Source organism: Aulonocara stuartgranti, assembly GCF_965226115.1.
Source record: "Aulonocara stuartgranti genome assembly, chromosome: 3".
NCBI classification, from domain to species: Eukaryota; Metazoa; Chordata; class Actinopteri; order Cichliformes; family Cichlidae; genus Aulonocara; species Aulonocara stuartgranti.
The window spans coordinates 30492029-30951154 of NC_138941.1; the positions used below are offsets into that span (position 1 = coordinate 30492029).

Sequence of the window (459126 nt, forward strand, 5' to 3'; positions counted from 1 at the left end):
GTTCAAAAAAGTCAAATGGAACTAAGGAGTGAGCGGCGCCGTCTCTAATCGAGCTTGATTAAGCCCACACTGTGCGTGTCCCATCTTTAAGCGGCCAATGAATTTCGAATGACTAAACATTGGACAGCATCACAATGGATGTCTTCATCGGAGACTGTTGCAGTGACCATTGGAGGTGAAGGCATTATTTTTTTTACAAAGGCCCACCCTTGACTTTTGGGGTGGTCGGCATATTTATCAATGTCATTTTGGGGGTTCAGATCCACGTCTAGTGTCAGTCACTGTTTAGACTGAATTCAGTCCAGCTGGTGGTGAGATTGTTGCCTTTGTCCTTACTCAAATGTCCCAGAGATTAGCTGCTGCCCCCTTCTGGACAGGTGAGGCAAATGCAAAAACAAAATACAGTACTGATTACCCAGAGCCTTGTATATGGATTGGACTGAACGAAATAGAGCAGAGATTTAAGAAAAAATAACGTTTTACTGAGAATCAGCTAACAGAATGGGGTGAGACACAAAGACAGAGCAAGATTGCACAGACACTGTGAGCTTGATTGAGTCCTTCATATCACTCAGCACGCACTGGTTCAAACAGAACCACAACATTTGCATAAACCGGGCGTACAGATTGGCATAAATTAAGCACAGGCACCAACCAGAGAGGAGTATGACCCTTAAAGGGATTGCCATGGCTGCTTATCTGTCGCCACGCATTAATAGTCAGGTCCTGATGTAAGGACACTGCAATCCGTGACCCTGCACTCCTTTGGCTAATGTGTGTGTCGCTGTGCATGACTGTTTATGCATTGTCACTTGTCTGTTAATGTGCATTCCCAGTGTGCACGCTTCTCCTGCATGTGTGCCAGCCAAAACTAGACACTAGCTTATGCAGGCCAAAGGTTGTCACTGGTCTGCAGGAGTGTGTGTGTGTGTGTGTGTGTGACTAATAGTGGAAGCTGGAGGGACTGTTATGGGGAAGAGGATGACAGAAAAGAAAATCAGACAGAGGAAAGATAGAGAGAGACACACAAGCCATCTCCTCCAGCAAATGTAATTATATGGCTGGGAATCAGGGAGCTGATTCTTGGTCAGCTTTAGGCTGGGCGTACACACACATGATGTTGACCTTGTCCTCGTCCCTTTACATCATGGCAGACAGAGAAGCAGTGACTTGGTTAAAACGACAAAGAAAAAAATATCTTTGTCTGAAATCCATGCACTAAATCTAGCAAAACTGTGGCCAATCTAATTGCTGTGTAAGTAATGCGTGCACTCAAGGATATTAATTCTGTTCCAGTTAAAATTCACTAACAGCATGTGTGTGTGTGTGTGTGTGTGTGTGTGTGTGTGTGTGTGTGTGTGTGTGTGTGTGTGTGTGTGTGTGTGAGGGGGAGGGAGGGGTCACAGTAAGGCGAGGGGCTTCTGCCCCGAGGAACAGTGGGCCCACATGCACAGAAACAGTCGTTTAGTTAACAGCTTTCATTTTCCTAATTAAGATTTAGTGAATCCTGGTTTTCCATCTCTTTTTCTTTCCCCTCATACCTCCCTCACCCCAGCATCCCTGCTCCCCATTACGTTTTCCGCTTCTTGCGCTGCATCTGCACACATTCGCCCCGACACACGTCTCTTCCATATAAATATATCATTCACGCTATCAGTCTAACTGAACCATTGAAAATCATTGCAGAAATGTGCTGAATGCGTGTATTTCACCCAGAATGTCTGGCTAAACAAGATTACAAGAAGAGCGAGGGGTCAATCCTTACCCTCTGTGATATCCACTACTTGGTGTTTGTGTCGCAGCTGGCTGGTTGCCAACCGATTTACCCCCCCATGCCTCACCTCTGCTGAGGAGGAAATGGAACAAACAGCTTAAAACCTTTTCTACTAATCCCCCAACAATGGAATCTGCTGTTTTTATCGAGGGCGGAGATGGAAAAGATTTTAGGCAGTGGGGCTGAACCGCAGTTCTGAGCCCAGGTAAGCCTGGAGATTTGGTTCAATGGTCCAGTTAAAGCATTCGATTAGCTTCATTCCACCACACTGCTCCATGACCGGGTGGATTTTTGTCCAGGTTACGTAGAAGCCAAGTGTGAAATCTTAACCTACAAATAATAAGGGGAAGGTTTCCAGCTGCTCTTTTGCAACTGGAAATCATTTGAAGCAATGTCTGAAGCCGACTTTGTTTCTTTGCACAGAATTGTCCTCTGCAAAAGATCCTGCCATCCAAATGTTGGAAGGTAGTCAAAAATTACCTCTTGCTTGAAGTGCTTCCTTGAAGCGAGTTTAGCACCTGACCTGTGGACAAGGTTGGAATAATTAAGCCTGGGTATTGTCTGAAGTTATCCTCTCTCACGCTTTTGGTCCTACTTCTGGAAACACTCCATTTGGTTCTTTCGTGCTCAACCGGATAATAGCGAGAACAGTTCAGGGCTGCTGCGCACATGTGAGAGCAGATTTGTTCACTCTGAGTCTAAATCATCTGAAGATGAGATTGCAGCTATGTTACAAGCACAGGAAAGTAAAGTACTGAGTGCACTTGCTTGAAGAATCTCACAATTGTGTAGTATTCAGCTGGAACTCATTAAAACTCTGCATTAAGCAACAATTTCTCAGAAAAGTGACAAGCTATCAACCACTATCACTCTCCAAATAAAGGTCAGACATAAAACAATCGGATGCTTCCTGTTGAGAGGATGTAACACAGTAGTCAGATCTTCACTGAGGTTTTATTGCCAGTGCGTCCACCCGTAGCCTTACAGAATCTTGCTATGATACGACATCAACTGTTGTGGCTACTTGAAAAACCTTGTACTTAATCCAAGGTGAAAGATTTCACCATCCTTTATCCAACTTTCCTCCTCAAACTTAACTTCTCTGTCATGTACACAGCAGCCAGAGGGGTTGCACGAACCTGACGAACTTTGAGCAATGTCAGCGTCTCACAATCTTTGAGCAAAGAGTCAGGTTGAGATAATACAAGGAAATCAAACACGACTTAACTGGTTGCAGTGATTAAGTGATAAGAGCTCATCAAAAATATGCAGTTGCGAGTCAGAAAACACATTTTCCAAAGCAGATTTCCAATGGAATTGGTTTTGCATGCATTTTTGTCAACAGGAAGAGCGAGAAGAGATTTGCTTCCATACAGAGAAGACTTATCTCAGAATGCAGTGATTACGCACCTCATCTTGCTTTCAACTGTTATTAATCAGGTATGCCACATGCATGTCACATTGGATATAATGTAATTAGGTGTAACTCTCAGCTGTCTGGTGTCCTTAAATTTCTGCGTGAAATGCTCTCAGCGTTCACGTATTATAGCGTCAATCTTTCACCCCGTTCCTTTATTTCTTTCCAGGGTGTCATAAACACAACATGCATGATGCTTCCGAGAAACATAAACACATGTCGAGATGGTTCTCCTGTGGCTGCAGCTGAGGTGTTGCAACACAATGCTTGGCAGAGAAATCAAAGCTGCCTTGCACCATCACAAACATGGTGGATGTGCTTGTTTTCAGCATTAATAAAAGCGTCTTAATCAGTGAAGCATTAGCACATGTTAGCAGGTTTGGGGGTTTTGTGTGTGTGTGTGTGTGTGTGTGTGTGAGTGTGTGTGTGTGTGTGTGTGTGTGTGTGTGTGTGTGTGCTGGGAGAACTGTGCGCTAACCTTCGCTGTGTTGTGGGTCGAAGATGTTCAAACAATGCTAACACACCATCCTAAATCTTAGGATTAAAGGGATAATGTCAGCTATTCAGTGAGTGTCCAGTATGTAGGTAGCATAACCATTGAGCTGAAATAAAATCATTTACCTCGTCCTTGAAATAACCATAAGCTCTCTGTAAATGAAACATGCAGCTGTTCATCTGATGTCTTAGATTTAATGCCAAGATGTCTAATCAGTGAACGCAATGGTTGCTAATCAGGCAGCGATGGCCCAGTATGCCTACTGCATTAGCCACTGAGTCAACTGTGACCCCCGGACATGTTTCCTCAAATAGTGACCTGAGTCTTTATTTCCCCAAAGTGAGTGTAACAGGCCTGTATTTGAAGCAGACTTTTTTTCTATAATAAATTCAGCTATCTCAGTATATGAGATCATCTTAGAGATGATCTTGTTCTGATGTCCCGTTACTGAGGCTGTTATTACTGTCTGATTAATGACACAGTTTAGGCATTATATGTCATTACTTAAGCAAGGTAGCATTAAACCCTCTGTGTACACTGATATGTGCATTAAACACAGCATAGAATTCTAAATGCTGATTAGCACTGTCTCCACCACTGACAGAGCATTACAGCAATCTGTGGTTTTTATTCGTGCAATGGAGTTAAAAATATAACTTTGATATATGTATATTCATCAAACACCAGTATTTAGATCAGTGATTACTTCACTGTGAAACTGATCACTGGTCATTCCAGAACAGAGCTCTGGCAGGAAAATTGTTCACAGTGCTAAAACAGCTACCCACTGCACTCATGGTGTCACAGCTTAGCCAGTCTAATATAAAGATAAATATAGACAAAACCTGATCAATTGACCAGAAAAGAAAATTGCACAAACATAGAACATCCAAACACATCATTTCAGTTAACTCAAACCCTCCATTTCTTAGCATTTGAAGCGTTAGCACCTGAAACATTCGCAGGATGGGATTGCTTTCTGCTCTGAACTGGAGCTTTTATTTTCCAATCAAGCAATACCTGACTAGTAGCTAAAAAAATGAATAAATGGTTAGCTTAATGTTATGTAAAAAGAGATTAATTATTTGTAAAATATAACGTTCTCCATTAAATTTAGTTCTGTGGGGAAAAAATAACAATGATTAAATTAAATGAAATTAAAAATTTGTAACATGTTATACTACTTTATGAGTTCATGTGATCTGCTCGGGAACAGGTACATCAATCAACCCAAAGAACTGTTTTTGCGCATTCATTTTACTGAGAGTATGATGAAAGAACATTTTGAAATATAATTATACAGTATCATTTCCCTGATGGGAAAGATAAAGTATAATTACCCTGCACTGCACTAACCTAATTCCATACATATGATATTGTGGTAGATTGATTCAACAGCAGATGGTGCTATCAATTATTGAGCCTGTGAAGATGACTCAACCCCCAGTCGGATTAAGTAGATTACCCCAACATCAACTCCCTTATGTACACAGCATTATGCTGATCTAAAGATGAATAGCCCCTGACAGAACCGCCTCAGTCTATCTATCTATCTATCTATCTAGCTAGCTAGCTAGCTAGCTACCTACCTACCTAGCTACCTACCTAGCCTGCTATCACTCGGTCTTAAGACTTTATTGTCCCCAGGGAGTATTGTGTATGTTTAATGTATACATTCTTTTGAATCTGACCTAAATATGCTACATGATGATTTCTCTGAGCATTGTCCCACTGCATACCATGATGGAGGCACTTCCAGTATATTCAGCGCTCCACCCAACACGATGCACGTCCCCTTAATCCTGTTAACCCACTCCAACTGTGTGGAGAGAGGAGAGACTAGAAGAGAGCCCGGGGCGAAGACGACATTGTACCCCTCCACCCCGCTGAGATCCAATTGAAGAAACAAGTGCTTGGTACAAAGTGAAGCTCCTTGGCTCGCTGGGACATTAATACATGACTAGTGTAAAAAAAAGGGGGGGGGAAAAGAAGTCTCTGTGATCCATAGCGTATAAATGTGAAATACAAGATTTTGAATCCGGGGGTGCAGAGGAGGAACCAAACGTTTGTGTAGGTGTTTATAGCTGCTCATGTTGTGAAACATCTAATCTACAGGTGAAGCAGCCAACAGATGTCTTTATAAATAATTTTATTATTTAGCAATGCCTGTATCTGTCTCTAGAATTACTTGCAAGTTGTAAGAATCTATTAACAGCATTAACTACAATAACTTCTTATTCACTATGAGCTACAAAACAGCCATTTTCCATTGATGTTGTTACATTTTCTGCTACTTTCATAACAAGCACCACTGTTGCACTTCTTGTAGTACTCTACAAACTACTTTTGCTAATGTTCGTAGTCAACTTCCACATGACTGCTTTGAATTGTATCCAAAGCTTTTTAAAAATCAAACGCTAACCTTACCACCACCCCTTGCTTCAGAATTTCATCACAAAATGAGTGTGAAGTTTGTGTTTTTGTCATTTGTTTACTTGTAGAATGTACTGGGGTCATTGTTTGTTAGTGGTAAAAAAGTGACCTCTAGAACGGTAAGACAGAGCCTTTGTGCGCTAAGCTGTTCTCAACAACATGTTTTGATTCTCACCCAGCCCGATAAAGTAGTCTTAACCCAAAAGAGTGAGGGTGTGGGTGCACTGGGCATTGTTAGCTGCAGTTATAATGTCTACACATTTTACAGTATGAATAAATGTGCATCTTAAAGAGGAATGACATTCAAGTTATGTCACTATGGTAGATTTCACAGTAGATTTTTTTTTATTGCAGAAGCACCCTTGTAAGTGGAGTCCCCAGTGCCGGAAGATAAACTGCTGTGGGTGGCTGATAGCGCAGAGATTTTAAATCCTTTACAGTAAACATTGCCGCAGCTTTTGACTGGCTCTGGTTGCCTCTGTCGGCTTTATAACTGCGCTGCAATGTGGGCCATAGCAGATGTGGAATATTCCCATTTCAGAGTTGCATTGCTCAAGTCCTTTCTGTGTCAAAGCATTCATTGTTTGAGGAAAGCTCTGGCTGTGCTGGAGTCAGATCTATAAAACTGTACAGAGTCCAGCTTTAGTACTGAGCCTATTTTTATACTGTACCCAGAACTCAGCGCATTACACACTCTGTACAACATTCCTAATGCATTCAGCTCTAGGTACAGTGTAAAATGTTAAGTAAGGTAACAAAATCATTAAAGCAGCTAAAATGAGCAGTAGCTGGCTGCAGCATTTGACTTAATTACCGTCCTCCTTATGCACAGCTACACAGAGCTGCCACATGGCTGCTTGTTTACATTCGGGAATAGGTGGAAAATTTCTGTTTCCACCTTAATCTTAAGTGCATTCACATGGTGTTGGAGTCATCGTAAGAAATTAGTTCCTGAAATTTCACATCAAGGTGGAACAATCACTTGGAAAGCTGATGAAATATAAGGAAGTTTGGTTAGAGGTAGAAAAATGTTGACCGTTGGTGCAAATTTACATACTGCAGGTAATAGGGAAGAGGGGCTGAGCGGGGGAATCCAATGACGATGTTAATGCACTTATTCTAAATATGGCAACTTAAAAGATAAAAGAGTCTGACTTTCAGTTTATACAACTTTCTTGTGCCAAATTAGATCTGCTTAAAAACTGCCTGGGAAATAAAAAGAACCTCTTCTTTGGCTCAATTCACTTAAATCCATCGTCTGCAAGTATGCTGAAAAGTAAGATGACTGCATTATAAGCTTTTCAACCTCATTTACAGGAAAAATTACATTTCTGTCAGACTGTGTAAGATCACATTCAAATAATTACACCGCAGCCAGGACTGAAAGGATGAGAGATGGTGATTATGTAGTGGAAGCAGATTATTTCATTCAGCTGATTCAGTGGCTGATTACACAGTTTATAGTGCAGTGTGGATCGCTGATGAAATAATTCTTTGGCTTTATGTGTCTGCAGTTATATAAATCCTCAGTGTGATATGTTGAACATCATGTTAAAGGTTTATGTCGCATATCGCTCATATCTGCGATTCTTTTGGGGCCAAATGACTGATTTTTAAATGAAGTGTCATTACTAGCAGGAAAAAACACGCCGCTCGCTTTAAATAGGCTTTTTCATGCTGAATGAATGAGTGATGAGTGAGTCTCCATTTACTGTAACATTCAAATTCATTTAACTGTAACAGCCTTCAAATGTGAGCTGGAAAATGAAGCACATGCGCTGCACTCAAATAGTATATTTGATCACGATGCCGTAAAATTGACTCTAACTGCGTTTTTTTCTCATTTAACTTTTAAAACATGGAAAGACTTACAAAATTGTTGCAGATATTACCTTTTCAGTGACTCCACACTCAAATACAGAACCAAACATATCACTTTAAAGCAGAATGCTATCTTCTGTCAAACACTTAAACGTGTCCAGTGATATTTTTGACCACTGGCAGAGCTGTGATCAAGTGCGTCAACATCTTATCTGCACTCTGCAGATCCACACGAATTTGCATGCTTGTTTTAAGGCTTTTCTTCTGATTTACTGTTGGTGGCTGTAATGTGCACTGTGTGCATGGTAATGAGCCATCAAGAAGACTGTAAATACAAGAAATGTCAGTTTGAAATACTGAAAGACTTAAAACACAATGTGTTTTAGTGAAGCTTGCTTAGTTTAAACCAGCCTCTCTCTCACACACTCTGACATCAATACCATAGCATGCAGAGGGGGATGTAGCTCAGTGGTAGAGCACGTGCTTCGCATGTATGAGGTCCTGGGTTCAATCCCCAGCATCTCCATATCTTATCTATGTCAGCCTATATAACAACAAATGGCACAAAGTGTTTACCAGAATAGGCAATAATTCCTGATGAAGGGGTGAATGACAAAGCAGCAGTAGCAGCGGCTCTCCTCAACTAAATAAAACCTCTTTTGTTTGAAATATATCAGCATTTAATTGACTTACCTGTCCTTTCATCTGAAATTTGTGATAAATGAGTGTGAAACATGGGTCACATGCAAAGTCCTCTCATCATATTCTCTGATTATGTTATCTGTCTCTATCTGCTGATCTCTATTGTCCATGCCAAATTTGCAAAATGAGAATAAGAGCGCAAAGAGAGTGAGGGTGGAACAAGGAGCAGGAACAAAGAGAAGGAGTAAATTGATCCTTGGCTGATGGAAATTGAAAACGCTTCGATGAAGAATGCCGTCTTAGCGTGCGAACACGATGCCATCGTGTCTATTAAACAAAGGACACGGTTCAATAATCAGCACACGAGCAAGTTTTATTAATTTCATCAGGAAAGATGAACAGGTTTGTGCAGGGAAGGCGGGAGGGATGAATCCAGCTGGGTGTCTGCTCACATGACAACAGCTCCTTCATTTTAAAGATTTTGCAAGCCAAGACTGAAAGAAATTCAGAGGGGATTAAAAAGGGGGAGAGGAGGAGTGACAGGAGGACAGGAGGGAGGAGAAAGAGAGTGGCATCTGTCCCTCCCAAACATCTGCTCGTTGATTAGCAGGAGAGGAGAGGGGAGCAGAGGAGGACAGGAGAGGAGAAGAGGGTTTAAAGTTGGTTTGAGCACTTAAAATAGCCATGGTGGAGTGGAGCACAGGAAATAAATCACACGTTCTTTAAATACTGCATGAGATTAGAAAATATATTATTGAAATGTGAGTCCATTTTATGAAAAAAGTGCTCGTCTCTCATGGTGAGTAAAATACAGAGTGCAGCGTCTCATCCATGGCTAATGTCTTTCCTCCTACTGTACGTGTACACTAAAGGGAAAGCAGCCTGATGTGTGCGTACGTGTGGACCAAAATCTATTCATTGTCTCTGAATTGTTATGAAGTATCTTTTAAAAATGAGTCCTCTTGGCTACTCTTCAGCACAGAGAAGCTATCATTGCAGTGGAACCAAAATAAAATATCGGTGCTGTGATAAAATTAATCTTAGTGCATTACAGCGGGCTGGATTTTGACCTTTCTAACAAACGGCATCTTGGGACACGTTGACACGCTGCTTTAATGGTCTAATATTAGATTTCTCCTTTAAAAACTGGCTGTATCCACAAATTTAGCTCCACTTACCTGCTGTCACACTGATAAATAACAGTTCCCCCCCCCCCCAAGAGCTGCACTTAATTGAATTGTGAAGACTCCATAAAGTGCACTGAAGTGTAGGGATGGGTACCGGTATCTGGTGCCATTATGGCACCGGTTCTGACATAAACGGTAGTAACCAGACCGAAAAGCCGTGCACATTTCAGTGCTTTGTTTTCCTGAGATGTCATACACTTTGGATTCCAGCCAATCATTTTACCTTTGCAAGCGTAGTAGGCGGGCCCAGGTACGTGCTTTCTTTTAGAGCAAAGCTACAGATTAAAAATGCCGAAAGCAAAGCAGTCAAAGTCCGGCTGTACTTCACAGCAAAAGATGCAAACTCAGCAGCCTGCAACAAGTGCTTTAAGGTGATACTGTGCAAAGGAGGTAACTCCTCGAATCTGATGAAACACCTGGCGACGTATAGCATTTTGTTAAAAGCCGAGAAATGCGCTGTATTTGATAGGTTGCTGCGAGACCTCACACCGTGCACATCTACTGCGGTTCCCTGCAGTGTTGGGAAGGTTACTTTTAAAATGTATTCCATTACAGAATACAGAATACATGCCCCAAAATGTATTCTGTAACGTATTCCGTTACGTTACTCAATGACAGTAACGTATTCTGAATACTTTGGATTACTTAATATATTATCATGCTGTTTACAACTACGTGAATGTACTATTGCTGTGATTTAATACTGTTACTGAAGGTCCGCGGCTCCGAACCGTAGTAAAGGGACCTCTGGCTAATATGGTGGGTTCTGTGTCGGGCTCGTAGCCGAAAAATAGCTTTACTTTGTTGTCTGGGTCAACTTTGCTTGCGAGAGACAGAGAGAGGCGTTGAAAGACTGCTCCAACTGAACTTATTGTTCCCCAACACTGGTTGCCTGTTATCTGACCCGGAGTTAGCAACATCCCCCAAAAACCCGAAGAGGAGAGTCCTGGCCCCTAGCCCTGCCAGTGTAGCAGAAATGATGACGAATGATGACGGCAGCAGCAGCCGTTCTTCTCGGCATGAGTAGCTTAATGTTGTTCGTGTGTAATTTACGTTGAGTAGGCTAACCACGTTATGACATTAATGCATGTGAGGTGAACTAGCAAACATCATCATAGCTACATGCGGCTGTCTTCTTGTTTGATGGCAGATACTCCCTTCACCCTGGCCAAAAAGGCTAAAATGACCAAAGAAAAAGTGGAAAACAGCTGAACATGAGAGGTTTTTGGACAAAGTTTGTGTTTTTTCCATTGTTTAAGCACTGCTTCCAGCCAAGAGTGATGCCATAAATCCCCTATAGCTGCAGAAAAGGCTAACATTGTTATCTTTTTACAAAAAAACAGCTGAACATGAGAGGTTTTTGGACCAATTTTGTGTTCTCCATTCTTTAAGCACCGTTTTGAGCACCGTTTAAGCACCGGCACCGTTTCAAAAGTACCGGTTTGGTACTGGTATCGGATAAAACCTAAACGATACCCATCCCTACTCAAGTGAATGATGTTATAAGTGTACTTCAGTTGTAACGCTGAATACAGCTTCCACTAACTGCTGATGTTCAATATAATTGCTACAACTGCATTGTGATCACAGTTTATGTACCAGGAGATCAAGAACGAAAACATTTTTTAGACAATGTCAGAAAAACCCGCCCCCACCCCAACTGATTCTGTAAACAGGTAGTTCTCAGGGGTAAATTTAAGTCGACAGGGAGTTGAATACCTTTCTGCTCGGGGGGCGAATTGTGGAGAAACATGCAGAATAATCACGCAAAAATGTCAGAAAGGATTACATCAGCTTAGGCTCGCTCCTTTGAACACGTCCATCACAAAGACATCTCATCCCAAAGTTGGTTTCTTTGGAAATTAATTAAGAAGAAATCATCCATAAATAAACAGATGTTTTCCCACACCTTTTGCTGTTATTTGACAGCAGAGTGACGAGTGTTAGAGAAGCTAGAAGACTACAATAAACCTATTATAGTGGTGTCGTTGCTGCGGCTTAATAAACCAAATTGTCTCACTCTACTGTTTCATAGATTTTAACATTACTGCTCTGATACTGACCTTATTTAAAAGTAGGTTTTTTAAGTAGTGTGTAAAAACGCTACAGCCTGTTCTTCATCTGCTTAGTGAATGGATGATTCCTTAATGGAAATTAGAATATATCTCCACTTCCGAAACTTCGACCTAGCTGGAATCAAAACAAGCTGCAGCACAAACTAACATGTGTTGGATGCTCCTGATCCACGCTAAAGCTCACGTTCACCTGTTTATTTCCAGCCTGGTTTCTGCCTCGTGCGCTCCTCTTTCACTCTAAATTACTTCGTTCTCATCCCAGGAGCATTAATTAGTGGTGTTATGTCATAGCCACTGGAGTGGCTCATGTACGCACAAGGTGTCCTTTTGCATCTGTGTCCTGACTCAACGGGTTATTGCGTTAGCGAGACAGAACTTCACCAACGAGGGAAAGCAAAATTAAGAAGTGAGCGAATGAAGAACAAAAAAAAAACAAAAGACGTTGTCAAGCGCAAAGATCCCAACTGAACACAAATGTACATCACAAATGATGATGTGACAGACAAACCAAAACACAAAAAATGTGTCTGTCTGTGTACGCGTTTCCATTTGGAGAGTAAACAGAGACGGTTTCTAATCCACTGCAGTCTTCTAAAATCCTATGTACATCATTGGATGTGAATGATGTAATCGTCTGCCCACTGAGTGACTGACATGTGGGTTGGAATAGGGAAGTGAGCAGCGGCGGAGTTCACAGAAAACAAACATTAAAGAATCATAAATTCCAGCATGAAAGCACAGACTGGCTGAAGTGGACACTTCACTTCATTGTTTTCAACACTCGGTTCTAATTCAGCTCTTTGCATGTTATAACTTTGCTCTTCTCAGCAGCTGGCTGATGGACCAACAACAGGACAGGCAATACTGGCTCACAGTCTACCATATATGTACCACATATTTTTGATACCACCCCCATTAACAGTAACCACTCTGTTCTACCCCTGCTCAAGCGCAAAACAAGTCTTGGCATCATATAAATCCTGTAGCTTGTTCATCAAGGTACCAACAGTAAAGAAAACCTTTTGCCCAACAGGAAGACCCAGGTGGCATCTTACAAAAAATGATTATACAGAATCTAAACTCTCTTTTCATTCAGATAAACATGGCATCAGCACCAACATGCTGCCCAAAAGTGTTTTCTTTCACAAAAGCCTCCCTGCGCACAGTCTGCACCTGCTGCACGGTCGTAATGACTGAACTCAAAAGGGTCACAGGTTCTGACTTTGTTACCTTGAGTAAACTCATCAAGGAGCAAAAAAAGAAACTATTCTTGATGTGTTCTTACATAAGCTCATCTATTAATGATGCTTGTCATGGCTACAAGACAATGCTGCGCTTTTTATTCTTCCTCTTTTTTTTGTTCAGTCCTCATTTATTTAGTGTGGCAGCCGATTTGCTCTATCGTTCAGTTCCTCTTTCATCGGCTCACTCTCCTCTGTTTTCCTCTATGTCCTCGACCCTTCCTCCAGCTCTCCTCCACTCTGGTGCGTCTCCTTTGAGCTCCGTCAGCTCCCTGAAGACAGAAGGGAAAGCCGGCTTTGGGGGAAGGGGCGATAAGGTGGTGGTGGTGCTGATGGGGGATGAGGAGAAGGGTGTGAAGAATGGTGTTCCCAGAATGTCAACACCCACACATGTGCACATTTAACCTACATATATCTACACACACATATGTGCACACACACACACACACTGGAGATCTAGCTCTGTAGCTGCCACTGTGCCCACTGGCGCACACACAAAAATGTAGATACAACTGCTGCCAGTCGTTCCACACTAACACCCCCCCCCCCCCCCCCCCCCCCGGAGGCCCCTATATGCATTAATTGGTGTAATTATATTTGCATAAGGGTGTCCTGTTTCAGCTAACGACATGCACCACACACACTGCAAGTTTTAATAGGCAGGATAATTGAATATGGTTCTCCCGCTACTGCCCCGAAGGCTCTTTCCACGTGTACTGCAGAGGGTCGCGCTTTACATTTGCTTAGATAAATAGATACACATTTGCCTGCGGTGCAAATTCTAATCATAAACTTCAAAGGTTAATCATCATATAGCTGATCAAGAGCGGTAACGTCCTGTGTCCAAAAAATTGAAAACAGAGAAGATAACCTTAAAAAAAACACAAACACACACAGCATTGAAAACAAATCTGCATATTTGTCAAGGGCTTGAAGTGGAAATCAACTTGACATTTTCCCGAGTGTAATGCTTTTTTACCCCCCTTCTAATCATTACTGGGTTACGTTTAATAAGTGAGACTGAAGAATGCGCGCTACTTGTTTACAACGGCCGCAACATAATTACCACCCAAGCCATGCAGTCGGAGACGCTGATTAAAGGAGTTACAAGAGACAATTAGTTGTTTTCATTATCGCTGGAGTAATTGGAAGAAACCTTGAGTTGGCCTGGATGGATTTACTGTACGGGTAATTATATCTCGTATTATACAGTACATTTTAATTTCAACTAGACAACATTAGGCATCGTACCAAATCCCAAAACATTAATTACTTGAATGTTGCCGCTACAGTAAAAGTTTCCAGTTTTGCCCACTCAAAGACTGTGACCGTGACCTTTAAGGCCACAGTCACACCAACATAACCAAGGAACTTTAGCCAGGTTCACTTCTGGCCAGAGCCCAGAGTGCAACAGTATCTCCCAAAGCATTACCACCACTGGCCAGATTAACGCTGTGCACATCCCTGCTGGATTATTTTCTAGCAAGTACACCTCATTTCTGCTGATATCCTCACCAATATTGCAGCAAAAGATTAGTCCCATTAATGCCTTCATGATAAATTGTTGGACTCTGGCGATGTATTGATCTGAAAATCTCTTGGACTGAGACTTTCCAATTTCTATCAGGCAGTTGAATGCACCCTTGGAGACAACTAATCCCTGCTTACAGTCGTTTTGTGCTCAGCTTCCATACGTCAGCTACCTTTTCTCCAGTAACATGGCGCCAGTGCTGGAGTGGAGCACACTGATAACCAGCCAACATTTACTGCTCCCTCTGAGCTTTTTAGAAGCAACACCGGTGTGTTTTGGTCTGGATTGAACACCAGCAGAGGAACAGGGGCGCTTCATCTAAACTCTGAGTGATTGGATATCATGGAGGCCTAAAAACAAAGGTGTTTCTGGGATTCACAAGTATCTAAGTAAACAATAAAACTATATTAATCGATATTCTCACCTGACAAGCTCTTACATTTTGCCTGAATGCAATGGTAATGGGTTTCACTGCTCAAGCAGACACCCAGCTGGAGATACTGGCAGCATTAAACATGCTCATTGAAGAAAAATATAATTCCTCAGAAATCACTGTGAGTGTGATTTCCTCTTACTGACATGCATCATCTACATTACATCCTACTGTACTATACATTGCTACTGTACTGAATGACATGTTAAAGTATAGAAAAGGTATAGCTTTACAATAACAACCAGGCTTTACTGTCAGAAATCTCAGAGATGTTATGGAAAAAATGAAAAGAAATAAAAAAGAAAGCTGACTTATTCACACAGGTGACGTTCAAGACGATTAAATACGTTAGGAATGAGAAGAAACTGAAAGTGAATGGAAATGCTCTGTAACTGTGGCCGCTGCCGGTCATAATGCAATGTTGCATTTTTTAGGCTTTTCTTTTACAGTCACTGAATACATTTTTCTTTTCTTGCTTTGTTAACCACATCTCCCTTCCCCCTTTCTGTCTCTCTTTTTCATTTACGAACTCACCTCACCTACGCTATCCATCGCTCCCCTCTCCTCCTCCTCCTCCTCCTCATTTTCTACACTCACCAAGCCCCTTGCCTAAAAATGAAATTTGATTTTCCTTCTTTCCCTCTCACTCTTTCTCTCTCTCTCTCTCTCTCTCTCTCTGTGTATGAGGGTCTCTGGGTCTTTTGTTCATCCACCCGCTCATGTGGCCTCCTCTGGTTGCCACGGCAACCGGGTGTATACATACAGTTGCTCCAGGAGAGGAAAAAAATTGAGATGGAAAAGAGAATGGGATGCAGAGAGATGCGTGAGAGGGAGAGGGAGGCTGAGATGGTGTCAGGGGAGACGGAAAGAGAAAGGGTTAAAAAAATGGTAGAGATATGGAAAAAAATGAGAACAGGACTTAGAGGAATATGAGAAAAAAATGTAAGGGATGACAAAAGGATACAGAAAATGCTGGAATGAGAAAGAAACTGATATTTATTTACCTCCTGCAACAGCAGTACTTTTTTCCCCAGCTGAGATTTTTCTCTTCTGAATGAAATAAGTCTCCAAAACCCCTCGAACAAATTTATAATTTGTAATTCAGCTCTCAGCACACAGCAGTTGGATCCATTTGCTTGGCAGATGATTTTTTTTTTTAAAGCACAGCAAAGTTATAATCTAATCTTCTGCCCTGTGTCTTTCCTATCAGCAGCTAATATTAGCAGAATATAATTAAAATGGAAAATGTTCTGCAGAACTAACAAAAAAATGCATAGAAACAAACCAGCTATAAATCCTTTCTTTCTAAACCATAGAGATTAATAAGGAAAAAAAGATTTTAAAGTTGTCACGGTTTCTTACCCATAATCCCATTATTACACATTTGAAATTAATTTCATAGTTTTACCAAAAATATGTCATCTAATAAAGAAAAAATGAGGCAGAAATATCATTAATTCAAATTCTTTATAAATATTTTTGCTCCTTTTTTATGTTATCTGTTCCTTAAGTATAACATAAAAGAGAATTTTTCTTTTTTCTTTAAGAGCATAAGAAGGAGAAGCTAAATGAAGCTAAATCAGGCAGACGTGAACCAAAGGTAAGAAAAAAAACATGAAACCAGTTCAGAGAGACACAGAGAGAAACAATAAATATCTGTGTCCGGGCAGCATTTTTCTCCACCCAGTTGTCTGTGTTTGTTGTATTAGAAGCCCTGTAGGAATCCAAACCCTGCAGACAAGCAGCCATCTGCCATGCTGGCTCCAGTCCAGCGATGCTCTGCAGAGCCAAGATGGCATCCAGTCACACGCACGCAGAAGAACTGCATCCAAAAATTCACAGTCCAACGAGACACGTCTTAGATATGTTTTAAAACACATGAAGTCATACATGTAGAGAGATGGTCGATTCATTTCTATACTGGATTATGGAGTGTGGAAATAAACTCATTTAGTTGCTGCTTTTCAAGAAAAGATTTATAAAAACGGATTTGCTGTAAACGTCTGGCAACATAATAACAGTGCAGAGATGAAAAAAGTCGAGACATAATAATGGTTAGTTGTGTGCGCGTGTGTGAAATGTCCTTCTCAAATATTATTTGACATACTGTAAAATTCAATTCAAGGCAAACAGAAGCAAACACTTGATACAGAATTATTTTTAATTAGATCAAATGAAGACATTTTGGAGTAAAATACATAAAACGCAATCAAAAAGGAAAGAAGTCTTTAAGATCGTCCTGCTGCTATATTTGGATCTCTCAGTGACAGCCCCGTTCTGTCCCCATGCGCTTGTGCCTCTCTGTGCCTCTCTGATGCACGCTGGTTCCCCTCCAGCGTGTCAAATTATAGATAAATCAACCTGATTTTAATTTGATGGAAGTAGAAGAACTCGCCTAGGAGAGCTGGAGGTGAGTGAAGGTTGTTTTGGTGCAGCCAAAAGACTCCTCGGGATGTTAAAGAGGAACACAGACAGTCTCACCCTGTGGGACAATTTCACGATGCACAACCTCATCAATGTCAAACCCCCCCAACAACAACGATATGCTCCTGCTAGTGTTTCTTACACAAAGCCACGACACTGTGGGCTCTTTGAAATATAAGATAATGGACAAATTTGAGACTTATGGTGAAATTTCATAAATACATTTTATACTGGGACTTTCAGGAAGCAATTTAACACAGCATCTGCACTGAAAGAAGTGATTGTGATGGAGAGATTTGGCATCTTTCTAGTCATGCCAGAAATGAATCAGCCAGAAATGATGTGTCCCCCAGTCATTTTATCATGAATAAAGATTTTAGCTTAATAAAATTCACAAATTCATAAATCAAAATTACATCTAGTTCTTCCAACTTCCAGCTTGTAATTACAGTTCAAATTAGGCTACAGGAACTGCAGAGAGTACTGTGGAGACTGGATTATCAGCAGAACTGTGAAGGAAATTCTTTAATCACTTGAAGGATCTAAATTTGAAAAGTACAAAAGCATACTTTTTTTTGGATATGGTATTTGAAAGCATAATTTACAAAAAGGGCTTCACCATTTCTTTTTTAAAAAAAGGAAAAAGCAAGAGGAAAAGTGACAGGAGAAAAGGAGATAACTTCAGCTACAGCCAACTTTTTCTCTAGCTTGCCACCAGAGACGCAGCCTGAACATTAACACTAAGTGACATCTCGTTGGTGCTGCCACGTGAACTGCTTTGAAGAGTTGGTGGCCGCCTGCATGCGTGGCTGGTGACCTGCTTATATGAAGACTGACTGAGTTGGAAGCTGATAAAGAAACGACAAATGGAGCAGAAAGGAGAGACGGAGGGAGGCAGACGAGCTATCAGCTTCATAGTGATTAACCATCCAAACACACTAACCCAGAGCTGTAGAAGGATCATGATATGATACTCTGATCTCCCACTAATGCAGACACATTGGCATCACTCCATCTCACCCAACACACACTCTTCTGGCAGCTCTTCATTATAATCTCTACTCTTTCTCATGCACACATATAGACTCACATGCTGGCTGCCAGAATGCTACAACACCCAAATCTAAGAATCTGTATAGAAGTTTATCCTGTTATTTAGAGACTCTCATTCGTGTTTAATTTATTCATCTCATTCTTCTCTTTGAACCAACACCTTTGTAACCCATGATGGGTGTAACATGCTCCAAAAGTAACACATTACTGTAAACACGTTACATTTTTCAGTAATGCGATGATGTTATGCATCACTCTGCTAAAATGAGGAATTCAATTGCATTTACAATTGCACCATTACTTGCATTAGAAAGGTTTCTTAGTTTTCTGCACATGGGGTGGGGCTAGAAAGGATTAAAAATGTCAAACAAACATGTTTTTTCTTCCTTCACATTTGCGTTACGATTAGCTGATTTTAATATGTGTGCATAAAATGGGGAGGAGCGGAGATACTACTTTTATTTTTATTGTATGAAAGGGCAAGAGTGTGATGGTAAACTGTAAACAGCATCCATAACAGAAACAGCTGCATCACAGTGCTAATTCAACATCGGCTCTTTGCTAGCATCTGCACAGATAGCATGCTAACACAAACCTAGCAAAGACGCAGTGATGTTCTCAGCCCAGCAGCCGGAGTCTGAACTTCAGCAGGTAACAAAGCACTGATGGAACCTCATTTTCTACCTGTAACTAATGTTTCTACAGTAGAGTCAATGTGGCAATCACTTTGAAGTCTCTTTGGAGGGTTTTCACCGCCCTTGTGTTGTCAGCCATGTTTAGATGTAAACACTAATAGAAAGATCTGTGTGTGCCCTCATTAAGACAGGGATTTGTGTTGGTGTGTGGGACTGTAGCCGCGGGTTTGTATAGTTAACTGGTAATTACGCGACAGTATGTTTCAAGTCATTTTACAGAGTAACAAAGGTAATTTAACACATAGTGTTACATGTTTACTTTTTCTGGTGAGTAATTAGGTAATGTACTACATTACTTTTAAGAGAAATAATGAGTCTTTGAATAACAACCCTAGCACTGTTTGTACCTTGAGAACATCACTGGGAAAGTTTCAAAGGAAGGGACAGCTAAGAATGTAAGAAAAGAAGGAACACTTCCAAGTCTTACAAGCAGCATGTAGCCTAAAGGAAAGATAGATGAAAGAAAAGCAGACTAAAAATGAAGTGGAGAGAACTGAAAGGCACTAAAACGAAGGGGTTAAACTTTGAATAAAAAAGTACAATAAGCACTTTAAATGAGTAGAATCTTTTGGGTTGCAAAGGCGCTTCTATTTTATTGCTAGCAGTTACAAGGTTGGCACCAAGTGGGTTCTCTCTTTATTTAAATATTAACTTCTATGTTAAAATCAGTGTATAATGAATGGATATGTGTCTGTACGGCACACAATTTTTATGCATCATTACTCTGTTCTGTAACAAGGACAAGCTTGTTCATTAGTGAAGACGCTCATAAGGGCGAAGAAATTGCAAAAATCTGTTATATGAAGTTTAACTTCTGTGAAGTTTGGCCTAGAAGTCAGTAGCAAGCTGTCTAGACAGCACTGACCTTTGAGGGGACAGACAGCCAAAGAGTAGAACAAAGTATCAATGCGTATTAGCTGGGTTGCAACACTCCTGTTTTCCTATATATTTTTTCTTCCTCTCCTGATCTACAAAATATCAATGGTTTGCAGACAGTTATGCAATGAATCGTTTATCTTTTTAAAACATTGCAAACTTTTGATTAGCGAGCTAAGTCAACACGCTAACAACTCTGATAACTGGCCATTAGCAAACTTGTTAGCTTCGAGAACATTAAGATTTCTCTTCAGTAGAAAAAAACATGGACTCCATATTCCAAGCTGGCTTTCAGCATTATGTTTCAAGTTAATACTCATATTTAATACTTACATTTCTAACTTCGTTTCAGAGCTTGGAAGAAATTAACTGGACTTCAAATTTAGAGGTGGTTCTAGGGTTTGTTGACCCACTATTGATTATCTGAGTCATCACATGAGCCAAAGTGTGAAAAAAGGCATTGGTCATTACTATGACTGGGGGTCAAGGGTGAAATCACTGAGACCTTGCCCGACCCTATTATTACTTATTGAGGTCACACGAGACAAGAGGACATAGATGGCCTGTAGTTACCATTCACCAGTGGACATATACTGATCAGGCATAACATAATTACCACTGACAGGTAAAGTGAATAACACTGATATTCTTTTTGTCATGGCACCTGTGCATGGGTGGGACATATCAGGGAGGGATTCAACATTTTGTCATCAAAGTTGATGTGTTAGAAGCAGAAAAATGGATAAGCATAATGATTTGAGAGTCTGACAAGGACCAAAATGTGATAACTAGACAACTGGGCCAGAGCATCTTTAAAACTCCTGCTCCTGTGCGGTGTTCCCAATCTGCAGTGGTCAGGATCTATCAAAAGTGGTGAACCAGCGAGAGGGTCAAGGGCTGCTAAGGCTCACTCAGGGACCTGGGGAGTAAAGGCTGGCTCATGTGGTCCAATCCAACAGATGAGCTATTGCAGCTCAAATTATTGAAAAAGTTGATGCTGGTTTTGATAGAAGAAGGTGTCAGAATACACAGTACATCACAGTTTTTTGGGTATGGGGCTGCATAGAGCCACCAACAGACCAGTCAGGGTCCATATGGAGCAAGGAAAGAAAGTGGCCTGGTCAAATGAGTCACATTTTCTTTTACAGTACATCACAGGATGGCTGGGTGCATTAGTGTCGCTTACAGGCAATGTAATGTTTTGAGCAATGTTCTGCAGGAAACCTTGGGTCCTGCCATCCACATGGATGATAGACATATACCACCTACCTAAGCATTGCTGCCGACCACATACACCCTTTTATGGAAACAGTATTCCCTGGTGGCTGTGGCCTCTTTCAGCAGGATAGTGCGCTCTGCCACAAAGCAAAAATGCTTCAAGAATGGTTTGAAGAGCACAACAGTGAGTCGGCTTTGTTGATTTGGACCCCAAACTCTTCAGGTCTCTCCAGTGCTGGACAAGCAAGTCATGGAGGCCACACATCCCACCTTAAAGGATTTGTTGTTAACATCTTTGCGCCAGATACCACAGGACACCTTCAGGGAGTCCATGCCTCAATGGCTCATGGCTGCTTTGGCAGCAAACAGGGAACCAACATAGTCAGGTAGGTGGTTATAATGTTATGTCGGATTGGTGTACTTGGCCTCTATTTTAAAAATCATCTGACTTTCAGTGGAAAATGTGAACATTTGTATCCTTCAAACAGTGTCCTTTGTCCTTTAAGTGCACGTGTACAGCTGAAACTTCTTTCAAATTATCAGTTAAATGACACTTTTGCTTTTGGCATTGTATTGCCTCATTTGTAAGCGCATAAGTGAGGAGAAAGTGTAGTTGGTGATCTTCGAACAAAGCCAACATGGGAGTGCCAGAAACTGCAGGCTAAACCCCAATGAACTCCTGTGCCAAAATGTCCAACTACAGAGCATTAAAAGTTCATGTTTATAGTCTGTACAGTAACTCTGTAACTTCACAAAGACAAATTAGTTTCACTATAAAGTATTAAACATAGAAACCTAAATTTCTCCTAAAAAAGTGTTTCCCCGCCTCCCTTCATCCCAGCATCATGTAGATTTTATCTAAGATATTAAGATGATGTTAATCCTCCTCATCTGATTTTTCCCCATTAATATGGCCTTCAGCTACATTTTTGGGCCTATCTGTGTCCTCTCCAGGTCGGAGGGATTATATGTGTCGCTCATGTCCAGTATCTGTATAATAACAGATTACAAGTGATTACACAGCACACAGACATATCTGTATAATCCTGACATCATTTATCTGACATGTGGTGAAAGTCAGCATATTTTAGCTGTTTTTCTAATGGCTGACACCAAGACAGATTAAAGCGAGCACTTAATCAACTTATTAATTTGCAAATCGGTGTGTGGCTGCAATATAGCTTCCATCCATCTAAAAGCAACAATATATTGAAAGTGTGATTATGCATCTGCATGTGTATAACCATACGGTAATGTATGGATATGCAGCATTGTCATACATGTGTGTGTTTATATGAGTCCACCATCTCTGTTGGGGTTATCCAGGCAAACACTGACGAGACGCTAACCCTTGTGTCCGATATATTTAAAAATGCTGTTATGTTCTGTGGTTGGTGTTCAGCACAGTTGAGGGTATATAATCTGCAAGGATTATTGCCTGTGGATTGAGACAGATTAAATTCACCAATCAGGGAGTCGTACTGCAGAAAGACAGATTAATTTGGGTGTTTATGAGGTCATGTGCTTTTATTGATGGCACGTTCAAAACCCAGGACAGACACTACATGATCGGGGTAAAAGGGTTCTTATGGATAGTATTAAATGTGTGAAAAAGGTTTTGGTCGTTTTAGGTATTCAGTGATTACAGTTAATAGTTAATAGTAGTTAATACTTTTTTTTTTAATGACACTCACTTCCGCATCAGTTACAGCTTGATAGTACCAGGCCGGAGCCCCTTTTGTTTTCAGAAATCCCCCAATTCCAAACATCCAAATGGTGCTCTTGAGATCTGATGATTTAGTAGACCATCTGAGTGCAGTGAAATCCTTTCCAGAAAAACCTTTTAACATGATTTGAGTTTTGTGACATGGTGTGTTATCCTGCTGGAAGCAGCCAGCGGGATAGGGGTGCACTGTGGCCATTAAGTGATGGACATGGCCAACAACAACCATACTGAGGTAGGCTGTGGTGTTTCATTGAGAAACCTAAATAGTTGATACAGGTTAGGATGGATCCACGGTTTCATGTATATGTGTGTGTAAGTGTATATATACAGAAATGCCCATTCTTCCCAGTCCAGCCTTGGCTATAACACATAGTTATTTGAGTTGCTGTTGCCTTCCTACCAGCTTGAACCCATCTGCACATTTTCCTCTGACATCCAGCAGAAAAATGCTGCTCACTGGATATTTTCTCCTTTTTGCTCCATTCATTCCATTTAAATAGCCACATATTTCCAAAAAATCATGTTTTTCTCTCATTTTAAATTATTTGCCTGCTCTGTGTGAAAAAAAAAACAGGTCAACAAACATTTATTTTCTCTTGTTTCCCCTATTTATCCATTTTGCTTTGACACACACACACAAAATACACCCACTGTCCCTCCATTCTTCTTTTGACCTTTAAATACGCTGTCAGGTTTTTTTATATATATATCTTTGTTGAGAGACAAACAAAATCTTAAATTGCTCCTAGGCTCCTGTTCACAAACTTACAATCAATGCTTTCTGACATTTAGAGGGGGAGGGGTATATATGTGTGTGTGAGCATGTACAAGAGGATGCGCATGCATCTTATTGCATGAACGAGCAACCCAGCAGCAGATACAGTACACCTGTTCTAATCAGCCCCTGCTCACATCCATCAAAAGTGACAAAGCCTCGCAGTCTTTGTAGTATATTTAAAATTTTCCAAAAGGGTAAAAAAATGACTTCCACTCGCTAATTTTGGGATTACAAGGTTTTGGAATTTAGAAAGTTATTTTTCAACCATTAAAAAAAACTCTTCATGACTTCAAAAACACCTGTACTGTGTGTATGTATTAGTAAGTGTAGTTTGAAACAGAGAAACGCTGTGATTACACGTAATAAAAGCGCCGCATGTCCACTGCCAAAATCAATACAAATCTATCGCAACATACTGAGGACAAAGTGCTGACAGCATTTTTACAGTGAAGGCTATCATCTTAAACCATACAAAATTCAATTGCAAAAAAACAAAGAGATACTCTGTGTGGGTACGTGCAATGAAAGAGCATAACACTTGACTCTGAAACGTTTTACCATAAATGACCTATTGGAAAATTGAGCAGGCCTTTCCAAATAATCAATACATTGTAACAGTGTAGAGGCAACACTATCAACATGAACACTGAGTTGTTTTCTAATTAACACTTTCACAGAAGTGCACAAATTGACCAGCTTGTGACATTGTGTGGCATCCTGTGGATCAAGTGACTCTGACCGGGCATATCCTGGAAGGTCATTTAAAATGTTTGGACCAAACACGCCCTCCCGTTTCCTTCTTTTTGTCTCGCTTTGGTAGCACGCAAACAACGTGTTTCCACCACCAAAGACAAATTATAGAGCAGCATGATTGAATATCTGTCTAACTGCAGCACTGTAAAAGCCACTTCTGTCATCAGTCAAGATCATTAATGCTGTCACGGTGGGCTCTGAGAAGATGCTCTTTCAAGTGCCACAGTGACAGCTGGCAGTATGTTTCCATGGGCTTTATTGCAAATGTTCTCCAGTTTATAGCACGAAACAAAGGATATTTATTGTGCTTTTGGGGTGGTTTAAATTAATCAGTGATCGCTTTAACTTTGTGCCAAGTGATCGATTAATCATTAATGCCACAGATATTTTTATCTGTGACATGTAAATGAAACTGACATAACGGGGAATATCGAATGTTATGGCAAAAATCAAAAAGGGAAAAGAGCACACCTTCCACAGCTTGACTGACATTTACATTTTTTACTGTACAGACCTGCTTGAATGCTCTTACAAGGAGTCTTCCACTTGCCAAAGGGTAATCACACACTCTTAGAAGACTGTCCGGTAAAAGGTTAGGATGTGCTCTGGGGTTGAGTGCACTAATCAGAGGGACGTCAGAGTGCAGAGTCCATCTGAGGCAGTTTACATCAAGCCTTTTTCCCTTCTAGCCATGCACACCCTCCTCGAAGTGAACTTATTTACAACTGATTTGCAACAACAAATACATTTTGAATTGAAATGAAGATAAAATGAGTTACGTTTACAATTAACCTCACACGGAGATGCTTTTTATTCATTTCTGTGCTAGTTTCTTGAATCAGATTATATACCTCCAATATTTATGTGACAGTTTTTTGGTGTTTTTCCTTAGGACATCATGATTCTTGTTTAGGATTAAGTATCATCATAGAATACAGTGAAAGTCATCAGTGAAATGAAATACACTGCAACTATAAAGATGTTATCAAAACCATATTATTTTCTAGCTTTCTTGCCTTCTGTCTACAATCACGCAGGCCTAGTGATCAGTCAGTGACCCCGTGGCAACCCCAGGTTCCTTGGAAAAAGTGTGCTCTCCACAGCCAGATGGTGAGTGGTAGCTGAAGGTTGCAGGCAGTAACGAAGTGAAACTGGTACATGCATATGGTGCTGCACCAAAAACCTGCCCCTAGAAACTGCTTTGGTTGCTAGGTGCAGGTTGAAAGGTAAATTGCACAAAAGATGTTTCTCACGAAGTTGCAGTGCAGGTTGAAAAAGTGCGATACAAATTAGAAACAGAGAATGTTCACCTTGAAAAAAAACTTTTGAATGGTTTAGTCTTACTACAGCCTGGAGAGTAAATTTTAAAGAGCGTGAAGAATGTAAATTGATTGTAGACCACTCAGCTCAAACTAGGTCAGGGCAAATACAGCAATCTTCTAGGGACCAAAGCAACCACCAAGATGTTTTTGCTGCAGAGCCTTCTGGCAATAGCCAGCAACCACTCTCCAACCGACTGGGGAATGCAAATTTCTCCTAGCAACTGCAGGATCCCAGGGGGTCACTAGGCCTGCGTGACTGAGGCCTTTATAAGTCATCAAGCAAACCCTGGACTCTGATGTTAAAGCCCATTTTCAATCCCATGGTGCCCAGTCCAGTCTCACGGCAAGATGTGTGTATAAATGTATAAACAGTCAGCATATTTGGGGCGATCGTGGCTGAAGAGTTGGGTGTTCGTCTTGTAATTGGAAGGTTGCCGGTTCGAGCCCCGGCTCGGACGGTCTCTGTCGTTGTGACCTTGGGCAAGACACCTCACCTGCCGCCTACTGGTGATGGCCAGAGGGGCCGATGGCACAATATGGCAGCCTCGCCTCTGTCAGTCTGCCCCAGGGCAGCTGTGGCTACAACTGTAGCTTGCCTTCACTAGTGTATGAGAGTGAATGAATAGTGGAATTGTAAAGCGCTTTGAGGGGTCCCGAAAAGCGTTATATAAATGCAATCCATTATTATTTTAGCCAAAATGATTTTTTTCCAAACCCAAATAAGCAGTTATTTTGTTGCCTAAATCTAACAAAGTAGGTAGGTTTGACTTAAAACATGTCGTGCTTTATTATGCTTTCACATCATCACAGGCATTATAATTTACAAAATGAAACCATTTTCTATACAGTAAGATGTGGAGCTAATAATTGAGACCACGAACTCATCAACAAAGTGTCTACTGAGGTCATAGATCAAGTGAATAGAAGAGTAATTTTCTTCTTCTTTTTGTAACCCCAAAGCTTCCATCTTTTATGTGTATTCTAGCTGTGAAGACACACAAAGAAAATGTCATGTTTATTTTGTTAACAGCCCTCAGAGTGTTTAGCAGAGATTTATTCAGTGTACACTGTACATGAAAAAAAGAAGTTTGTGTCTACGAACTTAAAACAATGGATTAAATCAAACTGCTGTAAGACTGCTGGCGGGTCAAAGTGCAGCTTGGTCAAAGGGAAATGCACAAGATGTCTTATATGAGCTTTGTTGTGCTTGCAAACAGGACAGTTAGCTCTGGGTGTAGAATATTACTATCCGGTCGTTAAGTCTGACGTCACTGGCCGTGTCTGGGCCTAAACTCCGCTGCAGGTCCATATATCAAACGATCACTATGGCATTACTGAGAGTTGAAAATCTGTCTAAAGTCTTTCATCTTTAATAAAATGATCAGCGTTCTGCTCTACCAGGTGTAACAATTGAGTTTAACATCCAGGCATCCATGAAAACGGAATTTATGACATTTAACGGAGTTAGAAGTTAGCAGGGAGTTAGCTCGCTAGCTTCTATCTAAATACAATATAGCATGTCCTGACTGCGGGGTTTTGGAAACAAATTAAAACGTACAGCTCTGTTATCACTTCCAACATAAATGAAGACAGAAAACTAAACAGCAGTGACGTTTGTAGGGTTACTGAAGTTTGGCTAGCTGGTATATATATATATATATGACCGCTAGCGACACAGCTATGTTAGCATAATATAAACAAGCTAACTTTTTTTCCACTCGATAAAAGTTGACGTGAGTGTTCTCGGTGGTCAGGAACAAATGTAATCGCATGGCAGGATGCTGTAAAAGGACCAAACTTCAGCCAGGAGAACAACTGAGATAATCCATCCACAATGCGAGGTTAGTCATTCATATACTGCTGCATGGGCTGGGCTGTAGTTACATCCTAAGGTTTTAAAAACTGAGCTTAAATAAATGATTAGCGGTAATAAAAGCCGAGGGAGGTCAACAGTGACTGTTTTAGGAGCTTTTTGAGATTAAATAGAAGAAAATACAAAACATTAAACATGTTAACAACACAAAAGCCATATTAAACGCAGACTACTTTAGGCCCGGAAGTAGGATTCGTCACATCATCACTTAACGACCGGATAGCACCACCGGATGCTAAAGGATATCCCTCCTGATAGTATTTAATGACAGCCTTGATTTTGCTGCATAGCCCATTCACCTGAACTACCACCAGCAATGATGAACTTGAAATGAATTAGAAAGAAAAAGAAATGTTGGACTGGAAAGTCTTAAAAACTTTGTTTGAACATTGATTCTATCAGGAGAAGAAAAATTCATTCACTGAATGAAGGAGACAAATTCTCCAGGCAGACTGGAACGAATAAAATGTAATTGGAATAGGCTCGGGAAATGAAAAGACTATTAAAATGTAAACAAGGTAACCGCACACATCTTCTTCCTGTCTCAAAGACATAACAACTGACTTTGGGGTATTAGATCATTTGACACAAATAAACATATTGCAGCAAATGTCATCTGTCTAGACGGTCGCAGGATTACACCAAAACACAGCGACACGCCAGAACCAGCCAACTGAAGAACACCAATGCCTTAAAGCCTCGTCGTCTCACAACAGTGGGATTGGAACAGGATAATACCCGTGTTCAAAAACAGCCTTCCAACCCTTCTATCCCTTTGTATAATCCTCTTCATCTATTCACCCCCAAAACACTTCCCAAATAATCAGCTTAAGTCACAAGACTGGGGCTCTTAATTAAAGTTCACTATTAAAAATGTGTGTGCTCCTTTAAAGAAAATAAAATCTATGAGAGTTAGGAATGAAAGGTGGATCAGCGCTATTGTTTATTATTCAGCGCGTGCACCTGATCTTCTTTAAGGAAGATTTCAATGCGCTTGCAGAATTTACAATACTCTCCTAATTTCATTATTCAAGCACTGGCTGTGTAATCCATCTGAGCCTATTACTTTTTGTTTAGACATTGAATCATCCCCCTCAAGTCCCAGTTGTATCTGTCGTGGCTCAGATCGGATCAATGGGGCTGATTTAATTCTCAGTCAGGGCACTCAATATTTGTAACTGATGCTAATTTAGATGTTAATGATACCATCCAAATAACACATTCGAAGCCAAGGTCATGTAAGGATGAGGGGTGGGAGGAAACAGGATGCTCAAAGAACAACAATAAAATCAAAGGTACAGAAGATTACACGGTGTAGGCTGAATCATGGAGCTGACATCCAAATTGACAAAAGACACTGCTTTGTGTCTCACCCTGCAACATGTTAGTGGCTTAAATAAATAGCGTTGTTGGCTTTTTATTTACAAAAAGGACTGAGGAATATCTGTGCTTTTGTTTTTTTTACCATTTAGACCCAAACAGAAATCGGACTTTAAAAAGACCTGTGTGAATATCACATTTTAACGAGATGTACTGCTGCAGAAGGTTCAGTCATAAATTGAGCTCCGAGGAAGCAGAATTACAGCTTTGGTGTGGATAGAGGACTCATATCTTGAAAAGACAAAAACATTCAACAATTTACTTTCCAGCCTTATGGTTCCCATCACACCTTCACGCTCTTAGGAGAGACTAAACAGGATACAGCAGCTGAACAGCTGCTCTGAAAGACCTTCAGTCTGCAGTAGTCTGGACTTTATGAGTATTAATGTTGAATCTTTTGGTTTCTTGTAACAGGCAGTGTGATTTATGCTACTTATCTGGAAAAATATAATTTCAGCTTTGTCCAACATTAAAGCAAAACTAATATAGTTTTATTTTCTGGCTGTGCCATTAAGGTCAGAGTAGAGGTGCGATCAGGCCAAGGTTTAATGAGCAAGTGTTTCCCATAGAATTAGACTGTGTTTGTAGTGGTAGCGGAGCCCACACATGCATGTGTGAATATGCTTGTACATGCAAAAGGAGGCGGGCCCAAGCTTTCTGAAACAAATGACTAATTAATAATATATTTTGTATAAACTTTCTGACAATAAAGAATGGAGTGATAATCGCCTGCCTCTCCAGTCAGTCCCTCTCCCACCAACACCACCACCTGCAGGTATATCAACAGCACATAAATCACCTGCTGCAGCTTCGCTCATAGCAAATTTCCACTGCAGAGCACCATCATGCAGTCCATGATGGTGGGTTTGGAGTCTGAATGACTCTGCTGAACTCCAGATGGATCAACGTGTAGGTGAGGAAACACAACTTAGCTAGTTAGCAGTGACCAAACTTTCAAACTCCTTTCTACCCAAATATAAAAACTAAAAATGAAAAATGTTAAAATAGATCTCATAATATACTTCGAGTTAGTAAACCTGGTTTCATGGCCCAGGTGAGTGGCGGTGTTTTTCCATAAAACTGCCTCATTCCTAACACGATCTGTACCTGTGGGCAATATGGGCTATAGGCCAGTATATGAGACCAGCGCTCTCAATGGGTCCCCACAAGATCTGCTGTTAACCTAGCATTAGTGTGAGGCCACCAGGTTGTTCTTGTGTGTCACAGCTTACTGCTTATGCTTACCTGGTGTTTTCTCCGTGTGATTTCTAGGCATCCTCTGGTTCCTCATCTCACTCTAGGTAATAATCACTCCTCTCTGGATGTTGGTCTTCTCTGGAATCACAGTCACAGCCCAAGCTCAGTTTAATTGTCTGTTTACCTGCCTGCCTCCCTGCCTCTGGAAACTCACCTAGACCACTTTGACTGCTTTCCCCTCCACACCGGCTTCCACCTGCAAAGACTGTAAGACACTCAAAGTAACTCACCTGTCTCTACCTGACGAATCGTGGGCACCTCTGACATTTCTCTCTTTGTGTTCTCGTATCTCTGACCTCCACTTCCTAAGCCACGACCCTCTCCCTGAGACTCCCTTTTGCTCCTGCACAGCCCAGTCTGACATTTCAGTTCATAGTTCATGTTTTGATCTTGTTATTCATGTTTGCAACACTTCAGTTCACAGTTGCTTTTCGTTAATAAAGTTTTTAACCTCGCCTTCGTGCTGTGTCTGCTTGGGTCCATTTACCTGGTTCTGGCTGCCCTGCCATAACACCTGGGAGGTCTGGGAAACCATACACTCAAAGCTCACATAGATATTGATATAGTTCTCTAGATAATTGGACAGCAGTAATTGGTTGTTGATGATCGTGCAAAAGTGTAACAATCCAGCAAAGGACAAGAGATGGCAGAGAGAAAAACAACTCATAATCAAGAACGAAAGAAAACAAACAAGGAAATATAAGTCAGTGAATTTCAAAATTCAACAGGAAGAAATAAAATGATTAGTACAAAAATACCGAAAAGATTAAAAAGTGATCATACTATTATGATACTATTTAATACTATTTAAAAACAGAGGAAAGAGAAGCCCTGTACAATATGGAGCATGAGCATCCATCCAATAGTCACAGCTAACCTAACCATTTATGCACTGGAAAATATTTACGGTAAACAATTATGTTCTTGATTTTAAATAACTACACTACTTTAAGAAATAAAAAGGTGATATCAAATCCAGGTGAATACCAGTAAGGGTATCAAACACAAAGAGTGAGCTTCACGCTTTAGTGAACCTTCTTTGCGCCACAGACCGGTTTATGCTGACAATATTTTCACAGACCGGTCTTTAAGGTGTCACGAATAAATACAACAAAATAAAACCAGTACTGGTACTGGAAAAAAAAAAAAAAGATTTATTCCTAACACACGGGAAACTGAGTTAACGCTAAAAACAATTAAATAATAATGATAAAAAGCGATAAAAACCCTGAAAACCATAAATTTCACACCCCAGCCTCAACTCTCGCGGCCCGGTACCAAACAACTCACGGATCGGTACCGGTCTGTGGCCCGAGGGTTGGGGACCGCTGCTTTAGACATGTCAAAATCAACTGTTTGACTACAAAGTTATTTAAAAACTCACATTAGTACAACAGCTGACACTCTTGAATGACAGATGCTTCTTAGTGGAAGCCATGTGGTCACTTCACTGTGAGAATATTAGCTTACACACACACACCATATTGCTTCTAAAATCAGCTAATTTGATTTATTGGACATTTGATTTCGGATAAGTCTGTCCCGAGGTCACTCTCTGACCTCAAAACTGACATTTAATCCCCAGAGGGAGCCCCTGGTGTCCCGATAAACACTCCAATACACACAAGCTAGTCACAGGACACACTCCCCACAGCGTGGGAACAAGCGCTCCTGACAGCAGACAGGAGAGTGCTAAGGAGGATATGTGAGGCTGAATGTTTTTATGTGTGTGTGTCCTTCTGTGGCTTGCTCAGTCACCTGCATGCGTTTGATCCCTCATTATTTCTGCTTGCATGTGTGTGTGTCTATGTTTCAAAGGGAAGCTCAGAAGACAAGCACTAACAATGATATCACTTCAGCCTCTATAAATCTCTTTCTACCTCCCACAGGGCGAGCAGTGGTGGGAGCACAGAGAAGAAAGCAGGAGTGTCAGAAATGAAAGACAAGTGTGTTTGCGCCTGTTGGGCGATGAGTATGTGAGGGTACAGAAAAGGGGGGGATGAAGAAAAAAAGAAGTGGTTTGTTGGCATGATGCAAGCTGTCTCAAAGGAAAAGTGGATCAGAGAAGTGTCCCTGTGATCTGTGCTCACTCTAAGGATCTCTGGATTTTCTTGTATTTATTACGTGTGTTTCACGAGGTCATGTTGTGTTTACTAGAGATGGACGTTGATAAGAATTTAGCGAGTCTAACTCCATTATCGATATCACTTATCGAGTCGATTCCTTCTTAATTCTCTTATGGAATATCATTGGGTTTTCATTGGCTGGGAGAGTCATCACCATCCAACCCAGTATCACGCATAAGCGTGGAATAGACACGCCAGTCCACCGTGTCCATTTCACGCTTTGGAGAGGCTAAGCGTGAAATGCAGTAAATTCAGTACAAGCAGGGGGCGGTAATATATTTAAAGCCAAGAAGTCGCTTTTGACCAGGGAAGGTATGAAGTACATTCGAGGCTCCTTCTATGCCCGAAATGATTAAGCTAGGTGGATAATATGTATTTACATGCAAATGTCTTTTCTGTGATAATTTTCATGTTGGCTGAAATAAAATATCTCCCTTTGCTGGTACCACAGCTTACTGCAATGTCTACATGAATATCTGAGGCAAAGGATGATTTGCACACAGTGGACCGGTCTGTCTGTTTTATGCTTTGATATCAGGTTGCAACATCACTATTATCTTTCTCTTAGTATTTAGGTATGAAAACAAAGCCGACAACACGACAACACAAAGCAAACATGAAAACCAGAATAGAGAGACTTCAAAGTCTCTTTGTTCGGTCGCCACAGTGATTCTACTTTAGAAACATTAACAGGTAGACACAGAGGCTACAGCCTGACTGCTCATCACTCCCGTTGTTGCCTGTTGAAGTTCAGGGTCTGGCTGCTCGGCTGGGGTCAGCATTAACACAGCAAGCATCACTCTGGATTCTTGGCTAGCTTAGCATTAGCATGCTACCCATGCAAGTGCTTGCAAAGAGGCAAAGTTATGTTAGCAGCATAACGCAGCTGTTTCTGTCCTGGATGCAGTTTGCACTTTACCATCGCGCTCTCTTCCTTTTGTGCAATAAAAATAAAAGTAACATCGATATCCACGCTGTAGAGTGTAGCACTACTTTCCTCCTCTGCCACACAAACTGAAAACAGCTGAAGTGCAAAGGGAAGTGAAGTGCAACTGATACTGATACAAGAAATTGAACCAATGAGAACAGGTTGTCTACAAGAACTGTCTCTCGATTCCATCTCTAGTGTTGATCTCTGAGGATCTCTGGTTTATAGATGTGTAATATTATCATTATTTGCGTTTTAGTGACCTTAGTTCAACAGACAGTACGTCACGATTTTTTCCTCAAAATTACACAAAGCCTCTTTCACTAATTAATTAAAGTATTATAATAAAGAGGAGACCATGGAGGTTATTTTGATAGTGATTTTTTAATCATGTAAAAGTGAAGTTGCTGCATAATTTTGTTGTCAACTTTTTTTTTCTTTTTTTTTTTTGGTATTACACTTCACTTTGCATTCATTTCACAGCTGGGTGCACAAAAGTGTTAATTATCCTTGGCTTGTTTTGATGAAAACTAGGTTGTAGTTCATTGCAGTGTTTCCCAACCTTTTGGAGTCACGGCACATATTTCACATTAGAAAAATCACACGGCACACCACCAAACAAAAATGTCACAAAAAGCATGTTGATCAATATGGTGTGTGGGTCGGTTTGTTCCTAGTATACCATGTTTGCTTTCGTCTGACCACTACTCATGCTAGGGCCTTCATCTGGGTCCGAATTTTCTCCAGGACCCGGGTCAGATTGACTACTTTTTCTTTTCAAATATTTATGTATTGCTATTACGCGCTGTGTCGTCTCACAGCATGATTATTACGTAATTTCTTCTTTTTCTTATTCTATTTTACTAGCAGTTGGTAGCCGATTTAATTAGAGCAGGTAGTAGTACTGCCCTCTAGTGGAAGAGAATGTAAATGTTCTGCCTGTTACTCCAATCAGGTGGAACGAGATAATCTTCCACAGCACACTTGATCATTTCTCGTGGCACAGTGGTTGGGAAACACTGGTTTATTGTGTATTTTAGTACACAATAAGTGTTCTAAAGTCAGTTAGAAAGAAGCATCAAATGTGTAACAGCATCTTGGTTATGAGTTATCGATCTTGAAAGTTGTAACCATGTAAGATTACGTTTACTGAAGTTTGCAGCTATGTACAGGGGTGTGTCTACAAAAGCCTCAAGAAGTGGCACCAACATTCTCACTGTTGCCATTAGACTCAATTACTGTCGGTATTACAGTGCACAATATCATAAGACGAGAGGACGAGTAACTCAAGTACTTTACTGAATACAGTTTTATTCTAGTATTTTAGTTTTACGTTCTACCTGTATGCTGCTAACTTTTGAATATTAAAGTTCTAGTTACTATATCTACTAATATATGATCTTGTATTATTTTAGGCAAAGCTACCCAGAAGTGTAGAAGTAATTAAAATACCTCCAACATTAAAGCCACATTAAAGTCATGTACATATTAACAAACTGGTCATTACCAGTAATCCAATTTTTGAGTGAGGGCACTATACACTATACGCTATATTAAGATTTCTGGCCTTTTATTCTGATATTCTGGGTTATTTTGCATTTATGTCGCCTGATACATGATGCAGTTTATTTATTTGCTCGTACTAAATAACTAATACACAGCCAAAAAAAATTGCTACTCAGTGGATCATTTGATAGAAAAGACTCAGGTTTGACGAAAAGCAAAGCAGCAAAAGGGAGAGGAAAATATGACACTTTCCAAAAACAACGCTACAAATAATTGGCAATATCGCTCCATGTCTGTGAGGTATTTAACTGTAATAACAGTTTGCTAAAAGTTTGGGACATACATTTTTTTGAAAGATTTTCTGTTTTCATTTATTTTGGAGGACCTGCTGCTTTCATTGAAATGAATGAATTGAATGAATGCAAGGCCTAGTCATTTTTGTCCTCGACAAAGTGCCACACGGAGCTCCACAGGAAGTGGAAAAATGGCATTTTCAATGGAGAGACCACACTCGTCCTCGAATCTCTCATTTCTACATTGTTCTTCTTTCTTTTTGCCCCCTCTCTACTCTCCACCTTCTCTTTCTCCCTCTCTCTTTCTTGCACCGAGTCTTTCATGTTCAGATCAGAAGAGCCCGCCACTTATCACGGGAGTCTAGAGAGGCTCTCCTATAAAAGCTGGCGTCACATGCCTGATTTAACAGGGCACACACAAAGAGTCCTCTATCTCTCCTTCCTTCCCCTTCTGTAGGATATCCCTCTCTCTTCCTTTATCAAACACATTTTCTCCATACAGGAATAATGTCGCTCACACTTGGACTCTCACACACACATATTGGACTGCCTCGCCTCTTGTTCTGTCACAATGGGATTAGTGGTGTGATTCTTCCACTCCTTTTAAGTGGGCACACCACCAATCCACTTACGATAGACTCGGCTGAATACTGAAAAGACTGAAAAGGGGGGAACGAGGAGGGAAGAAGTGGACTCGAGAAGACATGGACAAGAACGAAGGAGTGAGCAAAAAAAAAGGAAAGTGGATATGAGTTAAGGAGGAAAGTTAGAGAAGATGAATTGTGCTTTGTGTTTTAAAGGGCGCACACACTTTTTAGGGGATAAAACCCAACTTTACTTCAGAAGAAAAGAATAAAGGGAGGGCATCGAGAAAGACGGGAAGGGGAGACTGAAAGAGAACTGGCAGCACACTTATTGGCAGAAGTGAATTAGTGACTGCATAACTCTTAACAAGCGCGCGCACACAGACACACAAATGAACCTGTTGCCAAGGTGACAGGAGGCAGCAGAGGCCTCCCCGCAGTGTTTCATACAGTGATGTCATCGGTTGCCGCCAGCACCGGGTGGGCTCTTAGCCAATAGGACAAAGGCACCAGAGGGCGCAGACTGTCCTTGTGTGTGTATATGTGTGTTTTTTTTCTTCTACTTCTTTTTACGAGATCGTTGTGTCCTTTCATCAGGTGCTCCCTCACCCGCCCTCTCATTTTCCGCACCTCTTTTTTTTTTTGACTTGTTCAACTCGGTCAGCGGGCGGCTGCAGAAGTTGAAGCTTTAGGTCTTTCAACCTCTGATGAAAGTGAAGCTGATTAGTCTGGCCGGGAGAATATTTCACAGCGGGAGGAGGCTGCAGTGATTGTTCCACTCGAGTTAGGGAAAGGCTCGAGATGCAAGTTTGTTTGTTTCTTTAGTTACCTGCTCATTAAAGCATTTTTTTTCTTTTTTCAAATCAGGCTTCACTGTGAGGCTGGAACACTCAAGGAAAACAAGACTGTTGCACACATAAATTACAGCAAAAGTCTGACGCATTTATGGCTCCAGATAAGAAGTGATCCCACCAATTTTCAAAGAACTATTTGTCAGCCCTGAGCCTCATCGAACCAACAGTTGTTCATGTATTTTGTTCTGAAAGTCGACACTCGAAGGAGCTACTAAATGTATCGCATATCTATTTAATGGTTGTTCTTGCTGTTCTTTTCTTACTTATTGATCGCACTGTATTGCAGGCTTGATGTTCACTGCATAAAGGAAGCAGAATTCAAAATGATTTCCCAGCACATGCAAGATGAAAGAGACCTTCTCCAATTCCGAGCCTTACTTTTCATTACCTGGCTGAACTGTATTTGAGATTGCACATATCTGGCTGGGTTAATCTGACATTTAACAGTTATTAACCTGCAAACTCCCTGGGACCAAGTCTGAGTAATCTCAGTTGCACATATTTAAGAGTTGGAAAGATAACTGGCAGGTAAATTCTTAGTAAGCCACTGAGTTTCATGTGTCCTGCTTTAAATCTGCATGCCCTACACAACCTGCCTCTTGGCCTAGTTGTTTGAATGTTGTGTGCTGTGTTTGAGGACTGTTGTTGACCTGACACTGTCTGGGGTTCAGGTGCGAAAGAAGTTGCAAAAGTACAAAGGAGTTCATTGTTCCTGTTGACTACTTTTTTTTTCCTGCTCTGGTGGCGTGATTGTCTTTCTTCCACTACATTCGAGTCTGCAAGAGCTGCTCACTTTCTGCTGTCAGAATCCTAAAAGCTCACTTGTCAGGAGATATTTCCCTTTTCTTAGCTGATCTTCCCCAAAGAAGTAAAGTAGTCGGATGCTCTTTCTTTTTCCACTGCAGCACAAGAATATCATTTTTTTGGTGATAACACTTTAATGGCTCTGGTGTTTCTTCGTTTTGATGCATCCAAATGAGACGGAAAGCTGATTATAATGCAAATGAACCTATTGCTAAAAGTATCTCTTTATTTGGTATTATCTTTGGAGATTTTCTTGAACAAGTACGTGCCCTACTCATCCATTATCCTGTTTCATTTCAATATGTTTTTGCTTTAACCTTGTTTTATTCTTTGTCTTTATACTGTCTGACCCTCTTTCCATGTGCTCTTGCTTTCTGTAATCTAATTTCATTTGTGATGACTCTCTCCTCTTTGTAATTATCTTGCGTCTCTACTGTGCTTTTTGTCACAAGGGAGAAGAACAGCTAGTGCTGTTTTGCCTTCCTGCCTCAAAGCTGCAGCCTACAAGGACTCGACAAAGTAGATAAAAACATTCTGCAGACACAAGTAGATAAGAAACCTTTGCTATAACGAGGCTGTCCATTAAGCAAGCTAGTGTGTGTGTGCGTGTGTGTATGTGTGTGTGTGTACCAGGTCAGTGAATGGAACTGTTGGGGCGAGACTGATTGCTAATTATTGCGTTGGATGTTGGCGGCATGTGGAGAGAGGAGAAGATAACAGGTGGAACAAACAGCAGAGAACTCTGTCGACGTCGTTTCCTGACACATGCACACAAGCCATGAAATTCAACATGTCCTCCGATGACATGATCTCATCAAAAGAAAAAACACGTGAGCTCTGCTCCGGAGTGTTTCTTATTTAAAGGAATAAAACTTACTTGCAACCAGAAGGTTGGAATTCAAGTTTCTTCTGCGACCCGGTTTATCTTTGTTTTTACTTGCTAGCTTGTTCGGTACAGACAAAAAAAGTTTGGTTATTACTGAGCAATTATGTTTGAACGGTATAAAAAAGTGTGACACAGTTATCTCTCATTTGTTTGTGCAAAATCATTTAAGGTCTGGAATTTGAAGTATTTTAGCCATTGCCATTTAGGCTTTTTTGTTTCTTGTTTGGTTTTTTTTCTTTTCAGTTATTAGCTTTAACTTAACACTGGAATGCTAAGTTAGCATTAATAATAATAATAATACTAATAATACATTTTATTTATAGGCGCCTTTCAGACCCTCAAGGTCACCTTACAGTAGCATGTAAACAATACCATAAAAAATGGCCTAAGACAGATCAAGTGTATGCAACAGATGGGCTTTGAGTAGTGATTTAAAAGTGGTGAGACAGTGTGTGGTCCGGAGAGCAAGTAGAAGTGAATTCTAAAGTCTTGGGGCAGAACAACTAAAGGCTCTGAGTCCCGTGGTAGTCAGGCGAGCAGGTGGAACTGACAGAAGGGAAGCTGAAGAAGAGCAGAGTGTACGAAGGGGTGAGTATGTATGGAGAAGATCAGATAGATATGGAGGAGCAAAGTTATGAAGCGCTTTGAAAGTGAGAAGCAGGATCTTGAAATTGACACGGAGGTGAATTGGGAGCCCATGGAGCTGTTTAAGAACAGGTGTTATATGTTCACTGGATCTAGTTCTGGAAATAATACGAGCAGCTGTATTTTGAACCAACTGCAGTTTATGGAGGGATTTATGAGGTAAACCATAGAGAAGAGAATTACAGTAATCCAGACGAGATGTGACAAGAGCATTGACAAGTATGGCGGTACTGTGTGGTGTGAGTGAGGGACGAAGACGGTTAATATTACGGAGATGAAAGTAGGAAGACCGAGTGATATTATTTATATGTGCTGTGAAGGAGAGAGTGCTATCGAGGATGACACCAAAACTCTTAACCTGAGGGGAGGGTGTGACAACAGAGTTATCAATGGATAACGAAAGACTGGTTGGAACTGTAGTCAGTTTTGATCTGGTGCCTATTAAAATTAATTCTGTTTTATTGCCATTAAGTTTAAGAAAGTTGTGAGTAAACCAGACCTTGATTTCACTTAATCAGTCAGAAATGGATGTGGGTGGGAGAGTAGCTGTGGGTTTGGAGGATAGGTAGAGCTGGGTGTCATCTGCGTAGCAGTGAAACTGGATGTTATGCTTCCTAAAAATATTACCTAGGGGTAGGAGATAGATGATAAAAAGTAAAGGACCCAGGACAGAGCCTTGGGGTACACCGGAATTAACTGGAGTAGATACTGATCTGTGAGGAGTAATTGAACAAACTGTGAGCGGCCAGAGAGATAAGAAGTAAACCAGGCGAGTACTGTACCATTGATGCCAATAGATGCTAATCTGTGAAGGGAGATGCAGTGGGAGATAGTATCGAAAGCTGCTGTAAGGTCAAGGAGAATGAGGATGGATATACTGTAAGTCCAGAATCAGCTGCAAGCAAAAGATCATTGGTGATTTTTACTAGGGCTGTTTCTGTACTGTGACATGAACGGAAGCCGGACTGAAACTGTTCGTACAAGTTATTTCCAATGAGATGATGATGAACCTGTGCAGCCACTATCTTTTCAGGAATTTTTGCTAGGAAAGGGAGATTTGAAATTGGCCTGAAATTATTTAGATTGGAGGGATCTGAACCATTCTTTTTCAGTATTGGGGTTATTATTGCAGTTTTAAGAGAAGGAACAGAACCAGATATAAGAGAGGAGTGTACGATATTAGCAATCAGTGGGGCAAGCGACGGGAATGAGAGTTTGACAAGATTTGTCGGCAGTGGATCAAGTTTACATGATGATGACTTTAAGTTAGTAATTATGGAAGATAGCTGAGTTATTGTGGGAAGTTCAAAACTTGATAGAGAGGATGACAGCTGAGAAGGACAAAAAAATGCAGATAGAACAATTGACCATTTCACAGGACGAGGGCAATTGTTGATGAACATTCTCATTCTTGGAGTAAAAAAAATCCATAAATTTGTTGCAAACTGTGGCAGAGTGTGTATGTATGGCAAAGGTATCTGGGGGTTTAACAATATTATGCAATGTAGAAAACAAAGTGCGAGTGTTTCCTTCAGCAGATTCAATAACAGAGGTGTAGTAAGCAGATTTAGCATGATGAATAGCTTCTTTATAGTGTTGTATATGACTGAGATACATGTCCTTGTGAATAGTAAGTCCTGTTTTCCTGGTGAGACGTTCTAGGCGGCGTCCAGTAGCTTTAAGTTGGCGAAGTTCAGATGAGTACCATGGCGCAGAGCGAGAGAAAGAAACAGTTCGAGTTTTTTGGGGAGCCAAGGTATCTAAGAGGTTGATAAGTTCATTGTTATAGTGAGATACCAGGTCGTCTATGGAAGCTGAGGTATCAATGGTAGGTAAGTTATTAATGCCATGGGAAAGAGCTGATAGATCAATGCTCCTAATATTTCTAAAAGTAATTGAGTGGTTTTATTTACTTTTGTATAGTGGGAGACTGAATAAAACTAATTTAAAGCTAATGCTAGCTATTTTGCTAGATTTTATATGTACAGTACACAAAGCTAATTACCACTTATTATCTGTTAATTTGTGCGAATAAATAATTAAAATGGTGCTATAATTTCATCAAAAGGAAAACTGGGCCACAGACTTCTTTAATGCTTACTCCAGTTAGCTGAGTCGATACCTAGCTATGTGCCAAAAGTGGCTGTTCCCTCAATTGTTCTCTCCCTTAGGTACAGACTGGAACTGTTATTTGTATCGGTTTGCAAAAAATTTTATAACTCATTTTAAGAGACAGAGTCTACTTTTGATTTCATTTCATTCTTTTTTTCATTTTCAGTTGTTATTTGGTTTAGCACGTTTCATCACAGAAAAGTTTTTTAACTTTAAAACACAGTTGAGCCAGAATAAACACTTTCACAAATGACCTATGGGGTTGTTTTCACTGGGAAGACGGCATTGTCAAAACACACTTTCAAAGACTATTCTAATCCACTCTCACGCATTACAAACATTTGCAGTTTGTGGCTCTTGGATTTTCAGGCCTTGACTGTTTTTACAGATTTACTCAGTGAAATCCAGATTGGATATGTTTTCGTTAATGGCTTTTTCAAGGGCTGTCACCTCCAGCAAACTGTATCAAAGCAAACTTTCTTAATCTGGTACGACATCAGCTTGAAAGACACAAACATGAACTTGCTTTTTAAAGACTCATTTGTACATGTGCAGTTGATACTTGTTGTTAGCTTTCTCTAACATAAAGTTTTTTTGTTGACCTCTCTGGCAACTCCCAATAATATTTCCCTCTTTGCTAAGCAGAGACTGGAGAGGCAGGTGCTTCTTCATTTTTCAGTGTTAAAATAGGGTGAGCTGAAGTTGATTAATTCACTTTGCTTGCTTCCCTGATACCTACTGTAGCCATAACAGTTACTTTAGAAAATCTCAAAACTGACAGCAGATCATGGTCAACCTGAACCTACAAGTTTATCTATTTAGAAATAAAAGTACTGTTTTCAAACCCTGTTTGGTCTTTGTTGATTTTATTTGCCTACTGAAGGAAATATACATTTGCAGATCTCTCATTTAATGTCATTGCAGGGTGTTTCACTACCATGATTTTGATGTGCGTACAATTAGGCCTACACTACATAACTATTATGTTAAACCTTTGTTGGGGCACAGGCTCCACATTACCCAGATCACACTTTTTTTTTCTTGAATCCTTAATTTTTTAAGCAGTAAAATATTACCCTCAACTCCTCTTTTGGCATCCAAGTCTGTGAGTTGATTGTAGCTCAACCGTCACATCTTGCAATCATATCTCGCTTCTGATTCCTGTTTTGCACAGAAACCCTGTCAATGGAAAACTACATGACTGCAGGTTTGTACAAGACACACTTCTAACCTTGTATTTTGGGTTGAATAGTGTTGCTTTGAAATTGAAAGGTTTCATAAAACTCAAATGCATGATTTTACTGATGATTTTCACACATAACAGATCACTACTGTGCCTGAGTAAATAGGGTTTAAATTTTAACAACCATTAGAACTAATTAGCTAACTACATGGCAACATCTCAGTGCATTTAGAGATGCAGACATGGTCGAGACGAGCCGCAGAAGTTCAAACTAAGCAGATCATAAAGGTGATTTAAGTTCTTTGAATGTGTCATGGTTGTTGGAGCTGGTATTACAGAAACTGGTGATCCACTGGGACTTTTCCTCACAACCATCTGTAAGGGTTTACAGAGGATGATCCAAAAAAGAGAAAATATCCACTGAGCAGCAGTTCTCTGGGTGAAAATACCTATAATGATGCCAGAGGTCAAAGGAGAATGGCCAGGCTGTTTTAAGCTGATAGGAGGGCAACAGTAACTCAAATAACCATTCAACAAAATCATGCAGAAGAGCATCTCTGAATGCACAACACGTTTAACCTTGAAGCATGAAGAGACCATAGGAGTGCCACTCCTGTCAGCTAAGAACAAGAAACTGAGGCTACAATTGATTATTTTATTTTTTTTCATTGAAACTGCAAGAAGGAAACTGGAAAAATAATACCTGGTCTGGTGAGTCTTGATTTCTACTGTGACATTCAGATGCTAGGGTCAGAAATTTGGCATAACAACATGAAAACATGGGTCCATCCTGCCGCGTTTGGTGGAAGGTGGTGGTCTTATAATGTGGAGGATATTGCCACACTTGATCCCCTTAGTACCAATTAAGCATTGTTTAAACACTACAGCCTACTGAGCATTCCTGCTGACCGTGTCCATCCCTATATGACACATGTGTCCAACTCCAGGCCTCGAGGGTCGGTGTCCTGCAGGTTTTAGATGTGTCCTTGATCCAACACAGCTGATTTAAATGGCTAAATGACCTCCTCAACATGTCCTGCAGTTCTCCAGAAGCCTGGTAATGAACTAATCATTTGATTCAGGTGTGTTGACCCAGGGTGATACAGTGGGGCAAAAAAGTATTTAGTCAGCCACCGATTGTGCAAGTTCCCCCACTTAAAATGATGACAGAGGTCAGTAATTTGCACCAGAGGTACACTTCAACTGTGAGAGACAGAATGTGAAAAAAAAATCCATGAATCCACATGGTAGGATTTGTAAAGAATTTATTCGTAAATCAGGGTGGAAAATAAGTATTTGGTCACCTCAAACAAGGAAAATCTCTGGCTCTCACAGACCTGTAACGTCTTCTGTAAGAAGCTTTTCTGTCCCCCACTCGTTACCTGTATGAATGGCACCTGTTTGAACTCATCATCTGTATAAAAGACACCTGTCCACAGCCTCAAACAGTTAGACTCCAAACTCCGCCATGGCCAAGACCAAAGAGCTTTCGAAGGACACCAGGAAAAGTATTGTAGACCTGCACCAGACTGGGAAGAGTGAATCTACAATAGGCAAGCAGCTTGGTGTGAAAAAATCAACTGTGGGAGCAATCATCAGAAAATGGAAGACATACAAGACCACTGATAATCTCCCTCGATCTGGGGCTCCACGCAAGATCTCATCCCGTGGGGTCAAAATGATCATGAGAACGGTGAGCAAAGATCCCAGAACCACACGGGGGGACCTGGTGAATGACCTGCAGAGAGCTGGGACCAAAGTAACAAAGGTCACCATCAGTAACACACTACAACGGCAGGGAATCAAATCCCGCAGTGCCAGACGTGTTCCGCTGCTGAAGCCAGTGCATGTCCAGGCCCGTCTGAAGTTTGCCAGAGAGCACATGGATGATACAGCAGAGGATTGGGAGAATGTCATGTGGTCAGATGAAACCAAAGTAGAACTTTTTGGTATAAACTCAACTCGTCGTGTTTGGAGGAAGAAGAATACTGAGTTGCATCCCAAGAACACCATACCTACTGTGAAGCATGGGGGTGGAAACATCATGCTATGGGGCTGTTATTCTGCCAAGGGGACAGGACGACTGATCCGTGTTAAGGACAGAATGAATGGGGCCATGTATCGTGAGATTTTGAGCCAAAACCTCCTTCCATCAGTGAGAACTTTGAAGATGAAACGAGGCTGGGTCTTCCAACATGACAATGATCCAAAACACACCGCCCGGGCAACAAAGGAGTGGCTCCGTAAGAAGCATTTGAAAGTCCTGGAGTGGCCTAGCCAGTCTCCAAACCTCAACCCCATAGAAAATCTGTGGCGGGAGTTGAAAGTCCGTGTTGCTCGGCGACAGCCCCAAAACATCACTGCTCTCGAGAAGATCTGCATGGAGGAATGGGCCAAAATACCAGCTACTGTGTGTGCAAACCTGGTAAAGACCTATAGTAAACGTTTGACCTCTGTTATTGCCAACAAAGGTTATGTTACAAAGTATTGAGTTGTATTTTTGTTATTGACAAAATACTTATTTTCCACCCTGATTTACGAATAAATTCTTTACAAATCCTACCATGTGGATTCATGGATTTTTTTTTCACATTCTGTCTCTCACAGTTGAAGTGTACCTCTGGTGCAAATTACTGACCTCTGTCATCATTTTAGGTGGGGGAACTTGCACAATCGGTGGCTGACTAAATACTTTTTTGCCCCACTGTATCTAAAACCTGCAGGACACCGGCCCTCGAGGCCCGGAGTTGCCCACCCCTCTTCTAATGGGTACATTGTGGGTACAGCCTTATCTGGTCCAGTATAACCAGTATCTTATATTACCAAACCTTGATATTCTGTTTTATTATTCACTGACATCCATTATTCTTGTTTTAGTCCATAATGTTTTATTCATATTTCTTAAAAGCGCAGTTCCACATCACACACTAAATAAAACAAGACTCATTAAATAAGTTAATGAAGCTTTATTCGTAGCTTGTAAATGACATGAAAACAAACATTTAACCTCCGGTTTTCTGTTACAAGAATCCAACACAATTATGGTATTTGTCTGGCAATCATCTACTTGGACGATGGATCTGCTTCAAAATTCAATAGAAGACATGAGTTCATCTTTTGTGCTCATTCCAGAAATCCGTGCATTTTGCCAATGCAGCAGATCACATAAGTGAGGAGAAACTGAAGTGGATTCTTATTTCCTGATGTTATCAGGTAATGAATGTTGAGATGTAAAACTGCAGCTGACAGACTTGCTTCAGCCATTAAACACTGGTAAGGGCGAGCACAGGCAGCATGCTCCCTGTCATGAGGTGGAAGATCATTTGATGAACAGGAAACTGGAAAGTTCGGCGTGTTCTTAAGACGCATGAGAACTTTTATATAATCCAGTTTTTTTAACACGCACAAAAAAGTCAGAATCTAAATCACACGTTTGTCATATGATAACTCCAAGTCTTTGCAACCCACAAACAAACAGAGATGGAGTAAAGCTTCTGGCACAACAGATGATGTTTCATGAAGTTAAAAGGGAACACAGGGTTCACTGAACGGTAATTAGAACAGCCTCCTCTTGACAGAAATCAAAGGCACCATGAAAGAAAACAACATCATATGACAGGGAACACAGCTGCAATAATATTTGAGCTGCATCAGCAGGACCACAGTTCACCGGAGATAGCATGATTCACAGGGACAGGCCTTCTTTTTTCAACACACAGGAAGAAGATAAATATTGATTAAGATACTTTGCAGTCGATGTCACTGTTAGTCTTTTTGCTGGCAAGTCATTTTAAATTAATTTTACTGCATTCTTCACAATACTCTAGTGTCTCATGCTTAAATTTAACGTTCAATTTAACTAAAGAGCCGCATACTGCATTTGACTGCAGATTCGGGCTTACAGACACATCAGCTTTATAGAAGAAACTCTTTAAGAGCTCTGAAGTTCCAAATGAATGTTGGTCCCCTCACTGACTGCATGGTGAAGACTCAAAGTTACATTTTAATCATAACATATAGAAATTAGCATATAAATGGTAAATGGCCTGTATTTATATAGCGCTTTACTAGTCCCTAAGGACCCCAAAGCGCTTTACATATCCAGTCATCCACCCATTCACACACTGGTGATGGCAATATAAATGCAAGCTACATTGTAGCCACAGCCACCCTGGGGCGCACTGACAGAGGAGAGGCTGCTGGACACTGGCGCCACAGGGCCCTCTGACCACCACCAGTAGGCAACGGGTGAAGTGTCTTGCCCAAGGACACAACGACCGAGACTGTCCAAGCCGGGGCTCGAACCGGCAACCTTCCGATTACAAGGCGAACTCCCAACTCTTGAGCCACGATCGCCCTATATAAAGATTGCAAGTATGACATCACATTTGACCTCTGACTTCTCCTTCAAGGTCAATAGATTGATCTTAATGTAAAAGTGATAATAATGCAATCCAGAGCTATTTAAATTAACAACAGGTTTTCAAACTGACAAGATGTCGGGATGGAATTCACAGGCGATTAAATTTGTGATCAAAACCATTTTTAACTTGATCTTTATTATTAAAATTGAAACAAATTTTACCAAACAATGAAAAGAATGCCACACTCATGCGTCAACATCAACAGAAATAATGATAAAAGTAATAACATTCAAATTTATGTATATTAAATCGTAAATTAACATTTTAATAATTAAAGTTTATTAAAATGAGTTTCAAGCAGCCTTCACTACTTGCTGATTGAGATCACAGTCATTGTGTGTGTTGTAATTATCCGTGGTACTAATGATTCAATGGCTGTATGACTTTGTAATTAATTTGTGAGTAAAATGCACGACTGCGAAATAGAATGTGTCACAGTAATTGTTTTATCTCAGTTAAGTTGTGTTTATAATGAAATCGCAAGCAAAAGTAAATCAGAGTGTATTTCCCAGCTTTACAGATGTTACAGATGTTGGGAAGGAGCAATATCAGTGATGCCTGCAGCTGTAATTTTGTATGCACTGCGCTTTTTAAAAAAAAATCTTAATAGAAATTTTACAACAACTTCTCAGTTTGCTTGATATGCATTTTTGACTCTATTTTCTTTTATAACACATTCAAGAAACAAGAAGAAACACTGAACACAAAGTTGAAATGTAGGTTGATGGTGCTGATTGAAAAATTACAGGACTGTGTATCAGCCAACCCACACATACACACACACAGAGGCCCACACACATACACACTCACTCAAACTTGACACACTCATTTCCATGTTCCTGTAATTAAGACAAAGTGCCCTATTAGTTTTCCATTAATGGCTGGAACAACTATATGTCCAACCAACTGATTGGGTCTATTCATTTTTTGTTTCTATGGTAACAGACCTACTGAACCTCATTCAACATTTGATTAACAGAGAAGACTGCTCCATAATGACGTCCACTATGACCTGCCTCTTCCACTGCTAATCAGAGCAAAATGAGCACTCTAACGATTTAATAAACACAAAAAATTATCCGAAATATTCAAGCCACCTTTCTGCCGCTCTCTGGCACTCTTTCAGTTGAGTGTGCATTTTTGACATGAGCTGTCACAAGTTGTTACATGCACAGAACTGTCCTAAATAGCCAACCTTGAGATATTTTTTAAATTTTTAGTGATGAAAACATGCAACAAATTAGCCTGTTCAACAGGTGCATGAATAAAATCTGTTATTAGTGAGACGTGTTTGCATTAGTCTCAAAAATATGACATCTGCAACGGCATATTACAGCTTATTGAACCATAGTGGAGCTGCTGCCTGTGACAACCATCCATCCACCAATTATGTTGTCAGACTTAGGGTCACAGTGTCTGGGACCTTTCCCAGCTGGCACTGGGCCAGATGTGGGTGGGGTACATCCTGGACAGATCACATTTATTGTCTTTACATAGTACTTTATATATATTCACAATGCACACCACATTTATGAGAACTGTTTAAAGAAAAGAAAAGTTGGGCTTTTTGTCAGTTTTCCAGCTATAAATCATTCAGTTGACCTCAAAGACCCTGGTGGGTGTAAGCCACATTTCAATGGCTTGTTAACATGACCCAACTTTAGACCCCCACCAAGTTTTTAGCAGAATTCATTTGAAACTCTTCCAGCTGTTGTGTTTACACACAGAATGACACACACGCAAATGTTACCAAAAACATAACGTTTTTGGCTGAGGTAATTTTTTTATATTAAGTATTCGACTTACTGTGGCAAGGGTGGTGCTGTGAAGAAGGTAAAATAGCAGTTAGCCTGTTGTACTGATTCTACTCTGTATGACTGCAAGAGAAAAAGTCAAAACATGAGAATATCAGATAAGTTAGTGTATTTTTTGTATTTTTTAAAAGACAGAGAAAAGACAGATAATTGCGATTGCAGTGTGTACGTTTTAACCTTATTTAGTCCAAAATTCATAATTTTATTCAATAAACATTGCATTGACAGTAGCAATAAATATTTAATAGACTAACAGGCATCATAGTCTATACCCTCCCTCTGATTTATTCTCCGTCTGTGTGTGTGTGTGTGGCAAATAATAATATAATACTATTTAATAATACTGTTTTAGAACTGTTCCCCTCTATAAATAAGATAATAAAAATCATCAGAAAACACAGCAAGAACAGAAACATTAAAGAATAAATAAATGAAACATAGAATATAATAAAAAATGACTTGAAGTGAAGGAAAGTGAATCTAGTACATCATGTGTGGAGGAATTCGAAAGCATAAATCAGCTGAATCAGTCTTATCGCTGCACACTCACTCACCATATTTCAGTCAGAAGGGTTATTAAAACTGGGCAATTCACATCAGCACCAATCAGACTCAGGCATTCAGCTCTATCTATCTTGAAGCGCCTAGCCTAGTTTTTCTTTGTGGACTGAGCAGTTTTGAGCCCAGAGCAATTAAACAAACCCACTAGCTCTGTCAGCGAATGCAATGAATGCAGTGAATGAATAAGAAAAAAAAACAGCACTGAGGAGATTTTTTTTTTTTACCTTCCGGCCTCCATTCACTGCATCGTTTGCTTCTTCTTCTTTACCCCTCTTGTCAAGAAATGACTGAAAGAGTGATTAACTGCTGAAATCCGTCCACTGGCCTCCCCTCGCGCACATTCAGGGACACACACACGCACACAAAACTTCAAATTCATCATTCATGTTTTATGTGAGAGGGGGTTGAATGTGACGGGGTGCTATTTGGAGAGCCCAATTTCCATGACAACAGGTCTGAGGATTAGGGTGAAAAACTGTCATGCCAGAGCAATTGTCAGAGCACCTTGAATCAGAGGAGCACTTAAGAGTGAAGGGAAGGAGGAGAGGACGGGGGTGGAGATGGGAGAATTTGGGTCGGCTGGAAGGATCAAGGGAAGAACGAGGGAATGGGTAATGATCCTGGCAAATATCGCTTCACCCCCACATCTTCTCTCACTGTAAGTCACTATGGAAAACAGGTAAAGCCCTATAATGCCGATGTAAATGTATGCAGCGGTATGGTATAAACAAAGTGAAGAAAGATAAACAGCAGTCAGCGAAAACAGAAGAGGGAAGATGGGCAGGAAGAGGGGGAAAGGGTAGAGGAGAAAATTGTAAAATGTGAAGCAACTCTTTGTCGGTTAAGAACCCTAAAATAAAGAGCAAATGACATTAACCTCACACTGGTGTGCACTGTTCACTGGCCTCTGTGTCTTCGGTTTCAGTGCAATTTAATAATGCTGCTGGCTCATTTCCTGTGTCTTGATTGTTTTCGGTGTTAAAATGCTTTTTAGATATGACCAGAAATGTTTGGACGGTGACACAACTTTCATAATCTACCCTCCGTGTGACACCAAAAGAAGATTTCAAAAAGAAAAGAAAACAATCACACCGGTCCCTTTTCTCTTTTAAATTTAATTGGAAAATGATTTAAAAGCTGTTTCACGGCTACATGTTTTTTTATTCTTTCAACACGTGAGTGGTTAGGAAGGGCTGCCAGGAAAAAGACTCTTTTCCTTAAGAAGAACTGCACAGCTTCAGGTTTGCAAAGTTGCGTCTAAACAAGCTGCCTTTGCACAAACGAGACCTCAGTGGAGATTTTTTTGCCATAATGCACCACATTTGGCAAAAACCAAACAGCATATCAGCACCTCCTACCAGCTGTGAAGTACAGTGGTGGAGTGGTGATGATGTGGGCTTGTTTTGCAGCCTGATAACCTCAGAACAACAAACTCCTCTGAATACCAAGGTATTCCAGAGTGAGTGAGGACATATGTCTAACAGCTAAAGCTGAAATTGGGTCCAACAGGACAATGATCCCATGCACAGCAGCACAGATTGAACCACTGTTTTGAACTGTGCATTAAAAGAATTCCTGCAAACCTCAATGAACTGAAGCAAGGCTATGAAGAAGAGTGGGCCAAAATTCTTTCACAACAATGTGCGAGGCCAATAAAGCCGTACAAAATACCAGTCTTTGCTGCTAAAAGTAGTTCTATAAGCAACTCAGTCATGAGGTGTTTTAATTTTTTCAAGACTGCATAGAGAAAGTCATCTTTTTCACATGTTCAATTCAATTCAATTTTATTTATATACCACCAAATCAAAGTCGCCTCAAGGCGCTTCATAGATACAGAGAAAAACCCAACAATCATATGACCCCCTATGAGCAAGCACTTTGGCGACAGTGGGAAGGAAAAACTCCCTTTTAACAGGAAGAAACCTCCGGCAGAACCAGGCTCAGGGAGGGGCGGGGCCACCTGCTGCGAGAGCTGCAGGGGTGAGAGAAGGAAAACAGGATAAAGACATGCTGTGGAAGAGAGACAGAGGTTAATAACAGATATGATTCAATGCAGAGAGGTCTGTTAATACATAGTGAGTGAGAAAGGTGACTGGAAAGGAAAAACTCAATGCATCATGGGAATCCCCCGGCAGCCTACGTCTATTGCAGCATAACTAAGGGAGGATTCAGGGTCACCTGGTCCAGCCCTAACTATATGCTTTAGCAAAAAGGAAAGTTTTAAGCCTAATCTTGAAAGTAGAGATAGTGTCTGTCTCCTGAATCCAAACTGGAAGCTGGTTCCACAGAAGAGGGGCCTGAAAACTGAAGGCTCTCCCTCCCATTCTACTTTTAAATACTCTAGGAACAACAAGTAGGCCTGCAGAGCGAGAGCAAAGTGCTCTAATAGGGTGATATGGTACTACAAGGTCATTAAGATAAGATGGGGCCTGATTATTTAAGACCTTGTATGTGAGGAGCAGGATTTTGAATTCAATTCTGGATTAAACAGGAAGCCAATGAAGGGAAGCCAAAACAGGAGAAATATGCTCTCTCTTTCTAGTCCCTGTCAGAAAGAGAGAGCATATTGTGCAATGTTTGTGCAATATAAATACTATGAGCACTCTAGACAGAGTTACAGTGAATTGTTGTGCTAATCCAGCAGTCCTCAACCCCCGGGGCAACCCCACGAGTCATTTGGTACCGGGCTCAAGTACGAATTTATGTTTTTCAGGGTTTTTATCAGTTTTTATCATTATTTTTTTAATTGTTTTTATCGTAAACTTGGTTAGCCTGGGTCTTTTCCTGTGTGATATGAATGAATCTTCTTTTTTAGGTATCGGTACTGATTTTATTTTGTTGTATTTATCCGCAGCATCTTACAGGCCGGTCCGTGAAAATATTGTCGGTGGCGCGAAAAAGGTTGGGGACCGCTGACATGGCCGAATACTAACAAGTGGACAAATCGCAGTATCATGCAGTCTACCCACAACATGCAGCTTTTTTTGTGTGTTACAGAATAGGGTACACTACACTACACTGCTACACTGTAGACCTAATGCCGTGCATTAAATCATCAAGCTCGAGGGCTCAAAAACCAATCTATTAGAGGAATAGCAGGAGCATTCGGAGCGCATGAACAGTTTTGCTATGGCACTTTATTGCGCATGCTGACAATGACCCGAAACATCTTGGCAAAGCGACCCACAGCGACTGAGTCAGTCCCCTGAAGTCAATCCAGTATCGAGTCGCATTTCGTGAGCCACTGAAAAAACGTAAAAGCAGAAAGACCCACAAGCAAACAACAGAAGACAGCTCCGGTAACAGCCTAGGAAAGCATTACAAAGGAGTAAACCCTTTTTTTTTTAAACAATTTTCATGGCTTCAGGCAGACAAAGTATAAAAAAAAATTAACATTTCATTTTGTTCATGGTAATTTTGTCTGCTCCCTTGAAAATAAGTGACTGTGCATGAAAACGGCAGTAATTGTTCAATGGTTATTGCAATATTTTGTGCTCAGAACCTTGAATTAATGTGAGGAGTCTGCGCTTTGATTGCATCCTGATTGCTCTTTGATTTTAGTTCTAATGTAAGAAGAAGAAAATAAGACTATTAACATGCATAGCCAGAATTATGAAAATTGTGAAATGATCCAACAATAAAAGAGGGATAAAATGAATAAAAATGGCAAAGATTGTTTTTCAGTTGGGGAAAAAAATCAAAAGCACTACATCCACACATTTATTCTCATCACACTACATTATAAGTGACATAAATCTGCGTATTAGTTTATGAATTTCATGTGATACAGTTGCTGGCTTCCCTCTTTAGCAGATGAATGTGAAGACAGTGTGATTTGGCTTTAATTATCTTTTTATTTTCCACTTTCATGACTAAAATATCCAGATTAATATGGTGTATTTACATGTGAGCATGAGTCTTCGTGCAACATGTACCGTTGCCACATGTGTGCTGAAAGGAATGATTCCAGGTGGGTGGGAGATGGAAGAAAAACATGTTTCTTGCCTCAAACACGAACACGACCATGAAGAATTCTCAGCTGCAAAAAGTAATTTTATGGATGCTTCGTGAACCTGGAGGAGACTGGAGGCAGGTTATAGAAACACCTTGACATTCAAAATTTGTTTCCTTTGCTTCGCCTAATCTTGCGACGACAGAAGAATCGCCTCCTACTTTCATAGCCGCTTTTCAAAGCTGAGCCAGAGAGCAGAATCGCTTTGTGTGAGCACGTTGCATGCGGTTTTCTCCAGGGCAAATTGTCAGTCACTCCTCATAAAGTGTATAACTAGTTTTGTGTTAATTTTATTTTTACATTTGCAAAAACACTTCTCTTACCTTTGACGTGGTTCTTTCATGACACCGAACCTGCAGATTAAGAAGATGTGAAGTGTGTCATTCACACCGGGGTCTTCTGAGCTGATCAGTTTTGTTTGCCACCAGGCTGCAGCTGCTCTTCAATTAGCTGTATTTGAGCAGATTTTGAAGATAGCAAGCGGGTTATGTTCATCTTAAAACATCTGTGTTTTTCTTTTAAGTGTATCCAACCTGTAGACACTTTTTCATAGGAAATATTTCTATGTCAGTACATCCTGTAACTTCCACCTTAGACTTAACGTTAGACAGTGACTTAAAATGCACATCTATCACTGAAACAGTGACTAAGGGAAACTTCTTGCTCCCTTGAGTAGTGCGTTGACATTTTTGAATACAGTGCATCGGTTCATTGCTCCGGGAAAAGAAAACAGGAAACAATCATTCATTTGTGTAAAATAGGAGAATTTAAGACGAAGACTGTTGCATGTTTGCAATATGCATGCGTACAACATGAATCATCAAATTATGGCCATCAGAGGAACAAGATTCATGATCGTGTTAACAAAGAAACCTCCTCAGGGCACTATGGATGCATCCATCTAAACGGACAATGACCTGATGAAACACAGAAAGCAGCGACATCGCCGCCATGATGCACTCAGCTCCAGTATCAACCTTTAGCTCGCACACGAGAGAGAGCAGGCAAACACTGATGGGAAATTAAACAAGGCCTTGTGCCATCAGATTAACAAGTTGTGCTTTTAATTAAAAAGAAACCCACTTTACACTTAGTGGCTCATCTCACATTTGCTAATAAATCTCATAAGTGTCCTTTTTTATTTTTTTAATCTCCTTTCTAACTTAGTAATCACCAAGTCTTGCATTGATCAACAAATGCATTGATCAGCAGTGCAGTCAATAATGTAATGTGTGACCCTTAAAAAGTAAATGCAGAAAGCAAATCCATTAGTTTTAATGTATTTGCACGTCACACTAGCACAGCTGGGCCTGTCTATGCTGCTGCTGCTGCTGCTTCCCGTTCTGAGTGTGTAAAACAGAGTTAAGAGCAACAACAGAGTGGATTGTTCCAGAGTCACATGACCCATCAGGAGATTAAAAGGGAAGATGCGGTGCTGTTACTGTTACTGTACAGAGCTATACTGTACATACTGTCCCTCTGCAGAGATGAGATGGAAGTGTTTCCGGACATCTCAACATTACACGCGAGACACAAAGAAGATCAGCGTGCATTTGTTGCCTACATCAACAACAGAGAGGACGGTGTGCTCTGATTGTTGTCATTTCACCACATGCAACAGATTTCTATTACAAATCGTGCATCTATAAACTTCTGTGGTGAATTTTTGCAGATCCCGTGACGTAACCTACGTATGCGGCTGATGTAGTTGGCGAAAGTTATTGGTGTATCCATGCATTACATGTTAATTACTGTGTGGTCATGTCCCCGTGTTTTATATATGGTCACAGCCAATAGAAAGAAAATAAAACGCTGGCACTTTTTTCCTTTGTTTTTCGTGGATACATATTTTTGTTTTTTGACTATTCCAATATTTCCCCTCCAAGGAATATCTTGGTCCTTATATTGGGAGGACGATTGTTATTCTGTCACAGATACGTAAGGAGGATTTGGTGACACTGAACAGGCCCAATGTGTAGTTACATTTCTAGGCAGGTGTACGTTGTAGGTTACGTCAGTTTCAGTGGGTTTTGCGGTTACAACATAGCTATGATGTAGATTTCCTACTGAAGTATAAACCCCTAGTTTGTCACTTCCAACACAAATCTTAGCATCTTTAGCTCAGTTGTCTATACTTATGCACCCATTTAATGTAATTGTACTCACTAACATGTTGAAAACCTCGTCCTTTACTCTTACTGGTCTCACTTACTGGTGAAGTACCAACCATTCTCTTTCTGACTTTCATTACTATTCTTTCCAGGCTCTCCTAAACCTGTTTCCTACTCACTCTACCGATCATTAAAACAAACATTATAATCCACAGAGATTCTTGGCTGACTTCAACCTGTCTATCACCCTGGCAAACAGAGAGGGCTTACAGGCAACCCCCCGTGTAATCCCCCCTCCACCTTGAACCCATCTGTCACTCCTACTGCACACCTCACCACTGTCTCACTGCCTTCGTCCATATCCTGCAGCGCTCTTATCTGCTTCTCTGTCAGCTGAATTCTTTTCTGTGATACTGCGCCTCGTCTCTCTGCACTCTGTCATGTGCTCTCTCTAAGCCCACAACAACAGACCAACTCCTTCTGGCCTTTTCTATCCTCCTGTAGAGTTCTCCCATTAGTGCTATTTTTTCACCTTGGACAGATTACCAGTCTTTTGCAGGGCTAACACACAGAGACACACAACCACTCACACTCACATTCGCTTCTATGGGCAATTTAGATGAATCAATTAACCTATCCCCACAAACTGCATGTCTTTGGACGGTGGGAGGAAGCCGGAGTACCCCGAGGGAACCCACGCAAACACGGGGAGAACATGCAAACTCCACACAGAAAGACCCCGGCCTGATGGTGGAATTGAACTCAGGATCTTCTTGCTGTGCGGCAACAGTGCTAACCACTGTGCAAATGTGCTGCAAAAGGAAAACTTTTCTACTTTAAATGTTTGAAACCCAGTGGGCAGGAGGTCAGAAGATCAGCAATATATCTTGAAGCTGTATCAAAAGTAAGCAATACAATTTTAAAGTCAGCTCCACAATAATCTGGGATCTATAGTGAAGTGACTTTAAAACCACTCAGATGTTTTCTCTCCTGCTGGACTTGCTTATGAGTTTCTACATCTGAGGCTTAGTGAGGCTTTGCTGCATAATGCACAAGAGCACTCCAGTGATGTAACAAAGATTAAATGAATGTATGAATTGCTATTTTTAAATTGTAGCAAGTACATTATTTTTTTACAACAGATTTTTGAACCACTTTTTTCTTCAGGGGAAATATGATTGGACAAAAAGTTAAAGGTCCAGACTGAGGTGTTTTTCAAAGATAGGGGACCCCAATGGGAGAAATGTGATAGGGAAATAGCCCTTGTTAGCTTAGAAGTCCAAACTTTGATATAATGGTTATGTTAGAAGTAATGTGGTAATAATACACTTAAAGCGAATAGAACTGAGAAAGATGACCTGATAAGAATAACGTCATCTAACTCACGTCATCTAACTCACGTCATCAGCCCTGGAGATGTTTATGTTCAGTCAAAGATGAGTCATCCATGTTGAACTCACTCAGGAGTTTTCCTCCAGAGAGCATCACTCCTGTTCATGTGGTACATTAGGAACACTAACTTATTGATGAGGCTCCAGTCACAGGATCATCAGGAGCTCCCTGTATTCAGCAGACAGCCTGTTTCCCCGCCATCTTTTCACAGCGCTGACACAATGCCCTTTGAAATGAGCTCCTGCCATTGGAAACAGACGTCATGAATCTGTTCCAGTACAGCCCAGAGGACGACAAGCAAGTTGTTAAAATAAAAACAATAACGGGAAAGAAAAGGCTGTAAAAACAGCTTTTATCATTACCAGCCTCTGGTAGCAGATCAGCTAAAGCTCTCCATCCATCATCCCATTAGAGGTGGGGGAGTGTCCCCTGATTTTCAAGAACAAATTAGATTGCTGCTTGATATGTAATGGATAATTGCATTTAGCAGCGATTTTAATGGTATCAGTTACATGCTGAAGAAGCAGGTGGAGAGCTGCAGAATTCACTGCTCCAGCCTTTTTAGTATTTTACCAACCAAAGTACACATTAAGTCCATTATGCACAAGAAGGAGAGAAAGTGACAAAGGTTTAAACACTGGTTTAATCAGCCAACATTAAACCTAATTTAAACATGGGAAAATAATATTGTTTGTCCACTTAGAGTCAAGCACACTATCTGTATCGGCAGCACTGATCCTTACCTTTTAAGTCACGTGTCTCCGATTTGCATAAAAATTTTACAGTCCTGCATTGGGACTGGGATCCCATAGTACTCAAATCTCACAGGAGCAGTCGGTTTCAAGCACGAGTGGGCGGCTAAAAATAGACAAAGTGTACCACGAGCCGTTTTATTAAGTTGTGATTTTCAACAAGTTTGAATGTATTTCTTTGAAATGTGGCTCAGGGTTTTCTTCTGTTTTAAAGCTGCTATTATTTACAATATTATGACATTTCCATGTTTGTTTGCACACGTATTTGCACTTTTGATTGATTGTCGGCCTCAGTGTATTTGCGATTCAAAGCTGCGGCACACTACTACTCTTGCAAGGCTGAAACGACCTTGTAATTTCCCAAAATTAGAATATTCCTGAAACTCCAGAATTTTGTTCTAAGCTGATATTTTTGTTTTAGTGATGAACAAAACTTGATGAAAAAATTGCATTTGCTTCATTTTTTGATTTAAAATTTCATGGTAAAATATTTTCCATATTTTGTAGTATTGTGAAATTGAACTGTGTACTATTCAGACATACTCACTGGTTGTCTTTTGCCATATGAGGGCTGAAATGTGGGCCTTTTTTTTAACCATCCAATACTCATTTTTTCTATATATATGTGTCCCAAATTACAGATCACGATTCATGTTGATAATGAGAAAAATCAGTGAAAATTTCAGGCTTTATGTTTAAAAGTGCTCAAGTTACTCAAGTTCACACCTGAAACTTGGTCGATGGATGAGTTTTCTAAAGAATATATGTTGAAAGCTTGCTAAATTTCACAGCACTCAGTATATATGTTCAAACTTTGGATCATAAATTGCAGCAGAAAATATTCTAAAGATTTGCTGACTCGAGATGGAATGACTCTAGAGTCTTTTAATCGCAGCAGCTGTTTCTGAGGAGGTCTGGGATTTGTGCCCTTTGACCTCTGTATAGCCACCACTGTCATAACTCTTAAAGCCTTCAGGTTATGTAAAGCTCTGGAAAGAGTGCTGAAGGCAGCACTTGGTAGCACTTACAAAGACATTAGTAGTCCATGGTGACCTACTGGTAACATAAACTGTGCTCTGAGATTGCTCATGCTTTTGTCTTCTGTTGAAAACATCTGAGCTCGTTTGTTTCGGACTAAACTAGAGAACAACTGTCTCCCACATTTGATAATGGCCCTCTCCTCCTCAAAGAAAGCTGAATTTCCATTAGCCCTTTTCGAAAACATTCCCATCCAGGTAGTTATGCACCACTTTAGCTTATCCAGAGACCATATACAGTCAGAGCTAACCACAGTTACAAAAACACACACACAGTAAGCAGCTCTGGCTTTGTGCTCCACACACGGCCAAGAAGGATACCAAATGAACTTGCTTTCCCACTGAGATTAGTGCAAATGCTCAAAGAATTAAAGCTTACCATCTCTAAGCTCCAAGCACGCACACACACATATACCAGAACAGCAATTCCAATAATGCTTGTCAAGTAACAATAGGACTGGATTGGCTCCAAAACAGTACTCATGCAAATAAAAGAGCAGCTTGACTTGTCCTTAGTGGTACTTCTGAGAAAAAGCAGGAGATTGGTATATTAATGATTCCCTCAAAACGCCCAGTGATATATTTCTTTCTTTCTGATATATGATATATTTTATGACCTGAAAGACTTACAGAGGGAATACCGTCATCCTGAGTTAACGTTAATGTAAGAATGCTATTCTTTTGCAAGTCAGTCCCAGTTTCTTCTGAGGGCAAATGGCTGTAGGTGCTTTATGTAAATTCCTTCCACAATTATGCTTCCATACTCATACGTCTACACACATGTGCTCTACATGTCAGGTAGCATTTTGTTGCTCTTACTGTAAATGGCATCCCACGCGACCCTGCCGTGCATTTGAGCGCACGTCTTTATATTCTCAGGAAATATTCTGACGAAATCCTTCAGAATTATGATTACCTCCCTCTTATGTCTTTTGTGCCCTCGAGGAAGACAATCTAGTTTCAACAAAACAAAATCAAATCTGTGAAGTCCCACTGTGAGATTATATCGCCTGAGTCTACAAGAAAATACCTGCAGTAGTTCAGTGGAAGTCTGTCTTGTGCAATCAAGGATGCATGATCGATATGCTGTTCTAATAATATAAACAAGCAGATTTCACAGTTCCTGATTACTTGTTTTTCTTTAATGCAAAGCATAACATGCTGAAGCATGCATTTGATTTGTACACTGAAATCTTTCAATGTAATAATTGCGGTGGCTGAGGGTTTTTGAAATATAGTTGTTTAAGAAAGAAGAAGAAGAAGAAGAAGTAGAGTGCAAAAATGGCTTCCCTGGCTTAATCCAAAGGGAATATAATCCAATAAGTATATAATAGGTATAGAAGGTGGATTATACAACCTTATATGATTATTCTGTGCACATTTTTCTTCTTCAGTTTTCATCCTGATTCATTCTTTCACCCAATAAGGCTGTGCCCTTTTTGATGATATCATTGTTTTGGGCAACTATTTTTCTCCTCCTGACATGACATGCAGCTGTTAGTCATCCAAATCACACCTGTTGGCAGACGTTAATTATTGCACGACAGACCACTCTCTGCTCAAGATAGAACATGCCTGAAACATCTTGCCCAGGAGGTGCCTAGGAAGCAAGCCTAATCAAATGCCTGAAACACTTTAGTTGGCTCCTTTGGATGTGGAGGAGTCAACGGGTCTATTTCGAGTCCTACCTGGATGACTGAACATCTCACCCTATCTCTAAGGCTGAACCCAGGAACCCTTCAGAGAAAGCTCATCAGATGTCATTCTTTCGATCATTACCCAGAGTTCATAGCCATCGATAAGGGTATGGACGTAGATAGACCAATAAAACGAGGAAAAAGTTAAAAACTTCATGACGGACCAGTACAACATCTGCATCGCTGTAGATCAGGGGTGCCCAATCCCAGTCCTTGAGAGCTAGATGCATCCCTACTCCAACACAGCTGAATCAAATGGTTTGATTACCTCTTCAGCATGCCATCAAGGTCGTGTCCAAATTCATGGGCTACATTCTCCCGAGGACCCGGCCTTCGCGGTCTACGTGGGCCGGGTCCTCAGAAGATCGGGTAGGCCGGAAGTAAACGGCCGTGAAATTGGACGGTCTAGCCTTCTGATTAGCGTCACCGCTGTCTCGGTGGAGTTTAATAAACTCAGCCGTCTGCTCCTTGCTGTCTAAAATATAACAGGACACTGGAGTAAACTCTCGGCCATCTCACACTTCTGTTTAATCAGTTTTCTGTTTGACGTTTAGTCAGCTGTGTAAAAACCAAGGAGGAACCCACCCGGGGGATTAATAAAGTTTTATTTTATCTAATCTAATAACTTTAATCTCAGCCAAACCGATTTACTCACGAACAAACAAAACACTGAAAAAAAGCCCAACAATAACATTTTTAGGTTGTCTAAGTGACTTATATATTACGTTTGTCACGGCCGGGCGGGTTACACACAGTAATTCGGCGTGCCCGTGTGGCGTGTTGGCTAGACCCAAGCACGGCGAAGGCTAGCGGTGGGTTTGGAGCAGGCACGCAGTTATTCTAGTAACGATCAGTGCACGAAGCGTGGCTTCGGAACGGTCGTTACCGACAGAGAGCGAGCGGAGCCGGGAAGAGAAAAAGGATTGAAGGGATAATCACTCACGGTTGCTGAATCAGGCGGAGACTGACGTCGGCAGAGTTTCGGAGCTCCTGACACGAAGAGAATGATGTCTGGCGTCTCTCTTTTAACCCTGGCCCCGTGATCAGCTGATCACAGCTGATCACCGGCTGACAACGTTTAACCCGAGCAGCGAAAGTCCGCGGTGATCTGAAAATGATGTGCCGGGAGTTGTGCCATTCTCGGCCGCATCAGTAACCCTCGAGCTCCCGGCTAGCTATCGAGCTGGTGGGAAGCAGACGTCTCCGAAAACGTCGAAGCACTTTAGCAAAGATGCGATATCTTGATAAACCGAGCAGATATTTGATGTTTACACAGCTACTTTCTCGCCTGAAAATATGTTAAAAGTTTATTTTGTGACCCAGAAAGATTAATAAGAGTAATTTTAAAACTTAGTAGCGGCCGCCATTAGCCGGAAACTGGAGCTTGGCTGGGCCGCGCTATGAATTCTGGGATATGGTGGGCCACGAAGGACTCACCCGACCCATCCTTCAAATTCGGAAAAAGGAGCACGCATTTGTCGGCTGCATTCGGAGGGGTCTACGAATTTGGACAGCCTTCGGCGCGTCGCTGTGACGTAATCGGTCTACAAATGCGGCCTCAGGAGAATGCAGCCCATGAATTTGGACACGACACAAGTTTGGCAAAGGCCTGATAACAAGCCATTCATTTGATTCAGGTGTGTTGTGCCATTCTCGGCCGCATCAGTAACCCTCGAGCTCCCGGCTAGCTATCGAGCTGGTGGGAAGCAGACGTCTCCGAAAACGTCGAAGCACTTTAGCAAAGATGCGATATCTTGATAAACCGAGCAGATATTTGATGTTTACACAGCTACTTTCTCGCCTGAAAATATGTTAAAAGTTTATTTTGTGACCCAGAAAGATTAATAAGAGTAATTTTAAAACTTAGTAGCGGCCGCCATTAGCCGGAACAAGGATGCATCTAAAAGCTGTAGGACGGTAGCTCTCGAGGACTGGGATTGGGAACCTCTGCTGTAGATACTGCAGCAATCTATCTGTCAATCTTCACCTTTTATTTTTTGGTTACAAATTAAATGTGTTTATATCGTACATTTAATTTTTAGCTTATATACTTACTTCACTACGTAGATGAAGTGGTTCAGCTAGCTATAATTGAAGAAAGACTGTGGCTGAGCTTGTGGCTAGGGAGCCCCCTAGTGGATGTTACATAAAAAAAATTACATTACAATAAAAAAGGCAGAATCCCTTGGATTCTCTGTCAGACCCACCTATTGCTCATCACATCTAAATTCACATCTGAAAACACTTCAGACTTCACTAGTGCATGATACCACAGGGCTACATCCATCTTTTATTTACAGTCTACAAGCCTTTATGCTCTGCTGACTTTAGCTTTATATTTAGTGCACAGACATCATACAAATATAAATATCCTCATCTGAGTCTAGGCAAACTGATACTTCCGTAAATATATGTATGCAGCCATATTTTGAAGAGTATAATATAAATGGGCTAAACATTGATAGGGGTGTGGAACTAAAACAGGTATAATTTAAGCTGTTTCCAAAAATAATGTGATTTGTCCCAGTGCCTTTTTTCAGATAATTAAAAACCTAAGTTATGAAAATAGCTTCTGTCAACAGCTTCCATCTGACCCCCTTCCGCCAAAACTGCTAGGATGTAGAGGATTTTCTAATTTCATGCTCTTGTTCCCATCTTAGGGAATTTAACTAAAACCTCTCAAGGAAGCAAACAACTTAGCAGAACCGACTTAATGTTCATTTAACCTCAGTTGCTCAGTGAATAAAACTAAGACGGAAGTGAAATTCAAAACTGGGCAAAAACGAGCGAAAAGAGCAACTAGTGTGCACGAAAAGTGCTAAAAACCACCGGGCAAACTTTGCCTGATCCCCAGGAGTAAATCAAAAAGACACAGCGGATTAGTATGTTGGTGCAAAGCTCCTATTGACCTAGAAGTGTGTGCGTTCATCACAACAAAATTGGGAAGCAAATTCATGTGTGCATTTTGTGCACATGTGTGTGTGTGTGTGTGCTCTCTTTGTGTAAGACTGATTAAGCTCCAATCATATCAGTGCACCTAATCCCTTTACACAGACCCTCATAGTTCAGACTGACTGCTCAACATCCATCCCAGTCAAGCTCCTCACAGTGAAGTCCCTGCAACAGGATGCACAACATATACATTTAGGATAAAAATAGAGCTTTGAGCAAGGGCAGGCAAGTGGGATGTTGACAGGAGGTATAAAGAGTGACTGGAAAAAAAAACCTGGAAGATGGTGCAGGTGCGTGGGATATGAAAAGTTTAGCCAAAAAAGAAAAAGGCAAGATGGAGAACTGCCAGTGCCTTCAAGAAGCCACCGCCCAATGGGTGACATTAAGCCCTAATCAGCTGCTGACACGCAAACACACACATAGATATACGCACAGAAAGACAGAGTGTGTTTTCACATCAGGACTACATATTTATCCCCAAATGGTTTTGCCAGGTGCAGTGGGTTGGCAGAAGTTAAGTTTATTTTATTTTTTTCCTTTTTTCCACCAAAAAACACACATACCTCTTATCTCCCTTAAACAGATGTGCATGTTCCAGTTTCTTCATGACAAACTCATATACCCTGGCAGTGACATGTTTCACTGGGAGCATTTGTGTGTGCCTGAGAGAGAGTGACGGGGAGCGAGAGAGAGACGGCGAGTATGACTGTGCACGATTGCAGCAGCTCTCATTTCACGACAGAGCTCTCACCAAAGCCTTTTATGCAGACCCCTTTACAAAGCCCCTTCATCCACGCATACACACACATTCATCAAAAACCTTGTATTCCATTTTCCAAGACTGCAGCTCCCTTCACATCTTGATTGCACCTTCACAGCTCGGACCGTCTGGCTCACATATAAACAGCCACAAAGTCCAAGAAAGCACTTGAATCAAGCAAACCAGCAATCAGGAACACATTTCCATGCCCTTTATTCTGTCCCTGCACTTTGCCTCTCATTGATCTTTTTCTGTATTCATCTACAAATGATGAATAGAAATAAACACAGAAGCGGGGCAGAACAAGATGCAAATGGGGTTTTTGAGTTAACATTTCGAAAAACTTTATGGGGATTTTTTTATTCTTTAATATAAACTTAGCTCAACAGGTAAGGAAATTTGTATTTGGTTGTGTATTTCATTTCTGTAACAATGCTTCTTTGATATAAATCTTTTACCATTGGAAAGCCTGTTTATGTCCTCTTAAGTGGTACTGCATTTGTAAGAAAAATACAACTGTGGGTTGAGCTGCATAGTTGCATATGTAAGATGCCTGTGAAAAACTTGCCAAATCTTCTCTGTCAATGCCAAACAGGTTATTCTGATACTGACTCTTGTTTTGAGCTTCTGGTACCCCTGGAGCTAACAATCAAGTGCCTGACTGGTACCTGATTAACAGTACCTGCTACAAGCATGCCATATTTGACTGATCTGGATAGGGCTTGTGCACAGAGAAACTTCAAGCATTTGTTCTGCAAAACCAAGTTGTAGCGTCGTTTGGAGTGAGCCATAGTACATCTCCAAATTGAAGGCCAGTTTCCATACAACAGAGGATGTCAGAGGCAGACCGCAAAGTGGTTGTTCTGAGAAGATAATACCACAATGTATTTAAGGAGTAATAACAATCAGTTGGGTAGATGAAACATTGAAATTGCTGCTTACTAAGATTAAAGAAATTTAACACAACAACTGAAAATAATAACGTCTCAGCAACTTAATAAAAATCTGTTTGTCTTGAATTTAAAAAAAAAAAAACAACTCTCTACCATCTATTACAGATGTTTAATTCAAATAATATTAAAATGTAGATGAAATTCTCTAAAAATGAATTATCAGTTTTATATACCTGCAAAATTCCCCACATATGTCAGTTTTATTCAGCATTAATAAATTAGCAGAGTAAACTAGAAATTGTTTCAAAGTAAGTTTAGTTAACTCCCAGTGTAACATTATTGGTGCTGTGTCTCTATTATGTTATTTATGCCCTTTTGTATTGAAGCTGTTCTGGATTCAGGTTACAGGCCTACTGTTAGCTAGCTAACGTTAGCATGCTAACCGACTAACTCTCAGGTCTAGGTTAGCTATTTTGTTGATAAGAAGCAGAGCCTGTGCATGTTGTATCGCAAAAGTTTGTTGGTTTTCTCTTTTCTATATACTTTTATTAACCTGTCTACTTGACATAACAGACCGTCCAGCAGAAGCTATTTTGAGAGAAGTTGGAACTTAAACTCAGCAAGGTAATGTTAGCTAAACTTTGCAAGGTATAAATTGCTAATCCTAGCTAAAATTAATATAACAGCTTTCTAATCTAAGAATAATCTAATTTACATGTGTTTAGTTTTTAAATACTAATAAATTAATGTTTCTTGCCACCTATTATTTGTGTCAAAATCATTTAATTAAAGACATGACCACAGGCAGTATGGACTGCTTGGCTTATTAAAGCTGCACAAAAAGAGCTGTGTTTGTGTCACTGTAGTGTGATGTTAAATTCACACCACTAAGTAATGCCTGAAATATTTTTTAGGTCAGTGAATAACCAACCCAAAACCCCTGTGGCAAAAGGATTCATTTTTTTAGCTACTGGGTTGAATCTGATTACATTTATTTGTCTTTGAACAGTAGTCTTAGAGGTGATGCAAGATCAAGGTGTGAAGGTGAAAGATATTTGATCTGGGTGGTGGGAAGCACAGAATTTGGCTTAGAAGAGGAGAACTGAGTCAGAGGTAGATGAAAAGGGCACACAATCAAACAATGCACATATTTACACAATGTGCCCTTTATATTGAAGACAACAATAGAGCAGGGCCTGGGGATACAGGATTAAAAGACCTGGGATGATAAAGAGTGCTTGGAGCTCAGCCTTTGAGGGATTATTTCTGTCAATGGTTTTGCCCTGATAAGTCCACTCCAAGCTCTCTAGTAATGGCTCTAAATCTGTTGTATTTGCTTCTGTTTTTAGCCTTGAGTCAGGCCTATGACTTGCCTTTACTATTTCAGGTTTTTAAGTGTGTTTTACATAGACATGATCTATCCTATGTCTCAGAGTAATTTCATTTTGTAACATATCAGTCAAATAGTGTGCTAATTTGCACATCCCAGTCAAAGCTTAATTACTATAACAATCAGTCCCATACCAAAGGATATTCTGTTTACAATGAATTGAAAAAATGATCAAATCTTCATATTTGACAAACAGCAATTAATTCAGCAATTTAATCAGTTATTTGCTTAAAATGAAATTCACGTCACAGTCCCTTATGTGTAAACTACACAACAAAATGCCATCAGCTGCACTCAACAAGCTGTGGAAATTAAACAACCAGCTGAGTAGCTGTGTGTCAGTAAAGGGAGACAACGATGCTGCAGATATATATTCCATAATGACGGGTTTCTGATGGAGTAACTGTTTATAGAAAGATTAGGGGGTTTCCCTCTTTAACCCTTTGGGCACATCCTGTGTGATGGATGACTGATTGCTTCCTTTTGACAGCCACACAGATGGCCCTTCTTACAAAATATATATGTTCAGACTGTTCAGTCATCTACCCCTCTGAAATCTACAGGAAATATTGCAAGGATATGTTTGGGGGTTTTCCCCGAATGCGGATGCAAAAGGAAAAAATGAGGTACTGATATTTTTCAAATGTGTTGTAGTCCCTTTTTTAAGTGGGTTTTATTTTCTCAAGCATGGAATTGTGCTTATGTGCATAGTCACCCTCACAAAGACCCATTTCCCAGCTGTCAATTACTACATTTCATATTATAATGGGGGGGTTTTTTTGCGTTTTGGATTGCTGGTTATGCAAAACAGATAATTTAAAGGTTCTAAAATATTAAACATGTTGCCGGTATCATATCTTTAAAACAGCAGTGATAAAATTGATCAGTATTTGGAGCATTCGACACATTAGCGTTGCTTACTTTAGTCTTCTTTATATGCTCCATTTTGTCCATTTTGGTTTTACATATTTTCATTTATGATTTATTCCAGCATAGTAACATGATTCTGATTAAGTGAACATTTGAGAGCAGCAGAGCTGGCTGTGTTATCATTTCAGATTATATTCTTATGTTTTCAGTGTTCAACTACTTCTTTTCCCACCATCCTCCTCAGATCTAAAGGAAAGCCCTGAGTTATGTAAGAATGGACTGATTTATAACCTAGTTTCTCGCTACATATTTTCATATGCAGCATAACTCATTTATTCTGCTTATTTTGTTCTGTTCTAGTTTCCCTACTGATGATTAGGACTGCAGATAATGTACTTATTTAATGAATCTTGTTAATTCCTAAGGGTGATTGTCATTACAGGGGAAGAGACCTTACATTTTTCTTTTGTTGTCTTTGTGTACTTTATGTGTTCCTTCAGCATTGTGTTTGTGGTTTGCAGGCTATCATGGAGAGCAGAAAGAGGGCAGCAGCTTCTTCCAACTCTCCAAGTTTGGTTTTCTGGTCCTCGTCGTTCCCACGGCAACCAGCCAGGGTCCTAATTGTGGAGGCGCTGCCGCCCCGATGGTCAGAGACCCGCACAGTTCTTTGCGATGCTCTCGACAACTTCTTGTCTCTGGCCTCTAGTCTGGATGGGCCCTGTAGGATACCTCTACTGAGCCTGTATGCCGTCAGCAGGCAGCGGGAATGTCTATTGCCACTTGTGGTAAGATGGATAAAAGTGTAATATTCCTGAAAGCAGTGCAAAACACATTATTTCTCTCCTATAATTGCTTTTTCTTTCATACATAAATATCAGCCCTTTTCCTGCTTTGCATTCTGTCATCCACATTATCTCCCATTTTTATCCATTTTTCATTCCCTGTCACTTTTGTTATTTTAGCAAGTTCGTGGTAACTTCGCCAGGCTGCATTCCTGTGTTGAAGAGCTGAGGTCTATTCCAAGTGAAGGTTGTATCAGAGGAGCAGCCGCGGGAGCTGATCTGCTGCGACAGGCAGTGCTGGACAGTCTGCAGCAGTTTAAACAGTACATCAGACACACCAGCGCTGGCAGTCAGGCCGGCAGCAACATCTCTGTGGAGGTGAGAAGCGACACTTCACAGCAAGAAATGAATTTCTATGTAAAACTGCACATTTGTACAAGTCACAGGGACTGGGTAGCGAGCTCCTCTCAGAGACCACTCTTACCATTGACTTAGGAATCAGCCCCACAGTACAAAGCAGAGAGCAACTATCCTGATCATCTTCCAAAGAAACACACATGTGTGAAAGCTCTGTCTTTATAGTGAAAGAAGACACAAACACCGTACACACTTCTGTAACTTTTAGTGAATCATTTAACTTTGGTTTTCATTTACAGTTGGCAAACAGCTTTTAGAAAGGGTGTCACACACAGCCTGTTTAACTTTGCTGATGGTTAGTGGAGTAATAAACACATATAAAGCCTCTAACTATCTGCACAAAGAGGTTAACAGGCTCTTTCAGTTACTATTTTCAAAAAATTGCTTAGTAGGTTTGTAAGTGCTGATCGATTATACTGAACACACACTGCTAGAGAGCCAGTTAGATCTGTGGTATAAGAGTACCCTGGTAACTGTTACAGTAAATACAAAGCATTAAACCATAATCGTGTTTCTTGTCCTCAAATTCCACTTTGTAGCACAGAAATCTGAGTCTAAATAGTTCTAAATGGCAACAGAAGTGGAGATGCTGGGGATTGAACCCAGGACCTCATACATGCAAAGCATGCGCTCTACCACTGAGCTACATCCCCTATGAGGCACAGGGAGCATGTTGATCATAAAAGCTTTATGAGATTCATCAGCGCTTTCTAAGTAGGAGAACACATTGAGAAATTTCCATCGAAACCGAAGCATTACCTGCGGCAGGTAAATTACTTCTTTCCATCCCCTGAACTGTCAATTAGATCTGTGAGGAGAATAATAGGCACAGTTTTTCATGTTTTTTCATTTACATATTTTTCTTTCTCTGCAGTTGTTGTCACTGGATTTCTTTTTTTTTAAACTTTATCTTCATTTTCATTATCAAGGATAATCTTTTCAGCTGCAGACCAGCTCACGCTAAATAGATCCCCTTTGGATATTCAAGATAGAGGTTCCACTCATACCTATTAAATGAGCTGTCCTCAGGTCCAATTCAGTGTATTAAGCAGCTGCAAAAAACAGACTGAACAAGGCAATCTCATTAGCATGTCTCTGTTAACAACCCTCTGCTAATGGCTCTTCATGTTTTATATGAAACAGTGCACTTAAAATAAGCCTGTCCACATATGAAATGGAGCAAAAGAGCTACTATTTATCTGCTTGTGAACCATCTCTGTAGAAAGAGGACATCGCAAAAAGCTTTAGTAGTTTCAGTGTTTCCCCATTTGAAGGGGAAATCGGATCAGGTACTTAACGCCAGTGTACGAAATAGTGAAGCCAGTTTCCTTAGTGAGCTTCGTGCAGTCAGTTTCAAAAAGTAAATCCTCTTGTATCCTGTTGTATTGACTCATTATTGAACAGTTAAGTGTAACATTACAAGTTTCACTAAAAGCTCATATCTGCTGCTGAAGTTCATAGATCCGTTCAATTCTATTAATGTTGTGTAATGTTTTTTGCTAATGGTATGCAAAAACATGCAGGCTCATAACGCACCGCAGAAAACATTTTTGGTGTCACCAAGTGATAGTTTATGGCATGTGTTCACTCTCACTTTAACAAATTAGATGCTTTCAGCTCACTGAAAACATCTAATTTGTTAAATGTACGGGTCAGGCCGGCAGTCAGCCAGTAAGAACTGTGGTAGCTGCTGAACATTGTGTCCTCTGGACACCAGGCTGTAGGTTGTTGACGAGATTTTGTAAATTCCAGCCAGCTTTTTATGAGGCACTGGACAGATGATTGCACTAAGACCCACTGCTTCCAAGGGTAGGAGATATGAATAACGCTGTTAGGAGACAGTGGAGGAAAAAACAGAAGCATGGCCCTTTGCATGTGTGTCTGTGTGTGCCTTGCTAGCCCACCAATACAATGCATGTTTTCATTCAGATACATGACGCTTAATGCATGCATGTGTTCTCCTTGAGCAGCAGTTTCCATCCACTTTTTCTAAACAGCCGGAAGCCGAGAGCAGCTCTCATCAATAACCGAAATACAATCATCATTTCCTGCTACTGTTAATGTGATTCAGTAGAATGCTAAATGTCAGCCTAGCATTATTTTATCTTTTTTCCCCCATTAGGCATGTAAATGACACAGAAAACTAATTTCATCTCTTCCCATGATCACATTTTTCTGCTTATTTTAAGTTGCTGTCTTTAGTCCAAATGTTCAGCCGAAATCTTCATTATTAAAAAGATAACGGATGAGTAAAAACATTTTTAAAACGTATTACCAGTAGTTTTGTTCATTTACAGATAATGAGAGCTCAGTTAGAGAAAAAAAATAAATTAAAGGGATAGCTCGCTCCCAAATCGAGTTGACATGTTTTCCCTCTTGGGCTGTGATGCTGTTTATCTGTTTAGATTGTTTTGTTGTGTTTTCCAGTTTTATCTGCTGTAGAATACCGCCTTCCCTTGAATATAACAGGACCTGAAGGCATCTGCTTTGGTGCTCAAATACATTTGAAAATCTCAGCAGTAATGTCTCTCTCTAGAAATCTTGAGTAACCCAGTTACTCACAAAGACCCTCAAACCTTGTTCCATACAGAACCCAACATTACAGGTCATTCAGAGGGGGAACCATTAATCTTCACATCATCTTCAAATGAAAAGCCATTAATAAACTCAGATGAGTGACTAGCTCAGGATTTCTGCAAAGAGACAGTTTTTAAAATATTTTTTGTCAAGGTGCAGTATTGTGCAAAAATGTTGAACTGCCCTCACTTCTTTGTGTTTTTGTAAAACAAATGCGAGGTAGTTTACTGAAACATGCAAATAGAGATACAGAAATGCAACTCTAACAACTTGAAAGTCAGTGTGTGATGTGACCATCTTTGTTCTATAACACAGTGTGAACTGTCTCAGACAAGTGTTATTGCAGTTTCTTGAAGTAGTCTTCAGGAATACTTTTCCAAGGTTTTTAAAGGACATTCAAAAGTCTTCTTTTAATGTTGGCTGACTTTTGTTCTGTTCTTTCCGGCACTACCTCAATAATGTTGAGGTTCAGGCTCTGTGTATGCTAATCCATCACTGATAGTAGTCCATAGTAGTAGTTTTATGTTTTTCCATCAAGGTATGTTTTTACCTATAATGTAGGCACTATTCTATCATTATCCTTCTTCTGAAATATTGACGATAGTTTGAACCAAACATGTGGATTTATCAGCTGTTGCTTCTGATTTTCAAACCAGTTTATGTGTAATTTAGCATATCTAAGTCTTTTCTAGTTGTTTCCCTTCCTTAAATTGGGATTGGCTTCTTGACAGCCACTCTTCCACTGAAATTAGTTCGTATGAGGCTTCAGTGAATTGTAGATCGAATAACACAAGGACCAGCTGTATCTCTTAGGTCGTTTATCAGGTTCAGCTCTTGAGTTAGTTGCCTTTATATGCTTGAATGAGTGTTAAGAGGCTTAACACATAACAAAAACTTAGAGATACAGTACATACAGTCATACACCTTTAGAGTGTCTTTAAATGTAGAGTTGAGTATGCATGTACCACTATCCTTTTGGGCTGACATTGTTTTGTATCTAGTGGTTGTGACATCACATGTTCATTTTAGTAACTGTAATTTACTGCATGTCATGTCCCCAAACTCCCAACAGACACAGCACTGTCAGACATAAAGAATGCTTTGTTGTGGTGTTGCTGTGTCCTGTGACTCTGATATAATCCTTCATAAAACCAGCTGGAACACTTCAAATACAGAAAGGTTTTGGAAAAGAGTTGTGGCAAAGAACATCAATGTGGCTTGCTAATGAAAAGTGATAGTGTTTGTGTAGTGTGGTTGTGGAAGAGCAGCGAATGGGTTACATCATCGCAAGACATCACAGATTAATTGCAGCACACTTGAGTTGAAGTAGTGTGAATGGCATGGATGTCATTCTCATCAGTCGGCGCATAAAACAAGTAGTGGCCAGAATATTGTGCAGTGTGGTTTAAAGAAGCATTAAGAGGGCACCTCTCAGTTCTTTTTGAGCCTGATGACTTTTTTGCACTGTGTTGCATTGAGGTCAGCTTGCCCCTTGACATTGGAAACCTAATGAAATGTCTATGTCTGTGCTCCTGGGAGCAATATTTGTGCTGCTTCCCCAGGTTACTCTGGTGACCAGCCAGCCAGGCCGTAGCATTGTTCATCAGCTGGAGATGGGGCTCAAAGATGCTGACCTGGTTTCACTGAAGCGACTCCTGGTAGTGCAGATCTACAGTACAGGAGACTGGGGCCAAGACACTCTCTCACCTGAGGCCGCCGCACCCTCAGAGACTGAAGGTAGGAAATACAAATACACACACAAAACACAAGACTGGAACATGCACACACACTCAGACCCACACAAATTGAGACTGTAGGGTCATTAAAGAGGAGACAGGCTGTCAGCTGTTACTGCAGGCTAACCAGGAGTGCATGTAACTCAGTTTAAAACAACAAGCAAAAAGCATTAACAAACACTCAGTCCTCATGAAGTCTGTTATCTATTTCCAAAGCAGACTTGACTCCTCCGCACTTTCCACATATCTCCCCCCCCCCCGTGCTTTCTTAATCATGCTCTGCGAAGCTGTGTAGCACTGACCCATTTATAACACCCTATTTTTACTATTTTTTTTACTGTTTTCAGCATATCTGCGCGCCACACTCATCACATATGTCACGGTTTGTATAACTTGGCTACAATCCAAACATTTGCCAGTCCTCTCTTAGAGAGCCTGATTTCATAATCACATGTCATGTTTTTTAATTACACGAAGGTTCAAGTGATGTGGTTTGGTTTGAGTAAGTAGAGGGTGCAATGAGGGCTGCGTAGGAATAAAGGGGTGAAAAGGGAGAAGAACAGAAAGTGAGAAAGAAACATCCAAGTGGGAGCAAATAATGAGGACTGAGGCGTTTCATATAAAACTATTTGTGCATCGTCTGTTTATTCCTTGATCATAAATAGTTATTTGTATCTGTGGAGAAAATGACTTAGCAGACTTTAAGATTGGGTTGTTTTTTTCTCAGAAGTGTGTGTGCGTGTGTGTGTGTGTGTGTGTGTGTGTGTGTGTGTGTGTGTATGAGAGAGCGATGCTGGAAACATTATACTAATGATGTTTCAGAGGAGACAAACTGTATTATGCAAAATCCACTCTCATTGTTCTTGAACATAATTAAGTGTCCCCACTGTGTCTAGAGGCCCAGAAGTCATGAGAAAGTTTCTTTGCTTTCTCCATAGATCAGAATATGTGTCTCTGAATGAGCCATTCGGATTTTGAGCGGCTTTTAACGTTAAAAGGGGATAACCACAGCTCCTGACTGCCAAAGAGAGCTCTTAAATCATAAATAAACAGATGCAGTTCGCCATTGTTATTTTCTTGCTGGAGTAGTGTTCTGTTAACTTTGTTGAACATACAGCCTGCAGGTCTGAACTAACCCATCAAAGAGTAGAGTCTGGCCCTCTGGATGGATTTGCAGAGTGTGAAGATTGGAGAAGGAAGGTGTAATTTTGGACTTTCAACTGTAATTTGCACCAGAAAGCATGTTCCAAGGTGTTAAGAATGGATAGCATAGAAAACATCATGTTGCCAATCATCTGTCTGAATCATAATCAGTTTTATAGCCTTAAATTACCTATAATACCACAAGATAAAAAACTTGCACGGTATGTACCACCGACAGTTAGAGGAAGTGGCTGACATCCAGAAATCCTACCAGTGGCTGGACAAAGCTGGACTGAAAGACAGTACAGGCACTAATCATGCCAGCACAGGAACAAGCTCTGAGCACAAGATCCATAGAAGCTGGGGTCTACCACACCTGGCAAGACCCCAGGTGCAGGCTGTGTAAAGATGCCCCTGAGACAATCCAGCACATAACAACAGGGTGCAAGATGCTAGCAGGCAGGGCATACATGGATCGCCATAACCAAGTGTTCAGCATAGTATACAGAAACATCTCCCGAGGTCAAAATGGGAGACGCCCCCTAGGGTGGTTGAGAATAATTGAGCTAAGATCATGTGAGACTTCAAGATACAGACGGACAAAATGGGGATGGCTAACCAACCGGACATAGCGGTGTTAGGCAAACAGAAGAAGACAGCCATAGTGATAGATGTAGCCATACTGAATGACAGCAACATCATGAAGAAGGAACACAAGAAGCTCGTGAAGTACCAAGGGCTCGGAGAAGAGCTTGAGAAGATGTGGAGGGTGAAGGTAACAGTGGTCCCAGTGGGAAGCGGAGCACTAGGACTCCCAGAGATCTCTGTTCAGAAGAGCGCAGTCCTAAGAACAGCTGAGATACTGCACAGGATCCTCAAGCTAGAGGATAGAGAGAAATTCAACCTTCATATTTTTAACATTTTCAGAGTTCCTCATGGTATACAGGGCTGAAACAAAATTCTGTACTTCCTATTTTATTCTTACTTTCAATTTCATACATTAAATTTGTACTTGATAATTGCTTCTAATTGCTGATAATGGACGCTCTGCGGTCCTAGTTTTATTGGATTTATCCTCGGCCTTCGATATGGTAGATCACAACATCTTATTAGCGAGGCTTGAGCATACTGTAGGCATTAAAGGTGTTGCCCTTGATTGGTTTAAATCATACCTCTCCAATAGGTTCTTCTCTGTCAACCTGGGCACTTGCTCTTCCTCCGCTGCACCTGTCTGCTGTGGTGTGCCTCAAGGATCTGTGTTAGGCCCTATTCTTTTCTCACTGTATATGCTCCCTCTAAGTGCAATCTTTGAGAAATACCGCACCGCTTTCCACTGCTATGCTGACGATATACAGATCTACTTTGAACTAAATGATGATCTTGCTTTGTCCTTCCATTGTTTCCAAGAGTGCATGCGCGAGGTCAAAGAATGGCTCCTAGCAAACTCTCTTATCCTAAATGATAAGAAAACTGAAATCGTGGTATTTGGCAGCAACGTTCCTCGTGGCCAACTTCGTGAAGCCTTTGGTTCCCTTACCAGCTCCCTTTCTGACACTGTTAGCAATCTGGGCGTGTTGCTTGACAGCTCGTTCAAACTCGATAAACAAGTGTCAGCTGTAGTCAGATCTAGTTTCTACCAACTCCGTCTCATCTCTAAGGCTAGGCAGTATGTTCTGCATAAGGACCTGGAAAAGCTCATCCACGCCTTTGTGACCTCAAGGCTGGATTACTGCAACTCACTTTATTTTGGTCTTCCTTCTGCCCTCCTTCATAGACTGCAGACAGTCCAAAATGCTGCGGCACGCATTCTGACCAGAACTGGGAAGTTTGCCTGTATCACTCCTGTTCTAGCTGACCTGCATTGGCTACTCATAAAATACCGCATCCAATTTAAAATACTGCTGCTTACGTTTAAAATGACCAACAACACAGCACCGAGCCACCTCAAGGAACTCCTTAAATCGTATGTTCCTGCCAGAGCATTAAGATCATCTACTCAGTTACTCTTGGTGCAGCCTAGATCTCGGCTGAAGTCTAGAGGTGACCGGGCGTTTGCCCTGGCTGCACCAGAGTTGTGGAATAACCTTCCGATTGTGATCCGGACGTCCGATTCTATCCAATCTTTTAAATCACGGTTAAAAACCTATTTGTTTAATCTCGCCTGTCCTGCTTGTTAATGCTCGCACCTGACTCTTAGACTTACTCTATTTTTTCTTATACATATTTTTTATGGCTTGTGCTTTTATTATGTTTTTATTTTGATATGCATTTTATATTACCCCTGTGTATTAGTGGCATTGACCTGTGAGTATATTTGATACTTTGCTAAGGCCTTATAATACTCGTGTTACTTCTCTGTCTCTTATGTTAAGCACTTTGGTATACCGCTGGTTTTTAAATGTGCTCTATAAATAAAGATTGTTGTTGTTGTTGTTGATGATATTCAAAACTAGGATATATCCCATGATATTGATGGAAGTTGGATATAGAAAAAAATCTTGTTTACCAAAAACAAGATTTTGACTTATACATGTTATACTAGCATTTGAAATGTAACTTCTTGTAAACGTGTACAGTGTTATACATACCCTTTAACTCATTCGAGACAGTTGTATCAGTTATGCAATGCTGCCTGCAAAACTGCTCTTATACCTGATCCCCTGCTACAGCTTTTATATAATATCTAAGGAAAAACGTTGTTGCTTTGTTCCATTAGTCCTCGTGAGGCCTTTGCTCCCCATGGAGTCAATGTTAGCGTGAAGCGGCCTTTAAAAAAACAGAGGTACTTAGTCCTTGCACAGGCAGTCAGGTGAAAGAGAGGATAGTGTGTTACATGTGCGTTTTTTAGAACTAAAAGTATTTAGAATAAAATATTGAGGAACCACAAAATAAGTGTCCCTGAATCAGTGCCTCAAGTACACATTTTTTTGTGTTTTTGTGTTATTGTATTTGTAGATCAATATGCGGGGGCACTCATTCCGATCTCTCCCCTGTATCTAATCAAACAGCAATGCCATTCAACATAGAGATGTTTGGAAAGAGCCTTGGAGATGTGGTTTTGTAGTTACTGCAGTCTGATGATTGACTTTGATGAGGATGCCACTGGGAATACATCACTGTGTTCCTCCGCAGTGTTGTTGAAGTGTTTATAGCACAGAGTGTTTGAAACATGACAGTCACTCTAACTTGATGATACTACGGCTTCCATCATCAGAGATATATCAGTAACAGTGGTCCTCCTAGACCTTTGATGTCCCACAAAAAGCTGTTAGCATTCATTCTTTCCATAGTAGAGTGGGCAGGATTGTTGAAACCCTAATGTCTGCACAGAGTTATTGGTTCCACTAGTTCGTAGTGGTTCCACTCTTCTGTGCATTTTGATTGTTGTGCAATCACGCTTAAAGACCTTGTTTGACTTATTTTATTTGTTTTAATTAAAGAACTTGAAAGGGGCTTGTAATTCCCAGCTCATTCAACAGTTCCATATCTTTATTCTTAGACTCGACTAGAGTAGCTTTCCATGATTCATTTAGAAATAATCTTTATATATCTTATACTGTGCCTTGGTGCATCCTCTTACTTCATCCTCTGTCTTAAATAAGTTGTTTCAACACCCTTCAGCTGCCTTTTAGACCAGAATTCTTTTGATTGGCTGCTCGTCATAAACAAGAAGATTAGAACAGCGGGTGGAGCTTATGTACCTGACGCGACCATATTAGGGATATGTGCTGTAAATGACATCATATTGATCCAGTAGGAGAAAACCACAGATTTTTGAGCCTGACCTCATTATTTGAGACTCCGGCCAAATTTAATATGAACATCTATTGTAACAGAACATACAGTACAATAATTTATTTAAATAAAGCAAGAGAGAGATTATAATACATCACATGCTCTATTTGTATGATAAACTTTGACATGAATGTGTTACATTTTAGTATCTTACTAACAGGAAAACCTCAAATGTTTTGGATAAGAGTCAGCCAGTACAGAAAAGGGAATGGGGTCAGTGCTTCATCCAAGAGCTACACTGACCTCAGAGTTCATCTGGCTGAAAAACCAAAGCAGGGTTTAATCAAGACATAAGAAGTCTGGGTGTCTAGCCAGTATGAATTCAACTCACATTCACTGGATGCTCTAAGAGGTCCAAATTGTGTTTAGTCAGTCTGTTGAACACCCTAGTGGAAGCGTGACAGGTTGATTGCTGCTCTGACACCTTTGATGGGGTCTAACCCGCAGTAGTAAATGCAGAGCTGCTCAGATGTGACACACAGAGAGATACTGCTGCTGTACCTTTTCAGTTATTAGTCGATTTCTTTTGTCATTTCTCCATTTTCAGTTACAAAAAGCAGTGTGCGGCTAGACACCGGCCCCGCTTCACAAACATTTTTGGAAGCCGTGTTGATACTCTTGAATCTGGGCGCATCATTCAACACCAGACAATTTGGTTTAGCTCTGTTTGTGTGTGTGTGTGTGTGTGTGTGTGTGTGTGTGTGTGTGTGTGTGTGTGTGTGTGTGTGTGTGTGTGTGTGTGTCAGTTATTTATTCCACAGAGTGAGGCATAGTGCAGGAAATGGGTGGGATATCCATTTTTCTTTTGTACAAAGTAAAACAAAAACCATAACTATTTTTTTCCCTCTGTCTCTGTTTCGCTTGTCATTCTAACTTGTTGTCTTATATCATGTCTGAAAGGGCATGCGGCAGATTTATACTGTCATTTTCTGTCTGTGTGCATTTGTGCCTGAGAAGCAGTATTTGTTATTATTATATCTGACCTTACAGATGAAAAATCAGCTCTTAATGGAGTTGTTAAGATTTCTCACCTTGACACTCAATTTCAAACATAATTTTTAAGTGTTCCAGATTTTGTTTGAATCTCTCTTACGAGCACTTTTTAATTTGGTTTTACAGTCAAGGTTAGGAGAGGGCCGAGTTAACGGTCCTCACAAAAATGAAAGTATAGATATGTGAGTGTCTGTAAGCCAACGCCTTGACGAGCATCCGGTTTTTGTTGAAACTCCACCGATGTGTCCTTAAATGTTAGGTCTGTTCTGTAATTTTACAGCTGAGCATCAGGGAGACGATACAGAAATGGGTCACGGAGTGAGACAGAGACAGGGATGATTATGGCACCAGTGGTTTTGGTTTCCTCTTCACAGCTAAACAGCAACATTGTTGACTGAAACAGAGTCAACAAGCTGTCCCACTCTGAATGCAGCTGCTCCTAAGGGATAGTCAGAGATAGTCAGGCGTGAAAACTAATTATTTCTGTGCTGATTGATGAGCGAAAAATTATATGGCATTGTTTAGCTGTATTCAAACACATCTCATCCTTTGTCATTCGTCTCTGCAAAATAGTGCATCAATCTGATGCACTATTTTGTGATGTCAGATGTCAGTTTATTATAAATGTTATGCATTACATTAAAATCTAGTGAAGTGTGTGTTTTAGATTGAGACATTAAAAGGTGTTTATCATTGGCAGTATCAATCTGATTTTTATTAAATATGATTGTAATTGTAAACTTGACATTTAAGTTGACATTTTCTGCAAACCATATTTCCAGCTGCATTTTCAAAGTACACACACAGGATAATGAAAGCAAAATCAGATGGTTGTTTCCTTTGTGAAAGGCTGCTTTTTTTTTTTAATCATTTCATTCACTCATAAACAGTCTAAAAGGGCCTTTGTGTTATAATTCATTATAATACTGATGTCAGAATTTGATGAAAGTATCCTAATTTATGTCACTCATCAATTTAACCTCCATTCAACAATTTAAAACTACAACTGTGCTCACTGAAGCTGTACCTGAGCGAAATGGTGCATTGACAATATAGTGTAGCTTGACAGTATTGTCCATTCAATCCAATTTCCACAGGTGTAAATCGAGTACCTAGCCTTTACAAGCATCTGTGAAAGAATGGGTTGTTGTTCACTGAATTTGAGCTGCGATGCTGTCAGGTCGTGAAATTTCTTGTAGGAGAAGGAAACCCCCGACTGAGACAGCGTGTAATATACGTGCAGGAGTTGCAGTACCAGCAGGGGGAGATGATATATTTAAAGCCACGAAGGTCTGAAGTACATTCCAGGATCCTTAATCACCAGAAATGATTAAGCTAGATGACTAATATGTATTTACACATAAATGTGTTCTTAATGTCTGTTTAAAGCTTTCCTGTGGTTATTTTAATTTTGGCTTGAAATAAAATATTTTTTCCTTTACTGTTACTGCAGCTTACTGCAACTTCTGCACGCGTGTCCATTTCATGTTTTAGAAAGGCAAAGCGTGAAAAGAACACGGTGGACCGGTGTGTCTATTACATGTTTTGCTGTCATACTGGGTTGAAAGCACACTGCTGTTTGTGTCTTATCTCTGTTTTCTAGTTACTAGCATTAGCGCTACTCTGCTAGCCTGCGACACTGTCTCATTTATATGCATTACGCTTTTTTCCTCTACTGTCTGTCTTTGAAATATGAAAGATTGTCATTTTTTTCCATTGAAGTTTCTATCTATAAAAGACCTGGACACATGCCTGGCTACATACTCTTCCTGCAATTGATTCTTATAGTTGGATTTTTGATCAAACGACAACTGTTGCTAAGCTGCATGCTAGGCGTGGACAGATTGATCCAAATGTCAGTAATATCGATGCCAACATTGGTATTGGTGTCGAATCAGTACTAAAGTGACCAGCTTGATGATTTAGTTTGTTTCAATGTTTCAATACATTGTTTGCGTTTCATGAAAAAGTAGCTCTGTCTGTGCAAACACAGCTCCTCTCATGCTGGCACTTTATGCTCCGCCCCCTCCTTCCGGCTCCGATGTGTTTTGCTGATGTGCGGTCGCTCAGCTGCACTGACAAAACACATGTGGGCTGCAGAGTGAGAAAGAGGAGCATTGTGTAGAGAGACTTTACAGCTGTTAATGAAAACAGTGCAAACAGCAATATATGTATGAAAGAAATTTCATACTTTGTCAACACTACTGATTTATTAAATACATTTTTATTTTCCCCAAAACAGGCCACAAAAGAAACAAAGGAAGAGGGAAATCCTTTAGACACACCTAGACCTCCACACAGAGGTCAGAGGTCACTGACAGAGTCCTGTCAGAGATACACAGAATATCCAGGTAGCTCATTTAGTGGCAAAAGTAATGTTTCAATCATGACTCTTCAACATTAGTTAAGGTTAGTTACCACAGTGTTATTGGTCATCATAACTGTTACTTTACCAGACTGACTACCTATAAAAAAAACTGCAGTCAGACATTAAAATAATATATTCAACCCATATGAAACATACTACATAAATTATTTTAATGAAATTGAATAAAAAAGAAAAATACTTCAAACTTGAAGTATGAATATGTCTGAATATAATACCCTTTTATGGTGACTGTCAAGTTATTTTTATTTATGTAGCACATTAGAAGTTGATCTAAAGTGCTTTTCATGCAAACACATTAATACAGCAAAACACACTCACAGTAGAAAACGAAATTCAGACATCTAGTTGTCATTAAAATATATCCACATGAAGTATATTGATGATGCAGACTTCATAAATCATGGCCCACTGCTCTCCCCTGCATACACTGCTTTTATAACTTACAAGTAGGAGTATCTGTGATAACCAAATTGTATTTTTTGCAGTATCATACACCACTGCAACTACACAGAGAGAGAAGCAGAATGGTGGTATCTTGTAGAATATGGGTTACAACTGACCATTCAAAGAGGTTTCAATAGAGGGAGAGTCTGATGAGGAGGCTGAAGTCTGCCAAAATAATATAGTATGTGACATGTTTTTAAAAACATGTTTGCTAGTACAGTATTGTACAGGACTCCCTCTACCAAGACTCAAGCATGTATTTTGGTTGGGTGTCCAGATGCCAGTTAATCTAAATGCCTCTTTGGCAGCAGAGCAAATATCCTCCAGTTTGGCTGAGCTGAAATTGTCATTTTCACATTATGAATTATTAGAGGCACTAACAGACAGATGCTCTGCTCCTTTGCAGAGGAGAAATGGTATGTAAATCCATTTCAGTTTCAAGTGTAAGGTCTTCACACACCTACCACAACAAATCCCTGTGAATATTTTGTGTGTTTAAAGGATTTTTCGCACTCACCTTTCTTAATGTAGTAGTTCGAACTGACCATTTATTTTTATTGCACGAATTAGCAGCATTTAGTTTTGCGAACCAAGCCGGATTTTAATGATTTTTTAGATCCGAATCCAATCAGATCACTGCATTTAGCTCATAACTCAAATCGCTTACCAGGCGTGAATATACGGTGAGATGAAACTAGTAAAAAAAAACATACTATTTTATCTAAACTACTTTTTAGAGCATGCAAAGCTCATGTGAACACACAACAAGTAACAACCAATTACAAGAGAGAAGATTCAAATCAACCAATTAGATGTAAAGATTAAATGAATTGGCAGCTAAAGTTAACAAATTGATTGCATTCTGTGTAACTGACAGCAAAATCTTGGTAAATTGCTTCAGCACCACCCGCAAGATACTGATTGTAAAGTTAGAGGAGCAAGTTGTATCTACAAAAACTGTCCTGAGAAAGTTGCTCTATAGACCTGTGGGGTGTTTCTGTTTGTGTTCCTAGCTTTAAAAACATGTCACAGATGCAAGGTAAAAGCTAAAAAGCCTTGATCAAATTATAATGGGTCTACATAAAGCTGTTAGATGGCACTCCTCTCACTCAAGTGCCTGCAGAGCAAAAGGCTCAGGATGTTGGCTTTGTGAACAACGTTGTTTAAGAGAAAACACATTTTTGTTTAGTAAAAAAATCATCATGTCATCCACGATAATACCAGAATAATTTTTTACGTACTATATAAATGTTACATCGTAATACCATTGCTATAGCAACACCATCTATGTTCCCGAATGTGTGCAGGAACGAGAAGAGCCTGCGCTTGTCTCCAATGACGTTTAGTACCTAAAAAGGAGGCTACTTAAAAACCTTCTAAAAGCACAATACTTTGGTAACAACAAACTTTGCACCACTTAAGGCAAAAACACATCGCTGAGTCATCCAGGCCACGAAGCATGTGACAGTACTGTGCAGCTCCTGACAAGTAATTCGTAAAGAAGGCTGGAAAATAGCCTTCATTTACTTATGCGTATAAATGCAAGCTGCAAGCACTGAAAAAAACAGTTTTCTGTATTGTTAGAAATGTCGTTTTCACTGTTATTAGTATTTTGATTAAATTGAATTTTGAGGCTATATCACCCATCCCTAATGGCAGTCCATCTTAATACCAAGGATGCTGATTTGGTACGAGAAAAATTTTACAGATTTTTAGCGAACACAACAATTAGTGAGAATGTTTTCTTTGCAGCAATCCCACCAAAAATAATAAACACATTTCCATACAGCAACACATAATTGGATTTTTGCTTTGCAATAGTTCCACCAATAAGAGGGGAAGAGGCGATGGTATATATAGAAGTACAGAGAAAGGGTGATAAAGACCTGATTCCAGAAAAAAGAAGAAGAAGAAGAAGGAAACAGGAAAAAAAGACCACATTTTGACTGACAGGTGTTGATAATGGTATCAGTAGGTAGGCAGATAGCCTCTTGCTTTTTACCTGATTGAAGTCAATACATTGGGGTCACTGGAGGCTGACTGACTATAATCCAAATAGCCATTTGCAGTTTATACTACATCCTTTGTGTGAGAAGCAGGAGAGACCAGTCAAAGATTCCTCTGGAAAAAAGAAACTCCAACCAAGGTAGAGGTGGAACCCTCACCTTATGCTTACTTAATAATTATTTCATGTAATTATTTCACGTAACAGATATCACACAGGATAACTTGACCTGTAAATTGTATGTGTTTCTCTGTTATTTCCATAGCCTGGAAATGCTAAGGAAATACATCTATACATCATATATGCAAAGCTTTCTTTACCTCAAAACTCCTATTGTTAGCACGCCTATTTAAACTCCTATAGATAGATAGTAGATGTATATGTGACTGGTTCACACCATCTGGGGCTCAATAATATAAAGAGATTGTCACCAAAAAAAGAGACTATGAGATAAAAAATCCCTGTGTTCAGGAAATGAAGTTAATTTTTGAGTCTGTTTGCTTTTCTACACCAGTCTGGGATTTTTTTCGTTGTTGTTTTGTTTTGCCATTAAGCTGGTCGTAGATGAGCAAAGCAGGGTAATCCGTTACTAAACAGCTGCAATTAGTAGTTTTATAATGAAATACAAATGTCCCCAGTAGTTTAAAAATACTGATTATCTTAAGGGTTTGTGGCAGACAAAAGCAAAGACAATTGGGATGTGCTTGCTAAAAGTTAGGAGTAGATAATATGATGGACTGGATCCAAGATGAATTCAGCATGCCAAATCATGTTTCTGCCAGCCTTAACAGGGTAACACTTTCCTCCCTTCAGACTGGAGAAATATGAACTCTTCTGCAGCTCTCAGACTTCATCCATCTGCTGCTGTCTCTTAGTTCCTTAGAAAAAGAACGTGCAGGTGCATGTTCAGTCTGTTACATACAGCCCATTCAACAGTTTCTATTCACACTTTAATATTAGGTGTTGTTTTCAGCGCAGTGCAGCTTCTATACACGAGTCTTGATCGTGATTGGGATTCATGAGAAAAGTAAAATGCTTTAGTGTTTTTTGCAAAGTCACTGTTGGCACTGGAGGCCACCGCTGTGATAGAAACCCATAGTCACTCAAAAACACCATCTGGAGCAGCTAGACTGACAGATTATTACCATCTGTCTCTTATGAACACCTGGACCTTTGTGATCTGAGCTCGATCTTTCTCTCTCTCTTTCTGTTTCTGGGCCTGTTTAATCACAAACAGTATGATTGCATAGAGGATTTAATCTCCCGCATTTAGTTGGTTACCCAAAGACTATTATCACTAGTTGTAAAGTGCCTATGTGTTGTCATCTGTTCACACTGCTACTGCTTGCATAGCGTGCATGTTATCATGCAGTGCTTAGACAACAGGCATAAAAGCACCGGCTATAAACAGACATATTATAAGAGAGAGAAATGGCACTTTAAGATTCCTGCATGTAAATTTATTGGAGAATTCCACAAGAGAAAAATGTAAGTGTTGCTGTCAGATTTCAGTGGTAATTATATACATGCATTCTTTATTTGACCACTGAGATTAAGTCAATACATACATATTAGATCAAAATAACTGCTTTGCGATGCTGCAGGCTTGTTTCTATAAATACTGTAAGATATTGAAGGGAAGTTTGTGTGGCTTCTGTGTCGTAGACACAATGCAAGAGTTAAATTACAGGAACACTAATCGAGAGTGCCAAGATGAAGTATCATGAAACACTTTAAATTGTAAATAGTATGAGATCCTGCTCTGTCCTTAACAATATAGTTGTTTTTTGACTAGAAAATTTCAGTACAACTTCTCTACCTTACCTCTTCTATATGTTTGTGTATGTGTATAACAGAATATCTGGGATAGGCTGCCAGGTCACCAACAGTCGATCTAGACTGGAAAGATTCAATTTTCTTTTTTTTATAAGTAAATCAATTTTCCATTTCTCAACTACCTTGAGACTCTGTTGGATTTAACTTAGTCCCCAAAAGACTTAATGAGACACTATAAGCCTCCAGCTTCAGATTTAAAGAATATATTTACTTCATAGCAGTAGTGAAGGTAATAGCCTATTACACCTGTGCGATCTAGGGAATCCAGCACTAAGAGGGTCTTCAAAGCACAGCTTTATAAATGACTCTAACTTAACTCAGCAAAATCATTGGCAACTACATCAGGGTGATTCTGTACACAGATTAATAAAAAGTAAAGTAAAAAATCTGATTTTTTTGTCAGTCAGCTTTACACCAAACCTGAATATAATATCAGCCAAATGTTCCCTCCGTCTCTCTTCTGCTGCATTCGGTGCCAGGTGCGGTTTTGAGTGGCCCTGTGCAAATAACCTAAATGCAAATGCAGTGGGACTAGAACAAATAACAGGCTTCAAAACTTGATGTGTTGTGCTGTATCTTACTAATATCTCAGTCTGTGTTTTTCTCGCTGTTTTTCTACGGGGTGCATAAAATCTTGATTGGAGCGGCTGTTGACATAACTTAGCATATCTTTGATTCTGGTACACTTTTAGTTATGTCTAAACTAAAGTCTGTATGCATCATTACATAAAATATATGTATATCTGAAACTAAAAACTAAGCTGAATAGCACAAATCAACTGACTGGAGCAGTCTTAGCTTTATAGGAAAAGGAGTTTGCTGCTGTTCTGCTGATTTTTGGCTTTACGAAACTGTAACAGTGTTACGGGTCTGTTATGTAATGGTGATTTGCTGTGAGACACAGTATGACTTCTTTACAGCATTTCAGAGCTGTGCTGAGTCTGTCTTCTGAAGCATAAAGACACTGTGAGTAAAAGAATTCAGCCCAGATAAAAAATAAAAAAATAAATTGCACCTCTCTGTGAATCGTGGAGTTAGCTGGCACATGAATGGCTTGACTCAAAAATAGACATTTCCAATTGTATAGTTTTCTTTGGAAAAAAAAAAACGCACCTGACAAACAGTTTGTACTTCTACTGAGTTTCTTCTCCTATCTGAAGTATCTCTATGCAATAGCTTGCAGCTATTGGCTTGTTAAACTAAATACACTTTAAAACTCCCTTAATGGAATGTGACACCTTTTCCCCACTGAAAATGTCATCATTTGGTATTTTATAGTCTCACATAATGATTCTGAACAGCTCATCTCCTGCTGTTCCTCAGGGAATCCCAGCAGAGCCTTTTTACTTTATAAGATTCTCACTGGAGAGAGCTTTTTGCTAACTGTGCTCAGCAAGACACTACATTCAGAGAGTGAACACGGACTTATTATTACATATACATGCATTTCTTAATTCTGCAATTATAGCCACATACATAAGCTTCTGTCAGCCTCTGATTGTGTGACAGCACCCTGATGAAGGGCTGCCATTACACATGCACAGTGATTAATTATGCTTTTGTTTTTTAAGTGTTTTTAGTTCGGCGTTGGTGAGGTGATTAAAGCCTGTTTTTAAATGTGTGATTAAAGGAAATGGAGATGCTGGAGATTGTTCCCCATGCCTCATACAACAAGCACACACTGTCACTGCTGCCCCCTTGTGCCACATGCCTTTGCTGGGTAGTGTTTCCTTCCCTCGTCTGCAAAACAGACCAAAGAGAAGACAATAAATTCAAGCTTGATATGCTGGAGACTGATTCAACTAATTGTGTAATTAATTTAACTTAAGAGATGCTGAAAGCTTTAAATATTAGTGGACAGCAGGGTGAATTTCACTGTTTTCCTTGCTGATTATATATATATATATATATTAGATTTGTAGTCAAGACCGCCTAAACCAAGACCGAGACAATACCAAGACCAGAGGGTATCGAGACCCAGACAAGACCAAGACAGACTGAGTCAAGACCAAGACAAAATCGAGACGAGACCAAGACCAAGACCAAAAAGTCTTTAAACTGCAGCCTGACACCCGTAAACTGCTTCGTTTACGGGTGTCAGGCATATTTATGTGTTTTTGCGATGCACTCGCGCAGCCCTCCTCACCGCTGCCTACTGTCTCACTCACTTACTGAGAGGACAGACGCTCGCTCCACTTGACTGTCGCGTCGCTCACCCTCTCTGTTTTTCACATAATGATATTGTCCTATATGCTCGCATGTGATTGGCCACAATATAGAGGGATTGGAGCATAGCTGAGCCACTGTGTGAGAGCTGAGCAGCGAAAGGAAATTAAGTGAGGAGCCGGCTCTCGCTGAATGGGAGTCGACTCTTCTGATTCACTACAAAGCACTCTCTAAGCACGGCTCTTGGAGCTGATGCTTTTGCGCATGACACATTATCAAACGTTACGTTGTGTGTCAGGATACTGTTGACTCCAAATCTCCCGACCACTATGTCGATCTGAGACAGCAAGACCGAAACAGCGAGACCAAGACAAGACCGAGGGATCCGAGATCAAGACAAGACCAAGACCGTGTAAAAGACCGGTCTCGAGACATCCAACTCTAATATGTATGTCTCTTTTTCCAACCTGTCTATTGAGTTAGTGACATTATCATTTGTGATATTTATTTTACTGAGTTGTTAATCCCATGAGTAGTTTCTCGCCTTTTTAATTGCAAATCAAAGATGCTCGACAAGTGTGCTCTTCCTAGAGCTTGACAGATGTGTCTCTATCAGCGCAGCAGGATGTTTAATGCAAGAACACGTATGTTGCGATCCTTTTTCCAGCAACATTTTGCTCTTTTGCAGGGCAGAGCCATTCAGCTATCGCTAAAAACATCTGAATTACAATGCAGTGCTGATTTTTAGACCTTAAAATGCCATTGCAGCATATACAACAGCAGAGACTGATTGGGTCATTGTTAATGCCTCTGTTGTATATTAGTGAATTATCTGGAAAGTGACGAGGGCACCATACACTTACCAGCCACTTCATAACTTAGAATTTACCAGTTCCAGGTTGTTCATCTTTTCTTTGTTTTAATTCTTCACAGATTCAACAAGGTGCTGGAAACATGCCTGAAAGATTTTGGCTCATATTGACATGATAGCATCACACAGTTGCTGCAGATTTGGCAGCTGCAATCATGATACAAATCTCTCGCTCCACCACATCCCAGATTTGCTCGATTGGATTGAGATCTGCTTACTATGGAGGCCGTTTGAGTACAGTGAATTCACTGTAGAAAGCAGTTTCAGACTGAGTTTTGTGAAGTGGTGGATCGAGCAGCAGTTTCTTAAAATACTCAGATGAGCCCCTCTGGCACTAACAACCATACCATATTCAAAATCAACATTTTCTTTCCCATTCTGATACTCAGTTTGAGCTTCAGCAGGTTTTCTTGAGCATGTCTACCTGCACTAAGCTGCTGCCAACCTCTTCTGTTCACATTAAAAAGCAATGAGGTTGGAGACCGAACCCAGGACCTCATACATGCAAAGAAGGCGCTCTACCACTGAGCTACATCCCCAACTCTGCTCAGACTCAATGTCTCTTTGTCCTGAGCTTCACTTTTTAGCTTACAGAAACGTTGCAAAAGCGTTTGACAAGCTATTTTCCAGTGGCCACGATACTCACTTGTGCAGTAACTGGCCTAAATTTTTTCAGGCACACTTGTCTGTGTTCACCACGCTAGTTACCACCAAGTTGGCAGCACTGAGAGGCACTGTGCTTTCAGCGAAGAAGGTGAAGTGTGGAGCTGAAAATTGTTTTGAAAGATACTAGATAAACACTGACACAAGCACTCCTCCTTCACCTCCACTCTACACTTTTTATTGGATGCCACAGTCGTAGTAAATTAGCACATACCAGGGAATAGCTGTGTTTTAACCATAAAAGCAGTATTTTATTTTTGTAGCCTGTTTTTTGAACTTTTTGAAGTTTTAACCTTCACATTTATTTCTGAGCTAAGAACTGTGGCTGATAAATGCTCTACATAAAGGTAATGCATTCACACAAATATTGTGTAGCTGTTTTGTTTATGTGACTGAACACAACTTTTGTGTTGCTTTTACACTAGTCATTTAAATCGGCATGCCAAACTGTGCTTGTGTATGTGTCAGATTTTAACATCTTTTCTCATTTACAATTTGCCTGATGATAGAGTTAAGTCCTATGAAAATCCATGTGACGCAGGCTTCTTGAGCTTCTCTGAAAATCCCTTTCAAATGGCTGACAAAATGCGTTTCCTTATCGTCATATTTTGACAAAATACTCATTCAAACAGTTCTAGTCTTTTGCACATCACTTCTGAGCTTTGTCAGAGCATTTATCTTATTCAAATATAGAATTTTCAAATGCTTCTCGAAGTGACAAAACAACCATTTCACCCACATTTAGTCCCAAAATCCAGCTTTCAAGTGACAGCCTTTATTCAACTAAAACACCATCCACAGTGTGTTTGTTATGGATTGTGGAGGTTGTGTATTATCCCGTCATTGATCTATCCTCCATTCCTCCATGCATTAGTCTCACATCAATAAGCCTCTTTATTGCTTCTCTGCTGTAGCTTGGAGGAAAACCTATTTTCTCACACAGACTCCCAGGCCTGCACCCAGGTTCAGCAAGGAGCACATAACCCTATCACTTTAAAAATATATAGTTATGGTGTCAGTGAGGGAAAAAATGTCAACATTGTATAAATTAACATTATTTTATGAGTTTTTACAGCCTTTATTCCTGATTATAACTGTTCAGATGCTTCAGAATTTTAACCATTTACTTATTAGTTTTTATTATGCTGTTAATGTTTTTTGTTGTTTTTGTTATTTTCATTTTTTAATGAAAAAAAACCAAAAATGCATTATTTTATGTATATCAAGTATTACAGAGAAATCTATACATATATATAAAAAAAACATCAGCCTGGTAAAGAATGCCCAGCAGCAGCACTTCCTCCGTGTCCGTGTCCTGAGGAAGAACAACTTGGACCAGACGCTCTCCTACTTCCTGGTTTGCAGGGGCCACAACTGAGAACAGGAAGGCTGTGCAGAGGGTAATTAACACCACCCAAAAAATCATGGGCTGCCCTCTGCCACACCTGAAGGTCATTGCCAGATCCTCCTGTCTCAGAAAAAACACACACAAGGGTTGTTTTTTTTTTATCTTTGCTTTGTGCGGTCAGCTTTGTATTCTTCTAGGAGAAAGATCTTAGATTTGTGTCCTCATTAGGGATTTGTGTTGGTGTATGGGCTTGTAGCCTCAGGTTTATATTGTTAAATGGTGATAATGAGACTGTGTTTCAGCTATTTTAATGAGTAACGTGAAAGTAATACATCGAGTAGTATAACAAATTACTTTTTCCCGGGAGTAATTAAGAAACATACTACATTACTTTGAAGTAATGTGTAATATGTGTAATATATGTAATAAGGCCGGGGTCTTTCTGTGTGGAGTTTGCATGTTCTCCCCGTGTTTGCGTGGGTTCTCTCCGGGTACTCCGGCTTCCTCCCACCGTCCAAAGACATGCAGCTTGTGGGGATAGGTTAATTGGATAATCCAAATTGTCACTAGGTGTGAATGTGCGGATGAATGTGAGTGCGAATGGTTGTCTGTCCCTGTGTGTTGGCCCTGCGACAGACTGGCGACCTGTCCAGGGTGTACCCCGCCTCTCGCCCTATGACAGCTGGGATAGGCTCCAGCGCCCCCCGCGACCCTGAAAAGGACAAGCGGAAGCGAATGGATGGATGGATATGTAATAATGACTTTTGAGTGAAGACTGATCACAACTAAGGGAGGAAATAAATTTGTAATTTATTTATTGCTGCTTAGCAAAGGTGGTGACTCACAACAGAGCCAATGAGAACCCAATGACAATCGATAAGGAATCGAATCAATGAGGATAATGGAATCAAAATCGCTAAATTCTTATCAATTCCTATCCCTAGATATAACAGTGGTGACAATAAGATTCAAAATTGATACTTTGTTATTATTTTTGTAGGGGGTTCACTTAAAAAAAATCAAAGTCAGGATGTGAGAAGACAAAATGTCTTTGACATAAAAGCTGTCATAACAAAAGCAAGGCGAAGGGGATGTAGCTCAGTGGTAGAGTGCATGCTTCGCATGTATGAGGCCCTGGGTTCAACCCCCAGCATCTCCAGTTTTTCAGTCCTTTAATCAGCTTTAGACTGTCAAAATATATACAATTTTCATATTCACCGGGGTTAAAGTAATACAACATGAATCGTCATCATAACTACCAAATATAAGTTGATTCTCTTATAGTATGACCTGAGGCTGAGGTCCAATAAATTACAATAATTTGTGAGACCCAAATGTTAAGGCAGTCACTACCTAAGTACCTTTTAACAACAGTTCTTTTTAATAAAATGCAGAATTAAGAAATAGAGAAAACCAACTTCATTAGCATGTCATGCCAATCAGTATACTGTGTTGGTGACCTATATTACTACAAAGCAGGCCTAACATATAGTTTATCACAGCAATGTCAATCCAAAGCTACTTACAGCATTAAAAAGTTGGAGATGCTGGGGATTGAACCCAGGACCTCATACATGCAAAGCATGCGCTCTACCACTGAGCTGCATCCCCTTGTAGCAGGTACCTGATCCCATAATATTATCCCGCTGTTTAGCCTTTGCTTTGCTTGCTTGTGAGATGGTCATACAAGAGGTTAAACTGTCTTTTATTCTTTGGACTACAAATGACTAGTCTGGATGTCCAGTAACTGAAGATGAACAGGTGATACATATTTTGTATTTTTGACTGTTCTTCTAAAAGTCCTAGCTCAAAGTCTCCGCACTAATTCATCCAAAAGGTGTTCTAGATGGTTGAGGTAAGGACTCTGTGCAGGCCAGTCGAGTTTTTCCACACCAGATTCGTTCATCCATGTCTTTATGGGCCTTGCTTTATGCATTTGCTGTGCAGTTGAGTTGGAATAGGAACGAGCCATCCCCAAACTGTTCCCACTAATCTGGGAGCATGAAATTGTCCAAAACACCTTGGTATGCTTAAACATTAAAGAGTTCTTTTCACTGGAACAAAGGGGCTGAGCCCAGCTCCTAACAAGCAACCCAAAACCATAATCCCACAAAAGCAACCGCCAAACCCAGAATCGTCTATCCGATTGCCAGATGAAGAAGCGTGATTCATCACTTCAAAGAACACATCTCCACTGCTCTAGAGTCCAGTAGCTTTTATCACTGGATCAAACACTTTGCAATGAACGTGGTGATGTAAGGCTTGGATGCAGCTGCTTGGCCATGGAAACACATTCCATGAAGCTCTCTATGCACTGTTCTTGAGCTAATCTGAAGGCCATGTGAAATTTGGACATCTGTAGTAATTGACTCTGCAGAAAGTTGGCGACCTATGCGCACTATGCACCTCAGGTGGCCTACCATCTTGTGGCACTTTGTTATTAAAATACCATTAACTGACTATGGAATATTCATAACAAGGAAATTTTACAGCTGGACTAGTGGCATCCTACCATAGTACCACCCTGCAATTAACTGAGCTCCTGAGAAGGACCCATTCTTTGATAAACCATTGTAGAAGCAGTCTTCTGGAACAAACAACTGTATACCCACATAGTTTTCATGACTGTCTACTGTGCAGTGATGCAAGAGATAAATTCTTCTCAATAAATCATTTTCATGTCATTCTCAAAGAGACTATTAGTACGACCATTACCAACTCACCACTGAGGAGCAGAAACTCATTAAGAAAATGGTCACTAATATTTTTTTATCATTAGCCCTGGTATTATTATGTTAGGTGATAACTTTAACCCTAACCTTTTTTCTAACCCAAGGCAATCAGAATATGTCATTTTTGTTTTTGCTCCCCCATGTCTTGACAGTCACGGATCAGAGAAAAGAAAAATCATTCTGACTGACGCACATTAAAAATATATTTTTTTGCCTTTCTCTAAAATGTAAGAAAACCATTTCACACCAGACTTTTCCATCTCCCTGTTAGTACAGGGAGTCTTGAGTTGTAGCGATAAAAAGCCTGTTACATGGCTGGGGATTTTCTTCACCTTGTCAAATCATCCCATAACTACATGTAATTTTACATCTATAGTGTTGACAGCTTACTGATCATAAGCAAAATAAATTAGACTTTGTTTCAATGTTTGAATTTCCTATAGTTCTTTCTTAAAAACACTAATATGACTATTACTAATGTATATGTTCGATTATAGTAATGAAAATTATTACTAAATTAAAACAATTCATTTAAAAAGCATTAAGTGAAATAGATTGGTCTCTTTGTGCTTTTGTGTTTTGGGGTTGTTGGTTTTTTTTTCCCTAAGACCTCAGAGCTGAAGGTAGAAGCAGTCTAAAAGCAGTCTCATATCTTGGGCAAATAGCTCTTTCAAACTGACACCCTGTCAGCGGTTCTGGGATCCATCTCTCAATAGAAAAGGATTATAGCCCATTATATCTCCCCTAATCCTCTCTCTCCTTTTCTTACCATCTCTCACTCCCCTGTCCTTTTCATATCTTTCTCACTGTTCACAAAACCACAGTGCTACAGCTCAGTCTTTTCCCCTCCAGATTTTTGTTTTCTTTTGCTGTCTGTCCAGTTTGTACAAGTGATAAGAAGCTTTTATGGGGGACAGATGACAGGTCTTGTTTTTAGGCCTAAAGGAACACAGAACTGTGTGCGTTTGTAATTCTGTTTATATGTCTCCGTTTTTGCAGGTTGTGTTGTTGCTTGTGTATTTTTAGATTTGCTTATGAATCATCATACACTTTTGTGTGTCCTATGTGCAAATATGTCTAAATGACTCATGAGTCTTTCTTTGAACCTTTCTCCAGTCTGTGTGTGTGTATGTGTGCACATATTTATATATATTACAAGCATGTGTGGTCCTTCCCAGTGTTAATTTTCACTTTTCTTTTAATCATACCCTTCTGCCTTGCTCTGTCAAAGCGTAACAGAAAGATGATAGGACTTTTTACCTCATTTCTTCTCTTCTTTCTCCAACTACCTATTTACTTTCTGCTCCTTACCACCTCCCTTTTCCTCTTTCCCGTTCTTTTTTGGAGAAGAAAGTTTTGTCTCTAACTGTTGCCCCTCCCTCATACTTCTTGCTTTCTGTGAAATGGGATACTTCTGTGAAGTATTCCATTTCTTCTTTCTTTTTATCTTTTTATCTCTCTTGTATTACCATAGATTTACGATGTATTAACCTAGATTTATTGTGCCTCTCTGCCTTAACCATCTGTGATTTTTCAAAAAGTGGGTCTGCTCAGATTAAAACTAAACTCCTTTCAGCAAAACGCTACTTTCAGTCTATAACTGTGGAAGATAAGCTGCAAGGGAATTCTGCACTTTGTGCATGACAGGATGAAATGATCAGCATATTAATGCTACAAAAAGAGAAGTATGGCAGCATGTATACAGTCAAGGAATCCTGTCCACAGTCTATACATTCTGCATCAGATTACAATTATATAATGTCCTTGTACTTGACCGTTTTCAGAGGAATGTTTTTTTAAATTTCTAAGCCACTTAACACTGAACTATAAATCATTCAAACATAAAAAAAGAGACCTAACTCCAGGGATCTACATAAGACAGACAACTTAGCAAAGAACCAATTTTAAATTTTATCTTTAGGCACTTTGTTACTAGTAGTCGGTTGCAAAAGCATATCATTTTTTTCCCATTTTGTTAGTTGCATCTATGAAAAATACTAAAGAAAACACAGTTTGACAGCAATAAGAGAATATTTTTTGCGCCAACGAGGTAATTCCCAAAGAGTTATTAGCTGAAAGTCACATATCTCAACAGGAAGGAATGCTGGTTTGAGCGGTCCCACTCGTGGGACTAATAAAGGTATATCTTGTCTTATCTTGAGTCAAGGGGAAAGACCATCTCTGAGTCGAGGAGGGGGCCTAAGGGTACATCTAAGGGTACATCTTTCACCATCTTACAATGCTGTGCTTACAGCTTTTCTCTAACTATCTGTGAATGGTACTCACGGCCATTGATCAAATGCTCACAATAAAAGGCACCAGATGAATCATCAACTTTCGTACTGAAGTGTAAGACTTCAGTCGAAACCTACATACACTGTGTTTGGTCATGCCAAAATAATTAATCCGATTGGATAGATATTTTGCAGGATATGGAAAGAATACTTGAAAGTGGACACTGTATCTCTGCTGTTGGGACATCCGAGTCGGGATAATATTACTGATGGCATCTTTAATAGACTTTACGATATCCCTGCATATGCTATAAGGAAAACATTTTTTCTATCTTGGATAAATGACAAACCCCCAGCAAAACAATCTGGTACATAATTCTTATGGAATACTTTCCTATTGAATATCTGACCTGCCTGCTCCATTCCTCAAGGAAACTCTTTAGAAGAATTTGGGTTCCATATCTTCGTTTCACGAACTGTGGTGGGTGTTCTGTATTGTGTAATCACATTAACTGTTACAGTGCCTGGAGTATGTGCTGTATGCCTTGTTATCGTTGTGGCTGCCACCTCGGATAAGAAATGCTCTTTTTGTTTAGAAGTGTTTTCCTTCTCCTTATTTGCCTCCTTCAGAACACTTAAGCCATTTCCACACCCCACACAGTTGCACTTGGATCAGCACACATCCCACAAATCCATTTCGAGTCGCAAGAATAATAACTGTGAAAATTTTTGTCCCTTGAGAGGAGGATTATAATCCACTGGCCCACAGTCAAGAATTATAAAAAGAGTAAGGCAAGACTTCATCCTCAGGGCTCACAATGAGTCATATTTCTTGTATTACATTACAATGATAATATGAAACTTCATCGATCCCCAGAGGCGACTACTCCCCTCAGTTGGCTTCCTCTGTACAAGAAGTTAATACTAATATAAAAGAAACCTGTGAGCTTTTCTATCGATGCCTTAGCAAAATCGATGCTTGGAGATGCTTTGCCAGAAATGATGCTTGGAGATGAGGCTATGTTAACTCTGGTCATTTGGAGTTGTGAAGAATGTTGTCCCTTCATCCTGATGCTATATGTTAGGTCACATGAAGGAGTTCTAGTTGGGCAGGTAGCCAGAATTATTTTTTTTTAATGAAAACATAATTTGGTATTCCGTCACTGACAGACGCTAGGGCACTGTTAGCATTTTGTCATTATGTATAAAGGTGGTTAGGAAGTTGACTAGGGATCTAAACGTCATTCAGAAAGCTTCAGATGTTCTCTGCAGAGACAGCAAAGTTAGGAGCTCAATGTTAATGAAACCTTAGGCTACAGTCCCATACACTGGCTGGCACAAATCCGTATCCTAATGAAGGAAAACATACAGTCTTTCTTTTAGTGTTTAACTTTGAAAAAAAAGTAATATTCATATTTCTATTTCTCAAAAGTTGTAGGCTGCGACACCATTACTGGGTTGTACTGTAACTGTACTTATTCAAGAGGTCGAAAGTTGGAAATTTGCAACTGGAAGCTCCCAATGAGAAATGTATAGCCCACTTATAAAGAGCAGACCAATATAAAACAATCCAAGATGGCGGAACTGAATGTAAACAGTAGTAAAACTTCACATCTGCACTGCCACTGTTGTGTATTTTTGACTCATTAAAAAGTTTAATATGTGCATTGAAGGACATATCCTGGTCAAAAATGACTCCAAGGTTCCTCACCGTGTTACTGGAGGCCAAGGTAATGCCATCCAGAGTAAGAATCTGCTTAGATACCATATTTCTAAGCTTTTCAGGGCCGAGTACAATAACCTCAGTTTTGTCTGAATTAAGAAGCAGAAAGTTAGCGGCCATCCAGGTCTTTATGTCTTTAAGACATTCCTGCAGTTTAGCTAATTGGTGTGTGTTATCTGGCTTCATGGACAGATAGAGCTGGGTGTCATCTGTATAGCAGTGAAAATGTATGCTATGTCTTCTAATAATACTTCCTAGGAGAAGCATGTATAATGTAAACAGAATTAACCTCAGTGTGTGAAGAGGACTCTCCATTTACATGCACAAATTGGAGTCTATTAGATAGATATGATACAAACCACTGCAGTGCAGTACCTGTAATACCTACAGCATGTTCTAATCGCTCTAATAGGATATTATGGTCGACAGTATCGAACGCTGCACTGAGGTCTAGCAGGACAAGCACAGAGATGAGTCCACTGTCAGAGGCCATAAGAAGATCATTTGTAACCTTCACTAAAGCTGTTTCTGTGCTGTGATGAGCTCTGAAACCTGACTGAAACTCTTCAAATAAGCCATTCCTCTGCAGATGATCTGTTAGCTGTTTGACAACTACTCTTTCAAGGATTTTTGATATGAAAGGAAGGTTGGAGATTGGCCTATAATTAGCTAAGACTGCTGGGTCTAGAGATGCTTTTTGAGGTTTAACTACAGCCAGCTTGAAGGCCTGTGGTACATAGCAGATTATTAGAGATAGGTTGATCATATTTAAGATCGAAGCATTGATTAATGGCAGGACTTCTTTGAGCAGTTTTGTAGGAATGGGGTCTAAAAGACACGTTGATGAATTACAGATACAACTCCACTTGAGACATACAAACCACGCCACTCAGTTCTATTTAATGCTGCACTACAGAGTCAAATGTGAGAGTCTGGTATAAATTAATTTTTTCCACCAAAGCACCTCAACAAGGAAACTGAACAGTGAAGGTATTTCTGATCGGGTCACTTCTTGAACCTCATACAGCTCACTCCAACTCAACTCTGAGCTGTTAATAAACACCATTTCTACACTTTTGTGTAGTTGGCTCTGTGTAAAAACAACTTTCCACCAAACCGTTTCCTTCTCAGCTACTATTTCAACATACCTGCAGTCTTTCACCCGAGGGTCTTTTCTCCCTCACAAACTTTTTTCTTCAGTTTCTCCCCGTCTCTCCCATTCAGTTCATTTTCCATCATAGTCAGCTAGTTCAGTTTAGTGCATTGTGGCTAAATGTGCACAGAGGTCCTCCAAAGGAAACCCCACCCAGACCTCCTGAGAGACGCACACACTGTAGCCATCGCAAAGCTTTCACCAAGAGAGAAAGCACATGCTTAGATAATTGTGTCTTTAAATGCGTACAGAGGACAGAAGGAGAGAGAAACCTTTTTTTTATTGTCTGAAAATCAGAATCCGTATTTTTCTTTTCACTACACACAGACATCGGCAAGGTCAGGCGGTTCACACCACTGTATTAGCAGAGTAGCAGGTGGCCTCACAGATGGAGACTGGTATCACCGTTCACACCAGTATATGGTGTCTATTAGTATCTTGCTGAGATTGGCTGGTTGCTCAGGTTCATGGTCACGCTAAAATACAAAAAATCATTTATCTAATCTCTCCTAACACTTCTGTCTTCATTCTTCTAGATCTTTTTAAATCATTTTAGCCCCACCTGTTTGAGAAAATAAATCTACAGTTTCTATTCATGAAAGGAAGCCTCTGGTAAAACATAGGGTGGGGTCCCACATCGTTTTCCTGTAGTTGTGGTTTGCAGACACGTGCAGTATTTTGGCAGCCAAAAGAAGCAGTTTCAGTTATCTTTTTTCTTTCTTTCTTTCTTTCTTTCTTTCTTTCTTTCTTTCTTTCTTTCTTGGGTTCACACAAAGTTGGAAAAGAGAATGTCAAAAGAGTGAGCAGAGAAAGAAAAAAACAAGGTTATTCAAAGTGGTTCACAGCAATTAAACACCATCCTCTATCTACCTGCCACTGTCTGTCACTGTCCTGCTCCATCAGTCACATCTCGCCTCTGCCATCAGCTCCATCAGGACTGGAGGCAGAAGGGTGCATAACCAGACTTAAAATTCTGATTGTGGTGGAAAATATAAGGCAAAGTAAAGGATCGTGTTGTTTTCTTCTTTTTTTAGCATCTGCTCTCATTTCTTTGCTATACCCTGTTGTGTAGGTCTGTTCTGTCGCCCCATATTTTTTCCTGCCTGTTTTCTTTCACATGAAGCCACATGTGCTTATGGTCCTCTATGGTTTGAGGACAGAAGTGTGTGGGTGTCACTGAGCCTCTTTCAGACATGCATTCATGCAATCTAAACGGGCTGGTTTCATGTCTGAATGAGCACCCTGGTCATTTTTCTGTACAAGTCACAACAGCAGGCACGCACAAGATTACCACTGCACATGTCTCTCAAGCTGTTTGTGAGTAGCTCACTGAGAAACTGGAGAATTCCCTAAACAGAAATACCATCTACATAATAACATTTATCCTGACCAATTTGTTTCTAATTTGCAGTAATATTAATAGATGGTTGTTTCCAACATTCACGCCTGAGTTTTCTGAGACATTACCCAGCATAAATTGTGCCAGATTGGACATTAAGCAGTGATAATCCTTCCAAGTCCCATGGACAGAGTCAGTTTAATATCAGTTGGAATCCATATAACAATATTTGCAGTCATATATCCCGCCCCCTGCACACTCCATCCAAAGAACACCCTCGCCTGAACCAAACAAAGTATTTCCAGTAATGAAAAAGCATCTCTAAGGGTCAGCTTCCTGTTGTGTGCTGTGTGTATAAAAGGGCAGCTTCGGACAAAAGTGAGGTCTCTGTCTCTCAGCTTGTGTGCAAGGGTAAGCACAGCTCTCTCACACCCTGCAGCACTGTGCAGCACATACACAGGCTGACCTTTCTTGTTGTTCCTATGCATAATTGTATATGAGAACACAAATAGCAGCTTCTTGTCTGAGATCAAGTTTTTTTTGTAGTGAAAATATTTCTGTTGTCTTCTGCATGCTGCACTCTATTTGACATTGCCCAGATTTTCTATATGAATACAGGGTGAGATGCACAAACTAAATGTTCGTGTGGTTGTACTTATTTGGGGTCAATGCTATGGGTTCCACAAGGTTCATCAGTCTTTAGCCCCTATGGTAAATGTTGTGCATGCACTTTTACTCCCTCAATCACTGTCAGGTGCATCTCACCAAAACCAGCAAGGAACAGAATGACAGAATGACATCACTTTGACACATGCACACAAAAAACAAAAGCAGTTTTTTGATTCCTGGAGCTTTTTAGTGTTTTTTTACTCGTTATTAGCTGTTGTCATTTTTAGGTCTTATAAAAAGTATGCTTTGAAGGAGATTATTTGGTGCATCATCTTTTCTGGTTTCCTTTCATTTCCTCTAACCCTCTTCTCTCTTATGTGCCTCCATGAAGTGCAGTCTGCAGAGTGCTTCCTCTCCTCTGTCCTCTTGTCTTTTTCAAGTGCTTCAAAGAAGTCACCCAGCTGCCATCCTCTCTGGCTTTCTGTGTCTTTCTCTTCCAACTAACCACCTGCTATTTCCAGATTCTGCTTGTAGTGAGGCAGTTGATCTTTTGCCGTCACTTTATTTCCATCCATTGGCCATCTTCAGTGTACCATGGCTGGTTTGGAAATAAAACCAAAGTTTGTAGTTTTCTATGTCATTCATATACGTATCCCCTGGTTTACATAGCTGTGAATAATATCCTTGGTTTCAATTTGAATCTGGTTCTCAGATTTATTGAACTGGGATGGGAACAAATCTCTTAAGAGACCTTATAGTCATGGTAAAAACAAATTGCACCCTTTTTCAATTATAAGGTTTTGTGTATCAGGACTTAATAAAAAATAATCTGGTCCTGAGCATGGCTTAAAATTAAGTAAATACAACATCAGATAGCACACCGCATGGAATATGACACTGTCGATATTTATTCAACACAAACTAAGCCTATATCGTCAAAGTATTTACTTTATAGTAAGTGAGCAGTTGGGGTGTTTTCTCATAGACTTCTATACAGTCTGATGTTTTTGCAACCTGACAAGTCTCCCTCTGGTTGCCAGTGGAAAGATTGCAAGCTTTAACACTTGACTGCTAAGATTCATAGGCTAAGTTTTTTTCTGTGGTAGCTCCATCTGACTTAAGTATATCTTGGTGCTAATTAATGTAGCATGTTGTGTTCAAATATTTTTCACGTTACATCCACTTGCAAATAAATTCTCCAGAATCCTGTAACACACCCAATCAGCCATCAAATATTAATAGTCCTATTATTCAACCAGCTCTGTAGTATTTCTTGTTCTGGCGCTCCCTTTTCTCTCTCCCTTTGTTCTTCCTCTTAAGATGACAGCTAGATAACAGGGCTGTTCTTCCCCCTCATCCGCTTGTACTCTTCAAGTGTCTGTCTTCCTTAATTGTCCCCATGACCGCATGGCTTTAACACAAATGTCTGTGAGGCAACTGGGTCACACAGCGGCTGGTTTGTTGAGTGCCCGTGTTTCAGACCATATGATCAATGTCCTATTTGTCACAGTCTCAAAGTACATCAGTGAAGTATTCATCATTAACGCTCACACAGACGTACTGACAGAGGACAGAGTGGGTGCTGAAACAAGGATGTCAGAGGGAAATTCCACAGACAGACGTTCATCGACCCTTCCTTTATGTTTATGTACATTTATCAGAGTTCATTTCAGGTTGTTGCTCATAGCTGTAATGCCTCCTCTCTATATTAATTTGATAAGAGTTCAAACAAAACATACTTTTGAGTTAAATGAAAATTATTGCTTACTTAATATCATTTTGAAGGAAACAAATTAATAGAGGTAACTCTGTGATAACTATGTTACTGTTATTTGTATGTAACTGTTAAACGAATGAAATTACTTATTCAAAGCTTATTACTTATTAAAAGTAGTGGCTGTGGCTCAGGAGGTAGAGCAGGTAATCTACCAATCACTGCTGCTCAGTCTGCATGCCAAAGTATCCTTCGGCAAGATATTGAACCACACGTTGCTCTTGATGCATTTGCTGGAGTGTGAATGTTAGAAATAGAAATAGTATTCACAAAGAAATAAAAAGCAGAAGGCACGACTTTAAAGATAAAAGCAGTTCAAAGTAGATTGGTACAGATTGGTACATTGTGCTCATAATATGAAGGAGATGGTCAGCACCAACACTCAGCTAGCCTGTGGTGTTTAAATGATGTTTAGTTGGTACTGAAGTGTTACTCCCGCCAGTCACCATGCGGACAAGTTCTTTGTTTACAGATGGCTTATTCCAAGCTCACCAACAGGATCACTCAGCATTGTCATCGTGAGAACTATTAAAATAAAGCAATTGTATTTAGAAACATCAGTTTCTTAAACATAAAATGATAATTCTCTTTTAGCTTGTCTCATATATCCAGTGAAAATGAAATAATTTAAACCATTATGTGTGACAGGGTTTCCAAAAAACACTGATGGCAAGATAAATCCAGCAAATATAAATGTACATGTTTTACATGGAAACTCAAATTAACAGAGACACATTGAACGCACCTCATTGACTGATGTAGCCAAACAGGAAAGCATGTTCATCTTGGAAGCTGCACTTCATACCTCACAATAAGCGGCTCATTCAAAATCACAAAAATGTTTCCAACAAATATAAAACAAAGAACGTGAAATTAAATCACTGTCAGTTACACTAAATGGCCCAAAATGTGCCAAGATTTCTTTAGCTAACAGGTGCTGATGTAGCCTTCTGCTGCTGTAGCTTCTGCTTCATTCCTATTGTGGGTTCAGAGATGCTCTTTTGCATACCTAGCTGTAGCATATAGCTTTGAGTTATCGTTTCCTTCCTATCAGTCCAAAGCAATCTGGCCATTCACTCAATCAGTTGACATTTTCTCCCTTTTGGACCATTTCAGACCGTTCTCTCTGGACTGTAGAGATGGTTTTTGTTGGAAAATCCCTGTAGATCAGCACTTTCTGAAATACTCAGCCCAGCCTAGCTGACACCAACAACCATACCACATTTAAAGTTATTTAAATCTTCTTTCTTCCCCATTCTGATGCTCGGCTGAAAAAAGCAGACATTTTATTCACTTAATTAACAGCTATTAACCACAGTAGAATACACTACACATAATTTATGTCACCCACATGCATCAGGTAATTATCTGGTAAATGATTAAGTTTAAAAAAAACCCTCTCAACTTGACTCCAGAGATGATATCTCTGTGTTGGTTATTTTGCTGCAGTCATTGTTTTTGAAGCAAAGAATTGTCTATGTTTGGGAATATGGGATAATAATTTTGATAAATGTACTTTAAGTGATAGAACCATATCTAACAGATGACTAAGACTTCTAAAATTATAGACCACATCTACAAAATTAAGATCCAGGTTAGAACATTTGTGTCCTGTTCTTCAGTGGTGGGGAAGTTAAATGGCTTGTTTTGCATAAAATTTAAAATGTTGCATATAAATGTTCATATATATGTTGTGATTGCATTAAAGGAATTTAAATGGCTAAATATACAGGACATAATTCCAAACTATTGATGTGCATAGTAGCATACTTTAAAACCCCCCATTTGCATGAGCTCTCTGGAATTAGAAAATGACTGTCAGAAGCTTTCATGGCATTACAGGCCACAGTGTCCATCATGCTGATCCATATCTCTATGAAGGGGTAAAAACAGGGCTCCATGGAAGAGCTCAGCTTTCTCTTCTAATTGAGCATTAGTGTCATTAATTTGAACTCACAAGCTAATGTTGCACTGGTCAGCGGTCATGACAATGATGTGCTCTTCCTAATGCACAGAGTAAAAGGACGTTTTACTGGACGTGGAATGGAGATTTAGAAGACGCGCACACATAGAGTCAGCAGGGTAGTAATCTCGTACATGACCAAGGTGAAAAGCAAAAGGAAATAGTTGCATTAGTGCATTAGTAAAGATACACCAATGTGTTTGGTGTTGCAGGTGGCCAAATCCCTTGGCATCTTGCAAAAAAACTGTCGGTCAAACTCAAAATGATTTCTCCTCCCGCCCTTTTCTGAAAACAGTCTTGTGGGAAATTTCAGCAAATTCTGAATTCATTTCATTTTCATCGGCTGAATTATTCGACTCTTTTTGTTTGTGTATATATATGTGTGTTTGTGTGATCATTTTTTTTAAAAATTACGTCCCTCTGAGATGTCATCGGAAGCAACTTAGTTGCATCTATTTGGTATTTAATCACATATGAGTCAGGAGGATATGGTATCAGAGAACTGGATCAATGGAGACAGACGAGGAACACTAATGTAAAAGGAAACCATCTTGCACTTGACTGCGTTTGATAAGTCAGCATCAGATTCATCAGCTAATGTGCGACTTATCTTAAGGAACCCGAGTTTCTGCTATTTGTGCAATCTTATTTAACAAATGCATAGAGACTACAAGACTGAGAGGGATACAGCTGCTATGGGATGCTGCTCAGTATAAAGTAGAGACACTTTTAATGTTTGTTTTGGACTTTACCAGGGAAAATAAGTGGCTGTTTGTCTGTCTGGTATTTGGTGCAAGGAGCAAGTGTGCAATGGGCTTAAAGCACCTTTTTCAGTCACATCAGCTTTCTGTAGCTGCTGGGAACTGGTTAGTGAGTATATACCCAAAGTTTTAATACCATAATAATGAGTTGAGAAAGAATTATACTTGTTGATGTGCAAAAGCGTCTGATTGAAGAGCAACTTGCTATGGGACAGTTGGCCAAATAGAAGTGGAGGTGTAGGTATACTTTTGACCCTGTGTGGATTAGTTGTGTGCCCATTAAAGATGTCTGCTGTGCAATCATTCCACCCTGGAGAAAAGAACAGTTCAAAGAAGTGATTAAAAGCCCAAAGTTACCATTAAAGTGATGTCCATGATGAGTGGATATAACTGTGCCTTTATTAAACTTAGATTCGGAGTGTTTTTGTATATTTTTGTAAGAGAATCTACAGTTATTATCATTTAAAAGCACAGAAATGATGTGTGCTAATGTAAAAACACATGACGGGCTCTTTGGAAGAGAAACCACACCCTAACTAGATACGCATTTCTCATACTAAAGCAGGTTGTAAACGTTAATGAAAATGTGAGTATGGATGCTGTTTTATTGTGTTTCTTAAATAGAGCTTCATAATTCTGTCTTTAAGTACCACATTTTGAAATGTGATCTCATCCATATGTAGTATTGAGGTTTATTCAACACACAATTGTGTGTTATGCTTTTGCAAAAAAATAGTTTTGTGTTAAAAATGAGCATGATCTGCAAATATATAAAGTTGCAGTGCACTGAAAAGTCAAATGAACGTTTAAATTTCCTGTTCATGAATTTTACAGCTGACACAGAAACTGTTTATTTTGACATCTTCACATCACTTACTGTAGATCTCACTCATTTATTAGTCACATTTTTAGTCTTTTTGCTGGATTTAAACACCACGGTTACAGTGCAGTGCTTAGTGTAAGAGGGGAGCAATCATAAATCCCTTCGTGACCACCCTGACTTTCTGACATCTGATAGAGACACACACACACTTAATGAGATTCGACTGCCACCCTGCATGCTTACCTCAGCATGCATGTCATGGTTTATCTTCTCAGGTACACACACACACAAGCAAATGCTAATGAAATTCAGGAGCACTATTAGACTTGTAGATCAGCGGGATGGGTCACTTGCTCTGACTCACAATTTAATGGCGTCTTGGTGTCTCATACCACCAGATCACAGAGAACAGAAACAGAGGGAGCGAGAAGAGATAGCGATAGGAGGATTTAACGATAACACATAATTGATTTTTTTGATCTTGCACACTTGCAGTAAACACACACACTTGGTGAACCGAGCAGAGGGAGATCTGTGTGAGGATTTAGCAGTGTAAACACATTCTTCATGAGCGCTGATAATCCTGCCAAAGAGAAACAGAGAGCATCATTACTTCAGCTCATTGCCATCTCTCCAAACACACAGACACATATATCAGGGTTAACTACTTTCACCTATTCTCTTCGGTCTTCAGTGTATTGCTCAGCAAAGAGCAGACACAAAGGGTGCATCTCGAATTATTTATGCCGCAGTGAAAAGGAATACACCTCATTTTCTCTTTCCTTTTTCCTTCTGGATGGACCACACAGCTAGAGTGTGGTCCACCATCCATCACCCACCACACCCACCCGTCTCTTCCCTAACTCATCTTGTCTTCATCTGCCTCCTCCTCCTTCCTCCTCCTGGTCTTGGTCTTTCTGTATTTATACTTTCTCCCCTGTCTCTTCTGTATACACCATTCTTTCTCTCTATTTGTCTCTTTGTTCTTTTAGACTCTTTCTCTGCAGTCGCTGGGTTTTTGCTCAGTAACATTGCAGTGTTGTAAAGTGAGATGCACTGCTCGCCCCGAGTACCAGAGAATTTCCAAAACTTCTTTATCCGTGTTCAGAGCAAGAGCAACATAGCATGTGTCAGGACAGTGTGCTTTCCCTGACACATAAAAGGCAACTTGTAAAGCTAAAGTGTCATTAGTGCATGTTTTGTTATCCTCTAAATCCTCCCTCTCAGCCTTCATCCTTCTCGGCTTCACACAGCAGGAATCCTACCGCAAGTGTCCATCAGCAAAAAAAGTAGCAAACCTAATCTCCCCCTCCTCCCCCACCCTCAGAGGATGTACTTATTTCTAGATAAGGCACTTTTGCAAACTTTGGCCAAGAACCAAAAATATCTTCTGTGCTGTAGTTCCATCTGACAGATGAAAGAAGCATCGGCATATTTTAGTCTAGGAATTTCAACTTTCTTACTTTCTCCGCAGTGCTCCTCACAGGATGAGATTAAGCACTTTGCCTACTCTTCTCCATCCTCCCTTCTGTCAACCTTCTCCTCCGTCCTTCCTGATCTCCTGCTCTCCCTTTAGTCCCATTAGTCATGTCCTGATGGCTCATTAACTATTAAAGAGCAGAATGAGGGAAAGAGAGGAGAGGGGCATTCTGCAAGGCTTGCCTATAGTCATTTGGTAATGGATATCAGGGGGTGAGATAAGCGAGAAAGCAGGAGATGAGGGTGGAGCAAGTCCGTGGGGTCTCTTTTGCTCGTCTGATGATGAGTGGGAGTCATCAGGCAAAAAAGGAAGACAAGTTAGGCCTTTTAGTATGTTGCGTCCTTTGGGATGAGGGAAAAGCTCAGAAGCAGAACAGAAGCACATTTGTTTGCATAAAAAGCTTCAAAATATAACCATCTTCAGTCTTGGAGGCTTTTATTCATTCTTAATCAGACAGGCTGAAGAAGGCTTTCAGATAATCCACAAACACTGAACCCTTGTACTGATAAGTTCACCGAGGCCATTTGCTACTGTACTTTGGATTTATCATATGTTGCTGCCATCTAGTGGCTAAAAAAATCCTTCTTTGAAAGTTGGGGAGTTGTTGAACAAGTTTATAAAAATGTTAAAAATGTCAAAATACAGGTCAAAGAGAATGTTAGTGTCAGTTTGTTCTAATTGACATTGTTTAATTAACATATGTCAAACTAATGAAAGAGGTTAAAATCTTTAGAACAATGCACTTATCACATACAGAGCCTCAGACAGTCTGATACAGCTTTTTAACACTATGTGTGTGCATGTGTGTTTGCAGACTCTCTGATGCTGGGGACAGAGGTCGACCTGCAGCAGGTGGAGAACACTGTGTTTGCCATAGAGACTGTGTTCAAGGCATGGCTTCAAGAACAGGGTGGAGACAGAGAGCACCTTCACCTCTTGCTACCAAGCCCCATGGATAACCTGATTCCAGGTTAAAATCTACAGCCACACACAGAACTTGAACACACTGATGTTTTAGGAAGTCAGAAATGCATTACAGTTTATGACTTTAACAAATACATGAAAGAAAGAAAGGTTTTTAATGCACATAAATACAGCCACATGACAAATACAGTTTTCACATGACTCTGTGTAGTCGTGAAAAAGTACAAATTTACAGCTTCCATAGAAATTAAGAGGGTAAGTTGCAGCCAGATGCTGCTAATCAAATGCACTTCATTACCTGATCATAAGCAAGTGTGAGCATCTCATTAGGAGCAGAGGTTTTGGCAGCAGAAGCAATTGTTTCTTCTGTTGAAAACCCTTCCCAGTAGTAGATATCCCAGCATCTCCAAAGTGCTCAGAAGAACTCAGACTCTACAGACCTCAGTTAGTGTGTTAAATGTTAAAGTTCATGGCAGTACAATTAGAGAAAGCCTAAAAAACTGGGTTGCCTGGAGAAAGCCTCTTCTTTCTAAAAAGAACATGGCAGCATGGCTTAGGTTTGTAAAGCTACATCTGAACAGTGTGACTCTTGGAACAGTGTCCTTTGGACAAATGAGACTAAAGTTGAGATGTCTGGGCACCTTATAGTTACTGGGTTGACCACGAACTCCTCTGAATACAGAAGTATTCTAGAGTCCGATATGATCTACAGCAGAATAGCTGAAAAAGACAAGATTTAAAGTTTTTAAAGGCCTCAACCCGACCCGAGAGCAGTTTAGAAACAAATATCCATAAACCTCAATGAACTGAAGCAACATTATAAAGAAGAGTTGGCCATTCATCAACAAACACCCTAGACTGGTCACCAGTCTGTCACACAGAGACAAACCATTTGGACTCACTTTCTCACCTATGGGGAACTTAGAATTTCTACAGTTCTAAGTTCTACAAACTACTGAATCATGGCGTGTACTTTGTTTTTAACATGACTGCATGTTTCTGTTGCATGTGCAGTGTGCGTGAAGTGTGACATGCAGGAGCGCATGATAAGCCCGGCGCTCATCCCGCTGACCCCGAACCTGGGAGTGAAGACTGAGAGCATTCGGGACTTCCTGCCTGGCCCTAAGGGCTTGGCCAATCAAAGCCCAGCACCGCAGACACTGAAAGTGATCAAGTAAGCGTGGGCATCGATGCTGAGGGCCTTCGAACTATAAGCACAAATAAAAGTTTTTAGGATCAGCTCACAATCACTTTGTTAGGAGAAAGGAAGACTTGTGTGTGCAAGATCCAATAACACGCGTTCTCTGAATGCACAGCTCCTTTGTTTGACTTGGGAGCATCTGAGTGCACTTTGTTCTGCTGGAGTTAGTGCTCCGAGGCTGTAAAAGCAATATGAGCACAAAGTTCAGTCGCTTTTGTAAGGAATTTTGTTGGCCTCGTAAATGTACAATCAGCATGATGGACGAGGAAACCAGAAGATAAAATATATTCCAGAGGACAGGAAAATGCTCATCGTAAAAGTCTGACAAATGAATAAAATCTTTCATACCAATCACAAAACAAATATGGAGAGTTTTACAAGCTTGTAGGTCAAAAATAGCCTCTGTGGACAGTGTCATACAAAAAATTAGCTACATTTGCTTCCTACAAAACAAACTCGTCATGTTATTTTAAACCTCACAGGGATTGTGGACACATGAACTGAATGTAGCGCAGTACATTTTCACTTTCTTCTCTTTCCTACCTGTCAGTAGAGGAATGTGTACGTGCCATTTTTTTCTCACAAACTCATGCAGTGCACTGAAGATTGTTTCATGGGCCAGCGCAAGGCCAGTTGCAGACACACTGGTGGTCCTGTGCTGGCCCATGTGTGGGCCACCTCTGACAATCCTGATCTGGACCACCAAAGGGCCGTCACTCTTTCCGGTATGTAATCCATGTGTAGGTTGTGTGCAGCCACGGGCCAGTTGCAGACACACTGCTGGCCCTGTGCTGGCCCATATGTCAGCCTAATGTGTACCTTAATCAAGCCATGTAATAACAACATGTGCCGGAACATAATAGTGCAAAAGTAACATGAAAAACCCTGTTTAGACAAGGAATGTACTGACTCTTTCATAGTGCTTTTCTACTCTCCCAGATTACTTAAAGTGCTCTATACAACATTCACACACTTTCTCTAAACTGAGCGCTTCCTAACTGCATTCATACTCTTGACATGCGGACTGGAGAAGCCAGGGATCAAACTACTAACCTTCCGATCAGTAGGTGACCTGCTCTACCTCCCGAGCTACAGCCACCCACTGGCAAAGATGAGTGTCATGGTCCTGGGTCGTGCGACCCAGTGTTTTGTGTTTAGTCTATTTTGATGTTTATTGTTTGTTTAGGTTCATTAAGTTATTCCAGCTCATTTGTAATTATATGACCCTTGTATTAAGCCTCCCTTGCCCTTCATGTGTTTATGTCTGTGTGTCTTGTGTTGTCAAGTTCATGCTGTCGCTTCTGTCATCTTCCCCTGTACTCCGTCTCCCTGGTTCGTGCGTCTACCTGTCATGAGTCATGTCTGCGTGGTTATGTTTAGTTCATGTCATGTCTAATCTCCATGTTTCCTGTTTTACTTTGAAAGTCTGTATTCAAGGTCAGTGTATTTAGTTTCACCTCTCCTGTCCTGTCGTTAGGTTCATGTGTGTCAGCTGTGCTCCCATGTGTGGCCACTTCCCCTGATCATCCCTCATGTGTATTTAGTCTCTGTGTTTCATGTAGTCTGTGTCGCGTCGTCTGTGTTCCCACCCTCCGTGTTTCCATGCCCAGTCTTTTGTATTCCAAGCCATAGCCTTACCATAGTTTGTTCCCAGTTTAGGTTTCTGTTTAGTTACTGCTCTTGTGCTGCCCTCATTCTTGTTTGTTTCTTTTGTGTTCATCAGCCACAATAAAAGGCTCGCTTTTGTTTAAAGTTCACTCCCGTATCCTCACTTGTGTCTGCACCTGAGTCCTCCTCACACTCTCCACACGGTCTGCCACTGTGGACCGTGACAGATGAGTAAACCGTCACTAGGTTTTGGATAAAGTGTACAGTCACAAACCTGTCAAACCTTATTTTGAAACGTTGGCTACTATAGCAGTATTGCAACATGGCATTTGGTTCTTCTAATTAAAATAGGAAAATAGGAACATAAATAGTGCAATCATTGCCAGACCTGGCCCACATCTGGATTGACATACACCCTGCTGTGACACCAGTTAGTCAGAAGTGCCAGCTTGTTGCCAAGTCTGGCCCAGACTTGTTTTCTATGAGCCTGGGCCACATAAACCAAACCACAATCGAGCCACATATGGCATGCCATCACATAGACATTGCCATCTATGCCGGGCCTGGCCCATATCTGGATGACATACGTCTTATCATGCCAGAAGTCAACCAGCAGTGCCGGCTTGATACCAGATCCGGGCCAGACCTGCCTGCTGTGTGGGGTGGTAATGTTTTCATGCAGTTGAGGTAATGCTGAATTTATTTCCAACTCGGTGAACAGCTGATGTAATTTTTCCCTAAATGCGCACACGCATGCTACACACACGCTAATGATAGAAAGCAGGCGCTGAGGTAGAAACTTGATTTGCATTTGTTTTACATTTTCAGGACCTACAGTAGGAAGTAATGTGCGTTTGTGTGAACGAATGGGCATTCGTTTTGCATACCAGACGGTTGGAAAATTGTGCTGTTTATGTACTTGAGTTAGAAAATGGGTCACACTGCAAACGCACCTCAGCAGGGATGATGTCATTCTCTCTGCTCATGATGTTTTCCATATATTTGCATACTTACAGTTTTCTGCTGGAGCTCATTTCAGAAATGAAAAGGATTTCATTGTTTTTTCCATTGTTGGCGTGTGTGTGTGTGTGTCTTTCAGAGTTCTGCGTGCAGACGGAGTGTGTGAGAGTGTGTTGTACGGCCTTCCGCTGGTGATCCGCCCAACCACCTGCTGGCAGCTGGACTGGGATGAAATGGAGAACAACCAGAACTTGTTCCATGCCCTCTGCCACACACTCAGGGTGTAGTTTCTGTTTTTTCATCTTGTGACAATTGTCTTTATTAAGAGAAACTGACATTTTATGGCCGCATGTGATGCAGAAGTAAAACCCATTTGACCAGTCTACATGAAAGAATTTGCATAATGCAAATCTGGTTCCCGTTTTAGCGAATGTGGGAACGTGGGAGTCATGGTAGAATAGAGCAATCATATTCATGTTTGTGCTTTTGTTTGACGGTTGTGATTCTCAACTCATACAAACCAACACCAAAAACACTGGAAAGTTGTGCGAATTCAAGTACAAATAAAATGCAGTGGTTTGTAAATTTCATAAATCCATATTTTGTTTACAGCAGAACATAGTAAACATATCAAACAGAGAAAATGTGCCAGTTTAAGAACAGTATTAAATAATCTTGTGGTTTATGGTAGTAACACATCTCAACAAATTGGGACAGCTCCATGTTCAGCACTAAAAAGCATCGCCTATTTGTTTAACAACAGGTTTTTTTACCCCTCGGCTATAAAGGGCTGATGGAGTATTGACATCAGTCTGCTGGGGGGGGTGTGCAGAGGTCAATGTGATTGATTGATCATACTTTATTCATCCTGAGGGAAATTGGGTTAAGGCTGCCAGCCGTGCCAGCGCCGTCTTACTTAAGAACGAGGTGACAGAGGACTTTCAAATTGATAGCTCAGGTGGATCTACTTAAAAATCTCAGACATGTTAGAGGTCAGAGGTCAACTTTTCTGAAAATCATCTAGAATTTTTAATTGTTACCAAAGGTGCATCTAGGGTTAGAGGTGGCGGGTATTTTTAACTGTCTGCAAGCTGCAGAGACCGGTTGCTTCACATTCGAGAGAGGAATGTTGTCCCGTTCTTGTCTGATAAAGGATTCTAGCTACTCAGCAGTCCCACGTCTTCTTGTTGTATTTTCATTTCATGTTTTCAACTGGTGAAAGGTCTGGACTGGTGGCAAGGCAGTTCAGCACCCAGACTCTTCTGCTGCGAAGCCATGCTGTTGGATTAGCTGCAGCATGTGATTTAACATTGGCTGAAAATATGACTGAAATATGCAAGACTTTTTAAAATGATAATGATGATAACAAGCTGTCAGGTCTCTGCTCTTTAGTCTGGATGATGTAGCTTTTTTTCCCCAAAGGAATTTCACAATAAATTCATCTGACCACACAACAGTTGTCCATTTTAGCTTTAACCCAGAGAAGAGGTTTCTGGATCATGTTCACATACTGCGCAACTTCTTCTCTGCATGATAGAGACAGGAAGGGAATTTGTGGACGACTCAGTGAACTTTCTGGAAGTGTCCCTAAGCCCATGTAGTCAAACATAATCATAAAGAGCTGGTACCGGTATGTCCTAATGCATAAAAGCTCAGAAATGAAACTGTGTACTTTATATTTACATGATTCTGAGTATCTGTAAATAAGAGCCACATTGAGCCTTTTTCTGTATTTGGATTCCAACTTTACCTCAGATATAATGGCTTATATCCCTCAACTTTAATACTTCTTTGGTTCCCTATATTAATGTAACTGGTGCTAATACACTACTGAAGTTAATGTATCTGCTTCTGCTTCTGTTTTTAACACAGTGCTGCCCGAGAGCCCAAAGATCACAGGCATACAATGTGGATTTTCAGCCTTGTCACTTGCACACAGAGATTTCTCCAGATTCTCCGAATCATTTGATGATATAATGTACTGTATATTATTGATGAGATGTTCAAAGACTTCCCAATTTTAATGTTGAGGCTTGTTATTCTGAAAGCAATCCCCGCTTTGTAGATGCAGTTTTTTTGCAGAAAGGCGAACGTTTGTCCATCTTTACATCTAAGAAACTCGGGCTCTCTAACGTGCTCTTTCTCTGTTTCCAGTTAATATAAATAGTTCCAAAATGTTCCTCCAGCTGTTTTTCAGTAACACTTTTCCAGTCTTTTTGTTGCCCTGTTTTTGAGATGTGTTGCTGCCATTAAATTCAAATGTTCTCTGTTGTTTTTTTCATGAAATAGTCAAATGTCCCAATTTGAACATTTGCTGTGTTTAAGATATGTTTACATTTTACACAGCATCCCAGTGTTTCTGCAGTAATAACATAGCATAAAATTGTTTGGACCGTTTGATCGTCTTTTCATTTTAGCTTGTCAGCCTTGCAAGATTCTGCATATCCCTCCACGGTTCGAAAAGTTTTTGATTTCTCTCTTTCAGAGTCGTGACCTGTTCCTGCTGCTGCAGGTGGAGCCGGCTCAGAAGTCTGCAGCTGGAGCCTCAGGTCCATGTGTGTATTTGTGTTTATGTTTATGTGTGAGAGAGATGACTGTTTATCAAGGTCATTCGTGAACAATCATAGGCCGCGTGTATGTGTCCAACACAGGTGTGTATTCCCACTACATCCTCCAGCCATCTCCATCTCTGTCCCTGCTGCTGAAGCCTGTGGTCTCCAGAGAGTTGCTGCTGCCGTGCTCACAGCTGGTCTCGGCTCAGGACCCTGCACATCACGCCATGCAGACTATACAGGTTAGATGAGCTCCGGTTGCTCTAAACAATTTAGAGAAGTAGATAGAGACACTGAGAACCTCAAAGCAGAAGTTGATGATTCAACTTCAGTAATCTATCAGCACTGGTTACCTTTACATTAATACAAGGCAAGCTGTGAGCCAAGTTAGACAGACATCCTCACATCTGAATCTACAATACTTTGGCATACAGAGGTGTTCATGGTCAACTCTGTGATTGCAAGCTGCCCGGGTCTTGTGCCTGCAAAGCGAGCCTAAATCATCACGCCTCCATCTCCATGGTGAAAGCTGATATGAGGGGACACTGTGCATTGTGGCCAAACATCTCCACTTGGTTCTCACCTGTCCAAAGCTGTGCTGTTCTTTTTAGGGAGAAAATGCCTTCTTATGACAGCCTTTACAAATAAGCCGCACTTGTTCAGTCTTTTCTAATTGTACTATCATGAACTTTAACATTTATCATGCTAACTCAGGCCCATAGATTCTGATGCAGCTCTAAGAGTTACATCTTCTTCAGGTGGATTTGCTGCAACGTCCCCTCAATGGAGGATTTCGGTATCATGTTAACACTCGCCTGAATGACCAGTTAACCTTTTAAAGACTGAACCATGGAATCATCATACAATTCTATTTGTATATACCTGGAACTAAGGACCACACCATTTGTTTATATGTCTTCTTCTTTCACCTGTTGGATCACATACCCATCAATCACCTTCTCTAGCATCCTCATGTGTCACTCCAACCTTCTTCATTTCCTCCTGCCGGGCAGCTCCATCCACATCAGCATTGTCTCACTGTCCTCATGTCGCACCCTCACCATTGCCATTTCTTGCTTCCTTCTCTCCAAAATTCTAAAAATTTTGTACCCTAAAAATCATGTTAAACAATCTGGTTAAAAAGTGCCCTGCTCTCTTTCATAGACATCTCCACCTTGACAGGTAGGTCTTCTGGACCAACCACCTTTCCACTCATTCTCTTCATAGCTGCCCTCACTTCCTCCTTTCTAATCTGCACTTTGTGACCAACTGTCTTCCATCTGTCTTCCTCTCTCTTACATTTCCTACACCCATCAGTTCCTCAAAATTACTTCTTCCATCTTGTCAACACACTCTCTTCACTCATTAGCACATTTCCATCTTTATCTTTATTCCACCTCGGTCTCTCTATAACCAACTGACAAAAGGCCCTCTTTTTTTTCCTTCTTTTAGCATCTAGTCTCACAAACAACTCACTGTAAGCATTTTCCTTTGCCACCTTTCTCTTTGCCGTATACTCCCACTATTCCTGTCTACTTTCTTCCTTTCCCTGTTCCTTCGAACACTTTCCTCACATTATCACTTGCGCCCTGATATTAAAGAATTATTATGTTGGCTCTCAGGTGACTGTTTCCTCGCGGCTGCGTGCAGCGGGGCTAGGGGAGGGTCTGTGCTGACGGACGTGGGTTACTGACCTGGTAGCCTGGCTGCCCCTGGGTGGGTCCGGGATGGGCGTGAGGTTCTGGGGGCGCTCCGTCTCTGGGCTGGGACCCGGACCGGGCCTCGGGGGCTTGGGTCCTGGTTGGTGTGTTGCCGGGGTTGTGGGCGGGTGGGTGCATGGGGGCCCAGCCCTGGAGCAGGGTGCCGCCGGTGCGTCGAGCCACCTGGGGGGCTCTTCAACTGGTGGGGGAGGTTGTCACATCTTGCAGGAGCTTTCCTCTCCTCAGGAGCTCCCTCTGCAGGAGGGGGAGATACAGGAGAGGTGGAGGAAGATCTCAGCCTGGGTGTTTATTGTCTTATGTAGTCTGGAAGATGAGTGGATGGTGGGGTGGGTGCAGTTTTCTCTGTGGTGGGGTTGGGTGGACTGTCCCGGGCTCTGTGGGGCCGGGCGGCGCTGCTGCACTGGGCCCGGTCTGGATGGGCCTGGGCCCCCTTTCCCTGGTGGGTCGCGGAGTATGGGGGTGCCTACTGGGGTCAGCGGGGGAGCTGGCCCCAGGGAGGGGTCACTTGCCCCTCCCTTCCTTCCCTCCCCATCTCCAGCTGCCTCCCTCTTCCCGCTCCACCACAACCACCCACACATGCAGGGCCTTGGAGTAGGGGTATGTCACCAGGGTGCAGAGGAGGCTACCCCCCCCCCCCCCCCCTGTCCCCTCTGTCCCCTTCTGGCTGCCTCTGCCTCAATTTTATCTCACAACTTAGACATTCACATTACTCACACTCTCATTACACATACATATAGGATCTTGGGGGTGGGCACGATAGAAAGTACCATCAGGGTGTACACCCCACCCCTGGCGTCGTTGCCCACCTCTCAATTTTAAATACACGTAGACATTGAGGGCTAGCAGGAGGGACCATGCGCTTACCTGCTGCTCTCTGGCAGGTAGCTCCATGCCCTCCTGGGTTTTAAATGCACCTTAGAACACACATGCATCAACATTACAATGAGCGGGTGGAGGGAGGTTTGGAGTCTTCTCTCACCCCCATTCTCTGCGACCTGCTGGAGCAGGGGGGCTAGGACTAGGAGGAGGAGTTGGCCGTCCGACTGCGGTCTGGAGTGTGGAGCCTTCCTGCTGCTGCGGAGTCGGGGTGGTCTGCCTCCCCCCACCGCAGGGAAAAGGGTAACACCACCTGGGTCTGGGTGCAGTTCCCCCCTCCAGGGACGGGGGCACCTAGACCCGGTTTGTAGAGTACGCTTGGGGAGTGTGATCGTGTGTACAACGTCTCTTTATGTCTGTCTCCACGTTGGTTGAGTGTGGAGTAAGTGCATATGAGAGCATGAGGGTGGGAATGGATGTTTGTGTCTGTGTGTGCCTGTATGTCTGTGTCTATATGTCAGATTGGGTGTCAGGCGCCACCTCTCTGGGGACATCTCAGGCCCTCCAAGGTTTGGAGGCCTATCTCCCCCTACCACCACTTCCCCTGCCAGTGGCGGACTCCCTCAGACATCGGTGCGTTGGTGGTTCTTTGTGTCCGGGGATGGGCGTCCAGGTACACACCGGCTCACTCCTTGGCGGCCGCTTATCGGGGCCTGGAGCCTGGGGCTCGCTCGGGCCACTTCGGAGGTGGGGTGCCCCCGGCCTCTCGGCCTGGGGCTCAGTCACTCAGGCGCAGCTGGCTGCCGGCAGAGCTCACGGGCGCGTCACTGCAACTCCCCCTGGCTTCTGCTCCGCGGCTGCTGAGTGAGCCCTCATCTGGGACTCTCCTCAGCTCTTTCCGGGACAGTGGCGCGGCTGCCCCTCTGTTGGTCTTCCTTGGTCTCTTGTGTTCTGGGGGCCTCTGGATGTCTGGAGTTTTGATCTCCTCCACACCTGCTTCACGCCCTGGAGGACGGGGCTGTGGCCCCCCCACACCCTCTAGCAGATTATTACATGAAGGAACCTTTTAAAAAACAAAAAACAAGCGCGTCCATGCTCACAGGTGTACACACGGGTGATCACACCCACAAACTACACCCTTTTTGGCTCCTACCTCAAAGCACACTGTGTTCTGTTGATCTTATGTGCTGCACAATAATGTTTAACATTTAGTATTTACTGACATATTCCCATATATCATTGTGATGCTGTTTATTCTATTACTCTTGTTCTCTTCTGCTTGCTTTCTTTTTTCTTTCTCAGCAGGTGATCCAGGTGATCGATATATGCATTTTTTTTTCTCTGCCCGTTCTGTTGGTTTTTGTTTTTTGCCCTTCTCCCCCGTCCCTCTTCTCAGCTGTTTCTCTTTCCCTCTTTCTTTCTCCCCTTCTTTCCCCCAGTCAAGTCTGTCCCGTATTCAGTAAGTGAAAATAAAATAAACAATAAAAGGTGAATCAAATGGACCATTACGGCAAGGCTGGGATGGTCAGTTTGGTAAAGTAAATCCGTTGGGCATCTTTCTTTGCCTTTAGACAACAATTCTGAGGGCAAAAGAGCCAAACGGGACAGGCCAAAAAAAAAAAAAAAAAAAAAAGAATTATAATAGTAATTTCATATTATGACCTTTACTTAAACTGCACACTCATCATCGCGAAGGCGAAGCACGCAAAGTTTCGATGACGTCTCAGGATGACGCTTCTGTGAATGTGATGATGACAGTATTAGACGTCATGTGTATTTTTGACAGGACATTACAGGACACGGTGCCTCGTCATTTACTGTGACTCACTTTTTTATTCTGAGTACTCGCTAAAGGTCGAAACAGGTCGCAGTTGAAATATTCAAATGATACTCGTGTGCCTTCTGTCTCTGTCAGAGCTGTCTCACTCAGCTGGATGAGGAGTTTGTTTTAAACCCTCTCACCCTGAGCAGTAACCTCTACCAGCACCTCAGGAGCCGAGGCCTGCTCTCCCAGCCACGATACCCATACAGGTCAGCAACACGGGAGGATCATGATGAGTCTGTGATGATATTTATAGAGATGATCAAAGCTCTAATTTAAAGAATGACGTGATCAGTGCCGTTAGTGAAGATGTAGCTAAGTGAAGGTGATTGTAACCACAAGCTGTTGCCAATGATAAAGAAGCTTATTAAGAAGATTATGTTCAGGTTACAGATATATGTTAAGGAGATGATACTGAGGAGCTAAGCTGTTTGTGTTCCCAGGATTCAGCCACCACAGGAGGGCCCTAAAAGCACAGGCAGCAGACAGCCACGGCAGGTAAACACAGCAGCTTTATGACAGTCTGAAGGTCACTCTGCGATGCTTATATATAAGATGGGGGAAGTTTATGGTTCAAGAGCCATTTGACCGCATTCTGATTAACCACATTAAACATCTTTCTATGGAGCGTGTGCTTTAGTAATGCCCTTCAGCCTCACGTCCTCATTTGATCACTAGATGGCAGCACTCGCTGCAGTCAGACACAAACAAGCCTTTTGGACAAAAACGTGAAAATAAACATGAGAATGAAAAATGTGAAGTAAAGCAACATAATCCAATAAAACAACCACATTGTTGTTTGGAGGCAGCGGTTGAGGACGAGCAGATGTCCGAGTTAAAGCAAACAGATAAAGGTGTTGTGTAAGCGTGCCCTCCGGAGGCAGTTTAGATAATCGGGCATTATTGGTGCACTCGGTTGAGCTGGAACTAGTTTTAACTGCTCAGTTTGTAGCCAGGTAGTCGTAAACTAGAGGTCAGCCAGTCTCAAACACTCTGAGGGTATTGTTTTTGTAAACTGTTGTGTGATGTCAGCAGTTTTGTTTGAATGGGAGCATCTGAGAGATGTATGAAAGCTGTCAGATAATGTGAGAATGCTAAGTAAAAACAATCACAGGTTTTTAAAGGAGGCCACAAAGTGAACTTGTGGTTAATGTTTAATGGTGCTTTGTGTTTTATAATCTTATCATGTCCTGGAAAGAAACTAGAAACTAAAAGTGCCAGATAAAAGTTTGCGAAATAAACATTTAAGCAGCTTCAGTGCCTAAAGTATCACAAGAATAATTTTGGATGCATATGAAGTCAGAAGTTTAGTTAAAACCTAAAAGTTAAATTTTATTTCAGGAAGTGGTTAAGTTACCTCATTGAGTCTGAGGATTACTGCGTTTCTGATGTGAAACAACGATAGTGTAGTGAATCATTCTTCAGTTTTATTTTAGAGTTTTCAAAGTGAGTCATAAACTCTGATTAAACGAGCACACAGTCTGTGCTGTGGTGCTTTCTGATACTCTACAATGTTGTCAAAGATAGCACTTTTGAGATGAAGTGGTTTTATATCACAGGGCTTCTTCTAAAAGGTTCAGACTTTCCAGAAGATCATTCGACTCGAGGTTTGTCTGGTGTTTTGAATGTATCGCTGCTGTGGTGGCATCCTATTGGTTTTTTTTACTGTAATTCCAGACCAATATTCAGTGCTTCAGAGTATATTCCGAGTATTTTCTAGTAGAGTGTAGTATTTCCTGTGGATTTCACAGGCAGTGTATCGCTCGTGAACTTTCACCCTAATGTTTTTTTTTATGTATTCCCATCAACTGAGGCCTGCTGTGTCCTGAGGGTGTATAGCTGTTGGCAGGGTGACTCATCGGGGCTGATAAGGCTGCTCACATGCAAATAGTTCACTTCAGTGGGAAAACGCAGGGAAAGTGTTTATTCGCTCTGTTCTGTGGCGAGCTGTCACTCCAGCTGACCTCAGACTTAAAGTCCAAACATAATGTTCCTTTTTGCTGCGTTCACATGTCCTTCCTCCCAACTCCTTCACATCCTCCTCTTCCACTCTTTCATCTCCCGTTTTCTACAAGAAAGTGATCTTGAGTTTGAAATTCAGAATGTGTGTGTGTGTGTGTGTGTGTGTGTGTGTGTGTGTGTGTGTGTGTGTGTGTGTGTGTGTGTGTGTGTGTGTGTGTGTCGCCTCCATTCAGCTACAAAACTACAGTCGCCAACTGGGAATGAACAACAAGGTCAGGGCCACCGTTGCTCCGCTACCCTCCTCCTCCGCCGCCTCCTCTTCCTCCTCGCTGGGACCTCCTCCCAGCAAGGCCTCCCGCCCAGCTCTGAACTTCCTCAGCAGCAGCAGCAGTGGCAGCAGTCGGGCCCCTACCCGGCAAGAGGGAAACGATGATGATGATGATGATAACTCTGTGCTAATACAGTAAGAGTGCTGCAGGGTTAGTAGCAGAAAGTGAGGAAAAGTCCATTGTTGCACACTTCAAAGGGGTTCCAGTGGAATTAGCGCACCTGCAAATATATAGGCCCTCACACACACACACACACACACACACACACACATTATTGGCTAATTGGTCTCCACTGTAAAGCTGGTGAGCAATCAGGCAGCTCATAAAGGCTTTAAAGAAAGGAAGAGACAAGCTAATTTGCACGTAAATGCACACAGGAGGCCGTGCAACACGCTGCGAGCACACTTACTCTGCACTGCACTCTGGGTGGTTCTTCTGACACTTTCTTTCATCTCTATTTATTCTCACCGCTCGCTCGAACAATATTAGTTAGATCTGAATTTAACAAGCCTCCGTCGCTGCATTTGCAAGCATGTGCGTGTATGTGTGCGAGCGTGAATGTGAGAAAGGAAAGTTTCAGCTCGCTGCCATGTGCAGATTGCTGAGTTAGCAAAACGTCAAAATCACACACCGTAAACAATGAAAAAGAAAAAAGCAGGATAAAAGATGAAAAGAAGGGAAGCGGCAGGACAATGAAAGCCTTAAACAGTCACCCAAAAAAAAAAATGGGGGGAAGTAATAAGAAGTTGCAAAAAAAAAGAACAAACGTGGGTGGTGTGTGGGAGATCAGAGGAAGATTAAAAGCTGATGGATGTATAAAAAGCAGTGTCTGCGCGCTACAGCACGCACGCTGGCACGCACAGCTTTAAGTCAAAAGGAAACTAGCTACAAAACTACAATTGATGCATAATAAACGAGACGTGCTGCATAAAGACTTATAGCGCGCACACATGCACATTCCATCTTGAGCTCCCGTTCGAACACAGCTTCACTGTTTCAACGAGCCAGAGACAGAGAGGCCTCTCTGCTCGCCTTTACCCCCGCCGCCAGCTCTCTCTCAGAGGGTTTAAAGGCAGCGTGAGGGGGAGGAGGGTGGATGGAAGAAAACTGATAAAATCTCCAGTGTGTTCTGTGAAAACGTGAATATGGCAACTTTGCATTGGAAAAAAACACTCCGTTGTGTCTGCGAGTGAGTGTGTGTGAGGCGATTTGAAGTTATTACATCACTGCTGGTTTGTGCACAGTTTTATATTTACACCCCGACAGTGATTCACATTCACACATTAGTTACGTTTGTCCGTCGTCACTGTTATGAATTCCTTTCCCGTGAATGAGCCTTGTCACACATAAGTTTAATGAGTCTCCCGCCATTCCACCCCCTTACTGAACCTTATAACATTTGGCACATCCCAGTGGCCAGTGACTTCATGACGTTGTGATGTCACACTACTTCCGCATTCACGACGACAACGATGCTTTTGTCTCTGAGAAGAATTCACCCGGACCTTCAAAACTAGCCACTAACATTTTCCCCACTTCCCCCCCTCTCTCTCTCTCTCTCTCCCCCGTCGCTTCTTCACTCTCGCTCTTCACTTTCTTTTTGATTCTCACGAGCGCTGGAGAGCTGAGTCAACTGGTGTGAATTTCATAAATTTGTTCAGATGCAACGACAGCAGTCCCTCTGTCCCCGGAGAGGTCAGAAGGCTAGAGCCGGAGCTCTTCTGCGTGACCTGCACACTGTTAGACACACTCCTCATTAAATGTCACAACTGTTACAGATAAATGTGATATTACCAGAAACTGACAAAAGTTCAATTGTTTTTGAAATTGCAGGAAGTTTAACAGTGTCCCGCTTGTCAGGTGACTTTTTCGATTCTTCGCTCTAAAGCAAAAGGTCTTCTCTGAAAAATGTTTTGCATTTCTCGTTGTTCTTTTTTTCCTCATCTCACAGTGTTAATTCAATCGTGTTCCTGTTCAGCTTTCTTTCATATATATGAGGTGTATATATATATATATATATATATATATATATATATATATACACACACACACATGTATAAACCTGTATCTGATCTGTTCATCTGCTGTGGAATAATAAAATGCCAGTTTGTGGGCGGATGATTGCGGTAACATTTCTGTAACATAAGGTGCTGATAGTAGAAGAAGGGCACCTAACCGCCTTTAACCTTTTACCTCCCACAGGTTTCCCTGCACATTAATAACATTATTGAGTTTCCCAAGGATGAGAGCAGAATGAAAAGGCGTATAAATATGAAACTGTTGCATTTATTATTATTTAATGATTGATTGTCTTTGTCATCTTCATCATTATCGCTTAAAAAACTCCACCGCACAATTAAGTGCATCCAGTGTGTAACTAAAACCCTAAAAACGCTTTTCGTTTTAAGCCATTCACCTATTGAAATTAACCTTTTTAAAAGTGCAGTATGCACCTTATCCTTACTCATGAGCTCTGGGTCTTAACTGGTGCTACTTTTGTTTTGTCATCGATATTTCTTTCATTTCTGTGGTATGTGACAAAGGAAGCAGCTGGGTTTTTTGTCTACTATCACCAGACATCACTAGTAGGTGAGGACAGGACATTGAAAATAGTGTGCTAAGCAATAAACCAATCCTGCCCAAATCCTGCTCTCAAGTGGTCTGTTGTCAGGAGCTTTACCCATCGTTACATATAATGTTTCTTTCACCACCTTTTCTCCAACACAAAACACACAGTGGAATGTAACCTGACACGCTCCTCGACTTGTCCAAAAAGGAGGGGGGGGGGGATAGAGGTAGAATATTATATATATAACATATACCTTAGGTGAATGTGCAGTAGTAGCATCTATGCTGTAGTAGCAGTAGCATGTGGTGATAGTGGGAAGGAAAAACTCCTTTTTAAAAGGAAAAACCTCCAGCAGAACCAGGCTCAAGGAGGGGCCGCCATGACCGGGTGGAGGTAAAGGAGACAGGTGAAAACTAAATGCTGAGTGGTGTATAAACAGGTGCGTGAAGAAGAAATACTAATGGGTGTGTCATGGGAAGCAGCCTAGGCCTATTGCAGTGTACCTAAGGGAGGATACAGTATCACCTAATGTTGTATGGTGATATGGTACTGTGAGGTCTTTAGGATAAGATCTGGCCTGATTGTTCAAGACCTTGTAAAACACTTTTAGCTACAAACTAGCATTACATGTGGTTAGTTACTGGAGTTAACTGGTTAGCATATTTATTTCAACACACACACAAACGTCTTTAGACCTAAGCTGTTAACGCTCCACACAAAGAATGAACTTTGGTCTGCAGAGAATATTTGTTGGGTTTGGTGGTTAATTCCCACATTCTGTTATTTTCTTCAGACTAATAATCATACACGCTGACATCTCTCACAGACTGTTACTGTTAACAGAAAAGATAGTGATTATATAGGAACCGACAAACATTCAGCAAGGGTGCTTCACAGTAAAACTTCTCTATTTGTTACCGAGCACGAAGTGATATTTTGAGAAGCGATGGTGTGTGCAAGTCTCTGTGTTGCTTTTGTAAGCTTAATTTACTTTATTTATTTGTTTGTTTTTTTAAGCGTAGGAAGCTACTTTCTGCCACTGTTATTTTTAGTAGTGTCTATTTAACCTTTTTGGTAACGCTTATTGCTCAAGAACAGACTAAATCATTGTTTTTAGCAAGATGAATATAGACAAGATTAAATTCTCCAGAAGTATTGGTTAAAGTTATAAAATAAAATAAAATGTTAGCTTTTATTTGTTTTCACGTCAAAGCTGCACCATCAATAGTGTCATTAGCAATGCATCGTCACCTTGCAGAAACCATATTGGAAAACTTCATGTCCAAGTTATTCATTCTAATAACTTCTAAAAGGGTGGTGTTTTGTTTTGGTTTGGGGTTTTTTGGGGGACGTAATTCGCAGACGTGTCTGTGCATCGAACTAAACTCGATAATTCTGAGCCGCGTAAAAAGGCTTTTGTGGTTCAGCTGTCTAAAAATGCGGTTGTATTCTTTTTTGTGCCATCTATATCTGAGTCAGGATAATATTAGTGCTTTGACTTCCTGCTTTATGCTCAATGTTCCATTTCCTTTTTTGCTGCAATCTGCAGAGCACAAAAAAAAACATGCATCAGACTCTCTGTCTGTCCCACAGACTGTAACGCATTGTCTCTTTCCTGCGATTGTCCTGACTTGCCACAGGACTCTGATACTATACACATGGAAGAATAAGCACAGGAGTCACAGTTCATACACAGGCAGAGAATAATTATCTGTCTTACCAGCAACGCTGAGTGAGAATTGAAAGAGGAAGTTCATCTCTGTGAGGAGGAAGTGAGGAGGTGAAGTCAGAAGGTTACAGAACCTTAATTGGAAACCCGTAAGAGAAATCTTGAAAGGTCTCTACTCCTACATGTCTGAAATGCATGCACATGTGCACATGTGTGACATAAAGTCAGGAGCACAATTCTCTGAAGAGTATGCGTCCCAGTAATTATCATCATGAAAAGCACAGAAACTAGAGAACCTGAACCTGAAGTGTGGTCCACTGAAGCTCGCTGAGAAAAATCACTTCTTCACCACACATAACCTCTGTGCAGATAATCATTGAGGTTTTGCAAATGAAGCAGCATGAATGAGAAACTGACATTTCCTTTAGGTAGCACTGAAAGAGAGCGAGAGTGAATGAACCTCTATTTCAGACACACATGACTGAATTGGTTTGCCCACGCAAAGCCAAAAATAGAGCGCTGGTGGTCGACCAAGTCAAACACGAGAGGAAACCGGACAGTTTCATGTGTGTCCCGTGTCAGAAAGCACTAACGTCTTGTCAGATGCCCACGACAGGAGTGTGTCATATGCTACGCATCGCAAAGTTGAAACAGAATGAGGAAACGATGCTCAAAGTCGTTTTTATATTAAGAGGTGCAGCTGACAGGTGTCAAGTTTTCACAAGACCAAAATAACCCAGCCATGTTTGACATAAAAAATGGCATTTGCACAGATCTTAACATTTGAAGCCATAGCCTGACAATACTGTTGTTATTCCTTTATTCAGTAGAGTAACTACATCATTAAGAGGCTATTGGGATTCCTGACCTGATGAATCTCTCGGATGAAGTTTCCTCTGATTACATCAAAGCTGCACCATCAATAGTGTCATTAGCTATGCATCAGTAAATCTTTCGGCTCATTATTTTCCTTTTAGAGCCTCATTTGATGCAGTTGAGTCAGTTAACAGGCACTAACACAGAGTAGAGACCATATGTAGACCTTTGTATATTGTGTTTTGTGCGTTTTAGCAAATTAGGTAAACTTTAAGTACTAATGCATGGAGGTGGTGAGATAATCTGTAACCACAACTGTCCACAATCACACAGTTTTATGCAATTTGCAGATAGCCAAGCAATTGACTAATAATGAAGTGGACAGATATTTCAGAAGCAATGAGCTAGGCTAGCAGCTTCAGTCTGGAAGGCCTTGTTCAGCAGCTCATGGGCCTTTGAGAATAGATGACAAGTGGATGGGGAATGAAAACAAGAACTAACTGGTGTGTAGGGCAGGAAAGACTTTATATCATAGTTTGAAATCTAAAAAAAATTAACAAGACAAGGGAAGCACCACAGCAGGGAATCCAACAAAGACTACAGACACAACAGGACCATTTATACAAAGAAGGGTAATCAGGGAAAGAAATACGAGGGTCATGGCAAAGCATAATCAGGGACATTGCATAAAAAGCAAAAGCCTGTCTTATTTTGGTAGTTCATTGTTCACACTGTCTTGTGTTTTCCCTCCCTGCTCTGATTCTCTTAATATGACCCCCTGTGTGCCTTTATCGCCAGTCGTTCCCACTTCCCTCGTTACCCAGAACCCAAAAGGATCACAAGCCCCTGGAACAATCATGAATGCAACTAGAAATAAAACCCATCCACCCATTAAATAAGAATACACAATTCTAAATTAGGCACAGAACCCAGGGGCTACGTCAATTTGAGGTTACTATACCGACTTCCTGACTTTGTGTCCTAACTGCAAACATGCTAGCTGTGCGCTAGCTAACTAGCTAAACTATGGATGGACGGATTTCTGTTTTGTTTCTCAGACATCAGGGACAGATGTTTTCCTCTGCTCATAGTTTTCCTCTCATCTTTGGAAAGCTAGGATAATATGAGTGCAGCAGTTTCGTTTCTTTTTGCTGGTTTGTGTTCTGTCGTACAGGAACAGAGAAAAACCATTACAGTGAGCTATGTATATATTATCTATTACATATTTTTATGATTCATTTGGTTGCACATTTGCGTATCATAGGGCACTGCCCTGTTGGCCAAGCACCTACTGCCCTTCAATATGAAGCCTTCTGGAAAGGAGTTTTGTTTTCCTTCTCTCTTTCCACAGAAGCACGTGTTTGCGAAAAAAAAACAACAAGTTTCAGTGCCTCATGTTGTTGGGCTGGTCCTTTTCTCTTTCCGAAACTAAACTCTGACGTGACCTTTGACTAAAGAGGACGAGCAGGAGACCTTGGTGGGAAGAAGACAGTCACGCAGTGTTGAGAATAGACAGTGAAAAGAACAGGAAGGCTGTGACTGACATGATAATAGTTAATATAGTACGTGTGAGTGTGTGTGTTTGTGTAGACATGCAGTAAGTAACACATAGACCTCAAAGCTGCAGATAAAACTGTCTGGCCAGAGAGACTCATGTGTCTAGAAATGGTGCAAACACACCCACACACATACACAACTGGTGTCATGTCTGGTAGAGTAAAGCCTCTATATGTTTCTGCTGTCTGTTGATCATTCACAGCATCTTAACTTCGATGCTTTTGGTGTCACATAACCTGCAGCAGAGCGCTCACTGTTGAACTTGTCATTTTTCTCCATCTTACGGTGAGAAAACTCACAGAAGTTGATCTGAAACTGTGAAGTGAAGTCTGATAAAGCCTTTCAGTATGAGGCTACCACACACACACACACATACAAGACAACAATGTACACAACAAGGGACAAATGGTGGAATCCATGCAGATGCAAATAACACCCTGATACACATCAGTATCGAGTTGTTCATACGTGTTCGTGCACCTTGCCCGTTGCAGATGTGTGAAAGGTCAAACAGATGAAGAGCAAAGTGTGAAGAACAAAAATGAAGAGGAGGTGACAGAAAGAGCGGGGTGCTTTCTGTAACGTCGAAATAAGATCTGAATCTTAGCTGGTGATAACGGATAAATCCATCGGTTTGTTGTTGAGCATATGTTGACGGGATACATGCAGATTTAGTTGTGACGGCCTAGCCCTCTTCTGCATACCTGTTAAGAGGCAGTTTAGCTTTACAGCCTGTCGTGGAGTTCATTGCGAGGCTGCGCTGCAACTGCTTCACACTTCAGGAAATGCACATGACCAAAACAGGCTTGATAGCCCAGCACATAAAAACCTGTAAAACCACAAGCTGATATTTTAGCGCACTGCTTTTTAAACACATTGAGCATTTAAGTGCGTCACTGGGCGAGCTTCAAAAGTGACGGTAGCTCAAAGTTGTTAACTGGCTGCCGGTTGTAGCAGCATTTGAAAGGGAGATATATGCATGAAATCGTGCTTTCATGCATAAGGCACACATCTATGCAAGAAAGCTGCTATACAAGTACAGTGCTAACCCTAACCCTCCATTTTTTATATTTTGCTTAAAGATTTTTTTAATTAAGTGGTCTTGAACAATAGTTCTCCAGGCTTTCTGAAGGTCTGGACATTTGTACCTGACATTTTCAGAGGTTTCTTTCTGTTTGTTTTTTTTCTGTTAATGATTGACCTTTGAATCAGTAAAGCATAAAAAGTACAGCTAATGATTTGCCATGATTTGGGGCTAAAATTCAGCCAGTGGTGTTGAGGATCTCATAAAAACTGGAAATATGAATACACAAAAGTACAATCAGATATTCATCCATCGCGCAATACCATCTGGAAAGTGTAGGATTAAAAAAGGCTTCATTGACAGCATGCATGACAGTAATCCCAACTACACCACCAGTGCAGTAAAAGTATTCATGAATAGAACAACATGCAGTGGAGCACTAGCATTCATTGGATGGCTTTCCCCCAAATTTCTGCACCAATTTGCCATTTTCATGGCAAAATATAAAGAGGGTGGCTCAAGACTTTTGAGATACGACAGCATGGCTGACATCTCCATAGGGCCAGAGCCATGTGACATATGGGTCACCTGCTCAACCCAGTGAGCTATACCAGCGTAAGTTTATCAACTTGCACTGAATTATGTTGATTTTCTTCACTAACTTTAAATAGTCTAAATACTATTAATATAGTTGCTCTTTTCCAGTTTTACTGACCAAAACGCTTAAACAGACACATTCATTGAGGACTTTTATTGTGCAGAGCTTTTCCCTTTACACATTGTGTTGCTTTCCATCTGTATTAGTTTTCCCACCGTATAGATTTATCGTCAGGCAACATAAAGCGATACTAAACTATACTAATCAGCCAGTCTGTTGCCAGCTGCAGCACTTATCCGTGATTGGCCAGATGCCGCTAACACCATCCTTTTCCTGTGAATACACAGGGGAAACTCTGAGTTGATTTAGTGAGTTGATAACCAGCTTTGTGTGACTGCTGAATCCCTGAATGAATCCAGATAACGGATGGATATCCTGCATTTATTGAAGTTGTTTCAAAGTACCGGGCCCGGATGTTTGGATTGCGCATTTATCCAGCACAGAGTTATCCACGCTCATAACTCTGTGCTCAGTAACACTGATGTTGTTGTTGTTGTTATACTGAAACAGAGAAAACGGAGAAAGATGGTCTTTGTTTAGGCGTAACTGAAAGGATTAGCTCGGATTACATGAAAAAGTCCAGTGTCTTATGTTTTAAACAAAGAATGAATGAATACATAGTGTGACTGGATTTTCTTAATCTGGTCACACTAACATCTTCTTCACATTTCTTTGCTTACCACATAATCGTTCTCATTTAGCTCCGGGGACTTTTTATGCGACCGTTTTTAAAAATGAGCCTAAAATTGCAACACACACCCGCTCTCACTGACAATGACATGAAAGAAATAAAATGTGTGTCACTTTATTACCCAAGACACTGCAAAGAGAGAGAAACAAAACTTTTTATGTCACTCGTGGTCTGCACATTTACACAGACAAAAAAATTAAATCACAGTTCCTGTTTTGGTAAATGATACTCAGGCAACCGTGTCAAAGTATTTCAAAAAAGTAAAAAGAGTCAGTTGCGCGTCTAAAATGCTAAACTGAACAGCTGAAATGTGCAAAACTGTAGCTTTTTTTAAAGCTCGAACAAGTGGAGTCACATGAGATAAAGAACGCATTGAAACCGAACTCAGCATGAAAGTTTGCGCAGTTTGCTTTATGGCCAGAATTTGGGCAAAGTCTTCTCTGGAAACAGACACTGTAAATGTGTAAACAGCTTGTTTTGGATATTCCAAAGAGGAAGTGCTGAACCGAATAAAAGAAAATGTTGACTGCATGAAAACGGTGCCGTAATGTGTGTGTGTTGTGCCCTTTCCCCAGCATTTTTTTTTCTCGCAATTGGTTCACTGAGAGTTTAATGAGAAAGACAGAAGCTCACTGCCGCTCTTGTACTTTGTTTTTCTTCCCTCGTTCTGTCTGAAAGAAGAAGGAGTGTTAGAGAAGTTGGGAAATTTACTTTCAATATGTAATCCAATTACTCCAGCAGCAGGTGAGGGAATAAAAAAAGAGGGATAAAGAGGGATGAAGGGGATAAATAGCAGCAGTGGCTGCAAAGAGAACAGCCTGTACCTGTTTGCAAGCCAACCAGACACAACTTGGCTCATCCAAGCCAGCATTCATCATGTCAGCGTTTCTTTTTTTCCCCCCTCCGTCTTTAAATCTCTTTGTTCCGACTGTTTTGTCACCCTCAGCTCAGAAGAAACCCTCACATCTTCCCATCTCGTGTGCCCGCCGTCCTCTTACGGTATCTCTCAGGAGTTAAAATGCACAGCGTGTCTGACACAAACCAGCCACCGTTTTAACTGTCACCAGAGCAACCGGACAACAGAATTAAAGCAGAGATGGAGAAAGGAAGGAAGAAAGTAAGAAAGGATGTCTTTGTGCTTCTCTTACTTTTTTTTTTTTTTGAGGCTGGGCTTTAATGGTGTGATTAAGTGGCTGGAAACCGACAGAAACAACAAAAACAGAGCGTGGCAGCAGGAGAGAAGCGGAGGATGAGGTCAGACTGCGTCGCTGTCCTGTTTTGGTCCAGAACAGAAAAGTCTTTTAAGCGTCTGATTGGCTCCTGGCAGGACAAGGAGAGCGGGGTGGTAATCGAGAAACTTGTTTAAAGAAGTGACTTTGAAGAAATCGTTTAAATTTGTAGAGCCACTTTTATTATTAGTTATATTTACAGAGAGCACAGCTTTTTTGGACACATACACACACATACTTATTACACTGCGGAGGACTGATTAGTTTCATATTTAGTTTGTGAAAACACAGAAATATACAGGATTTTACCAAATGTTAAACTTGTGCAGGAAGTTGTGATTTAACGGCCACAAGATTGTTTCTGATTCTGAAGCCGTCTTAACAGTTCCACTTTTCAGGCTTCACTAAATCAGCTGCTTTTTTTTGTCCTTTTTTTTTTTTTTTTAAACAGCAGCTCTTCCAGTGCGACCACATCTCATATTAGTGTCCTGGCCTGAAAAAATTCATCTTCCCACTTTGGTGAGATTTGAGAGAATATATCAGCCCGGAAAACACAAACAGAAAATGACTGGTTCCTTTTGGTGTGTCCCTCGTCTCACTGTCAAACAATGACTTGTGTCCGTCACGCATTTCAAAGAAACGGAGAAAGCAGCAGTGCAAAAAAACATGTTCTTCGGTCACTTCGCAGCCACAGCGGATGAGAAAAGAAGAGCCAAGCCACTCTCCCAGCGTCTTCAAGTCAAGCCCGTAAGCAGAGACTCTTGTTGGCACATCCATTCTGGCTTTGACCACACTGTGGCTTGGGTACGCCAATTATGGGTTTGACCAGGCAAACACTCACTCTCTCTTTCTGGAACACACACAAGCGCAGGGTGGCCCTGCTATAGCTGCACAGCATGTTTCAAAAAATACAGCCATGTTGTGGTTTTCTCGTGACTGTGAGCTAATCCGCTGTCTCAAATCATTATTCCAGTCTGCCGCTGGAAGAAATGCGAAATGCACTCAGTCCTTTGGAAAAGCCCGCAGGCGCTGACCAAAAATTTGTCTTTCAGCGTCATCTTACCTCTTTGAAAAAAGCGATTCGTGTCAAATATCTCCCAGGTTGTCATAAATGATATCGGGTGCTCTCAGCCGTGCTTGTTGGTGCTGGCTGTACCACATAGCAGTAGCTGGAGCCTTAGATTTTGATACTTTGCTGTACACCACTTTCCCCCTGTCTCCACTATCACCACCACCCCAAATGTTGTTGTTGTTGTTCACGTTATTGGCGGGACCTCCATGTTTTCCAGGGGGCAGAGGAACTGGCTCCTTACGAGTGAAACCACCCCTGCCTGGCTTGGGAGCGGTAAGAGGCTTGGGGAACCGCGGCGTCGGAGGCTGTGGCGTGCCACGGCCCTGGCCAAACTGGGGAGGGGATTGTCTCTGAGGCTGCTTCCCCTCCTGTCCTGATGGGGTCACCGTCTCCTCTTGTCTCCTCTGGCTGTGAGGCTCCGCGTGAGCTTTGTCATAAAAAAGCATTCCTAAGCTAGCGGGTATGCTTCCTTTTGCACGACCCTCTGGTTCGTCATATATGTGCTCCTGGGAAGAGGCGGGAGGTGACGGAGCTCCTTCTGCGTTACCTCCCGGGGGTCGCCTGCTATTGTTCACCGCCCGTCCTCCCCCTCGTCCTTTCCCTACACCCCCGTTTAGACTCAGTGCGTTCAGATCCATAGTGATCTGATCGTACACATGCGAGTACAGATCTGGGTGCTTCCTGTGGTTACTGCCTGACGGGTGATCCCCTTGGACGCCCGCTCCCACGGAATCGTCGCCTACTGGTCGTTGGCGTGGAGTGGGCACTGGAGCGGTGGCTGTGGATGGGCTGCTGGTTTGGTTCTGAGCCTTGATGCTGTCCACCGGGTCAGAATAGAGACAATCAGCGATTTGCAGAGGCAAACGGACTGAATCAGCTGGTTCAGAATAAAGGCCTGCGCTTTCATCAGATAAGGACACACCTTTGCCCACATGTCCTTTGGGAGACCGCGGAGGTGTCCCTGCACCTCCCAACATCCCTGGAGGCTCTGGTAAACTCCTCCCTTTAAGTCCCGTTCCACCTCCTTGCACCCGTCCTCCGTCTCCTCCGTCTCTCTTTCCGAGCACGCCGTCAGCCGAGCCTGGTTTGCTCCCGCCCGAATCCCCGTCGGCCTCGCGACTGCTGCTGCTGCTGCTGTCGCCGCTTCCCGTCGCCATGCTGGCAGAAATGGTATTGCGGAGATGTTGAAGCGATGCTGAGCAGTCTGATTCAGAGTTCAAAGGGCTGCTGAGGCGGCGCTCTTCAGCTAGAGCTTTCTGTGACTGGATCGCCTGGTCGACCAGTATGAAGATCTCGTTCCCTTGTTTGGTCTCAAAGGTGAAGGTGCCAGGGCCTGAGTCGCACCGTCGGCCCGCCTCGAATGAAAACATGACCTGGAAAAAGAAGAGAAAAAAAAAAGGTTAATTGGGTTTCATCCAAAATTTAGAGTTAAGTGTGTCTGTTACAGAAGGGATTGAACAAATTTCAAAATGAAACAGAAGCAACAGAAGCTAGTCGCACAAGTCCCAGCACTTCCTTTTTCCAGTGAACTTCGCTTCATTTTCAAGTTTTCTGATTAGATCTGAATAATAAATTTACTTCCAAATTCTAACTGAGGCAGAAAGTTGAAAGTCATTATCTGTTTCCCTTCCAACCTGCACCAGCGATGGCATCAATACTTAAACATAAACATCATGAGTAGACAAACTAAACAGCCTCTTTTAAAGGTCATCTGCTAATTTTAAGTCCTGATCTTGAGCTTTAAAGCATCTAAGTGACACAAAACAACCACAGAGAGTCGGACCTTAAATATATTTAGTAACGCTGAGGCTCAAACCACATATATACGCGCTGTCATTGTTTTCACTTCCTACGTATAATCAGTCGTGCGCCGTGCGTTTAAACTTAGGACAACACACATCCTTTCCAAGTTTGTCAGAGATCAACACGTTTTGATGACCTGAGGAGATTTTAGCCATTTCTCTGTTGCTCTGATCGTTTTTCTGCCTATCAGAGACATATCTCACTCACCCTGTCCCTGCCGTATCTCCTCAGCAGCTTGTAGGGCCACACCAGAACCTGCCTCTTGGTCTTTGGCTCCTTCAAGATCAAAACATCGCTTTCAGCTTTCAGCCAGTAGTTGCCCGCGAGCCCACAACGCTCTGAGGCCTCGGTCCGTTGAATGGTTACCCAGAACTCGTTCACTGCAACAAAATGAGAGCAATTTTTTTCATAAATCTTCTAGAAAATATCTGGCTGGATTAGATTAACCCCTGAGCCCAAAAGACTGGACTGCTTTGTGACTTACCCTCCTCTCTGGAGTAGTAGATGAGGTTCTCGGCCATCTGCAGGTCCTGGGGTCCTCCATTAGAGTCTACAGCACCGCTGGTACTGCTGCCACTTCCGCCCTGTTGGTCACATAAACACAACAGACAACCAGACACTGAATTAGGATACTCACAGCATGTACACATAAACATATGTAAGCTATGTGTTGCAGAGGGTTTCTTCCCTTTTAAAAGGGAGTTTTTTCTTCCTATTGTCGCCAAGTGCTTGGTCATAGTGAGTTGCTTGACTGTCTGGTTTTTCTCGTCTTATTGCAGGGTTTTTACCCAACAATGTAAAGCACCTTGAGGCGGCTATTGTTGTGATTTGGTGCTATATAAATAAAACGGAATTTCATAAAAACACAGCAGACGTGAAGGACCAAGTAAAAAGAGTGAGAAGAGAAAAGAGTAAAGCGTTAGAGAGGCTGAGTGTGCAGTCTTCCTCCTGGAAACTCCCTCTGGCTTCCTTTCTGCAAATATCTGCTACGTTCATGTTTGTGTATATGTGTGTAGGCGCTCACATGGTGCAAGCTGCGGCCTACATAGACACTCCAAGGGCATGTGGGAAAATCTGGAAGACTCACGCACAAACAAAAAGAAAAGTCCACATTGCAGTCGATACTGAATTGCACTAAATCCGCTTTTTCATTAAATTTGTGCAAATATTTGTCGTCACGTTTAGGCTTGTACACTACAGAGCAGAGAAGCTAGGTGCAAAGAAACATATTGTAGATACAACAAGAGATAAAGACATTAAACACACACACAGGAAGCCTTAAAAAACACACACACATCCACCCTGGTATTAGTCACACACTGCAAACTCTGCTTCCTATAGCAAACCGAGCATCAGCCTACGGCGCTGAAAAATAAAGCCGGCGGAGAAGTGCGAAAATCGACAACTTTCTAACGTCCACATGAGGCTGGTTACTAAAGTGAGTCGGTCCCCCATAGGCGCCCATGCTAAAATGACCAAGTTCATTTAAGACAAATGAAACGTTTGAGGCCTGCAACAAAAAGGTGTTGGAGGCTAGGTGACTTCAAAGCCGCTTATAGGAATGACTGAGCTTTTGACTATAACACCTGTATGGTTAGTCAAGTCCAGTATTTTATTTGTATATTACTTAGTACTAATTAGCAGGTGTACAAGTCTTTAAAAACTATAAAAAATACCTGAAATGCAATGTCACACATGGTATCCATCCAATCCTTGGCAACGGCCTTTTCTGCTGAAAACACGTGCATCTTATCGTTTGTTTCCACACAAAACGCTGCCATGTTGTCTTTGGGGCAGCTCTCTGTCAGTGCAGGCAGGATGGAAATGCACTCGGACAAGCGAATGATCTTCTTGTCCAGCTTCCTGGTCTTCTCATTGGACCCGCCTACGGAGCCTCCGCCACCTCCACCTCCACCACCAGGAGCGTCGAAGAACTCGAGGCGGGCGATGCCATTTTGGCTGGCAGGGTAGAGGACGAACCAGTTCTTCTTCCATTTCTGTGGAAGTAACGAGAAAAATCATTAAACATTATTGTAGCTAAAACCGAGAGAAGCGTTTTAGCACCTTTCACCTGCTTATTTGCAGTGACAAAGAGGGAAGCTGCAGAGTACCCTCTGATAGAGTATGTCACAAAAAACTTGGTTGAAGGGTGTTTCTCACTTTTTTTTAATTTTCATTTACTGATGGTTATAAATGCTGACACAGAGACTGGGAAATATGGGTCTAAAATACTGACCCACTAATAAATCAGGTCAGCCAAAGAGCTGATTAGGCTGCTGTACACTCTGACCATGCATTTCTTGCATTAGTTGTGAAGACCAAATCAGTAGTAACAGGAAACTTTGACAAATATTGCCATGTGGACAGAAGCATGACTCCAAATGCAAATTGTCATCACTGCAAAACATGTGAGGAGGTTACACATTCTTAGGTTAGGTCATATTTCAAGTACAGGGTGTGTAATATTTACTTTCTTCTGAACATTTCTGTCGTAGTTTTTATTTTTTAAGTTTTCCTGACATTGTTCACTTTAAAGTACAAGTCTTTAGAAACACAAGTTTGTTCCCACCCCCATTCTCTGCGGCCTGCTGGAGCGGGAGGGCTAGGTGGAGTTGGCCGTCCGACTGCGGTCTGGAGTGTGGGGCCTCCCTGCTGCTACGGAGTCGGGGTGGTCTGCCTCTCCCCACCGCAGGGAAAAGGGTAACACCACCTGGGTCTGGGTGCAGTTCCCCCCTCCAGGAGCAAGGGTACCTAGACCCGGTTCGTAGAGTACGCTTGGGGAGTGTGATCGTGTGTACAACGTCTCTTTATGTCTGTCTCCACGTCGGTTGAGTGTGGAGTGAGTGCATATGAGAGCATGAGGGTGGGAATGGATGTTTGTGTCTGTGTGTGCCTGTATGTCTGTGTCTATATGTCAGGTTGGGTATCAGACGCCACCTCTCTGGGGACATCTCAGGCCCTCCAAGGTTTGGAGGCCTATCTCCACCTACCACCACTTCCCCTGCCGGTGGTGGACTCCCTCAGGTGTCGGTGCGTTGGTGGTTCTTTGTGTCTGGGGGTGGGCGTCCAGGTACACACCGGCTCACTCCTTGGCGGCCGCTTATCGGGGCCTGGAGCCTGGGGCTCGCTCGGGCCCCTTCGGGGGTGGGGTGCCCCCGGCCTCTCGGCCTGGGGCTCGGTCACTCAGGCACAGCTGGCGGCCGGCGGAGCTCACGGGCGCGTCACTGCAACTCCCCCTGGCTTCTGCTCCGCGGCTGCTGAGTGAACCCTCATCTGGGACTCTCCTCAGCTCTTACTGGAACAGTGGCGCGGCTGCCCCTCTGTTGGTCTTCCATGGTTTCTTGTGTTCTGGGGGCCTCTGGATGTCTGGAGTTTTGATCTCCTCCATACCCGCTTCACACCCTGGAGGACGGGGCTGTGGCCCCCCCACACTCCCTAGCAGATCGTTACATGGAGAAACCTTTGGAATACAAGCGCGCTGATCCACACAGGTATGCACACGGGTGTTCACTGCTCGTAGACCCAAATTACACCTTTCTTGGCTACTACTTCGAAGCACATCTGTCCTGCGTGCTGCACAACAACATTGAATATTTAGTATTTACTGCTGTTTACACTTAGCTAGATTAATGCAATGGTGTTGTGTTTAGTATGTTGCTTTGTTTTTTGTTTTTTTTGTCTTTTTTTGCTTGTTTTCTATTCTTCTCTCAACAGGTGATCCAGGAGATTTTTATTTTTTTTCTCCCCCCCTTTCTCACTGTCCCTCTCCCCTTCTGTTTTTCCTTTCCTTCCTCTTTCTTTCTCCCTTTCCTATCTCTCACTCATGTCTGTCCCATCTGTAACATCTGAAAATAAAATATAATAAATAATAAAAACAAAGATCGACCAAATGGACCAATACGGCAATGCCACGATGATCCATTTGGCAAAGTAAATCCATTGGGTATCCTTGTTGGTCTTCAGACAACAATTCTGATGGCTAAAGAACCAAATGGGACAGGCGAAAAAAAGAAAAGAAACACAAGTTTGTTTTTCATGTAGCGATCAGACAAGTAGGCTGAGTTTAAACTAAATCTGAAAGCTGCCTAAGTGGGTGGGACAGGCTGAAAGGATAGAAAAAGGTGAATTTGAATTGAAACACAAGATATGATTTACATTATGCTGTTAATGTCTGTCGAACGAGCTAAAAGTGTGTGGTTTGATCTGATAGCAGTAGAGGGGAACGCAAAATTGTCCACAAATGATTAAAAACTGATGAAGAGTAAAGTTAAGGTTCAGAAATTCTGAGTCAAAATGAGATTTCCAGGCTGTTCTGTTACTCTACCGCTCTGCTGTCTGAGGCTTAATGTAGGAGGCATGTGGTGATGACTCCAGTGCAGTTTAACTCAAATCTGTTGCACAAGCCATTGTTTCCTTTACATTCAATCAGCAGCAGTTGCAGACCTCAGCATTAGTCATCATTGCTCATACAGAAAAATTATCTTAAAAGCATTTACTCATCTTGAGTTTACACATAGATTAATTTAGTATATTAAGATTAATTTAGTATATTAAAATAATTCTATGAGTTTTTGAGGTTTAACAGTTAGTTCATTTTAATCTAACTACTCCAGCTCTGACTGCATCTGTACATCACTTTAGTTTAAAAATTAACTAAAAATATCTCATTGAGGAGGTTTTGGGTTTACGTGTCTTCTGTGTAAAGAAATGTGCCTGCTTTATCTTTTATCTCCCGGGATAAAAAAAATGACCCGGACAAAATTTGGCGACAGGTTTATCATTTCTACCCCGAGGCCAGCGGTGAGGAAGCAACAGCTAACAATGATCTCTTCCTCCACAAACAAGGACAGCAGCAAACAACGTGGCACGCGATCCGACGCTGAACAATGAGAAGCTCGGCAGGTGTAAAAGAGCCCCGGCGTTCACTGCTGAAAATAGACATGAAGACATGTACGGCTGCATGTAGTCAATGCAGTGTAGACTAAAGTAGTGTTTGTCATGAAGCTGATAACTTATTTTATTTAGAAAATTCCTCCAAGCTTTTTACTCTTAAGTCATATGTGGACATTTCTCCTGAAAAAGATGTGTTTCCCCTTCAATCACTCAGCGAGGCCTGACAGCCAGACAGCTGAGTTTGTAACAGGAAGGTCAGGGGTAAAGTCCTTCGACCAGCAGGGAAAATCCAGCGAACAGAAGTAAATGAGAAATATGAATATTACAACGGCAGGAAAGGTTCTACTTCACTGATAAGAAGCGAAAACATTATTTAGTACGTCAGAAAATTAAAGCCCAAAGAACCTGAAAGCTGAGTGGAACAGCAGCCACAGCCCAGTGTGTGACTTTTGACATCGATTTAAAGGGTTAAAGCTTTTTAAAGAAAAGTGGTATTATGACATGATATATACAACTTAACAAAAATACTTTATCACGGCACATTCATTTGTCATGTTGGGAGACACACAAGGGTTAAAACCATTTACAGTGGCTTCATGCCATTCAGCTGTCTTCCATAGAAGTGTGAGAGTGAGTCAACGGGAATTATAACAGGATCCAGAAGCTAAAGAGATTCGAAGGAATTCAGCCAGCTTCTATTTTACTTACACCTGCTTTTCCTACTGACACATTAAAGACCTTTAAAGCTAAATCGCTATAGCTAGTTATTATTTATCGTTTCTCTTTCTAGTCTTCTCATATTCTGAGTGTCTTGACCAAGCAGCAAGTAGGAAAAACATAGTTTCCATTTGCCAAATATGTAATCAGCTCTATTCTGACGATAATTTAGCTTTATTTTGAACTTGTGTGGATTAGCAAACAAAGAAAAGGACTTGTTGGCTTGGACATCTCCTAGCTATCCAAAACCTGCTAAAACAGTTGGTATAGCATATCATATTGTCTTGAAATGAAACCAGTATAGTTTTACATGATATAAGTTTACGTTTATGTAGCATGCACAGATATGTCTGACACTAAGGGTAATAAAGGAGCTACTTTAACTAACTTCAACAAGAAAACTGCTTCAGCTGAAGGCGGAAACAACAAATTGAGGCAAAAAGTCACCATCAAGCACAAACAGGCTACGGAGGCATGCAAGGAGGAGATATAGAGCCAGCTGATGTGTGGGCCGAAGTAATTAACTCAACTGAACATCGCTGGAGCGCTTGCTAGCTGCACTCTATACGACAGGAAAAGCAAACGATGGATGGAAACTCCTGATGTGGTCACAGTGAGGAAAAGGAAGACTTAAATCAGCAGGTTAAAAAACTCGACCCGAGATATTTTTATTTTACTCTACATTTGACTTCTGTTGTGTCACTACTGTTGCTCCCCAACGCTGAAGCTTCTGTTACCTTGTTACAATAGATTCACGCTTTGAATTAGTTAGACAGCAGCTCACACAAGCTGGATGCCGTCCTTCACTTGATTTTGCTGCCTGCAAGCTGGGAACATCAATAAAACACTGTTAAATATTATTTTTCTTTATCGTCAGAAACATTTTAGTAAATTCCATTTAAATATTGTTATTTTATTATATTGTTATCATTTTGACTCTACAGAGCCCAGGCCAGCAGACTAGCCCAGCAGTCAGATTGATGTAAATCATGAAATACTCATTTGCATGTCAGCTAAGAAATTTGTCAACTCCAGCTTGTGGATTCTTTGGGATTCGTTGATTAGACTGTAATAGACAGTCTTTGGATGCTATACTTAAGGAAATGTAGTGGAAATGCTTGTTAGGACCAGTAAAAGCTCTCAAAGCGGTAGGTGCTGCATCTAAATATTTGTATATAACATACTGGCGAAGTACACTTAACTGTAACTGACAAATAAAGGACTAATAGGATAAAGAAGAAGAAATAAAATAGAGCACCTCATGTAAAATGAAGTACTTCCTAACTGTACGTCAGTAAATGCTCTGCCCGTATTTACTGTCAACCATCAGTACTGCCGTACTGAATAAGCCCTAACAGCTTTTTCATTATCATCCGCTGCATGAAAATCATCAACGTGTGACTCAGTATGTAAAGGTGGAATTATGATATTTGCATGATGCTTCAGATACAGCTATAGCAACAGGGTTTGTGTATATCTACAACCTACAGGGTCCTTAGTTGGTCTTTCTGAGGTTTCCTGTAAAAGCTGAGCTGGATAACCTCTGAAGGTCTTGAGGTAAATGTGTTCATAATAAATGTCTTAATATCCCTGTCAAATGCAGCCATAAAAGAGGTCCCCGCATTAAATAAGACAGCTTTACCAAAGTCCTTCACGCACACACACCGACACACACTGCAGCCTTTAAAATGAACTGCCAAAACAGACAGGAAATGTGTGGGATTGTCATTACTGAGGATCCTCTTTGCTTCCTTCATCTGAATCCTGGTCTGTGTCAGTGTATATATGTTTGCTTGTGTGTGTGGGTCTGTGTGAGAATGCCCAACTGTTTGCCGTGGACCATACAAGCGAATGCACGCACGCAGACCGCGATCAGCCCTTCTTACAATGTGATGTAATTCAGTGGTATACATGAAAAGGATGTGAGACTTTAAAGCATGTGCGGGTGTGCGACTGTGGGTGCATTATGTCTGTCTGTGAAACAGCTGCTCCATATAAGGCAACCGGCCGTTATCAGCCGCTATTACACAGAGTGGAAATTATGCAAAAGAGATGTATTTGAGCGAAGGAGCGAAACTTCCTCAGTGATGTCCTGTCTGTTTGCAAGAGCTGGAAGAATCGAAGAGAAGCACATGGCCCATACTTCATGACTGACTACCACTTTAGGGTAGTATAAGAAATATAATAATATATAATATATAATAATAATAATATAATTCTTCTTCTTTCCTTCAGGTAGCTGTGCACTGAACATAATGGTGAAAAAAATAATGAATTTTGCACTTCTTACACATATTCAACTCTTTGTTTGTTTATATGCCACAGATTCCACTGTGTTTCCAGTCAGGATTACAAAACTTTGGGTTTCATTTGCTTGTCCTTCCAACTGTCATTACAATAAGTGTTTGCATACAGACAGATGCTTTCAGGCAGGTAGATATACATTTAACCAGTCTGTCGCTGCGTGAACACGTGATGCTCTTTGTCTGTAATAAACCAGTGTAATAACCCACTCCACCATCCTCTTACTGGCCACAGACAGACCTCAGTGGCACATGCAAGGCCAGTGTGTGTGTGTGTGTGTGTGTGTGTGTGTGTGTGTGTGTGTGTGTGTGTGTGTGTGTTTCTTTAAGCATAAAAGTTTGTCTGTATCATGCCGTGTGTTGTTGGTAATATGCACTAAAAGGAATCTGGTGGAAAACAGAGGGCTCTCTGTTTATGTGTGACTTTATGTAAAAGGTAGACAAACGAGGAGGACGTTTTATAAGAGAAAAGGAGATGGCCAACTGCTCTGACCACAGGTCTGCTGCCCTAACCTCAGTCCTCTGTGGTGTCTATAAACTCAAGCTTTTCTCAACTGTTTGCAGATTCTCTCGACCCAAAAACCAAACGTGAATCACAATGAGCTCAGATTTGAGTGAAACTAATGTGAGACAATAACATTTGAGCAAACCGCAATAACTGCCTGTTCGGTTCATTTACGCTTTCCGTTACTCGCTCCCAAACGATCTGCTGATTTGACTCAAATTATATTTGCGCTACTACACGGTGAGGCTGGTACCATTGTGCACACGCCGTATGGAAAAACAGCTATGTGTGGAGTGGAGATTTTAAGGGCAATAGTAATGTCTGTGAAATCAGGTAACACAGGTAAGAGGTCGCTCTCAGCGCCAACGCGGTTTTCAACAATGACGTCGTCGCAAAATGTGGAAGTTGAGGTCTAAGTTTAGCCAAATCGACCAGCAGATCCAATAGGAACAGGCACTCTGGCTACCGATTAATCCTCAGAGAAATTTTATGATCATCATTTGGTCTGTAAATGTCAAGAAATATTACAAGCAGTTAAAAAGATCAAACAGAAAATCTAAAGATCCTGGAACCAGTGGATTTGTTGGAATTGCTGCATAAAAAAGGACTTATTATTAACAAATTTCTGGTGACCCGTTAACTCATCATTATCTTAGCATTAACTATCAGATAAAACAACAACTCTCAAATACTTTCACTTCAAACCAACAAGTATTCCCTGGAAAGCTGGAAACATTGGATTTTTTGGTCTGTGCTTCAATCCTTCGCATCAGCGATGACATGTTACTCAAGTCGCTCCTGACAGGGATGGCTACCAGCTTTCATGACAGCTCAACCATCACCAACGTGTGCAAACATGCGAATGAGGTCCTTATTAAGACGCTGAATGTTCAGTTCTGTTTCAGCGAGCACGTGCAGCATCGGCTTTACATTAACAAATGACAAATTCTGCGAAATGTGAAGACTTTCTGAAATCTATGTCTCGGAGGAAGTCTGTCAAATATGATAAATCATTTCCAGCCGCAAGAGTACCGAATTTCTGATGCGCAGAGTCAGAAAGTTAGACTGTTAGTAAACGCTAGCTTGAACTGGCCAAATATGTGCCACATTTGTGCGTGCCTAAATGTTCATACAGTAAACTGTTTAGCTTACTTTTATTACAAAATTAAAAAGCTTTACTGTAATATCGTAGTCCATGACAAAGTTCATTTATATGGTAGTTTTAGTCAAAAGACAAAAAGGGTAGTTCTGTTTTCAAGTATTCGTATTTTTAGGTGTGGTAACAATTCTGAAAACGTCACTGTGCTGTAACACGATACCTGTACAGAAGTATTAATGCTTACTGAAGCATGATGACCTGTTGACTAAAGGCGACAAAGGGGGGGAAAGTGCACCGGAAATAAATCAGTATAATGACGTTGAGCTTTTCTCTGTGTTCTAACCGAGTGATCGGGAGAGTGACAAAAGATTTTAGTTTGGGGGGGTTTTATGCCAAGATATGAACCAAACTCCCTGAAGTACTGTTGTGCCTGTAGATGTTGAATGGGAACGAGGACTTGATAAGAACAGGGAACGATAAGCACAATGACCCTACCCCAACATTAAAATGTACGCAAAGAAATTGCTCCCACTGTCTTCCAGTGTAAAGTGCAGTAAATGTTTTGTAAATTTCTCTAAAATTTACAGAACTAACACTTTAAAATACTCACAGTTACAGAGTTCGGTCCAAACATATCAGGTATTTGTAAAACCAGGAGGACATGAAAGTAAATCATTATGCAAAGAGGGGAAAATATCAAATCTAATGCATCGATGGGGATTTTCAATACTGCCATCATGATCCTTTGTACTATTCTTGCAGACTATTCAAGGAAAACTGCACACCTTCCTGTATGCTACTTCCACAAACTACAAATGATTTGTTGTTTCTTTTCCGAGAAATGTGATGTAGCTACTGAGGTGCTACCTGCAAATACAGACAATCTGACACACAAACCCATTAATCCACCGCGAGGACCTTCAGACATGAATCACTGTTGGATAAATGTAGTTGCCTCCGGGCATGTAATTCCACTTCATTCTGACACACCCCGTCTGTTCAAGTGGCAGCTAGCTCCTGGCTTTAGAGCTGCACCGTCATGCCCACACCTGCACTCTTTAAACTCAAAGCTTTGTGCAGCTCCAGCATGAAAGTGGACTGCAATCTGCAGGTCCAAGATTTATAAATCCAAATATTTATCTCAAACATGGTTTTCCAATAAACCATATTTACAGTGTACATAAAGGTGCATCACCCCAAATATTTGCCCTGTTTTACACCTCTGCATTGCTCAAATGTGCTTCTGATTGGTTAAAACAGAGCAATATGCCATATTTTGGATCCTATGAATACCGCTGTGACACAGAGTGGCATCAAAGGAAAAGCAGAAATATTTGTCTCGTGGGTAAGTTATAGAAGGATGATGCGCATTCTGGTTATCTTGCGGATGTGGGCTACTTCTGGTAAAGACTTGGCACTGATGATAAAATGAATGAATACCAAACAAAAATCATTGTGTGACCTATTTTGTTTCAACCAGATCAGCAAATGGGGCGCCATCGCAGTGCCATCACAGCATCTACAACACTGGTCAAACAAAAGTGCCCACAGTGGGCCAGATCTGCAGAGTTATCTCTAATTTAATTTTACCCATCACAAGGAGCCAGCCTGTGGAAGCAGCTGTTCTCTGTGAAGACGTTTTTTTCTGAAGTTGACAGAAAAAACCCCTCAGATGATAACAGGGGCTATCAGCATCTTTCAGCTTCAAACAAAATACTTTTGTTTGTTTGTTTGTTTCAATCCTTTATCTCTAGCACGTATTTACCATATAGGACAAAAACATTAACAAGTTAATTTAATCAGTGAAATAAACAGCTGATTAGATAATAGCTAAATATAAAATGCGGTCTACGGTCTACTTAATGTTTGACAAGAAGAACAGAGCGAAACAGAAACTTGGGTTGGACGCTGCCACTTCACTCTTAAGTCACATTTTCCGACCATACACGTGGGAACGTCCTACCCTGTCCACTGACAGCTCGAACGATTGCATAATTCACCCACCAAACCTCGCACTAGTTTCAACACTTTCAGATCAGCCAGCATTTTGCTTCCTGTTCTATTCTGCTCAATTTTGATACTTTCTTTATACCCTTCAGGGTACTTCTGGTCTTCGGTCCTCGACACTGTAAAAGACAACGCCTCACTTTTGAAAATGGAAAGATTTAGGTCTGATCACGCTCTATTGAAAACAGCCTATAAAAAGGCATTGAAACTATGTTTTGGGCGTATGAATATGCATTGTGAAGTGTTGATTCCAGGGCAGGAAATGGAGCCAGAATGTTTTGTTGGTCCATGTCATATGACCACAGAGAAACGGAGAGACAAAGACCCTCTTACAAATCTTAAAGAGTAACCCAGCTCCTATGCAGTGGTGCTCTGAGGCCGAGCGCTGACACCAGCATGCACACAAAAACACACAGGTAGCTGTGCTGCTTGTGTGTGGCTGCGAGATGACACAAAGTCTGCATGCTGACAGCGAGTTTAAATGGTGTAAACAGCAAGTACAGACAGCTGAGCTGAAGTGAAAGTAAAGACTGCCGTCTTTGTAGAAAATAGATTTGGTTTCCGACTCTACTTTAATGGTTTAACACACTTTTATCATGAGTTGTTGTGGAAAGTCACATAAAGCTTGTCACTAACACGCACACACAACCAAACTTCCCTTCCTGACAGTACTCGGGGAGCTTGAGTTCACTTTAGTTTCATGTGTTCTTGCATTTAGCCCAGAGATGAATTTGCATGCACACAGATGCACATCACCTTTACTCTAAACCACCACACCAAAAAAAGGCCAGATCACTGAAGGCACAGCCACTGACTTCCTCCTTCTGCAGGTACAGTAGCATTATCTTTGAAGCCACTGGCCTGTAATTGCACCAGTGCTCTGTTTACTTGCCACGAGGTACAAAAAAAAAACCATCTGTCTGGTGGAGGTACAAAGTTAACATCACTTAGTTGTGATTTTTTAAAAATCAAAATATGACAACATAATGCTGTCACGAGCAGTTTTAGTGCCTCTTTCTTCCCCTAAAAGGCTTTATTTGCTTCTCAATAATGAGCAGCAGCTATCCACAAAACTGGCTGAGTATAGAGTGGAGTTTGTGTGGTTGCACGGATCTGTCATTCTTTTTAGTGACCCTGAATAAATTACATGGAATATTATCTGCTGAGATAAGAGAGAGAAGTTATGGCTTGTTTATTACAGGCTCTTATTAAAGTACCACCACTTCGTTTCATTTGCCTGTAATATAACACTGGCTGTGGCTACACGCACTTCCTTTATTTCTGTGAACGCAACATTTTATCAATAAAAGCAGCGTTTTTTCTTTTCTTTTCTATTCCTGGGTCTTACCTTTCCAAACTTTTGGTGTTGCACATAAAGCTGTCCCTCCTTAACGTGGGTGTCCATGCCCCCCAAAAACGCTAAAGCCCGCCGTCCTCCACAAAGATGAAACTGGACTTGAACTTGACAGAAGAAAATCACCTTTTTTTTTCTTCTTTCACCCCCTCAACAACTTCTCTCTTCTCTCACTTCCGCTCCACAGGCCTTAAACCGTGTTTATCGCGACGCTCGCGCGCATGTAACAGTGTCATGGTGATACTAGAAGAAGAAAAAGTTCCAAACTGTCACCGAGAAGTCCTCACAAACTTAATGTCCAAATGTTGTCGGCTGCTTTGACTATCTGTCGCTTCTCACTCCTCCTGTAGAAATGGACCAATGAAAAGCCGCGCTTATACGACAACGCGTCACTTCCGGGTATCGGTTTCACAATAAAAGCGCTGAATAATGTCTTTTGACTTCATGCGTATGGTTGCAAAAACCACAAGAGAAGTTTGCTGTAGTTGTGTGTAGCTTCTCCAGCGGGTGGAAAATGTTCCAAAGATATTTAGATAATTAAATATAGACAATTTATGTTGGTGGTGGGGGGAATTTTTTGTATTTGTTTTTTTTGTATTTGTTTGTTTTTGCTCGTAAAACAAACGAGCTGAACTCCTATGACAGTAGGCTTTACTGAAAATCTTGCTGTCATATCAGTTCACAATGTGCTTTATGTTGATCGTGAATTTGAAACCGACGAGTCTCCGGAATGGGGAAATGTTTATTCTAGGATCCTCTAAAAGTGATATCCACCAGCCCCCCAAAAAAGAAACTCTAGTCAGGAAATTTCACTTCTCAATTTATGAGCTTTCTCTGTAAAACATGGAAGATCAACATTACCCATGAAGAATCATTATTCATGGAAGTGTGAAAAACACGGGGAATATTTATACATGCTTTCTTACTTGGGGGAAAAAATGAGTTTTACTGTTAAACTGAGTTTTTTCGCCCGTAGCGCACGTTTATTTTGAAATAATAAGTAACAACCGGTATTGTATTAAATGTGTTATACTTGTCGCAACTCACTCCCTTCATCTGAAGGAGTGAGCAGCGTGGTACGCGCACGGAGCCGCTCATCTCCTTCTCTCCTCCCACCTCCTCAACCTTGTGTAACATGTGTGATAGAAAGCTTTAGTGGCTCATTAAAAATATGATGAACTCATATGGTGATTGATTAGTTTGGGATGAGTATTTTTGGCAATTACACAAATTTGGGTTTTGGTTCAAAATTAAATCCCATAAAAAGTTCATAAATACATTTACAAGCGACTGTTACTGTTCATTTCAAACCACCCAGCTTTCTGAGAGCTCAAGATTAGCACTTAAAATACTTAAATTACATAAACATCACAGGAATTGTGAGTGATGCAGGCTATGCTGGCAGGAGAAGCTGGCCCCCAAAATTAATGCTTTGCAGATGCCTCCTGCTGGCTTGCAGCGCCCCAGTTTTCAGCCAAATGGCGCTAAATCGCTCAATCGTGATGTTTAAACTATGACTCAGACGCAAAATGGGTTTTTTTGCTGGCTCGTGTTCCTTCACAGGTCAAAAAAAACCCCTGTACTCCTGCATTGCATCTTATTATTTAAACTTCAGCAGACTGCCTCACATGCTGGCGGAGTGCATATTTTCTTTATGCACTCATTACAGAGGCATGATGCCACTATCAGGCCAATGCAGCTTCTCTCTAATAGTACCGTCCTGTAAGTTATTGCAGGATGCAAACACTCGCGTGTAACTGTTAAAGGGAGATAAGAGCTGTTGCTAAATGTTATTTTTAACGTCTCTGTAGGGAATCTAATTGTAGCGTACATCACGTGTTTGTTCGTGTTCTACCTGATATTGTTTTCGCATCTGTCTCCTTGAAGGCCCCTGGTTTGTTTCATGATTGTAGCCCTAGGCTGCTGCTGAATTTCTCAAATAGAAAGACATTGCTGCCATCTACTGGTCATTAGTCATAATTACAGGTTGGAGGGCGTTCACCCTCTGCTCTCGCGATATCTGCGCAGTTGCCCGGACCAAAACAGGAATTGAGACATGGAGCGAGTGTTCGGCGGAGTTGAGGGGTGAGAATCAATTAAAATAAGCAGTAAAACTCTTCTAAGTTTATTGTGATGAAGTGTCACGTAAGGCTTGTGTGTATTACAGGCATTTATTCAAGTTTTTAGGTCAATTAGAAAGTGAAGAGTTTTCTTAACGGCTGTGCGCGAGTATGTGTGTCTCGTGATCACTTCTCTTTTGTGGGCTGTTTCTGTCAGTTAAAATGTCATCATTTATTTTTTTTAAAAGTATGCTATAAATACGTATTTGTCTAAATGAGGTTTGTGGGGCCTTTTTTGTGGATCTATTTAAATTGTGTGTGTGTTTCTATCAGGGAAGATGCATACAATGGTCTTGTATAGTGATGTCTAGTTGCTTTGGTGGTTAGCAGCTCCGTTCATGTATTTGTCAATTCCTTATTAGGGGAGGAACGCACTCCAAAGCAGTGTTGTTGTCAGGGGATGGGAAGGTGTTGGCAGAGACGGCGGGACCATCCACCAACCACTGGGTGAGCGGAAGTGCTGATGGAGGCAGGTGGAGAAATTTGGAAAGGGGAAAGAGGGGGCAGATGGTGGCCGGATGAGGGGTTTGCACATTAAATAGACTGTCTTTATACTTGTCTTCTGAGTGAATACATTGTTACATTGTGTTATACTGTAGCAAGTTCCATTTATTTTGCAACACTTTTTGTCTCTCACAGCTGGTCGGCGTGGACAAGTGTATCTCAACCATCGACGACATGGTCCAAAGAGCCAAGGTCGAGGCGGGGCTGGATCCAGGCACGCCGTTATACTCCCTGGTCAGTCTGGCTGTGTGCCGGTGCAGGTTGCTGATTGAAATAATGTGAGCCCTAACATCTGATTTGTGTGCATCTGCGTACGCAGGGCATGTCTCTGAGCGGAGGCGAGCAGAAGGATGCCATCGACAGACTCATCGCTCTCATGAAGGAGCGGTTCCCCAGCCTCAGCGAACGTTACTTCATCACCACAGACGCCATCGGTGCCATGGCCACGGCCAGCAATCGAGGTAAGCTGCCATTTTCTGTTCTCGCTTCATACAGCAGCCAGTCCTCAGCAGGAAGACAGAGCTGCCCCAACCATAAATGTGTTCATGTAACAAACACAATGACACTGTCCTACGGTATGATTGTTAAATATTTGACATAACTTGTGTTTAAGAGCTGCTCTTAGCCTAAAATGTTACAGCAGGTCGCAGTTTAATACTTTACTGTTTTAGGTGTGGCTCTATGTATCATCTTTACTGTCTGACCCTGAGCTTTATGGCTTGATGGTATCAGCATATCAGCGTTATCATCAAGATCTTTGTCTTCAGGGGGCATAGTCCTGATATCAGGGACCGGATCAAACTGCAAACTAGTCAATCCTGATGGCTCGCAGATCGGCTGTGGGGGCTGGGGTCACATGATGGGCGATGAGGGATCAGGTAACTATGTCGGAATATATGAATTATTCATATCTTTATAGATCAGACTGAGCTATCTGTCCATCTTCCCAGCCTTCTGGATAGCTCACCTGGCTGTGAAGACGGTGTTCGACGGCAAAGACAAACTGGTCGCTCCTCCTCACGACACCACGCATGTTAGAAAAGCCATGGAGGAGTACTTCCAGGTCAGAGTCCCAAAAGTTCGGAGAGATGTGTCGACATACACAGCGATACCGTCTAATGGGTAAAACTCTGTTTATCGTAGGTGTCAGATCTGATGGGCATGCTGCCACATCTCTACAGAAACTTCCAGAAGTCTCATTTTGCAGGGTTCTGCAAGAAGGTGGCTGAAGGTAGGAGGGTGTAACTCCCTGGTCTGCTTTGAAATGTGAAAGATTAAGCGGTAAGGTAGAAGTCAGACTTTGTGTGTGTGTGTGTGTGTGTTAAAGGTGCCGAGGCAGGGGACGCTCTCTGTCGGCATGTGTTTGCTGAAGCTGGACGAGTCCTGGCAAAACATGTAGAAGCAGTCTTACCTGCAGCGCAGGAGGTAACACACCCACACAGTCACGTGCTGTCACCTGTTTGTGATCACGTTTCTCTGAGTCGCGTCTTCTTTTATTTTCCTGACAGCCACTATTGAGCGGCGACCTCGGCCTGCCAATCCTGTGTGTGGGCTCGGTGTGGAAGAGCTGGGAGCTCCTGAAGCCAGGTCAGTGTCTCCATGGACCCTCATCATGAAACCCTTCAACTTATCCACTTCCTCTGCCTGAGTAGCTTCTATCCTGAAGAAGTCTGAGATTCTCCGTCTCTCCCCAGGTTTCACTGAAGTCTTGGATAAACTGGCATCATCTGACAAGCACAAGGGTCATTTCTGCAGCTACAGCCTTCTGATTTTGCAGCGGTCCTCGGCGCTCGGTGGCGCCGGCCTCGGAGCGCAGCATTCAGGTGCTACCATAGCCATGGATTATGCCGCCAATGCCAAAGTCTTCTATCAACACACCTTCAGCAGCAGCGCATGAGAATGAGTTGCAGGAAGACTTGCCGGCCAGTTTTTTAATTTTTAACGTGATTGTTTTGCACTTGATTTTGACACTAAAGAGTCAGATCTCAGTATGCTCATGTTAATTTTATCGTACTGTGCAAAGACTTTTTAATGCTCGTTTGCATTTGTGATTTATAATAAAAATGAGGTTGAATTTATAGAAGATCTTTGCATTGTTGTGGATCATTTTAGACTGATTGATGTGGGCTTTCCATCATCGTGTTTACCTAAATTTCATCTAGTTTAGTGTCACATTTAGAACACTGAGGCGGGTCACACTTAGAGGCAAACAGCCACACTCACATTCTCACCTACAGCCAATCTAGCATCAACCAACAGCCCAACGGTGTCTTTGGAAGAGAATCTGACTACCCAAGAGAACCCATGCAGACACTGGGAGACCATGCAAGCTCCGCAGAGAGGCCTCTGCACTCTGCACTTCGATGCCAGTGTGTAATTTGAAACTGTTACTATAAACCCAAAACTGAAACTACCACAATGAAAGTGGAACAGGCCAACAAATAACAAACATTTTTTGTGACAGTGCAGATGCAAAACAGCAACCTAGAAGATTTTTTAATATAAAGGTGGAGCATTCCACTTTTTAGGGAGCCGTAGATTTGATCACCTTAACCAGCTCCAACTGCATTTCAACTCCTGAGGACAAATATGTAGCAATAGAAGAAGAAAAGTAAAAAAAAAAAAAAAAAAAGTACCTAAAACATGACAATAAGTATTAAAAAAAATCATTTCTTACAGTCACATACATTCACATTTGAGCCCCTGAAGCAGGGAGCTGTTTGTACCAATTGGCTGTAATTCCACAGTAGAATTCAGTGGAATAAACAAATTCAATTAAAAACATTTGGCTTTCACTCAGAGACACGCTGGACAGTCTCTAGTCTTCAGTTTGGCTTTAATACAGCGATGAAGCACTAAGATTACTCGAGGAGGAACCAAAAAAACCATCAAGCATGCTTACATCGGAGCACCGGAAGGTAAATATGTAGCTTGATGGGGAGTTGGAGTGCAGCAGCAACATGTTGTTGTTCAACTGAAATTCACAGGTTTAAAAAGTCCAACAGAAAAGGAGAATTAAACTAAAACTTTTATTTCAATTTGAAATAAGATCCGATCTTAATTGTCTAACCTAACAGTGGGAAACAACAGACAAACAAATTGTTATTTTTCTTTTAAATAATGTGGCAAGACCCCACCAAGGCTTTGTCCTTGTTTTTTAATTCATAACATTGAGAAACGCGTATTGAAATCCTCACTTGCAGTCCTGTTATTTGGCCACCAGGGGGCAGCACAAACAAGCTGTGAAAACAAAACAAGTTGGCATAAGGTCTATGAGATATATAAGCACAACTACAATTATTATCTTTATCTTTTGGCGAATTTGGAGTGTTGCATCCAGAGTTATGATTTAAAACAAACGATAAAAATCAGCATCTACCTACATTAGTGCATCAGTGGTTATCAGTGCAATACTATAAAAATACCACATCAAGTTCAGGACATCATGGTGATGTAAGTAAATATGAAGCGTGCATACTGTGGCTGAACAAGCTCTTGTTTCTGTCAGGATGTCAGGTTTGTTCACATTATACACTCAGACTGACTATCACAACAAGCTAAACTCCTATTTAAACCCCCCAAAATGCCCGTTTGTGTTTTGTTTTGTTTTTTTTCCCCTGACCAGACTCATGGTTTCAACAGTGCAGGGAGATTTCTCACCACTTACAAGAAGGACTATGGACCCGTCAGGGAGCGCTACCCACATCTGAACTCCAGAGATGAGGTGAGCGAGCTCCTTTATTACAGGTTGGATGAATTTGTGCACGTATGAAGACACGACAGGTCCATTTTATTTTGTTTGTTGTTTTGAAAGAATAACCTTGAAGCCACGTGGGCCGGCTGTTGGTTTTAAAACTCCTTCCATTAGCAGTAGCACCACCACAGGCCCTCACATGCTGTGCTTTGTCCCCCAGCCTCCTCCTTCTTCTGCCTTCATGTCTTCATTTGGCATCCTCACACCTTCCGTTTCCGTGGCAAATCAGGGCGTTGGCTCCGCCCTGGCGGTACACTGGATGCAGGAGTTGCCAGGGGGACAGAGCTCTTCCTTGGTCAAGAGGATGAAAGTCAGCAGCGCGGTGTTTTGTGATGGATGTGGTGGAAAAGGTAAGGACTGTTTGTGTGTTTCTCTCTGAGGCAGGCATGCATACTCAACATGTAGCCGGCAGGTGTAGAGACACTCAGCTTTCTTCTGTTGGCAGCAAACATGTTGCAGCAGCAGGAGGCAAACGATACCAAGACTGAGATTGTCTACAAGGGAGGTTAGATTGCTTCTTTTTTGTTGTTGTTTGATTTGATTCGTGTGGTGTTTGTGTGCTTGAGCTCCAGGTAACAAACCCGTCAAACCAAAGCCTTTGTTGTTCTGGTTTCTAAAATAGCACTCGTGTTCGTGTTTCGTAGAGTTTTCAAACTGCAGCCGAATCCGTGGCTGAATGTAGTGAAACCCACTTTTCGCTGTTTGTGCACATTCAGGTGTGGTTGTGCTGTCTTCCACCGATGGTCCGTCCAGCTGTAATGATTTTCTAAGAAATCTACTGAGAGAAAGTGGACTGCAGCACCTGCTCAGCCCTCCTCAAGGCTGGTCTGCTGTTGACACAAACAAAGGTAGAACAGATTTTTATGACCATAAATCAGGGATGTGAAACTCACCTTGATCTTATGTGTGCCAGGCCAGTCAAACTGCGCTTTGTGTCAGTGTACAGAAGCTTAACTACACATTTAATCTCTGAGGTTTCGATATAAGTAAAGAAGTGCAATTTCAACTTCATGCCCCCGTTTTTTGAAGTGATAAAGAATTTCTTGTGTAGCAAATGAGAGAAATTTGTAACCACGACTTTTTAGGCTCAAATTGTAACTATTAAATGTGCAAAATTACAGAAATCTATTACTGTATCTGTAGCAAAAGCTCGAAAATGCATGAAAATACAGTTAAAAGTCCAAAACTTATGTTCTCCTCTACATTTTCCAAAGCCATCCAGTGGGCCGAACTGGAGTATTTGCCGGCCCGATTCAGGCTCCCGTGCCTTATATTTAAGTCATTTAATATGGACCATGGGCTAGATGCTTTTAGGAAAGCTTGTGAGTATAACCCACTTAGTTTGTGGGCTTAAGTGTACAAGCAAAATTCAATAAAAAAAATAAAAAAAATTAGCCTACTAGGTTATTTTCCATCACCACTACTAATGATCATTCTTTATGCTACGATGGACTTGATGTAACCTCTCAGTTCATCTACTGTGTGAAACAGGAAGGTTTATCTCCCTTCACCCTCGCTTTTAGCCAGCTTTCTTCTAATTGGCTGCCCCTCCCAAACAGGTCATTTGGCTGAGACGACCAAATCAGGGCTATATGACACCATGCACACCCAAGGGTAAAAAAAACCTGTTTAAAATAGTATTTTAAACCAGTCTAAAACCAGAGATTTACATATATGCTATTATAGTTAGACTGGTAAACGATATATATGCAGACAATAAGACAAAATCGAAGTACATTGTTGTTACTGTTGTTGAGTCATGGTGTGAAATATAGTCTCTAAATTGCAGAGGAAGCTGTATTTGAATGAATGTGCTTTGAAACTTCCCATTTAGATGACCAGCACTGGGATAAGAGTGCCTTCTTGTGGGGTTTGAGCGCTTCCTCCCTCCAGAACTCTTTAGGTCAGGGCAGCCGGTGAGGCACAGACACAAATTCCACCTTTTCATCGTGTCCTCTCACGCTCTCTGTGCTATTTTCAGACACTTTCTCCCCTTTCTTCTTACTCCCAGCTGTGCAAGGGGACCTGAGTGCTTTGAGCTGAAAACCATCTGTCAGAGCAGCGCCCTGCCTCAGGCCCACGTACAGCCAGCAACTTACTGCACAGAGACTAGGAGGAAGCTGCCGCAAACAAGAGTACCAGTTCAACTATGGCCCTAAGATACAGAGTGGCCAAAGGAAGCTCTGTGTGAGTAGCCTGACACTTGCAGGCTTTTGCCCTGTGCTTATTCTGTTTATGTTCTCATGTCTGTCCCTTTATCTTGTGTATTTCCACCTAGACTCAGCAGGATGCCTTCTCTGATCGCCCACCTTGTCACTGGTCTACAGTCTGAATCTTGACTCAATACAGATCATTCAGAAAAAAATGTATTTTTTGTATTTTGATTTAGACTTAAAGTGCAGCATGTTAGTATGAAATGTTGTAGAGCTGCTTTGTCCAAATACCTCCGCAGAAAAGGGAGATAGCGGTCATGGCTTTTGTGCGTGAGTCTCGGTTATCTCGCCGAGTCACAACGTAGCAGTAAACCATCTGCTGGCAGGAAGACGGTGAGCTGTGAACTTGCTGGCATCCTCGTGCTGGGCAGAGGCTTACGTGTCCACACAGCTGTGGTGGATGATTTACTTAGTTTTTGGGTTTTTTTTAAGTTAAATAAATGTTAACAAATGCCACAAAAATTCGAACCATCATTCCCCATGCTAACTTCAGTGTCTCTGCTGAGATGAATAAGATTTAATGATTCTGATTGGAGCTCCTGGGGTTCCTAAGGCAACCATTCCCAACTGAAAGAAACCTGAAAACCTGTGGCCCACCTGTAGAGCTGGAAGGCTGCTCAGCATCACAGTAATATCATTTCATGAGTAAATTATCGTAGCAATATTGTGGGGTGTCTAGTGATTCCCATCTCTGCTGTGTGAGCGTGTAAAAATGGACAGTTGTGAAGAAAATAGCTCCTTTCACTGGTCGCACTTTATTAAAGCAGAGGGGCTTCAAGTGGTCTGGAGAGGAGGATTTGTTAGGTTAGGTTAGGTGAAGTGCAAAACTAGCTGCACAGTCCAATTAAGCTCTTTTTCATTCTTATGATCCATCCTCATAGTGCTGCACACAGTAGTGTCCCTGTGCAATGACCTTGGTTCCACCTGGGTGCTGTATGTAGAGGGTGTGGTGACTTCAGGGGTCATATATCTCTGCTCCTTCATATCAGCACACAAATCGAGGGATTTGCAGTCTTTGCCGTTCACATTCCTGGATTTCAGGCTCCTCTAGTCTGTTAACATTTCGATCGTCTTCCTTTTGTTCCTGTTTCGCTTTGGAAATGAGCACCGACACAGTCATGAGCTCATTTTCAGGATAGTCACCAAAAACCAATCCTTCATCTCTTTTTCTGCAGACGTAATCCTGATGTCACTCCTCCAGTCTGCTTTCAGATCCACACTGTGAACTTCAGTTGAATTAACCCTTTATTCAAAGATGAAATGTAGCACCATCCTATGCATCTATATATTTTTTATTTACTTGGATATCACTGTTCTGTGCTGCTCTTTAGTTGCAAACCTACCTAACGCCTGCAGGGCTCAGAGTGACTTGAGATGGTTTTGCCCACCAAAGGTCAGCATCAAGCATTCTCCACGTCCTCATGTTTATAAGTGAAAGGTTATCTCCGGGTGATCTCAGACAGTCTGCTTCAAGGGCAGCAGATCAGGTTCTCCAGTGAGGCCAAATGGCATGCACAGCTTTACGCAACAATCAGATGACCGTTTATCAAGCTGATGCTAAACAGACTGATGGTGCGCCGCCTCCTCGAATGCGAAAACAAAACAAATATATTCTTAGACAAGGTACTTTGTGCAAAAAATAAAAGACAAGCTTAAACGACAGAGTAAGTGACAGTGAAACATATTCTGGAGTTGAGCGTCACGCTGTTTAAGCAGTCGCAGCTTTAGTAGAAAGGTTTGCGCTTATGTAACCAAAAACTGGCCATTTGTTAGCAAACAGTCAGTCTAGATAGATGATCATTTTTAAGCAATTAAAAGCTAATAGTGGCTGACCAAGCAACCGCTGCACATTTGGGAGCTGCTCATTTTCAGCGGTATCCATCTACAGCTGGACTTATAAACAGAAATATAATGAAAACCACACGCTGAAAAAGATCCCGTGATATGATCCAAAGCTCCAGAGGGAATGAATACGAATACTCATAAATATCTTGGACGATAGCTCACACGGAGCAGTCCCGAGGAAGTTCACAGTAAGAGCAAAGCGGACATTTGAAGCGATAACTATCTGTGAATTCCCACTGAAATGTTATTCTAACTTTAATAATCTTGATTTTATTCAGTATTCCCTGTAGCTCCGACTTCTCGAGTGTTTAGTTCATCGGCACATTCCCATTAACTTGGCCACGTACGTTAACCTCACTTATCGATCCGTGTTATGATCCAACTTCCACGCTCTCAGACTTGAAAGAAAGTTTGGCTCAGGCAATTAGAGGATCATTAGGGGGTCCTTTTGTCCCTCTGTGGGGGGTCACTCCCACTAGGTTTATATCTGGGACTCTCCACCATTTGACCTTAGAACTGAAGAAGCTTCTCGGATGAGAGGTGAAACGTCTTCAAGCAACTTAAAGAAGTCCAGACGCTTTTCTTTGCAAGCTCCTTTGACTACGATGACCTGGATGACTGAGAACCTTCACAGACAAAGAAAGTGAATATCGTCCTGAACCTTTGAAATAAGAACCTTTACAATGAACTCAGCTGTGAAACATTTTCGATATGATTTTCTTGGACTGTTCAGAATTATCACAGGAAAAGTCACGTGTGTGTACAGATTAAGAGAAAAGGGGGAAAGAAAAAGAAAAGCAAACAAAACATTTGTCTTTAGCTGCTTTATTCAACTTTTTTCATCATTTTTGTTTATCTTGAAATTCATACACTTTTATTTATTTTCTTTTTTTTTTTTTTTTTTTTAACGGCTTCTATCACACAACTCAAAAAAAAAAAAAGAAAAGAAAATGAAAATCACCAAAAATGATTTCATGTTGTACAATCCACCTGGCGGACATTCCTAACGGCGTCACCAGGGTGTCATTTGACATCTGTGGTCCAACACTGAGGAAGTTCCCCTTTAAACCCACGCTTCACCGTCTCTCACAGAAACCTCGGAAAGCAGCATGAGTGGACAGAAGCACTACCTGTCAGATACTTTGAAACACAATGTAAATAATCTCTGCTTACCACAAAAATACACGAGATCTTACTTTTCCTGGGACAATACTACGTCCACGTTCAAGCCAAAATGGCTGAGATTCAGAGAAAGAAAAGAAAAAAAGAAACAATTCAGGATTACTGGTGATAGGAATCTGGATTTCCTGAAGAGTATTGTCACATGTAACTTTTTCCTACTGGCTCACGATTTAATGGATATTATACTCGCATCAGGGAGAGACACTTTGAACTCTAGACCGCAAAGATTTAAAGTAGAACTTCCTCAAAACAAAAAGTCAGATTCCTAGGGTAGGACAAGACCGGCAAGGATTAAATACTGACCGCCACATCCTCCATACTGCCATCCCCATGGCGATACAATCACCTCTCCCTACTTGCTTCCTCCTACCAACAGGACTAAATGGACACCACAGGCTACTATACCCAGTAGAGAGCCTCATCCTCAAAAACAAAAAATGTGAAGGAAAAATAAGGGGAAGGATGAGATGCTATTTGAAAAACCCGATTTGGATATGGACACTTTATCTGATCCTAAACAAACCAAGCTGACAGAAAGAGGCAGTGGCTGCGTTCCAGACCAAGTACCCCCCGCCCCCGTAAGAAGGATGAACACCTTACAAAAACTGAGCCGTGAACTAAAGCTGTGCACACACACAAAAAGATGACTGAGTTTTTAAAAGATTTAAAAAAAAAAAAAAAAAAAAAAAAAAAGTTTGATGTTTGACAATTTTATTCAACTCCTTTATTTAACTCATGATTGGGATACTTGATGAAAAATAAGCATGGATGTCAACACAAATTGGGAAAACAAGTTCTTCTCCATGATGCCACCCATCCATGAGCGTTCGGATCGATTCAACCGGCAGGGAGAGAGGGCTGAGGGGTTTGCACGTGGTTTGGAACAGAGCCGCTGCAGATACAAATAACCATCCATCGTTTAGATAAACATGAGCCGTGATGTCACAGGACATCGTAGGAGCAAACGCTAACGGGTTACTGTGATGGCTTTACAGAGCAACGGCAGAAGCCCGCTGCAGTCCCCTGAAATGTTCATCCTTCTGACCTCAGCAACATAGTAACCTTCAACCTGCTGGAAATGTGTTTTTTGTTTGTTTTGTTCACCCAATTAGACACAAATTAACACTGAAACAAAAAAAAGACTAAACTTTTGGAATTTAGACTTTGTCTTGGCATCACTCCCAAGTAGCTGCCTATTTTTCAAGGGACTTGCTGAGATCTGCATGCTCTGTAAACATCAACAGCGTGGTGTGAAATACAATGATGAGCTAGCGCCCACAGAAGGGCAGAGCTGGTACTACACCCCCTCTCCCACCCATCCCCAATGTCCCTCAGTTTACAAGAAACAAACAGGAAATAAAAAGATTGAAGAAAAAAAAAAAAAGAAAACCCCCCACCCCCCAATCGGGCCTGGCAGCACGCCACTGACTTCAAGTGTGTGCGTGTGCATGCTTGCGTGTGAGGATCAGCGTGTGTGCGGCCGTGGCCGCCAGAGTCTCTGAGAATATGAGAGGACTGGTGCATGTGTCTGAGTGTGTTTGTGTATGCATGTGTGTGCGTGCGTGCTGAGGCTCCATGGGGGTGAGGGGGACTCCTAGTATTTCTTCCCCGGGACAAACTCCTTTGCTTCAGGATTCAAGATGCTCTTCCTCTGCAGAGAGAAGGAAACAGAATAAAATTACTCATTTTATCAAGAACCGACAAAGTGAGCGCAGCGCAATCAGACGCATCTGACTCACCGCCACTTCCTCCAGGTTGTTGTGGTGATCGCTGACCGACAGGCCGTTGAGCTGCTGCTGCAGCTGCCCCACCCCCTGGTTGTTGAGGTCGCGCGAAGGGATGAACCAATCCTGGTCCTCCTCCTCCAACATCTCCTGGAAGCAGCGCTCCAAGAATTCCTGCTCCAACAGCTCCTCCTCTACCTGCAAGACAATGACACAGGAAAGGAAATGATAAATAATAAGATAAGCAGTAAAGTGGAACAATAAGTGAAGGCGTGGAAACGTTCAGACGTTACAAATTCACGCTTAAGTCACAAGCTGACAAAAATGCTCAACTCTCGGTAAGAAACCTTGTATCTGATGCAGCATAGGCATCAGAGTTCATTAGTGGCAGGGGAGAGGGGTACGAGTCTGCCAAGAATTAACCATTAAATTAATCTTTAATAACTCTTTTTATTAGCATATCATCCAAAAACATTGTTTTTCAAGTACTGTTGACAAATAAATGAGCAATAAATCCACCTGTTCTCAGGTGAGCCTCTCATCCTGAGGGTGAATAAAGCATTATGTTATCTCAACAGCAACTTCACCAGCAGCTCAGGGCAGAATCAAACTTTCAAATTAAGAGTGGAGGGATTGCAGGATGGTGAGGTTTAAAAAAAAAACAACAACAACAACAAAACAGGATGGACTGAAAAGAAGAAGAAAAAAAAAAAAGAGTGAGTTGGACCTTCAGGAGTTAAAGTATCCATTTTTGTCACATGTACCTGTCTGTTATACTCCTCCTCATTCTCCATCCACATGTATTCAGCAAACGGGTTGGCGTCATTGTTTTCTCCCGCATGGCCATTGGCAACCGGCTCTTTCCCTTCCTTTTCTGGAGCTCCGCCTCCTGGTGTCTTAGCCACCTCTGGACCGCTCATCTCAGCTGGCTCTGTGTGAAACAAGAAGGCACAGGTGTGACTGTCAGCGAACAGTCTGGATCATCCTGCTACAGTATGCACGCAATCAGACAACCGAAGAGCAAAGCTGCGCAACTCCCGTTCGCTAGCCCACAGCTGGGTCTCATTCTTGTTAGTTTACATTATCATATTTAAAATCAAGGCTCCATTATTTAAGCCTGGGATTCCAAATCGAATTGACCATCAGCATCTCAATCAGCATTGTCGGAGCAGTTTTCCAGCTGTAACTAAAGACGCTCTGCTTATAAAGGAGGAAAAGACAAAAAAAGCCATTGAACAGTAATTCTGCATCTCTCAGGTTATGAGTAGGAAACAGACTGAAAGGCAACACCTGCCTGGACTAATCCTACTCGGTGATGTCTAAAACATTCTTCTGCAACACCCAAATGAGCCTGAAGACTTAATAGAGTCTTTGACATTTTATGACGTTGATCAATAGTTATTTTCCAGGTGGGTGAATTACAGCGCTGCAGTGAAAGGCCACAGAAACACACACACACACACACACACAACGGGTCCAGAGAGACATCAGTAAGACATACAGCACTATCACAAGCCAAACAAACACCCAGTTTTAAATCAGGTTTGTGTAGACCAATGAAAGAGAAAATACAGCCAAATGTTAAAGTCAATCCTATTTCCCCACTAAATACAGCTGTTCACCAAAACGTCTAGCCACATAGGGTTTACATCTAAAGTTTGAAACTCAACGTTACTTTAAAAAAAAAAAAAAAAAGAGTTAAATAAACACTGAGACATGAAGCAGAGTACTCAGCTGTGTGCCAACATGTAAACCTTACTCAGAGATGCTGATGCATGTCTTTTTAACTTCGCAGTAATGACATGAGACTAAACTATCATTTAACCCCCAGCCTTACACCCAGTCAACACCAAAGTAGCAACAGTGACAACAGTTCACAACAATTGTGGAAAACTAAAACAGACTTGCATTTGTGGGCTAAAAAGAAAGATAAACGCACTGTTACAGTGATGGATGATTAGATAAGCCCCTTCCCCCACCACCTGGATGGAACCAGTACACAACTTTGCTCTTAACACTTCTTTTTTTCTTAAATTTTATCATTAAAAAACAGCAAATATGGAAAATAATGAATACAAAAATAAACAGTGCAAGTATTGTCCCATCAAATCCACAGAAGAGAGGACTTTATAAACCGCTATCTCAGCGTATCTAAGGAAGTCCCATATAAACAAGGCAAAGCCAAACCCAAGTGACGTGATCGGTGAAGAAGCGCAAACGTGTGTGTGGTTATTTTTCTGCAGTCAGCAAAGGCCTACGCATGATTCAATCAAGCCAAACGCAGCGAGTCATCACATGTAACAGGGCCGCATCTTGCAATGTAAAAATACAGCCGTGCTGCTGCTTTAAGAGTCATTAGAAAGACAACAGCTAACATCTGTGTTCAGTACACACCTTTGGCAATAAGTAAAGATACTTTTTTTTTTTATTATTATCGATCATCACATCCCAATGGGTTAGAATAATTTACCAATACTCTGCAATAAAACTATTCCCTGAACACGTACTAGCATCCAGCTACATCTTTAGCAGATGATTACTTCCACCTGCACTGTGGAAGTGAAAGTAAAAACTGTGACATCACATCAGGTTTTCCCCCTCCATCCAAATACCTACTTCTCCTTCAAAAAGGGGCAGCCCCTGGATAACCACGCAATTTCCATCTAAAGCTCGAGACTGGACACGGCATCCACACCTGGCCTGAATTTTATCAGAATAAAACAATTCTCATTACAACAACTGAGTACAATGCTAAATTTGTGTCCACACCAATTGGCAACACCCGGGGCTTAAAAATGAAGCCAATGAAGATGTGCCGAAAACAGCAGTTCCTCTAGTGGCCACTTAAGGATGGCTTTAACCCTTGTGTGGTGTTCGTATTTTTGTTACTCAGCCAGTGTTCATGGGTCTGGTGGACCCGCTAGAGTTTTGGCTTTCCAAATTAACACTAAACAATTTTATGTTAAATTACTCAACAGATGTTTACTTCATCCCAATTACAAGACATATGAACAGCAAACATGGTTAATTTTTTCCCTTTACCTTTGTTAGATCACATTTATGAATTAATGTGCTTCTCGTTTTTCTTTTATATAAAATGTTATAAATAAATCAGTTATAATCAAGTGGAGTGAGTGGAAAGACACAACACATTTACACGTGAAAAAATAATTAATTGTTTAATTTTTCTTTTGAAAAAAACTGAACACGGGTCTCACAGACCCGAACACCATACAAGGGTTAAAAGCACAATGTGGCTTTAAAAGCACAATGTCTCAATATTTACAGTCAGGAACCAAAACAACTCTATTAATACTCTGTCCTTTCATAAAGACTGTACCATTTAAATAAATAAAATAAATAGGGGTTAATGGGTGTGACCACTTTGACAGTTTTCCCAAAACACTATCTTTCAGGCCTCAGCGCTGCTAAATCTAGTCACTGAATTGGGAGTTTTTCTCTAGTCCATAATGGACTCTCTCTAGTATTTTATTTCCATGTTACTTGGCTACTACAGAGATCTGTATCTGTGCATGGCACTTGTGCAGTCAAAGCACAGAGCTCGTCAATCCTGCTTAAACAGTGAAAATGTATGTAGTCTGTGGTTCAGACGTGCAGCTTCACCTTTATGCTGTAAAACAGGCATCTAAAACAACAGGGGTGTCTGAGTGTAGCCTCTTTCACACGGGATACTTAAAACAGATGATTAAATTCATTAATTAAGCCTAATATTCTGCAGTCATAAGCACTGTTTAAGCTTGAAGCCAGTGGCGAGATCACAAGTATCCAATAATCTATTAAGAAAAGACAGTGAGTTGATGAGATTTGTGCGATTGCTTCTACGCACACAGGATTGCCACTATGATGAGACATGCCCAATCATGACATAATCCTCAGAGTGCCAGCCAGATGCAACAGACTTGTCATGACTCAACTGCAGCCTTGCAGCGGGGGGAGGGGGGATAGAAAAATGATGATCTCAACCGAGCTCTGCTCACAGCTCCGGAGGTCATCCTGATGAAGACTCACTCACTCATTGCAATGTGTTGTGACTTCAAAGAAACTTCACCCATTTCAAAATTCAGCCCATAATATTTCTGCGACACCCGCGCCTGCAGTCCCCGTCTCCCTCAGCACAACAAAACAAACATGTTTAAGCAGAGTGTGACCCGCAGCAGCCGGCCGTTCGACGAACGCAGCGACAGAACGGACACGCTGTTCCTCAGAAGAGCACACACAAACAAGCATAATCTAAGTAGGTCAGTAGACTAAGAAGAAGAGGTGTGTCTGTTTCTGCCCAACCGTGGGCGACGATAAAGACGTCTAACGATGCAGAGCAGGGACTTGAACAAGGTGAAGAAAAAACAAAACAAAACAAACAAAACACAAAGGGAAAAATTTACAAGACAGAGGTTGCAGAACATTTGAAGCCTGTGCGCTAACATTCACTTTTACTGCAGTCGATAAAGTGTTGTGTAATGAATCGGACTTACCATCAGCCAAAGCTTTAAAATAACAGTTGAGACGCTGAAGGGGTGTGAGTATGCAAGCAGACAGCTAAAAGCAGGTAAAAGCCATGAGGTTAGAGCTCAGGTGATATTTTTTCCCACACAATCAAACGAAAGTTATGTTTCCAGCTTCTCAGATTAAACGCCAAATGGTTATAAAAGTATACTGAATGCATGATCTAAACTTCCAAAAAGTTCAATTTGTAAGAACACCTCTAAGATTAATTTCCAAAAGTTGCCAAGTCACTGACATCATCCCACCCCCACTGAAGTATAACTAACAAGAGTGCAAAGACCTCGCCAGCATGTGATGCACATAGCACTTAACATGTTCACATTGCATAACCATGTGGTGGTTACCATGTAATATTTAGTTAGGCAAGCCTAGATCAGTGTAGAAATGTAAAATGCTGTTCTGCAATCCGGCCACACGGGAGGGGTCAAAAACAAAAATGTACAGAAAGTTTGAGGGGACAGAGTTCAACTTCTGAATCCAAGCAGCTTTATCTTGGAACAGCAATCATCATCAGCTGCAATAGAAGTTTTTGGACTGGATGATAAACTCAATGTCATATTTCTAAGTTGTTGTTGTTTGTTTTGTTTTTTAAGGGAGGGGGGTTGACTCTTCTATGAGCTAAAAACAACAAAACAAAAACCATTTTGCTGGCTTGTTTGTTGTGATAGTGAGAACTTAAGTCTGAAAACTGTATGTACTTTGTGTTGAGTGGGTGGAAATATGCAAAATTAATGACCATTTGACATTTTCAAAGCAAATTTTGTTCTGTGTCAGAGGGGGAAAATGTCATCAAAAAAAGAAGAAAAAAAAAAGGAGAAGATTATTACTGAATTTGATTTTTTTTTTTGTCCTGATCTGTAAAACTGGGATATTTTAAGGAAAGAAGGGCTTTGGGAAATTCTATTAACGCAATAGCTACTGGTTCCACATATTTAAAATACTTTTAGTAGTTTTCCCCCTTGAGGCAAGGAACGAACTGGAAACAAACTGCAAAAGTATAAGTTTAGTTACTAATTTTTACATTTTTCAAAGTGGTTTAAAATCAAGCTGAAACAGCCGTTCAAATTCACCTTCAGATCCCTGGAACTGCAACTAAATAACCACTGAAACCTTTCAAATGTCCAAATGTCGGCTTAATAGTCCTCTTGACTCCGTTTGTAATGGATACTTTGTGTACCTGCAAGTGTAAAAATAAACTCTGAATGTCAAGCAGAGACATCCAACCTGCGGGGAGACAAATGCGGGGGGAGCCCCTACAGCCATGTCCAGTTCCAACTGTGCACAATGAAGACTTTGATATGCAAAAACAACCCGCTTCATAGCGGTCCGTGTAGCCTGACAGTCCGTGTGTGTAACAGGAGCTGTGCCGCGGTGGCTTACAGCCTGCTAACGGCTCTAAACCAGGTGTCCGGGCATACCTGGGAAGTTGGTTTAAAGGATTTGGTAGTTTCAGTCGAGGTAATGCGAAGTGGCTAGTTCCCAGCGGCTGCAAACAGACAGAAACGCACAGCTGCGCTGTCAGTGAACGGGCCTAAGGTGAAAGCTACCCCACCAACAACAAAGGGTAGAGGCTGGGTGAAAGAAAAGCTCTTTTTTTCCTTTTAAAGTCATTAAGTGGGTTTCTTAAAACGGCTTAAATGCGAACCACGTATTAAACGAAAATATACAATAAGCTACTAGAACAGGTAAAGCACGCATCTGGGGCAAACCCCGTCTCTATTTGAATGCTAGAGGCCAAACAAAGTGTGCTCCGCTATGAGCTAGCACGCAGCTACAGCATGGCAGCATCACTGAAGCAGGTCAACAAAACAAGGCTGAGCTCCGGGAACAACAGCAGCGGCAAACACGCACACACGACGAAGCTCTAACGTGTAACCGTTCCGCGGGTCGCCGTTACCTGGCATTGTGCTCCTGCTGTGTGTCTCAACGCGTAGGGTAACACAAAGTTACTGTCAGTAAACTGCGAGCTCGTCGTGTCTTCTGTGGGGATTTCTCCGCGCTGCGATGCAACGTAGCTCCAGTCAGCTAAATCCTGTTAGCCACCTCGCTAACGTTAGAAAGCTGGGTCGGTTATGTGGTCTGATGAGGCGTTCATCTACTGCCAGGAATGTGGGAATTTGTACCTCACACCAGACAAACTATTAGATAAAAGCAGAGGCGGGGTAAATAATGTAAATCCCATCACCACCAACGCTATTGGAGTCGACTACTGTTAATCTTACAATCTTCTTTACCACTTGATGAGATCACAGATAGGATCAGTAGGAATGTAACAATGAGTACATTTGCTCATTTACTTTAATCAGCTTTAATGTACTTGTACTTTAAGTATTTCAATGCACTCTATATTGTGAGTGCAATTATTGCACTTCATACCCCATATACTATTTAATTTAGAAGCTTTAGTTGCTTATTATTTTGAAAATGATTTGCATTATTACAGCTCAAGCTACTGAGTAATAGAAATCTAATTAAAATAATCAACAGCTTTTAACATTAAAGAGATATACACATAAACAAATCAATAACTATAACCCAATAATTTCATGTATATGATTCTAAATGGTGCCGTTTGACATGAGTTAATTTGCTTAGGTGCAGCCTGTGTACTATTAAGCTTCTTAAATAGGAATATAAATCTTACTTAAGTTAAAGGTCTATAAATACTTTTTTTCCCACTTTGAAAAACAACTAATCATCACAAGATTATGTTTAAATTCTTATGCAGCTCCACTTTTCACTTTTCAACATAATAAATCTGCAAATGCAATAAATCTGTTGCACATGAGCTTGAAAATTGTGATTTTGTAGTTGTATAAGTTATGTTAAAAAGAGAGAAAAGGAATTGCATTGGTTCCCTCCAATCCATAACACATGAATACAGCTGACTGCTTTCAACAAAACCTATAATGATGCTAGTAAATATATCTTTTAATACCATGGTAATGACTTCAGCTAAACTTTAGAGGTCTGAGTGCTGACGTCAGTGAGCAAACTGCGACATTCAGCACACATTGATCTCCATTTAAAACCAGTAACAAATGTAAGCAGGGATGCGGAGAGAAAAACAAAGCACCACCATAAAAACTGGTGTTTGTTTATCGTCCAAAAAACTATTTGCAGAAATGCAATAAAACAGATTGCTCCGCCTATCCAAGCAGCTACAACATCTGGTTAAATTCCACCACAGCGTTTCCATTCCTTTTCCCCCCAGAGGTTAATGGTGTGTGTGATTAGAGGATGAATGCCAAGACTGAACAGAATCCAGCTCGGATTCAGTCTGAAATACACAGTAAATCATGGAGCCTCTCTGCTCTGCTGTCAATCCTGAGAATGAAACAAGCAAATGTGAAGGGCGACTTGTTTTCAGCACATCGTACTGAGTGAACTGCCAGTGTCACGACAAGCTCTGGCATCTTTTCTTCTTTGGCCTGCTGTTCGTTATGCTAATTGAGTGACAGCAGCTGACAACAGTTAAAAAATGGTTCCAAAAATAAAATAAAAAATGCATGTGGCTTTTTTAAATAAAAGTAAAATGGTAAATGGCCTGTATTTGTATAGCGCTTTACTAATCCCTAAGGACCCCAAAGCACTTTACACATCCAGTCATCCACACACTGGTGATGGCAAGCTACATTGTAGCCACAGCCACCCTGGGGCGCACTGACAGAGGCGAGGCTGCTGGACACTGGCGCCACCGGGCCCTCTGACCACCACCAGTAGGCAACGGGTGAAGTGTCTTGCCCAAGGACACAACGACCGAGACTGTCCAAGCCAGGACTCGAACCAGCAACCTTCCGATTACAAGGCGAACTCCCAACTCTTGAGCCACGATCGCCCTGATGTATAAACCACTTAGCCTGCCAATGAACAGGACATTAACAGGCATGCTGTAAAAGCAATTTAAATCCTTTATTATCAACAAATTCAATTCACGTTTTTGTTTAATAAAATTTTGTCAGGAAGCAGTGAAAAAAGGTACAAGTGTCACCACTGGGAAGATCTTTGCAGCAGCCAGAGGATATATGTAAAAATGAAGTCAGCTTCCCCGAAATTATACATTTAAGGAGTAACAATTTAAATGAGAGGTGAACAGGTGAGAAAAGCGGTAAACTAAATGGAATGATATTTTGTAATGATTGTGAAGGCACATGTTTGAAATGTTTGAAATAAAAATAAACTGAACTGAACTGAAAAGTGCCCAAGGAGTAGAGACACGAGGACAACAGGAATTCAGAGTGAATAAATGGCTGAAACAAAAGTTTGGCTCAAACTGCTAACAGTGTGGACAGCAGTAAAATATCTAATCAAATAAAAACAGATTAAATTTAGTAAAGGGAATGTGGGAGATGTTATATTTGTAAGCACCCACTTAAAATAAATTAGCCTGATGTAAGTGTGAAGAGTAGGAGATATAGGGAGCAGTTGAAAGTAGTCTATAAATGGGATAAGTAACTGACAGTGTGTGAGATTACAAGTAACTGATACACAGCTTTAAGTAATGAGTACTGTATATGCAAATGCAGTTTACACTCGTTAAAAAAAATCTAAACATTAACAGTCTGATTGGGGGAGACAGTTTTAACAATATCTGCTGTAATTTAATCAAGTTAAACAGCATAAAGAAGAAGCTACTGATTGTTTTAACCCCGGATGCCCTTCCAGATACAACCCAAAAAGGGATTCGCGTTTTCTCCTGGGAAAGACAGTACACTTGTTAGGGAAATGTATAAACCCTACATGGAATTAGTTCCATTAAACATGAAAGGTGGTGTTGCTGCAGAGGTACGTGAGTCTTTGTGACATGATAGAGGAGCTACATAAAAAAAAAAGCACCACAACACTGAGATTCTACCTGCTAGTTCTATTTTGCTAGTCAGCATTGAGAGCTACAGTATAGATGGCAATCAAAAATCGGGCAGCACTTGAATGCAGCATGTGCACAAACATCTCGAGCTCCGTCACACAGCACCTCTGTCTGTACTCCTGACTAACCCCAGAGACAAATGCCTGCGTGGCTCCGGAGAGAAACGCGCGTCTGGCGCTTCACTCTGGGAAGACACGCTTTAACTGATTTTATGCGGCTCAAAATACTCTAATAATGGACAACATGAGGCCTTTTGTGTCAATTAGCGTGATTTAAAAAGAGAATTATTTGAAAACTGCATATGTTCATAAACTTGGCTGCCCTACATTGTAGTTAGGCCACTGTTACTACTGTGGAAGTTTGTTTTTACCACCTTCACAACAGCCCCCTCACTCCTTTTTAGACTAAGCTCATGAAGGCAGGAAGTGCCAGCCTAGTGAGAATTTAGCGTAAAAAAAATTAACCACGTAAGGTTAATATTGTTTCATGTTTAGCTTTCTTTTTATATTTCTTGATATGAAGCAAACAGGTAGCTTCCCCTTTATCGCACCAACACTCACCACTCAACTTCAAGCGCAAATCGGTGCGGGGGGGCCGCAAGCCAGCTGTCTTGAGGGGTAAAATGCTCTTTTCCGGTCCTGGGTGTGAGAAGAAAACCACACAGTGAAGAAAATCTTCCTATAAACTCCAACTCGGTAAACCAGCGGTTGTCCCCTTGCTCGGTTTGGTTGCGTTATTAACCAAAAAAAGAAAAAAAATTCCCGTTAAATCCACAAATTTTCTGCTAACACGTTGAGAGAAAAAAACAAACAGTAGTCGCGCTCGTCCAGCTGCCCGCTTCAACCATTGGTTGAGGTTTACGTCAACCAAGGCCTCCTGACGACGCTATTGGCTAAAAGTGTAGAAACGCCCGCCCCTACCTCGCCATTCACGCGACTAAAGAAAATACATTACAGCTTTTTTTTTCTTTCCACCATTGTTTTTGTAATTAACATTTCCTAATATTGAATGAAGCTCGCTGTATTTATAATATATATTCTATAATGTATAATGTATAAAATAAAGAAATTACCGGTTTTCCACGTGTAATTCTGACTTTATGTTATTTAATAGATCCAGTCCTGTTTGTCCGTTTAAAATATCTTTATAAAACTGTTATGTTATTTTTTTTGCGATTTCGGCTGCACTCTCGGCCACAGCTCTCTTAAAAAGGTCATTGTTAATGTCAGTTACATTTTGTGCACCGTGTTGTAATCGTTACACTTTGCGACACCTCGCACAGGGCAAAGGTATCAGGGCCAACTCGGCCTTCCCAGTTCAACTCAGACTGCCTGCTGCGCACAGAGCTGAGAGTGAAGCAGAGTTTCAGTGTGCTCAGCGGGCTCTCCATTGACTGTGACACCCTCCTATGAAGGTCAGTGTAGCTGATGTAACATATATATAAACATAGTGATATTGCATAGACGTTCTCTGTGTTATATATATATATATATATATATATATATATATATATATATATATATATATATATAGTTCTCCAGATCATATTGCGTGATATTAACATATGTAATGAGATTAACTGGGAATTGTCCACTCCCGTGTAAAACTGGAGTGAACTGAGGGAACTCTGAAAACCAAGAAAAGTTTTAGGGCTCAAAATGCGGCCTTGTGGAGATAACATTTAACAACGTGGCTGCTGTTTCATCCCTTTACAAACATAAACTTGAACTTTGTCTGAACACGAGCTTTGTCTCATAAACATGTGCAGGACTAGAGATCAATCACAGAGCGACTGTGTTTTTCAGGGGAGAGGACAACCAACGACCTCATTCGTGTTTCTGCAGGGGTCAACGTTTAAGGGACGAAATGATGTCAGAGCAGTAAACTGTATTTTGTGTGGAAAAAGAAAATAGTGAACGCAATACATTGATCAGTGACTGTCGTGAGTCAGAAAACGCTGTGAGAAATTGTTTTTAAATGTCACTTGCTTGCGTCAATCTACACATGCGCAGCAACATTGTTCCTTTGTGTGATATTACTGAATACACCGCTTATTTATTCAAATGTAAACACTATAATACCCTGTCTATAGTCTATAATAAATATGGACTTTCTAAAAAAAAACTTTTTTTTTTCCCCTGAGTGCACTTACAGTATAACTGAGGTAAACAGTGCTGCTTCAATGAATGTTTTATCCATTTGGATTATTCAGAGCAGCCACCGCATTTGCATCCGAGCCCATTTCATCTATTTTTGGTCAAAGTCAATGACTCGTGTTCACCCGTTTCCCCCTCGTGCAGTTCTGGAGAGCTGGAAATGGTGTTGGTGAGAGCAGCTGTTGTGAATCAGAAACACTGGTGTCACTAATGACAGTGACATGAACATAAGTGACTTCTCACGGCGTGGTGTGTGCTGAAAACAGAAAATGAGCACTGCCATAGCGTGTCCAAAGGGTTTGAACATTTTCTGTATTATCATCTGCCTACTTATACATAATGCACATAAAATCTTAAGTGTTTGGTTGATTGTTATTTATTGTTTTCCTGATTTTCAACTTAGTATTTTTCTTCTTGCACTTTACTGGAATAGCTGCATATTTCCCAGTTTTTAAAAAAAAACGTATTTACCCAATACTGGGCCTTAGGTAGCAGCCATGGTGGCCTAATACAGCCTTCGTAAGCCAGGGTGTGGGTTTGAATCCCATCTAAGTGAAAGCAGAGTGGTGCAGCCAGAGCATGCTGGGCCAATTAGCCAGAAGGCGATGCGCTGAATCCATCTTCTGCTAGTGTGATTTTTCTGCAGTTAGCCCTCAGGGATTAATAACTAACTTTGCATGACTAGTTTAAAATAAGCTGATTTTGCTTTTTTCCCACTCACAAATAGAATTTGATCAGGTGGGCGGGGCTTCTGCACTCACAGCCACAGCTGTGTGCCTGAGATGACCATAATGTGGATATCAAGTCTCAGAGACATCATACACAAACACTGAAATAGCAACTTCAGGTCAAAGGGATCACTTTTCCACACGTAGTGGGAGGAGTCATCTGCTTCTGAACACGAATAAGACCGGGAAATTGGCGATCGACTTCTGAAGGAGGAGGACGGCTACATGGCCGGTGTCTGTCCTGCGACAGGATGTTGATGTGGTCGAGGAGTACAAGCACCTGAGCGTCCACAGCAACAGTGGGCTCAACTGAGAGATCAGCAGAGAAGCTCTGTCTCCAAAGGAAACTGAGATCCTTCATAAAAGTGTTTTTGTCGTTCTCTCTTTTATTCTTTGAAACTACATTATAGAAAATAAGGAGTCAGTGTTGTCATTCACAGGTTATTTTTAGACACATTTTTGGTTAGCAGCATTGTTTCAACACTTAGGTTTTTGGCACTCTTAACACCTTGCTGAGGCTGAAAGCAAAGCCTTTTAACAGAATAACATTCAGCCTCCGTGCTCTGCCAACATTTCTTAATCCTGGCAACTTTCAGTAGGAAGGGTGCATTACTCTGACATCACAGCGGAGGGCGACTGTTGCACACAGGGTGGCTGTTGGCCTGTATGACGTGCCCTCGGACAGGAACATTATCATTATTATGAAGTAAGTTTGGATCCAAGTAGAGCAGAACAAAGGGAATATGAGCCTCCCGCAATTATTGAAGGAAGCGGACACAGCTTTAGTCACAAAAATGTGCCAGATGACAGAATGAGCAAAGTCATAAAAACGTAACAGTCCATCATTCAGGTTATGACTTTTGAAAACAGTGCAGTGCTCATGATTTGTGTTCTTTTACACACATTGCCCGAGTTCAAAGTCAGGGTCTGGTTTAGGTCTGATTTCTCTGGCACAGACAGGCCAGGTTTATACACCACATCACTGCTTTTGACTGTAATCACAGAGAAACAGGACTTCACCATAAATCCTAACTTTAACAGATCCCAAACCTGCTACATTATTTCTGCATTTCAGCTTTATGAAAATACATGCATGTGTGTGTGTGTGTTTAAGTGTGTATTCATATCTTTGTGGGGACCAACATTTGGAAGTTTACTATACTTGTGGGGACTAAAATCCTGGTCCCCACGAGTTTGAAGGCATTTTTGAGACTCAAAATGTGGTTTTAGTGTGAGGGTTACAATTGGGTTATGGTTAGGTTTAGGGTAAAGGTTAGGGTTAGTCATTCACTTTTCATGGTTAGGGTTGGGGTAAGGGGTTAGGGAAAGCATTATGTCAATTAGATGCCCCCATAAGATATGAATACCCGACGTGTGTGTGTGTGTGTGTGTGTGTGTGTGTGTGTGTGTGTGTGTGTGTGTGTGTGTGTGTGCTCAGAAGGAGATGCTAGACATAAAATGAGCATTCAAGCGCACCAGATGTTCCCTATAGTGTCAGCTTAAACGCATGTGTGTGCATGTATCTGTCTGCAGCCGCAGCGATCTCTCCTGTGGGAAACATGCAAAGGGTTAAAGAAATGGTTCATGTCCTTGTGATTAAAGACTAAAACTACAACTAAAACTGCATCCAAACAGCACGCAAAACGAGTTCTAGTTTTTGACTAAAAGAAGACATGCGCTTCAGTTATTTTAAAGGATGGCTTGACAGTTTTCAAGATCTAAAGAAAAAAAAACATCTTAATGCTCTTCCACTAGTTTGATTTAATCAAATCAGCTGGACATCTTCCAGAAGATTTTTTTTCTTAGGATCAGTTCCCTTCTGTGTGTTGTGCACACGCCTTTCTATGAATAGCAGTTGAGGTAAAGTAACACAAAAGAAGCTGTAACTTTTAAACATACCACTTTTTGTTTGACTAACTCAAACTTCTAAGTTTCAGCTAAACTTTGCAACTCAGAACAAGGAATGCAGGTTTAGTCCCCATCGGGAAACAATCTTTTAATGGCTGCTATGAAACGAATGATTACATCCAACAAAAACGGTCTCAGTGGTCACATGGGTACCAGAGTGTTGCTTCAAGACGGACTTGGAAAACTGAGCATAGATGCACACCACATACATCCACACATATATTGTTATAGGAGTTTGTGGTAAAATAACGAGGTACGCACACATTTGCAGAAATGTTCCCCTCTGACTTTTCCCCCTTTTTCCCCCTCTTCATTGCTGCTGCACCACATCCCCCTCCCTCTTCCCCCTTTCCCTCACTTCCCTCTGCTATAAATTTCATCCCTTGTCTTTTGCTATTGAATCATAAATCATACACACACATCCTGTAACACCCCCACCCCCCCATCCCCTGCTCCCTATACTTTTTATTACACAATAGCGCAGACTTTATGTCAGAGGGCAGACATGCTTAATGTGTTTGTGTGTGTGTGTGGGGGGGGGGGGGGGGGGGGGGGTGTCTTCCACTCCATCTACTTCAGGCTTTCCTGTGCTCTTGGTCCCCACCCCAGGCTGCACCGGTGACTTAGTCCGATGTAGCTCGCACACAGAAACACATTTGCATGTACAGTTTGTGCACACACTGTGGAACATCAGACACACCCTCACACACAGACAAACAGGACATGACTCGTTAATGCACACACACGCAAAGCACCCAAAACTCTAATACTGGCCTTTATTTTTCTGCAGAAACTCAGAATTCTTGCAATATTCCTGCATGCAGGTGCTTATGATCCAAGGTTCTGTTAGCACTGCAATGAACAACAGGCATGCACTGTGTTTAATTTAAGCATGACTAAAAAAAATCCTCATGTTGTACATTTGTTCCTGAAAGTTTGAAAGAATGAGAAACGGCGTTGCCAATACTGCTGCTTCACTCCCCCTCCAGTTCCCCCCGTGTGTTCTACACTGTGGGCCTCAAGTGTTCAGATTCGGGGGCCTCTTGGTTGCTGAATATACTTTGGCTCACATTTATTATGATTTCCATAGTTTATGTATTGTGCCATTGTTATTTACAATCCTGGAAGCTCATATACACACTGCTAAAGTGTCAAATAATGAGGTTAAAGCTTCATTGCTCTAGATGTTGGCAGAGTAGCCCCACCCACCTGCTTTTTTAAACCTTCTGTTTACAAGGGGCAGCCAGTCAGCAGGAACTTGGCTTTAATAGCAGAGAAACAGCCTGTTTTAGACAGTTAAGGAACTGTTGGCTGCACAAAGGTATATGATAAATAAGGATCAGTAAAGTTACTAGCTTTGAAGCTGGAAATGAGTAGAATATGTTCTCTTTAAATGGAAAGGTCTTGCATGTTCATGCTGCACAATCAGTTTGATCAAAGACACTGATAAGACTGAAGCCAGTAATGCCATCAGCAGTGACTTAGTTTATCATAAAACTTAGTATGCTAATTAGCAACATTAAGAAGAGCTAATAAGATAAGATATAAGACTGATTTAATTTATCCCAGATTTAGAAAATTATTTTCTTCTAACAGTTAAAAAAATAGAAGTTGAGATGATCTGGACTTTCTGGCACGGTAAGTTATCCCATGGAAGCAGACGTCTAAAGATGGCTTTAATACAATACTTGTTTGATACTAAGTACTTGTTTTTTAAATATTCTGATGTGTCTGGCACCAACAGCCATACCATGTTCAAAATCACCTTTCTTCACTATTTTGATGCACAGTTTGAACTTCAGCAGGTTGTCTTGACCATGACTGCATGGTTAAATGCAATGAGCTGTTGTGTTCAGCTGATTAGAAAGGTGCTATAAAAGTGTATCATTTACAGAACACAGCGACCTTGATAAAGGTCATAAGCGAAAGTGAAACACATTAGTTAAAAAATAATGTTGTTATTTATACATCGGGTATTACTGGAGTTTTAACTACTGCTTTCTTCCTGCTGTCATCGGTAACCTGAGTTAGCTGGGTGCTGTGACCAAGAAGGAAAGGAACTGTTGTTACGTGGCTCTTCTGCATCAACATTATATGGTCTGATGTTATCTTGGGAGGGAACAGGTTCTCATTCAGGCCGCGTCTGTGACCGTGAGCTATTTAGAGGAGCTGTCTTAGAATTTGTGTTATGGGTGTGTTTCCTTTGCTCGAGGACTTCCAGGGTTCCAGAGATAATGTGGAATTCATGAGAGGAATGCCACGCAGGGGTTCCTTCCTGTCACCTGACTCCATCACTTCCCGCGCTCAGTTTCCGCCGTCTGAATCTCGGAGGAGAATGGTGAGGCTGACGAAAGGGGCAGCGGAACCCGAGCGAGGCCCCTCTCGTAGATTTGATGATGATCGGGATGAAGCCGACTGCTAAACACAATCGAAATGATGAAAAGCGCAGATCTGAAATGTTACCGCTGATGTAAACGATTAGAAAATTTGCAGGAGCAAATGAACGTGGGCAAGAGATCAAATGAAAGGGATTAAACAAAGAAAGAGTTTGCTTTAAATGTGTGTGTGTGTGTGGGGGGGGGGGGGGGGGGGGGGACATGTGCATGAAAAAAGGCAATAAAGAGAAAGAGAGAGGTGATGGCAGGATCTGTATGGGGCCTCTTGGTTTTTGGGCAGCAAAGGGGAGGCGTGCCAGGTAATGGTTTCCAGACACACACACACTTGCACACTAGTAAGACTACACTCTAATTTGATTTGGAAATCTGACGGGATAAGGGGCGTATATGTGGATGTGTGCGTATGTACCTGGGGCCATTTTTTCCTTCTCACTTCTTGCTTTTTCTGTGCATCTGTGTATCTGTATGATCTGCACGCCTGTGTGAAGAGGTTAAGAAGGCCAGCTGCAATATCAGTGAAAGTGCAAAGATATGAGATTGAGAATGAAAATAGTAAAAAGAAAAAACAGAGAAAAAGATGAAAAGAAGAGCAAAAAGGGAGACAGGAAGAGCTAATTAAACTGTGGAAGGATAGATGTGGAGGAGCGGGTGGGAGGCGAGAGGGCGAGATGACTTAACTGTTCAAAACGACTCCACCCTCAGTCGCCAACGCAAACGGCAATTTCCCATTGGGGTAAATCCCCCACCGTGCCCTGTCATAGCCCTCCTACTTCTGCAACTGGTGTATGCGTGTCTGTGTTTGCATGTGTGTGTGTGTCACCACTTTTCTCTGACATTCCTGTGCAGAGCAGGGAGACGGTGAGCTGAGCTGCAGAGAGGCTGAGCTGCAAACCCAATTCAGAAATCCACTTGAAAGCAACTAAGGATTTTCTTTGTTTTCCTGTCATTTTTCTTGCACAAGCCATTGTTTTCTTCCGATTCTTTCAGAGAATCTGCCTGCAAGTCAGCTGGGAAGAAGTCTTGCATTCTTAACACGGGATTCCTAGAAAAGCATCCTCTCGTTTCCTCCTCTTCCCTTTTTCTCTCCATCGCAAACCCCTGGAGATAGATTCCAAGTTTGCCAAGTTCCAGAGTTTGGGAATATTTTTGTGCTGCAGCCAGGAGCGGCTGAAACAACAGGGGGCACAGAGGAGAAAGCAGCACTTAAAGGGTGAGTTAACTTAAAAGATCAGGCTTTTTTGTGGAGTCCAGCTCTTGTTGGCATAATGAGGTTGGTTACTCTCTGAAGAGGAATGCAATAATCCTTCTATTCCGAGCTAAAAAACTTTTGTCTAAGATGGCAAAATCCTGTTTGTGCAGTCTAGAAACTGATAGAGCTTATTGTTAATGGTGCACAAAAGTGGAGCGTTTTGCAAAATCTGTCACTCAGGAGTTTTAGTTGCATGTTCTGCTGATCCACGGCTGGGACTCGGGTGGGTGTGAAGCATCCACCGCACATTAGGCTTAGGAGATGATGAGACGACAGAGAGAAAAAGAATGACATTACTTAGGGGGCAGGTATATGCAAAACGAAAAGGCAGGGAGTAGCTGGGGAGTTTCATCCTCTTTCTGTTTTTAACATCAAATAGTGAGGACAGCTGCTGGGAAAGGAAGCGAGCGATGCACACACACATTATATTCCAGTGTCCCAGGCACAGGCTCGGATAAATGCGCGCAGATGTTGCATGCATGTATGCAAAGAAAGGATGTCAAGATAACTTATGGTTGCTTTATTCTCTCTCTCTCTCTCTCTTACGCACACACACTCACAAGAAAGAGATTTAAACAAACACATCTTTGTTTCATTGCACTCATCTGTTTAGTTTACTCCTGGCTCAGATCACAGTATAATCCCAGAGCTGTAATCAATACTCATACACACATACACACATAGACACACATAGAGACACACACACACACTGGCCATAGGAAAAAACACACACACACACACATACAGTACTTGCTTTTTTTAGGAGAAATAAGTCAGTTCAGCAGATGCAGCATATGTACAGAGCATGGAGCAGATATACTCCAGCAACAACATAATAACAACATATCTTACTATTTTAATCAACTCTCATTTACTTATATCATGTTATAATCTTTGCTGTGCAGCTCTAACAGCTTTAAGTTTGATGCTGATGTTAGCTGTGAATGATGGTTTGCGTGTGCTTTGTTCACCTCCCCTCCTTCGCTGATTAATGTCACTTTTCTTCGTCCAAAACAACTCCCCATTTTCTTCCTATATCTATTTTTCCAACATGTTTATGCAGCACGTAGCGCCTTCCAAAGAAGTGTCTGCGTCATGCTGTTTGGTGAACAGACCTCGTAATGTGATGCTTTGACTCTGGCACGTTGGTTTTTGTGATGGCACAAAGATCAGGAGTGTTATTACTAATAATAATCCTGACAATGACTTCCAAAAGTATCCCTGAAGGCCATAAAAGTGCACCTGCTAGTGAATTGATGGAGCCATGATATCCGTGTGCTGTTATGTTGAAACATGTGAATAAAAAGGTCAGGTTTTAATCATTGTATCTGCAGCAGATGATAAACTACATGGACAAAAGTACAGGAGCTGCTATGCTGTCTAAACCCATGTCTGCTGCACAGTTTTTGTGCAAGAGGAGGTTTGGAACGGACTTTTACGCACTACGCGGCTCAGCACTCAGCAACCTCACTCTGCAACTAATTTGGAATCACAAAATAACCAAACATTTATATGTTTGGACTGTGGGAGGCGAGAACCCACGCTGGCACAGGGGAAGTATGCAAACCCCCCACACAAAGATCTCTGCTGCCCAGTGTACTCAAATCCAGGACCTTCTTCTTTTTCTGAGGCAACAGTGTTGCCAGTGCGCCTGCCAGATAAGACTTGCTTTAAAAAAAGCTAATGTATCCTATAAATATATCATGAAACTTGGGTAAAGTCCTTTTTCTTTGTGTTAAGAGTCAAATAGGTGATAATATGTATTACAGCAGTGTTTTCCACAGACATCGTTTTCCATTCATCATGTTATCATCGGTTTGTTTCTCTGCAGACCCTGGCTCCTGTAAAGATGGCTGACGTATTGCAGCCAGACTCCAACAGCCTGCAGATACCAAGTGAGATACACACTCAAACACTGACACGCACGCACACACACATCAACACTAGTTTGCTATTGCAGTCCTGTCCAAATGACTTCTCCTTCTTTATCTGTTGGACCGTGGACATGCTGACCTTTCCATGTCCCTCTCCCACTTGGGTATACTACGCACTTCACATTCCAGTGGCATTCCCACGATTCCATTTCATTACGATTATCACTTTTTGATCTAGAGAGGTCAAGTGTGTTTACATTTGACCTAATCTTCTAACATCCACGGTGAAAAATGAGGTGTTTTCTGCAGTTACTCAGCAAATGCACTTTCAGCATGTTAGTATCAGTAGCTGAGGACAGTTCAGAACCACCTCCTTTCTTATGATAATAGTGTTCCCATAACTGCATATCTCCTTAAACAGACAGGATGACCTTTATGTTTGTTCTCAGGGAGTGCATGTGGTGCTTTTCCAATATTAAGACTTAAAGAAACTTTCATATTTGAGAGGGGATTCACCTTCACTTCCCTCATTAGCCACATCCCCTGTTAGCACCACTGCATATTCACACATTTCATCTCCTCCCTTGTCTTCCAGGTGAAAACGTATCCACTCCATCTTCGCCTGCCACAGCCAGAAATGACTGCAGCATCACTCCCCTCACACCCTCACCCTCACCGGTAGCTACTGCACGCGCACACACACACACACACACACACACACACACACACACACACACACACACACACACACACACGGCCACTCACCACAGGCACGCCTACACACTCATTCCTCTCTTACTACTCATTTAACTTTATATAAAGTCCTTAAACGAGGCCTGCAATGCCACATCCACTTCTAACTGCTCTTAGTGGTTTACCATAACATTTATCTTACAGTATAAAACTTATGGAGAGACTGAAATTAGTGGCAAAGAAACACACCAACTTGGCGCCAATGTATGCAAGTAGAGGTCCATCAAAAATAGCTTCTGATTTCTAAGCCTGCTTATTAATTCTGTTCTGACTCTGTCCACTAATGTTAGCAATGTCAGTTTAAAAACACCACCAGGTTTACTGATAGAAACCGTATCCATTCTTACCTCTCTGTCTCTCATCGCTCTCTAAGAGGGTGGAGGTCAGGCCCCGGATGGCTTGTCCATTCTCCGTTGTCATAGCTATAGACTTTGGGACGACCTCCAGCGGCTACGCTTTCAGCTTCACACAGGACTCGGAAGCCATACACATGATGAAGTAAGAGCCTGTGTGTATTCTCATCAATTATATACTCTGTATTTTTATTTTGAAGTTTTGACAGTGGTTCTTCACTAAATGCAGGCGGTGGGAGGGTGGCGACCCTGGAGTGGCCAACCAGAAGAGCCCAACGTGTCTGCTGCTCACTCCAGATTTGCGGTTCCACAGTTTTGGGTTTGCCGCTCGAGACTTCTACCATGACTTGGATCCAGAAGAGGCCCGGCACTGGCTTTACTTTGACAAATTCAAAATGAGGATCCACAGCACAAGTGTAAGAAACAGATGTGAAAATAGGGACATCTCGTACCCGGTGTTAAAGGACATTATGGTGCACTGACATGTGCAAGAGTGGGAGATTTTTATATCACTGCCCACAGCTGAGAAGTAAAACTGTGGTTGAAAGTAACAAGCTTTAACTGGTGCTGCAGACTTCCTGGTGCGGCGTTTTGTTTTTTTCAGCAGTTGTGATTGTGTTTGCTGCAGGACCTCACTATGGAGACGGAACTGGAGGCGGTGAACGGTCAAAAGGTCAGGGCCATAGACGTGTTTGCTCATGCCCTTCGCTTCTTCAGGGAACACGCGCTGAAGGTACACCTCAGATCACTTCATTCACCACTGCAGTACACTGAATACTTTCTCATATTCTAGGATAGGACGTGAATGTGTATTTGGTGTACCTTTGTTTAGCACTTTTAAATGAAACCCCTTGGGAGATCACTTCACTCTGTGTGGTTCACTTCAGAGTACAAGAAGAAAATGATTTTTTTGTGGGGGGGGTGGGGGCTCCTGTTTTAGGAGGTGAAAGACCAGTCTTCATCAGTGCTGGAGGGAGATGAGATCAGATGGGTGATTACTGTTCCTGCTGTGTGGAGACAACCTGCCAAACAGTTCATGAGAGAAGCAGCATACCTGGTATGAAAACACATTGTTGTTTTGTTGATTTTTAAAAATTATTTTTATTTTTTACAGTGTATCACGGTGTTGTGCACATGTGGATACACAGGGAATCACTGTGGAGTGTGTGTGTGTGTGTGTGTGTGTGTGTGTGTGTGTGTGTGTGAGAGAATCGGAAGAATAGGAAGAACAACGGGCCAGTGGAAAGAAAGATAGTGAATAAAGCATGAGATAAGGACTGATGTTCTCACAGAGGATTATTTACAATCTCTTTCACACACACACACACGCACACTGCTCTTTTCCTCTTTGCACATCTTCCCACCCATGCACACACCGTCCTCTATGAACTGTACATAGAAGATGTAGGAAGTGTACGTACAAGCCCAAGAATGCAAGAGGTCCTATCCCAGTATAAATCAATGGGAAAGGACCAGCCTGGGAAAGACTCAACAACCTTTTACTCTTAATGCCACCCTTTCTTTACTGACGCAATGTCACGGATTGCCAAGGCAAGCCGTGTGGAATGTAGAAAAGGACCCAAAGGGCAGCAGCTCTGGAGCAGGTGAGTGTTTATTAACAAAAGAAAATACAAACAGCAATGGCGTGGGTGAAGGTGAAACAGGAAAACCTAAACTGGGTAAAACTAACAAAAACAAACCAGAAACGAAGATGCAGAGGTCCGGGGAAATACATACGGAGAGACGCAGGGAGACCGAGGGGAAACAACACAGACGAACCAGCAATTACTAAGACAGAAAATACAATTTAAATATACTCAGAGAACACAGGGAGATTACACACAGGTGGGAGACACAGCTGGGAGTGATAAACATGACGAGACTAGGGAGGCAAACTGAAAACACTCACATAAGACGCAGACCTTCACAATAAAACAGGAACTTGCACATGAAAGGACACAAACTAAGAAACGCGGACTGGATACTGGAACACACGGGCAGAACAGAGTAAACACTAACCAGAGGAAGAACAGAACCAAAATCGAAGAGAAAACACAAAACGCTGGGTCAAAAGGACCCAGGATCATGACACGCAACAAACACTGTGATTATTTATTTACTTTTATCTGCCATCTACCATTTAGTCACTTTAGTACAGACATGAATAGTCGAATCCATACACTTTTTGATATTAACACTGATACATACACACACACACACACACACACACACTTACCCTGAGCTGGCTCCTGGCTTGATTCTTGGGGCGTGTGCACTTCCTGCTGGTGATGATGTCATCATGGCTAAACAATGAGGGAGACCGGCGTACAAACACAGGAAGTTTAAACTAGACCCCCGCCCTGCACGCACACACACACACACACACACACACATTGACACTCAACTTTACCCCCAATATATCATGAGTTATGCTTATACACCTCTCCTACTCTATTCAGCGTTTTATCCCAACTGTCAGTGAATTTGCTCCCATTGCTGTCATTCACCATGTGTGTTTGTTTCTATTTATTTGTATCCACTGTAATTCAGTGTGTGTGTGTGTGTGTGTGTGTGTGTGTGTGTGTGTGTGTGTTAAATAACATTGACATTTGAGTTATAAATATATGAATGGCTCCTTTAATTATCTCTATTATTACAACATGCATTCATGCATTCACTTTATAATATTTCACTTTATAATATTTTTCTTTTTCTCCCTACATTAGCTATATTTTTAAAATTCATAATACATTCATGATTTCATATTCTAGTTTTCTTGATCAAAATATTAGGGAAATAGTGAATGAACTTGCTTTTAGCAGACAATACCTCCTCCAGAACCAGGCTCGGCAACGGGCAGCCATCTGCTGCGGCTGGTTGGGGGTGAGGGGAGGATGGCAGGATAGAAGACACTCTGTGGAAGACAGCCAGAGATTAATAATAGCTAAGGATTAAAATGCACAGTGGTGTGTAAACACATAGAGAGTGAAAAAAGGTGAGTGAAGAAAAAACATTCAGTGTATCACAGGAAGCTCCCAGCAACTTGCCAGACCTATTGCAGCAAAATTAAGGGAGGATTCAGGGTCACCTGATCCAGCCCTAACTATACGCTTTATCAAAAAGGAAAGTTTTAAGCCTAATCTTAAAACTGTCTCCCAAATCCAAGCTGGGAAGCTGAAAGCTGAAGACTATGCCTCCCATTCTACTCTAGGAACCACAAGCAGGCCAGAAGTCTGAAAGCAAAGTGCTATGTGCAAAACTAGGATCAAGAGATATGTTCATGGATGTAAATACAAGGTGCAAACCACTGGTTACACTAAAGAACTTAAAGGCCAAATTAAAATTTGCCAGAAATATTGTAAAAGAGGGGGATCCTTTGGACAATGAAACAAAGAAAGATGGGAAGAAAAACGTATGGAGACGTAAAAGAACAGCTCTTGATGTGAAACATACCACATCATATAGTGGAGACAATGTTACAGGACGGGCATCTAATGCTGCCAGTGGAATCAGTCTTCAATGATGTTGTGACTGCTAAAAGAAGTATCAGGGTGAATTCAGCCAAATGCTGTAAAACTACTCATACAACACTTCACAGTGCAAATGGATAATACCAGAGAAAGACCAAGTCAACCACCTGATCCTTAACCTACAGTTATTAAATCACTTACTAAAACAAAACTGAGGACGCAAAGATTCACAAACAAGCAACAGCTGAAGGTGGATTTTCATCCAGGTACTAAAAAGTGTTGCCTGTCAGTCAACAATATGGGTAAAGCTTCTGCTGTGTCCTTTATAGGCTGGTCTGGTGTCTCCTGACTGTCCTGAGCAGCTCCTCATTGCTCTTGAACCCGAGGCTGCATCCATTTATTGTCGGAAGCTCCGCCTCCACCAGGTGATTGACCTGAGCATGCAGCCAATCACAAACGGCCTGGAATTGGATGTCTCGCGGCCCTTTGATTCCAGCTTCAGACAAGGTAGAGAACAGAGAGCATGTGTGCATGTAATTTCTGTTGAGCAGGGGTCTTGTTGTTGACTTTGCCATTAGCATGAGCGTGAAACCGCGCTGTGTTCCTGGAAATGCTGCTTTTTGATTTCACTTGGGGGTTGTGGGGTCTTTTTTTCAAAGGCTAAATGCGCCTCTGTCAAAGACAAAGAAAGAGAGCGCACTAAGCACAGCGATCTGAAGGCAGATACTACTCATGGCTCAGATGACTTTGCAGTTGTGTGTGCGATGAAGTGTTTGGATAGACCATAGGGTCTGATCGGAAACAGACCACAGAAATCCCATGAAGAGGATGCAAGGAACTATTTAACACATCAGCTCTTTAATTAACTTTACGCAGTGCCAGAAAAGCTTTTCCTTAGAAGTGTTTAGTGTTTAGTTAAGTTTGTGGCAGTAGATCACAAGCACTTAACATTTCATAAGAAATCACATGAAACTCTTAAAAAGGAACAAGCTGGAATTTCTACTCCATTTTACACTTTTTAAATGAAAATAGAACTCAAATAGTACTTAAAGGCTGCTACAGTTAGTGCCAACTGACAAAAAAACAGGAGCTTTATATTGTAAGATATTGTTAAGGCCCTACAATAATACAGAGAATAAATCAGATGACTCCCTATGAGCAGGCTCTTGGCAAAAGTGGGAAGGAAAAACTCCCTTTTAACAGGAAGAAACTGAGGGCAGAACCAGGTTCAAGAAGAAGTAGCCATCTGCAATGGCTGGTTGGGGCTGAGGGAAGGAAAAATGTCAGAACAGTGATGCTGTAACAATATAAGTGAAGCATGTAACTGGTTTATTGAATGTCAGTAACAGGAGTGTGCAGTGTGTCCATGTTAAAAATAACAATTTTAAAATACACAAGGAAGAAATACTTAAGATTAGTGTTTTTAACGGACAGGATTCACCAAGTGCTTTGTAGAATATAATCTAAGCTAATAGAAAAAGCAGGTAAATGACACAAAATACAAAAGAACATTTGAAAAACAAATTTAAAAAAGACAAAAAATAATATATAACAAAATTGTAATTATTTAAACATGGCTAAGAGCAGCGCAAAGCCTCAAAGGCTCTATCATTGCATGTCCTTAGATCATAACATGGCGCAAACAGTCATTTCAGATTGTTTGACCTGAATGAGCTGGCTGAACACTAAAGTTAAAGAAGCACGACGACATGCAAGGTAGCGTGACCTTACAATGATCTGTAAGCAAGGGAGAGGATTTTTAACTGGATCATAGATGTTAAAAGAGGCCAGTGAAGGGACATTATAGTGGGGTGATACTGTTAAACATTTACTAAATTAAAAACCAGAAAATTACACGTCAATACAGGGAGCGGTGAAATATTTCCCTGGTGGAAACATTTGTTTAACATGGACAGGGGTTGATCAAGGATAACCTCTAAATTACACATACTGACATTAACAGCAAAGGCCAACAGTCCAGATTATTCTTGATGACGAGGACGACAACCAGAACCAAAATCAGCATCAAGCTGCAGAGTTTTACCATTTTTACTGATCCCTGCTAGCATTTTTGGCATTAGCATTGATAACCTTACAGACCTCATGTGGTTTGAGAAATAAAGCTGGCTATCATCAGCAAATAAGTAACAATTGAGCTTGTTTTAAAACTTTCAATAATCAGTCCCAGAGATGTGAGACAAATGAATAACAGGGGCCCAAGAACCAAGCTTGGTGGGACTCAAAGACACAAAGCCTTGAACAAAGACAGCAAGGTTTCTTGGTATAAGAGATCATTTGAACCATTTTAGGGCTGCATCTGAGTCACGTATGGATGGCCATCAATGTCAAAGGCATCACTGAGGCCTGTGGCTTAGTAAGCATGGGTTCATTAGAAGAAAAAGGTCACTCTCCATCGAACATACCATATAATTAATGATCTCATTTAACTCTTAGTAAGTAAGTCCTATTAACTGAATATGTTAAGTCACTAATAATTACTTTGAGTTGTCTAAGTGATGTACTACATTTGGAATTTAATTAAAAGATTAAAAGATGAAAAAACGTCACCAGCTTAAACAAATTAAGGAAATCTGGTTCCTTTTTTTGGTTCTACCAATTTTGGGGGTTTGTAGTGTAGTTGCCAATAGATACACTAAGTAGATCAATACTTAGTCATGTTTTATTCATGAAAATCCAAAGCTATGACCCAAAAGTTTGCCAAATGAAATGAAAATAAATTCAGGCAACATTTCTCGGTGAGTGTATGCCTACAAATTACTTCATTCACATGACACATAGTAATGTGAGCCGCTGTTGCTATAGAAATCTGGATCAGAGCGCAGCTTTAAAAGAAAATTCAAATATGGGGATTTACAGTCGGGAAAGAACCTCCAGAACCAGTACACAAGTGAGAACTTTAACAAAAAGCCAAAATGCAACAAAAAACTTCCAAAACAGAAGAGCGTGTCCTTCGTGCCCACATGAAGGAAATACCACGAAGATGTAGCAATGAAGAAAAGTCATTTCAAGCTGGGGAGAAAGAAGAGTGATGCATAATTCAGTGGGCGCATATGCTGACCAAAATCCCCTGCAAAGGCCCACTTATACATATGCAGTCAGTGACACACACACACACACACACATTCACACACACTAAACACAGGATATTGTAATTGGAACAAGGTGCAGCGAGACTATGATCTCACCCCCTCCTGGCCTGTCAGTCTCCCCCTCCTTCACTCACTTTCATTTTTCCCTTTATTCTCCCAGACTTTCTCTACCTCTTTCGCTTTTTCGCTCGCTTTCCGAGGACTCGAGCAAACAGACGTATTTACACACACACACTTGGTCTCCCGGTCGTGTTTTTTTACTATCTTTAGCGCGTCTTCCACCTCATTTCATCTCCAAAGATAGCATCGGGGAGTCGTTAACGCACACACATTTTCTTTTTCTGCTGTTTTATGTAAATGGTTTCCAGACTTGCGTTCCATCCGTCACCCCTGTAAAACATACACGCAGGCACCGGCGAAATCAAGGCCTGTGTGATTGTGCTTTTCTTCGTTCAGCTTATTTACTATGTGCGACCACACACAAACACACACACACAGAGGTACATACATTACCTTCTGTGTCATCCAAGGTCCTTAAACAACAGTAAGTGTATATTTGCTTTCGACACAGTGTTGCCCAATAAGTCTCCAACCTTTGTTCTTATTCCCCCACAAACCCCCGTCCATTACTCTAATTATTGTGGTGTGTGGTGTTCATGCGGTTTGAGAAAACCATGTAAAAACCACTTTCACCAGCACTAACCTCCATCAAAAGCCGTGCTCGCTGCCTATGACACACATGTTTACGCTTGCCTTTCATCAGGCTCACAGTTTACCAAATGACTAGTGCTATATATATTTTTTTTACATTTTAACTTTCTCATCTAGTTTTCCATTAATTTGTAACTATTTGGTTCTCAGAACCATTATGTCTCCTTTCATGTGTTCACCTTGACGTGTGCAGGCATATATAGTGTATCTGCTCTGTCAAACAGCCTGTCAGGTATGCTGTATTTTTGCCAGCTGCATGTGAGCCTGCTGTGTTTTTGTTGGCCTCCCCCATCCGTCCACTTAGCCCGCCACTCTCACAGTTTACACGTGGAGAACAAACAGAATGTTGAAATTCGAGCGCATTCTTCATTTCCAACAAATTGCTCCTGTCACATAAAAATATTATGACCGCACGGTTTTCTTGTTTAACTTGGATCGGATGATTTATGCTTCGTCCTGCACAAATGCCATAAACTCTCATATGTAGCATAAATTACAAACATTTATCTCTCCGGTTGAAGTTGAGGAAGATTGTGCTTTGGCTCGAACCTCTTTGCATTGAGGAGTAGTAGTCAGAAGCAAACTTAAGTGTCTGACCGTGCACCAAGTGTGTTTATACAGAGAGATAAAGACTGTTTGAATCCAGGCGAGGCGGTGCATGGTGGTGAACGGTGGTGATGACTCTATGGGCTCGCAGCTGGAGAGAGTCCAGAGAAATTCCTTCTTTTTTTTAAGTGCATTAATCTTGCAATTAGTTATTTGGTCACTTGGAGGCAAACAGTTATATTTATCATAAGTTCTTTATTCCAGATCATATAAATGACGGTCAAATTACTGGACTGCAGGGCTAATGGAGAATTCAGGAGGCAGACCTACTAACAGACACCAGATTTGTCAGCTGCACATCCATGATCCAAATCTCTTTTTTAACCACATCTACTGGATTAAGATCTGGTGACTGTGGAGGCCGTTGAGTGCCTCCTATATGGCACAAGATGAGATGCATACTGTTTCTGTGCACAGCTGGGATTCTAGTGTGTTCATGGTCTGCTCTTCTACTGCTGGGTCACATATTTAGGTTAGCAGATGGGTGGAGGGCTTAATTATCAGTTTAGGCTAACAAGCCTGGTTAGTACGCTGTATCCACGAAATGTGAAAATGTACAGATGGAGATACTTGCTAATTAGTGCTCAGTAACACACTAAGAAAAAGCTGGGATTTCATCAACCAAGCTCAAGTGCAAAAGTCATGGGTGATCAATGCCACACAGCAGGCCATTAATTTTGTTAGATATTTCATTTATATTAAAATGGTCCAAAAAGCCATAAATTAGCAAAGATCGGGGGCAGCTGCTCATCATTCAGAGTGGCTAAAGTGCTAAATTAACCATAAAGACCAAAACTGGTTTTTGTACCAGCCTATAAATATGTTCATGTTACTGATTTTAACCTGATCAAGCGCCTCCAAAGGTGTAATGGATAACACTTGGCAGGTGAAAGGTCTCTGGCTTGATTCCAGCTGGTAACACAAACTCCCCTTGGGGTTGCATCTGCAGGGCATCCTGTGAAAAAACTGCCAAATCAAACATGCAGAGCTACCTGCTGTGGAAACAGCTGATAACAGTGTTTGACAGAGAAGATGATGAACTGTTTTCGAGAATTCCCCTTTGATTCCATGTTTTTCTCCCAAAATTAGTAATCAGAAGCATCACTTTCACCTCAATGCTCAACTTTTTTTTTTTTTCGACTCACAGAAAGACAGAAGAGGTTCCGGCTCGTGCCTCTGAATAGCAAAGAAACAGTAGATAAATAAATAAATCATTCTGTGCGTGTGTTCTGTTACAGCAAGGGAGCAGCTGAGGCGATCTAGACACAGCAGGACCTTCCTGGTGGAGAGTGGAACTGGAGAGCTGTGGTCAGAGCTGCAGACTGGTAAGGCCATCTGTGCGTATGTGAGCCTAAGAGACAGGCAGACCCCACATGTGGGAGATATGGATGACTTTGACCTTTAACCCCAGCCTGCAGACTCTGAGGAACAAACCCGCCCACTTTAATAGAGGACAAACCCCAAACCTGATGTTTGCAGGTTCTATTTGAACTGATTTAAATAATCTAATTATGGCTTCCTGATGTGTTTTAATAATAAGATCTTTTTTTTTGTTTGTTTTACTGTAAATATGTATGATGGAAAATTAACAATTACTTTGCATACTTTGCATTTTCCTGGGTTATGAAATGAAAGTTGTTCACTCTGTTGTTGAGGCATGACTGCATTTTGTGGAGCCACGTGCGCCTGCTGACCCTTAGTGCGCTCATCCCTGTCAACACACACACACACACACACAGGAAGGACCCAGCCCATGGGACTCTCTGCACGGCAGATACAAGAAGAAGAGACTCTCTTATCTTCCTGCCTTGCAAACATCCTTTGATTCCTCCTCTTGTCTTATATTTTTATTTCTGTTCATTTCCACCACACACCTTCTTTTCTCTTCCTCACTCGCTTCTACACGTCTCATGAGCTCTCGTGTTTAGGGTGCAGTCGTCAGGGTAGCTACACGAAAACTAACCCTTATCACCAGACATATCACAAACATACACTCTAGCAGGGGAAGAGCAGCAACCACAGATGCCTCAAGGTTGTTTACATTCAAAACACTGCGTGTTCAAGAGTTTCTGGGGAAGCTGCAGACAAACCAAATATACACACACGCATTTTTGCATCGTCCACAAAAATGAAGACACGTTATCTTCCACGATTTCCTCCTACAAGCTTGATGTGCTTGATATGTGTTTTTTTCTTTAAAAAATCTGAAATATGAGGTATGAAAAAGCAAAAAATGTTCTTAGGATGCAAACAAAACAACAGCATGTGTTCATCCGTGCCCTCTCTGTTCAGGTGATAGATATGTGGTTGCAGACTGCGGAGGAGGAACAGTTGACCTGACAGTCCATCAGATTGAGCAGCCACAGGGAACTCTTAAAGAGCTCTACAAGGCCTCAGGTACATCCTTTTACAAAGGACAAAAAAAGCAAACACATTTCCTACAGTTTCTATAGCTGCGGTGTTTCCGCCAGGCGGTCCCTACGGCGCCGTCGGAGTCGACCTGGCCTTCGAAGCCATGCTGTGCCAGATCTTTGGCGAGGACTTCATCCAGAGCTTTAAAGCCAAGCGGCCAGCGGCCTGGGTGGACCTCATGATCGCGTTTGAGGCGAGGAAACGCACAGCGTCTCCGGGCAGGACCAACGCCCTCAACATCTCCCTGCCTTTCTCTTTCATCGACTACTACAAGAGGCACAGAGGGCAGAGTGTGGAGGCTGCCCTGAGAAGGAGCAAGTGAGTGTGGGCTGAGAGGTGCGATGAGTGAACAACGAGCGTACGTGCAACTTTAGATGACAGAGTGATTTTTTACTTCCTTCTGTGTGTGCAGTATGAATATAGTGAAGTGGTCCTCCCAGGGGATGCTGCGGCTGACACAGGAAGCCATGAATGAGCTCTTCCAGCCCACCATCAGCAAGATTGTGAAGCACATTGGTAAGAAAGACAAATGTCCAGAGAAGGGGGCTGCTGCGCACATGCTATACACAAAAATGTACTGATTGACATAAAAGACCCAGGCACTTAAAAACTTCCTTTTCCTTCCACTCCCCACTTATGTTTTGTGTACTTTCACATAACTCTTCTGTTTAACTTTGCAGTAAATCTACTAGGAGAAACCTGAAAAACAACCCCAGGAGAAAGCCAGTGCAAAGGCTTTCCGAGATAAAACTAGTATTCAAGCTCAACGAACGCCGTGCTCGGGCGTCAAGATGAACCTGTGCAGAATAGGCCCTTGAAATTATCGACATTTTTAAGGGTTTTTTGGAACCAGAAGTGACCGTGTTTCAACAACAGGGTAGAGTTGCTTGTTAGCAGTGGCAAAATTCAAGTGCACACATTAAAAACATAAAAAATAGACGCAGCTACCATGAAGTCACCCATTAATCCCATTTTGAAGCCTGGAGCGAGATGAATTTCTGCCATCTTTGTGTTGAAACTGGATGTGAGAGAGGGCGTGTCTGAGCGTAAAACTGCTTGCAAATAGCCTAACCTGGATGATCCTCATTTCTGAAATCAAACGACATTAATATCTTATTCGAAACAAGTGACAAACGCATGTGGGAAGTGTTTATCTGTGTCAAATCAGAGAGCTTTTTCCGCGTAGACAGGAAAGTCTTTTTGTAATCACAGCTATCGCCATCTGGTGGCCGTTGAAAGGAATGTAGGTTTCACGCGCTGATGCTTTGGCTTCGCAGAAGCTACGTCCATCAATTTATTGTCTGTGAGTGCGCATAACGGGTTAATCATGCGCAATAGATTTCAGCTAATTAGTGCTAGGTAACTGACTAACGAAATAATAGAATTTAACTCATCAAAACTAAATCACCACCTTTTGAAAAAAACAAATTTAAACAGAATCCTAGCAGCTCTATTAGGGGCCCAGTAATGAAATGCAGTTGTCATGCAGAAGGAAATTAGCTGCACTATTTTTATACCAAGTTGTGACCATGTATTTTCCATCATTCGTAAAGCCTGGTTAGGTTATAGTCTTTTTTAGGACCAATATTTGGTGACTTTTTAATGCAGATTTTTCCAAAACACAAAACAAAAACATAACAAAAAAAAACGGATTACATGGACTAAAGATGGGACATGAGTTTGCTTAGATTCTTGCACACTGCTTGAACTCCTGACCTTACTAGATTATCGACTGCCAAAAGCATGAAGTGTGCTTATTCAGATGTAAAAGGACAAAAGCTGCTACAGCTACAAATTACAGCTCAAATCAATCAAAACATAATGGCTTTCCTTGAGACCCTTTTCAAGATGGTTGTGATTTCATTTTTATGTTTTCCAACCTTTTCAAAAGAGAACAAAACCAGAAAAATGCAGTCTGTTTCAAATCAAGCACATGCCAGTGGTACATTCAAAACCATGGAATGGTTTCCCAGTATGAATATTTGGTGGTCATTAAAAGAAAACTGGGAGTCAACAAAGGGTTTGACATGAAGAAACACCGGGGACAGCTGCTGGAAAAGGCAGAAATTCTCTCAATGGAAAGACAAATTACTTAAGAAGCTTTATATCTTCTTTCTTCACAGAGGAGCTGATGACAAAACCAGAAGTGCGTGGTGTGCGTTTCCTCTTCCTAGTTGGTGGTTTTGCAGAATCCCCTATGTTGCAAAAAGCCATCCAGAAGGCACTGGGGAGGACGTGCCGCATCATCATTCCTCACGACGTTGGTCTTACGATACTGAAGGGCGCTGTGCTCTTCGGGTTGGATCCCACCGTGGTGAGAGTTCGGGAATACCGGAAAGTATCGGAGTAGTAATGTGACACATTATCTTACGATCGTTCTCTCTCGCTCTCTGTCACAGGTCCGAGTGCGTCGTTGCCCTTTGACCTATGGTGTTGGTGTCCTGAACAGGTTTGTGGAGGGACGCCACCCACGGGATAAACTCCTCATCAAAGACGGTCGTGAGTGGTGCACGGACATCCTCGATCGCTTCGTCTCCGTCGACCAGTCGGTGGCCCTGGGCGAGGTTGTGAGGCGAAGCTACACGCCTGCTCGTCTGGGCCAACGGAAGATCATCATCAACATCTACTGCACCGCCACCGATGACGTCACATACATCTGTGACCCTGGAGTCAGGAAGTGTGGCACAATAACCTTAGACCTGCCCGAACCGTTACCGCCACCGGGTGCGGTGGGAGGAGCAGGAGCAGGAACCCCAGAGAGAAGGGAAATCAGAGCGACCATGCAGTTTGGCGACACGGAGATTAAAGTCACGGCCGTTGATGTCATGTCTAACCGCTCCGTCCGGGCTTCCATAGACTTCCTGTCTAACTGAGGAGGAGCAGGAAGTGGAGCCGTGGATGCAAAAACACACATTAGCTGATTGGAGGGATGATAATTTTAGAAAAAGCGGTACTTTGGGAGTGGGCGACATGTTTTGTTGGAAAAACACTGCATTCTTAGGAGCAACTTAGGATGCAAGAAGATCAAGAGAGAATCCACGCTTCACAAACACCAAAGTCCTTCAATCTCTTTGAAGTTGAAGAGGGACAAAGTCCGCCATGTCTCGCCTTATAATGTCGTCAGCAGCATTTCCCGCCAACAGTCAGAGAAACACTTTGTGAAAACGAATGAAAGCTGAGCGAGACACAAACTGACTTTACTATCTCAGTGACTCTAACGAAACACAATATGCTACCTAATGAGTGAAACTCGCTCATGTTGATCGTTAAATATACAGACTTTTACCTTTGGGCCTCGTGTAATAAACAATGCCTTATTTAAACCAACGCAACGCTGCAGATAAAACGTCACCGACTGGACCGCAGCCTTGTTTCTCTAATGTGAAAGCACTCCCCCTAGCGGTGCAGAGACTGACCTACAACACTGCCTTGGAATCCGTCAAAACACATACTATAAGAAAAGAACTGTGGCTTTATAACATTTAAAATGTTTCAAACCACTTTGAACAGAAGTTGTGCTATTTGAAGACGAAGCTCATAAACCTATCGTGACCTCTAAAAGTTGTGAGCTTTTATTTTGAGAGGAAACTATTAATTTAAATCCAATGCTTAATTCATAATTCATCAGGAAACATTTGGCTCATCAGCTGATAAACGCCCCACTATGTCCACCAGCTAGTCGCTAACATGTCCTGTTTTAACATATGGACTTTCTCATCCAGTACACAGCAGGAAATAGCCCTCTACAGATGCATCGTTACTACTGGAAACACTAGATGAAGCACCACATGCACATAAGAACTCACTCACTACCTGCAGATGGATGCAGCTTTATGTCTTTAAACTGAAATCTATTGTGAAGTTCCTTAACCCTGCGTTCCTGCCATTTCATTAGGTACACTTAGGCACGCAGACATGGTCATGATGACCTGCTGAAGTTCAAACCGAGCAACAGAATGGGAGCGAATGGCAACTTAAGTGACCTTGAATGGAGAATGGTTGTTGGTGCCAGAGGTGCTGGTCTATTTCAGAAACTGCTTATCTACTGGGATTGTCACACACAACCATCTCTAGGGTTTATAGATAAAGATCTGAAAACTAGATAACATCCAGCGAGCAGCAATTCACACGGGCTCACCAAAACCTGACAAGACTGGAAAAATGTTGCATGCTTTGATCATTCTTAATTGTGCTGCAAGGTTTCAATGATAGCGTCAGAATTTGGCGTCCAAGCAGATAAGGCACGATGTCACAAACTCAAATCACCACACTTCTCAGTGCAGTCGAGCGCCTTTGGGATGTGGTGGAATGGGAGATTTGCAACAACAAATCTGTTGTAACTGTGTGATGCTGTCACGTCAGCATAAACCAAAATGTCAGAGGAATGTTTCCAGCATCTTGTTGAATCTGTGCCACGAAGAACGAAGGTCAAAGGGGGTCCAACCCGGTACTAGCATTGGTTACTAATGAAGCAGTGAGTGTGTCGTTTTGTACAACATATATGAGAAAATGCTAACCTGATCTATGCACTCAGTTACAACTTATGTCTAATAAGCTTCAGACCTAAGTCAAAGGTCTTAATCAGCACATGTGTATGTTGTAAATGATGGTCCCCACTGTGGAGGAAAGAGATGATAAAGCTGTGGAAAGCCTAACTGGCAACTACAGAGTTGTTACAAAATATGACTTTGCCAAGTACTTGACATCATAGTTGCGACATCCATCTTTTATAAATACTGTGTAATTGTTACTTTATAGATCTAATAATTCTCAAGATTTGATCAGTGGAGCCTTGTACTGAGTACCTGTACAAAGAAAATCAGGTATATGTGTGGAGCTAAGGTCACGCAGACCTCATGTTTAAACCAGTAACTGTCTTCTTGTGTATTTGTGTAATAACCCTAACACGAATAAATATAATTCCGACCGCATCTTTTATATGTTGTCTAAACTGGGATGCATTTGTATCCACGTCGCTGTTGAACACAACACAGAACTTCACTTGTGTCTGGATCACTTCTTTAAAGATCTGAGTGCTGAGACAGACGTTAGTCAGAACAAACAGTCCAGGTTTCAGCTGTGAATTTATTGATGAGAGTGCTCCAATAAATAGTTTCACACAGCGGGGCTAACAAATGGTTCAGAACTGCTCGACATTGCATCAGTGCTTCACTTTCCATGTCACACAGCAGTTTGTCACGTAACACAAAACCAAATTAGAAGTTATGGAACGACTCCTTCAGATCACAGGACACAGGAGTGTGTTACTAAAGAGGGGGGCTGCTGACAGTCTGCTTTCACTTCACCATTCCTCAGTAAAAAAACATAAAATGTGTGAAAAGATGCAGTGCTTGAAATGTTTAATGGATGTTACCGTGTGAAAGCTTTAGTAAGAAAACCTACAGACAAAAAAAAAAAAAAACCCCAAAAAAACAAGAAACATCAGCCGTCATTCTTCTTCTCCCTGCTGTTTGACTAAACGTAACATCTGCCGTGTGTCTGACTGCTTACAACACCTCATTTTATCCAAAATTAAAATCCAAACGTGGGTAAAACATGTCAAATCTTTGTCTGCATCGCTACAGGAGACACATTCTTTCTGGCGTTTGGATTTAGTCCTTGTTTAAAATGGGGTTTTGCTGTTTCGCGTCGTTAGTGAGCATGGGGTCTCCCGCGGCCTCTGCCCCTGCCGGCGCCACCTGGAGGTCCGTCCGCAGTACTGCGGGGGTTCTTGATCGTCTCGTCGACCGACAGGATGAGACAAGCTGCTTCTGACGCCGCCGTCAGGGCGTTGATCCGCACTATGGACGGCTCCCACACGCAGGCGACAAAGTTGTCTGCGATGTCCTCGTTGTTGATGTCCACACCGTACCACATGCCCCCCTGACAGGTGACGGATGAAGCGCACAAAGTCACCTTCACTTTAAATACTACCAGGGATTAAAAGGTGTGTGTGTGTTTGTTTGTTTTCTACCTGTGCGTGTTTCGCCCGCAGTTTGTTCAGGATGTTTGTGGCGTCGAAGCCGGCATTGTCGCACAGCTGTCTGGGGATGATCTCCAGGGCCTTGGCGTATGCTCCAATCAGGAGCTGCTGTTTTCCGGGGATGGTCCTCGAGTAGTCCCGCAGGTACTTGGACAGCTCCATCTCTATGGCTCCTCCACCCGCTACAACAGAGTCATTCTAGGAAGAGGGTTGATACAGTTAAGACACTGGAAATCAAAATATACCAATGACAGTGGCGAGCAAAGATAAACCAAACTTACAGGAAACAAGAGTCAGAGACGGGGTCACAGCAACTCAAAAACAAGCTGCTTTCTCCTCATGAAGCATTGCTGAAGCTCTACTCATGTTTCAAGTCAAGCAACCAGTACGCATGTAATTTATCATCATCCAATTACAATCTCACTTTTAAGTACAATCAAATGTTTTTTCCTCCCATGTGCACAAAATAAAAACAGAGACTGATTCTTTAAACTCAACCAGGAATAATCAGCATCTGAAAACTTGTGCAGCTGACCTTGATGGCTCTGCGCACGATCATGATGGCATCGTGCAGCGACCGCTCCGTCTCCTCTGTGAACTGCTCGGCCCCGCCCCTCAGGATGATGGTGCATGTCTTTGCCTTCGGGCAGCCCTTAAAGAAATTGTACCTACACAGAAAAAAATACACAACAAAACACAAATTTGTCACTTTAAAGTTGCTGCTTTACCAATTTTGCCATTGCAGTGACAGTTTTGTCTTTTCTCACACTGACTAAAATCTCATCCATCCATCAATCCTCTTCTGCTTCTCTTGGGCCGGGGTCGAGGGGGCAGCAGCCTAACGTTGATTTAGACTTTAACCTGCATAGTAACCGGAAACTCCTTTTATCCCTAAACTGCATCCGACCAACATGTAGTTAGATTTCTCAGGGAGGTGCATGTATGCAGAATTATAATACACGTGTTAGCAGAGGAGTCCAGACCTCTTTAACCCCACCCAGACCATTTGAGCAATATAATCTTTCTAGCGTGTCCTGGATCTACCTCACCCAGGAGACGCCAAGTATGCATCCATATCAGCTTTATTCTCGAGCTTTTGTGCTGGGCTGCAACGCACAGAAGCGGAGCTGTGACTGAGACGTGAACTCTGGTGGAGTGAAAGAAACCGTTTTGATGAGGTTCATAACAGCACCGCTGATCTCGTCACCTCTAGTGCAACCCACCACAAACAACTCTCAGAGGGATGAAGAATATGCAAAACTGAATGTAGCATAATTATTATAATATGTTTGGCCATTACACTTATGTATGGTCACAATAGATGCCTCTCTCACCTCTCTCCTCCGACCTGGACCTCTTCAAAGAGCTCACACTGTCCCAGCACATCGTTGGTCATCGCTCCTACAGACGTCTGGATGGAGCCTCCGCAGGCCTAATGGTTACATTACACAGTCAGCTGCTTTCACCCTCAGAATCAGTCCAAGCATCAGCACTTTAAAAGCCAAGTCGGCTCCAACTAGCTGTCATTCTTCAAGCTAAATGACCAACTGCAGTTTTCAACATAATAATCAACTACCAAGATTGATTTTGGATTTTTGGCGTCCCGGTTGATCCATAACAAAAAACTAACAGTTTGTGAATGCCTCACCATCATGGTCCTCTTCAGGTCTTCCTCCTGAACCCGCCCAGCACAGAACAGGTCTCTGTCAGCGAAGAACTGGGTGGCCACATCACCGATGGGCAACTTTGACAGGACCACCTTGGCTCCTGACTGGTAGATCTTCTCCAGCTTGTCGTATAAGATGTTCCACTCTGCATCCACAATGGCCTGGTAGTCCTGCAGCAAAGGTTCAGGTTAGAGGGAGCGTGGAAACAAAACCCTTTCACAAACAGCTTTGTGGCAGCTGATTCGTACCTCCACAGATTTCACACGGACTTCAGCGTTGTCCTTCTCGGCTTTCAGTTCCAGCTCCACATTGAGCAAAGCGATCTTTGGATTTTCGTAGCGTTTGGGCTGCATCTCAAAGCCGGCGTAGGAGAACGTCTTCTTGAACGCAACGCCAGAGACCAGCTGGGACTCCTGAACAATTTAAAAAACCAACATGCTGAGGTAAGACCATGTATGATATATTATCTGCTTCTTTAACACTGTTGTTTTGAAAGATTTTACACAGGAAAATCACACTTCCTGGCACCAACCTCCAGAGCTCCTCCCTGGACCTTCTTGATACCGATCATTTTCAGAGACATGAGCTCCTCCAGTGACATGACTGCATCCACAACCATTTTGGAGAAGAATTCCTTCTGACCGGCGATCAGCTTGGAGTTTAGAGCTGTGGCCGCACATTTCTCCAACAGCTCCCTCTGCTCTCTGGCGCAGTGAAGCAGAAAAGAGGTCGTCAGCTGTACTGCTCACCGGAGAAACATCAAAAGTTGCTCAAGTCAAACAGAGAACTCACTGCTTATCGTCTTTTTTCACAGAGACGGCGATCTCCTTTATCTTGCCGACGGCGAGATTGGTGGCGGTGCGGAACGCTCTGATGATGGTCTGCGGGTGGAGACCCTCCTCCACGTACGACTTCAGCTGCTTCAGGAACTCTGCAGCCAGGAGGGTGACGGAGGTGGTGCCGTCCCCAACCTGAGGAGAAAGACTGTGTCAATCTGAAATTCCTGACAGCATAAACTCTGATGCACGAATGGCCTCAAACAGCTCACCTCAGCGTCCTGGGAGCGAGCAATGTCCACCAGAGTTTTGGCCGCAGGGTGAACCACATCCAGCAGTTTCAGGATGGTGGCTCCATCATTGGAGATTGTGGCCTTTCCTGGAAAAATAAACATTTGCATTACACCGACTGTGCCGCAGACCAATCTAGGAACAATAACGCCTTCTTTTCCCCCCATCCATCTCACCTCTGCTGTCCACCATCAGTTTGTCCATCCCTCTGGGCCCCAGGGTGGTCCTGACAGCCTCAGAAATCACCTGCAGAAGGAAACACGAGCAGCACATTTAGAGGAATTCAAGAATGTTTAGTTAAATTCAGAGCAAATGAAAAATAGACACAGAACTACAAAGAGATGAGTTATTGTTCTGACCTGGCAGGCATTGATGTTGCTGATGAGCTGGGGAATACCCTGAGATGTGTCCGTCCCCTCCTTAAGCAGAATAACCGGTGTGGGCTGAAGTAGAGAGGGAGACACAGGAAGACAAGAAGAGAGGGTAAGCAAACTGATAATCTGCTCACACCTGTCAGCAGCATCCATCATGACTGGGCACCTCAGAAATCCCATCATTCTGCTCGTTTCCAGCACAACGTTAGTGTTTTTGGACTCCGCTACAGGAGCTTTGCAACAAAGCCTCTCAGTCTGTCCACTATCTGGAACAAACCATTTTAACACACTTCAGCCTCAAATTTCTTCTGACTGTACCTCACAAATAGAAGGTGGCTGTGGTTCATTTGCTCACATTGGTGCTATTTTAAGTACATGCATGCTGATCTCAGGTGCTTAAAAAGCAGGCAAACAGATTTCTTTAAATTTGGTGATGTTTCCCCTCTCACTTTCAGTTCAGAACTGAAGAAGCCTCTTGGATAAGAGGCTAAATGTCTTCAACCAACCTAAAGAAGTCCACTCGCCTCCTTTCTAAGCTCCTAAGACGATCATGACCCGGATGACTGAGAACCTACACAGACATATACACTCTGACATCACACAAATCCAAGAATAGGAGGAAAAAGTCCTGCAAAAGCACTGTGACAGTGACGATGCGCAAACATCTATTGTACATCCACATTGCCAGAAGGATTGATGTCACATTGTAGGCACTCATAAGGATGAACAATGTGTCAAAGTACAAATGCCTAGGTTATTTATACACGACATCGTTGTAGCAATAGCTTTTGTCAGTGGTGTCAGTGCATGCATGTAGGTTTGTACAGCTCGCATTATTTTCCGGGCCATTAGCTTTCAGATTTTTACTGCTAAAAGCAGAACAACACACAAGCCGGTGCAGCTCCTCAGCCGTACAAAGAGGCTAAACACAGCAACTCAGTTCATCACAAACTAGGTGGAGGGCGGTATTAAAATCAAATATGTTCAAACGCTGAAAGCGAATCCACGTGAAGTAGATAAATATGTAACTACACGACGCTAGCTCAAATTTTAACACTAGTTTATAGGAAGCCGTTTAGCATCACCGTTAGCATCGTATCCGCCCATTGATAGCGGCTATGCTAGCATTGTCTGGCTAAAAATAATAACCTTTTTAAAAGCTATTTCATAAAATAAGAGCTTTCCGAGACTTCTAACGGCCCGTCACCGACACCAGGCGCACTCCGGGAGACCATGTTCTCTGATAAACTACAGGATGGAGATGGATTAGATGTTGAGTGTGGTGCATGATGTTAGCTGACTCACCATCATCTTTGCAGTTCTTTCGAGAAGCTTTCCACCGGCATCGGATCCCAGAATGCTTTTCGAAAGCATGCGCTGTTGGTGGGGGTACGTTCAAGAACAAACAGCAGTAGTTTATCAACGTTTTGAGATGTACTATTTCAGGATGTTATGATACTGAAATAAAACAAGTGTTGGTGATATGAGCGTGAATTATTTATCTGCAGCATCAAAGTGTCTCGTTTAAAATAAATAAATAAGCAGCATGCAATAAACGTCTTCGTTTGGCTGCTTTATTTAGAGGTCCCAGTGGCAGATCTCCATCTCACTCTATTCCTGGCATCCTCCTCTGTCCTCCTTCACTACATCCAATGATCTTCCGAGGTCTTCCTCTTTTCCTCCTGCCTAGAAGCTCAATCTTCAGCATTCGTTGTCAAATACGCGGCCTCTGCACATGTCCAAACCATCCTACCTCTTTAACTTTGTCTCCAATCCACTCAGTCTTAGCCGTTACTCTGATGTATATGTTTCTAATTTTGTCCATCCTCCTCACTCCCAGTAAAACATCTCCACCTTTGCTTCCTGTCTTTTTGTCAGAGCCACCATCTCCAAAGCACAAAGGTCACTACCATCTTGAGTTTCACTCTTGCTGCTATCCTTCGGTCACAAATCACCCCTGACACTCATCTCCACCCTGCCGGCACTTCTTCTTCACCTCTTTTGTGCACTGTCGATTCCTTTGAATGGTTGACCGCAGGTATGTAAAATCATCCACCTTCACTATGTCTGCTCCTTGCATCTCCACTGTTACAGCTGTCTCACTCTCATTCACACACACATTCTGTTTTGCTTCTACTGACTTTCATTCCTCTTCTGCATACCTCAGCCTCCCAAGGCTCTCTTCCACCTGCTCCATGCTCTCAATACAGATTATAATGTCATCTGCAAGCATTAGAGTCCACAAAGACTCCTCCTTCATCATCTGTCAGCCTGTCCATCATCATTGCAAACACTCTTCCTGCACACCACTTGGTCCCATAAAGGTTGTAATTTATGTACACCCACTGTATATAATTTGTATAGTCTATGTTTCTATTATTAATTTGCTGTTTTAATTTCTAAATACCGGATAGGTTTTCTTAATTAGTAAATAGAATTAACTTAGTAATAAAAGTAATGCCTTAATTAAAGTAGAATTCACCGTTTTGTTGAAGGTGTTATTGAACGCAGCTTCTGTTGCGTCTCGCAGCGCCTCCGAAATCAGGCCTGCGATTGGCTTGGAGCCCCCAAAGTTGCAGCCCTGAGTCTGCTTGAAATTCTTATCCGCGTTTGCCGTGCGGGCGGAGAACTGGTTTGCTGTGTAGCCTTCAGCGTCTACTAGAAACTGTGATGACAAAACACGCGCACCTAAACTGACCCCAGAGCTCGCGCGGAGTTCAGATACTGTACAAACAGCGGTGGCGGGAGATTGGGTAAAGAGTGATTTATTGAGATATTTAAAATCGTACTTTTAAATAAAAGAGTATAGTCGGAACCGGGTGGATGTTGTTTGTGTTTTTCAGGAGGACTTCGCGAGGATGGATGATTTCGGAGTTTATGCGGTTTTCGGAGTAAACGGGCCGCCTCAGAAGCTGCTGAGGTAACGCAGGCTTTCGACTCGCACATAATGTCATGTATTTGTTTTTCGTTTGTACCCGTGAGACGCTCATATGTGTCTTTAAATAGCTCAGTCGCCTTCAGCTAAAATTGCTGGGCTCAACAGCTCTGTCGCTACACTTTTATTGCTCCTCATTGGCGCCTCTTTGAATTAGACCTGTTTACACACAGTCGCTTAACTTCTCTTTCTTTAAAACAGTAAATACTTTTCGCCTCTCGTTTTTCTGCATGTAAATCGAGCAGTGTGCCTTTATTTGCTTGTTTCTTCGTTTGTTTTGCCGTGTCAGCGCTGAAGGCTCTAGCAGGGTCCGTGTTGCAGTTCCACCAAGCGTCCGCCAGGTGGTGCTGTTTAGCAGCGGCCGGTGGGGGGAGCGGATCTGCGTCAACGCAGAGCTCAGCGATTCTGATCGGATGCCCATCACTATTGGAAAACTGACTCCTTATAATAAGTAGGTTCGCCCTATTTATCCGTTTTGTTATTTTTTGTAATGCACTCTAACAGCCTTTCTGTGAATGATGCATATTTCACCTTCAGATGTTTGTCATGGGAGCAGTGGGAAGAGGAGACCTGGATAGACAGTGTGACACTGAACGTCTCTCTGGAGGGAGGAAACCTGGTAAATACTAAGGAAATCTAAAGAGCTTATGAAAACATTAGGATTTTCTTAAGTTAAAACTTTAAGATATGGACAGATGTCACAGGTTAATGTATATAATCTCCCTTTTTTTTCTTTAGTCAACAGAACCAGAAGTCATCATGGCCGTGAAGGAATACACTCCAAAGGTAATCTGATAAGGATGTACTGTGTCTTATAATATCACAAAGAAATGTTGCTGCTGTCGGTGAAAGCAGATAGCGATAATGACATTATTTCAATTGTGCTGCATCTCAGGACACGGCTGCTCCACCCGCAGCCCGAGAGCTCCACGGCAAGAGGAAAAGAGAGCAAACTGCAGAAGAAGAAGAAGGCAATGACTGGACAAAGAGAAGAGAAGAAGAAGAGAACACGTGTCCAAATGCAACTACTGAGAAGACCACACCTGTGCGCAAGGTCAGAGGTCAAGCCAAAGGCAGCCAAAAGCTGTTTGCAAGCGGTGCCGAAACCACCAAGCTGAAGGGAGCAGGTGGAAAAGGTGGGGGTTTTTTTTGTTTTTTTTTCGTTGTGTTTTAAAAAAATAAATAAATAAAATTTCTTTAGGTGCTATTTCTTCTATCAAACCTGCTTTCTCTCTGTCCTCACTACACAGCAGCAGAGATGCAGGGGACTGTGGGAAGAACGCCTCCTCAGAGTGCAGTCCGGACGAAGAGTAGGCAGGCCAAGGCTCCCACACACACTGGTACTGTTTCTTTTCTTCTTCCTTTTTCTGTCATATTTATTTCCTCTTCTGTCCCAGCAGCTGACACAGCCCATCCCGCATTCACGCATAGATGTTTTCCATTCACTGCTCACTTGCAGGAAAGTAACATAAACCTGGGCGTGTGACTCACGCGGGGCTCGGCTCCCTCCGACTGTTTGATTTTTAGATTGCGCTGTTGGCGTTGTATCGGTATTCCTGCAAGTCAAACAAATGAATCACTTGGAAGAGCATTTGGGGAATTATTAATCTAGACAGCGTTTCTCACTTTATTATCAGCATGTTGAAGCGCTGCTGTGTTTCATCAGCCAGAAATTCGAATTTGGCCTCTCTAAGGTGGCCATCAAACCAAGAGGTCAAACCAGGCCTTCCCAGTAAAGCAGTGAGCGAGTTTGCATTCAAGAGGCAATGTTGGGAGCATGTGACCAATCGCACCTCGTATGCAGCTATAGTCGAATATGTGAATGTGGCTTGTAGTGTAAAGTGCTGGTGTCAGACTGTGTGTGAGCACATAAACAACAAATATGAGACCTGTTTGCAATTACAAACAAGGCTCTGCAGTTTTAGGGCTATGTTGCCATATGTCTGTAGAATAATGAGACTGTCTGCTAAGCAGACAGTCTCATTAAAGTCATTAAAGTCTCATTATTAAACCTGCGGCTCCACAAGTATAATTATAACGTAACATAGACTATATCGATATAAACGATATTGTCACATCTTATATCTCGTATGAAAATATATCGATATTTTTAAAAAACTCGATATATCGCCCAACCCTAGTCTGCTTAATGAGAACTGCTTGCAGCTGGCATCACAAATGGGGGAATATAGCAGGGCCGTCAAACATGCGGCCAGGGGACGAGAGCAAGCCCTCTGCACGGCTATGCAAAGTGTAATAAATTGCAGTCAAGTCATTTTTTATGTCACCATTACTGTGTGGCCATACAATGTCACTATTACTACACAAACTTGAAATGAGAGCTGCATCCACACAGGAAATGATTCGCATGTCACTTTAAAGCTGAAGCCAGTTTCAGGGTCAAGTTGTCTAGGTAAACATCTAATGTAGTCATAAGCCAGTCAACAGTCTCCTGTGCTCTCATTGGTAGTTGAGAAAAGTTATCTGTGAGTCGCTCAACTTGTTATCGCTGCTGGCTTTTTCACCTCCAGCTGCTTAAAGTCATTGAATATCACTTTCTGTGGTGTCTGGTTGTCACGTCACTGCCAGTGTGGACACAGTTTTAGGGCTTTTGTTGTTTTTTTTTTTTCACCTTAAAAATACAGGTTTAACTGGTCGAGCTCACTTGAGAACTCAGTCAGTTTGACCCTGACTCTACAAAACTTGCACATGGAGGTTCAGAGCAGGTTATTTCTACAAATCAGGTTACTATGGAGATGTAATCCAGTAATGTAACACTAAAGTGAAGTCACTAAGCCCCAAATCCTGCTTGTAGTACACAGGATTCATATGATAAACATCCAAGCGCTGGAATGGGGAATACAGTTGAATTAGCTGACTTTGACATGGTTGTTGGTGACAGGCAGGCTGCTGGGAGTGTTTCAGAAACATGATCTGAGTGATGATCATGTCTGGCTACTCCCAACAGAACATGACATGTCGTGTTTTCTTGCAGCTCCGTTGGCCAGCCCGTCAGGTCGCTGGGGTCAGACGTTATGTCCCATCGATGCTCAAACAGCAATTCTGATTGGAGGCCAGGGAGCCAGGATGCAGTTCTGCAAAGATCCCATGTGGAAGCTCTGCACAGGTCAGTCAGTTCAACAGCATTTTAGACTCTCGTTGATACTACAGCTCAGGTGAGAGCCGTGTTTAAGGGGACGTTCTGTGTGCAACAGAGGACGTGTCCTGGGTGGCCGCGGAGACTCTGGCTGAGGGTCCGACTCCTGAGGCCAGGATCGGCCACACAGCCATCTACGACCCCGACTCAAGAAGGATCTTTGTGTTCGGGGGCTCTAAAAACAAGAAGTGGTTCAATGACGTGCACATCCTGGACACGCAGAGCTGGAAGTGGACCATGGTAGAGGTGCGTGGTGATCTGTGTCCACACGCTGTGCTCGCTTTATTTCTGTTTTTGTTTTTAAATGACTTCCTCCTGCTCTTCTTCTTCAGGCTCAGGGTAAGGTTCCTCCCCTGGCCTACCACAGCTGCAGTATGTTTCAGGGTGAGCTGTTCGTGCTGGGAGGGGTGTTTCCTCGGCCCAACCCAGAGCCCGATGGCTGTAGCGACTCTCTGTATATCTTCGACCCCCGCCTCTCCATCTGGTACCAGCCCATCGTCACCGGAGACAAACCCTCCCCCCGCTCAGGGTAACACGGCTCAGTCCAAAGCTTTATTTAACGCACACTTTCTAACTTTTTTCTTTTTAAATATAATTGCTCCATATTTTTAACCTCCTCTTTGTTGTTTTTGTCTTGCAGTCATTCTGCATGTGTGATGCAGGAGAGGAAGATCTATGTGTTTGGTGGCTGGGACACTCCTGTATGCTACAATGACATGTACATGTTGGACCTTGGTGAGCAACACACACACACAAAGTATCTAAATCAGGGGAAACGTGCAACTACACATCCATGCTTGCATTATTAAAATGCAACGTGTTTATGTCTTAGGTCTGATGGAGTTTTCTGCAGTCAAAACAACTGGGAATCCCCCCTCTCCTCGAAGGTATCGCACATAACACTTCAAAATATTATGTGAGCGTGTGAGACGACAGAGCTGAGTTCAGTGTGACGATGGATCTGATCGTGTTACGCGTGCTTTGATGAACAGCTGATGGGCATCCTCTGGGGATACTTTCTTTATGTGTCTTAAGGAGCAGGCAGCTGCGCTTTATTATCCGCTGCAGAGCCATTTGGGTACTGTGTCAGGATGCTGTGAGGACATTTTCAGTTGTGCAGAGGTAGAAAGACACCAGGTTTTGAGGCTGATTTAATTTCCTCAGTTCTCAGAAAACAGACTTTTTTTCCCCCTAAATGAGGCAGTGCCTTCTGTGTGTCCATGGAAATCTTCTTTGATCCCAGAAACCCAAAACTAAAGACTCTTCACGTCCTCTCCATTTATGTTCAGTGACAGATGGTCATTCTGATTTCTCCTGAAACTAATGAACAGCTCTTTGTGTCTCCTCCAGTGATCATTCCTGTCTTCTTTTTGTGTTGTCTGCAAACTTAATGGTGCCATTTGTGTTGTGAGATGGTATCAAGGGCTCAAAACAGCCTGTGGTGCTCCTTTGGAGAGGATGGAGGGGTGGTAGGGGACCCATCCTGATCAACTTTGGCCAGGTTCTCAAGAAAGCTAGAGTCAGTGGGCAGATGGTGGTACAGTATAGTGTGGTGTGGAGGACACTGGAAATGGCAACATCTGTTGGCTTATTGGTTCTGTATAAATCCTGATGTGGGTCCAGAGTAGGTGGGAGTGTGCTTGATGTATTTGAGGATCAGTCTCTTAGTGTTACAGCCTCTGGCCTGTAGTTACTGAGGCAATTTACTACAAACTATCTGGAAACATGTGCTATAATGGATGTCTTTACCCAGGTGGGGACATCATGTACTGTGATGGGGAAAGACCGATGATGTTTGTGGGTAGCTCGGTTAATTCCACACTTTAGCCTCTGAGACCAGCTGCTTTTCTTTTATGTAGGCACAGCTGTATTATAAACATAACACAAGCAGTAACATTTAGGGACAAATGGGGGCTAAATGGAGACGTTTACGTTCCTCAAATTAAGGTTTAATACGATTTTAATAAGACAGGAGATTAAAATGAGAGCAGAGATTGTTACAATATCGTCTGCAGTCGTTTTAAGAACCTTTAAGCAACTTGAAGTTAAATGTGAACATTGTGTGCTCGTGTGTTTCAGCTGGCACGGCAGCGCTGTGCTGTCAGACACAAAGTTCCTGATCCACGGTGGTTACAACGGAAACAATGCCCTCAGTGACGCCTTCGTCTTTGATATAGGTGAGCAGAGGTTTGGTTTCTGAAAAGTAGCTTTTTTTTTTTGTTGTTAATGACAGAGTCTGACTGATAGAGGATTTAAGATCAAGACAGAATTATTTTAGGGTTTTGGTAACGTAATTCCCAAACTAGGTAGGAGACACTGCTTATTCTACTGTTCCTGCACAATCCATACTGTAGGTCCGGTTGGTTCTGTGCCCAAAAAATATCTCCTTCACGTCCTTAATATTTAAAATAAAAGCCACAGACCTATAAGCAATAAAGTAGCTTACATAAGTAACAATGTGTTAACCGCCACCTTCACCTGACTGTTGAGTTTATTCTGAACATAAAGTGTAAAAACGAGAATTAGCGGAAAAATACAAATTTCGTGCCTTTGTTTTGCGGTTTCAGACACCAACAGCTGGACAGAGGTGAGCGCGCCTGAGCTGTCTGTACCCAGGGCGGGGCACTCCATCATCACCATGGAGACGGCCGTTCATATCCGCTGCTTCTCGGAGGAAGATGAAGACGCGGAAATGAACGGCGGCAGAACCCTGCTGGTGTTCGGAGGCGGCGACAACGAGGGCAACTTCTACTCCGACCTGACGACTGTCGCCGTGGAGGAGCTGCTCGGTGCTATTTAAAGAGAGAGCGAGTCAGAGGTGAATCCTCTCTGCCTCGCTGGATGTAAAGCTATTTTAACACCCTCACCCTTTGTTATTTATAATCCTGTGGGTTTTTATCCCTTTCTGTCTCCTTTCTTCTTTCGCTTTAAAAGGTTTCCCGGTTTTATTTGATACATCTGAGCAGGATTAAGAAAGATTTCTCTCATTATGGAGCTCCACTCATAAAAACAATATCTGCTTTAAAGGGCAGATTTGATGATGTAAATATGTTTGTTTTCCTCAGGTACTTTTTTTAAAATGTTGGTTTATATTGATTGTGTTTTTTAAAAACTGAGGCTAGTTCAGAATTTATTTATTTTTTCTTGCAGATATATGTAAGTGCATCAGAATTTTTTACAATGTTTATTCCTGCTTTTGTTTGTATTTGTCATCATCTTCAAACTATCAGCGGTGGGGAATTTTCCATTCATGTCACTGGGCTGTACCATTTTGCTTTTTAAAGGTAATTATTGTTTAACTATTGTATTTTCCCTTATTATATATATATATATATTTTTTTTAGATTGTGCATATACTGGTTCAATGTATATACACTCAGCTTCAGATTTTGTTTTGTTTTTTTTACCTCTTGGATCAGTTTGATGTCAGAAAGAGCAGATATCCTTAATATGGTCATTATGGCAGAATGCCCCACCTACCTGCCGTGTAAAACTTCTTGCAGCCAGTGGAAGCTGGTTTAAAGGGAGTTATAATGGCTTGTATCAGACAGTATGAATTGATGGATGCACCTGACGCCCTACATAAAATAAACAAGGATTATTTTGAACTATGAATCATGCAAAGCTACTCTAGCAGAGTCCCAAGAATGAAAGTACGCAGCTGCATAATAACTGCTCAATATTAACATTATATCAAGTTAAACCCACTTGCATATTATTTTCTACATGGATAGTATGTAGAGTAGACTGTACAGTCTATGCATTACTGCATGGGAATACAAAATCAAACCAACATCAATTAAAAGAGGTTTGACAGCTTTAAACAGAAAAGGCCGTTCATGCTGCTGTGGTCACTTGACAGTAACGCAAGCTAACATGAGACCTGCAGCGTGACACTGTTATCTTCAGAGAGCCAGAGCTAAATGGAGACTTTTTAATAAAAGATTAATGGAGCGTGGGAGGGATTAAGTTCATATCCGCTCGGTTCCTGATAACGGTGTCATGACTGTGGCTGTGTTTGAACTTTTTTCACTGGATTAAACAGACAGCCCCACGTTGGGTAACTTGAGATTAACAGAGGTCAGTAAATACACACTTAATTTAAAACAGAGATTCGTTCTCACAGCACTAAGAAAGAGTTTTAAGCGTGCGTCATCGTCATGGCCAACTGTTCTACGTACCTTAATACATAACCTGCAAAAGAAATGCGATCCACATCATCCCCAGCTGTAAATGTATTTAATGCAAAAGTTAGCAAACTTGCATGTTTATCTGATATGTGATGTATGGTGAACATGCCAGAGTCAGCTGATCCAGCCATAACGATAAGCTTTATCAAAAAGTACAGTTTGAAGCCTAATATTTAAAGTAGAGAGGCTGTCTGGATTCTGGTAGCTGAAGACTCCCTCTAATTCATGTTTTAGAAACTCTAGTCAGCCTGAATTCTCACAGTGAAGTGCTCTGTTTGTTTAACATGGTACTTTAGTCTTAACACCTCCAACTACCACATGCGACTTGAAAAACTAATATGCGAGTGATATCATCACAATTTCTAGTCCCTGTCGGGATTCTTGCTGCAGTGTTTTGGATCAACTGAAGGCTTTCCTGAGATCTTTTAGGGCAGAGGTGGGGAACTCCAGGCCTCAAGGACTGGTGTCCTGCGGGTTTTAGATATCGCCCTGGGTCAACACACCTGAATTAAACTATTAGTTCATTAACAGGCTTCTGGAGAACTTCAAGACATGTTGAGGATGTAATTTAGCCATTTAAATCAGCTGTGTCGGATCAAGGACACATCTAAAACCTGCAGGACACCGGCCCTTGAGGCCTGGAGTTCCCCACCCCTGTTTTAGAGAAACCTGATAAACAATTACATAAATTCAGCCTAGAAGTAACACGTTGAATAGCTTTTCAGCATCGTTGAGACAGGATGTTCTAGGACTGCTACATGTACATCAAACCTTTAGTTTAATGACCATCCAACTGAATATTTCAACAGTAAAATTCTGCTTTATTTTACATACAATTAAGACTTCAGTATGTTATAGATATCTTTGTCAAAGTGTCTCTTGGAAGGTGGCACATCTGCTGAGAGAGGCAGACATTTGCAATTTTTCTACCTTAAAAACTCAAAAACAAACTGGTCCCAATCAGTTGGAGGCCATCAAACTGCTTTCACCTACTCCATGGTATTTCCTGTGGCGATACAAAGGAAAGCCCGACTTCCTCAACATATTTTATTTTATACCTGTGGATATAAAACCGTCCTCACTTCATTATTTCACAGACTGTTGGGAAAAAAAACAAAACGTGTTGCTATGCATCGTGCTTAATGGGCCACAAAACAAGTCTTTATTATGTTCATCATAACTAACGGTGATGTGCTTCAATCCGTTTATCTAATTACACGGTGTTGCACTTACTGTGATTATAGCACAGTGTGGATAAAAAGCCTGGTTTTTGGCTTTGGTTCTTTCCGTACTACTTTTGCCCACGCTGCGAGTCAGCAGCTTCTAAATTGCTAAGGTTAAGGGCAGGATTTTCACCCAGCGGACTGCTGAAGAAAGAATAATGGTTCTAAGGGAATCACTAATTTTATGTTTGTGTCCTCCACTCTTTTCCTGGCTTCCTTGGATTGCTCCATTTGTTTTATAGCCACCCCTGTGATACTTCATTTAATCTTCTACATGGTGGATAAGCAATATTACACTTTAATGGCCCAAAGCACTCCAGCATGCATACCTTTACACTCAATACAGGTGTTAATTAGAACTATTTGAAACATATGTGGGTGTTAATAATGCTTGAATTTGTCAGAGAACAGGAGATTATAAAGTATGACACAAAACTACAACATCAGTAGCTCCAAATACATGCATGTCATGCATGCAGTGACTTGAGCCATGGGTTATATAACAGTGTTGAAATATCAAAATTATAAAATAGTTAATAATTGCTTAAAATTTTGATTTTTCTCATGCTCCAGTGGATTTATAACTAAATAAGGGTGCTGCTTTAATCAGGTGCTGTAGTAGTAAAGATCTGTATTTTTCCACTGACTTACACACACCCAGGCTGAGGTGGATTTCAGAGGGGAGTTGCTGAAAAGCACAACTGCTGGAAAAGCCTGACGATCACAGATCAAAGTGCTCATGGGGTTTTTTTTGGGGGGGTTTTTTATCTGCTCTACTAGGAAAACTATTGACTGTATATCAAAAATAACTGTTACATATTACATCCTCAAAGCAACCACATACATTTGGCACATGGAAATAGTAATTGGAGACTCAAAGGCTGATATATTTTATTTAATGTTCCTCCAGTGACACTTAAAATATGCTTAGATTAGTGCAATTCAGTCTGCGACTCAGCCTCCTACACAGAGTGTTGTTTCTTCTCTACTGCAGCCAGAAAATGCGTTTCAGTGCAAATGGATGGATGGATGGATGTAATATAAGGAAGCCTCCTGCAGATGGCGACACTTCAGCACAGATTTGTCTGTAAGCAGCTTGTCTCCTGCTAAAATGGTCCATGTACAGTCTAAAAAAAGACTGTGGTGTCACTGAGTTTACATATTTACTGTTTTGCTATAGCTTTCTGACATTTCCCCCCCAAACTGGCATCCCTCTACTTTGATCCACCATGAAACTGGACATGATCCAGGTTTATGCACTGAGTGAAAGGTGCAGTGATTCTGCATTAACAAGGTTCATTATTAAATATATAGAGGGTAGATTGATATGCTAAAAGCAGGCGTGTGTGTTTCCTGGAACATACCCAGTGCACATACCCTGGAGTGCTCTCCCTCCATCATCAGGGGGGTGATTTTTTTCCCCCCTTCGTTTATCGGGAAATCCTGCCAGTTGGATGCTCTCCCGGTCGTCCCCAACAACCTTTTCATACCCGTTCATATCCTGAATTCTTCTTTTTTATTTTGCACAACATCCTCACATTGTTCAAATGATGATTTTTTTTTGATATTGCACCTCTGCCGACCTCCCAGCTGACAGACTTGTGGCATCACTACTTCCAGTGGAAGTCATATTACCTTTGTCAGTCTATGGCTGTTGCTAAGTAACTTGAAAATGTCTGTACCTGCAGTCAGCATCTCACATTTTAAGATGGCATGAGTTTCTAGTTACATGTTATTTTTACAGCTGTGGCTGCCAAGAGGTACTGTTCTGTAATTGGCTTAAAAAAAATCTGTCTTCAAATGGATTTGTATATCAACCAAAGTATTATTGTTTTAGTCCAAAATATCAAATCCTAGCCAATAGACTAGTTTTAGGCTTAAAGATCGAAGTGTTTATGTGCTCTCCATAAGTGTTGCACTGCACTGTAACAGTGTGCCTCACTAAATGAGCACTGGAATTCTTAGAGGTGTGATGGGAATAAGCTAAACGTGTGACAGATGAAAGGAAACAGGGATGTGACTCAGTGGTAAAAATATCTGGCAACTCTTGTATGTGTTGCCTGCAGAACTGGAGCTTCCAGGGATGAGCAGAAAGAGGCGTGTGTCCATAAGCCTGTTTACAGATGAAATGAATCTGTGCAGACATAATGAGGAAATACTAGTTACTCACTGAACGAAAGTCCAGCTTCTCTTTGGCTTTACTGAAAGGGTTCATGGGACTACGTGCATTCATGCTGTAGGCACTTCTCTGTTTTTTTTTTGTTTTTTTTTTTGGTAATATCTGTAAAGATCAGAAACTTCCTCCAATCAGCACATTTATAAGTATTGAATATGACCATTAAATGCAGATTAGTGTAGTAAAAAAAGTGCAATCGCTCCCTCTGAAATGTAGTGGAGTACAGTCACATAAATCCGACATACTCGAGTAAAGCTTCTCATGTTTGTAAGATAGTAGACTTACTTGGGTGGGTTAAATTCCATCACAGCTGGAAGCAGAAACATGCACATTAACTTGTCAGGAGCGCTCTGTAAAAGACTTTGCCACAATATTAACAATGCAGGAGGCAAAGAGCCCGATAAAATATTCATCGGCATACTTAAATAAATCAATAAACCAAAAAAAAAGAGGAAATGAACTGAAAGACCGGTTAACTTTTGCACCCCGGAGGCTCCAAGTTTCTCTCTTCCATTATGTCTGGAGTTGAGCCTTCATTCTTGCCAGGTTGAGGAGAACAATTACAGTCTCCCGCACCTGCCATTTACCAGCATGGAGGAATTGCGGTCATTCAGCAGTAAAGGCTCGGAAAAAATCGAGTGAAGCCGAACTCAGAACTCCCTCCCTCCCCTTTCAAGTCGTGGTGCAAGCAAGCAGCCATGTTGCCGCGAGCTTGTTCCGGTATGAGGGCAGGATCGTGCGCATAGACTGCATTCGGGCGCAGCTCCTCGCTTTTCTCCCCCCTCCCCGTGACACGCACCTCCGAGCAAGAAAAGCCCACTTTGCTGATAATGGATTTTACAACTTGATGATTCCTCCTTCGGTCGGCTGGTGACTGGAATATTAGTCGGTGTACCGACAGGACGAACTGGTATATCGCCACACTGCAGTGCAGCACTGGTGAACGACCTTATTCCAATCACGCAACACAAGGAAGAGCGCCGGTGATTTCCGTGGATTTTGAGCTCTGTGGGTTGCTCTCTGGCAGTCACCGCCACTGCGGTCGCTGGGGAATAAGCTAACGAGCTAGCCTTACCTCAAAAAATCCTGAATTAGCTAGCTACATGGGCTAATGTCGACCAGTTAGCTAGCGGAACAAATTAATTTGTGATTCTCACCTGCCATGTGACCATTTCACAAGGTGCTGCTTTTATTTTTAGGATACCCTGGCCCCGGATAACTCACTGGGAATATTTGAATTTGCTTTGTGAGAGGTGGGAAGGTCGAGACCTCGCCGGGAAATAACTTTGGCCCGAAAGTTTGTAGACCTCGGAGCTGGTTTGAAGACCTAAAAGGAAACATCTCTGCCACAAAAGGAGAAAGACAAACGGCGACACTGCGCGATGAAAACGACGCCGTGTCAACATTTGCTGTAAATTTTGGCAAGCGGTCATTGGTTTCCCCAAACCTCAGTTGGCAACCTTACAAGTTAGCACGATAGCCACCTATCTGAACCTTGTCTTCTTTCAATACAACCATTGCCCAACTTTTTCTTCAGGCTAGCATAAGTAGCTAGCTGATCAAAACGTCACAGCAGCAGGTAGTTAGCTCGCGTCTTACATCCGTGCTATACCTCACTGTTCGCTATCGACGCAGATCAACTTGAACTGGGAACTGAATGCCTTCACACCCAGGCCGGAGCTGAAGAAAACATTAGTTTTTCCCATTTTCTGCTTGTTGACAAACATGAGACCTGCGGTTGCTGCTGCTAGCTAGTTTCGAGCTAGCTGGCTAACTCGACTAGCCGCTGATGGTGGGATTCAACTTGTTGATTCACAGGCTGTCTGTCGCGCTGCTAGCTGGCTAGCACTGGACATCTGTTGGAGATTTTCCTCAGCTATCAACTACACAAGTTTTAAATGCTCAGCAGAGACTGACGAATCGTACTAGTTTCAAGGTTCCTTTTTCCATTTTTAATTTTTATTTTTTTGGCAACACAGACTCCTTCAAAAATGTCAACAAGGCCCCCACTGGTTCAAGTAATTGAAAATTCGGCCGGGCAGGTAAGATGTCCTTGTAAATGACTCTTAAAAATGTAATTATTTGTGATATTTGTCCACAAAATTACTTGAAGTTCTCATCTGCTGGGGAGAGAGGCCTTTGTTGGCCTTTTACAGGCTTTGGTTGTCTCTGGTTGCTTTTTTTCTCTCCTTCCTCTCCTGTGTCTCTGTTGTCTTTGCCACAGAGCAGTGATTCACCAGCTTGCCTACGCACTCACATTGGATTTCCCACTCCTTACAGGATAGCAGAGCAAATTTAGGTTTCTGTTTAGTCTGTGTTTAGACATGTCCTCCCACTTGACTTTTTGTCACTTTTGACCTTCTGCAATACAGGCAATCATAAAGCTGAAAGTCAGTTTTCAACACATTTCTTTATCACCAAGTTTGATGAAGACATGTAGATTTCTTTTTTATTTATTTATGCTAATTTGCAACTTACCTGTCCTTCTGGAAGAAAGTTGCTTGTTGCACTCTTTATTTGACAACCTTAAATGTGTCACAAAGCTATCAGACAGAAGAAGTGGCATTTAAATGGAAATGAGAATTTGTATTTCAAATGGGAACTTGCAAGGAGGTTTGCGCTTGGATATATCCTCAGTTTATTAACAATAAACCCTTGTAGATCATTGTTCAAGGGGGAAAAAAGTAAAACTTGGATTGCAAGTAGGGCTATAGGGGGTGACTGAAGGCACTCAGGCTGTGCAAACAATACGCATCTTCTGACCTAGTAAAAGCCTGCTAACCCCCATCCATATGTGAAAGAGCTCCAAAAAATCCCAATAAAAATTGAGATTCATCAGTTGCAGAGGCTGTGCAGATATGGTTTCCCGCTTCAAGAACCCTTTTTTGTCTATACATTTGATTAGTAGTTCTTTGAGGTATGTGCTCCAAATCCATACTAGATCGCTGGAAATAAGCTTCCATATCTGCAGCATCTGTCTTAATCTTGCAGACAGTTTTATCTTTCCATTATGAGAAAGCCGCATTTGCTCACATGAAAGCTATTATAGCTTCTAGTGAAGAGTGTGACTCGGGCAGTCCATGTTCAGCATCACGTGGTATTTGCCTCCTCATTAAAATCTCTGAATGTTTGATGGGGAAGGAAAATTGTCTAGGTATTGACAGTGTAGCCACTGGATGATGTCAGCAAGCGTTTGAAGCTAAACCCACTTTGCGGTGCTGTCCTACGAATGCATCTGTGGTGAGGATTTGCTTTTAGCAGCTGATCAGCAGTTTTGACGAGCGTGGGAACTTAACTAGAACTATTGTTTCCGACGTGCAAAGTATTTTTAATGAAACCTTTGTGAAAAATTAGATGCGTGGCTATGTAACACAAAAGAAACACAATAAGGGGAGTGCTACAGTGCACTCTGTCAAGCTAAACAGAAACGACGAAAACCCCAAACTTAAGTGTGAACTGCTGATGCATGGCCCTACCAAAATACAGAACTTATTTTATTAGCCAATAGGAGTGTGTCTTGGTAGTAAACACTGAAGGGTTCAAAGATATTTTTTTCTGTCTTTACTTCCCATAAAAGCAAAATGCTGACATAAGTTTACCAGTAGATACAACGCACGTGTACCGCTGCCTGTCGCCACTTCTGTTAAACCACTTTTTTTTTTCCTTACACATGCAGTGCAGCTGGAAACAACTTCTATTTATTACCTGATGGACATATGTGCAAGAATGCAAATGTCTGATCAGACAAACTGTCTTTAACCTACCAGCTTCCTAATGAGTCCACATGATCAGTCAGATTTCACCCAAACAAAAACTTTTAGACTTTTTCACCTGTTTTCTGAGTTGTTGTTTAAAAACAGCATCAGGGTGTAAAGAAAAGTGGACATACACTTATATTCATATGTAGGCAAATAAGTAGACACAGTGAGAATGAGACATGCGTACACAGCTACACCCTTATGGGAACAAAGGTCAGCAGTAAGGCAGTAGAGTCATCCACTGTAGCTGCCTTTCGCACACAGTACAAACAGACAGGGCATTTCCATCTCCAGTGGGATCTTAAAAGTTGACGTCATAGTGAAAGCTGGGCGCTTTTGGACATGTTGCTGTAAGAGAGACACGTATAAAGTCATGAGCAGAAGCTTCCTCACTGTGTTCAGTGTGACAGCTTCTGCACAGGACCTTGCCGAAAGAGAAGCGGTTGATTAAAATGTCAGACCTGGCTCCACTTTAGCCAGATCTAGAATGGACAATCAAACATTGCCCATTCTGATAGGCAAATACTTGAAGGCAGAATATGGAGCAGTGTTTAGTTTGTAGCACAGGACACACAAAGCAGGAAGGGAGATAAGTGCTCCTGTGATATCTTGTCAGGCTCATAAGAGTGTAAAACCTAACTGCGGTACCTTGGCGATTAATAACCCCTCAAACTGAACTTGTTGTCGGACGCTGTTTGTGCGGCCTTAACCTTATGTCGGTTTGAAATAATCCTGCTGTTGTTCTGAATGCGTCCATTCTCGTCCCACAGCATCCAGTGAGGATTTAGGGTTGGATTTGAGGGGTAAAAAAAAAAGAGAAAAGTTTGGGGTCATGGCAAATTCTTAACTAGGTTTGTAGGCAAAAGGCCATGGATGAATACTCCCACACAAGTCCAGTCTGTCTTTAAAGGCCATGTATAGAAAGCCTTTGGTGTCAGGTCTCAAGATACGGGACAAAATGGCACCGGGCATGAGGACAGGCTAAGTGTTGACGAGTCTCTCTGTGCCCGTCAGAGATTTAAGTCTAGGTTCTGATCCTTTCAACCCACGAGCAGGTTATGATCCGCTTGTATCTGCTAAAGACGGCTTGATTGCAGTGGTTTGTTTTAATATTTTGAGGAACCCTAATTGGGAGCTGCTTTACTTGGCTTCAGAGTTTGCAAGCTTTTCTTTTTTTCCTTCTTTACACATGACTGCCAGCTAATCTGTGAGTTAATGGTTCTACAGGTCTGGGGGGATTGTGAAGTAAAGTTACTGACCAACACAGTTTTCCATTCAGTCATCATGAACAGTTGCTGCGCACATATAATTAGAGAGCTGTCAAATACAGAGAAGTGACTTATGACATCTTTCTGACGGTGTGAAATGGCAGATATGTTGAGTGGCTTTGATCGGACACGTTCTCACGTTGTGCAAGGGTTCAGGCCTGCTGTTAGTTTGAGGAACTTATTTGTGGTCCACATGAGTGTAACAACATTTCAGTGTTAAATAACAGGATAAATGCATGTTTACTACGTGTTAGGTTGTATTTTTGTGTTTAAACTACCTGGTGTTAAAATATTACATGAGTGCAGTTTGAAATAGGTTTTGGCACAGGTCATCTTGTTAACAAGTTTGCACAGTTTGTCCACTTCCCTAGACATGATCACTGAACTGTCTGATTTCCTGTTTTACAGTGCTCTCCCTCTATTCATTAAGCCACGTCTTCTGACCCACTAATATAGCTAGAAATACTGGTATGGCTCTTCAGGTCTGTCAGTTCATCCTTCTTTGTTTGGATGGTTGCACACTATGCCGGATCTTCCGCACATTATAGAGCCAAGCCATTAATTTGTCAAAGTTGAGACATTTCCTTATTGGGTCATTGGGAGAAAATGTAAAACTAACTGAACTAGATTTGGAAGTGGCGTTAGAGGTTTTGAGTTTTCATGAGGTTTATTTACACAAGTCTTTATTCCCAAAGGACTTGCAACAAGGAACAAGGAAATAAAACACAATAGGAGATAAAGCACTTGCCCACCTCCAGCCAGATGTATATAACAGTACATACAGATGTTACATCCTCACACACTCCTATTAAAATCATTATAAAATGTGTGGGGAGAATTTCCTCACCTTCGGATCAGACATAAACATGTTTTGTGTAGCTCACTGTGGTTGATATGAGGTGGTGGGCACGCACAATGGGATGGAACATAGTGATCTAGTTGTCTGTTTATTTGTTGTGTAACTCCACTTTTGCACTGGCTTTTTCCACTTTAGCTCCTGAAAGAATTTAAAATTGTTTTGTTTTTTTCAAGCAAAAACAAAGGAATAAACAACAAGATAAGCAAACAAATATCTATATTGCTCTGGGGCAGACAGATATTTTTACAGTACAGAATATCATCATCGGTATATCGGTTTCTTTTCTTGTCGTGTACACAGGACTATGGAAAATTTCAAACTTAAGGCATGTTCATATGCTTTATCTTAAACGGCTATTAATGACAAGTGCAGTTCGTAAGCCTTTTTATGAACCGTCATTTCTCCCGTCATACCTCCTTTGTCAAGTGTGTTTCAGTGCTGGGTTAATCATTGAGCATCCTTCTGACGCTTAGTGTGATTGAGACTGGTGCAACGTCATTTTGCATCAGACTGATTGGAGTTCACCGAATTAGTGAATGATTGAAGGTCGTCGACCACGTCTGCCATTGCTTTCAGTCTTGACAGCAGTGCCTTGAGCCTATGGTAATTGGTGAACTTGAGTGGATGGATATTAGCTTGACAACTGAGGGTTAAACTGTATTAGATAGTTACTTTTGACTGTTTTTAATAGTTACTAACTATTCCAAGCAGGATACTTTTTTAACTACTTAAAAACTGTTTAAAAGTATCCTGATGAAAAGATGCGAATGTAGCTCAGGTTTTGTAAACAACCCCCCCAAATCTTATGGCTAGTTTGATCCTTTTACCTGTGGAAACCATAATCAACATGAACTCGGGGTTCCCAGCAATATACCTACAAAGTCGATGTGGAACTCTCCAGGCTTAGGTTGGTCAGGGTTGCAGTTTACCCTGACATTGGTCACTGGCAGACACCAGGTTACTTCTAGTTAGTGAGTGGAAAATGTAACTTGTGTACCAAAAAACAAAGTCATTGAATGAAGTGCATGGTAGTTCATTGATCTAAATCAGTTTATTGATTTATAAAATGGTTAATATAACTTGAACTGTTACAGTTCATCAGCAGTAGTTTCTATTTTAGCTTGACCTTTGTAAACGCCACGAGAACTGAAACAGTGATGCTTGCAGATTCAAAATCCTGTTGAGCGTCACAACAGAAAACATGAAGGAAATAGGAGTAGAGCTGAGCACAGTTTGATGCTTTTCACTCGATACCTCAGGCGTATGAAAGAAGGCAAGAATATCCCACCAAGCTGGGGAGCTGGAAATGTAATATAGATAAGAAAGGAGCACTGAACGTGTGAGTGTGTTTACTTGATCTGTGTTCACCTTTCTTTTTTTTTTTCATCTCTACATTCATGCTCTTTTTGGATGAGTCATCGTGTAAAGGAGCTATAGGACACATGTATGCACACACAAGTTGCTGTAATGCCCAGGAAACCATAAACCATGTCTCTCCCGCTCCTTATTAGAGCCATCACTAGGCAGATGAACAGAGAGACAAAGCTGGCCAGGGCCTTAGCAACAGAGAACCTGCCTTACACACACAAGCGTTTACTTCCTCACACTCGGATTTGCTCCTGCCTATACACACACACACACACACACACACACACACACACACGAGCACAAGCAGTCTCTCATTTTCCCCTTACAACTGGGTACGTTCAGTTAGTCAACTGCAAGTGCATTTATACCTGAAGGTCCGGGTGCAGGTGCTACCGAGGGATCTGACCGACATGCACTGAAATTCAGTGTGTGTGTGTGTGTGTTTTGTGTCTTGAGGGAACAGGGTAAAACAGGCCCTACCAGTTGAGCAGAGTGGTAGGTGTGGCGGCCAACTGTAGATGTGCGATTTGAAGAGCCTGACGTCATTTAGGTGAAGGTGTGGGTTTCTTTCACCACTTCAATGTAATTCAGTCGCTTGATATCAGTTTGCTGTGAATACTTGGATTTCTTCCTGTAATCCAGTGTGCCTGGTTTTTGTGTCAAGGAAAAGTTAAAAACTTGAGAACATCATTAAATTGTCACATTTTTGAGTATTAACTTCTTCATAATTGTTTCCTGAAGTAAAGCTATTTATGTAGTTTGACCTTTAAAAAACAAACATCTTAGTTTCAGTTTAAAACGAGGGCTTTCAAACATGCATCCGAAGTGCTATTGTTTTTGCTCTCTTGACTACATTCATGCTGTTGTGGTGCAGCTCAGTATCCAAAACATATTTCCCAAGGCTGAGACGGGCTGTGCCAGAACTTGATTTGCCTACTTAACTGTCTTTGAAAGTGGTTTTAGTTGCCCAGCTTAATATTTAACTTCATACTGCACTCATCACTATAACATTTGTGTGGATTAAACACTACAGGTACATTGTTACCACAAACCCATCCAAAACCTTACAGTGTAACCTGTGTCATAACCTGATGGACACTTCCCTAGAATTTTGACTGTGTTGTTGCAGCCCGCACAGGTTTAAATGCTGGGAACGGCGTCAGGCACCTGCTCAGGCTATGTTATAGGCTTAGAGAGACGTCATCTCTGCTTAGGGCTGGGTGCTGCGGCCAGAAATCATTCAAGTACAAGGACAGGACTGAAAGTGAGTTAAACAGCAGCCAGTATCCAAAGAAAAACTTTGAAAGTCTTTCAGAAAACCTGGAGATCTATAAAAATGTAAATAACTTTAACTGTCACTGGGCTCCCTCAGTTGGGGATAGTTCAAAGTTTTTGGAGTTGGCATGTATGAGGTTCTGATCCAGTGTTTCCAAAAACAGATGGAAATCAGTATGCTCCGCATCATGGAGTACTGACCAGCACAGAAGCCAGGCGATCTACAAATGGATTTTAGTAACCTACAAAAAAAATCAATCTCTCTAAGTGTATGCTATATTAAGAACATTTTTAGGCCTTTACTTTCAATCAAAAACCCGTTATGCACCATCATCAAAGCAAACTCAATCGACAGTAATTTTACTTTGCATGATGAGTGAGTTTGCTGCTCTGTCTACAGCCTGCATTGGTTATGTTTTTGGTTTAATTTGTTAGTTTGGATCCGCAAGTTCAAATGACTGTTTGTGAGACTGATTGTTTGAAAAATAAATTCCCACACGACAAATTTCGTCGACTTTTGCCACATTGTGCATTTGTATCAGTTGTTACTTATTTGTGTGACCTAAGTATTGCAGTGGAGCTTTGAGAATGGGCAAGTAAATGTGTTACAGGGTTGTCAGAGAGCATCTTTGTTCAAAGCGAGGTGGCCGGTCGTGGTGCTTCATCTGCATGTAACACGCATGTAACCTTCAGCTTTTCCACCCTGTGAGAGCTACACAGACCTGTTTACTCTGGTGGCTCGCACACACTGCTCACACCCAGTGTTACATAGCAGCAGGAGGAGGGCACACAAGGAAGTGTTATGCAGTGTGTCCCAACTGTGACAGCAGTAGTGCAAACACAAACTCTGAACTGATTTGACATGTACACACACATTCACTTATCTAGGGAGTTTCAGTGTAAGAGAACACACACAACACTACATTGACAGCAAACTGAGATCGAGCGTGACACCACCTTGTTAAAGTTAAGGCCTCTCAAAGATTTACTTGGCCTCATGCTGGGTGTCAAGTTTGTTTGGCTAGTATGGCTATATAGTAGCTGTACTGTACATAACATGTTAGCCTGCAGGATTTTAGAAGGCATGACAAAGAAGCAACATTAACCAGTGTACTAATATTACAATCGCTTTTTGTCCTGAATTCAAATTGAGATGGAGCTACACCTGGATTTATGAATTACCGCTTCAGCTGAAATGTTGCTTAATCACGTCATTGTTCCCTACACCCGAAGGAAGGTGCAAGCTGATATGCATTGGCACATTTCTTGGCACTTGCTATCAAAATTATTTCTCCTTTGTGTTGGCGTCTAACTGTATTTTAAAAACTGTCCATTATTTATTTATTTTAATCAAATGAACGGTGCATTTTCATATCTGCTCTTAAGTGAGGCATTTTTCAGACACTCGATATGTAACATCAACATTCTGCAAAAGTCTCCCATTCAGACATGGCCTGCTTCTTTTCCTCGTGACTTCATTGAGACACATATCATATCAGTGATTTGTGAGTCTGTGTGAGCTCGGTGCTGGCTGATGGGCTCAGAGATACAGATCCCTCTTCTGGAGTTTGAACAGCAAAAATTCATTGTAGATTAATATTTCAATCTTACTGTAAATTAGAAGTGGACACCAGAGATGCATGCTGTCGGGGTATTGTGTGTGCATGAGGTAATACTGCTGCTTTGAAAGTTTTACGTAAACGTTCCAGTCATTGACTGTTACAAAAACACGGCCAGGCTGCTCATTCAGGCATAAAGCATACGGATTCTCTCAGACTAATATTAAGAAATGAAATGTTTATACTGTCCATGGTCTGAAAGCTGAGCAGAAAGCACTCTGTTAAATCCCAGACTCTCCCAGGGGCTTTAGCAGTAGTTTATTACAGAGTAGCCAACCCTTGTGTGTGTGAGTGTGTAAGAGACAAACGCACGCCTTTGCGTTGTCAAGTGCCACATTTCAGCACCAGATCATGCCCTCCAGTATCTGAGCGATTGACCACTTGAATTAACTTTTATTTCCATTAGCGATGTCCCCACAGCAGCAGGGAAGTCAGTCTGTTTAGAATGAGAATTGTCTGCAGCTAACGTTAAATCTATTTACCGATCTCCAACTTTCTGAACTGTTTTTGCAACATTTAACAAAAGCCGTTCTTTTGTATATTCCTTTTCTTTTCATGCCGCCCACTAAGACTAATTTCTAGGCTATTATTCTAACCCACTTCACCGCTAAAGCCCTGATTTTGCAACAAAGAAGCTGTCTGATAAAATTCCTGTTCACATGAGTCCAAGTGTATAAAGGTCCAGTTAGGGCTGCTCGATTATGGCAAAAATGATAATCACGATTATTTTCACTGAAATTGAGATCACGATTATTTGACGATATTTATTTAACCCTTTAAGACCTACTATAGAACCAAGTCCACCAGAGCTTATATTATTTTTTTACATGCTGTAGTGCCATTTGTGGGAGCATTTCAAGTTGCTATACAACTGTTATAGCCCATATTTTAATAATATGTATGCATTAAGTCCATAGTAATTACATAAATTGCAAAAAAGTGCAATAAACTACAAAAAAAATTGAAAATCGCTTTTGTTTTGTTTACATATATTTCTACTTGGAGAAATTTAAGAGGTTTATCCCTCAAAACTTTAAATACAATAAAGTTGCAAAAAAATAGTTTCCCACCACAGGAAATTTATTTTGAGTGTCTTCATAGTTTTATTTTGGAGATACACCAATTTTTATATACTGCAGGAAAAACAAAAAACAATCCTATGATGCAAATTTGCAAAGAAAACAGCAGGTGCATCATTTTACTGTGGGAAGTGTTACGAACAGCTGATAGGAACGGCAAAGCGTGTTTCTGGAATATTATGTTTTTGTTCCTGCAAGCGCTTTTTATGCAATTTTTGCAAAGCTATATGTGGAACGAAACCGTGACCGAGGACAAGCTGATGGCATCAGATGTAAGTACAACTCCTCCGGTTTCATATGCAAAACAAATTATTGCGCTAGCTTACACGGTTCAGGTTCTACAGGGATTTAACAATAGTTACGCAAAACGGAGCGTGCTGCTCTGACCGGCTTTAAAGGGTTAACAATGACTTTAAAAAAATAATATAAAATAGTGTGCAACACCACTGAAGTTTTTTTTTTTTTTAAACTCTTTTCAACCAACGGCAGTCACTCTCCAAATAACTCCTGCTTAGCTTTCCGAGCTTCCCTCGGGTCCTCTTAATCAGCGGTCTCCACCCTTTTTTGCACCACGGACGGTTTATGCCCGACAATATTTTCACAGACGGCCTTTAAGGTGTCGCGGATAAATGAGGGAGGGGCTAATAATCGGCTCAGTCATTTTTAATGATCGTTGAAAGCCCAGATCGTAATCGTGATTAAAATTCGATTAATTGAGCAGCCCTAGGTCCAGTTCACCGAATGCCAGATGTTCAGAAGGCTTGGTTGACGAGGATGAGTGTAAAATGTAACTCTTACACTTGTACAGCAGTTTATTTTTGCCCTGTAAGTCATGCATAATGCTGATAACGAAGCCTTATTAATCCTTGTCTAAGATGGCCCACAGCTCCTTGCGTTTTATCATGTAGAATTTGTTTAATCTATTTTGTAGTATTCACAAATAACAAAGAAATGCATAGATTTCTGTCAAATAACACAACCAGGATTGATTGGAGGCTGGTTGCCTTTAGTACCAAAGCCCCATTCTGAGCCAGGAAAACCCTGACTATGGTGATTAGATAATAACAGTGTGCTCTGTTCAGATGGATTTTTTCTGACACTTCTGACAGTTATGATACACAAAATATTGCCATCTAAGGACAATTAACTCTTTGTCACGTACACTTTTTATGTGCTTTGATCTTGGGTTGAAGAAAAGAATTACGGGAAGGAAGAGAGCACAACGGGTAATAAAAGAAAAGAAGTATGAAGAAGAAACCAGCATTAAGATAGATGGCAGGATTTAGGAAGTGACAAATCTCCATGACAACACAGCCATCATGACTTCAGCTTGGTGTGTGTGTTTGTGTGTGTGTGTGTGTGTGTGTGTGTGCGTGTGCGTGCGTGCGTGTGTGTGTGTGTGTGTTCCCTCTCACTCAGAAAGTAGAAGTAATGCAGCTTCTGTCTGTAGTTGTTCTGTGTGTAGTAAAGTAAGTTTGCACATTGAGTCCAAATGTTGTTGGGGGATTGAATCCTTGATGCAATAGCAAAGTTTTTATGACTTTAAGACTTGAGTTATAACTGTTGTCCCCATATTACCTAATTTCATATTAGAAATGTGCACTAGTCAGCTAGACATGTAAACATTGCTGCCTTTGCTAGTCAGAACCAGAAATGCTCGTTAAACTAAATATTCTTTTTTGGAATAGAAGGATTATTTTTGTTGCATCATTTGCTGGCTTTAAGATGCTCTGCAGCAGCCTCCTATTGGAGCTGCATTTCTGCTAGGTGGAAAGTTGTGATGGATTACAGCTGTGAAAAGCAGCACATTTCTGCACTGTTTTGATCTAGAAAACCAAAGGTGGTATGTAGCCTGTGTCATAGTAAGCTGACATAACCGCTTGGTAGAAGCATCGCATAATTCTATTCATGAAGAACGCTGCTGGTGCTAGCATTTAGACCAACCCTTGGCAAACTGACATGGCATATGCATGCCAAAAAGTGCTTATAGGAATATGATCAACGTTTTCAAATCGCACACGAATGGGGACCAGCAGCTGCTTTCAGCTGCTTTTTCACAGGGCGCCTGTGTTGATGCCATGAAAAACAAACTGTGCTTTAAGTATCACCTGTAGCGAGAGCTGCAAGAAAAGATTATTTTGGATAGTCAACTAATCTGCCAAATTTTTCTTTGATTAGTCAATGATTATTTCAGTAACTGTTAACACCACTTTCTGTGGGCAAACCTCCTGTTCCAGGTTCCAGTACCTCACCTGCTCAAGTCTGCCCAACTGTGAATATCACCCTGTTGTCTGGTCCCACAGGCAATAAAATTAATGACCCAGGAAACACGTGAATTTGAAAATAGTCAAAAGTATTTTAACATCACTTAATAGGACCGTCAGAATAAAAATTAAATAAATAAAAATAGCAAAAATGAAAGTGCTAGTAATGTTTAAGCAAAAGCTAATGTACAAATGGGGAAACTAAAAAAAGCTTTGAAAGTTCATGAGTTTACAATTACAGTGGACATGCTAACGATGCTCTCTCTCATGACTTCAGCCATTTGTAGCCACTCCTGTTTAATGGCTTACTACTAGCTAACAAAATTGAAATGGTGTTCGCTTAGCAAACATCATTCGGACAAGTTTCTGACAGGTAAGCTAACATAAACACTACTGTACAAACATTAACATAAACTAATTTAACTATTCATTCTGAAACGTCACAGCTCCAGGGTGATGACGTTTTAAATGCTCGTGTGCTGCAGCACTGCTGTCGTGGAAGGAAATGTCCACGTTGCACAGTCTGCTTTAAATTAGTTTTCTGTCAAATGCTTTCACATTTTTAAAAAGAAAAAAATATATATATCTTGTTTCCATTTTCTTCCGTCCTTTGTTCTTCTTCATTGGTATTGCGTGCCGTCTTGACAGACGATACAGGCGTTACTGACCCCATAGCTTCCTGTAGTGTATTGCGGTTACAAAAACGCATTTATGTGACTTAAGGATATAACTCAGCGTCGACATCATCGATTACAACGACAAATCGTTGCAGCCCTACCGATAGGACATTAGCTTACTGCACAGCATTCAAGGACATTGGTAGTGAGCAATTGGGGGCAATAAACTATAGCTTAATAACTTTGTTTCTTTTTATAGCAGCGTGGATGCACTTGATTAAGCCCAATTTAATTTTTATTAAATAAGATTAAGTTTGGACAAGTGTATTTAAGGAGGACTGCTCTCATCAACTACACATCTTGCCGCCAAATTACAGCAAGAGGCTCGTTACAGACCACCTCAGATTTCCTCACATGGTAAATTGGCTATTTGAAGGCAGCGTACAAGCCTGTTAGTAAGATCACATGTAACTGACATCGCAGCAGCTCTTTTAATGAAGTCAGAGAATCTGGCTGGGCTTGAAAATTTTCCATTTTTCTTGTTTGGATGTACAGGCTTTCAATTACAGCTGAGTATTGTTGTAAACGGTCTTTAAAATTGAAGAAAAGCGAAAATTCTGAGTTTTAACTCTGGATTTAATTGGAAATTGTCCAGCTCCATGCCCTCTTTATAAGTTATAAGCTTTATTTTTTGATTAATTATCAGCTGTTGTTTTCTTCATTTGTAAGGTTATATTCATTACAAATTTATGAAGGAGTAATGATACCTAGAAAGCACGGTTCAGTATAAACCTGCCATGGTTTGGTACATTTCTTGGCTAAATCACTTAAGTGCTCCATACTGTCAATAAGAAAATACTCAGCTCTTTACTCTTCACTGCAAAGCAAATAAAAGTGCATTCTACATATAATGAACAGAAATAAGCAATTAAAACTAGCGATGAAGTAGCACTAGTTTTCTACTTTTGTTAACACTGAGGACATGGCTCGTTGTGTAGACAGCTGATTGTCTCCCTGCTTATTATCAGCTGATTTGTAGGTTTTTGCTTTAGGGTAAAACTACAGATATTGATGTGTTGTCAAATAGGAAACTCAGCTCATTACTCATGCATTTAAAAAAAAAAAATGAAAAAATTGTTTATCAGTTACTTTTCAGTCTGAAATACTACAGTGCAGTGTGTTGTTTCAAGCTTTCTCTGAGCCTTCAACAACAAACTGAAGTTGTCTTTAGACAAGAATGAAACGAGTCACAAATTTTTAGTTAATCATTTCAAATGAGGGGGAACATTGCGAGAATGTTTAATTGTTAACAGCAGTTTGGGATGTGCAATTTAAAAATGTAATTTGGAAAGAAAAACAGCATCTAATAGTAGCTGCCAGTGTACCATGTTAGTTGTTGCCAACATTGGCAACAAAGTTGCAAGGTTTTAATTGTGTGTAATTGCATTAGTTGACATGTCTTTTTCATAATGCCGCTTTTTTAGAATTAAACTCGCACAGTTTGTTACACTCTACAGAGATGTAACAAAAATAATCCTTCTATACTAATTTCAGGCCGTTTCTCTTATAAAAACTAAAACTTTCAGTTGTGATTACAATTGAATGTACACTTAACACTTAATCAGTTTAATAGTTGATAATTAACTGGCGTCTGGTAGTGGTAAACTGGAAAGAATGAACAGTGTCTGTTTCTCTTAATGTGCTGCAAGTTGGGTAATTTTAATTTCTTACCCTAGCTCAGTTTGTAATGATCATTTTTCTTGGTGTGTTTAAAGTTCACCTGTTCCCTGTTTTTTAAACCTTAGGTTAGCCCTCTGTTGTTGAGGTCAGTTGACACAGGCCAATCTCACATTTGGTTTCGGCTGTCCTACTATTAGTGCATAACGCGTACTTCTTGTGCAGCCCTCCCTTACTTTCGTAACTGCACTGTTGTATTTAAAAGAAAAAAGGCTGAATCTGATTGCCTTTCTCCCAGAACTCAGACTAGTAAAGGTCAGTGATTGGAAGTCAAAACACAGGCAGTACCTTAGATTAGCTCGACTGCTTTGTCTGTGTTGTGGTCAATTGCAAATGCTTGTGCTTACAGTGTAACAGAGAGTGGATTTAAGCTGCAAACATCTTGTCAGTGACTTTCCATCTTGAGTGTGTGCTGGGAGGTGTGTTTTAGTTGGACTGGGTCTGAACACTATACTGCCATTATATTTGTTTTAGAACAGGGCTGTCCTCACTGCAGATTAGTTGAGACGCGGTAGCCAAAAAAGTGTGGCTCTGAGTTTTGCGGGTGGCTTATCTTCCTTTATTTCATTGTACTGCAGATGTGTAACAGGTTGGTAAACCTTGTGAACTTTCACAGCCAACCTTGTATTAAGTAACAACAATATGAAACGGCCAAATTACAAATGAACTAAACTGTAAATTCACTAAAATTTAAATATAACTTTGAATATGGGCATTTATTTATAGTGGGGAAAGGGTACATCTGAGTAGTGTCCTGTGTCACCCTTACTGCACAGGCACACAGTTTCTTTTAGTATGCCTTAACAGTGTCCCCACAGTCTTAAGTTGCAAAGTGTATGAAGATAATTAAAATAACCCCATGGTATCATGTATTGCTTTAAAATTCATTACTTTATACAAACCAGAAACTTGTGTAAACATGTTAATGTTTGTGTGTTACTATAAGGAAGTGGCTTACAAAGCTGTCAAGACATGTGCACAATGTGCACGTTTTGGTTTTAAGCATTCTATAGATGCTGCAATGCATTCGCCACAGGAGTGTTTAACTAAGAGATAATAAAAATAAAAGTTTTACAGTCCATATTTGGACTCGTTTTTTGTTTTTCATGTCAGCAACATGAATCTCCAAGTACTGTCTTGGAACAGAAGCACATAGTTGGTCCAGAGAAAGTTAGGAGTCACCATGGCAACCAAGAAAGTGAAGTTTTTAAAGAAGTGGCAGCTGTTGTAAGTTTTAACCCAAGCTTGTGGTTTGGTAAACCTGACCCAGCAGCTTTTGATGCCTAAACATAACCAACTTGTTTTTCACTTTCAAACCTAAACACGCCCTCTGTACTCCATACACATGACTAATTTGTTTTAGGATAATGCAAGAACTTAATTAGGCAACAGCATTTTAATTATTAGCGTATTTAAAAATGATAAAAATCTGAGATATTAATGACCTGAATTTTGGTCTCTGGTAAGACAGCCATCTCTGCCACCAGAACCTCCAAATTGTGCAAATGTTCACACTGATGGCTGGTTGATGGATGGTTTGTGTGGTTTTCAGTTTGTAGTAGTTAGAATTTTTTATTTGAAAGTGGAAAAACGTCAGTTGTTCATGTATATGTAAGAGAAGTCATGTGCAGGCATCGAAAGTAAATGGTGGTAAATCTTTCTTGAGGAGCATGGGGGGGGATGTTTAAAGTCCAAAAATTCTAATCATTAGTTTTGTAGGTTGTGACTATTTCATGAGATGACACGAGAATGAGTTGACTTGAAGTTGTCTGTAAAATCTGGACTAAATTAACTCTGACCTCTGAGATAGCATAATTGAATATTTCAGTTTGAAAATTAAGACTTAAAAGCATGCAGCTGGTTTCACTGGAAAGGTTTTTTTTTTTTTTTTCAATTTCATCCTTAATGTCCCTCATTAATGTGCTGGTATTAACTAAGGTTTAGAATTGTGCCTTTAATTTCTGTCCTTATTTTAGCGTTGCTACGTAGATCTGTTGGGATTTTTGTCTCCAATTTACTACCTAAGCTTTTTCCACTGAGAATAGGATCAACTCTCCAATGACCTCTGATGGTCTTGATGGACATGAAAATGTCTTTGTGTGGTTAAACTCTTGTCTAAACTGTGTATATTACCAGTTCCACATTGGTATTCATGAGTCAGAATCAACTTCAGAGTAATATGAGTAGAAAACAATGATGTCACTTATTGTCCTCCGACACGTCTATAATTAAAACTGGGGGAAGTGAGTATGCATGTGTGTGTATACTGGGGGAGGGGGTTTGCATGGTCTGCAGCTGCCCAAAAATGAAGGAAGAATCAGACGACAAAAATAGTCAGACATGAAAGAGGATAGGAGAGGAGGAAGACTAAAGAGCAGAGAGGTGTAGGAAGCATGAAGGAACTTGGAGGAAACGCACTTGAATTGTAAAGACCAGTATTTGCCCTCAGAACTAGTTTGCAGGACGTGCTATCCCAGCAGGAATCTCCACTGATTGTAGCTCTTTAGAGCAGCCACAGTCCAGTGGCCGAGCGAAAAGTCGGCTATCACAGAGTCAGTGAGGATGCGATACTGTTTAAAAAGCCGAGCTAATTGTGCACTTCACATGAAAAAGGCCACAAATACAGTAAACAGGCGAAAAAAGGGAGAACTAGATGAAGTGGTACAATGCCCCTGCACTCTCTCTCTTCATCTGGGTGTGAATTTCAGATGGTATCGCCCTCAGAAGTGAAGTTTCATACTTTACACTGCCTCGGTTAGCCCGTTTACTTTAAATATGCTTTAATGTTCTTCTGGCTTCTGTTTTCGTGTGTCAGTTTCCGTTTTAATGTAATGTATCAAATTGCGTTGTGACAGCAGGCACGCATTAGCCCTTTGAAGTGTCTCTCACATTTACATTCAGTCATTGTTTATGAACTAATGTTAATTAATACAAAAAATAGAACCATCTTTACAACTCCCAAAGATTATGCAGAGTTGCTCATTCACATGTAGATATTGTTCAGTAACCTTGTTGTTACCTGAAATACTATGTGTTTAGAAAGGGGCTGTCCCTGGAGTCTAACATGCTTTTATGGACAATCGCACTGTGGTAGGGAGCTAGAAGTGTAACATCCAGCAATCGGGCAAGAGTTCAGGTCTTCAGCGCGCGTGTGAAAAATTGGCTTAAAGTGTGGGAAAGCATCCTAATGACAAATTGTCCAGTCTTAACCTTATAGTCATCTAGATTTTCCTCTCCTTCAGCAGGAAACTAAAGGATTCACACTCCCACAGACTAAACTTTTGCATTTGCAGTCTCAGTTCAGTGTACGCTTGTCTTTTATTTTTAAAGTTGCCACCCAGAAATTAAACAGCGTGAATGACTCCTGCTGCTGTCGCTCTGGCAGACACAAATTGACAGTTCCTTTACTGCTCAGCAATCGTGATTACAAACTGTTCTCAACTTTACACCGTCACTGTATTGACCCCAAAGCGTGCACAGCTGAACAGTGGCAGTGCTGTGCTGCACCTGTGCTCTCGATGCAGTTTCTTCTGGATTGACAGAGCTGTTCCTCTTTATCTCCTCTTGCTGCATCTTCAGAAGTGTATCTCTGATGGGGATTTTTTTTAAATGCAGATTGGAGACTAGAGAGCAGCCCTCAAACAGGCAGCGTTGCTATAACTTTAATGCAAGTAAACATAAAAATGTAATGCAATGTGTGGAGGATTACTGAAGTTTGGTTAGTTGACATAACCTGATGCACTTCCTCGTGGTAGCTGCAGAGCTGTGGTTAGGCCGTTATAACCGCATTAGGGAACATGTAAGATGGGGGTTAAATTGTTCCTAATAAGAGGCAGGCAAATGCCATCATGTGACAGGAAGTAGACAGAAAACAGACAAAACACCTGAAACGACCTTATCCACAACACAAGGTTAGTCATTCTTTGTTGCCGTGTGATAAAGTCCTGATCCTAAGATTAGCGTCCACACTGAAATCTTAGATCGCTTCATAGTGTTTCTTTTCTGAAGCATTCAAATATTTGACACGTGGAACATCGCGATGTCTGTTTTTCTCTCTATCTGGCTGTAGAATCTGAGGCTGACAGCTGAGTAGGTTTCGGTTCACTGGAAATGTCTCGACTCTTCCCATGATTTACAGTGTCTCCATCGCCACTCGTGTATTGTAATGCGGTCTGTTTGTGTGCAGTTGTCTTTATTTATTTAACACAGAATGGTTGATTTATTTTCTTAGTCATTGTTGACAGCGACAGCTTCACCTGTCAGTCTGGCTGGTACTGTCATTTCAGTCATATCCGCTGCAGTGAAGTCAAAGCACACATCACTGATTCCTGCAAACAGTTCAGTCATGGAAATGTACAGTTTCTTGTCTAGCTGAAAGTGCACTGAGAAGAAAAAGCCATGATGTGATTTCCTATGTACACATGGAACGTTATTGCAGTATAAGAGAAGTACAGCAATTTTATGTCGTATACTGGGATATTTGTAATTAGAGCTGTTTATATATAGTAGAGCTAATTTGTTAAATTTTGTGGTTTTTATAATGTGTTGTGTTACGAACTCTGAGGACAGCCCAACTGATGTAGAAGCTTTGCACCGTCAGATTGGGCCTCATTGTCTCAAGTAATGCCCACACTGGACATTTTGTCTGTCTCCCTCTCCCACATGTTCCAAAAATAAAAATCATTTGCTTCGCCCCTCACATAAGTGCACATAAGCCCCCTTCTCCTGTCCTCTGGGCTTAATGTAGCTGTCATTTGTTTTTTTTTATCTCAATTCCCCCGATTGTGTTGGAGCTTAATCTGGCCTATTATATGTTATGCAGGTCTGCACTGTCAGGATGAGGATGCTTGAGCATGTGTGCGCGGGGGTTTGTTGGGACGCAGACGTTAGATCATACCATCTGGAGCAAGGAACACGCAACCATAGTGAAGTAATCACGGTTATCTTTCTTTCCCGTGGCACAAGATTTGCTAACGGTGAAGACGGTGTTGATAAAAACGTGGTCTGAGGGTATTTTGCAACCCAACGGCAGCTTCTCATTCGCGCAAGCCAAGGGGAGATAATTGGGTGATTAAATGACCGGTCAGTGGGAGACGACGAAAGAAAGGGTCAGTTTGTACTGACATCTGAACTCTTTACCAGCAGTGTGAATTTCACCTGACGCTTTCTTCTGTTGGTATCAAATCTCTGTGAGATGTGTGCAACTCACACCCTCACCTTTGTGTGTATTCTAGTGTGTGTGTGTGTGTGTGTGTGTGTGTGTGTGTGTGTGACTCGTCACCCTGGAGCCAGTCGTTCTCTCCTCTGACCCTGATCCCCGTCACCTGTCTGCTCAGATCACACACACAGACACACAATTGCTGTGACCCTTTCCTGGAGCTGAAATCCAATCGCAGTTGCCAGCCATACAAAACTTGCCAGCACAGCAAGGTTGTGTTTTTCTTTTTTTTTTAAATGTTGGGGGGTGTATGTGTTTGATTCGAACAACTTACTGTCTGCTTTGAGATGAACGAAGGCTCAGTACGACCATGTTAAAGGACTTAACACGTACACATTGACCTTGGACTGAGTCGTGCAAAGAACTTAAATGATGTCTAAGCTTTTTTCCAAAAAAGCCCAGTAGCTGAGTTAAACAGTAGTTACACAAAATATCAAATGTTACAATTCAGAAACTTTTCCTAAATCACTGAAAATATGCTGAAAAACAGTGTTTCATAAAGTCCATCAGCTACATTAAATCTTTTAGTAATATGTAAACATGCTTGTGAAATCTCAGTATGCAAGAGACAAATCCGAAAACCTAATATTAGATGATCTTCATGTGGGACTGCACTAAAAAATGATGTTTCTGTACTCGAACTCGATGGATCGGCTCAGAAACACTTGGAACATCTTTATTAAATGGATCAGTATTTATTTCCTGGTTTTCTACTCTGTATGAGTAAATGCAATTAAAATGACTCTGGGGTAAAGCAGAGAATTGCCATTTTCTGTGATGATATTGTGTGATAAGTGCAAAAGCCACAACTATCTCATACGTCTTGTAAGGCACAGTTTATGCTGAACCATATTTACAAATTTCAGTGCCACATGCTGATGTTCATGGTTTTTTGGGGAAGGCCTTGCATACGTCATCGGGTCCTAATAGCATGCTAAATGTATACCACATGTATGGCTAGCGTAATGGTCTGGGTGCCCTACAGTCCAGACCTGTCACCAGTTGGACACAAGGCCCCAAATTGTTAAAAGCTGAGAATATGTAAACATGTTGAGACTGGGGAAAAATATTTGGCTTTGAGGAAAAAAAATCTACTTAGTAACTAAAAACTTGTTGCTTAAAAACAGGGTCAGCATGTCTAGATTATAACCAACCTCTAAGGGTCTGCTTTTCCTAGTGACGTAAACTTGAGACTGAGCGCACAGGTTTGTGTTGTGGGGATATCCGCGTACCTGCTAATTTTTTGCGACTTTACAATGCACCAACGTCACCTCAGGCAACAGACTTGAAGAAAACCTCTGAAGTGCAACAGGAATGACTACTCGGCCGTCACGTCTCCAGCTGCCTGTGACCACAACAGAGGATAATTGAGGCTTAAGCCCACAGTGGTAGCGCCTATCCTCAGTACATAAGAGAACCAGTTTATCAGACTGTTAGCTTAGTTTTAGAGTTCAGCAGTTCTCTGACGTCTACACATGCCTAAATAATAAGCACTGTCATAATGTGGTAGGTGCTACAGGGAAAACTGTGAATTTGAATCTTAAATGTTAGAAAGGGTATAATGTGAGCAGTCCACCAGCAGAACCGGTAACCTATACAAGTTTTAATAGGAGAAAAAAGGGGAGTTTCCATTTCTTGCTGTATTTTTAATCAGCATTTGCTTCCCAGCTATTTACAGATTTTCTTACATCTGAAGCAACAGATGTGGCGTTTTCTCTATAATGGTGACAGCTGTCGGATGAGGACGGTTTCCAATTACATCTCTAGGTTTAAAATGCGTTATTACTGTCTTCCTCCAAAAGTTCACAGAAAAAAACGTGTGTTTGTGTGTGATGCTTATTTTGTTTCACTTGGGTAATTGTTATATAATCACTGACCCAAATGCTTTAAAGTCGTGTCCTTTTTTTTTTTTTTTTTTTTTTATAATCACTGATTCTGTGTTCTTGCAGTTTTAAGGAAATAGGGCTGGTCAGTGGCACTAAAAAGTCAGCGAATCACAAACCTTTTAAATGCCCTGTAATTTGTGCTCTGTCATGTTTCTTAGTTAAATTTCTTTAGCCTTTTGCTTACAAGTCATTACATTGTCTTTATGGTTAAACTGTACTCCCTCTTTCACAGGAGTCCAAGTTATCATCTGTCCGCTCCAGTACGTCGCGAGGTCGAAACTCCGTGGCCACGACCACATCAGACGAGCAGCCGCACATCGGTAACTATCGGTTACTGAAAACCATTGGCAAAGGCAACTTTGCCAAGGTCAAACTGGCACGACACGTCCTCACCGGAAAAGAGGTAGGCATGAGTGCACGCGCCCACACACACACACACAGGCTAGATTGGACTGTACGCTTTAATCTTATCCTGCGGTTCCACTTACAGAGTCGTTCTGACTTTGTGAACTTGGCTTTTATTTTTAGCTGCTTCGATCACATTCAGGAGAAATGCTCTAGTATTGACTCTTTATTTAACCAGAAACAGGCTCGTCAGTGTTTCAATAACAAACAGGCTATGCTAGGGAAACTGCTGAGACATGCTGTCATGTTGTGATGATGAAACCTGATGATCACTGCTGGTGGTGATAATAATAACAATAATAATAGTAGTAATAGTAATAATAACAGAAATAGTAATAATAGTGTACTTATTGACAATACAAGTATACCTGGTAATTAGACTTTGACAGAAAAGAAGCCTCAACCTTTTCTTTCCAGTTAGCAAAGATGGTAAAAAGCAGGAAAAATGGCTGCTAAGTGTTAATCTGTCTTCCTGGTTGCTGAGTGTAGGGGAGGGTTCATGCTGTGCTACACAGTTTGGTCTGAGGCTTGCATGGCTTTGGAGACAGTGCATCTGCTGCAGGAGATTAGTTCACCATTGTCAGCCTGAATAGAGACGCCCTAAATGTCTCCGGTTTACTTTGAATTCCAGATGTGATGTAACCCGGTGATCAGTCCCTTTAAGGGAAAAGCTGGGACTGCAGTGAGCCCATGCTTGGTTCTGTCTGTTGCCCAGTCAAGTCGGCTCTCCAACTGTGTGTGTGTGTGCATGTTTGTGAGTGTGTGTGTGTGTGTGTGTGTGTGTGAGAGAGAGAGAGAGTGGGGTGGGCGTGCTCTGTCAATGTGTGACAACTCTGTGCCTGACACCCTGATAACATGCCATGTGACCTGCTGGCTGGCGCACACGCACTCTCGCACAAAACGAAAACAAGGGATAGTCAGAGGGCAGGAAGGAGTCAGATAGACGAGCACGACCAGAAACGGTGAAAGAAAGACGTTAGTTGACAGGGAAAGACAATAATTGGACTGAGGAGTAGCCCTCCCTTTCCCATGTCCCTTTGAAGACACGATTCTTTGTTCCCCCTGCCTTCATGTCCTCTCTCCTCATTTTCTGCGTCATCCTCTTTTTCCTACAGCTCTCACTTTGAATCCATCCCATCTGTGCATTTCTCTCTTTATATATATTTTTTTCCTCTGCGGCTATTTTGATTATTTGTCTTTGCCCTTATGGCTTTTTGTTTTTCAGTCTCCCTTGCTGGGGACTGCTGTTGGATTATGAGCTGTAGGCCCTTAAAATGGCATGGATAAAAAGCATGCTTGAGCTTGAGAGTGTGTGTGCCTCTCTCCTATTTTCTATCCTATTATGCAACTATCACCTGCTGCGATTGTGTATTTATCACTTAATGCTGTGAAATTGTATCGTGTGTGTGTGTGTGTGAGATGTGTCCCAAAAAGAGAGAAGTGTGTGGACATTTGTGTTTGTGCGTGGCTGTCGCAGGCTGTGGTTTTGTGGGTTTGTGTGAGCAAAATGTGCCATAATAAATGAATCAAAGTGTAATGACAAGTGAGCACATTCTTGCTTCTAGGTGGCTGTAAAGATCATAGATAAGACACAGCTCAACTCCTCCAGTTTGCAAAAGGTGAGTTACCTTGCTTTCTTTCTCTCAAACACACACACACACACACACACACACACACACACACACACACACTCCCAGCACAGAATTTAAACCTCAGTCCTTCTCATCCCTTTTCTCAGAAGTCATTTTAAGCCACTCTCCCTGCCCCAAGTGTCTTTTTCTCTCGTTCTCCCTCGCTCTCTCTGGCTTTCTGAAGTGGTCTAGTTTTCGGAGAGAGTTTTAATTACAGGAAACAAGCTGCAATTACTTCCTTTGATCGTGGCAGGGTGGGGTCTGTCCACTTACACGCACACACTGTCTAACCATGTATACGTGCACACTGAATGCACACACACCAACCACTCCACAGACATATATATATATATATATATAACATAGAGTATGTACTTCTATAAACGCCGACGCACAGATGATAAGGAAATGTAAAGACGAAGGGAAAAGGTCACATGGAAGTTAGAACAGGAATTGGCAGGGAATGCTAGTTAAAATACGCTATCATATCTTGAAGTGTCTTTTTCTTTCTTTTTCTTTTTTAAACATTGATTTATATAAAGGCCGAACTAAGAATACGTCAGTCTGAAGCCTCAAGTCTCTAAATCTAAAAAAAAAAAAAAAGCCAAGCAGTTTTAGTTTCATTCAGCATAAGATTTAAATATGTTTACTGTGGACTATATAATGTGGCGGATTAGTACACGTTTGCACTCCAGTGCAATGTGGCTCATTTATCTGTTTTATTTGGGTTATCAAACAGTTAATACAAGTTAGTTTGGATTGCAATCCAAACTAAGAGGCTGTATTTTTGTGTATTTTTTCTTCTAGCTGCATAGCACACAATAGGTGCAACAGTGTAGCCGCTTTCATGTTAACATAAGCATAAACTCAGCTTTAATGTTTTGATGTCGTTTTTAGATTACGCTCAAGGACAGCAGTCTTTGAAGAAGGTAACACTTGTAACAAAGCAATAAATATTTTACACTGAGATGCTGCTTTAGTGGTGCATTTAGGGCTGTTGGTAACTTTAATAGTTCCTGGTTTGCATAGTTTTTATATGGATAAATAGTTAATGTGCCCATAAAGTGCTCAGTCGGCCTCGCTTGACCTTATCTGCTGACTCAGAAGAAATATAATGAGCAGGGAGCAGCGCATCTTTACGCCCTTTCCTGATATGAAATATGCAATGTTTTATACTACATGCACGATTTAACACTACAGTCTAATACATGGACTCAGAACCTTTTAAAATTTGGGGTCTGTATTTTGATACTTGGCTATTGTGGTTATTAAAAAGGCCATACTCCCTTTATGCATTTATGGGAATGCAGGTTATTACAGCTTATAAACTGTGCCTCTGTAGAGAACACAATCTCTCATTTTGGAGAAGCTTATGAATAGATACTGCTGCTGCACGATGCTGGAGGCATGAAAGACTTTGAGAAACATCTGGAACCAGCAGCTGTCAATTTGGCCGTGCGGAAACAGACAGAAGTGTTATTGGGTCTGATCTAGAAAGATTACGGTTCTGACTTTAACAGAAAAGTTATTGAGCTGATATGTTCAGATGTTACCTGCAGGAAGTGCTTGTCTAGAAAACGCTAAATAGTCGCCTTTAACTCATTTCTGTTCAATTATGCAATTCTAAATTGCACCAGACTTTAGATTGGTAGCTGAGTTACTTTGATCTCTGTTGGTATATCATCACTAACTGTTTTTGTTTTCCTTCCTCCTCTTGAACAGGAAGTGAGTGGTTGTGTGTCAGTGTCAATTTACCTACCACAAACAGAGACTCTGGAGTCTTTGTAATCACACAGAAATTACAATACTGGCGTTTGTTTTCGCTCCCTGTCATTTGGAGCAAATGCACATAATCAAGTGATAGACATTTACACTGGAGAAATGACCGTATAAATGAGTGTCACAACAAGAACAACTCCCTCTGCAGTCTGATGGCGTGTTTGACGGTCTGTCTCGTTTCTCACAGCTCTTCCGGGAGGTGAGGATCATGAAGATGTTGAATCATCCCAACATAGGTGAGTCACCCTGAAACATGAGGTTCAAGTGTGTCGTCACTTGCTGGGAGCCAGTGTTTTTAAGGCCATGTAGCCAGATAATATTAATCCTGCTATTTGTTTTTGGTTTTTTTATCCCTTTTTGCTTTCATTCTTGCTCTTTGCTCTGCTTCTCCCTTTGTTCTCTTCTTATTCCCTTGCCCCATCACTCCCTCCTCCTCCATTCCTCTTGCTTTGCCTTTCTCTTTCCACCTGCAGTCAAGCTCTTTGAGGTGATAGAAACAGAGAAGACTTTGTACCTGGTAATGGAGTACGCTAGTGGAGGTAAGTGCGTGTCACTGTGAAATGATTCCCCCTAAAAGTTGTCATTCTGTGATAGACCATAAGTAAAGGAAAAAAATAAAGACCTTTATAAGCAGGATCATTTGCAAAGAGCTTTATTATTGATAAATTTGCTGAAAAAGAATGCCACTGTAAATGTTGTTATAATAATCTATTTATGTTATTGAGTCAATGTGATGACCAGATTTTTATTTATTTATTTTGGTACTGCTGTTGTATCATTATAAGTCAAGTCTGTAATAAAACAGAGTATCAGTAATAAACTCCTAAACGACAACGTTCAGTTCAGTACTCCTGACCCTTTATTCTGGAGGCAGGTATCCAGTTCCAGCACTAAATCTGCTCTCCTCCTCTTTCTGTCGTCTCCCAGGAGAGGTCTTTGATTACTTGGTGGCTCATGGCAGGATGAAGGAGAAGGAAGCCCGTGCCAAATTCAGACAGGTGTGTTGGGTTGAAAACGGCTTTTTCCCCCTCCTTTCACAGAAACTAGTCCAACTTTGTAAGCGTCGTATGTTTCAAGCCAGTTTGGACTGATATTAAGAGTGTACAGTTTGTACTAAGTCTTGCATCACTAGCTCTATCCCGAAATTGCTTTTTGGATGAACTCCTAATGAAGAGCTCACTGTTTGAACCTCTCCATCCTGTCATCCCTCCTCTCCCCTGCTTCTCCCCGTTCCCTCTCTCTCGCTCACTTTGTCACTCTCCAGATTGTGTCAGCTGTGCAGTATTGCCATCAGAAGTGTATAGTACACAGAGACCTCAAGGTGAGAACACACTCGAAGGCATTATTGAATTAGAGTTGGTGTCAAAGCAACCTCCTCCCCTCTCCTCACCTCCACATTTAATCTTCATACAATTGGCTCTTTGAGCTGAAATCCCACCTCTGCAAACGAGTCACCCAGACGATATTCACAAAGTCTGTTAAACGCAAACATGTATTGTATACATTTCTCCTCCTATGTCATCGTTTTGTTGTTTTTTTGTTATTTTTTTCCTTTCTGCCAGCTCATCTTAGATTATCCCAAAAACCAAAGCGCACATTATGCACACACAGATCCAAGGCCTCTGGGTCAGTTTGGTTCATAGTATTATTCAAAGTTGTAAATCCTCTTATTGTCCCACCAGACAGACCTGTAGTCAACACATTATCATGATTAGTGGGACAGAAACCTCCTATTAATGAAATTTTAGCAGCTTTTAGCAAGGTTGGATTTCCTACGGATAACAGTTACTAATGGTTGTCATTTAAAACACACACACACAATAAAATGCAGGCTTAGAAGTAAGCCGTTTCTGGTTGAGACAGAAGGATTATCATAACGCTTGCCTTCCTTCACATTAACACAATCACTGTTGATCTGAGGGTTGTAAAATAAAATAAAAATCGAGCACAGGCTTATTTCTAAGAAGTGCTCCAAAAGGGTGGCTGTAGACCTGCTGGTATCACCCATATTTGGCCATAAGGAAATTGGTTGGCAAGGTTGTAAACATGTTGATCTTAGACCCTCATACTTTGACCTACTTTTAGAGCCAGCCTCAAGTGGCCACAAGATGAACTGCAGGTTTAGGCACTAATGCCATGGCTTCATTTTTCAGGGCTGCTGTTTGGTCTTACAGTGAGAGCAAATTTTGATGAGTGTGCATTTTCACACGGAGACTAAAATGACCCCATTTGAGTGCCAAGACTTAAAAAAATAAAAATAAATGAATACTGTATCGTTGATGTCATGCTCTACTGTATCTCTGCTTCTTTTCATGAGAGATAATAAGGTTGATGTGGATGACTAATAGGTGATTAATATCAACAACAAATCATTAAAAACCTGTGATCTTCCTTTTTTTTAATTTATTTTTTTTAGCTCAGAGGTTAGAGATGATGTCCGTATTGTATTTAATGTTTGCATGCACACTCTCACACACTCAAACGCACAGAAGCTGAAAAGTATTCAGAGCAAGTGAAAAGGAGAGCGGACCTGTTGCTAGGCAACCCCAGCCTCCTTGCTCACTGGTTCACTTCAAGCTTAAAGATACAAACACGCAGGAAAAACTGTGGTCTCTCACGTTTACCCATTGTGCGCTGCTTGAACGGCACAGACGATTCCTGTGAAAGCTCTCTTTCCCACACAGCTGTTTATTTTAACCCAAAGAAAAGTGTTTTAGAAATCCATCTGTACCATGAATGTGCTACCTACAAAGCCATTTGCATGTCAGATCATGTTACATTTGATCCCAAGCTAGTCAGTTTCTTAATTCCACTTTGTCAGCAGCTCAGATTTATACTTTTTGTGCCTCTGATCTGATGAGCCCACAAAGCAGATCTTAAGTGTTTTTCATTTTTTGGCACATTTGGTATGGCGTGGTTTCTTTCCTCCTCTTTATTTGCGCTCCTGTATTTTGAACATAGTAAATGCCCCTTCTTCTGACCTCTCTCCTCGCCGTTTGTCTGCAGGCAGAGAACTTGCTGCTGGACGCAGACATGAACATCAAAATAGCCGACTTTGGCTTCAGTAATGAATTTACTCTGGGGAACAAGCTGGACACGTTCTGTGGCTCCCCGCCCTACGCAGCTCCAGAGCTCTTCCAGGGCAAGAAGTACGACGGGCCTGAGGTGGATGTCTGGAGCCTCGGAGTGATCCTCTACACACTGGTCAGCGGCTCGCTGCCCTTCGATGGACAAAACCTCAAGGTCGGAAGGATGAGTGTGTGTGTGTGTGTGTGTGTGTGTGTGTGCACGCATTACATAAGTGGAAGTCTGTATTCTGTGGGTGGTTGTAGTATTTGTCATGCTGGTTTCTGTTCCCTCTTCCTGCAGAATGCAGAAATTGAACTCTAGAATGGGTGAAAGTTATTATCTCTCTGCCTGTATTGACTTTCCAAATTTGCATTCGTTGATGATATGTGTTCGGTGTTTAAAGAGAGATTTAATGTTTCCTGAACTGCTTTTGCTACCAATCATTCACACCACCTATCACACTGTGCATTCAGTCAGTACCCACATGAGTCATTCTGGAAGTGCAGACACATTTTGGGTGGGCGATATGACATTGAATGTGATGGTATTGATATTAAAATGCCAGAGAAATATAATCTAGGCTTACTGAGCATGCCTTTTGCTCTACCTCCTATTGAGTTTTATGAAAATGCAGTGCTTGACAGAATAAGCACATTCATTACAGCTGAGTTAACAAGCGTTACTACGTGCATTAACCTGCTCCGTGTCTGAGCACATGAAAGTTGATAAATGAGCTGAACGGTGGTGATTTTAAAAATAAATAAATAAATAAATAAATTGCGATGGTACTCTGTGCCTGGGAACTGGAAGTGCGTTCTCGTATTAAAGCTAAAGAAATACCCACAAGTCAGTGAATTTCATTTAATGCTTATATCACCCACGTCCTGTGCTGCAGCTCTGATTGAATCAGAGCTTTTTGAAATGCTAACCAGCTTATATGAATATGGTTCTTGTTTAATAAAACTGTAATTCATTTGTAAGCATAGATAATGTTTAGCTTGGCTATGTGGAGCCATATCTGATTGAGGTAGGAGAATACTGATGAGATTTCCTCTTCACTCGCATCATAAAGTGTTTAATCTTTACATAAACCTTTGGATGTTTAGTTGCTTTGCTTTGCCCAAATTTATTTTCAAAACAAAGCTGTGTGTGTGTTTGTGTTTAAAATTGCTGATTGTTAGCGCTTACTGTTGACTCTTCATATACCTGTCCATCTCCAGGAACTGAGAGAGCGCGTGCTACGTGGTAAATACAGGATTCCTTTCTATATGTCCACTGACTGTGAGAACCTGCTCAAAAAGTTCCTCATCCTGAACCCTTCAAAAAGAGGCAGCCTCGAGGTATAACGCACAGCAGTGCCACACGCACACACACAAGTCACAAAATGCCTTTAATTCAGTTACTGCATTTGTTTCCTTGTGAATGAAACGATCATTTCAGCCACCTATATGTAACTGCGTGAGTCCTACAGATGTTTTGAATGTAGCTCGTTGCTAAGAATGGTGTTTACAGCCCGTATAAGACTGTAAAGTTAGACTTGCTTCATCAGCCATATGTGAGTTTGTTGCTGAGGTGCAAAGTGCTTTTTAAAGACTTAGTAAATACCTGTTAAGAGTAATTTAATTTGGTTGCGCTGAATGTGGATGGAAGGTAACTTGCTCGGATGAAAAATATTACTAAGGTGACAGGGAGGGGGGAAGTGTTGCTGCTTGCATTGGCTTGTCAGGTTGTAGGTTTTGTCAGCGTATGTAGTTATTCCCGATCCTTGATTGGTCATGCTAAAACAACCCCATAAATTCAGTTTAATGTTTTTAAAAATGAGTCATGTGCCTGTTCGTTTAAACCCACTTAAGATTGTACGCACTTGTTTCAATCGGCAAAGTGCATCTCGCTCAAACAATGAACGTACAGTCTATTCTGCTTTAAGAAGCCAGTGGATCAATAACTCTTAACTGAACCCTGCTGTGATTGCGCTCAGCTTTTATCAGACATACAGTCTTTATATAATGTCCATTTTCATCATCGTGGACTCTGCAGCGTATGAGCGATATTGTGGGCTTCATCCTTAAAGTCTAAATGCTTCTGTCAGTGTAGTATCTGAATTGTGACACCGTTAGTTTCCCAGGAGAAAAGTATGGGTGAACTACTACTACTCTGTTCATCTTTCATCCTTCCCCACACTCCTTTCTGCCCATTTGTCCTTTTTGCCAACTCATGCCTCCCTTTATCTGTTTGTTTGGCTTTCTACCAGCAGCAGATAATGAGAGACCGGTGGATGAATGTGGGCTATGAGGAAGAGGAACTCAAACCCTACATCGAACCTCAGCCAGATTATAAGGACCCCAGGAGGACAGGTAGGCAAGAAAAAAAAAGAAAAAAAGATGACTCTCTAAACCCCCTTTTCTTCATCACACACAGCAACACCTAAGCCTGTATACATTCTCTCTTTCTCTTCGTCTTCTTTTTTAATCTTTAGGAGTTATATAAAGTTGGTGTCAGCTCACCGTTCTATTTATAACATGGTTTTACTGTATGTGCAGACATCATGCTGCAGATGGGATTCTCTCAGGAGGAGATCCAGGACTCGCTGGTGAACCAGAAGTACAACGACGTGATGGCCACATACCTGCTTCTGGACTATAGGAACTCTGAGGTTACTCAGGTTTTTTTAAATCATGCTTCACCCTGTAATACCAGAGTCATAATAACTATGCAAGGTACTGTTTGTCAGAGCTGAGCTGTCCTTTATGAAGAAGTGACTCTATCTTTATATATCTTAATAATATGTATATGATTTTTTTTTTTTTTTTAGTCCTTTCTGTTTACGTGACCTATACCAGTTTCTTTCTCTCTTGTATTAAGACGTCTGTTTTGGTTTTTCCCTCAGCTTGATGAAGGTGGCATCAAACCTCGGCCGGGAAGTGATGTAAGCAACATAAATGCTCCCCCCCCGCTTCATAAGGTATAATGAGAACACATAATGTCTTCAGCTAGCGCTTAATGAGGTTTCCCCAACTCCAGCAAGCGACACAGATACACTGACTTGACCACACACATGTAGCAAAAGCTCTTGATGTTTGAGGTTCTTAATCATACACATAGGTCATGGCTTCTACATTAAACTATCCCATTGTGTATTTAAGCATGTTAAATGCTGCTCTGACCTTTTGTGTATCTTTTCTCTCTTTAAGGTACAGCGCAGCGTGTCATCCAACCAGAAGCCTCAGAACCGCCGAACCACCGACCAGGGTGAGATTGGTGTGTGTTGAAGGGGAACGGGAACACTGGAGACATAGTTGTAGTTGTGTTGTAGACATGGAAGATCAAGACGAGGATAAGATTTAGGCTGGAATAAAGGTTAAGAAGGAGAATGAACAAGGAAGAGAATGTTAAGCGAAGGAAGTAGAAGAGTGAGTGCATGAGTAGAGGGCTTGCTATGACTGCTTCTTGATTGATTAAAGTAAAAAAGGAAGTGACAAACCAGCAGGCAAAGCAGAAGAAAGGTCCAAGGTTCAAGCCTATTAAGTGCTGGTCTGACGCACTGTCTTCCTTTTTTTTTTTTTTTTTCCAGGCTCCTCCTACTCCAAAAGGGGAGGTCAGACAGACAACCGGTCAGCAGGGGAGGATTCTGGGAGGAAGGGTTCATCAGGCAGCTCCACCACCAAGGTGCCGGCCAGTCCTCTGGCCTCGTCCGACCGCAAGAAGAGTGGCACACCCTCCACCGTGAGACCTAATACCCATGCTGCTGATATATTTGCATTTAAGCCGTATCAAAAACACAAAGGGTTGTATTTGCGTCATCGCTTGGTACACACACAAATTCCCAAACATGCGCACAAGTAACTGCTGCGTCTGCAGAGCTGTAATTTTTGCCCTTTAGTGTATGCTGTCAACAGCCATAATTACTCACATGCTGTGGTCCAAAGATCAAAATAATTCCTAGTTAATTATCAAACTAAATAAAAACAAGTGGCTTTTAAACTATGAACATCTTAACTGCTCTGCGAAAGTGAAACTGTGCGTGTGAAGCTGTTACACTGCCGTGCTATGTAGTTGCTTTTACATTAGAAGATGGTTAGATAAGGCCTTTATCTTTAAGTTATGTACACCCAAAACGTCTCACCGGGGATGAGAGCAGCGTCCACAAACCTGGTGAAGAACTCGATGTTTCACAGCCTTGTGCCGGGCTCAGGCCTCCGAGAACGAGAGCTCAGAAGCTCGTCTTTCCGGTTACTCACACAACCCTGAACAAAGAGAACATGCATTCCACAGCACATCCGCCCGCATTGGTTACAGCTTCATTCATTTAATGACATAAGCACGTGTCACATGCTTTAAGTGCAGTCACCTGCTCTCATCTGCTCAGTTGGCATCAATTGGCAGAACCCTGAGGGAGTCTTATAACCTTAACATCTGACACAGGAAGTGCCTGACAGGGATCTGTATTTGACGCCTACCATTAAACTAAAACGTAACTGTAAAGGTCGAGTGTGCATATGAAAAATATTTTAGGAAATTTCATGTCCACCCGTTTTGGTTTAAAGCCCCTGGACAGACCTCTTGGTAGGACTGTGTGGGTGTTTAGAAACTTTGCTCGATGGACTTCTCTCTTGAGGTTTGTTGCACCTGTCAGCTCGACACGCCTTTAGACATTTATTAATCATTTATCTGTGGGCTTTGGTGACATAACAGACATGTATTATAGCTCTGCCCAACCTCAAGCTGTGCAGAGCTTAACTGTCATTCTCATGGAAAGTGCACACGTGGGAGTGGAGAGGTTTCAAATGACTATTCAACATGTCAAGGTGAAAATGAATTGGGGTTTTTTTTCTTGTGTCATTCACAGATCATTTGGACGAGGGTGCATGAAAATTAATTTGATCCGGGAAATTCTCTTGAGCGCTAATTACGGCGGTTTTTCATTCATATTAGGTTGTTTAAGCTGCTTGTCCTTTTCCCATTTAGAAGTTTGCTGAAAGGCTGTTCCCTGGATACCTTGGTGGGGTCATCAACCCTTAATCAAACCTTTGTCCCTTTTTTCTAACATTTCTATTTTGATGCTCCTCCTTTTCAGAATAGCATCCTGTCCACCGGTACCGGCCGCAGTCGGAATTCTCCTCTGACCGACAGAGCCACTCTCGACCAGAGCATTCAGAACGGCAAAGACAGGTACGCAAACGCACGCACACTAAATACACACACAGAATTACAAATGAGAGAAGACAAGGGCAAACGCAGCCACTCAGGCGTTCTCACAGGCACTCTTTCTCGTCATTCAAAGCCCAACTAGTTGCTTTGAGGCAGCGCCGCGTCTTCACTCATATACACATAATACAAACACACACTCACCATGGTTTGTGAATGAAGCAGCCCCACAGCTGTCTCAGTGACTGAATCCCAGACCTTGGCTGGTACTCTCCAGAGCTCTGCCAGCTGGCTCAGGGAGGCCCGCAGCCTTCCCCCAGGGTGGGGTGAGCTCTGCTGGACATGGAAATCGGGCTCTCTCTCGGGAATTTAGGCCAAACCTCCAGAAGATTACAGATTACTCGTGATGGCCTGATGGAGGCCGGGAGAAAGCCCTGACGTGGAAGCATCCAAGTGTGCAGGTTTACGTACGCGATCTTCAAACACTATAAAAACGCACAATAGAAGTGTGACACCTCCAGTCCCTCCAGAGTCCCTTCAGGTGTCACACCCATGCTGCACCCAGGTAAAAGAAGGTGCAGAAGTGACATTAATCCTATAAAATCACAGATGGCTAAAAGCAGCATTTAAGTTAAATAATTGATTTTCTTTAGCCTTAAGTCAAGCTTCCATCTTTTTCCCCCCTCCTTGTTCACTGGAACGAGCTACTGTGGAGTTTTATGGAGTATTCCCCCTATTTTCCACTTTCTAATTTCTCATTTTAAACTTTCTGCGTGTGATTCATCCTCCCGGCTCTCCTCTCATCCTGGATCCCCTTTCGGTTTTTAAAAGAACGGTCCAAATCTTGTTGCCCTCTGACGGTTCTGCGCGTGCTAACTTCTGGTGTCAAGCAGCTCATAACACGTCCCCGCATACAGCTATACGCACATCACTCATGCTTAACCCAGCCATGTGCTTTGTGGGCTTTTTCATGAGCATTAAACATAAAACCAAACCATAATCCCTACTAGGACGCAGCATTCATGGTCATGGTTCATACTGCTTTGTTTACCTGTTCATGTGTCCGTCTCAAATGACCCCATTGTTCCCAACGTGGCGCACCACCTACAGTATGGCAGATTCAGTTGAATCCAAGTAGAGGCTGTAAAATCAAGTCTCCTCTGCGTTCACTGTTGGAAACGGTCATTTGAGACAGCATTGCTTTTTTAGTACTGTGGGTCTGTTAACTATGGTAGGCTCTGCTAACTCAGTGGTTGTCATCTGCTTTGATTTTAAAGTTACTTTATTTGATCATCACTAATGCTTTGAAGTTTGGGCTTTTATACTTGTTATACCCTACCCACACCACCCCCCCTTTCTGTCCTTTTCTAATTTCCTTAATTTGGCTTCTTTTATCTGCTGCTGAGCCTCCCTCTGGAGTCGCTCACATTTTCTTGGCACCTCCTTCCTTTGCTTTATTCGAGCTTCCTTTTCCCCCCCTCTTCTTGTCCTTATATTAATCTTTCTTCTTATTTCTTTCTTTTCCTCCCCTCTCTCTAAGGAGATTAGAGACTTGTGATGGAATATTAACTCTTAGTAGCACTATATGGTCCTCGCGTTCACCTCCTAATAGGCTTACATATGCACAAATACATCCACTCACATGCAGAGAGGCGGCTGGGCATGCACAAATTTCAACACGAGTCATACACGCTCACACTCACTACACACTGGGTTATCCAGTTAATATTTTCCATCACCAGCCATGCTAATCCCTGTGTTTCTCTCAGCTGTGTGCTTGTTTTCTGTGTAAATGTCCCTCTTTCTCTGTGTTCATTCTTCCACACTCTCTTGATATCTCTTGTCTCTCCACGGTACCACTCTCCGCTGTCCCTTACACTGTGTGTGTGTGTGTGTGTGTGTGTGTGTGTGTTTTTTCTCTTGTGCATGTGGATAAGGTCAAGTTAACGCCGTCGGTAATGTGCAGAGCTTTGTAGGCTGTAGCAGCCTCCTGATTAGCAGAGGGTTCAAAGAGGAACTCGGCATTTTGTTTGTTTGTTTTTGTTTGTTTGTTTTCTTAAGTAATTCTTAAGAAATGTCAGTTGTGCAACTTTGTAGGTGATAAAATAGATGGAAAAAGTTTGGATTGTTTACATTTGAGGAGGTATGTGAAAGTGGTAAGTCAGGAACTGCAAGCTCTGATCTCCTACCCAGCTGGTTTACTGTAAGAAACTAAACTTGTTAACGTGTCATTTGCTGGAATCTGCATTTTTGGCATGACTGTTTGCAAAGGAAACAGTTTGTTGTCAGAATTGACTTAATATAGCACATTTTGCTTCTATCAGTAGTATTTATTTTGAAAATGTAACGAAGCAAATTTGTCTTAAAAGAGGCAACAAAGCACATTTATCCACTGACGGGGGAACTTAACAGGAAAAATATTGTTTGTTATTTTACTGTGTACATAAAGGATGTCGAGCTTTCGAGTGTGTTTTTCGTTTTTCCCCAGTGATGTATACACGTAAGGGAAATTTGGCCGATCTCTGCTGAACGCTCTGTTCAGAGGTTTTGTCAGGCTGATGCCTTCTCGGTGCCAGTTTGACGTCTGTGTTGAACTCACAGATGCACGAGTGCAGGTGGTCAGAACGGACTTTGGGGCATTGCGCTAAAGATAGAAGCTACATTACACTAAAGCCTCGCGTTGTCATGGAGGGAAGATCTGGCAGATTTTATACCGAAATGAAGGCACGGATGGTTGTTTTATTTATCTCTTTAATTTATAGGCAAAACTTTGTTTTTACTGTGTTTATTGACTTTATCCACATAATTTGACTTTTTGCTGTGCTGTGTGTGAGAGATAAGAAGCTGGTCTCCTGTGCTCTGCCCTCTGTGTCACGTACATTTTTATATGTAAAGTTAAAGGGACAGGCAGCCTTTTGAATGAGGTTTCACAATGAAGCAATGTTCACAGCAACGCACTGGCCCTCCTCCTTTGTTCCTCTGTGTGTGTGCGTGTGCGCGCGCACGTTTTCTGTCGCTCTTTGTTTCTACTTCCTCTGTTCTTCCTCTTGTGTCCTGTTTTCTCTGCTCTTCTCTCCCTCCTCCCTCCTCCTCTCCCCCCCCCCCCCCCCCCCCCCCCTTACAGTGTATGATAAGTGCTGCTTCTAACCATACTCCACTTCACCTCCCTGCCCACCTACACACAAACCCCGCCCGGTGTGCTTGTGTTTTGTTTTTGTTTGTTTTTTTTGGGGTGGATGTTTGATTGTGTCTCTGTTTGGCGTGCCTGTCCTGTCTTACTCATGTTTGTGGGTGTGTTTGCATATACGTGTGTGTGTGTGTCTGTGTTGGGCGGGGCACTCCTCCTCCTCCTCTTCCTCCCCGTCCTTCCTCTCAGCCTAAACACTCCGGGTTCCCGCGCCTCCACTGCCTCAGCCGCTGCCGTCCTCTCCTCCTCCTCCTCATCCTCGCGTCCCCGCCACCACAAGTCCCTGTCCTCCTCCAATCATCCATGCCCCTCTGACCTGCACGCACCACGGCCCAGGCAAGTCTCTCACACTCTTTTTGTCTTTCACACACACACACACACACACACACCTCTCTGCTCAGATCATCATCTTTCCTGCAATGGACACAAAAGAAAAAGAAGAGATGAAGATGGGACAAAGTGATTTATCCCAAGAAAGGTCCTCAGATTGTGTTACACCTGCTCATCTACACTAAATGCAGAATTGATTAAAAGCTTCTAAAAAAAAATGCAGCTGATTACAGGACCAAACATCACAAAACAGTAAAGTGTACAGTAATCAGAAAAAAATCCTCTTTTTCTTATGATGGATATCCTGCATAAAGCTTACGGTCACTGTATAACTTCATGGTAACAATTATTCCCCCCATGACGAAGCAGAACTGTGAAGAAACGTGCAGCAGCAAACACACTAAGTAACACTGCCATAAGTGAGGCTCTGCTGCTGCTATTCTTGCTGTGATATGCACTGTCGGCATGTATACATTCTCCACTATAACATCACCATAGTGAGATGGTCAACATTTCTAAGGCTTGCAATCATAGGCTCACCAGTTACTTAGCAACGGCCAGGAAGTACATCGCGGAGCTCAGAAAAGCTGCACAATTGTGGAGATGTTGACATAGCTCGTCTTTGGCCAGTCACTCACATTCAAAGCTCTCATCTATCAGTGGAGACATAACTGAGCAGGCAGGATTTGAGAACAAGATGAGCAGGTTCATTTTTTTTATTTTGATTTTTTTTAAGCTGTCCTGTACCTCTGACAGGCCAGAGCTGTTTTTCTACTTGTTTTTGTTTCCTCGCAGCATAAACCATCTGCGGACTAACAAGAATTATGTCTCTATTCTCAGAAGCCTTAATAGATTGCATAAGAATCTTGGTTTGATAATCCTACATCTATTTTCTCAGTCCAGCGTATGAAATAGAAAAGCTGAAGGAGCGGACAATCCCTGCGTTGTGTCATTTAGAGGAAGTAAAAGAATGTGCAGTTGCTCTGGGGAGAACCAGACAAATTACAGATGTAGCTGTGTTACTTTCTGTTTATGTGAAAACACCTTTGTGTTATCTGTTGCATGTCCTCTATAGGTATTTTCCCTTTGTCCCCGATTTGATATTATGGCACACATTGTGTTTGTTGATGAGGGTTTTCCCCGGCTGGTAGAAATGCTTTTCAGCTGTTTGTGGGAATTTATCCACCTTTAAGGTTTCCCAGCCTCAGTGTTTTGTTCCCAAAGGCTCTTTGAGGAAGATTTTCCCCTCATACAGTCTCCTTCTGATATGTGTAATCCTCCTTCAGTTATGAATTTGCCTGGGAAAACCCCATTTTCATCTATTAAGCATTAACTGTGCTCTGACATTGTTTCTGTGAGTCAGTGAAATGGAGTAATGACCCGAGGATCCTACTGGTCATATGTGTGTGAAATGCCTGTGTGTATTTGCCATCTGTGTGTTTGTCTGTATATGTTGCTCTGCTGGCTAGCTCCCCTGCTTCACAGTGTTTGTTTCACGGGCTACTTTAACATTTTTGGGCTTTAGTTCAGACAGCCGTGTCTCACAGAACAAGGTGGAAGGACTGCATGTGTCCCTCAGCTACCTTAACTTCAGTCTGCAGACCCTCCAGCCATTTTTCTGATAGCTTTCGACCCTTTTTTAAAACAAAAAAAGACGACTGCTAAATGTCTGACTGATTCCACCCATGCACGTGTTAAGGTGGCCCTTTTTGGCTGTATGTGGTTTTGTCTGCTCTATGTTGAAGTCTTGTTCTGTTGCATGCGTCGTTCAGCAGTCAGCTTGGGCTGTTCAGAACCTGGTTGGGAACGCTGGAGAGAAGGTACCGCTTCAACACGTAGACTGTACCCTGAGTGATGATTAGGCACCTTTTTTCCAGAACATAATCTGTACCCTTAACTCACATCCATTCCTGTTTGATACATCTAGTCTGAAATCTTTCTGAGTGACGTGTTCATAACAGTACTGCCATAAAGCAGGTTGGTGCTGAAACGTGTATATAGGGTAGGAGCAGACTACAATATGACCCTGAACCACCTTAGAATAAGCCTTTTCTCCACTACTTCACTTAATGTGCATTGAGAAGGAAAATAGGTTGAAACCAATCAGAAATATTAACCAGTCTGATTAAGTTTATCATCTTCAACTAAAACACTGGATACTGGTCCCTACTAATCTGCCTCATCCAGCTTTTCTCTCCTTGAATTTGCATCTGTGTGTGTGTGTGTGTTGGATACCTTTGATCTACTGGACAGCATGATCACATCTACATCAAATTAAAGGACACCCTCGAGCTGTTTTTCGCTCGTCTCACTGGTGCTTTGAATGGAGCCCCTTCTTTGGTCTTTTTTCTTGATTTTGAAGCTGTCAGTGGGATTGTGCAGAACCCTTTGGTTTCTGTTGCACTTGAGAAACTGCATTTTTGATCAGCACCACCTGCTCTCATAAGAGCTCAGCAATCATTCGAGCTAGACTGTGATCATACCAGTTACTGGCAACAACTTTCAGCTGGTAGGCAACTGTTAAGATGGGTACCTGAAGCGTCCGAGCGGACTTGCTACATTGCCAATAAGTGTTCATTTTTGTATTGCTGCTCTTCTGTGTTGGTGTTTATCTGTGTGTGTGTGTGCATGCATTTGTGCTTGTTTGTTGCCATCTGCTGCAGGCGTGCCGCAGCCACACACTGTCATGGAAGATGCACATCCCTACAAAGCAAATCCAGCCTTTTAGCTCAGTGACTGCAACCAGTCACTGAGCTAAAAGCGTTCTCGTGTGTGTCTGTGTGCGTGCATGTGCACGGGCCACTGACCTCATGTGGCTCTAAATACTGACTTGAGGGATTAGATGAAACACGACCTTGCGCTGAAGTTAACAGCACATCAGAAGGTGATTTTTAATCTTTAACTGTTGGACTAATTTTATGTTCCTGTCCCACACTCTTCTCCACTGCAATCCTCTCTCTTCATCCCTTTTCTCTCCTCCTGCATCACCTCCCACACTTCACTTTCATCTCCTTCATCCTTCTCTTTCCGCGTTTCCTTTATCTCCTCTCTTCTGTTGTCTCCTGTCCGATATCCATCACCATTCTTTTTCATTTTCACCTCCTCGTTCCCACCTCTTTACTTATCGCACCTTCAAACCTTTTCTTGCTCACAAAAAACGTTTCGCACTTCTTTCCTCCTCCTCATGACCACGTCTCCGCTGTCCTTCCTCTGTGTCGCCTTTTCTTTACCATCCTTCCTTCTCTTTTTCTCCTTCTTGTCTTTCCACCTTCTCTCCTGTAGTGCCCCGGCGCAGCGGGCACCCGGCGCCTCGCCTTCTGCCCACAACATCAGCAGCGCCGCCGTGTCAGACCGTACCAATTTCTCCAGAGGGGTGGGCATCCGCAGCACGTTCCACGCAGGTCAGCAGCGTAGTGCCCGGGACCAGCATGGCTCCGCCTACCCCGGCGGGCCTGCTTCTCCATCACTGTCGCATGGCAACAGCCAGGCCCGAAGAACACATGGCGCCACGGGGATTTTCAGCAAGTTCACATCCAAGTTTGTACGCAAGTGAGTAACGGGCGTAAGCCGCACACAAAAAGTAAACACTGGTTAGTTGATGTTTGATTCTGTAGCGTTAGAGAGGAAGGAAGGAAGTCGAAAAACCTGAAGTACAGGAGAGGACGTGTGGTAGAAGGAGGAAGCGTGGAGTTTGGTAAATGCAAAGCAGTTGTGATAACAGCTAGTCTCTTTATTATCCAGTTACCAGTGCAGTTTAAAGTCTATGAGGTTTCAGCTTGAACCAGAAAATGACTAAGTTTCTCCATTACAAGTCATTTTGATGTTCTCCGAGGAACATTGTACTCTGTGGCCGTATCATCACTGAGTACTTTTTTAAAGGGGCTGGTCTCGTCTGTCACTAACCACGCGCTGATCTGTAACTGTGCTCAGAGCAGAAAGGGAGAGGAAGGGAACAGCTGTGCGTCCTCTATAATTTTGCTTGGAGCAGTGGTGACGGAGGAGTAATTTTGGTTGTGGTTCCAGTCTGGCCTAGTTTTCATCTCAGTCTTGTAGTGCAGGTTGCAGCAGTGAAGCCGCTGATCAGGGTACCTGATTGTAATAAAAGCCAGCACTGTTTATTTCGATATTTATAACTTTCTCTGGAAGTAAAGTGAACTTTTCCTGGCTGTCTAACTCTGCTGGGTAAATACAGGATACTGATTTTTACATTTGTCAAATAAATAAGTTTTAGTTTCAGGAGAATTCGATGTTGCTGATGTTAAAAAATGTTTAAGTAATCAAATAATGAGGCTAATGTGATCTAAAGTGTTGTTTTGATGGGTATTCACGCATGTTTCCTACTTTAGCATTTCCAGCAGCAGGTCTGCGTATGTGGACTTTGGACCTGACTCCAAATGAACTGCACTGTCAGTGTTTGTCATATAGGAAGAAGAATAGCATTCTGAGTAAATAATGCAGATTTTAGTGGATTTATTATTGGTTTTATTGGTCTTAGAAGATTTGTTGACTGACTCATTCCAGTGAACTACCGTAAACCACATGAACACAGTTGATTTTAGATGCATGGCCTGCAGGTTGTTTTACACTCGGCAAAGTTGATCACAATGTTACATTTAAGATATCATATACTTAATAAGAGGAGTTTTTAACGTAGCTACCTCACAGTGAGAACAAATGCTAGAATGAGAGGTGCTCAGGACAGGAAGTGAAAACCTCTGACAAAAGTGAGAAAAGTTCCAAGTGAGCAATGTGCCACAGCCACATATAAGGTTTTTTTGTTCTTTTATCCTGCGTGTGTGTGTGTGTGTGTGTGTGCGTGTGTGTGTGCGTGAGGAGGGAATATGTTTGCTTGTATTTTTAGTTGTTTTTGTCTGCTTAAAAAATGATCATATGTGTAGCCTACGTGCATGGTGTAGAGTCTGTCTGTGTGTAGGGTACAGGCACAGCCACTCTCCAGGCCTCCCACTCAGAGATACTGTAGCTCCGTGGCGACAGTATCCATGGTTACTCCGGAGATATCACTTTTCCCTCAACTATAAATACCGCTACTGGGGACACCTTGATACACATGCTCACACACACACAGACAGTTATGTGCCTGTAGCACAGCAGGCAGACAGATTGTGTTGCATTTGTACATTTTGACCAGTCTCTCTGTCTCTCTCTCGCGCACGCACGCACGCACGCACACACACACACACACACACACACACACACACACACACACACACACACACACACACGGTAAATCTGTGTGTTTTGTTACCGTATCATATAAGGTCCCTGGTCTGGAGAGCGATGGTTTGTCTGTGTTAAAGGAGATAAAAGTTGTTGCTTAACGTCTGCTTTTCTTTTTGTCATTTGTACATGTGTGATTTGTGTTTTTTATAGCAGCCGTTCTCTCGCCTTCTCTCTTTCTTTTTAAAGTTTTATCACATTTGAACTTTTCACCTCACAAACGCTTCTTTTCAGGATCATCCCGGACATCTTTGTGTAAGGGAGGGGAGTGTGTTCAGAGAGAGCCCGTTAAATCCCTCTGAGGTGTTTTTGTTCACACATTCACACCAATAAAGGGTACATCTAAACACGTTCAGATTGCACGTCGACAGCAGTGCAGTAACTTCTTCTTTTTGTTGTTGTTGTTGTCCTTCTTCTCTTTGTGTTAACTGTGGTGTTGTTTGCCGTTTCAATCCCAAGTGAGTCTGGACTGATTTTTCTTTTTTCTGTTGAAGTTGGCTCCTCAGAGGGCAGCTTTGTCTTTTACAAGAACGTCATTGATATATGCGTTTTACACATACGTTTTTTTTTCTCTTTCTTTATCCCTCTTTTGTTTTTGTAGAAATCTCTCGTTCAGGTTTCCGAGAAGGTAGGCAACATCCCCAACGTTAAATATAACCCCTTGATTTATATAAACACACGTCTCTTCTTTATATATATTTTACATATATATATGCATATATATATAAATACTTCCTCCCCTTTTGGTGTTTCGTGCAGCTTTTTGTTGAGATCTTCCTTTTGTGCCTTGAGCCTTTATCTTTTCACCTTTTCGTTGTTGTTTTTTTTGTTTCTCTGTGGTTTGGCCCCTTTGTTTTTTGAGCCTTCTGATTTTGAGTGCTGTGTTTTGGTCCATTTTCTTTCTCTTTTTAAAAATGTATTTCATTTTACTAACTCCCCTCCCTCACCCAGCCATCCACTCACTTAACTCACTCACTCCATCATCACTGGCACATTAACACCTCACTCATCTTCCTCTTCGTCCCTCCATCGTCCCTCCCGCCCACCTCTACTTCATCCTCACCCCACATTTGTTTTCCAGTTAGATTGTGTGTGAGCTTGCATCTCCCTGTAGAGTCCCAGATTTAGGTCATGACAAATCCATCATCAAACTCATCCATTCCCTCATTTAACCCGTTCATAGCTTGAGGTGCCAGTCATGTTATTACTCTGGATCATAGTAAAATGTAAAACTAGTGAGGCAATACTAAAACGTGTCATGTCGCTGACCACGGTTTACAATAAATAACTCGGTGTAGAAATAACAGAAGCACAGCAATAGAACCAGTAGTCTCTTTAAAGTGTGGCTAACCATTACCCCAGCTAACCAAACCATCACCCATTTCACCTTCCTGCTTTCATTAGTTTGGCCTCCGTAATCTGAATTGCCTTAGCCACGCAGGCTAAAGGTGTCCTGTTGTTAGATCCCAGTGGGGAGGTAGCTTGGAATAAGTCAGCATACGGTTGTAGTTGTGGACGAAGTCAGAGAGGAGGAGGAGAGGGCCCAGGAGGGACGGGGCTGCACTATTTCCTGGAGGCTGCACTCTTTCCACTCATTCATTGCTCTGTTCTCACTGTAGCACTGGCTCTCTAACAGCAGCAGAAACACAAGTGGATGGCTTTGACCTACAGTGGCTGGAAAAGAAGCTGTTTGTTTTTTGTTTTTTTTTAATGCTGTGAATATATAAACACAATTACATTTGTTTCACATGTACGCACACAGACACACTGAGCTCAGTGTGTCTGTGTGCGTACATTAAGATAAAAACACACACCTTATTTCCATGTCCATCTACATATTTAGTCTAAATGAAAGACACGTGTTGACACATTTTACATTTCTGTATGTACACAACCAGACTGGACATGTCTCCTGATTAGTGTGTTGGATGATTTTAACCAGCAGGTCTTAGAGTGGACCATTGCTCCACCTGCTGGCTTAAAGCTGTTACTTTATTATCACGGTGAAATTATTATAGCTGTGTTTTCTCTAAGCTGTTTAGTGACTCTAAAAATATTTCAAATTGAAAATGTAATAGTAGAAAATGTCTAACTATAGGGTGAAATCTAAAGCCACTGCTAAACACATGACTAAATAGTAGTCACATATTTCCAGTGATTATCATACCTGTATGTTGGGACTGAGTAAGCTGTATTTAAAATCAATGAATCATCTGATCAGTCTTTTGTTTTCCCTTCCACGGGAAAACAAAAGACTGATCACGGTCACGGTGTTCCTACTCTGGGAGCCATTTTGCATCCCTTCATATCAAGTTAAATGGCAATGGGATGCAAAATGGCACAATGACTTTACATTGTTACAGAATTCCTCATCTACAGTTTGTTTGGGGTCTCCCCACACCCCACGCTCCTCCTCGTCATTTCCACTGTGCTATATTTTTAACCATGGCTTCTTTTGCAGAAGGTATTTGACATGGTGTTTCTGGTCATTCTTCCCCACCCCCCCATTTTCTTTTCAATAATGTAAAACAAGAATTTTGTCTTTGTCCGAAACAAACTGAATTGCAAATCATGTGTTGAATTTTTTCCATGTTTGTGTCACTTTCCAGGCATCGTCTGCACGTGTTTGGCTGTTGTCTGTGTTTTTCTGTTTGTCGTCTGCTTTTCTTGCTTTAGTCTCGTTTGTGTGCGTTCGTTGTTGTTTGCAGGTGTGAGAGAGGATGCGTGTGCATATGTCGAATGTTAGATGGGCTGCAAGTTCATGTGTTGTTTACAGGGAGTGTGTGTTCGTGTGTGTGTGTGAGAGAGAGAGGTAAAGAGCTTTCGTGTAGATCAAGTGTTACTAATACAGGTTTTAACGCAGTGCTGGGATTATTAATGCTCCTAACCTCCTCCTAGCAACAGGACTCGCCCTCACCATGCCGACCATTCTCTTCCAAACCATTCCGTTTGGGATCTAAACAGTTCCACTTCATGATGTGTTCCTAACTTTCCATGTTTGTTGGATTCCACTCCACTCCAAAGTGTTACACCAGTTACCCCACCGTTCCATTCTGTGAAAGTCCGTGCTGTTCCATACTCTTCAAATTACCCCCTTTCTGGTCCACAGTGAGCCGTTCCATTTGTGTCTAGCTATTTCATTCGGACTCGCTTCATTCTTAATTTATTTCGACTCAAACATTTTCTCATCCATCCCAGAGCGAGTTGAACCAGTTCCTTAAATTCCACCTTATAACTTTGGGTGTTTTCTAGGTAGAGTTTTCTAACATTAAAACAGGTTGAACAAGTCCATAGTGACGCATTGAATCTTTTGTTGTCGTTGGGTTGTTGTTTTTTTAGTGTTAGTAAATACATGTTAATGTTGGCAGCAGCAGATGGCTTCCCCTACATGAGCGAGGTTCTTCCACATGTTCCTTCCTGTTAAAAGGGAGTTTTTCCTTCCCACTGTCTGACTGTTGGGGATTTCTGTCTTATTGTAGGGTCTGTGCCTTACATTATACAACTATTTATATTGGCAACTGCTGTTTTGATTTGGCGTTGTTTAGATAAGCTGAATTGAACTTGTTAAATTCCACTGAGTGGTGGTACTATGATAGTGTTTGCTCACAGTGGACTGGTATTACCTGGAACACCTGCAACAGCAATGCATTGTGGGCTGTGGAGTCCTTTTAGGCAGTTGGAGTGGAATTCAATATTTGGCACACACTTGAAGTGGTTGGCTTGGAAGGTTGAGGCGGGCATGGTGAGCGGCGTGACTGTGTTCAGCCAGCTGGTTTCCTGTCTGTGTACGAGCCCACTTGTTGCCATAAGCCCTTAAAAAAATATAAAGACTAAACTTGTGTTGATTTTTTTTTTTTTTTCGAGGGGTCCATATGAGGGAGAGGGTGATGATGAGGGGAGCAGGTGAGATACAGAACAAACAAAAAACCTCCCACAAACCTCCCAGACGCTACCGAATCGCCTGCCAATCAGTAGAGTGGAAGCAATGAGTAGATGATCTGAGCTTGTTGTGAATGGTGGGGGCCGGGGTGAGGGGCGAGCTGTGGATGTGTAATTAGTTGGTGATGGTGGTAACGGTTTAACCAATCAGGGGATGGGAGATGAGAGGTGAATGGTAGCATCTTAGAGACTGAGAGTGATGGTGCGGAGGGTGATGCTGCATGGTGGTGCCTGTGTGTGAAGGGAAAATCAGAATCCAAGCGCCCCCGATGTGCGTTTGTGCGCTCGCACACCCGAAACGCAAACGCGCACTCGGGCCTGATCGACCCGCGTGCTGCCCGGCGAGTCGCGTGCACAAACGCACACAGGGGTGCTCAAATTTTTCTTTTTGTCTTCATTCATTTCCACAATCCTCATTATTTCCTTCCTCTGCGTTCCTCCTCCTTCCACCTTTTTGTCTCTGCTCTTTAAATAATTCTGATTTCTCACACTTTTATCCTCATTTTCTCTCTTTGCTTATGCCCATCCTCCCTCCTTTTCCTGCCTTCTCCCCTTCCTTCCTTTTCTCCACCCCTCTTGCCCCTCCCCCATCTGTCCCTCTGGCCTCTCTTTTCCCTTTTATCTTTCCTCCTCTCTCGCACTATCTCCTCCTCCTCCACCCTCCCATCGCTCCACACAGGCCTGTGCTGACCAGTACTGTAGACAAGTCCGAGAAGACGTCCGGTGGTTTGTCCTCCTCTTCTAACAACGATGAGAACAACTCGTCTCCAGGATCTGGAAACACTGGTGGGTTCATGACAATTTGACTCTTCTCAACTCAGTTTTGGTCATTTTATATGTGACAGATACACAACACAGCAATGGAGGACATCTAGGCGATAGTATACCAGGGTGGTGTTTTTTCTGCTGCCGCTTCCCTTTTTGCAAAGGTTAAAAAATGGCAGGTTTGATATTTCTGGAGGAGACAAGCTCATGACTCAGATTGATGCCATTGAGTGGCCAATCGGCGGCATGCTCTCTGTTTACATCACATTTTCAGATCAACTCGGCTTGCTTGGAACCCTGATCGAGCAGGAACTAAAGTACCTGGTACCAGGTGCTACCACTTAATGGAAAACCCTAAAAACAGAGTCCAGACAAGCTGAGTAGGTACTCGTGGAAACGGGCTATAAGAGAAACTCTACTTTTGGCCACTAGAGAGCGCTGTTGAGATCAGATATGGCAGACTCGATAAGTTGCTACATTTCCTGAAAATTGATCATCTCCAGGATTTTAAAGTTCCCTCATTCAGGCACACTAAATCCACCTCTGGTGCTGTTGAGGTCAGCATTTCTTTGTAGACAATCGTCTTAACCCTGGAGAACCCATGGGGTCAAATTTGACCCCATGGGTTCTCCAGGGTTAGTGAGGTTTTTAAATTAGACATTATTGCTTTCTCCTCTCACTGTTCTTCTTCTCCACTCTTCCAGGTGGCACTGGCACCCCTCCCGCCATCTCCAGCCAGAAGGACCCTGTCAAGCCGCGCTCGCTGCGCTTCACCTGGTCCATGAAGACCACGTCGTCCATGGAGCCCACGGAGATGATGCGCGAGATCCGCAAGGTGCTCGACTCCAACAGCTGCGAGTACGAGCTGCGCGAGCGCTACATGCTGCTGTGCATGTCCGGGAAACCGGCGCACGATGACTTCGTCCAGTGGGAAATGGAGGTGTGCAAGCTGCCGCGACTCTCCCTGAACGGTGTGCGCTTCAAGCGGATCTCGGGCACGTCCATCGCCTTCAAGAACATTGCCTCAAAGATCGCCAACGAGCTCAAACTGTGAGCGCAGAGGAGCAGCGAAGAAGAGATGCAAGGGTGAAGGATGAGGGCGAGAGGAGTGATGATGCTGTAGGTTGGGTTAGGACGTAAGCTAAGGGGTGGGATCACTTTAAAAACGACACGATTGTTACGTCAGGTCTGACGTCGGGCTGCCAGTTCTGAGACTAGAAAACTTTTTTTTTTCCTTAGAAGTTTGTTCCATAAGTTCCCCGAGGCGCTCGGATTAGAGAACCGGAGCCGAATTCCTCTGAGTTGTGAAGAACTTACAGGCCGGTCTTCTTCTTCTCCACCCCCCTGTAGGGTGAGGGGTTTCTGTCACGTTCTACTTAGACGTTCCACTCTTCTGCATGTCCGATCTTCTTCTTCTCTGTTTTTTAGGAGGCACACTTTGACCACTCCTATCATTTCTTCCTGCTATTTATTCCGTTTTCTCTGCACGGTTCTGATGCCAGAACGGGACAGGGTGGGGTGGGGTGGGGTCAGGCGGGTGGATGGGAGATCAAAGCAAACAGAGGGATGCTGTGGGGGGGGGGAGATCTTTGCTCTGAATGATTGACAGAAAGTTCAGAATGGATCGTGGAGCCTTATTTTGCTGGAAAACTCAAAAAGAAGTTTTGCTCTGAATCTCCTCCAAACCTGAGTGGACTAGAGCCTGAGCCAGAACACACACACACACACACACACACACACACACACACACACACGGATTTTGGATGGACAAACTCTGCTGTTAAAGATTAAAGGACACCCCACACACACACACACACACACACACAGAAAAATCTAATCCATCCACCTCCCTCCTGCCCTCACACACTCTTCGCTGTCTCTTCCTCCGCCTTCAGACTGAAGTCAGCACAAGCACATCCATCTTCTCACCTTTTCACTCCCTTTCTCCCCCCATTATGTTTTTTTTTTTTTTTTTTTTAAATCTTTCACACAGTCACGTCCGAGGAGGTCAGTTGATCCTGCGGGCTGCAGCTTTGTAAGTCCGTACTTTTAGTTCTGTTTTGTTTTTTTTAAACTGAATTTCTTTATCGGCTTTTAAAGAGTTGTGCACTGGAAAAAGATCAGCATCTTATTAGAGGGGAGGACTGATGATGATGGAATTTTTCTTTTCATTTTAAAGTTGCCTTTCTTTTGAAGAATCAAATCTGGGCGTTTGTTTTCATTGCCATTTGTCAGCACATAAACGCTCAGATGATTTCTGGTTTCCTGTGGTTTTCTTTGGTACCTCTTGGTTGGCATCACGCCTTCATATCCAGAATGTCAACCCAGTACCGACGCATTTATACGCCCCCCGCCCCAGCCCAGTGTTCCCAAAGAGCAGACACACAAGTCGTGGTTGTTGGTATGTGTGCGAGACTGTTGTAAGAGATCACTGGAAAAACTAAAAAGCAACAAAAACGATTAAGGACGACATTGACGAAGAATGGTGAATTATTTTCTTCTACTTTTGATTTGATAATATATTTTTGTGTCGTCGAGTTTGTACAGATTTGGGGCGCAGTGAAGGCTCACTGTCAGATCACATCATCGCTGCCTTTTTTTAAAGTTTTTTTTTTTGTCTCCCCCCCCCTCCCAAAGTATAAGCGCACCTTCAACACACGGACAAACCCAGCCCCCCTCCTCCTCTCCGGTGCAGGACATGTCGATGTATTTAATGATGTTGATGGTGGTGGTGTTGACGACTACTGCTCGTTCGTTTTTGGCCTTTTATTTTATTTTAATTCGTTTTCTTTTTTTTATATATATAAAGGACTCGTTGGTCCAGAGTAGTTTGGAGCAGAGAGAGGAAAAAGGAAGAAAAAAAAAAAGCAGGAAAGACTTCTCAGAGCACACGTTCACTCTCGAAACCACAAGCAGAAGAAGTCACTTCCTTTAACTCGTTTTCTCGTCGCGTTTGATGCTCCGGTTTTGTCAGTGCAGAAAAAGAAACCACACACAGAGAGACACACACACACACACGCACGGACAGACGCAGGGGTCGGAGTAAGGCTGGTGCCCGTCAGCTGGTTGTACCTAACTGAACACTTTTCCTTCTTTCTCTCACAATGACACACTGTCGTTTTATTTTTTTATTTTAATTTTATTGTTTTAGTTCTTTCAGTTTTTAATACGTCAGATTTTCCTTTTAAAACGTTGATCATTGTATTAAGGTGCTGGGTATTGGATTCTAATTATTCTGGCTGTTGCTGTTATATTATCTCTTTCAGGGTTGATTTTATTTGACATTATTTCGTTTTACATTGCTGTAATTTACATTGATTTAAATGTGTTTTGAGCGAACTGTAACTGTAGTGGTGGGTTTTTTGGGGGGTTGGGAGGGGGTGATCAACTCCTGAAAAATGTATTATTTGTTTTGGTTTTTTTTCTTTTCTTTTTTTTTTGTGCAAAGACAAAATGATGAAAAATTACAATGATAGTAATAAAAACAATGATATAATGATAGCCTGACTCTGAAAATCCATTATATGAGCAGCAGTTGAGGTTTAGTGTAGTAGCCGCTGTGAATCTATGTCACATCACCTGAGCAGATGTTTGTGTTCAAACTTGGGCAAGTGGATGTTGTACAGGAGTGAGACCTTTTTTTTTTTTCTTCTTTCTCTTTCGGCTCTTCCCAACGTGACTGAATCTTGGTTTTCATTATGATTTTTATGAAAGCTTTGAAGTTCAAGTTTGCATATTTATCAGAATATGCTTTGTTTTCTTTCTCGTTCTGCAGAAAGTCACAGAGGTCAAGCTCAGCAGGCTGGTGTCTGCAGCCCTGCATGTGATGAATGCAGGTGATCCAACCTGTTAGAACTAAACAGGGTTTTGATGATTTGGCATTACGAAGTCATGAAACTCCCCTGCAGCACTTTGGCCACTTTATTACATACACCAGTTTGGATGTCCTTTTGCTTTCAGAGCTGCCTCAATTCTTCGTGGCACACTCCATATTCCAGTGATTAGATGGCAGACTTTCTGCACTTTTGTCTTGATGGGATTCTCCAATTGCACCACATCCAAAAAGGGGGTGGGAAAACTGTGGTAAAAAGGATTTGCATAGTCAACAACCACACTCAGGTAGCCTCTTGATCCTAAGGGGCCCAAAAATGTGCCAAGGGAACGTCCCGTGCACCATGACACCACCAGGAGGGTGGGAGGGATCCATGCGTTCATGTTGTTCATGCTAAATTCAGACCTAAACATCTAAACGTTGAAGCAGAATTCAAAACTCAGACAAGGAAGCATTTTCCAGTGTTTCACTGTCCAGTTTTTGGTGAGCTCAGAGTTGTCCTCAGTTTCCTGCTTTTAGTTGACAGGAGTGGCACTCAAGTGTGGTCTTCTGCTGCTGTATCCCATCTGGTTTGATGTGTACATTCAGAGATTCTCTTCTGCACACCTTGGTCATAACAAGTGGTTTTGAGTTACTGTTACCTGCACGTCTTGTGGATCATTCTAAGCCCCTATCGTAAATCCTAGTAGAGCAGTATTTTTTTGTAACACTCAGACAGTCCCGTCTGGAACCAAAAGCATGCCACATTCAAAGTTACTTAAATCACCTGCCTTCACCATTCTGTTTGAACTTCAGCAGGACTTCTTGAACATGCCTAAATGCACTGATTTGCGTTAACAAATAGTCATTTTATTCATATTGAACTATCTATGACAGAAAATATAGCTTAGCTGGAGAAATGTCTTCAAAAACCGACATCATGAAGAATTTGGTCATTTGTTTATTCAAAAGAAAAAACGCCTCAAACAGTTCAGTTTCCACAATGTAAACACCTTGGTACATACAGTACACACAAGCAGGGTTTTTTGGAGGAACAAACAAAACAGGTGAAAAAGGCAAAACTTCTATTAAAGCCAAACGTAGCGATGCAGTTTCCGTTCCTCCTCAGTGCCGCGTTCAACTGAACGCTGAAGGCCTCTGCTAACAAAAGTAGGTGATTTGAGGCTACGCTTGGGGCAACACCACAGTTTAAGGAAGCTTAACCACTGACCTCAGATCTGCATAAAAAGGCAGCGATGCAGACAGCTGGATAAGAGTAGTCTAAGACTAGCAACAGAAATAAACAAAGGTCATCCAGACAGATGCTTCAATCATCTGCATTTGTTCATCAGGTTGTGCCATACCATCACTTTTGGAAGCACTAGCCATGAACAGAAAACTGCACTGTTGCACAACTCAGAAGCACTCAGTTTATTGGATAAATGAATCAAGTGGCTGACGCTGCAGCAAAGATGTCTTCCAGATCTCCTTTGACCTCTGCGCCAGGACAGCACAGGACTCGAGGCTGCCTTATCTGGACTTGGGGGGGGGGGGGAACACAAAGTCATCACCTCTTTGTAAAGTCACTTCTATAAATTACTCAGACACACTAACCGAAAGTCGCAACTTGCACTATTTTGGGTTTAAATGACTTGTTTGGCATTTTGACGAGTGCAGAGAGATACCACTCTGAAGTGGTAATCGAGGCTGCCGCTCGGAGACTGAGACCCTGCGAGAGCACAAACGAGTGTTTCCAAAAATGTCAAACTCTTCCTGTGTAAGAAACAGTGCAACCATGTGAAATGTCAGACTCCTCTCTGACGCTCCGTGCCTAACTCTGCGTTTAAAGCAACAATACACTTTGGCAGGCGCGGCTGTCAAAGATCAAACATCACTTATTTAGAGAATATTAACACCATTATTGAAACATCACAGACTGATGTTTAGAGCTGCACTGCAGATGTTGGGGATTGATCACTTCAAATATTCCTCCAAAGTAACAAGATTTGAACACTGAGCAAATGAACAGCTCCAGAAAGGTGAGACAGAGCATGTTAACAGGCTCTTTTTCTCCTTTACGCTCAGTAATCAAAGTACACCATCTAATCTACTTACAGTAACTAACTGCCTACCTCAGGCACACCTTTTAAAATTCTAGTTGAACCAAAAAAAAAAAAAACCAAAACACCACTCCAGTTAATACTAGCAATACATGGCTATGAGGGAAGATTTCGCCCAACGCAGAACGAAAAGAATCAACAATTCAAAACCAAACTAAAAGATTCAGCTTTGATCACAAAGCTTTTGCAGAAGTACCTCCGCTCCCCTTTGAGGGTCTAAATCTGAAAGAAGAAAACAAAATGCTGCGTGTGACGCAGACGCCCTCTCAGGAGCAGCACGTCTGGCTCAGCTGTGGGCCACTCTTCCTCTTTCCCTCATTTATTCCTTTTCTTTCTCCTGATGGTTGTGTGGATGACTAGACCGATGCAACTACAGCATATAGATATACATAGTGTTCATCCACAGTCCTCCAGATGTTCAAGAGTTGCCATGGAGACGTGCAGGTGGATTTGCACTCTTGTGGTTGTGGCTTTCTTTAACGGCTTCATGATCCAGTGTCTCTTCTGTGTGTTGTGTGCAGGTAGTGTTTGGAGTTCCTAGCTCTGTGTGTGTGTGTGTGTGTTGGAGGACTGTGTTGGAGGTAGGTGTTTGTCAGTACAGTAAAGGAGCTTCACGTCACTAATGACGATTGATGTCACACTGGGGACCTGAGCGTGTCATTTGATGTGGTCGTGTGATGGTCCCAGGGTGAAGGAAGAGAAGCTTTGTGTTTGTGTGTTTTTTATGTGTGTGCGCGTGTCTGCGTCTACTCCTACTGCTGCGTGTGTCTATCAGTGTGAGTTGGGCTGCTCCACTTTAAGCCCGACCAGTGATGGAGGCATCTGAACTGCAGCGGAGGAAGAGGACGAGGTGGGAGGAGAACCCCTGAGACTCCCGGAGGAGGTGGTGGTGGCGGTCACTGCGGGCCGGATGAGCGGAGGTGGGGGGTGGTTGTGGGGAGCTCTGTTCTGAAGCGGGCGCGTCTGAAGAGGAGGTGGCTGACGGAGGAGGCTCGGGGGTGCTGAAGGAGGAGCTGGACGCAGCAGCGGGGGAGGCTGGGAGAAAGAGGACGGGGCGTGAGCGGAGGAGGGGGGAGAGGAGCTGCCTGTGGCGTCTGAGGGGGGGTCCTCCATTTTGACCTGAAGGGGGAGGAAAGAGACAGATGGAGGAGCGTCAGGAGGAGGTGCAAACAGGATGTAGAGAGGAACAAAAGCGGTGGGCAGATAAAAACTTTACGTTTTGCAATCGGATGCTGCGTTTGGCTCTGTGTGCTGTCACCGAGTGAGCAAATAGTGTGTCGGACAGAGGGGCTACACCGACACCCAGTGTGAGATACATAGGGATGAGTTTGAACTGTGAATCACTCAAAGTTGCATTACGAGGTCTGTCGTTTTAAATCTGTCAGTGAGACACAGGACAGGGTTGGTGGAGATGGCAAAGCTCCCAGTCCTACTACTTCCAAATATTACTGAAGCTACATGTTGCTTTAACATGCTGCAGCACACGTGTTAATCCACCGCTGAAAGTAGTTCCATCAAACTAATAATTATTTACAGAGATACAAATCTGTTTACAGCCTTTGTCGTGTGTTTAATCCTTTATTAAAAAGCAGAAGGTGCAATTAAGATAGAACAGAGGTGTACAGATTCATGTGCAGCACTCACATGCTGACAGCTTTATATTAAATACAAATAATATTCTTACAACCTGCTTCAGTTTCATGTAAAACTTCTCTTAAACAGATTTCACGTGACAACAAAATCTGAAACTCTTACAGGCACCTCTTGGGTATTAACTGTCCTCACCTCCTCCTCCTCTACGCTGCCATCTGTAGCCGTTGCCATCTCCTCACCACTCCTCCTGGGGTCTCTCTGGTCTCGGCTGGTGGCCACTTGCTCCGCCGCCCACTCCCTTAGCACTTCGTCTAGGTTGAAGCGGCGCCGGTAGCTCACGAAGAACGAGCTCACCTGAGCAAGCCGGGGAGAGATGGAGAGTTGGCGAGGAAGAGAATGAGGACAAAGTGATGCCGATCTCAAGGACACAGAGGCGGACGTTAGAGGGGAGAAGACAAATGAAAGCAGGGATAATGGAGATTACAGAGATCCTATAGAGGAAACCGTTAGGCGGAGGATCAAAGGGAAAATGGAAAAGAGATGAAAAGCTGATAGGCAGCTCGCTCAAGTGCACTGCTGGGTGAGGTCAGAATAAGACGAGAGGTGGTCTTCACACACTTTCAACATGTGAGAAAGAGGAAGCTCACCTGAGCCGGAGTCTTAGTCCCGATCACTTCAGCGATGGCGGTGAAGTCTTTACCATAACGCCGGATAGCTGGAAAAGAGAAGTCGGGTTAATGTCCTGCCTGTACCAAGCAGCATATAGCAATCAAAAGCAACAGAGTCAGCCAGCTTCCTCTCGCTCAGTGAGGGGTGTGTGGCAGAGGATGTGAGAGGAGGGACAGGAAGAGTCACGTATGGTGAGCATGTTTACAGTTAACCTCCATCTGAGCTCAGCTGGCTCAGTGCACCTGCTCTTTTCCCGCCCTGACCTGCTTCACTGCACACTTTCAGGGTTTTTGTTTTGTTTTTTCTGTTGGAGCAGCTGTACCACATGGAGGTACAGGTTTTGCTCAAAGGCACACGGGCTGCAGCTGCTAATTTTACCTTCCACTTTTGTGGCTGATACGCTCCTAACAACTTCTGATTTTCTCTCCTCGTGCTCGCTTTTAAAGCTGAAATAATGCACACGATGAACAGACCTGAAGTTTACGGCACTTTCCAGTCCAACTGCACCCTGTAGCTCCATCGTGTCATGAAAAACTGAAACAAACAGGGCTCTCCCCCTATAGACTGTATACTGGTGATGGAGTTAAACGTCAGAACTGAGTAGATTAGAAGTGCCTTAAATTTGCATTCTGTCTAATGACCAGCAGGAGGACTCATCTATGGGCAAAAAGGGCATTTTAGGTCTTAGAGGTATACTGGGAAACAGTCCCTGGTTCCCTTGCGCTTTGACCTCAGTGAGCACTTTCTTAATGACTTTGAGCTCAAATGCTTGTTTCATACCAAATAAAATGACAAATTTTGTAAGTTATGGTCTCCATCAAGGACAAAGCTATAGATTAATTAGGACAACCATTCCCAAAGTCAAGAGTGGTGCAGCCCAGTTAAAAAACAAATTCCCACTAGGCCCACCCAATCCTAAACCTTCATGCTAATCAAAATACAAAACAGAAGTGATGCATTTACTAGGAAATTTGATCCAAAATCAAACAGTGCAGGCGGTTGGCTATACATGGCTAATATTATTATATTATATGCAAAGTGATGAGGTCAATGTGTGACCCTCCTGTCACTGGGACAAAGACTTCAACACAAGGGTAGAGTAATGAGTAACATCACAACCCAACTACCTCCTATTACCACTAATTTCAAATTGAATTTCTGTTATTACTGCGATCCACCAGGGGGCCTCGGCCCTCACTTTGGGAACGAGCTAATGATAAGTTTTTGTAAGTGCTTCACTCACAGTCAGATCACCCCATACTCATGTCTGTCTTTGAAAGAACTAATATAATGAGGGCAAATACACCCAGAGGCTTCACAATAGGACTTCGTCACTTTTCATGTCAAAATAAAAAAAATTTTAAAAAAATCTCTTTTAGGGGCAAAATTAAGCTTTCTAAACGTTACCATCCCTGAAGACAAAAACTCCCACCAGCATCAGCCCATTGCAAAATATCCAAAAGTAGCTCCTGGAGAAATAATCGAGGAGCTTGTACCGTACCAACACATGAGTACAGGCAGCTCCTGTGTGTGCAGAATATCAATATGAATGTCTAATAAGACATCTGGCTGTGAATGGGAGGCAGGTAGAGGAGAGCTGATGACAAGAGGTGCCTCTTGGAGGGGGAGGAAGCTACAGCCTTCACTCACCCTGCACTGCAAGGAGCTGCTCCTCTGTGGTCCAACGTGAGTTCATCTTAGGGGCAGGCTAGGAGAGAAAGAACTAGAGATTAGAATGAGAGTGAGGTAGGTGGTAGGAAACAAGGGGGGGAGAGAGGGAGGAAGATGGCAGTAAGAGAGCAATGAGCAGGTTAAGACTAGAGTCAGTCCCACGAGGGGTGAAATACTGTCTGGAGGGAGTTGAGGAAGGGCCGCGTGAATAGATGAGGAAAGGAACAAACTGGAGCGAGATCAGGGGAGGAGAAAATTGAATACAGGCAAGAAATGAGGCAGTAAATAAGGGATATGGAAAGGAGGGAAAGGGCATAGAGAGGGGAGTTTCAAGACTTACGTCTGTAGGTCTGGAGCCATCAACACCTTCAGCTAGGCTCTGCTTAAAACTGCTGTTGTTCTGTTTGATAGACTGGACCTGAGACAGAGGAGGGGCAGTGAGGTAGGGTTATTTTTTAGCTGGTAGTTCTTGCAGCTAAAACCTGCTTTGAGAACATTCATGTGCATTTACTCTTTGCATTTATAATCTGATGACCAAAGACATCATTAAATCCACACTGAAAACCCTGGCACCTGTCTCTTGAGTGAAACCAGCTGTGTGTCCAGCTGGCGAATGGTTAGAACTCCAGCATCGTGAGAGGCCGACAGAGACATGATGTCCGCCTGCTCCAGGTGCATGCCTTTGGGTGGCCTGCGGCGGGCTCTGAGCGGGTGGTGTCTGTACTGAGCTCCGATGTTCTCCTTCTTCACTGGACCGGAGCGGCTGGGCGTGGCTTTGTCAGAGCTGGTGCTGCTCGCGTTCTGTTTTGCCGCCTGTGTGCACATCGAATCACAAATATCATTCAAGTGTCAAGGCAGCTCGGTCCTCACCTCACAGAAGTTGTTTCTCTGAATGTGCGCACACACACTTTCTCACCTCTTTCTTGGCATCAATTTCAAAATCACTGTCACTGGCCTGCTCTCCTTCTTCAATCTCATCATTACTGCAAGACAAAAAACATAAATTACACAAAGCACACCAGTGTTTAAACTTTGTGCTGTTTTATTGTTGAAATTTCATCAAACACACGTCTGAAATGCTCTAAAATGTCAGCTGAAAAGACAAGAAATAATATCAGCCTGTCTTATTTATATTCATGAGCCTAGTTTCCCAGGATGCCGCGCTCACTGAGTGTCATTTAACAAAAAAGTTCTCCAAATGTCAGATCTCAGGTGAGCAGTTGTTTCTCCACGATTGGTGAAGGCATCTCAAACCTGTCATCTTTCTCTCTCTTGTTGATCAGCCTCCTGGCCTGTCGGTCCATGACTGATGTCCTGGTTCTGGTCTTCTTCCAGCTGTAGTAGTACTTTACCAGGCTGGAGATCAGCTTGTCTGGAAGCTACAAACACGAAAAAAAGAATTTACTTTTCATCACTCGTTTTAAATATTTAGGGTGGTAAGTGCATGTGTGTCTCTCTCAGTCACGCACCATCTGCTGGATGCGGTGGAAGCTCTTGCCGTGGAAGCTGAAGGCCTGCTCGAACAGCACTTTATCTTCAACTGTCCACTCATCCGGGAAGGGGGTGAAGTTTGCCAGGTCGGCCAGTGAGCGCTCCACGTCGTGTTTGTGCCACAATAACATGCCCAGAGCCTGATGGAGCCAAAAGTCAGGAAACCAGGAAAAGTTTAGGTCAGAAGACAGAAAGAAATATAAACATCTGAGCTTTTGTTTCTGATGCCCTTACCTGCTCCATGTTGTATCCGTGTTTCTCCTTAGCCATGAGGATGTACTCGTCCACTGGAAGAAGATAGAAAAACTGTTAAAATAATACATAATAATCTAAAGATGGTGAAGGAGAATGAAGAGAAGACTAAAAAAATGAATAGGGGGGAGGGGGGTTGCATAATAACAGAAAACAGAGAGATGAAGAGGAAAAGGGTAAGAGAGAGAAAGACCATAAGTGCACAGGAAGAGACAGTCGAGAGTTTTAATTGCCACCCTCCAGTCAGCATATATCCATTAAACTGAAGGTCAAGTTTTTTAGCTCGCACACATGAATACAAGGTAAGGCAGGTGTGTGGAGCTTACACATAGCATCAGAGAGCTGGCTGTTGGGACACCAGACCAACATGCTCCTCTGGTCCTTCTCACTGTAGCGGGCTGGGCTGTCTGAAAATGGAAACAAACAACACAAAGCGAACACTTAAATCCACACTTTGAGGTTATACATATTTGTCAATCCCTCTTTTACTCGTTCATGTCAACTCCATGTCCCTCCTATCCACCACTTAAGCTCTCTCAATCCCCAGCATCTCTCTTTTCTTATCCATCTACCCATCTTTGCATGTTTCCATCTGGCTAAAGCTCCCTCTTCATCAGCTGAACTCTTTGGGAAGTCAACATTTGTGCACTCCGTACAACAGATTATGCTGGTTTGCCTGCTTGTCCCCTTCTTTGGTACAAGCTGTTGAAGCATGCCGCCGTTCCTCCGTGAAGGTTATGACGACTGTTTCCTCAGCATCAAAACATTTTTCATCTACTCAAGCAAAGCAACAGGGCTCTTTCATGGAGGACACTTAATGTTTTTGAACCTTCTGATTTTGCATTCAATAACACTAAAACACTGACAAATAAGCGTCACTCTGACGTCTGCATTACTGGACAAAGATGACAGCTCCTCGTTTTCCCCTCCAGCCTTCTTTTCATTTTCCTGTTTTTTGTTCTATTGTAAAATGACTCTTTTTGACCTTCATTCCTCTACTAATCTGCATTCATCCGTAGTCTCCTCCACACTTCTCTTCAACCTCTGTGTCTCCTCTTGGAAGGAGACACAGAGGTTATTCCCTCCCTCTCTCTCTTTTTATCGTCAATTTTAATGCCCTCTGTCGTCTCCTTTTGTTGTGCTTTTCTCCCTCCCAGCTCACCTGGTTTGAACTCTGGGATCTGAGCCTGGTAGTCTCCTCCCACTCTGATCATGCTGTCTGCAGAGACAAGCGTACATAAGTTTATATTTCAAGAGCTGCAATGCAGGGCAAAAACATTTGTGTAACACACCAGAAAAGGTTCCAAGTTGCAAAACTAAACAAAGTGGATCACACCACTGAACATAAATGCAAACCTCTTGATTTACTGGCCAATCTATGTCCCTACTCCCACCTATGGTTACGAGCTCTGGGTATTGACCAAAAGAATGAGATCGCAGATGCAAACGGTGGAAATGAGCTTTATGTAAAGGATGGCTGGGCTCTCCCTTACAGGAGGAGCTCAGTCATTGGAGAGTGCTTCAGGTATCTCACAAAGATGCCTTCTGGTCAAGTTGTCTAACATCACGCAGTTGTCACTAAAACTTCAAACTAGCATCTGTAACCATAAATTCATTCAGAACGTGTTTACTGAGGAATCTGAACTTCTCTTTTCGCATAAACTTCCATACAACCAGGTGTCTTTTTGGCATAGAAGAGTCTTCAGGGCAGTAGAAAGAATTCATTCAGGCATTTTTGTATTTGTTTCATTTTTTTAGACACAGGCTAAATCTAACTTTTAAATATAGTCTTAATGTTCAAAACAAACCAATTTGTTTTTAAATGCATCTATTGTTTATTTTATTATGTATTAATCTATTCGTACATAAGGTCAGCTACATATTTTCTAATTAACCATTAGAACAAAACTGTACTACATTTGTAAAAAATACAGTAAAAAACAAGTGGGGGGAAAACACTGGTATATGAAGAAAACATTTAAATAAAGAAAAACTTCCATGTACAACTTCCATTAATAAATAAGTAAAAACAATAAATAAGATAATCCAGAAATGCCATTTAACATTTTGATATTGTTCACCACCCGACGAAGACGAGCGGGTAGAGCATCGATGGGTGGCAGACATCAGGTAATTATCGCTGCGGTAAAGCTAGCAGGAAACTAGGAAGCTGGAGAATGTGGAAAGCGAGGAGTGAAGAGACTGTGAGAAATGCAGGGAAGCAAACCTGAAGGAGGAAGAGACAGATTACAGGTTCCTCTGGGACAGAGGACAGGAAGGGAGGAGAAGGGGATGATAGAAACATGAGCAGATGGGTGAAATGAATGGAGCCAGAAGGAGCATGATAAAGAAGAAGGATGCTTGATAGAAGGAACAGAGGAGGGAAGAAAGGTAACAGAGAGGAAAACTAGTTGTGTAAAACTGCCATTTCTTATCTTAAAATGGGCTCCTCAAAGATCAACAGGAAGTCAGTGGGTGAAGGAGAGAATGAAGGAAGGAGAGACGTATGTGGGCAGAGGACAAGGATGAAGAGAGGGGATGACAGAGAGCACTGCAGCAATGCAATGCATGCAACAGGAACAGCTGGCAAGAAAATGCCTGCAAGTATCAGATGTAGGTTAATGCTCCATGTTAGAACGTTTACCGTGATATCTGATAAATCAAACACTATAACGAAAAGTGTGTACGTGTGTACCGTGAGCATGCTCTTCATCGCTGCTCTCCTCCTCAGAGTGTGGCTGGCTATTCCCGTTGGTTACGGTTTTGGCTCTGCTCCTGGACAGGACCCCAGCCCCCGAGCGCTCCATCACTGAGGGCATGACTGCACACACACAGACACACACATAACATGTCACTAGTTAAAAATCCACCATTCATCAACATTTCTGCCCCAAGCGATTCAATCTCCTATTAAACTATGAGTTATGCCTTGTTTCATTAGTGTACTGGCTGCTATTTGTTTCCACTTGCAACCCTATAAAAACCAACTCACGCTTGTAAAGTAAAATGGGCCCTTATGTTGCCACCTTGGAGGGAATCCCATTATCTACCTGGAGCTGAGTTTATTTTCCAAAAAGCAGCTTTCTATACAACAACTCATTCAAGACCTCAACTACTTACGATTGAATCTCTAAATACAAGTTTTCTGCTCAGGTTCTGACTTATCAAGAGCAAATCCCGACTAAATCAACAGGAACAACTTCATCTTCAACAAAAGAGCCAGACTGATTAACCGGAGTCTTCCTTTGTCGCTCCAGCTGATTAAAGATGTCTTCTTGTCTGGGTGGAGCAATACCCACAAACAAACAGAACAGAGGCCTATTTTACCCACTGTTTACAGTTCAAGTGACATGTCAACATCCCATTTTTTCCCAAATGAACATCTGTTATCTCACCGCAGTCGCTCTGTAAGAGCCATCAAGGACACGGCACTGAGCTCTGGACCAAAATCTGACAATTTCTTTATGACGCTCAAATAAATAATAATATTAAAGATAAATAATAATAAGCAATTGATCAAATCAGTTTGATTGCAGTTAACATAATCAAGTATTTCTCAGCTAAAAGTTTAACAAGTCACATTTTTAGAGCCATTTACAAAACAAATCCTTTTAGAAAGTCCGCTGTAAAACTCTGCCAACTCAAACATCCAGAGCTACCTGCTGTGTCAACACCTTGTGACAAAGAAGAAGCTGAAAGTAGCTTTCTTTAATCCAACATATAATGATTAGATGAGTGAGTAATTAACTAGATGTGGTCCTACCTTTGTGTCTATTCAGAAAAAAAAAAAACAGAAAAAAGGGTGAACCAAATTTTAGTTCAATACTGGCACAAAATACTGATATCAATACCAATCCCTTATTTGTTAGGCTGATAATAGCTGGTACCAATATTTTACATATTTGTTTATTTTTTGTAACTTTTATGCATCTTATTTTTGCTACAAGGATGCAAATAGACATTTAAAAAACTGATTTGACACAAGTAAATATTATCCACCGAGATGCAAATTTTACTTTCCTATCAGTCAACAAGGCTGCTGTTGGCTGATACCAGTACACCACCCATCTGCTGGTGCAGAAAGGCGCTGGTTGCTACATTGCAAGTAATCACACATAAAGAGAAATCCATTACATGAGCCCCTCCAACAGCAAAGGCAAAGCAAAGGTAAAACCCGTTCAGTGGGGATCTACGTCAACATCAGTAAACAAAGAATATAATCGCTGATGAGAAGAAACATCTACAAACAAATAAATAAATAAGACCCTCCTCTAAGAGACGAAGTGTGATCCACAGCCATTACTATACTATTACATGATATTTGTCGTCTTCTCGATGTCTCTACATCTCTGGGCCAATGAAATATTGCAGAAAGTAGCCCATCTAAACTCCCTCTTCCTCCTCAAGCGCAAACGATAAGAGCCCCTAAAACAATGACTGGCGACACCGGGCACGAGTCCCAGTGCAAACGCACGTTAAAAGGCGCGTGCTTTCATTCACCATCTCACCCGCAACTTCACTTGTCAACTTGAACCGCGGCCAGAACAAAGCATGGACTCGAAGTTGGGTGACCGATGTAGTTACCGTACCCCCGCATACACATCACCACCACCGCACAACATACTGAGCCAGTCAAGCCTCTGCGGGGAAACGAGTCGCAACCCTCACGATCCTCGAGATTAAAAACCATACACACCAAACTCCGAGCAGACAATACAAGTGTCTGAAGCTCTCTGGTGGTCTTTGTCTATCGCTGTTCCCGGTGGCCTCGGAAACTACAGCGGCTGCCCCCCGTCCGGCTTCACTGGAAACATCGCCACCTTCAACACATCCCTTCGTCTTTGTCGATATACTCAAGTTTACTTATTTACAAGAGAACTGGCTGCGTGAGACCGCCCCGCTTCACTTTCAGCGAGTTTCGTGGTGGAAGGGGGTGGGGGGAGTGTTGTGGTAGCCTCTATCGCGGTAGCCTCAATCACTGGCAGATTTATCAACCGTTTCAAGAACGAGAGCTATAACTACAACATATTAACTGATAACCTCGACAAGGACTGGATACTCGTAGTAATACATAATACTCAACTACGCGATTACATGCAGGCTTTCCTCTTCTACATCCTTTTCCCTCATATGGCCAGATTTCTAAACTTTTCCTCACTTAAACACAATATTGGGTCATCAGATATGCTTTGCACTGTAGTGAACAATACCACGAGCAATTCGATCGTTTCGTTTTGGGTAATATGTCTAAAATCTATTTAGGTTCTTCACCGCAATTTTTAAGTGGGTAGTCTGATGATGAACACTTTTTGACTCACAGTGGTAAAAGGAAAAACAATAGTACTCCTACAGTGACTAGTCAGGTGCTCATGGCTCGCAAGAGTCAGCACAGGATGACCTTAAAGCGGGGGGGGGACATTACATGTTAAAGTTAACATTGTAATAGGCGGACTGTTTTATAATATGTTAAACCCTGAGATCCCACCACTAAAAATAAAAATAAAAAGAGACGACGGACTCGCACCGGGTGATTCTCAAATTTGAGTCCCGTTTACTAGCTTTAAAAAAAATCAATATTTTTAACAGCTTCGTTGTACAGTCATCTGTACGCTGTGTCTCACTTTGAAGTCCTTTTGTTTTCCCCACGCGTACGCTGCTGTTACTACCAACGCTACTGTCTGCTGCTGCCCTGGAGTGAAAAAAAAAACTCGCTCTTTATGTCATAATTGCCCAACTTGCCGGTATGTTTAGGGTCCTTAAACTAAAAATAGTAGCAATTTCCAAGGTCCAAGTCATTCCAAAAGGCTGGAAACTAGAAAATATATATATGACATCTGTCCTCATCACCAAAGTGCAATTTAAGTCTAGCCTAGTTGGTCGCTGGGATGCTAACGTTAGCTAGTTAGCTTGCGGCTAGTACCCTCGCGTTACATTAGTAACGCCAGTAGTTAGAAGTGGAGATAATAGTCACACTGTACCTGTGTTTCGCTTCTCTCCGCTTCCCCGCAGCCAAAACTTCTCCGAGCCTCTGTCTGCAGCTTGCAGTCCCCTCCGAAGCGCTCAAAGGCAATTAGTGTGTCTAAAAAGCCTGAACTCTCGCCTAATTGATGAGCACAGTCACACTACAATGATGAGAACTGCACGGATAGATGGAAGCTGTGAGTGTGTATGTGCGCCGGGAGACGGACAACACCCGGAGAAAAGTGAGGTGGACATCCGCTTGGATGCGTTCGCCTCTCCCAAGCTTAGGAGCCGTTTGGATTGACAAGAAGTAGTCCCTTAACTATTAACTTTATCTCAGTCTTGGTTTTGGATTTTACCTTATGTGCCATGTGTGTGAATTGACTTTTAAGCGTGCTCACGTCAGTGCGCGATACTTAAAATCTTTGTCCTAAAAATATTTTGCCTTTTAAATATGCCTGCCTGATAATTCACGTCTTGATCATTACATCGTTAATGACCTTTAAATGGAAGAGAAACGTGTCGGTATTTCATTTTGTAAAACAATAGGTGTTAGAGAGTCTTAATCCGCTATCTATCAAAATCCCATAAATTAGGGACTACTTGCCACTGTGTCGGCGGAGGGATTCAGTGCATCTCTGTACTGAGGCAGGCTGTCCAGACTTGCTTGGTGGAGAAAAGGGCAGGAGCGGAGCACAATTGAAACGAGTGTTCGTGCGTGTGCGCGCGCGAGTACGTCAGTATGCGAACGTGTCTTCAGGCGCGTGCGTTACTTTGTGCATAAACTGACAGTGACTCAGATGAATAGCCTCAGTGTGCTCGTTTTTATTTATTTATTTAAAACAGAACAGTTCAAAGAGTTGCGACCTGGATGTGTTTGTGTGCACGAGCCTGTGCGCGTGTGAGTTCACAGGTGGATGAGTGTGTGTGTGTGAGCAGAATGGGGGATGTTTCAGTGTTAGCTTTAGCAGGAGCTCTCTCACCTGATGCTGGGAATAAACCCACTAACCTTCGCAGTAACACTCTCACAGAAGCCACTGCTCCCGTCACCAGTGCCTGCTGCTGACATGTAACAGCCTGTTACAAACTCCTCCAGCTCTTTCTCTCTTCTTTCTTTCTCTGTGGCATCACCACTTCCTCCTCCTCTTCCTCCTCTCACTTCTCACCTTATCTCCTCACTGCTGCTCTCTCTCTCTTTTTCCATTTCCTTGTTTTTGCTCCTGTTTCTTCTTCACTACTTTACCCCCTTTCTCTCCTGCCTTCCTTCCTCCCCCTCTCCCTCTTCCTTCCTAAATATCTGCCCTAATTCTCCTTCTCCTCCCCCCTCATCTCTTGTCTTCTCTCTGTGCCCCCTCCCTGTTTTTTCTCCTCCTTCCTCTCCCTTCCTCTCTCCCTTCCTCTCTCCATTTCCTCCCCTCTTCTGCTCTTCCACATCCTCCTCACCCCTTTACCTTCCAGTAATGACTCTTTTCCTGTCTTTCTCCCTTCCCCTCCTTCCTTCTCTTCAGCCTCCTCCTTACCCTCTTCCTCTCCCCTGTGTCTCCCTCTCATGTCGCTTGCAGTTTTCAACTCTGTGTGTGCGTACGTGCAAATTCTTCCCCTCCCCCATCAGTTTCGCTTCGCTCTTTTCTAACCCCCCCTCCCCTCCCCTGCTCCTCTTCTTCCTCCCTCCCTCTTCTTCCTCCCTCTCCAGTCTCATTTACACCCTTTCCACCTCCTCTACCCTCCTTTCCTCTCCCCTGGTGTCTCCCTTCCCTCCTCTCCTCTCATTAGTCAGTGTCCATAACTCACCCCTCCACTCCACTGTCTCTCCTCGTGCTCAGTCCTCCAGTCCCTAACACATCCTCACTAATGAACAACTGCTATATTTCTCCCCTCAGCCCTTCTCCCCTTACCCGTCCTCCTCCCTTTTTTCTCTGTCCTTTCCTCTCCTCATCCTCAGTCCTCCCCTCCACTTGTCACTCCATCTCCCCCCACCACCTTCCCTCCTCTTCGCGCTCGGTTTCTCTTCGATCTCTCAGAGCCGAGTGTACCTCCTACTCTCTTTTTTAGCTCACTCTTTCTTCCACCTCCTCCCCCCCCCCCCCCCCACCCCACACACAGACACACACCCAAGCTCTCCACTTGTCTCATTTCTCCTCCTAGCCCGTCTATCTGTCAGTCTGTGTGCTCTTCTCTCTTCCATTGAGGCAAAACGTGTCTCCCGTACTATCTCCCCAAGTCTTCAGTCCCCCTCCTCCCCCTGACTCCCATCCCTCCATCTATTCCTCCTTTGACTCCCCCGAGTCTCTCTGATCTCAAGAGATGCAAGGTGTAGAATCAGATGCGATAGAAAGGATTCTTCCTGCCGAGGTTGGTTGTAGCTGCCGTTGTACTGGAGGACCACTGAATGTTTCTGCTCGTTTTAGTGCCACGGTGAAATGCGATGAGGCCTCATCGGTTTGCGACAGAAATGGATCAGGGTATGTAAATTCAAGCTGAGTTTAAAAGGACAATAACATCACTGGAGTGTCTGCTGCACAGCTCGGCCTGCTGTATATCTGCAATGTCATCGTGTGCACAAGAAATTAGGAACTCTTGCATAATAGATATGCAGCCGTGTCTCAAGGCCTCATCACTTTTACCTTTTTTTCCCCTGTAAAGCACTCTCTGCTTACAGATCAGGTGTTAATTTCCTGAGGCTCTGTGCTCAGCATGTAGTGCTCAAACCCCCACAAGTAGGTTCCAGGCCTTAGTATAAACTGTGATACAACAAGATGAACTTAAAAAGACACACGCAGAAGCACTAACACTGACATCCATTATCAGCCATGTTAGGAGCATGACTGCACTCAGCAGATTTAGTGTCAGTATTGACTGATGCAAAACTCCAGTCTGATGCCGGTGGAAATTAGTCACCAAAGATAGTCAGGATCCCTGCTTTGGGGCATAATTTACTGAAAAACTGCACAAAAACACAACATTCAGTTTTTGAGACACCTTTCTTACGGTCAAAAGCGTTGTTAAGGTGGAAAAAATGGATTTAGCCTCCTTGGTTTATCAGCTTAACTCAGAGGTAGTTTATCCAGTACCAGTCACAAACTGTAGCTTAAGGCTAGAAAGCTGCAAAAGGGTGCAACTCATCCAAACCCTTAAAATAAAAAAAAGTACAAAAAATAACACAAAAAGCATCATGGCCAGCTTTTGACTCTTACGTGGCTCACACAGTTTAATAATATTAGCATATTTAGAGAACAGAACGATCCAGCCACTGTTCATGCACTCTTAGAAGTTGAAGAGCCTCAGGCAATCTCTTAGGTTTCCTCATTTTTTGGGTAATATTGACTTTTTTCAACTAAAAAAAAAAAAAAAACCCTAAAGTTTACCCAGTAACAGCTGGGATCTGGGATTGGTTGTGTTTTTGAGGTCTGGATTCTTGTTTAATGCTGTTAGTATGTCACTTTCTGCTTAACATCTGTTGTTGCTTTATTTGAGTTGGGTTTTTTATAACACTCTTTAGGATTTGACTTCCTGCTTGGGCTTTGTCAGTCTTGTGAGTCACTTCAGGTTTGTAATATTTTTACGTTTTGTTTTCTCCCTCGATTCTGTTATTCGATCCTCCCCAGGGTTTCTCTGAGTCATGTTTAATCTGGGGTTTCTTGTTTGCATCTACTGCCTGTCTTTAGTTTCATGTTTTAGTTTGGTAACATCTTTTCTTTTATTCTCTGGTATTGAATTTTATTTCCAGATTGTCAGATTGCCTTGATTAGTTTAAACTTTGTCTCTTTCCGTCTTATTTCCAAGCCCCAGTGTATCGTCTGTGTGTATTTACAGTCCTGTCCTTCCTCTTAGTCTTTTTCATATAGCATCAGTGTATCTTCCCAGGTGAATTTTCTCTTTTTCTGGCTTCTTATGAAGATTGTGGGTTTCTTTTGGTTCCTTTTTGGACTTTGCTTTTAGCCCTAATTTCCTTCGGGATTAATAAAGTATTCTGATTCTGACAAATTAAAGTTTGCTTTTGAGTCTTTTGTTCATTTCAAACTTTACACCTTAGCTGTCCAGCACATTTTTTACTTAAAAGCTCTAGTACATATTGACACGTTTACTTCTACTTATTCAGCTTTGTAGCCTAAATTGCAGTGTAAAGCACTGGGTCAGTAAGCACTATTGCTAATAAATCTGTTGGATTATTAACTATAACGTCACCAAAGCTGATGCAACTCAAATCAAGCACAACAAATCCCTTTGAGTCACAGTAAGCCGGTGATGCCATTTTGGCATCTTTTGTTGAAAAATGGTGGGTTGTCCTTTAAAAAAAAAATAAAAATAGAGATACAGCCTGGTTCAAGGGCCTCCAGGGCTCTGAAGAGGTACAGTTAGTGACTGTCAGGGCGCGACCCAGCATTTTGAGTTTATTTTGTATGCCTGATTTCTTATGATGTATTAGAGTAATGGTAAGTTCTAGTGTTATTATTAGCATGTCTTACACTGAAAAAAGGGATTGGCCAGCTCTTGGATTTATGTAAGCAACTTGCGTGTATTTAACACAATTGCCTCATGGTTTAAAGTTAAGTGTAACTATATAGTGTAAAAACTACATGATATGCAGAGCGGGTAGATTAAATTGTTCATATCATGTTCGAGTGAAGTAAGTCAATGATATAGCAATGTTAAATCTCGCGACACTGCACGGGATTTCAGTCTTGCACTCTTTGGATCGTGGTTTGAGGAAGGCATCCATCTCAGTCAAGTCGAACAGCCACCTCTACTTTTTTTGGTATACCGAAAGAAGTAAATTGGGTGGTTGTTACATTAAAAAAGTCTAGTTTGTAATTTGAACACAAAATTTTCATGTTTCTATCTTGAACGTAATAAAATCATGTAGGATCTGTACGAAATTCAACAACTTAATTTGTTCTTGTGGAGATGACATGATACAATCTAGTAAGAGTGGTTAGTTGCTGGACTCATGAAATTAACAAGATCACATGAGATTTCTAACTGCGGGAAAATCACTGGAGTAATAAGAGGCAGACAACTACACACACACAAAGTGTATGCTATTGCTTTTTATTGTGGTTTAACCTGTCAAGGACAAAAACGTACAGAAAATTCTGCATCAAGCCTTGCAATCATAGCTTTCCTACTTTTGTCAACCCTGGATTGGCGACATGGTGGTTAGCGCCGTTGTTTCACAGTAAGCAGGTCCTGGGTTCAAATCCACAATCTGGCTAGTTTGCACTGGTTTGTCTCTGGGTATTCTGGTGTCCTCCCACAGTTAAAAGTCATGCAGTTATTAGAGTTAACTTATTGTGATTCTAAATTCACCGTGAATGCAACCAGGAAAAAGACAGGAGGATGTTAGTTGTTGTAGATCCATTCAACTTTTATGATAACCAGACTCTGGACTTTTTTGAACATTATGTAATATGAAGACAACATGTAGTATTTAAGTAATCAAGTAGTACTGTGGTAAAGGTTATTGAATAGTGTTGAAATAAAATGACAAAATTGTGAAGGATTAAAATATTCCAAGAGCTCAATTTACTTAATCTAAACATGTTTCAATCACGTTTTATGAACACAAAATGCACAGGTTTATTGACTATGAATAAGTTGTGTTGATTTAACTCAGTTGTTTAAGTTTCTGCCAAAGCAAAACGTTTGTGTGCAACCAATGTCCACTATTGAATCAAGTAAATCCAACATGGCCTTTTTTTCAGTGTAATTAGGTTTTGTTTAGTTAAAGTTTCATCCATGATCCCTTCTGTTGTTTTCTGTTTCCTGTGTAAGTCTCTTGTCCTCTATATGTGATTTTTAGTTATGTCTGTGCCTCGTTCCCATTATCTGGTTCCATGTTCCTCTCCTTGTGTATCATTCTGTCTCCCCAGTCTGTTATACCTTTCATGTCTGTGTTTTCCATGTCATATTGTCAAGCTCGTGTCGTCACAGTTTTCGTCTCATTATGTTTGCTGTTTTATTTTGACAGTCTCGTGTTTCCATGTTCAGTGTGTATAGTTTTGTTTCCCTTGTGTTAATTTGTGTCAGCTATGTTCCTCATGTGTTTCCACTTCCCTCATTACCGTTCTGTGTATTTAAGTCCTGTCTTTCTTTGTTCGGTCTCAGGTTGTCTGTTGAGTTCTCGTCATATTTCCAGGTTTTTTCATGTTCAGGTTTTTATCATGTTCAAGGTTTTGTTCTTTGTCTCTTCTGTTTAGCATTTAGTTGTTCCCAGTTTAGTTCTGGTTAGTTTAGCCTCAGTGTGTAACTGCTTTTTGTTTTGTACCTTTTCCCAGCCACAATTAAACGGCTCGACTTTTGTTAAATTATAATTTTGTTCCAAGTGTCTGCATTTGGGTCCTCCTCCTCCCTCCATATGGTCTGCCAGTGCAAACCGTGACAAGTGATGTTCATCGGGTTGTCAGTAAAAGTTCTTTAAGGGATGATATAATCAGTAGCCACAGCAATCTTAGAAGCAATCTAACACTCTGAGGTCCTAACATTACTGAAAAAAATCTTAATTATCAGGGGGTTGTTTAAATAACAATGTTAATATGTAATAATCACTTTTTTTGATAAACAGACATTGTTACCAGAGTTATGCTCTTATATGAAACTGAGCTTTGATGAGTTTTATCAAAATTCTGTTTATTAGGTATCCAATCAAATGGCACTTCTTTACATTTCAGAGGTGTTGGATCCACATACACTCAGTGGACATTTTATTAGGTACACCTTGCTAGCACTGGGCTGGATCCTCTTTTGCCTTCAAAGCTGATCCAATAAGGTGCTTGAAACATTCCTGAGATTTTGCTCCATATTGACCTGACAGTATCGCACAGTTGCTGCAGATTTGTCAGCTGTGCATCCATAATGTGAATTTGTCGGTGACTAGTGACTTGTCATGTTCAAGAAACCAGTTGCGGATGATTTGATCTTCGTGATGCGGTGCGTTATCCTGCTGGAAGCAGCCATCAGAAGATGGTACAGTACATGGTGGTCATAAAGGGATGGGCATCTTCAGCAACAATGGCTGTGGTGTTTAAACAATGTTCAGTTTGTACTAAGGGCCCAAAAGTGTGCTAAGAACACATCCCTAACACCATTACACCACCAAAAGTCTGAACTATGATACAAGGCAGGCTGGACCCAGCCTTTCATGTCATTTTGTGCTAAATCTCATTGTTTGAGCAGAAATTGGGACTCATCAGACCAACACCATTTTTCCTCTATTGTCCAATTTTAGTGTGAATTGTACCCTCATTATCTTGTTCTTAGCTAACAGGATTGATGTTAGGTGTGGTTTTCTGCTGCTATAATCGATCTGCTTCAAAGTTCGATGTGTTATGTGTTTAGAGATGCTCTTCTGCATGGCTTGGGTGCAGTGAGTGCCTGTTTGAGTTACTGTTGCCTTCCTACCTGCTTGAAGGAGTCTGGCCAGAGAACTGCTGCTCGCTGGATATTTTCTGTTTTTTGCACCGTTCTCTGTAAACTCTACAGTATATTGTGGGGGGAAATCCCAGCAGACCAGCTCTTTCTGAAATATTCAGATGATCTATCTAGCACCAACAACCATGCCACCTTCAAAGTCACTTAAAATCACCTTTCTTCCCCATCCTACAGCATATAGACATCTTGACGATGTCTATATGCCTAAACGCACTGAGGTGCTTCCACGTGACAGCCGATCAGACATTCGCATTAACAATTAATCGGGTGGAGAATAATAAAAACAAATCTGGTGAGAGTAGCCTGAAAATAAATAAAACGTTAAATATTCCCAGTGAATAGAGATAGACGTGTGATTCTGGAGGCAGATATCAGATATTTCAGGTCAAATATGGATCCTGTGCTGCATTTTTAACAGTGAGACAGCCACGAACTGGATATCGAGTCTCTCTTTTTCAGTTCTACGCTGCAGAGCTCTCTGTGCTGAAAGAGGCCTCGTTCTCATCCACCATTCTCCTTCGGTCCTTTCCACACTGCATCTGTTGATTCCCTCTCTCATCCTCCTCCCCTCTGCTTCTCTGTGTCTCCCTGCTGCCTCATCTTTCACCTCTCTCCTCCTCATCCTTTCTCTTCTATCTTCATTTACTTTGCTCTTCACCCTTTCAAGTTTGGTCTCATCTGTCCTTGTCTTGATATTCTTGGTTTGTGCCTGTCTATATATCTATGTATGTATGCACAGAGCATTACTGAGCTTCACAGTTGTGCGCGTGAACGTTTATATATATATATATATATGTGTGGGTGGTAGTGGGAGGGGGGGCAGCTTGCTTTTTAGTATCCCCTCATATGCTGGTCTCTGTGCATATTTAAAGACAAAAGAAAAGAAAATGTAGTCGAATAGTTTCTGTTCAGGTCCTGTTTATAATTCTGTGTTTCTGCCGTGGCTATGCATCCAAAAATAAAAGAAGACCTGCTTGTTACAGTGAGTATGGGGCCTCAGTAGGCTTTGTCGCGCCCCCTACTGACACATGAAATAAATAGTTTTTCTACTAACAGCCAAGAGACAGATTCCCTGAAGACAAAAGACTGTGGGCGGGGTTTAGAGACTGGGCCATCTGCGCTGGGGAGGTTACTGAGAGAGAGAGAACCCCCCATACACAGGGCCTTTATTTGCATTATGGAAAAGTGGGTGGGCTTGTGTCGGTGGCCATTTCATATGCCACCAAACCAAGAATTCCCAGAGTCAACAATCCAGAGTCTAATAATTAACCCTTTTGTTTTGGGCTGGCCTTATTCTAGTCAACGCCAACATGTGGAAAAGTACTGAGGCGGCGACCCTTCAGTCGGCTTCAAAACGTCTGATCAATGAGATTAAAATTTATTTGGAAAGGCAGTTCATGGTATTAAGAATTACTTCACCACCCTTTACTCACCAGTATGATGTCATAAACTACAAATACTGATAAACAGAGTCTTTTGGGATTTGAGAGCGTATGCTCCAGATATAGAAGAGCTGATCATAGATGATATGTAACCATAGTTAACAGCTGAAGACCCTTACATTTAGCAAAAACCCAGTACACAATCAGTACCCCAAACTGTTCATATGTACAGGAAACACTGTAGTTAACCTGCAAAATGTGGAAGCTTGCTCAAAACCTTTTATTCTCGTCTCAAATGAACTTTTAACAATAATAAAGGAGTGTCATCACTGACATCGAATGCCTACTGCACCAGATTATTATTTTTCTGAGGAGAATGTTGCTACTGTGCCCCAAAGTGAAAACTCTCCACATGCTGAACTCATGAGGACAAGGTTTTACTTGAGAATTAAGAGGAATTTGTATATGTGTTTGTGATCCAAATAGATTGTTTCCTCTCAGCAGAGAAGTAGCAGTCTGTGGAAATCATCACATGCACATTATGTCGTCTGCAGAGCCCCCAGGTGAAAGTCAGAAGTATTTAAAACAAGCAGCTTTTGCACATTTTTTGCTAAAAATGTTGATGTTCTCAATTCTGAAGCAGCTTTTCCCATTTTGTTTTCACTTTAAATGCAGCGTTGCCAGGATAGTTAATCATCTGTCAAGATTTATTTTTTAGTGTAACTAAAGAAAGTCACTTTCACCAAAATCCCAAATTATTTCAGCGATGTGTAAACCAATGTGTTTAAACTGTGAGGAGATGAAGTCAGAATCATGCAGGATTTCCTGAGTGAATATTCTTCAGGTGCTGATTTCACTGGCATGTTTACTTTGTACATCTTGATGCATTCTCAATCATCCAGGTAAGTAAATCTCCAAAAGTTGATTCTGTTCATCTGGTCGTAGCGTTTTATGGGAGAAACGTTTCATCACTCGCCCAAGTGACTTCTTCAGTCTCAGGTTTAGTTTATACAAAGCACCCTTACACTGTGAGGGGAATACTTTTCCCTCAGTGGTCACACATTATAATCAACTACAGTTACAATGACAGGAAAAAACAACAACTTTATTTGTTGTTTATTTGTTGGAGGATTCATCTGTCAGGATCTTAGATGTCAGCTGCACAATAATACCACCTTTAATTTCTGGGACATCAGTCTTTAAAGTCAAAAGTCTTATTAATGTGGAAAACACAACACAAATATTGCATTTGCTTAAAAACAATACTTCTACTTTGCCCACATGTAAACTGTAGACAGTATATTAAGTCACTTGTGTTAATGTCTTAAAACATTTCCAAACAATAACAATGAAAAATCCTCAGTTTGAATGAAACGCCGTGAAGCATTTCTTCTGTTTTCGATAACTTTAAACGCAATTTGAGAACGAAGCCAAAGCAACAGCGAAAAACTGCAACAAGCAGGAACCTGCATATAAATATTTTACCAGGGCTACCGCCTGCCCATGGATGAGGAGCCAGTATGTGTGGCGGTGAGAGGCATCAGAATATAGGAAGATGCAGACGAGTGCCGCATACATAGCAGTCCCTCCCTGATATTTTTCAAGGGAGATAACTGAGAGTGTGTGGTTACGTGGAGCGACAGGCTGTGACTCTGAGTACTGGGTATTTAACACCTAGTGGGGTTGTCACCTTGAAGTTGGTCCAGAGAGTCGTTGACCCACCCTCTGTCATCATGCGAGTCGTTACAGTTCACAGGAGCCAAAGTGTGATAATGTGTGACCCTTAACAAGTCACATGAGCAGCCGTGTGTTCTCAGACAAATATCTGTAGCTTGGTACAGCAGATATTTACTAACAAGTAGAAGACTTATTGAAATATAAGTCTTCTAATAGAAATATGTATTTTCTATAAGAAGACTTATAGAAATATAAGTCTTCTTATATAGAAGACTTATATTTCCATAAGAAGACTTATAGAAATATAAGTCTTCTACTTTTGACCAGTCTGTTCACACGGTGATAAAGAAACCTATGGAAAAAATATGGAAAACAAAAAACAAACATATACAGTGGAAATAAAATATGCAACCATGTATTACAACAAGAAAATAACTGTAATGTCTGTCACTCCATTCAGCGACTGACAGTCAGTCCTCATAAATCCCCTCCTGCAGTAAAAGCAATGAAGAATCTATAGTCTTGCTTCCTCTTTACCTGAGCAGCTCCTCCATGTTCATTCAGATTTTGAATACTAGATGGACTCTTCACCTTACTGGTTTAAATGTTTGCCTACCAAGTGAAAACTCTCTGGTTTGATCCTGGGAGGAAACACAAATCCCTTTGAGGGATCTATCAGGAAGGACATCTGCTGTAAAAACCCTGCCAAGCCAAATATGCAGAGCTACCTGCTGTGGTGACCTCTTGTGACGAAGGAGGAGGCAGCTGAAAGTAGCTTCTCATGTCACATGCAATTTCATTTAAACATACATATTATACAGGCAGTAACTGTTCAAAGGATTGACAGTTGTGCCTAATTATTTGCCTGAATGTGCTGAAACATGTGCAGACACTAACAAAGAAGGAGAAATGCTCAGTAGTAAAAAGTATACCCTAACAAGGATAACTGATGAGGCAGTATAGGAAATATAAACTCTTATGTCAACCTTTACTGGCTTGGCTTCCATTTAGAGCAGACTGATCTAGTGCGAACAATCCAATTGTTGGATAAGGCATTAGAAAGAAGTCACTGTGGTAAAGAAACCACAAAAAAGCAGGAAAATCAAGGTCAGACCCCTGGCTGTTATTAGGAAAAACAGCAAGGAGACAAAATGTTACCACAAGTTTAACCATCCTGCGATATTTACATGAGCTGGAAACTAATTTAAATCTTTACAGATTTATGCAAATCAAAGTTTTTCCTAAAACAACATGCAAAATCCTTAAAAGGTTTGTGTTACTTCTGCACAGCAGAATTCAACACCTGGCGACATGTGGGTAAAAAAAAGTCAGTGATTCTGAAATAAATAAATAAATAAATAAAGTAAAGCCCTGAATGTTGACAGTAGTGGCCCAGGTGGAGGTATCAAGCATCACAAGCAAATATCAAATTTAAATATATTCTCTCTGTTTGACCTTTGACCCGTACTGTGACCTTAAATTTGTCCTTCCCAGTAGCAGAAAATGTGTAATGCTGCAGAGTAAAGTTGCGTGATTTTTTAAAAAATATATTAAGTGACGTGACTCCCAGAGTGCGCACCAATGACATGCAAATTAAACATTTGCATTTTCACTGTTGGTGCCCCACATTGTTAAGTGATGAACTAAGTTTGGTTGTGGAGATCTACAGAGAGACATGCAGCCAAGAAGAAGAAACCAACATGTCATGTTACATGTCATAACATTATCCCACCTAAACACAACATGCTGGTCTGGCCTGGCAGGCTGGAGCCCAGATAAATTTACCGTTAACAGACCCTTTGTGTGAACCGAACTTGAACAACGCTGCTTTGTATTGTGGTGTAATTTTGTCTCTACGTGGAACTGTTTTTTAAAATTTATTTTAAAATGTTAGAACGTATATAAGTGTGAAATGTAAAAAGTTCAACATCATGGGAAACCGCCAATCATGCATTTAAATTGTTATATTTGGATTCAGCAAAGTCAATAAGAAATGTCACATTTCATCTCTGAAAAAAACCCGCTGACCAGTGTTATAGTTTAATGCAGATAGTTTGTTTTGATAAACAGTTAAAGGTTTTTAAATTACAACCTTTTTCACATTAGTTGCAATGTTTTGCGACTGATTGTATGAGCTGTTTGGGGAAATGCATCTTGTTTTACAAACGCTGTAAAAAATTTGAGAGTAATTGACAAAAACTTTCATTTCTAGCTTCAGTAGAATGAAATAAGAGCTGTAGTATGAACTGGCTAATTTCCCAAACCTACACCTCCACCTATTGGTCACTGTGGCAAACTCCTTCTCCAGACATGCCAGATTTGCCCAGAGCAGCATGGGGTTTCACGCTGTGGCAGTTATCTTTCACTCGTATGATTAACTATGAGCTATAGATGCATAACTGAGAAAAGTGGAGTATTTGGTTTGTATTCTTATAAAATCTTAGCAAAATAGCAGAAAAGACACTGAAATTTTCTACTGGAAATTCCAACCAATAATTATGTAAATATACTTAGAAATCATTTTCTTTTATTCTTTTCCATGTAAATTATTAAATTATTTAACCACTATTACTATTAGTAATAATGATGATGTAAAGTATTGTGATGTAAGTGCTAGTGAAGTAGTGAGTATATATTGTGAGAAAGAAATATTTTGAAAAACTTGCCCCAAATTAGAAGCCTCCAACTCCTGGTGGGAGACAAAGCTGATGGAGGTAAGGTCCTGTGGGACTTAAACCAGACTGACAACCAGACATATTGGTGTTTGAGAAGGAGAAGCAGACCGCAGTGGTGATAAATGTGGCAATCCCAGCGGACAGCAACATCAGGAAGAAGCGGCACAAGAAAATAGAGGCGTACCAGGGGCTGAAGGAACAGCTGGAGCAGATGTGGAAAGTGAAGTCCAAAGTGGTCCAAGTGGTAACATTAGCATTAGATGCTGTAACTCCCTAAACTGGAAGAGTGACTTCAGAAGGCAAATGTGCCATAATTGCACTAAACCTCCGTTGCTGCACAGACAAAGCACAGGAAAATGAACAAGCTCACGCGTGAAATGCGGATGCTTTGTTTTCACGTTGAGAAAACTTGTTCAGAACACAGTCGGTGCTTTATAAAAAAGAAGGGTCTTATTTGAAAATACAATGCTTACATGCGTTTTCTGTCATATATGCAGCTGTTTGACACATGCGCGTTTGAGTGACGGTAACGTCTGATTTTGACTCAGATAACCAGAACTGGAAAAAAATGTATTTAATGAGTTACCAGATTACTGTAGCTGCCGCACATGTTACTCCCAGCCTGTTATTTATGAGCCTTTCACGTTTTGAGCATTATTCTGTCATAGAAGTAGTAAAGGTCAGAGGTCATCCTCCTGGTACTGAAAGTGCCGCGTGCTTCCTGACCTGTGCTGTCTGGCGCTCTGTCGTCACAAACAAGGAAACCATGTTCGCGCTAACGCAGCGGTGCGTTCAGGTACTGTCAGAAAAGTGACCAACAGCTCTTTCAGGAAAACAGGTTCGCACGTGGTAGCGTGGCCGAGCGGTCTAAGGCGCTGGATTAAGGCTCCAGTCTCTTCGGGGGCGTGGGTTCGAATCCCACCGCTGCCAGACATTTTTCAAGTACACATAGAAAGCTGCAGTCAATACACACAGAATATACTTTAAAGGAAGAACATCATATATATATATATATATATATATACATACAGTATATACACTGGGTGAATGTGCAGTAGTAGGAGCAAGCAGGTGAATTCTGTACATTAATATGAATAGACATCTGACTATTTTACAGGATAGACAATATAAACATATTTAAAATTAAAGGAATTGAAATGTACATTGTGCCTTGGTTTAGTGTCTGGAAGAGTCCTGTCTCCGTCAATTATAGATGATGTGAGAGGGCGGGTGTGTGTGTTTAGGGCACGGATGGCTTGGGGATAGAAGCTCCTCTTGAGTCTCTCTGTCCTTGCCCGGAAGATGCGGAACCTTCTACCAGAATGCAGAAGTTGGAACAGTTTGTTGCCAGGATGGGACGGGTCCTTCAGTATCTGCGCTGCTCTAGTCCGGCATCTCCTGGTGTAGGTGTCCTGAAGCGGGGGGAGAGCAATCCTGCAGCAGCGTTCTGCTGTACGGATCACTCTCTGGAGAGCTTTTTGGTCCTTCACACAGCTGTTCCCGAACCACGATGTCATGTTCTGTGTGAGGATGCTCTCCACAGCGCCTGTATAGAAAATCCTGAGGATCTTTGGAGAGACCCTGAACTTCCTCAGTTGTCGTAGGTGATACAGGCGCTGCCTAGCCTTTTTGGTCTGGACCTGAATGTGGGCAGCCCATGTCAGGTCTGAGGAGATGTGGACACCAAGATACTTGAAGGACTGCACCCTCTCCACTGGAGCTCCATTGATGATAATGGGCTTGTAGTCTCTGTGCTGACCCCTTCTGAAGTCCACCACCAGCTCCTTGGTCTTGCTGACGTTCAGCTGGAGGTGGTTGTCCTGGCACCACGATGCCAGATTCTTCACTTCATCCATGTAGGCCGCCTCATCGTTGTTGGAGATGGCACCCAACACCACTGTGTCGTCAGCAAACTTCACAATGGTGTTGGAGCCATGGGTGGCCACACAGTCTGAAGTGTAGAGGGAGTAGAGCAGTGGCGAGAGGACACATCCCTGAGGTGCTCCTGTGTTGATGGTGATGCTGTTGGAGAAGCACCTGCCCACCCTCACCACCTGAGTTCTGCCAGTGAGGAAGTCCAACACCCATGCACACAGACGGCTGTTAAGTCCCAGATCCCTCAGCTTTGTGAACAGTCTGCAGGGCACTATTGTGTTAAACGCTGAACTGTAATCAACAAACAGCATTCGCACATAGTTACCCTGTTTCTTGTCCACGTGGCTGAGAGTGGTGTGTAGGACGTGGGCGATGGCATCCTCTAAGGGGATTTGCATAATGACTACTTTTATTTGTTTTATTATTGTTATTATTTCATTTCATCCCACAATGGCAGCTACAGTTACTCATCTCCATTAACTGGAATCACTGAACAAACACTGGATTGTTTCCACTGTGGCCATGTTGATTGCCAAAATCCACATGTGACAAGTACATGCCGGTTTGTGAAACCATACACTCACTGGCTGTGACTTGTGATTGACAAGTTAGCAAATGATTGTGTAGCTTTATACAGATCTATTTTGAAAGATAGATTGACTAAAAGCCAAAATAGGCTTCATTTTTTATTCAGTATAACTCCAAATGAGTAACTGAGATCATAAATCAAGCATCAACGTGCTTACAGAGGTCAAGACAGGAAACTGTTTTCCTTTAGACTTCAATAGGACCTCAAGTATTTTTGCAACACAGCTGTCGCCATCTAGTGGTCTTCAGATGGAATGCAGGCTCAAGACACTTTCACAGCAGCTGATTTGCTATAGTTTACGCTTTTCTCCAGTGCCACTTTTCATGTAGTAGATGTATGTGAGGATACTGCACATGATGTTTAGGTTCTATATTTATTGTTTGCCTTAAAAAAAAGTCTTAATTTTCGTTTAATTTTGAATTTTCGTTTTCAATTCAGTGTAAATTCACTTACTTTCCAGGGTGGGTTTGCTCATTTCAGTTCACCTTTATAGTTTGAGCATGTTAAGTGTTTGGCTTAAAAAAAAGATTATAGACGGTCGAGGTTTAGGAAGTTCAGATTAAATATTACACAAACACAACACTTAAAGTCATGTATACATCCAAGTCTAGATAAACATGCAGCAGAGGCTCCTGATGACCATATCAATAAATATTACAGCTAAGAGTTAAAACAACAACAACAACTTATTATTGAATTGAATGATTATTGAAGCTTTGTAAACAAACAATGTAGTTTAAATTCGTTTTCCATTTTATATTTTTATTTAAGTTAACATTTTTAGGTTTTAGTTTTGTTTTAAACCACTATAGTAAATAGTGTAGGGAGAGGAAAAGTAGGGTTTAGGGTTAGGGTAACCCTAACCCAAAATAGTCTTCTTAAGACTATTTAAATCTATTTGGGGGCTAAGGGTGTCAGAAGTCCGAGGTGAGGTGGAACACGTGAACGCAGCATAGCTGGACGCGGCGGAGAGGAGAAAAGAAAAGGGCAACGAAGCAGCCCGGATAATTCAGCCTCGCAGTCTTGGCGCCAATCCGACTTCAGAGGGAAATTAAACGGCTCGGTTTTCACTCACGTTGGAATCAAATTCGCAGCCGGTTGCTGCTTCTTTCAAAGCCTTCGGTCGTCTGCTGTAGCCAGCCAGCTAGCTTTGTTAGCACACTATCCATCATTGTCATATTCATCTGGCCCCCTTATTTCTGCCTGTAGTCACGATACTAATAACTCAGCAAAGCACCGGGACAATAGAGGTGTGTTTCTCCAGGGGGATCGAGCAGATACGGCAGCAAAATGGGGGTGAGTTGCATGTGTTTTTCCCCAAAAATATATATATGAAGCGAGGTGGCACAAAGAAAGGTTTTTAGCTCGTCAGTGGCTGATTAAGCAGAGGAGATATGAAAGAAAGAAAGAAGGAAGGCAGGAGAGAGGGAAAGCGAGAAAGACCATGGTGGATGGATGTGGCTGAAGGTGCTGGTTTGGCTGTTAGCCGTCTAGCTGCCTAAACATAAACCCAGTAACATAGCATTGTAGCGTTAGCTCGAGCACACACATGGCTTTTTATGACGTTTTCAGCTGGGTTACTGCATCGTCCTTGGCGTTGCGCACACTTAACATGTCATGTGTGTTGTGACATTGTTAGCCCGCTAGCCTTGTTAGCTGTCGGGGAATGCCATTACAGCAAATGGCGAGTACGTTGCTAACCATTAATGCTAGTCACTTGTGTGTGTGTGTGTGTGTGTGTGTGTGTGTGCGTGTGTGTGCGTGTGCGTGTGTGTGTACATTTTCCAAACAGGCCAGGATGTGGGGTCTCTTTCCCACCTGGCCTTGGTTAATTCACACATGTTGGAAGTTGATAATATGAGCTACCTGTCTACACCAGCCAGGCCTGCACACACTCTGAAGCTGTAAAGCTGAGTTTATTAACTTTAGCTAGACTTGACTTTGTCCTTCTCTTTGGCTCCAGATAAACCAATCCACGTGTCCCCCCTTCCCCAGCTCAGTGTGCAGCCTCCCTGTGCTTGGTACAGAGTTAATGCTTGGAGCTAAAGTTGGCATTCCTTTTCATAATTGCTCAGCCCTGGAATGAAGGAATTCAGTTAATGCCTAGTTGTTTCTCCAGTGAAGCACCAATTCTGCACCCTAAACGCACCACGACCAACTCTAATAACTCATGGAGTCTTCCAACCAGGGCAATACACTAATACTACTTGTGATTGTTTGACTCAACCAGACAAATAAGTATCTAAATGGCATGGAGCCACAAAAAAATCACTACATCAGGTCCAGAGGATGGGTATAGGAACTGTTAAAGTGTCTAATCTCTCTGTTGCACAGCATAAACGCTATCAGGGTCATTTGTGTGAGTTATGGCTGCACCATCAATGCAGATGCTTTGGACATCAAACCAGGAGCAGGCTTAATGAGAGTAACGGTATCAGAGAAATTTCCCACAGGGAGCAGCACAGGCTATAGAAATACTATACCGCTGTAATGGCTTTAGAATGAAAGCATTTCAGAGAGACAATAATCACGTTATTAAGAGTAATAAGCTCTGCTTTTTCATTGTTTTCCAGGCCTTGATGTATTTTTGGAGCTTCGATCTTCCCGGATGTGCTCATGCGTAGTGTCTGAGGGTCGATCTGTTCTCTGATTGATTTGCCACGTGGCTTTGGGGTTGTAATTAAAACGTGTACAGCAGCACACGTCATTATTAAACAGAAATTCAAAGATCTGCTAATACTCAGATGAGTGGGAAAGACTGCACTCTACGTTTGATCGATTTTGTGTGTGTGTGTGTGTGTGTGTGTGTGTGTGTGTGTGTGTGTGTGTGTTGGCGAAAAAGTACAGTGGTATCCTCTGGCTACTACCTGCTTCTGTGTTTGTGGGCTCTGCTGCCACCAGGTTTCATCGTGATTTCTTGTGACCTGACAGGCTGTAGCTGCTGTGCCAGAATGCTGCATTACCTTGTCATTTCGTCAGCACAGGTTACACTCTTTGACAAGAGAAGATCGATTCACCAGTAAAGAAGTGGTGAAAAATGGCTGGCACTGATCACACGAAGCAGAGAAGGGAATAAATTAAGTGGTAAAAAAAAGGCAAAGGGTTATAGCACCTCTTTGTCTGTAGTGATCTCTGGATTTTGCATTTTTTGTGTGTCTGTGTCAGGGTGAAAAATCTCATTCTGATCCATCTGTAATTCACCAAATGTCCCCTGCTTTTTTTTCCTCTCCGTTCATTTTGTGTCTTCAGAGGAAGTCCAACAGAGCAAAGGAGAAGAAAGCGAGACGTCTGGAGGAGAGGGCAGCTATGGACGCCGTATGCGCCAAAGTAGACGCAGCCAATAAGGTACCTCAGTTGTGGATATGAGTGAAAAGGAGAAATCTTCTGCTGTGGCTTTGCACTGAAGTTAAAAATGCGCGGTTTGATTTTTGTCTCTCTCGCACGCTGTTCCATTGTAAGCTTAAGGCACGAAAAAAAAGAAGCTCGGGGATGCCCTCCTCACCCCGATTACAGCCTTAATTGATATGGGCATGACAGGAAAAGGCAAATACCGCACCATGTGTGCCTTTATGCATAATTAATCTGCATCATTAAATCCCCCACCTGTCTATTCGAATGCACGGCTCCTGCAGCTTGGAGGTTGGCTAGAGCGTTGGCAAACTGGAGGAAAACAGCTCGCACAACATGATCTGAGCTGCAGCAGCCTCCTCATTGGGATCATGATGGGTTTGGCTGGGTCGATTACTTTTGTGTCACTTTGTTTCAAAATGAGTTGCCCCCACTGTGGTGGATGTGATAACAGCAAAGGAATGCAAGAAAATCTCCTAAAGTGGACCATAGTTTCAAATGAATAAATGAGCAATTGAACCTGATTTTGAGGGTCCGTCTTTGGCCTTCATACTTAAATTCTCTGAGCCTGAGTGTCTGTGGTTTCGGCCCAGTGTGCCATAATCTGTCCAAGGATGAGAGTAGTCTTGATCTTCATAGTAACAAGGTGAAGCTGACCTTTTGTGTCATCGTGACTGACTAATGGACGTGTAGCCTGTCCTGCCCTTATTTGGCTTTTCAGGTCATTGAGCGTAAAGGCTGCTTAAAGGACATGACTGAATGGAGAAGAGTGCTGATAGTTTAGCGTTTTCTCATTCTGCCCTCTCTTCTCACAGCTCGAGGACCCCCTGGCCGCCTTCCCAGCCTTCAAAAAATACGACAGAAATGGGTACGCACTGCTTTGTACACCCGCAGAGGATTTATTCAGTATCCCGTTCCATGAAATTCATTCTTGTTTTGTGTTTTCCGCATGGAGGGAACAGCCGCTTTTCCCAGAGACACAGACTCATAAACTCACACGTTGACTTGTCCTCCCATTCCAGGCTGAACCTGCAGATAGAGTGCAAGAGAGTGACCGCGCTTAACCCGCTGTCTGTGGAGTGGGCTTTCGAACTCACAAGAGCCAACATGCAGACGCTGTAAGAAGTCTGTTCTCGCCTCCTCTCAGAGTTCGAAGTAGTTCAGGAACAGAGTGACCTATCTTTTTCAGAGCAGAGTGCAGATAGGCCAGAAATTCTTTTTGTGACATGAGATAAGGGCAGATGGCAAGATGTGGATCTGAGGCCATGAATTAAACGCAGAGTATAAAAAGAAGGTAGAGATTGAGTTACTGTATTTAATATTGTCTCATATTCAGTTTTAAACGGTATTTGTCCAGTTTAGAAAAATCTGAGAGCAAAGAATTCCAATTATTGTGCCATGCTCGAGTTCGTCTGCTGTCTTTCTGTTGCAGGTACGAGCAGAGTGAGTGGGGATGGAAGGAGAGGGAAAAGAGGGAGGAGATGAATGACGAGAGGGCTTGGTACCTGCTGGCTCGCGACGCCGACTCCTCCCCCGTGGCCTTCTCCCACTTCCGGTTCGACATAGAGTGCGGGGAGGAGGTTTTATATTGGTGAGGTACCCAGCCGTGTGTTTGTGGATTTCAGAAAAGATTTCAAACCTCATTTCTGTTATTCTAAGTTTTATCTTTTTTAAATTTGCGCCTCTTTCTTTGCTCTGCAGCTATGAGGTGCAGTTAGAGAGCAGAGTGCGGAGGAAAGGGCTTGGCAAGTTTCTCATCCAGATACTCCAGCTCATCGCTAACAGGTAAAGAACTTCGGTTGTGTGACTATGGGAGGGAAGATTGTGGTGACTGTAAAGTTGGTTACAGGTGACCTGCACTGAATACAAACACAACTGGAGGATGTAACATCGCATTCACAGCACATTTATCATAACAAATGCTAAAACATGGGCTACATCCATCTTTTATATACAGTCTATGGTCACGCCTTCAGGTCACTTTACACTAAAGACAAGTGTTTCTTTTTTTGTCCTCTGTCCAGTACACAGATGAAGAAGGTGATGTTGACAGTTTTTAAACAGAACAAAGGGGCCTACCAGTTCTTCAGAGAAGCTTTACAGTGAGTATGCCGGCTCTTTAACGCTTAGGAAATCTGGAGGGTTTAACTGTAATGAGACAAATGTTCAGCCTTTGAACGTGTAGTCTGGAGTATAATATAAGGTTATAATATAATATATGGACACTATATTATATTATTATGGAATATGATATAAGGTTAGTTGTCTGTGAAGTTTCTCAGTCATCCAGGTCATCGTAGTCTGTAATGACCCCAAGAGGGTCATGGACCCCCTATTGATCCTCTACCTACTCACACGAGCCAAGGTGTGAAAACAGGTTTCGGGTGAAGCCATCACATGATAGGGTGGGGCTAGGTTTCACAATGGGTTCACCCGAAATCTTGGCTGATTGTGACCCACACCCTGACCCTCCCATAGGGTTTATAATCTGGGACTGTCCACCAATTGCTCTGAAGAAGCTTCTTGGAGGAGAGGTGAAACGTCTTCAAGAAACCTAAAGAAGTCCAGACGCTTTTCTTTCCAAGCCTCTTAGAATATGACGTGGTTCACAGCTCAGTATTAATGGCTCCACAGGTGTTGTGGGTTAGTCTCTTTCTCATGAAGTTGCTGTCTTAGATCAGAAAGGAATGGGCAAAGCTGGCAGTTCCCAAAAATGTATTTCTGGACATAATCCAGGAATTTTAACTCATTTAATTTAATATAAATGAAAGATGAAATCATAGAGAAATGTGGAACTTCTCTGGCCTTTATTCAATGTCGTAACACTGGAACAGAAGCAAAGATTGCAACCGGATTTCCCTTTTAGTCCCACACTGAACTGGCGACTTTCATTTTTAGTGTTCAGTTTTGTTATGATCACTGCGCTGCAAACACGAGGACTGTTGAGGGTTATTATTGGGATAATGGAGACGTCACGGCGCTGCCTTATTGAATTATCTTTTACTTTCTCTTTCGTGTGGGACTGGCGGGTCTTACAGTTATGGCGTCTTAATGTGATCGCCATCGTTAGTGCATTAACACTCCAGGAAGTTCCCACTTATAAAGGTCACATACAGGCAGGAAACGGTCCTTCTTCGTCTGAAACCCGACTTCCTTCGGTCTCCCATTAACGAAGCTCGCCGTCTCCCCTCACCTCCAGGTTTGAGATCGATGAGACCTCACCGAGCATGTCCGGTTGCTGCGGCGACGACTGTTCTTACGAGATCCTGAGCAGGCGGACCAAGCACGGCGAGGCCTCGGCGGGACACACCCACGGGGGCGGACACTGCGGGGGCTGCTGCCACTGATCGGCTTCGGTTACGCCACGCGATTGGTTAAAAGCCAGCAACTTTAACCGGCTGCGTGCGAAAGCTTCAGCTGCCTGCTAGCCCACGAGTGGTTTTGAATTATGGAGGCCGACAGGTGGGAAAACCCACCTGCGCATTAAAAGCCGGCATCTCGATGCAGCGTGCAGTGTGAGCTTTCGCACGCAGCCTTTTCTATGTTTTTGTTTTGTTTGTTTAATTTGTTTTCCAGCCCCTCGGCTCATTGTCCAAATCATCTCTTCCCATTCTCATAACACTGTTATTACCAGAACTGGTTTCCAATCAAGAAAAAGCTGACGGTCTCCATCACGGAGACCGATCCTATCCCATGCAGCTCTCATCATCTCTGTGTTGCTATACTGTATTGGATCTGCTTCTTAAACTGTGGTTCGAGACCTAAAGTTGACTCTTGGCCTCGAGCTGTATTGAAGAAACTCCCCACTTGTGGTCTCTCAAGTGTAAAACGGGATTATTTGAGTCTTGAAATCACAACTAAAACCATCCAAAATAAGCAGATAAAAATAACTCAGAGTTAGTCAGTTTCTACAATCCAGCTCGGGGTTTTTCTGGGGCCTTTGCACTGAGACGACTTGCTTGTTTCACTGCACCGGGGTCCTCGGATCGGGCTTCATGTGAGAGCCCGAGTTTAGGTCCTGGTTAAACCAGCACGAGAAGCGCCGTTGCACTGTAATATTATCTGTTCTGACTCTAGTTGTAAGTTATTCTGTAACAGAAGACACTGCAGCTAGCAGCAGCTGGCACGTGATACTGCTGTTACATGATTACAATACACCATCGGCACCACCCGCCTCCTCGATTCAGGTAAATGTATCGATGTCTCCCTCGCTTTTAATGCTTACAGCTTATCAAATGAGATTTCCAAGATTGCCTTTTTCTTTCGAGTCTCTCAGTAAAATACGTTTAAAAAAATGTTTTCTCAACATCATCAGTTGCTGTAAATCTGCATCCGACTAAGTAAATATTCCCAGTTTGTCCCCACCTGTGTCATATCGCCTCATTAGAGATGCATGCTGTAACTGGATGCTTTTTCAGCTTCACAGAAGACATCTTTAGTTGTGAAAATTCATCATTTGACCTTTCGGCCTCCTTTTTTTTTTTTTTTTTTTTTGAGTTTTTCCTGCTTCTTGACCTGCACCCACGGCTGCCACACAGTTCTCATTTTTACTGAGCTTTCGGATTTTCGTAGTACACCCGTTTCCCTCTTTGCTTTTTAGTTTCTGACGACAAATCTGACGCTACTAGGCCTGTTTAAAAACAACTAAGTCCATCCTCCATTGCACTTCTTGCATATCTTGTGGATTTAAGGTGGAGTAGCATCAACAGAGGTCACCGTTTGATCATATAGCTGCTTGAAAACGACACGTGAATGGATGCAGATGAGGATAACGGCAGCGCACTTGAGGGAGCTTTTTTTTTTTTTTGCTTTTTAAATTGTTTGAGTTCTTCCACAGTCTTAACTTATTTTCCTGGCCCCCTCCTGTAAAATTAGGTATTTTTGGGGGTGGGGGCGGGTGGAGTAAATCTAGTCTTAAATTAGGATTACGGACTAGTGGCTTCTAAAAGGTTTAGGTCCACTGCGAGAAGCAGCATCTAAAATTCTCATGTTGGTCTAGAATAATCTTAATTCCCCGCCTGTTCACAAAGCCTTTGATGTGTTTTTGGATTAAATTGCTGTTTTTTAAAAAAAAAATTGATTTAGAATTGAGATTGACTGCATTGAACGGGGTTCTGTTGTGCACATTTCCAGCTCCATGTGTCCTTTATTTTTTATTTTTTATTTTTTCCTCTGGCTTTGCATGATTCAGTTAAAAAATAATCCTTATTTATCCTATCCTGGCCTCTGGTGCAGTTTATTTTATCCACTGTCTCAAATGAGCTGTTACAGCTCCTGTCCCTTTAATAAGACAGCTGTCCTCTCATTGGCTATCCCTGACAAACTGATGGTTTCAATTGTCATCTATATTAAGGCTCTCCTTGACATCGCACAAAGCCAGGAGTAGATAAACATGTCTGAAACAGTGCTTCTGTGTTAAACTCTGAGTTTTTTGGTTCACAGAGAGGACGTGTACATATGCTGGATCCACTACTGTAACAGCACACCAATGACAGACAATAATGGAAATAATAATGAAAAGCCTGCTACAAGTACGTGGAGTTAGAGGCTGTTATGTGAAGTAGACACACTTGGTGTAAATGCTTGGTACTAAAATAATCTGGTACCAAAAAAAAAAAAAGGGTTTGAGGAGAAAAATCTTACGGGATCCTGGGATGAAAGCTTTGGTTGTTTCCTGCTAAACGTACATTCTGCACCTGGAGACATGGTGGTTTTTCTTGCTTGGTTGAACTCTGAGGAACAGAAACAACTAAACATGCTTGTTTGCGGGGACTAGACTATCTGATTGAATAGTACAGTAAAAAAATTTTGTACTTCATATGTTACAATTTCAAAAAAAGAGGATGTTGTACATAGAGGTAGGAGATCGATGGACTGACAGTCTCTCTCAGGTTAATCAAACATAATCAAACCTCATCTGTTGTACTTAACAGCCACGCTGTCAGTCAGTCAGCCGCTGGCTGGATTGGATTGACCCACGGCTCAGTCTTGTTACCATCCTGTTTAAAGAAACAACCGGAAAGTAGTCCTGGTATTCAGGAGGAGATTTTTGTTTAGTTTTATTCTATTCTTTGAAAATGTGAAGTTGCATGAAAGTAAATGTAACAAAGTTTGAACAGAGACTGGATCTGCACTCGGTGGTCATATTCAATCCAGGCATGTGGGCAGTTAAAACAAATAATCATAAAGAATTTAAAAAGGCTCACTGGGAATAAAAAATAAAATAAAATAAAAAATCTTATGTGAAAATGTAATTTTTGGAAATGAGCCTGAATTTAATTTACTTTGAAGTCAGTGAGGACTTAATTTTTTATTTTTTTTTTTAATGGTTCCAGATACAAAAAATTCCAGATACTGCTTTTGGTCTTTTCTCAACATGTATATAAATATATATAAATATATAAGCTGTTGTGGATCCATCTTCATTTCTTGGCCTTTTACAGGAGAAACACTTTTTTAAACATGATGTTAATAAAAGGCAAAAAAAAAACAAAAAACCTCGGTGTTTGAGAGTGAGTGTTCCAGTCCTGTCCGTAAATGACAATGAAAGGGAAAACTAAGTCATTCTGCCTTGTCAGTGTTTTATGTTACAAATAATGTTACAAATAAAGGAAAGTTGTTTGACTTTTCAAGAAATGCCTCCTTTTCTTTTTCTTTACTTTTTTTTTTTTTTTTTTTTTAACATAAGTGAATTTCCATCAGGAAAAGAGGATATGTATGGAAATGTTTAATATATTTAGTATTTTTCTTTTTATAGGTAATTTTTCAGATTTTCATTATGCTGTTGTTACACATGTAGCTGCGTCAAAATGTGTTAAGGTTGCCGATTTGCCTGTATAGACCATTCACTAATGCTTAACATATAGGTGTGGTGTATATTGCCAACATATAGAACGCACTGTGGAGTGATTTAAAACAATATGTTAAATTTGACCTCTGACCTCTCCTCCAAAGTCAGTAGAACTAAAGGTCAAATAATTGTTTTTTAGTTTCATCCTATCACTGTTTCTACTGACAACATACAGGTACATATGGAATTTTATATATTGGGATTCAAAATATTTAAATTATAATTTGCATTCAAATACGATGGCACATTTGACCTCTGACCTCGCTGTTCTAGCTTTCTTTCAAGTTGACCCTATAATGCAACCTTTAAAGAAAAAAAAATCCTCTAACGAAAGTACTGTCAAGAAAATGAGCTGCCTATGTGAACCTCCTTTTTAAGATTTTAAAAAATATTTGTTTTATCAAAATGAGTGATAATTAATTTGATAAGTACTTTTTTTTTCTTTCATTTTTACGCTGCACAGATTTCTGTGCCGCTTCTGGAACTGTCTGTGTGGCTGTAAATGTTTCGAGGGGGATTCCTTTTCGCGTCGCACAGAAACCGGACGCTGTTGGTACATTAGCTGCAGAAAAAATGTCATAGTTGAGCCGAATGAATGGATGCTGTGAGGTGCCTTTGCTCACATCTGTCCAAAATGACATGAAGCTCTGAGCTTCCATCGCTCAGCTCCGCCGATTGTCGCCTCCGGTAAGAAAAAGAAAAGAAAAAAATGGGAATGTTTGTGCTTGTCTGGTTAATACAGCTTAGCTTCCACTGGTTTATCATTGAGTTCAGTTTAGATTCATGTTATTCGACCTCGTCGGGAGTTAGGCCACACTGACCCGTGCACAGCTTCAACTTTTCCTCAGTTAGCTTCTCAGAAACGTCCCGCTGCATGGGGATGCTTTCCCTCTTAGCTTGTTAGCAAGCTAAATGTTGCTTGTGTCAAATTGGGTACATTTGAACTCAGTTTAGCTCCTCGGTTACAGCCTGCACAACTTCATCAGAACATAAACAACTGGATTAATAAGAAAAGCGTGAACAAGTTGCACTTTCTGTCAACTTTCAGCTAGTCAGGGCACCATGGCAACGAGGATGAAGCTAAAGCTGAAGACTGTATTTTTGCTCTACTTCATGGTCTCGCTCCTGGGCCTCATCTATGCACTGATGCAGCTCGGTAAGTGAATCCTACCTATGAGCAGAATGAATAATGGTATAAAATTTCAGCATCAGCAGGTGTAAAGGAGCCAAAAATGTGCAAACCTGAGTGGCAGAGCTTCACTTTGCTTTGATTTCTTTGTGCAGGCCAGCGCTGTGACTGTACAGAACATGACTTCCCTAAAGACCGCACCATATCTCGACTGCGTGGGGAACTACACCGTCTTCAGGAGGAGATGAGGAAGTTTGAAGTAACAAAGCAACCTCAGAAGCAGCCAGCCAAACCATCCCTGCCCACCATCTTTGTTATCACGCCGACATATGCAAGGTAGTCTTCCAAGCGACCATTGCTTGGTGTCCACCCTCCGCTGTGCATTCCTGCACTGATCTCACCCTCTCTCCGATTTCCATCTGTTTTCAGGCTGGTGCAGAAGGCCGAGCTGACTCGTATGTCCCAGACTTTTCTCCATGTCCCTCGGCTCCACTGGATCTTGGTGGAGGACTCGCCACACAAGACGCCTCTGGTGACCGACCTGCTGATGAAGAGCGGCCTGACTTACACTCACCTACACATGCCCACCGCCAAGGACCGCAAACTACAGGAGGTTCGTTCAATTTTATTTTATTTTTGTCTTATCCATGCATGTTCTTGCAAATTTTTTTGTTCCTTATTTAAAAACACTGAGTCATTCTCCTGCTCAGGGTGACCCCAGCTGGCTCAAGCCCCGTGGAGTGGAGCAGAGAAACGAAGGGCTACGGTGGCTTAGAGAGGACAGGAGGGCTCAGCCAGGAGGGGATAACCAGCAAGGAGTGGTGTACTTTGCTGATGACGATAACACATACAGCCTGCAGTTGTTTGAGGAGGTGGGATATTTAAGTGTGTGACTATGTTTATTTCTTTCACTATTAGGCTTATTGCTGATGCTTGCGAACAAATGTCCTCTTTTCCTCAGATGAGGAGCACGCAGCGGGTGTCAGTTTGGCCGGTGGGCCTGGTTGGAGGGATGAAGTATGAGAGGCCTGTGGTTGAAGGAGGAAAGGTAAGGTCACTGACATTTTGCCATGCTGCTGTTTTAAAGATGCAAAAATCCCCTGCATCTAACTGCACCTAAGAGCTAAGCTTTTCAGCTTTTTCATTTGATCTAAAATACTGAGATCATATTTACGATGGTTTGTTTAAGGTCGTTCGCTTCCATACCGGCTGGCGTCCCAGTCGGCCCTTTCCGATCGACATGGCTGGCTTCGCCGTTTCCCTTAAATTGGTCCTGGCCAATCCAGAGGCATGCTTTGACGGAGAGGCACCAATGGGCTTGCTGGAAAGCAGCTTTCTTCAGGGACTGGTTACCATGGATGAACTGGAGCCCAAAGCAGACAACTGCACTAAAGTACGCGTGTGTGCGTTAAGAGATAAGAATGAAGACTTGTCTATAATTATTTTAGAACAGATGATTCAGTGTGAAATGCTTTGTTCTGAAGTCTTCAGTCTTTTTTCTTTATGATTTATGGAAATCGCAGAAAAAGAGACCTTTAAGAAAGAAGTGTTCGTGCATTGGCATTTGCAGTAGTTGCATTACGATTCTAGTAACAGTTTATATATAAGGTCACATGTAGTAATAGTGTGTTTGTGTGCTTTGCAGGTGCTGGTGTGGCACACACGGACAGAGAAACCGAAGATGAAGAGAGAGGAGGCGCTGCAGGCTCAGGGACTGGGTTCAGACCCTGCTGTGGAGGTCTGAGGGAAACGCATGCACATCAACACACACTCACACACACATGTGCACACAGTGTGTGATTATATCCTGCTGTTAATGCTGCATAGGTAACTGCATTGTAAATACTGTAAACACTAAAGTACAGGAGAGAACCTGGTTTTGAGAGACTGTTACACCCGGTTGTACATATAGATGTGTATCGAGTGTGTGTTTTGTCATAACTGTGCTGATTGTATGTTAGTGTGTGCGTCTTTTTCGTTTTTGAGTTTGCGATCCTTGTTTAGCAGTACAGTCGGTGTCAATGTTAAACTACTACCCGATGGGGGCGCCAGTGTATTAGTTTGTGAAGCCGTGCTGCTGGAGCACTGCGGCTTAAAACTGGAGGGAGGGTGCGTCTCATAGCAGGGTCGTCTTGTATCACTTCTGTTTACTTGTAGCTCAGTTAGACGCCTGTGATGTTTCCCGTTCCCGGCAGCACTTAGATGTTTTTATCAGGGGCTGGATGTATAAATGATGTGACAGGCAGAAACCGTGTATATACCTTTTCCAAAACATGGAGTGGTATTTTAAAAAGAAGGATTTGGTTTTTCATTTCATTATTTTTAAATAGTGAGTTGAGTCAATATGATGATGAAGAAAGAAGGGGGAAATACAGACAACCAAGCTTGTCATTTTTTGTGAGTGTCTCATTCACAAACTGCCTTGTAGGGGGAAAAATTACTAAATTTTTATCATTATTGTTAGATGATCATAAATGTTTGTGGCTTCATGTTATTGTGGGTAAAACCTTTGCCTAGCATGCCAAAGATCCCCGGATTGGGACTAGGAGGTGACACAAATGCAGCGTCGGGGTAGAACAAGTCAGTGTACTCCTATTAGCAGTCCCAAGGGTTAAGTCTGCAAGGGTGACCCCATGGGAAGTAAGGGAGCAGCTCAAAGGACCCTCGTGTACATTTCAGTAGTGCGGGTGTGATAATGAAGTACGAAAGGTTACTTTGAAGGTGTTGGACTGTTTATCACCCCAGTTTTGCTCACACAGCAGATTTGGGCTGGTGATGATTTCAGAACACATTTATCTTTTTTCCAATTCTGGGTCTGAATTTTATGTTTAGTGATACTGAGCTGCTTATTTGAGCTCATGTCTAAGCGTTTTGTGCAAACTGTTATTTTTATATACAAATGATTAACAAGGGAAGCGTCTACTAGACTCTGACAGATACAGGACATTTGTGGTAGATACCGATATTTAGGGGGTTTAAAGCAAAAACCTGATACTGATATCTAGAGTATGTCAGTCACATGGATATAATGTGTACCCTGGTTTAGCAGTGCAGCCTTCAGTGTCGTTCCAGTTTTCAGGCCAAGGATCAGTTACAACTGTGCACTTAGTTCATGCATGGCTTCTGATTTTTGTGTTTGTAAGTCAATATTCAGGATGTAGACCCCTTTTTTTTTTTTCTTTTTACCCCTAAAAACAAGTCATCAGCATCAAAGCAATGTCAATAATCTTTACTCAAACTGTAATAACAATGTCTAGGATTAAGCATTGTAGAGCCAAGGCAGTGAATACTTACTACCGGTACGTCTTTTTTAAGAATAAAAATATCCATGACTGAGACGGTGTTCTCTAAACACGCCGAGCAGTGAACAAACCCCACGGACGACTTGCTGTTGCGTCTTTATTAAGCCCTCAACAACCCGTGTTGCAGACAAAGTGGTGCAACTTAGCAACACGGGCACGACAAACACCCGTGTAATGGTTCCACACCCAACGCATAAGTTCTGGGTTGTAACTGGTGTCATCACACCACAGCTAGTTTAACCCAGTGTTTTGTGAGCAGCTTTAGTGATGCTTTTTAAAAACCACGCTCAAAGTGGAAACCATTTAAGGCAGTGATTAAACAAACATCTCTGCTGAAGCGCATATAAACGAGTTATGCAATAAACAAACGTGTTACGTTTCGACACTGCTGCGATCAGAAAAACACTTGAATTTGCCTCCAGCGGGCAGGAAATCCCTGGTACTTAAAGATTGCAGAATATGGAAACTCGAGCTGTGCTTCGTCATCTTCCACACTCCCTGCAATGCAACAGACGCTGTAAAAACAGCTAGTGCCTGCTTACGTGTAATTAGTGCCTGTAAGTAACTTCTCTACTGGTGTATAACGTATTTATTACTGTTCTTTACATTGTACAGTGTGATCATGTCTGTCCCTGGCCTTGGAAATAAAAGTAATGAAAAACACACTTTGTCACTTTTGTTTGTCTCCAGTTCTTTTGAACTTAAGTGAAGCTTTTTTTTTTTTCAAACAGCAGTTATATTGAAAATCATGGAGGTAGTCTGCGGTGAGACAGGCTTTTGCGGCGTTTAACCTTTGCTGCCTGCAGCAACTTGACACACCACATTCATTGTGCACATCTGTTCTCTGAGCGTGTCACTTTCAGTAGTCAAGCTGTGATATATGACTTGGTCCCTCTCCTCTGACCTGTCACGCAGCGTGTCTGTTATTTTTATCACGTTGTCTGCACCTAGCATCGTCTATAACGCCGTCTTCCAGCCGGATGTTCTGCACATTCACCACATCCTCACCTCACCGTCCAGATACCGAGCCCCAACTTGTCTGTGCCTGACAGCGACCATTGCAACCTGCTCAGTCATGGGTGATTACTCTCTCGTGGGCGGGGATTCTCTAACCTCAGAACAGCTGAAGTTGCGTGATTGACAGCTGGTACGCCCTCTCTAAGGGGAAGCGGCCCACTTGGTGACTATATTTGGAGCGTGTGGAGGTGTACTCGCGGAGGGACTCCAAGATGAAGATGCAGTGGGAGATGAGTAAGAGGAGCTGAAGTCAGAGCTACATGCACGCCACTGTTGGACCTTGATGAGTCACAAGTGCAGCTGCACGAACACGCAGTAGACGATATTAGTGGTGATACTGAAAGAAGTTGTATTATTACCTGTAAAAGTATGAGCTTCACTGTCATGAATAACACATCATTAAACTCCTTTTAATCTGTGTGTGTTCCTGATGGTGTGTCATCACAGCTGCAGAGGAACCCTCTGCATGCGTTTACATGAAGGTGCACAAAGGGCTATTAAATGTGACACGGGCAAAAAAGCAGGCATTGACACACACACACACACACACACACACACACACGTAAACAGCTCCCACTTCCAGTCCCACCCAGACCAAGTGTTCACTGTGCAAACACTACCATATCATTGACCAGGCTAACTGATTTTAATCCGTATACACACGTTCCTACTCCAGGGTTTACCTGCATTAGAAGTTAACAGTTCAGGGTGTTACACTGACTCACGTGTGGTTTTTAAATGTCTTCTTGCGGCGAGCAAATCAAGGATGCAACCAATTACGGGAGGTTTTGTGCAAGATTTGCAGAGAGATTAATGTGTTAGTTGTGTTTGGATGAATGTATCTGTTTTGAGATGATAACACGTTTTGCAGGAACGCCTTCAATTTGAATCACGACCAAGATTCGTGCAAGAGTGGAAAAACTATAGTTGTTCTCTACATATCAGTCAGTCTAGTTTAGGCCATTCAACAGGCCTAGTTTTCCTAGGGTGAGGCACAGGGTACACCCTGGACAGGTCCCAGCCTGTCACAGGACGAACACAGGAACTGACAACCGTTCACACCTAAGGCTAATTTAGAATGACCAATTGACCCACTAACTTGTAACTGTCTTTTGACTACGAGAATAAGCCAGAGTACCCGGAGAGAAACCATGCAGACACGAGGAGAAAATGCAAACTCCACACAGAGAGGCTGCAGGTGGATTTGGACCCAAGACCTTGCTAGCCAAGATAAGCACACTGGTAAGAAATAGTTACAATCTTTCAAGGACTCCTGGGGCACCAGAAACTTCTACTGATCCACCTGAGAACCTGTTTCAGACACTGTTCAGCCAGAGGCCAGCCAGCAGACTTCTGATTTTAGTAGGCATTTCCCATCCAAATTCAGGAGGCCTCTGGCATATCTGGAAGACTGTTTTCTCGCAGAGCTAGGAATGTGGGATCGTAGGACGGAATGTGCAGTCCGATATCGACGTATGGCACCGTTTTATGTTCAGACCATCTAAAAGGTCTCTGACACTGGCTTTGGTCTTCCTATGGATCATTTGACTCGTTTTGACGCATAGATTTGAAGTGCGATTGTGTCAATGCCGAGTGTTTGCAGACGAGTCGACGTCTTTCATACAAGCTGCAGATGGCGGTCTGCTAGAAATCCGAGCACAGTGAGGTCTTTGGTGCAACACCCTCTTTGTGTTCATCGTGTAACTAAAAAACAGGGATGCTCTACTGAATCCAGTTCATGCCATATTTGTATGCTTTGAAAGCGTTTGGTGGGATTGTCTGCACTGAAACGACACCTCCCTAAGTATTGCAAGTGTCCTGCATCGACCGCGTCTTCTCTTGTTAATGCACTTTAATTTGTGAAGCTCTTTCTTTCATTAAAACTTTCATTAGAATGTGACCAATTATTTGCCTTGTGGAGAGAGAACAAGGCCAAACAAATCATTGATCTTTGGGCGTGCTTGTCCAAATTTGACCAGAGAAGAGCACGGCATACCCTCCACGACACTAAGTTAGACGTCCAGGGGGATTCAGGGCTACATCAACATCTATTGTGCCATCTGTGAAGAGAACAAAAAGCTACGTACGTTTTAAGGGAGTAAAACAATACTGCTGTTGTAGAAATACCAGTGATAAATCAGTGCATCCACCGGTGCTCAGTGGAAACAACAGCAAATGTTAAATTGGCAAACTTCACCTTCAAAAAGTCAACAAACCCTCAAGACAGCAAGTTACTGATGTGTAGCACAGATCATCTCTTTCACTGTGATTTTTGATTCATTCAAAAACAGAGAAGCTATAGAAATGTTTTTATGTTCTCATGCTATTCAGCAGAACTAAAAGATTCATATAAAACTATTAATCGAATAATAAATGATGGTGTGACTGAGTGAATTAGCTCCAGCTGTGGTGTACAATTCAATGACTAAACAATTACACAGAGTCTGAAATGTTTGTTAATACAGAACATGTGTACTTTTACTCCAGAAAAAGTTTATGTACAACTACATTACCATTACCACTTTTCTATGTATAGGATTTATGGCAGGATACCTCTTCCCTGTGTTTCCCTGTGTTCTGTAGCTCCACAGCTGGAGACCAGAGTGCTGAATCTACAACAGACATAACTAAAGTTAACCTGCTGGTTAGCTGCACAGAGCTGCACCCACAATTCACAAAAATTAGCCCACCTAGCATGCAGCAGCTATAAGTTATAAGACCCTTTAGATCTGCACAAAGTGACAGAAACAAACGTAACTGTTTTATCAGATCAGGTCAGACTAGTGATGACTAAATGAGGCCTCACGGAGTGTGCGCTACATGACCCTTACCGTGTTTACACCGTGTTGGTGTGTTGCTTAATAGCGACATCTGCTGGGTTTAAAAATCATTGCAGGCACGCTGGATAAATTCATTCATTCAGTTCAGAATGGTACATAAATGTTATATTCCTGATGTTAACAACACATTCTGTGAAGAAGTGATCTGGTGATCCTTATTTCGCCCTTATGGCCGACCATGCCACTCCACTGGCAAAGGGATACAGTCCAGCTGATCTTCTCATGGGAAGGAGGATAAGGACAACTATTCCTGTCATTCCATCACAGCTAATAATAAGCTAACAAACTTACAGACAAAAACAGAGAAAAAACTGCAACCGCAGACACAGACCACGTGACAGGCAGCCTGGATAAAAAGTGTGGAGAGAAACTGAAGTCAGTTGATTCATTCTGATATCTGGACACCGAGCGAGTGACGAATTGTCCTGTTAACGTAACCAGCTGATGATAAAGTGCTAACTGAATGAAAGAAAAATGTATATTCCAAATAATTAGATTATAAAATGATCGATTAATGCAGTATGTAAATGGTTTTTGTACTTTGGACAGGTCGCCAGACTGTCACAGGGCTAACATTTAACCCAACCTCACTAATTACATATTGTTGGACTGTGGGGGGAAGTCCTAGTATCCAGAGTAGTATCCAGAAAGTTAACAGACTGTTCAGGTAAGCCTCTCCAGGACCAACAGGATATACAGAGTCCCCACTGTATGTTGGTGTAATGCATAAGAGTGCAATAACTGAGCTCACAGGCAGAATAAAGTTGATAGAGTTTTTATAAAAGGTTCATCTATAAAGAGCTGTTTAAAACAAAGTATGAGGTAAATCAGAGATTGAATGATCATAGTTTCTAAGTCATAAGGCTTCGTGTCCATCTCCACCAATAAATCGTTTATTTGACCATGGAGACCCTGGTGCATTGAGCACTGAAGGCAAAACTCTGTTGCATCCCTGCAAAGCCTCTATAGCTGGATCCCGCGAGTTTACCCAGCAAAGGTAGGACGTGCGCTGCTGCTGCTGAGATTTTTTTCAGTAAGTTAATATTTGACCTGTTTAATACATGGCTTTATCTCTAAGTCAGTGTGTGTTCAAGGATGTAATGACAAGGTGTGTGTGTAGGTGGAGAGAGGGAGAGTGTTTTACAGCGTGTGTGTGTGTGTGTGTGTGTTCGTACCAGTGACGAAGACTCTGCAGGTCTGGGCAGGGTTGGCGTGTGACGTGTATGAGGGCAATAAGCAGCGCTCCCGGCTCCGTGTCACTCACTCAGACTCACACACCGAGAGGGGAACGAGACGAGAGCGAGAGATCTGGTAAGGCTGCAACTATTTCTTCACCTGTTGAAGGCGTTACTGTTTAATATGTGGTAGCAGGCATTTCTGTTCACTCCTGTTTAATGCTCTCACTGTTGGGCTGCTTCTCAGCCCTGTTTAATTTTTAACACTTTAATTTAGTCATCCTTTTTTTTTTATTCGCCTCCTATTACACAACACCTTTCAGTCTTTATTTTGCAATCTGCACATTATATGAAACGTTACCTGCACTTCGCAAGTCTTCGAGATTTCCAGGACGCCGTTTGTCAGAGCACAGAAGGACGTTTTTTGGTTTCCTCTTCTGTTTGCCACCCTTGTAACAATCCAAAGTCTTCATTTGTTTTAAAAAACAAAGCTGATCTGGAAAGGACACCAAATATGTCTGCAGTTTCTGGTTATTAGCAGGAAGTGTACTCCTTCAGAGGAGCATTAGTGTGGACTTTGTTATTATGTAACTTGCGGTGAAACGGTTTACAAGGTGATCACAGAGGGGAGGGGAAGCGATCTTGCACTTTTTCACTGCAGGGTCAAAACCCCTGAGTACGTCTCATTTCTACCAGCAGCGCAATCAGTGATGTCACAGCAGCTGATTTCTTGCCTCATCCTGGACTAACACACATGTTTGTTTGGCCGCTTTTCTTTTATTAATTAAAAGTGTCCCACCAGGCGGAGAGTACAAGCGAAGCTTTTGCTGCAATTGCAATTCTGCCCAAAAGGGCAGTCGAGCAAGCAGTGATCATTGAGGACCTCAAAGAGGAGCGCTCTGAGAGACGCTCGTTGATTGTGTGGCTTGCATTGTAATCACTGTGACACACAGATCAGTCCACTGATCATAAAGTAGAGGTCAGAGGTCAAATGTGACATGATATTTAAGATGTAATAAGGAAGTTTCAATATGTTGGCAACAGTTTCTAATAGGGCTGCGTTAACGTGGTTAATGATTAACGCGATTAAAATGGACGAACTGCCCAAAAGGCGTTGACAGAGACATTTCAGGGATTTTGAGTCAGTCTGCGCTCCAGATGGGTTAATTGTTAATCGCGTTAGTCGTAATGACAGCATTAACGCGTTTAAGCCGCATTAACGTGTTAACGGCGAGTAACCCCTTACACGGATTGATCTGCGTTAGCTCGTTAACGCGGATTAGCCTGTTTTAACGCGCTAACGCGGATCAGTCGTGCCAACGCCACCGGCACATAACCTCGTTGGTGGAGGTAATAATGCCGCTCTTCCTGCACAGTGAGTGGAGCAGTCATCAGCCACTCCAACACAGCCAGAATATAAGGAACTCATCTAAACAACACTGTGCTTACACGGGACCCCTGAAAAAAACATGTCGATGTTTGACGCAGATTGTATGACTGACTTTCAGAACAGGTGGAGAATGGACAGACAAGCAGGTCGCTGACACCGACAGTTAGTCTGAAGTCATTGATTTTGGCTGCACATCCGGCTGTCCGACTCCCTGTGTGTTTATCTTCAGCGCTAAGAATGCTGCGCGTTCAGTTTTTTGACATCTGTTATCATCACAACCCCGATAACATTGACTCTGACCTCCAGCCTCGGTCACGGCCACCGATATTCAAACACAGACATTCTTGTGACGCCTGCATAGCATTTCTGTTGTACAGTACTTACCATCCAGAGAGGCTGATAAAACACACACATACTCACATTGATGTGAAAAGTAATTATCTTTCGTCTATGGTCTTTTACGCTTTTTCCTTCAGCTTTTATCTCCTATCACTGTTCTTGAAATTTTGGCTGCCTGTATGGAAATGGATCGGACTGTGCGTTTGACAGAGGGCAGGGTTATGTAACAGCCTTAAACTCTAATCTCTCCTCTCTCAGCAGGAACAAACCAGGAGCAGAAAGAGTGTGTGAGAAAGTGCACCAGAGGCCAAAAGAAGTAACAGACAGAAACTCGAAGAAACTCCAACAAAAAGATGGCTATTGGCAGGAACTCCAGGATGAGCTCAGTCCGAAGCTCCATCAGGGCCCCAAAGTTTCTGGACAAATCGAGTGGCTTCTACGGTCGCCTCGACGAGCCCGAGGCCGCCACAGAGGTAGAGGAGACTGGTGTAAATGTTTGCAACATAGAGGAGGCAGTCTCGAGTGACCCATCCATCACAGCGGTGCATTGTTCTGATGAGAAGGAAGAAGGCGAGGTGTTTGGCTTCAGCGAAGGCATGATGGAAGATGACGACGAGAGCCTCCTGAGGAGGAAACCCAGCCGCCGCAGCAGCAGGTGGAGGAGAAGCTCCAGGAGGAAGCAGAAAGAGGGGAGAGCAGACGAGGACGCAGCCAGAGAGGAGAGGCCCAGCCTGGGCACGGAGGGTCCAGCTGACTTCCCCGAGGACATCAGGGTGAAGATTGAGATAGAGATGGAGAACCTGAAGAAGGTGGAGGAAGAAAATGAAAAGGCGGGCTGGGAGAAGGAACCCGTGCTCGTTCACTTCCCGGCTCGGGAGGACGCTGACGACCAAGTCCTTATCCGAGACAAGAAGAGAGGAAGAGAAGACGAAGAGGAGGAGGAGAGGAGGATGACGAAGGAGCAAGAGGAAGGGATGAAAGCGGTGAAGAGGAAAAATTACCGCAAGGTGAGAGAAAATGTGCGGTGTTGTTTTAGGCTGCAGACTTGTATCAACTTCCTCTTCAGTTTGTCACATTTACATAAACTCCATATTTAGCTTCGCTGCGTCGGGTTAAACTTTAAGCCGAAGCTGAAGGTTGTGTAACTGCACGCCCAGCATGTGTGGAACAGAGGGGTAAAGTTCTCCCTCGCCATCCTCCACGTAATGCACTCTGGGTTATTAACTGCCATGGAAACTATCTTATCACCTTTATAACATGTTGCCACTGCGCGTCCAAGGTCCAGCGGTCACTGGTGTGTGTCACGGCACATGAAGTCACCCCCAAATGAGTTTTTCCTCTACGTCATTTTTAATGACGAAAAATTAAGCAGGTTATTGTAAAGAATTTCTGCTCATGCTGACACACACACACACACACACACACACACAGGCTCCTCTATCATGTCCTTTGATCAGTGGAACGAGGTCAGGTGATGCTGACCCACCTGCTAAACCCCACACCGTGAAAAAACATTCCAGTGCTGTTAATCAGCTCCGCTCTGCAGACGATTGGTTGGTTTCTGCTCAGTGTGCGGCGCTGGTTAAATATTTAGTCATGAGTTACCACAGCACAACCTGTTTCCAGTGAGCTCATTATTTTCCAGATGGACTTTTAGACAATAATAAAGCTCATTGGTTCTTTTTATAGAAAAGGTCAATAGCGTGTCTCTTGGAATTTCCCAGGAAGCAGCCGTGCTGCGACACAACAGAAACAATCATTAATTTGTATACTGAGCACAGGAATTCCAGTGAACTCCAGGAAAAATCCTTTTATTCCATGCACAAGAAATGAGCCTAGAGCAGGATAATGTCAAACATTAACATTCAGCATATGTAAAAATTCAAAGAAAACCTTCCAGTAACACATTTATATTAAGCAAATGGCTACTTCCAGGTGTTTATTACTATTTTACCTGTTTAATGAAGCGCTTGGCCAATTTAAATTCAGCGTCTAACTACAAACTCAATTCAAGACTGAAGAGCTCAGTCACAAAACAGCTTCATGGAGCTGCTTTGATTACTGACTCATTATCGACACAAGAGCACTGAGGTCTCCTGTGGTCGGATCCTTTGGGTCCTAGCAGTTGGTGTTTGCTCCATTGTTTCACACATGCTCAATCGGACTGTGATGTAGAGTTTCGAGGGCGCTCGAGCAGCTGTGTCACACTGAGCTGTTTTGTCTGTGATGCAATGTCCTGCTAGGGGAGACTGCTGCCATGGGGGAGTGCCTTTATCATTGTAACATTGTAACTACATCTGAGGTTCTTCTTGTCACCTGTCAGTGGCTGTAATGTAGCTAACCCTTACTCCTCCTGTTCCCACCAGGCCTTGGACCGAGCACTGCGCCGCGGCTGGGAGGCCTTCGTCGCCAACCTCTACAGCGTCACGCTCTCACCGGTGAACTCCTCGCCATCGTCGTCTTCACCGTCGTCGAAGAAGAAGCACCAGCACAATTCAGTGTTAGCAGAATTTCAATAGAAATGGAGATAGAGATGGACAATGAAGCTTGAGGCTTCTTAACTTTTTATAATATCAGGGTCATGCAGCGTTTTACCGCGACTGCTGCAAAGTATCGGACAATCCTGCCTGTATAACATTTACCACATGACGTGTCTGAGTCATCACCTCAGGAATATTAATCAATTATGTAACTTACTGAGTCTTGATTACTCAGCTGAACCTTTATCGCCTTATTAGGATGCACCTTAGTCAGGACACAAACTGCAGGGATCCACTTTAGCTCGATGGGCTGCTGGTTTTACAGTGAAGTCTATGAGACTGGCCTGAACAGAAATCCCTGGTCTTTATGTGACTGAGTTCAGCAGCTGCTCGTCCCCTTCTGATCTCCAGTTTTAGTCAAGTAAGAGCATTTTAGCTCTTAATATCCAGTTCGTTACTAAGAGCTCGTTAAATGATCTCTGCTTCCTTTGGTTTAGCGCTGTGAAACTCCTCGAGTGTTGATGTGTAACCAAAGGGGGTGGAAAGTTTAAAACGTAGCAGCTGACTGATGGACTTTAGCTGTGGAGTAATACATACTTCTTTAGGATTAACCGTGGTGCTCGTTGCCTAATCAGACAAGCTATTTATGAGTAAATAGTATGCAGTAAATCAGTAATTAAACTTTATTAGGGATTCACATTATTATGGACACATTCTATTATTTATGTAGGCTTTATTGCAAGTGAAAAAGACGGACAGGGTCCAACCTTGTGCAAAGGAATATGTAAGAGTTTCTATTAGAGCTTTTTAGCTTTTTCCTCATGAGGTCCCTGCGTGTGTTCTAGTGAAGGTTATTAAACCTGAAGGGACAGAGCAGGGAGGTGTAAGCTTAGATGTCCGTCCAGAAAAAGATAATGCTTATTTTTGGTCAAAAAAGTCATATTAAATAGAGCATATTTTCTCTATTTGAATGCAAAGTTGTGTCTTTTTTATGTGTTTGATTTGTAAAACTGACGACTGTATTTAAGAACTATTAATAATGGACGTTTGTAGATGTGACAAAAATGCAATAAATGGTCTTTAATTTTCAAACATTCATTCATCTATTTTTTTATTGCCCTTATCCACTTCACAGATACTGAACCAAATTTTTCAGTGGTGCGACTAAAAATAAATATTTGGTCGCACAGGTGCGACCAACTGTTCCGGTAACAAAAAAAAAATCTCTGCAACTCTCCGTGTGGTCAACAGCAGACACACATTATGCCCCTATCGTGGACTAAACCAATCAGAGATAGTCAGGGGCGGGACCTCTCTGATTGGCCGTGGTCCAGTTGAAAGTGCAGGTGGAAGAGAGAGGTGAGTAGCTTGAATAAAGCGATATCAATTCATTAACAAAGACCTAAACACAGAGCGGACCCGACACATCAGAATCAGCTTCGTCTTTCTCGGCTTTCTCACCCGACGGCCCGAACACGGACACGCTGTCGGAGCTTAGCGATTCTTCGGGTCCGCGCTGTGTTTACGTCTTTTTGCGCTGATTCTGAGCTGCAGGTTTTGTCTCTCTCCAACCAGCAGCAAAAGAAGCAGCAAACTGCGCTTCACATTTGATCAATGTCGTCATGAATTCCCTCTGACTTTTGCTGTTTTGCTTCCACCACGATATATATATATATATATATATATATATATATATATATATATATATAAAACACCCAGCACGCCCCTGCGGGCGGTTTATCCTTCAAGCTCGGGTCCTCTACCAGAGGCCTGGGAGCTTGAGGGTCCTGCGCAGTATCTTAGCTGTTCCCAGGACTGCGCTCTTCTGGACAGAGATCTCCGATGTTGTTCCCGGGATCTGCTGGAGCCACTCGCCTAGCTTGGGAGTCACCACAGCTAGTGCTCCGATTACCACGGGGACCAACGTTACCTTCACCCTCCACATCCTCTCGAGCTCTTCTCTGAGCCCTTGGTATTTCTCCAGCTTCTCGTGTTCCTTCTTCCTGATATTGCTGTCATTCGGAACCGCTACATCGATCACTACGGCCGTCTTCTTCTGTTTGTCTACCACCACTATGTCCGGTTGGTTAGCCACCACCATTTTGTCCGTCTGTATCTGGAAGTCCCACAGGATCTTAGCTCGGTCATTCTCCACCACCCTTGGGGGCATCTCCCATTTTGACCTCGGGACTTCCAGGTTATACTCGGCACAGATGTTCCTGTACACTATGCCGGCCACTTGGTTATGGCGTTCCATGTATGCCTTGCCTGCTAGCATCTTGCACCCTGCTGTTATGTGCTGGATTGTCTCTGGGGCATCTTTACACAGCCTGCACCTGGGGTCTTGCCTGGTGTGATAGACCCCAGCCTCTATGGATCTTGTGCTCAGAGCTTGTTCTTGTGCTGCCATGATTAGTGCCTCTGTGCTGTCTTTCAGTCCAGCTTTGTCCAGCCACTGGTAGGATTTCTGGATATCAGCCACCTCCTCTATCTGCCGGTGGTACATACCGTGCAGGGGCCTGTCCTTCCATGATGGTTCCTCGTCTCCCTCCTCTTTCTTGGGTTTCTGCTGCCTGAGGTATTCACTGAGCACTCGGTCAGTTGGGGCCATCTTCCCAATGTATTCTTGGATGTTCGTTGTCTCATCCTGGACTGTGGTGCTGACACTCACCAGTCCCCGGCCCCCTTCCTTCCTTCCGTATATATATATATATATATATATATATATATATATATATATATATATTAGGGGTGCAACGATATTCGTATCGATATTGAACCGTTCGATACAGTGCTTTCGGTTCGGTACGCATATGTATCGAACAATACAATTTTTTTCAATTTATTTTTTATTTTTTATTTTTTATTTTTTGTGTCCCGTTTGGATCTATAGCCATCAGAATTGTTGTCTTGAGGCCAAGAAAGATGCCAAGAGGATTTATTTTAAGTGGATCATCATATTGGCCCATTTGATTGACCTTTATTATAATTATGAATTTATTTTATTTTCAGTTGCAAACGGGACAGACATGACTGTGGGATAGGACAGGGGGAAAGAATGAAAGAAAGAGGGGGAGAGAAAGGAAGAAAACCAAAGGGGAGAAAAAAAAAAGAACAATACAAAATTTGTAATTTATTTTATCAACTTTCCTTCTGATGATGCTGTCTGTGTTGAGCGCTCAGTGAATCTGCATTTGACTACTCCGCCTAGGCTCGAGAGTGCAGCCTAGGCGGAGTAGTCGAACGCAGATTCACTGAGCACTCAACACAGACAGCATTGTCAGAAGGAAGAGCGCAGGGCAAGCTAGCAGACAGAAGTGGACCTCCCCACCCTCATTCAGATCTGGCGTTTGGAATTATTTTGGTTTTCATGTGACGTATGACCCTGAAGGTAAGCGAGTCATGGACTAAAGTAAAACAGTATGTTGGATGTGCCATGCAATGCTCAATTACATGGGTGGGAGCTAGTGTGTTAGCGCAGTTAGCTCGTTAACGTGTTGGCCGTCTAGCCCCTCTGTATAGGGTAGCTCGTTAACATTTGCCATGTTGTGGCGTTAAGGTTATTTCAACGAGATTAACCTGAAAGCACTAGTGGGAACACAACGAATATGACTGCACATTTACACCGACATCATCCTAGTGCAAAGACAAAAACAACAAGCATGCTACTAACTTTAGCCGAGTCATTTAGACAGCTGTTAGCACAGGATTCTCCTTATGGAGACCTGATATGTTTAATATGCTGCTGAGAATATAGCCCAGAAGAAGCGGATAGTATAGCTTTTATTTTGGAAAGAGACATTTCTCTGTAATAAACTCTCTTTTCCAAAGATGAGTGATTCCTCAATCAGATACAGGGCTCGCAATATCGCTAGCCCGACGTCCCGGGGCTATCTCTGCCCTTCCTGTCGGGCTATTGTAGGAAGGAAAAATATATGTCAATGCTTTTGCATTCTTTCAGAAATGTAGCTGGGTAATTATGTCATTGGGTGAGCCACTGTCAATATGTGACATATTGAAATCGTGTTTGAATTTGCGCTTGTTTTTTTGCTTTCACTTTGCAATCGCGCGAACTGTGTATAGAGAGCGACAGCACTGATCTGTGAGTGATGATAATTTGTGCACCAATTCCTCTGACATCGTCTTATTAATTGTTAGCTTACTATGCAAACATGACAAGTGAAATCTCCCGCAGCTTAAACATGTGAGAGGTTGATCGCGCAGAGAATCGCTGAGCTTATGTGAGTGCGGCAGGATATATATTTGACTACGATGACCTGGATGACTGAGAACCTTCACAGACAGATATATATTTTAGTTCTGCTGAGCCAAATAAGACAGGTCAGGGTGAAGAAGTGACAGCCAAAGAAAAGCTTACCACAAAACGGAGAAGTTATGACAAATCAGACTATAAGGCAAAAAGAAAGTGCAGCTTTATGGTTTCATGGACAAAAGAATTTCTGTGGCTGCAATATGACGAGCTAAATAACAACACGCACAAGGGTTAGGGTTAAATTTAAAAACTGTACTTTTGTGTTAAAATATATATTTATAATTTTAATAAATGACAAATTAAAAAGGCATGAACATTTTTTTTTGTATCGAAAAAATATCGAACCGTGACACCAAAGTATCGAACCGAACCGAACCGTGAATTTTGTGTATCGTTGCACCCCTAATATATATATATATATATATATATATATATATATATATATATATATATATATATATATATATATATATATATACACACACACACACACACACACACACACATGTATACACACACACATACATATATATACATATATATATGGGCATACAGGGAACGCCATAACCAAGTGTCCAGCATAGTATACAGAAACATCTGTGCCGAGTATGACCTAGAAGTCCCGAGGTCAAAATGGGAGACGCCCCCTAGGGTGGTGGAGAATGGCCGAGCTAAGATCCTTCCAGATACGGACACAATGGTGGTAGCTAACCAACCGTACACAGTGGCGTTAGACAAGCAGAGGAAGACGGCCATAGTGGTAGACGTAGCGATACCGAATGACAACAACATCAGGAAGAAGGAACACGCGAAGCTTGAGAAATACCAAGGGCTCAGAGAAGAGCTTGAGAAGATGTGGCGAGTGGCTCCAGCAGATCCCAGGAACAACATCGGCGAGCTCTGTCCAGAAGAGCGCATATATATATAAATTTAAAAAACATACACTTTAAAAAAATTAAAGGAAATGAACACTTTAGATCTCAGTGGGAACAAATCATGCAGATCTATACTGATATGGACTGGGTAATGTGCTGGGAAATAAAGGATCCCACATTGATAGAAATGAAAATGATCAACCTACAGAGAACCTACAGCTCCAAAGACACCTTAAAAATCAAGTTAACAAATTATGCAGCAGCTCAAAATGATACTCAGTAGTTTGTGTAGCCCCCACGTGCTTGTATGCATGTCTCAGATTGTTGGAGCATGCTCCTAATGAGACAGTCTGGTCTCCTGGTCAATCTCCTTCCAGATCTGAACCAGGGCATCACTGAGCTCCAACTCAAACATAAAGAGCTGCCCACAGTGGGTGAACCTGTGAGAAAGGGAGTGTGAGTTTCCACCAAGTAATGTGTTTGGTTCTTACAGGTCGAGTCAGTGAGCATTTCTGTTGCTCCTCTGAAGGTCAGGCGGTCTAAACTGAAGTCTGAGCCATGGCTGAACGACATCACTCGGGCTGCTCGAAGAGAGCGCAGAAAAGCAGAACGCAAGTGGGAAAAAGACAAACTACAAGTGTCTTATGATATCTTAAGAGATAGCTGGCATAAATATCAGAAAATTGTTAAGAACCAGAAATCTGCCTATTTTGCAGGTGTTATTAACGACAACTGCCATAAGCCCCGTCTCTTATTTAGTATTTTAAACTCTGTTCTTAACCCTCCCCAATCCAACTGTACAGAAGCTTCTGCTGAAACTTGTGAAGCTTTTTTAAATTTCTTTGTTTTTCTTTAATAGATTTTATCTATTAGAGCACATATTTTACCCCCTTCTTATGACCCTTCTGTTATTTTTAGCCTTTAGCATTTTTTAGCCATTTTGAACCTGTGTCTCTGTCTTATCTGGGTAAAATTGTCACCCAAATCAAGTCTGGTTCTCCCAGGGATGTCCTTCCCCCTCGTTTTTTTAAAGAAGTTTGGGACACTATTGGACCTTATATTCAAAGGCTTATAAACAGCAGCCTGACTTTAGGCGATGTACCTGTAATTTTTAAACAGGCAGTGGTCCAGCCTCTGCTGAAACACCCTGGCTTGGATGGCTCCTTCAAAAGCTGCTCTGGTTACCATGGAACGTACTGTTTCAGGTTGGATTCATCATTTGCTGTCACTATCAGGTTATTTTGCCCTCACACATGAGCTGCTGGCTGGCAGGAAGTATCAGAAACACGTTGTTCATGTTGTGGTAGCACTTCATACTTCATCCAAGCACTGTGTGCTCCAGATCGATGGCTGGACGGTGTTTCATTTTCTGCCTTAAAAAAAAAAAACACAGAGAGAGAGAGATAAAACCATGTTTTTTTTTTTTACACTTTGGAGAATCCGAGCATAATAAGCGAGACATTTGGACATTATCTCTTCATGGGGACAAGTCAAGACTAGAGAGGGGAATGAGAGATGATAAGTAAAAAAAATCATTCCTAATTTAAGGTTGTGTTCAAATCTTGAACTCAGTGAAAAGAAATCACTCCAGTAAATGAACAATGTTTAGTTTGCAATAGTCATACCCAGATCCTGATCTCGCCCACTGCTGGAATGGAGGATATTTACATGAAAGAATAACACTGTGGAGGGTGGAAGAGTAGAAAATCACGTGTTCTGAGTCAAAATTGCTTTTGCATTATTTGGCTACGCAGGTATTACTGATAGTAAAGTGCTTCGCTGTTTAAATATATGTTATGCTTTAGCTGGATAATTCTTTTCTGTCTTGTCTGATGTAGAAATTGGATTTCCCCCGCACACACACTCACTAAGGTCTGTAAAATCTGCAGCCTGTTTCTGTGTCTTTGCTGCCATCTGGTGGAGGTAAAAATGGCGCTCAATCTTAGCGGAAGTGACGTAGTAAAATCCACTCTCTGTAGGCTTTCTCCAGCTACATGCTGAGAGCGATGTTCTTGCGTTAAAAATACAGAGTTTAGGTTGTGTACAAAAGACTCTATCCAGTTTAATTCACCCATAGCTGAATACAGATGAGAGGTTTTTTTTGTTTTTTTTAAATGAACTTTATTTATCACATTTTAGACATACAGTCAAGTAAAACAGGAATCACATAAAATATGACATTGTGGTAGTACAATGAGGAACAGAGAGAGGGACAAGGACAGTGAGACAAAAGTGAGTACAAAAAATAAAATAAATTAAGGGGAACATAAATAAACAAACTTTGCAAGAGCCAAAATCAAGTTAGCAGTTTCAATCGGTTATAGATGTTAACAGTCTTGAGAGCCTTAGTGTTTTTTGATGAGTTGATTGTCCTTATATATTGTGCAAGTTCCATTTTTAATACAAGACGTTCAGGCTTTCTGCCGAGGACTTTGCTTTTGTGTATATGAAATTTTGCCAAAAATAAAACCAAATTTATAAAGAAGAAAGCATCATTGTCCTTGTCTTTAAAATTATAATAGCCAAAGATAACATCCTTATAGTATAGTTGAAGATTAGGGAGAACAGAGTCAGTAATAAACTTGTGGAAATCCTTCCAGAATTTACACGTAAATTTACAAGACCAAAACCAATGAGAAACTGTTTCAGGTTGTCCTTGACAGAAGGTACAATTTACATTTATTTCAGCCATAAATTTGGACAAATATTGTTTGGTAATACAGATGAGAGTCAAGATAAGCGTTAGCCACTCGGTGACGTTTGCCGGTGGGCGGAGTCCAACAGGCGGGACATAAAAACGAGATGCACCGCGCTCTTCTTCCACTTCCTTCGATGTTCTGGCAGAGGTAAGATTTGTGCAACACTTAGCCGCTTTAGTTCAGTTGCAGAGTTTATCCACTAACTGGATGATTTTAAAGAAAGAAACTGCTGTAGTGATGCTGCAGTTTCACGTTAGTTCACGTCTCATTTTCAGCCATTTTAAACGCTGCGTGGTGTTTTTGCTAGAAGTTTCTCTTCATTGAGCACCGACCAGATTTTAGCGTAATCTTCAACCATCCACCAGCAGAATTTAAACATTTCGACTGAAATTTCTGTCAATACTAATAAAAATATGTTCTTTACCTGATGCATCCAGTATTGAGACTTAAACGTAAAGCAGGCTTGCATTTTAATGGCTTCAGAAGTGACCGCACGGCAACTAACAGCGTCTCTAAATGATGAAACTTTTCACAGACCTGTCCTGAATGGCAGTGATTGCACTCTTTTTATTCTGATTTGAGACGCTGTTAAACTCAGTTTTCATACTGTTTCACGCGAACAGTAGCACGTTAAATTTTAGCGGTCACGTGGTAAACGGCATGGCTAGCTGGTTGCTAGCTGCAGCATGCTAACGCGTTCTTTCTTTTCTTTCCAGATGTGGAGCTGCTGGAAACGTGCTTCCTGCACAGGTAATGTCTGTTTACAGATTCGCTTTATTGCATTATAAGATGGAGAGTAGGGTCATGTAACCGTATTAAATGGCATAACGTGAAAGGTCATGCTACTGTGATGACCTGTTTGAACTCTCTCACTGAATAAAAACGCTGAAGACAGCATTTCAAACACTGAGTAGCATGAAGGAATCACCACTGATCGTCTCGTGCTTCTTCTTTTACAACTCTCTAACGGCGCCATCTTTTTTTTTTTTTTTCTTTTTTTTTTTTCTCCTCGTCTGGTTTCAGGCATGGCCTGTGAGGACACTTCCTACATCAGGTAATTAGAAAAGGCTCCGAGTGCTTCAGATTTTAATCTGGATTAGGAATTTAAATGATCTCTCTCAGTGGCTCTGCAGTTAAACATCTGTGTGGCTATAAATGAGCATGTTGTGCTGCGGTGATGAGTCTTGGAACTCTCTCTTACTGAATCAGCGTTTTGAAGAAGCTTCTTTACCAGATTCTGAGCAGCATGTAGGCTCCAACCTGATTGTGCTGTAATGGCTCTTAAAACACTTTTATAAGACGATGACTGTGGTTTAAAGTTAAGGGCAGTGATTGAATTGACAAATCTCTAGTTCTAATTTCTTGAGGGCTTAAATACAGATCTCATTAACAAAGATTTATTTTTTTCTGTGTAGGTCCTCTGATGTGAACCCCGCAGTGTTCAGAGTGGCTTAAATTCAGAGGTCAGTTAAGATTTTCTGCCGTTGTTAAAATTCCACAGTAGGGTTTTAAGCATGATGATTACCATTAATGACAAGCATATGCCTGATTAATGTGATGTCAACCTTTAATCTGATTACCCTTTAATTTAGGCTAACAAACATGTAAATGTTAGTTATTGCAAATGATTAACAGTCGTATTTCTTTGCTAGGCTAAAGTTTCAGAAGGAAGTGATGCCAAATCCGCATGTAAGTATTAAGCTTTAATTTTTTCAGGTTAATGTGAAATTCTAGAAATTGAATCTGAAATGCTAAATTAATTTATTGGTTCCATAATGTGAGGCATTTCTGACTGTTTGAAAGGATGAAATGGGTTAGCACCCATCAAACACCTGGACGACATATGTCACATGGCAGTTTGTCACCAAAGCCCTGATCAAACATGCACGTCCTTAATGGCACAAGAAGTAGTCCCTGCTTTTTTTTTATTAACGGCCCAACTTCTCCTTTAGGGACTTCCACCAAATGCTTGGGGGAAGGCAGTCGAGAAAGTTTCAAGGTAAGGATTTAAGACTTGAATATTCTTTCTGTTGAGCTTGTTGTGCAGAGACGTTTCATCTGCAGCGCAGTTTCAGTGATGATGATACTTAGCTCACTTTGACCCGATGTGAAACGACACGAACGTCTGAGCAACTGCAGCTTTTCACTTTGAAGGATTTCTATAATCTGTGTATTTTATTTGTCATAATACAATCTGCATGGCCACTTGAGTGATGTAAATGATTTCTGTTGTCAGGTGACTTGATGACTGCTTCAGCAGCTCCATGGAGGCTTTCCGGTTTGAAGGTATGTTTAATAAAAAAAAAAAATCTGCAGTTTTAAATATTCAGACCTGCTGAAAATGATGAGAGAAATTTTGGAATCTCGTTCGTCTGAACTGCTGTTGATAAAATTTAAATCTGAAGTCAGTGACGGTCCACAGGAAACACTGTGAGACTTGAACCTCCTTTCTGTACCTTGACTTGATGCAATCATTTTACAGGTAGCTGAAGTTTGGACTCCAGATGCTGCCATCACCATCCCAGCTGTTTGTCCAGGTGGGTGAACTCTGTAGCTTCGTTTTAGTGCTCATCTAGACATCTTTATGTAGGAGGCTTAGAGCTTGATGGACTCTAAACTTTTATTTAGACTGATGGGTGTCACTCAAGTTTCCTGTATGATGATACTTGCACACGTCTTACGCCTCGTGTCAATGCCAGACCTGAAAAGGTGAACCCACTGGTGTTGCCTTGGCAATAAGGGGATGACCTGTTGGGGTTACCAACAGTCTGAATGGAAACATACTGGAATTGTGAATCATCTGATGTTTATCTGCACGGGAACAAACCTGTAGCCTAACGTCATTGTGAGCAAACGTTGCTAATGTAACTTTGTGTCGTCCTTCAGGACAGAGCTGCCTGTCAAATCTGTGAGCTGGACGCAAGCCCTAGGTAGGTGCTGTGCATGTTAACATCAACAGAAAAGTGATCATAGTGAAAATAAAGGATGAATGATTCTGGTATTAAGGTCTAAAACTGTGCAGTCATGCTTCCTGTCTGATAAGACTGTGAAAGCCCTGGATCTTGACTTTAGTACTGCTGGGTTTGTGCAAATGATGACATGACAACACAGTCAAAGAGGGGGTTGACTCTACCCCCTCCAACTCAGTTGGTCTCCCCTCCTGTTGGCCTAGCATGGTGCTGAGAACCCTGACTGTTACCCCTCCAGGTGTAAGGTGACCTGCTGGTGCTCTGATGGAGAAGGAGTGCTGACCAAGGCATGGCTGAAAAGAAACCTTCTGATCACATCCCAGAAATGTCATATTTAAACTTCTTTGACACTTTATAACACAGTGGCTTTGAATGCTGCTTTATAGATTTGCTTCACTAAAGTGTTAATGTCAGTCTGACAATTTCCCCAAAAGAGCTTCAGCAGGATACTTAATACTTGTCTGTCTTTAAACAGCTTTAAACACCAGATCGTCGGTTCAGTCAGTTCATGCTGGTGAGTACAAACTCTGCTTCTGTTTTAACAGCATGCAGCAGCTTAATGTCCAGTTAAACATTAAACAGAAGTGATGAGGTTGTTTTACCGCCCCAGTCTGAAGATTCGTGACTGATTGGTATACTCTGATCTCAGCAGCTAAAATGTGTTCTCAGTCACTCCACAAGCAGACTCTACTAACACATTTCATCTATTGCAGGTTTCTTGTTTGAGGCAATGGAGTCATGTGGTCTGTGTCCAGCACCTCATGTCATGAGACTGACATTGCGCACAGTCATGATGGTGAGTAACCAGTTTAAACTGGAAAAGTTACTTAATTAGGCAACGGTTTAGTGTTAAGCAGAAGTGATGAGGTTGTTTTACCGCCCCAGTCTGAAGATTCATGACTGATTGGTATACTCTGATTTAAAACAGACTTAATCATAACATGAGTGTTCCTGCCCTCCATGTTTCTAAGTGTTTGTTTTTAAACTTTGCAGATTGGAGGGTACGTGCCACATCGTGACGATCTCCTGTGTGCTGCCACCAAGATGACTGCAGTTTGAACTACACTGGAATTGTGTGGACAGCTGTGATAATGTTTACATTTGTGGGGTTCTGTCACTTAAAATTTGCAGTAACAAAACAATAAAGTGTTTAAAATTTAGCAGACTAAGCAGTTTTATTTCAAGTGTGACTGTGGGGAGACTCGATAAACCAGAACATTTTAATAGTGCAAGTTTTTAGAATGTCAGGTTTCTGGCTTAAAGGGATAACACAGGGTGCTTTGTGTTGTAGCACAAATTAAATCAAACCTAAATGCTAACTGTCAAAGAATTAGCTTGAGGCTGATCGATGAGATGACAAATTATGCAGAACTGGCCTGTGCAAGAATGGTGGAAAGCACCAAATTTTTCTCTGTAGGAGCTTGTGATACAACCAGAATTTGCAAAGAATTGCATGTCAAAGAGAACTTTAGACTACATAAGAACAAGCATAACAAGTTGTCTGCAAGAATCAAGTGTGGATGTTGTAAGAAGGCAACTGCAGTGTTTTGCCACAAGAATGGATGAACTTTTATTACTGGGTTCATACAAGTAAACTATGGTAAGTCTCCTTTAAATCAGTGCAAACCCAGGACTGCTGGGTAAATCCTTACTTGATGGGACAAGTATAAAAGCATTCAGTCACTAAAGGCGGCAGGTCATGAACAGAGACCAGCTGGTCTGCAGTTAAACATTCAGTCAGCAGTGAAGATCCTCGCAGCGATGTCATCTAATAACCAGTCCACGCCAGCTAACAAGTTCTCTCCTGTTACTGCACTGCAACCAATAATACACCAGTGATGACTTTTGATGTTATCCAGGGCCAGCGCCTGCAGAAGAACAAAGTGTCAGCATCCACCGTGATATATGCAACTATATCATTGCTGAAATGCAGTGTCAAGTGGGTGCAGAGCTCACCTCTCGTATTGCCTCTTTGGACAGAGCTCCTGGTAAATCCTGTTTGTTGGCAAAAACCAGCAGCGTTGCACCAGCTAACCTCTGCAAAGAACGGAGCGCAGCTTATTTAAAAATAGCATAACGTGTTCATACTGAAATCAAATATTTTGACTCTAGCTTTTAGGGGTCCATGGAGGCCAGTGTGAGTTGCCCAGTTTTGAAAATATCTTAAAAGATATAGAAAGTCCAGACAACTCAGAAAAACGATTAAAGATTTGCTTTCTATTAAAGATAAATGGATACTTCTGATTGGTTTGGGCAAAATATTCCTTTTAAATGACAGGTGGAATACCAGGGTTAAGGCTGGTATTCAGGACTAGTGAGTGTCACATTTTTACACACCTACCCTTCTGGTCTAACGGTTACTGCAAACCTATTGCGTTTACTCTTTTATCCTTTAAAAAACAAAACAACCAATATGAAGGATTCTGTCACTCCACTGTGTGTCATTCTCATATACCTCCTCCAGGAGGAGTGCGCTGAGCTCCTGTCTGCAGTCTTCCAGTCTGAGTCTGTCTGCGCTGTCCACCACCCACACCAGCCCATCTGTGCTCTCAAAGTAGTTCCTCCAGTAGGAGCGCAGTGACTTCTGACCGCCTACGTCCCAAATATTCAGTTTAAACCTGGAAACACAAGGAGTGGGAGGCATGAATGGAAATGTACAGACTGAGCTAGAAAAAAAAAAAAAACAGGTCTAAAGAATACTTTTGTACATTAACACAGGAGGTTTTCAGCTACTTTTAAGTACCGTACGAACCACAAGTTGGCAAGCAGCCTGAGAGCGAAGTGCTCTGATATAGTCCCATTTGGTTTTATGGTAAGATGGGGCCTGATTATTTAAGAGATGAAGGATTTTAACTTTGATTCTGGATTTAACAGGCTGACACACAGAAATAAAAGCCAAATCAAAAGGCGCCACAGGCGGAAGGAAATAGAGGCAAATAGATCTGAAGGGATAAAGCATTTCCTGTGACTTTTATTCCTTTATTACACTGAAGCTTCATTTATTATTTGTCATGGTTTTCACACAAGACAATACACAATACCTACTTTCATATTCATATAGGCACATTTTAATTTTAGATTATTATATCGAACATCTTTGAAATTTTTCCTTGACTAGATTAGTTTTTTTTAAAGAAACATGGGTGTCAAAGCAACGTGCGTGTGCGCGTGTTTGAGCCAGTGCGCGCGTTACCCTTTGTGCTCCAGCGTTTTGATGTTGAAGCCCAGTGTGGGAGAGATGGTGCTGACGTCCTCCCCGTTGAATTTTTTCAAGATGGTCGTCTTCCCCGCGTTGTCCAGACCTCTGCACGCGCCAGGTTAAAGACAACTCACACACCTGAGAGGTTTTAATCGATTAATCAGCGTCTCGTATATTTACTAGAATACGTGTAACAGCTAGCATAGCAAGAAGGATGAATCCGCACAGAGGGAAAAATAAAGAGAAAGGCGTTATCCGGCATCTTTATCTAACGACACAGACACACAGAGAAGCTTGCGGGTTCTTATTTGATACATGTATAGTTATAATAAACCAAGTGCACGAATGCCACTTTGTTTTCAGCCTAGCCAAACCTGTCACAGAAAGGATACAGCATCAGCAGCCTCATCTCGCGCTCCTTCTGTTTCATCTTCTTCAAAATTGTTAGTAAACCCATCGTGACGCTGCCCCGTTTAACTGTTATACTGTAATAAATGTATGTTATAATTTTAAAGTTTAGTATGATAATGTTCGGCTCTCGTAAGCAGCATTGCAACTCAGGAAGAAGCCAGAGTGTTAATCCCGCCCCATGTAGCCACCGATTGGCTTGTTTTGCAGCAAGAGAACGTGGATTGGTTGCTTTCAACTTCCGGCGCCGGCAGATTGGTCAGTGTGCATATTTAAGGTGTGGCCGGGCTGTGGAGGCCAGAGAACTACTGTGATGGTTTGCGGCAGCGCCTACTTGTGTCTGTTGTGGAAATTACACATTTGAGTCGGTTTGGGGAATGTTCTAATTTTCAAAATATAAAATGTTAACGATCTTGTGAAAATGAAAACAAGCATCAGAAATGTGAACATTTTTACATTTAGGAGTTATAAACGAGTCAGCTATTTTTACCACAGTTTTCAACCACTGAATCCACTTTACAGATTTTTGCAAATATTTCTTAGGCGCTTCTTTTCTAACTTTTAACAAAATACACTGGAAAAATTGCAATGACACCTTTTTGTGAATTATGTGATAAATGTGATTTATTAATAAATATTAATAAATCTAATTAAAAATCGAATTAATCTAAGTTAATGTACAGAGAACCAAAGAAAATAAATACAGTTCAGGCTCTGTAGTCCAAAGCTTTACCATACCAGCTCTTTCCCTCTTCTTCTTATTCTTCTTAAAAAATAAATTAAAACAAAAACATAGTTTCTTAAACTGTAAAGTAAAATCTGAGTTGTTTCATATTTTTTTCTTGCGTGATTTACTTAAGATAACAAAACAATTTAAATTAACAACATTTTTATGTGGGAATTAAACAAGTCAGTTAATCTAAATGTAAAATATGAATTTGTTTAGAGAAAACATATATTTAAGTAAGATGTGACATTTCTAACAATAATTGGTCTAAAATAACTCATTTAATCTATTTACATTAAGTAAAACATATTATTATAAATAGCTCTCCCTCACAGGGAGCTGGTGTGGATGTGGTCAAATGTCATTGTATGCAAATACTTCTGCAGCGGTGCCTTCACAAGATGGTGAAAATCAAGATTTTTTTGTGGATATTTGTGATTGATAGTGATGCTGTTTTTCACACTCTGTACTTCTGCAGCGTTCCTAAGCAGTCAGCTTATTTTAGAACAGTTTTCACTTTCACTACTGACTTTAATTACTCTTCTCTGGCCCCGGTGGCACCACTGTCCGGCAGCCTCGCCTATGTCAGTGCGCCCCAGGGTGGCTGTGACTACAATGTAGCTTGCCATCACCAGCGTGTGAATGGGTGGATGACTGGTTGTGTAAAGCGCTTTGGGGTCCTTAGGGACTAGTAAAAGCGCTATACAAATACAGGCCATTTACCATTTCTCTCCAGAGCATACCGCCACCTGCTCCCTGCTTTCATTACAGATTATAATGTCATGTGCAAACATAAGAGTTGCTGGAGACTTCTGGCTCCTCATCTGTCAACCTGCCCATCATCACTGCAAACAAGAAGGGGCAAGATGGTAATCCTATCCCCTGGCTCACTGTCCTCATACATGTCCTGCACCACCCTCCTGACTTCCTGATACAGCACCACTGTTCCTCTCGTCTGACCTATCCTATATTTTCTCTCGATCCTTAAGAACACAGTGCAACTCCTTCTGACCTTCTCTAAACTCCTCCATCAACACTGTCAAAGCAAACAACACCTCTGTAGTGCTCTTACTCTCCATACTGCTGCTCACTGATCGTCACCTCTGTTCTTAACCTAGCTTCAGCAACTCTTCAGCACATCTTTCCTGTAGCTTTATGGTATGGCTCATCAGCTTTATCTCTCTGTAGTTACTACAGCTTTGCACATTACCATTTTCTTCTAAATCAGTAGCTACACTTCTCCACATGTACATTACTAGTCAAAAGTTTGGACACCTTCTCATTTAATCTTTTTTCTTTATTTTCATGACTATTTACATTGTAGATTCTCACTGAAGGCATCAACTTGTGTAGTGAACACAAAAGTGTGAAATAACTCAAAACATGTTTTTCAAAATAGCATCCCCTTGCTTTGATTACTGCTTTGCACACTCTTGGCATTGTCTCTATGAGCTTCATGAGGTCGTCACCTGAAATGGTTTTCTAACAGTCTTGAAGAAGTTCCCAGAGATGCTGAGCACTTTTTTGCCTTTTGCCTTCACTCTGAGGTCCATCTCATCCCAAACCATCCATTGGGTTTAGGTCAGGTGACTGTGGAAGCCAGGCCATCTGGTGCAGACCTCCATCACTCTGCTTCTTGGTCAAATAGCCCTTACACAGCCTGAAGGTGTGTTTTGGGGTCATTGTCCTGTTGAGAAATAAATGATGGTCCAACTAAAGGCAAACCCGATAGGATGGCATGTTGCTGCAGGATGCTGTGGTAGCCATGCTGGTTCAGTGTGCCTTCAGCTTTCAGTAAATGCCCAACATTGTCACCAGCAAAGCATCTTCACCTTCCTTCTCCATGCTTCACGGTGGGAACCATGAACGTAGAGACCATCTATTCACCTTTTCTGTATTGCACAAAGAAACAGCAAGTGGAACCAAACATCTCAAATTTGGACTCATCAGACCAAAGCACAGATGTCCACCGGTCTAATGTTCATTCCTTTTAGACCCCATTCCTACAAAACTGCTCAAAGAAGTCCTGCCATTAATTAATTCTTCGATCTTAAATATGATCAACCTATCTCTAATGATCGGCTATGTACCACAGGCCTTCAAGCTAGCTGTAGTTAAACCTCAAAAAGCCATCTCTAGACCCAGCAGTCTTAGCTAATTATAGGCCAATCTCCAACCTTCCTTTCATATCAAAAATCCTTGAAAGAGTAGTTGTCAAACAGCTAACTGATCATCTGCAGAGGAATGGTTTATTTGAAGAGTTTCAGTCAGGTTTCAGAGCTCATCACAGCACAGAAACAGCTTTAGTGAAGGTTACAAATGATCTTCTTATGGCCTCTGACAGTGGACTCATCTCTGTGCTTGTCCTGCTAGACCTTAGCGCAGCATTCGATACTGTTGACCATAATATCCTATTAGAGCGATTAGAACATGCTGTAGGTATTACAGGTACTGCACTGCAGTGGTTTGTATCATATCTATCTAATAGACTCCAATTTGTACATGTAAATGGAGAGTCCTCTTCACACACTGAGGTTAATTATGGAGTTCCACAGGGTTCAGTGCTAGGACCAATTCTGTTTACATCATACATGCTTCCCTTAGGCAGCATCATTAGAAGACATAGCATACATTTTCACTGCTATGCAGATGACACCCAGCTCTATCTGTCCATGAAGCCAGATAACACACACCAATTAGTTAAACTGCAGGAATGTCTTAAAGACATAAAGACCTGGATGGCCGCTAACTTTCTGCTTCTTAATTCAGACAAAACTGAGGTTATTGTACTCGGCCCTGAAAAGCTTAGAAATATGGTATCTAACCAGATTCTTACTCTGGATGGCATTACCTTGGCCTCCAGTAACACGGTGAGGAACCTTGGAGTCATTTTTGACCAGGATATGTCCTTCAATGCACACATTAAACAAATATGTAAGACTGCTTTCTTCCATTTGCGCAACATCTCTAAAATTAGAAATATCCTGTCTCAGAGTGACGCTGAAAAACTAGTTCATGCATTTATTACTTCCAGGCTGGACGACTGTAATTCATTATTATCAGGATGTCCAAAAAACTCACTGAAAAGCCTTCAGCTAATCCAAAATGCTGCAGCAAGAGTCCTGACAGGGACTAGAAAGAGAGAGCATATTTCTCCTGTTTTGGCTTCGCTTCATTGGCTTCAAGTCCAGAATTGAATTCAAAATCCTGCTCCTCACATACAAGGTCTGAAATAATCAGGCCCCATCTTATCTTAATGACCTTGTAGTACCATATCACCCTATTAGAGCACTTCGCTCTCGCTCTGCAGGCCTACTTGTTGTTCCTAGAGTATTTAAAAGTAGGATGGGAGGCAGAGCCTTCAGTTTTCAGGCCCCTCTTCTGTGGAACCAGCTTCCAGTTTGGATTCAGGAGACAGACACTATCTACTTTCAAGATTAGGCTTAAAACTTTCCTTTTTGCTAAAGCATATAGTTAGGGCTGGACCAGGTGACCCTGAATCCTCCCTTAGTTATGCTGCAATAGACGTAGGCTGCCGGGGATTCCCATGATGCATTGAGTTTTTCCTTTCAGTCACCTTTCTCACTCACTATGTATTAACAGACCTCTCTGCATTGAATCATATCTGTTATTAACCTCTGTCTCTCTTCCACAGCATGTCTTTTATCCTGTCTTCCTTCTCTCACCCCAACCGGTCGCAGCAGATGGCCGCCCCTCCCTGAGCCTGGTTCTGCCGGAGGTTTCTTCCTGTTAAAAGGGAGTTTTTCCTTCCCACTGTCGCCAAAGTGCTTGCTCATAGGGGGTCATATGATTGTTGGGTTTTTCTCTTTATCTATGAAGCGCCTTGAGGCGACTTTTGTTGTGATTTGGCGCTATATAAATAAAATTGAATTGAATTGAATTGAATCCTTCTGTATCCTCGCCCAAACAAATCTCTTCTGCTTGTTGCTTTTCTTTGGAGTTGTTTCTTAGCAGCTATTTGACCATAAAGGCCTGATTCGTGCAGTCTGATCATTTGATGTAGAGATGTGTCTATGATGTTATCTGGGCTCTAATCTGAGGCTGCTGACTCAGATGAATTTTTCCTCAGTAGCAGAGATGACTCTTAGTCTTCCTTTCCTGGGCGGTCCTCGTGTGAGCCAGTTTCACCAGAGCGATTGATGGTTTTTGTAACTCCACTTTGGGACACATTCAAATTTTGACTGACTTAGATTCAGATCTTAAAGAAATTACAGACTATCGTTTCACTTATGCGATTGGTTGCCGTAAAATGAATTCTAACAGTTGTCAAATAAGACAGTCAGCTGTGTACCATCCTGACTTCTGCACAGTACAACTGATGGTCCCAACCCCGCATTAAGAAGGCAAGAAATTCCACAAATGAACCCTGACAAGGCAGACCTGTGATAGAAAAAACATTTGTCAACAAAGAAAAGCGTGGCTACTTTCAAGAATCTAAAATATAAAACATATTTAGAGCTTTTTATCAATGTTTTCTTTGCTACATAATTCCATATATCTTGCTTAATAACATTTGATGTATCTACAATATAGAAAGTAGTAAAAATAAAGAAAAACCATTAAATGGAAAGGTGTGTCCAAACCTTTGATTGTGTATGTCATTTGGATGAACCACCTTTGCACTCTTCATTCTCTTCATAGCTGCCCTCACTTCATCCTTTCTTATCCATGTTCCACCCATCTTACTCTCTCTTACATTTTCTACACCCATCAGTTCCTCAAAAGTATTTCTTCCAACTTGTCAACACCCTGACTTGACTCATTAGCACATTTCCAACTCTATCCTTAATCACCCCAACCTGCTGCTCATCCGTTCCAGCTCGATCTCTGTCTAGCCAATTGACAAGTTATTTTCGCCTTCCTTTATTGCCGAGACTCAAATTCAATGCACTCTAAACATTTTTTCTTGCTGTACACTTAGCTTCTCAGTTCTTCATTGCACTTTGTTCATTTCCCACTTTTTTTTTGTCTTTTTCTTTTTTTTTCTAGACTCTTCCTTCAAATGCTTTCCCGTATGTCTTTAATTCGCCACCAACTTTCCCTTTCTAATTTCCTGTCAAGAGGATACACCACCTACCTTGTTGGTACTTTCCCTCACCACTTCAGCTGGAAAACATTTTCACTCTTTAACACCAGGAATAGCAGCATTTGGGGGGTTTTTTGGTTTGTTTTTTTTGTTTTTTTTTTAGGAAAAACCGAATATATCATACAGTGGATGTATTTAGAGCACTTGTCTTGTTCTACATTTTGTCACTTTACAGCCTTACACTAAAAAAAAGGATTACATTAATTTTTCCAATCATAATACCCCATATTTACAAAGTGAGAAAAATGAATGTATTCATTTTGGAATAAGGCTGTAACAATGCAAAAAGTAGAACAAGTGAAGTGCTGTGAACACTTCCCAGATGCGTTGTATTTTAAACTTTCCAGCCCTTCAAGCCCTGCAGTGAGCCGGATTGGATCCCTTGGTGAGTCTGGTCTGGTCCTCGGACCAAATGTTTGACATCTCAGAGATAAAATGTTACATTTCAAATTTGAGACAATAGTGTAAAAAAGTAAATAAGGGCAGCTTCTAATATTAAGCTAAGTTTAAAGGAGAGAAAGAAAATAGAATAGAATGCATTTTATTGTCACTATACACATGTGCAATGACATGCAGACAAAACAAACAAACCCTTCAGCCTACAGGCTGGATCAGGTATCTCTGAAAATCCCATGAGTTAGCCATTTTCTTCTCGGCTTAGAAGACCTGAAGCCATCAGAGCTCAAATGTTTCTGTGGAAAGTTACATCATTTTCTGCCGAGAACTCTTCTAAGCGCTGGCTTGTTTCTGGAGGCTTGGACAGCAATTTCCTGGCAATCCGCTTTAGAAATTCCCTGCACGTGGGGAAGGAGACACCTTAGTCTATATATGGTCAGCAGACCCGAGCGCTTCCTGCCCCTGTGAAACTTTCCCCAGCCATTTAAAATAACGCATTCACGTGCTGTCGGAAATTAGGATTTCACACGTTGGTCTTTTCACAATCCGGACCTTAAAAGTGTGACGCTAACATGTCAGAGATGTTAGCAGAAAAACACGGATTTACTGCGTGACGTGAAGCTGCACAACAATGTGCGCGTGTGAGAGATAAATCGAATGCACTTTGTAAGCACGTGTGGGGAGTGAAACTAACATGCTGCACCTGAAAGCAGCACGCCCACCCCCTCCAGCTTTGCAAGGCAACGGGTCAGTTTAAAATAAAGAGAAACCGAAAGAGAAAGAGAACCGCAGCATCATGTTGCATCATCTGTTGCCAGACCTGCGGAACTCATAAGTCATCAGATAAAGCGACTGAGCGCCTCAGTCAGCGCCACACAGTCACCAAGCAACACATCCGATGTTAGTCTGTAGCACGGCAACAGGTCCCAGCATTACCTGCTCTGTAACCTGCACTCCTGCTCTGTCCTGATATCCCGATAATCGCGTATGAATGGATACGGCTTCCCCTGCTGCACTCATGGTCCAAGACAGGTGAAAGCCTCGTGCTGCCGCAGGCGACCAGCCGACAGGTGAGCCAGTCTGCTGCAGGAGCGTGGGTCAAGATGTCCCCGTTATACATGGACTCCGGGTCCGGGTCCGAGTCCGCCAGCCCCAGCAGTACTGCAGGATCGGTAAGTTCCTCTTTCTCGTCTCTTGACTCGATCATCAAATCCCCGTATTCAGGTCATCCTATGGACCTTTTCACGCTGTTGATGCTAAGAGTAAACTTATGTGATATGAAATTCACACCGATATTGGTTATAATTATGGGCTACAACAGGTATAACACCCATTCACTGTTTATATTGAGTCAGATCCTCTTCTGATTAATGAACCTCTGGCTTTTTTCCTTTTTACACTGTAAATAAAAATGATATATTATTAAAGCTAAAGTTATAATTATTATCATTATTGTATAGTAATATACAGCAATATATAGTAATATATAGTATTAATTATTAGTCATGCTAGTTATAATCATCATCCACTGCCTCTAAAACCACTATTTATCAACTCAGATCCACTTTAAGCCCTCCAAACAGATCTGTTTGTAAAATAAGTGATTTATTTAAATTTCATTTAAATTATTAGTACCTTAATTATCATTATTGTTATTAGTTTTTAAACTGAGTATTGGTCTTCCACCTCTGGTGCCCTGAACCCTCAGTTCACGTCCGGCTCAGGTTATTTACTGCAGTTATCGTGTGTGTGTTTGCAAAGTATACACAGATTGTATATACTGCCTGTAGAACAGTCAGCAACAGCTGTGCTGAGTGAAAATTGAACTCATGAAATGAATGGAAGGTGTAGTCTAATAAAGACCTGAATTATTGTGTGCAATAAAAAGAATCTTCCTTGTTATTTGTCATATGGTTTGTCAGCCCTCGCCTTTGCTTCGCATCACGCGCTGCATCAAAGCACTTCACGTATTATTGACCCGCTTTATTTTGAAGGGCCACACGCACTGTCTCATGTGATTGGTTTGTCTCATGACCTTGTAAGTCATGTTATACCTTTAAAACAAAAACGCGGTATCGAAATGAAATCGATACACGCCCTTTAAAAAGAAGAAAGCCAAAGTCAAAATAGAAGTGCATACTTGAACGCCCACTGTGTCACTGTGCGGTCTAATTAACCCCAGATATTTCTCCTTAATTCTGTTGTTGTTTTGGCAGGAGAGAGAAAGAGGGGGACAACAGATGGGACCCAGAGGGCCAAAAAGACGGGAGAAGAACAGGGATGCAGCGAGGAAGAGCCGCAGAAAACAGACAGAGAGAGCAGATGAACTTCATGAGGTCTGACTCCTTTCCCCCTCTGCTTCCTTGCATTGTCATCCTCTGACTCTGTCACTTTCTGTCTCCTTTTCTCACACAGCCTGTTTGATGAGCAGTGTGTGTATGTGTGCGTGTGCACGCGCGTGCGTATTGTGTAATCTGGCAGCATGCTTGCAGGCGTTTCTTGTAAATAGCCTGCTTTAGGAGAAGGACTTTCACTCCCTCTGCTTTGCCCTCCCTATCAGCCCTCCCTTTCCTGTCTGCCATCCACACACACATATACACACGCACACACACAGACGCATTTGTTTTCAATCTGTACTTGCCTGTCTTTTTTTTTCTCCCCTGGGGGGCGGGTGCAAATTCCACAGGTCAGGGTACACATCCGCACACACGGACACGCTTCCCAGAGCACTCAGTCAGATTTCTAAAGTATCTTTGATGACCGCGTGCTTACACACAAGCCTAACAGCACGTAGCCCTGAAAACTGTTTCAAGGTCATACATGCATTACAGTTATGAAGGGTTATTGTAAAAATGTGGTGTTCAAGATTTCTTACTGTGATTTGAAACCCATCCATTGAAGCAGAAAGTATTCAGGTGGTGGTGTTCTCTAAAATACTGAAATAATGTTAGCTACTAGTTACATGAAGAGCTAAATGGAACTAAGTTATTGTGCATCGTCATATGCTGGTGATTTTGATAAGCAGTGGCACACAGTTGTACATACAGTTAATCTGTTGATGTGCATCTTTAAGCACGGTGGGAATGCCGCATCTTAGCACGCTTCCTGTGTTGCGTTCACTTCGCTGGTCACCTGCTTTGGTTGTTTGTGAGACCTTTAATAGGTTCCTCTTGTCTTATCTTGCTAAACTTTGCACTTCTGTATTCCAGCCAGATTACTTGGCTCATAGTTTTAAAATTTCTCCCATCACATGAGATCTGCAGTTTCGTTTGATAATTTGATAATTATGCTTCATATGTATATATATTTCTGTACAATTTTCTTTAGCCTAGGTCAATTTTTTTCCTAATACTATCTTAAACAAATTTGCCATTTCCAATTCCAAAAAAGTATGAGTGGACATGAGGATGAGCCTAAGCCACAGAGTCCTATTTAACCAACAGGTTGAGTTGTACAAATTCAGGTTTCTGTGCAGTAAAAAGAAGCATTTGTTCTCCTGTCATGTCACTAATCTGATTCGTCCGTCGGTTCACGCTCATAAATGTGTTTAATTACTCTCATTCTGACAAAGAGAAAACAAAACCACCGGTTTGCTGTGCTGCACCCGAGCTCGTGCTCTTTTACTACCACTAAGCTCTATTTTCCTTTTAGATTACATCCTACCTGTTGTAACCTGCTCAATATGTCTGCGTGTACCAAATTTATGAATGGGTGTGCGTGTCTTTTTTTGTGTCGGGAACTCGCACTTTCGCTTTCCCTCTTTCCTTCTCTTTCAGTTCTGCTGCGTGTGTGTGTGCTTCACTTGAAGTTCTGGGAAGTGTCGTTGCCTCAAGCCACTCGAACTTGTTAAAAACTCAAAGTTGTGTCAGCAGCTTACAGTTTAATGGGACGGAGACCGTGACTCACAACTGCATAGCACAGCTCTGACTCTTCTTCAGGGCAACTGTCAAGTTTACACTTTGATGTTAAAAGTAGACGAATGTTAGCTGTGCTGAAGTGACGGCTCATTAGAGTAGATTTGAATGGGTCACAGTTCAAAATAATCCTTAGTTAAATCTTAGGCATATCCCCGGCAGATCCAAGAGTAGAAAAAAAGTCAAAAACAGTGAATTTTATTGTTAAAGACTGAGTTCATTAGTTGTATGTATTTGAAACTATGGCCACCAATGTAACAGTATGTATATAAGACCAGTAAAAAGAGGAAGAGCATCTCAAAAGTGCTTTAAGTTTACCGCTAAATGTAAAGAAAAATGTTGTAAATGCTCCAAAAAGGCTGGTGTAGCTGCTGGTTTCACCCATTCCTTTAAAAGCTCTTCTTTTGTGTAGAGGTTAAAGTGGGATTTGGCAGCTGTGGGAACCTTACTGCTGGGTGAAAATAGTCACTTAGAGACAAGCTGCATATTAATTTTTGAACTCAACAGTAGATTTTGTGTGTGTGTGTGTGTGTGTGTGTGTGCAGGCTCTGCCACCGTAACTTGCACCACAATGACTACTATTTTCATGCAACCTTCACAGTTTTGCAATATATAGATAAAATAGTATGATTAGCAGTAAATCATGTGTAGATTCAAGTACTGCAAGTAAGATTTCCATTTTATCAAATGTCCCTTGCTGAAAAGTTCTTAACTTTGAAAACAGTTTATCATCTTCTTCTCCTGTTCTCTGTTCACTCATATCTTTGAGGCTGTTGTATGCTGACCTCCTTTTTCTTCTGTTCTTAGGAACTACATTTTTTTTGGAAACTAAGCAGATATCTCCATGCTGTCAGCTGAAAGCAGGCTGCAAATGAAATCATTAGTCATTATGCATTAGTCAAATCTGCCAATCACATTTAACTACTCTGTACTTTACTGAATGAGCTGGAATGCTGCTCCGGATTGTTCCGGCCCACTTTAGGCATCGCCTTAAGGCGAAATTGCCTTTCGTCAGTGTTATCACCCTGTGTTTGCTTTGGTTAGTCAGAGATGGCCTCTAGTTTTTATGGAAGACGCTGAGTTGTCTGTGGCAGTAGTGAAATTTGGGAAGAAGTGTGACCTCAGCTAAAAACAGAGAACCTTTGCCTTCATCGTCAAGAAGTTGTGCCTTTTAACGTGTGTTGGTTTTAGAGATGAGGTACAACTTTTACTTTGAAGGTCTTTGTTCTTGTTTGCTTCTTGTTTACGCCGCACTGTTTCAAGTTTATCGGCCGGCTGGTGGTTAGCTAGCGAGTGTTTGCAGGAGTTGGAGCCTTCTGTGCAAACTACCGGCGACTCTGCTAGCAGCCAAAGCCGAAGAGGTGGTCGTGGAATATACATTTATTTTCCCCCTATAGTGAACGGGGGTTACTGAGGGTCATCAGCTGATCTCTAGGCCTAACTTACTGAGGTCTGACTCAGATTTCTTATTATTATCTGCTCTTTGCGACTCGAAGGTTTGAGCAGCAGGTGATGGGGCTTCAGCCACAGTCTGTCCGAGATGACTATATTAGGCATATCCCCGGCAGATCCAAGAGTAGAAAAAAACAGTCAAAAACAGTGAATTTTATTGTTAAAGACTGAGTTCATTAGTTGTATGTATTTGAAACTATGGCCACCAATGTAACAGTATGTATATATGACCACTAAAAAAAGGAAGAGCATCTCGAAAGTGCTTTAAGTTTACCGCTAAATGTAAAGAAAACCGTTGTAAATGCTCCAAAAAGGCACGTTTATTGAGAAAGCTTTTTGCCACATTTCAATTCAAAATTTTCCTAATTGGTCCCATGCATTAGTCTGCACTTATCAGCAAGGAATCACTTTTTGTTCTCTCTCCACCGCCTACCCACTCGTTTCATGCTGATCTTGCAGCACTGTCACTTAGGAGCAATATTTCAGTTCTCCTTTGGGGTTCTGGCGTTGGCCACACTTCATGCCTCTTGTGCTTTCTATTGCTGCACACTCTCGGAGCCTTAAAGGAGCGTCATTAAGATTGTTTCGCTGTGTCGTTTTATTACTGCGCAGCACAGGCTTGGTGTGATATTATGTGGGTGGCATGTGATTGCGTTCATTGTTTGTCCTTTGATGTATGTCTGTAATAAGTTTTTATGGCTGGTGAGCGCCTCAGTTAGGGATAATAAAGATATACCTGACTTTTCTTCTTTACTATTGATCCCTCCGCTTTGTCTTTTTTCCCCCACCCCCTTATTTAATCGCTTCCTATTCCCCTTTGCCCTCTGTCTCCTCAGGAACTCCAGAGTCTTGAGCACTCGAACTCGGCTCTTCATAAGGAGATCGCTGCATTGAAAAAGGAGCTGCACCTGTTAACGACGTCGCTGGAGCGTCACGAACCTTACTGCCGCCTCCCCTCCAGCCTTGCGGGTTCTTCTTCAGCTGACTGTCAGACCAGCTCCAACCATCACGGAATCGCCGAGGCCTCGGACTCCACCGTGGCTGCTTCCTCTGCGCTCCCCTTCTCTCTGACCTCCAGCCTGGGACTTCAGAGCCTTGACTGCGTCAAAAGGAACCATGTCTCTCCTCCAGCTAACACAACATTAGCCTCCTCTGCTCATTCTTCACCTAAGCTCTTCAATTCCTCCTCTTCCTCTTCCTCCAGCCCAGTGACAGTTCCCTATTCAGCATCTTTCACCACATACACAGCTCCGCACTCTTTATTTAGCAAAGAACCTATAATGACCTCAAGCACAACAAATGGTATACCCATCTGTGACGGTCTTATTTCAAACCCCGTTCCCTCCGGTGTGCTCTCCACAGCTGCGCAGCCCACGCTGGAGCAAGACACCCTCTGTGAAATGGGTTACACAGTGGACGGATTTTTTAAGGAGAAAACATCTTTTCTAAATGCTACAGCTGACGCTACACCCCCTTATTCCCATTTAGAGGCTGGAAGTGCGGGTGTAGTAGCACCGGGTTGCGTGCCCCAAATGCCTCCATGTCGCTTTAGTGGAAACCCAAGCAGTTCAGTTTCACCGTCTACTTTTTTACCATCACCTCTTCAAAATCCTCTTCCTCCTTCTCTTTTAGCTCCAGCCGTTTCAGGTTTGGAGCCATCACCCATGCCTTCTTTTTCCTCAAAGCAGAGTTATGATCAAGACAATACATCAAACAGTGTGTCTCTGCTCTCCCTGCTCACTGTCCCCGGTCCACTTGATATATCTCAAGCTACCTCCAGCAGCTTCGATAGGGCTCCGTCTGAACCTCCGCCATTGGCGCCACAACCAGGGGTTCCCTCAAAGGAACTTGAACTTTGTGATTTTTTCGACTGGCTCATAAGTGGGAATAATAACCAGTAGCGCTACAGAAAAGTCATTTTGATTCATGTGTTGTGAGGAGATGACCTCTGGACTCAAGACTGAATGTCTTCTGTCATATTTCATATTCATACCAGATGCTACTTATTTATTGAGCTTTCTGTTACGAAAATGCAGCGATTTCATGATTGAGCTTCCATTTGGTTTGGTCACAGAAAAATTGTCAATCTGAACCCTGCGGTTTCCAGAATGCAACCAGTAGCTGACTAGATTCTCATGTATTTGTACCTCCAGCGTCACAGGTTATCTCATCCTCTCTGAGACTAAAGTAATCTTTATGTCTGCGCTTATTAGTAAGTGGCATAAAACTGCCTCCCGAACTTTGAGGGTCTTTGAGCAGAAATCTCTAATTTCAAGAACGAACGCAATAAATTCCAGTGTCTTTTTCCACAGTCAGTAATCATTTGCAGGCACCGCTCTTTCCTAAATCATGAAAAAGGAGTCAACATGGTGAAACTTGTAACTTTTAATTTTAGATTGGGTGGAGTGGTCCTCTCACTTCCTTGCAACTTCACGGAAAGGTTACCAGAATAAATTTCCTTCTAAGCTGCAATACAAACACAGGGCAGTGCCAAAGTTAACAACACATCCTTACTCACTTTCTTCTTCTTTTTATTTATGTACCTTAATCTTAATTGAAGACACACATTCTCAGCACATATTCTGCTACTGCTGCTAATTGATATTTAAATCTTAAAGTGAAATCAGCCACTTTCATGAAATTGGTACAGTACAGTGGGATCGCTGGCCTTCTAAATTCCCTGTGAGCCACTGTGAAGGGCTGCTTTATTACAAGGTTGCATTAGAATGTAGTGATCCCAGCTATCAGAGCTAATAATCCGGTTGTTCAGTCTGACGTCACTAGCCGTGTCTGGGCCTAAACTCCGCTGCAGGTCCATATATCAAACGATCACTATGGCATTACTGAGAGTTGAAAAACTGTCTAAAGTCTTTCATCTTTAATAAAATGATCAGCGTTCTGCTCTACCAGGTGTAACAATTGAGTTTAACATCCAGGCATCCATGAAAACGGAATTTATGACATTTAACGGAGTTAGAAGTTAGCAGGAAGTTAGCTCGCTAGCTTCTATCTAAATACAATATAGCATGTCCTGACTGCGGGGTTTTGGAAACAAATTAAAACGTACAGCTCTGTTATCACTTCCAACATAAATGAAGACAGAAAACTAAACAGCAGTGACGTTTGTAGGGTTACTGAAGTTGGGCTAGCTGGTATATAATGATGTGCTACGTGACCGCTAGCGACACAGCTATGTTAGCATAATATAAACAAGCTAACTTTTTTTCCACTCGATAAGAGTTAACGTGAGTGTTCTCGGTGGTCAGGAACAAATGTAATCGCATGGCAGGATGCTGTAAAAGGACCAAACTTCAGCCAGGAGAACAACTGAGATAATCCATCCACAATACGAGGTTAGTCATTCATATACTGCTGCATGGGCTGGGCTGTAGTTACATCCTAAGGTTTTAAAAACTGAGCTTAAATAAATGATTAGCGGTAATAAAAGCCGAGGGAGGTCAACAGTGATCACTGACTGTTTTAGGAGCTTTTTGAGATTAAATAGAAGAAAATACAAAACATTAAACATGTTAACAACACAAAAGCCATATTAAACGCAGGCTACTTTAGGCCCGGAAGTAGGATTCGTCGCGTCATCACTTAACGACCGGATGGAGCTAACTCTCTAACAGTGTAGCTCATTGACAATGGTCGAGTCAGATCATGTTTATAACATTTTAAAGTCTTGTATAGGAACGTGTTAGTGTTTGTTTGGTCTGTTTTTTTTGTCACGCACTCTTATGACTTGCTTATACAAGCATGACTTCCATGTAGAAGCACACTATGAGAATAAATAACCTCTTATGTATAACCGTTGACTGGTTAACCCTTCAAAGCCTGAACTGTGAAACGATTACCTAAAAATTCAAACTTTATTGAAAATGGAGTGTTTATTTAACCTTTTAACGACATTTAAACAAAAAAAAATTTAACTATTAATTTGCACCCTGCATATTTTTGCAATTTATCCCTCATAAATGAATCAGAAGGAACATATCTCACTGATGATGTAGACATCAGGATGATGTAAACCCACGAAAACTTTAAAAGGTTGAAGACGGACCTGCAGCTGTTGTTGCTGAAGTTATTCATTTTATGTTTGTTCATAGAGCCCAAAAGGATAATTATAGATGACGTAGAAATAAAAATAATTTCTAGATGTCAAGGGGTGGGTGATGGAGGGTGCACACAAGTATGCTGTGCATGGAGTAATGGTTTTCACCCATTATTTTTCAGGTGGATTGGGAGCAATAATTACCCTGTAATTTTAATTCATTTGTAATTTTAAAAAATCTTTCTATAAATCAGATGCTATATTTGATGCAGCTCTTGCTTTCCATAAAAAATTTAAAATTGTTGGTCCAAACTGACAATTTAACACAATTTATGTTTTAGTACATTTTTTGTGCTCATTTCAAGTGGTTTGACCCTGTGAACCAGGAGGTGGATTAATGTCTTTTAAAGAAACTGCTGCTGAAAAAAGTGTTTTTTCCAAGCGATCCTTTCATTTAATTATTTTTTTTTATTTTATATATTTGCTATTCAGCCTATATGGTATACCTGTATATTTGTGCATATGGCAGTTGTGGGGCTTTGTAGTATTTGTATTTATCATGGATCAAATAATATATTGAACAAGGAAACTAATAATAAAAATTATATTAAAATCGGTTTTATGCTTTTAAAAAAATACTGTCCTGATTGAGTTTTTAAATTTTTTTATTTTATAATACAGTACAATTTTCAAGCAGTTCAGCTCACTCATTCATATGCTGTTACACAACATATGAATATTTGTTTGGGGTCTATTAGCAGAATTATGCAAATTCTGTAATATATAGCTGGATGTGCTTCTTGACACCAGGCAAGGCAGATGACTGCTCGGGGCACCGGGTGCCTGGTAGTGCCCTGAGGGCTGAGAAACCTTAAACTACAGCAGTGGCATCTGGACCTTCAACGGATCCACTTGTTCACAGAAGCCTCGACAGAAATAGTCTCACTGCGATAAAACAAAAGGCAGTCAACATCCAAAGAAGAGCTTTGAATGTCCTTCAAGAAGCCTGGAGAACTTTTCCTGAAGATTACTGAAAATAATGTCGAGAAAGCTGCCTAAGAGAGTTCAGGCTGTGACTTTCAATAACTGTACAAACTCTATTTTTGGTATTTATATCCTCATATGTTTGCAAACCTTTCAGTAAACCAGTGCATCTATTCCTCTTGTTTCTGTCAAAGCATAACAGAATGAGGAGTTACTTTTGCACAGCACTCTATAGTATTAACACTGCATAACCAGACAACCTGGTCTTGGTCACTGTTGCTAAAATAAACAAGGTCTCTGCTGTAGTAATGTTTTCCTTGTTGTTTTAGAGGACTGCTGTTGGTGCTGTCAGACTACTCATAACATAATGGTGATGAATGCTGGTTGGAGGGGCCCCAACAGACTCCACAATGCCCACTGTGCACAGCTAACAACTGTAGACTGCTCTAATAAAAAGCTCCAAAATGCTGTTGAATGTCGGTTAACCAGCGCGCGTCTCTAACAGCACCACAGCCTCCCTGATAGCAAATGTAAAGCAGAGCATCAATGCTGCCCTGACCCACACTGTAAACTCTGTGTGTGTGTCTTTATCCCGGAAGATGACTGGGTGAACTCACCTGATACACCACATAGGGGACAAGGGTGTAATGTAAAGCAAAGGACGCATGCGCAGTTACAGCACTTACTGCACTGTAGTCTCTATGAGACAAAATAGGCTTGTGTGTGTTTATGGGGAGAAAATCAGTGTGTGTGTGACTTTGAGAAACAGATGAAAGGCGCGGATAAATGCGCCTTTAAATGCACGTGCGTGTGTGCTTACACGAGAGAGTGAGCGCGAGCAAGTGGCTGAGCGGGCTGAAGAACAATGGATGGGACTTGATCCTCAAAGCCAGCTTCACCTCAAATAGGAGGAGAGCAAAATGGGGGAAAAGGGAGGGGGAGGAATGGGGGGGGAGGCGGTGAGCGTCAAAGCGGTGCACTGATGGAGGATAGGAGGGGATATTTCTTTACTGGATGAAACGGCAGTGAGAAAGCCAAAGGTGGTGCGGCAAGAGCAGGAACGCCGATGAAACACCTGCTTATAATCGAGCGGCTTTAAAAAGCCAGGGCCGGCCACGCGTAAATAAAGGCAAATAAATAAATAACTCCATCATATAGCGTCATCCGCAGTGGAGGAGGCTCACTCCTCTCTCTCCTTGCACCACCTCAAGGCTGAGGAACCTGCGTCAAGACGCGGAGAGTGAGACGAGGCAGCATCTGCTCAGCGCTTTCAAAATAAAATCTTTATTTTTTATTTTTATTTTTTTGCTGGCTGAGCCTGTACTCCGCAGTGAAAAATGCCAGAGAAGATTCATCATAGCTGACCGCCTTAGTGCTTAGTGCCTGTACACGAAAAGAAGTTAAACATGTTGGATTTTCTCTGTTAACCATGAAAGTATCTGTGTAGAACAGAACGAGTAAGAAGTTCTTTCTGCGCATCCATTATACTTATAAAGAAAGAATTCCTGAGCTCAGTTTTTATTTGGTACATCTTGCTGTTGTTGTCTAGACTGAACTAGAGAAATCAAAAAGAGACTTTCAACCTTGCTTTCATCTCTACCTGCACGTTAATGCTTCAGTCCAATAGCACTGCAGTTACCAAAGTAACCAGGCTTATTGACATCCATGATGATCCTGAGGAGCTGTCTTAAGGGGTTGCCGTATTAAAATCTATTTAGATCTCTGAAGTTTCCTTTTTTGTGACTACACAGAAGCCCTTAGGCTCCACCAGTAACCCTCACAGGCTAAAACAGCTTTTAGGTCTGAAAAGTTAAGCCACAATTGCTCTCACAATTACTCCTCTGGTTGTAAAGCAGAAGTACAGTTGTTTAGAATTACCTGGGACCAGGGACTAGAGGTCAAGGCCACTAGTTTCCAGTCTTATTTATTAAAGGGTGACGTTCATTTTATAAATTATGGTCACAGTTAAGGCATTTAGAAAAGTTTTGTGAAAATATATCGTTAATCAAAAAGATTTTTGGGATTCACTTATCATTAATACAGCCGTTCACACTGACCGAGTAATTTTGCTGGATGAATTTGCAGCATTTAATTTTTGAACAAAGCTCAATTTCCAGATCCAGACACACAGATTTAACCAATCAGATCACTGCATTTGGCAACAAGTGCACTTGTACTTCTTGTAGCGTGCACCGGTACAACATACACAACTATATGGAAATAGCAAAATAATACTACTGGATGCTGCAGAGTCTCAAAGCACCTTAACGGCGAGCATTAATAAAAGTGACTGTGTGATGATGTTGCGGCGCTGGTGTACTGGCCTTATTGGCCATTATTATTGTTACTCTTTATTCTTTTGTGATTTTCAAGTAGCTGCTGATATAGAATAGGAAACGTCACTGACAAAAAGTGACGTCAGTTTGTCTACTATCATCTTTTATGTACAGTCTATGAAAAGGGGCTTGATTTCCGCAATCCAGACACACGCTTGCACAGGTAGCCTATTTTATTTTGAAAGTCATGAAGCTTCATTTCCGGTATGTTTCCGACTCATCGCGTGCATGTTGACGCAGCTCATTGAGTCGCTGTAGGACAACCGGATAACGGGAACGGAGAAGGGGGTACAGGAGGAAAAAAAAACAAAAAAAACCGCGTCAGTGTGTCAGACGCAGACGGTTTTGCTATTGTATAACACAGGCCTTCAGCTTTTCCTCTGCCGGCTGCCCCTGCGCGGAGGAGCGGCCTCTTTTTTTCTTTCATTTACCTTTTTTCCCTGTCCTCTGACCGCGGAGGGAGACGCCGAGCGGAGCTGCGGGGCTCGCCGTTACATCGGAGGACCTGCACATGTCGGTGCGGTGAGGGACCGCTTGTTTCCCCGCCCTGATACGGTTGAAGGAAGGCAGGAGGAGGAGGAGGCTGAGTGGACTATAACATCTTTAGCCTTCAAAGAAATCAAAGAAAAAAAAAAGAAATATCAGGTTTTAACGGTTTAAAGAAGGACCCATTACAGAGGGGGGGGAAACGAGGCAGGAGGACAACAGTGATGCCGCAGCTGAAGTGGGCCCAGATTGATGATTTTATGATATCATCATTCACCGCCAGGACCGAGCACTGATTTTTATTGATAAAAAAAATCGAGGAGAAGAAGCTGTGAAGTGGCACGGAGGGCGTTTGTTTGCGTCTGATCCGGATAAACAGGAGGTGCTTTTTGTCTTTATTTTTTAAGCCTATCAGGAGCTCAGCTGCTTGATATCATACAGCAAATAAACATCCAAATCCAGGCTGATGACTTAGGCGGTGTGTGACGCCAATACAGCAGCAGCAGCAGCAGCAGAGGCGTGTGTGTGTCTGTGTGTGTGTGAGGAGGAGACGCGCCTGTCTGAGCATCATCTGGTAGCTGTTCCAAGCTACTCCTGCACGGCGATGATACACAAGCGATTCTTTTCATCTGTGTGTGAAAAGCTGAAGCTTCGAGGATGATGATGACGATGACGAAGATGCCATTTCCAGTCCGGCTCTGATAGAGACAACGAGGCGCGCAGCACGTGACTGGACCCCTAGAAAATCTAGCTCTCTCTCACCTCTCCTCACCTCTCCTCCGCCTCTGCACCTTTCTCCCCCATCCATACTTTCTATCTCTCACCCCTCTCCTCCTCCTCCTCCCTCCTCCTCCTCCACCACCACCACCCCTGGAGCCGCTTTTTTTTTTTATTCTGATCAGTTGATAATCCATCTGTGATTCAGATAGCCACCCACTCCCCCCCCCCCCCCCCCCCCCTCCACCCTCATCCTCTGCTTTATTCAGCCTTACATCCTCTTAATAAACATTCCCCCTCGTTACACACTCACTCGCAAAAGCATCCACACCACCTCCACCTCCAGCCATCATGGAGACGACCAAGCTGCCTCCGTCCAGCCCGTCCTCGCCGACCACCAGCTTCTCGGTGCCGTCCGCGGAGAAGGTGGATGGCTTCCCACGAAGGTCCATGCGCAGGGCCCGACAGAGGAGGTCCCACAGCTCCTCTCAGTTCCGCTACCAGAGCTCCCAGGTGGAGCTCACCCCGCTGCCCCTGCTCAAAGGTGAGGCTCTGATTCCCCCAAAGCAGCCACAGATCAATGTGAGAAACAACAGCTGGAACATGTGACACTGAGAAAGCTGTGACAGTAAAAGGTCACAGTCAACTCTCTGTGTTTGCCTTCTTTGCTCACCTACATGACTAAAACACAACACACACACTTATCCACTGACTGGTTTCCACTTAAACATGCTCTCCTCTCAGTCCTTGTCAGGTCTGACAGGCGGAGGTGACGGTGGTGGATTTGGTTTATTTAACAGATCTGCTGCCTGTCTTCTTTTGGATATGTAAAAGGTAGGGGTGCAACGATACACAAAATTCACGGTTCGGTTCGGTTCGATACTTTGGTGTCACGGTTCGATATTTTTTCGATACAAAAAGAAATGTTCATGCCTTTTTAATTTGTCATTTATTAAAATTATAAATATATATTTTAACTCAAAAGTACAGTTTTTAAATTTAACCCTAACCCTTGTGCGTGTTTTTTTATTTTGACAGCGAATGCGCACCTGCGGACCACTTATGTGCAGCCCTGGTTTTTTAGCTCGTCATATTGCAGCCACAGAAATTCTTTTGTCCATGAAACCATAAAGCTGCACTTTCTTTTTGCCTTATAGTCTGATTTGTCATAACTTCTCCGTTTTGTGGTAAGCTTTTCTTTGGCTGTCACTTCTTCGCCCTGACCTGTCTTATTTGGCTCAGCAGAACTAAAATATATATCTGTCTGTGAAGGTTCTCAGTCATCCAGGTCATCGTAGTGAAATATATATCCTGCTGCTTTTACACACGCACTCACATAAGCTCAGCGATTCTCTGCGCGATCAACCTCTCACATGTTTAAGCTGCGGGAGATTTCACTTGTCATGTTTGCATAGTAAGCTAACGATTAATAAGACGATGTCAGAGGAATTGGTGCACAAATTATCATCACTCACAGATCAGTGCTGTCATTGCAAAGTGAAAGCAAAAAAACAAGCGCAAATTCAAACGCGATTTCAATATGTCACATATTGACAGTGGCTCACCGATGCCAATGACATAATTACCCAGCTACATTTCTGAAAGAATGCAAAAGCATTGACATATATTTTTCCTTCCTACAATAGCCCGACGGGCAGGGCAGAGATAGATTTTGGTAGCCCGACTGAAAAGATCGCTAGCTCCAGGACGTCGGGCTAGCGATATTGCGAGCCCTGTATCTGATTGAGGAATCACTCATCTTTGGAAAAGAGAGTTTATTACAGAGAAATGTCTCTTTCCAAAATAAAAGTTATACTATCCGCTTCTTCTGGGCTATATTCTCAGCAGCATATTAAACATATATAAGGAGAATCATGTGCTAACAGCTGTCTAAATGACTCGGCTAAAGTTAGTAGCATGCTTGCTTGTTTTTTTTCTGTTTCCACTTGTCTTTGCACTAGGATGATGTCGGCGTAAATGTGCAGTCATATTCGTTGTGTTCCCACTAGTGCTTTCAGGTTAATCTCGTTGAAATGACCTTAACGCCACAACACGGCAAATCTCCGTTAACGAGCTACCGCCGATCGCCCCGTGCATGGGGCTAGACGGCCAACACGTTAACGAGCTAACTGCGCTAACACACTAGTTCCCACCCATGTAATTGAGCATTGCTGGCACATCCAACATACTGTTTTACTTTAGTCCATGACTCGCTTACCTTCAGGGTCATACGTCACATGAAAACCAAAATAATTCCAAACGCCAGATCTGAATGAGGGTGGGGGAGGTCCATGTTACAAGGAGAGCTTAACTTCTGTCTCGCTAGCTTGCCCTGCGCTCTTCCTTCTGACGATGCTGTCTGTGTTGAGCGCTCAGTGAATCTGCGTTCGACTACTCCGCCTAGGCTGCACTGTCGAGCCTAGGCGGAGTAGTCGAACGCAGATTCACTGAGCGCTCAACACAGACAGCATCGTCAGAAGGAAAGTTGATAAAATAAATTAAAAATTTAGTATTGTTCGATACATATGCGTACCGAACCGAAAGCACTGTATCGAACGGTTCAATATCGATACGAATATCGTTGCACCCCTAGTAAAAGGCCTGTTGTTGTTGTTTTTGCTGTTGTTGTTATTCTTCTTCTCCTCTGTGCTGGGACAAACAGTCCTTTTCATTAGCAGTTAATAGATTAACATGTGTCATGCATATTTCCCCCCTCCTGTCAAATGTCGGAAACAAGTGAAAAAATGACCATCGCAGTATTTCACAGCCAAATAATAACAGAATCAGTTTAAGGTCCTTTTAAAGCAGCAGTGAATTTTTGCAGTGGAGGAGCAGAAGTAGTCCGTGCATTGAATCATCGTTGCATTTCTGTCCTTTAGGTGGTTTTGAGATGTGACTGTTTCTCAGTCAGGTGACAGTGAAGTGTCTGTTTTTTTGTTTGAGACGAGCTCTCATCAGACCGTATGCTTCCTTTTGAGCTTTTTTATAATTTGTCTTTTGTTTTCTTGAAGATGAATTGCTTGCATGGAGTCACTTCATTTGCATTGACCACTTTCACCCACACTAAGCAAACCCATCCAACATGTGCTTGTCTTCTTGATTGGCTGATAGTGGGGTGGGGCGGGGGGGATGAGAGAAGAGTCTCTCCATCATGAGGCCTCTCCCCTTGACGGTCACTGTCAGTAAGACTGCCTCGGTGAATAGACCTCGGGTTGTAAAATCTGTGAAACGCCAAAGATGTTGACATTCAGGCTGGTGCAGCATCCACCATGAAGGCAGGCAGAGCTGCGCTATTTGCAGGTCTGTCGTTGCCATAGCTGTAATCCCAGAGCTGCAGTTACTACACAGAGGCCAATTTGATCTGTGCAGGCGTGTTGTGGCCTTTTAGATTCAAGCCCCGGGGATGCAAATGCACCACCCTGCATATTCTGTATATTCTACCTGCCTGGGTGAAGCCTCCTGGTCAAGCCACTAGGCATGGCCTGCTTTACGTGTGCATTAATGTTTGCGGTGGCTAAAGATTGTTTCTGTTTATCTTTTATAATGAAGATTTGTTTCTTAGCCCAGCCTGGAATTGGTGCATCCCAACATCATACTGTGGAAAACCTGTGATTGGAATAGCTAAATGAATATGCAGTGGACTGTAAAGTAAAACAAAGATAGTAAAGTGAAGTAAATGCATGGATTCATGGATGATAGAATTTTCTGAATCCAGCTGTCAGCTCTGAGCTTTAGCTGTTTGAATGTCTTTGGTTTGTGGATGCTTGGTTTTGTTCTTGAACAGTAACGGGCGTAAAAAGAGTTCACTGACATTATGGCTTTTCTATAAACGTGCTGCAGCATTGATTTCATGCACAGGTTCTTTAACAGCAGATATTTTCTTGCTAGGCTTTGTGTTTAGGCAGCGAGTACACGTTAGAGCTGGCCAGATCAATAAATTTGTACTTTGCTTCACTCAGTCAACAAACCCCATCGCTTCATGTTCCGTCCTTTTTATATACGTTCTTGCTCTTCTCTGGCTTCGTGGCTTTACTCCTGTCTCTCTCGTTTGCGTGTACAGTACAAAAGCAGGTTGCATGTGCTCGTGTGTCCTTCTGACCCTTCTTTATAAGGTTACTCCCCCTTTCACTTAGCCTGCAATCTCTTCCCATTAACCCTCTGAAAAGAAGACCTCTGTGCTTTCAGAGGAGGCGTGAGCTGTGTGCGCCTGCGTTTTAACTTCTTCTGAAGCACGTGAGCGAGGGGTGTGTGCAGCAAGGTGATAAGAGGTTTTTACCGCATCAGTACAGCGCCTTTGGTTGAGGTGGGTCTCTGCACATGTCCTGTAGAAGTCCCAGTTACTGGACTACTGCTGCTGCACTGTTTCTGGACCCCCTTGAGGAACTGATAGTAAGATTCTGCAGCAGGAGAAGCGTCTGGTGTGGGGAAGTCTCTAACGGGAAGTATGTAGGCCAAGTGTAGACAGACTTGTGGGTGTTTTTCCCTCCAGGGAGTCACATTCTCTTTGTTAATTTGAACTCCTCCTCCTGCTTCTTGCACTCGAAGCTCTGAGCAAAGCTTCATCTCATTCTTGTGACATGACAGAAATGAAACTGGAAGACCTGACATTTAACAGCAAACTAGAATATATCATAGAAATACACATTTTTAGCAGTGTTTAAGCTGAGCAACAGTCAACTATTCTGGCTCACACAGAAAGCCCCCAGGTTGGATTCAAACCTAGGCCCTTCTTGCTGTGGGGCAACAGCGCTAACCTTCCCGCCTCTGTGGCTGTTTCTGTGTTAGTTTTGTAACAGTCTGTTTGTCCAGGGTGTCCTTCACCTCTCGCCCTGTGGCATCTGGGGTAGGCTCAAGCACCCGCACAACCCTGATTTGGATCAGTGGAATGGATGGATGGCTTAGAGCAGAAATATAGAGAACCAAGGACTTTTTTAAAACATGTGCTTGATTTTGCTTCAAAACAACTTATTTGCACATGGAACCGTATATTTTCACTAAAAGCTCTCAGTAGCTTAAAGCCAACTCTCTCGTTAGTGGTATTCAAAAGGCATTGCAGTGAAAAGTGAGTCACTAAATGTAAAATAGCAAACGTACAAAAGGGAGGTTTTGGGAAATTTGAATGAAAAACAACATTTTCAACTGAGTTCAGAGATTATGAATGACTGGACAGCAGGAATGATCTAACAGCGTGTCTTTTTCAGGTCAGAAGCCTTAAACAGGCCAGTCCTCTGGTCTCTTCCGATCCACGATCTGTAGTATTATCGTGTAAAGTTCCTCAAGCTGTTAGCTGATCTCTGAGAGGTTCATTTCCTCACTGACCATATTAATGGTCCCTTTTAGCATGGAATCCATTCATAGCTTTGCGATCTGAGTAGCCTGTGAAATATATCTGTCTTAAAAATATCTTTTTTTGTGGGTTAGACGAAGACAAAGTTCAGTCCAGAATCAATGCAGATCTCTAAGAACAGCAAGTGTAGCGAGGTGGACAGCAAATGTCTAGAAGTTGAGTTGTATTTGGACTTTTATTGAGTCACGTGGGATGGAGGGAAATGATTATCACAGTTATTTTGATCAATATCAATCACTAAATATAGTGCAAAAATGCTTTTACTTCACTGTCATGTAAACTGTTTGCACATTTGCTGCACCATTCCTTTGCAGCAGAATAAATTTGCTCCTCTTTATTTATCTAAATTCAGAGCATCTCATTGAAGAAAAGTATGAAATATAAATTGTACCAAAGCTTAATGCAAAATTAAATCAACAGAGCTGCTTCACTTTAACACTGTGCTGCAGCCCTGTGAGTTTATCTTTGCAGACGAATGTGTGTTTGTGCGTCTCCTAGAAGCAAAATACATTCGTGGTGCCTGCAGGATGAATGTAAATAAAATAAACTTGAAACTTGTGTATGCCTTTCCACTTCTCCTGTGATCTTTGCCATCAGCGCAGGTTTGCAGAAAAAGGCGAAAACATCTTTTTTGTCCAGTGTCTTGACCATTTTGCTGAAGTCGTCGTTATTTACTGATTATCGATCACGTATTGTGCCATATCTTGCAAACTGGGATGCGATTGCTTTACTGACTTCAGTTCAGACTTCATCTTTGTGGGTGGTGTTGACACGCCGACATGCTGTGCAGCCTCCTTTTCCTGGACGTGCGAGTTTGTGTCGGATGCTGCGCCGTTTCTCTTTGGCCTCGTGCACTGGTCGTGCTGCAGATTGTGGCGTGTTTTTAAACGGCTGACTAACTTGTGTTTCTTTGCAGTGCAGCCACGTGGCGCCCTTATGATTTCTTCTTGGTTAACGTCTCTTGCCCTAAATCTGAATTATTTCCAAACAACAGATGACGATCTGCTTCAAGGGACAAGCTCTTCACCTTCTGCTGTGCCACAAATTTGAATTTTGTGTCAGTGCTGTGTTATCTGTTGCATATCACGGAGGTCAAGCGTGCTCAGGGAACTCCACACTGTGCGGTCCAGGGAACAGCTGTGATTGGCACATGCAGGCACAGTATCAGGCGCCGATTTAGGGAGCGCTTGATTTGCCTTTGCTTTGCGTTTTGTTGGCAGAGCATGCAGTTTTAGTATTGCTCAGTCATTTTTATTTATTTTAATGAACCAAAATTGTGATTGAGATTAAAGCTCAGCTGTCCAGCCCTACTTGGAGGTGGGTTGCAAAGCAGCTTGCAATTTTGAAGCAGTTCTAGACCTGCTAAAGCAGTTTATATAACATACAATTTATGAGTTACATTATTAGATGTGTAGACAGGTATCAGCTAATCTAAGGTTGCTGGATTTTAAAAAATGCTGGCAATGGACCATAATTAGCACCACATACTGATGCTGTAATCAGTCATATTAACTGTTACGGCGAATTTCACAGATATGACATAAATACATGTATAAAGCAGACTGGTTAAACTTTAGTGTAAGGGAGCAACTACCTTGCTAGTGTTTTGTTGAACAAGGTATTGACTTGTGATTGAGATTCAGGGCTGGTGATTTGACGTCGAAGTGTTTCTTGAATTACAAGATGAAGGAGTGTTATTAATATTATTCTTCAGATAGTTAGGGATAAATCAGACAAATTAAAGACTACTATGAAGGTTTTTTTGCATTAAAGATGAATAATGTGAGATAAACACATGAGACTTGTGTAAACAGGGAGCTGATCTGGAACACTGAACTGGCTAATAAAAGAGTAGCAGGCACAGCCAAGAAAGTCAATTAATCCACAGATGAAGGGTGAAGGATACTGGGTCCCTATAATCCTTTTTTACAGTGTATTCATAGTTGGCCTGCAGCATGCATGTGCGCACGTACACTCACACACAAACACAGGCATTTCACTGCTCTCTGGGCGCTGTGCTTTAGGACTGGTTCTTCAAAGCGGCTGCTTCGATGTGCAGAGGACATTTGGTCTAAATAGAAACGCCTTTTTAAAACGTGAAATTTATGATTTGTTAAATCCTTTACTAGCAAAAGACTCTTTTTAAAAAAAGATCCAGGAATACTTTTTTTAAGAACAGCTGACACAACCTCACATTTCTGTTCCACTTTCATGAAATCATGATATTAGACATCCCCTTTATTGCAATTAGCACGTGCTCTTGTTTTGAGTGGTTCTGCTTTATTAAAATCTAAATTCTCCTGTTAAAACTGAGCTTTAACAGCAAAGTTTTAAATAGATGTCAATAATTAGCGTTCACAAATGAGATCCGGTTCAATTTCAGCAAAAGCAGGTGATTATAAAGTCAGAGAACCAGCATATCAGCACATACAGAGCCAACAGACCGGCATCAGCGATGTTTTAGACACGGTGAAAGCACTGCCTTCCTTTCCGCTCTCTCCACACTTTCATCATTGCATTAAAAAATTATAAAACACTTGAGGATGGTGTCCAGTAAAGACGCTGGGAGTTAATGGTTTGGGAACGTAGCCAAGTGGATCTAACTGTCCGCGGTCCTCTCTTCCCTGTTTCCTTTTGTAAAATACCCGAATCAGTCTGAAAGTGAGCAGCACATGGTAGCTCTCTACCTACCTAACCACCCATCCATCCGTTAGTCGATGAGCAATCCAAATCCTAAAGAAGTCATTTTGCAGGAAACCAAGTCACTAAAATGAGTGAAAAATATAGATTAATTGACTGGTAAGAAAGTAAGAACTGATCAAATTAATCACCATTAAAGGTTAAACATTGTCCATGTAGATATTTGAGCTCTTTGAAGCTCTTATATCAACCTCTTTAATAACTGAAGCTTTTTTAAATGCTGATAACATGTTTGTGACTTTCAGCTGTGCAGAGCACATAGACCAGGGGTGTCGAACTCCAGGCCTCGAGGGCCGGTGTCCTGCAGGTTTTAGATATCACCCTGTTTCAACACACCAATATCAAATGATTAGTTCATTATCAGGCTTCTGGAGAACTTCAAGACATGTTGAGGAGGTAATTTAGCCATTTAAATCAGCTGTGATGGATCAAGGACACATCTAAAACCTGCAGGACACCGGCCCTCGAGGCCTGGAGTTCGACACCTGTGACATAGACTATAACAATGGATAGTCACCGTAACGTCACCCTCTGGGTCAGTAAAATCCAATATGAAGCTTCAGGAAAAGTATTTTTCCGGTTCCATCTCAGTGTTTTGAAACTGGACATGATGAGCGAGGGTGGATCCGACTGAGGAACTGAGAGATACTGTGCACTCATTGGCTCGTTGACTTGTCAGTTGCTTGGTAGACATGCCATACTGTTTTTATTATCCTTTTTTACTCTAGCAGGGATCAAGAATTAAGAAAACAGACATCATGCAGTACTATAGGATAGGATTTGAAACTAAACTCATCAGGAGGGTGTTCACTAAGGTCAAAGAGCAAAGATGTTGAGGCTCGTTTTCCAACAGACTTCTTAACAGATCTGTCCGCCAGAGGGAGTTGGCCTTTGCTAGCCATTAGAAAGAATAGCGGTTTAAACCACTTAACTCAATGGCAGAACATTGCACACACATACAGTCAGGTTAGTGTTGCACGTAGGGGTGGGGGTGGGGTTGATATATAGCGTGGTATGGCAATATTTTGTGTGGCGATATTGTATTAATGCATAGACGCCGAATATCAATACTTTATTAGATACATTTGATTTTATGTGTCATGTGATTGCCACCTCTATTAGCAACACCACTGCTAGCACCATAGACTCCATGATTTATGGATTCAGGTTCATTTACAATGACTGTATGGTAGATGCCAGCTGTGTTTTGCCAGGCTTTTATTCGTCTCACTTTCCACCTTTCTTGTATACAACTTCCTGTCACATAGTGAGAGTGGTGCTGCTGTCTGATGGGACTATAGTGCTGGCTAAGGGCATCTAAGAACAACAGTTAATTGCTGTTGCACATAAATGAATATGGATAATTAGCTTAACCTATTAGTATTTCTGGTGCCAACAGAGGGCAAAAATATTTAATCGTCTAATTAATTGCACATATCCCTAAAGGGATTCACCAGTCAGATCCAGAGTTTTGGCATTTTTTTCTTTACATATTATAGAAGAATTTGATTGCAGAATTATTAGCTTGGGGTGCCCATTGAGTTTGTCCCGGTTTTAGTCCTCCATTTGCTCAGGTGCACTGCAGTTGCCTGCCTAGATAGAGAACAGGCTGTTAGCTCAATGCTCCTTCACAGTTGCGATGCTCTCCCCTGGGGCCACAGACACCAGCACAGCTCCTCGGTCACGGGTCTTGTGTCGCTGCTGGCAGGCCAACGAGACTAAGGTCACATTCCTGTTCGACATCTAGTCAGCAGACATGCAAACTTGTGATTAAGATTTGTGGCCTTTTCCCACACCAAAGAGAATTTGCACGTATGTGATTCAGGATGATTTTTGAGATTACTGAGCCAGCTGTTGCCATAGATTAAAACAGGAACCTGCAACTGCTGTGAGCAGGCCTGACATCCACTGACCTTGACATCCACTCAGTCTCTGTTCCCTCTGCAGCTAAGTTTCGCACTTTTCTTCCTGTTGCACTTAATATAGTACAGTATACTAGAGGCCTGTGCTTCCACTGTGCTTACGTTCTTGTCTGATTTACAGTAATTCATGTAGGTCATGTACAATCCGCACAACCTCTTTCTCAAACAGACTGAATCGACATGAAGAACAAAACACACCATGAGCAATAACATCAAAGCAGAGGTGCCATTGCTGCTGGTAGAAATATCAACAGTGATTGGTTAAAATGAAATAATATGTGTGCTAATAGAAAAGCCCACATGGTGAATGAAAATAAAAGCACCTGCACTGCAGGACAAATGTTATTACTGTACAGAGAAGTGATGTCCAGATAGCAAATAAGCATGATAGGAGCTAGAGTTTAGGATTAGGTCTTTTTCAGGTTTTACCACCAATCAGAGGGTGCCCCTCCCTGACCCTGGTTCTGCTGGAGCTTTCTTCCTGCTAAAAGGGAGTTTTTCCTTCCCACTGTCACCAAAGTGCTTGCTTGATTATTAGGCTTTTCTCTCTATTATTGTAGGGTCTTTATCTTACAGTAAGGCGACTGTTGTTGTCATTTGATGCCATATAAATAAGTTAAAGTCGAAATTGTGGTTTTACTATGCAGCAGATCAACAATCATGTTCTGAGCTGCCCGAAAAATGTTCCCAAGGTCTGAGTGTGCGTGACTGTGTGTGCATCTGCGGGGAGATCATGGGGCTCAAAGAGAAAACACACAAAGCAGACTTTCTGCTCAGCCCGGCCCAGCAGCTCATTCTCCCCCACTTTTACAGCTTACATTGCATATTTGACTGTGGTGAATGATGTAATCCAAACATGGATCAACAGGAGAGCCAAAGTAAAGGGAAGGTCGAAGCTCTTCTTCAAGCCCTGCCCTATGTCTCATTTTCTACTTTTAAAATTAGGGCATAAGCAAACATGTATCTGTATTTGGAAATCACAAGATGATCATACTCGAACTATTCCTGTAAAACGAATGCCACCAGAGGCTCTAGTTTTGCCGTCCCAGTTAGAGGACAATTTGGTCAGGCTCACCATCCTATTGGTAAAACAGCAGCAAATGAAGGGCAAAATAATAATAATAATAATGAAGCATTTGTTTCACCACAGCTGTTTCTTGCAGTCATCCATGGTGTTGGATTTCTGCTCATCAAAAATTGATACCTAGTTGTTTATTATTACCTCCCACACTTATGTGAAAGCAGCAAAACTGCAGCATGCACATATTTCCATGCAAACAGCCGCCCGTGTGCAAACTAGCGTTGGCATTTCTCACTGATATTTGAACCATGCCAAAGAAATATTCTCATAAGCAAATAGCCATGCATGATGTTCTCCGTCCTTGACATTTTCATCACTGGCTGCCAGAAGCAGTGGCTTTTCAAAGGGCTGCTGAGTGTCTTCAAATAACTGAAGACCCTAAAGGATGCTGTGTGAGCTTAGGGAGCGTTAAATCTCCCGTACCTGAACAAAACCCATTCTGCCAGTCGATGTAGCATTTAAGCAGCTCTAAAAGCTACGAAACACCCTGCAGACATGAGACAAGCGCTACAAACAATCGGACTCTGTTTCACAGAGTAACAGATGGTGAGTTGATGCATTGTGGGATAATAGGAAGACCTGAATGTCATTTCATGTTTTGAATAAGTGGTTATGTGAAGTAATAGTTTAGAAGCTCGTGTTCCCCTTTAAGATAAGAAATACTCATCCGCACAGTAGGTAGTCAGTCTTTTTGCAAGTGTGCTTCTTAGCAGCGTTTCATTTGCCTGATTATGTTATCAGCCCACTGAATGCTCTTTACCAGGTCGAAGTATGCTTTTTTAGTGCCTCTGCTTCTGATAGGAAATGCATTTCAAACGCTCCCACTGCTGATTTGGAAAGTACAAAAATACACTGCTGCTTGTGTTTCGTAATGTTCTCGAAAATGGGCCATTTTCACGGCTAACAATGAAGGGATTAGAAGGAAAAAACACGCCGTCAGACATTCATATTGAAATCTTAGAGAAGATGCTAAAATCTAACAGAATAAGAAAATGGTATCTTATGTAGATAGAAAAAGACTGCAGTTTTGTTCAGTATGAGACTTACTGTGTTTGAAGTTAAAAAATAAATAAAGGTTAATATCTGGCAGCGTCACACTCTGCTAATGGGATAAGGACATTTCTTTGAGTTAGAAGATGAATTCTAATAAAAGTCTTACTCTTTCCACTGGTTCAGTGCAAACTGGGCTGGTGATGTACGCTCACCGGCCACTTTGGCTGTTGTATTTAATGTGTGGTCAAGACAACATAATGTACTAGGGCTGGGCCATATCATACCGCTCACGGTAATACCGGTATAATGTCGGGCAACGATAGGAAAATTAAATATCGGGATAGAATATGGGTAAAGCGTGCATGTGCAGTGCCTTAGTTTTCATACGCACATGGCGGAAAAAGCGTGCCGGCGACAGAGAACAAGAAAGGCGAAAGCGGATCGTTGAATGAAACGGATGAACCAGAATTGCTGCAACTTCAGTGGTGTGGAACTGGTTTAGCTTTCGTCCGTCAGATACACAGCAAAGCACTATTTTTGGTAGAGCATGCTAGCGGGCCGTCGTTATTAAAGTGTTTTTTGGAAAATATGGCACACTTAAAATCAATCCTTTGATTTTTCTGAAAATCGACAGTGCCCCTTATAATCCCGTGTGCCTTATGTATGAATTCTGGTTGTGTTTACTGACCTCGAAACAATTTTATGTTGTACACGGCGCTCAAAAATCTGTTAAATGTTTTAGTACGACTTTGCTAAGCTACGAACCCGCACCACTTGATGGATTGTCGGAGCGTTGCGGCTACCGTAGGCAGGAGCCTCGCGGAGTGATACGTACTGTGCTTCAACATAATATTACCGTATTATGTGTGTATAACCTCTTTTTAAGTTTTGTGGATATTATACATGGTTATGCTGAGGATATGTCGGTCAATTTCCACTGGAAATGCCTTTTGGTTAAACTGTCAGCAAGGAATTTGCATTTGCACTGTTAACTTTTTATATAACTTTAATGCACATAAAAAACAGCTGCTTGTTTAAGTGAAAATACGTTGATTTATTTATTTTTTTTGCACTAATAAAGTTGTGGAGTTGTAAAGTATTTTGTTTAGTGTCAATTATATCGTCAGTTATATCGTTATCGCAAATTTTCCAATGTATATCGTGATAAATATCTTTGGTCATATCGCCCTGCTCTATAATGTACTTTATTAGGTACTAATAGTGGTACTGGGTTGAACCCTACTTTTAATTCCTCGTGTCATAGATTCAACAAGGTGCAGGAAACATTCTTCACAGACTTTGGTCCATGTTGACATGATAGCATCACACAGTAGCTGCAGGTCTGTGACGTGAATCTGTGGATTGAGATCTGGTGACTGTGGAGGGCGTCTGAGTACAAAGTGAGCTCCTTGTCACGTTCAAGAAACCAGTTTGAAATTATTTTTGGTTTGGTGTTATCCTGCTGGAAGCAGCCATCAGAAGATGGGTACACTGTGGCCATGTAAGGATGGAAATGGTCAATAACAGTACCAACCGGAACCCTCGGTTGTACCATTAAACCACCAGCCCGAACCAGCGATAGGAGGCAGGATGGATACACGCTTTCATGTTGTTTGTTGTGCATTCACAGATGCTCTTCTGCATCTCTTGTTTGTAATGACCTCTGCCATCTAGCTACAGATGGTTGTGTGGGAAAATATAGTAGATCAGCACTTAACTTGAACTTCAGCAGCTCATTTTGATGATATGTACAGAGTTTCTGCCATTTGATTGGCCGATGAGATATTAATGAGCAGTTGAACAAGGGTACCTCATGCGGTGACCGGTAGGTGTAGATAAAAAGCAGCTGTGTAAACCTTTGCGTTAATACGTAGCAGAAAATGGGTAACCTTATAGCAACATAGTGGCTACACTGCATTGTTTTTCTGTCTCTCTGTTTTAAGAGAGCTGTGGATTGAGAACACAACAATGCATTTCTACCTTGAATCAGAATATTTTATTGATCCTTAAGGAAGTTATGTAAAAGAAAAAGTCTGGCAGCGGTGGGATTCGAACCCACGCCCCTGAAGAGACTGGAGCCTTAATCCAGCGCCTTAGACCGCTCGGCCACGCTACCATGTTGCCTAAGGTGTGCTCTGCAAATGCTGCAACTATGACAGAAGAATTGTAGTTAAATAAAAATGCAGTTTTTTATTTTTTTATACGTATTCTATCATAATTCTCTAATATAAATCACAGTTGCAGCTGCTACTCCCGTAAAGAGTAACTGTATCATGTAAAAACTGACTGGATTACTGACGTCATGTAAACCAGTATCCAGTGTGGTTGAAGTCTTCTGTAATACGAGGTGCAGATGACTCGGAGTATTTCCCCTTCAGTATGGCTGTCTGCTAGATGATTTAAAATCACTTAACATAATAACACATGCAGCTTAGTCAAAGGACAATTTCACTGTCAGCATATTGTTGAAATCGTTTATCTCTTTTTGTCTGCTTTATCTGACGTAAGGTAGTTTAATTCAGTGTCAGACACTCACTTCATTTAGGTAGCTTAAAAAGGATTTATTGTTTTGATATAGCTGATTACCATCAAATGTCATAATAATATTGGCACCTGTGAAGTAGCACTCACTGGTCTGCTGGCTGCTTTTCATTTTTCTTACTGTAACGTCACAAAGCATCACAAAGTATTTTTTTTAATAGAAAGAGGTCGTACCTTCTGCATCTCACAAGCCTGAAGGCAGCATCTGCAGTTGTGGTCACAAGTTAACATACACTCATCAGGGGCGTGATCGTCGTAGCAGTTTTGGGTTTTTAATATTTTCATGATGAACTTTTCTTTTTCCAGGGTGCAACGTACAGCGTCCATCTTTAGTGAATTGGAAAAAAAAATAGAATTGGCACACAAATTTGAATTTTCTCTAATCCATACAGGATTAAATGTATACATGCACCCCCACTGATATATGGTTAAAATGTTGCAGCTGGACCAACTCGATGCTTTGTGGCACTCTGGCTGGATATGTGATCATTGTTGTTGGTAGAACTGGTGGAGATCATTTAAATCTTCTGGTTTCCTGGCACAGAACTGGCTTTAAATCAAATTTTGAATAGATTTGAGTTGAATTTAGGACGTCCATTCCAGAAGCTTAATGTTAGCTTGATTTATCTGTTTCAAAACCAGCATTAATGTGTGTTTGTGATCATTGTTCTGTTGGAACACCCGATTGTATCCTAGTTTGAGCCAACAATCCTCCTTCACTATTCTATCCACTTTGTGCGATGTACAAATACCACTGGTAACCAACAGCCCCAGAGCATGCTACCACCATCATGCTTGGTTAGTACTTAAGTCTTAAAGTTTAAAAGCTTCAGCTTCACCCCTTCAAAATTTTTTGTCTCATCTTATCATCAAACTTTCTCCAGAATGCATTTGGCATTGGATTTTGGAGCACTGGCTTCATTCTTGGTCAGGTGATATAAAGTGTGCTTCACCATGGACAGTGAAGCTGGTGTGTTCTAGCAGTTTCCAGTTCATGGCATGAACTGGAAACTTGATGGTTCCTGAGTTGCTCCCGAGGAACCAACTCCTTCACATTTTAAGTGACATTTTGGGTCTTCTTCCAGATCTTGGTACAGAGGTAGACAATTGTTTAGACTAATGACTCTTGAATCTTCACTTTGCCCATCAGGCATCTGGAATGGCCGACCAAAATTCTGATCTCAGCAATCTTGAAAATTTGTTTAAAAGCTTGGTCCGTGACAGGGAACCAACAAAATAAATGAACTCCACCAATCCACAAGAAGATCAGATGGCTACCAAAGTCATCTAATTAAAGTTATCTATTTGATTCTGTATTCAAACTTTAAACTTTTGATTAAACTCCTGTAGATTAGAGAACATTTAATTTAAAATTCAGACTTCTGCACTCACTTCTTGTTTTTTAGTCATCAAAGGTGTCTGCTGTATAATCAGTTAAAAAAAATCCTTAAAAGCCCCAAATTACCGTGACGTTCATGGTCATGATGAGTGTTTATATACATCAGTGGTGCTCTGCTAGTCCATTGATGGCTAATGCTAACAAGGCAAAATGTACTAACCTGTGGAATAAAACTATGGCAGAGGAGTCATAGAGTAGAGACACTTAACCAAACATGTCCATAATTCAATAATATTTACAGTATCTATAAGGTTTACAAATATTAGCTAATATTAGCCACACCAGTGAATGCTGTGCTAGCTCAAAGAGCTAAGCCGAGGTGCACTTTATCCAGCTGTACCTCTGAATCTCCACATTTTTCATTTCCCCTAAAAAAAGCACATGTTTAAGTATTTAAAGTTATCCTTGTGTATTTCATTTTCCTCACTACTCTCATTTTTTTAGGGTTACATACTGTATCTGTCAACGAGGGAAATATTGTCTGTGCAGCGTATCATAACCCCACATGAGCAGCCCCCGTGTTCACATGTTTGTGTTTTATCTTGTCTGGGCTGTGTGTTTGTCCACATTAAAATAATGAATGTACAGAAGGCTCTGTTTTAAATGTGCTGTTTACTGTAAATCATTCACCTTCTCACACAGATTGCATGTGGGCGATTGAATGACTCTCTCTTTCTCTGTGTGTGTGTGTGTGTTAGGGCCAGCTGGATGGGCCTTGGTATTGGGTTACAGCAGGCATGGAGTAGTTTTTGCTCTCTCTGACTGTCTAAGATCAATTAAGAGGGAGCGTGGGGGGGGGGGGGGGGGAGAAAGTGAGGGGGATGATGAAAGAAATGGAGTGGATGAGGAGAGAGGAAATGACTGAGCATTAAGCTGGCAGGTGGAGGAGGAGAGACGGTAGAGATAAAAAATAAAAAAAAATAAAAAAAGGATATTGCAGGGGAGAGGATGTAATGAAACGGCCAGCAATGCAATAAGCACGCGCGCTGCAGTGTCACTGAAAAAACAGTGGATCCTTAAAGGAATACAGCGATGCTCGGGTAAATAAGCTCTCTGATTGAATCACTGCAAGTTTCAACCTTTGTAGGTGCTTCGCTATTAAATATGCACATGTGCAAAGCAAGGCCAACAAAGAGTCATCAAATCCTGGCCGAGCCGTGAACGGTCGTTTTGAGGAAAATGCTCTTAGAAGGGTGAGATATTAAAAGCAGGAAAATAAATACGCTGCAAGGAGCTTGCTCCCAGTTTGCAATGAATCACAAGCAGCTTTAAAAAAAAAAATCATGCTCGGCCTAAATCAAGGACAAGAAATGTGAGATTTTTTTCATTTATCACATTTCCTTGTTTGTGAAAAGCAGCAACAACAGCAGCGCAGAAAGCTGCTAATCAAATGTTGAGGATGTCTCCAGCTGGGATAACCTTCTCTCATATTTGTTTACTAACCGTCTCCAATTTGTGTTTACATCTCTCACAGCAAATATTCTGTTTCGGAAGGAGAATTTCAACATCTTTGAAAGTCGCTCTGCTGTCAACGCCAGTGTGGACTTTAAGAAAGGAGACGAGTGGCGATGCTTGGCAGCTCAAATAGCTTGTTTCTTATTGATCCTTATGAGAAATCCATTTCCTGATGGCGACTAATCTGATCGTAGGTAATGACCAAAGCAACAAAAAATAAATAAATCACAGACAACAGATGTGAACGCGCGGCCTGAACGCCCAGTCGGTCTCTGTTCATTATGCTTTGTGGTGGAAAAGTGTATTATTAGTAACATTGGATTATTTAAAGATGGGCTTAGCGCGCTACTTAATCTTTTGCCATGACAGAGGTTTCTTTCACAGCCTTTGTCACACAGAGAATGGCTGAGTACGGCATAAAGACTCGCTGCGTGTTTTGATATCCGCCGCTATTAAAATATAATGGCGATTTGGAGCGCAGGTCTTCAGATGTGGCTGTCGGCGTCATTGTTATTCAGTAACAAGCTTCACTTCAACCTCGTTTTTTTGTTTTACTTTAGCATGCACGATGAGAAATTACTGATACATAAGTATGATTTTGTCTTGTTTTTTGGCACTCAGAAGGTCCTAGCGATGATTTGACCTAAAAATAGGAAAAAAAGAGATAATAGTCACTTTCTTAAAAGCCACAAGACCAATCCTTTCTAAAGTTTATAGTAAATTTTATTTTGACCTTTCAAACATCCTGCACAACTTTTAAAAATTCAGACCACGATGATGACAAAATCAGCTTGCCTAAAGATCATGTCAGTCTTTGTAGGGTACAATCATGTTTGATTGTACCCTACAAAGTCCGTTTGGTTTCCTGGATACAAAACATCTCACTTTATCTTAAATTAGACCTTTAATATTCATGTCAAGCTCACTATTTTTGTTCTCAGACTCAACTAGAGTAGCTTTGCATGATTCACAGTTCAGAATAATCCACTTTTACCTGACCAGATGACCATATTAGGAATATCCTCTCTCAGTGATGTCATGTGGACCCAGGACTAGTAAAAAATGTCTAAAACTGAGAGTTTAGAGCACCTTGGAGCCTGAGCTTTTGCCTCAAGAAGATAGCTTGAATTCATTACAATACAGAACAATAACAATATAGAATACATATGACAGAAAATAAGCACTACATTAATTAAACTGCCCCCCCAAAATTACTCTTACCACTTACACTTGTGACAGTCTTGATTAGCTCAAGTGCAGTCTGGAAGTTTGAATAGCGATTTCATATATTAATTTATTTAATGCCATGATTTGTACAATTTCCCTGAAAAGCAGATCATAAACTAAATAAGATCATTTGCACAAATCTGATTAACTTTTTAAAGCTTTCATATCATTCTGATAATTACAAAAATTAAGAAACCCAATGGTACCCCAAACTTAATGTGGCCTTCAGGTTAGCTCAAGAACAGTGAATAGGGAGCTTGGTGGAATGGGTTTCCATGGACAAGCAAATGCAATCCAAAATGTCGGATGCAGTGGTGTAAAGCACATCACCACTGGACTCAGCAGAGAAGTGTTCCCTGAAGTGGTGAATCACGCTTCTCCGTGTGACAATCGAGTCTGGGTTTGGCGGTTGCCAGGAGAAACAGTACTTGTCTAACTGCTTTGCACCAAGTTTGGAGGAGGAGGGATTATGGTGTTGGGTTCGACCCCTTTGTTCCAGTGAAAGGAACTGTTAATGCTTCAGCATACCAAGACATTTTGGACAGTTTCCTGCTCCCAACTTTGTGACTGCGCACCAGTACACAGTCCTGACCTCGGCCTGATAGAAAAACCTTTGGGATGAATTAGAGCGGAGACTGTAAGAAGCTGAGGTAGTTCGGACACCTGATGGAGAAACTGGAGAACAGACGTCTGGAATACCACATTTATGCCACCAAATTTCATGAAAAGCGGTTCTGATATCTGAGCTGACTTGGAGGAATATAATAAGAGCAAAAACCCCCCAAAACACCACATTTTTTTAACCATTTCTGTTTGCCAGTATAGGCTCGATTGCCTCTAACAGTCTGTACATACAACACATCTTATATGCTAATACCCAGCTGGTCTCATTACCAATTCTCAGTACCGTCACCAAATGACAACTTCCAAGTATTTCCTGCTCTAATTTAAAGCACCAGGATCACTGGTCCTGAGCTTCCCTGGGAGGTAAATTGTTGTTTACACTTCAGTCTTATTGAAAACGCATAAAACGGGGGACGTCTAATCGCACATCGCAACCCTCGCTTCTCATTAATCTTCCTAATCATGTTGTTTATATGAGCAAGATACATGTTGCACATGTTTCCCTGACAGTTTGCCACGATGTGCACAGATCGTGTGTTTCAGGAGGATTAGATTATTTAGAGATGGACTTAAAGCACGTCACCTAAACCCCTTAAGGTGATATTTATACCGCCCGGACTTTTACACACTGCATGGTGTCTCAGCTCTGATAGCTGCTGTAGCTTCCTTCTACTATTTATAACTGTGCCATTCTCTGCTTTATCTCCCTCTACCTCTTTCTGCCCCCCCCCCCCCCCCCTCTTCCCTTCCCTCCCCATCCTATCTTCCTCTCTGCGTCACTTTATCTGTGCATTGAGCATGTGCGCTTAATGACAGGGCTGCAGAGGCGGCTTGCATGGTAGCTAAAACAGAAGCTGTCCTCCTCTCTTGCCGTCTCTCTGTGTCACACACTCAGCCCCAAACAGAATGACTCTTATTTAAAGAGCTGAGCTGTACTTGCTTATTTAAAAAAAAAAAAACATCAGAGAGATGGGGAGGGAAGGGAAATGAATGAGTGAAGAGAGGGACCAGAGGAGAAAAATGAAGGGAGGAACCTATCGATGGATAGATGAGACAGAAGCAGAAGGATGAGGAGGAAGGGGATGATGTCATCTTTTAACCCTGTACCGCTCCCCTCTCCTCTCTCCTGTTTCCTCCCCAGATTCTTCTTCCTTCTTTTCCGTGTCGCTCTCCAGCAGGACTATATTTAGTCGCATGCAGCTGGGGGTATGTGAGTGTTTGTGTTTTGATGGTGTTGCGGCGCTACTCAGTCTTACATTTTAATGCTCCCGTTACCAAATCAGCCCTACCCTCCTCTCACATTTTTACTCTACGTCACATTCTGTCTGTTCCTTCTCCGTGGTCCATCGTCTTTTCTTAATCGGCCACCGAGCGTTTCTCCTCTCCTGGAAAGCAGATGCTGGAGATTTCTCTTATGGTCAACAAACCCTTTTTAAAAGAAAATGGCTCAGCTTCGCTAAAACATCATCCGTGCCTGTGGGCTTCATGACCAGATCTGTTCAGGTCATGCGTTCGTTCATGGTAAACATCTGATACACAATCACCATCCTGCTGCTGATGCACAACACATATTTACAACTGTTAACATGTGATTCCACAATGATGATAAAATTAGAGCCCAACAAATGCAGTGTTGACTCCGGATCGAGCACCTTTGAGGAGATTCCTTTTTTTTTCTGTTTAATTAAACTTCAATTCCAAATCACAACAAGAGTTGCCTTTATATATATATAAAGAAGCCAAAGGGGATAGACAATCCCCTTTGAGCACGAGCTTGGTGGCAGTGGGAAGGATAAACTCCCTTTTAACAGGAAGAAACCTCCGGCAGCACCGGGCTCAGGGTGGGGCAGCCATCTGCCACATCCAGTTGGGGGTGTGAGGGGAGGAAGGCAAAAACAAACTGTGAAAGCCTAAGATTAATAATAACTAATGAAACTATATTTTTATGACACGTTGCCTTCCCACATCGCACAGTGAGAGCTTTGTAATGATGCTGAATTGTGTCAGGAATTTAGCTTTTAACTCTACATGACAAGATGCATGACAACAGCACTTGACACAAGCCTATTTAGGTGGTTTTTTAGCAACAAGAAAAAATCATAACATCAGCTCCACTGTGTGAACCTGAATGTTTTAGACATGAAATGAAACTGTATCATATGAATTTATAAATAATTATAAATATAAAAACCGTATTTTGACCTGCAGAAAGAACAGTTTAGTTACTCGAACCCTTTAGGCTTTAATAAATAACACACACAGGTTTGAGTGGACGACAGTAACTTTTCTTTGATTTCCCAATGGAAAAACCTCACAAAGATGCTGCTCTGATTTGGATAAAAATGCATTTGAGGAGAAAAAGCGATCCGCTCGGCACATAAAGATCTCTGTATTTTGTAATTGTGTCTTTCTTTTGTATAAATGGTTGTATTTTGGTATAGTGGCCCAGATGTTTGAGGCAGCTATTTAAGACTTTCAGTTTATGTGCAAATGAACTTCTGTGTATCAGTAAAATGTAAAATGATCCTAATTTTCATTCTCACATTATATGTGAGCTTTTATCCCATAAACTGCGCACTGCTTCTTTATTAATTTAATTTTCTTCCCTAAACCGAACATAAACTCTTGATCACTGTAGTTCAGCTATTGTTAAAACTTTCTAACTTAATTGCTTTTTCCATACCTTCAACTCCTTTTGCACCTTCAGAATTTTTAAAAATTCATATGAAAGTATTTTTATCGTGCATCAATAGTAGTGAAGATAAGGGGGACGCATTAAAGGGAAAACCTTGACCCTCTGAAAGTGATCGCAATTGGCTGGTGTGTTTTGGTCCCACTTTTCTCCTTAAGAGGAATGATTACTGCAAATGAATACACAGTTATTCTTTTCAACTTTGTTAGTTGACACAGAAAGAAAGACAGCAGAGACACTTAGGACAGGATTGAACCCGAGCTGCTGTTTTTGGCTATGTGCGTCTAGCCTCCGAGCGAAACAACCACCCGTACACAGCTACACAGAGTGAACATCTTCGTCCTATGATGTAACATTTCTATCTTAGTGGAAATGTTTTTTTTTCAGGGTGACAGTCCCTGTCTTTAGGGTAGATGTTAACAATATACATGCTCGGCATCAACATCTTCAACACACTTTTAATCTTTTTAAAATTACCATGCTACGGTGCGTCGAATCTGTCCTGACAGCATATTGCGGCCTGAACTCTAAAACTTTAATTCATGGATTAAATAATAAAAATCAATAAGATGTTATACAGTATTATATTAAGTTGTCATTTGGAAGCAGCTTACTTTCTAAAGTTAATGTGGGTTTGCTTGCAGTGGCCTGATTACATTAGCGTTTACGTTTGCATTTATGACCCTGGGGACATGTTTTTGTGCACCTGACAAATGCAACACAAATATTCACTCTCCTTTTGCCTCTGTTTTGGCCTCCAACCTTTCCCGAGACAAACGTTTGGGTCTTTATTTGCAAAGTGGCCTACTTTGTTCACTCTTTGGTCATGGGCAGGCAGTGTTCAGCAGGATTTAGATCCGTTTCCCCTCAAAATACCAGCCTATCGCTGGAAATGAGGTTAAACCAAAGCAAAAAGCTTAAAGCTGAGAACGTTACATATAAAGGAAAACTAAAGAAGTTCAAAAGACCAAACTGATCAATTATTCTTCTCATGTCTGAAAAAAATTGTTCTCTTTGCAGCCGTACGAAGACCAGCAGCAAAAAAAAGTATTAGAAAAGCAGTTTTTGAGTACTGATAGCTTACCGGCTCTAATACATGAGTGTAGCTGGGAATATTTTTAAGGGAAAGGGTGTTTGTATGCTTTTATATTCGTGTGCTGCTGATGTAACGCTGGTGTGTGTGTCTGTGTGTGCCACGTCGATGATGGATGTCCTGAGCTAATACAGACGCACTAAATCGAAAAATAAAATGTAACCGCTTGCTTTTAATGGCAGCGGTGTTACAGTCAGAGCACGGCCAATTTGGATTGTCAGAAAACATGAAAATAGCTCAGTCACAAGTGACTCAGTGTGATTAAGATCCTTAGTTGATATTCTAATGGCTTCACTGACATGATATTAAAGCTGCTTTGAATAAGCGAGTCTGCAGTGACCTGCAAAAAACTGAAACGCGCTCATTGTCGCCTCAGTTTGATCCGTCTGCCGTCTCATTGTGTATTCAATTTGTATCCTTGTAAATTCTTTTTCTAAATCTAACCACTGTCAACCTGTAAGCGGCATGTCGGGGTGACATCAGCCGCTCCGGCTGGGCCTGTCATCTCCCTACACTTCCCCTCTCTTCTCGGCTCTTTGGTTTGCTCTCTCCCACACTTGCTCTCACACGACCCACCGAGTCCCTTTATTCCCTTCATCCTTCCTCTCTTTTTCTCACCTCCCGTCCTCGTTGCCTGTCTGCACGAGCGCACAAACGCAGTTTTTCATTTCCTTTTCTTTTCACCTTGCCATGTTCGTTTTTTTCCCTTCCTCCTCTCAGTCCCGCACGGTACATCTTCATACAATTACTCTCCATTAAAAATGGATTAGATTTCACCTTCACAGTCGGCCTACAGAGGAAGAGCAGAAAGGGAGGAGAGGTTGAGAGAGGACGGAGAAAAAACAGGGGTGTGGACCTTTGAGGAGTCAGAAGAGAAGATTGGAAAGATGGGAAGGACAGGGGGTGGTAGATTAGGAAGGAGCGAGGAAAAGTGGAGCGGTGGGACACGTCTTCACGTCAACGACATGAAAATGTTTGTACTTTTAGACTCGCATTTGTTCTCCGAGTTGTCAGAAGAAGTAGTTCACCCATGGACTTTTCACACTCGCTTTTTCCCCATTGCAAATAGTCAGAAGATTGTGCGAACTTGGCTTTCACACGTTTGTCCAGTCACAGAGAAATGGCTCCAATTCAAGAACAAATTGACCACTCAGTGCAGCTCAATGGATGCCAGCCCCAACCGCAACCATTAGTGTTTATGGAAGGCAAGAAGGTTGTAGAAACATCAGAATGAAGAGCTTGATGGAATGATTACTCATGGAGCAGAAACAAGACGTGACCTTGATCCTAACCCCAAAGTGCTAATTCGGATAACCTGGGTCACTGATCTCGTGACTGAGATATTACTGTATGGAAAACACAGAAGGGCACAAACGATGAAATAAAACGGACTCGACAGAGCATGTTCTCACACCTCAAGCGAAGGGTAGTCCTCGTCTATCCTTGTGAAGCTCTGTGCCAAAGGCAGCAGATGGCTGTGGTGTGCCCACAATAGGTGAGGGGTCTGGGGCTTGGAAGAGCTCTAGTCAGCACTCCCATATTCCTCCTGTGCTTCCCACCTGGGGGTTAAGAAGGGTTAAAATTAATCCACTCCCGCTGTGTGTGTGAGTGTGCGAACCTTCGAACACAGTTAGTCTAGACTGTTTCCCAGCCACTGGTAAGCTGTATTTTTTCCTCTGACAGAGGGAGATTAATGGGACATAGCAGACTGAAAGGATATGGAGTAACCAGTATACACCAGTTCAGTTAAATGCAATTAAATGCCATATGTTTTTAAGTATGGTATTTTACACCAGTTTACAGATGCATTAATTACTTTTCTCTTAGCATGCCGAAAATCATCTGATTCTGGTCTCTGGTTAGCTGACCAGTGTATCTGTACTTAGTTATTTTTAAAGTTTTAGGTCTGTGAAGGTTCTGTCATCCAGGTCATCGTAGTCTGAGGAGCTCTGGACTTCTTTAAGTTGCTTGAAGACGTTTCACCTCTCATCCGAGAAGCTTCTTCAGTTCTAAGGTCAAATGGTGGAGAGTCCCAGATTTAAGCCCTATGAGAGTGTCCCCCCCCCAAAAGAACCAAGGTGTGAGAACGGGGGTGGGTCACAATCAGCCAAGGTTTTGGGTGAACTCATTGTGAAACCTAGCCCCACCCTATCATGTGATTTCCTGCGGCCAGAAGGGCCGGGATGATCTGGGACTCTCCACCATTTGACCTTTGAGCTGAAGAAGCTTCTCAGATGAGAGGTGAACTTAAAGAAGTCCAGATGCTTTTTCGTCCAAGCTCCTTAGACTTTAAAATTTTAGCTGCTGGTTTAGTTGGATTTTTTAAAAATGTTGCTGCCCCTCCCTGGTGGAGGTTCTTCCTGTTGAATGGGAGTTTTTCCTTCCCACTGTTGCCAAATGCTTGCTCACAGACAGTCATCTGATTGTTGGGCTTTTCTCAGTTTCACTGTAAGGCTTCTACCTTACAATATAAATTGCTTTGAAAGAAATATTGTTGTGACAAAACTAAATTGACTGTAATCAAATGTAGTCAAAAAAGTGGATGCAAACTCTGGAGTAAAAAGTTTTCATATCTACGTCTTTAATTGAGGATGAAGTCATACATGTGCAGGAGGTCAGCACATTCAACAAAGAACACGGAGAAAAAACTACAAATATTGCAGTCGGGGGTTACATCATGAAACAAGAAATGACAGGAACTGAATACACCCAAAGTCCAAAACCATTACATGAACATCCTATGACACCTTTGCATTTTTACATTGTTGCTGTTAGCATGTTAGCACAGAGGAGTTGTTTTAGTATTTTGCACTAGTTTTTTTAACATAATTTTTCTCCGTATGGATTTGTTTATTATCTTTCAGTGCAAGCCTCTCGTACATCTCACTCAGATGTGGATTTTTTGCTGCTATTTTTAGCTATTGAGTCATCAATCATCTGGTTACTCATAAAAAGAAACCAAGCATTCCCATTGGGCAGCTGTCAAACCCTGCAGCTCTCTATTTTCTGTGTGGATTTAATGTTTTTATTTCTTTTGCATAAAGCTTTACAGGCTGCATTGAGTTTCTCACCTCTGCACCCCACCTCCCCAGGCCTGTGGAATCAATTTAAAACTCATTGTATGAGTTAGGGCTTCAGTAATCCAAATGCATCAGGCACTTTCTCTTTTTCTGTGAAAAGTGGAGTTTTTGGAGGCATGAGATTTCAACGTGACGACCAGCAGCAGGTAGTTTCATCGTGACAAACTGGTCTAAGGAATGAATCTGACAGGTAATAGGAGTGAGATACAACACAGCCCTCTGGAGGAAGGTGTGTGTGTGGATAGTCGTGTATGTATGCGTGGGTGTGTACAGATGTGTTTGTAGAGTAATATTCTCTATCCCAATAGCTTTTAGAGAGGATCCGCGCCAAACAATACGTAAACCCCAGCTTCCTGCGTTACGCTCTACACACAGGGAAGCATTTTTTCGTTTAACCTCCGTGTCTGACGTTTTGCTTTCTCTCTTTCTTCCTACCTCTCAATTGTCCAGACGCCCCGGTGGCAGAGCTGCACGACCTGTTCTGTAAGAAGCTGCAGCAGTGCTGCGTGCTGTTTGATTTCCTGGACTGCGTGGCTGACCTGAAAGGGAAGGAGATCAAACGTGCGGCGCTCAACGAGCTGGTGGAGAGCGTGGCCACGAGCAGAGGAGTCCTCATAGAGCCTCTCTACCCGGAGGCTATAAAGATGGTACAGTAGGAGGGGAGGTTAGGGGTTAAAATGATGCACCAGTGCAAACAATTCCAGCCCAAAGATAAAGATCATAGATCATAGATAACTGAAAGGATGCACAAATGTTCCTCTAATTTTTATTCGTTTGGAAACATGATTACTGTTTTTCTTTGATCTTATAAAAATCCCTTAAAACATGGGTCATCACTTCGTACATAGTACTTAACTTAAAGCACTCCGAGTACAGTTAAATATTGATCAGCATTAATGTGGCACGCCCCTTTTGCTTACTGGTTAATTGTGCAGTGACGCAGACAGAAATCAGCACTGTGTATATGCAGCTCTGCACAATGAAGAGATGTAGGAACACAAAGACACCAGGGAATTTATTTATTTCCCATTTCCAGCATAACAACAGATGTGTACAGATATCAGCATAAAATATATATAACATTATTTACATACAGCAGTGAACGATTTATCTCTGGAAACATCATTAGTGGAGACAAGTGGTTGGATAGCAGCGTAACTAGTAAAACTGTTATTCTGCTGGTTCCCCTTGTTTATTCTAGCTTTTGTTTATGTGTGAAAATACTTAACAGTAAATGTGGGCTTGGAGGATACATTATCTAATGTAAAGGTTCTTTCTTTTGCCAAAAAAAGATGCTGGTAGCTTTCTTAGACTTGCAACACACTGGCAGAAATCCTGGTTCCAGTGGTCAATGTTCATGTTAAGCATGAGGATAGCATGTATACAAATCCCTATGAGCTTGAAGCTCAGGTTTTAGATGCTCTGGCGCTGTGGCTATGCCCACAAAAAGTAAAAGCTCCAAACATCCGTGAAAATCTTGTGCTTCTGAGGGGCAGTCAATCAGAAGAAAGCTGGGAGAAAGGACCTAAAACAGCCTGTTTCAGACGAAGTATGAACTGAGGGGCTGGACTGAGGCACGGGTGAAGATAAAGAAAAAAATGTGATTAATACAAAGTTACAGTAGTACAGTTTAAGAATAGAGAGGTGGAAAATTAGTGCGCTTTAAAAAGCACTAAAACAGTAATGGAAGGGTTAAAAAAGAGACCTCAGGTACAAGGCAATATTCTCCAATATTCACTATCCAAAAACCAAACCAGGAATATTTTGGGAATGGACAGTGACAAACAGTGGTGGGTGGACGAATGAATCGATAGCCTGATACTTGAAGGGAGAAGAGATCTAGAAGGCCGGAAAGACATTTTCACCTGTGAGTCAGTCCCTGTCAAACACCTGGATGCCCATCCCAAGCTGTGGGGAAAATAAAGAGAAGCTAGTCAGTGTGGTATCCAATGGAGGATCTCCGGTGGAGTTACCATGGGAGATAAACAAAGGTGATGAGCGAGGGATAGATAGATAGATAAATAAAAAGGGAGGATGGGAGAGAAAAGTAGAATGCTTACAAAGGTGCTAAAGAGCAATCGGCTGCACAGATGGTGAGAGAGAGAGTGTGAGAGATGGAAAAGAAAGGAAGAAAGAGTGGAGTGAAAGTGTGGACTCTGGAGATCCCAGAGGATAAAGAGAGGAGGAGAAAGGAGGGTCTGAAACAGGAAAAGAAAGCCAGCAGTAGATAGAGGTGCTATACTCAGAGGATGCGAAAATGCTGATAGGACAGAGGATGGGGGTGGAAGGAAAGTGAATGAACTTAAAAAAGCTTAGAAATCAAACTCTTAAAGCCAAGTGCAGCATTATGGAATGAAAGCAGCGTAGGAGAAACATGCCAAGAAAAAAAAGCGAGGCTAGGTTTGCTACGCTTTGCAAACCTAAGAATCTTAAGTCGAGCTAGACTCTCTTTGATGCTGTGTTATTACCCAGTTATTACCCAGGTTAAAGTCATACTAACGTCCTCACAGTGATGTCAACACGTATGCATCATGGAAATAATGCGATTGCCAAGAAAGAAAGTCGGTTCATTTATGCACTCGTGACTTTTTTGTTTCTCTTTTCCTATAAATAACTGCATCATTGTGCTGTGGCATGGAGCAGATCAGCACTGATGAGGTGTTACTGCTGCTTTGATAGTGACCTTTAGCTCATCTGCATTTTTGGTTGTCTTGACAATACCCCATAGGTTCTCTGTGGGGTTAAGGAGTGGGCTCGCCAATCAAGCTCAGTAATAACAGACGCGGTAAACCATTAGTAGTAGTTAAGTACTGTGGTCAGCAGAAGGAAGCATGAAGTGCTCTGGAACCTCCTGGCAGATGCTGTGTTGACTTTGGACTTGTAAAAAACAAAAACGCCACCATCACCAATATCAGCAGATGACATGACAGCCCAAATCATCACAGACTGTGGAAACTTCACACTGGACTTCTAACACCTTGGATTCTGAGCCTCTCCACTCTTCCTCCAAACTCTAGGATGCTGATTTCCAACTAAAATACAGTGTGTAATGCAGCAGTCCAGTTCTTTTTCTCTTTAGTCCACACAAGACGCTTCTGATGATGTCTCTGGTTCTGCTTTCCTGAAGACATCTATGCGTGCTCACTCTTCATGTGTCAGCCCACCCCTCATGAATCTCTCAAGTTCTTCTGTCGAGTTTTCTTGACAATCCTCTCAAAGCTGAGGTCACCGTTGTTGCTTGCAGACCTTTTTCTATCACACTGTCTGTCTGAGCAACAGTCCTGTTACCGATCATCATCTATGGTTTTCCCTCTGTTGATGATCAACATCTGGACAGCTGTCGAACGAGCAGTGCACCGAATGATTGCGGCTGTGTGTGCTCACCCAAATAAAAAGTGTTTATGCTGTTTAAGTAGTAATTTAATCAAGCTTAAAATGAAACGTGCAAATTTAAGATACTTTGATGTTCTGGACCTCTTTGATAGTCAAAGGTTTGGAGATGCACAGTAGGAAAAGTTGCAGCAGACAAACAATCTTAAAGATAGTGAGATGGAAAAATGAACAGGTTAGATGATTTCGGCCTATCCAAGATTCACACAGCGCTTTAAAATGAGCAGGTAACGACAGGGTGAGTTAAACCTTCAGATGTTCAAGTGTGACCAGCGGTAGTGGAAGTTGCTTGGAAACTGATAACATAAACCACAGAAAGACGTTTTTCCCTCATCCCAAAACGTCTTCACGCTTGCTAAGTAGATGTCAGTTGACATAAAAGATTATCACAGACACCCACCAAACACAACAGCTTTACTCCTGGAAACGTTCCATCGGAAGGAGAATTGTTTCATTGTTGCAGCGACTTTTCCGAGAGTTAAAGTGACACAAACGTCCTCAAACTGCAGGTGATTACTGAAGGTAACAAGGCTGCCACGTCCATTATGCGATAGAGTATTAAAAACGATTCATCGCCTGCTTTCATCTCTGAATTATTGCCCATTAAATCCACAATTGGCGAGAATGCATTATTTATTCTTCACTAATCTCTTTTTCTTCTTCCTCCTCCCTTTGCATTTTCATCTTTTCTACTTCCTGTCTCTCTACTTCACACTACCTCCTTCTCCTTGCCTGCGTTTATGATTTTTTTTCCAGATCTCGGTAAATATCTTCAGGACTCTCCCACCCAGCGAGAATCCAGAGTTTGACCCTGAGGAAGATGAGCCGACACTGGAAGCCTCCTGGCCACACCTGCAGGTACACACCATACATCCGTGTGACATGCAGTCACGTGTTGCTGGAGATTTACAAGACTTCATCTAAGTTAACATGAAGGTGTAATGGGAAAAAAAGCACAGTTCAGGCAAAATATGCCTTTAGCACTGTTAATTCTCTCACAGTGGGGTTAAATTGCTTTTAATGCTGTGTTGAGTGTTTACCTCATTTAGATCATTTAAATGTTGGCTCAAGTTTTATGCTAACACATTATGAGTTTAGCCAGCATCAATACAAATCAAATGCAAATCCTGCAAAAAACCCCCACAAATCCTGCATAGACTCGATGTTTACCCAGATGACATTTAGACATGATGTACAGTCACTTTACAGCATCTTCAGGAAGAGATGAGTCAAAATGCGTGTGTGTCTTTGAAAGAATAGTTTGACATTTTGGATGCCACACTATCCACTGAAGATAAAAACACAGACACGCCAAATGTTGTGTAATGTTGTGGTGTTTGTTCCTCTTTCAGCTGGTGTATGAGTTCTTTCTGCGTTTCCTGGAGAGCCCGGACTTCCAGCCCTCCATGGCCAAACGCTACGTGGACCAGAAGTTTGTCTTGCAGGTAATCCTTTCCTCTTCATCTTCTGGAAAGATGCAAAACCAAAGCTTTGAAGGTGTAAAGAAATGAAGCCCTTCTCTTAAACATGCAGCTGTACTTCTCAAATTTCATCAACTATGACCTCTCAGTGCATGTATTAAAAATTGACTTTTTTTTATGTTTAATGTGTTATTAACTGTTATTGTAATATTCATCCTGCTGCATTTGGTACAAATGTTTGATTTTTCTCCAGAAGCTGAAGTTTGAGAGACTAATTGTAAGAGTGAGGAGGTCAGAATTAGAGCGCAGTACTCACAGGTACAGACTTTCATTCATAGCAAATGTGTGTGTGTGTGTGTGTGTGTGTGTGTGTGTGTGTGTGTGTGTGTGAGTAGCTCCTGGAGTTGTTTGACAGCGAGGACCCGAGGGAGAGGGAGTACCTAAAGACCATCCTGCACCGCGTCTACGGAAAACTGCTGGGCCTCCGAGCCTACATCCGCAAACAGATCAACAACATCTTCCTCAGGTACAAGCTACACCAAACCTCCATCCAACCCATGCTCATGATTTAAAAACGAATAATTCAACATCACATGACAGTCAAAGACGATGAGCAGGAAGGGGAGCGGGCTCAGAAACCACGTTTTGTGCATCTATCCTGCATAAATGATAATTATGCTACAGCCACAAAATGACCTCAGAGTTAGTACTTAAACCAGCGTGCACCTTGTGAGAATACTTGTCAAATGCTGGCTCTTTGTATCTCTAATTGAGGTTATAGCCTGAGCTCCAAAGGAGCTATTGCTCTTCTGCAAGAACAAACTTGGTTTATTGGTTTGGCTCTACTTTGCCAAGCCCTTACAGGGGTTTGCATGCTGTGTTAATTCAGAAAGAAACGAAAAGATCTTTTGGATCCTGCAGCAGTTCATTGTAGTGTCTGCTTGGTATTTTTGTTGTACTAGAACTTCTAGTTTATAAAGGAAATTATTAAGAGTGAAAACAGGACTGTTAATGTAACTAGTGTTGTAGCAAAAAGGTCAAATCTAGCTTTAATCTTTAATCAGTTGTATTCTTTCTCCTACAAACACAACATGAATGTGTTCAGCTCACTGAATGTTCATCCTACATGTGTCCTAAATCACAGATTGATCAATCAGTCGTGAAGATGATTATAGAAGATTATATTGGTTCAAAATTGACAAAAAGATGTAAGACTTGGAAACTATGATTCTTACAAGTGTGATGTTGATTGTCGACACATAGAAAGTACTGTGGAAACATTTAAAACATCACGTCACACATGACCTCTCTGACCTGTCCTTCAAGGTCGATCGATTGATCTGAAAGTCAAAGCGATAATAACGCTCTACAGAGCTATTTAAAAATATGTTTCTTATTGCCGTTGTTTGTACTGGCATCATATAGGTATACAGGAAATGATATGTGGTCATTCTAAACAGTAAATTACTTCATAGAATGTCTTTTACCATTAAAACTATGTTTTAAATTCTACTGCCTTTGTTTGTGTTGGTAACATTTGATACTGAATGATACTGTTATATGAGCCTTTCTTTCAAGATTCCCCAGGATGGGTTTTTAAGACAGTATAAATATAATAATCTTTAATTATAAAATGTAACTATAACAAAAACATTATTATACTCAAAATTATTTGAAGTATTTTCATGTCTTTTGTCTTGTGTCCCTCAAACCTAACTAGTCATGGCAGATGGCTGGTTGTCCCAAAGGCTTCTTCCTGTTAAAAGGGAGTTTGTCATTCCCACTGTCACCAGTGTTTCTGTATCATTGTAGGGTCTTTACCTTACAATATAAAGTGCTTTGAGGTGACTGCTGTTGTGATTTTGTGCGATATAAATAAAACAAAATAAAATTGAATTGAAAATATTAAAATAGGTTTAACAAGCCTGCACTTTGCTCTTCTTTTTTCTGCACTACAAACTTTTTAAAGTACGTTAAAAACTATGTTAAAAGAGAACAAAGAAAACAAAATGCAATACTTTTCTTTTAAATAGTGATACTGCCCAGAGAGTGAGCTGCCTCAGTGAAGGCGCTTCTTGCTTTTCATTTTTTCCTTTTGCTGAATGTAGTTTCAGCTAAAATGTGTATAAACTTCACATTCAACTGTGAATGTCACGGAGGTGTGCTTCAGACATGGTTTGATAGGAAATTTGTGAATACTAGCAACTTTCATGCACGCACAGGTCATTTTACAGGAAGATAAAACTGTTTATTTAATGTTTATCTAATTCCTGTTTTTAGTGTTGTTTAACTATCAGCTGTAGCTTGATTTAATAGTGCTTTTGCCTGTGTGTGTCCTGTCTCTGACCTTCAGGTTCATATATGAAACTGAGCACTTCAATGGAGTTGCAGAACTGTTGGAAATCCTCGGCAGGTTTGTCTGCAAAAGCACACGTTTGAACTATACGCTGCTGCTGTGCTGCACACACACACATATACTCTATACTTGCCAGCTGTTCCTGTTTATGAGACAGCCGGCACCAAAAACTGGTTACAAAGCACAGCCGCTGCTGCATCTGCACGGCACATAAAACAATATGCATTTTTATTTTTCCTTCTTTCTTATCAAGTAAAGACAACCCAGGGTGACGGCAAGGGAAATGAGAGTAAGCAAGGGAGGGGAATGAGTAAAGGGGTGAGGTGGGCGATGGTGCAGAAAGGAGAGAAGCGGGAGGAGGTGGGGGTTAAAGATATAAACGAAATATGACTCACAGGTTTGTTTAATTTCTTGCCTTCTTTTGTGAGGGAAAATATGAGGAAGACAGAAATGAAGAGGCAGCGAAGAAGAAAGGCAAACTGATAAACAAACACGTGTTTCTTATGTTGAGCCTCACATGTAAACAACCAGGAGCAAGAATGGACGAATCAGTGAAATGTGCATGCTGTCATTGTGAGATATAAAAAACTACTATCAACACCGTGTCTTCGTGGTAGCTGCTGAGCTTGTGGTTAGCCTAGCATATCAGACTAGGTTAAGGAGAAAGCGATAGCCTGGCTTTGTCCAAGATGGGGAAAAAAAGCCTCTTTATCAACACCTGTGGACCCGTTATGGTTACATTTGATATTCTAAGCAACAATATTTAGCAATAGACTTTATTTCCTAAGGAGACTGAGGTCAAGCGACATCTCCCCACTCTTTTGGACAAAGTGTCATACAGGGGTGGCCAGTGCTCTGTTTTTGCTGTGGACTGTGGTCTGCTGGTGCGGAAACCTTTCCCCTCTGACAGGGGCAGAGTAGACAAACTTATCGAGAAAGCCGGCTCAGTGGTCGGTTCTGATCTTGAGACAGTCCAGCAGGTGGCCATGAGAAGAATGCTCTCAAATCAGTTATGATCAACACCCACTCCATGCGCTGGTAGTTATAGAGTAATAGCACAGTAGCACCTTCTGTCAAAGACTGATTGCACCAAGGTGCAAGACTGAGTACCTCTGGAGGTCCTTTATACCAGCTCCTGTAAGACTGTTCAGTGTACAATAATAATAATAATAGCAATAATATAGTAATAATATTTTATCCACATGTTTACATATTTGCAGATATTAGTTCTAGCTGTTTTATTTATTTGCATACATCTATTTATTGCTCTGTTGTTAATTAGCTGAAGGGGTTGTAACTTTAGAATTAGCACCAAAGAAAGAGCTACTGTTAGTATTGTTGGCTAGCAACAAATAAACATTTCCAGTCATATTGCTTTCACTCAAAAAACCCCTAAATTTGTTATCTGCAGGAGACACAAAAATAGTTCTGGATTTAAGTAGATGTACTGCTTCCAGTAGATTAGCTTAGATGCTTAGTAGCTTAGATGAGTACTTAGCATTATATCAATTTTGCACTGATGAGGATTAGGGCCACTGAAAAAAATATTTGGGGGAATTCTGACCATAATCCTCTTCTGTAGCCATGAAAGCCATTTTAAAACAGAACAGACTCCAGAGAAAAGTCTGAATTAAGTTAGCTTAATGTTTTTAGCTCATCCGGCTAAAGTACAGATGAGCTAATGTGATGGCAAGGCGCCCATCTGTCTACAGTGCAAAAGAACAGCATCCTTGCAAACAGTCATCGCATAATGAGTCTTCACTCAAACTGTTGTGAAGTAACCTGTGAGCTGATGAGTTGCAATGCTACTGATGTTCTGGTTTGATGCTGACATATAATCTAAAGCTACATAACAACCTAGCTTTTTAGCAGGCTATATAGCGGTAGCCTAATGGTCTTGTTATGCTAACAAGGGCACTCTAGTAAGTCTAAGGCAGAGAAACCCACAAAGGCACAAGTTTAAAGTCACAGACAGGGAGTAAAAGATGCACATGGCCCCCAGGATTACAGGCCCGTGGCATTGACCTCCCACATCATGAAGACCCTGGAAAGGCTCATCCTGGACCAGCTGCGACCCATAGTAAGACCACACCTGGATCCCCTTCAGTTCGCTTATCATCTACCTGCTCAATCGTGTCTACACCCATCTGGACCAGCCGGCGAGCACTGTGAGGGTCATGTTTTTTGACTTTTCCAGTGCTTTCAACACCATCAGGCCGACCCTCCTGGGTGATAAGTTAGCAGCGATGCAGGTGGATGCTTCTCTGGTGTCCTGGATTGTTGATTACCTGACAGGAAGACCACAATATGTACGTCTCCCACAGTGTGTGTCTGACAAGGTGATCAGCAACACAGGGGCACCACAGGGGACTGTCCTCTCCCCCTTCCTCTTCACCCTCTACACCACAGACTTCAGCCACTGCACAGAGACATGCCATCTTCAGAAGTTTTCTGATGACTCTGCGGTGGTTGGATGCATCAGCAGGGATGATGAGACAGAGTACCGGGCTGTGGTCGACTCCTTTGTCACGTGGTGTGAGCAGAATCATCTGCAGCTCAACGTGGCAAAGACCAAGGAACTGATCGTGGACTTCAGGAAGACCAGGAAACACTTGACCCCTGTTTCAATCCAGGGGGTCAGTGTTGACATTGTGGAGGACTATAAATACCTTGGAGTACACATTGACAATAAACTGGACTGGGCTAAAAACACCACAGCACTTTACAGGAAGGGCCAGAGTCGTCTCTATTTTTTGAGGCGACTGAGGTCCTTCAACATCTGCCAGAAAATGCTGAGGATTTTCTATGAGTCTGTTGTGGCCAGTGCGATCCTCTATGCTGTTGCATGCTGGGGGAGCAGGCTGAGGGTCGCAGATGCCAACAGACTTAATAAACTAATCCGTAAGGCCAGCAATGTTGTGGGGATGGAGCTGGACTCCCTCAAGGTGGTGTTGGAGAGGTGGATGCTGTCCAAGATAAAGACAATGTTGGATAACACCTCCCACCCACTCCATGACATGCTGGTCAGTCACAGGAGCTCGTTCAGTGAGAGACTGAGATTACCGAAAAGCACCACTGAACGACACAGGAAATCTTTCCTGCCTGTGGCCATCTCCCTGTACAACGCATCCACTTAACACACTGTTTGCTGCTACAACTACACATGTTTCTTTTCCAACTATTTATTTATGAGTGACTTATGTATGTATGTATGTATATATATGTATATATTGTACTATTCTTAGTTAGCGTATTGTCTGTCTTGTCTTAATGTTGGTTTAAAATGGAGCACTGTAACAAAAAATAATTTCCCCCAGGGATCAATAAAGTATTCTGATTCTGATTCTGATTCTGATTGACATCAGCTTCTTGATGTCGGATAGTGAAGCCTCGCTGTGAAGCTGCATCCGTGTTTTAAGTCTGTAGCCAGAGCAGATAAACAGATGTGCTAATGATAATTTAGAAATGGAAAGACTAAGACAACAACCCAAAGAAGTAATAAGCAATAAGAACGCAAACAAATCAGTATCAGAAACAATAAATATTAATCCCTCTCAGGGGAATTTCGGCTAATGGAGTCTAGCCTCTGCCCTGTGTGTTTGTCTTTCCTTGTCTGATATTATACTTAGGAGTTAAAAAGAAGGATGTATCCAGACTGAGAGTGTTTTTTTTCCTGCCATAAGAGACCAACAGTAACTTTTCAGCTCTTAACAATAGTGAGGCGATCTCGGAAACAAGTGGCGGCTCAAGGAAGGCGAGGGAGAGGACGAGTCCAAGGTGAGGGAAAAAGGAGGAATGGAGGGATAGATGGAGCCGGAGAGGGGACGAGTGAGTGAACAGTGAGTCAGAAGTGGAGGAAGGAGGGAGCAGGAGAGGAGAGAGAGGTTTGTATTCATGTTGGTGGTAACAGAGGTATTTATAGCTCCTCCCACACATGGAGAGTGCGGGAGAGAGATGGGTGAGAGAGGATGCGGTGCATAGATAGAGGAGACGGGGAGGCGTTCAGAAAGAGGGCGAGAAAGGAAGCAGAGAGACAGATTAGAGGAACAGCAGGAGGGAGATATTACTGAAGGACTCCTCTGTTAAACTGACAACAGCGCTATTAGAAATGAAGACAGACGGACGGACTGATGCAGACAAACACATGAATCGCCCGTGAAAAAAACTGACGGGCGGCTTGTTTTACAGCTAAATGAGCGTCGCACTTTCCAAGTTTAGTTCCCACTCTTCTGCTGCTCATACTTTTCTCTCTGTGGGCAGCCGGTGCAGCTGTGAACAGAGCAGACCACGCGCTCGTCCAGTCACTCGGAAACGGACACAGTACGAAAATAGAGTCTGAGAGCACAGATGAATGCACAGGCGTACACATGTGTGACTCAGAGGAGGGTTTTTTCTTTTTTGAAGCAACACATGATGCTGTGGTGTAAATAAATATTACCATTCGCACCATTCATTGATTGAAACGTGTTCGTTAGAAGATCGCGTTTGGTAACAGGTGACCGGGATGTTTTTGGACAGGTGGCCTTAAAGTTGGAGGGTCGTGGTGCTGATTTTTAAACAGGATGACTTAAGTAAAAGGCGTACATGTGCTTTTTGTCATAAAAAAAACCCCCACATACCCCCGAGAAACGACGGTCACTTTTAACTGCCTTCTCATCTCCTCTGTTCCAGCATCATAAACGGCTTCGCCCTGCCGCTGAAGTCTGAACATAAGCAGTTCCTGGTTCGGGTCCTCATCCCGCTACACACGGCAAAGTCCCTTTCCATCTTCCACGCGCAGGTCGGTGACTATCCTACCCTCACTACCAGTTTATATTTGTGCTTTAACGTTAGACTCTTTAACAAAGCTCGGCCCTGTCGTCAGCTTCTTTTGATTTTATGTACCATGGGAAACAGTTTTCGACACCTATTTATCACCACGAATGCAGTCACATTTTTTGATGTCGTTTGATGCCCTAATTACATCCGAATGAAGAGGAGAGTATGTGTTTGAATGACTGATGTTCCTTGCAGCCGTACTTTCCTGTGTCCTTATGTGTATTTTGCTTGTATTTGTTACATTTTCAAGCAAAAATACCTGCCTTCACTCAGTTTCAGTCCATTTTAGAGGATTCTTTAGATACTTTGTTACTGTAATATACTGGGATATTTATAATTAGAGCTATTTTGTTATATTTTGTAACTTCTTAATATATTGTATTAATTAATTTAGTTTAGTTAGTTACTGTTCTTACTGTCTTGGAGCAAATGTGACCACATCATTTCCTCTGGGATTAATAAAGTACTCTGATTCTGATTCTGGTACTAGCAGCCTTTCGTAAAACACATAATTTGCTCCCATTTCTTGAGCTGAATCTATGAAAACTCACACAGATAACCCAGTTTGACATGCAAAAAATAGCATTTTTTCACCATCGAGGTGATTCCCGAAGAGTATATCTTGGGAAAAATTGAGGAAGTGGGTAAGTCGTGGGGAAAAGAAGAAGTGGCAGGCCTGAAAACTATTTATAGTAGATGAGCAGTGTATAAAATTCATGTCTTAAGATAAAATTAGCAAAAAAGTAAAGACCTCGCACAGGACCTGAGAGATATAGCTATCTGTAAAACATGATGGAGGCTCTGTCGTGGTTTGGGGCTGCATTTAAGTCAGGAGTATTGGAAAACTTGTCAAAACTGATCAAATTATGAACATAGAAAAGTTCTGTCAGATTTAGAGGCACCATGCAATGCCATCTGGAAAGTGGGTGATTGAAAAAGACTTAATTATTCAGCCTGACAGTGATCTCAAACAAACTCCCCATGCAGTGAAAAAACCTACTTGGACAGAAAAAACACAGTAATAATACATTTTATTTAATAAAGCACCTTTCAAAACATTCAAGGACACTGTACACAGCAGAATAGAGACAAGCAACAACAACAACAAACATAACAATTTACAAATTTATAAGGATAAAACATGGAGCAATTAAATAAAATAAATTAAAATAGCAGGATGGAAAAGCTTATGTGGAATAGGCTTTTGTGAACAGGTGAGTTTTGAGTCTGGCCTTAAAAAGAGAAAGGGAAGCGATGTTTCTCATCTCAGGAGGAAGGGAGTTCCAAAGGCGGGGGGCAGAGTGACAGAAAGCCCTGCGCCCCGTGGTAGGTAGCCGAGGGGAAGGGATGGAAAGAGAGACACCGAGCGGGAATGGTGATCTGAACCAGGTCAGAGAGGTATGAAGGCGAGAGATGATGGATAGCCTTGAATGTATACAAAAGTATCTTGAAATTGATGCGGTATTTAACTGGAAGCCAATGAAGCTGCTGCAGAACACGGGTGATGTGGTGCATAGAAGGGGTCCTGGTGATAATATGGGCAGCAGAGTTCAGGTCACGTTGAAGCTTATGGAGAGATTTTTGACTAAGACCAAAAAGAAGAGAGTGGCAGTAGTCGATCCGGGAAGTGACCAGGCTATGAACAAGAATGGCAGTGGCGTGTGGGGAGAGAAAAGGATGGAGACGACTAATGTTATGAGTAGTGAAGCAGCGTCAGTCGTGGATTGGCCTCCCCAGAGCCCAGACATCAACATAGAGCAGTGTGAGATCATCTTGACAGAGAACAGAACAGATCTTTCAGTCCCCTTCAGGAAAACTGGAGAATTATTCCTTAAGACTACTTAAAGAAATTATTACAAGAAAGCTTACCTCACAAGTAAGTGTTTAACAATCAAGGTGGTCATACCAAAAATTAACTTTTAAACTTTTTAGAATTGCACAAACTCTGTTTTTGCCTGATATACTGTATTTCTTTCTATTTGTGTTTCAACTGGTTTGAATAAAATAACATATAAAAAATGAAGGGTAGCTCAAGACTTTTGCACAGTTTTATATTCATGTCTTTGTAAACTAAATCTATAGAAAAAGATCTCCAGGTAGAAGCAAGCTTGTTGCTTTTATTCTTGACAGACACTTTAATCAGCTATCCTAAACTCTACCTGTCACCATGACCATTGTCTGATTGGTCTCCTGCACTTAAAAACATCTAAACAAACATCTGGCTTGAATATATGTATGAACCCAAGAAGAAGTAAGTGAGCTTAATGTGTCTAAAATTGTTCCTGGTAATACTTAGACATTTTAGCAATGTGTCAAATGTACCACTAGGAGGCAGGGTTGAGTCACAGATAGTGCCGCTGAGAGACGCACTCACATCTGAGTTACATTCGTGTGTGAGTGCCTTTGATTTTTTTTGGTGTTTGTGTACGAGTATGTGTGTCTGGGTTATTATAATACTTGGTGACACAGATGGCTGCCAGTCTATTGTGTTTGTGCACGCCTGTGCATTTTATTTGTGCCATACTTTGTTTGCTTATGCAGAAGATACAGTTTGTTCCCCACAAAATGTGTGTCTGTGTGTATTCTGGGTCTCAGCATCACTGTGCCCTACATTTCTCCCCATCTCTCCTCTCCCTGTGGTTCACACACATAAATTATTCACACACTCACACACACTCGGTTTGACAGGGTCACGGGAGAAGCAGGGTCTTGTGGATGGCAGTTTTGTACTCAGTAGGTGTGGCTGTTCAGGACTGACCTAGTTCTGGATGCTGGTATCAAAATATGATATCACAGCAAACTGTTTAAACATCTTAGAAGATGAGCACTGAAATACATTTGAATGTATTGATATCACTGACTTAGAGTATGTGGCCCCAGTGTGGGTTCAGTAAAGCTAATCATCTATTCAGCCATCCATTTTCCTATCAGCTTCTCTCACTTAGGGTTACAGGGGGCTGGGCTGGAGTCTCTCGAAACTATCATAGGGAGTGGAAGCAGGTTACACTCTGGAGGTCACCAGCCCATCGTGTGGCTAGCACAGACAGATAATCACACTCTCACATTCACACCTACGGCCAGTTTAAAATCACAGCTTAAACTGAGCTTCACGACTTTGGCTGTCTGATGAAAATAACACAAGTAACATCAGTAACATGTCCACATCGTCTCACACAAACATGTTTCATTGAATGCAGATATATTTGCTTCAACATAAATTAAACACAACATTGCTAAACAATTTTTCTCTTATTTGGCTGCTGCAAGCTTCTTAACCCTTGTGTGGTGTTCGTATTTTTGTTACTCAGCCAGTGTTCATGGGTCTGGTGGACCCGCTAGAGTTTTGGCTTTCCAAATTAACACTATCAAACAATTTTATGTTAAATTACTCAACAGATGTTTACTTCATCCCAATTACAAGACATATGAACAGCGAACATGGTTAATTTTTTCCCTTTACCTTTGTTAGATCACATTTATGAATTAATGTGCTTCTCGTTTTTCTTTTATATAAAATGTTATAAATAAATCAGTTATAATCAAGTGGAGTGAGTGGAAAGACACAACACATTTACACGTGAAAAAATAATTAATTGTTTAATTTTTCTTTTGAAAAAAACTGAACACAGGTCTCACAGACCCGAACACCATACAAGGGTTAAAACAACAATGGATTGTGTTTCAGCAGTAGATATAAAGTCATATACAGGAACAGGAACTTCCAGGGTGGCAAGTGTTTATGATCGGAATCTGATTATAAAATGGGGAAGCAAGGGATGCAGTACAGGGGCTTTTTTATTATTCACTTGTGCACTGGCAAAATTATTCATGAACACAAATGGAGTTCTCTGCTCTCCTAACCCCTTAACCATTACCAGTCATTAACTGTGTCACCAGTGTAATTAAAAAGTGTGTTCCTTAGCGATTTATGGCTGTTATTTTCGGCTGCAGGTCCATGGACTACTGTTTGCAGCTCAGATTTTAAAAATATACATATTTTCATTTCTTAAGCATATAGTTAGGCTTTGAGCAGTTACTGTGGATACTGAAGTGTGAGATGTACTGAAGTGACTGAAGTCTATCATTATTTGATAGTAATAACTTTATTTTTATGAACCAACCTTCTTGGACGGTCTCATTCCTCTGATTTCAGTATTTTTATTTTCTTTAATTCCAAAGTGTGGAAACAGTATAGAGACACTACAAAGATGATTTGGTCATAGGCTTTATTTAGCTGTAATATTTGTATTCCAATACTGTATTTAAAGAGCAAAAAACTGATATGCTATAAGTTAATTCTCACATGTGCAACCAGAAAAAGTTTTAGGCCTCTTAGCTTGACATGTTCCAGTCATTGCTAACTGGACACAGGCATGCGCATGAAATAGACAGATTTCAATGGAACCAGGGGCAAGCAGAGCTGCTTTTAGAGACACTAGCCAACTGTGGCCAGAAGATGACAGTAATTTAAAAGATGGTGCAAACAGGCAATGAGAGAAGCTTATGGAACAGATTGTTTGAGATGCAAGGACAGAGATAGCACTCACTTGGGTTTTAATTCATGTCTTTTGCTCGGTTTTTTTGGGCAAGCAGGGCTTGCCTTGCATTTCCATTATCAAGTAGAGCTGACTTCAGCTCCAAAAATAGAGCTTAATTTGACCTGTCACCCTGACAAATCAATATCAGTAAAATCTTTACAAAGGTCCACAGAAGTCTACTACATAATCCCTGCCTAACAATGACCTCATGCAACCGCAAACCTTGACTCGACAGCAGAATCCAATGTCATATTTACCCCAAGTTTCTCAAACGCCTCACTAATGCTTTAAATAGTTTGCCCACTTTATTTTAATCCTCTTCTTTTCTCCTGCTTTCTTTATATTCCAGCTTTCAACACTTCCTTTTTTAGCCGCCACTCCCTCTTACACTGTATTTTTGTAAACATGTTGTGCCACGGGTGCAGCAATAGGAAAGTCTTGGATGAAGGGAGAGAAGAAGATGAACAAGAAAGATAGCCAGTATGGAGAAAAAGGGAGATTAGACAGAAAAATCTGTAAGAGATGAAAGCTCAGACAGTGAGGCAGACAATGATGCTGCAGTTCAACAAGGAGGCAAAGGAAGGAACAACAAAGAAGAAAACTGTCCTACAAAAAGATCTAAAAACATCATCAATAATATGACAGTATAATCCCAAAAAACTTTTAATTGAGTCACTTCGGCTCTAACTTATGAAGATAAAATGAACCACTAGTGTAATACTGGGAACCAGTCAAAGGATAGACGGAGGGGGAGAGACAAGAGGTCTAACCTCTATCTCACATTGCCCTTAAGGGACTTTGCGTGTGTGACATCACTCCTTCCGAAGTAAACACACGTACACACAGTCTCCGTCGCCACGGTGCCCACTCGCCACGGCAACCGGCCTGGGCGGAGGGGGCAACCGCAGAACACACATATGCAAACACACAAATGCACACACAATATCAGAATAATAGGAAATGATTGCCGCTAATATAAGAGGAGACAAAAGCTGATGTAGCTGCAGACACACACTCACACGTACGCGCACTCGCGCACATTTGGAAAACTTGTCTTTCCGATCTTTAGCAGTGTGTAATCCTGAGGGATAAGTGCTAAATTCCCCATTGTCTCGTTGACAGCGCCAGAGAGAGAGAGAGTGCGTAGGTGTGAGTGTGACAGTTTGTGTGTGCGTAACCCCGTGTTCTCTGTCGTTACAGCTGGCCTACTGTGTGGTGCAGTTTATGGAGAAAGATGCCACAGTCACTGAATATGTAAGACTGCTTCTTCATTCGCTGTACTTATTCCAACACGTTTTATAAAGATTTTCAGTTTTTTCCTAAGAACTGAAAATATGGGAGAAAATAATGCATGTGAATAATCATAGACGCTTTAAAGCTGTATGAATCATTTCTTTAAGGTAAACAGTGGGTCATCTGACTATTTGTGAAGTGAGGAAAGACAACTGTAGAGATAAACTCACAAAAAGTTATTGGACGAATAGAATTTCATTTATAAACCGTCAAAACAAAGTCGCCTGAAAGCGTTCTTAATTGCAAAGTAAAGACCGGCAAAAATACGACCTGATATCACCACAAAGTGTGTCCATGTCACGCTTTTCCTCTCCAAAACGCGAAGGGAAAAAACACGCAGAAGTTGCAGTAAGTTGCAAACAATAAAAGTTGCAAACAATATAATAATCATGCGAAAGCTTTAAACTGACATTATTGACACATTTACATGTAAACACATATTAACTTAATCATTTCTGACTATTAAGAACCCTGAAATATACTCTATATGTTTTTTGATTTCTTGGCTTTAAAGATATTATCTCCCCCTGCTGGTGCTGCAACATGCATGCATGTCTATTTCACATTTTGGAGAGGCAAAGCATGGACACGGTGGACCGGTGTGTCTATTACACGTTTTGCTGATACTGGGTTGAATAATACAGAGGAAACTCTAACAATCAGATGAGCCCCTATGAGCAAACACTTGGCGACAGTGGGAAAGAAAAACTCTCAGCGAGGGGCAGCCATATGTTGTGAATTTCCTGAAACTAAGTCATTTGATCTTTTTCTGATTTGATTTTGGGGCCCACAACTTCATTATTTTGGTTTAGATATGCTTCTGTTCACACTTTACAGGAAATTCAAAATTATTCTGAACATTTAGCTGCACGCCTTTTTAGTTTTACTCCCCGAAGAAACCAGTTTAAAATGTTTTAAAAAAATCTTTCTCTTTTTTTTTTTTTTTTGCCTTTTTAATAATAACCAAAATAACCGCATGATCCTAGACTTTAGACAGATAGCAAGTAGGAGTTTTAAGCAGCATGGTTAATGTTACCCATGCAGCCAGCTGAGAGTCAGTGAAAACTTAAAGACATTATTCTTAATGCAAAAGCCAGAGCATGGAAATGACTCATTGGAGATGGTAGAGATGGATGTCAGCCAGCTACCCTGCTGAGCTAATGGCTTCAGTGTTTATTTCTCTTAACATGTGCTCATATTTGCTCTGCAGATCATCAGAGGGCTGCTCAAGTACTGGCCTAAAACCTGCACGCAGAAAGAGGTGAGACCGATGACGACGAAAAAGCTGTTGATGTTTCTTTCTCCTCAACTATTGCATCGCTGCAACTGTGTCGATTTAACTCGTCCTTCCCTATCTCTCTGTATCTGCATTTTAAAAAATGTGCACGCACTTAGGTGATGTTCCTGGGGGAGATCGAGGAGATCCTGGATGTGATAGAGCCATCTCAGTTCATGCGGATTCAGGAGCCGCTCTTCAAGCAGATAGCAGCCTGCATCTCCAGTCCTCACTTCCAGGTGCTAAAATAACGCAGAAGTGGAAACAATAACCACAGAAGTCACTCACAGATTAAAACCGCTTTGGGTGTAGACAGGATTAAAACAAATGTGATTATAGTAATCTGATTACCTCCAGGTATTAGGCTGGAAAATCAGTTACTTCTTAGACGAATCAGTTTAATAAAAAGAATGTTGCACAACTCTGATGAAAGAAAATCAACTCTTCTTTGTGCCCGTGTGTGTGTGTGTGTGTGTGTGTGTGTGTGTGTGTGTGTGTGTGTGTGTGTGTGTGTGTGTGTGTTTTAGGTAGCGGAGCGGGCTCTTTACTTCTGGAACAATGAATACATCCTCAGTCTGATTGAGGAAAACTGTCAAGTCATCCTTCCACTGGTGTTCGCTACCCTCTACAGAGTCTCCAAGGAGCACTGGAACCAGTCAGTGGCACGCATAACCACTCCCATCGTAACTTTTTGTTTAGAGCTTAACCTCTGTTACGAGCAAATATCACAACTTGTCCAGTCAGAGGGTGAAAAGGGTCATGATGGGTTCACAGGCTTAGTCGTTAGCTTCAAGTCCTTATGAATACAGCCTGATGTTCACTTTCAATTTATGGTCCCATTAGAGTCAAAAAGGAGTCTGCAGCCGTGTGGCTCATACGATGATACGCCACGAGCGTGCATAACCCTCCGTTTCTCACTGAGATCTGCTCCTCATTCGTAATATTCGGTTACAAACCCCCAAGATGGCAACATGTAAAATACTCAGGCCAAAGCTTTCCAGCTTAAAGTAGGCAGGGGCTGGTTTCCATCTTTTATATTCAGTCTATGAGTTTAGTCTGTTAGTGGCGAGTTCATTTGGGAAGATCTTTTGTCATATTTTAGGCTACAAATTAGTTGAATAATGAAAATAATTGTTGGTAGGAACCCTTAAGTTAGCCATAACAGAAGTCCTTTTATTCTTGTCTTTATCACACACAGTATTCAGACCCTGATACTATACTGCCATATTACTATACAAGCTCCTGTTACGTTTCACTATTCATTTAAATTTTTAGGTACACACCAAATGACTTTTTTCATATTCTCACCATCATTGAAGCATTTGATGACCCATCTGTGTTTCTCCAGGACCATCGTGTCTCTGATTTACAACGTGCTGAAGACCTTCATGGAGATGAACAGCAAACTCTTTGATGACCTCACTGCCTCCTACAAAGTGGAGAAACAGAAGTGAGTGTGACTCACTGCTTTTGTGCGTGTCTTTGTGTCACTGGATACGACGGTGACAACAAGAGGAAGAAACTAAGAACTAAGTCATTTTTTAGGCGGCGTTTCTTCCATTATCTGTCACATTGTATTTCACGTTGTAAGTATGTATCGCTTAGGTCATCTTTTGGACACGGATCACATCATAATTCCAGCCTCAACCTCAAGATAGTAGATACCAGAGGAAAATAAAATCTACAGGGATAGTTCAGCAGTTTGATCATCTCTTAATGAAAAGACACGTTTTATTTGTTAAGTGATGAAGTAAAGACTGGATGAATTTATCTAAGTTTAGCTTAGGATAGAAAATTTGGACCCTGTTATTCACGAACTAGATCTAGAATTACATATCTGTAAGAATTAGCATTTTAATAGAAGCTGAAATTAGAGTCAGGGATGACAGTCCGATATAAATCAACGGTCCCCAACCCCCGAGTCGTTTGGTACTGGGCCGTGAGAGTTGAGGCCCGGTACCACTTTCTAATTTCTGCCCTTTAAACTTAACTACTTTCCTTTCTCCGCCGCCTCTCCAGGGAGCTGAAGCGAGAACGGGAGCGTGCCGAGCTCTGGCGAGGCCTGGAGGAGTACCAGGAGCGCCGGATGCAGATGCTCACGGAGGCCGCCAGGAACCAGCGCAACCTCCAGGAGCGAGGCGAGAGAGGGGACACGCTTAACCCTTCCTCCCCGCAGACAGCTCACTCCGACCAGCCCGAGCCCAAGCCCAGCGGGGCCTCTTCTGGAGCCGGGGAGAGCGCCACCTAGGTGTCACTCCATTAGATCCAATGGGGGGTAGGGGAGGGTTAGGGGACAGGGAGAAATCAGGAAGATGACGGTAAAAGTGTTGGGAGACAGAAAAAGGTACAAAACAATCCACTGTTTTTTTTCCTCTGTCGTCTTGTGTCACGGAGGTGGTTGCTTTTTGTAAAAAGGCGCAAACTCGGTGATCCAAGGTAAACACTGTACCTTCTTTCTAACTGAGTTGTGTGAAACTGGTTCACATTTTGCTGTACACACATTATGTTGCAGACCAGAAGATAAATACTGTCCGAGTGCAGACTCGTGGAAATTTAAATTCGTGGAAACGGCAGATCAGTGCCCTGAAATCGGTAGCTGGCCTGCTTCAAATCTGCCTCAAAACGAGAGATATAACATCTCTTTTGGTGCAACACTTACCACGTTTAACACATTTCTAAGTCACCTAAGGGAGGACGGGTCTGCGCCGTGGCCTCGTATTTATCTTTTGGTCAGAGATGCTGATTTCATGCGTGGATAGCACAATACATCAATAAACAAAAGAAGCAATTTCACACAAAAGTCCCAAAACTATTGCCGAACCCACGAACCGCCACATAGACGCGGGCGCAGGTACATTTTTACTGTAAATATCAGAGGACAGAGCTACAGAGAGTTTATCCAGGTTAAACAATTCACACGCCAACAGCTGATTCATGCACCTGAATATTACTTTAAATCACACTGTCTCACACACACACACACACACACACATACACAGACACACACGGCTGATTCTGGCGTTAACTCCTCTCCCAGTCTGCCGGGTTCCACCAAAGGATGAGCCTGAAGTCCCTAATAACCACTGATGAAGATGATGATATAAGTACAATAATGTTCCTTCTTCTTACTTGTTACTCTACTACTATTACTCTACTCTAAGTACTACTGATGATGATAATGTTTTTATATATATACATATGTCTCTGGATATTTCTGTAGTGTATTACGGGAGAAACACTAGTGTAGCAGATATCATAAAGGGGAAGTCCACTCGAATTCTGAATTCACATCACGTGTTAAATGTGTGAGGCTGTAATGTGAGTGCTGAAATTCAGCAGAATTCCCCTTTAGCAGACCTTAAAAGGAGGAGGAATGAACTGGATTGGCATGGGTGGATTTGCTTTCATTCATTACTTGTGGTGTGGTGGATTTAAAAAAACAAAGAAATCCCCAAACATTCCACGTTTAAAGCTGAATCATTTTTTTTTAAAGGTGCCGTGTGGAGTTTTGTTCTAAACACAGTTTTACGTTGATGATTTTATGTCTCACTCATCATGAATGTACTTTGTCTGTTAGGGAGGCCTGGTGAATTTACATTTTTAACATCCGCCTTTGCTCGCTAAAAAAAGCTACATATGCTAGGTTTAGCTTCTGTGGTGATACCCACTGGTTTGTGAAGTCCTGTTTTGAAGTTTGGCTTTCTGGATCCAGAGGTTATTGGCTAATGATAGCAACCTTTGTTAGCAAGGTGCATACACTGAATGGGAGTAGCATAGCCTCAATCCATGCATCCATCCGTGACTGATGGCTAATTAATCCTCGACGTGTTGGTCGACATGTTGGTCGTCGTGTCTGCGAATAATGGCTTTGCCACGACTCGGTACTCGCCGCAGTATTTTCCTAAATGATAGGCGTGGCGATTCAGACAGAACCTCCACATTAGCGCTGGTTCGGTCAAAATCGTAAATAAAGAAATCACTGAATGTTTATTTATTCCAGAATGTCTCATCTTTTCAATACTGTTGCAATCTGTAAATCTGTGTCAATAAAATGGTTGTGAAAATTGACGCGATCGCCACAAAAACTAACCAAGCGCAACTTGATGCATGTTGAGCATACATGGGCCTTTAGGGGGTGCCCGGGAGGCATCCTGGTCACAAACCACCTGAATCGACTTCTTTTCTGTGTGGTGAAGTGGCAGCTTTAGTCTGAGCGCCTCCTGGATGATCGAGCTTTGGGCACATTTGCTTCACTTTCCAGCATTTTCTGGCACAAATTCTACACATCACTAAATGTTGGATCAGGAGAACAGCATGAAATCAGTATTGTGAATGTGTTGCTTACACGCAAACAAAACTTGGATCCAGTCATAAAACATGCTTTATCTATCATCTCTTATTGGTTAAAAGTTCCACAGCTTACCTTTAATTTTAATTTGGCACCAAATGATGATTTTTTTTTGGTGTGTACGTGTGTCTATTCTCTCATTTAGAACCTCATCACAGAGTATTAAATTTAAACGAATCCAAGCAGACTCATAAAGCCCACCCAACACATGAGAATGAATGAAACCCACCGCATGTGTGTCAAATCAAAAGAAAAACACCGCAATCCAGTTGGATTTCTGAACCTGGAACGTCTGCAGGTTCGAGCAGACCAAAAGCTGCTAGATGGTGACCATGATGAGGAAGCTTTTTTTTTTTTTTTTTGATGTGAACCAACAAAAATCTGTTTATTCTTGTCTGATCATTATGATAGAGTGATGGGATACAAGAGAGGGAGGAAAAAAACTGAAAAAAAAATTATTTTAGCAATATTTTCATTCTTTCAGGATAATCTGTGTTTTTTAGGGGGTGACGACAGGAAGTGGGTGTCACACTGAAACGTTTACCTCCCACTCTTGTTTTTACTCCTGTTGCGTCCTTGATATTCACATTGTCTTAAAGGTACCTTCTGTGTAGATTTATTTGATGAGAAATGATTTTGCTTTGTAAATTACGTTGTTAATTTTATTGGTTTTTGTATAATCTTGTTTTTTGTGGAAAACTGAGTCTGATGCTATTTATTTTCTATTTGATCAGGAAATGTAACCTTATTTGACGGTCAGGTTGTGTGTGCGTGTGTGTGCGCGCATGTGTTTGCGTGCGTGGGTGCTTGAGCGTGTATCCAGTGAGTGTTTCGGCGAGCAGGAGATATGCGTAGACAGAGCGACGGAGAACGGGAGAAAGCAGTCGTCTCTTTGCTTCTTTTTCTCTCTCTCGCCTTCTCTCCTTCCTGTGGGACAGGGTTTGAATCCGAATGTATCGTGAAACAAAACTGATTGTTCTTTTTTTTTTACGCTTGACAGGCAGAACTAAGTGTCGGCTGCTTCGAACCAAACTTTCAAAAAACCCCGCAGAACCGTTTTTTTCCTAGACGCTCACTTAAAAACTTGTCTGAATCAGCAATGTTTCGAAATCGTTTCCATCTTCGTACCAAAAGGGTTTTTTGCTTTCAAACTTTGGTGAAGCGGCTTTGCGTTTTTTCTTTTCTTTTTCATAAAGACCTTACAACTTATGTCACCTTTGACGCCAAAAACCAAATTTTGCCACTGTTTGATAGCTACCGTCACATAAAGGCGCCTGAGTTATCGTTACAACAACAGGACAACTGAACACCACCACCAGTCTATGGGTAACGCTAGAAGCGGGCAACTACAGATAAGTTATTGGTGCTGGTTTCATTAATTTGACTTTTTTCTTTGATTGTATTTTGCAAAAAGAGTGCAAAAATCCAAAGTCTGATTTCGTCGTCATCCTCAATCGCCTGAAACTCCAAAAACAAGTGGAACATTTCCTTTCTTAAATCCTATAATTTACTCCACGTCGCCACCTGGCTGACAACGAGAGACCCTTCCATTTTTGGGATTTCAAACATTGTCTTGATTCAGGCAGGTGACACTCAGAAACACAATCGAACAGAGACAAAACTTGACCTCGCTGTCACTAAACTTGGTTTGCTTCATGATTTTTTTTTCTTGGGTTGCTTACTCACAAACCCTCTAGATTGTTGTTGTTGGGATGACCCCAGCTCCCACTGTTCAAGAATTCTCCATGATAATGATTAATAATAATATTCCTCAATTCTAGCATTCTGCCATCCAATCAGGAACTGCTCCAGAACAGGAAGTGAGAGAGGAGAGAGTGTTTGTAGAGAGCTCCGGTGTCGCCTCACAGACAGCCATCAAGCGCTGCTTTCATGGATGCTCGCATTTCCTCTCTGTGGCCGTTTTCAGGAGGCCAGATTTTAACAAATGCTTTAAGTCAGAGGGGCGATGTGGGCGGATCTGATGAAAGACAGACAGTAAAGACAAAAAAAGAAAACAGGAGGGGGAAGATAGAGGAAAGAAAAGACATAGACACGATAGAATGGCAATAAGTCAGAGCAACAGAATGAGAATATAACGTTACCGAAACCTACTACTGCATTACGTAGCAATTTCACTGAATTTCTAGATTTGCACTGTCTGCCCAATGGTCTGTTTGTTGTGTTGAAGAAAAAAAAACAAGAGAAAATGATAAAGATGATGCAGACGAAGAAGATGTATATTTTGGGGACCAACACAGTGGTGGGGGGGTTTGAATGTAGAGTGGCTTACTACTGTATGTATCATTACAGGGAAGTGTAGAATGGAGAAAAAAATATAATGTGCTAAAAACTAAAACTTCACTTTGAGAAAACACTCTGGAGTCTGTGTCTTTTTTGCATCGCCTAATTCCTATCAATGATTCTTCCATTTCCAGACATGATTGGGATACTTATCACATACTTGCCAAACTTGAGACCTCGGAATTGGGGAGACATTCAAAAGGGCTGTTGGGGGGGGGTGACATACATATATACAAAAAACTCGGAATAAAATTAATTGGATTTCACCGGGTGTCCAAATTCAGAGGCTGCATCCACCTGAGGACCCGGCCTTCGCGGTCTAAGTGGGCTGAGTCCTCCAAAAGCTGGGTAGGCTTGGTTTCCAGTTCCGCTTACAACTTTGTGTGGTGTTGCGTTGAATGGTGTTGTAAACTTGTCCACTTTGTCTTGTTGAACCAGCACTGTGTCTCCCGTGTCAACTTTTGAATACTCAGCTCCCCGTCGTTCATCAGCAGAAATCTTTGATTTTCCTTTCTGTTCAGCGTCTCTGTCACGCACGTCCAACTCCGTTGCTTTTGCCTCACCGATGTTCGGTAACTTTCCTCTCATTTTGCGGTTGAACAGGAGTTCTGCTGGACTTTTGCCCGTGGTTGGATGTTCAATGCTGCGATACACTGTCACATATTTTCTTAGCTCTCGCTTCCAGTCAAGTCCTTCGGCTTGTGCGATCCTGATTCTTTTCATCAATGATGCATTTTGACATTCCACTTCCCCATTTGCTTGAGCCCATTTTGATGTAGTTCTTATATGTTTGATTCCATTAGTTTCACAATATTCTCTGAACAGCTCAGATTTGAACTGTGGGCCGTTATCAGATTTGATGGTAACTGGTAGCCCATGTCTGCTAGATATACAGTCAATAGAGTCAATGACTTTTTCAGCAGTTGTAGATGACATTACATCATACTCATAGTACCTACTGTAGTAATCTATCAGTACAAGTATTGAGTGGTTCGAAGGTAACGGTCCCAGTAAGTCTACCGTAAAAATCCGGCTGACCGTGTCCTCTCCTTTCTTTTCCCCGGCGACACTCATCGCCGCCATCTGCTCCTCCACGTGTTCGCAGTGTGAAGCCACCTCTAACGTGCGAGTTAGAGTTAAGCCGGGACCCTCCTCGAGCAGCTTTCTCCGTACATATTCAGAAGTGCATTTACTCAGGATAGCGTCCCTTATCTGGTTATCATTGTCACCTTGAAAGTCACAGTCTTTTGCAGCTCGCCTTAAACGTGTACAAAATTGTTGCACAGTCTCACCTGGTGTTTGGGACAATTTGTGGAAAGTTTGGCGTGCGTATGCTGCATTCACTTGAGGAACAAAATAAGTGTTGAGCGCAGTCACCGCCGCGGTGTAATCCTTCGCCTCTCCCGTCTGTGGTAGAGTGGAGAAGACGTCCTGCACGTCCTGTCCGGCCAAGTGCAGTAGAAGAGCGCGTCTACGCTGTCTGATCGCGTCAAAAGAAGACCTTTCCCATCAGCAAACAACTCGAAGGATGTTAACCACGCGTCCATCTCAGTGTAGCAGGCGAATGGTTGAATGCCCGACTTTTCCATGTTAGCCCACAAGTTTTTGCTAACACCGTGCCGCCGCTGGGTCTACTTCTCACAAAAACAAATCCAGGTCCGTGTCATCCTCGTCGCCATTGTTGTGTGCCCACCTTATTACTGAATTAAATCAGGACATAAAGCACGGTCTTTATCTTGCTTTATTGAACACTGTCCATCTGACAACTAGCCACTTAACGGGGCCTCCTTCGGAGAACATATCAATACATGACAATGATGACCTGGATGACTGAGAACCTTCACAGACATATTTGCACTAAAGTTATCAGACAGTAAAATATAAACATTCTATAATATGACAATATTTTTTTTATCCAAGCGTTTCTGTGTGAAGGGCATGAATCCAGTATGATTATCTTTGTAGCAATAATCTTTCTCAGGCACCGCCTCTTTTAGGAAGAAGTATTATTTCTATATTTTGGAATTTAAGAGAATTTGCAAGATTGCCAGCTGGATTATGATGCTTAGCCATTGGGAATCTTTCAGCACTTCTTGTCTTGCTTTTGTGCTCAGAGATCCTGATTTTTAGTTCCGATTTTGTTTACTTGTATCTGCTAGCGCACAGGGGTATTTTAACAAACTGACTATAATTGTGACTCTGGTTTTTAGATTTTCAACTTGGCAGTGCCAGTGTGTGAGTGCAAAAGAGCATCCCCGATGGTGACAGCACTAGAATGGGTACAGTTTAAACAGTTCTGTAGCTGAGGACACAGTTAATCTGTATTCTGATGCATTAAGATCATATAAATGAAGATTGCAAACACTGCTGATGTCAGCAGTTTGACTTGTGCATTATATATATATATATATATATATATATATATATATATATATGTCTTTAAGTTATTAGTCGTTTTTAAACCAACAACCATTACCAAGATTTGTGTATATTTCTATCCATTCTGTAACTCTGGTGTACAGTTCAGTACTGCAACTCCCCACATGACACTGCACACACACACACACACACACACACACACACACACACAGAGAGAGAGAGAGAGAGAGAGAGAGAGATACAATACAGGATGAGGTTAAGAAAATACAGACAAGCATCATTATTTTCCAGGGAGTCTCCATTATTTCTGGCTTGGGGTCTCTAATGGTATTTTATTGTAATTGCTATGATGTCAGAGTGTCCGTCCGCCCTATTGGCCTTCTAAAAACAATAACAAGGACAGATTGGTTCCATTCACTGGATTGTCCGGACAGAGAGAGACCCGAGTCCTGCAGCTCAAACCCTCTGAAAGATCTTCAGCTGAAAAGGTGAGAGATCGTCTTCTGAAACATTTTTAAAATAAGGTAGGATGGGTATGCGACAATAACAAATTGAGCTTGATGTGCATGGTTTTGTTCAGATGCTTTTGCAGTCTTTATTGAGTCATTACAGAGTGAGTCCAGTGACCGTGGTCTCAGAGCTTCTGAAAGAATTTAATTTTCTGCTAACTTAATGGGGTTGTATGTATTCTTAAAAGAAACCAGTGAAACAGTTAACAGTCTGGCTACATTGAGTTAAATCCAGCTGTTTCAGTAAACTTCAGGTGGGTTGCTTGAAAACGTTCAGTTTTTGAGTAAACGTCTCCTGTAGCATTAAAGACCTTTGAAAAGACACAAATGTTTATTGTGTTTCCTACAAGAGAAGACGAAGATGAGGTTTTATGCACGTAAACACCAGTGTCAGGTTTCCCATCTGCAAAGATGTTTGTACTCAACACTAAGAAATGTTTTTGTGTCCAACTTTTTAGTGGCGTTGCTGGCTGCAGTAGCCAGAGTAGACACTAGAGGGAGTTGTGAGTCATGCTCATTGCCACACTGCTGTAGATCAACTTCTGTTCTCATGTAAAATATTGACAATTCATCACCTTTACTGGCTACTATCACTTGTTTTCAATATACAAGAAGAGATATACACTGTATAGGTATATTCTTTAAGTAATTAGTGATAATATTTCTCCATTTAATATTTTTTTCTTCAATATCAATGATAGCATCTTTCCATGTATCACAGCACATCATGTGTTCCTGATGATTGAGTGAAATAATAATATGATTTACTCCACAAAGCTGCTGAACTTAACCCTCTTTATTTATTATTTGTTCCATTATACCCAGCATGCACCTCCACCGTATCGCCTTCTCCTTCTTCCTCCTGCTGGTTGCCGGGGCAGCCGTGCTGTGTGTCAACGTGACAACAGTGCTCCAGGGTTTCCGTGGATGCGCAGTGCGGGAGTTCTCCTTTGTGGCCCACAAGCCTGGCTGCAAGGGGCTGCGCATCACCACAGAGGCCTGCTGGGGGCGCTGTCACACGTGGGAGGTAGCTCTCTCTCTCACACACACACACACAGACACACACAGAGAAAATAAATGTCACATCAGCTACTTGTAACCTACACAGGAGTTTGTGTCTTTAATGCTGGGATACTGAAACATCCAATAAAAGAGTCATCTCCTATTAGTGCACTAATAAGATGTCGATACTACAAATTTTGGTATTGATCTGACACTAAGTAATTACGGGGCCGATAGCGATACTGATACTTAGGAGAGAGCAGTGTGTTTTAATTTATGAGATGAATCATGAACACTTTTTAATGACTGCCTAATCACTGTGATTTTCATTTTACACAGTAATGACACACCTTTCAGCTTTTTATGTATTGTGAAACTGGGTTTTTTGAAGACATGGAATGTAAATACACCTGTCTCTAAAGGACTTTGGGTTATTTTCTGTTGTTTTAATGCCATATGTGATATAGGCTCTCCGACCTGTTTCCCCACGTCATGTCTTTGCTATGTATGTATGGTCGGGGGGGTCCAATTTCACTGCAGGTGTAAAGACATTTACACCTGCATTTTTCATAGTGCATATTTGAGGTATATTATTTTACTTCCATAAACAAAATAAGTAAATAAGATTTCACATAATACCGTTGGCTATATACTGAAGGTAGCAGATAGAGACATTGTGCTAGAAACAATCTTTTAAAAAACAACAACTTCATTTGCAAACAAAACAGGAAAACATCTTAGAAGAGACATATCCAGGACAAGGACATAGACGACTCAGACGATACAATAATCGAAACATGGGGGATATACGAGCGAGTGTGGTGCGTATTAGAGATGGACCGATCCGATATTACGTATCGGTATCGGTCCGATACTGACCTAAATTACTGGATCGGATATCGGAGAAAAATAAAAAATGTAATCCGATCCATTAAATATCACGAAAGCACCTCACAAAACTTGCAACACGCCGTAACTCACCTCAGAACGTTAGCACGTTGGAGCAGTATGCATCACGTGATAGAGCGGCTGTGGCATGCGGGACCTGTCGGTTGTCTGGATAGCATTTGGAGCTTCGCTAGCAACCCGGCATTTCATCTCCGACAAAGTTATCCCCGAGAGAAGTAAAGCAAGTGTGTAAGTCCATCTCTGAATGTTTGTAAAGCATTCCTGCGTTAAGCTTAACAACTGATATATGGAGCGACTGCCTCTTCTTGCTGCTACTTCAATCATGAAACTGCTTAACGATCAGCTGATCGGCTTTTCTGTGCGAGTCCGTGTCTCTAGTTTGTTTTTGGCCCACTTTGCACCAGAAAGAGGAAACCAGCGGCTGAACAACAGCAGCACGTTTAAGCTTGATCAGCTGTTGTTAGAATGTATTTAATATTACTTTCTACTCGAGGATCTTTTTCTACGTAGCTGACGCTGGTAACTGTGCAGGGGCGGATCTAGCAAAGTTTAGCCAGGGGGGCCGATAGGGCATTAACAGGGAAAAGGGGGCACAAAGACATACTTTTCTTTCTTATTCTCATTTAAAATGTCGAGCTTTTAATAAATAATTATCTGACACCCAAAGTTTTAATTTGATGCAAAATGTATAGAAGTCCATTACTGTATATAGTAACTATTAAGTCTAATATATATACCCTAGTAAGCTATAGTACTTTTTCCTTTGGGAAGGTACCATCTGTGCAGTCTGCAATTTTGTTGAAGAAAGATGTTGAATCTATTTAATATTTCCTGAAAAATAATTGATTTCTGTGCATTTTTTTTCACACTGCATCAAATTAAGGTTGATTACGTCGATTAAGCATCATGAGGTGGAGTGTGAGGGGTGGTTCCCTATTTTTTATTTATTTATTTTTGTTGTTGCTGGGAGTTGGAACCCTATTAGTTAGGTTGCTTAATATTTACGCTAAGTACTCTTTAAAATACCAGAATAGGGAGGAAGGTGTAGGTTTGAGTTTATTAGATTGATCAGTATTGCTGAACTATGAAATATTTTTTTGCATACAGGTATAACAGAATAGCTTTAGTGTAGTTGTTGTTTTAAACTTGAGTATGAACTTATACAAAATGCAGCAAGATATTTAAAAAACAGTTTTGTTGATTAAAAAACACTATATCGGATTCATATCGGTATCGGCAGATATCCAAATTTATGATATCGGTATCGGACATAAAAAAGTGGTATCGTGCCATCTCTAGTGCGTATGATGTGCAGGGAAGAAGTGCTTTTAACCAAAACTGGTATCAAACTATCGATATTTGGATTGAACGTCCCACCTACATGTCCTAGGACTTGTACCAAACTATAACAAAGCTGATGATCTGTTATTGTCTTGTTAGCTTTCTGGTCATTTTTTTTTTATAAGAAATGCTCAGATCCCAGTCAGGGGATACCAATCTTCCGCTGTACTTCTGAAAACTTGACATGTTAATGCTGTACATCTGGGTAACTTTAGACAACAACAACTTGCAGTCTCTGTGTTTTTCAGACTGTTTTTTTATGTCAACTATTACTACATAAAATTTGAAGTTTGTTTTTAAACTACCAAAAAAACCACCAAAATTTATGTTTCTTTGTTTTTAGTTCAACTTCTTAAAAGCTTTTAATTCATGTGAGAGTCATTGAAGTTTGTTTCCTCCAATCGCAACCTGTGATTCACCTGTGTGTGTGTGTGTGTGTGTGTGTGTGTGTGTGTGTGTGTGTGTTTGTGTGTGTGAACCCTGCAGAAACCTGTACCAGAACCCCCCTACATCCACCGTCACCACCGTGTGTGCACGTACAACCGCAGTCGCCACATGACCGCCCGGCTGCCCGGCTGCCAGCCTGACGTCTCCCCTCTCTACCACTATCCCGTGGCTCTGGAGTGCCACTGCGATGTGTGCTCCACACAGGACACAGAGTGTGAGACCTTCTGACAGACAAGGCTCTCCTCTCCCTAAACACTTCCATCAACAGTGTGATGGCGGAGTCTGAACTGAAAAAAGATAAAAACATGTGATTCAAACTTTAAGTTGGTGGTGATAGCACTTAGAAAGATATAACAGCAGGATGTTTATACTGAAAAACAAAAAAAGTCCAGGAAGATGGATATTTCATGACTTTGTCAACTAACAATAATGTGCATCTATTTTGCATCTGCTGTAAAAAAATACAAGTAATGTCATACTCATAATGTTCACGATACTCGGTTTCTCATTATATAGACTGCAGAAAAATTAACATTGAATGCATTTTGTAACGTAACAGTTTTCCTGTCCTTGTGTACCAAGTTATACCGAAATTGGATACAACTAATATGTTTGGGAATACTCACAAATAAAATAAAATAAAATTCCAGCCCGCAGTTTTCCTACTTTTACATCAATGTCTGAAAAGAAAAAAAAACAGGTAATATGCAGTGCACTGTTTGCAAGAGCTCTTCGTCAGCATGTAATACTTAAAGGCATTAAGGAAAACACACTATAAGCAAACAAAAACTATGGGACGCAGTTACCTGTACCATAAAACAGGCTTCAAACACATTAAAGATGACATGGGTGAAAATAAAAGGGAAAGCTAATGCAAGGGAGGTGAGGGCTGTTAACTCGCTATTGATCATATGAGTCATCACATTAAAGAAATGGATGGGTCATTATTACCATCACTGGGGTTAGCAGGTGAAACCTCCGCGGGACCCTCAAAACCGGCACCAAAGGAAACAGCCCTCGTTACAGGAGACGCAAAACATCTTCAGAAACCTAAAGAGGTCCATTTGCCTTCTTTTCAAACTCTCAGATTACTGGACATGGCATCTGCTTGTCTGCCATCAGAGACATGACAGCAGTGCACATGAAAGGAAATGGTAACAATTACAATGTATTTACTGAGTAACGCTCCAGATGTGGGCAGATTTGCATTAATTCCAAAGGCAGGCTGGTCAAAGGCTTTCTACCCATCAGTGTGTGAAGCACTTTGCTTACCATGACGCACTGTTTCTTCTTCACTCACCTTTATTCGCTCTCTGTGTGGTTATACACAACTCCACGTGTAATTTCTTCCACAGTTTCTTTTGTCCCGTCTTCCTCCCTTCATCTCCAACCAGTCTCGGCAGATGGTCGCCTCTCCCTGATCCCGGTTCTGCTCCTTCCTGTTAAAAGGGAGTTTTTCCTTCCCGCTGTCACCAAGTGCTTGCTCGTAGGGCGACGTTTGATTGCTGGGATTTTGTCTGTACTAATGTAATGTCTTTACCTTACAATAATACGAATGAAGAGTTATAAGCTGCATTCGTAATCTGTACTGGCACATTCCACAGGCACATGCTAAATGCATGCTAAGTCGCAGACTAATAAAATGGTAGAATTACTTCTTCTTCTACTTGGACTGGCTCCACCTCATAGCAAGCCAGATTATTAGTCAAATATTTCAATTAAAACAAGGCAGGAAGGCACCAGCAGCACAAACACAGTTACGAGTTCCAGTTCAGTACCTTCAATTACTGGAGGTGAAACCCACCCAACCCAAAACAGTCATGGCTCCTTAGTAATCAAGCAATCCCCTCACTCCACTCCAAGCCTTCACAATGTCCGAGTGCATGAACCAAGTTGAGTTGATATGAGGAGGGAAACTATAGAGACTGAAAAACAGGCTGTAAACATGCTTTTGAACGCTGTAAAGTCGAACATTTCAACTCAGCAGTCTGTGGTTATTGTTTCACTTTTACAGCCAGCCTCAAGTGGCCGTTAAGGGAACTGCAGTTTCTGACACATGCCCACAGTTTGCCTCCTGGTTTACCTACAGATTACAAAGGATTTAGCACTGTATCAACAGTGAGAGATCAAGTGGTTAAACAGTGTGCTGTAAGTGAAATGGAAATAAGTGTGAGCAGCTTCACATGTCAGGCATCTTCAAATAAATCTCACACTGTTTAAATGGATGCAGGCACAGTTTAATCCAGTAAGTGACATCCTGATGCTCCTCAGCACGCTGACTGTCAGATGAGTTCACAGGAACACATTCCACAGGCTTTTGCTCTGCTTTTTGTAGACAATGCTGGCCTTTTTATATTTCCACTCCTCCGTGTGTGTGTGTGTGTGTGCACGTGTCCTCAGAATGGTACACCTTGAGCTCACTTTGTGGAAACTCCACTTTCCTCCTGTCAGTCTAAATTAGTTAAGTGTTCTATGTGTGTGTCTGTGTTTCTGTGAGCTTGTGTGTGCAGTCTGAGATATACGATGCTATTTCAGATGCACACAAAGTAGTTATGTACAGCTGATTTGTGTCACTTGTTGGAACTATAAAGATACAGAAAAAGTAAAAGACTGTATGCTTGTTAATTTGTGCGTCTGTGGGTCTGTGTGTGGTGTGTCTAAGGTTGTTTGCATTATCAGTGGAAGTAAATGGGTCGGCAGGATTAAAACATCATCTTAGAAACAGGAAAACTTTGTCTAATCCTCTCCGTGCATTGTCTCTGCGCCCAAAATAACACACACGTAATTTATCTCAAACTCACATCGACTTCAACACTTTGACAGCACACACAATATCCCGTCAGACGTGATGATACACACACGTACGCCGCTTAGAATAACAGTCGCACACAATATCCCTACCCTCACTTCAGACACACACACGCACACAATGAGATTAAAATAACAGGGCAGAAGTGGAAGCGGACACATTAATGATATTATAGTTATTCAAGACGCCATGGTTTCCATGGCAGCTGAAAGCGACGGGGACACTGAGCGATACAAACATCAGTCACCCCGCTGAGTCACCCTGGAGTAATATGTGTGTGTGTGTGTGTGTGTGTGCGTGTGTACGCTTCAACTCAGTTCATTGACTCCTGATGAGGTGCTGTGGCCCTTTCAGATTTATAACCTCTCTCTGTCTCTCTTTCTTTTTGTTTCTGGTTGGCATGGAATAAGAGGAAACACACACACACACACACACACACACACACACACACACACACACACACACACACACACACACACACACTGTGACCGTCCATGACACTTGGGGTCAACAGGCTAATAGTTTTATGACTCCGTGTGTGTATAGGTGAGGGGTTCACGGTGATGATGTCACACATTCCATTTTCCATTGACATAACTGGAGTGGGAATGTTTGGGGTAGAGGGGCCATATTGATAATTGTGTTTTCCTAAGAAGGTGTGTGTGTGTGTGAGAGAGAGAGAGAAGAGTGTGTGAGGCTGCACACACTGGAAGCACCAATGTTCTCAGGGGTTGAACTGCTTTGCAGTACCATGGAGATATAACCGCTTATGTCATTCAAATAAAGTGTTCAGAGTGTCCTGGTAGTGAGAAACGTTACCATGTTTTAGCTACAAACTCAAAGTCATGATAAAAGTGAAATTCATGTATGTCTTGTCAATAATGCACATGTCATTAATATTGTTACAGTTATAGTTACAGAATATCTCTCCATCCCGGACAGCGTCATTACTATTTTATATTTCTAATTTTCTAATGATGTATTGATATATTTTGCAATGTTGTTTTCAGTGTTGTTCACAGTGAGACACTGTAGGTGTCTTTAAAAGCCAGGGAGCAGAAGCTGCAAGGAAGAAAAGCCCAGCTTTCTAACTTTTGCCTACAAGCAACAGGCTTGAAATTTTAAAAATGTTTCTAATCTATGTATATTTTTATTTATTGATTCCTTACAGTGCAAATCAGCCGATTCTTTTCTAAAGCCATTTTTTTATTGTGGTGTATAAATTATTATCATTTGCTATTGTAAAGTAAAATAAAACAATTCCACTAAATAACTTACAGTAAACATTTTGTTTTAATTAAAAAAAATGTTTAATCAGAATCATATTTTTAATGCTAAAATATAATAATTGCTATTATCAGTGAATTTTAAAATCTGTGCTTTTACAAAAAGTAGTTTATTAAGACGCCAAAAATGATTACAGTCTTTAAAATGATGGCTTTACTGAACAGGAAAATCAGATTTACTGGTTAAATCTAATGTTTCATTAATTTCCCAAAGAAGTCCAGCATGTGGACTAAATATAAAAATGTGACTTTAGTAATTTAGTAATTTGTTTTAAACCAATTTAAAGTTCTAAAGTATTAGTGTTTTTATGGCTGATGGTCTAAATCTTTTGATAAGACTCATGGGACTTGGTATTTTTGCATTTTCTCTCCACATTTATCTATAAGTAAATCACAGAGCAGAATCTTTGAAGGCACGTATAGAAAGCAAAGTTTTGATAAGAGCACAGAGCAGCCCTCCTGTCTTACTCACTGTTGTTACCTTCAGAAATTGCTTGCAGAGTTTCACCTTCTAACATCTTTTGATCTCGAGTGACAGTTTCACTCAGAAACATCTGTTCAAAGAACCCAAACCAAAGTTAAGTTTTATTGACTTTATTGACTTCTTAAAATCGTCTCTACTGGCACAGTATCCAGTTCTGTCAGGGGCATAGATGGCTTTAAAAGGTCCACAGTTGTATAGCCTAACATCAGTGGTCTACTCGGGTCCCAGATTCTTTCTCACAGCATTAAATAAAACTCAATGAAAAACCAAAGACATTAAAGTATCCCTCGGGAACCTTTTTAAAGATTTACACAGCCATCAGCGGTCTGATCTGGCAGTTTGGGACATTAGCGACATGTTGCTGAAGCTGCTGTTAAAAATCCAACTAATAATGTGGGAGTCTATTAAAAGAATGTCTTTACCTGCTGGAGTTTGGATGAGGGTGGTTGCTAAGCTGACTCTCTCTGTTCATGATGAGGAAGAAGAGAAGCAGAGCCAGCTGTTCCCCACAATATACAATATACCTACCATGTGTCTCTCTCTCTTACTAACACATACACACACAGTTGACCCAAACCCACAAAATCTTCGGACCTGACCCCGTCCTTCCTCCGGCAGCCACAAATGGAAAAGCCAGCCCGACTCTGTATGGGCTTGTGTGAGGTCCGCCTTTCAGTTCACTCGTGCTGTGTATCAACTGGCAACCGAGGCCTACAACATTATTATTTCCTGTGTGATTTGTGTGTGTGTCTCCGTGCATGCATGTGGGGCAAAGCTGTGAGCTTGATGGAAAACCTATCTAGTTTTCCTCTGTGTCACAGCAGCGGTCCCCTTAAAAAGGTTAAAAACTGGGGAGCCTGAGACAAAGGGGGAGGGAGTGGTGAAGGGATGGTAACACGCTCCAAGAAGTCATTCAGGAAAAAACGGTTCACCTCGATTTTAGAATATAGAGAGAATTCAGTACCACAAGTTTTGTCGCGCAGGTAGAAAGAGCAGCCACAGAGGAGGAGAAAACGGGAGCAGAGGAAAAGAAAAAAGCTTCAGACACACTCAGCTCTCTAATTGTGGGCGTGTCCAGAGCTAAAAGTGCCTTCGTTCTTACCTGTGTTACTTATATCCCTGCATGAGGCTCAGAACAAGCACTCTCTCACAGACACCTGTCAGACGACACACCCCTGCACTTGAGAACTCTCAGCTCTGCATCTCCAGGTAAGAGCCTTCTCCTTTTTGTTTAGTTTATTTTTTACACCAGATCTAAACTTTAATGCACTTAGAAATTTAAATCAAATGGTGCTTTTTTCTTTCTTAATTTCCTACAAACTAGATTATATTGACATTACTAAATTTTAAGGAAGCGCTTTCATCTTTTTTCTCGCTTCCTAACATCCTGCTGTGGGAGGATTTTTCATGTATTATATAATAAGAAACATATCACGGTAAAAGCACGTCTTGCGTCATATCAAGTATCCATAAATATGAAAAAATGCTATTTTTTATTCATTTGCATTTCTCAAAAATACATCCAAATGATGCAGTTTGTAGAAAAGAGTTTTGCAGGGGTTTTATTTTGAAAGTCATGACTACAATTGTATCCCTTTGTTTTCAAAATTATCTTTGCAAAACTAAGCAAAGTGAATATCATTTACACAATGGTTTTTTGGAGTCCGTAACATGAAAACAAACAAACATATATAACACACTAATATGTATTTATTTTAGTGTATCATATTCACGGGAAGAGCTTTAGGGTTAAGGAAACAGGTTAAGTTAAAGCTAAATATTTATCTTTTACTTTTTTATTTTCAGAGAAGCCTAAAACTTTTCCCAAAGGGGGGAAATTTCTACTGTCATGCGGTCATATGTAAGCGGCTTGACTGTTGATTTGGTTGCACAGGCAGTGTTAATGGCATCCCCCAAGCCTTTCTGCCAATGCCACAGTCGTGATTTCTCAGAAGTAGAGCTGGAAAGAGCTGCAAATTTAGAGGCAGGGGTCAGCAGCGTGACTTTATTGTTTGCACACGTGTGGGTGAAGTTGGTGGGTACGTCAAACCTACGATGTTCAGGCTCATCGATCGCGACTTGTGTTCGTCTGCGTGTGCGCTTGACATATATATTTGTGGCTGTGTACATTCTGTGAACTTAAACGGAGTGCGTGCGTGCGTGCGTCAGCGGGTACCTGTTAAATGAAGCAGACTGTAAAGATAGAGACAGTGTTGTCTTTATTCACATCAGCCGTTACTCAACCGAGTGACACACAGGCAGACATGCAGGATGGGAAACCACCTTGGCAGAAAGAGCAGGAGGCTCTCAGGAGGCCATTCATTTGAGGGGAAAGTTCATCCTGAGAAGATTTTAAAAAAGGCATCGTGGCTTCTTCATGGCCCAGAAGACCAAATGCAAATCTGATTTAAGTGACGTAATGACTGGCTCCAACTTTTTTTTTGGCATGTTCTTCAAAACCAAACAATGCCTGCTCGGCTTAAAGAGGTTAAACTCTCCAAGATTTTACAGGAAACCAGGCAATAAAATAAGACAAAGCTGAAAAACTCTTTTGTGCAGCAATAATCATTCTGAGCCGTCCTGAGGCTGCTCTGATTTATTGCGCCAAGGATCGGAAACCACTGGCCCTGTGCATTTTGCATGATTTCCTTAAAAGCTGGGGACAAAACACTTTTTCTCTTTCCTGGGTTCTTGTAGCAACATTTAACATATCCCTCTGTTTGAACCATTCAGATGTCGCTGTGCATGACCTCACATCTCTGCCTGCTGGCCCTACCAGTGATCTCACTCCTGCTGCTCTCCTCTTCTATTGGTTGGAGCTCCGATGTCCTCACCCCAGGCTGTCACCTTTACCGTAAGTTTTGAACTGTATAGTTCAGTTTCCAGGTCTAAAGTTTGTGGAAGAGGTAACCAGAAGAAATTCACAGATGATTCGCGGATTCAGTATGCTCATACTACGGAAATTACCCCACCTTTGGCTGCACAGTTTTATGCGATATTCAATTCCCAAACCTCTTCCAGTGTGGGCTGTTTCTCAGCAGACACTGTAGCCCCTTTCCAAACTGTAAACCAAACAGGAACCAAATTTTGGGTGTTTTTCTTCAAATATAGGTTCACCAACCAGAATGGAAACAGTTCGGTGTTGCTGCAGTGTCCACTTAGATATACTTTTTTGTTCAAAGTTAGCTTTTAGCATTAAATCCTCACAGACTTAAATTATGTCCTATTCTAGCAGCATTATCCTGACAGTGCCAAACCATACTTTTCATAATTGTGGTTTGGATCTTTTTTATTTTAACGTATTTTACTTTTTCATGGATGAATAACCTCAGAGACTGAGGTCTGATTTAAACTGACTTATAGGCTTTTGCATTTATAAACATGACCGAGAAACAATAGTCCCACAATCAATTTGTATGTACTTGTCAAAGTATCATACATCCACTTTCTTCCACTTATCCAATTCAGCGGCCCCGCGGGGTTCTGGAGTTTATCCCAGCTGCCATAGCATGAGCTGGGTACACTCTACAGGACGCCAGGCTGTCCCAGGTCAAAATATCATTTTGACATTTTCATTGTGGACTTAAAAAGTACACTCAGCATTTTTTTTGGGGGGGGGGGGGGGGGGTATGTAATAAAAGGTAAATGGACTAGTTCTTATATAGTGCTCTTCTATTAACTGCACTCAAAATGCTTTATACAACATGTCTCATTTATTCATTCATTCATATATGCACTTGTTTTCTATACCTTTTCTACCTAAGTGCTTTCTGTCTAACATTCCCACACTGATGGACGCACTGGGGAGCAACTTAGGGTTCAGTATTTACCTAAGGTTACTTGGGAACAGCCCAATGCTGCCTTCTCATAAACTTATAATTCATGCATTAAAAATACATAGGAACTGGTCTGAAGTTGGTGGAAACCACCGTGCTCCACCATGTAGCCAGAGACCCACCACATTTGCAGTACACCAAAGCATTACGCCAGCTGATGCTAAGCTTGAGTGTCCATTACATTCTCACAACATATTAGTGCTAATTCACTAAGCGCCAAAGTGCACCAGTGTCACTTCAAAGAAAGTTTTATTATTGTCAGCAAATAGTAGCTGATAGAGGCTAACAATAGCTAATAGACAGTACAGTAGTTAAGGGTGGCAAAGTTTAGCATATCCTCACAAATCACCACAGTAATATTCTTCAGAAGCAAGAATGATGATTTGTATGGGATGATTTTCACAAATTTTTGTTCACAAATTTTATACCGTCTCCCAGTGTAAATAAAGTTGGACACTTTTCACATGGCATTGGCAGGTGAGGTGAAATGTGGAAATGGCAGCCTTCCACAGATAGGGAAAAACTCCCGGATGGATTCAGTCCAAACGGATCAGCTCAGTCTAAATTGAATGTTTTTTTGGCCGTTTGTCCTACAGCAGCCACCGTAGCAAGGACTATGCACTTGAATCTGAGCAGACAAGTATCACATGTGGAGTTCCCCAAGGTTCCATCTTGGGACCCCTTCTGTTTAACATCTACATGCTCCCACTGGCACAGATTATAAACAACAACAAAATAAACTATCACAGCTATGCAGATGACACACAAATATATATCACAATGTCACCAGGAGACCGAGGCCCTGTACAGGCTCTTGGTAAATGCATTGAGGAAATCAATGACTGGTTGTGCCACAATTTTCTCCAGCTAAACAAAAACAAAACTGAGGTAATAGTCTTTGGCGCCAAAGAAAAACGATTACAGGTCACCAGAGAACTTCAATCTATACATCTAAAAACCACAAACCAGGCGAGAAATTTGGGTGTAGTGATGGATGCAGACCTAAACTTAGAAAAACACATTAAGACAATAACAAAGTCAGCTTACTATCACCTCAAGAATATATCAAGGATAAAAGATCTGATGTCTCAACAGGACCTGGAAAAACTAGTCCATGCATTCATCTTTAGTAGGCTTGATTACTGTAACAGCATCTTTACAGGTCTACCTAAAAAATCAGTCAGACAACTACAGCTCATTCAGAACTCTGCTGCTCGAGTCCTCACTAAGACCAAAAAAGTGGACCACATCAGTCCAGCTCTGAGGTCCTTACACTGGCTGCCTGTCCGTCAGAGGATAGACTTTAAAGTTCTGATGCTGGTCTATAAAGCTCTGAATGGTTTAGGACCAAAATACATCAATGACCTCCTGATCCAGTATGAACCATCCAGATCCCTCAGGTCATCTGGATCCGGTCTTTTATCAGTTCCCAGAGTCAGAACCAGACACGGAGAAGCTGCATTCAGCTTTTATGCTCCTTATATCTGGAACAAACTCCCAGAAAGCCTCAGATCAGCTGAAACACTCAGTTTATTTAAATCCAGGTTGAAGACTCACCTGTTCTCAGCTGCATTTGAATAAAGCACCAAATCCACACTTTAAGCTTAAATTTCAAAACTTACATTTAACTACTGATTTTATCTACTGTTCTGATTTTATCTGTTTTGCTTTTATATACTGTTGTTTGTTTGTTTGTTAATTAGTTAGTTAGTTTATTTGCTTGTTTTAATCAATTTTAAATCATGCTTTTTATTTGTTCTTGTTTCTAATGTCTCTGTAAAGCACTTTGAATCACCTTGTTGTTGAATTGTGCTATACAAATAAACTTGCCTTGCCTTGCCTTGCCTTGCCTTGAATTGGGAGAGGTAAGAAAACAGAACTCAGTTGATTGGAATCTGCAATCTACTGATATCTAGTGGTGAGAAAATGTACACATTGAGAACTCTTATGCATTTCATTGTATGACAGTGGGACATAACTAAGCACTCTTGGACTTAGTGGGAATGCATATCAAAGACCATGATTCTTTGGGAGTGAGCTATTGGTTAGTCTTAAATTCCTGCATGGATCTGCAAACCTGTACTTTTCCCCCTCCTCCAGCCTTCAACGTGACCATCCGCAGTGACCGTCGCGGCACATGTAAAGGCACCCATCTGGTCTACGCCTGCGTGGGCTACTGTGAGTCCAGTGCCTTTCCATCCAGATACTCAGTACTGATGGCCTCCAACTTCACCCACAACATCACTTCCACTTCACGATGCTGCACCATTAGCAAGGACGCCAAGGTAAGAGGTGGGAGATGTTGAGGAAACAATTATAGGAGCAACTACTGCTTCATTTTTACTGTTGTTCATTTTCTTTGGCTTCTCTTCACTTAGGTCAAAGTTCGCCTGGACTGCCCGCAGGGTCGTCACCATGACGAAATAGAGATCCTGACAGCGAAGGCGTGTCGCTGTGACATGTGCCGCAAATCACGCTATTGATACACAATGATATTATACTGCATACTAATGTTAACCACAATGAGAAACCAGGTTACAGTGTAGGCAGTAAAATACTGACAACTTTTCTTTTTCTGTCCATTTTGGCTTGTTTGAACAAAATTAACTTTAACTGACATTGTAATATGGTACTTTCATAGCAGGGCCTCCTTCACTAAAGTGGACCTATTATGCTTTCCCTTAATTTTGTGAAATATATATACTTTGCTTTAGTGGTGGACGCTCATATTAATTAAACTCATCCAAGGATGGTCATCAGAAGCACAGAGTTTTGGCTATAAACATATATATAGTTTACATATATAGCACACAATTCAAATCTTTTGTTTAAGACAGACAGCCAATCAGAACAAAGTGAGCCTGAGGTGAGGGGGAGGAGCTAAAACGACTTATTTCTGACAGCAGAAGAGCTGAGGGGCTGCACCAAGGCTCAGTATTAGATAATTAAAGATTAATCTGATATGTGATTCATGCAAAGCTACTCTAGTAAAGTCCAAGATCGAAAATGAGCATAACAGGAAATGAAATAACAAGAGATCCAAAATAGAAAAGCTCCCGGCAGTACTAAACGTACTAATGACCACGACACCCTGAAATTGTAGACAGTAAATTCTCTGGCTACAGATCTAACTACTTTATTACTGGATGAAAAATTCACGCTTTTTAATGTGCTGTTAGTTTTTTTGTGTAAAATGTGATGTAAGAGAAACTTGATTGACATGCTTTGAGTTTAGGCTGTAGAAACCATTCTGTCACACACACACTGCACACAAACTAAACATTTTTATAGTGTTGCCTCGGGGCTTTGAGGCTTGGCAAACACTTCATAATTCAATCATCTTTCATCACACTTTGTGACTCAGTAGCAAGTGTCAGGACACAGATATAATCAAACTCGCAGGAACCGAAAGTCAGATTTAGAATGACTTTAATATAAAATGAATGAAAACATAGCAGTCGATAAAACAGTTGAGTCATGTCTTTGTTGACTTCGATTAACAAAAAAGTTGAAATACCGTCTTTGGAAACAACGTAAAGCTCAAATATATGAGGAATGTCATTCTTGTAGTAACCACTAATCACAGTCATGAGACCAAAGAATGTACACAATTTATTTATATTTAAGAATCTGAACTAAAGTCATTTTGTAAATAATATCTATTGATGAAACCAAAGAATGTTGGAAATGAAAAAGAGGAACAATGCACTGTGTAATTTGTAATGAAACTGTATGTCAATAAATTTCTATTCTGCAACTTTAAAATAATTTCTGTGAATTTTCTATTTTTTTTTTTCTTAACAACCACGCACAAATAAACTTAAGCGGTCACATAACATGCCTAACCACAACCTCTATCCCTAAGCTTAACTTTAAATTCAGCCTTGAATTAAGTGATAAATGTTGAGTGAGTTTGTGCTCCTATGAACCTCATTCATCACTGACTCACTGTACACGCATCATATCAATAAACAATTCAGTTGGTAATATTACTGAGGAAATGCTTTTCTAATTCTCTGGATCTTTGACGAACAATGAGAAAGGGAAGACATGGCTGCAAAGAAAAAAAACAAAGACTTTTAGAGATTGTTGCAGTGAACGAAATGCACATTTGATAACATTAAGACAGGGTTCTTGGGCTCAGTCCACAGAGCTGCTACCGTATTTCATTACCACCACGAAAAGACGTGTTAAATGGTTTGGCATGCTCGTTCAGAACATGCTCATGTCAGTCCTTGATATGCCTAAGGACATCGGGCGACTGTGAGCAGGCATTTCGCAGGAATACTGTAATTTCTGTGCTTACATGCACAGGAATTACAGCATTCCTGCAGAGTGGGACTTCCCAACCCATTGTAATCTTTGACATCTTATTTTATCAGCAGATCGACCGTACAAATCAGCTCTTGTTTCTCCCCTGGGTGTAAAAAATCAATTAACTGTCTGACTGTTACCCTGCTGTGTCTGCCTGCAGCATTCAAGGAAAAACTCTACTGATGGTGTTGGCACTGCACTGTCATACTGACCTGGCCAGCTGCTTCAGAAATCCTGATCTCACAGGTGTCCCCTGCTCCTGCAGTACTATCTCAGGCTGCTTTTATTTAAAAAAGAGAAGAAAATATAGATAAATAACACACACCTGCTATAACTTGTTTTCACCACTTTTCCCATATGGTGATATAACCCCAAAAAGCATAAAAAACCCAAATACCCCCAAAACAAATCTAAAATGTTCAAGTATGTGAATTGACCAGGACAGAGCCACAAAAGGGCATAGGAAGAGATGCATTAACTAAGCCAGTATGAGGTTTTCAGTGGTCCATTCAACAGCCAACTTGTTATGTGCACTTTTTCAACTCTTGTTAACTCAAATATGTAACCAACCAATCACATTGCATCGCTCAATGGCTTTAGACGTGAAGACATGGTCCAGACAACCTGCTGAAGTTCAAGCTAAACATGTGGAACCTTAAAACAGATGGGTTATAGCAGCAGAAGACCCCACCAGGTACCACTCCTGTAAGCTAATAATGGGAAACTGAGGGTACAATTCATGAGGTCACCATAACTGGACAATTGAAGATTGGAAAAATGTTGTCTGGTCTGATGAGTCTGATTTCTGCAGCAAAATTCAACTTGGTCTGAATGTGGTGTAAAAACATAAAAGTATAGATCCCTCCAGCCTTATATGAATGGCTCAAGTTGGTGTTAGTGGTACACAATTGGTACTCTTTGGGTCTCGTAGTACTACTTTAGCATTATTTAAACGCCACAGCCTCTCTGAATTCTGTTGCTGACCACATCCATTGGTACACAACCACAGTGAGCCAATCGTCTGATGCCTACTCCCAGCATGATAACGCAACACGTCACAAAGCTCAAACCATCTCAACCTGGTTTCTTGAACATGACAATGAGTTCTTTGTACTCGTATGGCCTCCACAGTCACCAGATCAATCCAATAGAGTAGATTTGGGATCTGGCGGAACAGGAGACTTACATCACAGATGTTCAGCAAACAAATGTGTAGCAACTATGTGATGCTGTCATGTGAAAGACTCAGAGAAAAATCTCTGAGGAATCTTTCCAGCACCTTGTTGAATCTGTGTAATGAGAAATTAAGGTAGTTCTGAAGGCAAAAGCTGAGCCAAACTGATAGTAGCAAGGTTTACTGAACAGTAATAAGGTGACCAGCAAGTGCACATTTGCCTGCTTCGGTGAACAGAAACAGCCAAATGCGACCACAAAATTCTTTCAGTAAGTGAAGTCCTGGGTTATTCAAAGGAGCTTGCAAAGAAAAGCGTCTGGACTTCTTTAAGTTGCTTGAAGACGTTTCACCTCTCATCCTAGAAGCTTCTTCAGTTCTAAGGTCAAATGGTGGAGAGTCCCAGATTTAAACCTAGTGGGAGTATCGTCCCCAAAGAGGGACAAAAGGACCCCCTGATGATCTTCTAATCCCCTGAGCCAAGGTGTGAAACTGGGTGTGGGTCCCAATCAGCCAGAGTTTCGGGTGAGCTCATTGTGAAACCTGGCCCCACCTTATCATGCGAATTCCTGAGATCAGATGGCCCAGGATGGGACTGGGCGTTAAGGCGTCTGGGGAGGGAACTCAAAACTGGATTATAGATGGCAGACAGTTGGTGTGGTAAACCACTGCCTCTGTTCAAAGATGGTCGCTCACAGTGGACATAGATGGCTTCTTTCACTCCTCTTTCAAACCATCTGTCCTCTCTGTCCAAAATGTGAACATTGGCATCCAATTTTTGAACAGAGAGGAGTGAAAGAAGCCATCTATGTCCACTGTGAGCGACCATCTTTGAACAGAGGCGGTGGTTTACCACACCAACTGTCTGCCATCTATAATCCAGTTTTGAGTTCCCTCCCAAGACGCCTTAACGCCCACTCACATCCTGGGCCATCTGACCTCAGGAATTCGCATGATAAGGTGGGGCCAGGTTTCACAATGAACACACCCGAAACCCTGGCTGATTGGGACCCACGCCCAGTTTCCCACCTTGGCTCAGGCGATTAGAGGATCATCAGGGGGTCCTTTTGTCCCTCTGCGAGGGGATACTCCCACTAGGTTTAAATCTGGGACTCCCCACCATTTGACCTTAGAACTGAAGAAGCTTCTCGGATGAGAGGTGAAACGTCTTCAAGCAACTTAAAGAAGTCCAGACACTTTTCTTTGCAAGCTCCTTTGACTACGATGACCTGGATGACTGAGAACCTTCACAGACAAGTCCTGGGTTACTAAAACTACATGTAAAAAGCAAACTACGGCCTTAAAATAACCACAAATTTGCAGTCAACATTAGTTTAAATTGAAATTAATTTCATAAAAATGTTTGCCATCCTTCTCTTAAAGCTCGTATGTACATTAACATCATCAAGACCACAACGTTCGAACATAATTCTTTTTAAAGCTTGCAGACTTGTATCGACACTTCCTTCTCAGCGTTAAGACAATAATAACTCAAAGGGCTGACATAACAAGTTTAAATCATTTTTTCCACTTGAAACAAATGCTGAAGGGGAAAAAAAGGAACAGAAGCGAGAGGTGGAAAAAGACAGAGTGGACAAATGTAGAAACAGAGGATCAGGTTAGATGAAAGGGCATGAACGAGAAAGGAACGGAGAGAGGGGTAATTTTGGATTTTACTGCTAATTAAACCAAAGCACATCACCACTCTCTCACATGCACACAATTACAGAGTTCTGTGTCTGATGTAATGCTATTATTAACCTTAATGACACTAGTTATCCTACCTGTCTGCGCTAATGTTAGCCTCGGGCTGCAATAAAGACAAAGATGCTACAAGAGTGTGTGTGTCAGAGAGGAAATGAAAGGGTGTTACAAGACTGACATTAGAGTTTGAAGCGTTGGAATCGTAACTCTAAACAATGACTGACGCTTCAATTTTACACGGAAGAGTGTGAGAATCGATCAGAAGTTACGAGTAAAACGTCGAACTGGAAAGGATCACCTTGTCAACGTGTCCTGGATCTTCTTTGGTCTTTCCCTGAGAGTGCTCACTGACCAAGTCCAACTTGCTGTAATTTAGACACAGACAACTTTCAAGTATCTGAGGAACTTTATTATAAATACAAGAAGATCTGTCAGTCAGTTTTGGTTGCCTCGGCAATAATTGTCCTGATTTAAGTGTGTTGGTGTGATCGTTTAAGTGTGCGTTATGCTCACTCGGCCACCACAGATCGATACCTTTGTCATCAAATGGAAAATGTTCGCCTTTGATTTTTTTATTTTAACAAGCAAATAGTGGCTCCACAGATTAAGGTGATACATTTGAGGATTCAAAATAGGATTTAAATCTAGCCCATCTATCAGCATTCAGTCCTTTGCGTATTTGCTTAGGATGTTGTTAAAAAGTCCAATTCCATGTCTACTTCAGTTTTTAGAAACAAGGCCTTACATAACCTTTAAATGCTTTTGCTATTATTCACAAACCGTAGTACGATCAGTGAATGCAAGTACCTGACCCAGTCCCTGAGGCAGAGGAACAAGCAATCAAAATTTCAACTGGCCTTTACAGCTGCTTTGAGGTTCTTCTGATGAGCAGCTGTCTCACTACAGCAAACATCTCTGTCGTTGAGGCCTGGTCTTTTGAAATTTGTGTTCAGCTTCTTTGTGATTGGTGACGCATGCAAGGTGGCACAACAGTTGCAACAGTTACCTGCAGATCCCAGGATAAAATTTTGGGATTGTTGAAGGATTTTTTTTCTTGGGCAACTAGCTAACTTCTATCACCATAAGTCAGAACCCGGAATCACATCGTTGATGGCAGATCTTTGGTCATTTATTAGATCATCTAGTTTCTTTTACATTTCTACTAACTGTAACTAGTCTGCACAGTTCTTAAAAACTCTGACACTGTGACAGTAACAGCAAACTATCAGAGCTTTTGTCATTCTCTAAGTAGGTTCTACTATTTTCACAGAAAGCACCACCCAAGTCCGGCCAAATAAAGAACCTACTGTTAAAACATGTTAGTCCAAGAACTTTAATCTGCTAGGTCAATGACAAGAAATAAATAAAATACACACAAAAAAAGAGCAAAATAAGAACCAACTATTTGCCAAAAGCAAGTTTAAAAAGGTTTTTTTTTTTGGTGCTTTTTAAAAGACACCACAGATCTCAGGCTCAATGTGAGAGATCTCCAGAGTCTGGGGCCACTTGTCACAGCTGGGGCAGCAGCCGTGGTGGAGTGAATGAGGACCCAAGTTGCAGACAGTGGTGGAGATGCGAGTGAGGTTGTTTACAGTAACAAAAGACGAGGGCAGAACTAAACATGAACCTAAACTGGGGAAAACTAATAATAACAAAACCATAACTCACAAAGTCACAGCCGGGGAAAACGTAAGGAGGTACGCAGGGGATGAAGAGCTGGGAAGGAAGATCAGAGTGTGGCGTAGAGATGACCACAAGACGCAGAATGACACAGGTTACACAGACAAACCGACAAGGAGCACAGACTGACACCCACGATATGTACACACAAAAGGTAATCAGGTAATGGCACACAGGAGGGAAGCACAGCAGATGCTAATTCACAAGACGACAGGAAAACACAAGCTGACACAGTGATAACAGACCTTCAAAGTAAAACAGGAAATTCACAAAGACAAACTCAGGGACACGAACAGATCACAGGAGGGAGAACACTAAAGCACTAAACACAAGACCCAAACCCTAAGCCCTAATATAAAATAAGAATTAACACAAAACATAAGATGACACCAAAATGCAACACAAAATGCTGGGTCAACGACCGAGGACCATGACACCACTGTTGCAAAGGCTCTGCCTCCTTTAGTTCACAGCAGGCAGGCCCTGTTCACAACCACCTGCTAGGGATGTATGGATGTAAATGTCCACTTTAAGATGCTGGTGCTTGTCCATGCAGAGTTCTAAAAGTTAAAAACAGCATCTTAAAGTGGACCCTGAAATTGATGGGAGCCAGTACAACCGAGTTAGCGAGGGTCTCACATGGAAGTGTGTAGATTACAGTGGGAGAAATGTAGTGGAAGTACTTTGCCATGTGAGCAAATAACTACACAATGCCAGTTGTGTATGAAATTTGCGCATAAGCTTCATCATTAACTGCTTCCTTATACTGGATCAAGTGTCTGCTTATCAAAATAGTACATGTCAAAAAAAAGCCAACCTTCCATGAAATATCCTTGTACATCTTTAGATCTAACATAATCTGCCATCCACACTATATTAGGTCAGTGAGCAAGTACAAAGAAACTCTACAAGCGCCCTTAAGGGCACTAAACTATTCATTTTTTCTTGTGACTAAGGAAACTTTCTGGTTCAGAAAGCTTCCCGATTGGCCAGAAATCTTAAAAACAGCAGTGCTTATATGATTTGTGTGCAAAAAACAAGAACTTCTAAATCCAGATACATAGAGGCTTGAAAATAACCATCATTTAGAGTCAAGGCCCAGAAAAGAGAAAAGTGAACCAATGGTGGCTTGTGTTAAAAATACAATTGAGAGCCTAACTATAACTGATCCTGCTTCACAGGAAAACAGTAGAGATGTAATTCATTTTTATCAGGAAGTCCTAAAAACTCCCTCCTTCAGTTAATCCAAAATGCTGCAGCAAGAGTGCTGACAGGGACTAGAAAGAGAGAGCATATTTCTCCTGTTTTGGCTTCCCCTCATTGGCTTCCTGTTAAATCCAGAATTGAATTCAAAATCCTGCTCCTCACATACAAGGTCTTAAATAATCAGGCCCCATCTTATCTTAATGACCTTGTAGTACCATATCACCCTATTAGAGCACTTCGCTCTCGCTCTGCAGGCCTACTTGTTGTTCCTAGAGTATTTAAAAGTAGAATGGGAGGCAGAGCCTTCAGTTTTCAGGCCCCTCTTCTGTGGAACCAGCTTCCAGTTTGGATTCGGGAGACAGACACTATCTCTACTTTCAAGACTAGGCTTAAAAATCTCAGTGAAATTTTATTTCCTGTGAATTGGTTCTGAAGCTTGAGGCTGTGCCGTTTGCAGGGTGTGTGTGTGTTTCCTGAGTTTTAAAAAGGAGACACTTCTGTTTACATAAGTTAAAACAAACTAGATGGAACACGAGACCTTGTTTATGTGTGTGCACACATTTCAAATAATAATTTTCGCCCCACTGATCTGACTGTCAGAGTGATTGAGGTGGCGCCTCTTGCCTGTTTCATAACTGCAAGAACCACTGAAGCGTGCGTTTGTGTGTGTGAAACAAAGTGGTCGTCAAAATGAATGACTTAGTGATTTTATGAGCAAGGACACTGATTTTGATCCCTAAACTGTGCGTGTATAATACTTGTATGAACAAGTGTCCTCTTATTGTTCGCATCGTCTTATAACAGCAACATAAATGGACTCCGAAGGAGAACACAAAAATATGCACTGGCTTCTTTCCGAGAAAGTTTACCTATGTCAGTCACCTCAGTGACTCAGTCACCTTATTTCACCTGAAATAGAGTAAATCTAAACGAGGGTTAAGGCCCCCACTGGGTGACCCTTTGTCGAGCTCTGCGTGTACACAGAGCCAATACAGAAGCTACAAGATGTGCATTGGTGCAGTCCTCCAGATAGCCAAAAGTATGTCAGCTATGAGCCGATCCTATATAATAATAATCATCATAACAATAATAATTATAACGATTAAATAAAAAAGGAATACACCAGAAGACTAAAATATGTTAATCAATAGAAAAAAAGTGAGAAAAAGATGTCATCACATAAAAAGCAAGTCCTTAAAGGAACTGACTCTACAAGCTTTATGTCCTCTTCTAAGGCCCCAATTGAAAAAGGATGATGACCTTCAGACTGAAAACTTGACTTTGGAAAGGCTCCATCCGTGGATCTAACACTGTGACTGACTCAGATGAAGCAGAGGGCAGGTCCGGGCGTGCTTTAGAAGTTATTATTATCTTAAAATCAATTATAAAATGTACAGGGAGCAAACGGATTAATCCATGAAGTCAGGATAAGAACAATGTTATTCTGCAGTTTGCATTGGTTTTAAATCTAGAGCTGGATCTAATTTAGAGGAAGCAGAACTGGACAGCTTTTTGTTGTTGTTATTGTGTTGGTCCGATTTAAATTGTCCAGTCAAATCTGTCCCCCTTTGGGTTCCAAAACAGCCCTGACCTGTCGAGGCACAGACTTCACCAGACCCGTGAAGGTGTGCTGTGGAATCTGACCGTGCCACTTGCCCTAATGCTCTGTGGTCTAGTTCTGATCCTCACATGCCCATTGTTGGTACTTTCAGTAGTGGACAGGGGCCACCATGGACACCCTGACCAACACGCTCTCATCCCAACGTGGAACATACCGATGACTGTGACAAATTATCAGCATGTTTCTATTGGATTCAATTGACAACACAAAGCGTTTGATAAGGACACGGAAGGGTACCTTTCTCGTTACTATGTGACACCTAGGGGTGTGACACATCGTCGGTGTGTTACACATTGAGATTAAAGCTCTGCCCTGACTGGTCTGTGGTTATGCAAACAAACTGTGATACTCTGTGTATTCTGACAACTGTCTATCAGAACCAATAATAACTTTTTCCCACAATCTGAGCTACAGTAGCCCGTCTGTTGGATCGTACCACACAGGCCAGCCTCCCCACGAACCTTGGCCATTCATGACCCTGTCTCTGTTTCACCACTGTTTCTTCTTTGGACCACTTTAATAGATACTGACCATTGCAGACGGAAACACCCTACAAGAGCAGCAGTTTTGGAGACGTTCTGACCCAGTAATCCAGCCATCACAGTTTGATCCTTGTTAGACTCACTCAAATCGTTACGCTTTTTCATTTTTCCTGCTTCCAACATCAGCTTTGAAGATAAAACTCCATCTGCTATGTGCATCCGGGCTTCAGTGAGGCTCACCTTCTACGTCTATAGTTTGTTTACATGCTCAGTTGGCTCGCGCTCAAGTTTCTGCTGAAGAGCACCAATTTCTTCTTTTAACTCTCTTTTCAGTTTGCCTTTCAAAGTGCTTAGTTCGGTTTTTAGCTCTTGCGTAAGGTCTTTTATGTCTCTACCGATTGTAGCAAGCCAAACTCGGAGTGTCTCGTTGTGAACTTGGCGGTCCACTTCTTCTGTTGTGCCATCTTCGCTTTCCAAGACGATTCCAGGTTGTACCACAGCTTTGTATTGCTGCCGGTTCGTTTTTCTACTTCTTTGTTCATTCCCACCACCCATCATCTCACGTTTATTTGGCCTGTTAAAGTATGTGGTGGGTTTATTATGCCCAACTTAGGGGAGTAGCTAACTATGTGTCTGCTCTCTCGCCACCTTCAACTAGCTCACCATTTCACTTCAAACCAAGTGCAACTTCTGCTGTTTTCCATTAGCATAAAACTTGTCACAAGAGAACCAGGTGAGTGTTGAAGATATGCAATTTTTACATTTTCAAAGACAATTTTAAATGTTACAAATGGAGCAAATGCAGTTTGTGAGAGATGTATGTAGAGAGAGAACACTCACCCAGTCACTGCCACCCTGTTTTCGGCCTCCGTGTCATTGATTAAGTCCTTTAGTATGGCCTCCTCTAGTGGTGAATCTCTCTTTAACTGAGGCTCAGGAATGGAAGGGATGTGCTGCCTTACATCATTCTCCTACAGAAAGACGCTTCAATGACTTCCCAGCTCGACTGTACTGTTGTATTACCTGATTGCACTCTATTATATTATAAGGAAAACATCATACAACCTTTCATCTAGTCACTGATTTTAACTTTAAACTATGTGTTCAGAGCAGAACTTTTCGGCACTAACCACAGCAACATATATTTCTTTGTTTAATAGTTTGAATATAAAATGTAAACATTCTCTCGTGTACTCTTGTGAGTAACATAATAATCCACTCACCTCCACTGATTGAGACCCTGAAAGAACACAAATAAACTGACATGAGATATCATCATCCCTGAACACTATCCTTGATCATTGTTCTCATTTCCCAAGATTTTCTCTCTTTGATTCCTTCCCTTATTTCCTCGTGTCTTAAAGATGAGTTATAAAGAAGGCAGGTGTAAACCAACAGGGAAAGAATTTTTTTGTTTTGGAGCCATAATTTTAAATGAAAACAGTTAATATTAGGTATTGCACAATATAGCTGTGTTATGATGTATTGTTATATTTTATGGGCCATTTGACATATTTTATCTGTCAGATGAAGTGGAGTCATCCTTAAGAGATGGACAGAGGAGAAGCAACAAGGTGGCATAAAATAAAGAATAGAAAACTGATAAACCTCTATAAAGTATTCGTCCATGCCTCTGCTTGCATCTTGCTTTTGATGACACAAAAAGATAAATAAGGGTGACGAATTAAATCTCTCTTCCCAGATTCTGTCCTTAAAACATAATTTAAAAAAAAAAAAAAGGTGAAAGTCAGTTTAGTTGAAGCTTCCTTTACTTTATAGTGTGTTATGTTAGTACGTCAGCTTTAAAGCTGCAAGATATCCAGCAGACGTGCAGCTGCCCTCACCGTTCTGCATGTTTTTCTCCAGGTAGAGGATAAGAGTGAAAGGGTAGATGCTCAGATTCATCTCATCATGTTTGCACACACTCTCCCACTGTTTCTTATCTGACAGCTGCAGTTAACAAAATACACCAGGCAGGAGCTACCATTCACATTTTGACTTCTGTGATCCTTATTACATACCTATGGACTGTATTATATCAGTTTAGTAGCATAGGTAGAGAAATAATGGGTCAAATTGAGGGATGAAAGGCGCTTAAACGCAGAGATGATGCAGAGGTGAAGGATACAAGGAAAGATGATGTAATGGGTGGAGGAGAAGGGCTGAAGGTCATCCAGGTTGCCAAGAACGGTTCTAATAATTTCCTTAAAACAGAGAAGAAGAGGCACAAACATGAAAAGAGGATCTAAAAAAGAACAGTGTGTGAAAGAACACATGGGTGCTGAGAAGGATCCACAATTACCTCTAATTCCTGATTGAAGGCGACTTCTCCCATAACATCCTGTTGGCTGTTGAGACACACCCATTTGATGCTCACATAAAGTTTCTCTCTTAAAGAAGTTGTCAACTTATTACAAAAGCAGTAAAGTTAAATATAATATCTATCGCGTCACTAAAGGCTTTTTATCAACCTGGCCATCCTGCTTGGAATTCCCATACGAACTGTGCTATTTAAACCATTTCAGCATGAATAGTTTTCGATGACTGCAAGCTTCTTTGCAACCCACCTCCACCCCCTCTGTTACCACTGAGGTTCTGCTGCTGCTGCTGCTGCTGCTTTGATAGAGTATGGGTGGACACCAGAGCAGAGCCATACTGTACGACCAAATATGACACACTGTGGTAAGAATATTTTGATTAAAGTTGTCCTGACAGAAATAGAAACGGTTAAGTGCTGCAGGGCTTTAAATGTGTAAAAAAAACATGTATGTTGTATTTTAAATAACAGAAAATAGCTTTAAGGCAGAATCAAGGATCACTCAGACTTTTATTATGGGGCATTATCCTGGAATATAGACATACAGCTCCAGTGAGATATGTTTCTCTTTTGCTGATCAAAATAACTGCCAGGAATCATATATCGTGATATATAACAGAAACCCTTATAAAGAGTGGCATTAAAAGCACGGAAATCATCAAAGCTTGAAGCACAGCTGTTTCCCCAACTGATTTGGGGATTGAAAACATTTTACAGTGCTTTAAAGAACTTAGACTATCAAAGGAAAAGGGATGTCCCACGTGGCAAGAAGAAAAAAGGTAGGTGCAACCTGAATCCTTACTTTCTCTGCAGCGCGTGTACTGATTTGAAGCTGTGCTGCAGGTTTGCTCTGCTTTGAAGACATACACGTGGAAGTGGAATCGTCTCAGGCTTAGACACAGTTAAATTATTTCATAGCTGAAAATGCTAGTAAAGCTCATTCTGGTTTGGAGAAAGACTACTAAGAAACGAGCAAACAAGAAAGTCTTCACTAGCACACAATTAGGATTCGACTGTTACCATGTTTATTTCTGCTTTTTTATGTGGGGATGTGACGTTGGTTCATTCTCTATACTGAAGAGAGGCAAAACGCACTAATCACAAAAATCACAGGAACACTTTGAAAACACATCAGATCTCAAACAAAGCCTTGTTTAGTAGAAGACTAAAGAGACGCTCGGTTTAAAGGCGCTTAGCATTACAGTTATCTCTCACTGTGACTACGATGCTTGATAACTATACTGATATTGACTGAGTTGTGTATTAGGAATGAAAGCATGCAGAATTTCCTGAAAATGAAAATTATCAACCTAGAGAGTAACTGAACTCGAAAAACTCTGAAAATGGGCCGAAATTTCATTGGAGCAACTCAAAATGGTACCCAGTAATTTGCATGGCCCCTACGTGCTTGTATGCAAGCCCGAGAATGTCGGGGCATCCTGGAGGAGTCTCGCTACCTGTGAAACTTTTGTAGAGTCCAGGTATCAACTCATGCTATCAGCAGTGACAGTGATACTAGCCAGATGCAAAACTAGTTAAAAAAAATAATGACAAACGATCAGGAGGGGAAAAATGTCAGTGACGTCCACCCTCTAACACCGTTGCTGTGTTGGGGGTTGTCTTATTGTCGCCCAGTTGTTGTGAACCTTTAGTTAATTCCATTAACACTGCAGCAGCTGAAACTAATTAACAACCCCATCTGCTGTTTAACTGACCACATCAATATTGCTGAAGTTTAGCTAATATTAAGCTATACTCTGATTAAAAAGCCTTCCTTTCATTTTTCTGAGCTGTACACATATAAACTAGAGCCTGAGTACGAAACACTGTGTATAACACTGCCTTGCCTGTAGCTGGAGCCTCCTCTGATCGTGAACTTGTAGATGAAACTCCCTGCTTTAAAGAATCGAGTTTCTGGGAGAGGAAATGAGAAGGCCTGCAACGGCATAGTCGACCTAAATGAGCTTAGGAAATAAAATGAGAAAATTAGCCAATTCATGTATTCATTGTTATAGTGAGGATTCAATAGGAAATACAGCAGGGAGAAAATGTTCAGATAGCTATACAGGGCAGATTTCACATGCAGTACTGTCCTTACATATGTTAGAAAAACAAAATTTCTTTCTCGCTTTAGTTTTTTTTTAATTACCGTATTGTCTAATGCTTAAAATTGCGACCTCGAATTCGCTACCTCGTTCACTGGGTTATCTCCGACCTCAAGCAGACCGTGAACAGTTAAATCTGTATCCGTCAATCAAACGTCTGATTCGTCTCGAGATTTGCTGAGCAGGATATATTCCCGCCTTCCGGCCGCTCGGGCTGCTGTGATTCGTTGGATCCCTCACGTCTTCTTCCAATCCACAGTGTCAGAGCAGGTGTCACTATGGTGACGGCGAAAACCGACCCAACTGTCACGTGACTGTCAGCTGACCACATATGGTAGCTAGTAGTAGGAAACTGTGCTCATGCTGGAAGTTACCTTTGCTTTATAACTTGTTAGTAATTTCTTTGAGAGGACACTGCCAGTGTATGCACCGCCTTTCCTAAAGAAGTCACTTGAGGTGAAAAAAAGGTGGGGTGGAAATATTTTTCACGTAAAATTGTTTATATATTAGAGTATACCGTCCCCTTCCTGCATTGTAATGTCCACGTGTCTGCCTACAGAAATTATTAAAAGTGTCATAGTCTTCATACACTGTGACCAGCTAAATTAGTGATGTTAGTTTACATCTTCGTGTTGCTTGCCTTTCTTATTTTGCGTTAGAGAAGCACCAAAAAGTCTCTAGTGGAACAAGATAAAATCTGTATTGTTACCAAGTTTAAGGAAGTGCTTTCAAGCAATTTTCCAGTGATGTAACACACAAAATGGGGCAAAGGGCAGCAGAAAACCAGCTAAACTCACTTTCTCTATCCGTCTTTGATAGAGCTTGGCAAACCAGTTATTCCTAACAGGGTGCAAAGTAAAGAAGGGCCTTGCAGTCCAGGATGTCGTCCACCACCACCTCCTCTGTTACCCTGAATACTGGGGTTCAAATGCCCCTCCTGGGGTTGGGGACTTACAAGTTGCACGGCTCTGAAGAAGTGTATCGCGCCGTGGATGCCGCCCTGGCTGCGGGTTACCGGGCCTTTGATAGTGCAGCCGTCTACCGGAATGAAGCCGACATGGGCCGATCCCTGAGGGAGCTCCTGCACAAGCATGGCTTGACCAGACAGGATGTGTTCATAACCAGGTGATGCACAGGCTTCTAAAGCATAAGTTGACACATGATTTCTAAGAGAACACATTGGGGCTTCTAAAGCTGACTTGAGGTGTTGCGCTGCTCATTCAGATCCCTGTTTCTCTTCCTGTGTTTCAGTAAGCTGGGCCCTAAGGATCAGGGTGAGCGGGCTATGGAAGGTGCCCTTCACAGCCTGTCTCAGCTGGACTTGGGTTACATTGACCTCTATTTGATTCACTGGCCTGGCACGCAGGGTCTAGCAGTGGCTGATCAGAGCAACCCAGGTAGACTCCACTTTTTTTTTTTCCAGGTGTTTCGAGTGATCTATATTTCATTGCTGCACTAACTGCACAAAACCCATTCAAGCTGTCTTCTCTCATTCCTCCACTGCAACATAGCAGGCATTGAGTAACGGCAGAGATGAGGTCCTAATAAATATTTGATCCCAGGAAACCGAGCTCAGAGTTGGGCCACGCTGGAGGAGCTGCATGGCCAGGGGAAGCTGAAGGCCATTGGAGTGTCCAACTATACAGTGGCTCACATGAGAGAACTAATGCAGAGCTGCAAAGTCCCCCCTGCAGTTCTACAGGTACAGTGCAGGAGTTTGAATGGAGGACAGTGAAAGACATTAGCAGCTGTTTGAAATCTCACGGTTTATTTTGTGTTCTTCAGGTAGAGTTTCACCCACGTCTGTGCCAAGCAGAGCTGAAGAGTGTTTGTGAGGAGTATGGAGTCTGTTTCCAAGCATATTCCTCCTTAGGCCAAGGAGATCTGGTTACTGACCCTGTGGTCCTGGAGGTGGCAAAGCAGTGCCAACGCACCCCCGCACAAGTGAGCCCACTCGCTCTGCTATCTTGGGTATACCTTTGTTTTTATTGCAAACATTTTAAGGTTCTTCTGTCCCTCTCCTCAGGTGCTGCTGCGGTGGGCGGTGCAGCAGGGTGTCGCTGTGCTCCCAAAGTCATCAAACGCAGACCGAATACAGGAGAACGCCAGACTTTTTGACTTTACACTGAGCGACGCAGACATGGACAGACTGTCAGCTTTGGACTGTGGACAGAAGTACTGCTGGGATCCGTCAGGGGTCGCCTGAAACACCAGCTTGTGTCCTCCATGATGCCTTTTTGTCTTCAGTTTTACAGTGGTAGTTGTTTTTTTTGTTTTTTTTTTTTGGGGGGGGGGGGGGGGGGTTGGGTTGTTTTTTTTTAAAGCTGTTACAAGTTTTGTGTCGACACTTTGTTAATTTCAAGACAAAAATACAGCTTATTGTGGTATGAACTCTAAATCTATGGAACGTCACCCATCACATGACTTTATTGTCAACCATAAGCCATGTCTTAGTGAGAACCTTTCCCTTTGTTATTGGATAACGAAAACTTTTACATATCTGTCAGTTTAACTGTTGCTCCTTATTCTTCATAATCTCTTGCCTTTCCTTTGCCTAATATCTTTGACTAACCAGAAATCTCCATTGAACATAACTCAAAGGTCTTCTAAACCTGTGTAAAGACAATTAAAAGAACAAAATACCTTTTAAAAGCTCTCTTAAAATTATTTATTTAGACCAGAGTTTTCACAGTTGTAGAGAAAATACATTTACAAGTCATTAAAACTGAAAAAGAAACCAAAATAAGAAAAAAAAAGTAATATTAAATTTTTATTTTCTCCACACACACATCTCCAGATTCAAGTAATACTAAGGATGGTTGCAAAAAATCCAGGTGCCCAGGCAGGTTTGGGGTGTGTTCACTGTCACGGATGTTTAAAGTCAAAAAGAGTTGCCAAACTCCACATCAGCCATTTTATAGTGTACGCGTGTGTCACTTAAAAATCTCATGACAGTAAATGCACCGGGACATTTTTGTGCTTTCTGTTTTTCCTCTGAGTGTAACTTGTGAAAGCGAGCAGTGAAGTTTAAGGCTGTAATTGGGTAAACAGACGAGGCTGGCTATGCGCCGTCACAGGTCACAGCATGTTCAAGGCAGTTCTTTGCAACATTAAATTCATTTAAATTCCATCTGATCTTTATTTTCAGCAGAGTAAAGCTTTATAATCTGACCCAGAGTTCTCAAAACTGTGTGTGCACTCCCTGCAATTGGATAACATGGGTCTAACGTGTTAAAATGCAAAATGCTATTTCTTGCTTAAACACTCGTGTCTCTAGAAATCTGATATCAGAAAACTCCTCATCCCTTTTTTATAATGGGAAGTAGTTTAAATTTGACAAATGACCAGTCAAGACACATGTGACCAAAAGGATGGTAGAACAGGATGAGTGTCAGGTAAAGTTGCCACCGTTTGATTGTCTGGAATTCTCTGATTAAAAACCAAGCTATATATATTTATATACGCATATATATATTTTTGAATTTGAAAACCATATAAATGCCTGCACACCCGAGCACTTCACAACTCAACGCTACAAGTCGAGAGGAAGGAAGAATAAGACAACTTGAACAAACCCACTATCATTTTCAGCAATCACGTATTTATAAACAAGCCACAAGTAGCCCACTCATGTTTACCGAGCTGCACAGAAATGCTGATCTTTGCCCTTAGTTAGAATTTCCATAAAGCATATATATTATGCGCCTTACGTGCCTAAAAAACACCAGCAAAGCTGGCATCAGATCAGCACTTCTAAAGCTAAGGCATGAGAGTTTATGAGCCCATTTTAATCACATCCCCTTACAGGTCAAAGTGATCAACTCACATTTAAACTGATTAAAAACAAAATAAACAACAAAAAACATCAGGATGTGATTTCTCCTGAAAATCCTTCAAGCAAAAAGCAAGTGGAAATCCCTCATTTTTAATGTGACTGGACTCTGTATTCACCCATGCACCGAGAGCTCAGCACGCAACATTTATCACAACAGCCATGGATTGTACACTGCCTATTGCTGGGTTAGCCGAGCTTAACAGCACGGTAACCTCGTTAATAAAATCTGGCTAAACCATCTTACTCACCCCCTCCCCACCCTTTACCATTTCATAAAATGTTAAAATATTTACACATAAAAATTTCAATTGTTTGTTTATGCTCGTCCAAGGCTTTAAAAACATATTCATATTGGATTGTGCCTTACTGTTTAACGCCCTCAGCTATTATCCCTGAAGTTTTACAAAAAAAGATATTACTTCTGCATCAGAGATTGTCCTTGTAAAAGATTTTTCCTTTTTTTTTTTGGGGATAAATTTGTGATATAAAGCAGATGATAGTTGAGTACAGTTGTTTAAGAAGAGGCCTAAACCGAATGCCAAAAAGAAAGAAAGAAAAAAGTACTGTCTCCTGTTGCTGGCAGATCGTTTTGGCACAATATGAGCGTGCAAGTCAAACACGAACAGCTTCTGGAGATTTCCTCATGAAAATGAGGAAAGCAGGAAGGAAAAAAAAAATCTAACAGCATTCAATTTGGCCTTCAGTAGTCAGGTGTTATTCCTCTCTCCATACACAGCACACCGTGCAATGTCAATGTGAGAGACAACTGTAATGCTAAGCGTCTTTAAACCGAGCGTCTCTTCTACGACTAAACAAGGCTTTGTTTGTGTGTTTAGAAGAGATTATAGCCCCTCTCTCGGCCCATCTTTTTATCCGTTTTGCAGGATTCCGGCAGCAGTTCCTCCTCATCACTGCCTTTCAATTCCACAGTGGACTTCCCAATAACATTGTTTACACCACACTCAACACGAGTACAAAAGTTCTATTTAAAGGTAGTTAACAATGACATAAAATGGCATGACTATGATGGGATTCACTGAACATGTACTTTTTTGCTTTTTACTGCACGTCCCACTCTTTTTGATCGAGCCAAATCCTCTTCAGTCTTGTTCTGATCTTAAATATTGTCTCTCGGCTACAGTTTCCCCAATCCGCTCCTCCGGACCTTGTATCCTTGTCCTCTCAGTGCTTACTCAGTGCGTTGGTTGTGGTTTTCAAGATGGTTGTTCTCTCCTTCAGTCTCTTGGTGACTAAAGAGATAGCTCCACCAGGTTTTAGAGTGGTGCAGCTTCTTGACCTTCATCTCCTGCACAGTGAAAGAGGAACAATGTCAAGTTAGCAACCTATCATCACCATCTTTTTTCCCCCAAAAAACTAATTTAAGCCTTGACTCACTCCCATTCTTACCCCTTTATCTAGTAAGCTGTCAAACTCGTCACTCATTCGTCGAAGCTGCCTGCCGTACTTCTTGGCAGCCCACAGAGCAGGGGGAGCTGACTTTGACCTTCGCCTGAATGGGTCTCCCTCTGTGGGAGTACAGACCTCATCCTCCCCTCTAGCCATGAGCTCCTCATCCCTGGCAATTGAGGAAGTGTGGGACTCTGAGTTCACCCTGAGCCTTCCAGCAGCTAAATGGAAAAAGGAAAAGTGAGATGGGTTCAGAGTGTTTTAATGTAAGGCAGATAGAAAGGAGGAAATAAAGAGTAATGTAGGAATAGAGGAATTTAAATCATTAGTTGTCTCTGCGACCAGCGACTGTTATTGTACACTGTTATTTTGGCTCTTTTCAGCTGCACGGTAAAAAAAGAGCCAAAACATCCTCCTATAGTGCTTTGAATGAAGCAATTCAAAATGCAAAACAGGTTAGCTTACAACGCAACCTCATTTTAATGTCCCACCCCAGAATGCATCTCAAGAAAAATAAGGAGAAAGGATATATTCTAAACTTCTCTACAGATACAGCCAAGAAATGGCTAAATAAAGGGGTGGGGGGGATCTCATCTAGAGCAGGCTGTGGTAACGTATGCTGCAATATATGTTTTGCCATCAGAACTTCTGCTCAGTTAATCCACAACATACAACAAGGTGCAACATCCAGGGCTGAACAGTAAAGCCAGTGCACAAGTCCCAACAGCTTGCCCTCTTAAAGTACAGTTAAAAAAAATAAATACTGCAGCTATAAACATGTTTACAACCATATACAAAAAAAAACAGTGTTTTAATCTGTTCGCATAATTGCACCCCTCATGCCAAGTGCGTGCCACTGGTTGGGTTGTACTAAAAGACACAAACAAACCAATCAGCTTTTCAGCAAGTGTGTTTTAAGTCTATTTTTTGTTTGCTTACCAAAATTAATATCATACTGTAATAAGGACATCCCTTGCTTCCCCCCCAGTTCTACCTCGTGATTCAAACTGTACATAACAGAAAGAGGAAGCCACAGCGATGTCACCCTCTGGTTTGTGGGAGATCGCCTGAAAGCCTCAAGCATTGTGGCCTTGGCTGTTGTTTTGGAAACCGGGTGCAAAGTGACCACATCTGAACGCGTGAGCTGGGGAGTTATCACTAATCCACAAATCTAATTATGCACAATTTTAAGTGTTGATATGGTCCAAAGGGGTTGGCTATTCCACCGTATATCAGACAATTTATTTTGTGTTCCTACCTGTCGTTTTGGTTACAGGAAGGGAAAGCGTCTGGGGCTTGCTTTCTTGAGCTTGTCCTGCTGACTGTTGGTTTTCTCCTTCCCCTACCTCCTCTGATGCCTCTGAATCACTGTCTGAAATTTTGAAGTTTGCAGCCATCCTGACATCTGGAGAGATAGGGTGGTGTTGGAAATATGAACGACAAAAACGGTTAAAGAAATGACAGTGTGTCCTTAAGTGCATGCACATAACAGATCAATATTGTTATGACCGCAGCAGGTTAATACTGGCGTTGCTCTGCCTTTGACCTTTCAAGCAGATATAGAAAAAAACCCCACAATGATAAATTGATTATTTTTTTTAAATTTACATCTTATTCTAACAGAAGACTGCACTGAAAAAAGTTGCTATATTGCAAGTGTGCAATTTTATTGTCATATAACACATTACCCAATTATGTGTAAATATACCTAAGACTCGTAAAATGGGATAATTCATTGTATCGGTGGAACAGCCACAGAGCACACCCAGCGGGCTATATCTTTCTTTTTAATGCCTCTGATACTGGCCGGTCCAAAGGTATTTCACTTTAACTACCCACAAGATACCAGACTTGTTTTGACAACACGGGCCTGTATTTGGTGTTATTAATAAGGATTTGATACTTGACTGTTGCTAAATTAACCAATACACCTTCTTCTTCGGTAAACACACTCTCTCGCTTGTTTTGTTGTTGACTGAAGAGGACAAAAGAAAGTTCCTTAAGGGCGGAAGCTGCTCCGGCCAACCTTAGCTAGCAGCGTTTGTAAGGAAATGACTCCACAAAAAACGACTCCTTACCCGAATCTTTATCGTGTGAGCCTCAAAAGTGCGAGTGTGTCTTTAGTTTGCTTCATACGGTCGCAGCTGTTGTTGTCCGCCTCTTGTCTTTTTACTCTACTGCACACTTTAGCTCCGCGCTCACCCAATCGCCGCGCGTCACTGCACCGCAGCGGCGCGCTGACGTCACTGTTGCGAGCTAGGACTGGGCTGTGCCTTTGTTTGTCTCACCGGCTTACCGTAATATGCAGCGTAGATGCGCAGTACCAATTAACTCCAAGAGCCGCCGCATTTTTTTTAACTGCTGGATTTCTAGTAAAATTGCATAATAAAACTTTATATTTAAGAGTCCCGCTTTTACAATCCCACACAATAAATAATACCGAGGTTGCAAAAAAAAATGCTCTTAAATTAAAAGTACTGCAATTTTACAGTTAGTCTTTATTTGTTTTTTGTTTTGTTTTTTTATTTAGTTTAATAGGAAAAAATATGCTGCACTCACAAAATATACATTTATTAGTGTGTCATTACATCTCCTAACAAACTAATGCTTTCTTATGAACTTAGAATTATGCCAATGAAAATACTTTTTTTTTCATTCAAACCTTTATTTAAACAACAGTACAATACAAAATAGAATTAAACAGTACAACATTAATGGTGTTGTACTTACAAAAAAAAAAAAGATTGCATAACATAGACAAACAAATAAATGAACAATATTCAGAACCTACGATATAAACACGCGAGGGGGAAAAGTAACTGATCAAACCAAAGAATAAAGTGATTGAAAGATCTTTATTTTTTCACAAACACCCATAGTTTTTATAGCTTTTGGGTTAGTGGAGTTGTACAAGTTCAAAGGAGAATACATAAAAAGAGGGATGTCTTCCTAAACATTTGGACTTGTGAATATGAAATGTAGCCATTAAAATTAACAAGTTAGTCATATATCTGTTATCAATGTTGAATTGTCTTTGGTTTTTGTGTAGACCAAATAAAACATATTTCCAAAACAGTACCAATCCTTTAAATACATTTTCTGAGATAAAAACATAAGCTCTGCCAAAAATCTTGCACAAGGTTACAAAACCAAAAAAGATGCATAGTAGAGTCCTTGGAAGTTTTACAAAAGCTACAGCTTGTATCAATGTCTAATTTGAATTTGCTTTGAAGATAATCTTTAGATGGATAAATTCTGTGTATTAATTTATAAGAAATATCTTTAATTTTGTTGGTAATTAAAAACTGATTAGGGAGTCTCCAAACTTCCCAATATTGTTGTCAGTAATTATCATCAGCAGATTAAACATGTGACCCTCCCATCTCCAGACAGCTGGCTAAATGACAACAGCAACTGGATATAAGCTAATATGCCAGCTAATGTTAGTTTTGAGTGTCCTAAAAAGAAAAAAGACCCTTTTCCTATGATAAAAAGTTTTCTTACATTCTTATGTCTCATGAGAGTTTATTAGCTAAATGTCTGAGTCTTACAATGTTAGATCCGCTTAAAAGAAAGTTTCACTAATGCCAGCGAGCATCAGCTAAAAGCGTAAAAGCAGACAGAAAGGTTCAGGATATCCTCAATAACTCACCTCAGCATCACTGTCACTGGACAGAAGTGAGTTTCACTGACCCACAGTTTCACTGTGGATCTGACTTTTATGGCCTTAAAGTGTGGCCTTACCTTTACTAAATTGCTCCACTCCAGGTCTACAAGTCAGGTTTTTAGGTCTTCAGACAGGGGCCTCTTATGATTCCACGTACCCATATGAAGGTAAGGATGACTTTGCTAAACCAAAGTACCAAAACTTTGGAACATCTAGAGTTTCTTGATTTGCACTTGGGAACTTGAAACATCAGCTTGCTCCACAGATTTTATATATATTCGATGGAATCAGGTTAGGGAACTCCATGATCTTAATGTGCTTCTTCTTTAGCCACTAAGAACCTTCACAGACATCTTTAGCCACTCCTTTGTTGCTTTGGCGGTATGCTTTTGGTCACTGTCATGCCAGAAGACTCATCCATGACCCTTCTTCAGTATTCTGGCTGAAGGAAAAAGGTTCTTGGGCAAGATTTTATGGTACGTGCCCCCATCCACTGGCCCCTCAATGCAGTGAAGTCATCCTGTCCCCTTAGCAGAAAAAATGCCTTAAATCATAATATTTCCACCTCCATGCTTGACTGTAGGGATGGTGTTCTTCAGGTAATACTCAGCATTTCAGCTTCTTCAAACATGGCAGGTCGAGCTAAAACGTAAGACAGGCCTGTACTTTGCGGGTGCTGTAAAATTTCAGTTATGAATTCAATTATGGTATATGTGTTACCAGTGGTGACTGTAGTCCCAACTGCATTCAGATCATTAATAAGCTCCTCCCATGTAGTTTTGGGCTAATCAAACACCTTTCTCATAATCACTGTCACCCCATGATCTAAGATCCAAGATTTTTGGATCACGGAGCTCCAAACTGAGGGTGACTGATCTTTCCATTTCCAAATAATCGGTCTGGAAGAGAGGTTGCAACAGAAGAAACTGATTCTGTGGACAGACATAAGTTTATATAATGAGTTGAGATTGGGAGTATCTGTAAATGGCTGAGTTAACAGAGTTGTTGTGTCGGAGCCAGAATTCGGGCTCGGTTATAGGGGATCAAATACTCATTTTAAGTCAATGACATGCAAATAAATTTATAACTTTTATGTAATGTAATGTTTTTTTCTAGATTTTTTTGTTGATATTCTGTCTCTTTCTATTAAAATGAAACTAATACAAACATTTGAGACTGTTTAATTTAAGTGAGCATTTAAGTGAACAAACATGCTAATTCAGCAGTGGATTAAACATTTACTGTATCTGATTAATATGACTATAAATACAATACAAACTTTGCCTTATAAAGAGCAGGTAGAAGTAACTCCATAGTCATTTAAATTACATTTATGATGAAAAATGCTCTTTTCTTTTCTCCTTCCTGAAATGAAGTGCAGGGAGGACTGACAGCAATTTGTTGCTATTCCCTGTGAGAGCACCAGGTGGGGAGGCAGGACTACAAACTGAGCTGCAACTTAAGTCGAGAAAGTAATGGGCATAAACTGTTGTTATCCTACGTGTAACTACAGCTCCAGAGGGAGTTCCTGCATATCTATGGCTTCAGCAATAATGCGTCTGTCAGAGAACTGATAATGTGAAAGCCTGGCCTCGAGCAAACCTGTATATGGCTCAATGTCCCATGTGGATTGCACTTCATCATCATCAACACAGAAAAGTCAACCATGTAATTATTAACCTTTAACTTGTTTTAAAAAATGTAACGCTGCCTCTAGTCCTCATCTCCACCTTTACATCATTCTTCTCTTTCCATCTTTCCATCAGTCTGTTTTTGCAGAGTCAGTAAATGACACCTGAACAGGAGGAACAAACTGTTTCTGTGGACACTGTGATGTGATTTGAAGCGATGTGATGCAGCATTCTCTGATTCAGTGTATCCAAATGGAGCTAATGTGAGTTTACAAGTTTAGACAAACATCCAAAGCCTTTCATACACTAATGGATCGTCTCAGAAAAGAAATTATTAAATAATCTGTTCTTTTTCACTTCTTTTGACCTCTATTTTGGGATGGATTTCATAGAATATACAAGGGACTTTGGGTTGGATTTGGAAAGCTATACAGTTAATATCTGCTTTAATCTGTGTGTGTGTGTGTGTGTGTGTGTACTCCCCTTAAAACTGCCATCCATGACAGTGTGTGAGTGTCAAAGCTCTTACGCACTCTGTATGATCAGGATAATTTTCACACGCAAGCATGGAAGCTCAGAAAGTGTGCGTTTGTGCATGAGACTGCTGGATTTGAGCTTTATCCGAAGGAGCTATACAATTAGCATCCATTTATATCTCCCTGTACCAACCTCGCCCTGCCTCCCTGCCCCTCATCTGCTAGTTATTTTGGGAAATGGAGGCGTATGCACTCCCACACTGTCTCCAAACCACCACTCAGTGTGTTTCAGTGCACCCATCTGTGTGTGTGTGTATGTGTGTGTTTGTGTCCAAGCAGATCCCAAAATGTTCCTTTCAATTTAATGCCCCGACACAGCCTGTCTACCGGCACCACCACAGCTGCACTCTGTCCTTTCGAATATTTTCCTGCCTTTGCAGACCCAAGTTCAGTCAGTTAGCTCTGTGCTGGTGGCGAAGAAGGAGTTTTTGAATACCTGAGTGAGAAAGAGAAGAAAAGAAAGGTGATATGAAAGAAAAGGACAATTTGGTTACCCAGTTCTGAAAAAAATATTAGAAATGCAGTGTGTACCCGCTACTTTGAAATGCAGCGATACAGACAAAGAAAGTGAAAAAGCAACAGATGAACAGATCAAAAGTAAAAGCAGTCCAAGGGATTTGAGAGGTGTCTGAGAGTGCAGAGGAAGAGGTAAGGTAACGGAGGAGCTGAAAAGGTGACATCGTCTGACGGAATAAAAATGAGCTGGAGAGACAGAAATTCAAGGATGGCACATGTGAAAGAGACAGGAACACAGAGAGAGAGCAAACTTAACCTACATCAGAGTGAATCCACTCCTGCAGCCTGCTGCTTCGACTCGAGCCCTTTCATCACTGCTCTCGGTACATGCTCATTATATACGGACCGCTCCCTTGCTGTAGTACCAAGTCACTCTGTGATCACAAAGCTGGCATTTAGCAGCTTTCTAATTTGATCCACCCCGCCCTTGTTTAGCTTGCTGGTCTTATGAACCAGCTCTTCCTAAGGTCTTAAAGCCTGGGAATATATAAATGGGTAAAAACGTCTTTTTCTGTGGTGCAGAAAAATATCAAAACATATCAAATCGATCCCATCTGATAACAAACAAACAAGTAATAGCCTGACAGAGGAAAGCAGTGTGCTTTGATCATTTATAGCAATCAATGTTTGGACCAAAAGTGGTCCATATCTGCAGTTATTGTTGGTTTGCGATGACTCAGCTCAGCCTTAGGTCCACCCTATATGTATAGCTATGTAGTGGCATTTGGGCCACATCTGGGCCACAAAACACTGCTGTGTTCTTGTCTAGCCTGGTGACTTTTGGGCCACATGCACTCCACATAACATTTGCCAGAGCTGTAACTGAGACAAACATGTCACAATGAGCCCACACAGGGCCCAAATGTGTCAGCTCTGGACTGGCATGATTTGCACCACTTTCATATCTGTAGCCAGTTTGCAGAGTTTAATATAAATAATGAAAATAAAGAAGACGGCTAACCTAGCTCTGTCTAGAATCAAAAAATACACCTACCAGAATCAAAAATATCGCTAAATGGTATCTTCATTTACTATTTAGAAATAAAAGTGTAACTTGGTGACTTTGGTGAAGATATATAATTCAACACAAAGCCACTTGTGAAACTGGAACATGACATTTTACACTTTTGTTATTTTTTGGTGGTTTAAAAACCAGTATTCATTTATAATAGCAAAAAGTTGAGTTGCTGTAATGTGAAATTACCAGAGTAGTGATTTCCCGTAGGGCTGGGCGATATATCGAGTTTTTTAAAAATATCGATATATTTTTATACGAGATATAAGATGTGATCATATCCTTTATATCGATGTAGTCTATGTTACGTTATAATTAGAGTTGTGGAGCCACAAGTTCGCCTCTCTTTCGTCCACTTTTGTCTCTACGCAACGTTACTCCACAACTCCCCCTCCTCCCCCATCGCTTCACCTGCAGGCAACGACAAGATGGACACGGCAAATCTCCGTTAACGAGTTACTGCGCATCGCCCCGTGCGTGGGGCTGGACGGCGTCAATGTGTTAACGAGCTAACCACGCTAACGCCGTGCAGCCCAGAGGGACTGCACAGCCTAGAATCCTTTCATTCTCTCATAAGTTGACAGCGCGCCTTATGTATGAATTCTGGTTGTGCTTGAAAAACAACATAGTTTTCTTTTATTTATGGAGCATTATTATTTAATAAATGCTGATAATTTATTTTTAAGTAGTTTTTTTTCATGTACATCTGTGCTGTATGTTAATAAAAGTGCCTGTGTGACATCTGGGACACAGCTTTGACTAAGAACTTTCTTTTTGTTCTTACTTTTTGGCTTTAAAAGAAATATCGAGATATATATCTTATATCGCCATCCAGCTAAAAAATATCGAGATATGAATTTTGGGTCATATCGCCCAGCCCTAATTTCCCGATTTGCAGTTATTACACTAAGCTAAGCTAAGTAGCTCCAACCTCATGTAAATTTAATCCTTATCTCAAATCTCAAACTTCTTATTTTAAATACTTGATTATTGATTTTGGTAAGAAGCAACAGTAGCTAACAAAGGTTTGTTTGCCTTTCTCTATGAGCTGAAGGTTAGCAAAGGTTCCACCCAAGCTAGTTCTCTGCTTTGACAAAGAAAAAAACCCACACTTCTGTCTGTTCCTCTTTTTTTAACCCTCCAGTATCATCACATGGTTGGGTTGTTTTCATGTGGTTGGTCTAGGCTGTGTGTGTGAGTTCAGTTCAGAGGCTCATCTGAAACACATGTATCCTTTATATGTCATTAAGGTACAGACTTATTCATTAACTATCATTATATTGTATAATGACACTTAATGAATAGCAGCTGTTTTTTTATATATAAAAAAGGTTGCTCAGATAGGCTTTTACTGTAAAACCTGACATAGTTGTGCATGATTCCAGGTCTTAATCAGCCTTTCTTCAGTGAGTTCAAAAGAAATAATGCATGATTAAGCAAGGACTCTGCTAATGACCACAATATGGTCATTAGCAGAGTGCGGCTTTAATTATCTGTGCTTAATTCAGCTTTTGTTGGCTAATCAGTATTTTTTTTAGCGTGAAGCCGTACCTACAAATTGAAATTGTTCAATCAGCGTAATGAAGTGCAAATGTGTTTCTAAAGGGTAAAACACACTTTAACTTGTGGACCGTTTTGTTCACTAAACAAGAGTTAAAAATGAATGGTACCAACCAAAGCAAGACTGGTTAACATTTAACAGTTATTCTTTTGGCTTTCTGGGTTCAAAGGGAGAGCAAAGTCTAATTTCACTTGATCTAGAAACTTCTACTGAGAAATGTGATAGTATTCTGTAGGATACATCTATGATGTGTGCTAGTTGTTTTCACTATTAAAAGAGAACTGAGCTAGAGTTAGTTTATGCAGGCCTTGAGATCAAGCTTCATGCAGTCCCAGCAATATTTGCTGATTAACTGTGCTATGCTCTCGCTTTTCAAGCCTGTCCAAAGCTGGCATGCATCTGCAAGCCGTTTTGCAACCCAGCTTCTTCCAAGCTCTGATTTTTGTGCTGTGTCTAATACTGATACTGTCATTCATGCCTGCTCAGATCTGTGTGGAGATCCTCCTGCTCCTCTCAGCACAGAGCCGAACCTCCAAATATACTGCATTTTTCAGACTACAGGGCACACTTAAAATCCTTTATTTTTCACAAAAATAAACAGTGCACCTTATGTATGAATTCTGGTCGTGCTTACTGACCTCGAACCGATTTTATGTGGTACACTGCGCTCAAAAGTCGGTCAAAAAATGTTTTAGTACGAGATTTCTGAAAAAATTCAAACATACAGCTCTGCTATCACTTCCGACAAAAATGAAGACAGAAAACTAAACAACAGTGACTTTTGTAGAGTTACTGAAGTTGGGCTAGCTGGTATATACTGATGTGCTACGTGATCGCTAGCAACATAGCTAGGTTAGCATAATAAACAGTGAAGCTGGAGGATGAACGCTAACTTTTTCCACTCGATAAAAGTTAACACGAGGGTTCCTGATGGTTAGGGACAAATGCAATCGCATGGCAGGATGCTGTAAACGGACCAAACTTCAGTCAAGAGAACAACTAAGATAATCCATCCACAATACGAGGTTAGTCATTAATATACTGCAACAACATGGGAATGGAGCAGCTGCGAGAGAATTCAACATTAATTAATCAATGGTACCGAGGTGGAGGAAGAATGAGTTGAGTAAAGTCTGACTTATCTGACTGTTTTGTTTCGCTTACTGCGCCTTATAATCCGGTGCGCCTTATGTATGAAAACAGACCCGTTCATCGACAGTGCGCCTTATGGTCGAAAAATGCGGTAAATGACCTCTTTTAACCGTGGTGGTCATGGCTGAAGACCTTTTAATTCACACTGGATTTGTAAGTTTGTACTATGTATGTTAGCTAAGATGGTTGAAACAGTTTAACAGTATCTCAGTTGTGTTTATTCCGCCAGCCATATATTGATTTGCCGCTGTCTTTCATATCAAAAGTGTCAGGTCGTAGCAATTTATTTCAAGGTATCAGGCAACACTTTTCAGTATCTGTGCTTGGGGCCTCTGTTTTTCTTGCCATCCTCCAGAAAAAGGGGTAATCCATCCTCCTTAAAGATTTTATTTGCTTACTGACACTGATGAAAGGCAGGAAATTGGGTGGAGAGGAAAAACACGGTGCAAAACAAGACACATTTCCAGCCCAGACGAGAGTACACGGCATCTGCATTAGTAGATTCATCTTCCTCACTGACTAATTCTCTTCTCCATCATTTCACCCACTCACGAGCTCATCATTTTTGCCTCTTATTTTTTTGTTTTCAATTAGTCTGCCCTTCTGCGTCCATCACTTGTTGCCCCTCTGTGCCTGTTTCCCCCTCTTTTCTCCTCATCTGTCGTTACTTCCCGTCTCACCCTCGACTCACCCTGATTTCTTTTCTCCGCTTCTCTTTCATGTAGTTTCAGTTCTCCCTCTTTCCTTCCTTCCCTCTTTGTATCTGGGTTGCTGAACTAGTTCACCAGGAGCTTCCTCGCTGATGGCGCCATCGCTTGTGTTTAATTGATGCTGTTTGATAGAAACAAGCTGCTTGTTGGATTCACTCAGGTGGTAACAAAATCTTAAGAGCCCTTATGAGGTAAAACTCGAGAGGCGAGTAAAACATTTTTGGGGGTGTCTGCAATTTCACTTTTGGAGTTGTTTTCTTGTGTTTGACGTTAAGAAAAAAAAAGGTTCACACAGTGTCACGATGAACACTTTTGCTTTTCTCCGATTGCACTTTCATTTGGCAAAGTTAGAGAGAAGTGCTGTTAAAAAAAACTAAACTGTAGAGCGGGAAACACAATTACATTAACAAACTATTGAATTTTAATGAGAACTTACACTCGCTGCTGGCACCAGGACGGCGCAGTCAGCAGAACAGAAATGGGATGAGTAGCTGTAACATTACCATAACAATACAAATCTGCATAAAAATAATCAAATAAAGGCTGTGATAGATGGACATCATTAAAGGAAATGGAATTGGAACCCATTTGCCTATAACTCAATGTATTTTTCATCCTTAGGTCATCACAATGCTCCGCTCAGCTACTGTAGAACTTAGTCCAGTCGCCGCTGGCTACTGAACGTTTCATCAACTCAGCTTTACATTTTAAACCGCACAGCTCGAAACTGCACGCTGGCATAACATGTGAGGAAAAAGTGTGTATCTGCGCCTATATATGTGCGACTGTGAGCTTGTGTGTGGTGATATGAATCACAGTGAAAGGTCACTATGGCTCGAGGAGAGATGAAACAGAGGAGAAGTGATGAATTGCACTCGGACCATTTTCCTTGCAACACTCCAGGTTGTAGTGAACCACGTGAGTGCGTGTGTGAGACACAAGAGAGAGAGAGAGGGAGGGCGTTCAGGTGCGCACGAGTAGGTGTGTGGCACACGTGTGCGTGTTCCCGTGTGTGTATGCTCAGCAGAAGTAAAGTAAGAGGAAATAAATGCTATAGTGTGTAAAGGATAAGAGAGAAGTATCACACGGTCATAGACGCGGGCTCGCAAACTTGACAGTTTATATGCACAGCAGCACGTGTGCATGTTGCGGTTGTACTGGACACTCTCGCAGTTACACTCATCATTGCGAAGTGGAACTCTCCATAAATGACTTGCATCACTTGCATAAACTTCTCCTTTCATTTTTGGGCAGCAATTATGGAACAACAACGATCGGCAGGGGCGCAGAATATTAGAAATGTGTTTGCGGGGGTGGTGGATGGTGTTGACATGAGCTCAGGATACATGGGATTGGGGAGGAGGGGGTTTCTACAGTTGTGCCTGGGCTTTGCTTTTCTGTCACGGGTCTGATTGGTTTCTGTCCCCTGATTATGCAGCGCCTTTTCAGCACAAACCAATAACCCAGCAACTGAATATGTCAGCTGGGTTTGAGTGCTGCCATCATCTATGCCTTTAAAAAAAATTTATATATATACACATGTATATATGTATGAGTATGTGCATGTGTGTTTGAACAGATGGACACGAATGCTACAGTGCATCAACTGTTTGTGCACATAACAGCCGCTCCCTGAGCCACATAAGCCCTTACCAATCAAGTTTTATTGTAACTGACGATGAGCTCAACAGCCACAACACCACAGCCAGAGATGCTTTGATGCACTTGTAAGGCCATTAGCTCTGTAACAACCTGGAGTGGACAGAAAAGAAGCAACTGGTGCGTGTGGGAGCATATGTTTTCCTGATTGTGGATGTGGTTTGCCAAGACAGGACCGTGGGTATATACAGGCAAACGATACAGTTTTATCCAGTGTTTCTGAGCAGACGTGAGAGGGACCGGGTGTAATGTGGCTGTGATACTTATTTGCTCGCAAAGGATCAGGGCTCATTTTCTCACAATCCTCCTCATCATCATTGTGTTCTGTTTCACAGCTCCCCTATGGACTGTACTCAGCATGACTTACAATTGCTTCAGTTGTCTGACACAGTGAGTTTGAGGCAGCTCATGAATAGTCAGGAGCCAACGGTGCTTTATAAAGTTGGAGATAAAGAGGAGTGGGGGCATATTAGCAGGCTACTGTGTAATCATGTCCAAGGTCTGAGCGGTCTTCATGGGGAGATACGAGGATTGCATAATGAAAGTTGGGGACTTTGGCCTCTAGTAGACTTTATTACTGAACATAGCTTCAGTAATTACATTAGGGTGTTTCAGGCAGCGCCTTGTTTACACAAGTTTGCTGGTTGTTTTTGGAATTTCTTTAAAAGTATTAATATAACATCTTATAGGAAGTGAAAGTGATGTGACTGCAGATGCATATTGTGAAATAGTTGTATTCTTCCATTAGGAAATTGATGTTACAGGCTCAAGACTTAAGCAGCTTTATTGTCATATAATAACCTACAGCTCCTGTAGAGTATAGAGAATACCAGAATCGACAAAACGTGCACCAACACCAACCCATGTGTGCCAGATAGTTCAAAAGAGTACAATAATTTCGTAGTAACATTTTGTAAATACACAGTAAAACTAACTTTCTAAGGCTGACTTTCTCTGGCCTCTGCAGCATTTTATGTGTTGCACCTTTGAAGCAATTTAAGAAAGAAATGTTTTCAGCAAAGGCTCAAAGATGAGAGGTGTTATCAGACTAGTCTCTGTTAGATAGTGTGGCTGTACTAACCCTAACCTCAGTACCTGTTCCAGGCAACAGGAAGGAATAGAGTTTGTGTGAAGTGTGTAAATGTGTGTGTAGGGTCATCTACAAAACTGGTGATTTTGTGTAGGCAGCGTGTAGTGTAAATATCTGAGATGCAAAAAGGAGAGACAATATTCTCAGCTGTCCTCACTTTCTCTTGCACGGTCTTGTCTGAGATGAATCGGGCAGTGATTCAGCTGGTCGGGATGCTCTCGATGGTCCCTTTGTAGGATGTGGTAAGAATGGAGGGAGGGAAATGAGCTTCTCTCAGCCTTCGCAGAAGGTAGACAAACTACTTGAGTATTGTTTGGCTAAAATTTAACAGCAATAGTCACCTGGGGGGACATTTAGGGGAATGCGTTTACCCTTGTTACTTGGACAACACAGTCGATGAAAGAGAAGCCAGCGGGTAGTTAGCTTAGCATGCGAGGGTAAAAATAGTTGTGATTAAGATCAAATGTGTTATTTATTTATTTAAACTTTTGAGGCGCTAGTAGGTGGGTTTTGCTGCCATCAAACACAATCAGTTTCACAGTTTCAGGCCTCTTGCTAAGCTAATGTGCTAATGTCAGGAAACATGAGAGGTGTGTCAATTTTTATGAAGCTGAGCTGTGCTTTTAGACTTTAGGGAAGGAAAAGGTCCAAAAAAACTACAATGTGCTGCTTTTGTATTTTAGTAAAATGAGGCATAAGAGGTCAGCTAGCTCTAAAGCCTCGATTAAACTCTTTTCCAGACACAGATGGTTGGAGACCCGATGGCCGAGTAACGGCCTGCTATTCGTTTTTAATTTCCACTTAAAATCTGCTGCCTGGGGGGCATGCGTAATTGTTGCATTGTAAAGTAATCTTAGCGGACTCATGGATGCGAAAAGTATAGTCCCTGCTTAAGTGTTGCCTTTAGCGTCTAGTCTGTGTGCTATGCTAAGCTAACAACCCTCACTGTAAGGTTTCTCAAAATGTCAAACTCTTTCTTTTATCACATTTCCACGCTGGAGCTTTCTGAGTTTTCTGCTCATCTGTTAGTTTAGTGGTCACTGTAATTCAGTGATTGTCAGACTGTGGAGTGGGCTCCGCTAGTGGAGGATTGAGCCACTGGGCATGGATAACCAGACGAAAAATACAAATTGAAGCTACTTAACTTATCTAAAGTCAAAGTTTAATAAATGCAATTGATAGCTTGAGAAGGTTTGAGAGCCGCTGCTGTAATTTACAAGATAATCCTATAAAGACATAACAGAACAAAAGAATGCAGAATAACACTTGTTAAATATCTTAATACAGTATTGTAGCAGTTGCACTGTATTGGTATGCAGCCAGTATAGAGCAGTTTATATCAGCTGCAAAGGGGATGGGAATAGGGAATAGCAAATCAGTGTGAAGAAGAACTAGCTTCGGTTTTTTTTATTGCCTTTAGAGCCGTGCCAACTGATTGTCTGCCAAAGTCTGTTAAACACACGACAGACTACAGCATGCACTGTTCATTCAGGGAGTCCAAAGCTTGGGTTGTTAAGTGCTATCACCTTTGAAAAATTCAGTGCAAGTGCCACAGTCTGTGGCTGTGGTAACAAAGCAAATCTTAATTTTCTACTTTTCTGCTTTTGATACCTCAATGTATATATATATTTAAATATATATATTAATATATGTGTGTAGATGGCTGGAACACTGCTGGACACTGACTTATAGGCATCAAATACAGATTAGCATGTCCTCAGCAAATTAAACCATGGTGTTGCTGAGTTAATATTTCTAAGGGACATGTAAGCAAATGGTTGAGAAAGATTATTAACATAACTTATTTGCCTAAATTAGAGGTAAAAGGAACATTTGCCTAGAAAAATAACCTAATGCAGAGGTCAAGAGCAACATTATGCTATAGTAATATTATATACAGTACTGTGCAAAGGTTTTGAGTCACACCTGAGTTCTTTCTATTTTGGAGCTAGACTTTCTTGGATTTTTTAAAAAACAGTGGTCTTCTTCCACGTGGAATTTCCATGTCCTCCCCGTGTTTGCGTGGATTCTTCCTGGGTACATCGGCTTCCTCCCACAGTCCAAACATGTACAGTTTGTGGGGCTAAGTTAAGGTTAGGTTGGTGCCCATAGTTGTGAGTATGAATGGCTGCCTATCACTCTGTGTCAGATAGGAGATCTGTCCAGAGTGTATCCCGCCTTTCGCCCTACAGTAGCTGTAGCCAGCCCCGCCTCCCCCGGGATCCTGATAAGGATAAGTGGAAGAAGTTGGATAGTCTTGAGTAGTTCTGAAGGCCTTTTTAAATTTTGGCATTGGCTTCTTTTTCACTCGTTGTTAGTTTTTACCATTTTCAGAAGTATTTTCACACCAACAAGGCAAATCCCAAATTAGCTGCAAATGGCATATTTGGCATGATGTGCAGTGTGTGCAAAAAATTCGGGGAAACTGGACAAGTGGAGGGCAAAGAAAAAGGTGACGGGTCTAAAAATATCAGCAACAGACAGTATCTGAAAGTCATGTCCTTATGAAATAAAAAGTAAACTTCAGCAAAGTCCTGACACAGGACCTGAAAGATGCATCTTGATCCATCTACTTCTTCAGAAATAGTCTCAGTGGAAGGGTGAAAAGAAACCGTTCTTATAGAAGGAAAAACAGACTAGACTAATCCACATACAAATACTTTTTGCTATTTATACTTAATGTGTCTTTGACTAATCTAGAACTTGTTGACAACATAAGAAAGACTCAGTTCTGTGTATAGCTAACAGACGTTTAACCAGCGTGCTACAGTTTCAGGATTCTCACGCTAAAAGAACAACATAATATTTAATGGAAAGAAATGATTATCCTCCAGGCTGAGGCTGTTCACATTGCTGCTTTCAAAGACCCCCTCTGCCCTGTGGTACCGTCATCATTTTCAGCTGTTTTATAGTAG

General features: G+C 41.7%; 20 protein-coding genes across 42 annotated transcripts; 13 read left to right on the forward strand and 7 right to left on the reverse strand.

Annotated features, from left to right (window-relative positions):
• Nucleotides 1-64651: 64651 nt before the first annotated feature.
• m1ap (meiosis 1 associated protein) lies at nt 64652-123200 on the forward strand. 6 transcript variants are annotated; one of them, XM_082523046.1, is made up of 13 exons: nt 64652-64746; nt 65305-65355; nt 67513-67776; nt 67954-68151; nt 72330-72504; nt 107562-107717; nt 108686-108845; nt 111580-111721; nt 113926-113995; nt 114092-114234; nt 118445-118560; nt 118795-118849; nt 120547-123200. In XM_082523046.1, exons 3-13 carry the CDS (start codon nt 67519-67521, stop codon nt 120778-120780), a joined length of 1707 nt encoding a protein of 568 aa, XP_082379172.1. In that variant the 5' UTR covers nt 64652-64746; nt 65305-65355; nt 67513-67518; the 3' UTR covers nt 120781-123200. The 6 variants fall into 6 exon arrangements, with proteins under 6 accessions (XP_082379172.1, XP_082379170.1, XP_082379171.1 ...); XM_082523044.1 differs by lacking the exon at nt 64652-64746 and adding an exon at nt 67201-67259 and having other exon boundaries at nt 65063-65355; XM_082523045.1 differs by lacking the exon at nt 64652-64746 and adding an exon at nt 65063-65194.
• Nucleotides 123201-131014: 7814 nt separating this feature from the next.
• dok1b (docking protein 1b) lies at nt 131015-146974 on the reverse strand. Its single transcript, XM_082520155.1, has 5 exons — nt 146603-146974; nt 135407-135727; nt 134215-134314; nt 133938-134110; nt 131015-133300 (listed from the first exon to the last, which is right to left on the reverse strand). Exons 1-5 carry the CDS (start codon nt 146657-146659, stop codon nt 131942-131944), a joined length of 2010 nt encoding a protein of 669 aa, XP_082376281.1. The 5' UTR covers nt 146660-146974; the 3' UTR covers nt 131015-131941.
• A 1588-nt stretch (nt 146975-148562) lies between these two features.
• nagk (N-acetylglucosamine kinase) lies at nt 148563-151315 on the forward strand. Its single transcript, XM_082528123.1, has 10 exons — nt 148563-148693; nt 149091-149175; nt 149368-149466; nt 149552-149693; nt 150000-150110; nt 150183-150295; nt 150376-150463; nt 150560-150657; nt 150741-150819; nt 150927-151315. Exons 1-10 carry the CDS (start codon nt 148665-148667, stop codon nt 151127-151129), a joined length of 1047 nt encoding a protein of 348 aa, XP_082384249.1. The 5' UTR covers nt 148563-148664; the 3' UTR covers nt 151130-151315.
• A 6538-nt stretch (nt 151316-157853) lies between these two features.
• On the reverse strand, nt 157854-170159 carry paip2b (poly(A) binding protein interacting protein 2B). 2 transcript variants are annotated; one of them, XM_082510911.1, is made up of 4 exons: nt 169902-170159; nt 160715-160881; nt 159966-160148; nt 157854-159877 (listed from the first exon to the last, which is right to left on the reverse strand). In XM_082510911.1, exons 2-4 carry the CDS (start codon nt 160868-160870, stop codon nt 159821-159823), a joined length of 396 nt encoding a protein of 131 aa, XP_082367037.1. In that variant the 5' UTR covers nt 160871-160881; nt 169902-170159; the 3' UTR covers nt 157854-159820. The 2 variants fall into 2 exon arrangements, with proteins under 2 accessions (XP_082367037.1, XP_082367036.1); XM_082510910.1 differs by lacking the exon at nt 169902-170159 and adding an exon at nt 166372-166555.
• Nucleotides 170160-177267: 7108 nt separating this feature from the next.
• On the forward strand, nt 177268-196005 carry LOC309702886 (heat shock 70 kDa protein 12B-like). Its single transcript, XM_082527521.1, has 14 exons — nt 177268-177739; nt 179610-179673; nt 180248-180330; nt 180779-180903; nt 180988-181174; nt 181387-181491; nt 181699-181815; nt 184558-184735; nt 189894-189980; nt 190948-191052; nt 191127-191385; nt 191480-191583; nt 193191-193381; nt 193467-196005. Exons 2-14 carry the CDS (start codon nt 179628-179630, stop codon nt 193938-193940), a joined length of 2061 nt encoding a protein of 686 aa, XP_082383647.1. The 5' UTR covers nt 177268-177739; nt 179610-179627; the 3' UTR covers nt 193941-196005.
• A 127-nt stretch (nt 196006-196132) lies between these two features.
• Nucleotides 196133-201535, reverse strand: cct7 (chaperonin containing TCP1, subunit 7 (eta)). Its single transcript, XM_082527682.1, has 12 exons — nt 201464-201535; nt 200144-200227; nt 199961-200030; nt 199766-199872; nt 199510-199688; nt 199250-199421; nt 198966-199130; nt 198699-198887; nt 198385-198482; nt 197586-197718; nt 197042-197248; nt 196133-196950 (listed from the first exon to the last, which is right to left on the reverse strand). The coding sequence occupies exons 1-12, from the start codon at nt 201530-201532 to the stop codon at nt 196720-196722; spliced, it is 1704 nt and encodes a 567-aa protein (XP_082383808.1). The 5' UTR covers nt 201533-201535; the 3' UTR covers nt 196133-196719.
• Nucleotides 201536-202692: 1157 nt separating this feature from the next.
• On the forward strand, nt 202693-209858 carry krcp (kelch repeat-containing protein). Of its 2 annotated transcripts, none has more exons than XM_082527684.1 (14): nt 202693-202911; nt 203002-203078; nt 203383-203544; nt 203631-203712; nt 203832-203879; nt 203989-204229; nt 204347-204433; nt 206089-206220; nt 206309-206496; nt 206583-206779; nt 206891-206985; nt 207083-207137; nt 208330-208427; nt 208818-209858. In XM_082527684.1, exons 2-14 carry the CDS (start codon nt 203017-203019, stop codon nt 209048-209050), a joined length of 1680 nt encoding a protein of 559 aa, XP_082383810.1. In that variant the 5' UTR covers nt 202693-202911; nt 203002-203016; the 3' UTR covers nt 209051-209858. The 2 variants fall into 2 exon arrangements, with proteins under 2 accessions (XP_082383810.1, XP_082383809.1); XM_082527683.1 differs by having other exon boundaries at nt 202697-202911; nt 204344-204433.
• Nucleotides 209859-214372: 4514 nt separating this feature from the next.
• On the forward strand, nt 214373-265776 carry mark2b (MAP/microtubule affinity-regulating kinase 2b). 7 transcript variants are annotated; one of them, XM_082527507.1, is made up of 21 exons: nt 214375-215881; nt 237020-237190; nt 238758-238811; nt 240790-240838; nt 241076-241141; nt 241530-241600; nt 241867-241923; nt 243609-243845; nt 244892-245011; nt 245923-246025; nt 246212-246324; nt 246559-246633; nt 246863-246920; nt 247243-247394; nt 248746-248840; nt 252193-252339; nt 255616-255882; nt 258173-258199; nt 261436-261474; nt 262190-262296; nt 262980-265776. In XM_082527507.1, exons 1-21 carry the CDS (start codon nt 215831-215833, stop codon nt 263327-263329), a joined length of 2409 nt encoding a protein of 802 aa, XP_082383633.1. In that variant the 5' UTR covers nt 214375-215830; the 3' UTR covers nt 263330-265776. The 7 variants fall into 7 exon arrangements, with proteins under 7 accessions (XP_082383639.1, XP_082383633.1, XP_082383636.1 ...); XM_082527510.1 differs by having other exon boundaries at nt 246559-246597; XM_082527508.1 differs by having other exon boundaries at nt 214377-215881; nt 245926-246025.
• Nucleotides 265777-267029: 1253 nt separating this feature from the next.
• rcor2 (REST corepressor 2) lies at nt 267030-281110 on the reverse strand. Of its 3 annotated transcripts, none has more exons than XM_082525991.1 (14): nt 280853-281110; nt 276578-276703; nt 275045-275101; nt 274209-274289; nt 273865-273917; nt 273609-273770; nt 273394-273518; nt 273056-273122; nt 272713-272952; nt 272480-272557; nt 272119-272176; nt 270447-270514; nt 269992-270153; nt 267030-269325 (listed from the first exon to the last, which is right to left on the reverse strand). In XM_082525991.1, the coding sequence occupies exons 2-14, from the start codon at nt 276699-276701 to the stop codon at nt 268978-268980; spliced, it is 1623 nt and encodes a 540-aa protein (XP_082382117.1). In that variant the 5' UTR covers nt 276702-276703; nt 280853-281110; the 3' UTR covers nt 267030-268977. The 3 variants fall into 3 exon arrangements, with proteins under 3 accessions (XP_082382117.1, XP_082382115.1, XP_082382116.1); XM_082525989.1 differs by lacking the exon at nt 280853-281110 and adding an exon at nt 279861-280131; XM_082525990.1 differs by lacking the exon at nt 280853-281110 and adding an exon at nt 278579-278717.
• A 15275-nt stretch (nt 281111-296385) lies between these two features.
• naa40 (N-alpha-acetyltransferase 40, NatD catalytic subunit) lies at nt 296386-305453 on the forward strand. Its single transcript, XM_082520130.1, has 8 exons — nt 296386-296765; nt 298719-298814; nt 299633-299685; nt 299840-299935; nt 300250-300408; nt 300519-300602; nt 300842-300919; nt 302017-305453. The coding sequence occupies exons 1-8, from the start codon at nt 296760-296762 to the stop codon at nt 302162-302164; spliced, it is 720 nt and encodes a 239-aa protein (XP_082376256.1). The 5' UTR covers nt 296386-296759; the 3' UTR covers nt 302165-305453.
• A 727-nt stretch (nt 305454-306180) lies between these two features.
• On the forward strand, nt 306181-310761 carry b3gat3 (beta-1,3-glucuronyltransferase 3 (glucuronosyltransferase I)). Its single transcript, XM_082526590.1, has 8 exons — nt 306181-306354; nt 306716-306823; nt 306952-307132; nt 307226-307409; nt 307507-307668; nt 307758-307844; nt 307986-308189; nt 308442-310761. Exons 2-8 carry the CDS (start codon nt 306730-306732, stop codon nt 308538-308540), a joined length of 1011 nt encoding a protein of 336 aa, XP_082382716.1. The 5' UTR covers nt 306181-306354; nt 306716-306729; the 3' UTR covers nt 308541-310761.
• Nucleotides 310762-315146: 4385 nt separating this feature from the next.
• Nucleotides 315147-320431, forward strand: LOC309698022 (uncharacterized protein). 2 transcript variants are annotated; one of them, XM_082520295.1, is made up of 3 exons: nt 315147-315266; nt 317121-317866; nt 319226-320431. In XM_082520295.1, the coding sequence occupies exons 2-3, from the start codon at nt 317213-317215 to the stop codon at nt 319376-319378; spliced, it is 807 nt and encodes a 268-aa protein (XP_082376421.1). In that variant the 5' UTR covers nt 315147-315266; nt 317121-317212; the 3' UTR covers nt 319379-320431. The 2 variants fall into 2 exon arrangements, with proteins under 2 accessions (XP_082376421.1, XP_082376420.1); XM_082520294.1 differs by having other exon boundaries at nt 315149-315266; nt 317118-317866.
• A 2193-nt stretch (nt 320432-322624) lies between these two features.
• batf2 (basic leucine zipper ATF-like transcription factor 2) lies at nt 322625-350029 on the forward strand. 4 transcript variants are annotated; one of them, XR_014275252.1, is made up of 13 exons: nt 322663-322730; nt 327211-327333; nt 327903-327936; nt 328210-328240; nt 328602-328649; nt 328839-328875; nt 329139-329185; nt 329423-329472; nt 329669-329723; nt 330073-330116; nt 330631-330669; nt 330869-330951; nt 331149-331315. XR_014275252.1 is itself a non-coding variant. In XM_082526023.1 (3 exons), exons 1-3 carry the CDS (start codon nt 322719-322721, stop codon nt 347257-347259), a joined length of 1197 nt encoding a protein of 398 aa, XP_082382149.1. In that variant the 5' UTR covers nt 322625-322718; the 3' UTR covers nt 347260-350029. The 4 variants fall into 4 exon arrangements, 2 of the variants coding, with proteins under 2 accessions (XP_082382149.1, XP_082382148.1); XR_014275253.1 differs by lacking the exon at nt 327211-327333 and having other exon boundaries at nt 322673-322730; XM_082526023.1 differs by lacking the exons at nt 327211-327333; nt 327903-327936; nt 328210-328240; ... (7 more) ...; nt 330869-330951; nt 331149-331315 and adding exons at nt 342209-342328; nt 346195-350029 and having other exon boundaries at nt 322625-322730.
• arl2 (ADP-ribosylation factor-like 2) lies at nt 331699-334027 on the reverse strand. The gene is made up of 5 exons (XM_082526024.1): nt 333747-334027; nt 333349-333459; nt 332611-332773; nt 332112-332192; nt 331699-332023 (listed from the first exon to the last, which is right to left on the reverse strand). The coding sequence occupies exons 1-5, from the start codon at nt 333809-333811 to the stop codon at nt 331889-331891; spliced, it is 555 nt and encodes a 184-aa protein (XP_082382150.1). The 5' UTR covers nt 333812-334027; the 3' UTR covers nt 331699-331888.
• Nucleotides 350030-354250: 4221 nt separating the features above from the next.
• Nucleotides 354251-405903, forward strand: ppp2r5b (protein phosphatase 2, regulatory subunit B', beta). Of its 2 annotated transcripts, XM_082526020.1 has the most exons (14): nt 354251-354479; nt 380540-380736; nt 384236-384337; nt 384832-384924; nt 385296-385426; nt 387254-387313; nt 390974-391033; nt 391928-392036; nt 397813-397866; nt 399116-399166; nt 399301-399420; nt 399709-399836; nt 400530-400631; nt 401201-405903. In XM_082526020.1, exons 1-14 carry the CDS (start codon nt 354287-354289, stop codon nt 401427-401429), a joined length of 1629 nt encoding a protein of 542 aa, XP_082382146.1. In that variant the 5' UTR covers nt 354251-354286; the 3' UTR covers nt 401430-405903. The 2 variants fall into 2 exon arrangements, with proteins under 2 accessions (XP_082382146.1, XP_082382147.1); XM_082526021.1 differs by lacking the exon at nt 390974-391033.
• A 2748-nt stretch (nt 405904-408651) lies between these two features.
• Nucleotides 408652-413077, forward strand: LOC309703443 (glycoprotein hormone beta-5-like). Its single transcript, XM_082528250.1, has 3 exons — nt 408652-408697; nt 409544-409745; nt 412457-413077. The coding sequence occupies exons 2-3, from the start codon at nt 409545-409547 to the stop codon at nt 412643-412645; spliced, it is 390 nt and encodes a 129-aa protein (XP_082384376.1). The 5' UTR covers nt 408652-408697; nt 409544; the 3' UTR covers nt 412646-413077.
• A 6652-nt stretch (nt 413078-419729) lies between these two features.
• On the forward strand, nt 419730-423315 carry gpha2 (glycoprotein hormone subunit alpha 2; the record flags this gene model as incomplete). The annotated part of the gene is made up of 3 exons (XM_082528135.1): nt 419730-419850; nt 422933-423117; nt 423211-423315. The coding sequence occupies 3 exons, from the start codon at nt 419730-419732 to the stop codon at nt 423313-423315; spliced, it is 411 nt and encodes a 136-aa protein (XP_082384261.1).
• Nucleotides 423316-424244: 929 nt separating this feature from the next.
• On the reverse strand, nt 424245-437653 carry majin (membrane anchored junction protein). Of its 3 annotated transcripts, none has more exons than XM_082526574.1 (10): nt 437519-437653; nt 437175-437291; nt 435313-435358; nt 435139-435214; nt 434855-434953; nt 434234-434250; nt 433851-433981; nt 428320-428386; nt 425359-425426; nt 424245-424886 (listed from the first exon to the last, which is right to left on the reverse strand). In XM_082526574.1, exons 2-10 carry the CDS (start codon nt 437273-437275, stop codon nt 424841-424843), a joined length of 651 nt encoding a protein of 216 aa, XP_082382700.1. In that variant the 5' UTR covers nt 437276-437291; nt 437519-437653; the 3' UTR covers nt 424245-424840. The 3 variants fall into 3 exon arrangements, with proteins under 3 accessions (XP_082382700.1, XP_082382701.1, XP_082382699.1); XM_082526575.1 differs by having other exon boundaries at nt 425359-425423; nt 437477-437653; XM_082526573.1 differs by having other exon boundaries at nt 437477-437653.
• A 3-nt stretch (nt 437654-437656) lies between these two features.
• LOC309702138 (putative oxidoreductase YtbE) lies at nt 437657-440084 on the forward strand. The gene is made up of 6 exons (XM_082526572.1): nt 437657-437899; nt 438252-438557; nt 438684-438829; nt 438995-439134; nt 439218-439376; nt 439459-440084. Exons 2-6 carry the CDS (start codon nt 438313-438315, stop codon nt 439636-439638), a joined length of 870 nt encoding a protein of 289 aa, XP_082382698.1. The 5' UTR covers nt 437657-437899; nt 438252-438312; the 3' UTR covers nt 439639-440084.
• badb (BCL2 associated agonist of cell death b) lies at nt 440073-444917 on the reverse strand. Its single transcript, XM_082526576.1, has 4 exons — nt 444753-444917; nt 443933-444079; nt 442675-442895; nt 440073-442573 (listed from the first exon to the last, which is right to left on the reverse strand). Exons 2-4 carry the CDS (start codon nt 444069-444071, stop codon nt 442457-442459), a joined length of 477 nt encoding a protein of 158 aa, XP_082382702.1. The 5' UTR covers nt 444072-444079; nt 444753-444917; the 3' UTR covers nt 440073-442456.
• Between the last annotated feature and the right edge of the window lie 14209 nt (nt 444918-459126).

Excerpts from the sequence above, each read along its gene's own strand:
- m1ap (XM_082523046.1), top strand. The coding sequence starts at position 67,519 with ATGGAGAGCAGAAAGAGGGCAGCAGCTTCTTCCAACTCTCCAAGTTTG. Across the intron at positions 67,777-67,953 it reads AATGTCTATTGCCACTTGTG|CAAGTTCGTGGTAACTTCGC; the intron begins GTAAGATGGATA and ends TTGTTATTTTAG. Across the intron at positions 118,561-118,794 it reads CAGCCACGATACCCATACAG|GATTCAGCCACCACAGGAGG; the intron begins GTCAGCAACACG and ends TTGTGTTCCCAG.
- dok1b (XM_082520155.1), bottom strand. The coding sequence starts at position 146,659 with ATGGACACCCACGTTAAGGAGGGACAGCTTTATGTGCAACACCAAAAG. Across the intron at positions 135,728-146,602 it reads AACACCAAAAGTTTGGAAAG|AAATGGAAGAAGAACTGGTT; the intron begins GTAAGACCCAGG and ends TTACTTCCACAG. Across the intron at positions 134,111-134,214 it reads CTACTACTCCAGAGAGGAGG|TGAACGAGTTCTGGGTAACC; the intron begins GTAAGTCACAAA and ends ATTTTGTTGCAG.
- nagk (XM_082528123.1), top strand. The coding sequence starts at position 148,665 with ATGGAGCGAGTGTTCGGCGGAGTTGAGGG. Across the intron at positions 148,694-149,090 it reads GTGTTCGGCGGAGTTGAGGG|GGGAGGAACGCACTCCAAAG; the intron begins GTGAGAATCAAT and ends ATTCCTTATTAG. Across the intron at positions 150,111-150,182 it reads GATGGGCGATGAGGGATCAG|CCTTCTGGATAGCTCACCTG; the intron begins GTAACTATGTCG and ends CCATCTTCCCAG.
- paip2b (XM_082510910.1), bottom strand. Across the intron at positions 160,149-160,714 it reads AGGAGGAGTATAACAGACAG|GTAGAGGAGGAGCTGTTGGA; the intron begins GTACATGTGACA and ends ATTGTCTTGCAG. Across the intron at positions 159,878-159,965 it reads ACAACCTGGAGGAAGTGGCG|AGGAAGAGCATCTTGAATCC; the intron begins GTGAGTCAGATG and ends TTCTCTCTGCAG.
- LOC309702886 (XM_082527521.1), top strand. The coding sequence starts at position 179,628 with ATGGCTGACGTATTGCAGCCAGACTCCAACAGCCTGCAGATACCAA. Across the intron at positions 181,492-181,698 it reads TCAGGGAACACGCGCTGAAG|GAGGTGAAAGACCAGTCTTC; the intron begins GTACACCTCAGA and ends CTCCTGTTTTAG. Across the intron at positions 181,816-184,557 it reads TGAGAGAAGCAGCATACCTG|GCTGGTCTGGTGTCTCCTGA; the intron begins GTATGAAAACAC and ends TGTCCTTTATAG.
- cct7 (XM_082527682.1), bottom strand. The coding sequence starts at position 201,532 with ATGCTTTCGAAAAGCATTCTGGGATCCGATGCCGGTGGAAAGCTTCTC. Across the intron at positions 199,422-199,509 it reads GTGAAAAAAGACGATAAGCA|AGAGCAGAGGGAGCTGTTGG; the intron begins GTGAGTTCTCTG and ends TCACTGCGCCAG. Across the intron at positions 198,888-198,965 it reads TCCGTGTGAAATCTGTGGAG|GACTACCAGGCCATTGTGGA; the intron begins GTACGAATCAGC and ends CCTTTGCTGCAG.
- krcp (XM_082527683.1), top strand. The coding sequence starts at position 203,017 with ATGGATGATTTCGGAGTTTATGCGGTTTTCGGAGTAAACGGGCCGCCT. Across the intron at positions 203,079-203,382 it reads CCGCCTCAGAAGCTGCTGAG|CGCTGAAGGCTCTAGCAGGG; the intron begins GTAACGCAGGCT and ends TTGCCGTGTCAG. Across the intron at positions 203,713-203,831 it reads CTCTGGAGGGAGGAAACCTG|TCAACAGAACCAGAAGTCAT; the intron begins GTAAATACTAAG and ends TTTTTTCTTTAG.
- mark2b (XM_082527507.1), top strand. The coding sequence starts at position 215,831 with ATGTCAACAAGGCCCCCACTGGTTCAAGTAATTGAAAATTCGGCCGGG. Across the intron at positions 246,325-246,558 it reads TGGACTATAGGAACTCTGAG|CTTGATGAAGGTGGCATCAA; the intron begins GTTACTCAGGTT and ends TTTTTCCCTCAG. Across the intron at positions 258,200-261,435 it reads TCGTTCAGGTTTCCGAGAAG|GGGTCCATATGAGGGAGAGG; the intron begins GTAGGCAACATC and ends TTTTTTTTCGAG.
- rcor2 (XM_082525991.1), bottom strand. The coding sequence starts at position 276,701 with ATGCCCTCAGTGATGGAGCGCTCGGGGGCTGGGGTCCTGTCCAGGAGC. Across the intron at positions 275,102-276,577 it reads CGATGAAGAGCATGCTCACG|ACAGCATGATCAGAGTGGGA; the intron begins GTACACACGTAC and ends TTGTCTCTGCAG. Across the intron at positions 270,154-270,446 it reads GGACTAAGACTCCGGCTCAG|GTGAGCTCGTTCTTCGTGAG; the intron begins GTGAGCTTCCTC and ends CGGCTTGCTCAG.
- naa40 (XM_082520130.1), top strand. Across the intron at positions 299,686-299,839 it reads AAAAAATACGACAGAAATGG|GCTGAACCTGCAGATAGAGT; the intron begins GTACGCACTGCT and ends CTCCCATTCCAG. Across the intron at positions 299,936-300,249 it reads AGAGCCAACATGCAGACGCT|GTACGAGCAGAGTGAGTGGG; the intron begins GTAAGAAGTCTG and ends TTTCTGTTGCAG.
- b3gat3 (XM_082526590.1), top strand. The coding sequence starts at position 306,730 with ATGGCAACGAGGATGAAGCTAAAGCTGAAGACTGTATTTTTGCTCTAC. Across the intron at positions 307,133-307,225 it reads ATCACGCCGACATATGCAAG|GCTGGTGCAGAAGGCCGAGC; the intron begins GTAGTCTTCCAA and ends ATCTGTTTTCAG. Across the intron at positions 307,410-307,506 it reads AGGACCGCAAACTACAGGAG|GGTGACCCCAGCTGGCTCAA; the intron begins GTTCGTTCAATT and ends TCTCCTGCTCAG.
- LOC309698022 (XM_082520295.1), top strand. The coding sequence starts at position 317,213 with ATGGCTATTGGCAGGAACTCCAGGATGAGCTCAGTCCGAAGCTCCATC. Across the intron at positions 317,867-319,225 it reads AGAGGAAAAATTACCGCAAG|GCCTTGGACCGAGCACTGCG; the intron begins GTGAGAGAAAAT and ends TGTTCCCACCAG.
- arl2 (XM_082526024.1), bottom strand. The coding sequence starts at position 333,811 with ATGGGTTTACTAACAATTTTGAAGAAGATGAAACAGAAGGAGCGCGAG. Across the intron at positions 332,193-332,610 it reads GCGCACTCCTCCTGGAGGAG|AGGTTAGCTGGTGCAACGCT; the intron begins GTATATGAGAAT and ends CGTTCTTTGCAG. Across the intron at positions 332,024-332,111 it reads CCAAAGAGGCAATACGAGAG|GCGCTGGCCCTGGATAACAT; the intron begins GTGAGCTCTGCA and ends GTTCTTCTGCAG.
- batf2 (XM_082526022.1), top strand. The coding sequence starts at position 341,096 with ATGTCCCCGTTATACATGGACTCCGGGTCCGGGTCCGAGTCCGCCAGC. Across the intron at positions 341,165-342,208 it reads CCAGCAGTACTGCAGGATCG|GAGAGAGAAAGAGGGGGACA; the intron begins GTAAGTTCCTCT and ends TTGTTTTGGCAG. Across the intron at positions 342,329-346,194 it reads GAGCAGATGAACTTCATGAG|GAACTCCAGAGTCTTGAGCA; the intron begins GTCTGACTCCTT and ends CTGTCTCCTCAG.
- ppp2r5b (XM_082526020.1), top strand. The coding sequence starts at position 354,287 with ATGGAGACGACCAAGCTGCCTCCGTCCAGCCCGTCCTCGCCGACCACC. Across the intron at positions 387,314-390,973 it reads CTGTTGGAAATCCTCGGCAG|TGAGGCGATCTCGGAAACAA; the intron begins GTTTGTCTGCAA and ends TCTTAACAATAG. Across the intron at positions 392,037-397,812 it reads TTTCCATCTTCCACGCGCAG|CTGGCCTACTGTGTGGTGCA; the intron begins GTCGGTGACTAT and ends CTGTCGTTACAG.
- LOC309703443 (XM_082528250.1), top strand. The coding sequence starts at position 409,545 with ATGCACCTCCACCGTATCGCCTTCTCCTTCTTCCTCCTGCTGGTTGCC. Across the intron at positions 409,746-412,456 it reads GGCGCTGTCACACGTGGGAG|AAACCTGTACCAGAACCCCC; the intron begins GTAGCTCTCTCT and ends TGAACCCTGCAG.
- majin (XM_082526574.1), bottom strand. The coding sequence starts at position 437,275 with ATGCCGTTGCAGGCCTTCTCATTTCCTCTCCCAGAAACTCGATTCTTT. Across the intron at positions 435,215-435,312 it reads CCTTCAATCAGGAATTAGAG|GAAATTATTAGAACCGTTCT; the intron begins GTAATTGTGGAT and ends CTCTGTTTTAAG. Across the intron at positions 428,387-433,850 it reads AACAGGGTGGCAGTGACTGG|CAAGTTGGACTTGGTCAGTG; the intron begins GTGAGTGTTCTC and ends TCTAAATTACAG.
- LOC309702138 (XM_082526572.1), top strand. The coding sequence starts at position 438,313 with ATGTCGTCCACCACCACCTCCTCTGTTACCCTGAATACTGGGGTTCAA. Across the intron at positions 438,830-438,994 it reads GGCTGATCAGAGCAACCCAG|GAAACCGAGCTCAGAGTTGG; the intron begins GTAGACTCCACT and ends ATTTGATCCCAG. Across the intron at positions 439,135-439,217 it reads TCCCCCCTGCAGTTCTACAG|GTAGAGTTTCACCCACGTCT; the intron begins GTACAGTGCAGG and ends TGTGTTCTTCAG.
- badb (XM_082526576.1), bottom strand. The coding sequence starts at position 444,071 with ATGGCTGCAAACTTCAAAATTTCAGACAGTGATTCAGAGGCATCAGAG. Across the intron at positions 442,896-443,932 it reads TCCTGTAACCAAAACGACAG|CTGCTGGAAGGCTCAGGGTG; the intron begins GTAGGAACACAA and ends TTTTCCATTTAG. Across the intron at positions 442,574-442,674 it reads ACAGCTTACTAGATAAAGGG|GAGATGAAGGTCAAGAAGCT; the intron begins GTAAGAATGGGA and ends TTCACTGTGCAG.